Source organism: Melozone crissalis, unplaced genomic scaffold, assembly GCF_028551555.1.
Source record: "Melozone crissalis strain CALT ecotype California unplaced genomic scaffold, PUWL_Pcris_2 ptg000057l_1, whole genome shotgun sequence".
Classification (NCBI taxonomy): Eukaryota; Metazoa; Chordata; class Aves; order Passeriformes; family Passerellidae; genus Melozone; species Melozone crissalis.
In genome coordinates, this window is record NW_026535835.1 from 5,611,321 (window position 1) to 6,144,703 (window position 533,383).

The 533,383-nt window shown below is 47.1% G+C and overlaps 13 protein-coding genes across 22 annotated transcripts; 7 read left to right on the forward strand and 6 right to left on the reverse strand.

Annotated features, from left to right (window-relative positions):
- The first annotated feature begins 46,714 nt into the window (after nt 1–46,714).
- CUX1 (cut like homeobox 1) lies at nt 46,715–319,968 on the forward strand. 7 transcript variants are annotated; one of them, XM_054287441.1, is made up of 24 exons: nt 46,715–46,846; nt 97,665–97,775; nt 153,500–153,547; nt 167,498–167,576; nt 181,747–181,884; nt 186,083–186,206; nt 188,030–188,106; nt 188,821–188,887; nt 218,825–218,873; nt 230,587–230,691; nt 233,101–233,289; nt 238,737–238,795; nt 243,775–243,823; nt 244,813–244,909; nt 245,984–246,655; nt 247,603–247,668; nt 249,037–249,138; nt 251,335–252,161; nt 253,554–253,719; nt 254,380–254,436; nt 271,415–271,717; nt 275,908–276,096; nt 281,767–282,031; nt 286,277–288,970. In XM_054287441.1, the coding sequence occupies exons 1-24, from the start codon at nt 46,784–46,786 to the stop codon at nt 286,983–286,985; spliced, it is 4,611 nt and encodes a 1,536-aa protein (XP_054143416.1). In that variant the 5' UTR covers nt 46,715–46,783; the 3' UTR covers nt 286,986–288,970. The 7 variants fall into 7 exon arrangements, with proteins under 7 accessions (XP_054143416.1, XP_054143422.1, XP_054143419.1 ...); XM_054287443.1 differs by lacking the exon at nt 46,715–46,846 and adding an exon at nt 48,184–48,253; XM_054287447.1 differs by lacking the exons at nt 245,984–246,655; nt 247,603–247,668; nt 249,037–249,138; ... (5 more) ...; nt 281,767–282,031; nt 286,277–288,970 and adding exons at nt 307,187–307,323; nt 308,247–308,313; nt 309,633–309,745; ... (4 more) ...; nt 318,063–318,127; nt 318,557–319,968.
- Nucleotides 319,969–330,752: 10,784 nt separating this feature from the next.
- SH2B2 (SH2B adaptor protein 2) lies at nt 330,753–354,535 on the forward strand. Its single transcript, XM_054287236.1, has 9 exons — nt 330,753–331,038; nt 340,971–341,855; nt 344,078–344,179; nt 348,433–348,524; nt 350,635–350,729; nt 350,884–351,066; nt 351,180–351,373; nt 353,179–353,350; nt 354,061–354,535. Exons 2-9 carry the CDS (start codon nt 340,998–341,000, stop codon nt 354,369–354,371), a joined length of 2,007 nt encoding a protein of 668 aa, XP_054143211.1. The 5' UTR covers nt 330,753–331,038; nt 340,971–340,997; the 3' UTR covers nt 354,372–354,535.
- Nucleotides 354,536–362,291: 7,756 nt separating this feature from the next.
- On the forward strand, nt 362,292–370,864 carry PRKRIP1 (PRKR interacting protein 1). Its single transcript, XM_054287261.1, has 6 exons — nt 362,292–362,423; nt 363,726–363,804; nt 365,233–365,333; nt 366,078–366,163; nt 367,833–367,900; nt 370,121–370,864. The coding sequence occupies exons 1-6, from the start codon at nt 362,304–362,306 to the stop codon at nt 370,237–370,239; spliced, it is 573 nt and encodes a 190-aa protein (XP_054143236.1). The 5' UTR covers nt 362,292–362,303; the 3' UTR covers nt 370,240–370,864.
- Nucleotides 370,865–370,948: 84 nt separating this feature from the next.
- On the forward strand, nt 370,949–385,243 carry ORAI2 (ORAI calcium release-activated calcium modulator 2). 3 transcript variants are annotated; one of them, XM_054287255.1, is made up of 4 exons: nt 370,949–372,972; nt 375,299–375,344; nt 378,187–378,427; nt 384,370–385,243. In XM_054287255.1, the coding sequence occupies exons 3-4, from the start codon at nt 378,200–378,202 to the stop codon at nt 384,913–384,915; spliced, it is 774 nt and encodes a 257-aa protein (XP_054143230.1). In that variant the 5' UTR covers nt 370,949–372,972; nt 375,299–375,344; nt 378,187–378,199; the 3' UTR covers nt 384,916–385,243. The 3 variants fall into 3 exon arrangements, with proteins under 3 accessions (XP_054143230.1, XP_054143232.1, XP_054143229.1); XM_054287257.1 differs by lacking the exon at nt 370,949–372,972 and adding an exon at nt 373,494–373,619; XM_054287254.1 differs by lacking the exon at nt 370,949–372,972 and adding an exon at nt 373,627–373,759.
- A 6,531-nt stretch (nt 385,244–391,774) lies between these two features.
- On the reverse strand, nt 391,775–394,330 carry ALKBH4 (alkB homolog 4, lysine demethylase). Its single transcript, XM_054287253.1, has 3 exons — nt 394,141–394,330; nt 393,306–393,503; nt 391,775–392,867 (listed from the first exon to the last, which is right to left on the reverse strand). The coding sequence occupies exons 1-3, from the start codon at nt 394,261–394,263 to the stop codon at nt 392,232–392,234; spliced, it is 957 nt and encodes a 318-aa protein (XP_054143228.1). The 5' UTR covers nt 394,264–394,330; the 3' UTR covers nt 391,775–392,231.
- LRWD1 (leucine rich repeats and WD repeat domain containing 1) lies at nt 394,245–411,041 on the forward strand. 2 transcript variants are annotated; one of them, XM_054287238.1, is made up of 16 exons: nt 394,245–394,334; nt 396,418–396,560; nt 398,851–399,085; nt 400,290–400,409; nt 401,639–401,791; nt 402,455–402,595; nt 403,236–403,577; nt 404,209–404,335; nt 404,583–404,692; nt 405,166–405,373; nt 406,827–406,899; nt 406,988–407,128; nt 407,791–407,885; nt 408,450–408,611; nt 409,247–409,371; nt 410,756–411,041. In XM_054287238.1, exons 2-16 carry the CDS (start codon nt 396,481–396,483, stop codon nt 410,894–410,896), a joined length of 2,253 nt encoding a protein of 750 aa, XP_054143213.1. In that variant the 5' UTR covers nt 394,245–394,334; nt 396,418–396,480; the 3' UTR covers nt 410,897–411,041. The 2 variants fall into 2 exon arrangements, with proteins under 2 accessions (XP_054143213.1, XP_054143215.1); XM_054287240.1 differs by lacking the exon at nt 394,245–394,334 and adding an exon at nt 394,678–394,763.
- Nucleotides 411,042–411,301: 260 nt separating this feature from the next.
- On the reverse strand, nt 411,302–412,649 carry POLR2J (RNA polymerase II subunit J). Its single transcript, XM_054287262.1, has 4 exons — nt 412,569–412,649; nt 412,331–412,420; nt 412,068–412,242; nt 411,302–411,564 (listed from the first exon to the last, which is right to left on the reverse strand). The coding sequence occupies exons 1-4, from the start codon at nt 412,619–412,621 to the stop codon at nt 411,529–411,531; spliced, it is 354 nt and encodes a 117-aa protein (XP_054143237.1). The 5' UTR covers nt 412,622–412,649; the 3' UTR covers nt 411,302–411,528.
- A 660-nt stretch (nt 412,650–413,309) lies between these two features.
- Nucleotides 413,310–424,238, reverse strand: LOC128944119 (ras GTPase-activating protein 4-like). The gene is made up of 20 exons (XM_054287237.1): nt 424,135–424,238; nt 419,593–419,649; nt 419,110–419,223; nt 418,775–418,836; nt 418,536–418,665; nt 418,206–418,287; nt 417,926–418,057; nt 417,756–417,847; nt 416,977–417,100; nt 416,729–416,882; nt 416,145–416,209; nt 415,838–415,950; nt 415,582–415,768; nt 415,273–415,410; nt 414,861–415,175; nt 414,511–414,648; nt 414,275–414,410; nt 414,088–414,208; nt 413,948–414,006; nt 413,310–413,431 (listed from the first exon to the last, which is right to left on the reverse strand). The coding sequence occupies exons 1-20, from the start codon at nt 424,197–424,199 to the stop codon at nt 413,310–413,312; spliced, it is 2,406 nt and encodes an 801-aa protein (XP_054143212.1). The 5' UTR covers nt 424,200–424,238.
- Nucleotides 424,239–426,614: 2,376 nt separating this feature from the next.
- LOC128944132 (uroplakin-3b-like protein 1) lies at nt 426,615–428,721 on the reverse strand. The gene is made up of 6 exons (XM_054287259.1): nt 428,659–428,721; nt 427,837–427,977; nt 427,510–427,741; nt 427,353–427,429; nt 426,958–427,087; nt 426,615–426,852 (listed from the first exon to the last, which is right to left on the reverse strand). Exons 1-6 carry the CDS (start codon nt 428,702–428,704, stop codon nt 426,750–426,752), a joined length of 729 nt encoding a protein of 242 aa, XP_054143234.1. The 5' UTR covers nt 428,705–428,721; the 3' UTR covers nt 426,615–426,749.
- Nucleotides 428,722–433,438: 4,717 nt separating this feature from the next.
- On the reverse strand, nt 433,439–468,774 carry DTX2 (deltex E3 ubiquitin ligase 2). Its single transcript, XM_054287246.1, has 9 exons — nt 468,723–468,774; nt 463,444–463,833; nt 458,216–458,798; nt 449,478–449,536; nt 435,903–435,973; nt 435,114–435,272; nt 434,873–435,034; nt 434,180–434,269; nt 433,439–434,073 (listed from the first exon to the last, which is right to left on the reverse strand). Exons 2-9 carry the CDS (start codon nt 463,754–463,756, stop codon nt 433,849–433,851), a joined length of 1,662 nt encoding a protein of 553 aa, XP_054143221.1. The 5' UTR covers nt 463,757–463,833; nt 468,723–468,774; the 3' UTR covers nt 433,439–433,848.
- A 12,806-nt stretch (nt 468,775–481,580) lies between these two features.
- SSC4D (scavenger receptor cysteine rich family member with 4 domains) lies at nt 481,581–493,740 on the forward strand. The gene is made up of 10 exons (XM_054287247.1): nt 481,581–481,671; nt 484,773–484,817; nt 486,419–486,724; nt 487,896–487,967; nt 488,226–488,540; nt 489,869–489,949; nt 490,182–490,259; nt 491,146–491,457; nt 492,637–492,714; nt 493,424–493,740. The coding sequence occupies exons 1-10, from the start codon at nt 481,581–481,583 to the stop codon at nt 493,738–493,740; spliced, it is 1,695 nt and encodes a 564-aa protein (XP_054143222.1).
- An 11,972-nt stretch (nt 493,741–505,712) lies between these two features.
- On the forward strand, nt 505,713–525,118 carry YWHAG (tyrosine 3-monooxygenase/tryptophan 5-monooxygenase activation protein gamma). The gene is made up of 2 exons (XM_054287258.1): nt 505,713–505,961; nt 522,935–525,118. The coding sequence occupies exons 1-2, from the start codon at nt 505,875–505,877 to the stop codon at nt 523,589–523,591; spliced, it is 744 nt and encodes a 247-aa protein (XP_054143233.1). The 5' UTR covers nt 505,713–505,874; the 3' UTR covers nt 523,592–525,118.
- Nucleotides 525,119–528,321: 3,203 nt separating this feature from the next.
- Nucleotides 528,322–530,769, reverse strand: HSPB1 (heat shock protein family B (small) member 1). The gene is made up of 4 exons (XM_054287260.1): nt 530,568–530,769; nt 529,492–529,787; nt 528,714–528,777; nt 528,322–528,504 (listed from the first exon to the last, which is right to left on the reverse strand). Exons 1-4 carry the CDS (start codon nt 530,630–530,632, stop codon nt 528,345–528,347), a joined length of 585 nt encoding a protein of 194 aa, XP_054143235.1. The 5' UTR covers nt 530,633–530,769; the 3' UTR covers nt 528,322–528,344.
- Nucleotides 530,770–533,383: the final 2,614 nt, after the last annotated feature.

Sequence of the window (533,383 nt, forward strand, 5' to 3'; positions counted from 1 at the left end):
ACCAAATGAGACAACAGCTCAGGTCAGGAGTGAAATGAGGGTGGGCCTCTCCTTGAAACCAGACTGATCCTAAAGAGGAAGGTGCCCGGGAAATTGCAGACAGCATTATAATGGTAATCGCCAGAGTGAGTATATTCTGTAAGGAGCTGGTACACCCTCTAGCAAATGAGAACTGAGTTAACTTCTGCTTTTCCTCTGTCTGCCCTCCTGGCAATATTAATTACTAAGGAGTTGAAGTCAGTTCAGAGCCCCATAACAGTCCCCTTATTACCGCCTGAACTTCCTTGGCACCACACAAGTACATGGATAGTGGCAGACACAAAGCCAAGGAGATGCTCCAGAATGTCAGCTACTGCAATGCTCATAGATATTAATGAACTCACAGCTTTTCCATGAGATGGGTCAGTATTGTTAACCCCATTTACAAACAAGGATATTGAGTAAGACAGAGGGGAAGTGACTCACTGAAAACCACCCTGTATTAGAGACAGGAAAAGGACTCAGATTTCATGACTCCCATTCCTGAGTCTCAACCACTATTAGATTGAAGCTGTAGAGCTCCACATTTGCTGAGGGCTGGAAGAGGGAAGAAACAAGAGGTGGGAAGGGTGCGGAGCTTCTTTGAATCAAAACTAAATGCAAGTTTCCTGGAATGAAGCCACCACTAATTTCAATACATTTACTTAGATCTTGAGCTTTGGGATGGCATGAGCAGCTGTGAATCATCTTGGCCAGTCAAAGGAATAATTAATTGTTGTGGGTAAATCTCAAAAGGTTTAGGGGTCAGGTAAGGTAAGGAGCAAAGCTTATCCTTGACTGCTCTTTTCTGCTCTGCAAACTGGAGGCACTCACTAGAACACTTACCCCGTGGATTCCTTCTGCCAGATCTGTCCATCTGTTGCACACACTTTCTGCCTCATCTTCTATTTTGATTATAAACTATTCAGTGCCGGGATTGTCTCTGTTTTAGAGGGGTTTATAGTACCTGCCATCACACAGCCTTGATATATGTAACGATAAAGAAGTACCAGAGGTACAGCCATTGCCCAAATAGTAATAGAGGCTGAACAGTTTGGTTCCTGAGATTTTTTATGCTTCCTGATTATAGCAGGAGTGGTTTCCTTGTGGTGCTTTGATAGTTTTGCTCCCAGCACAGCTCACAACCAGGAAGTAGAAGAATGAAGAGCAATGATAGCCAGGATTTGCAGAGCAGCTCAGCATGCACGATCAGAAGCGGGTTTGCAAAAGGGCTCAGCTCCTATTTAGGCACCAAAATCACTACCTAGATTTAAACAAGTGCCAAGCTGGTGGGCTACAGAGCTCTTTAGAAGATCCAGCCCTCATGGCAGCTTGTGAGTGTTTGAGGATCTGGCTCAGTGTTGCAGATTGAAAAGGAGCCGGGGCTGTGTGAAAAGCACTGCCCTGACTCAGTGTTGGGTATTGTTCTTTTTCCAGGTTCTAGCCCCTCTTAGGTACTGTGAGATGAGATGTGCAAAAATGTCTTGTGTTGTCCATTAGCTCTTGATTCCAAACCAAAGTGTATAGCTCAGTGTAAAATTCCTACTCTCCTGCCCTGACAACTCAGCTCCTCCTTAGGCAGAGCCTGGGGTTTGTGATTGCCCTTCCGTTCCTAAGGCTCACATCCAGGCCAAAGGAAATCTCATGGAAAAGGGAGCTCTGAGTTTGTCCATTCCTTTCCAGTGTCCCTAATCCTTAACTCTGAGGTACCTGAGTGAGGGAGGCAGTGTCCCATGTGATGGAATGTCCCTCAGGGTCATGTCTCTAGAATGGGACATGGTGCTTCCCATCTGGACCTCCAACCATTCCTGCTCCTTTTCTGTTCCAGTCCAAATAGTGCCAAGCTATTGATGGTTTATAAAAAGTCTGATTTTTTCACGGGGTAGAACAGAGGCACTGCAGGGCTCAGCTGTAACATTCCTGTGGAAGCCCTGAGAACCTCACTGAGAGCCCATAGGCATGGAGGAATTTAAAAGCCCTCAAGCCATGTCTGAACTGAGAACTTCAGAGCACAGACTTTCAGGTTCAGTTTCATTTTGAAAACGTCTGTAATGAAACATTTTGATATTTAAAAATTATTATAATCTACTTTTCCTTCCATGGGAAATTTCAAATATGTCACTTTTTTTCCCCCCTTAAAATAGAACTCTACATCCCCTGCATAAATTTTCCAGGAATTTTCCCAAATTTCCAGATTCTAGGATTACCTATAAAGCTGACATAAAACTGGCTTTCAACCCTCTTCAGTGCCCTTACTCCACAGTCTTTTTTCCAATTATGATTACATTTTGAAGAAAGAGTTTATAATCCCTTGCCAAAAAAAATGAGCTTCTTTTAGGTTCCAAGTCTGGAGAAAGGTTCCCTTTTGTTCCTACTAAAGAGATATGTTGCCTGGTGCTGACTGGGAGCAGAGACACTCCTGCATTCCCAGCCCTGACACTAACTGCCCCTGTGGCCCCAGGCTAATCACTTAAATGCTCTGGCTCAGTCTCCCCATTGGTAAAACAGAGATAATGATACTTACCATCTTCTTCACAGGGGTGTTGCAGAGGAATAATTAGTTTGTGTCTGTAAAGCACTTTGAAGATAAAAAGCACAATACAATTGATAATAATTATTGCTATGCAGACTGGTTCTCCCTTCCCCAACAACTTACTGGTGCAGAAAGGTAAGGAAAGCCCTGAACTGAACTGTCTCCCAGTAGAGCACCAGTTTCAACAGGAGCTGAAAAGCCAAAACCATAAGCCAGGCACCCCAAAATTTTTAAGCTTTAAATCTGCTTTAGTGACCCTAGTTCTAACTTGCCAAAGTTAGACATATCGCTGCATGGAAGGGAGATTTGTTTTTCACTGTCTCTTTTTCTCCAGTCCCTCGCAGTTTTTAATAGCATTTTGTGCCTTCAAAAGCTTCCATCAGTCCCTGATACCTCTGCCTTGCCTGGCATGGGGCAGCAGCTTATTATACACGAGTTCGTTACAGCCTTGGCTTCAAAGCTCCCCGGTTCAAAGGGTGCCAGAAGTGTTGAACAGGTCAGCACTTTAATGCTGATCCACACATCTTTAGAGGGCAGTAACATCGCCACAGTTTTGTTCCTGGGGGAAACAGAGAATAACTGGTTTGTAGAGTTCCCTTTGGCCTCAGCGCTGGCCGCAGAATTGGATGCTCCTGGTGGCAGAGATCAAGCGTCACGGAACCCTGGGGTGGGTGAGCGTGGAGGGCTGTGATGTAGTGAATGAGTGAAAATGTGCCTTTGTGAGTCACTGACTTGTTCTTAATGGCAGCTGTGGAGGAACAGGGAAGGATAAAGGAATAAGGGGGTAAAGGAGCAAAAAGTAGCAGAAAGGATAAAATAATCTAAAGTAGTTCTTTCCCGTGCACTTATTTTTTGAGATAAGCGGTAGATGTACATAAAAATTACCAAAAATTTATCAGAGAAATTACTACTCCAAAGATACTTCCTGCAAAAGCTGAACCAGATCCTCTTCTCAGACTGGGGGGGGGGGGGGGGGGAACATGGAGGATGAGAAACAAAACAACCTAGATATGGAATATTGGCTAGAATATTTTTCATTTGCACATAGACTTTAACTTCCTGTACTGAGGAGCAAAGTCTTCTGCAGAAGGCCCTTCTTGCTGCATTTATGACCCAAGAGGAAGCAAGAAAATGCAGAAATAATTCTGTTCTATTGAGATCCTGAAGGTAGTTTTCCAAAGAGACAGTTTGAAGAAGTAATATTTGAGTCACTGGATATATGTTTAGGTTAAGTCCAAATATTGAAAGCAAACACCAAATCTTCCTTTCTGGAATCAGCCAAAGCAGAAGAAGTTGTTTTTGCACTGGGTATATTAATTGTCTGTTAAATTGATCTGAATCAGAAATGGTACCAAGCCCTAGAAGAACTTTGCACACCCTGCTTTTAATCAAATGCAGGATGCCTGAAGGCAGAATTTGCCCTGCAGTGTCTGCTTGGGAGATTGATATTAGCAGCTTGCTTTGAGTAAGAGAACCAGAGATTTTAGAGCAAGCAAACACAACAAAAGGGGGTCTGTGAGGACCTGGGAAAGAGCTGTGCTCTGCAGCACATCAAATGTATCACAACCCAGCCCTATCAGAAGGCTGCAACATCTCCTGGTGTGATTTATTGCAAAGCATCACTTAAATACAGATGCCTACAGACTGTAGATATCTAGAGAGTGGGCATCTCCAGAGAATTGCAAAAAAAATTATTTTGATGGCTTAAGGGAAATGTGAATCTTTCAGTTGAGGTGGATGAATTTCTCACCAATTTCTCTTCAAGTGAGAGAGAAGAGTAAAAGATGTGGGCTCCAACGTAATAGGGTCCATCCCAGCTGTCTGATTTCAACTTGGTTCTGAGAAAAACCAGCCCATAATAAGGACACCATTAGTTTCTTATTTCTCTTGCTTCATCCTTTTGTTTCTGGTCCCTGGAGAGGGGGTTTTCATTCACATAGAGAACACCTATGGTAGCCCCTCAGTCTGCAAAGGTGAGACTTGCGTTTCTGAAAGGCTTTTTTTGCCAGTACTTGCCCAGTTCCTTGCCCAGAGACCTGAATTTCTGTTTGCACAACCACAGCCTGCTGCAAACCCCTATATTTTAGTGAGAATATGGAGCCTACCAAGTGCACAGGTATCTGTAAAAGGTAGAGGTTTCATTCAGGATGGAGATGATGCTGCATTTGGCCTAATCTATGGAAGTGTAGCTCTCCTGAGTTTCAAGTGAAACTGTAAAGCCTCCCTGTCTACAAAGCTTTGTCCTCCTGTTCTGTTTGTCTTAGGCTCAGCCATCCTTGCACCTTCAGAAAAATACTCAGAAATATATTTCCTTGCTTCTTTTTCCAGGGCCTGGGTGGCATGATCTCTTAATGCATCTGCCTGTTTATGTTAGCAAAATGGAAAGCAGCTTTGTTTATGGAAAAGATCTATTTTTGCTTTACTTTTTTCTCTCAACTAAACTGACTTTTATCCAGGATCATGTTTTGCTTTGGGAAAAGAAATGTGCTGCAATCCTTAGCCCTAGCTTAAAAGTCAGGTCAAGAGGAAAGGGGGAAATCCTGATCATATTATTTAATTTTGTGGGATTATCCTGCAGCCTGGAAATCTAAAAGAACGGAAGAGTTAATATCCCCTCTTCCCTGCAACTTGCTCTGTGTCCTTGTGCAATGACATTTGCTATTCTCCCACATATATTTACACAAGCCAGATCAGAAACAAAATCAGTATTTCCATCTTCTGGGCAGGGGGACAGTGTGTGGCATCCAGGGGAGAAGGCAATTTCAGAAGCCACCGTGCTCCCCTGAGGATAAACCATGCCATTGTGTGTCTTTTCATTTTCCTCAGACTTTGATCTTGCAAGAGATCGAACAGGATCAGGTCATGGATGGTAGATTTTGAATGCAGACCCAGCCAGGGCATCGTGGTGTGGAGATGATGTGGTGAGGTGTGGAGCACAGAGTGCAGCCTTTTCCCTCTGCAGGCATCGTGGAGAATCTGAGAAACAAATCCATGTGTGCAAACTGCCAAGATATAAAGGGTTCTGCTCCTGGCTTGGGAGGAGGTCTGCCCAGTCCTCACCATGACACACTGCTGGGCAGGTTCTGACAAAAGCTGACACTGAAAGCTTGGTTCTGATTCTAGCTGTGCTGATGACTCACAAGATGGATTTTGTCAATTCTCCTCATTCTCCTCAAGGAGATGGAGATCACACCTGCCTGCTTTGGAGAACTCTTCTGCCTTCTTTGCTTGTGTGGTATGGAATTAGGGGTTGTATGAAATATGGCCATCACTTTATGACATTTAAAATGGTGGATTCATGGTGAAATCCATCTGTAAACATATCCTTAAAGCTCTGTGACATAGGGAATAATTATCCCAATTTCAACTATGAAGGTGTGTTATGGAAAACAGTGGCAGCACTGTCTACTATGAAGGTTGTCTGACTTTTCCCAATAACATGTGTGTGATTTTCTATGATGTGCATAAACATATCTGCATTAAAACCACTGTGTTGATGCAATGCAGGGAGTTCAAAAATTATGGAAATTACAGATTTTAGGTAGGTCATGCAACTTCAGTTCAACCCCCCAGTGCGTATGGCTCCACGACACAGTCATTTAGCATAAAACCACACACAGATTTCATTCCACATTTTCCCTGCTTCCATTTTCAGAACCTTGTGCAAATCACAGCACTGGTTGCACCCTTCAGACTAATATCCATGGGAATCTTTAAATACAAGCTGTTAAAGTGACCTAAATGTAAGAGTTTGCTGCTACTACCCAGTAATAACACGATAGGATAGCCAGGGTAGGCACTATCAAAAAGGATAATGAACAATGATAATAACCCTTAATAAGTCATAAGAAATAATAAAGTAGGTAATGAGGTGCCAGTTTTCACAGTTAGCTGTGAAATGTTTCTCATGTTGACTTGAGAAAAGCCATATAAGGGGATGAAAATGGCCATTTCTGTTGATTTACTCTCACTTCCAACATTTCTTCCTAACATCAAATTTGTGAACTGGAACAACGTAGCTTAACCATGTTCTGATACATGTTCTGTGCAGAGAAATCCTTTGAAAAATGCAGAATCGATTGAAGAACAAGGAACAATAAGATATCAGCTAGTTTCTGGCTGATTTCCCATCTGACATTGTAAAAGCATCCAGGACTATTTGTTTAATCTGAAATAGAATAGTGAGCCATGGAACCATCCTGGAACCCCTCCTAGCACATATGCACATACACAGACCCCAGCAACTCGCTCCCTACCCACAGCCATCTGTCATGTGTGCCAACTGGAGCAAACCACTCCTATTACTCAACAAGGAGCTCATTATAGCTTCCTCATCATCCATGGGGCTTTTGGAAAAGCTCACACTCAGGGCCAGTGTGCAGCAGGGAGGGAAGGCATTCAGGACTAGGGTGCAGTCTCTTCCATTGCTTCCTGTCCACATCGAAGTGTGGGCATTTCAGTGATAACCATTCTTATTGTCACCCAGGAGAGCATCCCTTCTTCCTGGAACCCTGTTATGACTGGTAGGCAATCCAGGCTGACCTGCTCTGGACTGTTTCAAGAGTTTATTTCATTTTCCTTATCTGTAAGTGTGTTTCGAATCATTCATTTAATTTAAATTTTTCCCAGTTTCCCATCACCACACGGGAAGTACTCACTGGAGCAGACTTACAAGAGATACCACAGTTCTGTTCCACCATCACAAACTTCATTCCCTGTGATTTCACTTGTGGTCAGCCCATATTTGTTATTTCAACGCCATTTCTTACCCTTGAAACTCCATCAACTCTTTAGGACAGAGATGATTTTATTACATTGAATTATTCAGTGTCCAGCACAGCAAGGACCTGATCACAAATATTGCAGTATATTAAGCAAGAAATGGCAAAGCTACAGAGGAAAACTCTGGCACAAAACCAAATCCTTTTTCTTAATGTCTACCTGAAGCAGATGCTGGTGGTACATGTAACGTGTGGGGCTTTGCTGATTTACACCCTTGTAAAAATCAGTATTCAAAGCTCCTTTTCATGTGCAGCTTCCGTCTAAGTAAAGGAGATACTGCATATCAAAGGCAGCTGCACCAGCCACTTTAGATTTATTAGTAAATCCATTGAAAAAACATTTCCAATGAAATAAATCTCAGCCTGCTGACTTCCTCCTATTCTTTACTTATCCTCTTATTGATTTTTGTCTCAGAGATTTAAACCTCTCAATTTGTTTTATGAGACACTTGTCGAACAGATGACAAGAAAAAAGACAGTGCTGGATATTTTCTTTAGCAGTTTTAAGTAGAAATAAAGAGCATTTCTTTGAAATTAGTCTTGTTCCTGTGACACGGTAGGAAGAAAATATCTGACAAGCCCTTTAGAAGGCATTATCTCCGTGCATAGAGAGAGCTTACGGGCTGCCACCAACACAGCTTTGTGGCAGCAGTGCCCCAGAAGCTCATTGACAAGTTTGACATGTAAACAAGCTGTTGCTAAAAATATTTAACCTGGGGACCCTGGCTAGTTGAAGGGGCTAGTAATGGAATACAGATCCTTTCACCTCCAGGCATCTGTTCCGAGCTACGCCATTGACTGAAAGTCATTATCGCTGGATGGCTGTGCAGAGGAATGAGTAGGTGGGCTCTGCTCTGTGTCTCATGAGCAAATTGGGGCATTGCTGAACCACTCTGGGATTTTCAAAAGAACACTAGGGGCTGGCACCTTCTTGTGGCTGGGGCTGCTGCTCCCAGGAGGAAAATGTCCTCAGTTTATCCCCCTGCAGCTCCCCTCCAGGAACATGTCATCTGGCAGACATGCGTGTCTTTGCAACAGCTCCTTCCCAAGCTGCTGTTGCTGTTCTGGAGATGAGAGAAGATGGAGAGAGAAAATGGAGAGGGACATCTATCCTCACCCTGCTCCTGCCTCCTGCCCCACAGCCTGAGCCTGTGCCAGTCGATGACTGCCAGGCACTGCCCTGGAACCCACATACCAGCTGGTCATTTCTAAAGGCCCCCAGTTGGATTCTAAAGGTTCTCTAATCATACTTTTCCAGGAAAAGATATACATAGGCTAAAACACCACCTCCACCTTGCAGACCCAGCTTCTGGAGCAGGAGTGTCAGTGACAAGGCAGCACAAGGGACATTCCTAAAACTGAGGTGCTGACATTTACCCTTGGCAGGGCAGAGTTCTGCCAGACCAAGTGCCCCTCCTCAGCTCCACAGGGTTACGAAGTTAGGGAAGGAGGATTTCTATTCCCACACATTTTACATTGCTGTTACTTCACTCACCCTCCTTTGCTCTGGGCTGTGTGCTCTGATGGCGCTGCCAGCTCTCAGGCAGTCAAACAGCTTTCCCTCCATTTTGTTACTCAGCTTGAGCAGCTCTACACCTAAAATCATGTGCTGAAGAGAGACTCAGAGGCAGTGCCACTGCCCCAAAGACCTTGGGCTGTGTTACCCCATTTTGGTATCATTTTAACTCAGCTTTGTTCCCCTGAGGTGGCAGCGGTGCCCTCACGGCGGCGGCCAGGCCTCAGCCACACTCTGGGGCTGCGCCTCTTTCCCTCAGCAATGGTGGTGTCGATCAGGAGCCCTGCACAGCTGAATTTCACCTCATGTCATGCACATTATATCAAAAAATATGTATATACATATATGTTATATATTATACATATCATATAGGTGGGAGAGATTGCTCCCAGGCCAGGGTTTGTTGGGGTATGAAGGCCCTGACATCGTGACAGGCTGGGATGGCTGTGAGAAGGCGAACCTGGAGGAAAAAGGTGGGAAACCCTCATCAATTCCTGCTATCTAGAAAAAAAGTCATTTTCCCAAACTTGGTGTTTCTGCCCTAATGGCTTCAGGCTGTCAGAGGACAGCAGGTACCGTGTGAGGGGACTGGTGCTATGTTGTCAGCCATGAGCTGCTCTGAGGGGGATTTAAGGCTGGTCCTGTGTCCTCCCAGGCCTTTCTGTGCCACTAAGCAGGAGGATTTAGTTCCATTACGTTGTTTTTATTGGGTTTTTTTAAATTACAAACCTAGCACCTCTTCTGGTTCCCATTTACAGGGTTTTCAGTTCCCATTTACAGAGAAATCTCATCCCAGGAGCTTTAGGGCAAACTCCCTCTCCACACAGACACAGTGACAATGCTGCCAGGCAAAGTTGGTGTTAATTTAACTTTGGGAATAGCAGGAACAATAGGACTGGAAGGGGCCTTCTGGTTCATCAGACTAGTCCTCTGTTGTTAGAGGCAACTACATTATATAATCCCTTTTGCAAATTATGCTGGCTCTGTCCTAAAGGGAGCTGGGTTATTTTTGTCCCCCTGTGTCCATGGGAAGGCCCTTGGAGAACCTCCCTGCTGTAAGGACATCTTCATCCGAGGAGCATCTTGTTCACCATGGAGCATCTTGTTCACCATTGTTGTTATTAATCTCCAACCACACAGCCTGATTTGAACCCTATTACATTTCATTCCTAATTTTGGAATGCCCAGGATCATATGAGTTTTCCCCTGGAATACTCTGGCCCTCCGCATTTACAGCCCTGCCCTTATTTTGTGTCACCAGCACAGTCCTACAGCAGGATCATTGATTCTGTTTGATATTTTTATCAGTCAAAAAGTTTTGCCTTCAGAAACTGTTCCAGTTACATGCCAGCAGACTCCCTTTCAGCACAGCTCTCATCTCCTCTTTTGATGGGAATGTATTGAGCAGAGCTTATCCAACCTGGGTAAATCTATTTATCCCCGTGCCTTTTTTTTTAAATTCAAATTCAAGGATGTATTTGCAACTCATGTTCTTCTATCATATATTGGTAAGGATGCTGTGTCCCATGTTGGCTGAGAGCTTTATGAACTCCAGTCCTCTGGAGAACCCCTGGATGCCACACCTTACTATATCTCTTATATATCAACATATGTTCCCTGTATTTATAACCTCCGTTTTCTTTTACTCTGACTCTATGCAGATTTTTGGACACAATTAATTTTTACCCTTTCTGCAGGACTTGTTTCCATCTGATCTTTTGGAAGGACAGGAGAGAAAAGGAACAATGCAAGACCTTTACTTAGTGCAGAAAATCCAGTGGGATCTTCTGTTTTCTTGTACATTGACTGTCCCATGGATGGTGGGCATTTCAGAGGAGGGGTCCTGTTACAAAGAGACCCGTTTCCCACCCTCTTTTTTGGCACTTCTTAGAAGGCCTCTTTGGAAGGGACTAATGGCCCTCTGGGACAAGCCCTCTTCTGCCAATAACCATAGGTCAAAAGTTAAACTGAGCAGTGGAGAATGAAAACCGGATAAAATACACTATAAATCTTGACATTCTAATTGAGAACTGTCCAATGCAAACTCCACCAGTGTGTCTGGTTTACCTCAATGCTCTACAAGAGGCCAGATCCTGCTTTCCTTTATGGCTTGAAGTACCCTACTGATTTTTACTGGGACTTCTCACTTGATTAAGACAAGCAAAATTTGGTCTTTGAAAAGACTTAAAGTCAATACAATTTCTGCAGCCTTAGCAGCAGAATGATGGTTTTGATTTCACAGTGAAGGCATGATCTTCTCATCTTTCAGGTGACACTGACATGGCTGTGTATGTGTGTGTCTGGGGGCAGAGATTTGCAGGACAAAAAGATCTGTGGTCAAATACAGCTCATAAAGAGAATGTTTTACTGAAGTGAAATTTGCCTGAACATATCATGCCGTCTAAGATGTTTTATAGATATTTTTGCTGTCTGAGGTAAAAGGGGGAGGATTGCACCTATTTTACAGACTGGTGAAATCAGAGCATAAAGAATTTAAATGACTCAGCCAAGATTACACAATAGCTCAGTAGCAGATCCCAGCAGAGCCTGGAGTGCCAGTGCTCAGAACCCTGGCCCAAACTGTCTCCTTGGCCCTGTCATCTCTGTCAGATGTACATCACTTTCAGACACTTAAAATACACAGTAAAAAATAGAACAGAACTTGTTTATTCCTCTGCTTATATATTAAACATAACTTCACTTTCAGTGAATAGTTTTGTTGTTTATATTTTCATGGGAATTCTAATCTTTGAAGCAATTCATTCCAGACTTTTGCTATTCCCTTTTATAAAGCCATGCATAGATACTGGAACAGAACTCCTGTTCCTATACAAGCAGACCACTGTGGTTCCTATCCTGGAAGCTCAAGAGAACTATCCTGTAACATTAGACTGCAACAGCATTTTATTAATGTTACACCTTGGAGCTCTTCTCTGAATAGGAAACTTTGCTCCAAATTTATTTGAAATTATATCCCTCTGCCCTGAGCTAATTTTTTTTCAGCCTGGTTAACATCATAAAATGGATCATTAATATGTCCTTTGAAAAGGATGCCAGTTCTGTGTAGCTCATACAGTCTGTATTTGTTGGTGCAAAGAAATTTTACTCCTACTGTACAGGATGTGTGTGCCAGAGAAGAGAAAGAGGGTTAAAAAGAGAAAACATATACTGGAATGTAGCGGCATAACAAATCCATCCCTAATCTTGAAAGATCCATAGTGCATGAGTAATGAAACTAAGGATGAATTATTACAACTTGCACTCATAATTTACAGGTACGAGTGTATTATCTTACAGCATAAATATTCCATTTAGGCTTTGTGATGGGGTTTTTCTCCATATAGGAAAATAAAAGTAGTATTAGTCACACGTCCATAGCTTTGTCAGTGGTTGCAGAATGTTTTTCTTTCCAAAAGGAAAGCGTACTGAATTATGCAACACTTCTATTTAGGCTGCTTTTTCATACATTGACACTTTCAAAATCTAGAAACAGTTCTTTTAATTTTAAGGGCTACAATGTCTGCTCCCTTTATTCCTGCCCTTTATCATCTTACACACCATGTTCTTATAGACAAGGGGGGAAAAAAAACATTCCAGTGTCTAATAAATCTGAAATCCATCAGGGGCTGCAAAGTGTTCATTCTCCTGCCTTGGTTCAGATCGAGTTACATTCAGCAGCACAACAAATGCACTTTGTGCCTCAACACCAATGCATTAAGCACTTCTCTTCATTTTTCCAGGGTGGGAACTAAATCCATTTTTTTAGAGTTTTGAAAATTTTTAACAAACACAATGGCTGCACAATTGATTTGCAAGCAAGGAAAGGGGAAAATCACATTACAGTAGTTGTTTCTGAGCAGAATTTTAATATTGCTAAAGGGCTTTCAAAATATTTTGTGCTTCAAGCCTTCTCTAGCATGCAGTGCTCTACCTTTGGTTTTCTGAGCTAATTTATGAGAAACTCTCTGTGTGCAGGTCTCAGCAGTCCTTTTTTTGCTCTTAGACCTTTTGCTGCCTGTAACAGTGAAGTTGCACATGCTGTGCTTTCACAAATGGGAATTTTACTTTAGTTCTTTCCTCTTGCATTTCCCTAATATAAAATACAGTGGATGGAGGGGGAAGTATTTTGTTACTGTTTGTACAAGGAAATAATGTAATGTGGGGCCAACTCTTTGGGCACACCAGGACTGATTTTCTAACACATGATCTCACAAGTATGAGAGATTTTATTTCAATGAGCTCAGTTCACGGCTATGGACCTAAAAGAGGAGTAGATTAATAGGTGTCAGGCAATTTAATAGTTTCTTTCTGACCCTTGTAGACAGCTTTTTTTAGAAGAGCTGAGCCCTCAGCAAGGTGAGTTCTAGAAATAAGAATCCAATTATGCTTCTAAAAACAATAGCACTTCTCTCAGATACCTGCATCTCAGTTTCTGGTTCTGTGAAAGGGAAGCATTAATTATGAGCTAAATCATTATTAGTGAAATGGTCAGGGGAATGTATCTATGAAATGCTTTTAGATTCAGGGAGGCTAAGAAACATTAAAACAAATAAATGATTTGTAGAACAGACTTGTCAAGTTTAAAAATATCCATGGAGATAATATTCAAAACTTGTTCTACACAAAAATTAAGTTGCATTTATCAAAAGCAGAATTATCTGCAAAGTGAATATTGACCAGTAGGTACAGCTTAAGGAAGAAACTGTAGTTTTAGCTGATGTAACTGGGGCACTTCCACATGGCACAAGTTTTCAAGTCTACAGAAGGGCAGTAGCAAAGAAAGAGAAAGATGAGAGGTGCTGAAAGATAAACTTTGAAATGAACACACACTCATCTGAAAGAGCTGCTGCATTTGTGTGTTACAGAATTTAGAGGGGGATTACCCTCACACACGAGCATTTTCCTACATTCCAAAATTAAGCCCTAACATACTGTCAGGTTTGAAAACATGGGCACTGAGGGGCCTGCTGATCCGGGGGGCAGAGCTGCAATCAGGGTCAGCTCCCAGCAAGGATTCACTGTTACATTAACATTTTTTCTTGTCCTCAGCTTAAACAGAAGAAGCAGCAGAGCAAACACTCCAGCCCACTCCATTGTCAGCTGCTGTTCTGGATTAAACAAGACCAGAATACCTCTTATTGCAGGTAAAAAAATTAATTATGTCTTCCATGTTACTTCTGCCAAAAAGATCTGGGTTTTTCCTTTTGTCATCAAGTCTGATAATTTGAGCATGCAGTGGACACCTGTGCATTGGAGAAGGTGCTTCTGCTGCACACAGTTTTCATCAGGAGCGGTTTACCAAATGTAAAAGACTACAATGTTACTGGAGTTTCCTTTGAGAAAACAATGTTCCCAATGCTGGCATGAAATACTTGCCTGAGGAAAGGATGTTATGGTCATTTAGAAATCATAGGTGGAACCAGTGAGGTAGCAAAGGGCAAAAAGCACTGTGGAGAGGCATCTCAAGGAAGAATGTCTGGTGGTCACTCCTTTTTCTGCCTGGCCTTTGGGTGGCCAGCAACACCACTGCTTTAGTTGTAAGGAGTGCCCCATTTAAGCTAAAGAAGATGGTCACATCTTAAAACAGAAGTGTGTTCAGAGCTGCAGTCCCCAGTGAGTATTTCTTAAGAAACGGTTGAAACTGTCAGTATTATAGGAAAGCTGGAGGTATTGCAGCCATTTCCTATCAGATGATGTCTCTCTAAGTATGAAGGGTAAGAGGACTACTTTGAGCAGATTAGGTTAAATACAAAACTTGACTTCATTAATGCTGATGGAAACACAGAGCTCAGTATTCTGTGCAAAATTATATTTTGAAGGAAAACCTCCTTTTAAGTAAGACTATACCAGTCAGAACTGTTAAATTTGATACTGTTGTAACATAACACATTTCAAAACTGAGTGTCAAGAGGTAGAAATGTTCCAGTCCTGTAAGAGCAAATTCATAAACTTTGACATTTTTGGTAGCCTTTGTTTCTACTTTTTAAATGAATTTCCATTGGAAAACTTTGTGTGGGAAATAAGTGTGGCAAAGGATCTTGAGGCAAGTAATTATTCAGTGATTGTTTTCAGCTCATTATTCTTATTAAATTGTGAGTAAAGTAATCATAATTTATCTATGGCCTCTGTATTTTTGTTTGCAGTACAGAGCTGCAACAGAGAGCTCAGTGAGTAACCTTGTTGCCTGAGCAATACTGGCATCCCTGATGATTCTTGTACACTAACAGGGTAATAATAAACAGAAATGCCTTTTGAATTACAAGTTCCACTGGAATCACAGGGGGAAGGTCAGTGTTCACCAAATTGAGGAAGACAAAACTGGCATGAAAGGAATTTTATGTTCGAGCTTCTCAGAGGGGATTAGAAGTGCTTTCTTAATAGTGACTGAAAGGGAGCTGGAATGGTGTCACTGAATGCACAGACATTGCCCTGCTTGTGCACAGCCACCACATCCAGCAGCACAAGGACCAAATGCATGAGGCTGCTGAGATGTTTGAGGGGGTTTCAAAATACATTTTTTTTTCATCCTTCATCTCCACATGCTAAATATATAATAAGATACCTTGTTTTCTTGCCCTGCAGACCCACATGACCAAAATGAGGGACATTAGTAAGTGTTAGAAAAAGTATTCAAGTGTGAAATGAATTTCTCAAACATTAATAAGTATTTCTAGAACCTCAGTTTCATAATTTGACAGTTCCACAGTTAATAAATCACAGCAAAAGGAAAGTGTGATAACAGCAGAGCAAAAGGAAGCCTGGATCTATGAAGTGCAACTGAGGGATAAGTGAAAGAAGCATGCTGATGACCCTGAGTTTACTTTTGGGTTTTCTGAGCTTTCACTCAATTAAATTCATTCCTCTCCTCTAAAGACCTATTATGTGCCTTTACCTATGTTCCTAACTGATTTTTCTTATAATTCAGCTCCTTTGCCAAGTTATTTCCATGATTTAAGGAGTACTGATTAAAAAAAAAAAAAAAAAAAAAAGAGTAACACAGAGATGAAAGGAGCATCCACACTGTATTCGAAAGGTTTTCTGAGGAGGTGGGTTGATTTTAATTAACTTCCTGAATGAAACAATTCAGGTCAGGAGACGGCAATCTCCAATAATCACTTTTTGGCTTCTGGATGAAAAAGGGAGTCAATTACATAAAACAATGCAACAAAAAGACAGTCAGTGGAAGGAAGTAGTTCTGTGTATTACAGCAGTACACACATTAAGAGAGGCCCAGAATCCAGAGGCCCAACATGAGATTAGTCCCCACTGCAGTAGGCACTAAATACAGATTGCAAGAGACAGCCCCCTTACTCCAAAGCTTATCTTCTCTGCAAGACTAGTTCCTGTTTATATATTTTGAGCATTTCCCCTAATTCAAACTATATGCACAGAAAAAGCCTTAACTTGATTGTGAATTGCTGTCCCAGGAGTGCCACAAGCTGCAGTTTCAGTTACCCAAGAACTGATGTGACCACTCTGTAATGGGAGCATCACTTGACATCATTCAGCTGTTCCTTCATCCCTAAATCCTTCCCTCTGTACCACCTTTTGTGTACTCTGAAAAGAGGTGACTTAGATTTTCCTTTGCTGGAGGTAACACTGAACTTGAGGAAATGTATAAAATATTCCTGTTGCCATTAAGCAAGACAGATAAGAATGAGAGAACAACAACAATGACAAAAAAAGGTCTGATGGAGAGAATGCCTTGCCCAAGCTCATGATAAGAGGGTAGTAAGCAGATCTCTGTTCAGTCCTTGCCACTATAGGATCCACAGCTGCACAGCACATCCTCACTTCACCCACACATCTGTGCCACTGCATCTTCAACCCACCCAGCAAAGCTCCCAGGCTGCTGCTGAGCAGGGAGTGTAAGTCAGGAGGGTTTTGTTGAAGCTGCTCAGTGCTTTCCACTGCTGGGAGAGAGAGAGAACCCTTGTGAGGGAGTTCCAAGCCTGAACTCTGTCACCTGTCAGTTCCACTGACATTAATGTGGTAATTCTGGGTTGGGATTTGGTTTAGGAAGGCATCCTCAAGGAGCAGAGCACACTGGTTTGAAAACAAGAATATTTATGAAAGGTTGCCCTGGAGTGGTTGTTTTTATCGATAAAATTCAAACCAGAATCTGACCCTGACTCTAAGCCCAGAACACAATTACTCAATGGTTTAACCAGCAAGGTAGTACCTGTGGTAAAGAAATAAACCTGGCCTTTAAAAGTGATATTTCCTTTATGACTCCTGCTGTGTTTTCCTTTTGTCAGCATAATTAGTGAGTTAAGGAGTAAACAGGAGGGGGTTGTGGGAAAAGTAGGGAAGCTTCAGGGTTGTGCTTTTATCAGAATGGCACGAATGACATTGCTTCAGTCTGAATCACCTGATCTAGGGATTTGGCAAAAGAAATTTTGAAACACTTGAAAAATGAATGAAAATGATCCTAAATGGGAGGAAGAAAACCTTAAAGTAAATAGTTTAAGTCAATGTGTCCAAATGTCACATGTAAGGATGGCTCTGCTCTGCTTAATGACAGGAGAGCAAGGAAGGTAAGGGGGAGGAAGGGACCCTTTTTGAAGGGCTGTTGTTCTAATGTACCTGTGTTTATTTTAAAAGCTTTTCAAGGAGGTAGGGAGGGAAGCTACTGTCTCTCAGTGATAAAAGTTGAGTGATTGAAGACCCCATTTGAGGGCAATCTGTTCTCTGTCTGTGTAGTTGCCCACAAAATCCCTGATATGCAGGTAAAGCAAGCTCAGGAGAATGTGGCTGATGGGAGAGGACTAAGAATCAGGACTCCTGGACTTTATTTGTGGTTCTGACACTGACTGTGTATGCAGGCAATTGATGTGGAAGTTGAGTTCAAGCACCTCTCTGGCAAATGGGGACCTCAGCCTTTCCTCCCTTCCTGAGACAGGGAAGAGGTGAGGCTGAAGGAGTGTCTGCCAAACAGACTGAGTTCATGGAGGAAAGTGGCTCAGGTAGTACCTGGTGGGTAAAGACCAGAGTGCAGAGCAGATCCTTACTGAAAGAATTCTAATTCCTGTGACTCATCTGTTCCTGTTCTAATTAGCCACGGTGTGTGAAGACCTGCACCCACCACCTCCCTCTTATGTGGCAAATAATCTCAGGATTTATGGCTCTTGTGTTACAAAGGGATTCTTGCACAGTGTTTGATATTAAATATCAGGCTTGAGTCTACTCTGCTGTGTGAGAGCCAGTCTGTTTTAAAAGACAAAAGCTTTTGCTTCAGTTGCTGTCACGTACAGACACTGTAACCTGGCTCTTGTGGAGAAAGCTGGCTGTGGAACATCTCCCGGCAGGTTGCTGAAGATAAAGGCATTCTTGGTTTTAGTTCCAGGAGATTGTTCAGCCAGAAGTTCAGAGTCAGTTCCAGCACTCGCTGACCCCTGCTGTCCTCACACACCTCAAAATGGCCCTTATTTAGCGGAGAGGAAAAATCTCTTTCTCCTGCCTCTCTCCTGTGCTCGCTCTCATGTAACGTTGTCCTTTATGAACAATGACACATTCTTACTGCTTCTCCTATGCCCTTCCATTGAGATGAAAAGCCAAGACCAGATTTGTTTTTGCTGTCATTCCAAATGAAGCCAGAAGAGCTATTCTGGGAATCATCTGCACTCTGCACTTTACCTAAACAAATTTGAAAGGACAGGTTTTTGAATGCAACTGATCCTGCAAGGTACACAGGGCCTTTAGTCAATGAGAGAGAAGGACATTCCCAGCCACACTGGGGAAGACTGGGCTTTTTCACTGCATATGCAAAATAGTTCCAAAGCCAACCTTTCTCCATGGTTTTGGGATGTGATCAAATTAGTCCTCAGAAAATATAATAAACAAGAAAAGAAAGAGAGAGAAAGAAAAAGAGAAGGAGAGAGAAAGAGAGAGAGAGAGAGAGAGAGAAAGAAAGAGAGAAAGAAAGAGAGAAAGAGAGAAAGAAAGAAAGAAAGAAAGAAAGAAAGAAAGAAAAAGAAAAAGAAAAAGAAAAAGAAAAAGAAAAAGAAAAAGAAAAAGAAAAAGAAAAAGAAAAAGAAAAAGAAAAAGAAAAAGAAAAAGAAAAAGAAAGTCTGTAGAGAAAACAACTAAATCAGGAAAGTCTGAGGACATGAGGCCAAAGCTGGAATACAAATCCCTAGGTGCTGCCCTACCCAGTCCCCAGCATGTCTGGTGACAGAAGGATCAGATTTTCATACACACATAACACTCTGACTGTGCTCAGCAAATTGAGCTGTTTTGCAAATCTGAACATTTTTTGGTGTGGTTAAATAGGAATTAAGCTCTTAAAAGGTGCCCAAAGACTATAAACAAATTATTTTATATTTGTGCAGACAAATCCTTTTCACTGGTGTTTCCTTTTGGCTTGTTGCTCATAGCTCAGTACTTTACTTTGGCCTTTTTTCTTCACTGTGACAGAGCCACCTTACCGTAATTCTAAAAACTCTTTAAAATGCCTCACTTTATTTTCTGTGGCCAGGTTTCCACAGGGCACATGGTGAACAGGAGGCAGAGACAGAGGAGATGACAGATAAATTACTGACAGACAGTATAGACAAGAAGAGGAGTTTGAACTTCATACAGAATGGGAACAAGGAGCTTTGAAAGGTGATAAATGGAAAAGAGGATGCTTCTGGAGACAGGGAGAGACCTAATCAGGATAGAAGCAATCTTCTCCTAAAATTTGACAGAGACTGGAATCTTCACTAAGCATCTTTTTTCCTGATGAGTGCCATGAGACAAGAGGAATTGCTCCTCCGAAAACAAGGCAGTTTAAGAACTACAAGGTGAAATTATCACAAACAGATTAGGTTAATTTATTACTACTAAAGTTTAGTATTAATATCAATAATATTAGTACTAAATATCTGCTATGCAGAGGCATTTTCTTATCTCTTCTGTGACTTGTAGTAAATGAACACAAAATTTCCTAGAAATAAGCCTGACTGCTGTCCCAAAGCCAAAAAAACATCACCACCCCAGCAAGTCTTCAGATAAGTTTGGATGGTGTTTAGTACCAATCTCAGCACAGAATTCCTGGACAAAGAGAATCGAGGCTCAGCATGGCACAGCTTGGGAAGTTTGAATCTGGGTTATGTTCCATGTCCCACCTTCATTTTCTCTAGGTCACCACTGGAATGAACCACAGAGGGCAAAGAGTCACAGATTCTGACCCCTCAGATATCTGTCCCTGTGAGTTGGGCTCTTTGTCCTTGAGGATCTCTGGCTGTCACTTAATGGAGCTGCAGCCCAAGAGAGGAGACAGATGGTACTGATGGGCTGAAATTATACTCAGCTAAGTGCAAAGCTATAACTGCTATTTGTCATTCTAACATCACTGATTTGTCTAGAGAGAAAAACAAATAACTTGTTGGGGGAGTAAGCAACTGCCTGGCTGTGGCCAGGCCAGATTGGAAGTGGGTGTAAGGCTCAGCACACAGAGACCCAGGTGCCATCAGCACCCGAGGGGGGCTATTAGGATATCATTTCAGCTTCTTTCTGTGTCTGTCTCTCTCTCTCTCCGCTTGCTGTGGAGGTGGAAGGTGCTTGTGTTGTGAGGTGAACTGGGGAGTGAAGATAAAAATCTGTGGTAAAGGAAATGCTACAGCTTTATCTCTGTTCTTTGATGTGGCAGGACAAATTAATTGATAACAGAACCAGCCAAAACAGATGTGGTCATGGCCTCCTGAACTGCCCTATTGCAAGGAAAGGGCCAAGCAACATCAAAGACAAAGGTCAGCCAGCATTCCCCAAGCACAAAAAAGACAAATCATGACAGGCAAATAGCTCAGGCTGCCATTGGGAAGGAATTATTACCACAAGAGATGATGTCTGGCACATGGCCACTATCCCGATCAGCTGGACACGATGGCTTCTCTTCTCTGCAATTTCCTTCTGTACCCAAAGGCAGAGTTTGGGCTTAACATTTTCCTGTAAAAGTGACTGTCACTTTGTGTGCATGGCACAAGAAAATTAAAGCACAAAGCAGAATCCAAAGACCTGGTCAAAGCCTGTGCAATGGGGTTAGAAAACAGAGTTCAGTTATTTCAAGTCCTCCTGTAGCCATGTCTTTTGAAACTATCACAAACCTATTTGTTTACTTCCTGCAAAGAGTAAAAAGATTTGGCTTCTAGTCCCAATTCTACCATTTTCTGGCTGTGTGCTGTGAACAAATCAGTTCTTCTCTTGTCTCTGATCTTCTAAACTGGAGGTGATGAAGCCCAAGCTCTGAGAGCTCCAGAGCTATTAGAACTCCAGATTATATTGGTATTTCATATCGAGTATTGTTTGTTTCAGCCATTCCCTTTACTGTTTTCTCTGAGCATCTTGATGTTTTTCTAACATGCTCACAACCCATAACAAACATTTAAGGAATCACCCACACTAAACCCTCATATCAAAGGAGCTGAGTGCCCAGCATTTCTCAGGCTGGTTTCTTTGCTCCCTGTTTCTCTATCTGAGAACAGAAATATTTGTCCTTCAAATACTGTGACCTTCAAAGTTGAAACCTTCACTCCTTTGACAAGCAAGTTATTAACAAACTTGGGGTTTATAGGTTCCCTTTGCCCCTCATATTTGATTTCTTATATCTTTTAATGTACTCATCCTGGCATTACCACAGAGCATCAGCATGGTGTAATAACCCAGCATGCCATTAATCCCTTTTTCTTCACCTGCTGTCCAGGTGTTTTTCCAAGCTGTGTCTCAGTTTCTATCAGAAGGAGATCCTGACACTCATCTCATGCTCTGCCCATTGATTTCCTGCTGGTGAGAAAGCCAGCAGACCAAGGGATTCTGGCTAGAAGGCAGCCACAAAACTTTCCAACCTTATTTCTGGACATCCCAGGACATGGAATCATGTAACAGGGAGAGCTGTGCCACAGCTGAAATATAACCAGAATGTCTAAATGGCTGATCCACCCTCATTGAGGAAACCTGCAGCTTATCCAGGGCTTTGAGCACATTTTGCAGGACTTGATAAAGGGCTCTAGCTGCCCTTCCATCATTCACATGAATAGAGTTACTACACAGCACACTCACTATCTTGGAATTAATTTCTTTTCACTACAGTAAGACAATTCAGCAGCACAACTCAGTGTTCTCAGGCATCCCAGGAGAGTTGCACAGCACTGGCTACCAAGAGATGCTCGGTTGTTCCACTTTTAAGTGTCCTTGTGCCCATTATAACATTGTAATAAAAATAACCAGAAGCGGGTATGTGTTCCCAGCAGGCATCAGTGATTCATAGCAAACTGTAAAAGCCAATGCATGACATAGATAAAGGCATTTGAAGCCCCAAGACACAACTGTGGTGTGTGTGCACCCTGCACTACGTCACCAGGAACCAGAGGACTGCAAAAGCTCATTCCCCACAGCCAGCAACAATAACTCGGTGGGACAGGTCACATTTGTCATCAGCCAGAGCCTGTCCTGCTCCTGCACAGGAACTTAAAGGAGAGATCACAAAAGTGGAAAAGCTCTGGGAGGCAGCCTGGACAATGTTCTCTGAAGTTTTTCCTTCAAGGAATATGGGCAGGTTAAACCACAGTCATCCTTTTTGCTCCTCTGTAAAAGCAGAGGGATGTCAGCTGTCCCAAAGGACCTCAGCTTGCCACTTGCAGACCTGTGACACCCCTAGGAGAGGGAATATGTCCACCACGGTGTGATGCCTACTTGGCCTTTTGTTTGCTTTTGTTTATTTGGTTGGTTGGGTTTTTACTGGAGACAAGGTTTGAGTGGCTTTTGTACCTCTTACCCTGTGTAACCTTGAGGACATGGAAAGTTACACTGCAGGGAAAAGCTGGCTCAGGGAGAGTGGTAAATGTGTCACACTAGAGAAATGAAGTATTTTATGCTTAGTGGGATGTTTATAGGTGTGAGAGCAGCTACACCTTCTCAGACCTATAAATGAGCTCTACTTGTTTTAGGGAGAACACTCCCGTTTGCAAAAGTGAGAGTCCAACCCACTGGAGTTATTTCTGATTTAAATTCAGTGTAACTGCAGGAGAGTTAGACCCAACTAGTGCAGTTCTGGCAAGTCTGAGGAGAAGGGGAACTGATGAAATTTGTAGCTGGAATGTGAGAGGCAGTACCAGCCTGGGCCGTGGGTACGCACACCAGGAGAGCTGGTCCTGGGCCTCCAAGTGACCCTCATTCATCTACAGCTTCTCTTTTCCTTGGATTTTCTGTCTGTCAGGGTGGGAAAGTGACATTGACCCTTTTTTGGAAAGTGATGTGACAAGCACAAAGTATTAGACAGCTGTGGGAAGCACTGAGAGATCTCTTGGAATTACAGATACAGAAACAAGGAAAGATTTTGTCAGCTGGATGCAAGGACTTAAAAAAAAAAAGACATTCTGACATGCTATTGCTGCTGAAGTACCCTCCCTGGAGAGGTCTGGTGAGGGCATTTCTCAGTGCCCACTCTTTATCTGAACTCCTCCGCATGCCTCAATCCTAATCCAGCACAGCAGAGACTCATCCTATTGTGTTAAAATCAAATGCACTTACAGGTAAATGTCACTCTGCCATAAAAAGAAAGGAAACCACTTAACTTTCTGTTTCTTTGTCTACCTGCCTCCATAATAGTTCTTGTCAATTTACATTATTCATGACTACCAGAGAGAACTTAAAATGTATCTTTCAATGGAATATAATGCAAACAGTTTTGTGTGTGGGCAGGGTAAAACAAAATAATAATTACAATACACGGTGATAGTGCTTATAACAAAATATTATTTCCATAAAAAGACTTCTGTGGCAGGATTGCATACTCCAGGAACAATAAAAAATACCAAGAAAGTAAAATATCTCCGTTGGCGTGTTAGATTCTATCAATGACACTGATGGTTTCATTGTCTAAATAAACACTGTGTGTAGATAAAGTGTGACCTGCAAAGTGAATCATTAGATTGACAGGATAAAGCAAATCAACTTTCTTCTGTCTTTTTGCCTCCCACCCGACACATAATCAGACTTCTCCCTATGTGGGCACTCCAACCGCAAGCATCTGTCAGGATCAGCTATTCTTGTAGCTTAGCTTGGGGAGTTTATGATAATCTGACAAAATTGCATCAGTCCATTTCAGACATTTTTCCCTCTCTTTCCAGCAACACAACTATTTAACATTGTGTCTTTAAATTAATATTAGCACAGGTAATTTGATTTTGCAATTTAGGACAATGCCCTACACTGTGTGTCTGCACATATCTGTGTGTACACATCAAATGTATGGAATCTACTTAGAAAGAACTTACAAGGCAGTGTAGCTACCCCAGCCTAAGTCAGGGAATGGAAAACCTAAAGAGAAGATTTTTCCACTGCTCTAGTTGAATTCCTGCTGGTTTCCCTGGTAGATTTATTCTACTTTATGGTGAAGTAAATACTGTTGCATTAAGAGTCTCAGTATATCAGACTACAAAAGATGTGTGAAACGCTAGGACGATACTCAAAGTTTATAACACATAAATTAGCTCTACTGTCCAGAGCCAAAACAATAAATATTAAGGTGATAGAGTTGGCATAAAATAACTAAAGCAAAATCATGCCCAAACTCACAACTCCAAGTGAATCCAAAAGACAGCTGTCTATGGAAGATGAGGTGACAGGGACGTATTCTCCCACAGCCTCAATCAGCACGTCCCACAGGTCACAGGCCACACGGTGACAAGCACTTGATGCAAACAAAACTGTTAAAAAAATACACCTGTAGAAGTGATTGGACTGTGCTGCACTGTGTGAAAAATGACAACCCAGAGCATCACCTGCCTACCTCCAGCTCCTCTGAAATTGCCACTGTTAAGAATTTTTTGGCAATATTTCTGTAGGAAGAGGTCCTTCCCATGTTACAACACAGCCTTGATGAACCCCCATTTATTCATCTTCCCCAGGACTCTGGTGACCTTTCTGTAGGGTGGACATGCTTTCAGAAACTATTTATCTCCTCTTTAGGGTGTGTAGAGAGAACCCATGGAGAGAAAGGCTTCCACAGTCTTCCTCAGCCCTGTCAACAAAGATCAGACCCAGGAACTGGGTTTCTTGCTTGGCAATGCACAGGAATAATGACAAAGCCATTACAGGGCAGGGCTCTGTGAAGAGGAAGGGCTGAGAAACACCAAATGGAAAAGCAATGCTGCTCAGTAAATATTGATAGATGTTCCCTGCTCTCCTTGCAGTGCTGCTGCACGGAGATCCCCTTCCCTGCTGCCTGTCAGACTGTCACTGCACACTGGAACATTGCTTCTCTTCACCTCAGGGCTGCTTCATTTAAAGCAGGTTTCTGCATTTGCTCTGGAAAGTGAAGGGGTAAGAGAGGCTGGAGGAACATTTCCACTTGAGACTTTGCTCAAGAACAGCATGAATGCAACCCCAGCTTACCACAAGAAATGAGGTGAAGGGTTTTGTCAGTGTTGATCAGTGTTCATTTCACAAGTACTGATTTCCCATTTTGGTAGAAAGATCAAGGGCTGAATGCTGAATAGGAGGAAGACTAAACCAAACTTTCTTCTCAGAGATGATCATTGTGGGTCAGGCTTGAAGCATATTACCTGGGTATTATAATGGGAAGAAATGCTGAAACTCCTGCTATGCCTGTTTGGCAGATAAAGAATTTCAAGCTCTGGGGCAGACAGATCAACAATAAATTCATACTAAGAAGTGTCTGTGAGATTTCCTAATGACTTCAAGTACCTCAGGGCCGGGACCATGGCCTTTCATGTGTTTATAAAGCACAGAACTCACTGAGCCCTGGTCTGAGCAGGGCAGCCACATCTCTGCAGCACAGGCAGAAGATGTGCATCAGTTCTGTGGGCAAATGTGTGCCAGAGGAACTGTGCAGCTCAGCAGTACAGCCTTAGACAGTTTCAGTCTTAAATGGCCCTGTCCAATCTTCTCTCCCTTCTACCAAGCAAGGACTTCTCCCAAACATAGAGAGGAATGGTGGTAGGGTCCTGAACATCAGCTGAGAGCTGAATTCAGCTCTGCTTGTCACAAACTCCAGAGTGAGACCCATTCCTGCTTCACCACAGGTTTGGTTCTTAACTGAAGTGGAAGAACTTGGTATGGGATGCTCTGAAAGTGTCTCAATGACTTCAGAGCAAGAGAAGTGACTGGAGCCTGCTGTGCTCCAAAGCTTCCAGCCCTCAGAGAAACACAGCTGCTCTCTCTGAGCAGCATCCCTAAAACCAAACTGAAAATTCAGTGTAGAAGTGTGTTGTGGGGTTGAATTTGATGACTTTTGCAAAGCACCAACATAAATATTGAGTATCAGTTTGCTGCTACTCTATGCAGGCACCAAAGAGAGAATGAGGTGAGGGGGAGGAACAAGGTTCTCTCACTGGATTGCTTTCAGTCAGCCACCTCTGCTTTTGCCATGCAAAGTTGAGGTGGAACTCCCCATCCTGCTACCCCTCCCCATCATTCTGGCATCCTGGCTGCTGCCAGATTTCCTCTTTCAAATCAAAAAGTTCAAAAGTAAAATCTTCCTTTGTACAGGATGTTCATGGGACTCTTTTGGGTTGAGCAGGATTTGAGGCCAGCCTGCTGTCACATACCAGAGGGGAAGCAGAGGGACACATTGCTGCTCAGAGTTTATATGGACAGCAAATTTATCCTGGCTTTAGGAGGTCCTGCTTTCTCTGCCCCCTCTCCATCACAATTAGACACATCAAAGAGCTGATCTGTCATCTGAAATGGCAAGATGCCTAACATTTATATTAGAAGGAGTCAAGCCCCAAGCAAGCAAAGATCAAGAGCATGATGGTGAATGTGAGGGGGAGATTGAAAATCTGTCTGTGGACCTCAAGGAAGCTGAAGCAATGGAAAATGTACAAGCAGAGAAGAAAAGGCTATCAAGCCTCCAATTAAAATCCCCAAGGATGTGGGTTTTGTCTGTGTTTGTATTAATCAAGGGTAAGAAATCAGACAACTCAATGAGACAGGAGGAACTGTAGTGAGAAGCTAAGGACTGGGAAAAGCTGGGGGTCACTGGGGGATGGGTGAACACAGGAAGAAAGAAAACAATGACTAAAAATTTAACTACAAGGTGCTTAAAGGAAATAAAAATCTCCCCAGGTGTCGGGAGTGTTCTAAAGGCAAGACTGGCTTTACTCATCCCTCGACCTAAGCAGCAGGCTTTCTTCAAAGCACAGACCTGCTCAAATATGCTTATGCAAAGAGCTTTTAAAGCTTTTATTGACAGCACTTAGCAGCTATGGCTTTCCTGAACCTCAGCTTGCCTGAGGTGAAATTGTGTGTGTTTAATGTCTTCCTCTGGTCAGGGCTGGTGCCCTTCAGCTCGGGACGTGCTGGGCAGGGCCTGGGAGCAGCACAAGGAAGGTTCTTGCTCACCTCTGGAGCTCTGAATCAGGAATTCTGCAGCTGTCCCTGCCTCCTGCAGCCACGGGGAGCAGATCTCAGTCAAACCCACGGTGATTAGCCCAAGGCAGTGGATGGTGTCAGTGTCAGAGCCAGGATTAAAACTCCAGTGGTTTTTGGCTGCCAGTCTGATGCTCGAATCACTAGACCACACCTCTCATTATAAAATAATTGTCTGATTTTCCCTTTGAAATCAAAGCTGTTTACAATTATATGGGAGAGAGCAAGAAAATGCAATCTGGGATGGTTCTCTTTAAAAGCATTTGCACCTTTTTATGTAAAATTTCAGTTTAAACAAACTGTGCATGGAGTTGTTAGGGGACTCTAATCCCTTATTTTCTCTTTAATTTGACAGTATGATTTCCTGTCCCTTTTGGAGAAACTCTCCAGGTTGAGGTGAATTGAATAGGTATTTTTATCTTATTGAGAACTGCTGATTTAACTTATTTAACAGTATTTAACTGATGAATATAAAACATCACACTTGGAACATAATATAAATGTCTACTGCTAAATGAGTGGCTGTAAACTTTGGCTGTGGATACATTAGAAATTTATGATTGTTACATAGGTGCAAGTTTTTCCTGAAATTCATTCAAAACAACATCATGCCACCATAAAAATTAGTATTGAGCATGTGTTTCTGTATGAATTAGGTAATTTTCTATCACTACTAATGAAACAGTAATTTTTTTTTAACAATTAAGCACTCGTAAGTAGTGAACTAGTGAGAGACAACCTACTGAATGCCTTGAACTCCCCTAAAAATCTGCAGAGCTCTGACATTTCAAGTTGTGCAAGTACCTAAATCCTGACTGAACTAGGCCTGATTTAGTGACACAATGGGACACCACCTTTGGAGGGGTTTGACAGAATTGCACTGAAACTTATTATTATTGAATAGATTTCTGGTTTCCCATATGGAGTCTAGGAGAGTTTTTTGATAGATTGCACCTAATTTAGGTAAGACACATCAGCAGGAGTCTTTCCCTCGAGTCTAAGGGGCTTTGGACAGGATCCTGGATACTTAAAAAGCTGTAGACAAGTCTGTATTGCAGTCAGCCTTCATATTTAGATGGTAATGTATATTGCTCATGGTTATTATGAAAATGATTCCAATTAGAGATACCAGATGCCATGATATGAAGTAAGCTAAGGAAGCTGTCTTTAGCTAAGAAATCACATCCAGACCTAACATTACCAAAAAATGGCTGAAGCTATTGATATTTAAGACTGCACATAAATATTAGTGGCTAAAAGCTGTGCAATATGGCTTTTCTAATATTTTATAACTCAACTCAGCAAGAAGCAGAAGATGCAAAAATGGTATTTTCAATACTGGCTTTCCTTCAAGTGAATTGCACTTCTTACAAGTTCCACAGCATCTCCTATTTATAGATACATATTAGTTCATTAAACTATCATTTAAGCAGAAAAATAGAACTAAAAAATACATTCTCAGTGCAAAGCCTTTGAGTTAACACTGCTCTTGGAAGTTTGCAGATCTCTCCCCAGTGGAAATAGACCACAGACACCCGGAGGTAGATTACATTTTATTATCAGTGACTGCAGAGTCAAGTGCTCATAGACAAGTGAAAGTCTTGGCTGAGGGAGGGAAGAGGAAGGGTAAAGGAAGGTTAAATTTAACCCCCAATAGTCACTGTTCTGTGCATTTCTTTTTCTCTTTATGCCCTGTCTGCAGGAACAAACTTTTTTCAAGGCTCAAGCAAGGCTTGGGTGACATGTGTATATCCTCCCCTTCCTGGGTGGCACATCACAAATGTGTTGACACCGATCATGATAACCACACTTTGTTTCAGTGTTAAGCATAATGATAATGATGTAACCTGAGATAGGGCTGTATTGTAATTACACAGTTGTGCCAGTTATTACACAGTTATAACACAGATCAGCTCCTTGATCAGATATGCCCAGGAGCTTCTTTTGCTTTACGCCTAATGCAGGAACAGAAAACTAGATCCCTAATTAACTTTGATTGAACCTTGATTAGATAAGGGAGTGGGGCCAGTAGGCACCAAGCAGGCGGGGAAGTCAGCCCGTATGTAGATATGTTCAACGTGTAGGCACCGTCCTGACGAGTCATAGGAAAGAGAAAGGAAACTCCCTTTTCAGGAATTGATACCTCCCGACAAGCACAAAGGAATTAGCCCAGACTAGCCCTCAGAAATGCAAGAAACTTCTCACCTTCCCCATCCTGCAATGCCCCCACCCTATTAAGATGAGGTTCCCAAGCAATTCACCTTGGGAGCAGATAGATTTCTATCGTTCTCTCCTGCCACCACCGCAGGAGGGAATTGCAGAGAGAGCTTTGCACAAAACACAGTTATTTGTTCAGCTATTCACTCCTCACTCCTTTATTTCTGCTAGAAATGCTGAGTTGTTAGTGCCATGCAAAGGAAGCTCATTTGCCTCAAACAGTTTCATTGAATAAGTGATTTAATAAAGGGGTGAATTATGCCCGGCTTGGTTAACTGAATTTGGACAGCTGAAAACTAAAAAGCACCAGATGTACCTGAGGAGAGCACTCATCATTTTGCTCGTGAGACAGGAGATGTGCAAATGCTCTCTCACTTCTCCAGAGCTGCACTGACTCTAAAATAGTCAATTTTCGCAGCCAAATTTTAGTCTTTTTACTAAAAATCCCCCAAAACTTTGGTATTTTAGGATGTGTATTATCCGTTTTTCTAGAGTAGAATAGCACATTAATATTCCACATTTATGATGACTATATACGTTTTTCTAGAAATTATTACTGCTATAAACTCAACAGGAGCTCTAGGTTGTTTAATATCTCTTAAAATCTAATGAATACTACTAATCTAATCTACTTTGAACAAAGAAATAAATACAACTTGGGACACTTCACAAACTTTCCTAATCAACTGAATCTGATTTTTGTTTCCCCATGTGTTATGCTGTCATATTAATTCCCAACCTTTTTACAGAGTTCTTTTTTTGCCAATATTCATTCCTGCTTGTGAAGACATTTAGTGTCCTTGACCATAGAACATTAGGAAAGTGCTGCTGTGGCATTTTGTACTACCCTGTAGATGGGAGAGAGCAAAAACCAGAGTTTTATAGAACAAGAACACGTGAGCCCTGTTCCAGCACAGTATTTAACTCCTGTTCAGTGAGTATCATATTAACTTCTGGGAGGGTAACAAGTATATGCCTACCATACTCCTTTGAAAGATTTTAAGTTATTTTAGGCCAACCTAGGTTTATTGACCCAAAAAGTAAAAAAAAACCTCTCTCAAATAAAACCCACTTCAGTACCTATCCTGGTGTGCTCTGAATTGACAGTACACCACTCTCACCAGATGTTATCACACAGACTTCTCTCAGTCACTGAATTACTCTATTGCATGCAACAGCCAACTTTCAGTCCTTCAGACTTTAATATTATCCAAACAAGATTTTTTTTTTTCCTGTAGGGCTGTGGACATATTCCTCAGTGAGAACTGTTTATTTTCCAAGTATAGGCTTTCAGAGTCCTTTGATATATTAATTATCTGTGAGGTGTAGAAAAGCATGGCAATCATTTTTGTCAAAGGCAGGGAAAATGGACCCGTTTCACTTTTGCAGCACTCAGGAGTGGCTGAGTGCTCCCTTTCACACACACCACTGCCTGAGCCCATAACACAGGCATGAACTGAACATGGGCAGCTCACTGGGGAGAGAAACCTTTCCAAAGGTGAAGGAAACACACAGAACCTGTTTGCAGGTACAGCTGGGGTCATCCTTGTCTGCTTGTTATGGACTACAGCCGTGTGAGGGAGAGGGTCCTACCACTTCCAAAATTTGGGCACCTTTGTTGCTTCTCTCTGTGCATTCTCCCTTCTGGCACCTTCTTGAATAGAGGACAGATCACCCAAAGCAGAGACTTGATCTGAGCCTCATTCAAACCTCCCATCACCAACTTTTCTGATGGAACAAAGCAACAAGCACATGCTCTGCTATGAGTTGATGAGGAGCTTCCCTGATCCTTGGGTGTTTAATTCAGGATTTGCCCTCTGCTGAACCAGAGGCAGAACCTTTAGGATTGAGCCACGTTTCATTTATGATTTTTCTGGTTGCAGGGCAAAGCAGCAATAGTGACACAATAGGAAAAGCATCCCACAGTCCTCTCAGGAGTGTGCAACAGCCACAGAGACTCCAGTGCAAATAAACTCTCTGATGATACTGATTTGGTTTCTGCTGAGTAGGACCTTAGGAGTGAGATAACCAGCACAGCTTCAAACAGAGAGCTTGGATCTACATTTGTCCCACTCCAGTCATTTTCATTTCACATGTAAAGCACTTCTGCCTGGGACACAGGGACAGAAAGCTGTAATAAATTGTACAGAGAATTTGGTGATCTGTGCTCCCAGTATTTGAACCTCCAAAAAAAATTATCTTTCAACTTAGAGCTCTAAGGACAGACTGTAAAAGTACAACACTGTCTTTCTCTCTTTTCCATGGCACAGAATTCTTCTGCCAGGATTGGCTTCTCTTCCTCCTTTGACAAACCAACACAACTTTGGCAGTGACTGCCAGTGCTGTGCTACCAATAATTCACCAGAACTGAGGAACTTTGGTGCTTCCATTCTGCACAACTAAATGATCTCCCACATGCCCAGATTTGTTCCATTTCTGGTTTAGGTACTAGAGGCTCAATCCTACCCCAGCACTGGGCTCTGTTTCCAGGTTTTTCAGGGGATGAGCCATCCCAAGGATTTGGAGGTAAGATAGTGGGTGTACAGGAGGGTTCAACTGAGGACACACTGCTGTGCATCTTGGAAAGGAATTAGAGACTTGCACAAACACTGTAAATTAGAAAACAAAAACACTTGTTCATAATTTATTGAATTTTTAAGTCTTATGTAAAATTTTGTGATTTCTGATATGTCAGCTCTAAAAGCATCTTCTGCAGGGTTCTGCATCAACACACATGACAAATTGTCCCTATTTGAGCTGTTTGCAAAGTTATTATAAAACAGGAGGTGAGAGATGCAGGCTGGACTGTGGAGAGAGCTTCTCCCAGGATTCATTTTGGGGGTGAACTGCATGGACAGCAGGGAGGAGTTGCATAAAGCTGAAATGACATTGCTCACATTAGCTTCAGTGCTTAGATTCAAACATGTATTAACCTGGGAAATAATAAAAATGCCATTTGAAAGCCTATTCTTACAGCATTTCTGACCCACTTCAGACTCCTTTTGGTAATCTGGGAAGGGACCTTTGTTCCCATGGCAGCCCATAATTTCCTGAGTGAAACAGTTCAGCTGAGCTCTGAATGACAGAGTCAGGCATTTGGATGCTTATCTTGCTTCCAAGTGTTCCGAGGTTCCTCATTTCTCACTTATTGCACAATGCCCCAATCTCACTCTGAAGGTGAGAACTGGATCAGAAAGAAAATATAATTGCTTTTTTTTTATTAGCTTATGATACAGTCCCACCCTTCTGTGTTGCCAGCTTACCGAGTTCTTCACAAATGATGATATACATAGAGGGAATGATATAATTATCAGCCTATAATTACAGGTATATAGATATATACATCCCCCTGGAGGAGAGCTGGGCTTGGCACATACCTGCTTGTAACGCTGAGTCTTTAGGGAATTCATGCCCATTTTAAGTAGAAGATTATTTATTTATCAAACGCTTGAGACATTTTATGAAAAATGAACCCAAAAGAATCCTTTGATTCTTTTTAATAAAGTTCATAAAGTAAGTAACTGAACAGATCCAGGCATGCAGGAGCAAATTCTCTTGTGCAGAGCGAAAGCAGAGACGTTTCCCAATCGTGGTAAATTATTGGGAGCACAGCATTGGCAGTCAATGAAGAGTTTGCAGCAGCAAAGCTGATTTGTTGAGGGAAGGGAAGATGCCAGTCTTGGCACAGGGATCAGAAGCTAACACTGAGAAAGCCAAGTCAGTGCTGTAGCCCCACAGACACCTTCTTTTTTTTCCTTATTTTTTTTTTGAAAGCTTTACACAGAATTAGTTTATCTTATGATGCTGCTTTAGTGCTGTAACCATAGATAAACCCTATTGCCTTCCCACTCTCTTTCAATGCCTCATTTTGTCATCGGGGCAGATAGTGATTCTCAGCTGATATAAATCAGCAAAGCTCCACTGATTTTTAACAAAGCTGTGCCAGCTTCTGCTAGCTGAGGGTCTGCCTGGATATTTCTCTAGCTGTAAAGCAAAGAATCCAGCAGGCAAGGCTGATGTAAGTTGGATATTTTTTTTGGCTGGTTTTTCTTTGTTCTATCTTGCAAATGCTGCTCTCATTCATAACCGCTTGGATGCTTTCAAGTCTGTGTGCAAGAGTTATGGGGCCTAATCTGGCTCCTACAATGGTGCAAATCTAGGGTAGCTCTAGTTAAATCAAAAGCATTACTCAGAGGTATTGCACTGCTGTAAAAGCACTGTGCTTGTGCAGAGCAACTGATCTGTAAATCTCATAATGTGCCCAGGATCTTTCCAAGAGTTTATTTGCAAACAAACAAACAAAAAGAATCATCGTGGCTAAACAGACTGATTCCAGCCCGTGCAAAACGGACTGAGCCTCTGCCAGGAATAAACTGTAGACACTTGCTAATTACAATTTGTGGCCAGATTACAAAGTTCAGTAAAGGAGAAAACTGCCCCATTCAGATCCTCTCTCCCAGTTTGATGACATCACTCACATCATTATGTTGTGATATGCCAGATGGGAAAATTTGAGGTGGGGATGAAGTGAAAATCCCGGTTACACCTTTTCTCCAGGCTATCTGCCTCTCCATCACTTTACAACATCACAGAGAGTCTCAGACAGTTTGACTCTGCCATCCCCAGCTGGTTTGGGGACCAACCAGATAAATGCTGAACCATTAAGAATCAATACATGTTTCCACCATTGTGACAGGTTATGCTGCACGTAGCTAACCTTACTTTAATTAGTTTATTTAAGCTCACTAGTACATTTAAATAAAGAGGGAAGGTAATAGTATAAACTCTGTAATTTCTGTTGGCTGGGAAAAAAAAATAAAAACAGCCCTGCATCAAATGCTTATTGAAACTGAAACATATGTATTAACATATGGCAGAATTTCACTTACTGTATGTTTTAGTGCAGAGCTGATGAGGAAGGCATCTGTGCTGAGAGCATCTGAATGGAGGCTCAGATAATGAGCTGAGCTCAAAAAATACACTCTGAAAGGCTGGGATGTGTCAAAGTGCCCTGCAGTTGATTTGTGTCAGAGCTGAAAGAATACACTTGAGTCCCACACAGGTACATGGCTGGGCTTTCCTTTCTGCGCCAGGGCCCTTTGGAGTTCTCCTCTGCTGCCCTGGGCTCCTGCTTTGGATGTCCTGGACAATTGTAAACCCCACAGCAATGGTCTGACACCAGAAATACTGACACCACTTCTACTTGGAGCTTAGCAAGTGCTGTTACAGCATTGCTGTTTAACAAAGAGCAGGTGAATTGGGGAGCCAAAACATCAAGCTTAGATCTGAGTTTGAAGTTCTCTTCAGGGCAGCAGCTCTTTGGGGTTTGGTTTTGCACTCTTTGCAGATGGGTGTAGCTGTGAGCACAGCCTCTGTCCTCAAACCAGACCCTGAGGAGTGAGAGAGAACTTCCCCTGCTGATCCTCACCCTGCCCTTGCAGGCTTTGGAGGTTCACACCCAGCCAGGGGTTTGGGCTCTGAGATGAACCCCTGAGCACTGGGACTGAACCATTTCTCCTGCTCACAGTGATGCTGGGCTCCAGCAAACTCTGCAAAGGCTCTCAGAGCCTCTTGCTGCCAACTCCTGATATTATTACTGGGCACTAGAAAGCCACATTGTTCTACACCTATTTACTGGCAGTAAGATATGAGGATACCAGGTGTAAGTGCTTTACTGCCCTAAGGGTAGAAGTCTTTGTGCTTTGACCACGGTAGGACACCTGCATCTCTCAACCACAGCTTACCTGGCTCCTGCAAGATGCTTTCAAAGCACCAGTTGCTACTCAGTGACCCAGAAAAAAGTTTACCACCTACTCACAAACCCTCATTTTGAAGTACTGTGCCTCTTATTTAATGCAAGGAATCTTGATGTTCTTCAGAGTGTGGGCTGTGTATTAAAATGTGTGAACCACTTGTGTACCATTGTGCAAATCACATCTTTTGATATGAAACTGTACTCCAGGGATAATTCCTTAAAAAAAATAAAGTGACTATTGAGAGCAAGGAAAAGTATTTAACAGGTGTACATTGCTTTTTCAGGGAAGCATGAAAGCTTCCAGGCATGGAGCTTAGGGGACATGGTGTAATGGTGGGCTTGGCACTGTTGGGTTTACACCTGGATTCAAAGTTCTTTTCCAACTTAAATGATTCTGTGATTCTGTTAAATAAAGAAAATACGTTGGCACGACTCAAACTGTCTGTTTCTCTGAAACACCAAAATAAGGTGATGCAGAGAAGTCATCTCTCTGTACACATCAAATTCCATTTTCTGACAAGCTTTGAATCTGTTGCATTTCCATTTTTACCTGTACTGAGGGAAATTCTGGAGGCCCTGTCATGACGAGATTTCAGTTTGTGGCCCAGGAACGTGAATTTTATTTTATTTATTTATTGAGCTCCACCCAGGTACAAACTTCTCCTTCAGAGGAAGGACAGGTTGTCTAATTTGGGGTAAAGCTACGCGAGGGATGTCTTGTTCCTGCAGGTGCAAACACCCTGGCAGAAAGTGTAAATGTGCTGCTCTCCCTTCAGTTGTTGAAGATGGCATTAATCCTCTTCCTCCTCCTCCTCCTCCTCCTCTGCTCGGTCTCTGTGCTGGAGGTCACACAGCACAGACAGGAGAACCTGCTCACTTCTCCCCTGCTTTGAGACAAAATCAAGGCAGGTAATTTCAGCTCTTTGAAGGCAGGTTTGTGCTAAAGACCTGGGTTTTATGCTGAAGTGGCTGACACTAATACAATTTGGGGGATAAGGGGTAGCCTTTGGCAGCAGACACTGAGTTGTATCATCCCCAGCCAACGCAGGAAGATTTTCCAGAGCTCGTCTCTTAACACCTTGAATAAGCCCCCGACTTAAATCCACCTTGATTAAGAACAAAATAGATTATGTATGCACAGGAGCACACAAAATAATATTGAAATGTCTGTTCAGGTATGTAAATAGTGCTGTGAGCAGAGCCTTAATTGTGCTCTCAGTGAGGCAGAACCGTTTGGCACAGCCTGGACAGTGAGCTCCGTCCCAGCCCACTGCTTCAGTCACAAGACTATTCCCCAGTATGGATTTGTCCATCCCCTATGTCTTTTCCATCATCTCTAAACTTGAGTGACTCCTATGACTAATGTGATTGTAAGTCATAAAACATTAAGTTATGACACAATCAAATCAAAGCCAAGAAATTCATAGTTAGGGTGTAGGCTACATTCTTAACTCAAAACCAGAAAAGCAGCATTACAGGGTAAACAAAAGGCTGAAGTGTCAGCCCTCATTTTTCATTTTTGGGCTCTTATCAGTTTGTATCAATTTAAGCCTTTTTTAAATATGTAATTTCTTTGACTTATTTTTTTCCCTCTAGGAACTGAAAATTATTCTGCTTTGAGGTCTGGAACCTGCCATACAATAAACACTACTTAATTGGGACATGCTTAATAGGGATGGCCACTTTAATGGGACATCTCCTAGGGAACCTATTTATGTTAATGAGACTGAATGACAATGACTGTTTCTTAAGTGGGGCAACAAAAAAGGAAAAAACTCCACTTAACAGGGATGCACTCAGCTGTTACTAGTTTGTTAAGTGTTTAACCAGGTGTTAAATAGGTCTAAAATTTTGAGCTTCCATCTTTTAATTCAAAACTGGAAAATTAGAACGTTTGCATCGTGATGAAATGTAGTGTTATGATCTGTAAGGTGGCATTTAGTGTGAAGTAAGGGTCAGACTTCTAGAATAGAAGTTGTCATCTCCAAAGAGAGCTCCTCTCTCCAAGCATGGAGCTACCTGTGGATTGGATTTGCTCAGATTCATGGCAAAGGGTGGCAGTGAACCCCATTTGCTATATTCATGAATCCTGTATTTTACCCTCTCACCCCAAAATCTTTCTATGCTGTAATTTGAATAAAAAGATGGTAGCAAAATAAAATAGGAAAGCTTCTTAAATCTCAGTGACCCTTAGGACCCTAAGATGATCTCTGAAGACTTCCAGGAACCTCCAAAAGCCTGTAAACCATCTTGAAGGTTATTCTCTCCCTGTAGCTCTTTTGTGCTCTGCTGTTTCCTCTGTAAATATGTATCCACGTTTCAGGGGGGAACAAGAGACCATGTCAAGAAGTTGTCTGGAAAACAAAAATCCCATCTTAGGCGACAGCTATATGAATTTGGGGACTCTCCCAGGCAAACCAAGACATCTGATTATGCCATTGTATCCTGTTTGGCAAAGGAGAGAGTGAAGGGAAGTGATAGACATGAGGGGCAGATGGAGTTTGCCTAATGTGTCTGTTCTTTTCTTCGCTGCCTTTTCAATTTAAGAATGTAGCAAAATAGCAGCTGCTCATAATTTCATGAATCAAGAAGTATGTAAATTTCAGCTACAAAATTTGTTGCATAGTTAGACACACACACACACACACAAAGAAGGGGGAAAAAAAGGAAAAAGATCTTGCTTGCATCTACAACTTTCTTAATCTGGCATGCAAATTTAGCTTTCAGGCCTGGTTTATCTCTCATTTAGGAGTGAACCCGAGTGGCTCCATCGATTTTGCTGCTGTCATGCAGGATAATGCCCTGGGATCATGGCAAGCCTGGCATGAAAAGCTCCTTTCATGGCCCTGAGCTACCATGGGAGGTTTGTGCCCTACCTGGGCTGCAGGTGTAGGGAAGGAGGGAAGGGTTTGGTGGGGATATTTCCCCAACCAAGGGTTCTGAACAGATACCTGAGGATGCTGACAAGCACCACAGACCGAGATGGAAATCACTCTCCTCGTGTTTCAGTCCCTAACAGCCCCCAAATGAAAAGATGGAAAAAGTGACTGGAAATGTATCATCCACATGTAGAAAGCAGTGCTCAGGAGGGGCTGAGCTCGGGGCCTCCACACACCATACAGCTGGTTCTAGTTTTCAGACAAGATTTACTAAACACATGTAAACCGTGCGTATCTGTTTGAATACTTTTTGTGCAAATAACTTCCTCTGTGGTCAAGCTGTTCCTCTCAGATCCCAGGCTACAGATTTGTGCTTTATACTCACCACTTTTTTACCCTTGGATTTCCACCAGTATCAGTTCACACTCGGAGTATGAAACTGTGAAGGAGGGAGCCGAGCTTGGCAGCAAGAGTCAGGAGAATTTACAGTGCAAAACACTGAGCAAAACTCATGGTAAAGGGCAGGAATCATCCCTGGCTTTGCTCCATCCCAGCCAGTGGGGCAGACCCTGAGCAGCTGTAAACAGCCACGAGACTGCACGTTCCACAGGAGCTGCAAGCATTTATATCACTTGGCCCCACAGCCTCGTGCAGAGATGCAACATTTCACCAGTTCTGGTGGGGTTCCTCCTGATTTATACCCCCCCAGTGAGCAAGCAGAGCCAGGCTCTTTCTTCACCAATTAGAAGCGCCCCACAATTATATCTGCCAAGTGTCATGAGCTCCAAGTCTAAACACAAAGCAACAGCTGAAACTGGATGTGAAGAAGCAGGAGGGCAGAGTTTTATGATAGATGTTTTATTGGAATCATATAAAAAAAGAAAAGCATTTCACATATTTCACGGAGGTATTTTATGTGCAAATTTAATATGAATCCTCTTCTTGTTAAACTCTTACGTGATCTATGTGCTTCAGTATATAAAACACACTATAGGACAACTATGAACAAGTTTATTAAAACAACTTGGGCTCCTGTTGACATCACCAACCACACAAGTGCTTGCTCAGATCTTATCAGTCCCTCCTTATATTTCAGGTTACCTACTTGCTCGTTTTCCCTATATATCTTTCATTGTTACAAGAATTCAACTCCTGGGCAGATCTCACAGATAAATCTGCTTGTCTGTTTGGGGAATATGGCTCTAGTTCTAATTTTGCAGACTTCGTTCAGGCAATACTCCCTGTGACTGCAGGGATTTTTGCCTGAGTAATCCTTTCAGAATTGGACTCTCCGTGATTTTCATTTACTTAACAACTTGGCATTACATCTGTAAAATATTAGCTCAGTAATGTAAAATATCAAATTAGATTTATGCATTAATCTAATCTATATATGAAGCTTGATAGTCAGTTCTGTTACACTGCATTATTGCAATTCCAGGCATTCTGTGTCATTTCACATTTATTCTGATGATGCAAGAGAACCAAGGAGTGAGGCTGATAGATCAAATTTGGTAGCCCATGCATGTAGAAATCTGAAACTTTGAACAAAATTTAAAATCAATTTCCATTTTCAGATAAACCATATAAATGTTTTCCTATCAATCACAAATAAAGAAGAGCACACACAAAAAGCTAATCTGAAATAATCAACAGAATAACAAGCTATTAAACAGGAAAAAGCAGGTCAAAATACGTAGCCAAACTGGAAAGTATTCTCTAAAAGTCCCTGAAAAGGGCAAATAAGCAATTGTTTATTTTCTGTGTTACAGTTGCAGCCTGAAAAGCAAAAAATTACTCCTTCATACATGTTCATAAACTGCATTTATAAACACTTCACACAACTAAATTATATTTGTTTCCTCCAGGTTGGCTGCCCTTGAACATTTTTCTCCTTCTTGCAGTTTTTGCTTTTTTTATATAATCCCTTCATGAAAGCAGGTCTTATGCCCATGGCCCTGCTTCAGCAGCCAGCCCCACACAGCAGCCACTTAAGAACACATTAAATTAAAGTTTTGTGTGTGCTTTGGTACCTTTAAAAAGTGGATTCTTGGAGACAACCCACCAATACGTTATTCTTACATCTTAAAGCCATTTACTTCTCTTTATGAATGCTTCCAATTTGTTTTACTCTTGTTGGGCTGAATCCAGCTTGTTATTTACAGAAAGAACACAATAAGATTAATAGGATAGAGTCTGCACTAGCTACACCCCTGGAAATTCACACTGATCCCATCAATTCTGTATAATTTCTTTGGATTCATAGCAGGTTAAAGCTCCAATCCAGGATAATGCCAAGCAGATGCAGACAAGGGCCAGCACATTAATGTAGAGAATCATGGCCAGAATAAAACTGGATCTCTTTATTCCAAAGAAGAAGGTAATGTTTAGATACAAAATATTACATGGATTTTTTTTTCCCCTGTTTGGTAATTTGTCACCATCTGGACACCAAATAGGAAATGATGCAACACCAGGGGGAGAAAAATCCAATTTATTTCATACATGTTGCTAAAGAAAGAATGGATTGATGTGCTCCCCCAAGCACTTTGGCTCACTCATGTGTCACAACAGGCACAGGTATGATCTCTTCAAACAGGAGGTTCTCCACACTGAAATGTTTCCTGTGGGACACAGCATCAGTTTTGCCAGTGTGTGGCAGCTGCAGTGAACTCAGGGCTTCCTCTAAGGGAGTCTATTTTCTCCCTTTGTGCATTAATTCAGAATTACTGTTTCTCCTTCCCCAGCATTCGCATGCAACCACCCCAAACACAGTTGTGTTTGCAGAAAATCACAGTTGTGCTAAGTCAGTCACAGTGCTCTCATTTCTAAGAAAAGATGTGCTTCCCCAAATGAAACCTCACCCTCATTATTGGAGGACAAACTACCTCAGACACCCAAAACACCACAATTCAGATCACAATTCAGGTGCCCATGGGGGACATGACCACCCATTGTGGGGGGACAATGGGAGCAGAAAGCCCAGCTGGAGGAGAGGAGCAGAGGGATGTTCCCTTCTTCCGTCCCACGTGAAGTGTTTGTGTTTGGAAAGTGAAAGAAAAACCTTTCTTCTCTTTCCTTTGCCAGGGCAGCTCAGCTCTGCACTCAGCACTTCGGTGGAAGGGAAGGAAAGGGGAACTGGAGGCGAGGGAGCAGCTCTGAGCTGCTTTATTTGTACTTCTCCTCCTCCTCCTCCTCCTTTACCCTGCAGCCCTCGAGGTGCCCCACAGCCACCACGAGATTTGGATCTCCCAGTGCCCACTGGTGCTGCACAGAATGGAGAAACTGAGGGAGGATCCAGGATCCTTCCATGTCACGAAGAGCCCTGTGCCAGCAGCAGCCGCAGCTGCTGTCCCCAGCCACAGCCACCAAACCAGCTCCCCTGCCACTGCCAGGGTGGCACAAACAAACAGAAAAGCCAGATGAGATTCAGAACACAAAAAGGCATTTCAAATAATAATGCAGGCTTCTAAAATAAAATAGAATATGGGAGCTGAAGATTCAACAGAAACTAGGAAATACCTATCTGGGACAGAGTTAGTGGAGGAAAAGCATGGTCAAAATGGACCTGAGCAGGGAGGGAGAGGGGAACAGCAAGGACCTGAAGTGAGGAAGTGGCTGCATGAAGTGGGTGAGGGTTCATGATAGGAATAGCGAAAGTTAAATACCACCAGAAAAGAAAAAAAAAAAAAAAAAAGGATGTGCAAAACCCAACCCCCAAACCTCTAAGAGAAACCAGTAAAAAGTAAGAAACATGAAAGTTTTCAAGTGAGAAAAAAGGTGGGAATTTTTCCTGGGAACATAACCTACTAACTTGTCTGCTGATCCCTTTAGGGGGCAGAAAAGCTGAATTCCCAAATCAAGACCAGCCTAAGTCAGAGAGAAGAGTGCTGCTGGATGTGCCTCCCATCCAACAAAATCCTGATACCATCCTGTTCATGGGATATAGGATGAGAAGACAAGGATTAAAACTGGGGTGAACCATACCCTGAGAGAAATCAGTATCAAATTTATTCACTCCAGCTCCAGGGAATGTATAACCCAATTGATCCTTTCCTCCTCTAATTCTTTCTGCTGTTCCACATGTTGGCCAAAACACCACCACACATCTGGATGGAACACTCGGTGAGAAAAGCAGCTGTTTGAGAGAAATATTGTAGGAACTCTTTTGGGGTCTTCAGTGAGTCCTGCAGCACATGCAGAGACACCCCAGCAGTGCCATGTTTGTGTTGGTGTGGGTTAATCCACAAATCCCCAAGGAAGGTCTGTTGTGGGTTACGCTGGATCCTCATAAATGTCTCCAGAGTTAACCAGCAAGTAACCACACCAAGCAAATTTACTTTGCTTTTAATTGTGGCTGCTTTCCCTGCCCTCTGTGAGAATTGCTTTCTTCTCTTCCACCTGCCAGAGTGCATCTGTGGCTGTGCAGTGCTCACAGGCTAACAGAAATCACAAGATTTTGTGTTTAGATCATGTGTGCTGCCATCTATATGATTTCTGCTAAACTTTCCCAATTTACCAAAAAAAGTGGGAATTGCCATGTTGGTTGAGAAAACAAGAGTCCATCCAGCTGAGTGACCACAGCTGGACACTCAGATAATCATGTGCAGGCATGGGGGACACTTCTCCCTCCTATTTTCCCTGTTTCCAACCATTTTCTGCTCAGGGGCTTTCCTGAGCTTCTACATGTCACAGCATCCACATCAGTGGCCAAACCCTCAGGCAATTTATGTGCTGCAAAACCTCTGGCTACTACCAGGGATATAAATCAAGCAGAATTAGAGTCATTGACAATAATTGGAAAAAAAAAAATCTGTGATTTGGAAGACATATATGAGTTTTGATCTTAATTTGGACTAAATCTCCCAGGAACATAAATTATCTGTTTGGCTGTCTCTGTTTCCTGCCATCCCTGTGGAATCTCGCTGTGCAATGGCACAGAGCAGTAAAGGATATCCCAAATCCAATTTAAGGTGAACACAAGGGCACTTCCACAGTGGAGAGGGCTGGGATTTTGGAATGAGGAGCTCCTTTCCAGCAGGCACAGGCAGCCAGGGACAAGAATCAGCTGAAGAAAATGCAAAGATGAGCCATGAAATGAGGAGGGAAGGGGCTGGACAAGGAGCAGACAGGGGTACAGAGAAGGCTCTGGAGGAATTCTTCTAGGAGCACTGATAGAAATTTGGGAGTGAGTTTACATGAAAATGAGAAGAAAAAAACATAAGAGTCCTTGGAGAAGAGACACAAAAGTAACAGGTGCTGGGAGAAGCAGCACCTCATCTTTCAGTGTCCTGGCCAAGAAAATCAACCAGGTTCATTAAGGCAAAGAGAAACCCAAGTGTGGTGATCAATACTGGACTCATTGTCCAAAATATCCTCATGAATGCAGACTGATGCCCAGGGGAGCAGCTGTGCTAGGGAACTGTTCCAAACAGTTTGGGACCTTTGGAATAAAGATCCATTTTCCTCAGTATTCCAGGTGATGACATTAAGAATCATAAGAATACTTTTCTGTGATGGTCCAAAGTGCAAATATGTTCATTAAAGAGCTGTATCAGTGAGATCTTATGACATTAATAGGCAAAAAAAAAAAAAAAATGTGATTTTCACCCAATTCCCCAAAAGAAATCTGTACAACATACTTAAAATTATTTTGGATCAAGTAGTACTAGTTGCTGCCACCATTTGAAATTTAAACTTCAAATCCACTGTGCTTCCTTTTTCAGTGCTCTATTAGTGCCCATTGAAAGAAGTTAGCATTTACACAGATCAAATCCAACTTTACAAAAACCTTCCTCAAACGAACATGAGAATGATTCCTCAAAACATAAAAATCCAAGAAAACTTTATTCTAACCATCTTCTTGCCAGGGTACACCCAGTTTTCCAAGCTCCCTCTCCCACTGTGCACAGGTACATTTCAGCAGGAACACAAAGCACATTATCACTTGCTCCAAGGAGCTCTGTAGCCTGCAGGATCTTTGCAGAATCCAGCCCGAAGAAATGCAGCACTTTGAGAAAACAGAGCTGTCAAGCAAGATTTCCTTGGACTTGCTGCCACACAAAATGGCAAACGAGGGACTTGATCCTGCATGGAAGACAATAGGAATTATAGGTGCTCAGCATTTGTCTTCCAGCAGAGTTAAGGCTTCTCAGTAATTCCCCAAATCAACCGTACTGCTTTATACTTATTCAAAATTACATAGCTAAAAGCTTTGGTATGCAGCCACAGAGCTTTTATTTCAAATTGGCAATAATGTAACTTCTGTAAAAAAAAAAAAAAAAAAAGACTACAATAATGTTAAGAATATCATAAAATGTTATTTATATCAGGATTCATTTGTTAGCCCATATGACAATCATTCATATTTCTTGACAGATATAAACCTCCGCTTAACACATTAGTATCATAAATATTACCAGATATAACACTGTAATTTAATACCTACCAAATGTATTTTAAAATATTACTCAATTTAAAACTTTGGATTTTAACCAGATGTGTTTCCAGAAAATGATTCAGGTCAGATGCTTTTTTCTTTTCCCTTTTCTGTGCGCTCGCGTTCAAAGCAGAGCGTTCCTATGTGATTTATTGTGCCACGACTGTGTGCCCCGAACCTAAAACAGCACCACGATACTTCATCCTTGAGGCTTACACACCTGCAGTCCAAACTAACAAGAGAAAACATCTACATGGCACGGCAGGAGCCTTTGAAATGTCTTTTTGCAGTTGCCTGGACACAGAACAGACTGGTAGAACAGGGAGGCAGCGGAGAAAGGGTGAAGACAGGAACTCCAGCCTCTTTCATCTAGAAAGGGGGGACCATGGAGAGATTAGAGGAAAGGATTTTGATTAGATCACTGGAATGTGAAATGATGCTTCCCAGGATTAAAATCCTATTTTAGAGCTACCAAACCGGTTACGGCGTTAGTCAGAACTCGGAGGCTCGCGCAGCTCCATCCCCGGCTGTCGCTCCGAGCACCCCACACCCTGTCCCCAGAGCAGGGGGTACCCCAGCCTGGCACCCCAATCCTCTCCAGCATCATCCCAGCAAGGAGCTGCCCTCCCTTAAAGCATGGCACTTCTGGGGGAGAAGGAGTTTCCTTCTCCAAGGGCATCCCTGTGTCCAGCCCCCGGCAATGGTGGGGAGGCTCTTGGATTTCGGTGTCATTGGGCCCCCAGTTTAGATCACCACGTAGAGGTCTGACATTTTCATAACCAAATGCCATTAGTTTTATTCCCAGCACAGCCAACCAACAATCTGAAGGTCTGGAGTCGCCGGGCTGATCATTACATGGAACCATTAACATAAAACCCGCCATCGCAATTAGTATCTTTGTAAGCAGCAGCCTCAGCAAAAAGTGGAAATGGAGGCTGAAATGATGGTGCTCTTCCAAAGGAGGCCGGCAGCAGATTGGGAAATAATCTGTGGCAATTGCTCTGCCGCTGTCTCTGCTGTCTGTGCCGTAACTTCTCCAAAGACAGGCAGAGCCATTTCCAAGCAGTCAGCCCACGGACTTGAGCGAGCACTAAATTCACTCGGTGATCAAATACAATTTGAGAAAAAATCTACAATCGCTCACTTGGGGGGGAAGAGATATTTTCCTTTTACAGATGAAGTGCAAATCAGCAAAAGTAGCTGTGTTTGGAAAAATACCGTGCAGTTTATTGATTCCAGAGGGGACAGGTACAGACCGTGGGTTTGCCCATTTCCCAGTAAAAACAGGGAATTATTTCGAGGGGTGCAAGGTATTTGCAGGCTGGTTTGTTTTGTTAAGAGATGAGCCTGCTAAAATGTTCTGTGCTTTTCAGGAAGGGAACAAGGAAAATGTTCGTATTTATAGCAACATTATTGTTTAGAACAAAATAAGTTATTCCATCCTTTTAATCTCCGTTTCTATGGCTATCCTGCGCGGGGTTGGGATCTGATTTACCAACCTCACTGCGATCCGCGTCCCCTCGGCAGCGGCCGGCGGCACCGGCCCTGGCAGGGAGCGCCTGTCCGCGCTGAAGAAATCCCGTTCCAGGCGCTCCCGGACCGCCCCGGACACCAGCAACCCGCTGCCCTCGATGCACTTTTTCATTGTTGTTTCCCCTAAACTCTCTGCACTTGGCTAATTTTAGCCCCGCGGCTCCCCGGGCGGGCTCCCCCCGCGCCGCCGCTCCGGGCACCATTGGCCGGGCGATGCGCTGCCGTGAACCCGCACCCCTCCCGCACCGCCGCGCATCCCCCCGGCGCAGCATCCCCGCGTCCCCCCGCGCTGCCCGGCCGTGCTCGTATCCCCGCGGTGCCGTGCCCCCCGCGCCGCTGTCCCCGCGTTCCCCCGCCCCGCGCCGCTGTCCCCGCATCCCCCCGCGCGGCGCGGCCGCGCTCCGCGCGCTTGTCCCCGCACGGCCGCGCGCTGTCCCCGCGTGTCCCGCGCGCCCTCCCCGCGGGTGCGGGGTCGCCGTGAGCGCGCGCCCGCGGCGCCCCCTCCACACACCCCCCCCCACGGGAGCGCGCGGGCTGAGTCCGTGTTCCGGGCGGGCTCCAGGCCGGGATTTGGGCGCTCCCTGCCCGCCTCCCTCCCCCTTGCCCCCCCGCCCCTCCTCCCCCCTCCCGCCGGCTCCCTCCCTCTCTCCCTCCCTCCCTCCCTCCCCCTCCCTCCCGGCTCCTGAACTCCAGCCCCTCTCTCTCTATCAGCCGCTCACTCTGTCTCAATATGTCTCAAGATGGCGGCCAATGTGGGATCGATGTTTCAATATTGGAAGCGCTTTGATTTACAGCAGCTGCAGGTCAGGCTCCCCCGCTCGCCGCACCGGCCGGGCCGCGCCGCCGGACCCCCCCCTCCCTCCCTTCTCCGCCTTCCCTCGGGCCCGGCCTCCCCCTCCTCCTCCCGCTGCCGGCCCGCGCCGCCTAAAGGGAACCCCCCGCTCCGCCCGGCCGCGGCGCTCCGCTCCCTCCGCCCCCCCCGCCATCGATCACCGGCCCCATCGGAAATTGATCCTCTTTGTTCAATTCATCGATCAGCCCAAGATGGCGCCGGAGCCGCCGCTGCCGGGGCTGCCGCCGCTTCGCCCGCTCCGTCCCGGGCTGCTCTTTCCCCGCTCCGCGCTCCCCCTCGGCGGCGGGGCCGTGCGGGGCGGCGGGCGCGGCGGGACTCCCGGCGGCCGCCGCTCATCCCCCGCGCGCCTCCTCCCTCTCCCTCCCCGCCGCCTGCCCCCTTCCCGCCGCCGCGTCCCCGCCGCTTTTCCTCCGCCGGGAGCCGGGGAAAGTTTACCGAGTGCTGGGACTTTGTGTGGGGGCGCCGGGCGGGCTGGCGGTGCAGGCGCGGAGCGGCGGGGGCTGGGGGCGCTGTGGTGCCGGCCGGGCGGGCGGACGCTCCCCGCCGCCGCCGCGGGGTGCCGGCCCTCGCTCCGCTCTGCTCCGCTCCGCTCCGCCGGGCGCGGGGCTCCGGCCGCCGCCCTGCGACCGCCGCGGGCACCGCGCCGGGCCGCCAGGGGAGGGGACGCGGGGACACCGGCAAGGAGGGAGGGAGGGAGCGGCGGAGGGTCCCGCGGGGTGGGTGGGAAGGGGCGAGCGCCCGGTGCGCGGAGAGGGCGGCTCGGGAGGGCAGCGGCAGCGCCGCGCGCGGGGAGGGGCGCGGGGGCGTCCCGGCCGGCGGGGGGCATCGCGGCCGCATCTCCCCGCGGCGGCGGGAGGGCACGTTACATAATTCACGGGCTCTCCAGCCTCTCCTGCTGTCCAGGATCTGACAGATGAGCGGAATATTGATGCTTTACTGTGCTGGCTCGGGAGAGCCCAGAAGTGCCGTTTCCTGCGAGGGAAAGTCCTCGCAGACGGGGCTCCCTCCCCCTGCCCCGGGGGAGCGTCCCCGGGGGAATTGCGGCCCCACGGTTTAATTGAGTTGCCGGGCTACAGATAAGGCCGGGGCGGGCCGGGGGGGTTGTCAGACGCTGTATCGGTGCTGCTCCCGCCGTGAATGGGATTGCAACACGCGTGTCTCCCAGTTGATTGGCGCAGGAAGGCGCTGCCCTGCCTCTCCGAACCCGCCGCTGCCTCCCGTTTAAATAAATTGGCTCGAAAGCCGGCGGCTGCCCACCCTGGCCCCCGCGGAGGCGGCGGTGGAGCCGGCCGGAGGCTGCGGCAGGCGGAGGGATGGTGGTGCGCTGATGCTGGGCAGAGCCGCATTCCCGCTGGAGGTGAGGGGATGGATGCTCGCAGGGGGCCGGCAGCGGGACCCGGGTCCTGCCGCCCTCCCTTCCCCTCGGTCGGGCGTGCGGGAGCGATATCATATATATTTATATATGTAATATTCAAAACTCCCACCCCGGCAGCCCCCGAAAGGGGAAGTGCTGCGTGGGATCTGTGCTGGGAGGCCGGTCCCTTCCGACTTTCAGGTGCATTAGGAGGTGGGGTAAAGTAGCGTTTTGTTTCAGGTTTCTCTGTCGTCTTCCAGCCCCTTTCGCGTTTTATTGTTTCTTTTAAAGGTTTTGGATTAAGGTAGACTTGGCTGAACTTTGCTAACTTGAAAGGGTTCTTAATAGTGACCCGGAATACCTACAGGAATACAGAAAATGAGATCCAGATGTAGAATTGTATAAAATAAAATGGATTAAATTAAGATGTAGTTAAACACGGTCTGACATCTCTAATTGTGGACTTTTGCTTTTGCCTCTGTGTACGTGTGGCTGTACTTGCTTAGCATAGGAAAATAAACGCTCCGAACATTGCTGCCGTGGCGTTACATTTAACGGTGAACAAGTCTAAATATTGCCTATAAAAATAAAGCCTTCAGAAATGCTTATTGATTAAAACATATTATGCTAAAGTATCTATCATGTAAATTAAATTCTAAAATGTAATGAACACAGCCAAATGGCATTTTGATAGATTGTTCTATTCTGTTTTTAGTAAAAAATAGCTCACTTTTATCATAATTTAATTTCTGTGCATACTGTAAAACCTGTTGTGGAGTATCACTGTACAAACCTTAATCTCGTTTTTGCAGACTAAATGTGACAGTCTGACTTGAACAGCTTGTAGCTTCTCCTTTGAAGCATTCTGGTAACGCCAGCTTAGAGTTGTTTGAACAATATTCATTACCTGCTTTTGAGGACTGGTGATTATTTACCCGTGCTGCGGATTGAGGCTGTTCACCTGTTGGCAGGTTCAGCAGGCAGGCTGTGAGCAGCGCAGAGTTTGTTAACTCTGCATGCACTCTGTCTGCAGAGAGCCCTGGAGTGACCGGGGAAGGGAGAGAATGCCTTCCTCCCTATGCAGAATAGTTAATTTGTTTCAAATTAGCTTTTTATTTATTTATTTTTTTACCCACCCATCTGCACCAAGAAGTAGTGTAATATTTACTCCCACTTGCAGATGAAGCAATGTGCTATAAAAACTATCATTTCCAGGGATGAAGTTCAGTCCCACAGAAGTGTCCATGCCTCCCTCTGTCCGCATCCTTCGCTTGCGCTGACGCATTTCGAGCGTGGAATTGTAGAAAATAAAAATACTTCCGTGTACGCTCTGTTCCAGCATGAAAGCCTGGAGGATTTATGCTTAACACAATTCCACCTGAGCCCTGCAGAACTCCAGCTCGGGGTGTGAGGGCTTTGGAGCTCTGTGTGCATGAGAAAGTTGTGAGGAGCTGGGACCGGAGCGCTGGCACCCACCTGCTCCCAACTTCCTCTTCCACCTTCTGTTAGGAGGAGATGTTTAACTGTTGATGAGCTTCGACCTGCCTTGTAATATTAAGCAGCAGGTTTCTCCAGATTGTATCAATATTAATTAAAAACAGAGCCAGGAACACTTTAGGGTCTGACTTTTTAAATTATTTATTTCCTTTCGCTAAATAACCCCTTGTTTATAAGGAAAGATGTTTCAAGTGTTGGAGACAGGATTAAATAATTCAGAACTTGGATTAAAGAACAAAAAGGTCTGTTCACAAATGGAATATGAGATGCAAAAATGGCAGCTTCCTACAGGTATCAAACGGGGTTTTTCACTGGAGACTGTACCTGCGAGGCACGCAGCTGAACATTAACCCTTTTCTGTAGCAAAGGTTGGCATGATCCTAAAGAAACTGGAATGGGCATGGCATTGCTGCCTCAGTGTGCTGTGTGGTGGTAAATTGACCCATGTTTGATGGGGAGGGAGTTGCAGTGCTCAGAGAAAGCGGCCCCTTGCAAATAGTGAGTACTGTGGCAGTAAAAGCAGGTGAAAGCACTGGAGGAATGCGGCTGCCCTCCAGTTAGAGCTGCACGTCCTGTCTGGGAGCAGCTGCGTGATTGGAATCAGATCAGCAGCGTGAAGGTAACCTGCTGTTCCGTGGTCCTGGTTTGTTTGTAGTTTTTGGTGTCCCCATCACCTTCACTCTAAAAACAACCTTTTGCTGGGGAACAGGAAAGGGAGCGTTGTGTTCCCGTGGGCACAGCATGCAGCTCTCCTTGACAGCTTGCTGAATATTTCTGAATATGGGTGTATATATCAGTATCAGAGGAGGCAGCTGGTCTCTCTGACCAGCAGGAGTAAGTCCAGCTTGAGCCACAGCTCTGAGGACAAATGGAAGAAGTTAATACCCTTTGAAAACTTAAACTATCTGTAGTTATTTTGACAATAAACACAAGTTCTCAAAATGTCATTGTAGCTTTTTAGGACAGGCTCACATTCTGGTAAAAACTACAGTTTCTTACTGCTTTTGAGCAGAATGGCAGAACTTGTTACCATCAAGCTGAGGAGTGAAAATCTTAAGGCAAATCTTAATGTGTTTGTTTTTTAAAATCTCATCCTGGTATTGCATCATATATGATTGAAGTAAGGGTAGAATATTAGTTCTGTGCAGGCTGTGACTAATTGCTTAGGGTAAACTATTGAAACTTATAAAATCTGCAACAAAATCTGGAAAAATAAGTTGTAATGAATAGCTTTTAAATACTGAAGTACTTCTGTTACTGAATTTGAAACAGGTGGAGTTGTTGGTGTGGTTTAGTTGGGTCTGATGGTACCAGAGCACAAGCTGATGTGTGAAGGAGTTTGTTGTTTCATCAGAAGTGGAATTAATGATCAGGTCTGAGTGTTTAATTTGTGCAGGTCGTTGTAGAATTGTTTCTGTCCCAAAAGTCGTCAGGGGTTCTCTCTTTATAGTGGTAGCTGAATGTGCATGTGGAAAAAAGCCTCCAGGTGCTGTAGGCACGTTTCTGCTCCCTTTAGCTGCTCAGAGAGGAGAGGTGAAGGCAGCTGGGTGTTCCTGCAGGAAGGGAGGGAGGGCAGAGCCAGGGCACTGCTGCCAAGATGCTCTGAGAGCAATCACAGCAGGAAAGCTTTGGCAGCTTGTGGGGCTCAGGGTGGTGTCCCTGGACACCCACCGCACGTGACGTACCAGAAGAAAGGCCCTTGATGCACTTCTGGCACAAGAACTGGTCTTTCTTAGGATTCCTTGAGTTCTGTTCCTTGGGAATAAATCTCTGAGAGCTTTTCTATGCCTTGTTCCATTCCTGCAATGAAATAATGCCCATCAGAAATGTGGCAGAGTCACTGCCTGCTTCGGTCACTCTGCTCCAGTGCCAAGTTTGTGGTTAACTGGATGATGTATTGGGAAGTGCAGTAGGGAGGGTTTGGGATATGGTAATGCTTGGGAGTTTTCTGAAGAAAAATCACACTGGTTGGCTGTATGTAACAATGCAAAATAAGTAATGGGTGAAACATTTTCTAGAGAAGAAATTACATGCGGTCTGAAATTCCAGTGAACAGTTATTCTTTATTTGCAAGCTGATTTGTAATGCAAAAAGTGGATGTAGAAAAATGCATAATCCAGAGTTTCAGTTTGATCACACTGGGGCTGAGAATAAAGGCAGCTTATTTATTGGGTAGAGAACGGGCACATATGTGGATTATTGGTATTTTTTGAGACACCAGGCAGGCAGTGTGCACTTGTAAGGCTTTCTAGGTAAGCAGGGTGATAAGTTCCCATCTTGTGTATTCAGGTTTTTCTTGCACCTGTGCTTGGTTCTTTCCCATATCTTTTTTGGGAAGGCCTTGAAAATAAAATGTTTTCTGTATTGGGAATATAGTGACAGTGTTTCTCTCTGCTGGAATGGGGGAGTGAGGAGAAAGATTTGAGGATGAGAGGGGAAAAGCTGAAATGAAATTGTTCGCAGAAGACAAGGAATGTTGGATAAAGAGACTTGTTCTGGAGTGCTCACACATGATGTTGAATGTACCAGGAAAGATGGGAGAAACTTGAACCTCACAGTCAGAAATAGTGCCCTTAAATTAGTGAACAGAAGATAAATCCTACTCATTTTGTGACATATGTTCTCAGCTTGTTTTTGTTGTCTCTGGTTTGACAAGGCAAATCAGCGATTTCTGCCTTTATTGGCAGTTATAATGAAGAAAATACAGGCTATTGCACTGGTTGGGTTGTGCAGAACGTGGAATGCAGACAGATTGTTGGATGTTAAGTTTTTATAAAAGATTAAACACAGTTGGGTGTCGGTTGTTGGATGTAACAAAGGTCTCCACTCCTGTCCAACAGTAATTTGGATTTCCAGGAACGAACTAGGCAGTGAGGAATTTGCAGCAGATCCACCACTGTACCCTGGCTGTGCTTCTGTTCTTTCTAGAAAGACACTGCAGTTCTTACTGTTACTTAGCAGAGTTAAACATTTACCCTGAATAAAGATAATTTTGGTACGAAGGTGTTAAAGCCGGGAGGTGCCCGACAGCTCCTGTGTGTGTTACAGCAGGCAGGGGTTTGCAGCTGGAGCCTGTCTCACTAATTCTAACAGCTTTTTGCCTCCCTGGCAATTCACTTGCCCCCTTGCCTTGCAATAATTCGATTTCTTTGTCGGCAGTTGGGGCAATAAGGAAGTTTCTGTGGGGGCTGGAGCTGTGCTGGGGAGCAGGGAGGGCAGCTGGGGTGCTGCTCATCCTCCTCCTCCTCATGCACCCCAGTGATCTGCTCTGGGAAGACAGAGGTGAAGATTACTCATTTTGGAAAGGCTCAAAAGCAGATGCACAGAAGTATTTTAAGCTGCTGTGTGTAGATGCTTTGAATTCCCCCATATCTTTGTGTCTCTGGTTGTGAGCACTTTGAGGCACGTACGGATGTAGGCCATGGCTGTCTCGGAGGCTTTTCACAGGAGTTCATACATCAGAGCTGAGCAGATCCTGTGGTTCTGCTCTTTTGTGTGGAAATGTACCTTAGTGAATGAGCAAGCCTGGAGACTGCAGCATCTGGAGTGCCAGCACAAGCTTTCTGTGAATGATAGGATAAAATGTGGCTAAATGGCTGCACAAATCCCATGGGAACCTGACCATTCCTCTTGCTGAATCCAGGGATTTTGTATAGGGGAATCCAGTGATTTTGTATAGGTGAGCCCAGGTGTGCCCTGCACATGGGAATTCAGGTGAGACCAAGCCATGGTCTGATTCCTGGAAACATTTTATCCTATCCCTGAGCTGTGGAGGTGGGATGGTCCAGCACTGCTGCTCTGTCACGTCACCGTGGGATTGCTTTTATGGGCTTGGGGAGGGTGTGTGCAGGACACTTCTGACACATTGCAGAGGTCTGTCCTTGCTGAGAAATGTTGGTTGCTGTCTGTGGCTCACGTGTGACTGGCTGAGGGCAGCAATGTTAGAGGGAAGTAAAAATTAAAACAAGTGGTGTGGGGGAAGTGACACTGCTTAAAGGAGTGGAGGGGTAGAGGGAAGTGGTGAAGAAGGGAAGGAGGTAAGGAGTGAGCACAAACCTAGGACTTGGAAATGAAATTCCTTGCAGTACAGTTGGGAGAGGAGAGATTATTTTAGCCTTTATATAAATACTGGGCAGTGCACTGGGCACTGTGGTGGATCTCCCAACAAATGCCTGGCTGTAGTGTTGCCACCAAATCCACTCACCTGCCCTTGCTCACCTTAGATCACCTGGGGTTTGCTCCAGGCTGTCCTTGTGGGAACACCCTGGGAAAATCTGTCCATGAGATGCTGAGGTGATGGTGTGACTGAAGAGTGCACTGGCAGGTTTTAATGTTGCCCTGTGACAGTCAAGGGTTTGTGTTTCCTGGTAGCTTTCTATCCACCTGCATTATATTTTCAGGTATTATGAATAGGAGAAGCATTCTCATTGTTCTTACTGTAAAATAAAGGAGGTGGTAAAAAACCCAGGGAATTTCATCGCTTTTGCCTTTTTTAAATTTTTTTTTTTTTAATGAAGACTCAGACTAGGTATATCTTAGATGGCAAAAGCTTGTATGTTTTGAGTGGAAATGCCCTGGTTTATTCCTGTAGAAACAAAACTGCAAAGCCAAAAGAGAGTGTTGCAGACGATGAGATGCAGTGGAAGTTTGATGGGTTAAATCTTGTTCCTTCTGCTCTCAGTATCTCTGGTAGGTGTTTGTGGTTTCACGGTGTTGCTGAACCAATATTCTAGAGAAAACGAAAGATTTCTCTTAGCAAGGCTGAGCTGAAGCTGGTGTGTATCAAAAATGTCTGTGTGTGAGCATCACTGTGGGCAGTGTGCTGACACCCAGAGCCTTGAACTGCTTCAGGTTCAGTGTGAGCACAGTCAGGAGGTGGCAGTGGCTCTCAGATGGGCTGGGAGCTGCAGTCCCAGGAGCTGCCCCATGCCCTGAGCCCCTCCCTTGCCTGCACTGGTTTGCTTCTCCTTCTGGGAAACACTGATAGTGCCCCCAGCCCCTCTTTGATTATGACTTAGCATTTACTGTTGGGTTTTGCTGCTACTTAATTCTGCTTTGTGGATAAACAAGACTCAGTGGTTACATTTTCTGCACCTTTGTTCTCAATATTTTAAATGTGCTGATTTGTAGGTGCTTTTCAGGCTGTTGCTGAAAACAATTTCTACAGAAATATATGTGAAAAGAGTGTTGGTTGTCCTAAAAGAATATTGAGAATGATTGGTACTAAATCACTGGAAAAATTGTTTCATGCCCTTGGTTATGAAGTTATAATCTAGAGTTACTCATATATAGACACTCTTACTTTAAAACATGCCTCCCTGTTGTTTGGTGTAATGTACAATTTATCAAGTTTCCCTTCAGATTTCTCTGTATATTGAAGGCTGTTTAAAATTTACATTATAGGCAGCCAGCTATATGAACATTGAATTAAAAATTCAGCAGTTTGTGGTTGCATCATGTCAAGCTTCAGCCCAAGGTTTCAAACAGCTCCCTGTTCCAGCAGGACGGGCCAGGGGCAGGGAGGATCCTCCATCCCAAGCCACACTCTGATGGTTTTAAGGGCAGTAAGGTGGTTTTAAGGGCAGTAAGGTGGTTTTCAGGGCAGTAAGTTTTAAGGGCAGTAACTGGGAGCCTTTGAGCCCCCTGGATGGCCAAAGTGAGATGTGCAGAGCAGTTCTTACATGATGTGCTGCACATGTACTTAAAGGCTGAAATTCATAACTCACCAAACACATAGCATGGGCTAGCTTGAAACCATTTCTTTCAACTTTTCCCTTTTATCCAAATTACCCAGGCTCTGTAGTGTACCAGCAGCCTGCTTGGGCTGTCAGTGACGTTGATTTTTGCTTTATCTTTGCTTTATCTGTGCTGCTTGTGCCATCAGGAATATCCGTCTCCTGCTCGTGTCCTGCTCCATGCTGGGGCTGTGCTCCTGGCCCCTGAGCTTGGCAAAGGTGGATAAACTTTATTCCTGTTTAGGACAACACCCAGTGAGCATTGCTGCATGTGCTGAAGTTTTAGCTCGTGTGTAGTCAGAGTTTCTGGCTGAGCTTGGCTGAAGGAGCTGCCCTTTCTGCCCAGCCCAGGGTTAAGTTGTGAGCAAAGATGAATCTCTCCACCCCAGTCCAGCAGCCTCTCATCTCTGCCTTTATCTCATGTTTCTAATCAATTCCATTCAGTTTCTTGTTATTTCGTTGATGTGACACACAAATGTTGTCACAGTAGCTCAATAAAATTTATACTTGTGTCTTGTCTGTAATTATTTTTCATTTTATTTTTATTGGGTGTTTACACGTTTTATTGCATGTTCATGTCAAAGTAAATTTGTATCATGTTGTCACTTAAAGATGTTTGTTTCATTTTCATCCATAAATAAAATGTATCCTTTGTCTAGGATCTGAAACACAAAAATGTTAATTTTGTCAGTGAACTACATATCTGTTTTTCTGCTGCAGATCTGTGTGTGTTAATATTGATAAAACTCAGCTTTGGTTTGGTATGTCTGGTATGAGCATAGCTGCTGTTCTGATATTAATTGTGGGGATGGGATAATATTAAACATTTAAAAACAAGGAGCCAGTAGTCTTGCAATTGATTTTCTGTGGAGAGACTTTTGTGCTGAGCTATTTACACAATTGTAACCTCAGTTTCTTTTAGGTGAGTGCAAGTGTTCCATGGATTTAAAGAATACAGTTGAGTGCACTGGTTTCTCCTCCCTTCCCTTCTTCCAGCTCTGCCCTGCCTCTTTCAGGAGCTCGAGTTTTCTTTTGCTTATAGGTTTCTGCACATTTTCTTTGGCATGGAGAGTTGCTTTTGAAATTCTTGGGATGCTGGAAAAGGGCAGCTTGCTCATATTGTGTTCTCTGCTCATCTCTGCCTCTGTTCACTACACATCTGCCTGTTTTCTTAGGTAAATGTACTTTATACTCCTAATTACCACTTGACACTCAGAATATCTCTTTTTCATTCCTCCCAAAAGTGAGTGGATATTTGTGGCCCTGTAGGGGTGAGCTCAGAGGGTGCTGTGCTCTTTTTTCTCAAGATGAAGCAGACAGTAAGGAGGGGAGAATTGTTCTATAAGAATTTATTCTGTACTTTGTGAGAATTTTATTTTTGTACTTTCCTGGTCCTGCCAGACTCTGGATGCCATCAGTGTTGCTGACAGTCCTTCACCCCTTCAGGACTGAGGATTAATTCTCTAGTTCAGGTCAGGATTTGGATCAAATTAAACTATTTTACCAAGCCGTGCTCTCAGTTTTATGTCCAATGGTTTGCTGTTTCCATGCTCATGAGGTGGTTTCACATTTTCTTTTAAGAGCAGGCAGAGTTTTGGTCAGTCCCAGGGCTGGAAAGTTTTATTTTAACAGCTGAGTTCTTCTGTACAATTTGTGATACACATTTTTTCTCTTTGTGAGGCCTTTGCTGTGCTCCAGGCCATCAGCCAGTGAGACCAGAACTGAGTGGGATTTTTTTCTTGGAGTGATGTGTTGAATACAGCACAAATTATTAAAACATCACACACACTGTGCTGTGATCAGCTTGGTTTAAATGATAAATTAAAATCTGTTAGCATCTGAGATGTTCTGGCATATCCTGAGAATAGTTAGTTCTTTAATATGCCAAGCTAAGTAAAACTTGATTAGTGTCACTATCTGGGATTTTCTGTCCTGTAAATAGAACTTGAAGTCTAAAATTGGAACTGTGAAAACCTACTTTAACTGGGATTAGAAAAAGAATTTAATAGTTGAGATTGATTTCAGGATCTTAGAAAGTGGTCACTGTGCCCCAGAGCTGTCATACGCGCCATCTTCTTAAAAATTAACTTCACTGCAAGGGCTGCAAAGTTACCCTGGGCCTGCAGCACTCTGTGCTTGGCCATGCAGCACAGGCTGCTGGGTTGGGAAGGGGCTCTCTGTGCCCGGCTGCTGCTGTGTGCCAAAGGTTGTTGTGTCTCCAGCTCCTGGTCTGCACTCCGATAGCTGCCAGGATGCTGCCTGGTGAAAGGTGATGGCAGGAATTGGGCTTAGAGGCTTTCTCCTGCCAGTGTGAAAGCTCCTGATGCCAGGAGATGATGGCTCTGTGTGTTAGTTTTCATTTTTTGGGTGCATTTTGGTGTTCTGTGCATGAGGTGGATGGGATGGGAGCTGGTGAGGCAGTGGGGATGCCTGGTGTGGGAGAGCACAGGCACTGCTGCTGGGCTGGCATCCAGTGCTCCTGCCTTGCTTCCAGGGATGTCATGGCAAACTGCAGTCACACTTCATAGTGTTTTGTGCCCTATTTATTTGCTGTAATCATTTTACCAACCAGTTGTGAAGTTAATTTCAATGGTAGGAAATATTCATTCCATATCCAGCTGCCTTTTTATTTTTTTTTTAAGTTGTTGGTTGGCAGCAGCCCCTTTGTACAGTGTCTTGATTGTCAGCTCTTCATTATAAATTTACTTTCTAAATGCTGACTTAAGGCCTGACACTTTGTTTGTTTAACTGTCAGTTACACTACTTGGGAGACCTAATAAAAGCCTCTCAGATCTTCCTATTGAATTAGGCCACCCTTTACCACCCCAGTGACTGAAGTAAAACAACTGCAAGAGTCTCTTTTCCTGTCTATCCCATTTTTGCTGGAACTCTGCTTCGGGTGTCTTCTGATCCTGTCCTCACTGTGACAGTCATTCTCTGCTAAAAGGTCACTGTAGTGTTTTAATTGGATTTTTCAGCTGCAAGGAATATAAAAATATAAGTTTATTAATAGAGTGGCTTTGATCTTGAAGGATTCCAAAACATTTACTGCATTGCACATACAGGAATGGTTTCGTTTTACTGCTCATTCAGGGATAATCAATTTTGTCGTGGAGCATGGAAAGCTGGATGTTCTTCCTGGGAGGTCTGGGGGAAATCTGGGAAGGCAGAATGTTGTTCCCCAAATGGAATTTCCCCAGGATACAGAATCAAATTGTGACTCTGTCAGAGATGCCAAAGGATCTTTCATAAGTTGTTTTGGTTTTGTTTTTTTCATCTGAGATCTTTGAAAAAGGTCACGGGCAAGAGACAATTAGAGAAACACTTAAGTGACCTTGTTAGTGTATTTTTGTGGAATTATTGTGCTTTACAGCTATTGCTGCTTTACCCAGATGGTTATTGCTGGTTTCCATCTGTTCATTAAGGAAAAGTAAAGACAGAAAACAGCAGATTTAGCTGGGTTTTTAACCAGAACTTTCAGGTTTTATTTCTTCTTTGACCACGTCAGGTTAATGTGTTGGGTGAGCGCGCTGCGGTTTCAAGGCAAAGAGATTAAAGTGGGAGCTTGTCTGCTCAATATGGGTCATGACAGCAGCTTGCTGTGTTTTGGGCACCCTTTTCTTTGAACAGTCCTCAGGTATGAAGTGTGATATCACCCTGGCAGGGAGCCAAGCCAGGGGAAAGACTGTGACCAAGGCTGACATTATGGAAACCATTTAAGCGTTCGTGGCCAAAAGGATCCTCAGCTCATATTGCTGCTTATTCCCAGTTTAACCTCAGGGTGACTTCATAGTCCCCCCAGTGGAGTTTTCCCTGGTTTTACTAAGATCTGCTCCCTTAGAGGTTAAACACTTTAAAATCTTCAAGGCTTGCAGGTGTGAGAGCTTCATGATGTAGGTGAGCTGACACCAGTTTTAGTGGTTTTGTGCTCAGGGTGATCCCCCGTGTCTCAGTCCCTGGAGAATGGTGGGAGAAGGAGCCCAGAGAGGCCAAGAGCATGATCTGGATTTTCACCAGATGATGAACAAAGCAAAATAAAAAACTTCTCCTAAGTCCCATCATCCTGCTCATGGCACTAAGAGTTTTTCTTCACCTGACTATTTTCTTTGAGCTGGTGGATGATTTGTTCTCACAGAGCTGTTTTCAGGCAGCAGAAATTTCAGGTGAGATGGAAGAAAGAAGCTGTCTGGAGGGAGATCTGTTTGCAGGGGTCCTGAGCAGGGTACACAAGAGTGGTTTTATTTCCCCAACTCCTTTGCCAGTTGCTCAACCAGATGTCCTCAGTAGTTTGTGCTGTAAGATGTTAAGTAATTAGATCATTCAGATTCTAGTTAAACATAATTAAAGCCCTGTGTAAACTGAGTGAAGCTGACAGGTTTTATAGGTTGGTCATAGCAAAAATATCAGATGATATAGCTCAGCATTAATACAAAAAGATTTAAGCCTCCCTGCCCTCAAATAAAGAGGTGTTTAGTCTCCAAATTTAATCCTTAATTAGAAGTGCAATTTATGGAGCTTACTAAAAATGTTTTTAGGATCTTGGAAGCCTCGCTCAAAAGTGTTTTCATTGGTTAAAGTTTCCTGTGTACCCCTGAATTCAAAATAGAGGACTTCTTAGCAGTTATGATGTCAAGTTAAACATAACAGAATTTTGCAGTTTTTTCCTGTAGTTTAAGCTAGTGGGTAAGTCAGTTGCAGTGGTGTTTCTTGAGTTGAGAAGGGTTGAACAAACAGCACCATCTCAGGGTGCCTTTCCCAGCGTGGAGCTGATTTGCCTTTTGGGATCATCTGGGTGTAGCACAGGCTGTGTGAGGTGCTTTGGTTTCCAGCAGTGCCTTCCAGCCCACGGCACGCTGGGTCCATGAGCATCACATTCCTCTGGTTATTGTTAAATAGCAGAACTGGGGAGAATCACCGTGTAATGGCACCGTGGCCGCAGGTACTGCAGAGCAAAAGAGCAAATGTGAGGCTGTGAGCACACGGCTGAAACACAAGTTCCGTGTCCCAGCCTTTGATTATTGTTGTTTTATTGCAACACTTTGAAGCTAATCTTGATTATTTCTCTCCCTCATTTTACAGATATGACACATTATTTTGTTGTTTGTTTGCTGGCAGGCGAAACATATTTTCTGAAGGAAAGTGTTAACAGATCCGCTGATAAAATGTCTGTCTTCTAAAAAGTGTCTGAAGACAAATTGAGTATTTGTCTACATGTGCTGTTCACACTGTTGTACCAAACAAATTAACAAGATGATTCTTGTCTTTTCTGGGGTGTAAACTTTCTTTTCCAATGTTGTAGGAGCCCAGAGTTGTTGTGAACTAGACCCAGGGTGATCCTTGTTCTGCCAAGTGCTCTGAAAGCTGATTGTCACTTTACTGTAGCTAATAAAGAAAATTTAGGTACAGAACATCCACAGGGAAGTTATGCTGGAAAATTCACATTTGAATAGTAAAGGGAATTTAGCTGTTTGACTTAGTGAAAAAAGAAAAATCAGAAAGAAGAAAGCTGCAGCTATTTCTTGGCAATCCTAAATGATGTAGTTGTCTTGCTGGGTACTGAGAACAGCTCCTTTGCATGCACTGCAGAGTTATTTCATGCAATAACTTCCCACGTCCCCTCCAGCCTCTCCCCACCACGCTCAGTTATGTCACTGGTGTGATGCTCTGAGCCTTGCTGTCCTGGCTGGAATCTCCAGCCTGTTTCCAAGCTTGTATTTCTCACTTGGCAGCACACGCTGCGGCTGGTGGGCAATCTGCCGCATCCCTTTTTTGTCAAACATCCGAGCTGGTGCCTGACACTGAATCCGGGAGGAACAGCGGGGACAGGGAAATGTACAGCAGAGCTCGAGAGGTCTGCTGGGTGTCTCTGTGCATTTCTCTGTACTTATTGCTTATGATTGATTCCCATTTCTTATGGTGATAGAATAATGGGGGTTCTGCTCTTGCCTTTTGTGTTTTAAGTGATTTGCATGACCTGGTAAGAGTCAAATTTTCAGCTGCTTTTTTTTCTATCAAGTGCTTATCTGCTTAGGAGTGAAAAACTCAGTTTCAGGAAAATCCCCTTGAGTTCTATAGAGACAAAACAGTTCTGTCAAGGTGTGTGTACGTGTGTGTGAGTGTTTGTGTAAACACACAAGCTCACACAAGCACAATCTCCTCTCTGGATCAGCTCCCACCATGCAAAATACAAACCTGAAAGGGCTATAATTGATTATGTGCAATAGGAGACAAACAACCAAGATTTTGGGAGAGGGCAGGGTGTGGTCCAGATCTGGCAAAACATTTAAGAACTGAACATTATTTTTTCAAAGGTAGGGAAACTTTAAAACATTGGTCCAAGAGTTAAGACTGGTTGGGAGAAGGAAAAGAGTACAGTAAACTGAGACGTCGTCTTTGTAGGGGGAGGAATTGGGAAGAAAGAACACACAAGTTTAGGTTAGTACATGTTCATGTTCTTCTGGTTTTTTAACTTCATTTGTTTCCCTGGCAGATGTCCCATGGCTTTGAGGCCTTTGTCTGTGTGAGAGAGAACATGAAGGAGGGCTTGGCAGGACGGTTGGGGTTGTGTGGAATAGCTGGTAGTCATATTTATAGTTGGTGTTGTCTCTTGGCTTATGCAATTTTGATAACCAGCAATCATTCTGTAAAGTTACGTGTTGTGTTGGCAAGTCAGCTCTCCCTGAGTTCCCTACACCAATTCTGCATTGTAGATATGGCTCATGTACAAGTTTTTGAATAAGATTTGTCACATCTACAACTTTACTTTTTGTAGGCACCCCCATTAGACTGTCTTTTCAAACTTCTTCATGTAACAGAAGACATTACACTCTGCTTAATTGAATTGAAAAAAACCAGCATTTTAAAAGCAATCTAGCAGTCCTTAAGTGATAAGATTTTTTTGAGCTTTGTATCTTTTATATATATGGATGTGTGTATATATGTATTATATATATATGTGTATATATGTGTGCTGCATCTTCCTTTGAAGACACTACATTCATTTTGCAGTGATTGTTGTACCTCAGCATTTTATATTGTTTTCTTCTGACTTGCTGAAATTCACTGTGGGCTTGTTCCTGCAGCCTCTGTATTCTGCAGGGGAAGAGGAACAATATTTGTCTGCTGTGCGAATTTGAACCTTCTGGTTGCCTTTTAGTTTCTCTGTGTTTGTGGCTCTAAATAGATTTATAACTCTGCAGCTTTATGCCTTTAAAACACCTGCTGTAATTGCCTAGAAATATCCTCCATGTCAGCCTTTATTGCTTACTGTGATTATGCTTCTGGTAACCAGGCTTTTTGGCAGACTCATAAAATAAGTTTCTCATAATAGGATTCCGAATGGAGTTAAACAATATGCATAGTTCAAAGTGCAAATATGTTTTATTGGGGAAAGGATATTATTCTGCTGTTCTTTGATACCTTTATTGGGCTCTTCAGAAGGTGCTTTGCATTGAGTGTATGCATAAGTTTTAAAAGAAAATCATATGTGACCCATTTCATTGATGGAAGCGTGTGTGGGCCTTTGTATGGCAGGTCTAGAGGTAACAAGAACGTGCAGGCAAGTTCTTGAACCTGTGTACACAGTTTTTTTATCAATTAGCAACATTTGCACATAAACTGTACACAAGGTTGAAAAAATGCCGCTTAATTTTGCTGATTTAACACCTAAGTGCTGTGTGAATGCTGAAAAAAAAAAAAATCTGTCATTAGAGGGTTGTACCCTCAGCTTCAGGCTGGTGTTGTGCTTCCCAGCAGAGCGAGGGTCCTGTGAGGCTGTTGGAGGGGTTATGGATGAGCTTTCAGGATGTGGCAATGTGTTATATCTGCTAATTCTCCACACACAAACTTGTCACAGAGTTAGATATTCCCACAAGAGCAAAGGCAGAGAGGAAGGAAGATCCTCAGACAGTTGAACTTCGTGTTGTGCTCCCTTGATCTTGATGTCTCCCCTGGCATCCTTCAGGTGGACATCAGAGGGTTGGGAAATTCAAGTTTAACATTGCAAATCAGCCTAATGCATTAGTTCTTGTAAACTGTTTCTGGAGATTGCAGGATTGAGGAGGTGTTATTTATCATCACTTTTAGCTAAAGAGTTCCACCCATGCAAAATTCTTAGTGCTAAGAGAATTACACTCTTTGGTAGGCGGGTTGTTCTCAAAATCTCAAGCAGAGGAAAAGGTGGTGAATAGTTATTTTTGGGCTCTTTTAAAATATGAAAATAAAATTATTGGGGTTAGCCAATGTTCTTTACATCAGCAACTTGATCCTCAAGGATATTTTGGCATTTTTGCCTGTGAAATTTTGGCTAGACTTCAAAGGATTGATGAAATTTCCTGGGACGAGTGGGGTGCTGTAGAATGCTGGAGACTGGGCTTGGAAAAGATGAAGTAAATGAGTTTGGGTCTCTTGGTGCTGCTGGTGTCTCTCAAATGAAGGAAGCCAAGCTTTGTCCCACACTGGAGCAGGAGACCTTCCAAAGATGAGCCTCAGAAAACGCTGCTGAGGGCTCAGTTTGGGGTGCAGTTGCCTCTCACCTGACTCCTGTGGGGTTCTGGTGTCCTTGAATCTGGCTGTGAGCTCCTGCAGTCGCTGGTGTGGGGTATGGGCTTGGTGTCACCTTGTGCAGGTGCTTGGTGCTCTTGTGCAAAACCTGCTGGAGTGGTTGGAGCCATTTCCCTGCGGGACCGGGACAGTGAGAAGCTCAATTTCCTTTTTAGGCGTAGAGTTTATCATACAGCATAAAATCAAACACTGTGGGATGGCAAAGGCTGTTTTTTAAACTAGTTGGCTTGTTGTAGCTGTGATAATCTGTGTTGATCAACCCTTTTGGTGTTTGCTATAAAATTTATTCTAAAAGGCATGGTAGCTCGTTCTCCTTGGTGGCAATCCAAATCGTCTCTGCTGCCAATCTTGGCACTGGTGCCAGTGGTTTGCTTTAGCTGATCTAAGAATATAATACAGATGGTTTGATACTCAGCATGGATATATACAGATGGCTCAAAACTTTCACATTGCTTTATTTAATTCCATTGTTTCTTCTCGGTATATCAAGTATCTCTGGATATATATATATATATGTGAGAGATATATATACCATTGCAATTTTTAAAACAATCTGGTCTGTATTTGGTTCAGCTTGTGCCTGTCACTGCTGTAAGAATTTGGCTGCTATTTTGTGCAAGTTCCACATTCTGCATGTCAGTACAGGTGTGCTTATTTATAATGCACAAAAATACTTCTGTCGAGTTGTTTGACCACCACACCTGTACATTCTCCAGTTACACAGGACATAGAAAGCACATTCCAAAGAGAGAACCTGTAGATCTAAAATCCAAAGTTTGTGGTCACCACCAGCACTAACTTTGTTCAGTCTGTTGCTGGCCCTGGCAGTGACATCTTTGCTCTTGGAGCAGTGAAGTTTTAGCCCTGTGCAATAGTTCAGGCAGAGATCAGCGAGCTCTGGCTGAAGGCTGGATAGTTTGTTTTCAGTGCTCATTACAGCCTGTTGATTTCTTGCCAGCAGAAATTTCTAGGTTGGGAATTTTTCTGTTGTATACAGGTGTATGACATCAGTTGCCTGCTGGCAGGACAGGGTGTAAATAGAATCATGACAGCATAACTTGAGTGCTCTGTGTGCACACAACATATTAATGTTCCAGCAGTGGATGCTTGTGGGATCTCAGCCTCTCAGAATTGGGGTGCAGGGTGAACAAGACCACCCCTGGGGGGCTCAGGAGTCCTGGAATGTTGCCAGAAATGTCTGGTGGCTGGACTTTGATCCCACATGGGAGATGACATCAGTATGAGGATAGGAGGATTTCACCGGGGTGAATGGTGAAGGGACAAGTTAATTGGAGTGTGAGATACAGGGTTTAAGATTTCTGTACAGGGGGGTCTAGAGAGGTAAGATGGAGGAATTGGGGCGTGCCCTTCTCCTTCTTCTTCTTCCTCTAGGCCTCCATCTTCTGTGGTGATGTTGGCACTCCGGGATTGGACCTTACTAGGGGAACACTGGTTAATAAGAGTAGAGGGTATTGGAGAAAAATGATAAATATTGTATACGCAACTCCAAGTATAAAGATAGGTGGCCGCCCCAGGGGCTCTCGGTGTGTGCCCATGGCTGACTGCTGAGCAGAACTCTGTCAGGCCAAGAGAAAATCTTTTAGATAAGCAATTAATAAACACCGAGACCGAGAACAGATCTGGAGTTTCTTCTCGTCCTTTCGAACTCGGGCGGCCCAAGGCCATCTTTGGGCTTTTTCCAGACCATCTAAACAGCCCCAAATCCGGCAGATGCTGACACAGAGATTGCCTGGGCAAAGGGTAAAAGTAGCCTCTGCTTTGATTTCTCATGAATGGGAGATCCTCATTCTTCAGGTTGGGGCATCGACAGCTCTGTCCTTCGTGTGGAGTTTGGGAGGTGCTTGTACAGGCTTACTTTTGAGCAGTGATTTACTTAGCTGCCTTCATAAGGCTGTTAAAGTGCTTAACAACGCAATTAATGTAATTTAAGGACAGTTAAAAGCACTAGTGGTTCTTTTCAACTTTAATTTTAAATGCTGAGACAGATTAAGCAGTTTGAACAATGACATGATTCTGCTCTATAGCCACTGAGCATATAAATAAAACATGCCCCAGTGCTTGGTGTATTGAGTCCAAAACTTACAGACCACTGAAATCAGTGATTATGGATATATTGCCTTGTTCTGGGATCATCAGACATCTGACAAGTTAAGTGTGATCAGTGCAAGTCAGTATTTAGATGGCAAATCTTTAATGAGTATTTCACTGCTGTAGGAGGTACTGATGGTGATTTCAACATGTATGTCTCTTGAGTTTGCTCCAGTTCCACTGCAGATGCTGGCCTGATGGCAATTCTTGAGATGAGACATAAAATAGGTTTATGTATCTCTGAATGTGTCCTATTCTATGTGCATGGAGGTTTTTAATCCAGATAGCCACCCAGTATTTTTGTATGTGTAAATAGTTTGTTTTGCAGGCTTTCCCCCATGTATTTCATCAATGCTTTAGTTAATACTCTTTATACAATTCATATTCTTAATACAGAGAAGTTCCTGTGTTACTAAACAGGAAGGAAATTTCACAAGAGTGCCCTTGTGATGGAGCTGCCAGCTGGGTCCATCACCTCCAGCCCTGGGATGGGGCACTGAAACTCTGTTCCCTTGGGCAGGAGAGGCATTGCCCATCCCATGGCTGCTGTGGAGCAGATCAGTCCACCTCTGTTGATAAGAGATAGATGAGGGCTCTTCATGGTGATAAACTTAGCAAGAGTGAAGTGGTGCATAACTGTTCTCTGGGCAAATAAATGCAGTTGAGGCAGGTGGGATGTTGTGGGAAGCAGCATTTTCCAGGGAATGCAGTGGGGACATGTCTGGAGAAGGAGCTCGCTGGAGGGATGTGTAGATTAAAGGGAAACAAGAATTTAAAATGGAGCATGGCTGTGGAAGAGCTTTGATGAAATGATCCTCTGCACTGTGAAAACAAAGACACCTAAATCCTACGTGGATGAGGCAGGGCCATTAGCTGACCTCAGAGTGCAGTCCTCCAAATTAATGCTCCTGGAGCAGCCAGCTGAGGTGATTTGCCTCTAAAAGTCAGATGGTTGAGAGGGATATGTCTGGTGAAAGTGGCCTTAGCTCATAGACATTTAAAATGTTTCAGTTATTTTTGAAAAGATAGTTTGTCTTTGAAAAAAAAAACAGGTGCTTGTGTGATGTATTTACTGGAACAGTCCTTTCTACCAGCCTCAAGAACTTCAGCTCTGTTTCAGCCTTATTGAAGAAAAAATAGTTCTTAAAATTTATCTTCATCCTTCCTCAGGAAGGATAGAGCCTATCTACTGGGGTGTTTCCCAGAGAGCTGGTTTCGGAGTGACTGACTGGTAATGATGAGTGACAGAATTAGCATAAATTCAGAGATACGGTTGGCTGGTGCCAACTGCCTGTGTGGGTATAAGAGTCGCTCTTGGGAGCGATGACAGAGCCTGATTTTTATCCCTCCCTCCCTCCCACCCCCCCACTTTCCCACCCAGAGTGCTGAATATCCGACTGGATATTAAATACTTGAAAATCAACCTACTTAGCAGCCTGGAGCAGGCTCCAGGGAGGAGGTTTGGGGAGGGAGGGCTCGTTGGGGTGGTGTCACAGACGGGGATCTCACTGTGAGGGTGTCCAGCAGCCAGGGGACACCAGGGGTGTTTGTCCCTGCTGGGTGCCTGCATGTCTGCCCCAGCACCCTGAGCTCTGCATTACGTGTTTCCCCAGCGAGGTTTGCTGCTGGTGGCTCCAGGCCAGCTTGTCATGTCAGTGTTGAAAACTGCAGAGCGCCTCTCCAAGGGCTGGAACCTGTCTCGATCTGCCCGCTAACCGCGGTGCCTCCGCGAGCCGCACTCGCAGGGCAGGATGGCTCCTGGCTCTGCTGCCTCCTGGCCACCCCTGACCGAATCCTTGGGGCTGGGCTGCCTCATCCACCTGCCCTGGAAGCCCTGGCTGTGCTGGGGGACAGAGGAGCTGCTGGTGTGGCCAGGACAAGCAGGGGAGATCTCTGTGCCTGCTCGGCTCCCTGGGAGAAGGGGAGGCATGGATGGGGAGCTGGGGTGCTGGAAAGGGTCAGGAAAGGGCTGTGGCTGCTGCAGAGCAAGGTGGGACCTGCCACTGGTCCCCAGGGTCACAGCCCCCTCAGGTTGCCATCTCTCAGATCTTGATACCCATATTTATAAAACCAAAATCAAACAGAGATCGAATGCAGCATTTCCAGGCTGTTTAGGAATGACCATTGCATACTCTGCTGTCTCACTGCATTGGGGCCCCACCATGTTGTGACCCCTCCCTGGTGATCCCATGTGTGTGCTTAAATAATGAGGCTGGAAAGTGGGAATTTCTGGATCTGGGCAGTTTTGGGAAGCATCTCCCAAATGCACATCCTGGCAGCAGCACTGCCTTGCTCCCAACATGTGCTTAATCAACTGGATAAATAGAGGAGCTGTTCAAATGGAGCTACTGAAAAGCACCTGCAAAATCTGTAGTCACTGCTGAAACCCCAGTCCCTGTATGCTGATTAGGCTCTTGTTTTTAAAAAACTTGTAGTGAATATGTTTAAATTCTGCAACTAAGATATTTTCCCTAATTATTTTCTTTTAAAATACACTTTCAAGATTGGTTGCTCCGATGCTGAAGAATACTTAATGCTTCTTCCCTCTTACTGGTGTATAAATGCAATTCTGAAACATTGTCAGTTTTTCTAATATTTTTTTCAAGATTATTATTGGATGTATTTTTTGGGAGGGGGCTTACTAATGAATTATGTGACTACTTGTGAGAATAAATTGCTGGTAGTATTCTTGTTAAAATACTTTTCCTAATTGCTTAGAATTAATATCCTGCTTGTGTAGCATAACTTTATTGGGCTTTGAAAGTAGATTTATCTTGGAATTTCACAGGTATCATTTTATTTGAGTTGTCTGCTGCTCCCCACCACCACACACATAATACAGGTCCATTCATGCAGGTTCTGTGCTGTCTTTTACTGCTTCTGTTGTTTGGGTGAGATAAAAACTTTCTGAACTACTAAAGTGGACAGAATTTAAAATTACAGACACATTACTTTCCTTTGCAGCCATAATATGTTTGTTTTGGCAGCCTGTCTCTTCACTGGAACATGGAACAGTTCCTTTTTTTGCTATTATTCACTGTTTTCAGTCATACAGCACCAAGTATTATTCATGGCCCTGGAAAAAGTTACTCCTTCACAAAACAAAAGCATAGGAAGTGTTCTGAGCCTCCCTCATTTTTATAATTGACAGGTATTAATGTCGTGTGGGTACCCAGAGCAGTGACAATGTGCTGTAAATTATTGAATACCACAGGGTGTTTATGGCTGGGGAGCCCTCCCTGGCTCTGCAGGGGCTGGGGGTGTCCTGGTGGCCCTGTCCTGGTGCCACCTGCCAGGACAATGCTCCCTGGATGCTCCCTGGAGTCAACACCACCTTCATTCACCTGGGCTAGTGCTAAGCTTCTCCCACATGGTGGAGCTTTTACCCTCGACTTGACCACAGAAAGACATTTGCAAAGTGCAGAGAGGCAGCTTGGGAAAGGAGGGCTCTGCTCTCCTCTTCTTTGATCCATTAAATTTTTGTGTCTTGTTTAATGCTGTGTTTGCCCTGCTCAGACATGGACACCGTGGCTCTGCTACTGCCTGCAGATCCAGCAGCACCCAGAGGCCTCCTGGATCCCTGTGGGATCCCATGGCAACTCCTGATGGCCTGGAGCTGCAGGGCCGTGCAGTGCCCAGCTGCTGGACCCCCCCCCAGATGTGCTGGAATCCCCCCAGATGTGCTGGAACTCCCCTCCAGCTGATTTCCAGCTGAAAAACTCTAATAATCAGCTTTGCATCACATCCAGCAGGTATTGCCCCATTCTCCCGCTCTTTGCCATTTCCAAGCATTTTGCTGGTTTTGTCATCAGACAGGAATGGTGTAAAGAATTAGGGTTAATGATTCTTACAGCAAACGGCTTTTGAAAGAAGTATTGAAGACTCTGAGAGTTTGTGTGATTTGGACCGTGCTTAGGAAGTGAAAAATAAAGTCTGCTGCTGAGAACAACTGCCTGGTTTTCAGAAATCAGCTATTTCTTTCTCATTACTTGTTTATAGAATTGTGATGCTGTGCAGCCTTTAAAGGTATTCTTTGCATATTTTTTCCAACTGTAACTCACTTTAATGTTTATCTATTTTCTAATAATACTTAGCACAAGAGGTGCCCTTTCCTTTTTTTTTCCCCCCTCAGGATGTGCTGTCTTTTTCTTTTCTTTTTCTCCCTTTCCAGTAAGGAAAACACCATTTCCTCCATGGCAAATGAGTAATGGTGATGCAGGTCAGTTTAGACTTTTATATTGCCACTTGTTTACATAAAAGTGATCAGTTCTTCTGGAAATCTGTAATTTTCCTGGGAACTGTGCATTAATTTTAAACTCACTCTGTTCACAGCACAGGAAGGTGTTTTCCCTCTTTCTCCTAAGGTTGGAAATCACAGGGTTTTTTCTGCTGTGCCTGTATTTGGTAGAAAATTGGTTTTGCTGCTGAGGTCCTTCAATGCATTGCATTTCCACCACCTGTCCCCTTCTCCCTGCCAAACTTTGGATTTCTTTGGTCTTGATCTTTGCTATTTCTGAAGCAAAGCCCTGAAACATTTTTTTTCCCTTAGTCTTCTTCTGCCTTGCTATTTTTTCGCCCCCTTCATAAAAATAAATTGCAGAGCTGATCTGGCTGTTGGATATCTGCCCAACTATTGTCCCATACCAAGGAATAAAATTTCCAACCCTTCGTGCCTGTTCTTACAGCTCAGCTGGCTGCATGCTTAGATTTTTCATTGCAGGGCCCTTTTAGAACAGATTTAGAATGGTTTTATCAAGTGATGAGTGAGTTAAATTCTGTGTTTTGCAATGCAGGAATAAATGTTTTCAAATAGTAATGTCTTGTAGTGAATAAAATGATGCTCCCAGTCACTGGATGGTTTTTCTTTGGCAGTGGGAGATGTGGATTTGTTGGCTGATATTTTCTAGGTAAGAATAAGTAATGGCTTCTTCCCATAAACTCAGTAATATTTTAATTTTGATGATTCAGTCTTTAATATAAATACAGTAAAGTGACAGGCTTCATGCCCTTAATATTTAAGGCTTTTAGTCATCCTTAGAATTAATTCTGGTTTCGGCAGAAGCATTTATTATTAAAGAAAACACAGAGTCAGATATTTAATTACTTGGACTTCTTTTTTTAACACATTTTAGGAACATCTGTGGATCCTAATGAAGCCAGGGAAGGATCCCAGACCCTAAAAAGTGCCTAAATTTTTACAGTAACATGGCAGGAGGGGATGGATTAGCGTGGAGGGCAGGGTACTGTGAAGATTCTTGGCATATATTTTCAGATGACTTACTGTATTTTTAGCTGGTGGGTATGTTTGGTGTCATTCATTTTAGGCAGTAAGACCATCCATTTGTTCTATACTGCTCAAATTTCTGGGTTTTCTGTAAAATACAGTGGAGTTTTCTTATGGGGCTGATGCAGAGCTGGCTGATCCTCAGCTGTGAAAGAAATACTTATGTTGATTATCTTTGCTTCACTGTTTTCTTTAGATTTCAAGAGGTTGTGCTTAACATTTCAAAATTAGTTAGAGGACTCCTTTCAGACTGCTAAATTATACCTACCAGAAGGCTGCAGAGCGAGCTCTGCGTGCCTGCCTCAACTTAGCTGCTCTTGATGGCACTGCAAATAAATTATATATGTAAGCAAATTATTTTGAAAGCAGTAGTTTTTAAATTGGGACAAGGCTTCTCTGTGTGTTCATACATCTCGTGCTCTAGCTGGTTAACAGGTGAATTTGAACCTCTTCCAAAAATGGTGTCAAATTTTCAGACAAGCACAATGCACAAATTCTCCTTTCTAACCTTTGCAAAGAGGAAGGAAGGGGGGAAAAAAACCCCAAATCTATTTCAGTACTTTCTCAGAAGTTTGCTTGTATAAATTTCTCTTTTTCTATGAAAGTATGCTTTAAAATTCTTGAGGAATGCTCGAATAATTGTGCTTTTTTAGTCAGTCCTATAGATTATTGAGAAGGATCTGTCTGAACTATTACAGAATTTAAAAATTATTAAATATTTTTTAAAGATTAAGTAAGATATTAAATAAAATAGTAAACAAAAATAATACTTTATTATTTTAAATATTTTATTTAATATTTATATGTTAAAAATGGCAGCTTAAAATTCTGAATAATCTGAATATATTTTTGAACCAACATGGGATTAGCAGATGCTTTTGCATGTTTTTGGCATTTCTGGCAGCATCAGTGAAGCTTTTCCTTCACCCTCAGCTCTCTCCAGTGTCTGTCCTGACCCGAGAGCCCAACTCTGCTTCACACAAGGAACACAGACACATCTCCAGTGTTGAAAATTTTGCCTTCTAGTCAGTCCTTTTGTTCTCTGTGGTCTTGTAATTACATTTTCTTCAATGCAGTTCTCTCCACTGTTGTGGTGCAGAGGAGTTTCAAGGCAGGGAGCTGTGCCTGTGCTGCAGCTCCTGCCAGTGTAAAGTAAGAGGAGAAAAATGTTTCTTATCTTTTTCCGTTATCTCTGCTTACCTCACTCTTTTTGGGGGTTGGTTGCCACCTTAGGAACACATTGCTGCCAAATGAATCGAGTGAAAATCACAGAAATAGTGCTCAAGGAGTGACTTTTTTTATTTGTAAATGGAAATATTCTGCTGTACTCTAAGGTCCTGTGTTGTTCCAGATAAATCAGCGCGTGGTATCAAATTAACTTTATTTCTTAGAGTGCATTTTATTACAGATATTCTGACTTGGGTGCACTTTGTTGAAATGAGGGATGAATTTGTGTGCATTAATAATCCAAAGTGAGTGTTGGCCTCTGTTGGTACTCTGTGAGCTGTGAGTTCTGGTGTGCTCAGGTCCCCTGGGAGCCAGGCTGCTCAAAGGGGGCAGAACCTGCTCGTGGGGTTTGTGTCTGAGCCCCCTAAACGAGCAGCAGGGTGGCTGCCCTTGAGCCATGCCCTGAACGTCCTGGGCTAATCTGAGTGGCATCCTGGAGAGTTCTGCTGCAGCACTCAAGGCAGCAGCACAAACTGATGTGACTGATGGTGTTTGTGCATTATATCAACATCACTGGATTATCTGCAGCAGCAGGAGGAGGAGGGCTGGGAACAAGGATGGATAACATACGAAACAACCAACTAAAAGTGCCTAATGAACAGGAAAAGTAGAATTATAGACTGTAGGGTTCACAGTTGTTGTATACTTGACATCCTTTTGGTAATTTCCCTAAGAAAGATTGGGAGAAGTTACTGGAGGGATGACAGCAAATATTAGGCAATTTTCTGCAGAACAGAAATAGTTTTGAGCAGGGAGTTGAAGTATTTGTTACAGCTGGGTTTAATTAACAGAAGGTGAGTTGGGTTTACCATTGGGGATGGTAACAAGAGGCACAGCACTTTCTGTCTTGCAAATGAAGAATTTCTGAGCAATGTAATTTGTTAACATCAGGCACAGCTCTTTCTATCTTGCAAATGAAGAATTTCTGAGCAATGTAATTTGTTTCTGCAAGAATTGGTTTGCTCAAGTGTTTTACTGGTAGCCAAAGGGAGTGAATATTTACAGGAAAAGGCAGGGGGAGAAATTTTATCTCATAATCAAACCCCACCACTGTATTAAGAACCAGTTTGCTCAAAGGTGGCATTACTGGACAGCATTGCAGAGCTTGAGGTTTTGACTCAAAATAGGTTTGGCAGCACTGAGTGAGAGTGTTGTGTGTGTGTTTGTCTGCCAAGCTCAGTGTTTAAACCATGGCAGCGTGTTTCTTTGTCATTTAGCCCTCTTGCAGAGAGCAGAAAGATCTTAACCAAAAATTACAGGACATTTTGATCCAGAAACTCCCTGCAGCAGCTAAATTGTTGTCTTGCTGTTCATATTTAATGTTATGCTTGGTTCTGGAAATAAGAATTTAAGTGACTTGAGTATCCTGCGTGCACATTTCTGATGGCTTCAGTAGAAGGTGTCATTCCAAGAGTAATTTCTCCCCAAATAAAAAAAAAAAAATTCTGTAACTTTCATGTGTGCACTGTTTCTAGGTGTAGTTATCATAGGCCTAAATTATTTAAACAATAAAGCAGCATCTTGCAGGAAATTTCTATTCCTATGATTTTTTTTTTAAACATATAAATATTTCAGGTCTATGCAAAAGACAAACCTTGTATAAAAATACTATATCACCCATGAGTAGGAGAAGTTATTAAAGGTAGGCACAGGCTGAGTAATGAAATGGGGACATCAGGTTCCTCAGAATAGCCTGTTACTAAGGGATGCTGAATCCAAGGTAAAAACTCCTGTTTCGTCTCATTTCTAGCTTTTTCAAACCTATTTAACGATGACTTGAATATATCCAATCTGATGCTGATGATGGTAGTTACTGTGGATAATGATCAGCTGTTGCAGCAAAAGGATTCACTCAGCTTTTTAATTTAGGAAGCAGAATGCTGATTTTTTTATAAACTTGGCCAGCAAACAGAAACCAAGATGATGGAAGTCTTGGATGTTGCTTTATTCTTCTATCTGCTTTCCCAGGGCTCAGCAATAGGACTTGGGGATTTAAGTGGTTTGGTCAGCATTACCTTTTTCAGCCTTTATATTTCTGTAATAGTTCATAAACCTGCAAATAATGGTCTGCTCTGAGCTGAGCCAAAAATGAGTAATTTCCTTTTTTCTCCACAGTACCTCAGAACTGGTCTGTAAGATTCTCCCCAATGGAAGAATGAGACATGTAATATACTGGAACCAGGGCTCATAAGAGAACCAAAATTAAATTCAAATAATCCTAAGAATTACAGATTGGTTTTTTTTTCTACATGTGCAAAGTAGTCCCTTCATCCTTCATCTGCCCAGTTGCCATTTAATAAGCTTTTAGGTGTTTATTAGAATATGTGCCATTAACTTGCATCTGTTCCACTCCAGGAAATTGGCTGTTATCATCTGTTTTCTTCCCAAAATATTGGCTATTCCCTGTGTGAGATTCTACCCCCTTAAATACAGTATTAAATATGGTGTTGATGCAGGCAGAATCATCTTGTGCCTGTTCTGTTTTCCTGCTGTTGCTGCAAACAAATTTGAAGAATCTTTCCAAAAAGAAAAATCCTCAAGGATCCTTCATTAGATGTACTCCTGGGAATTGGTAATAGATACTTGAATATCATTCATTTTAGGAGCAGGATTTTGATGCCTATTAAAATCAAGGTACACGCTAAATATTTACCCTGTTTGTTTGGAAATGTGTGTTCCTTTTAACACAGCCTCTCATGCAGAGGAAATGCACAACTCACCAGAGCACTGAGCAGTGTTTCACAGGGATATCAGGGTTTCCACTGAATTGGGACCTATATTTCCCAATTCCCAAAAGATGCTGTGCAGGCCTTGGCTGGCCTCGTGCAGGAGCAGATGGTACAGCAAGAAGAGCTCGCGAGTTCTGGGGGCCAAGGCTTGCAGCAAGCAGGGGAAAAAAAAAAAGGAAATGTTAATTTAGGAACTTAAAAAATCCCCTGATAAAGAGAAGGGAGAAATGCCAAAGGGAAGAAACAATAGTGTTGCTCTTAAAGTGGTGTTCTAAGCTCAGACCTAGGACGGAAGCTGTCCTGATCTCATCTGTGCAAAATCTATAAAATCCAATTACTCTGATAGCTGGAATTTAAATAACTAGAAACTTTGTGTCTAGTCTTGTCTTGCTTTTAGCTTGCTTTACAGTGGGAGAAACTGTCCAAGTCAGTGATAAGGAACCATTTTCTTTGGGGAGGAGTTTGAAACACTACCCAAGAATGATGTCATTCCTGACACTGTTCATATCCTGATTGGAAATCTGCAATGGTGAAAGAAAGCACCATGTATTAGGAATGCTCTGTCTTTATAAACTTACTAGGCATTGTTTTAGGTGTTCTAAAACAAGTCTTGGCATATAGAGCAGCTTACTGGGTTTAGAGAAGACTGATCTACTTTTTAACTGGAAAAAAAAATTACTCATAGCATCTGGTAAAGTGATAGTGCACGGATTTTAGGCTACAGTGCCTTTTTTTAATTGTATTTAAAATAGAAAAGGTACCGAGGTCTTTGCAGGTAAAATCCAACACCATACTCTAAAACATTAAAGGAGAAAAGACTTGGAAGCATCTGAAAAGGAAGTGGATTGTTAGAGTTGCTTGAGAATTTCTTTTGCTGTCTGTTTAGGTAATCATAATTAAAAAATGCCTGAATGATCTTAATAACACATGATTCAACTGACAAGCACTAATTGCTCTCTATCAGGCCAAGAGAAGATGAATGTTGTCAAGAAAACCACAAGTCAGACAAGCTGATTCTCTTCTAGTCTGACACCATGTTCCCATGTACAAACCAGTTTTTACTGGAGTCTTTCCAACATCAAAAGAAAATCCTTGCCTTCCCATTAATTTTCGTTGCTGGCAGGCTCGAGCTGTTTGTGACGAGTTACTTTCCTTACTATTGCTGGGCTGCTCATGCTCAGGGTTGTGCAAAGGCAAAAATGTAAACAGGTTTCTCAACTTCTCCTTATCTTTGTAGTTAAACTGAGCACATTCTTGTACTGAAATATAAAGCATTGGGGATTTTTAAAAAATCCTTTTTTTTTTTAATTGTCAGAGGAATCCTTTTCTTTTTTTCTTTGCCCTGCAATGTGCAGTGCACTGGGCCAGGTAGGTTAACATTATTTTTCTTCAAAGATCTTCTTTTTTGAAGACAACCTATGCAAATGATGTAGTTGCAGTGAAAAATCCCAGTTTTGTATAGCAGATGCTATCTGGCAGGATTTCCTGCTAGGTGATGTGTATCTAGTGCCATTTTTTTCTTTTGTTTTAACGATGCCTTTTTTGTCTGTGCTCTAGTCAAATGAAAAACTTGTCCTTTGTTGCTTGACTTTTCTATATCTCTTGATTTAGATACAAGCAGTAGGAGATATTCCCCACTGTTTCATATTTTCCATTTATATTTGGCCATGGGTTGCTCCATGGTGTTGTGAGGGTATGGGTCACTGGGGCAGCCATCCACCCAGATAAATCCAGTGACCTTTCTTGTAAACAGGGCTTAAAAAACAGTGAAACAGTGCCTGCTTTGGATGAAGTAAATTCTGACTTAGTCATTCCAGTGTTAATTATGAAGGGAGATCATGATATGTTTTAATGCAGGTGTGAGACTCTTTAAAAAAAAGAAACAAAAAAACCCCAAGAAACCCTGGGATCTTTCTGTAAACAGAATATCTCCTTTAACCAGATATTTAGATATTTTAAGCTGGATCATTAAACCTCTCCCCAGAGCTCAATAGTGCCAATTCATCTTTTAATTAGTTTTTCTGAGGAAGAGGGATATTGACTTGGTTGTGAATTCACCCTGCTCTCTGGAAGGACTTTAACTCAATCCACTTTCTGGTTTTATGGAGAAGAACAGAAATCAGCTCCTTAAAACTTCACTGTAATTCTCAAACTTCAGTTATCAACCTTTGGAATACTTCCCTGCCATATTTGAGGATTGGTTTAACTATTTGAGGGCCACCTTTAGCAAATCTTGAAAGGACTCTGATTTAAGTGCCAAATTTGAGTGACAATTCCCAGTTTCAAGTGCACAGAGTTCCCTGTCAGCATCTTGGTGCTGAACCTGATATTGAACCAGAGTGTAATGAACTCCTTTTCCTTACCAGATTTCTTTGCTTATAACAAAACCCCCTTGCTGAAGGGTAATGTTGAAGTGCCGAGGGGAGGATGGTGATGAATATTGTATCCAAAATACATGTGAAGGGAGCACTGAGCATTCCTGATTTGTTTTCCAGCCAGCCCCAGTCCCCCCCTATTTCCAGGGTCACCCTTACAGTTGTTCCCCAGTGCTTGGCTCACTGACAGCAGAAATAAGTAAATAAATCAGAGTAGAGAGGCAAGACCATGAACTGACAGTGGGTGGATTTGTCATTTCAAATCTCCTGAAAACAAAAAAGTACCTGTGTTTGTGTGTCAAAACTATTATCAAATCTATCTGAAATTATAATAATCTCTGACAGTTTAACAACATCATGGGTTATAAAAAGCACCACAGTAAGTTCCTTTTCTCAATTTTTGCACGTGATGGGGGAACAACAAATTCCCTTTTTCCTCAGATGGTGCCCAGTGCTGCTGGTGCTGCACACCAGGGATGAGGGGACGTTTTCAAATTGGAGGGCAGAGCCCTGTGCTGTCAGCTGGAGTTGAGATCCTTTCAGGGCAGCAACAGGAGAGGGTTTGTTTGTTCCTACTTCAGAGTTTTCTGCAGAAAATAATGAGAACCCTAGAGTCTGTCCTGAAATGACAAAATCCTTTGCTTCTGTAGAAAAGTGAGCAACTATTTAAAAAAGGAAAAGGGGGGAGGAGGAGGGATTAGCATGGAGACTGTAACTGTGTTACCTGAAAAGCACCAGGATACCCCAGAATATACCCCAGAATACTGAATATTTTTGGGTATATTCAGTATACCCCAGAATACTCATGGGCTATTCTGAAAATAGCCGTGATCAAATCTGGTTTTAATTTTTCACAGTGGTTTAGATAGGATAATTCTGGCATGCATTTGAGTAAAATATATTGAAAATAATATTTCTCTGGCACCTTCTGCTGTACAGAACAGAGCAGTGTTGGGGTGTGTGTAATATCAGGGTTAATTTTGGTAATTTTTAGCAGTGGAATATTTAAGAAATAATTTGGGAGTTTATTCATGGACTTTCTAGAAAATCCACCCCCTTTGATATCTGTGCTAAAGGCAGGTGTGAGGAGCAGATCTCAGTGTGCTCTGCTGGGCCGAGCAGTGTCCCCGGTCACAGCCACAGCCATGAGGAGGTGCTGGCAGCTCTGGGAGGTGTCAGTGACACAGTGTCCCTCTGCCAGGACAGTGCTCAGCAGCCCTGCAGGTGCTGAGGTGTCAGAGGGTACCTGTGGTGCCTGGTGTGGCTGTGATGAGTGTGTTCCTTGGCAGCAGGAGCGTGCCAGGCAGTGATAAGCAGTGCCATCTAGGGTTGAGCCTGGCCAGGAGCTCATCCTCAGAGCCCCAGCCCAGCGCTGGAAGGTGTCCAAGGGCAGAGTGTGTCATTACTCAGTCAGAAATAGGGCTTTCTTTAGATGATAATATGTATTTTAAAAGTACTGAACAGCACAGCTTCTAATCCTCTTGTTATATCCAAAATGCATACCTGTGCCAGGGAGACTTCAGGTTGTTTTTGCTGGGTCTGTTACATGAAGTCTGGGGTGTTCCATGGTGTGTAGGGAGGGAATGAAGCCTTTTAGAACCAGGGGATGTTAACCTTCAGGCTGCTGCATGTGGGAGAAATTCTGCTTGAGGAAAAGTTCCTGCATGGATTTGAAAGCAATAATGGAGTTTGATCACAGGGTTGAGCAGACCTACCCACAGCAGATGAGTTGCCCAGAAGTCACTGGGTCTCCTGTCTGGGTTTTGATGGCACTGCAAACCTTATCTTTTTCAGAGGTGGGATTGGAATTAAAAATTTCATCCTTTCCACAGGGCAATGTGTTTGAAGTTCAGAGCAGCAGAGTCCTCTGACAGCACATTCATGTTTATGCCATGCATCTCCATCCCTCCTGCTTGCAGCTGAGGCATTCCTTAGGGGCAAAGTCTGTGGAAAAGTCAGCTGCAAAACTGACCCAGAAGGGAAAAAAAATTTGTTTTACAGATGAGTGTGTGTAGCTTTGGGGGAACTCATTAAGCTTTGCCAGCAGATGCTCTGGTCTTGTCAGCACCATCCAGAAAGGCCTTGTGGTTTAGGCTTTGGATTGCACTTTTCCACAAACACCCACATCATTTTAGGGTAAGGAACTGAGGAAGGTGCCAGTGTTGGAGTTGTGTCCTGTCCTTCTGTGCCCAAAGTGCAGTTGTGGTGTTGCTGGGGACACTTGGGCACAATCCCCATGCACACACCAAGTGCTGCCTTTCTTCAGCCACACTCAGGAGCCACTTCCCAGCTGCTGGGGGTGCCTGTGGGCAGCCTTAGGTTTGCATTGATTTCCAGCAATGTTTAAGTTCAAATGGCTCTAACTTACAATACTAAAATCATATTTTAGTGGACAGAAACAGCTTACTTCCCAAAATGCTGAACGGTCTGTGCCACCTTCTGTTGCCAAATTATAGCAGGATATAAAATATCTACAATACAAAAATTATTTCTTTTTTCCTACTGGGAGGTTTTTCTGGGTGGAAAGCCCTCACTGTGGTGAAGGAATGCAGTGAATTTATGTGAGGAGAGGGGCTGGAGGAACAGAGCCACATCTGTCAAGTGCAGCTTGTGCTCTGCAATTCTTGTGAATTCTGTGGGCTCTAAAGGGCCCCTTCTGACCCATGTACCCAACCTTTGTTCAACTTTCAGTTCATACTGAAAATTATTCATTTTCCAAGGAATTTACTTGCCTTTTGGTTGTGTGCTTTAGCCAGGGGTTTTGACAGTGAGCTCAACCTACTTAAAAGGGAATTATTTTAGAGGTGCCCTCCACCCCACCCCAAAGCAGCAAGCGTGGTTTGCCTTGGCATTCCAGATCCCTGCTTCTTCCTGTTGGAATTTCTCTATTTGCTAGCTTCAGGCTTGCTGATTTCCTTATTTATTTAATTTTTTTAACCCTTTATTTTTTTTTCCCTCTGAAAAGAACTGGTATAAACTTCTTCAGCGTGTTCTTTCTTGGCTCTCCTGATCAAATGACTAAAGGCTGGAGTGGGAAGAATGTCTGGCCTTTGAGTCTGTGATCTGCTGATTCATAGATAAATATCCTATAAAATACATAGTTGAGCTGCTCTAAGTTTAGGGCTGAATATTCTTTCATGATCTGTTTGGGAAAGAAGCCACAACTTGAGTCAGACTTTCCAGTTCAGTATGTCTTGGTTCCAGTATGATTAAATTCATCAGCCTGACTGAAAGTGAAGTCCTGGTTCTTGCTCCTGTGTGCTGAACTCATCCCAGTGCCCTTGCACTGTTGGGAGAGCCAGCCTTGATATCCCCCTGGCAAAGCTGCATCACTCTGGGCCTTAAATAAAAATATTTGTGATCCTGAAGCATCTGAAACTCATCCTGGCAATTAAATAAATTAGGCCTGGATTCAAAGTATTAAAAAGAAAAATCTGGTTATCAAACTGTTTAGGAGCATGGCAGGGAAAAGCCCAAAATCTCTTTCCCCCCTTTTTTTTTCCCTGCCCCCAAAAGGGAAGTTTGGAGAGGAACTGCTCTGTTCAGTGTTTAGTTTTCTGTGGTGAAGAAAATAAATGTTTTTGTAAAATTTGCACTGGGGAAAGAGAGAAAAGAGATGAGTGCTGAACATAGTGATACGTGGTCTTTGCTTGGTTTTTTGTGGAAAAAAATAATTATGTAGCAAAATAAATTATGTACAGTCTGAGAAGCACTTGTTTTCTTTCTTGATCTTGTTAAAGCATTTCTTAACACAATGGCTTTTTTTCTCAAGTATTAGCATTAACTACTGAAAATGTTAATAGGTTTTGTGGATTGTACAAGTGGGAAGACTAGCAACAACCTGATATTTCAAAAGAAAATAATATTCCATCCTCTAGATTCAAAGATAATTCAGGAGAGTAATAAAAGCTTGTGAAATCATATGGAGCAAAGCTTTATGTCACTTCACTCCTTCATCAGATAGAAAGCAAATACCTCATTTCATTGGCCAGGACTCTGTGTGTTGGAAATGACTCTGTCATTTTTGGTTTTGGAAGTCCCTGATTTTCATGGATTTCAGTGGTGTCTTCCCTCCCCTCCTGGAGCAGGAGTCTCCCACCCTTCGGCTCTCAGAGCTGCTGCTCTCTGCAGTCAGTGTGCACCAACCATCACCCTGTAAATCACACACTGCAGGGCTTCATTAAAAATTTGGAGAACCATCTTATGACTGGGCTGATGATCTCATTTTATCCATACATGGTACTTATTAAATAAATACCTTTGAAGCATAGGAAACCGTCTGGGAACTGACTTGTGTTTCTTCCTCTGCTCTGTTATCTTAATTTGATTGGTAGGACAGAAGTCCTGAAAATATTTTCTAAGGGAAATATACATTGGAAATAAAGCAGTGCTATTCTTAGATCTCTTTGCAAACTTCCTACTTTTTTTAAACTTTTTTTAAACTTTTCTTTTTTTCCCCTTGTGACTTTGCTGTTCTTCAGGCGCTTTAACTTTGTCTGTACCCTGATTTCCCCTGAGGGGAGGATTTGGTGAAGTCCTGAGCACGTTTCAAACCTGACTCCAAGGCAGCAGGAGGTTTTCCAAGAACTAATTCTGGCTGTTTCTGTGAGAGTCCTTGTCAGCACATTTTTTGCTGTAATGATGAATAAAGCCAGGTATTTTTGGTAACAGTGGTACACCACACCTCTAGGGAGCCTGTCCTTTGAGGATGGGTGTGCTTGGAGACTCAGGAATTGCACATCTTGTGCATGTTTGTGCTTCAGTCATGAGGAAGTGTTTGTGCCAACAGGCCAGGACAGAATCTCTGGGGAGTGAGCTTTTATTGTTTCACCAGGAAAAATACTCAGCCTCTCACCTTGTGTGGTTATTAACTGATTAGCTGGAAATCAGAGCTGTGAAACCTGACTGAAGGTGGCATCTCCTTGGGTTTGGGTTCCTTTGGAGGCATCCAAAGGAGAGATTCAGCCATTGTGGGGCAATGGATGGGAGGAATCTCCAGCAGGATGCTCAGTGTCCTGCCTGAGGAGGGCCTGGCACCCACAGTGTCCCTGTCCTAGCAGAGCTTGGGGCTCCCCACACATGGAATTCCCCCATCATGACCTCTCAGTGCTGTACCACCTTTGCAATGAAAATGCTCCTTCTGAGCATCCCAAATAATTATTTTGGCTGTTCCTCCTTAATTCAGACCTCCCAGTTCAGACTGTGCCACTCTTTGCTTTAGCAGAGTGTTGCTTGCAGTGTGACATGAGCTCTTAGTTGCCAGACCTCACAGAAGGTCCCCATGTTAGTAGAATCAACAAATGCTTTGCACAAGCACATAGCCATTCATCTAAGCCTTAATTTTTACCTTTTTTTGGTGTTTTTACTTGTGCAAAATTTGACAGAGGGAGCTGGAAAACTGATGAAAAGGAGGAGGAACCAACCCCCCAGCATTTAGCCCAGCTTGGTGCACATTGTGTTCTGGACTTCCCAAATTGGATTGAAGGTTTTGATTGAAAAGATTGTCAGCACTATGCCCTTAGTTGCCAGGCCTTACAGAAGGTCCCTATGTTAGTTAAGTCAACAAATACTTTGCACAAGGACATAGCCACTCATCTAAGCCTTAATTTTTACCTATTGCTGTTGTTACCTGTGCAAAATTTGAGGGAGCAGCAGCTGCAAAACTACTGTTGAAAAGCAGGAGGAACCACCACTCAGCATTTAGCCCAGCTTTGCTGCACATTGTGTTCTGGACTTCCCAAATTGGATTGAAGGTTTTGATTGAAAAGATTGTCAGCACTATGCAAATGAGAGGGAGAAGTGAAAGTGCATCTCGTGCAAGTAATTCCTATGTAGATAATTTGCCATAAAAATTTATATTGCAGTCCTTAAAACCTTCAGAGATTTATTCTGTCTAGGGAAAGGTGATTTATATGGTATTAAAACACTTTTTATGTTCCAGTCCTTTAGATTTAATGTTTATTGCCTATAAAAATGAAATCTTCCTGTGGATATTTAAAAGTTTTGGTACTGTGTGAAATATATATTCAGCTTAGAATCTGAAATGCTTTAGAGATGCAGTAAATAAGTGATGGAGTGTTACCTCAGGTTCACCAGCCTTGGCAGTCCAGCCTTACTCCAGGGCTGAATCCATTATGTAGGTGGCATTTGCTTACCTTAGACATATGGTAAAGGAGAACATGTAATGGCAGAAGTAATCTGTAATTTTGTCATTCTGTTTTGACTGACTATTTAGGGCTTTGTATATTTGTATGTTTGGTTTTTTTGACTGATGTGCAGTATAAAAATGCAGCAGTAGCTTTATTCCTTACCCACAAAGGGCTGGATTAAAGCACAAGATTAGGGCACTCTGCAGGAGTGTCAAATGAAGGAAAAGCATTTTGCATCATTTCTCTAAATATCCTCTACCCATGGTGGTGGGGGGGCAGCACCAGCAGTGCAGGGCAGTGCAGTCCCTGTGGATAGATGGGCAAGGAGGAGTCTATTTCTCATCTAGTTGGTGATTTTTGCTATCTCTGTTATTGTCTGAGCAGAGACACAGAAGGAACTGTACTGCTTTGAAAGCATAATTCCCAACCTCACCCTCTCCCCTTTTATCATGGACAGTTTTTTAAAGCATAATCTATCTGTCTGGAAATGTGTCAAATACAAAGCATGGAGGATAGAGCAGCAGATCAAGTGAGGCTTTACACAAAAATAGGAAAGTGTGTGTAGGTGTTTGTTTTGCCTTGTAGCTTCTGTAATGGTGGTGCCCTGGAGAAGTAGCTGAGGTAACAAGCTTTGCTCCTTCCCAAACATTTCCTAGCCTTTCAGGGTCCATCCCACAGCAAACCAGAGCCACATCAACCTAAACAGTGTCCTGCTGAGTGCTGAGGGAGATTGAGGAAAGGCTGGCAAGGAAAGGCCCCCAAGTCCTTTGGGGTTTTTTGTCTGCAGTTGCAGGTGGATGGCTGCACATGGAGCACAGAGATTAAAGATTGATTTACTTGTACACCCAGAGATGATGCTGAGGAATCACCAGCAGTGCTGTGTTGACACCAAACAGCAGCCAGCTCTCCCTCCCTAAATTGCTGTTTTCCAGCAGGAATTGAGCATTCCTGTGGGTGCCTGGCTGGATTCCCCTGGAGCCCCAAGCCCTGGTCCCCAGTTCTCACACCTCTGCCTCCTCCCCATGTGGGAAGGGATGGGATGCAACTGGGATGTCGCAATGCCAGGCAGCCAGGGGGATGGCAGCAGTTCAAGAGGAACTCTGCTGAAACTTCCCAGGGCTGTAAATGTCTGAGCCCTGGCACGGGAGAGCCAAGGAAGCGTTGGAGTGGCAGCAGCAGTCAGGGATGTAAATGCAGCACTTGATGCTGCATGTTCAGCCAAGGTGTTTTGTTTGGTGTTTGGAGGCAAAGCCAAGGTGTCCTCAGGTCTAAGGTAAGGCAGCTCTCAGAATGGTACAGACAACAAAACATGCCAAAGAAATACCAGAATAAAACCTTTATTTAGAAAATATGCAATCAACCAACCTCCCAACAAAACATAACGCACCCCTCCCCTCCATTTTTATTCTGGTCTGCAGAAGAACTTTGGGAAGCCAGGATCATATTCTAAATGTCTTTTTGCTAGGTATTGTGAAAGAAGTGTTTATAGGGTTGAGAAATACGATTTAGCTAAACTTAAGTGAAAAACTGTAGCTGAAGAAATACTCAGGCATTAGCTGGTGGTTGTTGGTCTTGGTTCCCTCATTGCCCAGGTTTACATCTCTAACCTGAGGTGACTGCTGCATTTCAGGCTTTCTCTTCCCCCAGTGCTGGTTCTGTGATCCAGAGAATTTTCTGCAAGGTGTTCTCACTCATCTGCTTTGGATCCAAGCCTGTCCATAATGCAAAAATTAAATTCTCACATTTTTTGTGTACTGAAATCTGAAAATCCTGAAGAGGTTTTAGGCTCTCTGGGATGCTGCTGTTAGAGCAGATGTCTACAGATGTAGAAAAAAATTACTCTTTTATTAAGATTATCCTTTGTACTTATCACCCAGATACACTGCCAAGACCCAGCTCTGGTGGTCTGATAATTCCATGGTTTTGTGGAGTTTCATATTTGTTCACTTGCTGCTTTTGCAATAAGCTTAGTAGCTACATGTACACCCAGAAATGAGTTTTCTTTTAAATACATAGATGTTCTTTAGCTACATCTTTTTTTCATCTTTTCCTAATCATGAAGGATCTAAACTGAGCAAGAAAGAAAATCAGTTTCAAAGTGAAACCTCGGTTGTTTGATACAATGTGTAGCATGTTGTGTCATCTCAAAAAAGGCATTTTTGGATCAGTTTCATATTGTCAGGCCTGGGGCTTTATAGTGTTCCATCAGTTTTCTCAGCAGAAGTGTTTGCTGGCATTTGCATGAGGGTGTCCAACCTCTCGTCTGCATATTTGAAAGCTAAAATTTGGCTTCTCTTCAAGAGTGTCTAGATAAATGATGGAGGTACTAGAGGCAGTGAATCTCAGAGAGCAGCTCAGAGGTAATCCAGCTATTTATTTGTGGTTTGCTGAAAAAGCACATGGGGATGGAGAATGGCAGCAGCAACTTCAGGCTCTTCACTAAAAACCTGCAGTTTGCTGCTCTAGGTCACAAAATTCAGTGCTGGTTTGGGGTCAGAAATGTGTTTCTGATTAATTACATAATAGGGATAGGGGATTGTTCATGAGAACCTGAGTTTTGTTCCTAAAGGATTGTGATAATCCTAGAATAATAAAACAGTTGGGTTGGAGGGCACCTTGAAGATCATTTACTTGGTTTCAGCCACAGCAAAAGAGAGGGGAGGTATTTCCATTTTATCAGGAAATGGTGCTCTTTATTTCAGTTTTCATAAAGATTACAGAGATGTGTGTGTATTTATATATGGACTGAAAATTGCTGCATGACAGAGTGCCTGGCAAAGACACAAACATTAATGATTTCTTGGTAACAAGATCACTTGTGTCCCTGGTACATCATCTCCCTCCCCAAACTGATGGGAAGCAAAAATTACTGTATTGGAGAGAACTGTATTTGTAGTTTCTTTCTGAGCGTGGGGAGGGAATGAAGTAATCTGTTCCATCAGCTTGTAAAACTGAGCTAATTAACAGACAATCAGCAGTGATTGAGACAGCTGCATTCTTTACTGCGGGATTGTAAACACAGAGTCTTCACAGAATTGTTTTTACTGCCCTAAAGTGCAAGAAATTGAAATTGTATTTGATAGCCAAAATTAAGGACTTTTTAGTGCCAGTGTATCATAGCGAGGTTGACAGTGCCACTGCAGCTAAATCTGTTGTTTTCATTCTGGGGTGATTTGTTACAGTGAATAGTGGAGGAATTCTGTAAATAATCCCCAAACATTTTTTTTGCCTGGTTAAAAAAGTGTTTTAGCTGTCCTGTCTACCTTAGTTGTGGTCTTGGAGCAAATAGATATTGGCTGTCCATGGCTTGGAGGCATCTCCTGATTGGAAATGCCAGATTTGCAATGTTAAAAAACTATTTTATAAATGCCTTTCTTAATGCATCACTTCTGGAAGGTCTTTAAATATTTCCTGATGTGCAGTTTAGGGTATGCTATTAGAAATGTTGGTTTAAAAACAGTCAGTCCATGTTAAAAATACAGAGAATAGTCCTTGTGGCTCTGAACCAGCACCATTATTAGCATGAAGCATGTTAGTTTTTGTTAAATGCAGTTCTGGCTGCTGTCAGCTCCAATCCAGCCTCCTTGTGACTGCACACCAGCTAATTTTACTTCATGAGTCAATTCTGCTATTTTCCTTTTCATGTCACAGAAAATGAGCTTAACTAAGTACTGCAATATGTTGTTGGGAAACACCTAGAAAAGGCATTCTGCATTCCACCGCCTCTGCCTCTTGATTTCACTTCAGTGTGAAGTGGGCTTGGTATCTATTTATGCTGGACTGTAGTCATCCAGATTAAACAGAAAAAGCTGTAAAAAAATCTCTGAAAGGTTTCAAAATCTGGTCTTTTTAATTGTCCAAAATATGTCACGTTTGCTATTGGCATTAAATGCCAGATAGACGTTTCTCATTGTGTGTTGTCATGCCAAACTGAGTCAGTGTTTGGGATTTAGATCAGAAAGGACACTAAGATGCCTAAATGGGACTTTTTAGTAGTAGGAAAAGCCTAAATAAAGAAATTGTTGCTTTCTTGTTTCCTATTTATATCTATAATTTTTCAGAAAACATGCACCAATTGCATTCACAGGCAACTTCTCAAAAAAAAGCTGTATTTTTTCCCATCATGGGAAACTGCCTAAACCTTACAGCAGTGCCCAGAAAGTCAACAAACTCAGAGCAAGGGAGGAAGCATGTTAGTCAGGAGTCAAGGACCGTTCCCTGGAAACCCTCTGCCAAATACTCTTCCTGCTTAAATTGTTTATCAAACAGCAATTTCATTTGCCAGTAATTTTCTTCTGATCTTGTTTTTGTTACTACAGATTTCTTAACACAAGTTCCCCATCCAGCTTCCTCTGTGTCCCTGTCCCGTGCCCACTGCTCCATGGGGCTGCTGAGCAGGGAGCAAAGACCTCCAGTGAAGGAAAAAAAATCAGAATTTCAATGTGTCCCTGGATCAGCAGGAAAAGGGGAGGTGAAATTGGGCCTGCTAGAAGGGAAGCATTTCCATTATATATTTTATAGGTTTTCCCTAGTGCACATGCCTGTGGTTTAGGATTTTAAACTTATAACAACAAAAAATTCCAAGTTATGCCTAGCCCCATCTTTCCAAACCATATTTGTCATGGTAGGATAGTTTATTCATCCATTATCCCATTTCTGCAATGCCCAAAAACATGAAAAGGGAGCAAAACATGAGGTGATTAGTTCAAGTCCGTGGTAATTTTTTCCCATCCCTGAAGGAATTACTTTGTTGAAATGCGGTTTTAAAAGTATTTTTAGGTTGCTTTTTCAGTGTGTATTTATACTTTTGTTGGTAAATATTTTATATCCCAATGTTAGGAAACAGCTAAAGTAGCTTTGAGATTGGAAATTGCATTTGTAGACTGAAGGATTATTGAGTGGTGGCTGGGATGGACTCAGTCTGTAATGGTTAACCTTGTTAAAAAAATTAAAACTAATAACACATTTAATCAAATAAAAATTGTGAATTTTTGTTCTAGAAGACAGCATAGTTAGAAGTTGGGAGAAGTTGACTAAAAGCTGAGCAACAAGTTCATTTTCGTTTAGAATAAAAATAAAAAATCTTGAGTTTGTATATTTTTTCTTTTTCAAGCAGCAAGTTCCCAGGACTCCCACTGAAACACACCTGTGTGTGTATATATATTATTGATTTATTGGTGGCAACCTGTACAGCAAGTTATAAATCCTGGGCTGTGTTACAGGACGTGTCCTGCTTAAAGCCTGGTCATGCTTCATTTACCAGCACAGCTCAGGCTGGAAACCAGAGTAACCCAATCCTTTAAATGATGTAACAGAGCTTAGTTAAAGGGTTGAACTTTCTGATACTTAAACCACTCCTTTAAGACTAGGTTTTACTTTGATCTGTGGTCAGAAGAATTATTTAATGTAGCTCATGAATCTGATCTTTCTTGGAAGTGAGACATTTGCTGAAGGTGTGTTATTACAAAATGGCAGAATAATCTTCCTCCTGAGCATGGGCTGCTGCATTTGGGCTTCAGAAAAATGGCAAGAATAGTGCATTTAGTAGTTTAATTGCCTTTTATTTTATATGTGTTTCCAATTTAAGGGCCAAAACTCTTTTTAAAATTGTCTACCAAAAATTTCATTTGTGGTTCATGGGTGCTGTGCACCTCCTGAGTGGTTTGCTGGGATCAGGAGCACAGTGAAGGTGTTTTATGGTTGGTTCATGGGTTCTGTGCATCTCCTGGCTCCCAATTTGCTGGGGTCACAAACGTGGTGGTGTGGAGGGGTAGAATGTAAGAAAATAAAGATGGTGCAGAAGGTAATCTCACCCCTGAGGAGTTGCAGCTGCACTAATTATCAAAGATTAGGAACAGGCCTGCCCTTAACAGGCCACAGCTGTGTCCAATGAGGATGAGTGCTGAAAAGAGTGGGTTAGCTGGGTGAGGATGGAGTTGGGGTTTGTTGGTTGTGCTATGAAGAAGAAGGAATCAGTGCTGTGAGGAGCTGGCCTTGAGAAACCACCAAGAAGGTATGGAACTTTTGCAATAAGATGACAACATGGTGGAGCTGTCTGTTGTCCCTCAGTTTCCTTCTGTGTGTGTGGAGGGCTGAGGAGGGCACAGGGGACATTCCTCCTGTCCCTGCTCCCTGTGACAGAAGTGGGGATGGGAAGGACAGCCTGGCCTGCTGGGACCATCATCTCCAGACTGGTTTTTATGTTCTCTGTGGTGACTTCAGCCATGGGGTAGTTGGCTGCTGTGGTGTGGGCAGCATGGCCACTGGCTTTGTGCTTTGGTCAGCCTCTGCTCAACCAGCCAGACAGGAGACCAAGCACATGGACTTGGCACTGGGTTGTGCAAGCAGCAGTGAGTTTTTCCTTTGGTTTCCCATAATTTATTTCATTTGGCAGAAGAAGATGCAGTTTGAATCCCCACCACCCTGTAGCTGCCCTCAAAGTCACACATATTAAGCTAAGGCCTTTTTTTTTTGTTTCTTTCACAGTGATTAACCAGCATGTACATGATGAACTTAATTTTAGCTGTAGAAAGCCAGCACAGGGCAGTTGAGCAGGTGTTCACAGGGTTGTATTGTGATTTTACACCACAGCCAGTGCATGGTGGGTGAGCAGATTGCTCCAAGCTGGAGCAGCCCTCAGCACTTCCCACTGTCCCCTTGCTATATCCATCTGAAATCCTCCCTTCTGGGGAGCCTCACTGCAGCAACACTTAAATTAACTCATTACTTTTTGGTTTTTTTCTGTTGTGGGTATTGAAGCAACGGGTCTGAACTTTAGTTTTTCAGTGGAAGAGTGTGAAGTGGTGCTGTGGGAAGTGGGTGAAGCTGTAGGCAGCTCCCCAGCAGGATGGGAGCTGTGGCTGGCTGGGGATGTGCTGTGCTTGCAAAACCAAGGGAGCCCTCTCCCCAGCAAGCACTCACTTTTTACACTCACAAATTTCACTTTTTTAGGAAATTTATGTCCAAAGTGTGATGAACTGCGATGCAAAACCGAGCAGAGTTTTTAAGGAACTGTGGAGTGGGTTTGCTGACAGATTCCTGCTGGGTATTGAGCCCCAACTGTGGGTTTTTGAGTGAGGTGATGGAAGCTGGTGGTTTCACACTGTGGAGTTCCTGGGGGATGCAGAGGGCAGGGAATGCTGCTGTCTCTGGAAAAATCCTCCTCCCAGGTGGGTTTTAGCTCACCCAGTGCTCAAGGTAAATGTGCTGCTGTAGGGCTGAGGTGAGGAGCAAAGGGATTAGTGATGCTCTGGGGTAGAAACTGGGCAAGAGGAGGAGGAGAGAAGCTTTGGGGTGAAGGTTGAGGGTGCTGTGAATGAAGCCTGAGCCTTCTAATAAGAAATAATAATAGAGCCTTCTTATTTCACATCACCCACCTGCTGCCCCTGTGAGCAGACCCTCGTAGCTGGGACTTGTGCAGTCATTCTGCATCTGGGTTTGAGGAAGATGGAAAGTGAATAAATAATGCTGGAAGAAGAAAAACTGCATTTTGAAACAAATATGCAATGTTTCATTATTTTCTTGAGTGAGAGAAAAGGTTTGTTCAGTACAGACCTTTGGCATTGGATAGTCTCCAGTTCTTTGCATTTTCTAAAAAGTTTTGAGTTCAGGGTGTAGAAGAAAAGACAGGAATAATCATCTCAACTCTGGCACTGCCAAGCTTTTCCTCTCTCAGTGCATTTATTTCTGGCATCGATATCTGTGCGGCTTCTTTCTGCTGATTGCAGCTCCTTTTGAAAAGCCAGTGCTACCTTTCCCCTCTTGCAAAATAGTTTGATAAGTTTTACCTACATTTGTGGCACTGGCTGTTCTTGTGAGCAGACAAAGCCACAACACCCTTTCTTTTTTTGTTGTTGTGGGTTTTTTTTTTTTTGGGGGGGTTTTTTTTTTTTTTTTAGTAGCCTGCTAATTAAGATAATTTTATTGATGTCTCCATTGGCACTTCTGTTCTTGCCCTCTTTGTTCTATGCAGTGGCCACCACACACATTGACTCCCTGTCCCCAAAAGCATTGAGTAGAGCCCTAAATTTGTTCCACTTAAAGCTTTGGAGTCAAATTACTTCAGTATGCAGAATAAAATGTGTTTATTGAAATTTTCTAACTAATTCTGCGTGTGAAAGGTACTTGCATCAGTTTGTCAAGTGGCAAAATGCTTCCTAAGAAATGTGTTTTAATGCTTGTGAGTTTTCACTGTTTTTTCCCTTCCTCTGGGAGTGTAAATTACAGGTGTTCTGCTCTTTGTTATTTCTTCAGCAGTCGCTGCTGGGGTGTAAGATGGGATCGTGGTTCTTGAGATGTTGTGCTCTTGTTGAACTGTTTGGCCTTTCCTTTTGCTTGTTTTAGGAAGGGCCTTTACAGCAAGGCTGGCACAAGCTCTGCTCACAGAATCCTTACAAAGTTTTACCTTTCTAAGCATTTTCAGCTCAGAACTGGGTTGGCCTTTTACAGTCAAAACAGACTTAAATGAAAATTCCCAGTGTCAGCTCTGTGGTTTCTCCCCCAGTCATAATCTAGAGCTTTATCAGGTGAACATGGCTTTGTTTTTCCAGAGTAGCACACCAAGCTTGCAAAGCAGTTTATAATTTCTGAAATATTTTGAAATACTTATATAATTGGTATGTTGATTTCTGGATAGGTGCAAATGATGGGGTTTTGAGACTGAAGGGTGGATTGCCTCATGGAGCAGTCAGGGAAATGTAGAATTTCCCCAAGACAAGTAGGCTGTGAGTGTGCAGAGTTGTGCCAGATGTTCCTACATTGGTGTCATCCTGGCACCAGGAAACTTTCCTTTAATAGGAAATTAAAAACTGCAAAAAGCTACATTGAGAGCTTTTATAGATCTGACAAATGCACTCCTGTGAGAGGATGAAAACAGAAATGAAACTTCTGAAAATTCCTTTCAGAAGCAGATTATCTGTAGACTGGGGAGCTGATTGAACTGGTGATAAAGGGAAATACCTCAAGTACACAGGAACAGGATTTCAGGGGAAGTGGTTAATGCTGCACTTACTGCTAGAAAATTCCTGATCTACATGAAGTTGTGGTTTGTGTTGGTCATTGTAATAGGTAAAATGAGTTTATGAATTATTAAGGTTGGAATTATTAAGGTTGGAAAAGACCTCTGAGATCATGAAATCCAACTAAACCAGAGCACTGAGTGCCATGTCCAGTTGTTTCTTGAACCTTTCCAAGGGTGGGGACTCCACCACCTCCCTGGGCAGCCCATTCCAATGCTTGACCACCTCTTCTATGAAGAAATTCTTTTTGGTGTCCTGTTAATCTCTGCAGCCATGCTTAAGGCTTCCAAAGGCACAGCTTAGGCTTTGCATTCCATATCATAAATAATCAGTTTGTCTTAAAGTTGTGATATGTGTTTCTTGTTCCAGTGTAGGAGCTTTGTGGTAAATGCAGCAAGGATTAAACATTTACATATGGGAGAGTTACAAAAATTGGGGATACAGTTATGTCACAGCACTTATTGATGGTTATTTCAGGTTTCTGTCACTTCTTCCATATGGGCCATGGGAATACTGGTTCAAAGCAGAGACTGAGGACGAGTTCTGGTTATTGGAGCAGCTTTTGGGGGAATTGGGGTGCTGATGTGTGGTGGTTTCTTTGGTTGTGAAATGCCCATGGCAGGGCAGTGCCAGTAACTGTTAGAAGTGGGTGAGGGAACAGAAACTTCATAAATAGCCAAGCAAGTTCAGTTTCTTTCCACACTTGTTTTCCTAAGTGAATTATTTCCAAAATTGTTTTCCTAAGTGAATAATTTTTAGGATTCACCTTTGAGAGCAGCCACCCAGCAGGTCTCAGGTATGGAAGAGCTGACTTGAATCTTCTTATTATGGGAAGGCAAGGCCTTGTTGTGTTTAACTGGTCAGTGGTGCAGCCCTGCTGCTGGGTGATTATCAGAGAATGCATCTGGTAGGCAACGACGTGTCAGCAGCAAAGGAAAACAACCTTGAAACTGGCCTGCAGTGAGCCTGCAGTTTCATAATTACTTGGGGTGATGCTAATTGCAGGCTGGTGCCCAAAGGGGGATTCCACAGCCCCCTCACTGCAGCTGGGCTTTCCCACCTCCTGTGGGCACAGCTGGCCCTGCACTGGGAACTGGTTGGAGGTGGGCAGGGAAGGATGAGATGATTTCAGCAGGATCCCTCTGCTCTGGTGGGTCCCATGCAGCCACATCAGCCTGGGGGGACAGAGGCAGCATGGGCTGGGAGCCCAGCAGGGTCTGGAAACACCTGAGTTAAGGGAACATAAATTCACTCCAAGGTGATTGTTGTTACACTGCATAGTGGATTGACCCTCCTAGTTTTAGATTTTTTATTTCTGTACTGCCTGAAAGAAAGCTTTTAACGTTTGTTTTCTGGGGCCTGTTTCTAATGACTCCCACACTTAGGAGCATAAGACTTTCTTGTCTCCTCTCCTCCCACTGCCTCCCTCCCACCCCGAGTAAATTTACTGAAATGGGTCAAAGTAGAAACCCTGGAGAGAGTTCTTTAGTTCTCTCTGAACTGTGCCTGCCCTGAATCGATGGGACTTTGGGGCAGGGGGAGGGATAATGGTCTTGCTTGTTCTCTAAATGTGCTCCAAGCAGTGGCTCCCTTTCTGCAGGTGGCTCTTTTGGGCCACAAAGTTCATTAGCCAGTGTTGAATCATCAGCTTCAGAACTGAATTTCCAGGCTTTGAATCCTTTCCACAGCCAGGTCACTGCTGCAACACCTTTGAGCCCTGGTTTTTGTTTGCTTTTCATTGGAGCCCTTTGGATTTCAAAGGGAAGGATGATACTGAAACATGGGCTCCTCTTTTTGACTCTCTGTACAGAATTATGTCTCCTTTTACTTGCTATCTACTTAGAAAGTGATTGCAAAGCTTGGGGAAGTGTTTATGTCTGAGTGTTACAATGTACTCAGGTCTGAAATATTGATATTACTGCTATTTGCTCCTTAAAATGAGCTTGTTTGCAGAAATAATGCATTGGCCACATTAATTTTTTTTAAAGATTAAATCACAAAAGTATGAAAAATCTGCCATTAGTCCTTGTGGGTGATAATCCTGTGTCTATTACTAGGTTTAAATAAATGAAACTTGCATTGTACACTGTTCAGATCAAGTAAGGAAGAAAAGATTAGCAATTTTCCAAACAGTTTTGATTCGGGTCTTATTAACTATGGCATGGTTTGAAGATTTAATACCTGCTTTTGTATCAGACCATGGGGTTAGATACCTGCTGCTCCTCAGCTGGAATTGCATCTCTCACTCTTGGTGCTCATCAGTGCAAGATGTGGAACTCCAGAGCCAGAGCTCAGTGCAGTGTGAGCTGTGCCTGATATGGCACAGGAGGAAATGTTTTGTGGGGAGGAATGATCAGACCTGTCCCAGAAGGAGTTCAGGAGGTAAAGGGAAGGAGCCTGGTATAAGTGTGCTGTGGCTCTGGTATCAATCATGCAGGGAGGTGAGAAAGTCCTTTGTCATTTGCTCCCTGACTCTTCATGGTAGCACAAAATATGGAATTTATTTCTTTTTTATCCAGTTTTCTTTCTTGTCTCTAAACTTGGAAGCACAAGTCTTAAAATCTTGCTTTTCCATTGCTCAGGTTCCTTGCTAGGGATTGATACCAGAAACCAAACACTTGGTTCTTTGCTCCACTGAAATTCCCTCTTACTTCATGATTTGTGTTTTCTTTGCTTGGCTCTAAATGTGTGCTTCCTTTTTAAATATAGTTTTCCAAGTTTCTGGCCGTACCAGATTGTTTATATTTTTTAAAAGCCTTCTGCTTAGCCGTTATATTGCTCTTTATAGTTCTGCTTAACCACATTGGTTTCTGTTGCTCTTTTTTCTTGCATAAACTTAGCTGGGATGAATTTCAAATGTGGTTTATCCAACTGTTAAGTATTTCCCACTTTTCTGCAATAGATTTCACATATGTTACAGAATTCCAAACCAAGATCTGGTGGACATATTGCCCTGTTTCTTTACCCAAAGTCAGATATGGAAGGATTTTTAAGCATTTCAGTGACAATATTTAGGTCACTGGTTCCAGCACACTGCTTGGCTTCAAATCCATTTGTCATATTGAGCTGGTTTCCAAGGATTAGGATAACTATGGTCCATATATTTATTAAAAAATGTTAATTTTTTGCTAATAAACCTAAAGGGGGAAAAAATATTGATCCTCTTGAGTTGGGAGCTCAGAAGGTTTTTTTATTTTCCATCCAAAGGTCAAACTGTGGAGTTCCATAAGAGGGTTTTTTTATTTTCCATCCAAAGGTCAAACTGTGGAGTTCCATAAGAGACGTCCGTCCATCCAGGATTTACCCATTCAAAAATGTATCCAAAATTAGGAATTAGGCTTTTTCAGAATATTTAGATGGTAATGTTTGTATCTAGTAACAAGTCAGCAACTTGCCCACCTGTTGAGGGTCTGGTATTAGACCTGACAGGAGGTCCCAGGCTTGTGCTTTTGGTCCCTTACAGGCGGTTGAGTTATGAACAGAAATATGAGTTTTTCCAGAAATATGGCAAGTTTCTGGTAGAAAACTGGAGAATATTGGGAGTTCTGCAGGCAGGTTGGAGGGGATGAGGTGAAGGTACTTGTGCTCTAACATGTTCTCACTTTTCATGAACTTTTCTCACAGCCAGGTTTTTCTCTTTTTGAATTAATAAGAGGATAAAACAGTGCCAAATTTCTTTTATGAGTTCTTGTTTCTCCCAGTGACTTGGGGAACAATGTCTGTAGCTGAATGGAGAGGTTTGCCTTTATTTTTTCATTTAATGTGGAAATACTGCAGAAGAGGCACAGAGTGACACAGAAGATGGAGTGTTGTTGGTTTATGCACTGATAAGTGACCCGTTCAATCTATTATGGTGACATTTGGAGGCACAGCACCGAGTGGAGGAATTGGGATGGGGATAAAACACTTGGAAAAAACTGGAAAGCAGTGGGAGCTGTGCTTCAGCTTAGCAGAAACTGTTGGAAAATACTCTGGAATTCATCTTAAAAAAAGATATGTTTTGGAGAAGAAATGGACATACCTGCTGATGCCTTGGAGGAATAGATTGCAAAAAGATAATTTTGTATTCAAATAAGACAAGACTTAAATGGAAAAGGGCACTGCAGTGGCAGTGGAATATATATACATATATATATATATACACACAATGGAATATATGAAATTATATACAGCATGTCATAGGAAATTAAGAGTGACTGAGGTGTAACCAGTCCAGATTTAAGTATAAGGTTAACCAATACTTAAATTAATAAATTTTTATAGTGGGATAACTCAAAATGGGGAAAACCAGTATCTTTAAAAAGAGCAGGAAGGTGAAAATAAACCTGATTTGAATGTGTCCAAGATCTGTAATCTTCACTGGACGTGGGAATTTATTAGGAGGTGTGTATTGTGTGCCATTGCTCCTGTCCTGTGTGATGCTGGGGTGGAGCCAGTTTTGAGAAAAATGGTGATGTTTTGTGTGCAAGATGGAATCCAAAAGGTTGCAGCCCTTCATTTGCTGTTATCCAGGAGGTCAGATCTCTGCAAGCCTGGTGCTTGTTCTGTGCTGCTCCCCAGCCCTTCTATCTCCATATTCCCAATAACATGATGTATGTATAAGGGCTTTTGGAGTTTTTTATTTCTGTGGTGAGCAGAGCTCTGACTGAATTTTTTTATCCTTTTTGTTTGTTTGTTTTGGGGTTTTTTTGGTGTTTTGTTTATTTTGTTTATGTTTATTTTCCTTACAGAGGGAGCTCGATACCACAGCAACAATATTGGCAAACCGGCAAGATGAAAGTGAGCAGTCCAGGAAAAAACTCATTGAGCAAAGTCGTGAGTTCAAGAAAAACACTCCAGAGGTAAGGAGAAAATCTATCCCAGTCTCTTGCTCTAGTAGGTGGGCTTAGGCATATGCAAGTGATGATTTCTTAATGGTTTATTTCTATAATTTTTTTGTATGTATTGCCAGGTCCTTATCTGCTTATATCTGATGTTTTCCTCATCAGGGAGCTTTTGCATTCTGTAAATACTGAAATGTGGGTTGATGTTTTTAGAGGAAGCATCAGCACTGGCCTTCAAACAGGCTTGCTCTAAATTATATAATAATGTAAAACCTGGAGAATTGCAAAAAAAAAAAAAATTGTTCACCAATCCAAACTCTCGGAGCACTTGGATGTACAAAGTGACATTTTGCTGCCTAAATAAATCTATATCAAGGGCATAACTTCAAAGATGCTCATTTTTCCATCAAAAATCACATTAAGTTTCACTGTTGATTTCACTGGAAACGCAACAAGGTCAGGGCTGAGCCAAGCTCCCCTGGGAGGACGTGCATGGAGCACAGGTGTGGGGCAGAACCAGTGGGGAAACTGGGAGAGGTGAATATGGTCTGTGAGAAACTGGGAGTGTTTAAACTCCTCATGAGCAGGCACCTCAAACCCACAGATAATCTCACTTGGTTCCCTGCTGAAAGCAGAGCAGTGCTCAGGGCTGGCTGTCTCCTCTGTTTGTTTTGTGGATTTGGGTATTTTTTTCCCCTGCTGATTGCCAGCAATCTGTTCATCCAGGAATGTTGTGGCATTTCAAAGCCAGTTCCAGATAAACTGATCTGCCAGCACCAACTCCTTCCAAGGCTCTTCCTGGGAGGGAAGCAGCAGGCAGCTCTCCCAGCCTTCAGTGCTGCTTCTCCAGCAGCAGATGCTGCCCTGCATCCTGGGGGTGCAGCTTTTTGGGGTCTGTCCTGCTTGCTGGGATCCAGCTCTTTGGGGTTTATCTGCTCACAGACACTGATCCCTGGGATCCAGAGGTTTTTTGGGGTCTGTCCTGCTCACTGGGATCCAGCTCTTTGAGGTCTGTCCTGCTCTGTCTCTCTGTGGCAGGCCCCAGGGTTTCTCTTGGTGATGGTTCTGTCACACCCAGGGCATTTCTCTGGGCTTACATAAACACCCCAGAGAGCAGAGCAGGACTTGTCTGCAAATCCCTTGGCACCTCAGATTCTCATTCATCTTATGGCTGAGAAGGTGAAAGTGCCAAGACTTGTGGGGATTAAGGAGAGTGGACAACTGTGCTTTGGAAAAGGCTTGGGGAGAGAGTGGAAGTGCATTTGTGTGGGATCTTAGGGGAGAAGGGGAAGAGCAGGGTGAGAGCCTGGCAGGGAAAACGTGGATGGTTTCGTGTTGGGAATGGTGTTGGAGCTGGGCTTTGGGTGCAGGGCTCCCCCAGGCTCTGGGCAGTCCCTGGAGGGCAGGAGGGAGCTGAAGAAATCACCTTTAACCCCCCCAAGGCTCTCATGGTTTGAGGCTGTGGCCATGGAAAGGCTTCTTCAAACCAGGGCTGCTCCTTCCCTCACTTCTCCCTCATCTCATGTCCATTACATCTCAGCATAATCTCCATTACATCACTAAACATCCTGGGGGTGCTGCCCTGCATCCCTGGGGGTGCTGACCCAGGAGGGACTCCTGGGGCAGAGGCAGTGTTGTTTATCTGGTGCCCTGAGGAGGTTTTATGGGGCAGAAATCAGTTCTTTTTGAAGAAAAGAGAATTTGGGAGTGCAGGACTTTTTTTAAAAGGAGTAAAAGAATTTGAAGGGTGAGTTCAGGTGCTGTGAGAGGGTGAGTTGATTCTCGTTGCAAACTATTGGGGAAAGAAGGAAGGAGAGAAGTGAAAGAATATGGAGAGTATAGGAAATTGTACAGAATCTAGAAAATACATGGAGTTCTGGGCCCATATTTTCAATTGTTTGCTAAAAGCTTAAGTTCATACTACAAAACCTAACTTGTTTCTTGCTGCCTTCCTTTTTTTCCCTATAAGTAAAATGACAAATTCTTCACTGTAGCTGCCAGTCCCCATCTGATGGCATATTACAGGTTTCAGGAGGATTTCTTTAAGCCAGTTTTGTTTCTGTGGAGCAGAAGGGGAGCAACAGACAAAAACCCCCAAGATCCTACACTTTTAAAGTGCATTGTGAGAGAACACTGGTAACTCAGTGGGAGATGAATGTACAGACTCAAACAGATCCTCTTGTAATTACTTTAAGAGATATAGTGGGAAATGATATGCAATTAGTCCTTTCTAGTAAGGAAGATACAGAAGTTAAATCATTTGATGGGAAGGTTTTAAATATTATTTTACAAAATACAATTCTGTAGCCTCTATTCTCTTCCAGAATACGTGAGTTTTATTTATTCAGAAACAACACTCTGAACATGCCCAGTGTTTGAGGAAATTGGGATCTCTGCTGGGTTCTACATCCTCATCTTTGTCCTGGGACCCCTAGGAAAGCACAATCCTTTAGAACCTTGCATGAATTTTTTGGGTTCTTTCTTTGTCTGCTTTTTCCCTGCCATGGTGCTCTTCTGCAGCTTTGTTTCTGAAGAACAACTTCTACTTCCTCTGACTAAGAATGAAAAAGGGATCAAAGAATTAGAAGGAAGTATCTGAGCTGTAGGAACAGGCAGCTGTAGCCAACCTGAGATGTAGATTTTGTCCCCAAGGGTATGGAGGGAGCTCAGATGTGGAAGGTCTGTCCTGTCCAAGGGATTTGCTGTGGTGGATGGTGCTGTCCAGCTGGAAAACTGCACTGGATTTCCTCCTCACACAAAACTCACAGCTTGTGCAGTGTGTGTTCACCTTCAGCTGTTTTTTGCACTCCCCAAAAGCAGAGAGGTCTGTGAATATTCCTCAAAACTTCAGCAGTTTTGGGGGCGGTTGGAAATCGGGAGGAAGGATGAGGAACTGCAGCTTTGTCTGGAAACATCCTTGAGGTGCGCAGGGAATGCACAGGGGGACGCTGGCATCTCCAAACTGATACATTTAACTTCCTAAAACATCCAATGTGCTCTTTTCCATAACAAAAGAGTTCTGTGGGAGAAAACCAGCCTGGATGCAGAATGTTCTTCAGATAGATAAAAAACCCAGTGTACAGCTCAATTTCAGTTTCCACAATGAAGTAACAACTTTCTTGGCGTTAAAAGAAGAAACAAAGCCACAAAGATGGAATTGTTCAATGTAACAATTTGTTTCAGAAATGTACTTTCCATTTTGTGTTTCACCCTGCCTGCATCCCTGGTTTGGGCTGTGCCAGCATCTCTTTTCCTCTGCCCTTGCCAGTCCCACCATAAATCAGGAGACAAGTGTGAATTGCCTTGACTTTCCTATTCATTGTTGCCTCTAGATTTTCCATAATATCCCCTTGAAAGTTATCTCCTGTGCAGCAGAAAAGGATTTCAAAAATCCCTAATGAAGTTGAGGATACTTCTGTTTCTTTTTCCTTTAAAAGTTGTGACAGATCTTTTTGGGTCATTTCTGCCTTCTTTGCAAATTATCAAATTGCTGCAAAAAAAGCAATACAATGTTTTCATGTTTGGAGGAATGTCCCTAGGGCTTTTGGTATTTAAAAATGTTAAAATACTATTTCTGTCTTGGCATACTGGGAGATGACTCTGGGAAGAAGGATCTCATGTTTTTGGGAACTTTACATGAACAGAAAATTCAGCAGTGGTTGTGCAGAAACTTCTTCTGAAAGGGTTCTTAACCTGTTATTGCAAAAATATTCTTTACCTCCTCACACCTTTTAGGAGGTCATGTCAGACCTGCTGCTCATGGATGTTTTGGAGTATTTTCCGTCTCAATTTGTTTCCCCCTGAGCAGCTACTGTGGAAGGCTGAGTCTGGTCAGGAGATTACTTGAAACATCAATTTTACATGACTGTTACTTGGAAGACATCTCCAAATATATCATGTGAATTGCCAGCCTCCATCAGATGATTATTTTCTTACAGTGACAAATCCTGAACTGTTATGACCAACTGTGGTATTTCTGGGGTATTTTAACCTCTGTGAAATTCTTGTTTTATTTAATCCTGTCCTCATATGTCAATTCTGGTGTGAATAACAGAATGTTTGAATTACCATCTTTCAGAATTGGGGGTTTTTTAGTCTCTAAATAATTCCAGGTGCACAGGTTAATAATTTTTAGCATGAAGTGTAGGTTGTTCCTAATGTTGCTTTTGTTTTTACCCAGAGTCTTAGTTCAGTAACCACTTTTTGCTTACTTATTTCTGTTTTAGACATTGAAAAGCTTGTCTAATACTGGCTCTTTTAAGCCTGTTTAAGCTGTAACTCCCCATTGCTTTTCTCTAGGATTTGGCCAGGTAATATTGGGCTGTGGGGTTATTGCAGGGGTCACAAGACAAAAGCTCAGCCTGGGGTCAGCTGCTCTTGGGAAATGAAATAAGCAACTCATTTTGTAATGGGAGATCATGAGCTCTACAAAATCAGGCAGGTGTGAGGTGCCAGAATTAGAGACAGGAGCTTGCCCTGTTGCTGTGGGCTCTGGTTTTTATCCTGATGGGTAAAATAATAAATTGGATGGGTGATTCCTCACTGGTTTTGCCCTTTGCAGTTTCTGGGTTGTAAATGAATTTAGGTGGTGAGATTGAGAAAGTCGAGATTACCTTTAAATGCCCAAATTCCCACCTGAATCCTGTAAAGAAGATGAAAAGTTCAGTGGGTACAGTTATGGAGGGATGTGGGAGAACCTCTAAGCACAGAAACATAAATTCTCAAACAAAGATGCTCTGGAAAATGGAATATGGGAAAGTGCTAGAAAACAAAATAATACCTGAACACTGACTGGGTGGAGGGGCAATCTGCTGACCTGAGCCATTGGGTAACCTCAAATAAATGACATTTACCTGCCTATATGAAAGCTGTTTTCCATCAGTGTCACCCAAACCATCCCCATCCTGCTCCATCACAGCTCTGCAGTGGCCTAAAGAGAAAGAAAGATGCCTGGAAAATCTCCTGTTACACAAATAATGGTTTTATTCCCCATGTTGTATCAAAGTGATGCATATCTTTAAGATCCACAAGCTTCTAAAAAATTATAATTGTAAATCATAAGGAACTAAAGGAAATTCAGACAGTTATTATGGAAGGGCTCGGTTTTCAAAGTGCAAAATTCTCAAATTCTTTGTCCTCAGTGTTTCTGGACTATTCTATTGAAACAGCCAGCCTCTACAGCAAAATATAATATAATTAAGGGTAAAAAAAATTTTAAATAATTCTGCTGCTTGAATTAGTTTCTGAAATGAGAGCAGGATCTTCAGAATTGTGGGTAATGTTGATTCCCAGAGACTTTGCTCAGTCAACTTTGGTCTAGTCTGTGTGACAAAGTGGAAATGATAACAAAATCTACTGAAAACACACAGTCTGTCTGAGGATAATTGATGTTCTCAGTGTCTGTGTACAGGGGGTGAATATTGATTTGCTGCCATCTACAGCTGGGTTGTTCCACTCCTTTTATTGTTTTCTTTTTTCCTTCCCCCCTCCTTTTTCCTTTTCCCACTTTCCTCCTCTTTTTTCTTCTTTCCTTTTTATTCTTTTTTTTTCCCCTTTCTTTCCCAGTTTTCTCTTTTTTTCCCCTTTGATGAATACCTCTCCTTTAGGATAATATTTAGGTGCCATGCTCTTCCTTCCCACATTTTTATTTTTAAGAGCTTTGTTTGCCAGGTAAATTCTTTTTATGATAATTTGTACTATACGGGCTTGGCATTTCAAAAGCCAAATGGAGAAGTATGTTATTATTATTATTGTGTGACTTCTCCAGAAAAGTAATAAAATCTATTTCCATATCTTTAAAGGTGGTCTAAACACCAGTCTTGTGGAGTCAGAGGGGTTAAAGCAGGTCCAACCTTATCCTGGATGGATTATTTAATACATATTTCACTTTAGCATATTCTCTTTGTTCACAGGAAACCCATCAGTGTTTCTAACATCTATTTCTATATTATCATCTCTTGCTGCATTTTTATTGGAAGTGAGAGGATACTAAAACAATTGTAATTCACAGTTGTATTTTTCTAGGATTCTCCTAAAACTCACCTCCATTGACCATTCCTTCCATACTCAATAAACTTCATTAATTTATTATTTTAAATAATTGTCTTTATTGTCTTAAATTGTGCCGTTCCCAGCAGGGCAGGGTGGCAGCAGAATCTGTGCAATTTATTTGGGAATAACAGGGCTTGAGAAAATCCTTTTAGCAAATGAGGCCATATTTTGGAGTTTATTGCCATGTAGGATTTCACAGTTTGATTTTTCAAACTCCATTTGGAAACGTCTGAAGCCCAGGAAAGGAGTTTCCCCGACCTGCAGATTGTGTTGTGTGTTTTTAGACAGAGAAGTTTAATTTAAAGTATTTTCTGAGGCCACATGACCTAGGCCGCTTTGAATTACTCTTACTCCATTTGCTTTCAAGATAGCCTTGAATCAATTTTCTACAACACATTTACCTCAAAAATCTTTTTGTAAATCTGAAAATATATAGGCAATTACTTAATTCAGGAGCTCCAAAAATACTCAAGAGGGGGACACATCTGATGCAACCAAACTCATTGGAGCAATTGAACAAATTAATTCCTCTGAAGTCACTTGCTGTTAGTAATGCAGATTTCTTTCATTTGAGCATTCTTGAGAGCTGAAAAATTCACTTTTCTTCTCCCAGCCTTGGCTGCAGGTACTGGATTTCAGCAACGCCAAGGGTGCAGCATTTTCCATTGCAGAAAAGGAGAAAAAAAGGGGATATTTGGGGTATTACTGTGGTTTACAAAGGGACACACTTGTAAGCAAATATTTACAAGTTAATCTCTCTTGTTAAGCCTTTGATGCTGCAGTGAGGCTCTGCTGTCACTGGGGCTGAAAGGAGGCAAAGCAAACAGTTTGTTTTTCTTTTTCTTTTCCCTGGCTGTTGTTGCCTGTGCCTGAACCTTGCAGGGCTGACCCAGCTGGAAAGTGGCCAGAGCAGGGGAGGCTTGGGGGCGAGGGCTGAAAGAGGAGAAACCTTTCCAAGGTCACAACTCAAAAAAAACCTGAGTCTGACAAAGCATTTGTCATCCTTCCTCCTGCAGGATAGCTGGACTTTATGTGGTGTGCATTAAGATATAAGCTGATTTATTGATGTATCATTGACTGGCTTTTAAGGGAAAATATTGTCATTTTTTTAGCTGAAATAATGGAGGTTTTTCTCACTGTGGTCCCAACAATTACCAGCCATTCTTACTGTCTATTTTAGGTAAACTAAGTATACAACTTGGAATTTATATGGGGATCACTCACAAAGCAAATCTGAAGTTCAGTTCCTAAATTTCCTCTGAACAATAATAAGTCATTAAGTTTGATTTATTTTCAAGAGTTATAAAAATAATTGAAATACTGGAAACTTTTCTCACTGTGGTACCAACAATTACCAGCCATTCTTACTTTCTGTTTTAGGTAAGCTAAGTGTAAAACTTGGAATTTATATGGAGATCCCAAAGCAACTCTGAACTTCAGTTCCTAAATTTCCTCTGAACAATAATAACTCATTAAGTTTGCCTTATTTTCAAGAGTTATAAAAATAGTTTGACTTATTTTCAATAGTTTAGTTTGCCTTATTTTCAATAGTTTGCCTTATTTTCAATAGTTATAAAAATAACAGGCATTGATATCCCTGCTCTTCCTTCCTATGTGTATTTACCAAGCGAAGAAATAATTAAACATCTTCAATTAGTATTTTTATTTTTTTTGTTTTGTCTGTAAGCCTCAGCTCATCTGCACCACCTCGAAGTGACTCAGGTGTAATTAAAGGAAGATGTTGTTCTCATTAAAATCACAATATTGTCACAAATAACTCTGTTAACAGGGTTAGGAGTTGCCAGTTAGGAGATTCTTGTTGCTCTGACAGTGGATAAGTGAATAGTTGGATCTGCTTGAAAGAAAATCAGAAACTATTAATATGGGGAGTAAAAATACTCACAAACCAAATCCCCAAAGTACAAATGATAGTTTGAAGCTTTTCTATTAAACACCCTCCCAGATGCCCCAAGTTTCTGCAGGGCCAATCTGTTGTCAGTTTTGGATGAAGTTGATTTTTAAGGGGAGAAATGTCTATAAAATTCTTTTAAAACCTATTTTCTTCCAGGAATTTTGAATGTGTTTTACTTGCTTAAAACAAAAAAAAAAATGCTTCCTGGTAACAATTTTAAAGTAAATTAAATGACAGATGAGAATTAGAGCAGTTGAGAGTCATTTTTATTTTGGAATTCTTTTTGCATTAACACATCTGCAGTGTTGATGAATATATGGAAAAATGAAATTGTGCTTCTATCCTGCCGTGTCTCCAGTGTGACAATAAATCACCTTTTTTTCCTTTTAAAACGTCTGGCCTTGTAATTTATGTTTGCATAACCCATTACTAAATTCATAGTAGGTGTTTTAGTTGGCAGGCACAATTCCAGGGATTCAGTGGACCTATTTTAATACTGAGCTTTTGTTACTGTTCATAATTATGTGTAGAAATATATGTATTTTCTTAATTATAAAAAAACCAGCCTGCTTTAACTTTGGATCTTTTCTCACTTCCTCCACACAAATAGTGCTTTAAAGCTTTGAAAGAATTAGTGCTTTTTTTGACTTGAGAAAAGAAATGGATTTACCAGGCTGAGGGTTTTTTTCCAGTTTTGAAAAAGCAAAACACAAAAAAAGTAATAAAGTACAAAAAGCAAAGTTGTGATGCATCCCTGGTGCTATTTAGAAGTTTTGAGGATTCTTTATATTTTATAGACCAGTTGTAAATATTTAGGGCAGCATCAAGACAGTATGCAAATAAAAGAAGTTTTATTAATAACCATTATCTGGCCTGTGGTAATAAATATGTATGACTCACATAGGAATAAACCCACCCAATAAATATAAAAGCCATACAAAACCATTAACAATTTTTAATGGACTTGCAGATGGAATAATTTAATGCAACTGTAGTTACTCAGGTTCCAGCTCCTGTAACTATTCCTCATCTCTTTGAAAGCTTTCATCTGAAATACATTGCCACCATTCAGGATTCCACCTTGTCTCTGTTTAAAACCATAAAGCTGTGGTTTCACAATTTTTGAAGCACTAATGCTTATTTATGGCCACAGTTCTGCACTTTTTAAGTACAGAGGTGGTTATTTATCTATTGAGCACCCAGTGACTTTTTAAAAAGGAAGTTTTTCTTCAGAAGCAGCAGCATTAGGCCAGTGTTGAGCAGGAAGGATGAGGACTTGGGAGTGAGCTCTGGGAGTACCCTGGGACAAATTTCTTCATTCTTGTCACCCAGGGACATTGGGGCTGTGTTCCCCATCCCTGGAGGTGTCCACAGTTGGATGGGTTGGAACAACCTAGATAATGGAAGGTGTCTCTGAAACTGGATGAGTTTTTATGTCCCTTCCAACCCACCCCATCCCATGATTCTATTATTACTTATTCAGATTGAAGCTGTTAAAGGACCCAAACTTGAAACACTTCTGCCCCAAAATGGTTTTCTTGTGGTTCTCTGAAATGGAGAAGGCAATGAAAAATGCTCAGTTCATAAATGAAAGCAGTGTGGAATTGGATGGTAGATCCAGCACCATCAAATCTCTTAAAAAGCTTTTCCTGTGGTTTTTTATGTGCTTTGTTTTCTACTGGGTAAAAACCAGTAATTTAAATTGTTTTGAAGAATATCTCAGGTTTGTCAGTGTTTGTGTGTGTGGGCACTAAGGACCTTTTCATAAAATATTGCAAAAGAAACTTGTGTTGCTGGGCTGAAAGCTGATAGATGAGCTGCTCTGAGGAAACCATCCTGCAAACATTCTGCAGGTTCAAAGCTGCTTTTAATCCAAACTTTTCATCCTGGGGTAAGAGGGCGCTGGGAGCGCTCTCAAAAACGCCTCAAAGTGTTCAAACCCCTGAGTCCTGTTTGGCAGAAGCCATTTGAGCCCAACTCTTCAGCACTTTGTGTGCACTTTGGGGCATGTCCACACCTGCAGGGCAGCTGTGCTGAGGCTGCTGGCACAGCCATGGCTTTCAAAGGCAGCTTTAATTCCTTCCCTGGCACCACAGGCGGCTCCTTTCAAGCTGGGATTGTGCTGCACCCAGTGCCACATCTCCCAGGCCTTCATCAGACAAATTAACCTGTTGCTGATTATCCCCTTTGCCCCTAATTCCTGCTGATGAGGTGCTGAAGGACTGGGATGGGTCAGTCAGCAGCACTGAGTGAAAACAAGAAGCCAGAGGTGGGTTTGGGGCTGCACTCACCTGCCCTGCCTGGCTGTGGGGATCTTTAGCTGGTCAGAGTGACCCCAAGAAAAGTTGGAAAGTCTCTTTTCCCAGCCTTGTGCTTGGAAAAGAAGTCAGAGTCCTTCATTTCTCGGTCTCAAAGTTGTTTATTGTATCTTATCTATAAAAATTTTCTCCTGCCCTGCCGAGGTCTGTCCAGCAGGACAGTTCCAGGCACTCTGCCTGCCCTCAGGACAGTGTTATGTCTTTATACTAAAAACTACGTGTGCAATATTTGCGATTCCTTTCCAATGCCTGTGTTAGACAGTGAGCTTCTACACTAAACCAATCTAAAAGTGCCAACATCACAGCAGAAGATGGAGGCCAAGAAGAAGGAGAAAGGCTGGACATGCCCAGTTCCCTCCATCTTGCCTCCTTAACCTCCATACCAAAAACCCGAAAATCTACTTTTTCACCCCGTGATAACTTCACTATTATTCTACCTAAACTGTTGTGGCTTGCAGATCTTCATCTAAGGTTGGTAACTTACTCCATGGATCATAATCAAACCCACAGGTGTTTTGGGCTCTGTGCCAGGGTCTCTGAGCCCCCTGGCAGGGGCCCTGGACAGAGGGTTGTTCTGGGTTCCCACACCTGGCAGGAGCCAGATTATCCTGCCTGCAATGCCTGGATGCTTGACTGTCTGCAAACATCACCCCTTGCTCCTTGGAAGGTCTATCAATTTAAAATATATCCAGTGCTTTTTGGGAAACTGTCCATTGGCTGTGGGAACCCATGCCCTGCTCCCTCATGAGCTTTTCAGGGCCTCCCTGGGCTGGGCAGTGCTCAGATGGAGGAGCTGGGATCAGATTCCCAAATCACTTTTTTTGCTTTGTAGCAAAACTCAGCCAGGCACTTGGTTCCAAGGAGTGGGCAATGGTCTCAGTGCCAGGCAGTGTGTGTGAGATCAGAAGGAAGAACATCACCCAGGTTCACTTCCATGCTGATCAGTCATATCATCACTCTTGGGAATGCTGAAACTCAGCTTCAAACCAAGAGCTGGGTGTGCAAAGCAGCACTCCAGTGTGTGATGCACCTTTAAACCCTGGCATCTTATTGCAAAGTGCATGTGGTGCTTCCCACAGCGCCCTTGGTTCATCCATGCAGGTAAAATGAGGGCAGCAATAAAGAAATGAAGTGCTGCTTTGTTAGGAAAGGGAAGACATTATTAGTCTAAAAAAAGATTTCAACAAAATCAGCTAACTGGTTGAAGTAGTTCTTCAATTAATGCTTGAAAAAGCAATAAGTTTAAAATGTTCTTTCAGTCAGTCACAGGAAAAGGCATATATTAAGCTCACCTGTTGAGAGGATTATCTCTGCTAAACACACTCATTTTACTTGAGACCAAAATAGATCCTTAAAAAATTAATACTGAAATAGGTTTAGAGCTGATAGAGAGATTTCCTTCAGACCTGTTTTGTGGTATGCTCATCTGCTTTTTCAGGAATTTTAAGCATTGAAGGAATGAAGTCAAAGCTGCTGCTTGTCTTTGAAATGGATGCCTCTTTGATAAGCCTCTGATCTCTGTACCCAGAGTTGTAGTAGCAGATTCAAACACTGATTGTAAAATTGGGAGACTAAAATGTAGCCACGACAGCTTCAAACACTCTGTCTCTCTGTCAGATTCAATGCACAGGACATTGCCAGGAGTTAAAACGATGCAAAATTAAAGTAGCCTACTAAATTTACCTGCCATGGAGAATCCACAAAAGAGCTGCCACTTCTAATCCTCCAATTCGTTTCAAATTATTATTTTTTCAAATTGGACTCCCTGATCTCTTCAGCTCAAGCTGTTGTAGAGATTTGAAGAGCTGTCTCTTCTTGTCAGATCACTGGTTTAATAATAATAATATCTTACATTTATATAGTCCTTTTCATCCCTCAGCTTCCCAAAGTGCTTTACAAGCTCTCTATACACAAAATCATGCAAGCACCTCTTGGGTGGCTGCTGCTCATCAGCTGCACGAGTGTCTGGCAGCTCCTTTCCCTCCATCCTCACTCCCTTAAAGCACCAGGGAGGGGTAAAAAGCAAGGAGATGATCCCAGTGCATCCCAAGGGGATCAGAACCACTGCAGGGATGTCCTGCCCACCCCAAAACTGGGGACACAGTGCAGAACAACCATCACTGCAGCCTTGCTGGTTTGTTTTCTGATGATTTATTTGTTATTTCATTGTACTCCAGCCTGAAAAATCCCTGTAGCTGGAATTTGAGGGAGCAAGAGGAGTAACTTTGTACCATCCCTTCAAAAATGTACATGGGAAAGTGCAGGTACCTTGAATATAAAGCAGTTATTAATAAAAAAAGAGTCCAAACCTCTACCCAGATGTTCTTACTCATCTGTTTTTGTTGGAGACTGATGGAGAGCTGTTCTGACCTGTCAGCAAGTGCCTTCAATGGTTTCTTTAAACCTCCAGAACCTGGGGATGATGGTGCAGAACAGATTTTTGTCAAATTAGTTCTAACTCTTGAGGTAATGACTCCTGGGAGGGAAGAGGCATTGAAGTGGCATGAGGCTGCTCATTAGTGGGGGAGGCACAAAGTGAGAGCAGCCACTCTGCACTGGTTCTCCAAGGGAAAATGGCCAAGAACACACTGATGGAGGTTTAGACACAATTAATATAATGAGCCCAGGTTCCTCTAAGCATTGATCTGGCTTATTTTTTTTTTATTTCCTTTAGTACTCCTTGGTTTGGCTTCATGTGTGCCCTTCCCAAGATTGCTGGTGCTGAAAGGAATATGAAAAATAAACAAAATAAATAAAAATCAGGGACTGCTAAACTTAAGAGTCACTGACACATCTGCAGAACATCCTGCTGTGCTGTGCTCATCTGAATTTGGATCATGTCCAACCTCATAACTTTTTCAAATTATCCTGAATTTTGTGCTCTAGATACCATTAGAGACCATTTACTGTGTCCAGATTGATTTCAAATAATTCTGCATTCTTCCTTACCCACCCTTTGGGGGTGGAGAGGATGCTAATGAGGAAGGCTGCTCTTCTGCCTGGGGGGAAAGGGTTTTACTTCAATGGTTTGGAGCCAGGAAGAGGGAAAGCTGGAGGCCCAGACATGGTCTCAGAGGCCTTAAAAATGTGGAAAAATAGAAAGTGTACATCCATAGACACTAATACTAATGGACACTTATCCTGTCTCTGGCTGTAAATTATTGAGATCCTGCTTCTATCTGGTAATGCAACTTAATCAGAATCAGTTTTACTGCTCTGACCCCATAGGGAACCTTCTAATTTCATTTTATTTTACATTTTGTCTAGTCACTGTGCTAGGAAGCTTTGTATCCAGTCTCCTGGTGACATTTTGAAGTTACAGGCTGTATTTAACTAAACACACTGCAATCAGGAGGCTGCAGTTCAGTGCCATGGCTTTTCTCTTGCAGTCCTTCAGCTGATGGTCAGTTGAGAGGACACAAGGTGCCCAGCAGTTCCTGCACTCTGCTCAGGCCTGGGGTGGTTAAAAACATCCCAATGCCGTGATTTCCTGAGCACAATTCCCCAAGGCTGCTGGCTGTGCTGTGCAGAGAACCTCGCTCTACATCTGCATCTTGCAGCCTTTTCAAGTTGCAGCTTTTGCTTTTCTCTCTATAAATACAATGCCTATGGTGTTGCTCATTGTCTCCTCACAGCCTCAGCACTCACTTTGGGTTTTTCCAGGCTTTGTAGGCAGCAGGAAACTTGGAAATCAGCTGCTTTACACCTGGGCATGGAGATGAAGGTCAGGTATTGGGGTATCCAAAGGTGGCACACCATTTTAGAGCTCCCAGGGAAGATTTTTCCAAGGCAGTGTGGAATGGTGTGAGAGCTCACCTTGCCCACCCAACACTGCCAGTAGGAGGTGGCACTCTATGGGAACCCAGCACATCCCTCTGGCTGTCCAGAGCGGCCAAGACCCCTGCCAGGGGGCTCAGAGACCCTGGCACAGAGCCCAAAACACCTGTGGGTTTGATTGTGACCCATGGAGCAAATAATCAACCTTAGATGAAGATCAGCAAGCCACAACAGTTTAAGTAGAATAATAGTGAAGTTATCACAGGATGAAAAAGTAGATTTTGGGGTTTTTGGAATGGGGGTTCAGGAGGAAAGAAGGAGGAATCTGGGTATGTCCAGCCTTTCTCCTTCTTCTTCTTGGCCTCCATCTTCTGCTGTGATGGTGGCACTTTTAGATTGGTTTAGAGTAGAAGCTCACTGTCTAACATAGGTGATAGGTATTGGAAAATAATTGTAAACATTGTACATGTAGTTTTTAGTATAAAGACATAACACTGCCCCGGGGGCAGGCAGCGTGCCTGGAACTGTCCTGCTGGATGGACCTCGGCAGGGCAGGAGAAAGAATTTTATAGATAAGATACAATGAACGATAAAGATCCTGAGAGCACTCCAGCCAGCCATCTGCTGTTCCTCCATGAAGGACAGTCACCAATTCTGTGCTGTGCCAGCTGCAGCACCATTTTCACCTTCATGTAATACAGATGACAAGGGGAGGGAGTGGGAGAGGCTGAAGGGTTGGTGCTGCTGCAGGTCAGCATCCATCCTGCTACTGAGGTAGAAGACACAACTTCTGTTTGTAGTTTCCAAGGACATTATTCCCTGCCCAGTGTGGCAGCAGCCTGGCACTGGTGCTGCCCAAGTTGGGGTGTCCATCTCCCACACTGACCACGAGCTGAGCGCTGCTCCAGCACCTCTCAGTTCAGTAGCTCCCATATTTTTATTCTCTCAGCCTAGTCTAGCAGGCTTCTTAAAAGGGATTACACTCCCAAGCCTGGGATTCAAAGCTGGGTTTAATGAGTTTGATGAGCCTGTGTAGCAGACTTGCAGAGAAGCCTGTCTGTCTAAATAGCATTTTTAATAAATTCCCCCTGCTCCGGAGATTAGCGAGATTAGTGCAGGAGGGCTCCTTCCCCATGCATGGTGCCACAGAAAGACAAACTCCACTGATCACTGAGTGTTTGCCAAAAAGGAGTGCTTTTACACTTGAAATAGTGGCTCTGTGGTGCCAGAGCCCTTTGTCCTGGGTCAGCACAGGGTGTGAGGAGTGAGGGGTGTGAGCACCGCGCCATTGGATGCTCAGCTGCATCTCCTCAGCTTCTGCCCTCAGCCCATCTGCTGTGGGGGATGCTGCTTGCACATCTCCCAGAAGTGATAACTTGCTCTAAAAAAACCCCAGAGCCAGCCTTCAGGATTACTTATTAAAGAAAGTAATCTGTGAATTCATGTTGTTTCTTTAAATTTCTGTTGGAATTCTCCAACTGTGAGCTGGCAAAAAGGCACTCAGATGTTCTATGTGTGTATATTTGCGTGTAGATATTTATGTGTATGTACACACAATAAAAGGAGCTCTACTCAAGGATGAAACTGGTGGTAGTGTCTTGGAGCAAGTGGGCTACAGAATCCCTCCAATGGACAGGCTTTTCCACTGAATTCTGTCTCAACAATAGTGTTGGCACATATTTAGAAGTGTGAATATGTATAAATAAGTCTTAGAAAATAGCAATTGGCAAGGAATTTTTAAGTGAGCAGTAACTGGGTAAAATATGTAAGAGTAGATGGCATGTCTTGTGGGGTATTGACTCTTAAAACCTGTTGCTGGTCCAAAATTAAATACTGTTCTGTTTTCCAAGGCAGTGTAATTATGGAACAAGGAAAGAAAAGATTTCTGCATACCTTTTAATTTTTTTTTTTTCATAAAAGATGAAAGAGAGAACATATTTTGTCTGTGAGCTTTTGAAATATTAGAAGTATTTTGGGGAGACAGAGGAGTTGGCAGAGTGCATGTTGTTGGACTGCTGTTCAGGAACAGTAGCAGCATTTTAATAAATCTGATAAAACACTCATTTCTGTGACCTTAAAACAGAGATTGTCTAGTCACAAACCGTGGATGAAATACATGGATAACTTTTCCAAAAATCCCTCTATTACTGCAATGATCACACACAGAGTTTTTAGGCACATTCTGTTTATTTTTTCAAAACCTTCCTGCTTTAAAACACAGATGAAAGTTGATATTTTGGGGGATTTAGGGGCATTGTTTGTTTTCTGCACTTTAAATCACACAATCCTTTTAGAGTGCAACCTTTTAAAACATTCCCCTATTTTATACCTGCACATATGACCCTGGAAGATGGGGATGGGGAGAGCAACAGGAAAAAACAGATAAAATTTGAACGCTTGTAAGTTGACTTTTCCCAGTTCTTTGATGGTTTGTGTTATTTTCAGCTCTGTAAAAGAGGGTGAAAAAGTGGGGATTTTCCCCTGTTGATGCTTGGCATCATCCACAGCATCATCTGCAGCATTTAAGGATAAGTAGATGTTTAAGTGCCAGCAGCATCTCCAGGTTTCTTTCTTCCCTCAGCAATGATCTGAAAGAAGAGATCAAGGCCCACAAGTCCTGACTTGCTGCTGCCAAAGAGGAAAGGCTATAATTGAAACTTTGGCATTGGCTGCATGTCCCTTTCATAAGTATTTGCTTTGTACCTTGCAGGATTAAAAAAAATTGGAAGTGAAATACAATCAGGTGTAAATGATGTTATATAAAATCTTATTGCCAAATCTCTGCTGTTAAGAAATAAAGTATTTTTTTATTGAAACGAATAATTTAATTTTACCAGTGTACTGATTTTCTTCTTGCTCTCAGAGTAGGAAAATTGGCAATTAGTATTCCAATAACCCAGTCTTATGGAAAGATTTGCCTGTTGTTAGATATGTTATAATTTATATATTACATAAAACCTAGTGTGTTCCATGCTTTAATATTGTTCAATCATTTAAAATTTGTGCCAGGAATCAGAATCTAATGTTGGAATTAAAGTTCAGAACATGCAATAGCTGCATTTATTGACTAGAGAAGATAATGAAGGGATAACTGGTAGATATGCTTGAACCATCCTGGGGTTTAATTCAATTATTTAAGACTCTTGGACACAATATTGAAGTGTCTATTAGTAAAACTTGCACGTTTTCTCCTGTGTTGACAGCTAAAAACTGAAAGATTGGCTCGAAAATGTCAGTGCAACCTGGGTTCCAAATGGCAAGGAGGTTTATTTGGAACTGTTCTGCTGCTGCTTCTCTTTCCCCCTTCTTGTTTAGGAACAAATCCTGTGTTTGTAGGAAGGATTTTATACAGTGATCTGCGATCACTGGTGCCAGCAGCAGAATGGTGTTTGTTTAATAAAAGATTGAGTAAAAAGACACCTTGGTGTTTGGTCTCCAGTGCAGTCATTTATGAGCTGAATATTCTGGAGCCAAAATAAGAGAAAGGGATTTAAATATTTGAAACAGAGCTATTTCTGAGAGTTCTAGTGGCTTTCCTTAATAGCAGTGAGTGGATTTAAAAAAAAAATAAAGGGGCTTAGCAGATAGATATAATGAAATGTATCTTTTTAAAATCAGGGTCTTTGAGGTTGGGATCTTTGGTTGGAGACTTTCCAAAGATGGATGACTAAGTAAGAAAAAACAACTCCCAAAGCCCCTGGGTGGAGTTCCTAGACTGGCACCAGCAAATTCCCAGAAAGGAAAACAATTGCTCTTTAATTGGAATTCTTTCACCCAAAGATTATTCACTTATCAATACCCTAAAAATATCCTGAACAGTTTCCCAGAATTCTGAGGAACAGGAGTTGTTTTTACTGGGGCAGGTGTGTCATGCTCGTTCAGCAATGATGCTTTTTGCTTTTTCTTTAGTATTAAAGCGCAGAAAGGAAGAAACAGAAAATTAAATTAGGTGTACTACAACACAAACTGCTTTCTGTGAGGAAAGACTGAGAAAGGTCAAACAGTCTAAACATTTAAGTTTTTTTTTTTAAAGTGTATATTTTCCTTTTTTTGTATTTCTGTTCAATGTAAAATTGCATTTGGTGACTGAGATAACAAAACTACCTTTTTCAGTATGAATATCTTGATTCTTCAATAACTCTTGTGGAGTGTTGTATTTTCTGCTGAAGTGGGGGGTAAATGTCAGATTTTTATGTAGAATGTGACACAGTGAGTCTGTCTGAAGGAGAAGAGAGCAGCAGCTATTGCTTTAATATTTGTAAAATGCTTTCTAGATAAACACTAAAATGCTTTGTAGATAAACACTTTCCAGACAGAGCAGATTGTTGGAAAGCTCTGGTCTTGCCATCAGTAAATCTTTAAAATTTCAGCTGAACCTTCCTATTGTGTTTCTTATGTGCGAGCTAATTAGGAGGTGGTTCATGGTAAGTTGGTGAGAACAGTAAAAACCAGGTTGTTCTCCACACAATATCAGTTATTTTCTTCAAAATTAAATTCTTAGGGTTGATAGTCTATAAAATCTGGAATTTACCAAAAATATTAAATCCTTTTTATTGTGGAAAGCATCTTAATTACTTTGAGGAAATTTTGTAGTTGTATAAATTTGGTGTTTTGTTGTACAGAATTTGCTGGTTTGTTGTTTACTTTGAATTTACTCTTAAGTTTTTATATTAATGGCTGATGGTAGATTCTTGCCCACTTACCTGGATTTGTTTCAAATCCATCCTCAGTGATGCCAGTAAAATGCTTTCTGCCCCATATCCTCTGACACTTTCTCTTGGAGGAAGAAATCTCTGAATCTATATCCTGAAAATCTTGTTTGGACTTTTAAAACAAACTCTTCTGCTGGGACTACTGAACACTCTCTGAATATTCTGTTTATTCTGGTCCTTAGGTTGGACCTGGCAATAGAGGAAACCAAGGAATTCCCAAAAAACCTTCCCTGTGAAGGAGGAATGTTTAGAGGAGCTGGATTATCCTGATTATTGAGCAGGGGTTGAGATGACAGTGGGATCAAAAGGGAACTTTCTGTGAGGAAGAATTCACATCCAGGACATTTCTGTGCTGGGGAAATTGCACCAGGGATGGCAGCACAAGTTTTGGATGATGCTGAATGTTTATTGTCTGTGTTTAGTGTCCTGTTAGAATTATTACAGGGTACAGTTCCATGTGTTTAATTCTGGCATTGTGAGAACCAGGCAGGAGCTCTCAGTCCGACTCCTTTTGTTTCATTCTCCTCCCATTGCTGAGGAGCAGGAAGGGTCACACAGGACTTTCTAAGAACCTCCTGTCTGCAAGAAGCACTGTCATTAATGTGGACTGCAAATGCCTGGAGGATGAAACTTTGACTTGCTGGCCACCAGTGGTAATTAACCCTTCCCCTGCCAAAGACTGCAGCACTGACTGCTGTGCAAACCAGCCAGTTCCAAGCAGAGATTTCATCTGCAAAGATGTGGAATTTTCCATGGTTTGCAGGACAAGGTAATTCCTTCTCTCTTAAGAATGGTGAGTGAGGATGAGGAGAGGTTTGAGAACCAAGTGGGCACAGAAAATCTGTTTCTCATGGAAGTGGAGAAACCTCTTCCATGGTTTCTCCTGGCCTGGTTTCTCTTTTTTGTCCATCTCTTTCCTCAACTCTTTAGTGATTCCAACTAATCAGATCAGCATCATCATGAGTCTCTTATGGGTTTGTCTCTTACCAGAGATTTAACAGCTTAAGCTTTTATTTTTGTTTTTTGTTTTGTTTTGTTTGCAAGATTAATGGTGGTGTTTTCTTTCCATGGAGATGGTTGAAGTTTCAGTATTGTTTCTGTCAGGTCGGTAGCTCTGAGTAATTTTGGTGGCTTATTTATACAAGAAGTTAGTTTACAATACTCCAGTTTGTACTTATTCTGGCTGGTTCTTTTAAATCCAAGTAAAGTAGCCAAGTAGAAAGGCACAGCAGAGGAAAAACTGGAAAAACAAACCTCTGGGTAGAATCTTTGTGTTGGGTTCAGCAGATCAAGCTGCAGTGCTGCTGCAGGGGATGGTCTCACCCTGCACTGCCCATGTACCCTTACCCCTTTGCTTGCAGAAAATTTTATACCTGTTTGTGCTTAAAAGTCAGGTATTTAGTTAAAGACTGGCAAAGGGATCAGGAATGCTGTGTGGGATTATTTGCACATGCTTGTGTAATGTGTTTCTCAAGAGCCAGATCCTGCAGGATAAAAATTGAACAGAACTTTCAGTAGAGCTCCTGGGCTGTGATGGTTTCTCCCCTCACTGTCTTTATTCCTTCTTTCTGAGGAGACCAATTCTCTGTGGTTGCACTGAAAACTCAGCCAAGCTCTCAGCGTCTCCTTTCCCCTGATTTGACCCCAGCTGCAGAAAGTTGCCTCAAGTTCTTGCTTTTCTCATCGACTGCAGCGAGCAGGTCCTAACAGGACTCTTGAATTTCACCAACTGCCTTATTCTGGGTTGGCTCCATCTTATCATGTGCAAGCCTGTTACTGGCCTCCAAGCTGGAAGTGCAGTGTTCCCCAAGCTGAGGTTTTGGGGAAAGGTTCTCATAAAAGAGCTCTCTTGAAGTTCCAGGTGACCAAAATGACTTTTCATGGGAAGATGTTCTGATAAAGCTTTAACTGGGAATGCTTCTCCCAAACAGCTCATCCCACAGTGAAGGAAATTGCCTGAGAAGAGGTCTAGGTTGAGGATCTGGATTTCCTGAGGGTTTGGGTCAAGATCCCTTTGCTGAAGTGATGCCGTGGAATTAAACAAGAGCTGTCCATGCCCTGCACAGAGGGTTAACTCTGATCCAGGGGGTGCTTTCCATTGGAAAAGCTTTTCCACTTGCAGGGCAAAGGGAGATCGTGGCATTAACATGAACATCTCCTGAATTATAACTTAAGCTATGAAGACTTTTTTGGACTCTTTCAGAAAGTCAGTCTAACCCTGAAAACACAAGGATTTGTGATCAAACCCATTTGGTTTGTGGCAGTGACCAAGCAGGCTGTGGTTTCCACCTCTCCCTCTTTGTACTTCACCCAGTTTTGATGGCTGGGAGAGGGTTGGTCATTTCCTTTATTCTGTTTTTCCTTTCTAATTCTGAAAAGTTTTGTGGGAAAGGGGAACTGCCATGCAGCTCTGCCCCAGAGCACACAGGAATTTGCTTTGCAGCAAATATGGGATATGTAAAAGGGGCACCTGATGATGTCCCCTTGTCCCCTGTTGGGGTAAAGGACACAAAGGAAAGTGCTTGAGGGTCCTGGACCCCCACCTCAGTGAGATGCCTGGATCAGATACCCTGAACACAGGATCTTTGAATCAAAGAACAGGAACAAAGATGAAGAAATTCCAGAGCAATTAACTTGTTGTGCAATATTTAAATTATTTTTAATCATAGTTTTACCTCAAATTATAATTTAAGATATATCATGTAATCACTAGTAATACAAAATGAAAATGGAAAGGGCATGTTCTTTCTTCTGAACATTCTCCATATAATAATCAGCTAATAACTCTGTCTGCTTTAATTCAAGGAGTTCCACTTACTCAGTTTTTAAGTTGGCAGGCTGCTTTTTAATTCTTCTCTTCTAATTTGTTGCAACATGTATGAAATACACGGGTTAATTTGAGTAAATACAGTCAAGTTAATCAAAGGAAATGATTACAGAAGGAACCCAAGAGGGGAGCTGGATATCACTCAGGAAGGCATTGTGTAGCTCTGCCAAATTAATTAAATACTACTGGTTAAAATCAAGGGTTAGTGATAAGAATCTTGTTGAATTTGGGCTACAAGTGACTTGTTTTAGTGTGTGAATGATGACCCTTTTTTATTTCCTGTCAGGCTGAGTATTCTCCTCCCTCCTGTCCCTTTTAACTCCGAATTTCCATGTGGATTTCCTGTAATGGGCTGAGCAGGAAAGTCCTACTGCCTCTCCTCTCTCATAGAATTCCTGCAGGTCACTGCTCCTTGGTGTCCCTGCTCCATTAGGAAGTGTCCCTGCACCACTGGGAAGTGTTCCTGCTCCATTGGGAAGTGTCCCTGCTCCGTTGGGAAGTGTCCCTGCTCTGTTGGGAAGTGTCCCTGCTCCGTTGGGAAGTGTCCCTGCTCTGTTGGGAAGTGTCCCTGCCCCACTGGAAGTGTCCCTGCTCCATTGGGAAGTGTCCCTGCACCACTGGGAAGTGTCCCTGCTCCATTGGGAAGTGTCCCTGCTCTGTTGGGAAGTGTTCCTGCTCCATTGGGAAGTGTCCCTGCTCTGTTGGGAAGTGTCCCTGCTCCATTGGGAAGTGTCCCTGCTCTGTTGGGAAGTGTTCCTGCTCCATTGGGAAGTGTCCCTGCTCTGTTGGGAAGTGTCCCTGCCCCACTGGAAGTGTCCCTGCTCCCTCCAGAGCTGTAATTAACTCACAGAGATCTGGCTCAGCTCCAGGAAATCAACCCCAATTACTGCATTCCCCTTGTCACCAATGCCACTTCACAGCTCCCACTAATTTGAGGTGGCAAGTCCCAACTTCCCATAGCAAAATCACTGGTTTTTGTTTTTCTGCTTCTTATTCTGTTATTTCTGCCTCTTATTCTATTTTTTTTGGCTCCACTAAATTGCTGTTTTTAGGAGAGTAAAGGATCATCCTGGAAAATTCTCATCTGATTTTTGCAGGGATACCATAGAAATAGAGGAGGTCTGGAGTTGTGCTTGGTTTTAATATAGTTTAATACAGATCAAAGGGGGCAAAACCCACAAAGATCATCTTTAGATTGATCAAAACTGTGTCTGCACTTAAATGAAAGTTCTTGTGGGGGATTAAATCAGTGCTGCAAATTAAAATATCTTCAAACATCCCAGCTTTTTCTTCTCCTCCATCACTTGGCTTATGGGACCTTTCAGACTGTTGCATTTGCTGTGGTTCCAAACAAATACCTGGTTCCATATTTAAATAGTTCATTTCTTTTTTTGGCTTCTCTTGAATCAGTTTTCTCAAAAATTCCACAACCAAATTCTGGGAGTTAAAGGCAATTGAGACAAGAAATTACAGAGTTAATCTACATGACAGAATAATGCATTTCCAATTATTTCTCAGCTTTCAGTGCTGTAGTGCAGGTGGCAGAGGCACAGCCTGGGTAACCCCTGGCATTTTTGGATCTGTAGTTTTGGATTTTTAGGTTTTTGGATTTTTAATTTTTAGATTTTTAGTTTTGGATTTTTAGCTTTTGGATTTTTAGTTTTGGATTTTTAGTTTTTGGATGTGCTCTGGAGCACCCTGACTGGGATGAGGGCTCTGACAGGAGGCATTTCCATCCTCTGGGCTCCTGAGATCCTGCCCAGCCCATCTGATCCAGCTTTTTTATCTCTGAGTATTCAGCTAATGTGATTATCTCTTCCTAAACTTGTTTCACTGCCATAATGAGTTCCTGGTTTGTCACCTATTAATAATCTGATATGGAGAAGTGAATTAATGTGTTCCCCTGGATTTCTCCAAACATTTGCTCCAGGGCCAGATCATTGGGTATTTTAATTCAGTGGTAGATAGTGGTTTTGACAAGAAGATTGGTTATGTTAGGAGTTCATTGAAACACATTTGCTGATGGGTTTTTATAGTTGTAGCTTTACTTTGAGTTCCCAGGTAACATCTTTGGTTTAATTCCAAGTGCAAAAAATAAATTTTGTACTTTGATTATAACTGCCATTAATGAACCTGCCATAACTACTGTAACTACCATGGATTTTCACCCTGTCCTTAGCCAGAGCTGATGAATTCCAGGGGCATGAAATGCAAAATTCTTACTCTGCAAAATTTTCCAAAATTAAATATTTGCACTTTTCTTGATTGGCACAACAGCAATACCCTATAAAGAAATAGTCTTTATATATATATATATATATATATATATATACACCCACCCCCTTTACACCTCCTCCTTTTTGCATCTGGCCCATGCCCAAAGAGGCAGCAATGTGGCACCAGGATGGATTTTTTCTGGTAAGTGGCAATCTGCAATTTTTGCCTTCCATGACTCAGAGTAATTTCATGTTGTAAAATCCCAATTCCTTCCAAGCAAATTTAGACCAGTGCTGTCAAAGATCTGGGTTTAAATGGGATTACAGTAGTGGGAACTTTTAAATTGTTTTCTCTTCCTTGATTTTGCTTTATTCAGAAAGTGAGTTTGGGTAGCTGTCATTTATTTTGAGCATTGTTCAAAATCAGCCTTATTTTTTAGGATGCTCAATAGCAGTTACAATGCAAAATATAATTTTGGTAGTAATGGAGCAGGAGGGGAAGGGCCAGGTGGGACAGGAAGGGGGTGAAACAAGATGGTTTTAAACCCAAACCGTTTGTGATTCTGATTTTGCTCTTTACAACAAATCTTGCTTTACTTTTTTAATAAAGAAAAATTTGTTGGGGTGGTTTGGGGTTAGGTAGTTTTTTTTTTTCAGTCCCAAAGTAGGTTTTTTAGAGCCAGGGCCAAACTGAATAGCAGCACCAAGATTCATTCAGCACTGGGACCAGATCTGAATTTCCAGCATTCAGACTGGAAATTGGTCTGCCAGTTTTATCCCAGCTCATTTCTCTGGAGTTGGAATGATCATTGTAATCACTGATTTTTGACTTATTTTAGCAAGGAATTTATGAACAGCATTGAACTGGGTTTTACCATGGTCCCTAAAATGGACCTGAAATAACTAAAATGGATTTTTGTCTGTGGTTTTGAAGAGAGCTGATAAAGGCTGTGCCCAAAAGTGTTCATCCCTTGTGTCCTTCTCCTGCCCAGGCTGGTGCTCTGCTCAGGAGGGTTTTGCATCCTTCTAACAAAAAAAATCAGGGGGAAGAGGTATTTGTGTGAGGAGAAATTGTGGTAATATGCAACACAACAAGAATAAAGCCTTGCTCTTTCCTCTGAGACTGATTATGAGGAGGGTGGAGTTGGTTGCAGTTAATTTTATTGTGTTTTCACAAGTCATACTGTTATTTTCCCTTCCCTGTTTGTTCTTACTTGATTTTTGGGAGGATTCAGTTTTTGCTGTTTAATTAGTAGGGAAAATATCCTCCTTTTTAGTCTTGCATCATGGGTTAGACCCATGTTCTGACATGGTGGAGCTTGTGGACCCTTTTAAGTACAGCTTCATTATTTATAAGGCATTAATCAGATTAATTTCGTAATAGTTTCCTGCTAATCCTGCCATTGTTCCTTAACTCAGAACTAACAAAAGCACAATTTTAATACCCTTTTAGTTGCTACAACATCCTTCTATTATTGGTTATATTTTTATTAGAGAGTACTTTCAAACAGTTTCCTAAAATCTTAAAATGATTGAGCAACATCTTAAAATTGCAGCACTTTTACTGCTGATAAAAGGACAATTTCTCAAGCAAATCCCCTTTTTATTAAAATCATGTTTCTTTGTCAGTTGAAATTTGTAGGAGTTTTCCTCTTTCTGTATAATCCCAGTCCTTGTGCCAAGCAGATTTTTCCTAGCAGTGATATTGAGGCTCACTTAAAAATGTGTTTCATTTGTGGAAAAGATCCTTTTAGTGATTCTGAGAGCATTTATAGTGGGAGTACTTAACATCCTGACATACAGCAATAAACACCAAAATCCTAATTACTTGCACATTATTTTGTTATTACTGAAGAAACCTGTGTTTGAACATCACTTCCTTTTCCAGTTTGCAAGGGGCCTCATTTCTAAGGTCTTTTAATGAGATTAATTATTTTTCTGGTGTCTTCTCCAGTTCTGTTTTATAAAATACTTCTGTGTTATGTGATACAGAGCTGTGCTATTGAGGAAATTTTATGACATTAGGTAGCAGAACAGAAATTTTACCTCATGCAAAATAAAAAAAAAAAAAAAAACACAAAAAATCACTCCAAATCCTTATAGTTAAAAGAAGAAGCCTTAAAAAAAAGTTGTCTGATTACCTGCATAGATAACCATATCGATTTCATTCTCTTTTAACTGCTGTTCATCTCACCTTCAATAGCATTTTAAATACCCCAATAAAAATGTATATATAATTACAAAAAGGCTATTATAATCAAAATTTAAAGGTCATCAAGCAGATTTCTGAATTGATGTCCTTAAAAAGTACATTATTTTCAATGATGATGAAAACTTATTCTTTCTGTACCAAGAAGGATGATGGAAACTGCTTCCATGCAGATGGAGAAGAGACTTCCCCACAACAGCTCCCCATGATAGGGTCATTGAGGTGTCAATTACATATTTTATATTTATAGAGCACTTTTCTTCAGGAAAGATTCCTAAATGGCCTCCCAGCTCCTACCACACGCATGGGAGATTAATGTGTTATTTTTCCTTTTGGAATTGCAGTGGCTCAGGAATAGTAGATATGTTCTGTTAAATGGAATCCTCTTTTCATAAAAAAGGAGGTAGAAGGGGGTTGTAGGCATTGCTGGAGGTGTCACATGAGGTTTTTTCCTGCATTATGTACTCTGGGATAGCTTTCTTTTTGGGAAGGGGCTTCCTTGGAGCAGGGACCCCACCTCTGATTTCACTTATTCTTGATACTGATTAGGGAGAGAATGAAAGTTTAGAAAGCATTCACAACTCCTTTTATTAACAGCTTATCTCCTTTTAGAAATTGTATCTATATTCTGCTCTGAAACATCATTTTACAGTCCCATGCTGTGTGGGTCTCAAATTAGGATGGATTTAATTGCTTTGAAGGAGCTTCACAAAAATGGGCATTTCAAGGAAGTTTTTTTTTCTTTTTTCTGATTTTGGGGAGAGACTCATTATGTCAGCAGTAGTTTCCAATCTGTTGGAGTTTGGTTTATGTGGAAAACCTACAGCAGAATTGCTGATCTCTTGGAGTTAAATTTGCAGTGCCTTCAATGCTCAGCTTGGCTAAGACATGTCGTGGGGTTATTTTTTTCCAAGCTTTTTCTCTCTAGATTCTTTGAATTTTATAAGTTAACGGAGTCTCCAGTTTCTCTCCTTGGCCATTAATTCACTGCCTAAAAAAGCTCTTTGCATGTTACATTTGACACGGTTATAGATATTCATGTTACAGGCTGCCTGTGTTGTGCTGGCAAGTAAAACACTTCCCTGCACACATGGAAGATGCATCTATTAATATTCTGTAAACCAGGGTTTTTTTGTTGTTCAGGATCAAAGCTGGTATGTTAGCAAAAACTTCAAATTCCTGTCTTTTAACCTGCTGGTTAGTTTGTAGGGGTATCTATTCCTTCTTGCTTTATTGCAGAGAGCTACATGGATCTCTCATGCTCATCTGAAGATCACAAAGCAGCTCTTGTTATTCTGGCATTTAAAAGAGACTTGAATGCTTTTTTTCTCAGAAGGAAAAAGCAGGTAAATTAGTTTTCTTCACAGCAGCATTAGCAATGCCACCAGAGGTGCTGAACAAGGTCCTGGAAAATGCAGAAAACCCAGTTAGCATAGAGGTCTTGAGAGAAAGGAGGGAAAGCAGGTAGTTCTGGGAGGCTGTAATTAGGGCAGATTTTATAAATATTTTTATGTTCCTAAAAATGCCAGCATGTATTATCTCAGTCAGTGATGACAATAACCAGCAGCAGGGGAGAGAGGAAGGGGAAGTGGAGAGAATTAATACACAGTAACGTGGCCATTCCTCTTGTCCTGCGAGCAGGAGTGAAGAATCACAGCCTCTCTTTTCCCAACAAAGAGCTGGTAGGAAATTACAGCTTCATATAGGAAGCTTCCAAAAGCCATGATGTCCTCAGATTTTCATGTTAAATCATGCTCAGAATTTTATAGTTCAGAGCAAGTTGTGTGCCAGAATCCCAAAGGCTTCGTTGTGAAAGCAGCTTTGCAAAGTGAGAGGGGAGGACAGTCCCAGCTTCATTATGAGCCTGTTGCAAGGAGCTGCTTTGTTTTTATGGCTTCATATGCTTTGGCTCAAAATGCAGGAATCAAACAGGAGCTTCTTCTTGTCATTATACAGGTGCATGAGTCAGCTTCTTGTTTAATTTTTCACAGCCTTTTCAGTTGTGCAATAAAATCGTGTTGAAATGCATTTTAGTACTAAACATGTTGTTTCTCTAAAAGTTTCACTTCAGTTGTCTCTAAAAATATTCAATTTTCCATCCACACAATGAGAATTATCTGCAGGAGGGGTTTATAGCCTGGCACCCAGATTTACCAAAGCAGGACAAAAGGTGAATTCTGGCCATGCAGCTTCAGGTCAGATCAAGGTAATGAAAACAAAAAGTGACCAAAGAAGCTCTTTGTGCAAATAACGTAACTCCTAATGCTGGTCCTGGGAGATAGAACACTGACTGGAAGGCCTAGTTTGGAAGCAAAGAAACATGAGATTTTTGCTGTTTAGGGTGTCCCCAGACTCTAGGAGGAAATGCATTGTCCACACCAGAGTGGAAAACCATGTTTTATGTAATGGAGAAGATTAGAGGTGTTTTTCTGCTTCTACTTAAAAAAAAACCCACAACACAAAGCAACAACAAAACCACCTTTAAAACAGTCCTGGTGGGTTCCCCCCCTTTTTATTTTATTTTAAAACACATTCCTTTTGCTCTGAATGGAATATTCTAAAAAAAAATTGCCTAGAATTCAATGCGCCATTAGTCTTGATTTTCTTCCTGTATGACTGAAGCAATTGTTTGAACTTTACTTCAGGTTTATTAAATGTAGAAAGTATCAAAGAAGCATGAAGCTTCCCACTCCTTAATGGCCTTGATTCCTGCCAAAAGTGCATATTCTTCCCCTGCATCTTCCCTGTACGTGACTGCAGGTCCAAGTCCAAATTATTTGTTGCTTAGCTGAGAGCAAATAGGTTCAGGCAGTTTCCCTTGCCAGATTTAAAACATTAATGCTTTCAAAACAAATAAATTCATTTTTTTCTTCCAATTAAAAAAAGAAGTCATTCCTGTTTGAGCAAGGCATGAGAAATTACAACCCTCCCATCACGGTGATGAATTTTAGGATATAAAGCCTTCCTCCAAGCAATGTGAAATGCTTTTAAAAAGGAGCATTTGGGAGAAAATAAATGAGCTTCATCTTGTGCTTGAGGAATTAACTTCCACTTTAGTGGTAGAAATTGGAAACACCAATATAGGGAGTGAGCAGGAACCAAGTAGAGAAAAGAAGATCTTGCTCCATAATTCCAGGTGTTTAAGGATTTATTTCAGTTTCTGTGGAGAGGGGAAGTTAAGTTCATCCTTCTGTTGGACTTTTCTGCAAGACTTTTAAGTAAAGTCCAGGAAAAAAGGTCTCTGCAAGTTTTGGGCTGCTTGGTTTAGTGTTTATTTTGAATGACCTGCCAGGGATGTTCAGGGTGTGCAGAACAGTTGCTTTCAGTGGAGCAGAGAGGAATCAGCATTTTGCATTACCACATGTGTTAAATGGAGGCTCAGCTTGATGTTTTGGAGAAAAGCTGGACAGAACTCAGGTTCCATGGTCCATCAGCTGTACCTGGCAGATATATGCTTAACCTGTTTATTCCCATGGTGATGGAGGGTCACACACAGTTTTTCTGGTGCTTTTATGTTCCATGGCTGAGCAGCCTTGTTCCTGAGCCTTAGCGATGTGTTAGTTAGTTCTTTTAGTTCCTTTAGTTCCTTTGATGCCTTAAGTTTTAGCTTTTATATTTTTCAGATTCTGTGCTGCTTTACTGTGCAGTTCTGAGCTTCCTATGAGGGGATGGTGAGCTCTGTGCACAGAGCAGGGAGACAAAACAATTCCTGCTCTAGCTGGGGACCAAGGACAAACAATCCAAATCTCAGGCCCAAGAGCATAAATAATGCTCTTAAGTAATAGTGATAATAATACAATATAATAAATAATGGTGAATTGAAGAGAGAAAAACAAGCAGGATGGGACTGCATGGGCTAGACATAGGCTGGAATTGGACAATTAACTCCAATATGCAAATGGAGCAGAACTGATCACAGTGACAGACCCCGTGCCCGGTCGTGCATTTTGGGGCCATTTTGGTTCATCTTGGGTGCAGCCCTGGCTGAGCTTTTGTGCTGCCCAAGGTAGATCCATTGAGGTTCTTTTAATAAATAAGCTTTATTCTTTAACTCTGTCCAGCCTCTGTTCTAGGCCAGCCTTCACAAGGCATCACTTTTCTCTGTGCTCTGTCCATAACATGGAGTTCATGTTGCCCCCTGCCTTTTTGGAGCAGTGTCTTATATTTGAAATCCCATTTTCTCCATAATTCTCCATAATTTCTCCATAAAATTTTCTCTTTCCCAAACCAGCATTCTTTTGATGATTTTAACCAGGGATTATTTTGAAGCATCCTGTGCTTTGTTATCCAGCTTCTCCTGCATCCCAGAACTGCCCCTGTTCCTTCCTGGCCTGGTTTGTGCTCATGCCAGAGAAGCTGGTTTCACTTTCCTGATTCCTGAGCAGGCTGAGCTGCCCTCCTGCCTTGCATTGCCTGCAGATGAAGCTTCCTGGGCCTCTCTGATAATTTCCACTGCTCTGGAGGTTCTCAAATTGAGCTATATCAGTTTTGAAATGCAATACTCAAAGCCAGCAAAGCCTCAGCTGGAAGATTTTGTCCAACACTCACTAGAGCAGAAGAATTATTTCACATCTTATTGGCTTTCTGTGTGGGTTTGCTCTTCTCAGAACGATATCTCCCTCCTTTGAAACAGAAGGACACTGTTGAGTCATGTTCAACTTGTGATCCAGCATTATCACTACTTTTTTTTTTTTTTTAAGCTGCTGAGTACCCAGTTGTTCCTGCTCAAGTGCAGTCTTTTACATTAAGTGCAGTCTTTTACATTAATTCAAGTGCAGTCTTTTACATTAATTCATTTATATTGAATTTTAGGGTTTAGGGTTTTTTGTGGTTCTTGGGGTTTCTGTTGATTTTTTCAGTTTATGAAGTTCCCTTGGAACTGTAATCCCCTGATGTCACTGTTGCTGTACACAGCAGGCTCCTGTTCTCTGCAGATTAAATAACTTTATCTGTCACAGGGTTACTGGGGACAGTGGAGTGGGGCAGATCCAGGCAAGAACCTCTGTGTTGGTTTGGAAAGACAGGAGTCTGCTAAGGAAGGCAGGAGCCTCCCCTGAAATGGAAAATGTAAACCCTCCCCACCCCTCCGAATTGCTATAAATTTTAAATTAAGGGGCTCTCAGGCAAAAATATGGGAGCAAGAAATAACACTTCTTTAATAGGGAAGAAATATAAAATTATAAAATAAACAATGCAGTACACCAGAGCAACACTGACAGAGTCAGAGCCCAACCTGACACCCTGTGGGTCAGGGTGTTGGTGGCAGTCCCATTGGAATTGTGGCTCAGCCCTCCTGCAGTGTCAGGGGTGGTTCTGCTGGAGCAGGGATCCTGTAGAGAAGGATGGATTCTTCCTCTGAAGATTCAGTGGGAGAAGAGGCAGCTGCTGTTCCTCTGGGGAATCCAGTGGAGAAGCCATGCTGGTGTTCCAGAACCTCCAGATTATATCCATGTAGGAATGCTTGGCTCCTCCCTCTGGGCTCACATCTCCCAATGGGATGTTATAGCTCTTATCAGCCATGCAGTGACATTCAATAGCTGTTATCAGCAGATGTCCCCTCCCAGGGAGGTGTGAATGGGGTCAATCAGAGAGAGAGATAAGGCAAACTGCCCATGTGACAAAAGACAACTGCCATACAGATGGCAATGGAAAACATCTTGCCTTGCAATCTGGAACACCTTTCTGTACCCACCAAAGGGTTTGATAAACTCCTGCTGGTAACTTCTCACTGTGCTGCCTTGTGGTCCAGAGCAGGTTTCCTCACCTTCCTGCAGGGTGTGCTCAGCAGGACTTCACTGAAGCCTCCCTCAGCTCAAATTGTGGCATTCCCTGGTTTTTCCTCAGTCTTCAAGCTCCTTTGCATATCAAAGAAGGAATCAGTTTTAACTTGCTTTAACAAGTTGGTTTTTTGACAATTTAGAGCCACCTATGGGGTATCCTCTAGGTGCTTATAAGCAGGTGGTGATTCATGTTAGTTTTCCTTGATTTCTGAGGAATTGCCCAGCCCTCCCTGTCCTCTGCTCCTTTTTTCTGCCACTTTAAAAATGTGCTGAATACTTGGCCTTTTTAGGTCCTTTTAAAGGTAACAACAAATGTCTTGAATGATTTGCCAGTTTTTCAGCACACACAGTGACAAAGTTTATGAAGCCAAGCCAGTCTGAAAATACCTAAACCCTTTAATTGACATCTTTGTAATCTGTTCCAGATAAAGTTTGAAACCCTCCCCTCTTCTCTCCTCATGCTATCCATCTACTGACAGGTCTTGTAGTAAAAGCTGATGCAAGAAGACATCCCTTGTGCTCTTGATGTCCCTTTTCCACTGTGTGATCTGCCAGGGGTCCCTTTCCTTGTCATTCCACTGTTCCTTTATTTATAAAAGGTGTTTCTTGCTACTTATTGGATTTCTTGCTGGTTTCTCCCATTCTGTGCTGGAACACTTCTGATTTCATTTCCAAATGTTTATGCTGTATGTTTATTCTTGCCTTTAGCAGTCTCACCCAAGTGTTTCATCCCTTTCATTTGAGGTCAGGGAAGAGCTTTGCTTTAGTCACTGGGCCCTTTTCACACTCCTTCTCTTTAGGTTTGGACCTGTCTTTAATTGCTGCTATTTAAGATTCTGGTAAGCTCTTGCTTAACTTCTCTCTCTCCCTTAGGTTTGTGATCTACAAGTTTTGTGAATTTGTTGCTCTGTTGTTTTGAGTTCTGTGTGTCTCACAAACCCCTCTCCCCAACCTTCCTCATTTGGAGTTCAGAATAAATTCCCATCATAAAAGCTCCCATATTTGTTCTCTGCTTTTAGCTATGACTAGAGGCTTTTTTTTCCCCTACAGGTATCAAATTTTGAAGTAAATTTTTACAATCCTTGATGTTTGACACAATTCTTCCCCTTTTTTTGGCCCCCTTTCCCCTGTGTCCATCTCTCTGTGCATTTTGCACAAGGCATCTCCACTGTGAGCAGCATCCCAGGGCTCTGCCCAGCTCTGTGCTCAATACATGCCAGGAAACCTGAAAGCAGCAGTAACAAGGTGTGACAGAACTTGATTGCCCTGATTTTTACTCCTTAAAAATGTGCAGAGTCAAGTCTGTGGTGGTGCTACTGACACTGTGATTGGATTTACCGAATTCACTGATGTAAATCCATCCTGACTATGTGGATTGCAGCCCTGCTTGGACTGTGGATGTGTTTGCATTTATTCAGGAGCTGGTTGATCATAATTGATGAAGACAGGGGGTGGGAGGGCAGAATTGATAACGTTCTGGGGAATGCTGGCAGTAGGTACTGTAAGGAAATGAAGTTTCTTATTAAACTGGGCTAACTAGACATGCTGACAGTTCCTGAAGTATCATTTGCTGCCCTGTGCTTACAGGAAAGGTGCTGTTAGGAGGTGAAATTTGATAATCAGGTATCACAAAGCTTGGAGGAGGTACCTGGAGGAAAAGCCCAGCTCTGGTAGGTGTCAGTTCTCCCTGGGACAGCACCACAGCAATTCCTTGGATTGCAATACTCTGGTTTAACCCTGGCTAACGAGCCTGAGCATTACATGCCCTCAATAACCCAATTTATGACTGTTTGGGGATGTAGAATAGGAATATCTGCTGCAACTGGTGCTGCCCAGTTGTGTTGGGAAGCAGGTGGGATTGGGGTTGGTAAAGAATAAAGGTTGTAGGAGTCTGAGCATCATCCCCAAACCAGGATAATGCTGGAAATCCCTCCTCAGCAGAACTCAGTCCTGCTGTGGGCAGCTGGGGAGGCATCAGAAACAGCAGGCAGGTATTTGGAAGGCAGCTTTCCACATGTAAGGAAGTTTTAGTGTGCCCAGGCACAGTGAACTGGAACAGACTTCAGGGCTAGGAGTAGAAAAAGGTGGTGAAACTGAGGAGGAGGTGGCCATTTGCCAAGACACAGAATAAGGCTGACTTTAAGTGATTTAAGGCTGGTAGAAATGACTGAACACAAAAGAAGATGTGCTGAAGTTGGGATGTGAGGTGAATCCAGGCATTTATCCGTTTTCATTTATGAAAACTCAGTATAAACTTCGTTGTTATGCTCCAATTCTGACTTTACACTCCTGGTTCCATCTTCATAAATAAACCTTACAAGAAGCAGAAAGATGTTTTTATCCTATCACAATGACAAGTGTATTTTAATCACGCTTGGTTTTTTTTCTTAATGTTGGCATGATGGGTTTTATTGTGTGTGGAGTTGGGAGGAATTGTAGGGAAATGCTGCATTAAGTAGATGGGGGGACCAATAGAGTCCATGGATTCACTGCTAACACTTGCAATAATTGTCCATTACTACTTCTTAAGAACAGCTCTCCTGCTCTTAAAACTGCCAGCATGGGGTCCTTAAGAACCCCATTTTGGGTGGAAGGAAACACAGTTGTAATCAAAACAATGATTACCATTGCCTTCATTTAAATGCAGAAGGAGAAACTAATGTGTGCTCTAAAGGGATGTAAAAAATTTACAAGTAATTCCTGGTTTTGAGGTTAGGTTTCTGATGTCCATGGGGAAAAAGTTAATTTCTTAGCTTTCACTTTCAAGTGAATATTTTTGTATTCATTTCTCACTCTGCATTTAAATGAAGGTGATAGTAATCATTGTTTTGATTACAGTTGTGCTTCCTTTCCCCTGTAATGGTGTTCTTGAGTACCCCATGCTGGTCGTGCTAAGAGCAGGGGAGCTATTCTTAAGGAGGAATAATGGACAATTATCTGAACATTAATAGTGAGTCTGTGGACTTCTCAGGACTCCTCAGCTCTCAGAGAATTCTCCTTTTCCTCGAAGGTGCAGGGGAGCTCCCCAATAGCCTTATCTAATTACACAAAGTTCAATTTTGCAGCTCTCCATCAAGCAATTGCAGCTCTGTCTCCATTTCCACAAACAGAATTACAAACAGATTCTGCATTCCCTGTCCCAGGCTGTTGGACTGCAGGATTTTTGTGTGTAACTCTTAAATACCAAACTGCAGAAATACTCTATAACTGTCAACATAAATACAGACTTTTGTGCCATTAGTAAAGGGTGATGACAGGCTGCATGAAGAACACATTCCCTGTCTCTGCCATTTGTCCTTTCTCCCACTCTCCACCCACCCACTCCTTTTAATGTTATTACTATTGTTATTATTTTTTTTGTAGCAGGCATCGTATCTGGGAGCTGGGGATTAAATGAATAATTCCATTTGGCAACAGGCAGGCAGCATCAGTGCTGGAATCCTGTGTGTTCTTTAGTAATATTAATGTTGTAGAATATCATCAGGGGGGAGGTGGTTGACTGGAAACTTGCAGATAAATGTAGGGGGGGGGATATTTGGTCAGCATTGTTTGTTGAAGCATTTAACCACACAGGAGCAGCAACACTGCAAAAATACTCTCTGCATATGTTTTGAAATGCTTTTTAATCCTGATTTTTACTTTGAAACTAGAAATATAATGCATTTTATTTAGAATTATGGTGCTAGTTGGGGTGGCTGTCAGTACAAAGGCTAATGCTATTTATTAAGGTCCTGGTTTTATTTAATAGCCAGATGAATGGAACAGTTAATAAAAGAAATATTGCTTTATTCCCTGACATTTATGTCCTTGGTTTCCAATAAAGAATTGAAATTATGAATAGTTGATGGTTTAAATTGATGTTTTATGTTGAACGCTAGCTATAATTTCCCCTCTGAGGATTGTAATACCGAGAAACAGATGGTTTTTCACAGTAACAAATTGCTGTGTGTGTACTGGATATAGAGCTGCCTTTCAGCTCCCTCCACCTTCCCCTGCTCAGCCCCAGCACAGGCAGCACTGTTGCTCTTCCCAGGACAAAGCCAGAGCTGGAGGAAACCCAAACCTATTTTTCCAGGTGTGCTGGAGATGGGAAAAGGCTGCAGAAACTCTGGGAATAACTGAGCAGGACAAACACAGAAGTTCTTGGCTGTCCCTCCTGTCCCAGCGTGCTCTGGCAGCCTGGGCTTCCTTCCCTGGTGCTGCTGGAGGTGAAGCCCTGGAAAGATGGGAAGAGTGGCAGCACTGGGGGAAGCAGCAATGGTGTGAAGTTAAACAGGCAGCTCCAGCCCGGCCCCAGCTGTTCCTCTGCTTTGGGTTTCTGAACACAGCCAGTCCGCAGCGTCTTGAGGTTTTATTGACATTTGGTCTGAAGTAAATGAGTGCTAAACGCTCTTGTTTATGCGTTTTTAAACTGTTTTTTTCAATAATTGTTACTGTGGGGAAGTGGTGTGAGATATTAGTGGAGAGTTTGGCAATCCACATTAAAAATACACCTTTTTATAAGCTAATTATTGAGGGAAATGGTTAGTAATTACCACTTCTAAATGTTCTTTGCTAAGGTTTATATGTAATATTTGGATCAAGAGTCACTTTAAGCTCCATTTAAAAGCCGAAAGAGGAAGAAAACAGGAGGCTAAAGGGAGGGATCACAGCCAGGTCTGTCCTCCACAGCTTGTGGGTGTGAGGCCATTGCTGGACTTCAAAATGCTGCTGCTATTGGCAGAAGGAGTATTTGGCTTTTCACAATCCTTCTATGATAAATCATGTTACTGACACACAGTTAAAATACACGGGCTTCAAGCTCAAAACAGCAGCTATTTCATAAGAGACATGAATTGATCAAAACCAAATTGTGCAGATCATAGGATTAAATTTTTAGTATTAACTTTCAAAAGAACTCTTACTCTAAAAAATGATGTCATGCTTTCAAAACCCTTTTTTTCCTTGGAAGCATGAGAGATTGCTACTTACTCAGTCTTGGTGTCCTTAAAGTTCTCTATATCCTATTACATACATATATATATATATATATTTATATTTATATTCATGTCTATATACACATATATAATATGCAATATAATATTTATATGTAAAATATAAATTATATTACACATTACATACTATATATTACATATTATATATTATATATTATATATTATATATTATATATTATATATTATGTATCGATATGTATATATTATAGAGTAGTTTATATATTAATATGTTAATAGTTATATATTATATATCATAATTTATATATATATAAACATTATGCAGTATAATATTCTATATATTGCATACCTTGACTGTAGACTACTAATGAACTATATTTTTATAAAGCAGTGAGGTTGCTGGAATGAAATATGAGGTTAAAAAACTGAGTTGGTTAATTTAATAGTACGCTAATTTTATAGTACCCTAATTTTTCCTGGTTGTCCTGCTGATAGCTTGTATTCAAAACAGTGAAGAAATGCATCGGAATTTCTGCCCTTTTCTTTTCCCCTTTGGGTTTAATGTCAGGAAATGGCACATTACAGCAATTTGTGTGGCCCTGCAGCACTGCTATGAGAGATAAAGCACTGAGAACACCCAGAGAGCAGGGCTGGAACTCAGTGTGGCCATTGACAAGGACAGGAAAGGTCAGAAAATGTTAAGATGGTTGGGAAAGCCATTTCACATATATCAACTGTGGTGTTTAATAAGTTACCTGGAACCAGTTTCTAGCAGTTTGTACTGTGGAGCTCAAGCAGGAAAATTCAGCAGAAAACCTGTCTCCACTAAGTGTGGTTAAAAGAACCTGCTGGGACCAGCTTTACACAGCTTGTGTAATGAGAAAGCTGCCATCAGAGTAATTCAGAAGTGGCATTTTGTCAGTAGTTTCTAAGTATCACTTGTCTGAAAAATTCAAGATGTGATAGCCATGACTTTTCTGGTAGAAAAGAGTGGTCAGGTGGAGATTTCTGCATCAGCAGCTGCAGAAGTGGGATCAGCCCATGGGGGAGCAGAGCCCACAGTGGTTTGAAGTCAGTGCTGAGGGATGTTAATAAACTTTATTTACTGGCTCTTGCCCCGAGGAATATTGTGCTAATGCAGCCAGGGTTCACTTCAGCTGAGGGAATAGTGGGAGAGAAAGCAGGGGAGGATCAGGAGATCTGCACACTCAGACAGAACAGAAGGAACTTGCACTTGGGCGTGTGTTCTCCTTAACTACAACTCTGGTTCCTCAAAGTTCACAGAGATGACATGAAGAAATAAACAGATATTTTTGGTGCTAAAATAAGCCTGGTGTTCTCCCACTTAGAAAAAAAAAATCTTCTCTCTTTCTCTCCTTCTCTCTTTCCTTCTCTCCTTCCTTCCTTCCTTCCTTCCTTCCTTCCTTCCTTCCTTCCTTCCTTCCTTCCTTCCTTCCTTCCTTCCTTCCTTCCTTCCTTCCTCCCCCTCCCCTTCCCTTCCCTTTTCCCCAATAACTGCATCTGCTGATGATTTATTTACTTAGGAAAAAGAACAACTGATAACAAGTTGAGCCTGTCTGTGATCTGAGGTTATCCTTCCCCAAAAATCAGAGGTGTGGGGGCCTTGGCTCTTGCTGGAGGAGCTGCTGTTGGCAGAGCTCTTGTGCAAAACATGCTAAACCATGTCTGTACATAAGCAAGTGGAGGTATTAGGCAGCCATCCTCCATAAGGAAGAAGCACCCTGAATTTCCATCTCCTAATCCACTTGTCTTTTTAGTACATGTATGCACAAAACATTATTATAGCACTTTTTAATAAATGGAATAATAGCAGACTTAGTGTTACATACAGGAGATTATCATCTTCAGTGATTGTGTGTGCACAGCTTGTGTTATCAGAAGATTAAATGAATCTTAAGGAGATGCTGCATCACAGTGAGATTTGATTTTCCCCTGCACGAACGCTTCTTAAATTATTGAGCCGTTGTGGCACAGACAACACTTGGCAGTGGGAAAGGCAACAGGAGAAAGTTGTGAGGAGGCTTTACCTGTCCTGTCAAATGGCTCACCCTGGCTGAGGGGAGAGGGTCCTATCTCTGGCAGCACCTGGGGTGAATTATGGGCAGATTAAGAGCTTCCTCCTCGCCTTAAGGCAGCGCTGCTCCCTCCTCCTCCTCCCTGCTCCTTCATCTCCCCCACAGCCCTTGGCACGGGGGACCATGAAAACTATCACCTTAAGTAAATCCTCATAAGCTATTCATGTTCCTCGACAACTTTGCTCATGCTGTTTGATTCACAATCCTCTGCCTCTTCAGTTCTCTCACATATTAACGAGTTTGATCACTGCTCCATATAAATGAGGCATAATCTGAAGCTGTCAGACCTAAACTGTCTTGAACATACACTAAGTGAATATATTCAAATTTCTCTTTAAAGCTGGGAATATTTATAATAAAACTTGTCAGAGCTTCGGTTAACAGTTTACACTGGAAGTATTTTTGGTTGTGAAATACAAAAACAAGTCCAAAAATGACTTTTTGAGCTGATATTATTATATTTGCCTTGCATATGGAAAAGTCGTGTTGTGATTTCAACAATAAATGAGAAAATTGGCAAACTTCTATGAAAATTAAGTAAGCTCAAACTTCTATGAAAATTAATTAAGCTGAAACTCCTATGAAAATTAATTAAGCTCAAATGAAAAAGTGTTAAAACACTTCACAAATTTATACTAATGTGACTTGTAACAATCACAATAAAAGAGCAGCGGGTGCTGTTAGCAGTGCTTTGAATTTGGGTCGTGCTGCCTCTTCTGTCACAGCCTGAAACTGGATATCTATGGAAGTGCAAACACTGGACTCATTTATTTTTTTATCCCGTGATGTTCCCAGTGAAGAATGCCGTGTAAAAATGTCTCCTGGCTCTGGGGAGAGGCGGCCCCTCCTGTTTTCCCTTTGAATGCTCTTTGGTTGTACCTCTCCCTCAGACTGCATCTGTCTGGGCTCTTATATCCTGTCTGATGCAAGGCTGCATCCTCGCCTGGCACAGGCCAGCACAGAGACAGCTCGAGTGTCCTCTGCATTTTTCTTTGTGTTATTATAATAGGAGTTTATAAAATTTAGGAATTTTCACCTTTGTGTGAAAGAAGCACAGAAATAAACAATATATGATTGTTACAGGACTTAAAATACAGAATTCCTGACATCAAAGATGCGAGACAGGCTGGCTTTATAAGGAACTGGCAAAAGGAACAGTAGTAGGAGCAAATGATGTCTTTTTTTAGCTACTAGATAATACTTTGGAACTGAATGAAGGCTGCAGCTTATGAATCTCATTTCCCTTCTCAGCCACATCGAATGCAGAGATGAGTAGATCTCACCAGTGTGAGTTAAAACTCAAACCCAAAGGAGATGTTGTGGAACCTGAAGTCTAATGGTAAAGGTGACAAGGAGGGAGGTCTGGCTGCCTTGAGCATCCTTGAATTTTGGCTCAACTCTAATGGCAAAGGTGACACCGTTTAGCCCCTAAATTCAAAACATCCTACCCAGTCAGAAAACATTCTCTGTGTCCAAGGCAAAGCAGACACTTGAATTTGAGTCGAATCAAATGTGGGGAAGGTTTGCTCAGCAGCCTTGATGTGAACAGGAAATTGATCCTCCAGCACAAGGCCGGAGTGCCAGGAGCTCATTCTTCACCGAGATAATCAGGCACAAAACGCTGCAAGTTAATCAGTTCACTTTCACTTTAGTATTTACATTCACTTCAGCTTTAAACAAGCATTTAATTAGTTCTGAAAGTGTATTTGAAAGCCTTGCTGTTGGACCTCGTAGATAATGAATGGTGCCTGTGAGTTTTGTTTTGTTACTGGAAAGTGAAACCAGATGCAGCTTGGCCATCCAAGCCCAGCCTGTGGCTGGCTCCGTGCCGTGGCAGATCCGAGTTTTTATCATTTGGGGAGTGTTCTGTGTCTGCACTGAAGCTGCTCATTGTGCTAGGGAAGGATGTTGATTCCACACAATAAGTTACTGGAACAACATTCAAATATATAAAGCAGCAGAATTGGATTCCTCTGTTCAAAAACAGTAAAAAAAAAAAGGGATTAGTCTGTGGTTAATTTAACAACTCCCAAAGTTGCCATTACAATACACCTATATTCATTTCCTTATTAATTATGTGGTTGTGCTATTTAAGCTTCCTTTCTGTCCTTTGGGACCAAATTCTTGTCCTGGGTGAGAAACCAAGCTCCCTTTTGTGTTGGGGATCATCATGTGATGTGAGCAGGGATTATTCCCGAGTCATTAATGGGATTCCCTGGGAATTGTCTTCGACTCAAGGCTTCCCGGCGGGGCCCCTGCACCTGACCTGCTCCTGCTGAAACTTGGTTTTTGCACTTGCTCGAGGTTTCTGTGGTGTTGAAAAACTCCTGCAAGCCGTTTCTTCTGTGATGGCTCTCTAAAGAATATCCATTTTAGATTTACTTAAAGCAGCCCTGTGTCCTCTCTTACTGCTTTTGCCCCTTGGGACAGTCTGTTAAGGATCCTCCCCGAGGGGATACAGAGGGAAAATCCTACTGTGTTTGTGATGCTTTTAATCCCCAGCCTGTCTATAGACTGAAATAAATAGAGCATTCACCTTTCTGCTTTCAAACACAATTTCAGCGTCACCTGTGGCATCCTGATTCATCAAGATCTGTTCTAAGCACTTCTGAATCTTATTGACCACTTGTTTTACAGGATGATAAATCCCTGTTCTCCCAGAGCAAATAGATTTAATAGAGCAGGTTTTTTTCCTTGATTTATGTTTGCCATGACCAGAAAGCAGGATTTCAGCATCCAGCAGACGCTGCTCCACAATTACAGAGTCACAAGCAGGCAGTGTCTGTTTTGCTGCTGAATGACAAATATTGTCAGAGGATTTGGTGACAGTTTATGTGTTCATATAGAACCAAAGCACGTGGTGCAATTGTTTCTTCAAGATTAGACTTTCTTGAAACCCATTTTTGATTTTAGGGGATGCCTCTGAGACAGGGATTCAGGAACTTACTGGTGAGGGAATGAAAATTGGCAAAAAGAGTGTATTAGAAGCAAAAAGAATGTATTAGACTTGAAAACAAAGACGTTTAATGTGTGTATTGTTTAAAAAGTGGAAGCAGTGTGTATTGTGCAAGGTTTGGAAGATGATTGTGGACATTTGAAAATTATTTTTATCCCTCCTTTTTAATGTCATAAGGGCATGAAAACAACCCTAACTGCATTTTAACAAGCCACAGTGTTAGTGCCCAACAGCTGAAGAAATGAAAGACTGATGTGCTAAATTGTGCCTGTGTTGTACAATTAGGTGGAGTGGAAAAACCAAAATCAGGGTTTGGCTGAGGGGATGGGTCTGTGGTGACGGCCCTGTGCTTGTACATTGTCACAGTAAATGAGCTGCAGGAATAAATGAGTTGCAGGAATTAATGATGATGATGCCCCCACACTTTATTGATCAGGAGATTAAATACAAACTGGTTTCTGCAGCTGCTGGCTCTTGTCACCGTGGGTTTGTGTGATGTGGAAGGGGAGCCTTGCACTGGGGTATTTATAGGGTGTTTGGGGCTGTCACTCCTCAAACCTTTGGGAGTCAGAGGCAAGGGATATAGTCCAGAACAGCTCTGTGTATTTATTGTCATCCTTACATTAGAGCAAGACTTGTCTTAATAACGAAATCCTGCAAGAGCAATATCTCCCCTGAAAACCATATGTCAATAGAGCTTTAAAATTGCTCAAATATGAAGAGGATGTTACACAAAATAGATGGATTCTGCCAGCCTAAGGAATAGGAATTGACATTTTTCAGAACAGATGTCATTGATAATTTATAGATGGCTTTAAAAATTAAACTTTATATAGAAGCTGGCTTAAAAATGAAGTGTTGTCAATGTTCTGAGTGCATTGGGTACATTAAGCAGAAACGTTGGTGTCACTCAGTGGTATTTAAATACTGCAGAAGTCAGGAGCAGCTGTGTCCTCTGAAAGTCTGCTCCTGTTCAATATTAAAGGCTCATGTGAGTCTGCTGCTTTCCAGATGATGTAGCTGCACTCCTAGGAAGTGTTTTGAAATGAGTAATTATTGATTTTGTCCCTTACACTTCGGATTGAAACCTGGAAGTGAAGCGCATGACTTCTGGAGAAAAAGACAATTTTATGTCCAAAGATACCAGCTTGGCTTCGTGGTTTATAAGCTGTAAAAGCTTCATATTGATGCCCTCCTAGCTTTAAAAACAGAGTGACAGTCCTCTCTGAAAGAGAGGCATCTGCTCTAAGTGCACTAACGCAGGGAAATTATTGGAAAGCTTTCTAGTGCTTTTGCAGAACCAGGATTTCCTTTTTTTCCCCTCTTAAATACACTTTTTGTTAAACTGCTCCATCTAAAACGAAGTATGGGTTAATACACATTTTGCTAAGTAAGAAAAACAACGAAAGAAAAAAAAAAAGCCCCAGCCCAACACTGGAGTCTCAGCCCAGGAAGATGGGAATTCTGAGATAATATTCAATGTGCCCAAAGGGACAATGCTGTCTCTTGTCACTGTCTATATTTAGCCACCGTGCTCATATGCAACTTAAAATACCTAGAATAGCAAGAAGAAAATTTTTTTCCCCCTTCATTTGAAGTGGTTCAGTGTAGGGTTGTTAATTTTGGCTTATCACAGCCGACACTTGAGTAAGGGGGGAGAAAATAGAGGTTTGGAGCTTTAACTCTCTCCACATGTGCCCCTCTGAGGAGCCCTCCTGACTCCTGCAAAACTTTCTGGGCTGCCTTAAATTATGTGCCCCCCATTTAGGAGAAGTTCACAGCTCATTTAGTTGATTTAAAATCCATTGTTGTTTGTGCAGCTGATAAGGGGTGAAAAAGCTATTAGTTAACAGACCCGGGTTGAGAAAAAAATGTGAATAATTCCGGCTTCCTACTCGAATCAACGGGAATTCTTCTGATCAGTTAATGTAAACAGTGTGATTTATACTTTAATACTTCAGCTTACATGAAAATAAGCAATAATTTTCACACTTTCAGGAGTGTTTCATGCTGTTGCTAACTAAGTTTTTACATTTTACCCATTTACTGAAAAGATTATGAAGTATTTCTGTATGACAATCTGGCAAATATTTATGTTTTAGGGACATATTACACACTTCAGTGGGAAATGCTCCTAAGCATCAGTTTAAAAAATTGGGCCGAAAAATGAGAGAGAGAGCAAAGTCCTTGAGGAAATACTGGACAAGTTGTTTATGGGGGAATGACCTCGGCTGGTTTGGATCCCACTAATGGGCTCTCTATCCCAAAAGTGAACTCCTGGTCAGAAGGAGGGTGCTGAGCCTGGGGTTGGGGGAACAGGGAGCAGGAGGGTTCTGAGTGGCCAGCAAGGCTCAGGAATCTCTGCTCAGCAGGGAAAACCACCCTAAAAATTCACATTCTGGGTCTGACATGGCTGGGAACAATCAGGAGCCAGCGCAGGGAGCTGGTCTGTGCAGCCACACTCACAGCTGGAGTTTCTGTCTGCTGTGCTTTCCCTGCACTGCCCTAAGGAAAAACCACTCCTGGAATGCAGCTGGGTGATACCTGCTCCCTCCCCAGAGGTGCTAACAGTTGTTTATGCTTCCCCTATCTGATGATGGCACCGAAATGTTTCCTTGTTCTTGTACAAACTTCGGCAGCAGCGTCAAAAATGATCTTGTCTGTTTTGATGGATCATGGCATGGGTGAATATCTCAGTCCTCAGGTCTGATGGGCCATCAAATGCTGCTCAAGCCATTCCAAAATCAATTTTAAAAATAAGCAATTACATATTTTTAAAATTGATTTATCAGGATCCAATAAATAGAAGTCATAAAATCAAATAAGTTGTTAGGTAATCAATACCAATTCAGAGATTCTCTGTTGTCACTTGCCCAATTTTCCCTTTTTTGCCCCCTCATGGTGGTCCTCAGTGTCTGTCCTGACCTGGCTGAGAGGGAGCTCCTGGTTCAGAAATATCAGCACTAAGGCTGTAGTCAGGTGGGAAAACCTGATATGCTTTGGGTCTTGGGAGTGCTTATTCAAACACTGCATTTCCAGACACGGCGTGCCTTCAGGAATTTAAAATAACTTGTTTGAACTGCACGGTGTTAATGAGCAGCTGGGTAAGATACAATCTCCTCTGAGCAGGAGCTTTTTCTTTCACTATTTTGTCTGCATTTCCTAGGAGTGTTTCAGCAGACAGAGCATGACCGTGCTTATATTTTGTGTTGGCAGCTCTCAGCCCTCTGTGCCTCTGCCCCGCTGTTCAGAGCAGCCTCCATCATCTGCTGAGGTTTCAAAATTTGTACAAATACAAATCCTCTTGCCCAGGAAGAGGCTGGGTTTGGATATTTGCTTAAAATGTCATTTTAAAGTGAGCCCTGTAGTGGTTTTTGCATCCAAAACTCAATGTTGGCTTCCAGTGTTTCAAGTTTGCTCACCCTGTTTCACTCCTGTCCTGAGCCCTCAGTGGCCCTGGATGTCCTTTTTGAGGCTGTTAGGAATATTTAGCTTAAAGAAGGTGCTTGAACTTGGTGTACCCTTTGCTTTGGATGCAGCTAAAAGCCTTTGGTGGTGTATCACATGCTGGCTTTGATGTGTACCCTTCAGCATCTTGTAAAAATTATCAGATGTATAAAAGATGGTGATAGGGAGAAGTTTATTGAGTATTTCTCTGGATAAAGGGTGTCGCAGGCATTTCTGGAATTCTTTTGTAAGTCCCTCTGTACATCAGTTGGGCAGTTTTGACCTTTTTTTTTAAAGTGTGGATTTTGGTGCTTGACTTCTCATGGCACTTGGTGTTACTTGGTATTTCAGGTAATAAGTGATGGAAAACATCTGCTGTTTGGTGAGGTGCACCTTCAGTGACAGCAGGACAGTGTGAATGAGAACATGACCCCACAGCATCACACTCTGGGTCACTCCTCACAAAATGCATTGCTGAGAGGCAGGAGGCACTGACAAAAGTGAATTTTTACTTAAGTGTATGTTAATTCAGGTTTTTTACTGCCCTGAAATGAAGGGGAAAACACTTTTGAGAAAAGTAGTTATCAGTTTATGTCTAATTTAGCAGTGCTGCAGCTGAGGGAAGTTTGCTACAAAGGTAAAAAGTTTGAAGCTTAGGTTCAAACGATGGCAGATAACTGGATCTGTAGTTGCCATATATAGTCATGCAAGAAAAAGTCTGTAGGAATTCTCCAGATGTTTATGGACTTCTGATTCATCTGTCAGAGCCAAACAGCTCCAGCCAAGAGATAGGGAATTTGTTAAACTGCATTAAGTTTCTAAATTGCTGTAGCCCAAAGGAGCAATTCTTCCTTTTATAGGGGGAAGAGTAGGAGGGAGTAGGCAGGGAGGATGGTACATTATGAAGTCTCTTCTTTTGGTAAGAGTTTCAAGAGATGAGTAACATTCTAGAGCTCTTAAAAAAAAAACAAAACAAAACACAAACCACAGACAAAAAACTTGAATTAATTTCCGTTGCTCTCATCAAAAGCTGGCTGTCTAAATTTAGCCATTTCCTATAGACACTCAGCTTATGCTGGCAACAGTCAAACTGTTTGTCCTCAAGTGCAATTTGTCACCTCCCCCTTCTAAGTTGGTAGAAGATAAGCCTGTATTAATTCTGCTGATTTATTATTATACAAGTGTGCCTCATTTTAATCTGCCATGGAGCTGATTGTGCTCCAGCTCCCCGTGTCTCCCTTCCTCATCTCCCATCCTCTGGGCTCCTTTTCCTGCTCTTTTTATCTCCTTTCTCTCCCCACCCCCTCTGAGCACTGGAACAGTTCACAGTTCAGCACATGAATTTGGGAATTAATCCCAGCTGAGAGTTTGTATCACACTTGTGAGGGGATGCTGCTGCTCCAAGGCTTTATGTGGGCTTTTTATTTCTGAAGTTCAACTAACAAACAGTAAATGTATTGAATAAGGCTGTAGTGAGCTCTTGCCTTCTTTCATCTGGATTATTCATTTTTATCTACTGTGTGCTCCCAAAGCATGTGCATTATGGGCCTGTTTCCATAGGAGTTTTGCCAGGAAGTGTAAAGGCAGCAAAAGTTTGTTTTCTCCAAATTGCTTCACTCACTGAAGCAACATGAAAAGCTCTGTGCTGTGTTTTTTTTATTTAGGTCAGCAGGATGACAGTTAGATTAATTTCAAGGTGTTTTTACCAGGTATGCTAAATTAGATGTAGTAAAAACCTTTGGGTCTGTATCCTGATGTTTTTGAGGTTGTCAATTTTTTTTTCCCTTTGAATTTCTCATCTTTGTTGGAATCTGAAGTTATCACTATTGCAGTTAGCTGCACTGAACCCACAGTCAGTCACTCCCTGCATGGAAAAAGTCACAAAAAACATAAACACAGCAGAGATGATGGTCATGAGAGTTTTAACAAATATAGGACATGTATTTGCAGGACAAGAGGCTTTTTACTCAAGTCCTCATGAAACAACTTGTTTTCTGTAGGAGCAACTGGCTTTGGAATAAAACTGCATGGTCAGGATCAAGATTAAGAAGAAAATCTTATAAAAAGATTAGTAGAGGATTGCATAGTATTGGATTTTCATGCATTGAAATCAAAGCAAAAGGCTGACTCTAATGATAGAAATCAGTAAATACACCTGTGTTCTTACATGCAGGTATGTCACAGTGTGATTAATGCAGGGCTGCTCACAGCTACATTTGTAATCTCTGTGCAAAAGATAAGTAAGGAAAACAATTTTGCAATAGTTGATGTCCCAGCAGTGCCTCCTCCCCAGTCCACATCCTGTAAGGATCCCTGAGGATGAGCCTGGCTCCTCATTATTATATTTAACACAGAATTATTCTTCTTGGAAACTTCAAAGCAAGATCCTTAAATCAATAACAGGTTTTAAAACACGAGTGGTTTTTAGTAATCTCACTTTTCCTAAATGAAGCAGTACATTGGAATTCATGATTTTTGAATGGTTGTACCCATCTTTTCCTTGAGACTGAGGAGAAATCCCAGTCCCAGGAGCCCAGTGCTGGCAGACAGCTCCAGCTCCTGCCCCACCATCCCAGAAGGATGCACTCTGCTTCCAGCCCTGCTTGTGGGGAGGGAATATGGAAAATTACAGCTGCAATTATGGTTTCACATTAAATATTCTTCTGTCTAAATCCACCATGTGAAGCATTAGGCTGTGTTTGAACTGGTGTTGTTAATTGGACCACAGCACTTAGGTGCCTCTTCTGCAGTCAGGCCCCTGTCATTAGCCTCTCATTAGACACGTTAATTTTTTAGGGCTCATAATAATTAAAGTTTTTTCAGAAGTTCCCAATTTTACACTGCAGAGAAACCTCTGATGTTCAGGCTGTAATTCTGGGTAACCAGGGGAGAGTTAGGAATACTTTCTTTATAGACTTTCAGAGTGGGAAACACAGTGGATGGAGGATGGAATCCTGCAGGATGTGATTTGGGAGGAGTGTTCAGGACCTTTTTCACTGGAAAACACAAATCACAGGGGCAGAGAACTTGTGGAACAATATGGAATTTATGGAGGGGCACAGAAGGTCTGGTTAAAATATGACAAGTGTAGGTGAGGCTGTTTTTTGGGGATGTAAAACTATATGGGGATGCACAACTAAGAAGTCAGTTTATTTATTTCCCATTTTTTTGTACAGATGGGCTCATCTAATAACATCTGCAGGTACTTAATAAAGCTCCAATTACCTTTGCTCTGTGTAGGGATCCTGGCCTAAGCTAGGAATGGCCATTCCTGATTTTGCCATGTGGTTGTCCTGCTGGCAAGAACAGTGCACCTCAGAGGGTCTGAAATATTTATTTAGTGTATCAGATGGGTTTTCATTGCATAAATAAGGGGTTCTGTTGGCCTGGGATGATGCAGATGTGGTTTTTCCCATGACAAGGGTCTGCCATGGCATGTTTGGTGTCACCTCAAGCCTTCAGCACTGGGTTTAACACGAGAGCAGGAGAGAGAATCTCCATGGAGCCACTGTCCAGTGGGAAGCTTTTTAAATTAATGTTTGTTAAAAGTGGTGCTTGATTTTCTGTGTGTATATGAACTGTTACAGAAGTCATCCTTTCCTTTTTTTCCTTTCTGGAGTTTTAGTGACCAGGCTTTCATTTCATTAGAATTACCTCCTTCCAATGCTCCACCCGAATAATTTTTGTTTGAACTAATTTTTTTGTTTCCTTGCAACTCTACTTTTTAAAGTTCTGCATAGTTCCTGTTCAATGTCTTTCCTAGCCACTGTTAACTCACTGCTTTATAAATGACACCAGGGTTGTCACATGATGATAAAAATCTTAGTTCACCATGTTAATTTGTAAAGTTAATTTAAAAAATCCTTTTTCTCTTCTGCACAGTATATGTGTGTATATATACACACACTTCCATACATATATATGGTGCAACAGTTCCTCTCTTTTTAAACAGTTGTGAAGGTCCCCAGGCTGTTTGGATGTGGCTGCACAGGCCCCGAGTAAACCTGTGAGCTTTGTGTTTATTTGAACTTGGAAGAAACCATAAGAGGATTGCATTAAGACTCAGGCAAATTCCACTGAAAGCAAAGCCCCAGCCCAGTGAGGAGGCTCCTTCCCAGAATCTCTGTTTTCCCCAGCTAGGGATGAGCACACTTTGTACCTTGCCACCACTGCAAGGGGTCACAGCACCAGCCCTAGAATCCTCCCTCTTCACCCCTTTCCCCATGGCTGAGGGAATTTCCACAAAGAAACTCTTGGAATTTCTCCATGGGGTCTGCTGTCCCTTCCCTTGGGACTGTCACATGGCTGCAACTCTTGCAAAATTGTCAGAAGTGGTCAAACAGCAAAAATTCTGTCTCTTTTCAAGGAGCCTCCATCAGTGTTTGTTCTGCAGGCCCTGCTTTGGAACCTCTCTGAATTGCAGTGCCCAGGGTTTTGCTCAGTGTTCACTCCAAGATGAAATCTGCGCTCACTAAATCAGCCCTTCACAAATGGAATATTTTTTCACTTCTTGCTGGGTGGGTCCATACACTGAAAAATAGGTCAAGAACAGTAATCTAAATCTACTGCTAATAAATAATTAAAGCTAATGGAATTTGCACAAGATCTGTGAGCTTGAAATATTTCTGAAAGTACTGTGGTGTACGTTTTGCTACTGTAAATCAAGATTTTTTATTTATCATTGTGCTAGCTTGAAACATATCTATAAATGTGACTTAAAAAGGGTGGTTTTTTGTACAGAGAAAACACTGGCATGTTAGTGTATTGAAATAACTAAAAATATCTCAGAAGATTGATATGATTGTGATTCATTCTTTAATGATTGGATTTCAAGTGAATACTTCAGCAGCCTTAAGCACTAAGAGGTTTTATATCTCATTAAATCAAAGTGTAAATTGAGCAACAAATTGTTTACTCATATGATTTACTTTGCCTTATATTTTAGGAATTAAGTAAGTCATCTAAGCTACTGTATAATACCTGTTTGAACAACTAGCTGGGATTTGAGTTTCATCTCTTGTAGATTAAAGCAAAGTCGAACTTGCTGGAACTAATTAAATATAAAGACTTAAATGTTTCCTTTAGTACACCCCCAATCACATGTGCTCAGGATTTCTGGTGGGAAAAAAAAATTGGAATACTCTGTATTTTTTCATAACACAAAGAAATAATGTTTAAACCTGGTGTTTTGCACTGGTTGGTGTCTGAGTGATCCCGACCCCTTCACCCATTTCCCCATAGCAGGGTGAAGCATCTGTGCTTGCTGCCTCTCTCTAATTAACCAGCAGAACTGCTTACTCCTAATTATAGTTAACTTGCTGATTTGTGTGTTTCATGGTGACAAGTTGTGTCCTTGAAGTACACAATAATCAAACACACCTCAGAAGTTGATGCCAGCGTTCTTCCCAAATCCTTCGTGCTTGGCTGCCTCTCACCTCTCCCCCTTTCAGCTGCATTTATGGGAAGCTCAGCAACATTCTGGAGATAATAGTGGGGTGGATGGAGTGTGCAGAGCCCTGGCTGTGGGATAAACATCCTCCCAGTCCCTAGGAACAGACATCCACCCTCCCAGCCTGCTGCCTCTGGGGAGAGGGGCATAAACCTGGCACAGTTTTTGCCAGCAGAGCTCCCCCTCAGCTGTGCTGTTTCTTGTCATGGAATGATTTGGGGTGGAAGGGACCTTAAATCTCATCTCATTCCACCCCCTGCCATGTGTAGGGACACTTTCCACTATCCCAATTTGCTCCAGCTCCATCCAGCCTGGCCTTGAACATGTGCAGGGATGGGAAGTGTTCGGTGTTGATGGAATTACAAACATCCCCTGCACAGCCAGTACACCCTGGGAGGTTATTCTGTGTTGAGTTTTTTACTTTTCTTTCGTCTTTAAAGTTCTTACAAGAAAGAATGTGGGGTCAGGCTGTCCAGCCCCTGCCCGTTCAGTGCTTTATTCCACGTGGACAGACAGGGAAGGGGACACAGAGGGGAAGGGGAATCCAGAGCATCTCCCATGATGAGGCTGCTCCAGAATGGCTTGTGACAGCTGCACTGGTGATGTCACCCACGGGCTGTTCCTCATTAGGATCCCTGTGCCAGACACAGGGACATTCCCCAGCCCCTGCCTGGCTCCAGCAGACAAAATACACAACAATTGGTGGGAAATGTGGTCAGGGAGCCCCACGCTGGAATGTTCACCCAGGGTTTTGGGCTGGGTTCTTTCACAGGAGCACAGTGCTGGTGCAGATGATAAAGGTGTGTGGGTCAAGCTCAGCTCTGCTGGGCCAATTTATCAAACTGAGGTCAGGGGGCTCTTGTTGTGACATTTAGAGATAAGCATTTGGGAGGGAAATGAGATGGAGCAGCCTGTGAGGAGATCAGAGGGTGCTTGTGTAGCTTCAGACCTCAAGTAAATTACAAATACAGCATTGGTAGCCTGGCCATTGCTGTGTCCTTTGTACTGTACACAGGGTATTAGAGCTAGATAAATAATGTAGTTTAGTTGTCAGAAAGACACATTTGTTGCCCAGGATTGTAACACAGATTTATTCTTGGTTTATTTTCCGTGGAGTTATTTTTAATGAGAATGGAAAGGGAGTTAAAAATTATGTGGATTCAGATTTCATTGTTTAGCTACTTGATCAAAATATAAACTCATTGTTTTTACTCTTGTAAAGAGGAAATGCTATAGTAGCTTTCAGCCATCAGATTTGATTCAGATAATGATACAGCATCCTCATTCATGGGCTCTTCATCAGATACTGAGTTTGTCTCTGATAGAGCCCTTTTCAGAAAACTGCTCTACCCCTGATAAATCATCCAGAGAGGAAGAATGCATGTATTTAGATGGCATGGAAAAGTAGGCTAATAATGAGATTGTATTCCTATACTCAAATATTTCAGTGTGTTTGTGCTGATAAATTACAATTTGTTTTAATGTTCAGTTGCATGGCCCCTTTTCAGCTGTTCAGCTTGGCTGCAGTGTTTTGGTAGCTCTGTGAGGGCTGGAGCCTGGATGCTTTTCCTGTTTTGATCACAGCCCAGGCAGTAAAGGCCACCACACTTTAAACAGATAATAAATCACCCAGTGTCCTTGCTAACCAACATTGCAGATTCCCCTGGGTCTGAGCTGAACGTCCTTCTTCCTGTTCAATTTAGTGTAAAGAAGGTAAAATTCTGTTTGAAGTTCAGTGTAATATTTTGAGACAAAGTCTGATGAGAAATTTTTCCAAACTGCCAAAAATAAATCTCCCCAGCAGAGCTGTGACTCGAGGCATATGTATTCTTGACTTCTGTCTGTTTATTTTTATTTCCCTTTGGTTGTGAGCTGTCTCAAGTTTTGATGTTGTTTTGCTGAGGAAGGAATTATAAAAGTACCCTATAAACTCTTTCCTATAAACTCTTTCCAAGGGCAAGGCAGGAAAAGAGGGGAGAAAAGAAAAACTGGTGTGAAAAAGGTGTTTATGCCTTTTGCTGTGGTGTGTGCCATTTATCCACTCACCTGCATAGGGCTGAGTGTAAATCACTGCCTCACATTGCTGCAGTTCCCTTTCCTGGCCTGTTTGCTCTGCCAAGGGAATGGCAGGGGGATGCTCTGTCTCCATTGTTCAGCTGCAGCAAATTTCAGGTTATTGTGAGGATTTCAAGTTGTCAAAGCATTTACCCCATTCAGGTATGTGCTCTGATGTGTCCTGGGGTTGCCCCAAATGGATTGCAGTGGGATAAACCATTGCTTGCCAGTGGAGCTGAATCACCCTGAGCTGCCTTCTCCTCCATCAGGAAATATTTTAAAAGCAGTTTTACCTCAGCCCTCTATCAGGAAATACTTTAAAATCACTTTTACCCCCAGCACAAGCTGCTGTCTGAATCAAGCATCTTTTTCTATGATGAATTTTGCTTGGTAACGTTCTGATTAGTGTTTAGCATCCTGAATTTGCTAAATCAATTCACTTCAGAAGTTTTCTCCCTTTTTCTTTCTGTTTTTATGGCTTTGGGATGCTCCTTCTATTCCTCTCCACCCTGCTTCTCTCCCTCTCTGCTGCTACAAACAGCCAACAACAACATCCCTCATTATTCAAGATGAATATGAAGGTGAAGTCCTGACACAGTTTATATCCTGAAATAAAAAGTGCTGCAAATCCTGTCTTTGAGAAGTCAGGATGTGCCAGAGGAGGCAGTTAAATAGAGCAGGATCCTGGCTAGAGCTTGCCATGGCCACAGGAGCAAGGATGGCATTCTCCTGCCTCTGGATCTGAGATTACATCTCCTGTATTTCTGCCTTCACTTCTGACATCACTTTTCTGGCTGGTGCCAAACAAGTCAGTAAATTCAGAGGCAATATCAGGGACAAAAGCCCTAAACCCAGTGATTTTCAACCAGCTGAGATTTTTATTTCAAGAAAAGTTGTTTTGCTTGGATGATATAATTTTTCCTGATTTTATAAAGGGTGCCAGATCCAGGCTGTAAATCTAATTCTGTTTGTAATTTCACTGGGCACTGAAACTGCCTCTGCCAGATTTTGGCCTTGAATGTGGGCATTTATTTTGCCATCAGTGGTTATTGTTACTTTTTTCAATGTCAGCATCATCAGGTTACAAAGAAAACATGTTCCAAAACGTGCACAGCCCTCAGGTCTCCCTGGGAAGGCAGGGAGTGGGGAAAAGCTGCTCAACCTGCCAGTTTGCTTTGGTAGAAATGTAATTTGTGGATGTTTCTGATCCACAAGGACAGTGTCCAACCTTTCTGTGTCCCAAAACAGGCAGCAGGATTTATCAGGACACATTGGGGTGACTTGGCTTGGCCTAAGAACAGAAGCACAGTTTGGTTCAGTCCAAAGAGGCAGCTCAGAAAGCTGCAATATTATCCTTGACTTGATGGGGATTAAGCTGTATTTTAGTGCAATAACCATGTCACAAGTGAAATTTGACTGATCATTTGTCTTTGATAGCTTCATTTGCCTTGGGCCCCCTAAGCCATTTCCCAGGGAGTGGGAGAACTCCTGGTACTCCAACTCTCTGCATGACTTGTCATTTAAATGACAAAAATCACTTTTCTCAAAAGCCTACTTTTCCTTCAGGAAAATCAGATTAAACCCAAGGCTGAGAGTGTTTTGGTGAGTGGTTTAACATCCAATATGTTGCATGACTGTAGATGTGTAAGTAAATGTGTTGGAAAAGAGAATTTCCCAACTTTTTAAGGTCACCTTCCTTTCTGAAAACCTTGAGGCCTCAACAGACCCTTTTGTATATAGAAAAAAATGCTTCAAAGGTGTGTTTGTGACCCCTTGCATGAGGTTCAGGCAGCTCAGGGACTTTGGCCTGTGTGCAGGGAGGAAGATTTCATGGTGACTGTTCCAGTTGTGGGCAATATTACCAGAGCATTGTAGGAGCATTGGAGGGGTTGTCCACAGTGTGACCAAATCTCACCTGACCTTAAAAATGGTTCTTTAGCACTCATTTAACACAGTTCTGCTCAGCTGAGCCTTGGAAATCTCCAGCAATGGGAAATTCCCCCTTTCCTTGCACCAGCATCAGTGCTGCCCTCTCAAGTGATGCAGCTTCAGGTTATTGCTTTAATCCTCTTCCAGATTCATGTCCAGCTGGAAGTGCACCATGAAGTGGCTGCTTGTGCCTTGTCAGTGGCAAAAGCAGGAATCAGCATCTTGGCTGTGCATGACTAATAGTGGCCTCTGCAAAGTTACTGGATTTTATTCTTCAGGCACACACATAATAAGAATTATTGAATTTGTAAGTGAATTAGACCCAAACCAGCTTAGAGGTGAAGCCATAGAAAATTTTATGTACAATAAATTTACCTTTTTTGTCCTAAATTATCTCTGTTGCTAAGTAAAAACATGCTATAAACCTTTAGAGTGATTTTGTGGGCAGTATTTGAATGAATTTTGTAGCACTGAGTGTGTTGTAATTTGGAAGAAGAAATTTTGAGTTATACAGAAACCAGCAAATAATACTTGTCATCTTCAATGAGCTCCAGTTCTCTGATGACTAAAGCCAGAGCACTCTTGGGAAAATAATAAATAAACCAGAGATTTTTCAAAATGGCAACACTTGTAGTTGAAATGATGGTCCAGAATCATCTTCCTGTGAGCCTGGCTTCCATTTGTGGGAATTTCCTTGGCATAAGTTCAGAGGTGTAGCTGCTGTGGAGGTAGATAGAGACATTTACTGCTGATCTGATTAATGTTTCAGCTGAATTAGGGGACTGAAGGCATTCAGACCCCTAATTGTGAAGTGCTTAGCCAGCCCCACCACAGTCTGGATAATTATTACCATTTGCAGCACATGCAGGTGTGTGTCAAACTGGAAATTCACACCTGCTCAAAGTGAACTCCAGGTATAATTCTATTTTCATCAAATTTCCCACAAAACACAGAACTGAAGTAACACTTGAGAACTGAAAATAACATCAGGAAAAACATGATGCTGACTTGTCCTTTGCAGTGTTTCTGATGGAATATCCTGCTTGTGTCTTCCAGGACCTGCGCAAACAGGTAGCTCCATTGCTGAAGAGTTTCCAGGGAGAGGTAAGAGCTGCTTCTGCTTCTTAACATGTTTTCAGTGCTGCTTCACATGAGCCTGGTGTGGCCACAGAGCCCTCAGGGCTCAGCCCTTTGCATTCTGTGTGTGCAGGGAATGGCAGCACCTGAAGGGAGATGGAGAGGGAGGTTTTATAAGAGCACAAATTGACAGGACAAGGGGGAATGGATTCAAACTGGCAGAATAGGTTTAGATTGGATATTGGGAAGAAATTCCTTCCTGTGAGGGTGAGATTGGATATTGGGAAGAAATTCCTTCCTGTGAGGGTGGGGAGGCCCTCACACAGGTTTTCCAGACAAGCTGTGGCTGCCTCATCCCTGAGAGTGTTTAAAACCAGGTTGGATGGGGCTCTGAGCTATAGGGGGATAGAATATAAGAAAATAAATATAGTGTAGAAAGTAATCTTACCCCTAAGGAGTTGCAGCTGGGTCAATTAGCAAAGATTAGGAGCAGGCCTGACTTGAACAGGCCACAGCTGTGACCAATGAGAAGATGCTATAAAAGAGTGGGGTGGGTGGTTGGGAAGTGAACTGGGGTCATTTGGCTACTTTGTGAAGAAGAAGAGGCAGTGCTCTGAGGAGATGCCCACCAGAAACACCAAGAAGGTATGGAACTTTTGTGATAGGAGACAACAGTGTGGAACTGCTGCGATGGGATGACAACACTGAGCAACCTGGGATAGAGGAAAGTGTCCCTTCCCATGGCAGGGGTGTGGAACAAGATGATCCTTAAGGTCCCCTCCAACCCAGGTCATTCTGTGATTCAGGGTTTGTGCTGGATAATCTAAACTGGTGATTTTGCTCTGAGTCCCCTGATGAGCCTCTGTCACTGTGGCCCACCCAGATCACTGGGCCTCACTGACCCTACAGCTTGAGCTGTTAAAGAATGCAGTGCAGTGCCCTCATAAAACACCAAAATACTGCAAATTGTTCTCTCTGCAAAGCTTTTCAGCTGTAAAACATTGTATTGCTGAGGGAAAACCTTGGGTTGGCAGGGGTGTGAGAGGCTGCAAAGGCTCCAGCCCCACTGCTGGCTCCCACTTGGGTTTCTCCTCACAGCACACACCAGCAGAGAGCTCAGGAGTTTAAAAGCCAACTGTTGTTATTCTGAAGGGTTTCTACAGGCAAAGGCAGCTGGGCCAATTAGACTTTTCCATTTTTGCTGTGGCCAGATGGGAGCTGTGGTTGTGCTGCTCAGAAAGCATCAGGGAGGGAGGATGGAAATTAAATTTGTCCTTGTAAAGCTCCGTGCCTGCCTGGGGTGCTGGATGGAGGCTTGAGCTCACACTGATACACATTACACAGCTCTGCCCCTCAAGAATTGTGTTCCAGCACTTCCTCAGCCCATGAACTGTTCACTGACTTTAGACTGTGGCAGCTCCATCAGCACAGGGAAGTTCAGAGCATGTTTGCAGGGTAGGGATTTAGGTGCTCAACTCCCCTTAGTGAGGCTTGCAATCCTGATCACCTCTACATCCTGCTAAATCTGTGTCCCAACCAGGAATAATCCCTCATTTCAAAGCAGCATGGTACTTTTTGTTTTACAACCTGATTTCCCAAGTATTGCTAGAAATAAATAAATAAACTGGATAACTTTGTCCTTGATACATCCAACAGACATTTGTGAGAACAAAGAATGACTTGTGTGAGTCCGTTTGCCAATGGAAATTTACACTTTAAAATTGCTCTGAGTGCATTGCAGTGCTCTCAGAACCTTTTCACTTCAGCTTCAAGCTTGCAATGCACTGACTGAAAAGTGCATGTGTGCTTTCAGCACTGTTCTTTAATGAAGGGAATGTCTGAGGATCAAGTAAAAAGCATAAATTTAAATTTGGCTACAGTGAGGGAGATTCTTCCATTAGATCTTCCCTGGTGGAGACAGCTCCCTGTTACCTTGGCATGGCTCACACACACTCCTCTCCTGTAGTTTTGCTTCTCTGATATAAAAGTGAAGTTTATTTTGGTATAAATTCAACCTCACCAGAGTAAAATTTGTTGTTGTAATCCCCTGTTACGTAAATGAAGCACAAATACATGAAAAGATTGTGCTGCTGAATCTCTGAGCTGGTGATTCCAGTCCCCCTAATCGAGACAGGGTTTCAGAAACCTAAAAAACCTGAACTAATCATGATTGACTACATAAATGCACCACATTAAACTGTGAATTATGGTATTTGATTATAGATGTAATTACTGTATCTTGTTTTGGAGACAAATCAAAATACCAAGGAGATGAGCCTGTTCTGTTGAGTTATATTTGATTGTTCAGGATATAGATCTGGTTTCTGGTTGTTGTTAAGGCTGACTGTCTGAAACATCAGGAGGTAACTGCTCTGGGTATCTCAAAAACAAGTTTTGTTGAGCAAATAGGCTTCTCTCCATTTCAAATCCACAGGAGATGCCCCAATTCCTGTCCCTTGAGAGGCTCAGAGAGCAACACTGCTGAGAACAGCCACTGACCTCAGCAGCCCCCTGGGATTGCCTGGCAATGATTTATTACCTGGCAATAATTTTATTACCTGGCAGGTGATATTTAATGTCCTGGGAGGAGCTGGCAGAGGGACCTTTTGGTCACACAGTACCTGTGGGATGGGATGTGAGCAGGGAGGAGGAACAGGGCAAGAGGTTCCCCTATTTGACTCCAGACCTGTCAGTTTTCAGCTCCACATTTGTCCCTGGAAGTGTCCAAGGCCAGGCTGGATGGGATTGTCAGTAACCTGCTCTAGTGGAAGGTGCACATGGGAGCTGGAACAGGATGGGCTTTAAGGTCCCTTCCAGCCCAAATCTTTCAGTGATTTTTTTTTTTTTTTTTTTTTTTTTTTTTAAAGATCAACACCAGTGAATAAATAAAACAGAGCAGAGGTCAGTGAAGTGGTGGGAGTAAATGTTTTTTAGGGTCCTTTCTGCTGGAGAACCAATGTCCTGGACCTGGAGTAGGGAGTGCTGTAGGAGCAGCCTTCACAGGCATGGGGGGTGGGAATGTGGAGCTTTGGGGCACCACCAGCTGCTCCCTCAGGACTGAGGATAAAGGTTCTTGCCTGATGCAAATTCTCCATTTCCCTGTGGGAGAGTCTCCCTCTGACTCCTCTCTCCACCCCCACCGCTGCTGCTGCCTCATCCTTTGCCCAAACTCTGCTTTTAGACACAATTAGGTGTTTTTGGCATGGAATAACAAACTGGACTCCACATCAGAAGGGAAATGGGCTTTTGCCAATCCCATGTGGGCTGAACTGTCCATGGGCTCTGGGCTCCAGAGAGGGCCAGCAGGTCAGGGGATGGAGGCAGCTCAGATAAGCCCAGGTGTTTAAGCAGCTTTACATGGGCATTGTTGTGTTCCTGCTCCCCACCCCTGCCTTTCCTCAGCACTTTTTCTGCTGTGAGCCCACATTCAGCACAAAGGTGGGGTTTTCCCCCTCTTTTTGCTGGCTTAGTTTCCCACCAGGTGGGTTCAGAGCAGCAGCTCAGTGCAGGGGAGAGGCCAGGAGAGCAAAGGCAGGGGCAGGAGCAGCACAAATGTGTCAGCTCAGGTTGACTTAAACTGTCCTTGAACTGTGCCTGGGTGAGCCTGACGTGACTTGGAGAGAGGGGAAGTTAAGCTCAGGTATTTATGTCCCCTCCCAAACACGATTTATGGGAGCTGCTGGTAAACCTGGGGCCAGTTGGCTTTTTTAAACAAACCCACGGGTCATTTTAGTCAATTTTTCTCTTCAGTTTGAGCCTGGAATGTTGATACTTCCCCCCCAGTATTTTCCCTTTATATCATATGAATTTATAAATACCGGACAAAGCAGAACATTCTGTATTCCTTGGTTATTTATCTCATCCATTCAGATAACAACTGTTCCAGTTATCAAATATTCAGTTTCCATTAGTACTTGGAAATAACTTTTTTGTATAGATCTCAGTGCGTTAAGTAACTGGATTTTTTATGATAAGAGTTAAAGTAGAAGCACTATGAAGTGGAATTTAGCATACTACAAATTTTCAAATGCATTCCTAGTTCAGCATGAGCCCCTATTAATTCATCACTGGAGAATAGTTTTATTATAGTACTTTTTCCTTATTTAGGATCTTAATGGAAATTTGAAGGCAGTTTTCTAATTTAACAGAATGTTGTGTCTGCTTCAGAGCTGATGGTACTGTTCTTTTGAAATCTGTGGGTAACTTCTCTGCCTTCCCTGGAAGATTTAAGGTCTGGGTGATGTAAATATGCTATTGTGAGCAAGACAGTTAAAAGTCATTAATTTCAGAAGTGTAAAATTCCTGTCATTTTGATCTTAAATCTCTGTCTAGCTTTTCCTTTTCCTTGCCATTAACTTGAGGATGCAACTTATTAATGGTTCCGTCTCCCTGTGCTGGGCTAAATACAGGACAGAATCAGGAAAGGTTAAAGAGCTTCACCATGCAATCATGACATGATTATTATATATAATTAGCAAGGCATCCCTGCCATCAGCTGTCTGAATAAGCTGTGTTTTGGGTAGGTCACTGTGCTTTACCATGGGTACATCAGTGGATGGATATTTGTACATGAAATCTGAAAAAAAAATTAAAAAAGAAAGGATGTTCTTGGGCTATGTTAATTTACAGAACTGAAGTTATGGTATGGAAGTCTAATGTTGGAATCTGTATTTGTGAAGTCATCAGACAGATATTTTAAGGCTGGGAAAGGATTTCCTGAGGTCATTAGCATTCTTTTCATGTGGCATAAGAGCACTGTCCAACAGTAATGCAGTAATCCCTCATTTGGAGAACCCTCTAAGGCACAGACTCCAAAACAACGTGCTGGACTTGATGTCTGTGAAAGCCATTTCTCATATTCTTCTCCCAGAGCAAGTACTTTTAAGGGTATTGCCATTCTGATGAGACCACTCTGGCTCCCCACTCAGCTGAATTGCTCTTTAAACTATTAATTTGGTCAGTCAGTAATTTAATAATTTTCCATATGCAGACAACAGAAGCTGAAAATCAGTTTGATGTGCTGGAACTACTAATCATGTCTTTGAAGGAGTACTCTAATAATGTGTGTGCCCTAACCACTTCAGACCTACGTTCCTTCTGCATTTTGAGAGATTATTCCTGAGCTGATACTCATATTTTTTCTATTTTACCCCCTTTAATTTCCTTATGTTAAATTTCCAAACCTAATTAATACAATTTCTTTCCTGTACATTCACTCCATGATGGCTCAATTAGAGCAGCAGTAGAACTGTGGTTCAATATTCAGGCCAACTTCATAATTGAAAACACATTTTCTTCTCAAAAGCTGCAGCTGGTTTGGTTCTGCTCATGCAGAAAAGGATATAACCTTGCATAACATAGGAAATGAACGGTTGAGAGAGAAGCCAAATTCAATTTCAGTCAGATATTTTGAGGATAAGTCCATGATCTATGGAAGCAAGGGAATGAAAAGTGTGTGTATGTGGAAAGCAGCGTGTTCAGCACTCTATTAATCACGGCCAGCCTGGGTGCTGTTGTGTGCCTTGCGTTAGCACTGATGCTCGTAGGGAGGCTGGAGAGCAGCCAAGCACTCCAGAAGTTAACCTCTTAAAGACCCTGAGCTGCTTTCTGTTGAATAAATGTAATTTTGTGGTCAGAAATAAATGCTTGTGATGTAGCAGGAGCTTTGAAAACAACAGCGTGGCAAAGCTATTACAAATTGCTCTGTGTTGGGGAAGTCAACAGCATACATCAAAATCCAGCACTCGTGTTTGGGCCCACAGCCTCCCTGCTTTCCAATGGAAGTATCATCAAACCCTTCTATTTACCAAAAGTAAATGTTTTTGGCAGCTAATTCTCTTTTAAAGGCCACTTTTCATCTCAGTTCCGTCCCCCAAAGCAGGGAGAGGTCGTGACCCGCTCTTGGGGTAACGGCAGCTCCACAGTGCTTTCATTTCTTTGTTTACAGAAGTGTGTAAATGATTATTTATTTATTTTTGGCTGCCTTGATTGCAGTTTAAACAACATCTTTCCTGAGGAAGGTGATTTAAATATACTCCAGCATCTCCCAGGCAGATGAGCTCTCCCTGCTGAGCACATGGGGTGGCTGCTGCAGGGCCAAAACATCCCCAAGAGAGACAATGACCTGCAGAGGGAGGACAGAACTGCAGAGACTCTGAAATACAGAGCCTTTCTTATTATAGCAATAATATCCTTTTTCTTTATATCAATATATATAGTAATATTATATCAATAATCCTCCTTTCCTTGCTGGGACAGCTCTGAGCTGTGGGGATAACAAAGTCCCACACCTTACAAATCCCACCAGAGGCAGCGACAGGCACCGTGCACCTTCCCTTGCAGGTTCCTCTCCAACTTGCAGGCAAGTTGTACCAAGACAGCAGAGACTACCAGAGTAACTTTGGGGAGGATCAGCCCAAATCCTCTTATTTTTACATAATTGACAAAGTGCTGAAATTCCTGTTGGCAGCTGGTGGGCTGTCTGTGCCGCTGCCACGCGCTCGGGGGCAAGGGGAACAGTGGTGGGAAATTCAGTTTATTCAGGATTCCGACAGGCAGCACTGGTGCAGCTCACAGGGTCAGGAGTGTCTTCTCATCCTCAGGAGGAAAAAAAAAAGAGAGCTTGAAGTGTGCTGGAAGGAATGGGGATGGGAGGGCTGGGCTGGGCGAGGTATTCTGCTGAGTCCCTGTTTCTCCAAATACAGAATTATCTCTGTATTTATTACAGAATTGCCTCTGTTTATTGCAGGTTTTTATCACTATTTTATTTTTATTACTGTGAGGGTCTATATAAGCTGGTGTCTTCTGGTCTTGCTTTGTCAGAAAAGAGAAGCAAGAGGGTGAGTTCAGTATAGAGCACCAGGAAAAGGGTGCATCTTGGTATTTATTGCACAAAGGTGGTTAATGAGCTCCTTCTTGCATGGATTTTTCTGACCTAATTTTTTTTTTTTTTAAATACCTAAACAGAAGTTTGGATTATCCATGAGGGAGAGGAGTGATTGTGAGTTCCAGGTCAGAGCCTGGAGGTGCATGGGCAGGTGAGGGCACCACTCACCTTACACAGAGCTCCTGCTGCTGGGAACCTGGGATGATGTGGGGTGGCCCAGGCTGCTCTGTCCTGGCTTTCTCCCCTCCCTCCCTGCCCCATTTCTCAAATATGGCTGGGCTGTGCGTGGCCAGAGTTGTTCACCATCCTTGCGCTCTCACAGAACCTCAAGGATCAGAACTGGCAAGCTCTGACATCTCCCTCTTTGGTGACAGAACAAATGATTCGCTCATTTATTCACTAGAAAGATCTCCCTTCAGTTTTGGGGGAAGGATGTGTCCCCTGTTCAGAGGTCACCTCTTAGTTTTACCTTTTTGGCATTAAGAAAATTCACGAGTGGCCTGTGCTGACTTAAGGAGAGAGGCTGGGATGCAAAATGTAGAATTACACAGGTAAATAATTATTCATTCAATAATTACATAGATAAATAATTATTCATTGTGCAGCCAAATTGGGGCATCCCATATCTGGTTTCACACAAGGTTTTTGCACCCCTTAAAATTCAGGTACAACACAATTTGACTAATCACTAGCACCGACATTTACTAATGGGAGTAAAATATTGCAAATCAACCCTATTTCCACAGAAGCAGGATCCAGGCATCCCTGGTTGCTGGAGTTACTGGTTTATGACACCAAACACTGTGAGGGTTTGAATTAAGTGTCAGAGGGGCTGGGATGTTGGCAGTGGCTTGGTGTTCAGGAGTATCCTTTATCCTTCCATGAGCAAAGTCCTTATTTCCAGGACTGGGCTGTCCTTTGATTTGTTGTACTTGAGCATGAAAAACACCAAAGCCTCCAGGAAAACTGTAACATGTCATTACATCAGAGTGTAAAAAATGAACTAATATAGACATGAACACAAAATTAATCCACTTTCATACCGTAAAGATTGATTGACAAAAGAGATTTTTGGTAACATTTGGCACTCTGAGCCCCCCTGTGCCATCCATTCCTGTCGCTGGTTTCGTGCTGTTCCTGCTGATCTGTGCAGAGATGAGGGACCCATGCCATGGGGTGTCCTTGCCCCAGCTCTGGTCCCACCTCCTCCCTCGTGCTGAGCCCAGCAAATGCACAGCATGAGTCAGTTCAGTTTGCCAGCACAATGGAAAATAAATTCTTCCTCTCCTTCCTTAGTTGTTCACCGAGCCACTGAGCTGAATCACACCCCAGCAGGAGGAGGAGGAGGGAGCAGGGCTGCTCCCTGCCTGCCCCACGGATGGGGTGGGAGCTGGGTGAGAGCAGCAGCTGGGAAAGCTGCTCTGAAAGGCAGAGAGAGGCCAGGTGGGTTATCCAAGGCTCCAGGAGAGGTCCAGCAGGGACAGCACAGCTGCTGGTCCAAAGGCAGGGTGGCAGACAGGATTTAATCAGAGCTGTGGCTCTGCTCTCAATATCTGCAGGCACATGTTGGGCTGGGCTGCTTTACTGGGAAGGAAGATCAAAGATTGGAAAAGCAGCAAGAAGCTGTCCTGGGAGAGCATTCCTCAGGGGATGGCAGCCTTGTTTGTCTGGGAAAATCAGGATTTATCTGGGTATGAAAGGAAAAGGAGTTTTAAGGGTTCAAGGTTGCAGCTGTTTCACAGTGGAGGGGGCAGAATTGAAAAGTTGAGGTGTTTGAGTCCTTCCTAAAGCTCTCTGCTTAACTTGAGGTTAAACCAACAAGTTGGTGAGGCAGGCATGCCCTTCCCAGGCTCTTTCCTGGTACCTCTGTCCCAACCCAAGCAGCTTTGTTGAACAGATTGGTGTTGGATCCACTGTGAAGTCCTTAATTCTGTTAAAGAATTTATAGCCCAGCTAAAATCCACGCCATATGCCTTAAGCAACTGCACAGAAATGAATTCTTTATAATTTTGCTTCAAAACAGTTTTAATTGCAACAAAACTAAAAATAAGAATTTTTTACTTTTTCTTTTGTCAGTGGCAAAATAAACTTACAGGCACAGTGAATAAATTTTTATTAATTTGTAAATTACAATGTTATTTTTATAAATTTATTTATTAATATAGGTATCTCTTGGTATTAAGAAAGGGAAATGAAGCCAACTGTATTTAAAGGCTTCAAGGCAAGACTGATTTATTAATATTCCTGCTATAGCCACCATTTGATTCCAAGGCAGTTATTCAAGAATACAGCATGGCTTAAAAGAGTGGTGCTTTAATTAGTTGTTTTTGTGCTTTTCCCTTTGTTTCATATGGTTCTTAATGGTGTTTTGGTAACTGGTAGTAATTGAAGACAAATGGAAAAACTTCGTGATGCAAAACAATACGACAGAAGACGTGTAAGGGAAAAGAGATGGGTGTCTCCTTAAGGCAGCCATTTATTAAAAATCATAACAGAAAAGTATCTTCTCTTTTAAATAATTTATTTTTGCTTGATAAATTAGTTCCAGATTGTATGCAGGACAGTAAAAGACATGTTAAGGTGGTTAACAAGAGTGGGAACGAACATGGAGAGCTATGAGGATAAGTGGAAGAGCTGGGACTGCAGAATTCATATTTAGCACAGTTGTGTGAATGTTTGTGGCACTGAGAGTAAATCACCAGTGCTTTGGTAATGCCAGACAGATACATCACTGGGAAACCTCATAAAGGAGCTGTTTTTGGGGTGCTGAGTGCAGCATCCCAGCTGTGCTGGATGATCCAAGTGGATCCAAGAGGAGCAGCACATGTGCCAGTCTCGTGCTCAGAGATGAGTTCAAGTGCTGATACCCCTCAGTTCAGAGGATTCCATGTCAGTGCAGGATGTGCTGGCATCTGGCTTCCAGTCCAGCTTCCTTGCATCCTGTTCCATCTTTAAATTCAGGAGCAGAGGTGTGCACCTTTCAGCCTGACTGCAGCCCATGAGGCAATACCAGGTTCATACAGCCCAGAGCATCCCAGCCCTGCAAACCCTGCTCAGGAGATTGTGGGGCACTAAACATCACACTTGAGTTAATGCTGAAACCTCCTCCTGCATCAAAACTGACAGATCCCAAACTAAAGCTACAGGCTTGGCTTCTGTCCTTCTGAGCTTGGCTGGACAGAAAGAGGCAACATTCAGATAAACCTGAGTTCAGCACCTTCCCTGGCCTGGCTGCCAGATTTGTGGTGCTTACATAAATGTGGAGATAAATCCATGCAGTTCATTGCTGCTATTTTGATTTCAGCCAGGTGCAGTGGGTGTGAGACTGGGACCAAGTACTCCTGAACTGGGCTGTCCATGCTTTTGGGGGAGCAAGTGTCAGACAGCAAAGGGAGAAAGGGATCAGACCACAGAGATCTTCATGGCAGGTTGGAGGGAGATGATTCTGGAGGTGAAGGGGAGACACTCAATCTTCCAGGTACCCTGAGCATCAACTCAGGAGAGGACTTGACCTGGAAAAACAAGGTGGACAAAGGGAGGACAGACCTCAGCCCAGTCTGGCTGCAGCTCCTCCATGTAGCTCTGGTGGTGTTTTAGGGATGAAGAGGGAGATGAAGGCTGTGCTGAGCAGGGAGGATTCCTGGTGTCTCAGTTCTGTTATCTCACTGCAGCGCCAGTGGTATTATCAAGACAAATAGGATGCCAAAACTTAAAAGTGAACATATGTTTATGGGGGTGGTGGGGAATACAGAGGTCACTGTTGTTTCTTTCTGCTCAGAGAAGACATAATGGGGCCTGGTTTAGATAAATTAAGATTTGGAGCTAAGCTCGTGTCAAGACAACGCGAGTGTAATTATAAGTTGACTTCTTTCAGGGTCCCTGAAGTTTTTAGAGTCAAATAAAAATGTTCAGCAAGAGTTTTATAATGTAGTTCAACAGTTTTAATGTGAGCTGATTGCAGCTCAGCCTTGCTGGCTCCTGAAACAATTTTACTTTGATTTGAAAAATTTTCAGTGAACTTCCAAATATTTCCATGTCATTTCAGTGCTCTGTTTCCTCTCTCTCTGGACTTCATTTATATTTTGTGATTTTTGATGTCTTTTTCCTCCTATATTTCCTTATTTCCTTATGCACTTGGGTGTTGGCATGCCTAATTATTTTTTTATTCCAGTTAAAGTTGTCACAGTGCTTTTTCTAAATTTTATTTTAAGATATAAAATAGTTGCAGTGCTCATTTTTAGTAGAACTTTAAACCAGACAGGTTGATTTATTTTTTTTAACAACTAAAACATAAAACCATATTTCTGCCTAGTGGGATTGTTTGGAATTCTGGTTTTGAATTTGAGGGTGAAAAAAGGTGTAAAATACCTGTGATTTACAAACTGCTTCCTTTGGAAAGTCTCTGATCTCCTTGCAAGATGTTGTTTCAAATCTGGTTTATATTTCCATCACTCTATAACTGGTAAGAAGCTAATAAACCATACCTTCTATAATACTTAGAGAGAATAAAAGTACAAATGCTCTTTATTAAAATGTGGAAAAACTGTAATAGGAAAACAAATCCATCCTGTTATTTCCCAGAAATGGAAGCATTTTAAGTGCTTTGCTTTTCATAAAAGGGGCAAATGAATTTTTCAAAATACAGTACAGAATCAGTGCTGTAATGCTAATTGTATTTAATAATAGTAATTTAAATTTGGCTGCTCTCTGCCTAGCAGCAGCAAGAGAAAATTGTATGTGGGAAACGTTGAAGTCCAGAAGTGTAACATATGGTGTGCTTTGGCCTTCAGAGAGTCTCTGTGCACCCATGAAACAGCTCAACTGCACAAGTGTCCCTGGTGGTGCCCCCTCCTTCTCACCCCATCCCCGAGCGGTGCCTGACACTCCCCAGCATGGATTTGCACATCCCAGGGCCTCCCTGCCTTTGGCACTTCGTTCCACAGGCTCGTTGCAGCTTCTCCTCGTGTGAAAATGTTCTCTCCGAGTTGCTTCTGTTCCCCTTCCCTAATGAGCATCAGTCCATCTGGGATTGCTCAAATGCAGATTATTAAGTGGGTTATTCACAACCATCAATCCCTCGCTCTGTAGCAGGTCGGATGCCCTGGGAGATTCCAGTGCCTTTCTGTGGTCTTTCTTGATAAACTCTGAAAGAGCAGCATGGCCAGCTCTTCTTGAGAATTTATATCTGCTCTCCACATCCTCCATCACTCCAACATCTGATGCTCATTTATCACTTTTCCAATACCCTTTGATAAGCTCTAAATAGGTCAGGTGTCAGTTACACCACACCTCCACCCGTCTCCATAAATTAATGCAGATCCTGGGGGGATGTAAGTGGAATAGGAATTTGGTTTATTTCTTTAAGTACAGCCTTGCATTGTGTTGCCAGAACTCATCTCTTCCCAGCCTCTCCCGTATCTCCCAAGATTTCCTCGCTGCTGCTGCCAAACGCTGCCGCTGCCGTGTCCTTATTTCCCTCCATGACCCCTCCTCCCCTCCAGGCCTTTTCTTGGCTTATACCTTGTGCATTGTGCTTCTGTGTGATTTCTACGATTGTCCTTTGGTTCTGTGGCCTTAATCCTGCCCGTGGTGATCCCGACAAGTCCCTTCCCAGCCGTGAGCTGATCCGCACCATCCGCGCGCTGTCCCGCGCTGCGCTCCCACTCCCTGCTTTATTTAATCGTCCCCTTTCCCTTCCCAAATCTTTCCCTTCTCCTCACAGAGGCGTTTCAGGACAAAGCAAACACAAGTGGCACCAGGGCTGACCCCACAGCACCCTCCTGCTTTATCTCCCCTCCTCTTCCTCTCCCAGGCACGCGGCGCTTCCCAAGCCCGAGCGCTGGCAAAGGCCTGGCTTGGTCACACGCTTCCCAGTGCTGCAAATCCCCCTCCTGCAGAATAAAATATCAGATACTTTCCTGAAATACAGATACAGTAAACTCTGGCCATTGTTTCTGCCTTATCTATGAATCAATAATGTAGAGAAAGAATTCAAGGACGTTTTTCAGACAGGGCCTTCCTTTTTTTAGGCTGCGGTGACGTCCGCACCTTTAAATGGTTCCATAATATTCACTGCCTTTCAAATACACAGAAGAATTGATATCAGGCCTTTGTATCCGCAGTTCTTCAGATCCTTCCTTGCCTTTTATTAAAATATGGGAACGATAATCTCCATGCCTTTGGTTTCCTGATTTGGGTAAGCTGCCACAGAGCTGTGTCAGGCTTTCCTGTTTCCCTTTCTGTCCCTCTGCTTTGGAGTATTAATTCACTGGATCTGATCCTGAGTCACTTTGGTTGTTTATTGTCAATATGAAGCAATAGAAAATCCTCTGCTTTCTACTACAATAGGAAAATACATGTTTACAGAGAAAAGTTGCTGTGGAATAGGTATTTTATTCTAGGAGCTGTTAAGCTGCCTTTCCTTGTACAATGGAGTTTTAGATGAAAATACAGATGTAGGGGGAAAATAATAAAATTATAAAAATAGATTCTTAGATGAGTATTGTGTGTGTTACAGAACACAAGGAGAAGCTGGTCAGAGGAGCTCAGGAGTGCAGACTGTGCCTGAGCTGTATTAGAAAACTTCTTTGCATGTAGAAGATTCACAGTTATTTAGGGTTAAGTATCACAGGGTGCTCAACAAGTTCCTTTTTCCATCTCCTCATGGGCTTATTGGAAATAATAGAAAAATCTATTTACCACAATAAAGGCAGAGTGGGACATCAGAAGTGGCCACAGTTCTGTTTGCTGTGCTAGATCTCAAGAAGTGGTAAAGGAAAACAGTTGTTGAGGAGAGAATCTGCCTGGCAAGTACCAGGCTTTTTATAAAGATTTAAAGTAAAGAATCACAACAGGCAGGAGCAGTCATGAAAATATTGATGCTTGTTATTGGGCTGAAAAATGGACTTTATGTTCAGTACAAATGTAGCAGGAACAGACTGCTTCTATAGGAGATGTACACAGGAGACATGGGTTCACTTTTTATGTATTTACTAGTTTTACATGAAATTATTAATTTATTTTTATAGGTCTGAGTGTGAGAGTTGTATTGGAACAAGTCTTAAAGCTTCTTTTCTCATCTCCCCTTTTAGATTGATGCATTGGGTAAACGAAGCAAAGAAGCAGAGGCAGCCTTCTTGAATGTTTATAAGAGATTAATTGATGTTCCAGGTAAGCTAATTATTCCCTTATTCTGAGAAACTAATGGTTCATGTTTGTGTGAATGCTACTGGGCATTTTTCCTACCTTTAATAAGGTAAATACAAGCAATGGCTTTGTTCTGGAACTGACAGACTCCTGTATTGTTTCTAATGGGGAGAACTGTAACTGTGGCACATTTCAGGACTTCTCATTGCATCTACATGTCAATGTTTCTATTAATCAATTTATATTACGATACTCTGTGATCCCTCACTATTTTGTTCGTCAGAGGGTTCAGACAATTTTAAGAAAAAAAAGCATCTCGAAGCTTCACCAAGAAGAAGCAATATTTGTACTTTGAAAGGATAGAGAAAACTTTTCATTCCTTCCAAGAAAAACAAAAGAAAAAGTCTTACTGAAAAGTAAATCACTACCAAATTTCAGTTCTCTGCAGTGTAAGTGTGATCATAAATTTTATTCAGAGGCCTTTATTGTATGTGTTTTCAACTTCCCTTTTGTTTGGCAAACGAACTTTCTTTGTTTGGCATTTGGTTTCAGTTCATTTCTTTTTACATTTTGAGAGTTGATTTTTTTTTTTGTTTCCCCAGTGGTAAATAAATAACTGCCTGAGCAGATTTTTCTTTTTGCAGCTGTACCCACAGCTGAGAGGGGGTGAGGAGCTCAAGTGTCCACTGCCACATCTTGGCCTGACTGAGCTGTTGGCACATGACTCTCTGTGTCATTTTATAGTTTTATAAAACATTAACATTGTATATATATAATATTCAAAATACCTCAAGAGGGATTTTGAGGTGTAATTAATACTTTTAAATACTTCTAAGGCTTCACAGCACCCTGGCCTTTACTGGTTTCACTGTTTAAGGAGGGCATTTCATGCATGCCTCAAATGAAAATTAAATTTTTAATGTTTTAGTTTAATGATTAACTGGTTGAAAGGTCAGTGTTTTCAGATGCTCAGTGTGAGCTAATAAATGTGGTTTTTTATGCTGTCCCATTCATAATTGAGCAGTGCCCAGTGTAGGGATGCAGGGACTCACCACGCTCTTCTTGGGCCACAACTGCCTTGGAAATGTTGTTTTTAGGTTAGTCAGCTGTGGTCTGTGAGTTTTCCTTCACTTATTTCCAGCTCAGACTCTCAGTAACATTCTGCTGAGCACAGAAAGTTCCCTTTGCCTACCTCATACCATGGGAGGAGTGGATAACTCAGAGAGGGTCCCATCCATCACGGGCAGTGTGGGCCTGGGATGGGCACCCAGAGCTCTGGCTTGGAAAGAAACACCTCCATGGAAACATTCCCAAATATCTGCAGGCTGGGAGTCCAGCATGAGCTCTGGGGAGAGGCACTGCAGCCCCTGCATCTCCACACTAACGCTCGCTGCAGCTTCCTGCCATAATTTGGTAGGAAGCTGAGTAGGTTTGAGTTGGAACAGTCTGGCTTTTTTCAGGACTGAGAAGTGGTGTCAAACAAGAGCTGTGTGGGATCCTTGGTGTGCTCTTGTGCAGAGGCTTCTTGCTGAAGCCTGGCACATCACAGGTGCTGGGATCTGCGCTGCAGATCAGACCGAGCCTTGAGGAGAAGGTAGGATTTATATCCCACCCACCAGGATTTAGATGAAATGGTGAGGGACTTTGTCAGGATTTCTTGGTAGGAGAAAGAATTTTCTCTTTTCTTTCATTTGCAAAATTTACAGCCCTGCTCCCACACCCCACAGCGTCTGTCCTGCCCCGCCGTCCCCTGCGCGTGCCTTACGTCACCTGTCACAGAAATATTTCTTTGATATTCCTAATATACATAAAATCTTCAGCCTGGCTGAATTGGGAGTGCAGTGGAGTCTGTGGGGGTGAGAAATATCTCCAGGTTTTATGCCCATGCTCTTACCTGGAGGTCTGAGGTAGAAGTAAATTCCAGGTTTTTCAGGAGAAGTCCAGTCAGCCTCCTGTAGCTGCGTGCACGTAACAAATACTCACAGTTTACAACACGCTGCAAGGAGAAGGAGAGCAGCCATTAGGAATGTATGGCACTGCTCTTTGTCACTCTGCTTCATTGTGTTGCTCTTTTTTTTTTATTCCTTCTCATCCTGTGTAGTCTGCTAGGTTGGGCAGTATCCATGGAGGGCTGGGCAGTATCCATGGAGGGTTGGGTGGGTATCCATGGAGAGCTCTCCTTTATAAACAGCCATCACTACTCATTTATCACATGTGCTGCTTTGCCTCCGTGTGGCTTTACATATCTTTTGACCTGTTCATTTGGTATTTCAAATATTTAGGTACACTTTTAGCTCCCCAATGCTGCTGTGTTTTCTTTTTGGTGTGAGAAGGGAGGATGATGTTTGGGGGAAGCTATGCCTGGAATGCTGCAGAGTGGTTATTTAGCATTAAGCATCGCTGTTACATGACAAGGGTGCAATTTTATCAGACTTTCAATATCCTTTATAGGACTATATAATAATTGCAGCTGAAGTCTAATTCCCAGCAGCCAATTTTATGGTTCTTGAGGAAAGTGTGTATTTCTCTCCTCAGTAATAATGTGCACACTTTATATAATTAAAAAGGGCTTCTATTTTAATTTTACTATAAAATGATCTGTATTGAAACTCCAGCTACAGTGCTTTATGGATTCAGCAAAGTTTAATAATTTTCTTTCCTGACCGGACCAGAGTTTTCACTCAGGCTCACCAGTAAGGAATTTGTGGGAAGGGTGGTATCTTACTTGTAAATTTTCCTATGTACATCAGGGGGTTTCTCTTTAAAAGATAAAACAGACCTTTTATATATCTCTCTCCAGCTTTATGATGCTGTTAAAATAGCATTATCATTGCTTTGTGCTGTGAAATTTATCCTTCTTAAAGGAAAGCACATGTCAAGGAAAACATTTTGGTTTATGTACATTTATACAGCTCAGATCATTCTGTCTTGCTCGAGACTGAACATTTTTAATTAATGGAATTAATTTTCTCATTTAATTGCCTTATTTTCAGTATGCAGTACAGAGCAAGGGAAAAGCGAATCCTGCCACATGAATTGCACTAATCAACAAGGTTGTCACAACTTACCTTTAAAAATAATGTGAATATATTTATTTTGAAGTAAAGGGAGGTTGGGTCTGTGTTTTGAGGAAACCTTCTTCCATCTGTTCAGGATTCCTTTGTCTCCAGTTTTATAAAATAAATGTATTATGTTAACACCCTTGGCTTTTAGGGTCTTAATCTTGCAAGCACTTAAAGTGAAATTGGAGCCTTGTTGTGTGTTTGGAGGAGCGGTGTTGCCTTGCAGAAACAGTATATTCAAAATTAATTTATTTTTTTTTTTCCTCCTAAATCTTTAAAGGAAAAATAGTAAGCATTAAAAACACTAAATATTTTTATTTCAAAAAGGAACTGTGATCACTACTTTATTTTTACAAAACTTGGGTGTAATTTTCAAGTAAAAGTTCAAACTGGAGACCAAGGGAATGCCAGGTGTCAGTGTCTGGATAAATTGGTTAATAGAGTGTTCTTTCTGCAAGGGATCACTGCAGTTACAGCCCAGTGCCACGCTGCATTTGCTCAGTATTTTGTCTCAGTATTGCTCCTGTGTAGGCAAAGAAACAATTCTGCCTTTAAACACAAATCTGCTCTCTGGATGTGGCACAATTAAACCCAGTTGGGTTCAGTCTGGAGAACAGGAAAACACAGAGTTTTTTCAGCATATGGACATTTGAGAGTGAGGGAAGGTTAATGCAAACTGGTTGTTCTTGGTTTGGAGGGGCTGTGCTGCCTTCCAGGGCTCAGCCAGAAATGGGTTTCGTTTCTCCTTAATGGGAATGAGAAAATTGGTCAGGAAACCAAACGACTCAGGGGGTGAAAAAGGGGATGTGTGTGTGGTTTTATTGGAGACTCTTCCCAGGTCTGTGTGTGATCAGATTGGGTGCTAAATAATGTGTGTGCTGTGGGTTTAGCTCAGAGGACCTGCTATCGAAGGGAAGTATAACAAAAAAAGAGAAAGTAAAAATAAGATTTTTTTTTTTTTAATGTGCCCTGTCAAAACAATCAAAAGCAATAACAGTGAAAGATGGCTGAAGTGGAAATTTTATCTTTCCCTTGCTCCTTGCCATCATAAATTGCACACCCAGCCGTAGGGGCTGTGTCTCACAAAGGAGGAGCAGGCTCCTTCCAAAGGAGTTTTCCACACATCTCTCACTACTTGTTGTATTTTAGTCCACACACAGCCCCAGTTCAGCCTTGCAAATTCCAACTGCCCTGCATAGGGCGTTCTTTTTCCAGGGAATGCTTTACCTGAGAAAGCACAAAGTTCTTTTTGAATAAATGATCAGAAAAGCACTAAAAAAGTGCAAGGGAATTACTTCTAAAGGCAGAAAAGAAATTTATTTGCAGTGCTTGCAAATAATCAGACATTTATCAGCCTTTGCCTTTTGATTATTTATAACTACAACCCTCTTCAGACTTGTTCTGCTGTTTGGGCTGTGAGAAAATTTCATTTAAAGCCTATTTGATCAATGTCCTGAGGTTAAAGGTGATGCGAGAGAAAAGCAGGTTTGATTTTGGATTTCATTGGGGTTTTTTTCCCCCCCAGAAAAATTATCTGCTGCTTATGTTGGAGGTGATAAATGTGTATGAAGTTGTTGTGTTTATGTACATCCTGTGACATGTTTGGATTTTTTGGGAAAGCGTAATGTTAAGCAGAAAGGTTAATGGTAAGAAAGTCTGTGTAATAAAAAATTTTTACAGACCCAGATGACTCATGATGTGCTAAAATTTCAACCTGGATACCCACTGCCTTTTCTGCCTGTAGGGAGAGCTGGGTGAATGTAAATTTAGGGGATAATTAAGAGAGGCGAGGGAAAAGAGATTCACTCGGTGGGACTGTTTAAGCACATCCCAAAGTGGAATACAAAAAAGAGTTTGAAAAAGTTAATACTTAGAGTACTCTTGTCTGAGATAATGGTTAATTGGTTGGCAAAACTGTCTGAAGAGCAAGATCAGGTCATAGTAAACCCTGAGTTTGTGGTACATCGAGGCTGAACAGCACAGACCATTTTTGAGAAACGTTTGGTATCATTGCAGTGTGAAAAATTTTAGGCAGTTCCTCATTAGTTAATAATACATGTCAAAACTGTCACCTCTTTCCTAATAAAATATGTTAGAATAAAACAAAGGACAGACCCATAAAATGAACAAGTTTATGGTTTTGCTGCCCCAGACTGTACAAGGGAAATGCATATTCATAATGTGCCTTTTCTCAGCCTTAGAGGGAAAAGAAAACAATATTACAGTGAGCACTCTCAGGGGGAAAGGAAGCAAAATGAACTTAGTCACAGACACAGAAGTGGCACAGACACCCCTCAAACGCAGCAGTCGGGTGTCTTTCTGAACACACTTGAAAATCTGATAAAATTAAGCAGAAAATTGAGCATCGTTAATACTTGAAAGAGTGAAAAGCCATAAACCCCTGTGGCTGCAGGCAGTGATTTAGCTGCTGAGTGGATCCCATCTGAAACCAAAATCCTTGATGCTTTCTGCGTGTTTAGAACAGGTAAAAAGAAAGTTGCACAAACAGGAAAATCTGGAGTCTAATCTGTACCGTAAAAAATTATGGACTGTAGAAATTTAGTGATTCTCCCCAAACTGTTCTGCAAATCTCCAAGGAGCGGCAGTGAGAGGGATAGCTTAAAGGACTGCAGAGGGGAGATTTGAGCAGAGTTCTCAGAGGGGCAGAGCTGCCACCGTTTGGTTTTCCAGAATATCCCGAATCTCCAGGATGCTGCTCCAGCCTCGGCAGTCCAGTGCTGAGGAATGTGCAAGTAGCTGAAAATCACTTCAGCCTCCCTCCCTGTGGGGCTGGAACCCCGAGCCACAGCACAACGTGCACTTTGGGATGTGTGCACGCTGGCAGGGCAGCACTGTTAGTGTTACACAGCTATTTTCAGAGGGAGCACAAAGTCCTGGCCAGCTCCCATCTTTAGAACCCATTCACTTTATCCTCGTGTTTTGAATCCCATGTCAAAATAGCTGAAAATATTTCTGTTACCTGAATACATGGCTTGAAGTTGGGCTTGTCTGATCACATGCTTTTTTTTTTCCTCTAGTTTTTCTCGTTGAATTAATAATTGGATAAATTCCTTTGTAAAAGCCGGAATAAATATTCAGAGGAAGAAATATCCCTAAAGCATTCACTTTAAAAAATTTATTGTGTGGTTGTCAAGCCCTATTTTACTTGGTAGGCTGGAGGCACGGAAGGAAGAGGGGAGGTGCAGATAAGGGGAAGGATGCAGTGAATAGGGGCAGGAAGAATGCTGGGCAGGAGGAGATATCCCAGCAGATATCGCTTCGGGAAGGGGCTGTGCTCACCTGCAGCCCTTGGGAAGATGTTGCTGCAGCCCCAAGGGCCCTGGCTGGAGCAAAAGGCACAGCGTGCTAGGGAGGGGGAGTATTGGACTTTCTCTGTTGCAGGAATGTGAACTGGAATTAGAATAAACCCCAGCTTTCGGAGGGTTTGTTGCTAAGTCTGTTCAGAAGCTTTTAGGAGAAAGAAGGGATTAATACAGCAGAAATGCTTTTAAACATAGGAGAAGGCTCTTTTTTCTTTTATAATCTCAAAGTAGGAGAAGTGAAACTTGAAGTACAAGTATTTTTCTGTAACTGTCCTTTGCACTGAGCTCGAAGTGTGAGCAGAAATTCCAGTGTCCTGGGCCATTACTAGAACATTAACAATCAAATCGGAGCCTTTTCAGTTGCAGTGGCTTCTCTTGTAACTCATTAGGTTCTTTTTCAGCTGACAAAGCGCCATCAAATACTGCCCTACCTATTATGCAAACTCCACGTTTAATATTTAAAACTTTTCTGAGGATTTACTTTGGTTACTCCTTTGAAAATAGAGGGAACTGCAGTGCAGTTCGTGAAGGAGTCGATCATTTACTCTGCCTTACGTGATTTTATTTGACTCTAGGATAGTGATGCATCTCAATGTGGGGCATCTTTCTGGCAGTAACCATTCCCGAGATGGGAGATATTTAAAGAATGTTTTTAAATAATAGCCCACAAGACGTAGGGACCACACTCCGGGAGGGATCTGTATGGTTGTGGTCACATTGCCTGCACATCATCCCGTGCTGTTTCGTTTAACCCTGCGAGCTTTGGGGAACCCGTGCCGTGATTAATGGGGAGGAAAGGCGCCGGTCTGCTGCCACTCCCCCAGCCCCACGCAGGGGGCTCCCATCACTACTCTGCCTGTGCTGCTTCCAGAGGTCGGCACAATTTGGGATTCCGCTTTTTTTCCTTTTTTTCTGGTAAGGAAAATGAGAGTCCCTCACCCTCTTGTGGGCACTTTGAATTCCCCGGTTCAGCCTGCACAGAACGCTCTGACAGCCGGAGGGTGAGGAGAATGCTGTTAAAAAGTGGGGGGAAAAAATAAAAGGAAGTCACAGATCCCAGCCCTGTGGGATGGGAGAGTAAGAAAATATGTATAATTCTTGATTGAAGGTAGAACCTTTTCATGGTTTTTATGAAGTGAGGAGTTGGAGAGATGATGAGCTTTGTTTCAAATGGAATTACGGCTATAACTCTTCTGTCCCTGGGCTACCGGAGTCATAGGGGAACGGGAGCAAAGCTATCATTTATTCCGTGAAATCTTTGTCTCAGTCTCTCTAGGCTATTTCAATTTACCCCTGAAATTTCTGGGGAATAATTAATGAATTAATTAAGTATGCTGTGAGGTGTTTGAATATTCAAAAGCTACAATGTAATTATTATTTTTTCTAAAACACATTTTCAGATTATTTTCAGACATGCAGTCTCCCACGAAAGCAGTTACTGCAGCAGAAGCTCGTGGAGCTTCTCCGTGTCTGTAATCCAGGGATCATTCTCCGGCAGGAACAATTCCTGCAAAGAGCAGTGTTGCATTTAGGAATGGGGAAAAAAACTTCTTTTACTTCATGACCGAAGTATTGTGACAGTGGGGCTGAACTCGTGGCACTTTGAAAAAGTTAAATCGCATTAATAAAGTTGTGTTTTAGGAGGATTATTATTTTTTCCCCTCCTTTATCGTTTCGTGTGGGCGTTTCTGGTGAGCGATCACAGAGAGCTTTGCTTACAGCGGGGTTTGGGCAGCAGAAATTCAGTCGCGTTGAAAGAGACGCGTTGCCTTCCTTGAATTATTTTTAGATCCCAACCTTAGGAAACACATTTCCAGTGATATAAATTATTAATTGCCCCTGTAGTTCTGGCACTGTTTCATAACTTGCTTTCTTATCGTTTCCAGTGTTACAGGCCTGTAAATGAAGAGGGAGGAGGGGGGTTATTAAAAGGCAAGTCCTTTGTTTTGGAAGAGGCTCTTTAGGAGCTCCATGTTATGATACCAAAAGAATAAATTCAAAGGAAAAGAGAAGAGGTTTAATTTAGATATTAGGAAGGAATTGTTCCTTGTGAGGGTGCTGAGGCCCTGGCACAGGGAAGCTGTGGCTGACCCTAGAAGTATCCAAGGCCAGGCTGGACAGGGCTTGGATCAGCCTGGGATAGTGGAAAGTGTCGCTGCCCATAGCAGGGGATGGAACGAGATGAGCTTTAAGGACCCTTCCAACCCAAACCATTCTGATTCTCTGATTTCTATGAGTGTATTTTGCTAAGAAGCCGAGAACGAACCTCGGGCAGTGCAGAGCAGAGCGCTGCACTCTCATGCAGCTCCCTGGCCCATCCGGGGGGATCTCACTGCAGGGAAAGACCCCGTTTGTGGTGATTTTACAGCGTGTGAGGAGCCCCCCGGCACCGCACCGGCACCCGCGGCCGCCGCCCGCTCCGCCCGCGCTGCGATCCAGGCCGGGCTTTGCCGCTCTCCCCGCCGCGCTCCGGGCCGGGGCCGGCCGACGGTGCCGGGGGTTCCTCCGGGGTCCGGGCGGTCACTCTGGGGTCCCGACAGCACCTTCAGGGGTCTGCACAGCCCCCTTAGGGTTCCGGACAGTTCCTTTGGGCGTCCCTGCGTTCCCTCGCGGGGTCCGGGCAGCACCTCCGGGGCTCCGGGCCGTTCCTCCGGCGGCTCCTCCGGGGCTCCGGGCAGTCCCTCAGGGGTCCCGGTGCTCCCTCCCGGCGGGGCTATCGGAGCCCGTTCCTCAGGACTGCTCCCATCCAGCAGCGCTCCGCAGCCCTGGGGTTAAATATATATATTTATATAAATATATAGGGAAGAGAGGGTAATTTGGCCCTGCGCGCTGCAAATTGTACATTTAAACAATGACACAGTTTTTCCACTCCGTTTGGCAAACCCCTTGGTGTTGTCGGGGGTCCTCACTCCTCGCGGCAGCAACGGCCACGGCCGAAGGGTTAAATATAAACTTTAAACATTCCCTGTCCCGCAGGAGCTCCTTTTCCATGAGCCGAGGTGGGCTTTTCCCCCCTCTCCTTAAATAACGAGGGTGGTCCCAGCATACTCTATATCGAGACAGCTTTTCATCAGTTGCTCATCAGCATGCTAATTGCTGTATGACTAATTATGCCCTGAATTCCAGTTGATTTTCTTAATGAGACAGCTGGGTTAATTATGTAATCGTATGATTACATTAGCCCAGAGTGCCCTGGCGAAAAGGAAGGCGGGCGGGAGTGGGATGGCAGCGGGCGAGGGGCACGGGGGCAGCCGTGGCCATTTGGGCCGTAATGATCGGGGAGAGCGCCCGCGGTGTAAACACGGGATGGGATCGCTGGCACTGGGAGCTGTGCCTTCCTCAGCTCGCAGGATGAGCGAGGAATGGGAGATCTTCGACAAAATTCACTTGGGAAGTTCAGGCAGTCAGCGATGGCCCTGTTGTAACTCGGGGGTTGAGGGTGGGTTTGGGATGAGCGATGTCGGGGGTTGGAGTGGAGAGTCATTGAATATCCTGGGCTGGAAGGGGCCCGCAAGGATCATCGGTCCGACTGGCCCCAATTATTCCACCCCAGGCATCCCTGAGAGCATTTTCCCAAGGCTCCTGGAGCTCTGGCAGCCTCTGGCCGTGCCCATTCCCTGCAGAGCCCGGGCACTGCCCACCACCCTCGGAGGGAAGAACTTTCTTTTGATATCCAACCTGAACCTCCCCATACACAGCTCAGCTCCAGCTGTTCCCTCCTGCTGTCCCTGGTCATGGAGAGCTGAGATCAGAGCTGCTGACCCCAGTGAATCTCCCCTCAGTCTCCTCCAGCTGAACAAACCAAGTGCCCTCAGCCACTCCTTGTACAGCCCCTCCTGACCCTTCACTGTCTGCTGTCCCTCCTTTGGACGCTCTAACAGCTTTATATCTTTCTTACATTGTGACACTCAAATCTGCACCCAGGGTGCTGAGGGGCTGCCTTGTATAATGCGTAATTCGGGCAAAATCAACCTTAGTGTTTCTTTTAAAATTGTTTGTGAAGTCAGTACTTTACTTACCTAAACAGCAGCAAAAAAAAAAAGGTTCCCTTGCCCTGCTGCTGAAAAAAGATTCATCGTCAGGGCACGTGCGTGGTGTGAGAACAGCCTGAGAGGTGTTGCTGTGGCTGCGTCGCACCAGCTCATTTGATGTGAAGTATTAACTGCTATAAAAATCACTTCACATTTGTAACATTAATTGTTTTCGTGTCTGCGTCCACTGAGACATGTCCATCCTCCTCCTTCGTGGGGACAGAAGCTCCTCTGCCAGGGGACAGTGTGTGTGCCTGCAGTGAGCAGGGATGTGCCCAGAGCTCTGCAATCCTGGGGAAGGGGAGGCAGGAATGGGCTCTGCAGGGTTGGAAATGCAGGGTTGGAAATTCAGCGGTTTCAGTTTTGCTGTGGTGGCGTGGAGGAAACCTCGTCAGGGATCAGATCCAGATGTGCTGGGCTGCCTGCAAGCACAGGATGCAGGGGACTTCGCTGTGGGTATGGCGTGCAACAAGTGGATTAGGAAAAACGAACAGAATAGGAAGCAGGAGGAAAAAATGCACTGAATTTAGTGTAAAAATAGACATCTCAATCTGCTCTTAGGCAGTAATGATCTTGCAAAACGCTTTTTCAAGTTCTGGATGATCGGATCCCTTTTACTGATTTTCTCTTTTTTTTAAATTTTATTTATCCCGTGCCCAGCAGGGATTCTGGAATTTCACAAGAGAAAATTCAAAGCAGGGGAATAATGTGTGATGAGGTTTCCATATTTCAGCGTTCAGCGAGGTGATTTTTCTCTCTTACAGACCACAGAAAGGGCATTTCCTTTGCTGCCTCTCTCCCTAAGCCAGGGCCAGCTGATTTTTTTGAGCTGTGGATGCCTGTTGTTTGTGTAATGAAACGAAAGTTTTGGTCCATTGCTTGTTTAAAAATTCAGTGACCTCCTGCTAAATGACATGAAACATACTTTGCAAACCTGGTTAATATAAAAAGGTATGCTTTTCCATGCATGCATGTGTTGGGAAAAGGAGAGTATTTTTATTTATTTTTAATCCGCTCCACTCAGGTAGGAAAAAAGCCATTGTGACTCTAAGGTTTATACTTGTTTCAGGTTAATTGGTCTTTATAAATACTCCAGAAATAACAGGTTTTTAGGCTTTTCGAGGTAAAAGAGCATGTTGGAGCTTGCCATGAGAAACGATTTTTCTCTCCGCCCGAAATGTCTTGGTCGGTCATTTTATTGTCGTACAACGATTAGTTTTCTTTCATGCTGTTTATAAAAATTAAGTCTAAGAGGTGCTTCACCCGTGGGTTTTTTTTACATGTCCTCCAGCAGTATTTGGTGGCTGCAGGCCATTAGTCCTTCAAATAGGCTCTAGTGAAGTTTGAAGTTTAATGCACAGAGACTTTTTTTACATTTTGTTTGTTCTGCCGCTGTTTTGCTACTTGAACATTAACCTTTAATAGAGCTAAATTAAATATACATGTCCTGATGAATAATTATGAGATTGCAAGCATTTTCATTTTGTACACAGAGCTTCTCAGGGATTGCAAATTTGACTAAAGATTTAGTCATTATTCACTTTATAATGCCCATATTATTTTTATTTTTTAATTCTTTGCTGATTTCAATATAAAAAGCCCTGTGTATTAGGAGCAAAATACCTCTTGTGCGTGTCCTGGCTTTTTACAATGTTAAAATGAGGGTGGGGGAAAGTGTACCCACAATTTTGTCAAGTTCAGTTTCTTTCATCACTATTTCACAGAAATACCCACGGCTGAAGCTTAAGATGCTGTGCCCGATAGGATCCGTGGTTTCTGTAACAATTTCAGACGTGGCCAGGGAGAGACAATCCGGCCTTTCTTTGTGCTCAGCAGATGAATGTCCCAGGCTGGCTCTTTGGGGGATGCTGAGCTGCAGGAGTGTGACAAAATGCTCCTTGCAGAGGAAGGTCAGGGACCTCCATGGGAGCAGGGGAATGTTGTGACAGCCCACACCGTAACAGGACCATCCATAAACACTGCAGAGCCTCCAGCCCGTGCTACTGCTGCCACTCCAGCTCTCTATTTAATTCCTTACCTGTACCCCCCTGTCTCTGCCACAATAACATTTTAAGTTTGATTTATTATAAATATTTTAATACAGATAATAATAACGAAAAGTATTTGGCCTAAAAAGCATAAATGAAAAAGCTATGTAGTCATAAACTATGTATGTACAGAGAACAGATGACAAGCAACCTAGATTTTGTATTATGAACAGGGTAATGCCATAAGCTGTTGAAGAACCCAAGTAACAAAATGCAGCAGGCTGCTACTTAGAATGTCTCTGAGTTCAACATAACCCAGTGCTATTCTTTTATAAACTATGCAACAACGCTGGCATATTGAAAAAACACACAGGCTCATGCTTAATGTGTTAACAGAGGTACAATAGACTTATTATGTGTTTCCAGAGACTGGAACTGAGGGTGGTCTGAAAAATTAATGACTGTGGTGGTTGAAAATTAAGTGAACTCCCTAATATATACTGTTGTTGATCCACTGAGTTTGGTGTTTAGCATTCCTCAACAGGAGACTAAATCTTTGCAGCCATTTCACAAGAGATGCTGGCGCCCATAGCAGAAATATATTGAATAATCTTTTATAAGTCCATCACACTCCAGAGTTTTCCTATCCTGACTGGGAAGAAATCCCAGAATAAATCACACTTGCACGTATCAGGTGTGTGCTGAGAACTCTCTTTACCAGAAGGGGATGAATATCAGAGAATTAATACTGTACTGAGAGGACTTTTGATTAATAGTGTAAGAGAAAGAGAGATCCAAACCCAAGGTTCATGGAATTGATTACATCCACACAACATTTCTGATTATTATTGATCTGTCAGTTAGAAAAAGTACAACTCAGATCTCCATGGTCACAGAACTTGTTTGAGCTCTGCTGTGCAGGAGGGCACAGTTTGCTTCAGAAATTCACTCCTGCACGAGCAGAGTGAGGGACAGTAGCTGACAGTGAGCTATGCAGTTTGGTTGCTTTTCACCCCAAAATTCTCATTTTGCAATAAAAACCATGAAGCTTAAAACTCTCACGCGCCTTTTTATCATGACTGTCTGCACCCATTAACACTGTCCTGGGGATTAGTGCCAGGATGGAGAAGTTGTGTCAAAATTTCATGGAATCACAGAATGGTTTGGGTTGGAAGGGACCTTAAAGCTCATCCAGTTCCACCACCCCCTGCTTTGGGCAGGGACATTTTCCACTATCCCAGGCTGCTCCAGGGGCAGCTGCAACCAGGACAAGTTGTGCTGGGACCTCAGCACCCTCACAGCCACGAATTTTTCCCCATTATCCCATCCATCCCTGCCCTCTGGCAGTGGGAAGCCATTCTTCCTTGTCCTGTCATTCCTGGTCCTTGTCCCAAGTCCCTCTCCAGCTCTCTTGGAGCCCCTTTGAGGCACTGGAAGGAGATTTAAGGTCTCCCCAGAGCTTTTTCTTCTCCTGGCTGAACACCCCCTGCCTCTCAGCCTGGCTCTGCATTTAAAGGGAACATAGATAGAATGAAATATTTCTGGTTTTTTTAAGTTTGCAGGATATATGATGTGAGGAATGTACAGGTCTAATAAGTCAAAAAGGGCCCTGCTGGCACCAGAATGGAGAAAAAAGGAAAATTGTCCTCTGAACTGCTTGGGTCACAGAAATTTTATTTTATTTTATTTTATTTTATTTTATTTTATTTTATTTATTTTTACTGTTTCTTTTTTTTCATTTTATTTTACTGTTTCTTTTGTTTGATTTTATTTTACTGTTTCTTTTTCAGATCCAGTTCCAGCCTTGGATTTGGGGCAGCAGCTTCAGCTGAAGGTCCAACGCATGCACGATATTGAAACAGAAAACCAGAAACTGAGGGAAACTCTGGAGGAATACAACAAAGAATTCGCCGAGGTGAAAAATCAGGGTAGGTTGCAACCACATTATCAGCTCTTAATGCACACTGAAATTTGAAGTCAAGGATTGAATTCAGTTTTATTTCTTAAGGTAGAGGTGACAGTAGTGTTGAAATTCAGTAGAGAAAGTGCAATAGTCTGTAGGGCCACTTCTGTATTGTGTGTGGAGCTGAGCTTTGGGCAGATTCTTTGGATTTCTTGAAAGTTCCATTTACTGTAGCAGCAAGTCAGAGGATGGAGTTGTTATTCTGCATATTTGGTTGTAGCCTTCAGCACTGAAAATTACACCTGACTGACGTTATTTGTGACATTTTGTGAGAGGCAGTGCTGGTACTGACATCAGGCTGAACGTGGGTGTTGGTACTTGCAGGATGTGCAGCTTGCACAGACAAACACAAAAATTCAGTATTTTGTATCCACATATGAATCTGTACAAAATGGAACTTTTTCTGTGCTGTTTTTACTTATCTAAATGTACTACTGGAGTACATTCAGCATATGCACTTTATTTTTACTCTGGAGACCATCCACAGAGCAATGTAAATACAAGCTATTACTGTTAAATAATTTAAGTTTTAATGAGTCTAAAGTATATGAAAATACATGAAAATCTCAATGAGATTTAAAGCCTGTTGGCTTTTAGACTGCTTAAGTTTTCTTGTGATTCAGTTTCCTGCACCAGGAAAAAAAATTCTCAGCCATACACTTTGTTGCCCATCCATGAAGATTTCCATCTTTAATGCCCAGTTCTGGATGGTAGTAAGGTAAATTGTCTTGCCATTTGGAAAAATTGAGATTTTAATTTATTTTTTACATTATGGAACTGTTGCACCCAAGTAACATTTGAAAGCTGCGTTAGCAACTAAGTTCATTTTGTTAAATCTCATTTTTTGCTGAGGGAACATCTATGCAGTTATATCTCTTGAAATATTAATTTTTTGATGTAAAGGGTGTGACCCCTGGAGAGGACAGGTATCAGCATGCCAGGATTTGGGCTGGACTGCAGGAGATGTCATGTTGGAACTGTAATGCTCTAAGCAAAACTGTATTTTTTGCTGGAAATGTACAATCATTGCAGTTCACTGTGCAGAGTTTTCCTGAGGCTGTGCATCCAGTACATCCAAGCATGACATAGGGGTTCATCCCACAAAGTGGAAAAGCTCTTGACTTGTAGAGTTTTTTGCTACAACCACTCAGAACTGACATTTTTGATTTTCCCTGGTGTGCTGGAACTTCCTCTCCATTTCCCCACTGTAGCCTTTGTAATTTTGTTGTTTTTCACTCCAGTGCAGTGGTTTTACTCTCAGTTTCAAACAGGGATTAATAAGCCATCCAGGGAGAAGGCTGTTGTTAGCTGAGGGTGCTTTGATCAGTTAATCTCTTTGTTTGGAGGGTTGGTATGAGCTCTGTGGTGCCTGTAAGAACTTCTTCCAAAACTGGTATAAATGGCAGTGCCTGACAAGCTGTAGCTGACCTGAGCATGAAGAAGGCACTTAGTGCTTCAAGCAATGTAGAGGATTCAGCTTGTCCAGCACATCTATTGTTAGGTGCTTAAAGGTAAAATCAGATTTTATTAAAAAAGTTACATTTTCCCCCATGTTCGTGCACTTCTTGTGTTCGTTTTCGTTGTTTTGTTTTCTTTTAAAATCAGACATTGAAACTTAGTCAAGGTGCATTTCTGTGAGATTATTTTGCTCTCTGCTTCTCCATAAACCAGAATATTTGTGCAGATTTACATCTGAAAAATATAAAGGTATTTATATAAAATACAAACACCTGGAGCAGAGGTGTCCCAGGAGGGAGTGCAGCTCCCTTTGCCCACAGGAGCAGCATCCTCCTGTCAGTGCAAAGGAGCATCCTTTGCTTATTCAGGAAGAGCTCAGGATTTGTATGACTTCCCAGATCTCAGGGAAGAATTTCCCTTTGCTGAAGAAAAAAAAAAGAGGTGACGTGTCCTTTTCACGGCCTGTTACTCAGTAATGAGCCTCAGCTGATTTCTGCACAGCCAGCAGAACCCTGCTCCTTCAGGCAGAGGCAGCTGCTTTGCTGGCAAGCATTTTTACCACTCTTTCCCCCTTTTTTGTGGTCACAGTGGCTCAAGCTGCCTTTGGTAGTGCCCAGACAGCAGATCATGTCACCAGCTACCTCCTGTCTGCTTCACAGCTCCTTGCTCAACTCTCTGCATCAGGATTTTGAAAAGATTATGTGTGGGTTTGTGTGGTATTATTGAGGGTTTTTTCTCCCAAGCCCATAGGGTTTATTTTTCATATCAGGCTTTCTCTTCCTAAGGTTTTTCTGCAGAATATGAAACTTTTCACATCCAAAAGTTTTTATTTTTTCCTCAAGTATTATTAATGGTATCTGTTAATAAGCTGATGTCTTTAAGCCCCCCTGCATCCTGGTATGAATACTCTGAACTGAGTTGCTGCTATGAGTCTTCTGGCAGTCCAAGGCTTTTTCCAAATTCCATTATTGTTACAAAGCATACTCTGGTGGATGTGCTGCTTTTCCTCTTGTGAGCCCTCTAAGGATTCAGTCCTTTCCTGTGGGTGGGATCACAGGGCTTCCACGTAGGAACAGTAAGGAGATGCTGAGCTGGAGCTCTGCAGGTTTCTGCATCTGCTCCCATCCACTGCTGAGCATGAAGAAATGCAGGAGAGCTCCTTTATCCTAAGGAGGGGTTCTGCAAATTCCCTGGTTTAACTTTCAAGTGTCTCAGAAAGTTAAAATTGTCAATGTTTGTGTGTAAACCATGGGATGGAGGATGAGGCAGCGACAGCAACTGGGACATGCAGAGCTCCAGTGCCTGCTGTGAGTGCAGCAGTTGGATCCCAGCAGAGCTGTGTCCCAGAGCTGTGTTCAGTTGGAGTGAGAGCTGTGTCCCAGAGCTGTGTTCAGTTGGAGTGAGAGCTGTGTCCCAGAGATGTGTTCAGTTAGAGTGAGAGCTGTGTCCCAGAGCTGTGTTCAGTTGGAGTGAGAGCTGTGTCCCAGAGCTGTGTTCAGTTAGAGTGAGAGCTGTGTCCCAGAGCTGTGTTCAGTTAGAGTGAGAGCTGTGTCCCAGAGATGTGTTCAGTTGGAGTGAGAGCTGTGTCCCAGAGCTGTGTTCAGTTGGAGTGAGAGCTGTGTCCCAGAGATGTGTTCAGTTAGAGTGAGAGCTGTGTCCCAGAGATGTGTTCAGTTAGAGTGAGAGCTGTGTCCCAGAGCTGTGTTCAGTTAGAGTGAGAGCTGTGTCCCAGAGATGTGTTCAGTTGGAGTGAGAGCTGTGTCCCAGAGATGTGTTCAGTTGGAGTGAGAGCTGTGTCCCAGAGCTGTGTTCAGTTGGAGTGAGAGCTGTGTCCCAGAGATGTGTTCAGTTAGAGTGAGAGCTGTGTCCCAGAGATGTGTTCAGTTAGAGTGAGAGCTGTGTCCCAGAGATGTGTTCAGTTAGAGTGAGAGCTGTGTCCCAGAGATGTGTTCAGTTAGAGTGAGAGCTGTGTCCCAGAGCTGTGTTCAGTTGGAGTGAGAGCTGTGTCCCAGAGATGTGTTCAGTTGGAGTGAGAGCTGTGTCCCAGAGCTGTGTTCAGTTGGAGCGAGAGCTGTATCCCAGAGCTGTGTTCAGTTGGAGTGAGAGCTGTGTCCCAGAGATGTGTTCAGTTAGTGTGAGAGCTGTGTCCCAGAGATGTGTTCAGTTGGAGTGAGAGCTGTGTCCCAGAGATGTGTTCAGTTGGAGTGAGAGCTGTGTCCCAGAGATGTGTTCAGTTAGTGTGAGATTGCATCTGTGCATGAACCATGGTGGAACTGCCTCACAGGGCATGAGCACAGTCAGGTGAATGAAGTGTCCTGTGTGTAAATGCATACTTAAACCTGCACTGGGACTTTATTAATCTTCTCTCAGCACTCAGCTAATTTTAGGCTAGTCAATAAGGTGATATTATATTTTACAATTGATTTTTTTTCTTCTTTAAAAAAAAAAAAAATTCATGTTAGAGGAACCTTCTTCACTCTGCTTTCCAGCAAACTCCATTGATCCTTCTCAACCTAAACACTTAAAGTTCAATTTAACATTTAGGGAGTAAAAGGTCTCCAAAGGGACTCATATCCATTGATTTTGTGTCAGAGTTGAAGAGCTAAAGTTTAAAACACACTGAGCCTACAGGGTAAAGCAAGCCTTGTGCTGTGGAACCACATGGAGCTGTGTAAACTCATTCTTCCCCTATTGTTTTCCTGCAGAGGTTACAATAAAAGCACTTAAGGAGAAAATCCGAGAATATGAACAGACCCTGAAGAACCAAGCAGAGAACATAGCCCTTGAGAAGGAACAAAAGTTACAAAATGATTTTGCAGAGAAGGAGAGGTGAGTGTGGGGTGTGTGTGTGTCTGGGTGTTGGGGAGGAGCAGAGAGGTATTTTTCTGTTTAATCTTCCCAGGCAGGACTGGGGACAGCTGATCCAGTGAGTGATTCTGGGATTTATGTGTTTGACACAGGATCATTTGATCCTCAGCTTTGCCCAGGAAAACAGTCAGGAGAGTGTGGAAGTGAAACTGGGACAGATTGTCTCTGTGATGTGGTGGTGGGTGTCACACCTGCTTTTATTCCTCCCCGGCTCTGTGACACCCACCTGTCTCCATTACCAGGGCAATTCCTGTGTGTCACACAGTCAGGGCCAGGCATGCACCACCCCTGCTCCCCTGGCAATGCCTGAGACAGGGGATTATCCTGAGTTATCCTGGGAAGGTTTGCATCTTCCTATGTGCCAAAATTAAGAAGGGTTTTCATTATTTACTATCAATTAAAAAAACCCCAAACATTTTGGATGCATTTCTGATCTTTTGCAAATGAGCATGGAGCGTTTGAATCTTTAGGTTGGTGGGCAAATAAATCAGGCAGGAGAAAACCAAGGGGCTAAAGAGGGAATTCTTTCAGGCTGCATTCCCTGCCTGGAGAATTTATTTCTCCCATGGAGCAATAACACTGAGGCTATAATGTGTTCAGCACAGCGTGGAAAACCTTCAGTTCACGTGAGCTTTACTTGGAGGGTTGCTTGTTTAAATTCAGGGCTGAATGAGGAGAATCTACCGGTGAATGCAAAGCTTCTTTTTTGATTCATCAATACCTGTGGCTGCTATTTGATAAGCAGCTTGTAAGCAGACTGCAATTTCAATGTACCTAAAAATAAAACAAAATGGCAGGTCGTGGAATGCAAATAAAAATGTGTGTAAGAATGGTTTTGGGATCTCAGAGTAAATGGTTCAGTATGAAGGGAACTGACACATGATTCTTGCTATAAATAGTTATTAACCTGGTCAGCAGTGTTGGAGGAGAAATTTGTGCACCCTATGGAGTGCAGGCAGGATGCTGGTAGTTTCATAAGCCATTTCACAATTCTGAGATCTGCAGAATATCCTAAAAGCAGTGTTGTAAAAAGCACGGCTCCTGGGAGATGTTGGAGCAGCTCCTTTCAAAGATGAGTTTTATAACTCCTGCAGCCTGGCCCTTAGCAAGCAGTGCAGTGGCTGCCTGGCCACATGATGTAAAAATGAATTTAACTGACACAAACAAGAAAATGTTGCCTGTGGATGTAAGAAATGTGAGCATATTAAAGTTTTGCTCCTTTTCTATGGAAAATATCACAGTGAGATTTGTTTTGAAATATGTGTGTTTTCTTAAAGAGTAGCTAATAATATTGCTGCATTTGGCACCCATTACAGCTCTGATGAAACAGCTGCTGCATCTATTCACTCTATCAGTTATGGCAACAAATTCCTTCATTATGACACTAAAATGGAAATGTATCATTCTTCTTGTACTAACTTTGTACAACAGAGGGTGCTTGGTGACAATTTTCTCAATGTGTGTGACATTTCCAAAACAAATTATGCTCAAGAAAACCTTCCACTGAAGTTGTCATTTATATAGCAGTTAACTCTTTATAACATTCACAGCTTATGTTATGAGGTGGCTACACTGTTAAAATTTTAATAAGTGGGACCACAAAGTAGGAGCAGCATCTCACAATTGTGACAGCATTTATGGGTCCCACAGAAGCACCTCAGAGCCTGTGTGGTGTTGGCACTTGTCTCATTCCAGGTGAGACATGTAATGGCTCCATCCCCCAAATCTGCAAGGCACGGATGAGTTTGTTTGCTCTACTCTCACCTCTGCTCTCCCCTTGACAGAAAATTGCAGGAGACCCAGATGTCGACAGCCTCGAAGCTGGAGGAAGCCGAACACAAAGTTCAAGCTCTGCAAACAGGTTTGGCATGGCTTTAGTGACCTTTTCCTGGTGATCAGGGTGAGCTGAGAGGACAGGGTGTGTCAGGACTGGGTGTGAAGCAGCTCTTGGTGTGCAGGGAGGTCCAGCAGAGCTCAGATGTGCTGTGTGAATCAGAACAAACGCTCCTGTTGCAGCTGTCGTTGGCAAATAACAGGGACATGGCCATGGAGCACACACAGAGCACCATGGAATTACAGCAGGCCATGGAACTTACCCTCCATGTGTGTTCTGCTTCCACACATGTCCAAACTGTGATAAATATCTGTATGAACCACATTTCTTGCCTGTTGCTATGACTTGCCATTAATTTCCATCTCTGCACACTTCAAAATTCCAGGTCTGGACACATTTGGCTTTGTTTACTATGAGAACAGAAGAAATTTTACTCCTTGAACTACTGCAATAAGTATTTCAATGGAATAAGCAGTTTAGCCAGCTTAATAAGAAACTAATAATGTCTAGCTTGGTTAAGCAGAAACTGGAAATTTTTGCAATGTAACAGAAATGCCGTAAGAAATTGTGAAAAAAATCAAAACCCTATGTTTTTTTATAAGCCATAATGGTTTGCCTAGGTAGAAAGATAAAGCTAAGGAGGTCTATAGCATTATTTTTTTCATCAGGAGATGTACAGCCTTATTTATGACTGAATACTGCTATTTCAGTACTGTAATGCTTCATGTTTATGCCTTTTAGCCTTGGAAAAAACCAGGACAGAACTATTTGATCTGAAAACAAAATACGATGAAGAAACTACTGCAAAGTAAGATTTCCCTGTTTTCTTTCTGTGTCTTCCTTCAGGGTATCACTGATTTTTTTGTTCTGCATCTGTCTGTTGGAGAGAGATGAGATGAGGGAGGCTCAGGCATCCAAGTTTTTGGAAAACATGGTCATAATTTGGCCTCCTATGGAGAGATTATTAGTTTTTATATTTTCTTCTCCTCAACAAGACACTTCTCCTGGCGCACAAGCTGCTGCATTCCTGGTTTCATTCTCAGGTGCTTCATCTGTGTATCTCTTACCATCTATATCTCCTGTATTTTATTTAGAAATAGAGCAGTTTCAGAAATAAGGTATTCATTATGATCTTCCCATCTTGGTGAAAACAAAGCTTCATTTAGTAAAGGATTTCTGTTTGATTCTTAGGCACCCTGGTTCTTTCTGCTTTTGGGGTAATAGTCTTTGCTCTGCCAGGTTCACCCCTAATTACAGAGAGCAAAATTTTGGGCAGATTTTCTTTGTTTTCAAGTAGAACATGAAGGTAGTCTTAAAAATATATATTCTTGTCTTGTTAATAGCTACTGTTTCCAATTATCCTGTGGTTTTATTAACCATCAGGGCAGGGAACAACAAAAGAGACAGACTGCTGCTGGTTTCCTTTGAACCCTTCATATTTAAGGAAAGTTAATAATGAGAAGGAATTCTCATGATCAGTGGGATTAAGCACAAAGAGTCATTTCAGTGTCTGGAAATGGGATGGGAATGAAGCAGCCATTTCAGATGGTTGGGACACTCAAGGGAAGGGCTGGGACTGAAAGTCACCTCCCTGTGCCCACTGCCTACTGTTAAAAACCAGTCAAAGTGGCACTAATTTTAAATTTATTACCATATGGTTCTGTGGCTGTTGAGGATCTGATTCCCCACTGAGGATGTAGTTCACAAAATTCAGCCCATAGTAGTTTTAACCATCAGCACTTGGAGTTTAAACACCTTTTCTGTCCTTCAGGATAATCTTTCAGGTGAATTTTGCTCTGGCTCTGGAAGTCCAAGTTTCCTTTGAGCTCCATGTAAGATGAATTCCATGCAGAGGGATCAAAAATACTTTTGTTCCTTCATTGATTCATCCCTCTCTGAGGGATGTAAACAAAAGCTGGTTCAGATGGAGCCTTAAATTCTTGCAGATTGACTTTGTTTTTTCCTGCACATAACTGATATTGTTGTTGTTATTTCATGTTGCAGTCACTTCTGGGAGAGCAGGCAGAGATCAGTGGTTGTAGGCACTGAACCTAATAACCTCTCACCCTTTTTAATGTGTTTATTTGCAGAGTGCTTCATTTTTTAATACTGTTTCCCTAAGTGCTGTAATTTATCTTGCACTGAGCAAAATCTGTTCACTAAAATATTTGTTTGCACTTCTAATCTCATTTTTTTGGGGAGATTCACACAGAAATATTTGGTTTTTATATGATCTTTAGAGTGACTCTTACCCAATTTATATAGAATTACATAAAATTAGTAGCATCTGCAGTAACAAGATGTTTATTGTGTTCTGTAGCAGAATTATTATGGGGACTGGGTCTGGAATAAAATGGTCATGGAGCAGAATCCTGAAGCAGACATTAAAGCTTGTACTTTATCTCCCAGACTAATGTACTGTGAAAACAAACTTGTAGGTCCTAATAACAGCAGAAGTATTTTATCATTGTTTTGGATATTTATGGCAGGAATAGTTCTTGCATAACAACAGTTGTCTGTAGTGTTTGGAGCCCAAATTTTGCAATATGGAAATCTAGAAGAACATGAAAAGGGAACTGAATGTAGACAGTGAAATTGAGTCATCTATTTTAATTGTAAAAACTGGGAGAAAGGCTGAAAAAACACCAATAAAAAGGGTGAAAGACAGTTTGATTCTTTTCTTAAAAGAAGCCCTCTTTTGATCTAAGTCTGAAAAGCTACTTGTATTGCCAATTTTAATTTTATGTTTTAAAAACATGTGATTTTTATCTTAGGCCAGAATTGTTAGTTTTACAGATGCTTATTTGATGCAGATGAATTGGAGTGCCTTCAGGAAAAAAAACAGATAATTGTCAATATTTAAAAGCTAACAGTGCTTTTAAGATTTTCAGTCTCAGAATAAAGCTGTCTTTCAACTACTTGAAACTTTGAAAATCTTTCAAGCGAGGCAAAAAACCCCCAAGAAGCAGAAGAAATACAGAGTGAGAAGTCTTCATTATCAGCATTAAGGAGTCTGGATTTTATCCTGGAACCCAGTTGTGGTGATCTGAAAAGTTGGGAATCGTTATGTCAACTTGTTTGTTTTATCTTTTCACAATGTCCCATTCAAAGTACTGTACGTGCAAAGGGAGGGACAGAGGCACAGGCAGGCACCTTCAGATGAGATCAGTGGCTGGAATGAGAATTTCCAGGGCAGTTCTGTCATTCCTACAGACAGAATCCCCAGCAGGTGGGTGTGGGCTGCCCCTAAGCCCCAGCACAGCCCCGGGCCGGGCACTGAAGGTGTTAATGACAAAAAGAAGTTTATTATGTGCAGTCATTGCAGTCTGTCAGCTGGAATATCAGAAGCTGCCTTTGACAAGATGGCAGGAGCAAAGTTTTCCATGTGTAGGCTTGAAGTAAAATGTAATTAGCCTTTATGTGCAGAACAAGGATCCATTGATGAATACAGCTGGTCTTTGTTTTCTTCTGTCATTGAGTGTGGGAGGTAAAAGTGTTCTTCTTCATGTTTATTAATACAAGATTCCTTAGACAAATGGCAAGCACAGTTTAATATTTGTTGGAACACAGAGGGGCTTGCCAAAACAGTTGTTGTGTAAGAGGATTTCAAGGTTTTCAGATTATAATCATCTCTGGGTTAAATAAATGAATGATTACTCTGCCTTTTTCAATTAAAGAGGCGCATCCTCTCTCTTGAGGCCTGACACTGATTTTGTTTGCTGTCCCACACGTTTCTATCAGCAAAACTGGGTTTAACCAGCACTAATGAGTTTGATCTGGAGATTCTATCAGACCTGGATCTGAAAAACAAACTCTGACTTGAGTTTCAGCAAAATTAAAGAATATTGGGGTTGTTTGGTTTGTTTCTAGTGCAACAGACTTTCCTTTTACTTTCTTTCTTTGTGGAAAAAGAAACGTTCTGTATACATTTCCTCAGTTTTCCAGGGACAAACTGTTCTCTCTAACAGTGCTCTTTCACTTCTGCTTTGCTGCAGAATCCAAGCAAGTGCTTGGGATTCCCAGCTGGAATGGTTGGATTCCAGTTTTAGATCAATTCCAGAGCCACCTCTTTGCTCTGACCCCTGCTCTCCCCCAACCTAAATGAATTCTAATTGGAAAAGGACCTTGGGTTGCAGCACATACAGTAGGCTTGTTACATTACTGTTAACATGTGGGTTGAGGCTCCCTGCCTTTGATGAAAGAAAATATCGAATTTCACTGAAATGCTCCATTTTCACCAGCCAGCTTTAAGTAGTCTTGTGAGGATTTCTGGTACTGCCCACTCTCCCTTCCCCCCTCAGTTCTGCAATAAAAAGCCTTCATAAACAACACAAACCAGAAAATGTTTAGGTTAAGGTTGTCAGTCACTACCAGTGGATTTTCTGTAAGATTCAGACTTTTTATCCTTCTAAAAGTAGCACAGGAATGCAGTGGAGAAGGAGCTTTTCATATTTACTGAAGCAGTCATCCAAACACAGCTACTTTCAATAACTTGTAGAAAAACATTTTGCCTCCAGTATATGGGCAGAGAATTGTTGTCCTTCCATAGATCAGACTGATTATTGTTTATTTTGGCAGCACAGCTAAGGATGACACAGGAGGACAATGAGAACAGGAGGAGATGCCTGTGGTTTTTGGCTCTTTGGGGTAAACTCTGCTTTTCTTGCACATTATCAAACAGACCTGTCCTTCAGGCAGCAGGGTAAAATAAAGTTCTGCAGATGTGCTGTTCAGCATGGAAGGAGTGCAGGATTAGGAGATGGGACCAGAAGTTGTAAAGAATTCCTGAAGAGTTATTTCTGCCTGGAGTTACATGGTGGAGTTGCAGTATTCATATGAAATCTTCAAATCTGAGTTAACTTGGACTTCAGGGGAATAATTCCCAATATACAGTGAGAATTGAATTATTTACTTTTTTTTAAACAAATCTTTCTTATTTAAGTGCTGGCTGGTGCCGATATATCACTTCTCAGATGTTTGTAGTCTTCCATTTTGGTGGTGCTCAGGGTCAAACTGAATAAAAAATAAAGTTGTGCTCCCTCCAGCATCACATAATTACTGTGATCAATGGTCTCAATGCTGCTTCCCCCCATTGAGCCCGAAGTACTGTAGTTAGGGTGGTGGTGTTGGACATGAAATAACTTTTATTTGCTGTGCCTTTAAGGTCTTAAAGTTCCCTATTTCCTGTTCCTTTGATGAGTCATTAACTTCTAATGCTCAGCTCTGGAATTACTGCTGTATTTAAAGTGATTTCCCTAAAAACAGGAGATGGAGAACTTCATAGGCCATGTCTCTTTTCAGTGTTTTTCCCTCAGTTTCTTAGTCCTGCTGCCACCAGTGAAACTCCAGGATTGGTGGCGAGGAGAGGATGAAAAAGTAGGGAAGATGTTACAGAGAACTAATTTTTTTTAAGAAAAAAAAGTGAAGAGAAATGGAATGTTTTGAATCTTACAGGAAGCTCTGTTGCATGTAACATTTGAGGTTCAAACTTTTAACTGTGCCTTATGCAAAACTCACCAGGCTGAAAGTCACCATTACAACATTAATATTTGCTTTAAAAACTACAAGTGAAGATGAATGGAAACACTTTGGAGATCTGCTTCTTATTTTGAGCAAAAGCTTTGGTGTGAAAGAGGGCTTGAGAGCCCATGTGCAAACCAGCCCTTTTTTGTCACAGTTTTGGTTCAGCCTGCAGTGACACCAGAAAAGCTGCAAAGTTGTATGGGATGAGAATTCAGTGTTCCTGTAAAACACTTGGCATTAACCTTTACTTTTGGATAGGGAAACTGAGGCACAAGGAGTGTGGTTAATGCCCAAAGGCAACAGCCAAGCCTTGGCTGGAGTCTGGAAATATGCAGACATGCAAATGATAGACCACAAACTGACAAAAGGGTTATTTATTTCCATTTTTCATTTCTAAGGCTGCATTTCTGAGAACTCCATATAAATGGAGCCGTTGGAGTCAGTAGGAGTTCGTGCTGTAGCTGGGCTCTCTTGCCTCTTTTGTTAGACTTGTAATGCTTGCAAATTAGTTAATGTAACTGTCTGACAGCACCAAAGTGCCCCAGGTCCTCTCAGGGCTTTTATTTTGTTTGTGTTTTAACCTCCAGTGAGACTGTTCAGTTCCTTTTTCTACTATAGCCTAAAAGCTGGTGTTATTTAACAACCCAAAGTAGAAAAAACATAGCCTTAGGGTATTCCAGCATATTCTAGTCATCACCCTGTTATCTGTAACCTTGGCTTGACATGAGATCCTTAGATGGAAATCTTTAAATAAATGCAAAGCACTTTGGCTCCTGTGCCAGCCAGGCTGGGGGTCATCCCAGCCATGGGTGCAGCCAGGGAATGCAGCCATGGAGAGGATCTGGGTGAAGTGACAGGGGCAGGAGAGTCCCTGTGTCCCTGTGCTGTGTGTCCCCACGTGCTCTTGTGCAGCCAGACCTCTCCAGGCTGGGTGCAGGAACAGAGGGACCACAAGTGTGTCCTGCAATCCCAACCTCCAGCAGGGGTTGGCTTTCCTGTGAGGCCAGCCAAAGGACATTGCAGCTTTTTGAGCCATCTCATCTCATCTCTCCACCTCCTTTTACCTGTGGCTGAACTCTGAAGGTGCCTGGGAGGGCTGTGTGAGGAAGAGGAGCGAGGCAGAGGAAGGAAAACCTGGCAGAGGCACATCTGCCCCCAGCAGGGACAAGGTCCTTGGGCTTGCATCTGCCAGTCAGCTGAGCCTGGATTCCACACAGCTCTTTCATGTGTGTCTGCAAATTACAACAGCCTCTTTTTTTTTTTTTTCAATGCAAAGTAGCAAATCAACAGAGTTATTTTGGTGCAGAACTGCTTCCTGGAGGGGCCTTGTCTGTGACAGCAGGAGGGCACGTGGCTGTGCCTGCTCCAGCTCCTGCAGGGCTGGGATGGCAGGGGGAGCAGAGAAACCCCGGGACTATGAAAAACAAATGGTTCAGCTGTTTCCAATGGGGCCCTGCCCTGTGGGGTTAGCCATTCCCACCCCAAAGCAGAGCTCTGCAGGTGCTGCAGTGCTGGTCTCTACCTGGCCACGTGTTTAATGGGTGATTTCCTGCCCTGGTGTGTACTGGAAACTCTCCTTGTGCTCCAGGGATGGGTTCCAGCTGCTTTTCCCACTCCCACGCAGGCAGAGAAATGAGTCAGGAAAGTGCAGTGTGCTCCCTCATTTATTGAGAGAGAGAGAACGTCCTGAACAAGAGGGGAACTTCAGGAAACTCAGTGAGATCCCAGGCACTGAAACTCTGTGTCCTGGCAAACAGCCTCTTCTCCTGCCTGGATCCTCTGTCCCTTTGGAGAGCCAGGTGTTTGCTGTGAGAGCTGGCAGCCCTGCTCCCCAATCCCATATTGCCTCATCCACACAACTTGCACATTCCCCCAGTGCTTTCAGTTGGGTTTTTTGTTTGCCTTTTCCAAGAGCAGGAAGGTGTGAGCCATCACTGTCAGAGGCTGCAGCTGGCACAGCTTGCCTTATGCAAGTATCCCTATGCTGTTTCCTCATTAGCAGGGTTTTTCAGCTTCTCATTAAACCTGCACCTAAATGTGGGTAGGTCTGAACCCATCCCTGCCTTAAAGAGTTGCTGTGATGCCCCAGCTATCAGCCACCTGACTGCAGAAGGATGTTATCCCTTCCACAGCTGCTTTAAAAACAAAAAGTATTTCTGATGTGTGTCATCAGCTCATACTGTTGATGTTGGGAGCTCAGGGCTCTTCCCATTTCTCAGGGTAAAGGCTACACAATGAAGTCCTGTCCCTGCACTGCTGTACAGCTCATCCCTGCTCTAAAACTCCCAATTATTTCTCCTGCCCAATCCCATATAATTCTCTGAGTTGAGCCCTTTTCCTCGTGTCTGTGGCAGAGGCAGGGCTGGGAGGGAGGTGTCAGCACTGGACATGCAGGAGTCACCGCAGCACCTGCACCCCTGCATTTGCCCCATGCCCTGGTTGCAGGAGAAAAGGGGTTTTGGTCTGCAGATTTGGGGCAGTTTTGGCAGCAGTAAAGCCATAAAACATTCCCAGTAAATCAGACTTTCCTGAGGAGCAGCTGGAGCATGGGGCAGGTCACTGTGAGGGTGTGGATGTCAGAGGAATGTGTCCTGCCTGGTTCAGCCCCCTCTGATCCTCCTGGAGACATCACTTAATGGGACCTAAGAAATATTGTCTCATTTACATATCTCTGATCTAATTAAAAGACAATAAGGCCATGTGGGATTGCAGTTTTGTGTCACAGAAGGTATCTGGTGTGGGGGAAATAAAATTGCTTTATCTCGATGAGATTTTTTTAAAAGATAATATTTTAACAAATGGGTTTTAAAAAATTCTGTCTTTGATCAGGAAGCTGAGAATCCAGGGTAGAACACTGATTCAGGGATTTGGAAGAGCTGGGTGTTGGCCAGCTCGTGGAACAGAAGGGATAAGGCAGGATGGTGCAGACACTAAACCCAAGAAAAACAATAGACAACATGCAGGCCTGTTAATAACTTCATTAGCATTCATGTAAAGCATTAAATAAACAAATGCATAATACACAAATCCTGTAAGCCTGAGATTATTAACCCTTAAAGCTTCTCTGATGTTTCTGCAGGAGCAGAACAGAGCAGAGCTGTGATTTTGTGCCTTGCCTCCCAGAGTTTTTAACACCTTGAGAAACTGAGTCACAGGGAGATTGCTCAGGGGCTGGAGCACTGGAACGGAACCAGCAAGGATCACAACTGGGAAATCAAGGCAGTACACACAGGAAAGGATTTCTGCTTCCCCTGTTTTGCATGGGTGCAGCTGCTTGAAACTCAGAATAAACCCCAGCTGATCAAGTCTTGCTTGCAAGCTCTGAGTGCCTGTTTGTAAGAAATTTTGAGCAAAAATTAAATTTGACTGAAGCACTGCCTTGGGGTTATTAACCTTTTGTAGCAGATTTTCAGTGCCTTTTAATAGCTGATCTTTGGTTACTGGTGGTCACCAGCTCTCCAGCCTGTCTTCATTCCTTCATGGAACTAATGAACTTTCAGTGAATAGTGGGAGTTTATTCCCTCCCCCACACAGGTTTTTATTAGTGAGGGGCTTTAGGCTAGTCTGGTGTTGATTTGTTTTGTGCTGGGCATAAATCTCCTGGGTTCCCTGGGGACTGCACCCTCTGCATGCATTTCTGCCCTCCTGCCCCTCCTCATGGGGCTGAGCCCTTCGGAACCCACATTGCTGGGCTGAAGTCACTTGGGTTTTCAGCTGTACTAACAACCAGAAATATTCACATATATATAAAAATACAGATGAAGTGCCATGGCAATTTTTGTCCAATGGTTTCTATTTTCTTCCTTTCCCTTCCTTTGAGTCAAAATTCAGCTTTGGGAAAAGGGAATCTTTCTATTACAGTTGGTGCTAAGCCGAGTTGCAGGGGAGGATTGTGAGCAGGTAACTTTTTTTTTTGCATGATTTCCTCAAGAAATTGTATTTACTGATGTTTCATTTCCTATGTATTTCCTCATTTATGGGATGGGGATTATTAACCTGCCTGAATACATCAGACAGATAACCTGAGGGGCACATATGGCTTTCATAAAAGTATACCACCCATTTCCATCACTGTGAACTGTGTCATCCACCAGTTGGGCTGCCATAAATCCCTGTGAAATGCACACAGCTTTAACCAGTAGTGAGGAGCACATAACTTAACCATGGAGTAACTAACCATCTTAATAAATCTAAATTCACTCTTTGCTGGAGACACTTCAGGGAAAGTGGGAACGATTTCTACAGCCTCTTACCCCACGTGGTCGTGGTAATGTAAAGGGTAAGCAGAGTTCTTGTTCTGCAGAGAGATCCCTGTACCCTGCTCTCTGTTTCACCCTCTGTGTTTGGGAATGTGTGTCTCATGTAAAACAAATAAAAAGCCCTGCCAAGCAGCCAGCTCTGCAGCCAGAGTGCCCAGCACCCGTGTGCAGGGCCGTCATTAAAAGATTTCATGAAAACAGCCTTAAAAATGAAAAGTTTCCTTTCCGAGAGAGAGAGAGATAATTGAACTCATTGATTTGTTTCACGGTTTGTTTGCCCTTTCATTCCCTTCCTGAGGTGCTGTTTGTTGAGGAATGTCTCCAATTGCCAGAAAGACAGTGGGGTGTCTAATATTTCCCCGCCAGCTCTCCTTTCAGCCAGAGCAGAGTACTGTGGCAAGCCTAGGATATGAATTTTTAATGCAGAACTTTATAACATAGCCCTTGCAGCACGGCTGCACTGCTCTCTTGAGCTTTCAGATTTAATGCTCTGATGAACAGAGCACAGACTTGGGGCATTCGACAGCAGTTGGAATTAACCCCTGCCTTACCCAGGGTGTAGCACTTCATTTCCCTGTAGATTAACAAACATGGGATGAAGGTTCCAGATGTACCCACACAGCTGGGATTTTGACTCCCAAAATTATTTAGCATATGTTTTCCTTCTTTTAAAAATGGGAATTGTTGAGGCTGTTCCCTTTTCCTGGGCTCAACAACGCTGCAGTCATTCTGTAGTGGATAAAAGGACCCTGTCTTGCCCACTGTCTGGGCTATGATAACCCAGGCTCCATGGCCAGAGAGGGAAAAAAGATTAAATCAGCTCTGTAATGCATCATGGAGATGAATTTGCCATAGGTTCCTGCTTTTCCAGATTGGATCATTTAGCTGTTCATGCAGTGAATCATGATAGTCCATCCAAGGGGATTTTGCTCTGTTTGGAATGTGATCTTAACTAGATGTGGATGTTCTATTAGTCCATCTCCTGATTTACCTAGTGAGAAGTGGAGGGCCCAGAGGGGGAGAAAAGTAGCCCAAATACTCTTCAAGGCATTAGCACATGTTTAGCAGTGTTGAATTTCAAATTTCCTCTGCTCTAAAGCTGACTCTTCACCAGACCTGGTTTAATGTCTGGACTTTTTGCTTTTCTGTAGTTGTGGCAATAATAATTCTGCTTTTCCTCAGTTAGTGCTGCAGTGCTGGTCATCAGCTTTTCTCTATCAGTCCTTCACTTCTTAAACTCCTAATGCCTTATCTGGAGGAATATTACTCTCAAAATCCTCCTTTTTCTCTCTGTGTAGCCTTTGGGTTTTTCCTGGCTGGTTCTTTTTGGCAGCAGTGTCACAGCCAGGACTGGCCTCATTGGGGACCTCAGCAGGATTTTGTCAAGGGAAAATTTGTATTTGTAGGTTTGACTTTGATAATGAAGAAGGAGCCTGATGTATTTAAATTGTGAGAGAATAGAACAGAGAGATAGGATAAAACAGAGAGAATTAGCTGGGGCACAGGACAGGCAGAGGTGTCAATGGCATTTGGAGAAAGGAGCTTGTGCTCTCAAATGCTGTTAAACCATTTGCCTTAAACCTTTGTGAATGAGAAACACAACTTGTTCTTAACTGATACCAAATTAAGTACATTTACAGTGTCTAATCTTAAATCAGCATCTCAGCCTTGGTGAGACATTTACACATTTGTTTCAGAGGAGGTCTTTTAAACAGCTTGTCTTATTATTATAGACCTAAGATTGGCTTGGCTTCTTCCACTGTTATTACTGACTCACAAGATTAAGGTTTTCAAGGCTTGTTGCTAAATGCAGAGAGATCCTGTTGGTTCATTCAGTAGTTCTAGGTATCTATTAACTTCATTTCTATAAAAAAACCTCTGGATTTTGATAGGAATTCAGTTTGAGACTGGTTTATGAAAAGGACACTCCTGTTTTTATTGCTGTAGTGGTAATTAGCTCTACATCTTATTTTTGTTGTGTCAAGCACACTACCTAAACCAAGGGGGATGACTCAGTGGTGCCATATGTGCAAAGGGCATTCAGGGTAAGGCCAGACTTCATTAATGTGGGCAGTCTTTGAGCCCTTGGGTAGCAGTGGAAGTGCTGCTCTGGTGCTTGCATTGTAGCTGTGAAAATAAAGGTACATAAATAGAAGCACATAAAATGCATTTGCTGATCATTCATTTGGACATCCATTAGGTCATTCTGTGGTGAATGGAAATATTTTTCTTTCCTGGAGACCACACCAAAGGAAAAGAATGCAAATGGCATTTACCCTAATATTAATGCTGTGTTACCACTGACTGCCCTATCTCAGGGTAATGGCATGGGCAGTTTTAATCATTTTACCCTTTTTTCATTGTTTTACCTGTGTGGTACTTTATTGTGGGAGTCCTCTGCTTTTACTGAGCCAAAGTGGAAATATTTATTTATTGTTGTAGCAGATTTTTATGTGCAGACTGGTAGAGTTGAGGAACATGACTCATAGGAAGTAAAAAGATGGACAAATTCAATTTAACCATTTCTGTTCCTCACCACAGTCCTTCCCAGCTAGGGGAAGATTGCAGAGGAGAAGAGGCAGAATGTCCTACCATGGATTCCAGAGACACCTCTGCCTGGTGCTCCCTGTCTTGACCCAAATCCAAGTGATAAGCAAACAGAGTCCTTTGGAATATCTCCACTTGGATTCCTGGATGATCACTGTCCATGGCATTGAAGATTGTCTGCATGGCCAGAATGATTTTTTTTTGTTACTGACCCAAGATAAAATGTTGATTTTTCAAAATTTATTTTAATTTTTTTAGTTGCATGTAATCAGAATAAAGTAGCTGCTGTAGTAGGTTATGCTTTTTATTATAGATTTTGATGCTGAGATCTGCAAGATCTAAATCAGGAGGCTGTATGTGGACTTGCTTAAACTTGGGGCTCAAAGCCAGAATTGATACAGAAGTGATTGTTCTACTTCTTAAATACAAGTGAGTGCCTGGAATGGCTCATATTTCTAGGGCAGAAGTTTGAAATAATTAAATTGCAGCAGAGTACACGATGTGGGTGTCTTTGAAGAAGGTACTCCTTGGTAATATGCAGCAACACTTTTAATAACTTCCCTGTCCTGGGCTGGTTTAGATCTCTGGAGCCAGTTGGGAAATGTGCATTAGCATTGGAAGTTGCCATCTGAGTGACAACAAACAACTCCTGCTGCTGGAATGCTGACAATGACAAGTCATTTGGTACAGCCATTTGCCAGTTTAATGGCTTAAGCAGCTTAGTTTTAATTAAACAGCAGCTTCTGTGTATGATATCAGGGAAAATAATGTTCTGCTTACAAGTGGAGTTGTTTAGTGTTGTCCCTAACTTGCTGGAGACACCAGCAGCCTCTTTGTTCCAGCATTCAGCCCGTGCATTGTCTGCCAGGTCATATCAGAACTTGTCTGCAGTAGAGCAAACAAACCCTTTTGGGTATGGATGAGCCCTGATCCATTGGTTAAATGCAAACTCAGCCTTGCCTTGGTGGCAGGAGCTGTTCCTTGGGTGGGAAGAGCTCCAGCCAAGGGCTGCAGTTCCAGGGGTGGTTCCCACAGAGCGTGTGGGCTGTGGGATCCTTCATTGACCACAGCATCCCAAAAAACTCACTTCCTTTTCAAACCAGGACAACCTCTCTGCCAAACCCTAGGAGAGGTCTAGGGACTGACTCAAAGGGGTGAAATTCCTACCTCATGGCAGAGAGTGTGCCTGGCATGGACAAAAAGTGACCCAAGTGTTCCAGGCTGGGTTGGACAGGGCCCTGAGCACATGGAAGATGTTCCCTGCCCATGGCAGGGGGTGGGAATGAGGTGATCCTTAAGGACCCTTCCAACCCAGGCCATTCTGTGATTCTGTGCTGATCTGCTGTAGCAGAAGTGAGGGCTTTGGTCTGAACTTGAGAGTAAATGGCAGTCAGGAAAAGCCCCTATGGGGCTTTTTCCTTCATTCCCCAGAGCCTGGAAACCCAGTTGTGTAGGGTGGTTGTGCTGCAAGTGACAACCTTGTCACCCTCAGGATAATTTTGCAGGTGGCAGAGTACAAGTTTGGTGAGGATTAACAGAACAAGGCAGCATTGCCACTTGCAGACACAGCTCCTGTTCTGAATCATGCATCTAATACCTTTCCAAAAAAGCCTTTTTTAATTTGTGAGGAATATGTGGCATGAGCTCACTGTGTTCTTTGGCTGATGTTCCTTGCTCAGAGATTGGTGTGACCTGAGCTCTGTGTGGCAGGTGAGGGTCTAACACTTGTGCTGTGTGAGATCAGACTTGTAGCATCAGGTGTAGACAACTGATTATCAACAGCCTTGGTTTCAGAGCTGTTCCCTTGGATTTCTGCTGCCTGCAAATGTCAGCCCCAGCACTCACTCCATGTTACCTGCTCCCTCTGTGTGCCAGGAGCTCGTAGTCCAAGGAATTTAAGATGTTTTGAAAGAATTTTCCCACCTTCTTTATTTCTCTTTTTCATTTCCCATCCTCTTCAGTCCTCACATAGCTTTGAATCAGTGTGGGCAATTTATGCCAAATCTGATGTTCCACCCATGTTAACAACAATGAGGCAACCAGAGGGTTTTTGAGGTTAAGAAGGTAATAAAGCACAAGGTTTAGCTCAGTTGTGCTTATTGGGGCAAGTATTGCACATCTTGAATTAGAGCCTCTTGAGACTCAATACAGCCTTACCCTGTCTGATTTATTTAATCACATTTACATGAAATCAGATATATTCATCAACAGAGAACATCGTGAGCAAATCGAATGAAAGCATTACTCAACACAATTTCTGGCAGGAGAATGTAACCTGGAAGTTTTAGGTAGTAAATAATCAGCAGTTTTGTTGCTTATTCCAGTTTGTAGTCACTTAAATTCATCAGCAGTCTTTCCTTGGCTTTTCATATGGATGAAGTCTGGAAGTATGCTGTGACTTCTTGTGCAAATAGAAAAAAATCACCCATCATGTATCACTCTGATAAGAACAGTAAAGATCCAACATTGCTGTTGGAATCATGCAGGTATCTGGCACTGCCAAATTGGGCATTATTGGGTTTTCTTGGTAAATCAAGGACATGTTCTTGTCACCACTCACCAAAGGAAGATATTACAGAGCCCTTCTTCATGCCATGTGCTCAGAGCTGATGTTATAAAGCAGTTTATCCTTCCTTTCCCAGAGCTATCTACTTTTAAGGGCTTTGTTTTGCACACTGCTGCAAATACATTTGCTGCCTGCATTAGTCATTTACAGTACTTAGATCCTGTAACTATTAAATTGTTAACATTTGGAGCCAGCTATAATTATCTTTTATTAGTGGTAGTATTAATGGGCATAGTGCTTTCTTTCCTCTCTGGCTTTCCTGAGCATTTGAGGGGTCTTTAATGTATCTTACACTGAAGCAGCATCTTTGATCCATGTTTAGACAATTTGTTTTCTTATCTCTCTAAAATGCTCACCAAAAATTTTTTGTCTTCATGAAGTTTTTGCTTCTTTTGGATGTGCAAAATGGATATTCCAGGGAAAAATACATGGCTAAGCTTTGGTCCTGCAGGGTCACCACCTTCCAGGACTGCTTTAAACAAGAGCTGCATGCCCATGTGAAGCAGCTCTATAAACCTCAAACAAATCCAAATTTATGTAATTCCTTGTTGGTTTGAACCCTAAAACAATAAAATAAATGGTGGTTACCAAGGTTAATCACTGGCTCTTCTACTAAATGTTCTTTTTATCCATGTTGCGGTTCAGAAAGTTTTCTTCCACTTTTACGTAAAAGGGTGGAAGCCCTTAGTTTAGCTATGGGTTTTTCTGGTGCTGTACTTGAATTTTTCCATACCTGAAACCAAAACAACTAGAGGTGCTTGGCTTCAGCATTAATGGCACTCTTTGTCCAGTGTTTATTGTTGGGGGAGGGATGATCCTGTTGATGGTGATGATGTTCCCATCTGGGGGAATATCCATGGCCAGACTTTCCTTTGAGCTTCTGATGAAGACCCTGTGGATGTCAGGGGTGGAGGAAGGCTCTCTCTCAGCTGTGCCATGGCCAGGCAGGCTGCAGTGCTATCAAGTGAGCTCTGTGCTGATGGTCCTGATCACTGATTTTCTGTGTATTCTGCAAATTCCTGCAATTCCACTGGTTATTGCTAAGAAATCACAGCAATAACTATGAAAGGCGGCCAGTCATAAACTGCAAATGTGCTGTACTAATGTTCCATCCTTTGATGGGAAACTCCAGGTAGTGTACAAGTTAGAAATGTCTGCTGGAGATCCCCTGGTGTATAAGCTCTGGCTGGGACTTGATCCTTTTAACCATGAGGATTTCTGTCCATAGGACAGCAGTGACTCCCTTGTCTTATTCCTGTTTGTTGCCTTTGTGCTGTCATAGTTGTTGTAGTTTTAAATATACAATATCATGGTGTTAAGCATGTCTGACCAGCTTAACTCATCAGAAAACCATTTCAGCAGAGGGCTGCTAGCTGATAATGGCTGTACTTTTGCCCTCCTCTCTAAAAGACAGTGGCCACTAAATATAGCAGCACGAGCTATTTTTGATTATGTAACATCTCTATCTGTCTGTACTCTGATTAAATAATCTATTTTCTTGGCAAAGGAGTGCGAGTTCATTTTCTGTTATTGATCAACACCATATTTTAGCTGTGATACACATGACTTATTTGTCTTGCTGCCTGTTGGATTGATTTCTGTCACTGCCTTGCCATCAAGGGAGCTGGCAGTGGTGGGACCTGCCAGGCACGTGCCTGTCCTCACCCAGGGCAGTGTTTAACAATCCTTCTGTGCAGTGTATGGTGCATCAACTTAACACTTTTTGTTGCTGTTTTTCAGTCAACATATTGTCTGGTGTCTGTGTTATTATTTATCATTTACACTTACATTGTCTCTAGTTAATTCCTGATGCCTTGCACCTTCTACCTCCATAGGAGTGGGACTGAGTAAGCTTAGCTGTGTTCAGTACCCTCAAGTAACCTACAGGAGCCTGTGGAAGACTTAATTATTGACCATTTCTTGGAACAAATTTTTGACCATTTCTTGGAACAGATTTAATAAAAAAACATCCCTGGATTGAATTTGTGAGCCTTACAATGTATTTGTGCATCCTGCCCATACAGACCTCTCCTCCCACACCTTTTATTTCTGTTATAACATCAGATAAACTCCTGCTGAAAGCTTCAGCCCATGGCTTGGGAAGGTGCTGCAGCCACCAGGAGAGGTGATGAGCAAGGAGACAGAGCCAGAGAATCCCATCCTCAGTGTTTGCAGAACACTGGAGAAGCAAAGTGAGGTTCCCTGGAATAATAATGTACTGCTCAGTGCCATGAAAGGAGCTAAGCCAAGACTAAACCAGCTCTTTTTGGGAAGTTTCAAGGTTTTACACACACAGCACAGGAGTGCTGGCACAAACTGTGTGCTTTGGGAAGAGAAGGGGGAATTGTCCTGCTCCATGGCTGTGCCTGGTTCCAACCCCCTGCTCCAGGAGCTGAACCCCTGGCTCATTCCTGGGGCTCCACAGCTGGGCAGAGGAGCCACACCTGAGGAGTTTGGGTGCAGGTGGGACAGCAGACAGGGTGACAGGGTCACCTTTGCACCTCCCCAGCTCCAGGAGCAGCAGGGACAGTCTGAGCAAGCTGAAATTACTCATTGAGCAAATGCTGGCTCTGAGACCTGTTGGTTGCAGAATTAGCCCTGCAGCAAAAACCAGGCAAATCCAAAAGGTTTGTTGGCATTTCCTTACTTCCCTTCTCTCTACTGTTCTCTAGCTGTTTGTTTATGTAGGAAAAATGTTTTTTCATCCACTCAAGGATTCTGCTGTAGTAGAAATGTTGAGGAATTGTCATTAGCAACACAAAACTAATATTTCCAGTTCAAACTCCCCTTCTATAGAAATACTAAATCTGTTCTATTAACTGTCAAAAGAGAATAATCAAATAGTTCCTTACCATGGAGTACAGCATTAGTCAAGCCTAAAGCTGTTTTATTTCAGCAGCATTTTAAAGTCTCAACAACTGTTGAAAGGGAAATAAAGAATCTGAAAAGTATTTCTGCAAATAACATTTTAAAAGGTTAAATTAGAAAATCCTGCTCTGTTGTCCTCCCAGGGCTTGCAGTCATACCTGGTGTTGTTGGGGTTTGCCATGAAGAACTATTTAAAGTAATTTTGCTGTCTAGTTTGGATTCTGTGTAGACAGGCAATCTGTCAGTCATATTAGTGAGCATCCTTCACAATCCACTACAACTGGATGCTAAAGTTGGAAAAAAAAAAAGAGCAGAGTTAAATATTCAGCAGAGATGTGAAAATAAAACCTGCTGGCACAGGAGGCTGGAGGGAAGCTCCAGCACAGCAAGAGGTCAGTGCCAAATTGTCACCCAGCTCCTTGACCAGCTCCTGGGGGCTGAGCCTGCTTTTTGGGGGTCCTACAGAGTGAAGGGAAAGGAGAGGGAGGGAGGCAAATCCTCCCTCTGAAGCCCAGGAGGTTGTTCTGTGTCTCAGGGCCTGCCCACATGAAGTGATAATGAAATTTGGACAACACCTGCCTGTCCTCCTTGCCCTGGTTTGTTTTCCTTGCTCTGTGGTCTCACATTCCCTCCTTTGTTTCTTTCTGCCTGTTTTTTTTGGGGGGGTTTTTTGCTGCTTTGTCAGTGGGGTCAGCAAGATTGATGCTGTTGATAGCTCTGAAGTGAAGCTGCAAAGTGCTGACATGATTGCCGTTTGACAGGAGTGGTGTCTCCACTCAGAGCAAAGCTGGAACAAATTGGGAAGAGAAAAAAACCATATTGGTAATTGAATACATTATAATAAAGACAGCAATCATCCTGGTTGTTAATCTTCAGCATAGCTCCTGGGAAAAGTAAAACCTACTCAAAATATAGAATAAACACATCTCTATCGTGCTTTTTGCAATTTTCATTGCCTTTATTGAATAGAAGGACATCAGCTGCCTTTATCAAAGACCATGTAATGCTATTTTCAGTAGCCAGAAGGAAATAACTTGCTTGAGGAGCTAACAGAGAATGGGCACATCACTTGTGTTCACTTCTAAGCCAAGAGCATCTAAAGCATTCTCCAAATACATCTCCCAGTTTAATGCTGTGTTACTGCAGAGCTTTTCTTTTGCACAACATGCATGTCCTTTACACTGAGAAAGGCAAAATGTTGCATTTTAATGCAGATTCCATCCCTAAATAATGCCATAAACCACTGCCCAGGTGCTACAGGTGGTTTGGCAATGAAGGCAGGATATTGTTGTGTTTGAGTGCCTGTTGGTTCATGTGCTTGGAGGCATATATCAGCAGCTTGGGGAGAAATAGTAAATTGGAGATTATTGGCCTGGTAGAGACATTCATTGTGTTTCCTGGCAATAAATCCTTCAAAAGGCCGTGCAGGATGTTGTCTTACCTTGCACAGCACCAGTTCCAGGTCAGGCTGGGTAAAGGCACAGATAATTCAGTGAACTCGAGCATTTGGGCTGGGATTGGAGCAGTTCTGCCTTTCCCTGCTTTGGGGTAGGGTATTTCCCCTGATCCCTGCTCAGGTCCTGGGGTCTGTCCCTGCTCTGCTGGGATCCAGGAATTTCCCTTTGGTCTGTGCCTGTGCAGTGACACCTGTACACTGAATTCTGCCTGTGCTCTCATTTTCTAACTGACTTAAAGCTGTTCTACTGAATATAAACAGGGGGGAGTTAGAGAAAAGCTTTTGTGGGTTCTTACAGTGATGGACAAAGACACTGAATAAATAAGGGGAATAAGGGCAGAAATCAATCAATACCTAATTTTTCCAAATTACTGAGCTCCTCGGCTCTCTCTGTGGTTAAGGAGGAGATGCTGAGTGTCTCTGGAAAGAAGCTCCTAAAGATTAATCTGGAATATGAATGTTGATACAGTAAAAATTCTGATCAGTCTCCAATTTTTTGAGGTTGTTTGTGCTCTAAAGAAAACAAACATACAGAAATCTGTGATTTTGGCAGTGGTATAGCGTGAGGGAAGATTGTTCATTTTCAGGTTGTAACTGCTCAAAACCTAAAGGGATTTTTCAAATGTGACATGGTGATTCTAATAAAAACAAAACAAAACAAAAAGCTAGCAATTCCTCCCATGTCCTTGACAAGATATTTGTGCTTATTTTACATATTGAAACTGCAGTGATATTATTAAGTAAATTTAAATATTTGTGTGTATTTTTAGAAGATCTTTAATCAAAGCAGAGACAATTCCTCCTGCTGGTTCTTCAATCTAAAATATTGCCATTCCAATAAAAGAGAATGACACTTAAGATGCCTGCAATTAAGATTTCTAATTTTGGCTAAATCATCTATTTTAACTCCATAAGTAAAAATAGGTGAATTATTGCACGGTCTTTACTTTCCAAATATCAAACTACTACTACTTCTGCTATAATTATTACTACTTATACTATTAATATTATTAAATATTATTAATATTAATATACCATACTAATATTAATATAATATATACTATACTGATATTAATATACTATACTATTAATATACTATTAATAGTATTGATATTATTAATATTGTAAATTAAAAGAAATTCTGTTTATTTTGTTAGTTGGAGAAACGATTGTAAAAGAGCTTGTAGAAGCAGAATTAATGAGATTTGCTCTTTTAGGAAGTTTTTATTTTATACTTTTTTTTCAAGTAAAATTTAAAAAAAAGAAAAGAGCAAGTTCTGAAAACCTGGCAGGTTGTGCTGCTGTGCCCTGGGAGCAGAGCAGCATCCTCAGCCCTGCAGGACCACAGGGTTTATCCCAGTTTCCAAAGGAAATGGAGCTTCCAGGAGCCTGTGCTCTGTTTTGCTGCCAGCCTGCTTGGAGCTCATCAGTTCCCCTCCTAAATTAACTTGGAAGCTGCTGATTGACTTCGGCAGTAATTAACAGCATTAGAAATCCCCGGCACGGGGAGCTCTGGTAGGAGCTGGGAATGGGAGGAAAAATAAGGCAGGCAAAATAACCCATTTGAGGGCTGCAGGTTGATCAGCCATGGCTGTAGAGTGGCTTTAATCTGTATTTTCTACAATTTGTGGGTGGGAGGTGAAGAGGGGACACAAACAAGGGAGGAAGCAGCAATGGGGGGGCAGCTAAAAAAGCGCAGATGGCACAGCTGATATTGGTACAGTGGGTGCTGTCTAAACAACTTTATGGGAACAATCAGTGGCAAGCAGGGCTTTGTTTGGGGCTTGGGAGGATGTTTGTTATCCCTGACTCACCTCCAGCAGCAGCTCTGGCTGTCGGGTGAAACTGCCCCAGCAGAGCTGCTCTGTGCAGGGAGGATTTCCTCACTGCAGGAATCCACAGACTCAGTCACAGAAATGGGGCAGAACCCACCTGACCCCCCCACTGCAGAGGCTGCTCCTTGGTTTCTTACAGCAGCCAGTTCAAAGCTGCTTTTTGGAGTAAATCACTGTCACCCAAGTCTATTAAATCTCCCTCAGATGATGTTTAATTGGGGAACAAATTAACTGCCAGCTGAAGCTCTGTGAGCAGACTGCTCAAGTGCTCAACTCCTGGCAAGGGGAATAAACACCCAGAGAGCAGGGTATGGACCCAGAGCCTCCAAATCCCCACCTGCCCTGCAGGGATGTGTCAGGAAATCAGGGAGGTGTTCTGGAAATCAGGGAGGTGCAGGGCAGCTGGGAAACTGTTGTCAGGATTTACAGGTTTGGGAGTAAAGTGAACTAAGTTACCATTAATAAAACAATCACGTCCCAAAATGACCTGCAAAGGATGAACTAGGGTTTCTGTCAGTGCGGACCACAATCCCACCAGTGGAATAAGTGAATGGAGAAGGATCCAGTGTCAGGTGAGAGATGCACTTTTGTTCTGCTTGTGTCAGGATCAGAAAGAACTGAGGGGAGGAAAAACCTGGGGACCAACAAGGAACTTGCTTTGTGTATGAGGAAAGCAACTTTCCTAATAGAGAAACCTCTAAAGCTCAGTCCAAATGTTTGGATCCTTGGGAAACAATGATTTCATCAGCAAATCTAACTACAGAGTGTACCCAGAAGACCCCAAATGAGGACAGTTGCAGGGAACACAAGGTTTAACTGTGCTCTTGCCTTGATGTGATTAATAAGGCTGCTGATTTCCCACATCTTATCAGCTGACTGTAACACTGGTTTGTATATTTGTTATCTCCATTCTGCATTGTGGTATGGGTGGGTAAATAGAAATACCATGGAGGCGACAGGAAACAAAACAAAAATAATCAAACATGTTTATCACTAGAGCATTAAAATGGCTGTTGTGGCAGACACCAGATGAATTATGCAATACATAACTTAATTCTCTGGGCCACAGATGTTTCATTTTTCCTGCAAGAAGCTGATTGAACCTTGAATGACAGTTTCAGGCAGTCTTTGATTGCTCTGTGGGTCACATGCTTGATATGACCTGCATTTGAGTTGCTTTCTACATGCTGTTGCTTTATAAAACATGTAAAATTGACATCGTGTTGGCTGCTCAAGGCCAAGTCAGGAGTAATTCCATGGGTTTGATATGCTGTGTGTGCAAGGAGGGGAGAGGGAAGGGTGCCTGTGTTTAAATTCTGCTGTGTTATTGAATCAGCTGAAGTCAGGAGTGGGGAATTGCAGAAAGCTCTTTCAATTTGTACCATGAGGCACGAGGAAATTGGGAGTTTGCTGCATCCATGGCATCTCAGGAAATTCTGTCACATCAGGAGTGGCTCCTGCTTGCCAGGGCAGGCTGGCAGTGCTGGGAATGTTTGTCTGGATCTGAGCACAAGCACTTGGCACAACCTGCAGGTTTTGTTCCCCACCTCGAGGACTCCATCCTGCAAATCTGCTGGGCTGGTGCTGCTGCAGCACCTCAAACTCAGTGAGGGCAGGATTCTGGCATAAATACGTGAAAAACTAAAGATCAGAATGCTCTTCCTTGCTGTTCTCCATGTCCATAAAGGCAGCTCAGAAGGGTCACAGCAGAGTGGAATTCCAGGGTCTCTGCTTGTATCCCAGTGCAGCACCTGCAGGAGAACCTGCCCACAGCTCCAGACATTCCACATTTCCCACCAGCTCCCTCAGGACTTGGTGGAAATGGATTTTGAGACAAGATTATTTCTTTCTGCAAATTTCAGGTGCAAAAATTGTCCTGAGTTTCGGCACCTTCTTTAAACTCCTCTGTGGCCTGAAGGATTGGTGTAGGGGGATACAGGATGAAGGTGGTGTAGAATGTAATCTTATCCCCCAAAGAGTTGCAGCTGAACCAATTACTAAAGATTAGGAGCAGGCCTGATGTTAACAGGCCACACCTGTAGCCAATAAGAACAGTGGTATAAAAGAGAGGATTGGTGGGCTCTGGAGTTGGATGATAACTGCAAGGACCAGGAGCAGTCAGTGTTTAGAGGAGCTGCTTGTGAGAAACATTGAGGAGGTACAAAACTCTGGTGATGTGGAATCCTTGCACCATAATGATAATAGAACTCTTGAGATGTAAGTCAACAGATCTCTTGATATATAAGACAACAGATTGGGACCACTGCTCTGAGATAGGAGGAAACCCAGAATGATCCAAATCTGGACATTCCTAATTTTTCACTTTAATGCTACTCACAGGGTTTTGTAGTGTGAAGCAAAAGCACTCTATAAAAGAAAAATATCTGATCAGGAAAAAAAGGATTTATTGCATTTCTTTTCCTTTTTGTGATGGACCGCATGACTGCTGGTCATGGAGTTCACAAGAGATCTGTTCTTAGGGAGAGAATAACGCAATGAGAGCTGAGTAAGAGTTTTTTAAATGAAGGGTTGAACAGTCTGGGGAGCCAAAATTCATACTGGCCATGGTGCAACATGTGCAAATATGTGCCACATAAGAAAATAGTATTGCCATCAAATAAAAAAGATGGATCATCTGTTTATATATTGGGGTTTTTTTTAATCCAAGCAATACATCTTTTCTTTCTTCCAGCTGCTTACATTAAGTGTTCTCTGCCTTGCCAAGTGTGCCAAGGTTGTGTGTGTGTGACACTGTGGGAATTACAGCTCTGGGGTGCTGGGAGTTGGTGTTGTCTGTTACATATAATTCTTATTTTTCCTCTTTGCCTTTTACTGAGCATATCAATTAATGTCAGTCATATCAATTTCTCTCCAGAAATGATTAAGAAAACACTGATGATCTTTAGAAACTGCTCCCATGTGTATCACTGGAATAAAGCTGATTTCTGTTGTCTTTAAAACTTTATAATTGCAAACATGATTCTTGAAATCCTGACTTAACCTGCACAGCACTTTGTTTTCATGTTTTTTCTTGGAAAGCACTTTCCATATGGAGTGAAAAGTGTTTTATTCTATAGAGTCTTTTCTCTCTAGTGATTGAGAAGATTCTTGTTTTGTTGGGGTACTGTTCAGTATCTTGGGCTTTATAAGCAGTTTCTTTAACCTTTTTCAATATTTGATATTGAATATTTGACAACTTCTCCTGGATTATTTGGAGATCATACCTGCAGATTGATCCTGGTGTGCTTGATGAGGAATCTTTCCCTGGGATTTATTTCCCCAGCCTGGGTCTGTGCGTGGGGGCGGCGAGAGGAAACCAGGAGGGATTCTAATAAAACAACAAAAAAAGATGGGAAAAGCCTTGGCTCTCTCTGCTTTTTGCCAAGGGAGGAACTTGATTTAGTGCAGGGTGTCTGCACAGAGGGTCTGGGCAGTGTCCAGTGGACATTTCCCACTCCCAGATTAGTGCAGATGACGTTGGGTGTAATCACCAGAGCACCTGAGCCCAGCCTGCCTTTGATCTCTCCATTTAAAGCCTCCAGTCTCTCACTGCTTAGCAGAGAGGGGATTTTTTTCCTTCAGTTGAGTTCCTAGGAAAGGAAACACCCAGTTCATTACTAAACTTGGTGGATTTATGAATCCCTGAACAGAGAAATTCTTTTTCAAGAGGCCTGGATTTATATGACACTGGAAAAAGGATTATCTGATCTGAAGATCCTTAGGGGGTTGCTCTGAAAGAAAATATTAACCTATAGCTCTTGCAATTTGAAAAGTAGATTTGAGAACTTAGCACTAAAAGGTGTGTGACATCTTCCCTTTTGACGTGTTATGCTGAAATCACTTTTTATTTTGTTCTTTGTACAACCCTTCTGCCTATTATTCCATCTTGTACTGGCAGGAAAGGTGAATTTATCCTCTGTGGATGTTTGTTGGATTAGAATAATTATGAATTCTAAAAAAACATGTAAATGTGTGTACAGTGATACCTAAAAATGCCAAAAAAAAAGAGTGGTTTTTTGTATTATCTTCCTTTGGAAACTTTCTAGGAAAGTGTTTCTTGTTTTTTTCTTTCCTAGAAATTAGGCAACAGATCCTGGGCAGGTCACTGAGGAGCAGGGATTAGATGAGGGCATCCACAGCAGAGCTTAGGAAGTGGTTTGAATGTGGGTAGGGAATTTGTCTTCCCTCTGCTTTGCTTAAAGAAAAACTAAAATTGAATATTCAAATGCTGGAATGCTCCTGTGCCCTGAGTGAATGCTGTGATCATTGGGCTGCAGGCAATTCTGCCATTGTTTAGTGATCCGAAATTGCTTCCTAGAACCAGGAACCTTCCCTGATAAAAATTTCATTGAAACCTGAAAAAAATTCACTGCACTGCTTCTTGCTCTTTTTTTTTCCCTTTCTTTAAATGCTTTGGCCCCTGTTCTTTTCTTCCCTTCCCAAATATCCCAAATAACCTCACATTTTTTGCCTTGTGCTGGCCAAGTGCTGGGTTACACTGCCTGTAATTTTAAGAGGCTGAGCTGTTTACCTAATTTGGCCAAAATCTGCTCTATGCTGATCACAGATATATGTTACAAGGAGGATTTTTTCTTTTTTTTTTTTTTTTCCTTAATTAAACATAAATGCACATTAGTTGATAATGTCTGCTTTTAGTTTGAAATTGCCTGCGTAAATGTTTGGGTAATTAGAACATTTTAACAAGCCCCGCTGGCTCCATATACCGTTTGCTCTGACTAGTAAACTTTTACATGTTTTTAAAGAAAACAAATGTGTGGGAAAAAAATGTTGTTTGTTTTTTGCCAAACCAAAGTATTAATCTGCCCTGGTAGGGAAGTTTCTTGGCCACGCCACTGACTGCAATTTCCAAAGTGTCATCTGTATTTTTCAGTCCTTCCATGTATAAAGAATCCAACAGCAGTTTCCTTCAAGGTTGAGTAAGTTTGAATGTTTAGGGGGCTGTAGCCACAAGATTTGGCAAACCATTCACTTGTCATGTTAATAGAAAAGGAATTGTTTCTGCCTCTTTAAGCTAGTAGCTAAATGAAGGGCTTGGATCAACTGGGTTTTAATCATGAAGTCCAGATTCTTCTTGCTTGCACGTGAATAACTTTGTGGTGTTGAGGGTTTTCATCTGATTTAATTTTATTTAGAGGAGGAACTGAGCTTCTTCCCTCTTACCAACCCTTGAATTTGCTGACTTGTTATGCTCTTCAAACCTAATCGGTTTTCTTGATCTTAAAATGAAAATCGAGCCTTTCTGCACATTTTATTTCCCCAAAGCAATTGAATTGAAAAGTGGGGTGGTTTGGGTTTTTTTCCCAGCTCCTTAAGTTGTTTTTTATAGATGGCATGTTAGCTTTGAGGGCTGTTTCATGACTGGTAAAAGCTTATACCTTGTAAAATCCATAGCTTTTAATGCATTTTGTTTCTCACTTCAAACACAGTACTGAGAGAAGAAATAATAGAATATTTCATGGTCGTGCTGTTCCAACAGTTCAGATTCTTTTTACATGGTGATGCTGATTTTGTAGCTCCAAATGCTTGGGCTTAAAATTTGATTTCCTAAATTCCTTAGTCTGAAAATGTTGAAACTTAGAACAGGCTGTAATACACCCTGAAGAACTGTCTTGCTTACATGATCACTTCTCCTCTACCACAGAGATTACAAGAAACTGGATCAGATAAATGATTATATTATCTGTGGAATGCAAAAACACTGGGTAGATAACATTTATTCCTGAAAACAGATTTTCCCCACTCCTTTTCTCATGAACTGTGTTAATGTTTACAAAGTATCACCCTTGACCAGACTCTGATTAATGTTGGGTTGCAATGTGGAAATCTGGTGTAACCCACCATAAATATCAGTATAGCAAAATATCTCCTTGTTATTAATTACCCTCATTCTCTGTATCTGTCTGAAAAAAGAACTTTTCTCCTTGCCTTCATCTCTTGGGGTAATGGGGAAATTGAGACGCTCATGAGGGGCCAAGGTGTGTGTTCCTGCAGGAATAAAGTAAGAAGTGAAATAATCAGATCTCTGGTCAGCTTAGTTCACATGGGGTGACGTTGGTCACAAATAGATTCAGGGTAACCACAAATTTGTTGATTAGGTGAAGAAATTCTCCCCTGTGAGGTGCCCAGAGCAGCTGTGGCTGCCCCTGGATCCCTGGCAGTGCTCAAGGCCAGGCTGGAAATTGGGGCTTGGAGCAGCAATGGCAGGGGTGGAACAAAGTGATTTTCCAAGGTCTCTTCCAAGTTCCCTTCAAGATTCCCATCAGATTTTCGGTGCAAGCCTGCAGGACAAGCCCAGAGCTGGATGATGCTTTGCCTGCCAAGTTGTTCCATTGAAATAAAGAGGAATATTGAAATAGGAAGGGCTGAAAATGAGCAAATGTAGCAGAGGGTGAACACATCAAAAATGACCTGTGTGGGACTCACTCAGTGAGGCAAGCAGAGCTGCCTCATGTCTGACAGGTCTGAATTTGACACAGTCCTTTGTAAACAATAAATCAATGCAGGTTGTTTCTGTGAGTGCATAAAAGGTGTGAGAACTGTAATTTATTTTATAATAAATACTTGTGCTAAGCAAACAGTGAATGCAGCTATTAAAGACTTTCTCAAATAAGTGATTTTAGGCTGCTGAGTGCCAGCTACTCATGTGGTAGTCAAGCTTTTAAAATGAAAAGCCTGAATTCCTTTTGAAGATTCTCCTGAATGCTGTTGACACTTGTGCTAGGAAAGAATACAGAGTAATTTAATTCATTACTTTACTTAAAGATGGCATTTATGGTTGCAGCATTACCCTCCATCCGTGTGCAGACTCTAGGCTGGAGGTGTTTACTTGAATTTTTTTGGAGATGTTGCATCCTTTTATTAGGTGTGCTGGAAAGCTTGGGAGAAAAAAATGTAGGAGGGAAAGGGGAGTTGAGGATCAGTCAGCTGGTGTGTCTGGATACAAGGACAAAGGGACAATTTTGCCTTTGGCTACAGTTTGACACTTTACTGGATTCAGTCAGAATTATCTGCGCACGCTGAAGGGCACAAATGTCATTTTTATGGCATTCTATATCCTCAGTTGCTTTTTTTTTTTGTAATTGGCTGTGTATCCCAGTGCTGTAATAGAGCTCTTAAATCCTGACCCTGGCCAAAATGGGACACAAATACCAGTATTAATATTTCTCTCCATTTCAAATGCAGCATTAAGTCTTTTTACCTTATTTTTCCATCACCATCTTGTGTTTCCCTGGCAGCCACCCTCCTTTCCTCTGGCTCAGGGTGCTTTTGAGTTTAGTGCTCTTTTGAGCCCCTCTCCCCTTGGTCCATTGGCCTTGGATATCCCTCTGTTCCTTGCCTTGCTCCTCTGTCTTCTCCAGTTCCCCAACTTTTGGCTCCCCTTTCCTTGCCCCTCTCAAGGTGGCTGAAGGTCCTTGGATGGGTCCAGACTCCCTCACACTTTTCCCCCCTTCCCACTCATCTTTTCTCCATCAGAGTCATCTTCCTTTCTGCCAGACAAAAGAAACTTTCCCTGGTTGAGCTCAAACCCCACCTTTGCAATCTCCCTCTCCCAGTCCCAGAGGTTTTTGCTTCCAAATCTTTCACTCCTCGCAGGTGCTGTGGTGTTCCAGACCTTTGGCTGATACCTGCCCCTCTATTTGGGTGGAAATGCAGGGATTTGAGTGCTGTCCCCAGCCTCCAGAGGAGGAGAGGCAGCTGCATTGGCTTCTGCAGGCAGCATGGGGTGGGACATTCCCAGCTCTGCTCTCTGACAGAACCCAGACATCATTTACTGGCTCCATATAACCTGAGGCATCCACACATAAATTGAGCCCGAATGCAGAAGCTTGTATAAAGAGGATCCTTAAACTATCCTGGCTGAAAATATTTGTGAAATGCTGGGAAGCATCTTTTTAGTGTGTTGGGATGCTCTCTTCCCTCCTCTCTCTGTTACAGATACACAGTGGGGTCACTTGCATGGGCTTTGGAACATCTTTTTCACATGAATTATTGTCATTTCCATAAGTGGGTTAATAAGGTTTTTTGGGCCTGGAGTCTAAAACAAAAGATGTTTCACAACTGCAGAGGCTAAAGAGATGGAAAGTGTTATTGCAGGCTGATGTTAATGTGCCTGGGTCAGTCTTGTGGCTTCTCCCTTGAATCCTTTTTTTGCCCAAGCAGTGGCTGTTCAGTTCAGTAAGTAATGACCATTATTTATTATTAATTCAAAACATGGTGTGCAGGATTTCTGCCCAGTGTGAGAGCACATTAGCTTCTCCTGCACAAGAAAACACATGTTAATCTGTTTTCCATTATTGTCCAAAAGATCTTTTCAGAAGGCAGTTCATGTTGCCCCAACAACATTAAAGGCTGTAATTAAAAATAATTTTCCATTAATTTATATACATGCACATTTACTTATTATGATCTTTTGCTGCATTTCCCTAAGTGTACACCCAAAAGCCTCAAATGCTGTTGAGGAATAAGTCAATATTCCCTGTAATGATCCAGTGTGGAGTGTGCCAGAACCCTGATGTACTTCAATTAACCATCTTTCCTAACAAACACCTGCACAGGGAAATGCATCTTCTGTGAGAATCAGCAGAAAAACAAACCTTGACTTTTCTGCATGGGCAGAGGAAGGGAATTCCAGTATTTCACAGCTTTTACTGATAATGATCTGCTACAGATTAAAAACAAAAACCAGACATCATGGTGTTGGCAGATTGCAAAAGGACTTGCTGGTAAAGCTGCTGTTCAGAGGAGATGAGGACAGTGTTTATTGCTTCCATATGGTTCAGGCATACAAGACAGGCAAAATGTCTGAGGAGAATAATCTGTCTTATTATATTGATACAGAACATTCTTCAGGGCTGTCAGCCCTTTCTCCTGGTACCTTTCCCAGGTGAGCATGAGTGGGAAATATTTGCCCATGATTGAGCATGAAGATAAGAAAAGATTGCTTAAGGATTGGCTCCATTTGTGTGAGTGAAGTATTAGAAAATGCTGATTTTTAAAGGGGCAGGTCTGGGAGCTGCTCCCTAACACAGGGATCTGAAGGATCTCTTTTTTTCCTTGAATATTTTTATAGTTTTCAACCCTTTGACTTTCCAATTCAGCTTTGCAAAGTGCATTAGGGGTCTAAATTTAGAGTTTGATAAATTCATGTCAGAAAAGCCCTCCTTACCACATAATGTAAAATTGAATTTCTTGGTCTCTTTGACCTCTTGATATTTTTTTTTTTTAAGCCAAATTAAGAACCAAACTTCTGGGCCCACTGAAACAGAAGAGCAGCTGGTTGCTTTTGTATTTGTGGGGAGTTGGCTCTAGAACTGCAGTCTTTGACTTCTCCATAATTATCACTTGGGAAGCACCTTTCCTTGTAGGAAAGATGACACTGCCTCGAATTTTGGGGAGTAAAACCTTCAAAGATCCAATCAATATGCTCAAATATCAGTTTTCCTATTGCATTGCAAAAAGGGGGGACAGGCAAAGGAATTAGAGATTTGCAGAGTGGTCCAGAAAACTGCAGAGTGTCTCCCCAGTCAGGAGATGAGCTCAGTGCTTCTGTGTCCTTTTACAAATCAATATTGACAATAAATATTGGTGTTTGTGTGCCTGTTGCTGTGCCTGAGCTTGTGCAGCTGCCATTCTCTGTGATAACAAAACTTCTGCTCTCTTTTCCTCCCAGGGCTGATGAAATCGAGATGATCATGACAGACCTTGAAAGAGCAAATCAGGTAGGATTTTAAATGAATCCCCATAAAATTCCAAGTGTGACTTTGATTATTCTTTTTTAATTCTCTTTTGGATTTCACGACAGTTCTTTTATGTGCATTTTGCAGTCATAACTGTGTGGAGTAAGAAAATATGCAAATTTTGAGCAAAATACAGCTCTTCAGGGATGCTCTGAAAGGATTGTGTGCACAGTAGAGCAGTGCTTGCCATATATTTACCTTCTAATAATTTAAACTTAAGTTTCTTACTGTAGTTATTCTTGGCTTTATGTTTCTAAATCCATCGTGTTGGCCCCTACTCAGACATGCAGGTGAATGGTTTGCCCAAATTAAAGAGCCTTTGCCCTGTGGCTGTGGCAGGACTGCAGATTTGGGGACTTCTCCAGACTTTTTTTTTTTCCCCTTCCTTTTCTACTGTGTTTTATTGGCATATTAATTTTCAGCAAAGGTTGGATCAGGCTGTTCTTTCTGTGCAGGACCACAAAGAAATTGCCATTTGTTCCTGCAGATATTAGTTGGGGCTGTGAAATGTCTCTCTGGTCACACACTCCTGGCATGAGTGGCAGAAACACTGAGTTTTAACAAACCCAAACCCACCAGCCATGCAGAGAACCCTTCTGAGTGAGTGAGGTGGAGGAGATGTGTATGGATTCCATGATAATGGAAATTCCACAAACCACTGGCTGCTGGTTTCACAGAGGGAAAACCTCAGCCAGGATTTGCTTATCAGTGAGCTTCATTAATCCCTCTGCCAGGTTCCACCAGAGATTGCAATCTCCAGTCTCCCAGGCTATGGATTTATAATCCAGCTGGAGTTTGCCTTAGAGCAGCTCCCTTCCAGGGAAACAGTGGCAGCTCCTTCCCCTGCCTGGGTCCTGCTGTCAGCAGTGCTTGTGTGAGCCAGGCCAGGTCACTGATCCTGTTGAAAATGTACCCCCTGCTCCAGCTGCTGGTTTGTTTTGTCTTTTCCCTTTTGCCAGATCAGCTTTCAGCCCCCACACTCCCCTGCTGCAGCTGTCAAGGCTTGTTGGCCTTTATATTAGTTCTTGGAAAACTGGAAAAATACAAATCACAGAATCATTTCCACTGGAAAAGCCCTCCAAGATCTCCCAGTCCAGCCATCACCAAGGCCACCACTAACCCACATCCCCCCAGGGATTGAAATTCCTCCAGGGATGGGGACTCCACCACTGCCCTGGGTGAAGAGAAGAGATTTTCAGTGAAGAGATTTTCCTTGATATCCAACCTTGGAGCATCCTGAGGCTGTTTCTTCCTGTCCTATCACTTGTAACCTGGGAGCAGAACCTAGTCCTCACCTAAAGACTCCTTCCAGGGAGTTTTAGAAAGAGAGAAGATCCCCCTGAGCCTCTTTCTCCCCAAGCTGAGCTCCCTCAGCCACTCCTGGTGCCCCAGACCCTTCCCCAGCTCCATTCCCTTCCCTGGACACGCTCCAGCATCTTAATGTTTTAATGAAGCCAAAATCATATTTGTGAGCTGTTGAGTTGATTATTTAGTCAGTAAAAGCAAGCTGCTGTTTGTACAGTGGGTTTTTAGTTCTGTCAAAGAAGTTTTGTAGACAGCATTAAATATTTATGAAAGTGCTAGTAATTATTTGGAAATATGTAGACTTTTTAGAAATTACGTAGGTGTTAAAAATGTTTTGGTAGAATTATTTTGTGATTTTTACAAAGGCACTACACTTTGCAATGATTTACCCAGTAGTTGATTTTTTTCCCTTAGTCTAAAGGGGGCTGTAGTTAAAGAGCAGTATTTCTAAATTCCTTATTGTCTCCAAAAATGGATTATGCCTATTTATCTAGAAATGCTATTTTTCTATCTAACTGATACAAAGCTGCAATGTAGGTTGGTTTTTTTACTTCATTGTGGTGCTTTTCTTGTAATTAGGTAAAATTTACAACTGCTTGTGTGCATAACCCTTAGTTTGGTTATTATTCTGCAAAATCTGCCTGTACATAAAACCAGCATGCTGTTCATCTGAGCTGTTGGAAGGCCAGAGGAGGGGATTCTGTCTCACTTTTCCTCCTCCTCCTCCTCTGGCTGCTGAGGGCCCATCCCCTCCCAAGCAGCAGCTCTGGCACCTGGGGGTCCCTTCACTGGGGGTTCACTGAGCTCAGCAGGTGCAGGAGATCTTGGATTTGGGATGAAGGGTTTGTTCTCTGGGGGTTTAGCAGCTTGAGACAGCTCAAAAAAAACATGCGAGAAGCCACAGCACCCAAATCACAGAATCATGGAATGGTTTGGGTTGGAAGAGACTTCAAAGCTGATCTGGTTCCACCTCTGCCATGGCAGGGACACCTCCCACTGTCCCAGGCTGCTCCAGGTCCTGTCCAACCTGGCCTTAGGGGCAGCCACAGCTGCTCTGGGCACCTGTGCCAGGGCTCAGCACCCTCCCAGCCAAAAATTCCTTCCCAATATCCCATCCATCCCTGCCCTCTGGCTGTGGGAGCCATTCCCTGTGTCCTGTCCCTCCATCCCTTGTCCCCAGTCCCTCTCCAGCTCTCCTGGAGCCTCTTCAGGCCCTGCAAAGGCTCTGAGGTTTCCTGGAGCTTCTCCTCTCCAGGTGAGCACCCCCAGCCCAGCTCCAGCCCTGGAGGAGCTCCATGGAATTCCTCTGGAATTGCTCCAACAGCTCCATGTCTTTGCTGTGCTGTCCTTGTGTCCCCAGGAGGGACCCAAAGGGACACCAAGGGCCCCTGTGGCCTTGGAGGAGCTGCAGAAGGGAAGGGCAGGTTCCCCTGGAGAGGAGCAGGAGCTGCTGCAGGCTCAGCTCATTTGCTGCCCATAGAGTCCCTGCCTTGTGTGATGCTTTACCTTTATAAAGCACTGTGATGGATTCTATCTAATCTTTGTAGCAGCAATTCCTGTGTGTTTTACCTCTTCACAGTTGAAAAAAAATAAAAATTACTGGAAGAAATTAAATCTGTTGCACAGGCCTGAAAGTGAGTTTGCATCAGGCTGAAGTGTTACAATTGCAGAAACAAGTACTTAACCTAATTATGTATTTAATAGTTAAATTAGCATTTCCTTTTACCATTTCAGTAAGTGCTCATTCCCCATTATTAAGGCTACCTTTAAAGAGTAGTGCTCAGCACGACTCCTGCTCTGCTCAGGGACTGCCTTGCTGCTGTGGATGTGATGTTTTGCTGCTCTGGAATTAGCACTGACCCAAATGACTGGGACTCAGAGCACAGATTTCCACTAAAAATAATGGGAAAAAGAAATTGGTGTAAATTTTTATATATCTGACACTTCTTGAAAATGCCTTTCTCTTTTTAAATCCAGTGCTGGCACTTCAGAACTTCCCTTGCTGTTCCTCTCTGGCTCCTGGGAGGTGGGGAATGCATTTCCCTCTCCAGGGGACAGGATGTGCTCCCTGACATTGGTCCAGGTGTCCATAAAAATGATCAAGTCCACAGGGACAGAGCTGATGTTGTGGGTCCCAGCCCTGTGTGCTGTGGGGTGAAGCAGGGACCATTTTTATCTTCATCTTCATCGCCTCTCTTCTCCCAATGTTTTTTCTCACTTGGATCCTCAAGTTTTTTCATGCAGGAGCTTTCTGGGCTACTTTGCTTAATACCAACCCCAGAACAAATTACTGCCTCATCAGAATAATTGCCTTTAAATGCCAGTGAGCTTTGCAATTTTCTGCTCAGAGAGAGGGAGGTGTAGTGACCACAAAGCTCCCTCCCTCTCCATTGTGTCATTGACACAAGGTGTAAACTGAATTTTCCCACAAAACATCACAGTGAGAGAAATGAATCCCTCACTGGGTGCTGCAGATGAGGGGAGGTGACAGCTCCTTTTTTCTCAGCTGCTCATCCAGGTGCTCAGTGCCATTAATCCACAATCTCGAGTGGGGTTTTGTGGCAGGGCTGGCAGAGATCAGAGGACACCAAGCTACACCCCCTGTGAGGGTGATGTGGGTGTGACCCTTCCCTTGGAAAGTCCTGAGAGGGTTTTTTAATATAAAAAAGACAAGAATGGTGCATTGAATGTCTGCTCCAGCTGCAGCTGCCTGGAGGGGAGCTGTTGGCTCCTGCCATGGGGCTTTAGGAAGGGTGTAGGATCAGAAGCCAAAACCCCCTTTGAATTCATGGTAAAAGGTGCAATTCCAACATGTCCAGGCTCAGGAGAGCCATGGTGCAGAATCCCTGTCCATCCCTGTCCATCCCTGTCCATCCCCTGCTCATCCCCAGGCCAGTAGCACCCTGTGGCTCAGTTCCTACTGAGGGCACAATAAATCAAATACAATAGGAAGGGCTCCTTTTCACTTTATTAACCCAGCAGCTCAATGACAAAACTTGATAACATAACCCAGAGTTCCCCCTGCATTTCCATGAAGATTTAATAATGCTGTAGTTTGGTGAAGGGACTCGTTTTATTAAGATTTCATTTTGCACAATAAATCACTGCATATTTTCTGATATGCTACGAAGTATAAGAATAAATAATTAAAACTAAACTACCCGTACTTGTCAAAATAAATGATTTATCATAGTTTGGGATACAGCATCTTTGAATTTTTTATTGTTTGATTCCCAGAATATTCTAATTTCCAATCAGGGAAGTTAATGAAGCTCCAGTATACATTTCTGCATTCACAGCAGTTACAGTTGTGTGATTGTTTATTTTAGACAAATATTTATGGTTAGCACTTTGCTGTACCTTTTCAAGTTTACACCTTTCCAGTGTTTATGGCAGCAAAGTCAGGAATCTTTTTGGACTACAAATTTATTCAAATGAATTATTGTTCTGTTTCTGTACTTCATCCAGGAACCTGGAATCATCCAGTTGTGCCTGAGAAAAACAGAGGGGTTTGTTGGGAAGAATAACTCCTAGGCTGTGAAAACAGAAATATTTAAATATATTTGAATATTTAAATATATTTAATATAAATATTTTTAATTTTTTTAAATTACAGCTGGGCTTGTTTTAAGGTTTTAATACTCAGTCTGAATTTGTGGCTTTGAGTCATTGATGTGTCCAGATCTCTTTTCTGCCTTTACACATTGATCATATAGTTAAAAGAAATCAAATCTAATGGGCTTTGTAATTTGAGCTTCCTGCAAAGGAAAAGGTGCTTTTTCACTTTTAAAACAGAAGAACTTTGGTTAAGGTTGTTGCTCCTGGGTTATTGTATTTTAATCTGAAAGAGGAGGAAATAGATTTGAAAAGCAGACTCAAATATAGGTATCCTTAGATTCTGAGAGTGGTAAGAGAAAGAAATCATGAGGCTTTTTTGTGTGTGTGTGGATTATGTTGTATAAACTATAGAAGAAGAATTAATTTATTTTTTCTTTTGTTATCCCTTTGGAAAAGTCAGATGTTTCCATTGGTTTTCTTTCCATCTTCACAGTGCTGATAGTGCTCCCAGATTTCTAGTTCTTATTTTTTCTGGGAAAAGAAAGTCAAATATAGAAACTTCTAATACCAATAAATCAAGAAAAGTGTACTTTCTAAAATATAGCAGCTTTTATTAAAGAATCTAGACTGGATCAATATCATTTATTCCACAGAAATGTAGTGTTGGGTTTTAAAGTCTGTAGAGGAAGAGTTAGTGAATTTAAGCAATTTTTGGAGCCAAACTGCCACTAAAATACATAAAACAGTGTCTGCTATAAAAGTAGAAAGAAAACCTCACCAGGGTGTTTTAGCAGAAATGCTGCTCTCAAGATTATTTTTTATTTCCTTGTGTGTGGCACCTTCCTGTCTCCAACAAATCACATTGGAAAATGGCTCGAAAAGATATTCCTGCTAAGTGAGATTGCCATAAAATATGTATGGTTTTGAGCAGCAGATGGAATAAATTCCCCTTTTCACTCAGCAGCACAAGTGCAGCACAATACAGGTGGTGCTGGTGCTCAGGGGGAGGGTTTGCTGTGACCACCACAGCCCTGATGAGGCATCCCTGGGTTTGCAGGGATGGGATGGGAAGGAATCAGGAAGGGAATTTCTCAGAATCTCTGCTGGTCACAGTGACTCTGTGATAGGTACAAGTCTCTTTTCCCAGCCTGGCAGTCAAAGGAGGAGTCAGGATTCTTCTGTTTTTGTTCTCAAGGTTGTTTATTGTTTCTTATCTGTGAAATTCTTTCTCTGACCTGCTGAGGTCTCTCTGGCAGGTCAGGTTGAGGCACACTGGTGTTTTCTTTTTATACTAAAAACTACATGTACATTATTTACCATAACTTCCCAATACCTATCATCTGTGTTAGACAGTGAGCTTCTACCTTGAACCAATCCAAAAGTGGCAGCATCACCCAGAACATGGAGGCTGGGAAGAAGAAAGGAGGAGGACAGGGTACGCCCAAATTCCTCCATCTTGGGACCTTGAACCCCCATTCTAAAACCCCAAAAATCTATTTTTCACCCTGTGACAAACTGACTATTATTCTACTTAAACTCTCTTGATTTGTAATTCTTCATGTAAAGGTGGTAATTTGCTCCATGGGTTAAAATCAAAGTCACAGGTGGCTTGGGCTCTGTGCCAAGGTCTCTGTGCCCTCTGGCAGGGTCTGGAGTCCTCCAGGGCAGTCAGAGGGATGTCCTGAGTTCCTTCAGGAGTTCATCCTGCTGTATTGCACCGAGGCTGGCACAAGACCCTGCCACAGGTTTTGCTTTCATTTCTGACTCCCTTGGCAGTGGCCTGGGGGCTTTCTTTGAGTGCCATCCCCTGGGGAATTGCCCCATCCCTGGAATTCTTCCATCCTTGGAAGTGCCCCCATCCCTGGGGAACTGCCCCATCCCTGTAAGTGCCCCAGTCCAGGCTGGACAGGGTTTGGAGCACCCTGGGGTAGTGAAGGTGTCCCTGCCCTGGCAGGGGGTGGAATGAGATGAATTTTAAGGTCCCTCCCAGCCCAGATCCATAGATCCAGTTAAGTTACACTACTTCATGGCAGATGAATGCATTCACTTAATCCTGGGATTTCGCTGTCTGTAAAATGGGAATAAAAACGTTTCCTTTGCAAAGGGCATTTGAGATCCTTGCACGGAGAAGTTCTGTATAAAGGCAAAATATGGTTAATATTATTTTCATGCAAACACGGGCTTCCTGCAAATGCCTGGCTATCAGTTGGGAATACATTTATCTAGCAGCCTTTCAGCGCACAGAGGAAAGTGCAATAGCCTGAAGACAAGAATGAAGACAGCCCAACCTCTTCTGGTTGGTGGAGTTTTTTCTCTTTTTTTGTGTATTTCTCCATTGTTGGAAAAAATAGGTGCCAGAGCCCTGAAAAATCTTTCATGTCCCTGATGTTCTGCTAAACTTGCTGCTGTTCAGTGGAAGTTAGGGCCATCTAAAGGTTTTATAGCAAATTTTTATATCTGAAAAGTTAGGAAATTAAAGCACAAGGAAGCAGTGTGTTTTAATTGATGTTGTACTCCAAGAAACACAGCTTTTGCAGCAGCTTGCAAGTCTGAATGTCAGCTCCAAGCGTGGTGATTGCTGCCATAACCAGGCTCATTAACTGCAGCAGAATTACTTGTGATAATGCCCCCTCCTCGCCCATAGGAAGATTTTCCCACATACAGCTCTGAATTTAGCATGGAATAAGGAGATAGAGTTGGGCTGGTGGAACTTTAAGGGAAAGGTTATACATTTTTTTTCACATTAGTATCTCATTTTGCTGTTCACACCACTGGTCTTTGATCAAATTAACATTTTACTGTAAGTAGAAGAGCACTCAGTTCATGCTATTCATTATCTTGTCAGGAAACAAGGAGAATAATTTAAACTGGATATATTGTGTAAGGCTTTTTTTTTTCTATTTTTAATTGGAAAGCACACGGCAGCGTTACAGTCGTGACCTCCTGGCTCCACTGTGAGCAGTACAATATTTACCTGCTCTGTGAAGGAAAATGGAACTATTTTGAAATATTTTGTTACTAGGGAGGTGGTTCTGTACTAGAAAACAGTGGTGGAGGAATTAGGAGGAATTGGACAATTGAACTATGCTGAAAAATAGGATTTTGGGCAATGTTAAATTTGCATGAGCTTCATCAAGGCAGCCTGGGACAGTGGAAGGTGTCCCTGCCATGGCAGGGGTGGAATGGGATGGGCTTTAAGCTCCCTTCCAAACCCTTTCTGTGATTCTATGAATCTTTGTATTTCTCAGCTGAAATGGGACAGTCCCACACGAACAGAAGGTTTTGTGAACTTTGCAGAGGCTCCAAGTTGTGCAAGATTCCTCAGATTTAGCCATTTTCCATACTGGGCACCCATCTCTGGCTGCTCTCTTTTTTTCTCACTTCAGGAAAAATTGTTCAACCATTTTTAAGAACAAGATTAAGGAAAAAAACCCCAATTTTCTCTCAGATGTTATGAGTTTTTCTTGCTGTTTTGGTGAGGAGCCTGCTGTGCCCAGATTTAATAGAAGGGGTTTGATGAGGGATGGTTCCCTTTTTTCTCAGGGTTGTATCTTCTGTTGCTTCAAGTAGAAAAATTTTAAAAAATAATTAAAAAACAGCCTCAAGTTTGGCCAGCCTATAAGAGTCTGGAAAAAAGAGTTCACAGGAACTCAGCAGAATCTGGATTGAATTTGTTCAGGCTTTGCTGCTGTCCCAGGCACACTGCAGTCACTGCTCTGGCTGGGTGAGCACCCACCAGGCAGGTTCTGCTTTTCCTGGGTGTGATGTGAGATTTTGTGGGGGCACAAGGAGGGGAGACACTCCCCAGGCTGCCCCTGCCATGAGTGGAGACATCAGCATGGGAGCAGGACAGGGAGAGAGGCTCATGGTGAGCAGGGAATGGGGACAGACACCGGGACAGGGACACTTGGAGGACCTTTTGTGAGAAGAAGCAACGAGGAGAAGAGGAAGGAGGAAAAGAGGAAGGAGGAAATTGTGGGGGTAAGGCTCATTCTGGAAGTTTGTGAATGTTCTTTAGGTTTGCCTGCCTGGAGCTAGAGGCACCCTGGAGCACAGAGGGGACAGAGATGGGGCTCCTAAATGAATTAGGAAGGGGACAGAGTGACAAGCAGAGAGGGGTGGCAGTGGAAGAGGCAAGCCCAGAGGGTCTGTCAGGAGGGCAGCACCTCAGCCACTGGGCAGGGGCAGCTCCTGCCAGGCTGGGAGCCTCCAGCCAGGGCTGCTGTGCAGGGAAATGTGCCAGGAACCCACAGAGCTCCAGCCAGGGCTTGTGCCAGTGCAGTCCTTAATGTCCTGGAGCACTCTGGTGGTGCAGCAGAGCTCCCATGAGGAAGGGGTTAATGCCATCAGCAGAGGGGAGTGGGATTAGCTCAGAGCAAATGAAGATCACACAGGGGACAAGAGGACAAAGAGAAGATCACTCACCAAGCCATGTTCCTCTCAGAGCTGATGGGGCAGGGCATCTCACTGGGAAAATCTCATTGGAAAAGCCCCAGCAGGTCCTGTGTGGTGCCATCCGAGCACCAGCCTCAGGCTTGGCTTTTCCAAACTTGTAAGTGCTCAGATTTGAAACTGGCATTCTTTTAACAGGGTTTTGTGTGTCATTTATAATTTATATTGCAATAGCACCCAAAAGTGCTTTCCAGACACTGAGCACATCTGTAATTCTGCCTCTAAAAAGCTTCCATTCTGTGAGAGAGGGGGAAAAAAAGAAGAGAATTGACCAGTATTTCCCAAATAGAATTGCCCAGAGTTTGTGCTGATGTATTTTTAACAATGCCTGGTATGAAATCTTGTCTGGTATTATTCTGAGGATCACAACAGGTGTTGGGAATTGGCTGGGGAGGCTGTGCAGAAAGGGCAGCTGACAGCTCACTGTATATGCAGATGTAGCACCTATTAGCAATATCCTCTGTGGTTTGCTCGCATGCAAGCTGAATAGATTCTCTAAACAATGCTGCACTGAATGGAAGCCATCAGCAGAATTGCTCAAGGCTGCAAAACCCATTACTTATCCAGCAGTAGATGGAAGAGCAAGTGCCACAGTGTAGTAACTTGTCCTGCTTTGCTGGAGTTGTTCTGCAGTTATTAGATCAATATATGTAGCTGCACATCTAATAAAGTACCAGAAAATAATTTATCTCAATGTGTATTGTTAGCTCAGTATTTATCCTAATATTATCAGCCACATAAACCACATAAATCCCTCTTTTTGTGCCTTTTTTTGCTGCTGTTTCCACATTTTCTAAGCACACAATAGGCTGTGTCCCCTGCTCTGATTATTGGAACCACATCACTGTACTTTTTACAATCACATTTTAATTACAGCTGTAGAACCTATGCAAAATCATTTAATACAATGTTGTGAGCAAATAGCACAGATGATGCATTTAGGATTTGATTGCTGTTAGTTTACTCATTGATTAAACATGCAGAGAATGCTTTGACTGGGGAGGAAGTCAGAGACCACACACACACAGGGCTGTAGGGCTTAAATTCACTGTAGGATTCATATTTTCTATAGATTTTATATTTGCCATAGATTTTATATTCATTATATGTTTTATATTACTATAAGTTGTATATTTGCTAGAGCTTCTGTATTAACTATCATTTTATATTCACTACAGGTTTTATATTTGCTCTATGTTCTATATTCACTATTTTAGATTTATATTTCGATTTTAGACCTAGATTTTCCAAAGGATTAGCCAGGAGTCTCTGGAAGTTTGGGTGGCTCAAAAATGGCAGTGGGAATTTATCATTCCATGAAGGGAGGGATCCATCAGCTGGTCAAGAAAAGTTGTGACCTTCTCTGGTGGCAGCTGATGGGTTTGGTAGAATTGGTGAGAGGTCTTGGAAGTGGAGATAGAAAATTATTTTGGCTGTTTTCTGAAAGCAAAGCATGATTTACATGGTGTAGCCCAGGCAAAAAGCAGCGATTACTCAAGGAGGAAAGCAGTGTGGTTTTATAACAATAAAATATATTTTTTTAAAAGAGAGAAGACAGTCTTGCCAGGAGGAGTGTATATTGTAAAAGAAGCAGGTTTTGTTCCATTTCTAACAGAAGCTTACAGACAGTTATGAAAAGGACTTTGCTGCTATTTATTGCCTGAAGTTACTGATCCATCTGTCTCTACCCAAACTCTCATACAGACAATTTTTCCTCATCATTCTTTCTCCTTTCTATCACTATTTAATATTTAGATGGGAATTTTGACCACTGGCCAAGTCAGAGGCTTATCAACTATTGCATAAATCCTCAGCAGCTGATAACTGAGCTGTGCAAAATTGTCACTTTAGGGTTAAATATTGTTGAATAAATAGACCTGCTGAAAGAAAAGAATCTAACAATTCATGTTTTATGGAATAATTACTGCATAAAGACAGCCCACAACATTGTATGTGTGTTTGAGAGAGTGGTCAGAATATCTTTTAATTCAGCATTTACCCGTGAGAATTATTCCCATGAGGAGCCTTGCAATAAAATCTGCTTGGTCTAAGAGAATAGAAAGAAATTGAATAAAAAGACTCCATTTCCACTTGTATTTATTCAGTCTGGGAAATTCAGTGGGCCGCAGCATTAGTATCAGCAGGGGATTCCTTGCTCCTAGCGTTAAATTACTGTCATAATCGCTCAATTATTTCTTCCTTGTACTGTTTAAAATAAAAATCCATCACATTCTATGTTTTTTTCTAACATTTATTAGGTTGAGTGTTTAGGAAAATCAATTATATTCAGTCAGGCATGAATTGATGAATGTTCTTGTAATAATTGTCAGTTGTTAAACTGAATGTACTTTCTCTTTTCACCCCTTTTCATTTCCTTCAGAGGGCAGAGGTGGCTCAGAGAGAGGCAGAGACCTTAAGGGAGCAGCTCTCATCAGCTAACAAATCTCTCCAACTTGCAACACAGATCCAGAAGGCACCTGATGTGGTGAGAGAAAATATTTACTGACTCTTACAGGTTTCTGACATTCCTGCAGTACAGCTCCTTCAGTTTATGCCCACAGCTATGAAAACAGCTGTTTGAAGTCATATTTTAACTGCAAGGGAATGGTGTTCCTCTGGGATTGTGGTGGGGTTCAGCTTCTGAGGGGTTGGTGGCTGGAGGAGAGCAGGGGAAGGACAGAGGTCACCTGGCTCTGGGGTGATCCATCACTCCCTGCCCCAGGTGGGCAGCACAGCTCTCAGAAATCATTTCACATGGCTGACAGCATCAGCAGAGGAGAAATGGAGGCAGCAGGAGAGCCTTGGTGGCCATCAGCACATGGGGCCCTGAGGTGGGGCTCCATCCCAAAGCTCCCTGCCTCTCCTAACTCCACGTCTGTGCTGTCAGAAAAACTGGAAATAAACTTATTACCACTCCAGTTTTCACTGGCTGTATCTAAACTGAGAATTACTCCTATAAATCCCTGGAAATTGAGAAGATACCCTGCACTCCTGCTTGTTTCCTCCCCTGTGTGGTTGTGAATGAAGCCAAGGCTGCTGATGGGACCTGCAGGCACAGGGGCTGTTCCAGGGCTCCAGCTGGCCCTGGCTGAGCAGGTATCACAGATGAGCAGCCAGATTATTTTGATTTTTGTTTGCCAAAGGAGAAATAGGAGTATTTAAATGTAAATATGCAATTAAGTGAAATTTAGTCTACTTCTAAGCAGCAGATTTAAGAAACAAAAGAAATCATTGCTTTCTTTTTTCCTTGCTAGCCTTATACGTGCTTGACACTGATAGCAGAGGAACACATGGCTGCCTTTAAAAATCATTTGCAGAGAATGAGTAACAAACCATAAGTCCTCCAGATCTGTTTGGTTGTCTATTAATACAACCCAGTATTTTCTCAGAGAAGTCAAAAGATAGGCAAGTAGGCTGCAAAACAAAAAATGAAAAGTCTGAATATCACTTGTAACTCTGAATTACCTGCCTCTTCCTATCTTGGGTCCTAGTCTTATCATTATTTTAACATTAGGTCTTTCTTGTATTTAATAGTACTTCTGCACTTCATTTATATTTAATATGACAACTACTGCAGGATGAAAATGATCATTATCTATCTTATTTCAGACTCTACGTTCTAGTCTCAATAGGCACAAGCAGCAGATGATTATACAACTTGTGATGTTTCATGCAAGCAAATTAGAGGTTTTTTCAAGTTAAAAGTATAATTCAGTGTAATAGGAGAGTGTTGTTAACCGCTGTTAGTACATGCAGCTTTCTGTGAGTGCAGCAGGGTGTAGTCACTGAGAATCAAGCTGAATGTTTAGAAGAGATGGGAAGGGGGATTTTGTTGTTCCTGTATGCCCAGAAAAGAGGGTATGGAGTATATTTCAATCTGCTGCAGTGTCACCTTCAGCTGTCAGGGTGTCACTGGGGTGAATTCTCAGCTCTTTCACCACAGATCTTTGGTTTAGTGCTCACCATCTTCATCTCCCTCTTGCTGAATGGATTCTCTCCTCCTTCACTGGAGCTTCCGAGGAACAGCCATTAATCTTTGTCAGATGCATTTTGGGCTCTGTAATGGAATGTGTGCCCCTCCTTGGGCTGCATCTGCCCCCCACACAGGCACAAGGCTTCCCTCACTTTATCCATGGAGGGGGCTCAGAGCTCCCCAGTGCATCCCGGCTGTAATCTCCCAGCTCAGAAGGAGACAGAGATGGTGCAATTAGTCTCTATTATCTTTCCTGAATGGATCTGCCTCCTTCTGGACCACTCTGATTCCTTGTCTTCCCAGGAAGTCAGTTCCAGACTTGAGGACAGATTTTACAGCTGTGGGAAACTGGAAGAAGCAAGATTTAGGAAAGAGAATTTCTGAAAGTGGTGACCAAAGGGAGAATGGCCTTGTCTTAGAGCTGTCACATCTCTCTTCTTCCCCATGGAGGGATGCTTGCAATAATGTTAACATGAACAATTTTCATGCAAGGACCAAGTTCATTGGAAGTAGCAGTTTGGGGCAATTTTTGACAATTTTGCCTGAAACGTGCAGTGTGCATGCAGAGAGCCACAGGCACATGGCTCTGCCGTTCCTGATTAAGAAATTCTGCTCCATTACTTCAGAATATTTTATCTGATTAGTATTTTGTAAGCACAGATTTTCATAGTTGTCAAAGCACTTGGGCTATTAATAATAAATAGATCTAAATAGAATCCTTTGACTTTCCCTGCTGCATCTTTCCAGTGCACTTACCAAATAGGGAAATTTATTCCCTCTGTTATCCCTGCTTTCCCAGAGAGCTGTCTTGGGGTGTAGGAAATTCCATCTTCCACGTTCCCAACGTCAGTCAGAGGAGTGCCAGGTTTAGGAATTGCCAGTTTCCTTCCTTTCTGTGCCCTGATGGTGTTTTCCCTGCAGGAGCAGGCCATCGAGGTGCTGACCCGCTCCAGCCTGGAAGTGGAGCTGGCGGCGAAGGAGCGCGAGATCGCGCAGCTCGTCGAGGACGTGCAGAGGCTCCAGGGCAGCCTCACCAAGCTGAGGGAGAACTCCAGCAGCCAAATCTCCCAGCTGGAGCAGCAGCTGACAGCCAAGAACAGCACACTCAAAGTAAGGCTTGGTTCTGCCCAAAGAGCATCTCAGAGATGATGAGATTGGGGTTTCTTGTGGTCCTGAGCCGTTGGCTCCTTCAGGGTGTGGCTGAGTTCTGCTTTCTGTGGCATTCATGGAATCACAGAATGGTTTGAGTTAGAAGGGACCGTCAAACCCATCCCATTCCACCCCCTGGATATATGGTTTTTAAGGGATCACAGGTTTTTTAAGTTCTAAATGTCCCAATCCCTACTGTTTTGAAATGTATTTTTGCACATTGGACAAGGCTACCTTTAGGATTAAAATCACCACCAAACCCCAGCAGACACTGAGCATGGATATGTAATGAAACAGTTAAACTGAAAAAGCACAGAAAATCCCTCTTAGATTTTCAAACTTTTAATTCCCATTGCAGTTATACATATTGAAGATTTTGCAAGGAATTGGTTTATCTTTCAATGTGCTTGCTACCCCCTTCATTTCTCTCCACTGGAAATGGAAAGTGTATAATTTAGATTGTAGTTTATCATTTAGGGCATAGAAGCAAGTAAAATCAGGACATGGAGAAGGCTTTTATATAAGAATAATTTAATTATTTAAATAATAATAATTTATTTATTTAATATTACCAATAATAAATTTTTTTAATTTCATTTTTTTTAACTGTGTATTTGCTGCACAATAATTCCCATTTATAATTAGCAATCTGGCCCTATACTCATTTGCAAAGGAGCAGCACTGTACTAGAACCAGAAGGAACAGCTAAGAATTCTCTGAATGACCCTTTTACCTCTCTCTTGGGCAGTTTCACTTTCCCTGTGCTGAGCCCACACAGTCCTGATCTCTGAGTGAGCATGAGAAATGATTCCTGACGTAGGGTATGAATCAGTTTCCTGTAACTCCTGTCTCCTTCATTGTTCCACCATCTATGAGCTCCAAAGTGTAAACAAGATAAATTTATCTATTCCATTAAAGACTTGGTAGTTGTGCAGGTTTGATAGTCTGAGAGTTTTCTGAGAGCAGGAGGCTGATAGTTCCCACTCAGCTCTGACTGTGGCGTGGGCAGCTTTGCTCTATCAGAATGATTTAATGTTCAATTGAAACTCTTACAAATTGCTCTAATTCTGACATTTTTTAGCAGTTACTGGTTTTGCTGTGGTGGAGCATAATTCACGTGGAGAGAGACCTGTTAGGAATGAAAGCTGAAGTGTTGCAGTCAGTGTTTTCTGCATGCTTTAAGCTAGCTCTGCAGAATTTTTATGAACATCCAGTGGAGCAAAGGACACTTATTATGTAACTCCATTGACAGTATCACTCCCTGCCCACCTGTCACCATGTGGGCACATTTATTGAGGGAAAAAGGAGCTGCCCTGGTTTTGAGGGACACATTCTGCTGGCTACACCCATGTTCAGGGGATTTTTTTATTTTACTTTTTCATAAAGCCTGATAGAAAATATCTGGAATCCTTGCACTTGACAGATTTTCTTGGAATAAAGCATGTTCCTGGTGAGGTCAGTATTAGTTTAGCCATTAACTTCAAAGGGAGTAGGATCATAGAAATGACAGAGCAAGTCTTTGATTTTCATTTCAGTAATCTCCTTCCATTTTCTCATAGCCTTGCCTGGCTAATGCTCTGTATTTAGCTTTCTGTTGATAGTGGCTGATGTAGTGCCTCTATTGATAAAGTTTTAGTCATTTCAACCCTCTTTAACCCTATTTATTGCAACTATAAAAATATTTCCAAACACTTACTTTGACCCCAAAGTGCTGGGAAAGTCTGTGCCAGGCACAGGTTGTACAAAGCACCAAATCTCAGTGATAATGTGCTGATCTCCTGTTTGATTATGGAGGAATTGCTTCTGAAATAACAGAGATTTTAATGGTTGCCTCCCCAGAAAACAACTCACAGTTTCACAAATTAAAGCAATGTTCTCAACCTGTATCTTGGGGGAATTGTTTAATACTCTATGACTTAATGAAACAATACAGAAATACTTTCAAAATTATTGCTTCTTTATCTTCATCTGATCTAATAATCAAAACATGTCCTCTAGTAACAAGACTTTTTTCACTCTAATTGTATTAACCCTTTGTGGCTGGGTGCTAGAATGTCTCTGCTACCCAGTTAAAATTCAGTAATGTAGTTGATCACTCTAAACTGAACTACAATATTAATCTAATGGTTATTGAAATGTTTTAAGCCCCTCAACACAGCCCCTGCTATTTACCTGTGCCAGTTTAGTTAATAATACAGTAGTGATTGTATTTCCTAAATAACATGATGAGGGGCCCAATCTCTGCATGCTCTGACATGGGTTTATTCACACTACAGATGCAAGATGATTCTTCAACATGGGATATTTGCAAATTTAATATGCAGGAAAGCCACCAGTCCATTCCTTCTGCCCTCTGGCTCCTGCATTTTTGTGTGTTGGAGGTCATTGGAATATATTTTGTCTGAATTAACCAGGTTGATATTTAGTGCAAGATATTAGTTCCTCCAGATTGTCTCACAGCTTGAACCTTTGTTATCCCATGTTCTGTGCATTTTACAGGGTTCTTGGAGACAATTACCATACTAATACATTTTAAAACAGTCATTGACTGGGAAGATGCCAAGTGCCTAAATGTTCTGTTTCTACACAGGCACTGCATCCTCAGTTGTTAGTTTATATTGTTTACTGAAGGAGATGTTTAGGTGCAGGTTTTCCATGGCAACAATCTCTGTATGAGGTACTTGGGAATGATGGATGTGTGTGTTTTTTATACAATCCAAAGTAAAATATTGCTGGTTGTCATACTGCTGTAGCAAGTACCTGAGAGTCCAAAACAGCTGCATTTTGTCAATATCTCTTATTTTTCTTTATTTTTCTACCTGTGTTTTGTACCTAAATATTCCAGGGTATAGCACTTCCCTGCACAGAACTGCATTTAATACAGATTCCACTAAAATGGGAATCTTTAGCTTTTTTGTGGTTTATCTCTGTTTCTACAAAAGGCTCTTAGCACACCCTTGCATAAGTAACTAACATATTAACCCAGGGTATTGGTTGTTTTAAGTTTCTTCTGGTCCATTTTATACTGAGAACTGGTATAAATTGTCATTTATTCCTGCTGTAAAAGCTCCTCTGCTCCAGACCCAAAACGTTACCAGTCACAGAGTTAAGGAAAGGGTGAATTGCAGTGGATTTGCAGAGACAGAAGGACAAAGTGACAAGACCAAGGAGGGCAGAAGGATGTCTTGGGGTTTGGCAGCTCCTGCCCTTGCCTGTGACCACTTGGAAAACTCTCAGCTCTGATGCTGAGTCCCTCCCAGCACCAAGGGCTCTTTGGCTCACAGGTTTCATTTAGAGATCCCTCTCCAGCCTGACCTGATGCACTGCAAATTCCACCTCCTTGAAGTCACTGTGTTTTGCTCAGTGTTGAGCTGCAGCTTGAAAAGCTGCTGGAGCTCATGGCCTGGTGTAGCTGACCCTCCTCAAAATGTGAGACCTCAGGCCCTGGGACTATGTAGTACATCCCCATAATGAGATTTCAACATGTGTTGTAAATTATCAAAACCTCCAATATCTTTAGTATTTGTAGGATTTTCCTGAAGCACTGTCTGCTGTCTAAAGCAAAGTCATTGCTTCCTATAGTTCCAGACAATAAATGGAATTTGGCAAAGCGGGACAAGCCAGAAAAAACTACTAAAACTTGCTCTGTATCTATTCCAGGTGAAAAAAAAAATGCTTGTAGCTAAAACAGGCATTTCATTTTTATTTTTAACACAACTGGAATGACTGCACAGCCACTGATGACAAAAGACATGAGACCTTTCTAAGAGGCCTCTTGTTCCATCAATGTCCCAGAGAGTGCAAATTCCACACTGAGCAGCAGCTCCTGGGATCCATTAAGAGCTGCTCCTTGAGCCTGGCTGTTCCTGCAGGAGATTCCTGTCTCAGCAGTGCTGAGCATGCTGGGCTGTGGTGGCAAACAGCAGGAACAGAGCCTTGAGAGGGCTGTGGGTTGGTAACCTGGCTGTCCACTTTGTCACTGCTCCTTAACAGCTGTGCTGGTGGCAGGGCAGATGTGTCAGCAGTGTGAGAGCTGCACAGGGCTGGGTAGCAAATCCTTTAAAAATGGCAGAATAGTTGGAGGTCCCACAGAACCCACCATGCTGCTGTTGGCATCTGAAGAAGCCTCATTTAAATTACTGAGATGACTCAGCCCATGGATTTGCTGTGCTGCATCATTTTGGGGTTTGTACAGCTCTGTGATACCCACACACTGACTTTATAGGAAAGACAGCACAGGGAGCAGGTTCCCAATTGTGTTTCCCCAGCCCTGCCTCCATGCCCCATAGCTGGGCTGCTGCATTTTAAACAGCTTTGCTAAAATTGTCCAAGTTGCAGCAACCCTCCCCTGCCCTCCTCCTGCATCCAGAGCAGCCCCAGAGTGGGTGTAGAATCTTGAATTGCCTTCTCCCCTGAAGGCAGCCTCTTCTGGACATAAAGTCCTATTTTTCTTTTTCATGTCATCTATTCCTTTCCTTTTCAAAGTAGATTCTCTGTCTTTGAGGTGATACGTCCATGTGTTATTTCTGTTTCCCGTGACCTTTGGGATTCTGTGCCAGTTTTAACACCAAAAATGAACTGAAGCAGAGTTAGCCTGAATTTATCCATGGAAGTTGCAAGCCAGTAAGTTCTGTTCTTTGCTTAGATCAGGTGTGCCTGCACTAAGCAAAGAAATTATTGCAATTAATGTGGCTTCTGCAAGCACCATAACTGCATCAATTATGTATCAATATGTTTTAGGCCTCCTGAAGCATTTACCCCGTAGTGATGAGCACTTTGGTGGGAGCTGGGTAAGGTCCAAGTGTGTGACATTGCGTTCTGGATGGTGGCAGGGGGTTTGGTTCAGCCTTTGGGGCCGCCCTGGGTGGGGCAGAGCAGCTGGGGTGGCCTCAATGCTCCCTCTCTGCTCAGTAATGCTTGTAAAACCCCTGGTACAGCTGTTGAGGTGCTGTAGGAGCCTTCCAGTCAACAACAGCTTCTTCAGTCTGCTCTTTTTATCATGTAGATAAGGTTATCAAGAACTGTCCTATTAGGAATACAGTGTGTGCCAAAGCATCCTGCTTGTTTATTCAATCTCCCTGAAAATTTCAGCTGCCCCATTTTTTTTTTTTTTAATACCTTCATCCCCAATCTCTTCCCTGAGCACATGACAGTGACATTGCAAGCAGCCAAATTGGGACCCACTGAATTCTGTCATGCTTGGCACTCTGTAAACAAAGGATGAGCGAGGTATAATTGTGTTTACGTTTAATTGGTTATAGTTTGTTTTCTAATATATGTAAATTAGGTATGAGTCATTAACCCTCACTTGTGCGCTGCTGTATATATGGAATAATTTGAAGATGATTTTCAAAGCCTGCAGAAATAAAACAATGTAAATAATTAAATCCATGTTCTCTCTTTTAAAGCAACTGGAAGAAAAACTGAAAGGACAGGCTGATTATGAAGAGGTTAAGAAAGAATTAAAGTAAGTGTTAAATGCTTACATAATTTTTTCACAAACTCTGGTTGAACAGTGCTTGTTAAATGAAGCCACAAATCTGTGTTCTTGGAACAATAAAAAATTCAGTCAAAACCACAAAGACGAGGAAATTGGGAATATTGGCAGAAATTGCATCCAGAACCAGTGGAACTGCTATATCTGAGAGTGCTCCTTTTTGTTGCAGCAGAGGATCACAATAGCAAATAAAACACATGTCCACAAAGAAAAGCCACTGAAACTATTGTCCACAAAGGGAAAAAAGTTTCAAATTCTGTGGTATTTTAGGTGGACCAGTCTTTAAAAGTCTCCAGCCAACAGCTGAGGGTCATGTGGACCAAAAATGACATGCAGAGCCTTTGGCCATGGTACCTTTGCTCTGCTCCTGCCACCCAGTGCTCAGCATTTTCCAGTTTAATGCTGGGCTTGTTTCACTGTATATTTTTGCTAATATATTGTGGTTTTAAACTAAAGCCACAAACAGCCTCTTCTTATTTCAAGGGATTTTCTTAAGAGACTTAAAAGAGCCTCATTTTAAACTATAACAAGATAAGCTGTCAGGTTCAGAAGAGAACTTTTCTGACTGGAAATATGTTTAGTGTCAAGGTTTAAATAACTGCGAGAAACTCCCATCTCTTCTTTCATCATTCTGGCATTTCTGTGTGTGTTTTAAAAAGGCTGAAATAACCCATTCCCTGGTTTAATGAGGTATTTCAGATGAGGCTGGTAGTCATGTGCTTTTGTTTACACGTCCCTGGAGAATATGGAAAGCAGATTTGGATTTGCAAGCCCCACAACTGCCCAGCCCCTGGTGCTGATTTATTCAAGCCACGCTGGCTGAGGTTCTGCTTCACCACCAGCTGCAGCACACCCTGATGCAGGGGTATAATTTTCACTGGAATTAAATGAATTGACCATTTATTTGGTTATTTTACCTGATTATTACCTGGGCTCAAAATAGCATCATCATTTAGTGATTAGGGGTAAATACATCCACGTCCTCTCCTGAGTTAAGGGAACAGCTTCAGGTTTTAGCCAGTTTATGTCCTCATATGTGAAGCAGTGAATGGAAATAAGGCTACAACCTTCCAGCTTCTTGCATAAGATATTAAATGTAAATGTGCTGAAACAACAAATGAGTTTTGAATCCTACCTGCTTTATTGCAGAGGTTTAATACAACAGGACCAGGACTTTAAAGCCAGACTTAAGGTGCCAAGAACCCAGTATACTCATTTAAGCTTACTTTGCATTTATACTTTAACTACAAACCCTGTATTCTTAGTGATAATACCAATATTTTAATTTTTTTCATGAGAGCAGGGGTGGAAAGGCAAATCAGAGAAATTGTGACAGGAGGCTTCATATGATGCTTCTGCTCAGGATGAGCCTGCAGAGAAATAAATGGGAGATTCTGCTGGAAGTGGCCCTGGTTGGGTGCCAGTAAATTAACCCTGTTTTCCCAGCTGTTTCAGCTTTTATATCCCTAATTTGTGGATTTATAGCTGGCTTGTAGAGGTCCTGGGGTCCATCCCCATCCTGTGGGATGGTCTGAGGGTTGAGACCCTCCGAGGGAGCACTGAGGATGTTTGCAATGCTGCATCCTCCAAGCAGCTGCTTCACACCATTCCCATGCTCCATCTAATCCAGGTGCTGTGCTGAGGGCTCTGAGTGCATCCCCTGGCAGTGACAGTCTGATCTGAACTGAGACTTGCTGTAAATGAGGCTGGAGAAGTCTGTTGCTGTAAATCTGCAGCCCTCACACTGAATCTTGCTGCACCTGCCTTGTGCCCTGCAACACTGACAGAAATGAGCTGCTCGTAACATTTGCACCTAGAGAAAAGAGATCTTGTCAGTGCAGCAGGAATAGAATGAATTTTTAAGGTGTTTTGGCACTGATGTATTTTCTTTAACCCTTTCTGGGGTGTTAAAGGCAAGCTGGGCTGAGGGTCTCAATATCAGCCAACTCTTACCTCTGCAGGAACTTAGCTGGGCCCATGTCAAGATCTGGGATGGGAGAATTCTTCACTTTCTGCCTTGGCTTTTGTGCCCAATGGCTTCTAAACCTATTTTTGAGATCTGAGAGCTCTGTGTGTGCCTTCAGTTCCCTCTCAAGTAGCACGACAGGGCTGACCCTGCTGCCTTTGCAGTCGGGATCAGACGAACAGAAAGTCGAGCTGTCCCAATGCACACTTTGCTTTACAGTCAGATCTTTCAAGTCTTCTTAGATGTGCAGATTCAAGTCACAAGATCATTTCTTTAAAAAGCAGGTAACTGATCTTGAGCCACAGATTGAGTCAAGATCTCATGGGCAAAGATATTCGTGGAATCCAAAGAAGAAACGTTGTGCTTCCTCATTTTCCTGAGGAGAATGTGTCTTTTGTGACACATTTGGAGAGTCATTTTTGACATGTTTAACTTTTACATTCTTTTAAAAATGAACCTGCTGGAGTGAATATTCCTCTTAGGGCAATTAGAGGTGCCATCAGCTTGATTTTTAGTATATTTTGTGTTTCAACTATGTAGGAAATTACCTGTGAAATTGTCAGAAAGTTAATTCGGTTAGCAAAGAATCCCCTTCAGGTAGGCAGAGGTCAGTAGGTTTCCAGCCAAGGTTTGAATACACATTTCCTGCAGCAATCTCACTGGAAACTCAGGATCCTCCCTGAAGGTCCCAGCTGGCAGCAGGTGCTCAGAACCAAAATGCATCAGCTTGTGCAAGGAGAGGGATGACAGGATCAGGCTTTACAGGCAGATTTTTGGTGTGGAGAACCAAATATAACCATCACCAGGTTCATGCTTCCAGCCATTGTCAGCCTGGTTCTGGGGCAGCACTGTGTGCTCAGGGCACCTCTCACACCTGCTCCTTTGGGAGAGAGCAGCTTTTTCTGGTTTGGCCTCATCCAGGAGGAAGGAAGGTGTTTGGAATGCTGCTGGATTGCTCCCCGTGGCAAACCCACGTGTGGTAAGTGGGGTCACAACTGCTCTGAGCTGAAATGGGATTTCCCATGGGATGTTTGCCACCTGATAATTTACTGTTCAAACTGGGTTTGAAATTCAGATGAGTCTCCTCATTTGGGCATCATGAGGATGTGCATTAGGACTGGCTATCCCTGCAGAGGCCATTCCCTGCAGAATTCATGGGAACAGAGACCTGGCTGGGGTTTTCCCTGGATGAGTCTCTGTGCATTTATCTCCCCCAGCACCTTGGAGTCCTGGGATGCAGAGCTGTGCCTAGAAACACTTTGGCTTTTGTGGATTTGCCACCTGAGTCACACACCTGGGATGTCAAAGCGGTGTCAAGGTCTCTGAGAACTCAAGCCATCAGTTCATATCCTGTCCCCTTGACTGGGACAAATCCACTGGTGGCACAAAAGAGTTGAGTTTGCACTTGGCTGAGCTGTTGTGCCCACATAAGGTCTTCACAACATCACTTTATGTGCTGTGTATGGGGTGATGGTTCCACCTCACAGCCAGGCAAGAGGTGACACTGAGTGATGCCATGTAATGAAATTGATTGCCAGAAATTTGTGGTTTCATTAATTACTGTATTTCAGGGATGCCTGTCAGAATTAACTTTGTGTACAATGAGTATGCACAGATGCAAGATGCATCAGGTCTCTTTCTCAGAATGACTTTTTTCCCTTTGAGTTTGCTATAACTTTTGAGTGATCTTGAATGGCCCAGAGACCTGATTTCCAGAGTCACTTAATGCACATCTAACTCTGGATTAATCCAGGGACAGGTTCAGGCAGTTAATGATGCCTGGCTAACTCGTGTTAGAGAGGAGAACCAGTTCCTGTGTCTTAATACTGAACTTCTGCCCTTTTTTCCTCTCAGTTTCCACATTTCATGGAATCACTGAATGTTTTGGGCTGGAAGGGACCTTAAAGCTCATCCAGTGCCACCTCCTGCCATGGGCAGGGACACCTTCACTACCCCAGGTTACTCCCAGCTCCATCCAGCCTGGCCTTGGACACTTCCAGAGATCCAGGGACAATTCCAAAACATTTAATACATGATCTACAGCATTTAATGCAATTTAATACATGATTAACCAGATTGTTCCTGCTCACAGAGTTCTTGGTGTTTTACACATGACAAATGCTATGTAAACACCATCTATATGTGTTTATGTGTTTTTCTTCACCAAATGAATGTTGTCTTTGAACAGTAAGAAGCTGAAATCATTTATTGCTTCAGTCTGAGGAAGTTCATGTCCTGCCTGCAGCAGGCTGGTTTTAAAAAAATTATCCATGAAAGTACAGTAATAAGTCTGGATTCCTGTAAGATTCTGGTTTGCCAGATGACACAGCTCTAACTGAGAGCCTCTGAAGGGAGACATCCTCTGACCGCTCACTATGTGTATAAAATATTGACAATGAGACTATCAGATTCTGCTCCTAATGTACTTATAAATATTTGGATCTTTCATATTTCTTAAGAAATATTGGGCCATTTTGTCTTCCCTTTGCCATAGAATGAGGGGGTTATTAAAATGAAAAACTGCCTTTTAGCCTATAGTGCCTTGGTTGGGAGGATTATTTGTGCATATTTTCCTTGCTGGTGAGCTGGTGTATATTCTGTAAAGTGCTGTACTGTAGTGGTGATTCCCCTGTTTTGCTGCTTTGCTACAACTTCCTCATTCCCTTCCAGCTTCACAGACAAATTTATATTGTTTCTGACAGCTTAAAATGTTATATCCTTATTAACCTTTAAATTTACACTTTAAACTGGCCTGGTGGGATTGCATATGGAATGATTTAGATGATGCTCGAGAAAATTTTCTTATCCAATAACTGGTTTGAGGAGTTATTCTGTATTCATTAGGAGATTGTGTTACTGCAAGGAAAGTTGTCATCACTTGTGGTGTTACTGGAGAACAGGACATGATAATGTTAATGCTCATTAGTGGAGTTGTTATGAAAAGGAGAAATAGAAAATAATTTCTTTTTTCTGCCTTCTACAGTATATTGAAATCCATGGAGTTTGCACCATCTGAAAGCTCTGGTGCGCAGGTACTGAACTTTTGTTTTCTTACCTATTCAGTAGCTCAGTTGATTAACAAAAATTTTGTCTTGCAATTCCTTGTTGTTGACATTGACAGTTTCCTGTTGATGTTGAGGCTTTTGGGTCCATCCTTGTTTTCCCTGATGTTTTCTTATGTAAAAAGCTGAACTGAACTTTTTTTGCCTGTTAATTTCATTTAAGTGGTCAAGGACAAAGTGACATTTCAGCTGTGCTGGAGTGGGTAAACCAGAATGTTGTGAAGTTGAGTCATTTAAAGATATTGGAATTGTACGGGCAGCACACTGTGCAAGGACTTCAGCATTTTTAAGTATTTGTTAGCCTTGAAAATTTCTTTTCACAAAAGAAAACAAACCTTGAAGTAGTGAGAAAGCTCTGCTGTTCCAGCAAATTAATCTTACTTCAGTTTAAAGGTTATGAATTAAATTCCTGTTTGTGAAATCCAAACTGAATATTGATATCCTGGGATTAATTTTCAATGGGTTTTTTAATGATCGAGGGTTAGATATTTAGGGGAGAGTAAATAGCAGGTTTCTCTGACTGATGTTATTTTGAACAAACTGTTTCTGCTGAAATGCAGCATGTCAAGGAAATGCTTAGCTTGGGTCAGTTGACCTAGAAGGAATAATATAATCTTAACTCTTGATTTAATCAGATTAAAAGAAGTCAAACTGAAAGTGTGCCAGGACCACTTAAAAATAAGTAGGATTAAGAAAACATTCCGTTACACATCTCAAAATAATGCAGAATTGATGAATGATTTACAATGAAAATTAAACAGTGAATCTGGTCCGTGGCTCCCACCAGAGCCCGGAGTGATTCCTGCTGCTCTGTGCCCAGCAAATTCCCTCACTGCCATCAGAAACCAGTCAAACATTTGGGGTTTTTTTTTAACTTTTTCCCTCTGAAATCCTTTTGAGTGCCTGAGTGATATTCTCAGTGCTTTGAGAAACAAACCTCCCCCTTTGGTTTCCTTTAGGATGCATCCAAGCCGCTGGAGGTGCTGCTGCTGGAGAAGAACCGCTCGCTGCAGTCGGAGAACGCCACGCTGCGCATCACCAACAGCGACCTGAGCGGTAGGTCCACCCAAATCCTGCCTCTTGTGGGTGCCTCTGCTGGCCTGTGGTGGGAGGGAGGGCTGAGTGAGAGCGGAGTGGCTGAGCTCATGCATGGCAGGAGCATTGAGGAGCAACAGGAGCACTGCGTAACGTTGGATTTCTGTAGTTTTGTAGGCTGGATAATGGAGTAAAAGTTAGAGAGGCTATAGAGGTTAAGGAAGAGGCATTACAGGCAGTACCAGTGTTTGAGGCTGTCTTGTGTTTTGGGAACAAATCCATCTCTTTCCCCCACACACAGTGTTATGCATGTAGATCACAGTCTCCCTGTCTGATACACTTGGATATACCACCAGCAGGTCAGCTTGGGAAAGCAAAATCCTTTCTTCCCAGCGAAGCGTGTTTGCTGTTTGGCTTTCCTAATGTGGGCTTTTACATCTTGTGTGCACATTTTTTAAATGGCAAGTCATGGAATTTCCAGATTCTTGAATGATGGTTTTTGCAGCTGGAAGAAAGTTAAAAGTTGCCACTGGCCCTGGGATTACTGAATTCTGAGTGTTTTATGACTTTTAACTGAGTGATCTTGGTGCATCCACCTAATGGTTATTCCTTTATTCAAATTGGTTTGTTCCAAAATGTAAATGTTTGCTGCATTTGGGTTCAGTCAGGTCCAATGAGTCATATCTTGAATGAGAGACAACAGAGAGACTTGCTGTCTGTAACTGGATTTATTTAACTGTATCACTGCACTTCATGTAACTGTTCTAGTGTTAATGTCTGTAAGGGGGATTCTCCAGGCTGCAACATACAAGAAAGGTGCAAACATGAAATGCATGTTGTTTGTTTTGGGGGCCTTGTTTGGCTTAAAAATTTTCAATCCTGGAAAAAAAAAAATTAAAATAAAAATTAAAAAAAAAAAATAACCCAACAAATGAAAACAAACCAAAAACAAACAAAACCAAAACTCCCACCGCCACTCCATTGGCCCGTGTCAATCTGCACTTTTTCCCTTTGCGGGGCAAACTTTGCATTTTTTTATCTTGGTTTTTCCCTCTTTGACCCCCCATAATGCATTATGTTTGACCTTCCTTGTAGGGTCAGCCAGGAGAAAAGGGAAAGACCAGCCTGAGAGTCAGCGTCCTGCAACCTTGCCGGCCTCCCCTCCTTCCCAGTTGCTCCGCAACGCGGGGGAGCAGGCTTCCAATACTAATGGTACACACCAGTTCTCACCAACGGGTTTAAGTCAAGACTTTTTCAGCTCATCCCTGGCGAGCCCCAGCTTACCCCTGGCCTCCACAGGAAAATTTGCACTAAACTCTCTCCTCCAGCGACAGCTAATGCAGTCCTTCTACTCCAAGGCAATGCAGGAAGCAGGAAGCACAAGCATGATTTTTCCAACAGGTCCATACAGCACAAACTCCATATCTTCCCAAAGTCCATTACAACAAAGCCCGGATGTAAATGGCATGGCCCCATCTCCCAGCCAGTCAGAAAGTGCTGGGAGCATCTCCGAAGGCGAGGAGATAGACACGGCCGAAATTGCACGTCAGGTGAAAGAGCAGTTGATCAAGCACAATATTGGACAGCGGATATTTGGACATTATGTGTTGGGACTGTCACAAGGGTCTGTGAGTGAGATCCTGGCCCGGCCAAAGCCATGGAATAAACTGACTGTGAGAGGCAAGGAGCCATTTCATAAGATGAAGCAGTTCCTGTCGGACGAGCAGAACATCCTGGCTCTTCGCAGCATCCAGGGCAGACAAAGAGGTAAGAGCTCCCCAGCCCCCCTGCTCCTCTTAGCTCCAAACATTCCAAACCTGGAGCTTCTCCATCCGGGGCTCTTTGTGCACTGCTGCTGCTGCTCTCACCCAGGTCAGGTGCTAGGTGCAGCAAGTTCAGCTCTGCAGCACTCAGGCAGGTTCGTATCTGTGCTTGTGCTTTTTTTAGCCACTGGTTGGTGCCTGTCAGCAGGAGTGAGCAGCAGGGACACTCACAGCCCTCACTTGTCACCCCCTCCATGCCACAGCTCAGCACGGAGCCAAAAGGGTCAGCAGCTACTCAGGGTATCAGCCCTCAGAAATACTTGGGGGTTTTTATTTGAGGTTATTTACTGAGACCAGGCTTTTGTGGTGTCTTGTGTGATTATGTTTTTTCCCCAAAGTGTTCTGACAAAATAGGGTAGGTGATGCATGAGATGAGTAATTAAAACACAATCCCAGTTTTAAAGCAGCTTTGCATATTTAAGGCAGCGATTTTAAGAAGTAACATGCATTTCATTGTGATTCATCTTAAGGCTGAGATTTACATTTAGAGAAACTGAAAAGTAAGTTGTTTACAGTCGAGAAATATTGGAAAGGACAGGCAGGGTTTTCCTAGATTTTGTTTAATTGGAAGCACACACTGTTAGATTTATAATCTGTTCTTCCTTTTGATGATTGTACTTGAGGGGATTATCTGCCCATCTTTAACCTCTTCATTTTTGGTATCTCTAGACATTTATTTATATCTGTCTAATCTCCTTTCCGAACATAGCTGTAATCTTTATTAACAAATCAGCCAGCCTTGCTTCTTCCCAAGTAGCCAGTTCCTCCTGCTCAGGGGCCCGAGGGGCCAGGAGAGCTCAGGGCCAGGCTGCCAGCTCCTCATGTCACACAGTGATGTCAGAGCAACCATCCCCTGATTGTTTTGTTCTTACCAAACTTGTTTTTCAACAGAGAATCCAGGCCAGAACCTGAACAGACTATTTCAGGAAGTACCGAAACGAAGAAATGGGGCTGAAGGTACGTCACAGGCAGGTGTTTTTCTTTGCAGTCAATCCCTAGGAAGTGGAGTGTGCTTTAGCTGTGTGTTTCCTTAAAACTGCAGTTTGATTCTGGCCTGGAATCTGATAGAAAAACAGACAGTAAGTATAAAACAAACCATGGGTTAGATGAACACTTTGCTTTTTCTAATTCTGCTGCTGCTGTACTAACGTAACCCTGTTTGGATAGTTCTTCCACCCCCCCTGCAAAACAGATACAGAGAGAGAAGTGATGGAAGTGGCTTTATAAAGTCATCAGATCTATTGAAATGCTCTCTTTGCTATTTTTATGGTTTTGGAGGGAGAAAGTTGCACAGTTATAACATCAATTGCATACTGCTTCTGCTGCTCTAGGCTTACTTCTTTCTTCTCATGGGGCTTATGCTGACAAATTCCACTTTAATACACTGCTAAATTAGTGTGATGCTTAGTTCAGTATTATATATGAAAAAGGCAACAAGATAAGTGAACATCAGATCCATAAATTACCACTGAGCAGGAAGTCTGCACATTTTTGTCATAGATTAGTTCCAGAAATTTTCCTTTAGTGAGACCAGAAAGAATGAAAAACAAAGGCAGGTACATCAAAAGTCTGTAGTTATTTTGACTCCAGTCACAAATTACCTCAATTGCTTACAAACAATAATCTCATAATGGAAAATGCAGTTAAGTGCAGTAGCACTCACAGTTTTCCCTCCTTTTCTTCCCCTTAGAGGTTAAAAAACAAAAAACAGAACAAAAAAAAAAAAGCAAAACCAAACAACCAAGTAATAGCTCTTAGCTGGAGAGTACTTAAATGATATCTGCATTTAAATGACTCTTTCTCTTAATGTATTAACCTCTAGAAAGTTAAAAATTATTTTTATCTAGTTACTTTTTAATTCTGTTTTGGGCTGAATGTATACTCATCCTACTTTGCCTAGCAGCTGATGCCATTTTTAAGTTGATTCCTGGGCTTATTTTTTTAGCTTTCTTCCTTTCTCCTCCGGTTCTTTTCCCTTTCTATTTCCTCTTCCCCTCAAAAAAAAAAAAAAAAAAAAAACAAAAAAAGAAAAGGAAAAAAGAATAGATCTATATATGCTACCACAGAAAAGGAATATATGACCACCTAGTTCTTCCTCTGGTGTTCTCACCATTCTGGGGCAGCTAGAGACAGGCACAACGAGGATATTTTGCTTTTATTATGTTAAGTACTTTTTTTATGTGATGTAAATGTTAGTAAAGGTCCTGTGCAAGTTGTCCTCAGGTTGTGCTGTCCATGTATCACATCCAGTGTGTGTTTGTGTTACAAAAGCAGCCAAATAAGAGTTTTCCTGGTGTCATTAGTTGTGGTTTTTTCCCTCCCCAGGTAACATAACCACACGAATCCGAACCGCAGAGTCTGGCTCTGATGAAGCCATCAAATCCATCCTGGAACAAGCCAAAAGGGAGCTGCAAGTACAGAAAACAGGTACAGCCTCATTTTGTCTCTGCCTGCTTTTACTGCAGAATTTAATTAAAACAATTGCCATGAGCTTTCTGGTCAGTTAATTATATTCTTAAAAGATTCAGTGTAGGTTTGAGGAGGTTTTTTGGAGGTTTTTATTGTTATTTAGCGGAGTTGTTTCTGTCTCTGAGACGTCCCAAGTTAAGGTCACTCATGGCGTGGTGGGGTCTCTGCCCTGCCCTGCTCCCTGTGGGATTTCTGAACAGCTTTATCCCTGTGATAGAGAGAGCTCTGAGCTCCTGGCTGCCCTCCAGACCTGCAGGAGTCACTGAGGGGAACCTACAGAATCCTTTCTTCTCCCAGTTTGCTCCTTGGAAAGGGAACAGCTCCTGCTTTCTCTTCCCTTCTGTCTCACTCAGGCCCCAGGGACACAACTGCATGGGAGAGGGGCTGGATGGATTTGTTGGGGTGAAGGTCACACTCCAGGCAGCAATTACCAGTCCCAGCACCATGGTACATCCTGTACTCAGATAGGCACACTCAGTCCTGACTCTTAGACGATTTTATTTTTGGTTACAGAACGTATTCAGTGAATGAGTTGGCAAATCCAAAACGCATTCCCTTTCCCAAAAAATCCCTCTTAGCCTGAGATAAATCTAATTTCTCATTATATGCTGTCATGTAATTAACATTTCTGTCTAGTCCATGGCCCTCTCAGCTTTAAGAGTTCCCAGTAGTGCTATTGGGCTGAAGTAGAAATTACTGTGCAATACTTCTGTTTCATTTTTTAAAGTAAATACTGGTTTGCAGTTTTGGATAGTTGTCTTTCAAATGAAAACTAAGTTAATCTCGTGGCAGAGTATAAAACACTAGTTAATATATGATCTAAATAACATGACTTTATACAGGAAATTATTACAAAGAGAAAAATATGGGCTTTGTGCAGGAAACTGCAAGAATGTTACTCAGTAGCATGTTTCATCCGAGAGTCTCAGACTTCCTTTCAAATATTAATTTGGCCTCAAAACTCCCTGTGAAACCAGCAGATAAAACAGCAGAGATAGTCTCACTGTCTTTTTTTCCTATTTCTTAGCTTTTCATGTATTTTACAGTGTGTGACAGGAAGAAATGTAAGGAGGCAAATTCAGAAGTGCATTCAGATGAGCTTTAGTATTACTGGAGCGATACACAGAGTGTTGGAAATCTTATTTCACTTTGGGGCCACTCCTTGCACTGTGGAGTTCCCTGCTCCCACCTGGTGCCTCACTTTGCCTGTTCTCTGCAGAGCAGCTTTCAGAGGAACTGGCTCCCAAGCACTGGGGACCTCAGTGGAGACTGAAATAGAAGCAGATGCCATTGCAAAACCTCCTGGCTCTGCAGAGATAATTCCCACCCACGTTCCAGTCTCTGCTCATCCCTGACTGCTGCAGCACAGCCACCCAAATCCTGGTTCCCCACTGGAATGCTGCATTTGGGGTTTATCTCTGCTGAAAGCACCTGTGACTCCATCCTAGAGCTTCAGATAAGGGAGAGGGTGATGCCCAGGTGTCAGCCTGGCTCTGGCAGAGCTGTTTATTTCAGTGGTTGGGACTGTGGTACAAGAAATCAGGAAGCAGGAGCATATTTAGTTTGTCAAGTGAAATAATGATGATCATCTCTTCCTAAAGTTCTGTCTTTGTTGTAATTTGTGTGTTGTGGTTTTGAAGTTAAAAGGTCTCACCTTATTTATACTGTAATAGTCTGTCCAGGTGAATGCAGCTGTGTTCAGTTCTGAGTGCATGTTAAATTCATTTGTGGAGAAAAGAGTGAAGTGAAAGGTTAAATAACTTTGTAAATGCAGCTATAAAATGTTATTGACCACTTGAGGGTGGGGGAAGAAGAAGTGAAGGGTTGATTTTCAAAGGCATTTATTTGAAATTTTTTACAATGGTGGAAGGGCAAGTGATCCCAGACTTGTGCAGCTGAGTCTGTGCGTGCAAACATCCAGCACTTTGGCAACTCTCAAAATTTTCCAGTGAAGGACTTTGGAAATCTTACATTATTTTGAAAAGTGCAAATCTTTGCTTAGTGAAAACTCCTCCCTCCCATCCAGAAATGTATTTCAGCCCCGTTTTGGGTTTGGTTTTTTTTTTTCCCTGTCAGGGAAATGTTTACAGTAGCACGTGTTGAATATAAAGCATTTTCCTCTGTTGCATTTAGTCTTTTGGTTGTTTTTCATAGCTGAGCCGGCTCAGCCGCCTTCTGCCTCTAGCAGTGGCAATTCTGATGATGCAATTCGATCCATTCTGCAACAAGCCCGACGGGAAATGGAGGCACAGCAGGCTGCCCTTGAACCTGCCTTAAAAACACCACCTCTATCTCAAGCTGACATTTCTATCCTGTCCCCCAAACTAGTGTCTACACCTGCAATGTCTTCGGTTTCCAGCTATTCTCCTTTGGCCATATCCCTGAAGAAACATTCATCTGTCACTGATTCCAGTATCTCTGCATTGCAGAACCTCTCTGGGCTCAAAAAGGAGCCTCAGGAGGCACCTGTTTTAGAGCTTCATGGAATAAGTGATTCTGCCCAGGGTATGTTGAGGCATGTTAAAAATGAGTTGGGACGTGGTGGTGTTTGGAAGGACCATTGGTGGAGTACTGTGCAGCATGAGAGAAGAAATGCAGCTCTTCCTGAAGATATAAAAGTTGAGGAAGCCAGTGGTGGAAAAGAAAAGGTCAGCAATCAGACTAGGCCAGATCGTAGCCAGCTCCAAGGACCGTCTTCTTCCGAGTATTGGAAAGAGTGGCCAAACGCGGAATCTCCGTACTCGCAGAGTTCTGAATTGAGCATGACTGGGGCGAGTCGCAGTGAGACACCACAGAATAGCCCCCTCCCTTCATCCCCTATCGTGTCCTTGTCCAAGCCATCCAAACCTTCGGTTCCTCCACTGACACCCGAGCAGTATGAGATTTATATGTACCAGGAGGTGGATACCATAGAGCTAACGCGGCAGGTCAAGGAAAAGCTAGCAAAGAATGGCATCTGCCAAAGGATCTTTGGGGAAAAGGTAAAGAAGTGGTTCTCTCTTGTTTCACCAGTGTTGTGATTGTGCCCTCTGCTCCTTACAGAGCCAGAGGGGTCCTGTGGAAAAATGGTTTTGCTCTGTGTGTGAAGTGTTTCAAAACTCACAAAGTGTTAGTTTCCCTCTGTGTGGTAGGAATTGCAAGGGTTTTTATGCAGGCATTGGCTTCAGCCACTTGGAATTAGGAATGGGGCCCCTAGTTTAGAAAACTTGAAAGCTGAAGCAAATGTTGCTGAGACTCAATATTTCACGCTTAATGTAATGAATTCGTGGAATATTTGAGTAATGCCATTGTCATGACTGGAGAGTCTTAACTTTGTTATAAGCAAAGATTATGGACACGAGAGCATTTTTCCTCTTTCATTATTATTTGGAAATGTGCACAAGGGCATTAAAACAAACACATGGAAAATCCCCTAACTCTCCTTAGTCTGAAGTCAAGAATTCCAAGTCATTTCTAATACCTGGTGCTCAGTACCTCAGTGTGCTCTGAGATGTTTTAGAGCAATGTTTGATTACAGGTAAGGCTCCCTGAAGTTCTCACGTTGTGAGCCCTAAGCACTGAGCACGTGGGATTTTGAGGGTCCCTAACCACCAGAAAACCCCTCCTAGGCTGTAAAAAGTGTTGGACATTTGTTGTTTCTTCTCCCTATAAAGAATTGAATCAATATAAAAGTGTAATAGGAGCTGGCATCGCACTATTACCTTCTCACTAAGATGTAAAATGAAAAGTCTGACCTCTCGGGGTCATTAAAGATCCCATGGCAGCTTTCATTAAGTATGATTTTTAACTCTTGTACCTGTGCTGAATACCAGGCAAGTAATTGCATTCTGCCTGTCTGAAATTCTCCCCCCTTCCCCCTGCATTCAGCTGTATTCTTAAATATTTACTTATGTGGAGCAGCTGCTGCTACAGGTGAAAACACACATCATTATAATTCATCCCCCAAAAATCAACCAAATATAGGCCTAGTCTCAAAAGTCCCAATTATTTTTGTTTGAGAACAAAATACATGCCAGTCATTGCCTGTTTCATCTGCCTGTGTGTGCCTGGACTTGGTGTTTTTCCTGTTAAAACTGATGAAACTGTTTGACACAAAATATGAAAAGCATGCAAATCCCTCACCAGGCTGCTGCCACCCAGATCCTACAGGAAAAACCCACTTTCCTTCAGAAGGCAACAGGGCAGCAAGAAAAGCATTTCCATCTGAGCATCCACAGAAAGCAGTTTTTATAATTGTCCAATTTTTACAGCTTTTATAATTGTCCATTTACAAACAATTTGAGCGATACAGTAAAGGAAACCAAAATGATTTAAATTCCCCCTGTTTCCACTGCCAGTGTGTTAACGTGCCATTCTTGGTTGCTTCACTTCAGGTATTGGGGCTGTCCCAAGGAAGTGTCAGTGACATGCTCTCCAGGCCAAAGCCATGGAGCAAATTGACCCAAAAAGGCCGAGAACCATTTATTCGTATGCAGCTCTGGTTGAATGGTGAGCTGGGACAATGTGTCCTGCCTGCACAAGGGCAGCAACAAGGACAAGGTAATTAAAATTCCACTATGTTGTTTGAGTTGAGGAGGAGGAGATTTTTTTTTTTCTTTTTCTATTTTCTGTATTTTTTTAAATTTTTTTTAAATTTGCGGTAAGCCAGCCTTGCACCAGTGCTGGTCCAGGCGTTATGGAAGTGGCACCATCCCACCCTGGCAGCCCAGCCAGTCCCTAAGGGGACGTGCTGGGAATGTTTATGAACGTTTATGTGTAATTGATAAGCAGCAGTTATCAAGTTCCTCGTTAGGGTGATATTATCTAGGCATGAATATGACACACAATCCCAAAAATTTTGGCCAAAGAGCTGGAAAATGTTGTGCGCTGTTTCCTAGGGTTGCACAGGGGATTTGGATTGTTCCAGGGAGAATATCGATTGCTGTCTCAGGAGGTGAGCTGGAAAACTGAGCTTTAAAGGGGGAATGCTGGGTTGCAATGACACTTTTATTGTGGCTGTCTCTTCCCCTAGTACCTATTGACCCAGAAAAGCCCGGCTGGAGCCTGGCCTGGCTGCACCTTTCTGTGCCATGAGTTAACTGAGCAGCGAGCCCTTGCCGAGATCAGCACTTTGCTATTTGTTGAGCCTGCTTACTGTTTAGTTTGTGGTTTGGCATCTCCTTTTATTGTTCCCTGATTTTCCTCTCCTCTCTTATCTAGTCCTTCACTCTGTGACATCATTACAGGATTCCCTACAGCAGGGATGTGCAAGCTCAGGTAATCAGCTGGTTTCAATGATTTGCTCTGAAATAATTCTCTGTGCTTTTGTTGCGTTTGCTTTGATGCTGAGAGGTTTCTCACATTTTGTTGTATCATACAGGAGTCCCTTCAGTTTTTTTTTATTAATGCAGTTAATTCCTCCTTCTCTCCTTGTTGCTATGGCAGATGTAGGGAGCACACATATTTAGTTGCATATATTAGGTAAAGAGGCTCTGTCTGATCTTAGAGATCATTGGCTCTGTAAGGGGTTTTTTTTGCCATAGTTCAGCTTATCAATGTGACATGTGACAATGGCTGTAAAACAAGCCCTTGGTTTGTAATGTGATCCACATACTGCAGCTGCCTCACTTGCTGGTAGGTTTTTTTCCACTCTCCTTTGCACAAAATCTGCTTTGTTAATCCAAAGGTGGGGAACAGACCACGTTACGTCTGTTTTGAGCTTCGTTAAATATTCCCAGGGGACATTTTTTGTCTCCTTTCCATTTTCAAAAAATAAAAATAAATTAAAAAGCAGACGCAGCAAAGCTGAGTGTCAGGGAAGTGAGTGGCTGAAGGCTTTAGAGATGGTCACAGGATAGGAGGGAGGCTGGGACAGGAGAGAACAGCTGTGTTCCTGCTGTTGGATACCAAACTCTACCCACACAGCCTCTTACCAATGAAATGCTTCACTGACGTAAAACACTCCAGAAAAATACCCGTGCCCTGCTCTGTGCTTGCAGCCAGTGCCCTGTGCTGGAGAACTGCTGCATTTCAGGGCACAGACAGGGAAGGGTTGTGCTCTTCTTCCACCTTTCTGCTATTCTGAAATACTCTTTTTTTCTGCAGCTTGCTGGCTTTACTCTAAATATCCCAGCTGAAGTGTTTTTTTCTCTCTACTGGGGAAACTATTTAGCATTCTAAAAGATTTTGCTAGAAGAAAATTTGTGATGATATTCAGTCCACGTTTTTCTTAAGGAGAACAGTTGAAAATAAATACATAAAAGAAAGGGGGAAAAAAAATGCCCCCAGTAAAAACAAGCCATGAAAACAAAACCAAAATGGGAGAAAATTATTTGCAATCATAGGGCTATTGTTACTTATAGCCAAGCATTTAGGGAACATGGAAATTTCCTGTGATGGTTCATTAAAAACATGCCATTGAGTACTTTTTTTGTGGCATCAATGCCGTGCAAGAGTGTCACAGTCACAAACGCCTGAGACGGCATGGAAAATATGAGTAATTAATTGTAGCCATTTTAGGGGGAATTTGAAATCAGAGGAGCTGGGAAATGCTGCATTGTTATTGCTAATCTTCATATTTATGACTAGCTCTAATTATAAAAGATGGAAAGACAAGCCCATAGTATTAAAATCCAGCCACCCTCTGGATTCCCGAGAGGATCGCTGGGAGCTGAAAGTGATTTCCTTCAGGAAGTTCAGTTTTGCTGCTGGGATATTTTGTTCCCTCCCACACTCCCAGTGTCATTTGTCAGTTCCTGCCCTTGAGCTAATATTTTGTGAGGTGACACGTTCCTATCAGCTAATAAAATCACGTTATTGATGATTGTCCTCCTTCATTCCTTAAAGCTGACTTACAAATGAGAAAATGGGCTCGTGCCCTTTTCTACCTCCTCTCGGAGGATTAAAAATAGAATTGTTGTACAAAATGTTCTTTTCTTGGTGCCTTTCTCTGTGTGAAGGCATAAGGAAGGTTGTGACACCAGGCAGAACAAAAGAGCAAAAAGCCAAGTTATTTGAATGAGGAAGGGCAGTTTGGTAATTTCCTTTTATTAACAGCTGTTCTGTAATTAAAAATGCAGCAAACAGTTTGGAAAAGGTAATAATAATTATGCATTTGTGAAAGATCCATCACTCCAGGGCAGGGAGGAAAAAAAAAAAGAGAGAGAGAAAGCTCCAATTTTCTGGTCTTCTGAGACGTTTCCCAGGAAAATCAAGGCAGAGAGGGTTGCATACTTGTAATTTTAAAACAGAAATTAATCAGAACAGTTTTGAAACGAGGAAAGGTCTGGAGCCTTTTCCGTGTAATATAATTGGCTGGGAACTTGTTGAATGCATGAAGGGAAAGAAGTGAAATTAAACTAATACACTCAGTGGCTCCTGAGTGCTTTGCCAAGAAGGTCTTCAGTGTACAGAGTGTCAACATGCAGAGTAACGACTCAAACTTTCATTAGCTGGGATATTTTCATTGCTGTTTGGCTCTATTCTATCGAACTAGCAAGATTTTCTGGATTTCTGGCCCAGTTAGTTACACTTCTACATCATGAAGTTTTGGTTAACACCTCATTCATGAAAATCTCACCTTTTGTCCAGTAATTTTCCATTTTCACGTGTAGACAGATGGGCCCATCAGTGTTTCATATAATGAATGGATAAACATCTATATTTTTTATATATTTATATGTATGTTGAGATTGCAAAGGGAAGCCAAGCTTGGTTTTCTTCATTGGAAACTGTATTAATGGATTTCATAAAAAACAGCCCGTACCAAAATGACTGCCAGGTATTTACCTGTATTTTCTCCCTGTGAGCTTTCCTCAAGGCTTGGTGATTTTGTGCAAGTTTCAGGGAACATGTTTTACACAAAAATGCTGTCTGTACCCTAGGTGGTCAAAAATAGTATTGCTCTGCCTTTTCTAACATTTTTTCTGTGTATTTCTTTCCACCTAAATGCTCTAATGCCCTTGGGTAAATCTGCCTTTTTAATGATTTATGTGTCAAAAGCATGGACCAAATCACATGGAAAAAAAAGTTGAATTAGTGTCACCCAACTGCATCAGCATTTTTTCCTGATGAATTTGGCCCTTATTTAGTTGCATTACTGCTGATGGGAGCCGGGGTGGGTTTGAACAGTTGCCATGTGCCAGGAGAAGGCTCAGATATTTCTCTAAATACTTGTACTGTGCACAGCTTTTATTAGTTGGTTTTATTTTGGGGGTTTGTGCTGCGTGTCTATAGGAGATTGAGACAGAGTTTCCTTTTTGGTGCTCTTGATTCCGTCCGTGGCTGCTCTCAGGAAAGCTGAATTTTTACATTCGCTTTTTTTCTTTATCCTCTGTGAAGGACATATACTCTGTCTATACTACATTAAAGGCTTGCAAATACTCAGTGGGAGGAAGACGTGCCTTTTTGGTGTGTGTTTCTGTAAGGGTCGTCTTATGACCTAATGTGGAAATCTTCATTTGCCGATACAGCTGCGGGTGATCTCAGGGGATTTTGAATTTCCCTTTTGTTTGTCTTCCTTTCTGGGTATCATCCATCATTCCTAACCTCATGCTGCTTAGCAATAGTAACACTCATGGGAGTTGAAGAAAGGATTATAGCAGCATAAAATGGGGAGCTAATTAGAGCTTGTTTCAAAATCAGAATCTAGCTTGAGATAATTGCGTATTATCTGGTGATTTAAAAACCCGAGATCTACTGTATTTAGATCAACTCAAATATGCATAAAAGCTTTCTTTTCAAAATAACAACGGGGAGATTACTTCTTGTCATCCCTTGGGAACACAAATCAGAAAAACCTCAGGATGATTTTGTGTTGTTATGATATTAACAGAGAGATCGGGGTGTGATGGCAGAGCCAGGTATCCATTGTATTTTCACTTATGTAATACAGATTCCTGTAACATTGGCCAGTACAGAAGCTACTGAGTGGGCAGGTAGTTAACTGTGTGCTGGGTGGATATTCCCATTTTCCTGGTACCAGGACAATTCTATCACGTGGAGAAACAAAGTAGGGAGAGAGCGTGTTTCAGCCCAAATTTGGGAACACCATCCTGATGCACTTCTGGGAACAGCTCAGTAGTCTTGTGGTGGCAAAGTAGAAGCCACCTCCTTGTGTGTTATCATCTTTTCTTGCATTGTTTTGGTTAGTTTGGGTGGGCAGAGCTGTGCAATGGTGCTCCAGAGCACAGCTGGGATTAGCACAGGGAGAGCTGAACCCTTTCACTGTGGCATCACCAAAGTGATTGGTGCAGTGATGCTGACAGACCTTCCCAAATTGGAGCTGGTTTTTGTTGTTGAATCAAAAAAAAAAAAAAAAAGAGAAAGATGGTTTTGCAGTCATTTGCTGGTATTCCAGGTTAATAAAAATGTACGACATGAAATGTTTGTGGTTAATGTAGTCTGTGAAATGGAAGAGAAGGGAGATCACATGGCTCAGACAGCAGACTGCAGGAATTCCTTGCAGAGATGTTTTGTGTTTGATGACCAATTACTGAGTCTTGGACTTGGGAAAGTTGTGGCCTTTTGTGCTAGGTGCAAATGTGGTTTTAAAGTTCAGAGCTGAACTACAATGTCAGCCAAAGAATTACCTTCATGCTTATCCCTGGAGCACCCTGGCACATCCTGGTGAAGTTTCCACGTTCTTTCTGTGTGGTTTGGGATTGGGCTCAGGCGCAGTTGTCTGTGGCTGTGTTGATTTCAAACCATAGGGTATCAGTTGGCCCCTCATGAGGGCAGCTGTTGTAGTCTGTCTGTAACGTGTGTGATCATCCTCTGTGCCACTTCCCTGACATTTGGACCATGAAAAGCTCCCTGGCAGCCTTTCTGATATCAATAAAACCAGAATTGCTGTCAAAGCACCTCACTGGGACCTGGGAATGCAGCATGAAGTCAGCCAGTGCCTCAAGTTGATTCTGAGCACAGCATTGGCTCTGACTCCTGGCCATCAGCTGGGCATTCCTGCTTCCTGCTGAGACCTGTGCTGCCCAGGCTGCCTCCCACAGCCCTGCTCCTTTTCCATCACTGATGTTTGCAAATAGTCAGTATTGGTGGAGAAATTCCTCTCCTGGTTGTATTCTTCTCCATCCATGGAACCACCCAGTGGTTAAAATTGCAGAAGATGACTCCATCCTTACTGTGGTCACAGCTTTGCTGTGAAAAGGGCTGAAGGGCTAAAATAAAACACAAAATCAGGGAGTGAACGCTGTTTTCTAGGCTGATACTTCTAGGCTGTGAAAAGGGTTAAAGGGCTTTTAGAAGGGCTAAAATAAAGCACAAAATCAGGCAGTGAGCACTGTTTTCTAGGCTGTTACTCTTTGTGACTCAATTACAATGTTCCTGTTAATACAGCAAAGAGGAGACCTGTGCTGGATTCTGAAGGCAGATTTAATTCACTCCTAAGTGCAGATAGGGACTCCTAGCATTTGTTTTGGAGAAGTTTCCCAGTCAGGTTGCAGCTAGGTTTTATTTCTGTGGTTAATTTGGGAATGTGGGTCTTCGACACTCACTCCCCCTTAGTGTGAGATCCCCAAGCAAGGAGTTCAATTGTGCCTCTGCAGCAGCATTGAGCCAGGCACAGCAATGCCTTACTCTTAAAGTCTTTCTTTTCAAAGAGCAGAATTAATAAATGAAGATGTTTTTTAAGCTGTCTGAAAAAAAAAAAAGAAACTTTGCTGACCATTACTGCCTCAGGCTTCTCAGGTAGTTCACAGAGCAGCAGTTAGCATGAGAGCTGCTAAAAAGGAGATGTAGTTAGGGAGAGAAACCATGGCCATTGAGTAGTCGAGCTCTGTAAATTCCACTGTTGTTAATTTCATTACTTATTACTTCACTTCATTAATTACCAGCATTTTCCCTTCCCCTCTGCGTGCGCATTCGGAGACGCGCATCCTCCCCTGGGGAGGGACCCTCACCCCCTCCCCGCTGCCAACCTCAAACCACAGAGGGGCTGGGTGGAAAACGAGGAGCTGAGAGACGGGAAAAGCAAATTCCAGCCTAAGTGGAGCAGCACAGACACCCAGAGAGGCCGGGGCTCTGCAGCTCCAGGCAGGGTCAGGAGCCGCGGTGGCGGCCGGGCTCTGTCCCCCCTGGGCTGGCAGCTGCACAAGAGCTTGGAAAGGCACTTCTCCAAAGGGAGCAGATGATTTTCTGGTGGGGATAGAATACTCTGGCAGCTGGCAGAAGTTCATGTTGGTCTTTTGGCTGCTGGTGGTGAAAGGAGGGGGCTGCAGGTCCAGCCCTGTGGCCACTGGTGGGCTGGAGATGGCCACGGTACCCTCAGCCCTCCCTGGGCAACAGCAAATTACCAAATGCTCCTCCACTGGATGGAAATTACCTTGCTTTCAATTCAAAGAACAGATAATGGGCTATTTTCTTCCCAAAATACTGGGAGAAAGGTGTGTGAGCACCAAATGTGCGGGTTGTTATTTCCATCTTCTAATGGGGATGGAAATCCTCCTCACCCAGCAGCTCTGAAACAGGGAAATAAACAGCCTGTTCTGATTATAGAGTTACATATTGCTTGATAGCAAATCATTCCCAAGATGAAAAAAAAGAATATTACCAGAAAATTAATGTTTTCTAAGTTACCTTCCAGCCTGTCCTTTACATTAAGGGTGTGAGAGAAACTTAGGAATTTGTCTCACCTCATTTAATGCATGTAGGGTTGTAGGGTTTTTTAACTTGCCAACAACCTTCCAGAGAAACAGCAAATGAAAGAGTCCAGTGATTATTTTAAATCTGATGAGAAATGCAACTTGCATTGAAAACAAAGCAAAGTGGATTTGAGATCAAATTTAAATAAAAGTGAAAAGAGAAAGACAGCCAATTAAAAAACCAATAAAAGGAGAAAATGCAATTAAAACGAGGTAAAAAAGGCCTGATAGCACATGTTCAGTATTTATACTAGTCAAAGATATTGCTGATGGCAACTTGTCACAGAATCACTGAATTATTTGGGTTGGGAGGGACCTTAAAGCCCATCCAGTCCCACCCCTACCATGGCAGGGACACTTTCCCTATCCCAGGTTGCTCCAATTCCTGTCCAACCTGACCTGGGGCATTTCCAGGGATCCAGGGGCAGCCACAGCTTCTCTGGGCACCCTGTGCCAGGCCCTCAGCACCCTCACAAGGAACAATTCCTCCCCAATATCCCATCCATCCCTGCCCTCTGGCACTGGGAAGCCATTCCCTGTGTCCTGTCTCTCCATGCCCTTGTCAAAGCATCCCCCTCTGTTTTCTGGCATGAGGTGCTCCCTTCTGAGAGCCTCTCCCCTTTCCTTGCTGCTTTCCAGGGGATCCTGGGATGGTTGCCACCCGAAGGAGGTGTGAGATGGACCACGGTGTAACCACAGCTGTGGTTAGTGTTTGTTTCTCTGGTTTGCCCCTCTGGAACTCGGGTCCTAAAAATAGTGCAAGTTTGAACTGGCAGATGTTTCATTTGTCCTTTATGAGAGGACCAAAATTAGCCTCTCATTTGGCACCTAAATAAAGCAACTTAACTGCCTTTATGCGAACTTTGCAATTACTGTCTATTGAAGTTGCAACATTTTGTTGTGTTTGATGGGAAAGGGCATTATATAAGCAACAGCAGCACCTAAAAACTACCAGACCTTGAAAGAGAGGACAAATATCAACGAGCCCAAGTGGGTTTTCTGGGGGAAATTGATTGGGATGATTAGTTGGGATTTTTTTTTACTTTTTGTGATCCAAGACAGGTGTTTTCCCTAATGAAGGTTTCATTAAATAAAAAGTAAAAAACAGGCAAAAGTACCTTGGAAATGCTCTGAGAGCTGTCTATTGTAAAGGTAAAAAACATTAATAAAAGGACAGCAATGGTTTCTGTAATTTTCAGAGAAAAATCTGCACAGAATGCCTGAAGCTGGGTTAGCAGTGGGACTCCCCAGGGGCAACAGAAAGATGTTATAATCAATTACCACATCATAACACTGATGTATGATAATTACTGAGTGTTCCTCCTGAGATAGTGCAGCATTTGGCTGGGATGCAGCTCTTTCATGGTCCACTGCCTGATTAATATGCAAATAATAGGCTGATTGCATGATGAATGCAGAAAATGAGTTCGCTGATAACGTGAGCACCGAAGCGGGAAGATGATAAATTACTTTTACTGACTGTCCTACATTAAGTACCCTTTCTCAACAATTTTATCACAAATTAAGTAAAGCAGTATGGAGAGATTATGAGGATGTGTAAAATAATGTACCTTAATAGCTTTTATAATATTGTTGCGTGCAATGTAAATGTCATTTTGTTTCAGCACTTTCCCCAGCACTCCTCCAAAAAAGGAACGGAAAGGAAAAGAAAGGAAAGGAAAAGAAAGGAAAGGAAAAGAAAAGAAAAAAAGAAAAAGAAAAAGAAGGAGGGAGGGCAGTCATTAGCCTGGGATCCATCCCATGTGGACATTGCCTGTGGCAAGGGAATGTCCACATGGTTTAGTGGGGGAGATCTCTCTAAATGCAGTGCACAGAGCACATATGCATCCTGCTGCAGCCTCTGCTCCAGAGCACACACGAGGCTCAAATCTCAGAGGAGGGTGTGGAAATACCTTCACACTCAGGCTCCTGACACAGGAGGACAACAAACAGTGATAAAATTGGTGCCACATTCAAGCAAGTTGGTTTAACACATCAAATCACGAGGTCAGCAAGTCAGCAAAGGCACCATAAAATGCAGCAGAATCTCCTTGTTTTCCCTCTGGCTCTCCCTCTGTTTTCCAAAAGGTATTGTGCACAGGTTTGTCTTGATTATACTAAAAATATAACGCTGTGGGGTTGTGGCATTTTGATTGATTGCTTCCATGACATATTTGTTTTAGCATTCAGAAAATCCTTAATAAAGCGTCTGCACACAAGCTGCTTTAATAATAAGGTTATTGAAAATATTTTCTAGCAGTTATTTCTAAATATTGATTTCTAGCTAAGTTACAGAAAAACAGAAAAATCTGAATATTAAGTAAAAGTTGGCAGAGTAGAGCAATGTCTTTTAAAGCAGCCATGATTCTGCCTTTAATCACCTAATTTAAAATAAAGTGTATTTTTAGAAAGGGTTTTTTTATTGGTTAAGGGTCATCTGTAAAACCAAAAAATCATAATTCACTTTTCAATGCCAGGATCCCACTTTTTGCTCAGGAATCACAGAGTCATGGGATAATTTGGGGCTGTTGGCCTGACCTGGGCATTGCTGTGATGTTTTCAACTGTGTGTCTAAATCTAGCTTAAAAATTCTTAAGTTTCCCCCTTTTTTTTCTGTGTTTTATTGCTTAGGTTTGCAGAGGCCTCATCTTCCCCCCAGGCTATTGCAAAAAATGTCCCTTAATTCTTCTCATCTGAGGGTTTTCTCCAGGGGTGTTGTTGTGTCAGGGCTTGGTGTGTCTGCTCCAAAGTCAGATCTCAGGACAAATTCCACTGGAATTGTCTGACTCCAGTTGTATCTTCCTGCACAGGATTCCAGACATCCTTCAGAGCAATCTGTGCTCCCCACTCCTCCTGACTCAGTAAAAGTCTGATGGTTTCACTTTATGTAGCGTTAAAATAGGTCTTGGTGTAGCTTTGGGCACAACATTGGGATTTCTAAAACTCAGAGGTGTTTGTGGCTGCAGGTTTGTTGAAGGGAGAATTGGTTGCCCAACTTCCCCAAGTTTTAAACATCCAGCTGTAAATCTCTCCTCATGAGTCCGTCACCAGCTCCCATCTTATGTGCTCTTCTCTCAGCTTCATCTTGTTTCTCCAGCTCCTTCTGCTTCCCAGAGCTGAAAACACATTTTTCTAATAGAGGCACAAAGCTAAAACAATGATTGAAAATACAACTTAAACTGCAGCAATCCTTCAGCAATACTCAAAAGCAGCTTTTTTCAGGTAATTCTAACATCTACCCTGATTATTCAGTTTTATGTCCACCTGACACTTAACACATAGGCAGAGTGGGAACCTTTATTTTTGTATTGCCCCAGTAATTGCAGAGTTAACCAAGGCTGGTTCCTCCCTTTCCGTGCAGACACACATACATCTGCACACTTTCCTAAAGGGGTTTCTCCTTTGATCCCTCCCCCCATCCACATAAAATTTCTCTCTGAGCCAAGACCCAAAATAACATTTTCCCCAAAGTTACAACATTTGTGAAGCAAACAAACAAACAAATTCTCCACAGTCAGAGTGGTGACAACTCCAGTGAGTGCTCACAACTCTAACTGCACCAACCTACATACTTGACATCATTGGAGATGCAAACTGCTTTGTGCACTCCCTCCACAGAACTGGGGTAGGGAGGATCATATTTTCATAAGCCACATCGATTTGCAAATTGTGACTAGGCAAGGTTCACTCACTCTGAGTAAATCCACCAAAAGCGCTACCTGGGAGAAGGCACTTTCACGGGTATTTTCTTTAATTAGTCAGAAGAGGGATGTGTTGCAGGGCTCTCCCACAAGTGCTGCTCAGCTTTATTGCCTACTTCAGGCTTGTGCTGCACCCACTGTTAGTGAGGAGGGTTGCTGTTATGGTGCTTTAAAAGATTAATTTTAGATTGCTGATTTTTTCTCATCCCTGGAAGTGTCCAAGGCCAGTCAGACAGGGCTTGGAGTAACCTGGGATAGTGGAAGGTGTCCCTGCCCATGGCAGGGGTGGAACTGGGTGAGATTTAAGGTCTCTCCCAACCCAAATCATTTTGTGATTCTCTGATAAGACCCTGCAAGGGCAGACATAGCTAAAGGTAAAATCAAATAGAAGGTTGGAGGGAAGAAATCTCTCCCTGAAATTTTCACACCCTGGGAAGCTGAGTACCAGGATTGTCCTGGGGATGTTGCTCAGCTGTGTGTGACCAGGCCCTGATTCTCAGGGCAGCATTCACCAGCTTTTGGTCCACAAATTGGATAGAATGGGCAGCCTCATCATCGGGAAACAGAAACTAATCCAGTCCCAGTGTGAGACACTTTGATCTCAGGCAACCTGCCAGGCCTGTTGTTGTCCATTAACTCATCTGCACGAGGAGGTAAATGCAGCCCTGAAGTAGAAAATGCTCTTTTAAGAGGTTGCTGAGAAATCTGCTGTCCACATTTGTCTGCTTTCATCCTGCCCACTGATGTGCTGGTTTGGGAGTGAGCAGAGCCCAGGATGTCCCCATCTCCCATGGGATGTGCCCGTTCCCCCAACTCCTCAGGAGCCAGCTGGGGCTGGGCTGGCACAAACCCGAGCTTTGGACAGTGGGAAAAGTGGTGCATCAAAGCAAGCAGCAGTGAAATCATGTTTGGGTTCTCGTTGGAATGTCACAGAGTACCCTGTCATTTTGTTTTAGCAACTTGTCCTTCCAAATGCGCAGTTCGCCTTATGGCATGCCAGCAGTAAAAATGTCACTTACAATAATTACTTTTTGGTGAAAATGCTTGCTGACTTCCTACCTTCAAGCTGTTTTTTACACAGTGGGGAGATAATAAGAAATGACTTTATCCTGACTGCTCAAATGAACACTAAATGGAATTTAGGTTATTATTACTGCAGATAGAGGACTGTGTATTGAAATTTAAATAGTGGATCAGATAAACTACAGAGATTTGTCTCTGAAAATTATAGTGGATCCATTTTTTCAATCCACTTCCCTCTGAAACTTAAGGCAGCTGTTGTCTGCCTGCTGTCTTTGGAATATAATATTTTTCATAATCCTTTTAGAGGGCCCTGAATACCTTCTGTGTTTTGCATGGTCTTCCTTAACTTCACCATGTTCTGTACCTCGTTCCCCATCAGTCCTTTTGCAGTTTATTGGCTGAGCCTGTGTTAGCAGCAAAGGTTGGACAGGTTACTGTCCCTGCAGCTCCAGGAGGACAGGGTGTCTCTGTGGATGGACAGATGTGCTGGGAGGACAGACTGAGAGTGGGCTTGTGCTTTATGCTCACAGATTCAGATGCTCTAGTTCAAATCTCTGGATTTGTTTGCTGTCAGACGTGAGGCAGGTTCTGAGCAAAAGCAGCAAACCTGCAGCTCTCAAAATGAACAGGAGAAGTTGCAGTGGAGGAATCTGTGTGTGCTGGCAGATGTGATGCCTCTGGGACTGGTGAAACCTTATCTGTGTCTCAGCACTGCTCTGTCACTGATGCCTCCTTGGAGGGGTTACAGCAGCGCTGGTGTCACGTCCTGTAGATGTCTCAGATCTTCTGGGGAGCTTGGAGCAGGTGGCACCTGCAGGTCTGTGCATCTGAGATGTCCTGAGCTTCAGAAGGAGCCTCCAGCTGAAGGGTGCTGTGGTTCTGAGCTGTGCTTCACCTGTTGGATGTGTGCTGTGGGCTTGGGAGGAGTTCCTGGACATCACAGAAATGGTGCCCCTTGAGCAGTGCCCTGCAGTTCCAAATGTCCCTGACTCCTGCAGATGCTCAGGAGAGGAGCCTGCACAGCCTGGGAGTCCTCACACCCTGCAGGGGCTCTACCCACGACCATGGCACGGCAGGAGCAGAGGGAGATGCCAGGCTGGGGTTCCTTACACCCTGCAGGGACTCTGCCCATGACCATGGCATGGCAGGAGCAGAGGGAGATGCCAGGCTGGGGTTCCTCACACCCTGCAGGGGCTCTACCCACGACCATGGCACAGCAGGAGCAGAGGGAGATGCCAGGCTGGGGTTCCTCACACCCTGCAGGGGCTCTACCCACGACCATGGCACGGCAGGAGCAGAGGGAGATGCCAGGCTGGGGTTCCTCACACCCTGCAGGGGCTCTACCCACGACCATGGCACGGCAGGAGCAGAGGGAGATGCCAGGCTGGGGTTCCTCACACCCTGCAGGGACTCTGCCCATGACCATGGCATGGCAGGAGCAGAGGGAGATGTCAGTCTGACACTCTGCTGGGGGAAGTTTTTAGCTGATGTGCAGGATATCAGTAGGATAATCAATATGAGGTCCCAGGATCCAGTACTGGGGACCTCACCCCAACATGGGTTGGGAGGTCTTGGAGAAGAATAAGAAAATCTGGAGTTCAGAAAAACCACCTGTGATCAATGAACTGAGACAAGAACTCTGATTTCAGACTCGCTCACATTTTCCAAAACACTGTCATGTGTCATGGCAGATGCTGTGGGGAAGGTGCAGGGGATGGATGGGACCAGAGCAGCATTTGGATTCATCCATTGTGCCAAGGAATGCAAGACCACAAAAGGTTTTCTGTGTTTGTGTAATTAAGGCAGGGTTGTAAAATACTCAGACCTATTTGCTGAATTGTTTGCAAAGTTAGTTTAGTTTCTTACCAGATAGCTGCTAAGGGGTGGTGAGGGAAAGGGCAGGCTGTGATGATGGTTTGGGGTTTTGTTGCAGTTAGATTGCCATTCAAGTAGCAATTTTATATATATTTTAATAGAAATATTTTTAATATATATATATACAGAGAGAAAATGGTGTTTTAAAAGAAAACAGGAGATATTTATGTAATGTTGGCTTTGTTTCCACTCATTTATACATCTTCCTTTTAGACTGTGCATCCCTCTCTGGTATAGTGGGAAAAAACAGAAGGGAGGAATTTCCTGATTTAAGATAAGTCCTGTGTGCTCTCCCAGGAGTGCCATGTCCCCCAGCAGGGCTGTCTGTGCTGGCAAACTGAATCAGGTGTATTTGTCTTTCTGGAGAGGCATTTGCCTCCAAAGTCTGGCAGCTCCCCTTCAGTGCAGGGGCTCTCTCTGAGCTCTGTTATCAGCTCTGAAATAGCCAGTTTTGCTCTTTGGTTATCTTCATGTCCTGACCATGAATGGGGCAATTCCACTTGCCAGACATTTCAGCTTGCTGCCCCATTTCTGCAGACATCACTTGATTTGCATTTTTGATTATTATTTTCCATGCTGCATATATGAATGTGCTCCTTAAAATCACTTGGAAGGGTTTAACTTCCCTGTACCCCAGACAGTATTTTCAATTAATAATGTAAAAAGTGCTGGTAGAACCTTTGCCCTTTCATGGCTTAGTTTTACTTACATCTTCAAAAGTTTGGATGATTTAAGTGTATTTCTGCTGTCTTTGCATCTTTAATGGAAATTTGTCAACACCAGCCTGTGATTGTGCATGGGGTTTTTTATCATTTAAAACCATGGGGTTTTTTATCATTTAAAATGTCATGTTAAGTTGTGTCTTCATCACATGCAGGTTCTGATGGTCACCATCTTCCCACAAAGTCATTTTTGGGGATGCCCTGTTTCCCCCAGCCTCTCTAAAGCTCAGGGCACCACTGATGTCTCTGGCTACTGAAACTTAAAAATTTCCCAGGTTCTGCAATGACCTTGTCACTGGTGATGCTCTTGATCTCTCCAGCTCTTCCATCACTTCATTTTTGAAGCTTTGGAGCTTTTACTTCACGTCTTATATTGGATGCAGGCTGTTAGAAAACAAACCCCTTTAGTATAGCAAAGTTTACCTGGAATGTATTGAAATAATTTCATCAATAAATGGTGGCCATGGAGTTTTCAGGTTGTTCTGTCATACAGTTTTATATTTATATGGACAAAATGGTCCTTTCCTCCTTAAACACAAATGTGAAAACATCCAGTGAATATTACTTTTAAGAAACTGGATTGCTTTTAAGTTAGTGTTATTCTTCAGAGCAGTCTGGGGTTAAAAAAGCACAGCAAGTTTTAAAGAAATAAGCTTTCAGTGTATTGTTTTCATTGGAAATGTTCAATTGCTGCTTTGGAAATTTAATGTATATTTTTCAGATATCCTGAATTTGTGTCTTTGTCTTGTGAGGAACTTGAGAGAAATGAATACAGACAAATTATTTCATAAACCATGTGAAATGGCTGTGGATTGACAGTTAAATCTGGAATAGTGAATACAGTCAATTTTCCCCTTTGTTCTGTCAGCAGTCACTTGTACTCTAAATGTCTATTTAATTTTTTTAAGTAGATTAACGGGAAATGTTTGCATTATTTGATTATTGAATTTACTGTCCCAAATAATGGATCTTTTCCTCAAATATTTATGTGATCTTGAAAATGTTTTTCCAGAAGGGAAAAATGCTAAAAATGAATAGGGAACATATTTTGAGTTATTTGTAGTACATGTACATAATGCCTCGCCTGAAATCACTGTACACTTGCCTTTTGGTGGGGAAAAAAAGCAGTTTGTCATCTGTACTGCCTTCCAAAATTAGATTCAGATAATCCCACCTTTTGGAGTAAATGAGCAGCAGATTGGTCTTAAAAATGAAATTCAAGTAAGCTCTTGGTGAGTGATATAAAAAATAAATAAGCTAATATGTGAGCAACAGAGAGCATCTCAGTGATAGATGATAACACAGATTACCTTTGTTGTGTCCATAATTAGGCTGGGCAGGGAAAGGAGAAGGGAGAAGGTGGCATTAGGAAATGCTTTTGTTTAGTCCTGTGTGGTTGGGTTTGGTTTTTGGGGTTTTTTTTATTATTTTGTCCTTTTTTCCCCCCTCTGTGTGTGTGTGGCTCACCGTGCACAGATGAGGAATTGTATAGGAAATTTGCAGCTGCTCCAGTTATTCAGTAGGATTTGTATAAGCTGGCACAAGGGACAAAATTAGAGGGAAGTTGAACGAGTGCTGTGCAGTTTATTAGCTAGGCAGCCATAATTTTGACCTTGCTGTGGGTTAAAGGACACAGACCTGAGAAGAAATATGTTTATCATGTGGGGAATTCATGCCATCCCTGACAGTGTACAGTGAACAAGATGGATGATCTGCCAAATTGGTCCCTCGCATGGGTGAATCAGGGCAAATTTACAGTACAATTCCTCTGCTGCTCCTGATACAGAAATAACATTTCCCAGGGTTTCTCTTCAGTTGTATGATGACCCAGGGTGAGCAGAGAGAAGAAATAGGATTTGTAGGATCCCCTTTACCTTAAAGATTTACATGCACCTCACTTGCTGTCTTCCTCTTTTGCATCTCACATAAAGCACTAAGGAAAAAGTCAGATTTTTAGGTTTGAGTGTGGAATTTCAAGTGAGTGTGTCGGGGAAGCTCTTGAATGCAGCATGGGGAAGGTCCCAGGACCCTGAACAACAAACACCATTATCCTCTGCACTCTGCTCTGTTTGGGCCTGACTTTTCCTTCAGCATTTGGGATGTGTTTCCATGCTGCACAGGCTGCATGCTCTGGAATGATCTGACAATATTCTGGATAACAAATTCAAAAACCAGAGAGGTGATGGGACCTGAGAATCCTCTGTGGTGGCACCACAGGGCTCAGAAAACTCTGGGCTCTGGGCTCCTCCTTGAGCAGCTGGGAGCTCTGTCAGCCTCCTGCAGGCAGCTGGAGCCAAAGCCAGGGATGTGTGAGGATGGAATCCATGCCATAAACCCTGGGTGGGAGGCAGCGAGGAGGAGGAAGCAGCCCCACAGAAATGGGAAAAGCTGTGGATGGAGAATTCACCCGTGCTCCTTATCTCCTGAATGATTCTTGTAAACCACAGTGCCTCTGTGATGTTGCTTTAAAAAAGGTTCAGCCTGTACCCTCAGATGTCTGGAATCTCTGAATAAGCTCAGTCAGTACATTCTGTGAGAGATAAATTTATTGGGGGGAAAACAACATTTTGTACAGAACCTATTGTTGTTGGCAAATTAACAGATTGGGAAAGCTTTTCTTTAAACCAAGTGTCACAATAACAGATTTGGGTGTCTCCTGATCTACTCAATATCTTTATGTTGGATTCTGAAATACTTTAATTAATACAGCATAATTACACACTGTATTTTAATCTTGTTATTTCTGGACAAAGAGAATTGCAGAAATGTGATGTGTGTGATAAGAAACAAAATTAAATCAATAACTCTTTCAAGATAGAGAGTTGTATCAGTTGTAGAAAATCCCTCATTGACAGAACGAAATAGTGGCTGAGTGAGTTTCTTACAAGTCACAGAAGGAAGTTTAAACCAGTCTAGAATGGAAGCTTTAAAACCATCCTTATATAAAAATGTTGTGACAAGCAAAACTGAGATTTCCTGGCCAAGGAAATTGCGTGCAAACTTACAGACTATTGCACTTCAGTTTTTCCTGATTTTTATTTGTATTTGTACATCTTGTCTTTAGAAGAAATCAGAGACGACTCAAGATAAAATTAGAAAATAATTCTTGTTTTTAAAAAGAGGCTTTTTAGTACCCAAGTCATAGCAAATAGCATTTTGCATACTTAGGCATTTCTTTAAGTAGGTAGAATATAAATGAGGAGGAAAGTTAAATATCCTGCAATCAAAACATTACAATTATGCTAAAGTGGGGACTTTTTTCTCTTTTTTTTACTTACAGAAAGTACTCCAAAGACTTCTGCCAGTTGCAGTCCTGCTCCTGAATCTCCCATGAGTTCCAGTGAATCAGTGAAAAGCCTGACTGAGTTGGTACAGCAGCCCTGCCCTGCCATAGAGACGAGTAAGGATGGCAAATCCCAGGAATCCAGTGAGCCACCTGCATCTGAATCCCAATCCACGACCCCTCTGCCACTCTCAGGCCACTCTGCACTCAGCATCCAAGAACTGGTGGCCATGTCCCCTGAGCTGGACACCTATGGCATCACCAAGAGGGTCAAGGAAGTGCTCACGGACAACAATCTTGGTAAATCTCTTTATTCTCATTTCTGGTCCAAAATTATGTGAAAGTGTTCATGTTTTTATTGTTAGCTACACTAGATGTGTTTGACTCTGGCCTAAGCTTTAATTTGATAATAAGATACATAATCTTTTTAAACTGGTGGAAAACTCCATTCAGATTGTCATACTCTGCTTCAAATCCCATCACACCTTGTTGTTCCTGGCTCAGCAGGCAGGTACTGCTCCCACCTCCCAAAGCAGAGTCCAGCAGGCTGTCAGCACCCCCAGAACCCCAGAGCCAGGGAGATCTCCCCTTGGGAAAGGCTTTTTTCCCCACACTTGCAAATTCCAGACCTATTTTGGGTGAGGTAGAGCATGGTTGGAGAGGAAGGGGCACCACAAGCAGGAGCACAATGTTCCTGCAGAGCTGGGAGGGGAAATCCACACTCAGTTGAGGTTTAGATAAGCCTGAGATAAGTGTCCAGGGCCACTCAGTTCTTCTGCTTAGAGATGTGAAAAGCTCAGGCTGCTTTTGCCTGCAGATGGGTTTTTGGCTGTTGCCTTTATTGCCATGACTGTTTGGAATAGTCGCAGGGAATAACCTGATGTTAGTATGGGAAATCCACATTAATTCTGTTACTGTGCCTCTAAATCTCTGATTCTTCATATCTTTAACCTTTGCCCCCCAAGGTTTTGGGGAATGTTTGTGGGATGCTTTGAGGGCTCTGGCAGGAGGGCAGTAAGGCTGTCCCTGTGTTACCTGCTCTGCTTCTGGGTCTGAGCAAGGGATTCATCCCACCTGCATCAGGTGTTCAGGGGAATGCCTGCTGCTCCCCAGAAGTTTCTCTTCTTCACTACAAATAGAACCAAAAGTTTAGATTTAGACTGATGGTGTTACTTATGTGAGCAGAATTTTATCCATATCATCTGAATGTGATGACTGTGAAGGTAAAAACTCTTCTATTTTAGTATGTGAGGAAGCCTCTTTTCATCTAGACACAGAATAATGTGTTATTTCCATAAAATATTTTTAAGGGGGAAAAATACTGGGATGGAGGAGGTCCCAGGTTCTTATTTAACATCATTTGAGGGGAAAAAAAGGAAATGGCCCTGATCACTGACAGACCCTGAGTGAGATTGTGTTCCACTGAGCCCAGCAGAATTCCTTGCCCATGGAATGCTGGGGCAGATGTGGTTGCTTGTTCAGTGGAGATAAGGTAGAGATAAAGCCCCAAATCATGGTAAGGGTTTGCAGATCCAAGCCCCTGGTTTTTGGGCAAAATGCTGTTGAGTGCTGTACCTGCTCTGGTGTTCCAGAGAGGTTTGGAAAAAAAAAGTATTTTTGTTTGCATTTGCTTTGATGCCATTTTTACTTAGTCTTTTTTATTTCCCATGATTTTTTGTTTTCCTACAGTGTGGCTGACAAGCCTAAAAAGCAGCAGAAGAGCCAGGAAATGTGCCCCAAACTCTGCATTAGGTGTGGAACCAGTTTCAATGTCTCCTTTTGTGCCCTCAGTGTGCTGGTGCTCCAGGTTTTCTGGTGCACAGGTTTCTCTGCTTTAGGCCACTGGGCCCTGTGAGCCTGTCACAGGCAGCTGTGGTGGCTGAGGTGTCCCAGTGTCACCAGCCAGGAAAGGCCACAGTTGTTCAGAACAATTCACACTGAGCTGGGTGGGTCTGTCCTCCCCTCAGCAGTCAGGGGAATGGCTCCAAAGGGAAGCAAAGTAGGTTCAGATGAGATGTTAGGAAGGAATTCTTCCCTGTGAGGGTGGGGAGGCCCCAGCACAGGGTGCCCAGAGCAGCTTCCCCATCCCTGGAAGTGCCCAAGGCCAGATTGGACAGGGCTTGGAGCAGCCTGGGACAGTGGAAGGTGTTCCTTTCACCAGGAGCCGGGTGATCTTTAAGGTCCTTTCCAACCCAACCATCCTCTGCAGGTTCTGTGCCTTCAGCACACTGTTCACTGCTGATGTTCTGAGCCCCAAAAGTCAGAATATCCTCAGGGGTTCCCTGCTGGGCTGCAGGAGCTCACAGGGGGAAGCAGATGCGCTCAGCTGTTTGAGGATAGGGCATATGGGGCATTTTGTAGGAAGGGTCAAAACTTTCCATGAAAGATCCATTAGGATCTACATCCGTGGGAATGGACATGAAAGCTGGGGAGGAGTTTTAGGAAAACTGTGCTTACAAATATTGCTGTTATTGCTGGTGCTGTGCTGAATATGGAGCATGTTACACCTGCTCCCTCCCAGGGATGATTTCTGACACCTTCCCCCTTAGCTTGGGAGTCTTTCAGGTGTTTTCTCCTATCCTGCCATATCCTGACATGAAATAAACAACACAAACATCTTTAGCTTTGTTCTTAACACCTAGAGAACACGATGTTACCTCCTTCCACATTTGCATTTTTAATTTTTAGGCTGTAGTTTAAAGGTTCATTTCCTTCAGCAGCACTGCCAGCACTGCTCATTCCCAACCCTTTTGCAAATCTATGCCCATACTCCTGTTCATGTGGCAACACAATAGCAGATTTTTAAAGTGGCTGTGTTATCTTGTTAGTAGCTGGCAGGTTTACAGGGAAATGGATGAGGCCTTGCTGATGTTTTTAAATACAAACAGGGAGTGGGTTACCCCAGCAAGACATGTGATAAAAGACATAAAGATAAAATTGATAAAATTTCCCCTGAATTACCTCTTTTGTCTGATTTTCCTGATATTGAGGGTAGTGGAAAATCACTTATTACTCAGGAACTTGAGTGAATTCTGAATGTAGGAGCTGTTTTCAGGGCTAGTTTTAGAGCTTATTAGCAGAGTGTCATGTTAAGCCCTGTTCTCCTTTCCCCTCTCTGCCTCTCATTATCTCAGCTGCTTCCTCTGAAAGCTTTGCAGACCCACCTGCCCCACACACCTGAGTGGGATGTTCTGCCCTTCTGACTGATCCCATATTCCCTCCTCTCCCCATACAGGCAAAAAAAAACCCACCAGGGCAAAATCTTGGGATGTTTTTAAAGAGAAAGAGGAGGGGGATATTGGAGTTAAGTGCAGGGGATGGGTCTGTAGAGCAGATATTTGCCATGAGCTGTCTGTGTCAGGATCAGGGAAGGCTGTGAAGAGCTGGTGGTGCTTTTGGAGGTGTGGGCTTGTCCTGCAGAGCTGTGGGGTCAGAATCCCCACTCACCCCATTGTCCCTTAGGGATCTGTTGGTTACCACTGGCTGCAAGTGTTGGGATGTGGAGGGAGAATGTTCTGTTGTGTGTTAGTGAGGAAACTCAAAAGCTGCAGATCCCTGAGCCCCAAATCTGGGGGTTATGGAAAGATCTTTGGGTTACCTTGAAATCCCATGGCAGCAGCATTTGTATCTTAAATCCTGGTGACTCAGCTGACTCCAGGCTCTCCTGCAGCAGAAGGTGGTATCAAGGCAGTGCAGCTGAGGGAGAACACTGAAGTGAGGGGGGTTAGAAAATCAGCTCTGTGGTTGGGTTTGAGCTGCACAGGCATTTTCCCCAGTCCTTGATAAGTTAGGCTTTTCCCATATAAAATCATTGTCAGCAATGCACATATGAACACTGTACACTGTCAAGCATTTGCAGATTTTACCCTGCCAGATGACAGCATTTTGTAAGAGAGCTAAAATTAACTATTCTTAATTAGAAATACTGTAGAGATTGTAAAACAAAAATTGTATTGCAAATTCTGATTATCTCTAGTGGGTAAGGCACAGTTAGATCCCCACAGATAGCACAGCACAGAAATTCCATACGTGTTTCTGTGAGGACATTTATATGGCCACTGCTGAAGGGGGAGGTTGCATTGCTCTTGGTTCACTGATTGCTGGAAATGTTTGGATTGCCCTGTTGGAACAAAGCTGTGGCACTGCCCTCCTGCATAAGAGCTAAGTAACCTCACTGCTCTCACGAGCTGCCTGCTTAGCTAGAAGTTCAGTTTATTTTTCCTCTCCTAATTTTATTTTTTGCACACTGTTTCACTGTAAGGTCCCGTTCCCCAAACGTGTCAAGCTCCTCCTTTTATCCCAGGCAGATCCTGAGGATTAAACTAAAGCTCAATATTTACCCTTCTAGTGGGGGGCAGAGCATTTATTCTCCTAAATGTTTCTTCTGGGTTTTTGAAGCAGTTCTGAAGTAAGAACAATTGAGGAATGATCTCGTGTTCTTTGCTGCGTCTCAGCTGAGCGCATTCATGCTCTTCTCAATTTCCCACCAGGTCAGCGTTTGTTTGGGGAGACAATCCTGGGGCTGACCCAAGGCTCTGTCTCAGACCTGCTGGCTCGCCCCAAGCCCTGGCACAAGCTGAGTCTGAAGGGAAGGGAGCCCTTTGTCCGCATGCAGCTGTGGCTCAACGATCCCAACAACGTGGAGAAGCTGATGGATATGAAACGCATGGAGAAAAAAGGTAAAAGAGCAGAGTGCTGACTCACACCTTCCCCTCTTCAGCCTGGCTTTAGAACCCTCCAGAAACAGTGGAGAGGCAGCATTGATCCACTGGTATGAGGCTTATGCAAAAGCACTTCAGCACAGGTTTTTTTGGAGCTTTTATTTGATGCTTGCTCAAGCAGATACGTCTCAAAATAAAAGGAAAGCAAACACACAACTGTGACGGTGTTCACAGGGGTCTGAGGATGAGGGAAGAGATGAGGATCTGACTCCATGTTTCAGAAGGCTTGATTTATTATTTTATTATATATATTATATTAAAACTATACTAAAAGAATAGAAAAAAAGATTTCATCAGAAAGCTAGCTAAGAATAGAATAAAAAAGAATGATAACAAAGGCTTGTGGCTCAGACTCTCTGTCCAAGCTAGCTTACTGTGATTAGCCATTAATTAGAATCAACCTACATGAGTTAATCAAAATTCTACCTGTTGCATTCCACAGCAGCAGATAACCATTGTTTACACTTTGTTCTTGAGGCTTCTCAGCTTCTCAGGAAGAAAAATCTTAAGGAAAAGATTTTTCATAAAAGATGTCTGTGACACACAACAAAAAGCCAACCCCAAACCCTAAATATTCACCAGCTGCTGGGGAATCATTGCTGCTTTCTCCTATAGATTAATTACTGAGGCCCTGGTGTATCACTGATAACTTGCCTTACCAAATGAGAAATGTGGGTTTGGGTTATTAGTTAATAGTGCTGCAGCTGGTCACAGATGTTGGGCTGGAAGAGCTGAGCATTGATTCCTGGGAAAGCTCCTTGCCAGCCCTGCACTGATGGCTGCTGGGAGGAGAGAAAAATGCAGCCTTTATAAAAGGCTATTGCAGAATAATGATATTTGAAGCCTTTATAGGGAGGGTGATTGTGTTAATAAAATAAAATTTGTGTTATGCTCACATAAAACAGGGTCATGGGGATGGACCTGTGAGTGCTCTGAGTTGTTACTGGGTATCTTAGTAGGAAGTACATCCTGCAAATTTATCCAACTCTCCCCATTTTAAATTCATCACTAAAACCCAGTGGTTCTTCAGGGCCCTGTTTTTAGTATGTTCATGTGATTTTACAAGAGAGACTCGTGGGCTGCCATTATCAGCAGTTAACTAATTAATGATATATACATCTCTGGAGCTAGCCCTTAATGATATTAGCACAGACATCATTAATCGTGTACACTGCAAGCTCTGCTGTTGACTGATGTTCTGAAAGCATTTACACATTTGATCGAGAACTTGGTGATTATATTTAAAATTGCAGTGAGGGAGCTTCTGGGAAAATTATAGTCTTGCAGGCTTTTAAGAAGAAATTCAAGTCCTTGTGACAGTAACCAGTATAAAATAAAGCAGTGCAGTATCTTAGCACATGGATGGTCTTCCATGGGGAGTAAAATCCACTTGGGTTTCCCACTTACAACTGTAAACCAAAGGGAATCATGAGGAGTTTTGCTGCATTAGAAACATGGCAGGAATAAAATTGTCAACTAGCTGGATTTTTATAGCCTCACAGAGAATATTGCCCATAATGCAGCAAAATAAAATAAAAATAATTTAAAAGTGGTACTGACAATATCCTTTCAAAACAATTTTCTAAACTGGATTCTTACCAAATATTGCTCACTTATCAAATAGGGAGCAATACATACGGTCTGTAGATGGCATCTGAATAGAGATAAGGCCATAAATCATTGGGACTCTGCTCTGAGCTCCTGAACTGTGCAAGTGCTGTCCTCAGAGCAGTCTAAAGTGAATTCAGCCCTGTATTTTCTACAAAATCCTTTCATGCAGGTAAGGATCCTGTGATTTAACCTTTTAAATTGCTCCAGAGCCACATTAAGAATTTAACTTTCCCTTCAGCTAATGTCAGTAAAAGAACAATGCGACTGGCTCAGCTTCCAGTGAAACATTATTATCAATTATTTCTCTGCCACATTTTATTAAGGGAGTAAATTAATAATTATGATAAAGGTGAACTGCATATCTCTTTTTTTTTTTTTTTTTCTGTTCCGCCAGTCTGAAGTTTGTGCTATAAATGTCCCTTTTAAGAGGTTCTGAAAATTTGCAATGTACACTAACCAGCCTCTTTGGAGGGAGCTGGGGCTTCATGCTCACCAGGCTGAGACATTTGCACACCTTTCCTGCCTTGGAAATGTTCATTCCTCTCATAACCTCGGGGGTGTTGGGCTGCTGGAGCATCACACTCCTCACAGAACAGCACTGCTGTCAGGAGAAAATTGAATTCCCTTTATTTCCCCATTATTTCACTTTTTAATAATCTTGTTCAATACCACATAAGGTAGAAATTATATTAAAAGGGGCTCTGTTTTATCTCAGTGGGCAGCTGTGCACTGGTGTCTGTGGCATCCATAGCTGGGCACACATGGACTGGGGGGAGGAAGGTGGAACTCAGCCTCAGACCCAGATTCAGACCTTTGCCCACATTACAGCTGGGTTTCCTTTTTTTCATCTGTCTCCTGAGGAATGGAGACTGGTCACAGACAAAAATCAAACTTCTCCAAAAATAAAGTGTGTTTGCAACTTGGATGCCCGTTTGAGCCTTGCTGTCACTGCAGATGTGCTGAATGATCTCCTTACATTGTCTGCATGTAGCACATATGTATAAAAATAAAAATGGAAAAGCTTTTAAAAATGTCATCTAAGTTTCCAGTGACCAGCATTGAAGCCAGAAGTCTGAGTGCTAGTTCTGCCTTTGGCCCAGTGGAAGTTTTCCCTGATGGTAGATTGTCCTCCAGAACACAATTGCTCTGACAGAACAGTGGGGCATCCTCCTCTTTATTTGTGTTTTAATGAAATTTGTGCTTTTATATCATTTGTTCCATTCACATGAGAGCATCCCAGCTCAGCCAGTGCACCTTGTGTGATGCCAGAGTGAGGTTACAGGAGCAGAGGAAGGAATGACATTTTTCCCAAGCTCTCACAGCTCCAGATTGTCCTTTGCTGCTTTAGACAGGAGCTTTGCCCTGCCAGAAATCCCATCCTGTGGAGAGCAAAGGGAGATCCAGCCCATCCTGATCCCTGCGTGTCTCCTGCTGGCTCAGTGACCTGGCCAAATTCCAGAAACTCCAGTCAGAGGTGGTCTGAGCCCCTGTCACATCTCCCATGCCAGGTTCTGGTTTGTCTTGGGCCTCCTTGAATCTGCTGCCCATTGCTGAGGTGATGGATGTTGTCCTCCAGCCTCTTGGTTCTGCTGGGCAAGGAAACAAGGGAACTGCCTGCTGTAGTTTGCAGGTCAATGCAAGTTGGAAATAACACCCAGGAAGGAGTTTTGAGATTAAACACCTTATAGGAATATGAGATTATCTTGCTGGAATTATTAATTCCATGGTTGAAGATTGGAACAGTTCCTTGAAGACTGCAAAAATAAGGCCAGTGGGTCACCTTGAAATAATGCAGATTTTATGCAGTTTTACATCTGGTTGGAACAACTTAAATAGGTGGATTTTTAAAGGAGATTTATTTAAAAAAAAAACCACTTTGTTTTTTATGGTTATTTCAAACGTGTGCAGGACTGTATCACGTCAGAGTGATGGATCACGAGCAGCTCACGTTGTGTTCCATATCAGTGATCTTACACAGTAGGCAATCCTCAGGTAATCTGTCATATTCAGGGAAAACAAAATGTGGGCCATGCAGATACCCCCAAAGGTTACAGAGTGTGTTCAGAATTCACTGCCATGATAGCAAAGCCACAGTGCCAAAGGTCCCACTGGAGGCACCATGGAGAGGGCAGGGGCTGGAACCACTGGAGCCAGAAAACCCAGCCAGGCCTGGAGGGAGCCCTGCCAGGAGGCACTGGCTGGGGTTTGAACACTGCAGTTTATTTGATTGCACTGGTTTTTTATTCACTGTGCAGCCTCAGCCTGAAGGCAGAGCTGTGGGGAGAGAAAAATTGAATTTTTGAAGAATTTGGTTGCTGACCAGTGTGACTGGCCCCACAGTGTCCCTGGCTCCAACCAGAGCTCCTGGCTCCTGGAGGTTTAATGCCTCCTGGATTGATGTCAGGCCGGTGTAATCTGCAATTTAATACCCAAGGTTATCAAATTTTAGCTCTTGAATACGTAAACTCTTAAATATCTAGAAGATATTTACCAGCCATTAAATATTTTATTGACAAGATTCATCTATATTTGCTGTTTTCAGCCCCCTCATTAGCAATGCTTGTGCATGATACTGCCAGGTGCAGTAAATCCCACCTCCCCATGCCCAGTGTAAATCAATCAAGTCAGTGACAGCCTTTGCTGGGACTCCTTCCTTGTGGAATTTGCCAGGATAATTCATTCCCAGTCAGGGAGGAAGGTCAGTGGCAGGATCACAGGCTCCTGCCATCAGCCTCACCGAGCCCATCAGTGCAGGGAAAGCTTTCTTAAAAGTGTCTGTGTTTTGGAAGGAGCTCTGTGTAGGGGAGGAGGCTGCTGGGGGTTGGTTTTCTTTCATAACCTGTCACTGCCTCAGCAGAGAGCTGTAGGGAAAGGCAGCAAACGCCTGATGGTTGTTCAGCCATCGCTGGCATCTCCGGGCTGCAGGCGCCATCGTGTGTTGGAGGTGGCTGGGGAAGGCTGGGAGTGCTGCAGCTCCACTGCCACAGTCGTGTTTGCCTTCATGTCAGAGACACCTCCGTGTGCACCTGAAGTGTTTCAACCACCAAACCCCTTTCAGTCAAAACCAGGCACAACTGTCCCAGTCAGGGCCCTGCGTGGGCGTTCGCTCCTCTTGGAGGAGTGAATGTGAAATGAGTCGTGTGAACTGAACCCTGTCATTCGTGTCCCACGTTCATTGTAAAGGCAGGAAACTCTGGCAGGTTTCCAGCTGACTTACCCTCTTTTCTTCTCTTTCTGCCTCCTGCATCCTCCCCTTGTTTGGTCTCTGGTGGCACCCCATCCTTCCCATCCCTGCATCCCCACCTGTGACAGTGTTCGCAGGGGTCCCAGGACAAGGGAGGAGATGGGAATCTTGACTCCGTGTTCAGAAAGCTGATTTATTATTCTATTATATATATTATAGTAAAAGAAAATTATCTATTAAAACCATACTAAAAGAATAGAGAAAGGATTTCATCAGAAGGCTAGCAAGGAATAGAAAAGAAAAGAATGATAATAAAATCTTGTGACTGACCAAAAAGTCCAAGACAGCTGCTTGCTCTGGAAGCTTTGCAGACCCACCTGCCCCACACAACTGAGTGGGATGTTCTGCAGCTTCTGACTGGTCCCATATTCCCTCCTCTCCCCATACAGGCAAAAAAATCCCACCAGGGCAAAATCTTGGGATGTTTTTAAAGAGAAAGAGGAGGGGAATCTTGGAGTTAAGCTGGACTGTGATTGGCCATTAATTAAAAACAACCACATGAGACCAATCAGTGATGCACCTGTTGCATTCCACAGCAGCAGATAATCAATGTTTACATTTTGTTTCTGAGGCCTCTCAGCTTCTCAGGAGAAAAGACCCTAACGAAGGGATTTTTCATAAAATGTGTCTGTGACACCCACCTGCCGTCTCCATGTTTATCCCTCATCTTTCCCTCTCACAGCAGCAAGTTTCCACCCAAGCTAAAAAGACCCTGATAGATAAGAATCCATTGATTCTACATTTGTATTTAGCCCCCTGTGCCTCTCTTTCAGCCTACATGAAGCGGCGGCACAGCTCGGTCAGCGACAGCCAGTCCTGCGAGTCCTCGTCCGCTGGCATCGACTACAGCCAGGGTGCCAGCCCCCAGCCCCAGCACCAGCTCAAGAAGCCCAGGGTGGTGCTGGCACCAGAGGAGAAAGAAGCTCTCAAACGAGCCTACCAGCAAAAGCCATACCCATCACCAAAAACCATTGAGGAACTCGCCACGCAGCTCAACTTGAAAACCAGCACCGTGATCAACTGGTTCCACAATTACAGGTGAGTGGCCTCTGCTCCTCAGGGAGGGCTGGGCTTGGCTTAGCTTTGGCAGGTGCTGCTCTGCCTCAGCAGACTGTGCGGGGTGGCTGTGCAAAACAAGCAGCTCTGACAGCAGGGAGGTTCTCACTAACACAGTGCTAATGCTCCAGACTAATTTTAAGTCATCCCTGAGGAGCAGCTGCACTCACATATTGATGTGAGTGGTGCTTTTAAACAGAAAGTCTGGCTTTTGGGGTGGGCGTGGATGTAGAGATGTCCACTGATGAATATTTATAAAGGCACTGCAGCAGGCCAGGCTGCTCTGTCTGACTCACATGTGCACACGCACAGACACGTGTCAGGTGTGTGGTGGGTGTTGTCCCTGGGTCACTGGGTGGGGGGGACTTAGAAATGTCCTTTATTGGATGCCATCAGAATTGCCCTGCTTTCATTGTGGCATTTTTCTGCATCAGAAGGAAAAAAAGGATTTTCTTTTAGGTCTTGACTCACCGAGCTCTGAAAATAGGCACAGTTTGTGCTGTGGTTTTGGGAAGCTTCATGGAGTCCTGAAGGACACAGAACCAATAACCCTGAAGTCAGATGTGGCCACAGAGAGGGACTTCTTAAAAGGGCCTAGAGTGCTAAGACAAGGGGGAATGGCTTTAAACAGACAGAGAACAGGGATAGATGGGATATTGGGAAGGAATTGTTCCCTGTGAAGATGAGCAAGCCCTGGCTCAGGGTGCCCAGAGCAGCTGGGGCTGCCCCTGGATCCCTGGCAGTGCCCAAGGCCAGGTTGGACAGGGCTTGGAACAGCCTGGGACAGTGGAAGGTGTCCTGCCCATGGCAGGGAGTGGAACAAGGTGAGCTTTTAGGTCCCTTCCAACCCAAACCACTGCAAAATTCTATGATTTATTTCATTAGTATGATTAAATCATTGACTCCCACTGAAACAAAACGTTGGTCTGTTCAGTTCCTCTCTCATTTGAGGAGAAACCTTTTCCACATCTGAGCCCCTGAAGCAGGCTTTGGCCTAGAGACAGTGATAAAAAGAGACAAGGCTGGAATAGCACATAAGAATTTTAGGGATTTGAATAAACATATTATCAACTGTGCTTGGGATTGGAAGTCCTAATTAATGCAGCAGACTTTTCTCCAAGAAATTTGTGCTAATGAATATTGAACAGGTACAGTTAAGCTACCAGATTTAATACTATTCTGCTCCTTCACTTGGAGCCAGTAATGTTCCTAATTAGTCCAGATTGCTAAACTTGTTTGTTTTTAAAAACTGCTAACATTTAAAGGGTAGTTTTTCACTTTAGCCCTTCTCAGTTACCAGAGAAGTTGCTGAAGCAAAAGCAGCAGAGTTTAATGAGCTATCTCAGAAATATTATGCACAATAGTTAAATAATGTTTATAGTAAACAATACAAAATTTTTAAAAAATCAAGTAATCATATTTCCACTGGATTTCACTGCCTTGAATTCAGTACAGATGCAGCCTCTTTTCACTGCTCAGAGTTCTCCAAATGCAGCCCTCTTCCAATTCCCACTTGCAGGCAATTATACACAAGTTGGAGGGATGCCTATGAAAATATGTTCCCTTCGTCCTGACAGCAAAATGTGCTGTTCTCACTTGGGCAGAGGAGCGGGAGCGCTGGTGGCAGGTGTCACCTCCCCCTGGTGGCAGTGTCGCCTCCCCCTGGTGGCAGTGTCGCCTCCCCCTGGTGGCAAGTGTCACCTCCCTCGTTAGCACAGGTCCAGCCTTGCTCCAGCCCCACCTTCCCGGGGAGGAGGTGCTGACAGCTGGACACAAACCCAGCCCTGTGCAATGGGGGCAGCACAAGGCTGAGCTCTGAGGGATCTGCGCCTCTCCCAGATGTGCTGCTGGGACACTCCAGGGCTTTCAGAAGCTGCTTCAAGCCTGTTTGGAGCTCTGTGTGCCCTGAGCACTGAAAAATCAAAACACAAACTTGGTTTTTGTTCCCCTTGACAATAATTTTCTTAGCTGTCATGCATTAATTTCTCTGAAATCATGTGGAGGGTGTTGCAGAAAAGGGACAGGTTCCATGTTCTGTGAGGGGAGCAGGGTCTGACTGTTGTGCTGATCATATGTTACAAGAAATGGGTGGTCTTTATTTCAGTCTTCTCTAGGCCACACTTAACTTTATTTATCTCTTTCATTCTCTCCCTCGGCCTTTTCTTTTCCAAACTGAATTGTTTTTTATACAGAAGCAGTTCCACAACTCTGACCATCTGCTTGTGCTTTAATACTCATTTTTCTGTAGCTTTAGATAAGGGAGGGCACAGATTTGGACAAGTTTGTCTTGCTGTCTCTTGGGAATCCTGCTGTAGTGATGCTTTTCCTTTCAGATTCAGCCCAAATCTCACTTTCCAAAGGTGGTTGCTATAGCAGGATCTACCTTTATATCCACCAGATGGAAAGTCAGCATTAGCATTTATTTCCTACAGCAAAAAGAAACGCTGGAAAAAAATATCCTCAGCAGGCAAAGAAATAATTCACTTCAGAATGTAAATGGGTATAAAGGATTTTGACATGTCTGCAAGCTTCTCCAAGTCTATGGCTTTGCATTCATACCAGTCACAGAGCTCTCAGAATATACAATGAATATCCCTTGCTTTGCACTAGTGAAGCACATACAGGACACATCAGAGGCTCTGATGTCTTAAGAATGGTAGAAAAAAGCAGGAGAGAGGAATTTCTACCCCACTTCACCTGTGGAAACTGGTACATAAACTCAGCATGCCACAGAAATTATACTATAGACACATCAGGAATGAAACCAGACTTTCTAGAATTGTAATCCAGCACTCTTGGACCCTAAATTCTGAGTGTATTTTTCAATGAACTCTACACAGTGCTGGTTTTGATGTTGTGTGAAGGCTTGTCTGGGGAGCTGCAGCAAACACCCAGGAGATCTCTGATGTTTTTTGTTCCCGTGGTGAAATCCAGCAGGGTGTGTGGATGTCAAGGCCAACACCTTCCCAAGAGGAATGCTCTCTGCAATCCTCTAGCTGCTGTCACCAGGTCTTCTTTACCATAAGAATTTAATTACCGTGTTAATCAGGAGCCAGACCAGATTCCAGCAGCAATATATTGGGTGTGAATTCCAGGGATTTCCACAGACAGGGGTTTGATGTTTGCAGGGCTGTGGTCAGATTCTCAGTGAGGTTCAGAACCTGCTGGAGCTGAGGTGTTTTAAATGCCGTGCAGGCACTGAGCTCTCACAGCCTCCTCTCCTGACTTGGGGAATGTTACAGAAGCACCATGTTCTGGATCAATGTCCATGCAGGGAGATTTTAGGCATAAATAGAGCCTGATAATCAATGTTGCAGGATGCCTGCAGTTAATGGTAATAGAAAATTAATGTTAGCACCTGTGGGCTTCTGATAGGTGAGTAATATTCTCCTAGGGAAAATTACAGACCCCCTAAATCCTTCAGAAGTGTGGAGTCAGTGAGTACTGCTGAAATACTCTGTTGCATTTCAAGTAAGTCAATAAGATCAATAGCTTCAAAAGCAGTATTCAGGTGGTGGTCTCCATTTAGCTGAATGTTTTTTCCATTGTGTGCTGTCTTCCACAGCACAGTTAAGGGAAAATAAAAAATCCTTACAGCCATCAGTGCTGGGACAGCGTGTCACTTGTGGTTTGCAGCCCCTTGGCAGTTCTCTGTGGCCAAAACCAAGAGTTTTTTACCTTCACTCTGAAAAATAGTAAGTTCTGGTAAACTCTCCCCAGGCCTGTGGTCCCATCCCTTACCATGGATCATTTGGGCTCCCTCTTGGTTATAAATTAGGAATTAAATGGTGTTCATCACTTCTCCCATGGATGCAACAGGACAGAGAATAGAATAGTCTAGAATAACTCCCTAACCTGCAGAACAGTTTATCTAGAGAGGTATTAGGAAGTTCTAGGCTTAATAATGGAGCTCTGTGCATTGTGTTTGAAGGTATTGCATTTGAAATAAGCAAGCATTGTTTTAACCAAAGGTACTACTGTCAATATGTTTTTGCTTTGTGTGATTGGTCAAAAAACTTATAAAGTGAGTTGTAACATTGAGTTCTTTCTCTGCTGCCTGGGATGTGAGCTGCTGGCATCTTCCCATTGTCATAACCATGTAAAGAGGCTGATGCTGGAAAATCAAACAGCTCAAGGCACGTTCCCAGCAATCCCATCCCGTTGGTGATTTGGGCCATAACAGCCTCGCTGCCTCTTCTGATCTCACCCCCTGTCCCTCTCTCGCAGGTCCCGCATCCGCCGGGAGCTGTTCATCGAGGAGATCCAAGCCGGGAGCCAGAGCCAGGCCGGGTCGAGCGATTCCCCTTCGGCCAGGAGCAGCAGGGCGGCGCACAGCTCCGAGGGGGACAGCTGCGACGGCGTGGACGCGGAGGGCCCTCCCGAGGGGAAGCCGAGCGGCCCGGAGGCGGACGAGTTCAGCAATGCGGCCGCCAAGTCTCAGGGAGGGCCCGCCGAGGCGGCTTTCGAGGCGGGGGAAGAGGCACTGCGAGGAGCCAGGCCCTCGGAGAGAGCGGAGCCCGAGAGCCTGGAGGACACCGACGACGAGGGCCGGCCCAGAGCGGCGCCGCGCCAGAGCTCCCCGCCGGCACCACAGCAGCGCCAGGGAGACGCTCTGGAGACACTGCCAAACTCTGCCACGGAAGGGGATGCCTCTACCTCAGCTGCCTCCACCTCAGTCCTTACGGGGGAGAGCTCCTACAAGTCGAAAGAAAGTTCAGAGAAAATCTCCAGTGTGCCAAGTACGAGCTCGACGCCGGGCGCAGGCTCGCAGAAATCCAACTCTCTGCAGAGCTTGTTCGGCTTCTCGGAGGCGGCGAGCTCCAGGAACACGCGAGACAGCTCCCTGAGGAAAAAGAAAGCGGCCAACTTGAACAACATCATCCATCGCTTGGAGAAGGCCGCCAGTCGGGAAGAGGCCGTCGAGTGGGAGTTTTGAGATTAAACTGGCCCAACTCGGGAGAGCTGGGAAGTCAAACTGGACCTCTACTGGTTTTATTGTGTTCGCACTTAACCGCCCTGCGGGCCACAGGGCAAAAACGCCATAGGCCAAGGTGCATATAGAAATCAAAAAGAAAAAAACACAAAAAAAAAAAAAAGAAAAAAAAGGAGCGTTAAGCCCAATTTATGTTTGTGTTTTCGAGGAAGAAAACTGAAATGTGTAGTCAAGCTTTTTTGTACCCTGAAGTGTTTTTATTATTGCCCTAAGTGATTTCCACAATTTCTGGAATATCTCATACAGCTTTGCCTTGTGCCCTCCTCTTTGGTGTGGGGCTTTAAAAAAATGAAAAACAGGAAAAAAAAAAGCCTAAAAAAAAAAAAATCCTTAAAAAAAAAAAATCAAACCCACATATTAAAAGGGGGCTTTTTATCTGCCATCTAATGGCTACAGAGCGATAATACACTATTATCTTCTTAAACCAGGAAAAAAGGGGAGATTTTTCAAGAAAAAGAAAAAAAAAGAAAGTTTTTTGTAGCTGTTCAGTTGCCACTAAGAGATTGCACAGTCAACCGACTCTAAACACACTAGTTTGGATTCCTACATATTTTCAAGAAAAGAAAAGAATCTTGTTGTTTGAAACTTTGAATTAAAAAAAAAAAACACATTTACTCCACATATTTTTTAACAAAACAAAAAAAAAATCACATCAGGAAAATATCTTAATTTGTGGTAGCTGACTTAGTGTTTTCTTGTAAGTGAAATAGAATATTGACACGTAGTGCACATTGTTTCATAGCTTTAACTGATTCTGGTCTTTTGCAGCCCAGAATTTGTTTAATACACTCCATTTTAGGCCAAATCAGGACAAAAAAAAAAAATCTGAATCTAGGTATTTTATAATCTGCTTTTTAACCTCTAACCACAGAGCACGCTGATCAGACCTCATATCTGGGAGGTTTAGGAGACAACTTAGAAGCAGCATGTACTTGATCATTTCACTTGGTTCGTAGTGTACAGGATTTCCTTTCAGCAAAGACAGATCGCTCCAAAAACGTTGGCCAGTAACATTTCAGCCTGCTACTTGGGGGCCCAGCCCGTATCCCCAACATTCAGCTTACCTGGAATCCTTGGGAATGCATTCACGTGTCCGATTGCTGTCACACACCACTAAGAGGGACTGGAGCTGCCGCAGACCCAGCCCTTTTCCTGCTGTTGGTGGCCATTTACTGACTCTCTTCCCACCACGAGCACTGATTTTAAATATGTTTTAGTTGTGGGAAGCTCCTTTTTTTGTGTGGATAAAGAGTACATGGCAATGACCAGACGGGCTCTCACCGGGGTGGAAGCAGCCCAAGCTCGAAACCAAAACCTTCGTGCTCTCGAGTCCCAGTGCAGCCCGTTCTGCCCTGCAGAAATACAGCCTTTTCCCATTATTTTATGCACAGGTTAGGGCTGATCAAAGTACAAATCCAATTCTAACTTGTCTCTAACTCCTCCTGTTGTCTATATGTATATGCGTGAGCATAGAGGTGCGTGGAAGGATGTGTGTGCGTGGGTGTGTGCGTGCAATTTTATACGTCTGTGTATTTTCTTACGTACTTGTGCACACATAGAGTGCATTACTGCCACCTTTTTTCAATAAGCTGTTTTATCAGTTATGGCTTCTACAAGTTTGCTAATTTAGACTCCTTTATTGCCATATCTTTAAAACTAACAATAGATGATTTCGGAATATATATATATATATAAATATATATATATATAATTTTTTTTTGCTTATTTATAGGTGCTGTATTTTATTATCTGATTGTTAGGAAGGGATGAAAGGGGGCAAATATTCTTTAGAGGGATAGACTGCCGGCAGTATTGGGTATAATTTACAAGATGTAGTTGTCATACTGTATATTATTGATTGAAGACTTTTTTGACCGTATTGTGTATCATTGAACTTTTGTCTTAGGTCAGCATCTTTTTGATGACACTTTAATGGTGCATTCATTACTTCTTAAGTTTAATTAATATTACTTTTCTGATTTTGGGGGAGGGAGGGATGGGGGAGAGGAGTTCCGACTTTAAAGGTATGTTCCCAATATTACACCTCAGTGTGCTTGTATTAATTCATTAGTAGGATTTTTGACTGTAAGATGTGAAACCACATTTCTTGCATGATGTTTTAGAACTTATGTATTTCATTTACAGTCTCTTAACATGCGACAGCAGCACTTAGCGCAAGTTTTCACAAATTTAAGAATCAGTACACTAAAATCCATCCTTCTCATGACTAAGGAAAGAAGGCTCTAGGAGGCTGAAAGGCAGGGATTTATTTCTGATTTTCACTGCTAGCTGTTTCAGGATTCCTCCTTGGGTAACTGGGGACTCGTGGTGCGAAACTGAAGCTGAGGAAGGGAGAGAGAGCAGCTGCCCCTTTCTGTGCTGAGCTGAGGGACAGTGGCAGTGGCAGACACCAGGGAGTGGCAGCACTGCTGGGAGCGGGGTGAAGCCAAGGGTGACCTCTCTGTACCTGTCCAGTGTCCTGGTGTGACTTCCAAAGCACAGCTCCGTGGAGAAGCACGTCCTGGTAGGAGTTCACATACCTTAGTACAAGTCACAACAAGCTGCGTCTGCAGCCAAGAGCAAAACTGCCCAGAGGACGCAGATATTTTCTTAGGTTCTTTAATTGTTTTTATTTTTTTTCTTTGTTGTTGTTTGGTTCAGGTTGGGTTTTTTTAATTAATTCTAGGCAATACACTTGCCAGTCTGTTCCTACTGTCCTTGTCTGCTGATTTGAGACCCAGGTGCTGGATGCAGTCAAGTGGTTACTCTCAGCTTTCTCCATAGTGAGGGGTTTTTTTTTCTGTTTGATGATTTTATTTTGTTTTTTAAGTTAATGTTCCCCAAACTGTTCTTGTGCCTGTGTCTATCTGATTGCATTCCATGATGCTTACTGAGAGCTCTGGCTGCATTGTACGACAGCAGAACTGTATTCACAGGTCGCACACAAATGCAGCACTTAAGGTCAATCTCTCTTCTTAATAAGCAATACGTAAGTGCCTTGAAACATATCTTCTTTTTTTGTTTTTTTTTTTCCTTTTTCCTGTTTATTTTTGGTTTGCTTTTCAGGTTTCCACTAGTTCTTTAGGATTCTTTAGCATCTGCCCAGTTCTTAATGCTGTAATGATTTTTAAAAAGCATATCTGTAGCTTGCCCTAGAGGAAATCTTTCTTTCATAACACTAACTGTTAATTCTAAGCTCCATTATTCCATTTGAGTCATGTAATTTTGCTGGTTAAAGACAGCGTTCAGAAGTCAGAAGTCACTCCATCCTGCCAAGCGTTATCATTGGGATCTATTATAAAATTAATCAAATAAAATGCTGTCAGTATTTCCTATATTTTTGGCACTTTATTAATGGCTTAGCTCCTTTTGCTGTTTCATATTTAATGAACTGTGTTGAATGTGGATTAGCCTGCTGAGATGCTGTTGGGGTGATCTCCTGCCCAGGGTTCCAAGGAGCACCCTCAGACCTGGAGCTCAGAGATGCTCCTGGGCTTTGTCCCCGTGCTTAGCCAAGGTCACAGCTGCTTTTCTGTTCCAGTGGAAAGTAGGATGGATAGTTGAACTACTGCTGATGTTCTCGGGTTGGACATGAGTTACCTGCTGGTGTTTCTGGCCAAGGCCCCCCAGTTTAGAGGCTGAACTTACACTGCAAGGTGTGAGAGATAGTTGGGATCAATTTGGAACTCGCCCTTAGGAGGAAAATGTGCTTTGGAATAACTTTTTTTTTTTTTAAATGTAATTCAAAGGAGAAAAAGTTGAAGGAGAAGAAATGCCAAAGAGCAGCACAGTGGCTGTCATCCCTTGGGTGCTGATTCCAGGGGAAGGGAATGTGTGAAAGGATGACATGGGGCTCATCTCCCAGGGCAGCAGAGCCCTCGTTGCTGACGTTTCTTTTCCTGATGGATAAAAGCACAGGCAGTTTTCAGGAAATCCATCATGCCAGATTCTGTTTTTCCTGAGGTTCTTTAAAAGCATTTTATTTTCTCTCTCTGTTTCCAGTTCCATGCTCTTACCAATGCTGTGCATGAAGGGCCAGGGCTGTTTTAATAGAAATAACATTTATATTGCAGTTAAATTGTTGATTTTTCTCTCTGGATGATTAGAGAAGGAAAAAGAGTGCAGTGCTTTGTTTGCTAAAAGCCAGGAAAGAGTATCCCCTGGCACAAGGGTCATGCAGTGGAATTGTCAATACACTTCCATTTTTCAGGATACAGATTTCAGACAAGAGCATTGTAGATGTTTATTGGCAGAAATGCATTTAATTACAGTTGCTTTTGATGCCATAAAATTTGACCATTTTATTTATTCATCGGTGAAATGCCTATGAATAGAGCCACCCTTTAAAGGAATCCATATCAGTGCACTCTGCCCATATCATGAATTGGTGAGTTCTTCAGTAATAAACTCCTTGCTGTAATAGGAAAGATCTATATTACAGTTAAAAAGAAAAAAAGTATGTGCCTTTCTCATTAGCTAAAAGATCTCTGCATTATTTTTATGTAACTTGTTGATATAGGATTGGTGTAGAGCAGGGGGACCATGAACACCACAGAATTCTATGCAATGTTTTCCAATCCAATTACTTAAAAGTTCCTATTTTTCAATCCTTTAACAGGAGAAATAGCAAGTTAGAGAAGTGCATAATGCTGGTGGTAATTCAAACTGCAAAGCTGATAAATTGACATAAAATAGAATTGAGGGAAATGTGACAAATTAATGTGATGAAATAATGGAAAATGCTAACAGTGGTTGCAGTCCCTACAAGCACAGCTGCTGTCAGAAGTCTGTAATCTTCCATTTTAAAATTAATAATTTCCAGTATTCTTAAAGCTTTTATGAATAAGAATGCTCCTGGCAAAAACAGGGCAGGTTAGAAACACAGGAAAAAAATCACAATTTGAAATTATGAGAATACACAAAAAAAAGTAATTGGGTTTGGACACTTTGCACTTGCATCCAAAATGTTTTATTTCAGTTGAAATGCCACAGTAATTTGTGCCTTCAGCAGGGCTGTGAGAGATCAGTAGCTTGGCAGTTTGTTGCAGACTGAAAGTGGAGTGTTGACATTTTTAACCTGCACATGGAGGGCACTATTTTTGCTCCATTTGTGTCTCTTCCTACAAAGGAGTTCCTGAAATTCTCTGATTTCCTCTTCACCCAGTGGATTTTCTCTGTCTTCAGCCATGAGTGTGGCTGAGCTCCTCTTGGAGACTCAGGAACAAGAGGAGAAGGAGAAAAGTTGGTTCTTAGGTGGGGACTGGATTGAACATTCCCTAAACCAATTCAAGGCTTTCCTGTGAGTGTGTGGCAGTTCTGCCCTGGTGTGACCAGCTGGTTGGAGCCTCTTATCCCTGAATTTAACTCACATAAAACATTGGACTGGGTTGATTCCTGTGTTGTTCTGCCTTCCCCTTTCTGCTCTGTGAACATCAACATTGTCTTTGTGTTGCATATACAATCAACTTTTCTGAGAATTTAAAAATTCTGTGCAAAGGAAAGACTTCCCCCTACCACAACCCCCAGCAGTTTAAAGTCTGGTTTTAAATTGCAAGGAGAATCAATGGCATGAGAAGTACAAGATCTGAATTTCTTTTCTGATGTAACCTTTGTAGTTCAAAAGGGGTGTAGCAGTTCCTGTCTCCTTCACATATATTTGAGCTCTAAAATGTAGAAATATAATTTCACCAATTTCTTCTTTCCTCCCCATCTCTTTTATAGGATATATTGACTATGCCATATATAAAGTATAGTTAATAATGGACTTTATAGCAAGAAAAGCTCTTTAAACCATGCCTAGGGACGGATTTGTCCTACATGACCAGGTCATGGACTATACCCTTCCCTATTAATATGCAAGGATAAAATGGTTTTATGCTCTGAACGTGAAATTTATCCTTTTGGAGAAGATTAGCGTTAGGCCTGTGCACTTAAGTTTTCAGAAAGCCTTAAAAACAGGTGTGTAAGTGGTGCCATCTCTGTCCTCAGGGATGATTCCCCCCCAGCCAAGTGGTACTGTGGCATATTTAATAGCAGTTATTAGTTAGAAGGTCATTTTCCTGTTGAAGAAAGTCATTCATTGAACTTTATTAGTGAGTCCCTGGCCAGCATCCTCTGGTACAATCCAGGACCTGCTTTTCCCAAACCTGGGCATCCATATCCATCCCAAAATCCTTGGCTCTCTGTGAAATCTGTGTTTCTGCAACTCTTGTGAATGGAAAAAACCCTGATGGGATTCCTGGACTTCGTTGTCATTGCTATTCACAAACATCTTCTGGCACTAAGTGCATTAAAAGGAAAAGCCTCCTTTTAAAAAACTAAGATTATTGTATTTTGTCCTTGTCCAGCTCTTCTATAAAGGTCAATTCTGCCAGTTTCAAGCTTGCTTTACTCACAGTGGTGTTGGGAGATTTTAGCCACACTTCTGTAGATTTCCTATTATTAAATCTGTTGGTTTGATCACATCAATTCAGTTCCTTTGGACTTTGAACCAGCTGAGTGCAGAGAGCAGCTGAATCCTTTACCATAACAAAACAGCAAAGTGAATACCCCTGTGATGCCTTTGGCCTTCTGTTTGAATTCCAGAGATATTTGTAATACATGGTACAATCTTCATCCAAAGTTCTTTGGAAATGGAGAATCATTCTTTGGAAATGGAAGAATTTCCTGCTGTTGTGGTGCCACACCTGATTTTTGCACAGTTTCTGTGTAATTCCTGGTAATGTCACAACAGCACAGCCTCTCTCTTAGCAGTAAGAAGAATTGTGTTCTCTTCTGTCTGGATAGTTAATATGCATTTTTGGGAGTTGTGAAATGTGTCTCTGTGCATCATTCCAGGGTGGAAAAGCCCCTCTGTGTATTTAGCATTTGTGTGCTTGGTCTTAATGGTGCAGCAGAATCGCTGCAGCCAGATTTGTGAAATCGTTTGGGATGTAGGGGAGCAAAGGCTTAAAACCAAGATGTATTTTAATGGGCAGGGGATGCCATTCCCCCCTTGTCAGATCCATTCCCTGCTGTAAAGAGGGGATTAGCCACTGGAGAGACCAGGCTGCTGGAGATGCATGGGTTTAGCTAATGAGGACAGGGAAGATCATGCTCAGAATACATAAAAATGATCCCAAGGGTCTGAGATGTGCAAGAGCCAAGGAATGGGAAAGGAGGGGTCAAACCTTGTCTGTAGGTTTGGCCTCCTGCAGGAAGTTCATATCCCAGATATTTGCACACCTGTAGTGCTCTCTCCTTTATCAATGTACAGTGGACAGTAAAGATATATTTAAAACAATCACAAAACTAGCTGATGAAATAAATTCAAGCCAAGTATAGAATTAAAGCAAGCAGCTCAGCCTTGCTCTCCCTTAGCTGAAAATTCAAGTATTTGTAGGAATGAGGTAGAAATTTTCTGTTAGGCAGCTCCTCTTGGAAGGTGAGTGTCTGCTTTCAAGAGAATAAATAAAACTTGGCACTTGACTTGCTCTGAAGTACAATCTTGTCTCCAAGTAACTAGGAAAAATATTTTTGCAATCAGTCTTTCAATCAGACTTCCCTGGCTTTTATTAGCTTGTGTTGGACCCTTTGTGCTGTTTTGATGTGTTATTTATATGTGGGTAAGTTATTACTAGCTTTAAAAGTGTTTCCAAAGGACCTGGTTACCTCTGGATGCTGATACAGGTGACACAGGGAGTACTTGAGCATCTGGTTTGGAAAAGAGGAGCGTGGGGAATAGGCAAGGTCACATCTGCATTGTACTTTTCCTTTTCCTTGATCAGGGCTTCCATTTCCTTCTCACCTTCTCTAGAGAGATGGAGTTCATGGGTCATTCCTTTTTTTTCTGTGGGAGAAAGATTTTCGTCGAGCTTGAAATGATTTTATTTTCACTCCATAGGCATATCATCAAAAGTCCTGTGTGTTGCCACATTTCCCATTAAGTCTTTAGGATTTGCTTCCTGGAATTCACTCTTTCACTTTCTCTACTTGGAAAGCAATGTGCCTTATTTCCTAATCTCTTCGTGGAGAATAATCTAAAGCACAGTGATCTGGCTTGCAGCATTCCCAGACTCTTTTCATTTATTTTTGGGGGGAGCAAACACTGATGGAGCATCCCAGTGTCCCAGCACTGGCAGGTGCGTGGCCCCAGGCACATCCAGCACTGTGTGAGGAGTCTTTGTGCAATAGAAACTCTGGGGCTGTGCCTGGGGGGTTCCTGTCCCACAGCCAGTGAGGGTGAGCTCTCCTTCAGGGCCATTCACACTCCTGGGGGGAAAGAAAATCCCTGTGGGTTCCTTCCAGCAGTTCCTGGGACAGGACTGAGCTGTCAGCCAGCAGTTGATGCTCACAGAGCTCTCACAGGTGTGTGAGTGTCCAAGAAACCCCCGTGGCAGCTCCTCTGTGCCATCAGTCACAGCTGCTGTCCCCACTGCCCCTCCCAGGGCCCTGCTGGCTCTGGGCTGAGGCTGTCCAGCCATTCCAGCTGTGGTTTATTTGTGTTTGTGCACAGCAGGCGCCCCCAGCCCTCCCTCCCTCCCTCCCCGAGCTCGCTCTCTCTGCAGCATCAGAAGGTGAAATACACAGATGTGCTTTGGGATTAGGACAACAATCCAAGATTTCCTGTTTATGAGATTCATTTGCAACAGTTTCTTTTCTGAGGTTTGGTTTTTTTGTTGGGTAGAACCACAACAGGAGTATTTACATATCATTGGTTTGGGTTGGAAGGGAACTTAAAGCTCATCCTGTTCCAACCCCCTGCCATTGGCAGGGATTCCCCACTAGACCAGGTTGCTGTCCCCTAAATGGATGTTGGAGAAAGCTTGGGATTTCCTAGAGATGGAGCAGGTGGTGTTGGCTCATAGTATCCATATCATTGTGCCCCAGTTGTGTTTTCTAGAGCAATCTTTTTTTTTTTTTTTTAAGAAAAAAAAAGTATTTTATCTAAATGCCTAATAAATAATATTATTTAAATAGTTTTTAAAATAATTTAGGACTGAGAATAAGAAGCCTCAGTTGTGAGAGAAGAGACTTAAAATATACAGAGAGAGAAAATACCCTGAGCCTCCTAGAGCCTCTACTGAGAATTTGCTAAAGACACAGAGCCCCTGGTCAGAGCACATTGCAATTCACTCACAATTGTTCATTTAAAATGAGAGACTGGTTTCCTGTGATGTTCATCTTTGTTGGCATACGTTTGACTTTCTGAATTCAGAGCTGATTTCCTTCTCATTCAAAAGCTGGTCAAGGAAAAAAAAATACTTAGGAAAAAAAAAGGCAAACTTGTGCAGCAGCAACTTTTGCTGGTGTGAGCTCTGGAAATCCACCTTGTGCTTTATGTGTGGCACACAGGGGTGGCTCAGTTGTGCTGCTGTGTCCAGACAGGCTTTTCCCTGGCCAGGTGGCCCTGGGGAGCAGCAGAGCAGCCCCAGATCCAGGCAGGAGAAGGATGGGCAGGCTCCAGCTGTGCCAATCCCCCTGGCATGGGCAGAGGGAAGGATGGGCAGGCTCCAGCTGTGCCAATCCCCATGGCATGGGCAGAGGGAAGGATGGGCAGGATCCAGCTGTGCCAATCCCCCTGGCATGGGCAGAGGGAAGGATGGGCAGGCTCCAGCTGTGCCAATCCCCATGGCATGGGCAGAGGGAAGGATGGGCAGGCTCCAGCTGTGCCAATCCCCATGGCATGGGCAGAGGGAAGGATGGGCAGGCTCCAGCTGTGCCAATCCCCATGGCATGGGCAGAGGGAAGGATGGGCAGGCTCCAGCTGTGCCATTCCCTCTGGCATGGGCAGAGGGAAGGATGGGCAGGCTCCAGCTGTGCCAGTCCCTCTGGCATGGGCAGAGGGAAGGATGGGCAGGCTCCAGCTGTGCCAATCCCCATGGCATGGGCAGAGGGAAGGTGCTGGGCCAGCTGCAGGGCACTTCTGTGGCTTGGGAAGCAAATTTGCACTTTGCCTTTCGAGGGTGTCCCACTTAAAAGTAAAAATCCATCCGGCGAATTTCCCGCATCAGGTTCTTTTTCCTTCTGGTGTAGTCCAAAAAGAAAGTGAAAATGAGAGTAAAGAAAGCCCTAGTGTAGTGTTGGATCAGCTCTGCCAAACAAAAGGTTGTTCCTCTTGGAATACTCTATGCATTTCTGTGGTGAAAAGCATTTTCTCCCATTCCTTGCTGGAAATGCTGTGAGAATGTCACACATACAAATTTGGACATTGATCCCAAAGCAGATGGAGGCTGGGGAGGGGGGGATGTTCTTTTTTGTTCTTTTTTTTCTTTTTTTTTTTTTTTTAATTGTTTCCCTCATGTCCCTTTTCATTTTTATTTTGTTTTTAATTAAAAAATTAACTCTTTGCATTTGTGCAATAACTACTTGCCATGAGAATGGGCAGACCTTGGAAATGCCCCGACTACTAACACAGCACAAGATGAACTCGAACAGAAAGTGGTGTACTTTTTCCTGAGAACTTTTTTTTTTTTTTTTTTAATAATAAGCTCAGTTTTTACCCCAGTGTATTGTGGTGTCTTACATTTTTAGCAGTATTTTATATTTTTTCTGTAACGCACTAAGTCTTAGATGTTTTTAGAGCTTGTTTGTTATATTCACAATCACGGATTTTAAAAAAGAAAAAAGAAAAAAAAAAAAAGATCCTCACAAAGACCCAATTGACCAAAAAAAAGAAAAAAAGTGTCATTTTTTTTGTACAAGTAGCTTTGAGAAGCCCACATTGTGTTGCTGTGACTCATCTTTTGTAACATTTTATTTCTTGGTATTTGTTTAAACATAAAAAAGTAAGAGTTTATCTGGCTGGCAGTGCAGGGCAGCGCTCCCTCGTCAGCAGAGGCATTGTTTCTGTCTTTGTTTGGTTTAGCCATAAAATGTTTGTTCTCAGCACTGTACAACGGTCCCTATATGATATGGAGAAGCAATATCACTGTATGAAACTCACACGATGTATTATTATTATTATTCACTAGCACCCTAGGTGTGATAATTGAAGTAAATATCTTTTATACAAACACAATTCCGTGTGGGCTGTCTTTTATTGAGGTGAGACCTGAGTCCAAGCAGCAAACATTTACATTGTGCTTCTGGTTTTGGTGATGATCACAGGGATGCTTTGGTGGGATTTGTGTTTGGCCAGGGGAGGAAAATTTACTTTTTGTGTATCAGTTCCTGTGGGGAGTGTGTGTGTGGTTCCAGTATCTTAAATATTGAACTGTTAGATGTGCAGAATGCTCAGTGAAATCCAGTCAGTGTGAGGTGGGCACCCAGCTTCACAGACAGAAAATGCATATTTGGGGTCTGAGACAGCCAAGGGGGATTGTTTTGAGCACCACAGCAACCTATCAACTAATTAAAAAGGAAAAAAAATGTCAGTTACCTGAGGTTGGAAATGCTTTAGTCTCAAAAATGAAAATGTCAAAGAATTTTCCCAGATATTTGGCTCACTGTTTATTTTTACAGATCCATTACAGGAAAATAAATTCCTCATTTAGTGCCTTATGGGATGTTCCTATAAATACTCTCAGTATTTACAGAGTGAGGAGCTTGGTAAGGAACAGATGCTGGAATCTGTCGGTGGGATTATGTTTTCAAAAGTAGTGGAAGAAATCATTTTTTGGATGCTCTGGGTGTCAGGCAGAGGATGTGTGTGTGTGTCTGTGCTTAGCTGGGTGCTCTGCTTCGACTGCTCATGTCTGGTTTTTGTGAATTGAAGTTTATTTTGGGGCAATAACCTTGGTTTCCACCATCTCCTGCAGAACATCCCTGACACATTTCTCCTACCAGGCTCTCCTGAGCCCCCATTTGGAGTCTCCTGTGGAACAGGAGTTTTGGAGGGCCAGGTGGGATATTTGCTGTGGTTCTGTGCTGGAGAGCAGAGTCAGGCTGGGATTTCCCACCCCACTTTGCTCCATCTTGGTGTCCAGTTGTGTCTTTGCCATCTTCAGTTCTGCAGGTGTGGGGGAATTCTCCTCAGAATGTATTAAAATTGCTACTGAATGCCTTCATTTCATGACGAATGTGCATTTTCTCATTTTGAAGCATCTGACAGGTTGTTCCACAGGATGGAAAGCTTCATGGTTTAACACTTTTTATTTTTTCCCCTTCTCTTTAATAACTAGTCCAACTGTTGATTGCTATAAATGGTATTATTGTGTATAATTTGACCATAATTTTTTTTAAAACCTGATGCTAAACAGCTAGACTTTTAAAATGCCATGCCTCAGGTAGGTTAATTTGTGTATTTGTAACCTGCACTTTCCTTCAGGTGGTATCAGCATGAAACTCCAAAATGCCACAGGTGGTCATAGGCAAAGGGTGTGTTAAACTTGAGACAGCACTGCCCTGGAGAAGGCCCACAGCAGCTCACAATTTTGCATCTTGGGATAAAGCCAGGTGGTTCTCTCAAGCCTAAATCTCAAAAAGTTAATTCTGGGAAGTTAGGAAGGAAGGAAACCACAAGGAATCATCAGAGAGGTCAGGAGCAGATATTTATGGCCTTCCATGGAGATAGTTGGGTCTCCCACCATAACTTTATTGGGGCAGCCCTTCAAAAGAATGTCAAAATTCTCTTTTTTGGAAAAATTTTATATTGTGTGTTCCCATAGACCTTTGCTGGTTTGAACTGGGACATCAGTGGGAGTTCCTGCTGGGGCTGGATGGGCGAGGTTTGCATAGGAAATGTTGGAGGGATTTGCTGGATTGATGGGAAAAGTCCTTGTTTGTGGCATTCTTGGTGCAGGAGGGATTCACACCTCAGTGCCAAGGTTCTGCTCCACCATAGTGAGAGCCAGGTTGAGTTTCAGTGGGAAAAGGGATTTTTTTTCACATGTTCCCACCAGGTAAGGAGCTGTGGGTGCTTCTGAGCCCCACTTCTCTCCATCTGGAAATGCTGTCATTTCGTCATCAGCATTTCTGTTTTAATGGAAGTGGTGGAGGAATTGTGTACTTGCCAACAGAGGGCTTCAGAAAACATGATTTGATTACAGCACAGCATTTTATTTTCTTTTTGCTCCAAGCTATGGGAAACTGATAAGAAAATTCAAACTGTTTTCTTGAACTCTTCCAAGTTACCCATGTAATTATCTTAGTACCCTTGGAAATAATCCCTTCTTGTATGAAATCTCTCTCCTTACAGGGTGAATTTATTAAGCAGTGCTGGGTTTCTTTGCTGGCAGCTGTTTATTTTGGAGTGGCTGGGCCAGGAGGAAGGGGAAGGAGAAATCCTTCAAACCTTCCCTTCCCAGCCGGCCCTCAAAATCTGAAAAGGAAAGGGGGAAAAGCAGGGGAGGGAGAAGAAATCTCACCTGGCAGAGAAAGCCAGAGAGGTGGGAGGGTGTGATGGTGTTCACAGGGGTCTGAGGATGAGGGAGGAGATGAGGATCTGACTCCATGCTTCAGAAGGCTTGATTTATTATTTTATTATATATATATTATAGTAAAACTATACTAAAAGAATAGAAGAAAGGATTTCGTCAGAAGGCTGGCTAAGAATAGAAAAAGAAGGAATGATAACAAAAGCTTGTGGCTTGGACAGAGTGTCTGAGACAGCTGGGCTGTGATTGGCCATTAATTAGAAACATCCAATACGGACCAATCACAGACCCACCTGTTGCATTCCACAGCAGCAGATAATCAATGTTTACATTTTGTTCCTGAGGCCTCTCAGCTTCCTAGGAGGAAAAATCCTCAGGAAAGGATTTTCCATAAAAGATGTCTGTGACAGGAGGGAGCCCCCAGAGAGTCATGGAATGGTTTGAGTTGGAAGGGACCTTTAAAGGACACCTCCCACTGTCCCAGGGTGCTCCAAACCCCATCCAGCCTGGCCTTGGACACTCCAGGGGCAGCCACAGCTGCTCTGGGCATCTGTGCCAGGGCCTGCCCACCCTCATCATAAAAAAACCCAACTTCCTTAGAACTCACCTGAATCACCCTCTTTTAGTTGAAAACCATCCCCCCTTGTCCTGCCATGCTGCACTTTGGTGGCTCCTTCTCCCTTCCCCAAGGGCATTTTCCAAGCTGGCACTTAGGAGAGGGCAGCAGGAGCTCAGAATGATGCTGATGTTGGGGTGAGCTTGGCAGTGGGGCTTTTCCTTGTGCTTCCTTTGGTACTTGGGCAGATAAGTCTCAAATGTTGTTCTCAGGGTGTTGGACACGGTCTGCTCTGTCCTTGTCCCTGTTTTCTCTTGTCTCTTTGGCAGCACATGGAAGTAAAACTGACCAGGGCTGTTCTTGCTGCCCTCACTGGTGCCAGGGCCATCCCTTGCTGTCTGGAGCTGCTCATCTTCTGCAGGTCCTTCCTTCATCCCTGAAGGACCTCACTGATGGTCCTGATGTCTTCTCTTACAACTCTATCTGCAGAGGAACCTCATCCCTGCACTCCTGGAGCTTTTCCAGGCCTGGTACCTGTGCCTGGAGACAGGGAGATGGTGCTAGAACTAGATGGCTAGACAGATGGCTTTTAGAGTTGTCATCATTCCTTTCTTTCCATGCTCTCCTTGGTTTTTCTGCCCTTTCAGTGGCCCTGCAGAGGGTCTGATGAGGGAATGCCCTCCTGACAGGTGCAGATGGACCAGGACAGCCCAAAAGCAGCATTGCAGCCTGAGATGATTCCCAGGTCAATAATCCAGGAATTCTGCCTACTCAGGAACTCTTGGAGCTGCCTGACCTTTCCTCCCTCCCTGGAGATTTCTACAAAAGTTGCTTTAAAAAGTCCCAAAATCCCAATTCCTTTGTGTTTCTGTTGCATTGGTGAGATCTCTGGAGCACTTGGTCTTTATTTACTCTGGGGACATTTTTGGAGCAGTACAGTCCCTTCAAGTGACACTGATTTTTCATTGCCTGATGAGAGGTGAGATGCTCATCTGGGCTTTTGCACTACAACCTTAATTTCTGAGCAGGTTTTTTACCTCAGAGCCCACAGACACGGTTTTGCTGACTTGTAGAAAGAAATCTTCCATCATTCCTTTCTTCTTGTCCTGTTCCTCAGCCTGCTGACAGCTCCCAGCAGTGGTGGCCCCAAGGAAAAGGCTTTGCAGGAAGCTGAGGTGGATTGAGTGACTCCCACACACCCTGGCCAGGCAGAAATGTTGTCCCTCAAATGTTGTCCCTCACCATGAAAAGGTCAAGACAGAACTGGAGCCATCAAGCTGTGCAATGGTGAAAGGCCTCTGACAACCTCCCTGTTGCAGGAAGGGTTTTGGCTCAGATCTGTCTGCCTTGGCATCTTCACAGAGCAAAAAAAGAAGGCAGAGAAAATCACTTTGTGCATGCAGGGCTGAATCTGCAGCCTTTGGATCGAGTGCTCCCCATCCCTGCAGCTACAAGCAGCAGGGTCAAGGTCGAGTCATCTCCCTTGATTCAAAGCAGGACTTTGGGCAATAACAGCCTTTTCCAGACTTCCTTCAAAGCCAAATGCCAAGTGTTTCAAGAGCCTGAAATTGGGCCTGGGTTTATGTGCAAACCTTGGGAGCTCTGGCATCAGGCAGAGCCGGAGGTAAGACTTTGTTGGCTTGGAAAGGCTCCTGCAGAGCGGTGCCAAGAAGTCTTGGCACGTTTTGTTCATGGGGAAGAGCAATGATTTCAACTCAGATGTAACTGTCCAGCATGGGGAAAGGTGAAAGAGCTGGGAAAAGCAAAGGGTCCATGGCAGACCCAGTTTCCTGCTCCTTCCTTTGGCTCCTGCTCCTCACCCTGGCACTCTCAGACACCCCTGTTTGTGTTGAGTGAGCTTTGAGCCTTGGTGCCAAGGTTTACTTATCTCACCATCATCTTCCTTCCAGTCAATAAAATAGACTTCAAACCTTTGAAGTAGTGGCTTTCAATGCACTTCTGTTGACTTTTCAAAGAGAGCGTGCCACATCACTTCTCAGCTTGTTTTCTTTTTCTTTTTCTTTTTTTTTACAGTTATGTAAATTCAGGGAGGCCAGACAGTAAATGGAGGGAGATTAAACAGTTCCACGAGGCAAATCAGGGTGTGGACTTGCAGAGCATCAGCTAATTTGCCATAACTGCCCATGTGTGTGCTCCTAGCCCTATCCCTTCAGCTGCAGCACTCACCTCTCATCTCCTCAGGGCCCTGAGGATCCACATGAGCAGTTACCCTGGTCCCATGGATGTGCAGCAAGTTCCAGCCTATCTCACCCCAAGGTGATTTATTCATCTGTCTGTATCCTCAGTAATCAAGCCACCATCTTATGGAAAGATTGCCTCTCATTTATTTATGTCTGGCCTTATAACTTCAAACTAAGTTGCTAGTATGTCTTAATTCTCTCCATCTGTGAAAACAGATGCTGTTTATTTTGGATGATTTGCCAGGGGAGCCCAGTTGCTGGGGCTTGTTCCAGGAGTCAGAGTTGCTGTTGCTGTGTGGCAGCTCTGGCTCTGGGCACTCCTGATGAGCCCCTGCATCTGCCAGTCTCTGCCCCACCAGCCTGGGCACTCCAGGAATGTTCTCTTCATAATCACTTCAAGGGTTTAACCTGCAGCTTTGGAATGGCAAGGGACTGACTGGGCTGTTCATCACAAGGAAAGTGTAAGACTCGTGTCAATGTTTTATTCTCATTTTGGGTTTTGTTTCTTCACTGTGTGTCCCACCACATGGCCTGTCCATACAGGTCCTTGATGTTATTTCCTGAAATATTCATCCCCCCTTGGGCACACAGAATTCCCAGAAAAGGCATTTCTTCAGAGCATTTTCTTTGAGCAGAGGCTCTTTCTGAGGATTCATTCAGTGTTTGGCAGGGTATCATAGAATTATTAAATGGTTTGGGTTGGAAGGGAACCTTTACCATCACCAAGCTGAACCCCTTGCCATGGGCAGAGACAAATCCAACTGGGCCAGGTTGCTCAGAGCCCCTTCCAGCCCTGAGCACTCCCAGGGATGGGAACAGTCCAGTCCCAGCTTCTGATTTTCTGTGCATCACAAAGGGAACCAGCCCTGTCTGTACCAGGGTGGCACCAGAGCCTCTGCCAGTGTGGGGCTGCCCTGTCCCTGCCCTTCTGCTCTGTTCTTCACAAGGCCATGGCAATGCCAGGCCTGGCTTTTAAACCCCACAGCTGGCAGAGTTTGAGGCTACAGATACTTGCTTTAAAACCCATTTTCCCCAGGACTTCACCTTCTTTGTCCCATTCCCTTCGGCAGTCGCTCTTCTCTTCCCTTTGAGGTATTTGCACTTCAGAGGGGTCAGAGCAGGGCTCAGCAGCTCGGGGAGCACAAAGGCAGGTTCCTTGTGCTGGATCCAGTGCCTGAGCTGCCCTGCTTGGCACAGCCCTGCTCCTGCTGCTGCAGGTGAAGAGTCGCTGGCACAGAAGTGCTGAGCCCGCGGGTGGCCCCGGCCCCTGTGAAAGGGGAAAGTTATGATTAAAAATAAAACCCCAAAATCCAGCTGTGAGGAGTGACACTGACAGGGAGATGAGAGGGAAGCTCTGGTTGGTGGCTTTCAGTGTCAGACACAGTTCCAGCCTTTTCTGCTGCCATGGATGGTTTCAGGGCCAAGGCCGAGAGAAATGGGAGGAAAGGAAAGGCAAAAGGCAAAAGGCAAGGCAAAAGCCAAAGGCAAAAGGCAAGGAGGGAGGGATCCCTTTAAAACTGAGAGCTTTGGTGACCCTTTTTTCTCTTACATTGTAAAAACTCAGTCCCTGTAACTCAGAAGCCAAAAGGATCATTTAAGAGAGAGGTGCAGGAGCTGGGTCTCTTCCTGCATCCAAAGCTCAGCTCTGGAGAGGATTTTGGGCAGGGTGGGAGGCCAGGGAACAATTCCTGCCCCAGGTAAGCTCCTGGTGGGGTGAACCTTGGGCAGGATGCTCAGCAGTGCCTCGTGCAGAATTGGCCCCCCCAGCCCATGTTTGGCCAGCAATAATTCCCAATTACATTTTAATGCCATTTTAAAAGACAGCCAATTGAATAATTAACCGTAGGGAAGAGATTTTCTCCTTTCCAAATCTTGTTGATGCAAATATTTTGCACCAGGCCACCCATGTTTTGGAGCAGGCAGGGATTCCCCATTGCTGGAGAAACACTGACCTCCAGTGGGATGTGCCTTTAGCACAACTTCTGCTCCATCCTTTTATTGGGGGCTCTAAAATGTAAATATGCAGAGGGGGGAAAAATAAATCCATGTGTTGTGTTCAAAGCAAGTGCCACCTCTCTTTCCCTGCAGTGAGGCTTGGTCCTTCTGAATAACATGGGGAGGGGAATGGCTTTAAACTGAAAGAAATTTATCCAATCTAAGTTTAGATTGGAAAGGAATTATTCCCTGTGAGGGTGGGGATCCCTGGCAGTGCCCAAGGCCAGGTTGGACAGGGCTTGGAGCAGCCTGGGACAGTGGAAGGTGTCCCTGCCATGGCAGGGGGTGAAATGAAAGGGGCTCTGAGATTCCATTACACCAACACAGTAATTGTCTTTCTTATTGTTTAGCTTAGAAAGACCTTTAAGATCACCCTTACTCCATCACTGCCATGTCCCCAGGTGCCACATCTACCAAAAAAAGGGGAATTTGCACCAGCCAAGCCCCTGATTCCTGGGAAAGCAGTGTCACTGTGGACATCACTGAGCCTCCATCGCTGCTGCTCTTAGCCCAGCCCTGTGGCCAGGGCATCCCTCCCTGTGCAAGGAGCTCCCTGCACAGCTGGTTTCAGGGTGTGTGGAGCATTTCCCAGCCTGGCAGGACTGGGAGGGCTGGAACTGAGCTGTGCACACGTTGCACCCCTTGTCTGAAGGCTCAGAGAGGGCAGGAGCCCTGAGGACATGAGGACAGCCTGCCCTTGCAACAACCCCTGCACTTCTTGCTCCCGGGCTGTTGATAAATGAGGAAATCTTTTTGCCTTCCAGCTGTCTGGAAATTAGGGGAATAATTACAACAGAATTATCAGGGAGGGACTGGAACAGATGGGACCCAAGCTTTGACCCACCTGGAAATCCAGGCACAGAGGGATGGATCCTGCATCCCCACGGTGGAGGAGTTGGCAGTGCAAAACTCCAGCTCTGAACCTGGAGCTGAGCAGCTTTGCCAGCCAGGGAGAGCCCAGACACTGCTGGCAGCCAGGGGAAAGGTGAACCAGGTCGAGTTCTGCTGCAGGACAGTTTTGGGGTGGATTTGCCAATGGAACACAGGGCCTGCCCTGCGGGGCTGCAGCTTCACCTCTCCACATCTGGGCTCATCTGGGGTTATGTGAGGGGAACAAGACGTTTTTGTTTTGCTCCTGGAGCATTCCAGCAGTGCCTGTTGTGGTTTAGGGTGTGGGTTTTACTCTGGGGGGCAGCTGGGAGGAGAGAGGGATCCTTTGTACAGGCTTGGCAGAGCGGGAGCGCCGGGGGCTGCAGAGCCCAGCCCGTGCCTGGGGCAGGACCGATCCCCCCGAGCCCCTCCTGGGGTGTCCCCACCCTGCCCCAGGCCCTGTTCCACCATCTGCCCTGTGAGAGCCTCTGCCAGCCCCAGGGCAGCTCTTCCATCCCCTCTTCCATCCCCTCTCCCCTCCCCTTTCCTGGGCACACCAGGCCTGGGATCAGCTCATGGGCTCAGCTCCCTGAACCCTCTCCAGTGCCCCCACTCTGCCTCCCAGGGCACCAAAAACACCTGGGTGATGCCTCTGAACAGCTGTGCCAGTGCTGGCAGCCACTTCTGGCATTGGGAGGTGGCACTGGGACTGTGCCCACCCTGGGCATCCCCAGATTAAATTAACAACATCACACTACCCCAGGCACATATTAAAACTACTACTGAATGCCTTCATTTCATGGCAAATGTGCATTTGCTCATTTTGAAGCATCTGACAGGTTGTTCCACTGGATGGAAAGGTTCATAGTTTAACACTTTTTATTCTTCCCCTTCTCTTTAATAACTAGTCCAACTGCTGATGTAAGCAAGCACTGCGTGCTCACAGCAGTAAAAACCACCACAAGATAGATAAAAACCTACCCTGTGTCTCATCCTGTTACCCATAACACCACCCTAAGCCTTAAAAAACAAGTCCTTTAAAAGCATAACACCCCTAAGAACATGAAATCAAACAATAAAGCTCATGTGTGAGCAGGGACTGCTGCTGTGGTCCCAGCCATGAGCACAGAGCAGGGTGCTGCTCTGAGCTGCTCATGTGGGGTTTCTCAGCCCTTTGGTGTCCCCTGGCTCGGCTGGGGTTGGTGACAGCCCTGCTCTGTTTTGCAGTGCGCTGTGCCGAGCTGCAGATCCAGCTGACCGAGGCTGTGGCCGGCCTGGCTGCCCAGAAGGAGCTCGTGGCCAAGCTGGAGCACGACCTGAGCACCATCCAGGCCCTGTCTGCTGTGCCACGCCCTGAGGCTGAGGTACCACGGCCCCGGGCTGCCCCTGACCTGGCACAGGGCTCTGAGCATCCCCAGGGGCAGGGGACAGTGCCCACCTCCTCTTGGTCTCACTTTTTGGGGGGTGGTTGTTGTTGTTGTTATTATTTCTTAATTACTCCTATGTTTATTATTTAATATTTATCATAACTATTAAATATTAATATTTATAATCATAATTATTTATTCTTAATTACTACCTTTAAAAAAATAATAATAATAATAATAATAATTCATCTGCCCCTCATCATGGGGACTTGGGAGAGTGTTCACCTCCTCTTGTTTTCAGTTTTTGGGGGTATTATTTATTATTATTATTATTATTATTATTATTATTATTATGTTATTTCGAAATTATTATTCATTTATTATTATTTATTATTATCATTATAAATTTATTATTTATCATTATTAATGGTTATTGATTATGATTATGATTATTATCATTATTTCATTATTAATTAGTTATTTTTAATTTAGTGTTATTCATCAATTATTAATCTTTATTATTACCATTATCGATTTCTTATCATTTATCGTTATTAGTGGATTATTATAATTATTAATCCATTATTATTATTATTATTATTATTATTATTATTATTATTATTATCGTCATCATCATCATCATTATCGTCATCATCATCATCTTTCTGACAATTCACCCAGCAGAGATGGGTGCCATGGGGAGGTGCTGGCCTGGGAGGGGGTGGCACCAGGGGCACCCAGGGACCCTCCAGCCCTTTCCCTTCCCAGGGCTGGGGTTTGAGGTGAGCCCCAGCCCCTCATCCCTGCAGAGAGCCTGCCCAGCAGGGGCGAGGCTGCTGCAGGGCCCAGGAGGGGCTGCTCTGCCCAGGCCCCTTTGGCAGGGTGGGAAATGTTGAATTTCTGCCGTTTGTGCTGCCCAGGGTGCCCCAACCCCGGGGCTGGAGCGGATCCCCGAGCCCATCAAGGAGGCCACGGCGCAGTTCTACGGTGAGGGGGGAGCCAGGCTGGGCTGGCACCTGTGGGGGGATGGAATATAACAAAATAAAGGTGGTGTAGAAAGTAACTCTACTCATAAGGAGTTGCAGCTGGGCCAATGATCAAAGATTAGGAGCAGGCCTGACTTAAACAGGCCACAGCTGTGACCAGTGAGAAGAAGATGCTATTAAAGAGTGGGGTGGTTGGGAAGGGAACTGGGGTCGCTTGGCTGCTTTGTGAAGAAGGAAGAGTCGGTGCTCTGAGGAGATGCCCACGAGAAACACCAAGAAGGTAGGAGGCCCTTACAACAATATGGAACCTTTGTAATAAATATAATGACAACAGGGACACCCTGCCAGGGGCAGGGGGCACCTCTCCAGGGATGGCAGCTCCTGAGCCATCCCTGCTCCCGGTGGCTCCCACTGGGACATTCTCCATGCAGGGTTTGCCCATCTGTTGTGTCCTCCTGGGGTGCAGCAGGCACTGCCAGGCCTGGTGAGCCCAGGCTGAGCCCAACACCCTCAGCTCTGTGCTCTGCTCTTCCCACACCAAACCCCTCCAGAGCCAGAGAGTGAAACATTTCCTGTACATCAGCCTGCACTGAGGTCTGCAGGAGAAAATGAATCAAAAAAAAAAAACAACTCCTTGCTCCTCTGGGGGAAAAAAAATTCCTTTCCTTTTTTTTCCTATTTTTTCTTGGGTTTTTTTTTGTTTGTTTGTTTTGAAAGATTTTGAAAACACAAGATAAACATTATCACAGCAACAGCCCCACCAAGCTAAACAACCTGCAGCCACCCATCCTGCTCTGTGAATAACTGCTCAGTGCAGCTGGTTGAGTCATGGCCTTGGGGACACATTTCTGTTTGGCCGTGAATGCCACTGCCAGGAAGGAAGAGCAGAGAGGGAATTGGCCACAGAGACCCGTCAAGGGGGGGCAGCCCACGTGGAACACCCAAAAAAAAATGGGGTCCTGGGCATAGCAAGCTGGTGTTGGATGAGGGGTCAGGGCAGGGGAGAGAGGATTGTGGCTCTGGGGTTTTATTTTAATGCTGCAGCTGCAGCAGAGGCCAGATGATTCTGGCAGGGATGGGGAGGGAAAGGCAGCCATGGGTTGCACCAAACAATGCAATTGGTTTTCCTGTCCACTTTTAGGATGAGTACTCAAAAATAAATTTAAAAAATTAAATATAGATAAATAACAGTCCATGCTGTAATATCTGGGGTTGATTTGGGTGCCCCCAAGGTCCCACAGCATGAGGACCTTGAGCACACCCCTGGGGTGGGTGGTAGGCTTCTGCCAGGTCATGTCTCACACCAAACCTCATCCACAGGTCACCCTGCACCCCCTGGCACCTCGTTCCCTGAGGGCCAGGTGGACTCGCTGCTCTCCATCATCTCCAGCCAGAGGGAACGCTTCAGGGCCAAGAACCAGGAGCTGGAGGGGGTGAGGAGCCTGCTGGGGGGCTGCAGGGGCCCAGCCTGGGCTGGAGGCTCTGCTGGCCTGCAGGGAGCTCTGTGCCAGGCAAAAGGAAAACTCATCCTGATGTGGGCAGCAGCAAAGCCTGCACCAGCCTGTCCGTGCTCCTGCAGCTCCAGGACAGCCCCAAACCCATTTATCCCTCTGTCCCTGTGCTCCTGGCAGTGTTTGGGGGTGCCATGGAAAAAGCACGCAGAGAATACATTCTGGGGTAACACATTGAAGTAGAGCACAAAATAACCTTTTCCAAGCTGTCTGGCTGTGTCTGCACCTCCTGTGGGAGCCACAGCCCACCCCAAAGCCCCTCTTAGCCACCTTGGCTGCCCCAGCCCTTCTTGGGCAGGACTGGGAGCCCCCTCCTGCCACACTGGGACAGTTTTAATTAGGGAGCAGTTTGAGTTCAAAGCCAGGGGGGTTTAATTCCTGGAGTGAAGGGACTGAGCCCTGTCAGGATCCCATTGTCCCCCCTGTTAGGATGGCCCAGGTCCCCTGTCAGGGTCCCATTGTCCCCTCACACCCTGCAGGAGAACAGGATGCTGCAGCACACAGTGCACGCCCTGCAGAGCGAGCTGGACACCCTCAGGGCTGACAACATCAAGCTCTACGAGAAGATCAAGTTCCTGCAGAGCTACCCTGGCCGGGTGAGTGTCCCCCTGTCTGTCTGTCTGTCTGTCCCTGCTGGGGCTGGGCTCACACAGCAGGCAGCCCCCAGACACAGAAATTGCACATTTCCAATGTGCAGCTCGCATGGGAGTTGGGGATAATTGGGGTGGGGAAGGTTCTCCCTGCCAGGAGGGCAGTTTAGAGCAGTGCTGAGGGATCTTTGACATCTTCAAAGCCAGAAACCCAAATTTCCTCCCAGAGCTGCTACACCCTGCCCTGATGCTCACTGCTTGCAGGTGGGGATAATTCTGCCTGACCAAAAAATTGGGACCTCCTGCAATAAACCCCTGCAGCAGAGCCTGGAAAATAATTCATCCTGTCCCACTTGTGCTCATTCCTGAACTCTTGTATCCAGCAGAGAGAGCAGCTCCCTGAGCAGCCAGAAGACAAAAGAGAAGGAACCAGCCCGAAATCATCCCAGTAATGCCAGGAGAAGGCTGGAAAGGGGGACCAGACCTTGCTGCAGCCTGCTCTGCTCGTGCTGTGTCCCTCAGGGGTTCCTCCCTGGGGTTTGCAGGAGGCTCAGGCTCATTTCCACTGCCAGCCCTTCCCTGTCAGAGCCAGGCTCTGCTGGCCTCGGGCTTTCCTTGGAAATGCCACTCACAGAGGGGACACCCATTCCCTGCCATCCTTCCCCCCTTTCCGTGCTGTCTGCACTGATCTGTTTTGTTGAGGGATATTTTAATAGCATTTGGTGCTGGGAAACTCCTGCAGCTCGAGGGACCTTATTTGGTGCCTCTCTTTATGTGCCCATGATGACGCCCGGTCGTCCCCTCTGACATTTTTTCCCCTTTCTCCTGTGGAATATCATCTCCATGTTTATCCTCTGCCACAAGGCAACCCCTGAATGCCATTGCCATGAGCTAAAGAGCAAAGCCCTCCGTGGCAGCGTGGCAGGGGATTGCATAATTCACCCCCTAATGGGACATGTGACACGTTAAAAATACTCAGCAGAGATCACTGCGCTGGCCAGGCTGGGGCAGCTCCTCACCCCTAAATTGGGCTCTGGGCTCATCACACTGACCCCAGGGTCGGGTTGCAGCCTGTGAGGCCTTACTAAAGGTTTACACAGAGGTGTAACAACCAGCAATGGGAGCAGGCAGGGCTGTCTGCAGGAGGAACAGGTCCAGAAAGGCCTCGGGGACTGCAGAGCAAGTGGTGCTGTGCTGGGACAGGGAATCAGCACTGGAGCAAGGAGCCTGCAGCATGGGCTCTTCCCAGGCTGGGTTTGGGCAGGAATGATGTGGAATTTGCAGCTCCTGCAGAGCTGGAAGAGCAAATTCCACAATGAGAGTGTAGGGGGATGCAGTATGGGTAAATGAAGGTGGTATAGAATGTAATCTTATCCCCCAAAGAGTTGCAGCTGAACCAATTACTAAAGATTAGGAGCAGGCCTGATGTTAACAGGCCACACCTGTAGCCAGTAAGAACAGTGGTATAAAAGAGTGGATTGGTGGGATCTGGAGTTAGATGGCTGCTGCAAGGACTAGGAACAGTCAGTGCTTAGAGGAGCTGCTTGTGAGAAACATTGAGGAGGTACAAAACTCTGGTGATGTGGAATCCTTGTACCATAATGATAATAGAACTCTTGATATATAAGCCAACACTGGAGGAAGGAGGAGCAGGGAGGCTGCAGGAGCATCCTTGGGCTCGCTGTAGCTGAGGCTGTGTAAGGGAAATTATACAGGAGAAGCATAAAATCCATCCTGTCAGGACCCACCCAAATATTTCCCTTCTTTCAAGGCGTTTTCTTCATTTTCCTTGCCCTTTTCCCAGCCTGTAACAGCTCTGTGTTTGAACAATGATTTCCTCCTCCTAAACTTCTGTCTCCCTCCTGCCTGGCCCAGCAGCAGAGGAATTCGGGGTGGGGTTTGCAGCAGCCCAGGTGAGCTCTGTGAGGATGACACAGGTGACAATTATCTCATGAAAAGGGCCCAAAATACTGAGACAAACCAACCCAAATCCATTCCACAATTCTATGAAGAAAGGATTTTATTCTACAGCTCCTGACGTGCTTCTCCTTTCTGATGCTGTCAGCCCCATGGGTCAGCTCTGGGCTGTGCTGCTCCATCCTTTGGGGGTGTTCTCTCCCAAATGGGGTGGCTCAGGGTTCTGTCCTTGTGCTGGGTGTCCCTGTGGCTCTGACCCTGCCTTTGCTCCCCCAGGGCAGCAGCAGGGATGACACGGAGCAGCGCTATTCCTCCCAGTACGAGGAACGCCTGGACCCCTTCTCCTCCTTCAGCAGGAAGGTATGAGGCTCCCAGCACCTCCCTCTGCACCAGCCCCTCTGTCATGGCCAGGTGAAATCCAGGGAGCTCTGATAGAATGAAACACACTCAAATGTCCTTTGCTTTCAAAAGCAAAAACAAATAAATAAAAGTTACTGTGCCCCTGATGATGGCTGGGGGTGTGACAATGTTCACAGGGGTCTGAGGATGAGGGAAGAGATGGGGATCTGACTCCATGTTTCAGATGGCTTGAGTTATTATTTTATGATATATATTGCATTAAAACTATACTAAAAGAATAGAAGAAAGGATTTCATCAGAAGGCTGGCTAAGAATAGAAAAAGAAAGAATGATAACAAAGGTTTGTGGCTTGGACTCTCTGTCCCAGCCAGCTGACTGTGATTAGGCATTAATTAGAAACAACCACATGAGACCAATCACAGATGCACCTGTTGCATTCCACAGCAGCAGATAATCAATGTTTACATTTTGTTCCTGAGGCCTCTGAGCTTCTCAGGAGAAAAAATCCTAAGGAAAGGTTTTTTATAAAAGATGTCTATGACATGGGGGTAAGGGGAAAATAGGGCCATCCTGGGGCACACAGCTCCTTCCAGTGAACCCCAAATTAACCCTCTGAGCCTCAAAATCCTGTATGGTTTCCTTGTAGGAGCGCCAGAGGAAGTACCTGAGCCTCAGTCCCTGGGATAAAGCCACGCTGAGCATGGTGAGTGGCTGCTGTGCCAGCACTGAGGGAGCTGGGGGGATTTCAGCCCAGTGCCTGCAGGGGAATGGGGCTCTGGGGCAGGGGAAGCATCCCTGCTGTCCTGGGCAGGGTTCAGAGCATACTGGCCATGCTGGAATTTGGGTTGGGAGCAATCCCTTTGCTCCCTTGCTGCCCTGGGCAGTGGTGGCATCACCATCCATGGGGCATTTCAAGGACAGGGACATGTGGCACCTGGGGACGTGGTTCAGTGCTGGGCTTGGCAGTGATGGTTGGACTCAAGGATTTCTGGGGTCTTTTCCAACTCACACAATTGTGATTCTATTCTATGATTCCCAGCACCTCTCCTCTGGTTTGTGACATGCTGTGGGGCTCAGGGCTGCACCCCCAGCCAGGGCAAAGCCTCCTGCATAGGAGAGCCCCAGCACCCCACACATGTGGGGAGGAGGAGTGTGAGGGGCTGCAGAGGGTCCAGGGAAAATCTCTGCTCCACACATTGGCTTCTCATTGCATTCTCCTTAAAAACCCCTTCCCAAGCCCTGATCCTTCCTGCTCTGGCTCTTCCTTCCAAAAAAGCATCAGGGGAAATCCTGGGGGAGCTGTGGTGTCTGCAGCAGCAGAGGGTCCTTGCCTGAGCCCCAGAGGTGATTGCTGCCCCTGCAGGCTGCCATCTCTTAGGGTAGAATTTTCTGAGCTAAAAATGTGGAAATTATTGAGGAAATCTGACTTCTAGTGGAATTCATGGCATTAGCAGCAGGCTCAAGATGGGGTTTTGGCTGAGTTAACCCCCAGCTCTCCAGCACAAGGGAGGTGAACGTCAGGCTGCAGAGAACACAGAGATATCCTGTAATAAAGGCAGAGCTGCAATTTGCATAAAAACCAAGCAAATGCCAGCATGAATATGGATTGTGTGGCGTGCCAGCACCACAGAGAATTAATGAAAGGCATTCACACACAAAAAAAAAAAAAAAACCTGACTTAGGGGAGTTCTTCCTTGGGAATATTTAAGAACATAATCTTGTTTGTTCCAGCAGCCTCCGCCGTGGCCGTGAATAGCAAAGACAATTCCAGCCCGGAATGGGTTTGGTGGGAGATCTGTGGGTTTTAATGCCAGCTCTGGAAAGCCTGCCTGGTGTTTGGGGAATGTGCTTATGTCCATAATGAGTCCCTGGGTTACAGCAGGAATAAAGAGAGGCTGTGGAGGAGGGCAGGACCTGTCCTGTGCCAGCCACTCCTCTGCTGCTCCTGATTTTGGTGCTTTTGGAGGGATGGGCGCGAAGGTTTTCCCGCTGGGATTTGGTGTGGGGTGCCAAAAGGGCTCAGGCATCAGCAGGGTCTGGCTGTGGCTCAGTGACCTCTCCAAAATGAGGGGTGGAGGGAGATTCATCCTGGTTTCCACAGGTTTCCAGCCTCCTGCAAGGGTGCAGAGCAAAGCTTTGGGGACAGAGCTCACAGAGCTACAGCCAAGGGACAGCAGGGCCCAGCTCTGGGAGCACCAGCACAGCCTTGGCTCCAGTGCCCTGCTCAGGAGGCAGCGAGGGGATGCTGCAAATCACAAAGTTGTTTGAGCTCACGAATTAAAAATGTGCAAAGCTTAATTACTGCCAGGGCTTCTCTGAGGAGCAGGCACCGAGGCAGGGCTGGCGCAGCAGCAGCAGGGAAAGCTGCTGGAGAGAGCTGGGCTGAAGGAGCTCAGAATCAACCCCCAGAAGGGTTTCCAGTGGGGGAAAGCCCACACTGAACCCACCTTGGTTTGGGCAAATTTGGGCTGAGAGCTGAGGCACTTGTGCAGCCACTCTGCAGGAGCATCACGGCTCAGAGCTGGGCACAAACACCACCTCCCTGCATGTCTGTGCAGGGTCTGGCAGGAACAGGCTCCCAGTGCTGGCCAGGGTCTCTCCAGGGCTGTTTGGGGGAGCTGGTTCCCAGTGAGCCACATTAAACTGAAGTTTTCCATTCTGCTCTCCCACAGGGACGGCTCATCCTGTCCAACAAGACCGCTCGGACCGTGGCCTTCTTCTACACCCTGCTCCTGCACTGCCTCGTGTTCCTGGTGAGGAAATGGCCCACAGGGGTGGGCACTGAGATAAAACAGCCTGTGCTCCCCTCCAGGGGGAGTTTGGGCTGGTTTGAGATGCTGTGCCAAGCCAGAGCACTGCAGCTGTTGTGTTGGTGGCTCTGCAGGCACAGAAGGAGACAGGGACATGCCAAGGGATGTCCCCTCAGCTTCACAGGTGTCTTGGTTTGGAAAGACAGGAGTCTGCTAAGGAAGACAGGAGCATCCCCTGAAATGGAGAATGTAAACCCTCCCCACCCCTACAAATTGCTATAAATTTTAAATTAAGGGGCTCTCAGGCAAAAATATGGGAGCAGGAAATAGCAGTTCTTTAATAGGGAAAGGAAAAAAAAATAAAAGGATAAAATAAACAATGCAGTACACTGGAACAACACTGACAGAGTCAGAACCCAACCTGACACCCTGTGGGTCAGGGTGTTGGCAGCAGTCCCATTGGAATTGTGGCTCAGCCCTCCTGCAGTGTCAGGGGTGGTTCTGCTGGAGCAGGGATCCTGTAGAGAAGGATGTATTCTTCCTCTGAAGATCCAGTGGGAGAAGAGGCAGCTGCTGTTCCTCTGGGGAATCCAGTGGAGAAGCTGTGCTGGTGTTCCAGAACCTCCAGATTATATCCATGTAGGAATGCTTGGCTCCTCCCTCTGGGCTCACATCTCCCAGTGGGATGCTGTAGTTCTTATCAGCCATACAGTGACATTCAATAGCTGTTATCAGCAATGTCCCCTCCCAAGGGAGGTGTGACTGTGGTCAATCAGAGAGAGAGATAAGGCAAACTGCCCACTTGACAAAGGTAATCTGCCATACACATGGTAATGGAAAACATTTTGCATTGCAAAATCCCACCCTGGGTGGGCACAGGCTTGTCCAAGGGCAGGAGCTGGGAGCTGTCTGAGTGCTCAGGTTGTTCCTGGGGTCAGCCATGGGGCCATGCCAGGAGCTCACACAGAGTTCAATGTGCTGCCAAGCAAGCCTCTGCTCAGTGGGGAGCAAAATTTGGGTTAATTATTATGAATATAATACCATAGGAGATTTTAGGAATAAAATGCACACCCCTGAGCCCACACTACCTGGTTCTAGACCGTGTGGATCCTATCCTGCCCAGTGGAGTTCATTTTCTGTCTCTCCAGAGATGAGCTCTGGCTCTCCCCGTGTTCCTGTCATGCCCCGTGGCTCCATTTTTCTCTGGTTTTCAAGTTTTCCTATTAGGGTTGAAAGCAGAGAGGTTTGGGAGGAATGGAGGCTTTAGTCAGCCAAAATCTCCTGGGAGTTTGTCATAGTGCAAACCCCTCCTATATCCTTGCACAGTTTCTGGGAGTTTATTTGTCATTTCAGGGAGGAAAAAAAAAGCCAAACAAATCATCAATAATTAAACGAGGAAGTGAGATGAAAGCCAAATCAGAACAATATTTCTGTCCTGCTCTCAAAGTTATTTTGGTGAGGAAAGGAGCAAAGGAAATAAAAAGTTAAACATCATTAAACTTTAAAGCTCTAACCCAAAAAAAAAAAAAAAAAAGGAAAATTCATAAATATTACATGGCTGGAATGATCTTACATCATCTAGACACAAAAGAGTCTGAAATCCAGCACTGCCTGGCTGGGGATGAGCTGTGTGTGCCACAGGGACTGGAGGAAGCCCCTGCTCCTCCATCCCCACAGTGGGAGTGACATCCCTGCCACTGATCCTGGGAGACTTCAATTAACTCAATTAACCCTGCTTTGGGTTTGCTGGTGGTTAGAGGGATTCCCTGGTGATAACAGCTTACAAATCCCCAAGGATATCAATCAGTTGGGGATGGGAGAGCTTCTCCCTCTCCCAAACCCCAGCTCTGCCTCCTCAGACCTCGGCTCTGCAATGGGAACACAGAGGCACCAAGGTAAAAAGGAGCCCAGCCAAGCACTGACCTTCCTTAAGCTGTTCCAAAAATACATCTCCATCCATGTGCAGCCCTGAGCCTTGTCCCAAACCACCCCAGCCACAGCAGCACTGTCCCAGTAAAAATAACCCACGGGGAAAGGTCATCCTGACCATCCTGAGGGCAGCCCCTGCAGCACACTGGGGTTCCCCACGCTGGTGACCACAGAGTCACAGTGTGGGTGGGAAGGGACATTAAAAATCCTCCAGAGCCATGGGCAGGGACCTTCCACTGTCCCAGGCTGCTCCAAACCCTGTCCAACCTGGCCTTGGGCACTGCCAGGGATCCAGGGGCAGCCACAGCTTCTCTGGGCACCCTGTGCCAGGGCCTGCCCCCCCTCACAGGGAGGAATTCCTCCCTGACATCCCATCTAAACCTGGGAAGAATTCCTCCCTGACATCCCATCTGAACCTGGGAAGAATTCCTCCCTGACATCCCATCTGAACCTGGGAAGAATTCCTCCCTGACATCCCATCCGAACCTGAGAGGAATTCCTCCCTGATATCCCATCCAAACCTGCTCTCTCTCAGTTTGAAGCCATTCCTTTGTCCTGTCACTGCACACCCATGTCACAAGTGCCTCTCAGGGTGGGCTGGCAGGGCTGGGCTGGCACAGGCTGCAGTGAGGAGGGGCTGGGATGGGATCAACCCATCCTAGAGCAGAGCTGATCCCATTCCTTCCCTTGCAGGTGCTCTACAAAACCGCCTGGAGCGAGAGCGTGGGCCGGGACTGCTCTGCCTTCTGTGCTAAGAAGTGAGTGAGGACAGGGCTTGGTTGGTGGGGGGCTTGGTGGTCTGCAGCAGAATTTTTTGGGCACCCCAGTGCTGGAAACAAGGCCAGTTAATTGGGCTTTAAACCCAATGAGGGAGGGGGGAGAAAAAGCTCACGGAACAGGGCAACCGGTTGTGTTCGGTTGGGTGCTCTGCAAAGCCTCTCCTGCCCAGGAGGAATCCTGATAAAGGTTTATAATCAAGATTTATAAGCATGACCCTGGAGACCTGGGGGGTGTCAGACCTGTGCCATGACCCCAGTTCCCTGCTGGCCATGGCTGGAGCAGAGCACAGTGCTTATCCTCAAGGAATGACCCCTTGGAATTGGTGCTGGGCTGCCCAAGCACCCTGGGGCACTGCCAGAGCACCCTGGGGCTGGCTGCAGGTTAACGTGGCTCTGCCCTCTCCCCAGGTATGCTGACCACCTGCACGAGTTCCACAGGAACGGGGACGCGGCTGGGATGTGGCAGTGACAGCTGGACACGCAGCCGGAGCTGTCCCCGCTGCTGTGCTGTGCTTTGCTTTCTGCTTTGTAGGATGAAGGCAGTGATCCCCCCCCACTCCCACCCAGGAAATTAAAAACCTCAGCTAAGGGAGAATCATTTCCCAGCCCTGAGAGCTGCAGCAGTTCCCATGCTTTCCTCAGAGAGCTCAGTCCTTAGCAGAACACGTGGAAAATGCAAGAGCAGAGGTTCCCCTCCTGCCCGACCCACATCTCTCTCCATCCTGTCTGAAGCCCAGTGCAGCACTGGGTGGGCTAAATCCAGCCAGAAATGAGGAGGAGAGGCAGCCTGCTGAGCTTGCATTGTCAGGTGTTGTTTTGCTATTTGAGAATTCCTGCTTTGCTCCAGCCCTGGGCATCTCCTGCCCATCCTGCTGGGCACTCACAGGTGCCCTTCTTGACCTGGAGCCCTCAGTCTGGGAATAATTAGGAATATCTAGGACTCAAAGGGCATGAAGGGAGGTGCTGCTGGTCAGGCCTGACCTCACAGGGATGCTCCAGACTCTCCTTGCTGAGATGTTTCTGCCTCTTAGGAAACCACAAGTCAAATCAAGCAAATGCTGGTGATGGGGTTTGCTGGGTGATGAGCACTGGGCTGCTAATTTGGGTTGATTTGGGGAGACAGAGGTGATAGGAGAAGCTCCAATTAAAAAGAGCAGGTCCCAGCAATCTCTCCTTCCTGCTGTGACCACATGGTGAGGGAAGGTATTGGCTTGTTAACGTGGCCCTCAATTAAAATTCCCCTCTGTAGACAGGAGAGCAGCATTGCTCCCAATTAATATTTCATTGCAGGTTCCCATCCATCCCCATTCCAGTAGCTGGGAGACAGGGCCTCTAACAGAGCATGCAGCAGGGAAAGGCCTCACATCTGCCACGGGCAGCCAGGGTTTATTTATAGGAGCTGTGGCCAATGGCAAAATGTAAAATACTCCTAAATTGAAGGGAGGGATAAACCCTGAGGGACCAACCTGCACCTGTCCTGCTCAGCACCGGGAAAACTGAGCCCAAGTGGAAGGGAAGCAGTGAGGGGGTGATGCTGCCATGGCTGGGGCTCTCTGCACAAACCAATCCACTTCAGGTCTGGGGGAGATGAGCTGTAGCTGCCTGAAATCAGTAGATGGGAAACATGATCTAGGGAAGGGTGGGCTGCTTTTTGAGGCTTTGTTGGGAAGGTTAAAATTGCTTTTTTTAGCAGCTGTATGTGGTGTCTTGGAATTGCAAAACTTCTGCAGCTATTCACACTTGTACTCCTCATAAATGACTTAAAATAGATGTCGAGTTCTGTTGGACAAGTAATAAAATAAACTTAGCCTTGCATTGACTGGGCTGGCTTTTGTGCTCTGTTTCCTTTTTTTTTTTTTTTTGGACTTTTGATATTAAACAACTGAGAAATGTCCTGCTCCAGTGCAAGGGCAGAGTGTGCAGCTAATTTTAGAAACCCATTACAGCAGCTAAAGGCAGCGATGTCTCGCAGCGCCACGGAGGGCAGGACCTCTGTCCCCATGTGCTGCACCACGTCCCAGCTGCCACCAACACCAGCATCCCAGGGGCCTGAGGAAGCCCCTGGGGATGGAGGCACCACGGGAATTGGGCCCAGGCAGCTCCAAACCCTGAGATATTCTGGATGTCCCCACGTGGCTGCTGGCACAGCCGCCCCAGCTGGATGGTGTCAGCTTGCCTGGCTAATTTTGGTGAGCTGCTCATGATCCCCCTCTTCCTCAGCTGCCTTTCTCCTGGCTTTTCCAGCCCTGGGAGACCCCAGGCTGGCAGAGCTGGACTGCTTTGGGCTTTTCCAGCTTCCTTTGTGCAAGGGGAGAGCCAGGAGCTGTTCCCCCACCATGAGGTTTCTTTACCTGGATCTTGCCAGTCCCCCCTGGAGCTGCTGAATCTTGTCCCTCAGGCACAGCTGTCACCTCCTTCCATCCAAAATGACCATGACAAGCTCACTGATTTGTCCCAGAATCCCTCCTGGGGAGGGCAGGAGGTGGATATGGGCTGTTGTTTCCTCTCCTGCTCTCTCAGTTTTGCAGCTTCCAGCAGCTCCCACTGCCGTGGCATGGCCCTGCTCCCCTTGGCTGGCTCACCTAGCCCTGGGGACCTTGCAGCAGCCCAGGGATGTCCCCAAAGCCACTCCAATGGCCCAGCTCTGCCAAACCCTGTGTCCTGAGCTGGGCAGGGCTCTCAGGTCACTGCCCAGAGCCTCAGCCAAGTGTTCAGAGCTGCTCCCCAGAGCTGTGCTGGGCTCCAGGGGATGCTGGTGATGCCAGGCAGAGTGTGCCAGGACAGTGGGATGTTCCTGCTCAGGACAAAACAAAACCCTGCAGTTTTGGTGCCTGGGGAGATGCCCTGCATGTCAGGGGTGTCCTGGAATGGCCAGGCACAGGGGATGGCTCCTCCAGCCCCCAGCACCTCCTGGCACCTCCAGCCAGGCTTGGCAGTGCTGTATGCAAACCCCTTTCCTCCAGAAAAATGGCATTGTGCATCAATTAAAGCAAGCAGGAGCCCCAGTTTCAGGTAAGAGCCCCAAAGCAGCTCAGGGCAGGATTTGCCTGGAGGGAGGGGAGCAGCACTGTCCTTGCTGTCCTGGCACGGGTGGGATTTGGGCACAGCCAGTTCCCCATTCCCTGCCTGATCCAGCTCTGGGGTGTCACTGGGTTTGGGGGACACACTGAATTCTCCTTAGAGCCACCTACAGAACCCAAACACCTCCTCAAACCCCATTTCCAGCCAGGCCCAGAGGGCAGCCCCAAAGCACCCCACAATCTGTCCCTCTCTTGGAGCCAGGGGGAGAAAATGGGAATTGTTTTTTTTACTAATTTGATTTGAAAACCCCTTTTATCCCTGAGTGATTCAAAAGAAAAGGATTTCAGCGACCCCTTGCTCTCCCTTGCTGTTTTAAATTTAATTATGGGAAACAATTTTAATTAGTATCGACAGATATTCAGGAAAATAATTATGGGCAAACCTGTGCTTCTTATATCTGTTTAACCTGCGAATCTCCCAGCCCATCTCCGGGACCCAGCCTGAATTTCGGGGGTTTATCTGCTGATAAAAGGCTGCTGGGGAAGCTGGGCTGGCTAACGAGATAACAGGCTGCTCACATCTGGGTCACAAGTTCAGTTTTTGCCGTGGGCAAAGGAGACGAGAGAGAGAGAAATCGGTGCCAGGATGTGGCCAATGTGTGGTGATGTGGGGCTGATCCCGCTCCAGGATGGGATTCAGGATGCTGAACGCAGAGAGCAGCTCTGTGCGCAGAGCAGGCTGCAGCAGCGATCATTGCAGCGCTATAAAATAGCAATAATGCCATTTCCGAAAGGTTTCCTGGCTGTGGCAGGGCTGGCACCGGGCGGGGGTGGGAGGAGATCGATGGCTCCGAGCGGGGCTGGATGCCAGAGATCCGGCAGGAAAGGAGATCAGACACAAACACGGCAGAGCCAGCCCGGGGGATTCCAGCTCAGGGGGGACCCAGGGAGCCTGGTGGGTAAACAGAGAATGGGGCAGGGGCAGGGCATGGGCACAGCCCGTGCAGGGTGGGATGGAAGGGGTTTGGGTATCTCCATAAAGGCATGGATACGGCCCATGCAGGATTGGGATAGAAACAATTTGGGTATTTCAATAAAGGCACGGACACAGCCCGTGCAGGGTGGGATGGAAGGGGTTTGGGTGTCCCATAAAGGCACAGACACAGCTCACGCAAGATGGGATAGAGGGGGTTTGGCTATTTCCATAAAGGCATGGACACAGCTCCTGTGGGATGAGATAGAAACAGTTTGGGTATCTCCATAGAGGCACAGACACAGCTCATGCAAGATGGGATAGAAGGGGTTTGAGAATCCCCATAAAGGCACAGACACAGCTCACACAGGATGGGATAGAGGGGGTTTGGGTACCCCCCTAAACGCAGGGACAGAGCTCCTGTGGGATTAGATAGAAGCTGTTTGGGTATCTCCATAAAGGCACAGACACAGCCCATGCAAGATGAGATAGAATAAGTTTGGGTATCTCCATACAGGCATGGACACAGCCCATGCAGGATGAGAAAGAAGGGGTTTGGAGGATGAAGGCAATGATGTCCCCCACTCCCACCCATGAAATTAAAAGCCTGGCAGTTTGGGTATCCATAGAGGCATGGACACAGCTCCTGTGGGATTAGATAGAAGCTGTTTGGGTATCTCCATAACAGCACGGACACAGCCCATGCAGGATGGGATAGAAGCACAGACACAGCTCACACAGGATGGGATGGAAGGGGTTTGGGTATCTCCACAAAGGCACCGACACAGCCCATACAGGATGAAACAGAAACAGTTTGGGTATTTCCATAAAGGCACAGACACAGCCCATGCAGGATGGGATAGAAACAGTTTGGGTATCTCCATACAGGCATGGACACAGCTCCTGTGGGATTAGATAGAAGCAGGGACACCTAGTCCTGTGGGAGAGGGGACAGCAGCCAGCAGAGGGATGGGGGCAATGTGGGAATCACAGTGGGGTTATCCCAGCGAGGGGCTGGCACCATCCCCTGCTGCAGCAGAGCTGGGCACCCCTGCCACAAGCTCTGATAACACCTGAGCCCCCTAACCCTGTTAATAACTACCCCTAAGTGGGATCCTGCGCAAACCCCACTCTCCAGCAGGGGAAAGAGGCTCCCCCGTGCTGGTAATTTGTGTTTTATTGCTTCCTGTTGTGTGAGACATCTGAGGGCAGGCCGGGGCCGAGAGCTGGTGCAGCAGATGGAGCCCCCCTGCTCCCTCCCCTGCTCCTTGTTTACAGAGTCTCCCTGGAGATGCTCAGGCTTTTCCAGCTCCCAGGGGAAGGGAAGGGAAGGGAAGGGAAGGGAAGGGAAGGGAAGGGAAGGGAAGGGAAGGGAAGGGAAGGGAAGGGAAGGGAAGATCTTCCCCTCCTGCCCCAAAAGCCTTGTTCCCTTTGAGGCAGGGATTGGGTTTGGGATTGGGATTGGGATTGGGGTGGGAGCAGGAAAGGCTTTGCCATTCCCTGCAGAGAAAAAGCCCCTCAGGGATCTCACTGATGGAGGGGACTCCATCACCTCCCCCAGGAGCAGACCCTGAGTGCCTGGGGGTGGGATGGCTCCTGTCCTGTCCCCTGGTGTCCCCTCCTCTGGGGTGGCACAATCTGCACCTCCCAGTGCCCTGGCCCTGAACTGGGATTTTCCAGGGCTTTTTCCCAGTTCCCCTCCACACAGCAGCCCCTGCAGGTTCACAGGGTTATGGAATTTCCCTGGCTGCTGCTTTGGGCCGTGTGGCTTCATTTTGGGACCTTCTTTAGGGGCACTTTGCCTCTCACACCTTGCACAGCTCTCCACAGGCTGCTGCAAAGATGGAAGCTTTCACAGCCAAGGGAAGGTTGGGGTTTTGGAGCTGCTAACATTTTTAAAGAGCTGCTCTGAGTCCAGGCAACGATGGTTTTTCCTTTAATATTTAATGCTTTTTTTTTTCCTCCTTTTTTTTATTGAACACACGTGCAAGGGAGCGTTCAGAGCTGCTGCAGGGAGCTGGGCACTGCAGGAACACCATGGCCAGCCTGACCCAGCAGCATGGGGCTGCCTCAAAGCCAAGGTTGCCAGAAAGGCATTTTCCAGCCTGTAGGAAAAGCAAAACCCTGTAAAACTGCAGTGAAAAGGCCACTTGGACCAGCAGAGCAAGAAATGCTGGGGAGAGGATCCTGCACAGCAGAGATCAGCCCTTTGCCAGCAGGAGCAGTGCAGTTCTCCCCAAGGTTTCCAGGTGCAAGGAGCTGCTGTTGCTGGAGTGTTTGCACGTGGGAGAGGTGAAACCCTTTCCTCTGTGCCTGAAATCTCCAGGGTTTGGCTCCTGCTGGCTGGAGGCTGCAGAGGGACCTCTGGCACAATGAGATCCTGGAGCAGCAGCAGCATCGAGGGAGCGCACAGCTCTGTGACACCCGGACAGAGCAAAGGGGAAGAATCTGACCTGGCACAGCCCCGGGGATGTGGTCCTGAGGTGCCCAGCTCCACCATGCTGGGTCAGGACAGGAATGCCAGGCTGTCCCCAGGCTGTCCCCACGTAGGGGGACACACAGCAGCAGCTGCAGGAGGTGAGTGATGCTCCTGGAACCCCCCTGGCCAGGGCAGCCCAGCCACGGAGGGTGTGGGGAGGATTTTGAAGCCTTTCCCTCTGTGCAGGCAGAACAAAGCCTGTGACAGCATTGCCCAGGCACAGCCCCAGCAGAGCAGAGCAGCACAAAGAGAAGGGACATTTAAGAGACAACCACGAGCAGCTGATAAGCTCTGACCTCTGCCTGCAGGAACAGGAGGTGGCTGGGAAGAGAAGGTGCACAAGGAGCCTGCTCCTTCCCCTGGGACAGAGCCAGCCCTGGTGACCCAGCAGGGCCAGCACAGCCCTGGGGTGAGACAGCAGCAAACACGCTGTGGTTTGGGGTGGGTTTTTAGCTCAAGTTTCAGTTCTGCAGCCCCGGTTCACATCCCCCAGCACAGGGAATGGTGTGGGAGTGCCTGCCCCGACACGGGGCTGTGCTCACAGCGCTGCACGCTCGGCAGCTCCGCACCTGAGATCCGCCAGCAGGTGCCGGGAGGGGGCTGGAGCTCAGCCACAGCATCGCCTGGCATTTGCAGCAGCAGGAGGAGGAGGAGGAGGAAGAGCAGCAGCACGGCCAGACTCCGGTGGCTTCCCCCGAGGGAGGGAAGGAGGTGCCCTCGGAGGTGGTGCTGTTTGGACAATCCTCTCTCAGGTACAGGGAGGGGATGCTATGGGATGGTCCTGTGCAAGGGTAGGAGTTGGACTCAACGATCCTTGTGGATCCTGCCCAACTCAGCTTTTTCTGGGATTTTGTAGCAGGAAAAAAGCATAAATAAAATAGAATTACAGGATAACACAGGGTCAGTTGAGAAAGTTGGGATGCACCCATCTCCCTTCAGACGTGCTCCCAGGAGACACAGAAGAGCACAAACAGATCCTGCTGGTGCATTCCGAGGGGCCCAGAGAGCTCCATCCCAGCAGCAGGAGAGACTTGTCCTTCTTGGAGGCACCAGGATCAGGCAGAACACACCACTGTAAGATGGCAAATGCTGAATTGTGTCTGCTGATACAGAGCTGAACACACCTCTGTGCTCCTGATTCTTCCCCAGCACCATCAGGGATGCAGAAGGATCAAGCCCTGAACCCTTTTCCACTTGACAGTGAGACTGCACTCCCTCCCCACTCATCAGCCCCAAATATTTCTCCCTCCCGTCTGAGTCAGACACTGAGAGGTCGCTGAACACAACCCTGGACAGATGTTTGGAGCACAGAATAGCCATCATGTGGAGAGGGACAGGCTGTGAGCACACAGAAAGGGTGTGGGGTGGGCTGATGCTGAGAGCTGGCTGACCACCTCCTGCCTCAGCTGGTGCTGTCCATCTCCATGCAGACTCCCCTGGTTATCCCACAGAGAGATGAGGATGGGTTTTGGGGCTGGCTTTGCATCCCTTTCAGTTTTTACATCCTCCCCCAAGGAATTTCAGGCTTTGTTCTGGTCTGTGGTTGGGCTTGTCCATCTCTGAGGTCATCCTGGGAGAGCAACACTCATCCAGGGCTGCACAAACACTCTGGGGAAGAAAAAGCTCAGGTCACAGAGGAAATATTAAACACAGATTTTGTGTTGAAAGGAAAGGGCTTTGCTCCCTCTCAAAGGTAAATCCTGAGATGCAGGGTGAGGAGGAGCAGGGAATTTGCACATCAAGGTCTTCCCATCAGTGAAGGCTCCTCCAGCCCCGTGGCTGCGCTGTCACTGCCTGTTTGCCTTCTCCAGCACACCAAAGGACATTTTAAAACAATTTCTCCTCCGCAAATAAGCACAAACCCAAACCACTGCTTCTCCAGGTTCCCTCTCTTTCCCCCTTTCATCCCCGTGACATCTCCCTCCAACAAATCCTCCCCTTACATCCCATTAGGGACTGCTCCTGGACAATCTGCAGCTGTGACAGCCCGGGAGGTGCCTGGGGGCTGTCTGCCTGCCTGACAGCTCGCACACACACCCGGCTTTGCCGTGCCTGGAATGGCTTCACGGCCGGGCTGGCGCTGCCCTCCAGGCTTTTCCCGGGATGCTCACAAGCCTCCCCTCTCCACCGGGGTGCTGTGGCTCGCAGCACGAGGGTTTGGTGGATAATCAGGCACAGCACGGCGGTGCCAGCTCCCCGGATCCCCCCACAGCCCCCCGGGATGTGGTGAGGATGGAGCCGGAGCTCCGGGCTGGCTCCACTCGGATGCCGGATGCCTCCGGGCACAGGATTTCAGGATTTCAAGGGCACGCCACGCTCCAGCCGGGATGCTGCCCTGCCAGCAGCCCTCCCCAGCGCTGGCTCAGCCACTCGCTCGATTCCTTCCAGCAATTTTTTTTTTTTTTTTTTTTTTTTTAAGGCAGCTAATCGCTCCGAGGGAGTCCCGGAGTAATGAGAATTGGCAGGAGCGGGCAGATATTCAGTTTATTCACCACCAGCTTTAAATCATTTAGTACAGTAGAAAGGCCGTGGTTCCACAAGCTTTGCTCCTCTCGTGGGTCCTGTTAAAAGGGTTTAGGGCTGAGTGGGAACAGGGAACAGGAGTGGGCATGGGGGCTCTGCTCTGTGTCTGAGGGGTTGGCACAGCCAAAAAATGGGGACAAGGATTTGAGCCAAAGCTCATCCCCATCCACAGGAGCTCCCACCAGCTCCAGATTGGGACTCGTGAAGGATTTTTGTCCTGCTTAAGCAGCCTGTGGGTTTGGCTTTAAAAAAAAGCCTTAAAAAGGCAATTTGGGGAGCTGGCCCGGGGATGCTCCTTGCACAGCAGAACGCGGTTCCTTGGGGATTGCTGAGAAAAGTCACGGGAGAAGTTAAACTTTCACCCTGGCAATTATTGTAAATCTCTCTGGTCAAGGCCCAGACCTAAAATTAGCCCACAGAGCCCTTTTAGAGGTTGGGATTTTTCACTTGATTTTCCAAGTGACCGACCGGCAGGGGAGCAAAGCGTGCCCTTCCACACTCAGAGCTCTGGGTGTTCTTTACTTGCAGCCCCTGTGTTTGATGGAAGCAAGGCCAAGCATTCCAGCCTGGTTTTACACAGCCTGGAACAAGCAGCATCCCATGGAGGGGAGGCAGGAGAGAGCCTGTTGTGCACCAAAGCCTTTGTTTTGGTTCATGAAAGAAACCCCAGCATCCCAGCCCTACCCTGGGCTCCTGGTTTTGCTGTGAGTGATGGTAAAATCCAGTAAAATCTGGGATGCTGGGCTTTCTGCTGCCTGCATGGGAGCAGCCAGACCCTCTCTGCACGGCCCTTTCCCTTTAGAATGGTCTGGGGGGTCCCAGAGCATGCAGGGCTCAGCATCAGCTCCGTGCAGCTCCCAGCCCTGCTGCCAATCGATAGCGAGTGCAATGAAAACCTTAATGAAATTCCAGCCTGAGAGACTATTGATTGTGTGTTTTCTTTAAAAATGGATATGAATGAGAGAGAGGCTTTTCAGAGGAGGCAGCAGGGGAAGGGAGGGGAGTGGAAACGCGTTGTCAGCTGCTGTGGGAGGTGGGTGAAGGTGGGTGGCCCAGGGTCACCTGCACTCAGCAGAGGGATCCAGCCCCTCTGTGAGCATCCATTCACCCCCAGAATGCCCCTGGGAAGGGAATCACAGAATGGCAGAAACATTTAATGGTTTGGGTTGGGAGGAAACTGAAAGCTCATCTCGTTCCATCCTCTGCCATGGGCAGGAACACCTTCTGCCAGACCTGGTTGCTCCAAGCTCTGTCCAACCTGGCCTTGAAAATGTGACCAGCCAGAAGCAGGAGGGAGAGAATCCACCCAAAATCATCACAAATGAGCCATAATGGAGAAGATCAACCATCCCTGTCCCAGTTGTGCTTTTGCACTGTCCTCTTTGGCCCCTGCTGCTTTGGGGGAAGAAAAAGCAAATGGTGCATCACTCTGCGCCAGCCCTACAACAAATCTCCTTCTTCTCCCCCTAACCAGCCTCTCCCCAAATCTCCCCAGAATACCCTCGTCAGGGTGATGGGACAGTGAGGAAGCATAATAAATAAATATTAATAATAACACTAATGCTGAAATCCACCTTTCTCCACCTCTTATATAACCAGCATTGTCTTAATCCTACAGGTGCTTTACAGAAGTAAAAAGGATTTGTTCCTCCTGCAAATCCCTTTTTTTCCCTTTTTTTTTTTTTTTTAATGGTGACTCATCCCTATCCCTGCATGGACACGCCATGGGGAGGCTGGGGGGCTATGCAGGATCCCAGAGGCAGTGTGACCCCCAAATCCATCCCTTAAACCCCTCTGGGATTCAGTTCCCCTATCCTGGAGCTTGATCCATCCTGGCCCACCCTGTCCTGGGGTTCAGTCTGAATCCCCTGGCAGGGAAAGTGCTCTGGGATGTGTCCAAAATGCATCAGCAGCATGACAAAGGTGGGCAGTGGGTCCAGACCCCAAAACTCCCCCTGGAACCACTCCAGTCACACCCACTGGGGATGTGGGTGTGGGGGGATCACCCCAATCCCCTCCCCTGGGCACTGCAAGGACAAATGCTGGGTGATGGATGGGGTGAGCAGTGAGCAGCCCCCCTTCAGAGCACGGGGGAGCCCTGCCACGATTTGTGCATCTCGAGCATCTCGGGGACCTGAAGACTTGACACCTTGAAAATTTAGGGCGCTGCCCAAAGATTTGCAGCGCTCCCAGGAGGGCTGGGGAGCCCGTCCGAGGATTAAGGGCTTTTCCTGAGGATTTGGGGTGCCCCGTGTTATTCGGGGCATTCTGGCAGGCACGGCCCCAGGCCAGCCCATGCGGGGCGGGGGTGTCTCGGTGTCCCGGGGTCCCCTCGCTGGCCGGGGTGTCTCGGTGTCCCCGGGGTCCCCTCATTGGCCGGGGCTGTCTCGGTGTCCCCGGGGTCCCCTCGCGGAGCGCTGGGCGGGGGCGGCGGGGCGGGCGGGGCCCTTTAAGGCGGCGGGGGCGGTGCGGGGGGCGGCGCTGCCGGCGGGGCGGGGGGCGGCCGGGCCGGCCGGAGCCGAGCCGAGCCGAGCCGAGCCGCGAACCGAGCAGCGAGCGGGGCCGGGTGAGCGCATCCTCCGGTACCGACACCGGTACCGGCACCGCAGCGGCGGGCGGGGATTTAGGCGGGGATTTATTCGCGGTTCTTCCCCCCCGCTCCCCCGTTCAGCAGCGGCTCCCCCGGCCGGGGGAGGCTCCCGCCCCCCGCCGCTGCGGCGCGGAGCGTTCGGGAGGGTCCCCGAGCCGCCCCCTCCCCTCGCACGGCGGGGCCGGGCCAGCCCCGCTCCCCGGTGAGCATCGGGGCGGCCCCGGGCCCGCGGGGGCGGGGGGCGGTGATGGGGCAGACCCGGCTCGGCCCGGGGGAGCGGGGCTGCAGCCTTGGCTGCGGCTCTGCCGGGGATAGGGGCTGCTCAGAGGGATGGGGGCTGCTCCCAGCCCTGGGGGCTGCTCCAGGGGAGCGGGGCTGCAGCGTTGGTTTGGGCTGCTCCGGCCCTGGGGGCTGCTCAGGGGAAGCGGGGCTGCTCCTGGCCCTGGGGGCTGCTCTGGGGATGGGGGCTGCAGCCTTGGCTGGGGCTCCCCTGGGGATGGGGGCTGCTCCCGGCCCTGGGGGCAGCTCCGGGGATGGGGGCTGCAGCCTTGGTTTGGGCTCCTCCGGCCGTGGGGGCTGTCCCCGGCCCTGGGGGCTGCTCCGGGGATGGGGGCTGCCCCGTGGGAGAGGGGCTGCAGCCTTGGCTTGGGTTCACCCGGCTCTGAGGGCCGCTCCGGGGATGCGGGCTCCTTCGGCTCTAGGGATGGGGCTGCTGCCTTGGTTTGGGCTCTCCCGGCCCTGAGGGCTGCTCTGGGGATGGGATTTTCCCCGGGGCTGCAGCCATGGGTTGTTTTCCCCCAGGGTTCGGGGATAGCAGACCCGAAGGGGGCACACACAACATGCAGCCCCTGCACGGATGCTCTCTTATTTTCGGTCGGTTTTGTCTGCCTGGCGTTGCGTGAGGGGTGAGGGGGCTCCGGACGGGGGCTCAGCCCTGCATCGCCGCGGGCACGGCGAGGGGCGGCTGCTGCCTCCAGCCAGCCCTGCTCTGTGGGCAGCACCGCGGGAAGGCCCTGGGGAGGCTTCAGGGACTTTCTGCCCGGCCCTCCTGCTTGTTTCTGCTTTTGGTGAAGTCAGGCCCGAGCCCTGCTGGACTGTGGCCTGGGGGAGGTGAGATGTGCCTGAGGATATTGCTGTGGCTCCAGGCATTGACAGCCTAAACCTTTGCCTTCCAGGTCCCTCCCTCCCAGTCGCTCTGGTACTTCCTTCCAGTGTGGAAATTGATCGGTTGGAGTTATGCATTTGACCTGCAAGAGCCACGCTGCCGGTGCTTCGGGGATCTTGTGAACTGGAACGGGAAAGGAGGTAAAACCTCCCTGTCCCCCCTGCACCCTGCCCAAAACCCCCACAGACCCTGCTCCTGTGGCTTTGAGTGGACGAGGAGCAGCTGGGGGAGCTCAGCCTGGAGGAAAGGAGGCTCAGGGGGGAACTTCTCTCTTTCTACAACTGCCTGAAAGGAAATTGTAGCCAGGTACAGCTGACTAGACAAGAGGAAATGGCCTCAAGTTATGCCAGGGGAGGTTTAGTTGGATATTAGGAAAAATCTCTTTGCTGAAAGGGTTGTCAGGCTGCCCAGGGCAGTGGTGGAGTCACCATCCCTGGAGGATTTAGCAGAGGTGTGGATGTGGCACTAGGGGACATGGGGGAATGGTTGGACTGGGTGATCTTGCATGTCTTTTCCAAACTAAACAATTCTATGATTACTCAGAACTGCCCTCCATGAGGATTTTTGGTTTGGTTTGCTGGGAGAGTGGAGAAGGACTGTGGATTTCTGGGGATGCCTTTCTAAATAGGAATCATCCTCCTAAAGCACACAGGCAGTTCTGAACTGCTCAGCCCCCCTTCCCTGGGGGAGGGCACATTTGTACAGACAGGTGGGTGTGTGCTGCCAGGAGATCTGCTCAGGTGGGATGGCAAGTGCCCTTGGACCTTCTCTCTGTGTCCTTCTGTGGTATTTCCCAGTGTCTCACCATCACTGTAACATAGAGGAGCCCAGGGCTGAGTGTTTCCTTTAAAAGGCTGCAGAATCCTCTCTGCTGCAGCCTGGGGAGCACACAGGTTTGCCAGCCCTGCGTGGTGTCTCACCCAGCTCAGTGACCCTGTGCCATCGAGGAGGGTGAGTCAGCCCTGTCTGGTCAAGGCTTTGGGGTTAAAATCCCCTCATTCCTCAGTTGGTTCAGGGCTGCAGTGGCTGTTTGACTGCAGGGCCACCTCTTCTGGCTGATCTGAGATCTGTCCCCTCTTCTCCTGAACTGTGACCACCCTCATGGCAGTGTGGTCCTGTCCAGCCTCCTCTTGCCCTCCCTCCTTGGAGGCAGAACACCCATCTCTTCAGGATGAGGATGTTGCTCGGTGATGCCTTTCCTCTTCCTCCTCCTCTTCTTCCCAGCAGAAGCAGAGGAACCCGATGATGGTTGCACATCTGCTGGCCCTGCTGACTCAGGCTGGCTGGGATGCCCCAGGGCAGTCCTTCCAGCCCTGAGGTTCTTGCATCACTCCCCTCCTGCCTGGGGCTGCCCTCACTTGACCTCAGCTGCTTTCCCTGCCCGTAGGTGCCAGTGAGGTGCTGGGATAGGGCTGGGGACTTGTCCCTGGCTCAGTGATCCCCATCCTTGTGCAGGCAGAGGGAACCTGGGTGCTCCCAGAGAGAGATTCAATCCCAGTTGGCTCCATCATGGTGGAGAGGAGGAGAGAACATGCCTAAAACTGCATCCCAAACCTGATTTTTGCTAAAGGGAAAACCAGAAGGGCTTTGGAGAATCTGCTTGCTCTTGTGCAGGGTTTGGATTTGAGATGAGCCCAACATCCATCCACACCCACAGGTGGGGGGACAGGAGAGGACCCAGTGTGCATCCACCCCAGGGTCCCACTGGGCAGATGTTTGTGCCCTGCTTCACTGGCTCCTGGCAGCATTTGGACCCTGGGACTGCAATGGCACCCCAGAACCCTGGCAAGAGGGGTGGCAAAGGCAAACACAGCCTGTGGATCCCTCTGGTGTGGTCATGGCCGTGCTGGGTACAAAGCTCTGCCTGCCCAGGAGCATCCCTGCACAGTGAAGAGAAGAAGGGTATTTGAGGTTGGCTCTCCAGCCAGGGCTGGCAGCTGTAACAGGGTGTTTTGGCATCATCTGGTTGAGATGGGGGGGTGGTTCAAAGCCCACTGGAATTTTTATTTTGCTTAATACACCACTTAAGCAATTAGCAGTGATTGTAGCAGTCCTGGGTGAGGCGCTGGGTAGAATTGAATTTCCCCAGCTCAGATAGCATTAGGCAGCAGTTTAAGGCTGTTTGCAGGCGGGTATGAGACAGTGATGCGTGTGGGGAATTAGATCTGCAACGTAAAAAAAAAACATAATAAGAAAATTTCCTACAGAACTGTGTAATTTTATCTCATGTTTATTATGTGCTCTAATTGAAAAACAATCTTAGGGGTTTCTCTGACCTAATGGTGGGGGATCCCCAGTGATGACAGTGCTGTATCCATCAGGATTTGCTTTGTTGAGCACCCACTCAGCTCTCTCCCCAAAAACCCCCAAAGAGCTCCTCCATGGCACAGCAATCCCCAGGGAGAGAATAATCTCTTTTAAAGAGTTTGCACTCACTTTGGGAAGTACAGCTGGGTTGATGTTGCAGGGCTTTTTCTGTAAATCCCCAGAATTTGGGGCGCATCCAGGGGAGGGGGCTGAGCAGGTGAACCTCCTGCTCCAATTTGGCATTTCTGAGTGCAGGAAGGGTCTGCCCACAGGTGCCAGGTCAGTGGTTAATGTGTAACAGGTGTGCAGGACACTCTGCACCCACAGCACACCAGCCTGCAGGGGCATGGAGGGATGTGCAAATAGTTTTCTGAGGATGGGAAGGTGAGAGGAGGAGGAGAAGGGTTTTGTTGTGGGCTGAGAGGCGGAAGGAAATCGAGGCTTAGCGAGGGAAATGTGAGATTGCTTGGTTGGGACAGGGCTTCTGCTGCTCCTCGGGGAAGGCTCTGCTATTGTGGTGGTTAAAAATAGACTTTGGACTGGGTGGTTTTCTGTGGGAAGCTCTCTGGCTGGAGACAGGCACGTGAGGTGGCACCCGAGTGAGGGGGAATGGACAGCAGCCTCTGACCTCCTTCACCCAAAGCTCTGGGGTTTTCATTTATTTCCTTTTTCCAATAGCTTTTCCTTTGGGGCATTGAGGGGGTGTCTCTGCTTTATTCCCACGCACTGCCTCCAAGCCCTAAGCTGCATTTATGATGCACCAAAGCTTTGCTGATCATTGTCAGTGCACCCTGGGGACCCTGAGGTGTCCCCCAGGTCCCCCAACACCAGCAGGTTGGGTGGCCTGGGTGATGCTCCAGCCCCATGTGTGGGCTGGCAGAGTGGCTCACTGCAAGCTGGATGGAATTACTCAGAGAAAAGATTATCTAAGATCCAGTGGATCTTATCTATGAACTTGTCTTTATTTTCCAGCAGCTGTCGGCGCAGGAAGTACAACATCCACTGTGGGGGATTTTGGAGGGGAGGCAGAGGAACAACCCTGTGGTATGGTCAGAGTAGTGGGAGATGGAGAAAATCTCAGGTTTTATTGGGGGCTCTCATGGGCCCATCTGCTCAGTTTCAGGAGCATTGGTTCCTGTGGGGCTGGAATCAGGATATCACCCAGAGCTGTAGGGACACCCTTATGTGTGGAGGAAAGGTTCTTTTCTTGCCCATTTTCTCTTTTCAAGATGTGTCACATCAGCACCTGCACCCCAAAACCTTGTCCTGGCCACCCAGCACTACTGAGTGCTTTGAGGCATCCTTTTTGAGAGCTGGGCTGGGCAGCAGAAAAAGGCACAAGGAGCCTTTTCACTCCAGAAAAATCTTTTCTAAGCTGCAGGTGACAGGTGGACCCTGAAGTGCATCTGGGCAGGGAGTTACAGCATGCTCCTGCTGAGGGATTGGTTCAAGGCAGGTGGTTTGACTATAAAATTTAAGGCCAAAATGCTGTTCAATTAATATTTTAGTGGGATGGCCAGTAAATGAGAGGAACAAGGAATGTTTCCATTTCTATCTGGTTCAGACAGGCAGTCTGATTTAAGATCACAATAGTATAAATAGTGCATGGAGTACTGAGGAGCATGGAGAGAAATCAGCTTCTCCCACACCAGGGCTGTGGTCAGGGGTCCAGGGGGGTGTGAAAGCAAAAGGTGACTTCTGCTTTTGTCCCCTATGGTTTTCTCTTCCTCAGCCTCTGCATGCCATTAAAGCTCTGGTGGGTCTTGAGGGCTGGGAAGGGTCCTTGAGGTGACAAAGGGAGGAGGTCACTTGGTCACAGCCTTCAGGTCTCAGCAGTGGAATGGGGGGAGATCAGCTCCTGGCATCCCTCATCCCTCACCCCAGAAAAAAGATTTTTCTGGAGTGAAAAGGCTCCTGGTGCCTTTTTCTGTGAGGGGTCCCACTGGGCAGCCCAGCTCTCAAAAAGGATGCCCCAAAGCGCTCAGTAGTGCTGGGTGGCCAGGACAAGGTTTTGGGGTGGAGGTGCTGATGGGACTCATCTTCAAAAGAGAAAACGGGCAAGAAATGAACCTTTCTTCCTCTTGCACATAAGGGTGTTTCCACAGCTCTGTGTGATACTGTGAAATCTGAGCCTGCTCATTCTGCCCCACTGTCCCCTTCCCCAGGATGAGGCTTTGGGGTGGAGATGCTGATGGGACTCATCTTCAAAAGAGAAAATGGGCAAGAAATGAACCTTTCCTCCTCTTGGACATAAGGGTGTCCCCTTGGTCTGATATCCTGCCATCAGTCTGAGCCTGCTCGCTCTGCCCTGCTCTCCCCTTCCCCACGACGAGGTTTTGGGGTGGAGATGCTGATAGGACACATCTTCAAAAGAGAAAACGGGCAAGAAACGACCCTCGTAGTCCCGTGTGCCCAGGGCAGGCAGTGCCTGGGCTTTGTGCAGACGGGCTCCAGGAGCTGCCCGTGTGTCGGAGCCGCTGCCAGCAGCATCCCCTGGGGGGGCCGGGGGTATCGCCTTGCTCTGCGCCCTGCTCGTGACTCGGGGATCTCCTCTGGCACGGCACGCTTAGGTCAGGCGCTTTTCTGGGGCAGCAGGTGCCTGGGTTTCCTCATGTCATTCCCGCGGGATCGCCGTGACCAGCTGGGGCTTTGAGTGGCATCGATCTTGCTGGAAACCGAGCAGGAGCGAGACAGCCGGGGCTGGGCTGGCATCTCCTTGTCCTGTAGCCAGGCTTTGCCTCCTGCGCTGCCTTTTCCTTTCCCGTTGCTGTCTGCCGTTTTCCCCGCACGGTTGGAGGTGGAGGGAGGGATGGATGGATGGGGGGGTTCAGCTTGGAGGTGGAGGGAGGGATGGATGGATTCAGGTCGCTGCTCTCGGCAGACCGTGCTTTTCCCCCTCTCAGTTTCGGATCACTTTGTCCCAGCCTGGCTGTGCCGCTCTGGGCGGAAGGGAAACATCTCTTTATTAGCGTTGTTTCCTTAAATAAAGCCATCAGAGCCAGCCGTGCTGGGCAGGCTGTGCTGGCCATCCCATGACCGGCGTTGCGCATTCGGGTTATTAACACCTCATTAGATGCTGGTTCCTCCCCACGCCTCTGGTTCAGCAAATCCCGGTGGCTTTGTTGTTGCTCCCTGACTCCTGCTTCACCGAGGAGTTGTTTTTTTATGGTCTCCTGCGCTTTTGCTGACAGTTTAAATTTCATTTCTTCTTGAGGTCAGTAGCTTTGCTTCCACTTCCAGAGTATTCTATGTGTCCCCCCCCGCTCCGGAGCAGGGGATGCCTCAGCACACCTTGGTGGGAGAGGAGACCCAAATCACTGCCAGCAGCTGGCTCTCACCTGTCATCCCAGCCTGGGTTTCCACTTGGCAAACCCCAGAAGTTCTTTATTTTTGTCTTCTTTTCTTAAGTTTTGACTCAGTTTCCCAAATGAGAGAGGCAGCAGGGACAGCTCTGCTCCTGCAGGTGGTTTAGGAGCCTGTCACCAGCCTGATGCTGTGCTTGCCACTCCATGGCTTCTTCATGACAACAAACCACCCCATTTTATATATTTATTTTTCTGTCCTCTTGTGTCACCCAGGCCAGGGACTCAAGGACTCAAGGCTGTGGCCCCTGAGCCACTTCTGGAGTGGGCTGTGGGTACTTCCGAAGGGATCTGGCTCTTTAGAAAGGTGCCTGGAGTGTGCTGCAGCCCTCAGGAAGCTGGGCTGGCAGGGGATGGCCCTTTCCAAAAAGCAATTGCAGATTTGCTGCTTATTTTCATCGTGAGCTTATTTTGGTCTCCGCTTCCACCGCTCTGCCCGGGGATGCTGTCTGTGGCATGATAAGTTATTTCAAGAAGTGGGGCAGAGCTGTTGGTATGGAGGGGAGTGCAGGCATCCAGATTAAAGGTAAATCTACACAGATAATTGGGAGCCTGCTTCCTGCAGAAATCAGGTGAATCAGGGGCGGGGATGGCTCTGCAGTCCCAGGGGCTGCCCTTAAACCACCCCACTGAGTCCCAGCCTGTGCTGCTGGATCCTGGCTGTGCTCCGGGCAGGGGGGTTGGATATCCTGGATATGTGACACAGGGTTAGTAATCCCCGCCGCCGCCTCCTCAGACCTGCCAGATGTCTCTCCTCTAGGCTTCATTTTTATAAATTGGCCTTTTAAAGTCTGTCATCCCCGTGCAGATGAAAGGAAGATGCTGTGATGCCTCTGCGTGCGCGTCTCCGAGCCGGAGCCCGGCTGCCATGCCTGGATCTCCTTGAGGCTTTTTGTTTGGGGCTTTATCTTTTTTGAAGTGCCTTTTTTTTTACTCTTCCTTTTTTTTTTTTTTTTCCCTTAACCCCTCAGAGTCTGTTAGCTTGCGGTCCCTTGGTTTCAGACATGCAGGCCTTGAGCACCAATCCCTCCTGGAGGGTGGGATGGGGAGCTGTGTTTTCCCCCAAATTCATGGGAGGGAAAGCAGCAGAGCCCCGGGGCAGATGTAAATAAACCCATCACCAAGGGGCTTTCTCTTTCCCCCACAAGCCCCTTCCTGCTCTTTTCCCTTTGCACCCTCTCCCTTGCTCTGGCTCTGACTGCTTGGATTGGCAGCAGGAGAATCCTTTTCATCTCCCTTTTCTCCCTGAGCCCAAATACTCCCGGCCCATGGCTTGGTGCCAGGGCAGCTCCTGGGCCATGGCAGAGCTGGGGTTGTGAATTTTCAATTCAAAGGGCAGAGTCTTTAAATCCTCTGCTTGGTGATGGATGGATAATTAGGAATTTCATTTGCTGGGCGGGTAACAAACAGCTTTGCATTTTCTACTGCCGTGCTGATGTCTCTCGGGGAAATTCAGAGGCTGCTCCTAAACTGCAGGGATGGGTTTTTTCCCAGCTGGCATGGATCCCTGCTCAGGTCTCTGGGAAATCCCTGTGATGCTGGAGAGAGCTTTGCCAGGGATTTCTGCAGGAGCTGGAGCTCTGCTGGTGTTGTGGGATGTGAGGAGCCAGTGCAGGCCCATGTGTAGCCTGTCCTCAGTGCCTCCTTGGCACAGCCAGGGCACTGAGCAGAATCCCTGCCTTAAAGGTGAGGAAATGCCACATGTATCATGTTTGTGTTGGGATTTTGTTGCCTGTGTGGGTTTCTCAGTGTTTGGAGGGGGGTTTGAGAGCCCTTTTCTGGGATGGAGGTGTTCCCAGAGAACTCATCTCTGTAGGGATGTGCTGGGGATATGGCAACCAGCTCCTGGCCACAGCTGCTGCTCTGAATCCCAGCCTTCAGGGCCCAGCCCTGCCTGGGTCTGGGCACTGACATGGCTGGGGTCTGGAGGATAAGGAGTGGGTTATGCCAGTCCCCAGTGCCCGCCCTGATCCCTGGCTGGTGCCGTTCATCAGAGCAGTAATTAATTACTGGCCGTGTAAGCTGTGGTGGGATCCGGCGCGTGATTTATTAGCAGGAGTAATCCCTCGCCAGCAAAAGGGCTGCTCTGTGAATGGAGAGCAGCAAAACTCAGGGAAGGGGCTGCTCTGTGAATGGAGAACAGCAAAATCCAGGGAAAGGGCTGCTCTGTGAATGGAGAGCAGCAAAATCCAGGGAAAGGGCTGCTCTGTGAATGGAGAGCAGCAAAATCCAGGGAAAGGGCTGCTGTGTGAATGGAGAACAGCAAAACCCAGGGAAAGGGCTGCTGTGTGAATGGAGAACAGCAAAACCCAGGGAAAGGGCTGCTCTGTGAATGGAGAGCAGCAAAACCCAGGGAAAGGGCTGCTCTGTGAATGGAGAGCAGCAAAATTCAGGGAAAGGGCTGCTGTGTGAATGGAGAGCAGCAAAATCCAGGGAAAGGGCTGCTGTGTGAATGGAGAACAGCAAAACCCAGGGAAAGGGCTGCTGTGTGAATGGAGAACAGCAAAACCCAGGGAAAGGGCTGCTCTGTGAATGGAGAGCAGCAAAATTCAGGGAAAGGGCTGCTGTGTGAATGGAGAACAGCAAAACCCAGGGAAAGGGCTGCTCTGTGAATGGAGAGCAGCAAAATTCAGGGAAAGGGCTGATCTGTGAATGGAGAGCAGCAAAATTCAGGGAAGGGGCTGCTCTGTGAATGGAGAGCAGCAAAACCTGGGGGAACTGTCCTGCCCTTCCAGAACTGGATCCCACAGGCACCCAGTGTTTGAGCAGCTGAGATGGATTTGCCAAACTGCTGCCCTTGGAGTGGAGGAAGGAAGGTGTCTGGACACAGGGACCAGATGTTTGGGTTCATGGGGTCAGCAGTGCCCCAGCCAAGGCCCACCAGCACCAGCAGCCATGAGCAGTTTTGGCACTGACAGGTGAATTTTGAGATGCAGTCACTGCTGGGGTCCCCCAGGGGAGGATCTTCATGCTGCCCAGAGTCAGGCAGAGATTTGGGAAGTGCAATATGAACGCCAACCTGGACTGTACACAGTCTCACAGCCACTGGGAGAAGGACCAGTGTGGGGTTTGGGCCAAGTGATGCTTGTCCCAAGGGCTCCCAGGTCTGCTCTGCAGCTCCTGTCAACTTCTGCTGTGCTCCTGGGTCTGGCTTCTGTTCCTTTTCCCCCTGCACCCCACCTACTCATGGGCCTCTGCGGAGAACCTGTCCTGACTTCTCTGTCAGCTGATGCTCAGCAGGGACAGCAAAATCCCAAAACTCATGTGGCAAAGGATGAGGGCAGAAATAGAGAGCGGAGAGAAAGAGAAGGACCAGCTGTGGGGTGCAGAGGGGAGGGTGCTGCCCTGGGTGGATGCTTCCAGGACTCCCAGTGCTCCCTCCCCCTGCGGAGAGCTGTGCCATGGCCAGGCAGACACAGAGTGAGAGGAATCCTGCAGGCAAACACTCGGGGACTCCTTAGCGGTTTCATGAGAAATCAATAATGCTTTTGCATGGTCATAATCGTGAAATAAATACAATTTATGGCTGCTGCCAGCGCCAAGATTCTTTCCTAGTGGATGCAGTGGAGAGAGAGCGACACACAGACACTTTCCCACAGTATTTTCCTTTGCACTGGAGCTGCAGATCAGTTCTGGCATCATGGCAAGGGGTGACCTCCATTTTGGGGTCAGGGTTGTTGTCCATGTCCATGCCCTTGTTCGGGGTGCAGGGTCGGTTGTCTGTGTCCCCATTTGAGGGAAGACAGAGTGGGTTGTCCATGTCCCTGGTTGGGAGGGCAGGCTGGGTTGTCGGTGTCCCTATTTTGGGGGGACAGAATGGGTTGTCCATGTCCATGTTTTTGGGAGACAAGATGGGATATCCAGGTCTCTGTTTCTGGGGGACAGGCTGAGTTGTCCATGTCTCTGTTTTTGGGGAACAGGTTGGGTTGTCCATGTCCCTGTTTTTGGGGGACAAGCTGAGTTGTCCATGTCCCTGTTTTTGGGGGACAGGCTGTGTCCATGTCCCTGTTTTTGGGGGACAGGCTGTGTCCATGTCCCTGTTTGTGGGAACAGGCTGGGTTGTCCGTGTCCTTGTTTTTGGAGGACAGGATGAGATGTCCATGTCCCTGTTTTTGGGGGACAGTCTGTATCCATGTCCCTGTTTTTGGAGGACAGGATGGGATGTCCATCTACCTGTTTTTGGGAGACAGTCTGTGTCCATGCCCATGTTTTTGGGGGACAGGCTGGCTTGTCCATGTCCCTGGTTTTGGGGGACAAGCTGGGTTGTCCATGTCCCCATGTGGGAGGGCAGACTGGGTTGTCCATGTCCCTGTTTTTGGGGGACAGGATGGGATGCCCATGTTTCTGGGGGACAGTCTGTGTCCATGTCCACACCACACTCAGCCCGTGTCCTCACCCTGCAGCCCGCCGGCAGGTGGAATGGGGCAGCCATGAACGGCGATGCCCTGTGCCAGGAGCCCTCCTCCCCGCTCCCCGACTGGAGGGAGTTCTGCAAGCTGCACGCCCAGGCAGCCGCCGTGGACTTCGCCCAGAAGTTCTGCCAGTTCCTGAAGGAGAACCCCCACTACGACACCCCCGGGGCAGAGACCTCCTTCTCCCACCATTTCACCGCCAACTTCCTGGACATCTTCAGCCTGGAGGTCAGCAGGGTGTTCGTGTCTGACTCTCCCACCAAGTACAACATCGTGCCCTTCGTGGGGCTGCAGAACTGCCACGTCCCCTACGGGCGGGAGGTCACCAGGAAGGAGGAGACCTCCACGGAGTCTCTGGACAGCATGGACGCCCCGCTGGGCGCCAGCCGCTACCTGACCCCGGCCCAGCAGGTGCAGGCTCACAAAGTCTCCTCCTACGGGCAGTCCCGCAGCTCGGAGGATGTCTCCATCCACGCTGCTGCCAAGCCCAAGTTCAAGAAAGGTTTCTCCTTGAGGAACATGAGCCTGTGCGTGGTGGATGGCATGAAGGAGATGTGGCACCGCAAATCCTCTCCAGAGCCGGGGGCCGAGGCTGCTCTGGGCGGGCGCAGAGCCGAGAGGGAGCCGTGGCCGGCCGGGGGCAAGGAGCCTGGGGACCCTCGGGAGAAATGGACACACAAGCTGCGCCTATCCAAGGTGCCCTCGTCCAAGGTGGAGCTGGTGGACATCCAGAGGGAGGGGACGCTGCGCTACATGGTGGCCGATGACACGAACTGTGTGGGCAGCTCGCAGTGGCAGAAGTGCCGCCTCCTGCTGCGCAAAGCGGTGAAGGTGGAAGGGGAGAGGTTCCTCCTGGAGTTTTATGTCCCTCCAAAGGTAAGCCCTGGCTTTTGTTTTTATGAGAAATTCAAGCTTTTGAGGGCTTTTTTTTGTTTCCACTGCTGAGCTGGGCTGAAATCCAGCTCTGGTCCAGAGGGAGAGTTGGTGCTGTGTGGCTGAGGTGCAAATGGATTGGAAAATGTGCTTGAAACCCATCCAACCTGCAGGCCAAAATGAACCTTGCACTCTTGGTGTTGGTCTGTGCCTCTCACCTTTTGAGCAAATATAAAACAATAAAACATGAGTTTGAACTCAAATGCATCTCTCTGGAGAGCAGCTCAGCGTGGGTACGGATGGTGGGCATTGCTCTGGGCTGGACTGGGGGCTTCCTCAGCCCAGGAATGGGGCCTGGCTGGAAGCAAACAACCCCAATGTCCATGGTGCCCACTAGGGAGCCTATGGGAGAGCTGGAGAGAGTGACAGGACAGGGGAAGATGGCTTTAAATTGAAAGAGAGAAGGGATAGGTGGGACATTGGGGAGAAATTCTACCCTGTGAGGGTGGTGAGGCCCTGGCACAGGGTGCCCAGAGAAGCTGTGGCTGCCCCATCCCTGGAAGTGCCCAAGGCAAGGTTGGATGGGGCTTGGAGCAACCTGGGCTAGTGGAAGGTGTCCCTGCCCATGGAAGGGGGTGGAAAAGGATTCCTTCCAACCCATTCTGTGGATAGAGGATCTAATGAAGCCTGGTGTATCAGCTGCACCAAAGAGAAAATAAACTTGGGTTAAAATGGAACAACTGCTGCTCTTAAAACATTTAAGAGAGAACTCGTAGAGAGATTCCTTTTTTAGTGTATCTTGATTTGCCTCTAAAAATCAATTTTGGAATTATTTTATGGCAACTTTTATGAACATTGTCTGCTCTTCTGTTATAATCACACCCCGCTTTGGTTTACAGCTTTCTTCTCTCATCCCATCTTGCTTTCCATCTGGCAAATGTAAAAGTGGCACCAGTCTGGCACAGCTGGAAGAAAACTGCTTTTTTGCTTCAGCAGCCCACAGCTTTGTTTTTACACAGACCCTACAAAAACTATGGCCATGTCTGTAAACCTCTAAAGGGAAGAACCCTCCTGGAGAGGAGAGGGTTGGAATGAGATGACTTTTAAGGTCCCTTCCAACCCACACCATCCTGTGATTCTAAGACCCTTCTCTGGCTCAGGGGTGAATTATCACCTTGTTTCCTTTCCTTTCAAAGCAGCTGCTGCTTCCTTTCTGACCTTCTGCTGTGCAAACACCGAGATGGAAAAATTCCCCAGGGATGGGCAGAGCCTTGCAGGGCTGAGACGTGTCTGCAGGCAGCACTGGGGCTCTGGGGCTGGCAAAAACGAAACATCCTGCAAGGGAAAAAGCAGTTTCTGTTCTCTCTTGGATTTATTTATTTTTATTTCCCAATAAAAATGGGAACTGAGCCCGTTATTGGTAACTTGCAGCCTGGAGCTCCTTGCTGGCCTCGTCCCACCCACTGCATCCACGGCACCAGGCGAGGTCCTGGTGACTAAATCTCATCTCTGCTTCCTGCAGCTGCAGTGCTCCAAATCCCAGAGCCCTGGAGGGGACCAGCCCTGGAGAGCAGCTCCACGAGCGCCTTTGTGGGGATTTGTTATAATTAAAACAAATATCTGGGGAATTTGTTGCTCAGCAAACACTCGGGAGTGGGAGGCACCGGGTCTTGCCTCCCCACCGAGGCTCCGGCGGGTGCCAGGGGCCCTGGGGGAAATTCATTTTTCTTTATTTTAATGTAATTAAAATTCCCTGCATGGCTGAGGCTGCTGTGTTGTAGCTGCCTGGTTGAAATGCTGCTCCTGTGCTGGAGAAACGGGGCTGCTTTCTGCATGGGAAGCATCCCCCATCAGATAGCACAGCTCTCTCCATCGAGAGAGGGTTGAAAATGGAGAGAAATTAAGTGGTGTTGGCAGAGCTGGCACATCAGCCTGCGCTGGAGCAAGAAGGGTGGTTTGGCAGTTAAAAGCACCTCCTTGTCTTCCACTGGGTCTCCTCTTGGTTTAATTCACAGAGCTCAGAGTTATCAGGCACAGGAGGGAAATCAATGCTGTTTATTCCCCCTCTGTAATAACCACACAGGCTGAGCTGATCTTGCCTCTGAGAGCCCTGCTGCATTGTCCCCAGGGACAGTTTGATTCAATTGAGTGACTTTTTTTTTTTTTAATTCATTGATTTCTTTTCATTTATTTTCTTTGCTATTTTTTTTTTTTCCTTTTCTCAGGCTTCCAAACCCAAGGTGAGCATCCCGCTGTCGGCCATCATCGAGGTGCGCACCACCATGCCCCTGGAGATGCCTGACAAAGACAACACCTTTGTCCTAAAGGTGAGAGCAGGGTGTGGATCCCTACAGGAACCCCCTCCTGCACCTGCACCCTGCAGTGCAGGAGGCTCAGACCCCAAAGGGATTGTTGCCTTGGCTTTCAGAGCTGGGATGCCAACAGCACAAATGCTCCCCAGAGGATCCCTGCCTGCTCCAGGTGACACCAGGGTGTTTTGGGATCAAGTTTGGCTTTCACCATGGGGTTTGGCTTCTCTGTGTCACCAGGAGATGGGTTAAATCAGTGATCTGAGACAACCTGCAAGGGAAAATGCTCCTTGCTGCAGCTGCTTGTGGTTTTGTGGCTGCTGCTGTCCCGGATCGGTGACATGTGGTGGCTGTTTCATTGACACACTGTGATGGCCCTTCGTGCTGTGGTCTGGTTGATGAGGTGGCAGCTGGTCAAAGGTTGGACTTGATGACCTTGGAGGTCTTTTCCAGCCTTAGTGATTCTGTGGTAACAGCTCTGTGGGGCAAATGAGACCCTGGGGATCAACCACACATGAGTCTGGGGGCATGAGCAGAGAGTGAAAGTCTCTTTCTTCAGAATTTTCCATATCATGCAAATAATTAGCTCAGTGCTGTCTCCTGCTCTGCTGGAAGACAACAGCCTGTCATGGCAGATCAGGGCTGAATTTTGCAGGGTCTTGGACACCATGACAGTGATGGACCATTAGATTTGAGCATTTCTGGGTTCCACCTCTTCTAAACACCTCTCTCCCTGATGCTTCTCCCCCAGAGTGTGTGGCAATGCAGAACAGAGAGGCCAGGCTGAATGAACCTACTTGAAAGCTTAGAAAACTATGAAAAGAAAAGGGGGAAAATTGAGCCTGGCTTTATGAGAGCTCCCAAGCCTTGAAATCCACCTGGCCCAAGCACACATTCCCAGGAGAAATTTCTTTCCATCAAATCCTGCTCCTTGTCAAGGTCACACAACTTCTCCTGGCACCTTCCCTTTCCCCAAGGGCTTCTTGCTGTTCAGCCTCAGCAGTGGTCAGTGCCCACCATGGGCACAGAGGCTCATTCAGCTGTTGTTTTCTGTGCTTCAAAGGCCAGCCTCAAGTGTCTCCTATTTTCCAGACTGACCAGCCCAAGCTCCTCCTTGCTTTCCCTGCAGGCTCTGTAGATGGAATGCCCCAAAGTGTACATGAGGCTGTGGCCCAGAGCAGATGGGAAGGATTGCTTCTCCTTTCTTCTTCCTCTCTGTCCAGCCCAAGCTGATGCAGTGCTTTCCTCACGCCATGATGATGATGATGTTGACTCACAGGCAGCCTGTGGGCTGGTGTAACTCTGGGGTGGTTTCTGTAGAACTGCTCCCAAGCCGTGCTTCCCCACTGTGATCACGCTGAGCCCAGGGCTCACCCTGTCCTTGAGCTCAAGGCTGGTTTCAGCTTCTTCTTCCACTTCAGCTTTGACAAGTCCATTTGAATTCTTGCCTGGTCCTCCAACACATTTTCAGTGTGATGTCATCCATGGATTGATCAGGTGTCCTCACATCCTTTTGTGCTCATCGCTGAGGAGCACACACAGAGAGCCTTTGATGGGAAAAGGAGAACATCCCTCAGCTTTGACCACTGGCCATTGACAACCCATCAGCCATTGATCTCTGCTCTTGGAACGTGGCTCATCACGTTCTTGTCGCGTTTTCTAGATCTCCTTACAAGCCCCACCTCAAATGTGTCAAATGTGTCACATCAGTGTCCAAAGCTGATGTCCTCATCCTGGTTCAACACCCAGGATGTGCCACTGCTTCTCCCTATCCCTGGAGCTGTCCTGAGCATGAGCAGATGGGCTTGGTCATGACAGATCCCTTCTAGGAGGTTTCAGCCTCCTGGGTGCCTGTCAGGGTTGGTTTCTCTGGCTGCTGCAGGAAAATTCTGTGCTTGCCCTCTTCCCATATTCTGAAGTCAGACATGGTCTCCCCTCTCCCATTGCTAACAGCTTGGTGACTGCTCCAGCCATTCCTTTAATGCACTCCTGGAATGCTCCAAACCCTGCCAGCTGGAAAATACCTGCTCTACCAGGTACCTCCTGCTCCTGCCCTGTCCTGGCTCTCACCCTGCCCAGGGGAATTGATCACAATTGATCCTTTGAGCGAGCTGAGCCAGCAAGCACAGCATGGAGCCCCCCAGCCAGGCTTTGCTCTCCCCTCCCAGCTGCTGGCACAGAATGCTGCTCCCCTTTTCTCACATCCAATATTATTTGTGATTCATTTTCTGCCTGGCTCCTTGCTGGGACATCTTTTTACTCTCTCATTCCCCCTTTGCTGGCTGGATTTGCAGAGGGGATGAAGCACCCTCAGTTTGGCAGGTTAGGTGGGCAAGCTGGGTGCAGTGGTTTCCCTTTCTGTGTGATGTGGAGTCCAATCTCAACCTTCACACACAACACACAGGTTATAATGGGTGGAAAAGCCCCTGCCTCATTTAGGGATGTTACTGTGGCTGGAAAAGCCCCTGCCTTGCTTGGGGAGGCCACACTGAAATAGTTCCTGCCAGATTGCCTAAAAATGAGCAGCCAGCGTGTCCCCAGAGCCCGTCAGACACCCAGCACATGCAGTTTTTTCCATTGCACAAGCAGGTGCTTGCAAAATACCCAAGCCCTGCACGTGCTTTGCTTGCTGTCATGCTCTGCATGAGTGAGCAGCCCCATCTCCCACGTCAGCTTCATGCCTTGCCCTCAAAAAGCCTGAGAAGATCCTTTCTTAAGTTAAACAAACTGGGGAGGGGGATCTTTGCTATTCCCCTCCACCTCTGCTGGGGTCCAGGTCACTGCTCAGCCCCAGCCAGGGCTCTGCTCCCTGCCCTCCCTGCTTATTTTCAGGATGGTGATTCAGTTGTTTGTGATTAATTGAATTTGCTTGGAGGTTGTCTCAGCTGGCAGTGTGACACTCTCCCAGAGTCAGGGCTTCTCTGCCACCTCAGAACATGATGTTTAAGGCTCCATGAGGGATTCAGGGAAAGCTGCCAGAGGCACAGAGCATCCCATGGCATCTGAGTCCACTGATGTGGAGCTTCTGGTTCTGCCCGGCCCCAGAATGGCACAGCTCCTTTGGGCTGGATAGTTTGGAGGCTCTTTTGTGTCCTAATTTTTATTTATTATTTTTTTCCCTGTGAAAGGGGGTTTCTCTCCCACTCTGTTGCAATCAGAAGTCAGAATCCTCATGGACCAGCAGGCAGAAAAGATAATGAAGGAGAGGTTTAAAACTCCTGGGTCTGGCAGGGTTTTGGGGCAGAGAGCAGTGTGGCTTCTGCTACAGCTGTGCAGAGCTAGTTTTGGGCGGGACACAGAGGTGCCCCAGGAGTGAGGGATGCTGTCTGTGCTTGGGCACAGTGCCATGTACCCAGTGCTGCCAGCCAGGTGTGGTTTTTTCCTTGGAGGCTGTAAAAACCTTGTAAAAATCTTGTATTTGCTGATAGTGGTGCAGTGCGGTTTTCCTCTGAGTGCTAGATTTGGTCAGGAGTCAGATTGGATGCATCTTTATGAGTCAGCCCTCAGCACTCCTGTCCTGGGGTGGGGTGGGACAGTGATCCTCTGGGGTCACCCCTGTGCTGGGGTGGGGTGGGACACTGATTCCCTGGGTCACTCCTGTGCTGGGATGGAGTGGGACAGTGATCCTCTGGGTCACTCCTGGGATGGGATGGGATGGGATGGGATGGGACACTGATCCTCTGGGTCACTCCTGTGCTGGGATGGGGTGGGACACTGATCCCCTGTGTCACCCTGTGCTGGGCTCTGGGGACACTGATCCCCTGGGTCACCCCTTGTCACGCCTGTGCTGGGGTGGGATGGGACGCTGATCTCCTAGGTCATCCTTTGGCACCCCTATGCTGGGATGGGGTGGGACACTGATCCCCTGTGTCACCCTGTGCTGGGGTGGGACACTGCTCCTCTGGGGTCACTCCTGTGCTGGGATGGGGTGGGACACTGCTCCTCTGGGGTCACTCCTGTGCTGGGATGGGGTGGGACACTGCTCCTCTGGGGTCACTCCTGTGCTGGGATGGGGTGGGACACTGATCCTCTGGGGTCACCCTGTGCTGGGATGGGATGGGATGGGACACTGATCCTCTGGGTCACCCTGTGCTGGGATGGGATGGGATGGGACACTTTGTCACCCCTATGCTGTGCTGGGGTGGGACACTGCTCCTCTCCTGCTGAGCTGAGGTGCTGTTCATGGGTCTGGCTGGGCTCTGGGCTGTGTTTTCCCTCGGGATGGGGGGCAGCAGCCTGGCACAGCTGACTCCATCCCACCTGGCCTGCAGGTGGAGAATGGGGCCGAGTACATCCTGGAGACCATCGACTCCCTGCAGAAGCACTCGTGGGTGGCTGATATCCAGGACTGCATCGACCCTGGGTAAGGATTGCTGGGCAGGGGCTCTGTGGGGCTGGGTTCTGCTGCCTGAGCATGGGCTGTTACCCAGATGCAATTTTTGCTGCTTGGCTTGTCACAGGAAGTGCCCAGCTCACAGCAGCAGAGGTCTGGAGGCAGAGTTAGCAGCCTGTGTTTGCTAGGGATGCAGAGCACTGGCCACTTGTTCACCCTTCTCTGCCCCACATCTCCTCAGCCTGGCAGAGGCAGGTGACCTGGAAACAGAGTCTCAAAGCAGGAAGCTCCTGACACCCACCTTCTGAATCTTTTATACCATATTTGAGCTATTTTCCATGGTTTTTTCCAGCTTAGCATCCATGATATATCTAAAATTCTGCTGGTTTGAGTTATTTGTATTTCTATCTCAGTGGCATCAGTGTTGTCATTGGAGTCATAACTCAGCCAAAACTTCTCATCTGCTGTTTCACCAGCACTTGCAGCAAGTTGTGTCAGGGAGGTTTGTGTGCCTGGTGCTGCTGGCTCAGACAGGCCCAGCCTTGGGGAAACCCTGGCACTGCCTTTCTTGGCACAGTTTTGGAACAACCAAAACTTGTAGTAGTGAAAACATCACTCAAATGTGGAACAGAGGCTTGGAGAGGCTCCTGTTCCCTCCAGACTGCCTTTGCCCCCTCCTGCTACAGAGAGGCATTTGGTCACCATGGAGGATGCACTGGTGCACTCCAGATCTTTGCTCCTTTTCCTGTTTTCTGAAATCTGTAATTCATTGGCATGGATTGCCCAGAGAAACTGTGGCTGCCCCATCCCTGGAAGTGTATCCAAGGCCAGGTTGGACAGGTCTTGGAGCAACCTGGGCTAGTGGAAGGTATCCCTACCCATGGCAAGGGGGTGGAACGAGATGAGCTTTAAATTCCCTTCCAACCCAAACCATTCTGTGATTCTATTACTCTAAAAGCACTGCTGAGGCTGGCCTGCTGATGTGAGGCTGTGAGAAGGCCTTTTTTCCCTCACTCCATGTTTCAGTGTTGGTTTTCCAGCTGGAGCTGAGCACCACGGCCGTGCTGCCCTCGAGCCACCGCAGGAGCCGCTCATGTCCCCGTGCCAGCCCCTGGCTCTGGCCCTGGCTGTGCCCCTGGCAGCCTCCCAGCCCTCTCTGTTTGCTTAGCACCCAGCACCAGCCCGCTCTGGCCCCCGGACGTGACTGTAAAGCAAATAATAATGAACTGCAGAGCAAATAATAACGAGCTGTTTAATACACCGCCACACACGCCGGGCGCCAAGAGCGAATTCTCAATCAGCTCCCGATGCTCCTGCCAAGGGCTGCGTGCTGGAGCTGCCTCCTGAGCGCCCAGCCACGGCTTTTCTGCAGAGCTCTGTTGGTTTTGGTTTCCTTCCTCCCTTCTTGTTTTTAACTGGCTGCAGCTGAATGACTCCCAATGGCTGATTCACTCGCTGGCCACTAAATAATTCAGCAGCTTCCCCTGCTGCCTGTGCCCACGTGGCCCTGTGTGTGAAGCAAGAGCTGCTGAGTGCTGTGGGCAGCTCTGGACTCTTGCTGGTGGCTGGGATAAAAATAGGATGTGGAGCAAGTCAGATGCTTGTGCAAGAAGGGTGCTGAAGTGCACGGGGAGGGCTGGCAACAGGGATGTTCTGAGTGGCTCCCTGGCTCTATTCCCGCTTGCTGTCTTGCTCCAGGCCTCTCCTGACTTAGTGGTTTATGTCTTTTAGGGATGGAATTCCTGTGGGTGGGTAATTCCCTTTGCAGAGGGTGAAAGTGAAAGCGCCCTCGGGTGGGAAGGTGTGTGGGTGCAAAGCACTGAGAGTCAAGGTAACAGCTTTCCTTCCAAACCCACAAAATCCTGCAGCAAATCCTGCAGCTGGAACCGACCAACATGACCAACAGTGTGGGCTTTCGAGGGTTTAACCCTTCCCACGTTGGTTTCTCACCCCCAAAAAGTCATGTTTGGTGGCTGCTCTGCCTCTCAATGCTCTTGGTGCAGTGGCAACCCCTTGGGAGGAATTCAGGGGCAATAGGATGTGCTCTTGGATCACACTGGAATTTTGTTTGGCCAAATCCCCATTCCATGCCAGTGAGTGGAGGTGTCACATGTGTGTGTCTGTCTGTGCTCTCCTCCAGGGACAGTGGGGACGACATTGAGCTGGTGTCCTGTGCACAGGGACCCTGTCTGCCAGGCAGGACAACCTCGTCCAGCTGCGAGTTCCTGAATGATGGTAAGGAACTACATCTGGGAAGGTCTGGGACTCCCTCAGAGCCATAACCTAGCCCTCAGGTGTCTCTGAGATCCAGGAGAATCCAGCACAGTTACCTGCAAAGCAGGCGGGTGATACTGAGCCATGCACTCATCTCATGCAATCTCCCTTCCAGAGGCACCCAGGCCACCAGACAGATGTGCCCTGCCCATCTCTCACAACGCTGCCATGGCCACCTCTGTCCCCGTGCCCCCCGGCCGGGGCAGGGACTCCCTGGGGGAGCTCCTCACCCACGTCCCACTGGAAAACTTCCTGCAGACGCTGGAATCCTCCCCTACTGCTGGTGGGCACCTCACAGGTACTGGGATGCAGGATGCAGCACCCACCTCACTCTGGAGGGTGCACAGAGGGAGAGGAGATGGGGGGATGATGTTCAGGTGCTCCCTAAAAACCTGCTGTCCCTGTGGGCAGGGGAGGACAGCGAGGCCGAGGCTGAGATCAACCTGTCCGACTTCCCCTGGTTCCACGGGACCCTGTCCCGCATCAAGGCAGCCCAGCTGGTGCTGTTTGGGGGCGCCCGCAGCCACGGGCTGTTCGTCATCCGGCAGAGCGAGACACGGCCGGGCGAGTACGTGCTGACCTTCAACTTCCAGGGCAAAGCCAAGGTGGGTGTCCTCTGCTCCTCCCTGTCCTCTGCTCCTCCCTGTCCTCTGCTCCTCCCTCTCTTCTGTTTCTCCCTCTGCTCTGCGTCTCCGTAAATGCCAGTGTAGGAGCAACGGGGGTAGCACGGTCGGGACAGACAGAGAGCAGAGATCTCTGCAGCCCGGTTGTGGAACTTGTGGTTTATTGCAAAGGGCCTGGGTGCAGGGCCCTGCTGGGAGCTGCCAGCTGCAGCTTGGAGCAGGCCTCAGAGAAGAGAGGGGGAGAGAGGATGAGAGGGTAAGAGAGCAAAAGGGGTAAGAGTAAAAGGCAAGAGAGCAAAGTTCCCGTTACAATACAATAAATCTTCTTCCATGTTGAATATTCTCATTCTCACTAACCAATCCAGTACAAGACACAAATCCTACAGCATTTACATATAGCGTGTAGGAATCATTACATTACCATACTGTGTTACATTTTAAACCCTAAAAACTCCTCTTTGTGCCCCTTCTGCCAAGCTGGCAGGGTCTGCTCTGACCCTTGGGCCTGTCTGCAGGTCCATCAATAGGGGATTACCTTCAGCTGGCCACACCATTGTTTTCCAGTTGTTCAGTAACTGAGGTATCCCAAAGCTTGCTTTCATTTCAATCTCACTTATAGTTTCCATATTCTCAAAATCTTTTGCCAGGCAATCATATTTATAAGGCTTTCCTGTTTCATCTTCCCCAACATGTTAGTGCCAGCCCTGCCCAGCACCTCAGGTTCCTTCTTGCTCTGTGGGTGACCCCAAATGCAGCAGCTCTGCAGGGAACTGTACCCCAGCAGGGAATCCCTCAGGACCACCTGCCCTTGTGCCCCAAGACCCTTCTGCATCCTGCCCAGCCCCTTCTACACTTTCCCAATTGGATCAGTGCCTGTCATGTGAGCATATGGATAAATACCCATGGGGGCTCAGTGTAGCCTGGCACACCTTCTCCTGCCCTCTTCTTGTCTGTTCCATGCCCTGAAATACCCAGATGCACTATGAAAAACCAACCACAAGCAGCTTTTTGCTGGGTCCCTTTTCTAGCAGAGGCTGCCTGTTCTTGTCACCTTGCAAGAAGTAGTTCAGGTGGGCTGGAGGCTTCTCCAGGCTGTCTGTGACCCCCAGAATCAGAGCTTCAGCTGCTCCTGGTTATACCCAGACACCTTTCTCTGTGTGTGTTTCTTTATGGTGTTCATCCAGGAGGGGTCAAACTGCTCCTGGGGCTTTAGTGAGGTAAAAGTGAGGTACACTGGGTGTAAAAGGTTTTACAGGAAACATTCTGCAGCAGGGTAAACACAACAATCTGTGAGGGTGGTCACAGGGGTTTTCAGGTGAGGAAGAGACGAGAATGTTGACTCCATGTTCAGAAGGCTTGATTTATTATTTTGTTATATATATATTACATTAAAACTGTACTAAAAAGAATAGAAGGAAAAGTTTCCTCTCAGAAGGCTAGCTAAGCTAAGAATAGAAAGGAAAGGAATCATAACAAAGGTCTGTGTCTCGGACAGAGAGAGAGAGCCAGCTCTGCCGTGAGTGGTCACTAATTCCAAACATCCACACGAGACCAATCACAGATCCACCTGTTCATTCCACAGCAGCAGATAACCATTGTTTACATTTTGTTTCTGAGGCCTCTCAGCTTCTCAGAAGGAAAAATCCTAAGAAAGGATTTTTAATAAAAAGATGTCTGCGACAACAATCCTGTTGGGAGCACACCTCCCTTGGCTGATGGAGGTGCAGACTGCAAGGGTGAGTGTCACCCTCACACCCCCAGCTCACCCCGTGCCCCTGCCCTTGCAGCACCTGCGGCTGTCGCTGAACGAGAGTGGGCAGTGCCACGTGCAGCACCTCTGGTTCCAGACCATCTTCGACATGCTGCGCCACTTCCACACGCACCCCATCCCGCTGGAGTCGGGCGGCGCCGCCGACATCACCCTGCGCAGCTACGTGGTGGCACAGAGCCCGCAGCCAGGTGGGTGCCAGGCTGCCGGGGACTGGGGTATTGTCCCTGAAAAGGGACAGATCCGTGGGATTCCCTCCCTAAAGCAGCGCCCTGCGGATGTGTGTGGCTCTGGAGGTGTGCCAGGGTGGGTGTCACTCATTGGGGGTGGGCATTGAGGCCAGGCAGCAGCAGGGCTGTGTTGGTGTGACCCCTGTGCCAGTCTGGGTGACACTGCCCTGTGAGCCCCAGCTGTGGGTGTCAGTGCCCTGTGACCCCTGGCTGTGGGTGACAGTGCCCTGTGATTCCTGGATGTGGGTGACAGTGCCCTGTGACCCCTGTGCCTGGCTGTGGGTGACAGTGCCCTGTGTCCCCTGACTGTGGGTGACAGTGCACTGTTACCCCTGACCATGACTGTGGGTGTCAGTGCCCTGTGACCCCTATGCCTGGCTGTGGGTGACACTGCCCTGCGACCCCTGGCTATGAGTGACAGTGCCCTGTGTCCCCTGTCCGTGGCTGTGGGTGACAGTCCCCTGTGATCCCTATGGGTGACAGTGCCCTGGCTCGGGCAGGACAGGAGCAGAGATGTCTGCAGGCTCAGAGCATTGTTGTGCTGGGAGAGAGCAGGAAGGAGACTTGGACAAGAACAGGGTCAGGGATGGAGAGGGGGTGTGGGAAGGTACCAGAGGGAGGGGGCCGAGCCCGCAGGCAGCACAAGAGTCAAGCTCGTGTTTCCTTTGCAGACACCGGCCCCCCGCCGCCCCTGGTGTCGCAGCCCCCGGGCTGCCGGGTCGACCTGCCACCTCCACACTACTTCTGCAGCACAGCCCCCCCGGGCCCGCCGCCGCCCGCCGAGGGAGGGGTGCCCGTGGCCCCCGCCGCCCCGGCCCCCGCACCCTACCACCGCCTGGAGGGTGCCCTGGGCCCCCGCAGCCGCAGCGACAGCGCCGAGCGCCGGCCGGAGCCCTCTGCCGCCGGCGCCGAGGACTACCACGAGGCTGACAGCGCCCGGAGCCGCACCCGGGCCGTGGAAAACCAGTACTCCTTCTACTGAGCCCCCCGGGCACGGGGGACAGCGGGGCAGCTGTGCCCCTCACCTGCACCGGCCTCGCCACCTCCTCCTGCTACCACCAGCCACCCAGCCGGGATGGGATGTGCTCCTCGATCCCTGCTGCTTGTGGGAGCTGTGCCAGTGCTGGGCAATGCCCTGTGTCTCTGCAGGGCCACACCCTGTGTCACTGCTGGGCAATGCCCTGTGTCACTGCTGGGCAATGTCCCTGCTGGACCTGGTACCAGCCCCAGGGCTGGCAGTGTGGGAGGCTGAAATTCAGAGTCAGTGCCATTTTGGAGCTTGCAGCCTCTTCTCCTTCCCTCCGGACCAAGAGCTTTCTTTCCCAGGGCTGAGCTGGGCTCCCTGCAGCTCCTCCTGGCTGTGCCCATTGTGGGATGGCACCCAGCACTGTGCCAGGCTCCATCCTCCAGCCAAGGCACCTTGGCATGTCCCCGCTGGGGCCAGAGCCCAGCATGGCCAACATCCTCTGGCACCGCCCTGCAAACCAGCTGCCAAGGGACTCTGGCACTCTGGGATGAGCATGGACATGTGTCAGATGTCCATGCAGAAACTCTTCTCACACACATGGAGCACTGAGAGGGCCTGAGGGTTTATCTGGGCTGGCTTTTGGGCTCCCTCTGGGGCACGTTTCTTACCCTCTGACAGAAGAAGGTTTTTGTCCAAAGCTCAATGAATTGCATTCAAGGAAGGGTTGTCCTGCTGTCCTGCCTTTTCTGTCCCTTTGTTTCCTTTCTCTCCTTGCTGTAGTAACAGAGAATCCCTGGATAACCCTTTCATCCTCCCTTTCTTCCTTGATTTTTCAAAACCTAATCTCTCCACAAGGGCATCAGCCTTCTGCCTGCTCTCTGCCACAGCTGAGCAATATTTTCCATTCCTTGGAAAACATGACAACACCTCCTCTTTACATCAGTTTTTGGTCATTTGGGATGTTTTGGGGGGTCAGGCAGAGACCAGGGGCTGTGTCCAGAGGTGAGGGACAGCTTTGCTTTGCAGGTAAAAGCAGGTATTCCTGCCTGGCTGGACTCCCAGGAATAAAAACACTACATTGATTCTTTTCCAACAGGTCATGGAAGCCCTGAGGATGGTTTTACCAGCCAGGTTTGTGCCTCATGGGGAGTGGGAGATGCTTCAGAAGGGCAGTTTTGCTTGCAGACAAAGTGTTTGTACATCCCCTTGGTTTGGCTGACAGAGCTTGTGTTACCCAGCACCAGGACTCCTGGCTGCTCCTGTGGCAGTGACATGAGTGACAGTGCTCACAGGACCTCAGCCCGGTGGCTTTGGACAGGTCTCCAGGTAGAGCAGACCCTAGAAGTTACCAGGTAGTTCAAAGAGGTACAAGCCAAGCCACAACCTCAAAAAAACCCCTTGAATTTGCCTGGAATTGGATTGGGACAAATTTTTATTTATTAGGTGCCTTCTTTCCTGAGCTAGCAAAGCATGTCCCCAGTGCTTGACTCACAAGAGGACAGGTGAGGTGTCTCCAAGGCTCCTCCTGTGGTGTGAGACCATCCTGGTGGATCCCATTCCTGCAGCACATGCCACCTTCTCCTCAAAGACACGTCCCTTCAGAGGGCAGCAGGAGCAGGTTGCTCTGTTGAGGGCATTTCTCCTTCCTCACACAGCTCAGAGGAGCAGGGAGAGGCTGGATGCTCTTGGTTGATGGGTTAACACACATGGTGGATGAGGGGAGATCTCCAGATCTGACAGAGACATCATCACTGGTTCTTCCCGAAGGCTGGATGGGAGCACTGCCTTACAGACCTTCAGATTTTGGCTTTGTTTCTCACTTTCTGTGGCACAGGATAGGAAAATGAGGGGGAAGCGATGATCTGCAAGCAAAAAATGTTAATTTGTAAATAGGGAAGAGCCTGGAAGAGTTTACTGTTGTGTAGAATAAATTAATTTTATTTAAAAAAAGAAAAGGGGGGGGGGGGATGACTTGTTAAACAAATGGAGAACTCAAGTTCCGGTTTTAAAATAAAATCACTTGCAAAAACAACAGCGTGCGAGCAAGAGCTTTGGGCTTTGCTGGATTTTGCTACCAAAAAAAAAAAAAAAAAAAAAAAAAAAAAAGGAAAAATAGAGGGAGGATGCTGTGATGTCTCATGTGTGCAGACCCTGTTGGTATCTCTGGGCAGCAGGCTGGGTCTGTCTCTGCCTGCTGGGGTGCACTGAGAAAAGAGGAGGAAGGGAGCAGAGGGAGGAGGAAGGTGGGTCCAGGCTGTAGAGGACGGGGTTTCCTCTCCTTCCAGTCTGGTATTTACTTTGTCTGGTCAGTCAGTAGTGCAGGATAATGGGGAATGAGCAGCCCTGGGCTGTGAAAATGCCCCTCCCTCGCTAAAGGCCTGTGCTATCATCTCCCATGGCCTGTCATTCCCCCTCCCCTGCCTCCATCTCTCCTGGGAGACTGTGCCTCATGCTCTGACGTTGTGTGTCTTCCTAGTGTGCTCTTTTCTGCTGAGAATCCCCTGGGAAAACTGGAGCATTGTCCCAGACTGTACTGTGACAGCTAAGCAGTGACAGACGCAGCTAACACATGGCTTTTGGGGGGGTGGAGGGAGCTGCTCAGCTCGGTAATCAGGCCATGCTTGTGTCGTGATCCATTCACAAAAACATTCCCTCCCCAAAAGTCACCAGAGCCTTTTCACGGCTCCCGGAGAGCTCATCCATCAGGAGCTGGGCAGCTGGGGAGGTGACACCGAGGGCTGTGCCTGGGGACAGCTGCTCCTCCTGCCTCACACAAAGCCATTCACACCTCAGCTTATTAGCAAATTGACTAATTACAGCATCGGTCTGGCTGGAAAACATCCCTTTCCTTTCACAGGGTGGCTGGAAGGGCAGGGGCAGGACAAAACAGCATGGAATGCAGAGATTTGATGGTGAAACAAGGGGAAAGCAGCCTCAGCAGCGTGTGGGCTGGATTCTGTGCCAGCAGTGCCCTCTGCCCAGGGCTGGAGAAGGACTGGGCTGCAGGGGGGCTGGACTGGGCTGCAGGGATGCTGGAATGGCTGCAGGGATGCTGCAATGGGCTGCAGGGATGCTGGAATGGCTGCAGGGATGCTGGGCTGGGATGCAGGGATGCTGCAGTGGGCTGCAGGGACGCTGGAATGGCTGCAGGGATGATGGAAGGGGCTGCAGGGATGCTGGGCTGGGCTGCAGGGATGCTGCAATGGCTGCAGGGATGCTGCAGTGGGCTGCAGGGACGCTGGAATGGCTGCAGGGACGCTGGAATGGCTGCAGGGATGATGGAAGGGGCTGCAGGGATGCTGGGCTGGGCTGCAGGGATGCTGGATTGGACTGCAGGGATGCTGCAATGGCTGCAGGGATGCTGGGCTGGGCTGCAGGGATGCTGGAATGGCTGCAGGGATGCTGGGCTGGGCTGCAGGGATGCTGCAATGGCTGCAGGGATGCTGCAATGGGCTGCAGGGATGCTGCAATGGCTGCAGGGATGCTGGGCTGGGCTGCAGGGATGCTGCAATGGGCTGCAGGGATGCTGCAATGGGCTGCAGGGGTGCTGGATTGGGCTGCAGGGATGCTGGAATGGGCTGCAGGGATGCTGGACTGGCTGCAGGGATGAAGGTGCTGAGCTTCAGGGATGCTGCAATGGCTGCAGGGATGCTGCAATGGGCTGCAGGGATGCTGGATTGGGCTGCAGGGGTGCTGGATTGGGCTGCAGGGATGCTGGAATGGGCTGCAGGGATGCTGGACTGGCTGCAGGGATGAAGGTGCTGAGCTTCAGGGATGCTGCAATGGCTGCAGGGATGCTGGATTGGGCTGCAGGGGTGCTGCAATGGGCTGCAGGGAGCAGGGATGCTGGGCTGGGCTGAAGGGATGCTGGAATGGCTGCAGGGAGCAGGGATGCTGGGCTGGGCTGAAGGGATGCTGGAATGGCTGCAGGGATGCTGGAATGGGCTGCAGGGATGCTGGGCTGGGCTGCAGGAATGCTGGAAGGGGCTGCAGGGATGCTGGTGCTGAGCTGTGCCCTGGCACACACCATGAACAGGACAAAAATGCAAAGGGATTTCAGCAGAGCAGCTGCCCACGTTTCACGTGGGTGTTGGAGCTCCACGGCTGCTCCTGCCTGACGTGCAGGTTCTGTCTCAGCAAAGGACTGCAGTGCTTCCAGAAGGATCCCTTTGCTAAGAGAACTCCTCAGAAACACAAATGAGCTTCTTTGATGAAGAGCAGGGAGCTGAGTTTTGTTCGCACTGACCTATGAAAACACTGCCCTGTTCTAATGCAAATCCACTGACCCCAGTAAGCCCAGTCCTGCCCAGATCCCAGCCCAGCACTCTGATTTTGTGGGCTTTGTATTTTGATGAAATACTTTCTATTTTTGCATGACTTAAGAAACTGTCTTGCCCCCCTCCCCAGATTTTTTAAAAGTAAATAATGCAGAATACATCGAGTCTGCACCAACACCCTGTAGTTTGAGAGTGAGATGTTCCCAGGTCTGTTGCCCCGCAGTTTGCAGGGGCTCTGCCTGATGACAGGCAGGTGTCTGTTTGTTTCCTGGGGCTGTGAGCTGTGGCTGGAACAAGCCACGTTCTGGGCAAGTGAGTCCAGCTGCTCCCTGCAGTCCTCAGGCTGCCATTCTGCCTTCCTCCCATGGGGACTGGCACGGGAGGGCCAAGTGCTGGCAGCTCATCATTCACAGCCCTGCTGTGGGAAGATGGGTGTTTGCAGGAGTGGCTGTGAGGAAGAGACAGGGTGAAACATTAGGGATTAGATGTGCTTAGGACTCAGCAAAAGGAAACTCAATCGGTTTGCAGCAATTCTGCTTTGTAAAACAGAATGTGGTGACAGAGGGGACAGGGGACCTGGTATGGTCTCTGCAGCCAGAGCCAGTGTCTCCCTGGCAGGGCTGAGTGCAGCCCGGCATGGATGGTTTCTGCCCTGGTGTGCTGAAGACAACCCAAGGTTGGGAGAGCCGCAGGCACAGGGGCTGGGGAGCTGGCAGACAGCGGGGAGGAAGCTGTTTGCATTGCTCCAGCCAGGGCTGAGACTGCAAGGATGCCTTCCAGGACCAGCGGCCAGCTGGGAACTCAGCCAGCACTAAATTCACACCATTCTTTTACAAATCAGGTTGGTAAGAAAAACACGAGACACAAACTAGTGTGATTTCCATAGCAACCTCAGCGGAGGTTGAAAAGTCTTTTGTAAACACAGGGCTGAACCTGAGGATCAGCTCCGATTTTCTCCACAGAAAGGGGAAGAGAATGGAGGCTTAATAAATTCAGGCCATACAAATGAACTATAAATCTCAGAAGGAGCCATTCCCAACCTCTCTGTTCCCCTTTCTGTCACCCTCTCCACATGCACAGCACGAAGCTGTCTGAAACCCAGAGCCCAACTTCCCGGCTCTGGCTTATCTCCATAAACTGCACAAAGGCTTGTGCCCCTCTTCCATTGCAGCTGACCTTTACTGGCTCATTCTGTGACGCACACACAGCCCCAGCACATGCCATGCCATTTCTGTAGGGCCACAGCGACTTGGAATGAAATTTGGCTTGCAGTGGAGGCCTGTGCTGCAGCCAGCTCCGGCTCCTCTTCCCCACCATGGCTCCCTCCAGCTCCGTCAGGCAAGCGTGGATTTGGGTGTAGCAGCCCTCAGCTCATCCAAGCGCTGTTCCTGCAAACCCCAGGTGTGAATACGGATGCAAATGTTAGGAAAATTAATCCATAAACACCAGAGGTTTATGTCCAGAAAGGAGACAGAGGAGTCCTTTTACTTTATTCAAATAAAGGGAGAGGCCATGGGGCATTCCCCTGGGATCTCTCAAATTTTTGGAGGACACAGCCTCCTTTTTATCCCAATTTCCTGGCCACATTTCCCTTCTCTCTTTCCCCATTGGGTGAGGTACTTGAGAGGTTCAGACTTCCCAAAACACCTGATACCAAAGATTTCCCAAAGATTTCCCTCTAATGTATAACCCTCCCTTTTAATTTTTAATTCTTATGGAATTTAGGGCTTTTTCTTCCCCATTGTTTCTTCCATCTTTCAATGTCTAATTTCATTTATCAGCAAACCTAAAGTTTATTTGTAAAAGCAAACATCTTTTTGGAATGGAATCCTTCCCATTGTTCCTTTTATCTCCCAGAGCTAGTTTTATCTACCAGCAGACCCACAGCTTGTTTGTAAAGACAAATCCTCTATTCCTCTCACAAACAGCACAGCATCTCCCCCCCGCTACCTGCCCACACGGTGCTGTGGGGAGCAGCGCTGCCGTTCATCACTGTCAGCACACAAAGACCACGGGCCACGCTGGTTAATGACCAAAGTGACACGAACAGATGGCGCAGGCAGCCTGCCACGGGGGCACCAGGAAGTGCTGTATCGCTTACACCCTCACGGGGAAGGGATTTGGCAGGGCTGAGGGCGCCAGTGGAAAACACACACTGAATTTTCACCCTGGATGGAGCGCGGCAGATGCCGGAGCTGCCTCGCTAATGCGGCCTGCTGGGGACAGCCTGCAGCCCTGAGGATGTGTGTGAGGGGACAGGGGACAGCAGAGCTCAGCACACACAGCTTGGCAGGATGCACGGCCACAGCTGGGACACAGGGAACAAGCTGTGTGTGAGTTTTTGAGTGTCTGAGAGAAGGCTGGAGCCAGGCCCTCCTCAGTGGTGATGGGCCATGGCGTGAGAGGATGGAGCAAAGGCAGTTCCACCCAAAAATGAGACAGGGGAGTGTTGGATTGAGCCCAGAGAAGACAAACCAGATGATTTCAGGGGTGGAGCACCTCTCCTACAAGGAAAGGTTGAGAGAGCTGGGATTGCTCAGCCTGGAATGGAGAAGGCTTCAGGGTGATCTAATTGTGGCCTTTCAGTACCCAAATGGACAGCAAGATGCAGAAGGACTTTGAACACAAATTTATAGTGACAAATGGGGGACCTGCTTCAAACTGAAAGGGTGGGTTTAGATGAGACATTAGGACTAAATCCTTTGCTGTGAAGGTGGTGTCGCTCTGGCACAGATAGCTCAGAAAATCTTTGACTGCTGCATCCCTGGAAATGCCCAAGGCCAGGTAGGAGAGAATTCTGAGCAGCCTGGTCTAGTGGGTGGCATCCCTGCCCACATCAGGGGGTTGGAATAGGAAGGTCTTTAAGATCCCTCCTAACCCAAAGCATCCTGTGATTCTATGAGGCAGAACTTCTTCACTGTGTGGGTGACCAAGCACTGGCACAGGCTGCATAGACAGGGTGTGGATGTCCCCCAAAGCCCTCTGGACACAGCTCTGAGTGCCACACTCAGGGGATTGTGCTGGATTAGGGGGGTAGACAGGGTGACCCCAATGGTCCTTTCCAACCTGAACCATTGTTCTGTGACTCTGTGCCTTCAAAGAATCCCATTGAGGGTGGCAGAGTGCTGGGACAAGCTGCCCAGGAAGGCGGTGGAGTGTCCCTGTCTGGAGACATTCCAAACCCACCTGGACACGTTCTTGTGTCACCCGCTCGGGGTGGCCCTGCCTTGCCAGGGGGTTTGGCTGGGAAATCTACAAAGGGCCCTTCCAACTATACAGCTTGGTGACTCTGCCTTCAGCCTCCGTCCAGGCTGCAGGGTACGGACATTAGGAGGGGGACTTTATTCACAGAAAGGGGTATCAGATATTGGCACGGGCTTCCTAGTGAGGTGGTGAACTCATTGTCCGTGGAGGTGTTCAAGAAACGACATGCAGCACTCAGTGCTCTGATTGACAGGATGGTGACAGGGCAGAAGTTGGGTTCGATGACCCCAGAAGTGTTTCCTCGGTGTCCCTGTCCCCTCACGGACGGGACTCCGTGGCTCCCTCACACGGGGGTCCCTCACAGAACCCCCACCACTGCCCGGCCCTCACCGCACCCGCCATGACGGGGCCGCCCGCGTCGCGCGCCGTGACGTCACGGGGGGCGGGGCGCGGCCAGGGCCGGAACATGGCGGCGCCCTCGGCCCCGCGGCCGCCCCGGCCCCGCAAGGAGCCGCAGCCGCTCGTCATCCCCAGGAGCGCGGCCGAAGAGCAGCGCCTCCGCCTCGAGCGCCTCATGAGGAACCCGGTGAGGGCACCCGCCGGGCCACGGTCCGGGGCGGCGGGAGAGGAAAGGGACACCGAGATCCCCGCGGGGTCCGTGAGGGGAGAGGGACACCGAGACCCCCACCCCAGCCACCCCTTGGGTTTGTGAAGGCAGAGGGACACTGAGCCCCCCACCCCCAGTGTCTGTGAGGTGAGAGGGACACTGAGACCCTCTCGGTGTATGTGAGGGGTAGAGGGACACCGAGACCCCCACCCCAACCACCCCCTGGGTCTGTGAGGGCAGAGGGACGCCGAGCCCTCCGCCCTCGGTGTCTGTGAGGTGAGAGGGACACTGAGACCCTCTCGGTGTCTGTGAGAGGAGAGGGACACCGAGAACCCCTAGCTCTGGCTCTGTGAGAGAAGAGGGACTCACACCCCCTTTCCCTTCCTCCGGGGTCCGTGAGGAGAGTGGGACCAGCCTCCCCCCTCTCCTCTCCGTGTCCGTGAGGGAAGAGGAACCGCCACCCCCTCCCGGGGGTCTGTGAGAAGAGAAGGACCAGCCAACCCCCCCTTTTCCTTCCCGGTTCCATGACGGGATCGACACACGCCCCCTGCTCCTTGCCGGGTCCCCAAGGGGAGCAGGGCTGACCCGCCCACACTCTGTATTGCTGTGAGGGGAGAAGGACCTGTCTTTTCTGGGATGCTGTGAGGAGAAACACGCTTCTCTGGGAACACAGGGGCCCCTCGGTGCTCTGCTCGCTGCTCTTTCTTTTGTCCACCACTTTTAATGTGCGGGAGCATGACCCTGGTCCTCTAACTGGGTGTTTTGATCCTTTCCTGAGGAGCTTTTTGCCAGGAGCAGGCTCTCACCCCCCGCTCTGTGTGTGCTGGAGCAGGCTGAGACTTCCCCGCAGCACGTTCTTCCTCTGACCTTGCACCATGTGTTCTCCCTCCCCTGCTCTCCCTGTCCTCTAGCTCCGACACCTTTCATCATTTCCCAGACTGCTGGTAGTGAATTATACTCAGTTCCTGTGAGTGCTTGGAGGTGCTGACATGCTTCCTTCTAGCTCCCGTGCTGAAAAGAGGCACAGACACTCCTAATCCTCCTGGGGTTTGTTGACCTGCAGGCCTGAATGTGAGGGACAGAGAGGATCCCTTCTGATTCTCCTCTTCTGCCTGCTCCTGATCCCTGTGCATGAAGAAATTGCTGCAGCTGTGCTCCTTCTGAGATCTGTCAGTTGGTGGAAGAGGCTGTTGTCAGACGTATCCCGCCTTTCAACAAAGTGTTAAAATTGCAGACTTTGCTCCTGGAAGATACTGATGGCTGCTTGGTTTGTTCTTGCAGGAAAAGACTGTACCAATTCCTGAAAAACTGAATGAATGGGCACCTCGACCTCCCCCGGAATTCGTTAGAGATGTCATGGGTAAAGATTCTGTTCTTCAGATAACTCCGGTGTTAGCCACAGTTAACTTAGAAAAATGTTTAGCAGGGAAAGACAGAGGTGGTTTTCTGCTGCTCATTTTGCTGGAGAAAAGAGATGTGAAATGTGCTTTGAGAGTTGATTTTTCAAGTTTTATTTGGTTCTCTGATTCCACTTTTTTGCTGGCTGTCAGAATGCAGAGAGAACAAAGCCTGTGGCACTGCAGCACGTGGGCTGCCTGCAGTGCAATAAGCTGCTGCTCTGGTGATGACAAGTAAATGATGATGAGTAAATCTGTCCTCTCCATGGATCTGAGAGTGCTCAGGAAGATTGGCAGTGTGAAGTCCTTCTTTTGATGCTTTGAGCCTGAATCTCAGGCTGTGAGGAGCAGGCACATGCAGCAGGTGTGAATGTGTGTGCTCAGGTAGGGAGCTGGCAGCTGTGCCAGGACCTGACCCAAGTGCTCTGTGTACACTTTACTTCTGCCTGCAGGGATTAAATGGAGCTGCTGTGGTATAAACTGCCTGCATGTAGAAGTTCTGTCTTTCTTTGAGACCTCCATCCTTTCTAGAGGTTGACCTGTTCATATTTCAGAATAATTGATCTTGGACTCAAGTTTTTATATGCTTCTGAATAAAATCTGCTTATAGTAATTCTCCCATGGCTTTTTCAAATAGCTTTGCTGTGTGCTTGAGTGATTTGTCCTGTTTTTCTGGGAGTACCTGATATGCTGGGACTCTGCTGGTGTCAAGAGCACCCCTGTTGCAGTCCCAGCTGCTGGGTTTTAATTGGGTGTTTTCTTTGAGGTTTTTATTCCTGTGCTTTCCCTTGAGAAAGGGCTCAGGGGAGAAAGGGAGGCAGGGGAAGAGAGTGGAGCATGATGCTTAAAGCTCCTGCCAGGCTTCAACATGCAGGCTGAGAGAGCTGTAGGAGTTTAATTTATGAAGAAACAGTTGAAAACTGTCAGTGGATGTGTCTTGCATGGGAAAGTACAAGATCACTTTTTACCACCTTTCTGTTGACCTTTATTTTATGTTTGAGAAATGCTGAAAATTGGTTGGAAGCAGCATCAGCAGGGTATTGTGGCTCATCTCTGCCTGTAAGAGATTGTGGAGTGCATTTCATCTCCAGTTCTTTGCTTGCCTTGATGTGCAGGGTGGGCTCTGCAGGGGGGTGATTGTAGGACCTGCAGTGACCCAAATGTGTGTGGGTTTGCAGCTCACTCTGCTTTTGCTGGTGAGCTGAGTTTTAAATGGTGACACACTCCGTGTGCTGTTGGTAAATTTTCATCTGACAGTGCCCATTCCTATGCCCCATCCCTCAGTGTCCAGCTGTGTTGTATTGCACTAGACACCATTTCTTACACAGCTGCAGTGATTTGTGAACATTTATTTACCTCCTTTCCTGCAGACTGAGCTCTCCTTGTTGCAGGTTCCAGTGCTGGGGCTGGCAGCGGGGAGTTCCACGTGTACCGGCACCTCCGTCGGCGAGAGTACCAGAGGCAAGATTTCATGGATGCCATGGCTGAGAAGGTCAGCACAGCTCTTTGTAACTCCCCCCTCCCCCCAGCTGTTTGTTGTTCTTTGCAAATGTGTGTTTTCTTTGAAAGCCATGTACAAATAATTCCCTTGTCAGAGGAGTCTGTAGGAGTGTGTGATCCGTGGTGTCTGTGTCGGTACTGAAACATTTGGTGCTTTGTGTCAGACGTGCTCCATCTCCTGTGTTCCCTGGGGTCCTAGCACGCTGTAAGGCCTCATGGGAATGTGCGTGTTCTCAGGCTGACTTGAAAATGCTTTAAAAGCTAGAAATCCCTGATAACACTGCCTTGCACAGACAGAAACAAAGTGAGTGCCTGTGCATAGAGTTCAGATGTTTCTTTTAAGTCCCGATGGAGTAGAATGCCCCCTGTTTTAGGAAACACTATTGATATACTCTCTCTTGGCCGAGATGAGTCCGTATGTTAATGTTTGTGTCTCCAATTATTCATTTGTTTTTACTGAAACGTTAATTAGGGCAGAAGCCCAGCCTCCCTCATCTGCTCTGGTGAGGATTCCTCCCTCAGAAGGTTCCAATGTTTGGCTCAGGTTGCAGGTTAAAAATGCTGTCTGTACAGGAGCCATCCCTAGGAACGTGGCTTTGTATAAAGAAGCCAGGCAAAATCTGGCAGAGCTCCCTTCTGTATTTTGCTAAAAGACTTCTCCCTAAAAGGACATGACTTTTAAAATAAGTATTTTAATTTAGATTGTGACCAAAGTATGACATGTGATCAATTACAGCAAAGACTAGATGAGGAATTCCAGAAGAAACTGGAGAGGAATAAGATGATTGCAGAAGAGCAAACAGCAAAACGCAGAAGGAAGCGGTAAGGGCAGATTTTTCCCAGGAGGCTTGACATGGAAACCCTCACTCCCTGTGCCTCATCTGTAGCTGCATGCTCTGGATAAACACTGTCATTCTGTGTCTGCATCTATCAGCTGGGAAGTCTGGCTGTGGAAATTAAATTTGTCAATGTCAATGTTTGGTTTCCAAAGGTAGCTGTAAACCTGACAGGCTTTGCTGGGGTGGTTTCTTTTCCGTGCCATTGCTTGCAGGATAACTTTGGACTGGTTGAGCTGCTTTTGCTGACACTGTGGTCTTGACTGCAACATGCCTTGCTGCATATTTGTTTTAACAGTGTCAGGAAAGGTTTGTGTCTATATCTGAGTTGAGTTTGTGTCTGAATAATTTGGCACCAAGCAGTTTCAGTGCAAAACTGGGTACTGCTTCATGGGTAGGCTGCTTCTGCCTACCCCATTGAAATGTCTGGCAGGTGAAGTCTAATAAGTTAAGGGGAAATACTAAAAAAATATTAAATCCATATTTCCCTTAAACTTTAGACAAAATGAAACACTTACAAGATTGATGCTCTCAAGAAATAGACTGACCATTGTAGTGCAGTGACACAAGAATTTAAATCCCGCTCTCTGTGTCCAGGATAGGTTTCAGAAAAAGCAGGGAATCATGCTTCTGCTCTTTGCCAGGGTCTGACTCTGAGCAGCCTCTCCCTTGCTGTTTTGCATGCTGTGGCTGAGAGTTGCTGTGGAAAGGCCTGTGCAAAGTGGCTCACTGCCATGTTAACACTAAAGTGCACAACGCAAACACTGTTGCCATCTTAGTTTAATTTAATGTGGTCCAACAGATGGCCAGCAAGTCAGATCTGGCCTGCTGCCTCTTCCCTGGCTGAGATGGAGAACAACTGTTCCAACAGCAGATGCTGCCTAAACACCAACACCTCCATGTCCCCCTGCTATGCTCTAATGGTGTGACTTTGCCCTGCAGGAGCCCCTCTAATTTCCCTCAGCACCCTTCTCTGTCCTGACCCAACAGGTTCAGTTCCTGGCTCTCTGTTTAAAGAGAATTCAGTTGTGCTGTTGAGAGAGGAGCATGTGAATGTCAGGATGCTCTGCCTGTATCTGCCATTAAGTTCCCAGGTTGCCTTTACTGGGCAAAGAGAGCTGAATTGTATGATTTGAAATTCCCTCTTACCCCCAGTGCTACTCCTAGGGCCTGACATCCTGAGAAAGCACAGCCAAAGAGGAAGTTCAGAGCATACTGCACTATTTTGATTTTCTTCAATTGAAGTATGTATTACTGGTGGTTTTTTCCCCCCAGTGTTCAGTTTCTGCAGTCTGGGTTTTAACACCATTTTCTTTTTGTGTTTATTAGCCTAGGTAGATAAAATGTGGGGGCAGTTTCATTCTTGTTCCATCTGTGTTCTTGGAGATTCTTGTGTATCATAGTTCTGGTTGCAGTGGAGTCATGAAAGGCTTTAAAAAAATCCATTAATCTGAAAACAGCATAGAAAAGTTTCTCTTGATCATATGCTAAATTTGCTCTTGCTGAATTTTCAATTGAGGCCAAATTTAAATTGAACTTCTCTTCTGAAATCAGCTTTTCCAGGATGTCTGTAATATGTCCTTTATCAGTGCATGAATGTGCAGAAGCTTTACAACATTGGATTTGCCAGAGAGTCTTTTCTCTTTGCTTTATAGCCAGAAGTTAAAAGAGAAGAAACTGCAAGCTAAGAAAAATAAACTTGAACAAAAGAAGCAGGAAAAAGGTCAGTGAAATTTAGTTTACTTTTCTAAGGACTTGGTTCTCTTCCCTCATTGAAGCTTAGAAGGTTTTGTTCCACCCCCCATCCCAAGCATTCTCAATACATGGATTAAAGCCTGAGCCTTAAGCTTGTTATTTTAGCTGATGTTTCAAAATCCTCTTTGAAAGCCATCTATGTTGGGATTTAATCTTCCAAATAACTTGGCTGTTTGTGAATATTTTCCATTTATTAGGGGGAATTTTGGACAGCAAACTCTGGAATCTGAGTTTGTGGATATTTTGCCCCAGCTATTCTGATGAACTGCAGATTCAGAACTTCACCTGAGGTTCAGAAAGGCAGGATTGTTCAAGGCTGTGCTTTTTTAAAGTGCATTTTGAGTGTGTATGGGAAAACAGGTGGAAAAAAGGCAGAACTTGGGCAGCAAAGTTATAATTTTGTGTGTAAGAAATTGAGCCACCTTGGTACTATCTGTTCCACAGGACTATTTTATTTCATAGAAATAAAGGTGAAAAAACCTAACTGCTTCTGTTCTCCTGCAACATTAATGTTCAGCAAGCAGTGTAACTGTTTGCTCAAACTTTTGCATACTTGTTGCTACTTTTCAGTGAGTATATTTTGGCTTACTCTTTCAATGTGAATTAACACATAAATGGTTAATGTTAAATTTACAGCAGTTTCTGGTAATTCTGCTGGAACAGTGGCTTGCCTGACAGTTCTACCTTATTTGTGCTTTGCTTTTCAGAATTGGATCTGTTTCAGCTGAACCACTGCCAGCCTCCCATGTAAACATGGGAGGACAAATTGTTAGGTTAATTTTACTTGTGACAGCAAGTGAATGTAGCAGAGTGAATTTTTTTGGGTGTTTTGTTTTGGTCTTGTTATTTTATTTTATTTTTTTAAGCTACTCGTTTATGAATTGTAACTGGGAGGAGAATTTAAGTATGAGTCAACATTTGTTCATTTTGAGTGAACAAACAGAATACCCATCCCTTAGGGAGTGGCTGGGAGAGAGGAGAGCTGGATCAGGGACTGGCACTGAGGTGTGGGATTGCCCTGTACCCATTGTGGGGCAGGAGTGGTTTTGTTTGGCACAAGTTCCTGAAAGACAGAATCCAAACTCCCTGGTCTTTGTAACAGTTTAACTCTTTACAGTCTGTGTAAAAGAGTTCTATATGTAAAATAATAATAATATCAAGGGGGAGAGAAGGCCCTCTTAGCCATTTTTAGTCAACTGAGAACAGCTTTTTTTAGTTTTGTGTACCATGGGTTGTAATCTGAGAGTTTTTCCAAATTGATTAAAATGTATTTGTTGGATATAGCAGGCAAACATTTGTCTTCCTTTTTGAACGAATAAATTAAACCTCTGAATTGCCATGTTTCATCTTTGTTATAGTAAAAACATAAAGAATAAGGGTTGGCACTGAATGAGGTCAGCTGTTGATGAGCAAACTCCCAGTAAACGCTCAAAGTTCAGCACTTCACCACGCGGTGGCATCAGACCACTGATCCTGAATCCTGGTCAGGACACAGAGTGTGACTGGGCCTGAGGAACAGGAGAGAGCAGAAAAATGGCCTTTATGCCATTCCTCATATTTGTTATTGGTTATTTAATTTCTAGTAGATGTGTCCTGGTTTTTTAACAGACTTCACAAGTTTTCTGTGACCCTTGTTAACCTTAGGCATATCTTCATGAGTTCCTGTACTGACAGTATAGCAAACAGTCTGTAACAGTTTTTGGCACCTCGTGGAGTTTCTGTGAACTTGGATAGGTTGTAGGAATACACTGTGGCTTCCCAGTGCTGTGTGGGATCCTTCAAATTCATCCCAGCCTGCAGGGGTGAGATTGGGAATGAGATAATCTATCACCTCAGTGTTTGACTGTCTCTGTTAGACAGAAATAATGTTCCAGAGGAGGTGGAGCTGTTTAATGATGGACTTGGTACTGGAGATTAGGGAATTCCCCAAGGGAGAATTTGATATTCTGAGCTCCTCATCACCTGGTAGAATTAATAGAACCTGATTTGTGTTCCCTGAGTATCTGGAACTGCTTAGTTGTGAGATGCTTAACAAGGGAGACACAGGGGAATATGTCACCCTGTGTGCTAATTAGCCTGACCTAATCCACATTTGCTGAGCACCTGAGAGTGTTTTGCTGTGAAATGCTTGACAAGGAAGCCAGGTGGGAACAGCTCATCCATCCATTCATCCTGTTTGTGTTTGTAGAACCTGGGCAATCCCAAGAGCAAGGCAGCAGCGAGGATGACGAAGAAGAGGATAGCAAGGAGGAGGAAGAGAAGGAAGATGATGCTGAAGAGCCAAGTTTTGTGATGGGAAGAGGATGAGGCCTTCCAGGGACAGCTGGAAACACTGTTCATTGCTTTTTATTCAGGAGCATGAAAATCTTTCATCTCAGCCAAGCAGAACCCATTGGCGTACGTTGCATCTGCTTAGCGGGGCATGGCCTTCACGTCACAGGCCTGAGAGAAAATGATAGAGAAATGCCAAATAAGAGATTTTTTTCTTAATTGCTTGTATAACTGCTGTGCAGTCTGCTCTAAGTTTGCTCTAAAGAGTCAGCCATAAGTCTCTATGACCCTAGAGTTCTTTCTGAAATGGCCCAGAGTGTTTTTTCTGTCTGAAAGCTAAAACATAACTATTACCATTTAAGGGAAATATTACTGTGAAGGCTACGTATTCTACTTATCTTGAAGCTGGTAGCAGTGGGATACATGAATCTAGGGGAAGAGTTTAACCTGAAGTAGAAAAGTGGTCTGTAGCCAGACTCTCCTGCACTGTGAGTGTTCTGCATTTGGGGTTTTGTATGGGGTCATCTCTAACCCAAAGAAATCAGTTTATGTTGCTAGACAAGTTCTATAGATTTTTAATCTGGATCCCTTTTTTAATGCTAAAACTTTCCCTATTGCTTTTCTTCCATGTTTTCTAAATTAATAAAAGGGATGTGTTGGATTGTTCTGTCTTTTATTTTTCTTTTTGGAAGAGGATTTCAGTAAAATAAAAGAGATGCTGCAGTGCTGCAGGAAGGGACAAAGAGATCAAGTGATGTGGCACACATGAAAATATGGAAAAAGGTGTAAGCTGCATGTTACTTTTTGCTTTTGAATTAGAACAATACCTTTTCCCAAAGATTGTGTGTAAAGCCTCCGAATCCTGTGGCAGAAAGGCTTGGAATGGAATCATTTTGCTTGTGCTCAGCTTCCTGTGATGACACCTGCCTTTCTCTCTGCTTGAGCGCTCTGCTTTGCACCTTGGATTCCCTGGTAGGAATCTTAACATCTCTCTATATATTTACTTATTGGTGCTTAAAGCATATGCAGTGGTGGTTTTACTTGTAACTCTGGTTTTTGTCTCTTCAGTGTATCTTTAATTAGAAGTGCCTGCTGGCTTTCAGACATGTTCATCCCAGAGCCTTGCATCCAGAATGCGGTGCTACTTCTTCTCAAGCCTTGGTTAATGCCAAATTATTTTAAGCAAAAACAGTAAAAAGGGAGAATCTCTTTTTAGATTTCGCCTTTGTTGGATAGTGCTGCCAGAAATCCTGCATTTTGTCTGAGCTGGCTTTATGTAATGGCTTCTCCATGGTATTACCATGGTGGCTGGGAAGCAGATGTGACCAAGTGCAAGTGATGTTTGTGTTTAGTTCCTCTGTACATATCCAAGGGCTTCAGAGCTGGATAACTTCTGACCTGCCAGGTCCATATCCCCACTGCCCCCCAGGACAGAGATCTGCATGGAACTGTTTTCTGCTCAGTGCTGCAAGTTGTGGCAGTGTTCCATTCAGATGCAGGATCCATTTTCCCTGTGGAGAGATTAGTTATGAGCATTGCTTCACATGAATCCCCCTTAGGGCAGGCAAACCCTGTGGATATTGTAGGATGAGCCACAAAAACATGAGGGTTTTTTATGGGCAAAGAACTGAGAGTCTCACAAATAAAAATGTTCTGCCTCTGAGCTGAGTGAGTGCTGCTCTGCATTAAGCAGAGTGAGGACACGCTTCCCTCAGCCACGAGGAAGGTGAACTCCAGTTTGTCTTGGTGATTGAACAAATTCAGGTTGTGTGGCCTCATCCTGCCTCCCTGAGATGCCCGTGCTGAATAATTCATGCTGTGTTTTCTGGGAATGCTGAGTTTGAAATCCATAAACAGCAAAAGGAGCATGTTGGTGAAGGTGGCATCTGCCTCACGCTCTGTCTCGCCGGGGTGGCTGAGTGTAGCAGTAGGAGCTGCATTTGGTAGGTGTAGCTGTGAATTCCCATAAACACTCTGTTGTGGTTGTTCGTGGCAGTACGAGCTTGTTTGAGAATACAAAGCACTTCAAAGGGAGGTTTCAAGGGATGTTTCTTCGTTTAGAATAAAAATGCAAATACTATGTGACCTCAAAACGGGGAAAACCTCATCCGTGGAGTAGAAAAGGGGAAGTGCTCCTGTGCATAGTAAAATAGGAGCAGCTCTACAACTGATTGCTATTCCAAATAGGGTGCCAAGAAAGCAGTAATAACTTACAGGCTTGAAACTGCCAAGCAGTTTGACCTGCTTACACTAAATTCGTGCTCTGGGTTCTTTTCTAGAGGAGTCCCTCTCCTTTCTCTGGTGGAGATTAACCCTCAAGGGCTAAAGTTGCTCTGTACGTGTGTTTGTGCAAATGTGGGAGCCTGAGAGCAGTGTTTGTGCTGAAACCGAGCAGGGGTGTTCCTGCTGTCAGAGGTGAAGAGCACGCTCAGGATAACTTGTATCTGTCTCTTATTAGGTCTTTAAGAATTGTTATCCTTTGTTCCCTCCCCCAGGCAGAATGGAATTCAGGAAGATGGGATTACCCTGTTATAAAGCTGACCCATTGTGCTGCCTTTCAGCATTTTCTTTATCTCATTTCCAGGACAGGAACTCCCTCTCTTTCCCATAAGGCTGTCCCTATCCTTTTGATGGGTTTATACAGGATTTCCTGCTGAGTCAATAGCGGAGGAGTGCAGGGAGATAGCAGTCGGGATTCGCAGGGAGCCTGTGCTCAGCCGGAGGAGCCTCAGCCCGGCGGAGGCAGAGCAGCGCTGCCTTTTGACTTATGTAAGTGGCGACTTTTTGCTGTATAATTAATAATTGTAATAAAAGCACGTTTGCATCCCATTGCACCAATACCTTCTCTGTGGCAAGATTTAGAGATAACGCAAGGTCCAGACCCACTAACATCTTTACCAGTGGGTGGCTTTCAGCCCGACTGCGACCTTAGGGAACCGCAGACATTTTTTACCCCTACAGATGCATGCTCACAGCGAGACCCCCGAACGCTGCGGGAGCGGCTCTGTGCCGGAGGGATGTTCTTTCCCTGTAACCGCTCAGTCCATCCCCGTTTCGTGAGACCCCCAAGGGCTCCCCGGTGTGCGCAGGGGGCGAGCGCGGCTCCGGTTCCGCGGGCGGGGCGGGGGGCGCCGGCTGCGGCAGGGCGGGGGTCGCGTCCTCAGGCCCCGCCCCATTCGCTGAGGGGGCGTGGCCAGCCCCACCGCGGGCCAATGAGCGATCGGTCACGTGCGGGGGCGTGGCGGCGCTGCCCCCCGTTTCCTGCGGGTCACGTGGCCGGTGCCCGGCGTTGCCGTGGCAGCGGCGGAGGCGGCTCCGGCTCCGATCCCGCTCCCAATCCTGATCCCGATCCTGCCCCGGCTCCGCTCCCGGTCCGTCTCCCGGGGCTCCCGGCACGGCCCCCGGACAGCACCGCGGTGAGACACGGCCCGCCCCCGCCGCCCCCGGGGCCGCATCCCGCCCGCAGGGAGCTCATCCCCAGCGGGGCCCGCGCTCTGGGGCAGCGGGCGGCTTCCCCTCAGGCGTGTTCGGGAGGTGGCGGGCTCGTCCTGCAGAGGTGGGATCCGGGAGGAGGGGGCCTCGTCCTGCCCGGGGTGCTGGAGGGAGTTGGTTTGATCCTCCCGAGCAGGGATTCCCCTGCTGTGGGGGGGACGCGCCCCGTCCCCCCACGGGGGGAATCCCGTGCCGGGATGGTGGTGCTGGGATGGGCGCCTCGTCCCGCCTGGCTGGGGGCAATCCCCTGCTCCTGGAGGGACGGGGTGACCGGGAAGGGTCCGTCCTGTCCGGCCGTGCTTCGGAGGTGCCGAGCGATGCAGAAGGCTCCTGTGGGATATACCCGGACAGGGATGCTCCCGCTGGAGCGCTGTGAGGGGGCATCTCCAGCACAAGACCCTGAGCCAGGCTGATTTTGGAGAACGGGATTGAAGTGTTGGGTCCCATCTTGGCTGAGGAGTTGAGGATCCTTGGGATGCTGGATCAGGATGCAGTGGTAGGAGGTTGTGTCCTGTCTAGGAAAGATCCTCTGTCCAGGTTGGCTTTGGAGGGAAAGGTCCTCGCTGGGAGTGAGTCGCATCCTGTATTGAGGGGTGCCCTGTCTGAGGCTGCTTTGGAGGGGAGATCCTGGCAGTGTGGGATCACCTCCTGCCCAGCGTGTGCTGAGGGTGGCGGGAAAGGAGGTGCCCTGTGAGGAGGATCCCAGCTGTGGCCCTGGGACCAGGGAGTCCCACCCTGCCTGGAGGTGATCCCCTGCTGCCACAGGGGTGGTGTTCACACCTATGGGGTGTTCACACCCTGCCTGGCTGCTCTGCACCCCAGCAGGGCTGCTTGGAGGAGTCCCAAGCCAGAAGAGAACATAGGAAGGGGTTTTCCATGACAAAGATGGCTGGAACTCATCCGAGTCAAGTAACAGGGCTCGGGATTTAGCTTAGCCACGGCCTGTAGGGGCTTGAACAATGGGAGGGAAGGGACTGGCACAAACCCACAGATCAGTGTGGGGGTGTGGGGCAGAAACCTGGGACTGAGCAGGGGGCTGGCATCAGAAATCAGGCCGAGGAGCTGCCAGTGCTGCAGAGAGAGCGCTCTGTGGTGCCTGAGCACGGCAGTGGTGGGAGGGGGACCCGCTCTGTCGCCTTCATCCCCAGCTGTGCAGAAATCCCCACACAGGCACTGAGATGGGAGGAGGCAAAGGCTTTCCCTTTTCCAAAGGACAGCACTTGGCAGGTTAAGAAAATCCACATAAGGGAGCAATCACAGAGAGCTTTCTGTCCTCCCAGTGCGAGATGAAGTGGGGTCAGATGCGTCGGTGGTGCAGGGAAGACACAGCTGGGATGGAGTTTGTCAGGGCTGCCTGAGGAAAAGGTTTCCTGGAGAATTCCTCATTCCCCATCCAGAGCTCAACAGCCCTGTGCAGTCAAACCCTGTAGGATAGTTATTTCTGTAAGAACAAGTGTCCTAAACCTTTAACTTTGCAAGGCAGGAAGGTGAAATCTCCAGAATAAGCCTCCCCTGATGCAGATGACAGGCTGCAAAGTATTTCCAGAGTAAAACTGCTCCAGCAACAGCGCATGTAAAATTCTTCTTTGGTCTTGTGTTTCAGCCCTTGGAGCCCTCCACGCAGTCCCTCCATGTCCATAGCCAGCAAGGTGAGTTTGACTTCCTGGCACTGCTTGTTTGGGTTACATTTGTGTTTATGGATTTCGTTCTGAAGCTGTTTACTTATTTGAGAACATCTCTTGAGCCGCTCCAGAGAGAAAATTCAGCCTTGTGGTATTTTTAGCTTATTTTTCTAAGGGAAAAAGCAGATGTGATTGGGTTCTCTTGCCCTCTCTCTGTAACCTCTGAATTCATTTGTCTTTTTAATGGAATTTGTCCCAGGGGTCAAGTTTCCTACATAGAAAGTTCCTAAGTATTTTCTGAAATTAAATGGCAGAGCCGAGGCCATCACTGTCCCAGCTGGGGACAAAGGGATGAATTCACTCCCTGCTATACATTGCAGGCCCCACACAGGATGTTGTCACAGGAAACAGCTTTACAGTTTTGCTGCTCACAGATTGTTTCTTCCTCCAATCCTCCCAGGAGGCTTTTTTTTAATCTGTAAAATAGGTGATTCTTGCCTTTTCTGGAAACACAGATCAAGCAGGAAGGTTTGTCCCTGTTATTGTTTCTCTTCTTGTTTTTATTATGGCATGTATATTCTAGTGGCCCTTTCTTTTTTGTTTGTTTGTTTGGGGAAATTTTTTTGCTACTTTTAAATATTTTGAAAATTCCTGAGCAGGTCAGGAGCCTTCCTGGAGTGTTGCAGGGGCTGAAATAACTGCCTTGTCAAAACCTGCCCAGGAATCCTCCTGTGCTGCCATCCTTGTTATGTCTGAGGGAACTGGAACCTAAAAGCCCCCCCCCCATGTTCAGGAGGAACAATCTTGGACCTGCAGTGCTTTATTTGCTATTCTTTGTTATTGTGCCTGAAACAGCTTCCTTCCCTTTTAGTAACAGCATTCAGAGTTGTGGGCAGTTGATGTCTTTTGATCTTTGCCACTTCTGCAAGTCTCCCAGCAGCCATGGCTTTATTAGCTGTCCCCACATGGCCCCTGTACATGGGGGGATGCAGGCAGAGCTGAAAGGTGCCTGTGACCTTGAGAGGTGGTGCTGGGACTAATTAGTGCCACACCAGGTGTGATTCTGGGCAGCATCTCCTCCTCCTGGGGGCTGGTGAGTGTTTCATAGCCAGAAGGTGCAGCTCTGGTGTCTCTGTCTGCCACCTCCTCAGTGCTTAGTGAGAGAGTTGTGAGTGAGGGGATTAGACAAGGAATTGCAGTTTCAATTTTTTTGGAAGGCCGAGTTAGTTGCAGATGTGTGTCAGAGTTGAGAAATTTTTGCACAAAACATTCCATGGATGTTGTTCTGTGTCTGGGGATCACCAGAGCCTTTTGGCAGCAGCCTGGGGACGTGGTGCTGAAAGCTTCCACCACCTGAAGTACTCTTGCTGCTTTCATGCATCACTCAGTGTAATCCCTTCAATCTGAAGATGATGGAATTTCCTGGAAGTAGCTTGATTTCCCCTTTGGAATTGCCTTTTCCTTGCCCCCTGCTCAGAGCCACCGGTGGAAGTAAGAGAACAGGATTCTTGGTCAGATGTGCCTGATAAATGGAGTGTGAGCAGCACAGGAAATTTAACTTCCACTGCAAAAGCTTTGAAGTTCATTTGTTAACCCTGCACAGCTCTGTGATTACTGAGGGAGCACTGTGCCCATCTAAACTGACCTTTGATGAGCAATGGTTGAGAAAAACTGATGTGCTGGTTTGAAATAAACCGGGGGGGAGATTATCACCCACAAAAATATCTTGAGACAGGCTTCAAGTCGGAGTTACAGTTTAATAGAAAGATTACAGTAGATGAATTATACAGAATTGGAATTTTACAGAAAAACTGGTTTAAACCCGCAAAGTCAGAGTACAGCCTGGCCAGTGTGGGTCAGGGTGGTGGCTGCAGTCTGATCAAGCAGTGGTTGCAGTGATGGTTGCAGTCCTCTCACAAGCAGTGTTCCTGTGGATGGTCTGGTTCTCCTGTGGAAGTTCAGATGTTCCCCTGCATGTCCAGTGGAGGTGGTGCTCATATCCCCATAGATAACACACTGTCAGATGCAGGCAGGAAAGTTCAGCACCTCCCCCGGAGCCAGGAATTTCACAATGGAATGATGTGATCCTCTGAGTCACGGGATATTCTGGGGAGTCCTTTATGGCCTCGGTCCTTCCAGCTGCCCATCGGTGCCATTGTGGCCCATTGGCAGGGATGATCCCTGGGCTGGGTGTAGCTGTCACGGCTGAGTGAAGCAATTTGTGAACACAATAAAACACCGCCCTGCAATGCAGGGTTTGCCTCCTTCCCTTATCTAACAGCCAGCTCGCAGCCTGGGGGGTCGGGTGTGCACCCTGCAGCTCCTGCAAGCGGCCATTAACAATTAATCAGGAGTAATGTGGATGGGAATAGAACGCTCAGTTTGGTAACAGCCCACTTTGTAACCCGGGAGGAATGGTTTCCAAAGAAAGAGCAAAAAGTGACTCCCTCAACTGGTGTTTGATTCTCTAAGGAGGTGCATTTGGTGCACTGGGACATGAACAGTCAAATCAAAACAAAGATAAGACGGGGGTGAAGTGTATTTATATAAAACAATTTTTTATGAGCGAGAAGGAATTAAAGGGCAAAGTTGAGGTGCCTGCTCTGAAACGAAAATCCGGATGGTGTGCAGCCTTCCTGAGTCCCTGCTGAAATAGTTGCCCAGTGTACCTTTATAATTTTCCTAGTTCTTGTGGTCATTTTTGGCAGTTATGGACGGTTCTTTCTCCGTTCTGAATTCCAAGTGTGATGTTATTTGATCCATCATTTTCCACTGACCAAGGGCAACTTTGTTCAACTGCAGCTTTTCCAGTAGTTAATGCTCATCCTGTCCACCCCCCTTCCTGAACATGACTGTTTTGTTCCCTCAGCACTTCTCCCATCATGAGCACTGAATTAAACGTTCCGGTGGATCCTTCCACTCCTGCCTGCTGCTCTGAGCCTGGCACCAAGGGCATGGATTATCGGGACTGGGTCCGAAGGAGCTACCTGGAGCTGGTCACCTCCAACCACCACTCTGTGCAAGCCCTGTCCTGGAGAAAACTGTACCTGAGCCGAGCCAAACTGAAAGCCTCCAGCAGAACCTCTGCTCTGCTCTCTGGATTTGCAATGGTAATGTGAGAAACGCCAATCACTTGTTTTTAAGCTTTTAAAAGTTTAATAGTAATAAAATGGTTATAAAAATAGTAATACAATTAGAGTAATTCTCTCATATTGTCCTAATATATTGTCCTAATTTGAATTAGGACAATATGAGACAATAGAAACAAAGAATTATGGACGTCCAGGTACCTTTTTCTGGGCAGCATAAGCCCAAAAAAGGACATTCAAAAAAGGACACTTTTAACAGAGGATTAACCCTTAAAAGCAATAGCCTGTTGCATATTCATACATCTCATACATTATGCATAAATTCCATTCAAACACAGGATTCTGTCTGGTCAACTTCTTTCTCTGAATCCAAAACGGTGCCTTCAAGCCTGAATGAGGCAGGAAGAAGTTCGTTTCTTCTGATAATGGGGCAATCCTTCTTTCTCTGAAGTATTTAGATGTCCTGTGACAGCTATCTCCCTTTCTTTAGAAAAAAAAGTATCCTACATTGCATAGTTTCTATTTTAACATTATATTATAACCTAAAACTATATTTAACACACTACTTAAGAGAATTAATACAGCATTACTTTCTAACACAACACATATAATATTCATCTTAATATTTCCAAAAAGCCAATCATAAAATATGCATTTTTCACAGGTAATGTGTGTTTCATAGGTTTTTGGATGGTGAAGGTTTTTGGGTTGCCTCAAATCAACTATAAATCAGTGTTTTCTTCCTGGGAAGGAGCAGGGAGTTGTTTCCTGAAGAAACAGGAGGCATCTGCCTGGGGGCTTCTGTTTGGCTGCTGCTGCAAAGTTTGAGGCTGGCTCTCTCACTGCAGCAGGGATACATGAGCTGTCTAACAGCCAGCCCACACACTCCCGAGTCAGCCCTTTAAAAATACTGATCCCCTACTGCAAGTGATCCTAAGGGCTCCAGCAGCCTTGCTAAACAATCCAGGGCCTCCTTTGGCCCCGAGGCTGGCTGCCCTCATGCATGCAAGGCTGCTCTTGGGTGTGGAGCACTTTCAGGCCCCTGTGGCTGCTGTGGTCCTGAACGTTGTTTTAATTTCTCTGCGTGTTTTCTCAGGTCACAGTGTCTAAAATAAGGTGGAGGTTGGCCACAGTCTGCCAAAGTGAAGTTTGCATAGCATGATCAGGGAGATCGTGTTCTGCCACTGAGGTGTGAGAAGAGGCCCTGAGCCTCAGCCCTGGTGTCAGAGGGCTCTGCAGCCTGCAGGGAGCCAAACCTGGTGTATTTTTGTCAGTGCTGCCTATTGGAAGTGATCCCTGGAGCTTGCTTTCCCCTGTGCAGCATTGGGTGTTATTTGGAAGTGATTTGCATAGGTCAGAACCATGTCAGGGGTGAGCAAATAAACAAGACTGAGACAGTCAGTGGTCCAGTGCTCAGGCCTGTCTGAGCTGTGCATTAAAACACCACCGTGCTGTGTGAGCCCCTTTATCTCCCCTCACCTTTTGCTCCCTGTGAGTGAGAGTTGGAACCAGTTTGGGGGAGATTTCCTGCTCAGGAAGTGGGCAGGTCTGGCTGTTCCCGAGGTCTGGCAGCACAGAGGCAGAGGGCAGTGCCTGGGTGCTGTGGGACATGATGTGGAGATGTTTCATCCTGCAGCTCAGAAGCTGGGAGGGAAAGACAGATCTCAGGAACTTCCCAGATCGCCTTTCTTGTTACATTTTAGCTTCTTCCACTGCTTTTTCCTCCCCCAGCCCCCCAGACCATGAATCATCCATAACATTACAAGTTGGTCACCCAAAGTGAAGCTGGAAAGCTGCGGGCGGGGGTTTCAGTGGGAGCAGGCTGGGGTGGGGACAGGGTGCTCAGTTGCTTTGTCATTGCTCTCCACTCAGTGGCTGGGTGCAAAAGATGCTCTTCAAAGCATTTCACAAAGTCTGTGTTGGTTTGTAACCAAACTTGTGTGCTGCAGGGGCAGGTGGTCTCCTCCTCTTTTGGAGAAAGCTGGGTGCTCTCCTGTAGGCTTCTCTCAGGCAGGAATTTTCTTACTCTAAAAAGCCTCTCACCTGCATGCTCTGTGTTCTTCTGGTTACTGGAGTTCTAATAATAAGTTCTAATAATTGTGTTGTCTTTAACCCAATTATTGAATTAACATTTTGTATTGCTGGGGACTGATCTACCAGCATGGTCCCACAAAGTGTCCCTGCTGGGGTGTGCTGTCACTGGCACCACTGGGACTCAGGGCTTGCAGCCCACCCACACTGCAGGGCTGAACCACATCTCTGAAAACAAATCATGCTTTCTCAGCTCTTACAGCAGAAAGTTACTGAAAGTCCTTGGCAAACACACAAAATTAACCACTGGTTTTACATTCTCTTTGAACTCTTTTAAAGTGCAGTTGAATATACACAGGTGTAAGTAGTGTCGATTATGCTCAGCAGCCTAATGTAAGAAATAGAAATCAGTAACTAAGAAATAAAATCTCTTGCAATAAGGAATTCTCTTTATTAGCTTTTTCCCATCTGATTGAAAAGCTGAGGTGTTTGTTCCTCCTGGGTTATTTCTCCACGGGTATGCAGGAGTTTCGTACATGGATGTTTACTCTCTAATAAGAACACCTCTGGCTATTGATGAAAGAAGAGAAGTTATTTAGAGATAAATATGTGTAGACGTGGCACTTAGGGCCATGGTTTGGTGGTGGACTTGGCACTGTTGGATTCTGTGATCTGAAATGTGTTTTCCAGTCTGAACAATTATGTGATTCTATTAAACAACTTCCCCAAAGCCTCGAGTGCATTTGACTACGTAAACAAATGTCATCCAGGGCTTGGCTATTGCTTTATTTACTTCCTTGTCGGTGTGTTTGATGCAAGCTAGCTTCATATTGGCTGAAATTATTTTGAGCTGATGGATATTTGATCAACAGGCCATGGCTCTGATCCAGCTCCTTCTGGACAGACTGCAGAATAATGCAAACCTTCCTCGTTACCATCTCTGGTATTTCTGGCAGAGCACTGGGGCAGGTCAGGAGGATGTGGGTCATTCCAGTGCCAGGGCTGCTTGGAGGTGGGCTGTAAGGCAGCTGCATCTGCCCCAAGGAGGCTGCAAATAAAGGAAATTCAGTGGGAGCTTAGGAAACCTGCTTAATAATTTTCCTGATGGAAATAAGAGCTATTACTGCTAATCCATTTTCTCAATACTTATCCAATTGCTACAGGATATGTGTTTGATTAAAAAAAACACTAAAACAAAACAAAAACCCCGACAGATCTACTGGAGTGGTTGTTTTTGCAGTCTGCCAAACCATCTGTGTGAATGTGTCATGGTTTATGTTAAGCCATTTGTCATCCTTTTGCTTGATATTATCTGTCTTGGTCTAAATTTCTCAAAATGAATAACATCCTTGTTGTGGACAGTCTCAGCTATACTGGTCTAAACCCCACCATCATTGCATGTAATTTAACTGCAGTTTAATTCTAAAATGTTGTGAGCCCCTGATCCTGTAATTCTGGAGTTCAGCTGGGTTATTCTCAAGCTTAAAATTAAGCCTGTGCTGAAATATTCCATGGCTTGGCAGAGAGCTCACCCTTGCAAAGTTGCTTCTGGGAAGAGGTTAAAATAAAGGGGGCTATTACATGGAAGAGTATAATTGTATCAAACATGACATATTAATAGTTTCACAGGCTAGACAGCTTATTTAATGATTTTTAAATGGGTTATGTCAGCTTGTCCTCTTTCTCTTATCCCAGTCAGGAAATGACATGACAGCCTGTGTTGGGTGAAGCAATAAGAGCTCACTCACCTTTTCAGTGCTTGTTTGGGTTAAATGAACTGCTTTTCTGCCTTGCTGCCCTATCTGGATTGTTGGTGTTTTTCACTGAAATACCTCTTACTGAGCCATCAGTCAGTGTTAAAAATTCATCACATTGCACAGCTGAAGCTCGCCCTGGGGAATAGGTTAGTCTGGGAGGAAACATCCAATTAGCTGAAAAGTGCTGCTCATGTGAAGGATAACAAGCAGAAATTGATATGTTGACATCAGCCAGGCTTTCAGCTTTAATATAAAGCTATAAATTGGACATGCAGGTACAATTCCCATTCAGCTGTGTCTCTGGGTATTACAGCACCCCATAATGAACAATGTACCTGCAGCTTTTCCTGGCTGATGGGGCGTGACTGGCAACCCCAGTGCTGCACAAATTCACTGTACAGTGAAGCAGAGAATGAGTCTGATCTCCTCCCTCTCAGATCAATATAAGGGGAACTGCAAAGGGAACTTACACAAGGCAACGTGAAATCTGTTCTGTTTCAATTGACCTTGCAATTGATAGTGAAGGATTCCTGTGTTGGGATTTTCTCTGCTATACAACAAGAACTGCTGTATTGTTTACTACACTAAACTGCAACCAGGAGCTGATAAAAACAAACAAAGGTAAAACCCTGACATTCCCAACAGAAGGCTGGGAATGCCCAAGGTCTGTCACAGTATTTTTGCTGTCTTTTATATCTTAAATAGTTGATGTAGCTATAAAATCCAGACTTGTAGAGATTGACCATTTTCCACACATGTTGTATCTTGCTTGCTGGTAAATGTGTTCAGACTTGACTGTGATCTGATGGGTTTCAGAGCAAATGTAGGTAAGGCAGCAGTCATGCCAGCTGGTTTCCATTCCCTTTAATCCTTTTCAGGGCTTCCAGCAGAGACAACATGAGCATACCCCTAATCTTCAAGTGCTTAAATAATATTATGAACAAGTAATGCCAGAGCAAGTGGTGCAGGTGATTATACAGAGCCTGAAATGGCTGCTCAGGGGAGTCTCATGTGAAGTCTGGATAACATAATCGTGAGTCAGTTCTGGAAAATCCTTCTGTGTCCCAGAATCAAGTGCATATTTGAAACTTTGCCTTCTCATGATGTTCTTTAGAGGGGCTGTGCTGTGCTGGAGCAGCAGGTCAGCTGGGATCACCAGAGGTTTTCCTTGCTGCCAAGAAAGTTAAATTCTGCAGTCATAAAGTGCAGCTACAGATGCAAGCCAGCTGCTAGAGAGAAATGTTTGATAATCTTGTCCACTGCTTTTGTGTCTTTTTTTAGCAGAGAGTTTGTGCTTCTTTTCAGGGACGCCACCACACAGAAGTATTGGTTTGCTTCACAGGTAGCTTAATTGTAAAAATTCTTAAGCTAAACCAGTTAACAGGACTCCAGTTCTGATCTCAAAAGAGCTTCCTGCTCTCTTGCACATATTCTGCTTCTTAAACTTTATTTGATTAAAGTAAAAATAGCTTTAGAGACCTGCTGTGGGATAGCTCTTGTTTTGGGAAGGAGACTCCTGAGTTGCTGAGCACACCCATAAGCCAGTAGCTGACCACTTCTGCTGGGTGTATCACCAAGTTATTACCTCTCAAGGGAGAAACTTGAGGATATAAATAACTTAAAAGTTATTTATCTGGGAATATTTGTAATAAAAACAAATGCAAACTGTCCTGAGAATAGAAGGCAGTTATTTTAACTATGGGCTAACTTAAACTGTAGTTTTTGTGCTTCCCATGGTGAGCAGTGAAACCTGGCTGGCCAGTGGCCAGAGGAGCTGCTTGGTTTTGCTTTTCTTTACACGCCTGAAGTGGAAACTTCCTGTGCTGCAGCCGCAAGGAAGGAGTGGCCCTGGAGGCTGTGATGGTGCCTTATAGCAGGCTGTTAGCTGCCTCTCAGCCCCACGTGGCATCTAACTAGCTCCTTCTGTTGTGTGCTGGGTTTGGGGCAGTTCCTGTGGCTGTGGTGGCAAGGAGAGATGTGTTTGAGAAAACCATGGTCTCAGAAGGGCCACAGCAGTGGGTGACAGCAGTGATCCATCTGGGCTGCCATTCCAAAAAGCTCTGGAGCGTGTACTTGACCTTAGTTGTTCTTCCTGAATCAGGATGCTTTTCTGGCTGAAAGCCTTGAAAAGAGGAAAGCCAGCAGGTGCTGACAAGCTCTCTGTTCCTTCCCCAGGTGGCCATGGTGGAGGTGCAGCTGGAGGTGCAGTACAAGTACCCCCAGATGCTGCTGATCGCCTTCAGCGCCTGCACCACGGTGCTGGTGGCCGTTCACCTCTTCGCCCTCCTCATCAGCACCTGCATCCTGCCCAACGTGGAGGCTGTGAGCAACATCCACAACCTGAACTCCATCAGTGAGTCCCCCCACGAGCGCATGCACCCCTACATCGAGCTGGCCTGGGGCTTCTCCACCGTCCTGGGCATCCTCCTGTTCCTCGCTGAAGTCGTGCTCCTGTGCTGGATTAAATTCCTGCCAGTGGGCTCCATCCTGAAAAACGAGACCACCAACGTGGAGAAGCCCAGCAGCCACGCAGGGTGGCAGTCAGCACTGGTGTCCACCATCATCATGGTCCCTGTGGGTCTGATTTTTGTCGTCTTCACCATCCACTTCTACCGCTCCTTGGTGCGGCACAAAACGGAGCGGCACAACCGGGAGATCGAGGAGCTCCACAAACTGAAAGTGCAGCTGGATGGGCATGACAGAGGCATGCAGGTGGTGTGACAGAGCCTGCACACAGCTCAGCCAGGGCTGAGAGCAAAATAACCTGGTCTGCTGCTTGGTGAGACGCACCAGGAATGGATTTTCTTGAGGCTTAAATCTGTAAATGCTACTTGCCTGCCATTTCTAGCTGTGGGTTCTTGTGCTGTTCCACGTGCTGGGGGCTCTGCCCTGGTTCTGGTCCCACACACTTGGTACTTAAGTCGACACTGCCGTGGTGTTCAAGGTCAAAACTTTATCTACCTTAATATTGGTAGCCAAAAATCTGTATTTTTTACAAATGCAATATTCCATTGCCAAAAGTGAAACTGCATCGGCTGTCCCAAAGGTCTCTCTGTGTGTATTTGTGTGTGTAGGACCTGTCTTACCTGTCAGAACTCCCTGGCTGTCAGTGCAGCCACAATTAACTGGCAGCTCATTCCTAGAGCAGAGCTGATTAATGTGGGTACCTGCAGCTGACTCAAGGACATCCAGGAAAGCACAACAGAAACTGAGAATGTTGATCACCGTTGTTCCAAAGCAAGTATTCTATAAATACATAACCAGAAAGAAAACAGCCTTAGCTTTTATGTTCTTTTTTTTTTGCTGTTCTTTACTGTATTTTTACAGCTTGGGATGTAGAATTTTGAATTGCAGGAGGCTGGGAAGTTCTCTCACACTTTCTTCAGTGGCATCTGTCACCTTAGCTTGAGTAAGTGCCAAGATCGTGTTTTTCCCAATAACAGGCAGGAGTGCCCAGGGAAGGCTTACAGGTGTTTTAGATTTAACAAGGACATTCCTAAAACAGAACAGTGACAGGGAATTTAATGAGACAAGACTTTGAAGGACTAACAAAGCAAGTTTCAAGGAGGCAAAGGAGTGACAGCAAGTACTGTAGAAATCTGCCACCATGTCTTCTTCATTTGTGCATTGCTGCAATGCCTTTTGCCTGGTTTGCTGGAGAGGACAAGCCCAGTCCTGTACTATTTCATCATTTGGGTGTTTGGTTTTTTTTCTTTTTTTAATTGGCTGTAGCATTTATCTGTCAGAAATGAATGCTTCCTTCTCCCTTCACCAAAGCAGACGAGTCCTCTGGTGGAACCTGGAGCTGTCCTGGCGAGCCTGATGGAGCTGGATCTGGCAGGAATGCTGTGTGCCATTAAAAAGCTATCCCTTTCCTTTGAGCTCATTTCTTTTTTCAGCAGCTGAGACAATGACACTTGCATGTCTGTGTTGCTTTGCAAGGGAAGCTTGTAAATTCCACAGCATCCTCGTGGGTGAAAACTTCTGTAAAAAAGAAAACCGATTTTATTATTTTGGGTAACTTTGTGGAGAGAAAAGAGTGTTTTGCAATCATCAGCTCTTTTAAGGGAAAGTCAGGCTTTCTGACACACAGGGCTGCAAGAAGCATAAGCACATTTTCTTGGCCCTGATCCTGTGCTAGTTTCCTCCTCTGCACTCCAAAACTGCAGTTTCAGAGTCTCTGAGGCCTTATAGGTTTCTGAAATCCTTAAGGATGTTTATAATGTTCTATTTAACCCTGGGCCCTTATTCCACTGGGATTTGAGGCAGTGTAATGCATGTCAGCTTCCCAGAAGGGACAGCACATGCAAACCCCAGGGGAGCAGGGTGAGCCTATCCCAATATTCCTCTGTCAAGGGCCTTGGGAAACCACCTCTCATCTCTCTTGTTTACATGGGAATGTGAGCATTGCTGAACAAGTTGCTTAGCACTGTGTCTGTGGCTTTCATCTGCTGTTCTTGCTGCAGTTGGCATGTACCATATTGGCTGATGTGCAGCAAAGAAAATAGTCTTTGTGTGCTAAATGACTAATCTGTACTCATGTGCATATGCAAAAAACAAGGAGTGTCCTCCAGGAAGTGGGGGGGTCGTGAAATTCATATGAACTCCCCAGGACTCTCCCCTTTCTCCCTCCTCTTTTTACCATAATAAAAATGTAAAGGTTTATACAACAGAATCAGAGTTGGGTTCTCTGCCAAGTGCTACATGTGTCAGCTCCTCTACCAACAGAATTTCTGTTGAGAGGCCAGAGCCAGACCAGATGGGATGAATCTCTCATCTGTACTTTGCACTCTCCTTTAATATCAGTAATAGCAGGACCTTGTGTGCTGATAGGCTCAGAAAGCTCTCAAGGAAAGTATTGCACCATTTTTGCAATATCTTTTTTAAAAGCTTCCCCCTGTGCATACGGTGCTGCAAAAGCAATTCAGCTTGTCTGGAAACAGCCAGATCATTCATTTAATTTTTTGCAACAGCAAATTGAGAAAAGCAGCAGAAACTGCTTTGATTTTGTAGAATAACTCATTCAGGCTTGCGTGGGATTGCATTCAAGATGAGTCTCAAGTCAGTGCACCTGTGACTGGAGTGGGACCACCTTGCTCCAGGGGTGAGTCTGAGGTGCAGTTTGGGATGGTGTCCCAAGGCCAAATGCTCCTCAAACAGAGTAATAACTTGCTTCCCTGTCTTTGCTTGCAGCTCTGTTTCTTGTGTCTCTCTGGGCACTGAGTTCTCCCTTCCATGAGAAGTTCATGGAGGTATTTTTGCTCTTTGATTCTCAAGGTTACCCATCCACCTTCATGCTGTAACTCCTCTCCATTCCCAACAACAGCACTTGCTTTTCTTGCTCCTGCCTCTGTTCCTGCAATTTATTTCCATTTTCAGCACTGTTGGGTCCAGGTTTGTGTTGCAGAAATGTTACCTGTGGTTCCAGGCACAGGAGTTCATCCATAAAGGAAGGAGTGGGGATGTTGTACTTGTCCAGCTGGGAGTTTCTGTGCTCCAGCACCACAAAATCCTCCTTGCTCCTGTGGCTGTCAGCAGGGTTCCCATCAGCCAAGCCAGCCTTTCCACACTGTCACTGCTGTCCCAACAGGGCTGCCAGCTCTCTGTGGCACGTCTGGGTTTGTGTGGCTGTGCCTGGCCACGTCTGTCCTGTGCTGTCACCTCTCTGTCATTCCTGGGGTGTCTGTCATTCCTGGAGTGCCCCAGGTTTTGTGTGGCTGCAGTCCTGCCATGCCAGCATGGAGATGCTTCTCCCAAGGGTTCCACCCTCAGCTGGGGATGAGTGCTGAGGATCTCCTGTGGTGTTTGTTGGCTTTCTGTGCCAGCTTTGGGCTCTGGGCTGCTGCACTCTGGGGTGGCTGCTGCCCTAATTCTCAGCCCCCTTGGGCTGTGGCTCTCTGGACCAGCTATTGCCTTGTCTGAGCTATTTCTCCAATTTTTGCACTGGAGCTTAGCACAGGGACAGCCGTGATCTAGGGACAGCCATGATCTTGCTTCAGATTTTTTTTTGTTTTTGCCCAGCAAGAAAATGCCGCTGCAGGGACACTGCTGCCCACCCTGGAGCAGGGAAGGAGCTCTCAAGGACAGGGGAACAACAATTCTTTGTATCATTCCCGTGCACCAGCCTTGGTTGGGAGGCAATTCCTCTCTCCCTTTCCATCTTGGCAGGAGTAAAGAAGGTAATGAAATAAAGACCGCGAGCTGGAAGGAGCAGGATCGGGTTCTCCCTTTGCAGGATTCAGTGGCAGCTCTCACTCTGTGGTCTCCCTATTTTTAACATCGCCCCGGGGCCAGGCTGGCTCCCTGTTGCAGTGGAGAGGAGGCTCTCGGGGAAACTGTGGCCGTGAGAGGTGGAGTCATGTTGGATTTGAGCATGTGAGGGATGAAAGTGACACCGTGCGAGAGCCCAGGGTGAAGGGAGGGCTGGAAATGTTTCTGGAGAGCACCGGGCTGGGTGCAGCTGCAGAGAGAACATCCTTCCCACATCCTTCCCTCCCACATCCTTCCTCTGGGATGTGGGGATGAGCAATCCCAAATGGCCTCGAGGTTACCTGTGCTGGGCTGGGGGTGGAGATGCTCCTTCTGCCTTTGACAATGTCTTTTCCTTCCCTTCCCTTCCCTTCCCTTCCCTTCCCTTCCCTTCCCTTCCCTTCCCTTCCCTTCCCTTCCCTTCCCTTCCCTTTCCCCTTTCCTTTCTTGCCTTCTAACAAACAAAAAGGCCTTGGAGTTTCCCTGCTGCTGTAGATTCCTTATCTTTTAAATCTCATTGCATCAACTTCCTCAACGCCCCCTCAAGCTGCAATCAAATTCAGCTGGGCCAGAGGGGATATTTTCTGGTTAACTCACAGGTTCTCTCCCCTGCAGCCATTTCAAAGCAGTTTCAGTAATTAAAATTGACTGGCTGGATTTGGACACTATTTCCCTGAATCCCTCTGTATCCAGCTGGGAGCTTGCTTTCTGCCCAGAGATGTGTGACAGCCATGAGTGCTAAGAGAAAAAGAAAAAAATCTGTATTTCAGCTTTGCTTATTCTTGTTTTACCTCTGCATGAACAATATTTAATATAGAACAACGAATGTATCTCAGTTATTGTCCAGCTGTGTGAGAGAAACTGGATAAACTCGCTCAGTTTTATGCTTCTTGGTGATTTCAGACTGATTTCTTGAAAGGCAGCTCAAGTCCTCCAGCATCTTCTTATGGGTTAACTTGGGTTCTGCTTTTTTGAAGCAAGTTTGGTCAGATATTATCATTCTCCCTTTGCAGTGCACAAGGAGATAACAATTAGATGTACTTCCTTTTAATGAGGGTCTGGGTCTTGGCACGGCATTTACAAGGAGGTTAAGGAGACAAGAAACTCCTGTAACAGAGAGACCACTAAAGTTTGTCTTCTGTTAATAATAATACCAGCTTAGTGGACAAAATTACTTTAAAGAGCTCATTAAGATTAGAACATCTTCATACCTTTCTCAGATTTCTGTGGTACTTGACAGTAAATTGTTAATGTTTATTTTCTGGCTTTTTTTTTTCTGGCTTTTTAGGAGAGAATGTACATGAAGTTTTAAGGAGTAATACTGAACAGATGGGTGTGCATTTTTTTCTAAGGATGATGCCCAAGAGGCTGTTTAACAGGTGAAAAATGTCAAAAGACTGGCACAGCAATGCCTGTGTAGTGACTAGATTAAGTTTTGGAATTCAAAAACACCAAGAAAAAGCCCTCACTTTTTGGCTCAGTATTTAATTATTTGCATTTTTTCACATTTAAGATATCAGCTAGGAAGAGCTGGAATCTTCTGGCAAGAACAGCAGCTTCCTGTATAGTTCAATCAAGGCAGAAAAATGCAGCCAGCAAATGCAGAGCACAAGATGAACTGACACTGTGTAAGTTATTGTGGCAATCTGATTCATCAGAATCCATCATCTGCTTTCACTGTGGAGAGAATGGAGCAGCAGGGATGCACACAGAAGTGTTTTAGCAGCCTGAGAGCACAATATAAATGTAGAATTGGAGCATTGGAAATTTGGGCCAAGCATTAATGGCAACACTTTGCTGCTGCAGTGTGCTGAGCAGAGAGCAGATCCATGGAGAGGTTTGGAACTGCAGGGTGAGGAGGATCCAGGGGCAGTGTTTGCTCTCTCTGAGACAGCCTGGGCTGGGTTTCCTCCCTGTGTGTCTGTGCCAGGCTCCTCCTCCTGCTTGGACAAAGCCCCTCTACTCCAGGTGCTGTCCTGGGGATATTCCACTCCCAGAGCTGCTGAGCCCTGTGGGTGCCAGGCTGCAGAAAAAGAGAGGAACTGCTGCTCTCAGCACAGTCCTGCTTTTGGGAGAGAGCTGGACATCACAGGATGGGTTGGCTTGGAAGGGACTTTAATGATCATGCAGTTCCCACCCCCTCTCATGGGCAGGACACCTTCCACTAGTCCAGGTTGCTCCAGCCTGGCCTTGGGCACTGCCAGGGATCCAGGGGCAGCCACAGCTTCTGTGGGCACCCTGTGCCAGGGCCTCCCCACCCCCACAGGGAAGAATTTCTTCCAAACACCTAATCTAGATCTACCCTCTTCCAGCTGCAGCCTATGAGGAATTTGCTGGGACAGACTCACTGTGAGCAGGTGTGGCCTGCCTGTTGTGTGTCTGTGTTTGCAGTGAAGAGGTTCCATCAGAGGAGCTGTGCTGTGACTGCTGGAACTGCTGCTGGAGCTACCTGAGGACACTCACCAACCCACCTGGATGGAGGTTTGGAGTTTGGGACTGCCCATGGGAGCCCTGCTGGAATTAGCACTAAACTGAACCTGGCTTGTTGCAGCGCACAAAGGGCTCTGCCTGAAAAACATCCTGAGTGACCCATCTGATTCCTGGTAGCTGTGCTGCGTGAAGAGCTCCCTCCCCTGCAGAAAAGCAGAGGAGTGCTTTGCTGTGCAGCAAATCCTGTGCAGTCAGTGCCAAGGAAACACTTTGGGGCAGAGCCCAGCAGTGCAGGGACACTGAGATCTGTCTGTCCCTTCCCTTGCCAACCAAAGCCAGGCAGCACTGCCTGCTGGTGGCAGGGTGGTGTTTTCCTGCTGCAGGTGACACTGTGCTGAAGGAAGCACCGTGTTTATTAAAGGATCACACAATTCTTCCACAGCACAGCTTCATTTTCAAGAGCACAGAAGTTTGTTCAGAGCAGACAGATGGCCTCAGATCAGCTTCTGCTGCAAATGACTGCTTGAATCTTAGGTATGAGGCATGATTCAAACCTGACTGCTGGGGGTGCCAGGAAAATAAATGATAGCTGCCAGGGTTGCAGTCTGTTGCCCAGCTAATTCCCAAAATCTCACTCCTGCTACTGAGAGCTGACAGCAGGGTTCAGAGATGACAAATGATCAGAAAATAGCACAGTCTGTGCAGGCCTTTGGTCTGATCTGTGTCCAAGCCCGAGGAGTCAGCACTGGTCCTCTGCAAATGCTGCCCTTTGGTCCCAGAAGATACAGGTCACACATGGAATTTATGATTAATCCTCATTGTTAGAGCATGAATCTTCAGCAAAGGATAATTATTTTAATTAGTTCTCAGTGTTTTGTGCTGTCTGTGGAGAGATCCCTGCTCACCTTCCTCCCCTGGGACCTGGTCTCTACAGGACCTGTGTGAAGGTGGGTGAGGGGATATTTGTACCCCCAGGGCTGGATGCAACATTCAAACCAGTCTGACAGTATCAAGTTTGGGCCAGGAAAGCTTAAAATCTGTGCCAGGGCTTGGGTTGAAACTGTGTCAAGGGCTGTTTGATACTCTGTTTAGTGTTTCTAACTTTCTTGGGTCCATTTAAGTGTTTAGGAACTGGCTGTTTGCTTTTTTGTTACAACACAGGCAATGGATGCAACTTAAAATTTTTGATTTTGGCCTAAAAGCTCTCGTTGCCCAGGAGGTTTCAGAGCTCACCCCCTTTATTTGTTTGTTAAATCTTGATTTTATTGAGCTTATCTCTGCACACACCTGAAATGAACCTCATCACACAAATTCCATACCTCATTTTACACCTCTCCCAACAAAACGCAACCCCTCGGTCACACGGGCCTCCCCTGGAAGGAAAGAGCAATTTGTAGCAGTTCTTTGCCCAGCTCCTCGTGCCTGCCCCCGGCGCAGAACTCGGCCGAGAGCTCCCTGAAGGTGATGCAGACGCGGCGGTGCTGGATGTGCCTGCGGCGGATGCCGTGTTTCCATTTGTACCGCGCATCCCCGTGCAGCACCACCAGCGACCTCTGGGGCAAGAGGATGGCCACGCTCACCTCCTTCCCCGGAACCAGCCTCGGTGACAAAAGGCACTCTGTTCCCTCTTCTCCTGGATTTCTGCACGCTGATGTCTGCGTGGAAGGTGCAGGGGGGGTTAATTCTTCCTTATTTGAAACAGGAAATAATTGGATGGTGTCCTGTGAGTCGCAGGACATGGAGAGCACAGTTTGTGAGAGCAGGTTCAGGCTGACCAGGCGCTCCCCCCAGAGCCACCAGTCATCAAAGTGGGGGTCGATGGCAGAGCCCCTCTCTGGTCTGTAGTCCAGGTTACACTGTTCCACAGGTAAGAAACCACTGAGCACAGCACAGGCCTTCATCTGTGCCACAATCTTCCTGCTGAAACTTGGCAAGCCAGTAAAGCTGCCAGCTTTCAGCCTTTGTTTCTTGAAGTTCACTTTGGGTCCGTAGTCCTGTTGGAAAAGAAGAGGGAGGGGAAAGCTGGTGTAAAGGAAAAATCTAGGACAAGTCTTTTTGGAGAGGCTGTTCCTGCAGAGTTCTGTTCTCATCTCTTCCACTGACCTGGTTGCCAGGTTGCAAAAGGACTCAGTGAATCTACATTAATCTCTCTGGATTTGTAAAGTAAAACCAAATCTGAACACCCACTTTTTTCCCTTGGAGATTGTGTGAACTTTAATGCTGGAACACACACCATCAAATACTGTTTATTGTAACTATCATGTATTTTTGCAAGAAGCTGATTTTAATTACAGATAATTCTTGCCATTGATTTCAGGAAAAGCTTTCAAAGGAAAACACTTCATGAAACATCTCAGTATTGTGGGTTTTAACTGAAAACAGCTTTCCTTTTCCAGAAGGATCTAAGATCAGATGTGCTTCCAAAGTCCAACCTGTTTCTTTCGGCCAGACTGTGATGGTTTCCAGTCATCTCGATCCATCAGTTCCACTATCTCACACTCTTCATCTTCACTAATGAATTCCTCCACCAGGAACACCCCTGGAAAGGGAAATGCCCAGCCAGCAAATTCCGAGTGCTCATTTCCTTTAGCTAGGCCTGTTGCTGGACAGTAAGTGAAATTATCTTCTCCCTGTGGAAATATCAACGGAAAAGGGAAAAAAAGCAATAAGATATTTCCATTATTTACCCCTGCAACCTTGCTATTGCAGCATGAAAACTGCACAGTATTCTTGCAGACAGAGAAATATACAGCTGCTTTTGGGGAACAATTATTCCCTGCTCTTTTTTTCCAGCTGCAGCATCAATGTGCTGCTTGTTTGAAGCCACTTTTTTTTTTTTTCCTAGTGATGTCTTTATCCTGGAAGGGCAGGGAAGAACCGATGACCCTCAGGGCCACAGGTATAAGGAGATTAATGGTGGGTATTGCTGCAGAGACACGGTTTGTCATAGCAATAAATGCTGAACGAGGAAAGTTGATGAAAACCGCGCAGGCCACAAGGCTGAGCTGTAACAAATGAATGTGAACGTGACACGTGAGGCTCAGGTGAGCTCCGGCTCTGAGCGTTGAACAATTCACAATACCCTGTGTGGGGGGCGGCCGCCACGAGGGCTCTGCTCGGGCCCGTGCTGTGGCCCTGCGGCCCCGGGGTCCCCGCTCCGGGCACGGGGGTCCCGCCATCCCCCGGCCCCGGTCCCCGCCGCCCCCCGGCTCCTCCCGCCCTCCTGCCCGCCCCTCCCCGCCCCGCCGCCCGCCCCCTCCCCGGTACCTGCGGGGGCGGAGCGGCCGGCGCGGGCCCCTCGCAGAGCAGGCAGGAGCGGATCCCCTTGCAGCCGCAGCCCGGCCCTCCGCCGCCGCGCGCCGCCCGCATCCCGCCGGCTCCCGCCTGCATCCCCCTCCCCGCTCCTCCTCCCGCCCTTCCTTCCTTCCCGGCTCCTCTTCCTCCTCCCCGCGAGCTTCCAGGTGAGGCCAGCGGGGCTGGGCGCAGGCCGCGCGGTCGGGCAGCGGGGGTGGAAATGGGGGTGCGGACGGACTCGCGCTCCCAGCAGCCCCCGCGGCGCGCCCGGGCTCCCCGCCGCTGTTCGGCGCCGCGGGGGACGCTGGGAGTTGTAGGCGCGGCGCGCACCCCGCGGGGGCGCCTCAGGCCGCGGCCGGCGCCGGCCCCTCGCGGTGCTCGGTGTCCGGAGGCGGCGGTGACGGGCGAGGCCTCGGCCGGGGCCGCACCTGCCCCGCCCGGCCCGGTCCGGCCCTGCCCACGGGCGGAGCCGCGGCCTGCGGCCGGTGCTACCCCGCGGCCCGGAGGCCGCCCGGCGTGCGCGGACAGCCCGGCATCCGTGGCCTTGTCACCGCCGCGGCATCGCGTCCCGGGGCAGCTGCACGGAACGCGTTCAGGTCAGGGGATGCCCGGCCCTGGGGCTCCATCCCGAGAGCTGCGGGGGGCAGGAGGGGCCCGTTCCCTGTGCAATATACCCGGCGTTCGGCCCCCCCGGTTACCGAATGTGCCTCTGCAGCATCCCCGGGGCTGTGGGATGGGACCGGCCGTGTCTGGCCTTCCCTGCCGCTCCTGCCCTGTCACGGCTGTGCCAGTGTGCCAAAGAGAGGCCATGGCACGTCCAGTCACTGGTGTCACATTTTTATTGTAGACACAGAATCTGAGGGAGCTTTGGTTGAACAAGCCTGACCCTGTGCTCGGACTCTCAGGGAGAGCTCTGTCCTTTGAACAATCAAATCCCACAGAGCTGCTATTTGAGCTGGCTTTCAGATCAGCTCTTTGTGCTTGTATTCAATATTTCAGTGTATACAATATTTCAGGGTATACCATATTTCAGTGTATACGATATTTCAGGGTATACGATATTTCAGTGTATACCATATTTCAGTGCATACAATATTTCAGTGTATACAATATTTCAGTGCATATGATATTTCAGTGTACGCGATATTTCAGTGGATACGATATTTCATTGTATAAGATATTTCAGGGTATACGATATTTCAGTGCATACGATATTTCAGTGTATACAATATTTCGGTGTATACGATATTTCAGTGTATACAATATTTCAGTGCATACAATATTTCAGTGTATACGATATTTCAATGCATAAAATATTTCAGTATATATGATATTGTGCCCCTTGCTCATCACACAATGTTGCAGGTGCTGTAGGTGTGTGCTGCTGCTGCTCAAACCAAGCCCAAGCACAGCTCAGTGCCCCGTGTCCCCTCACGATGTGCTGGAGTGGCATTTGGGCAGCACTGATCTAACACAGAAAGACAGGAGCGAGCCTGGCCTTGGAGCTCTGTTCTCTTTTATTTCCCTCTCTTGGAATCTGTGTCAGGAAGAGTGGGAAGCCCTGGACCAGCCATTTCATGGAGCTCTTTTGGCCCTGTCAGCACTGTTATTCCAAATATCAGCATATCCCTGTGTGTGTGTACACTGAAACATCAGTTAATCACCAACAAGACAGAGAATTCTGTTGATTTTTTAATTTTTATCCTTGATGAGGAAGTGATGTGTTTGATTGGTGTGTGCTTGAATTTCTGCTGGTTAATTCAGTTTTCCAAACATTTTGGGGAATTTGGAAGTCATCAGGCAAGAGTCTGTCCAGCTGGCCAGGCCAGTGAGCTCAGTGTCACTTTTTTGGGAGAAAACCATTCACAGCAGGTGTGTTGACTCTTACTGCTGCTTTTTGTTTGAAAGAATGTTGGAATTCCTGGAGCAGAGCCCGGGAGAGGCACAAGCAGGTACCTGTGATGCTGTCCTGGTCCTGAGTGCCATCACTCATGGACAGCTTTCACCTGCAGCAAGTCTGTCACTCCAACAGCCAGCGGATGGATGCCTGTTGTTGTGGAGATGGATTGGATCAGCATGCTGAAAACCTGTGCCCAATCCAATAAAAATCTCTGCCATGTTCATTTCAACCAAGTAAAAAAGGTGGCTTCCAACACAGCAGCAAAACCAGTAGATAACCTCATAAAAATTTTTTTCCCCTCTCTTGGAGCTGTTGAAAGATTTCCTCTTGTTCCCATTTGTTTTATCAAGGTAACCAGAAGACATCCTCCAGCTGACTGATTGGTGGTTCCAGCAGAGAGGTGGAGGTTAAAAATGTCCAAAATCACCACAGAACTTCTTTTGGAAAGAGCAGTTCCAAGATCCACGAGGCTCCGAAAGATCGAGACGCTCAAGTAAGTGCAGACAGGCCCATGGAAAATTCCAGATTAATTCAACCTGGCAATGGCTTTTTATCTGTGTGTCTTTCTTCCCCTAAACATTTTTTTACTTAAATGAAGAGAGTGTCAAGGCATTCCCAGTGCAGGATCAGTGAGCAGTGGTGGCACTGCATTCTCTAATTGGTTATTGGCAGATGTCACCTTTTTTTGCCATTTCTATTGTATATTTGCTGCCATTTTTTCAAGGCTGGATCCCAATTTCCTAACCCCAAGGTATCATCCCTGCCCCCAAAGCCCTTGCATTTTTTCTAGCAATTTCTTAATGTGACTAAAAGAATCTTCCAGCATAGATTTCAGAGGGTTTTTTAAAGTATTTTTGGCATTATTTCCCTTCCATTTTCCTCTCCCTCCATCAAGTTCCATCTCTCCTATATTCAGTAATCCTACTACCTCAAACATTGCAGGGGGAGAGAATAAACTCTGAATCACTTAAAAACCACTAAAAACAGTTTTGTCACTCAGGTCCTTGACAAAGGACCTTCACATCATTGCAAAAATGTGTCCTTCCAAATATTTAACACAGAGCTGGCCAATCCAAGTGGCTCAGCTGGCCAATTTCTGGCTGGCACCTTTGTTGTTTTTGTTGCTGAAGTCAGGAGGTTTGGGTTTCACATATACTCCTTAAAGTTATTTCTTTCAGTTTGCCTTGTGCTAAAGTAATTATTTTTAGTGAGAAACATCACTTAATCACGAGCAAGACAGAGAACTCTGTTGGTTTTTTTTTCCTTGATGAGGAAATGATGTCCTTGATTGGTGTGTGCTTGAATTTCTGCTGTTTCTCTGAGTATCAGCTGCAATAATCTCAATAACAGAGTGGTGGGGAGATGTTTGAATTCTGGATTTTTGGACTGTGGCTTTCTCCATGCAGCTTTGTACTGTGATGTGTTTCAGAAAGTCTGTTTGGGGAACACCACTGAGTTTTTTTTCCCCAAAAGGACACCACAGTCACTGCTCTGCAGCCAGCTGGATTGTCCTCAACCTGTCTTACCAGCTCTGACTGGCTGGCTACACTTCTGAGATGGCAAGTGAAGGAGAAAGGATCTTGCTTTCTGGATTTATTTGTCTCATTTAGTCACACTTCACTAATATCTAGAAGCTTATTTTTTAACTGGTCATTAGAGAAAGAGATTCTGTTTGTTAAAGGAACCCAAACTTGTGCCCTCAAGAGATGTTGTCTGGAAGCTCCCTTTGGAGCTCACCTGAATGATCTAAACAAATATAAATGACCCTGCTTATATTATGCAGTTTTCACTTTCTTACAGAGAAAGGATATTTCTTTTCCCCTCACCAATATTGTATCACTTCCCCTTTCAGGACAAAGTTCTGTTTTGGTGGCAGTTTTGGGATTTTGTTAGGTGAATTTCTACATTTACCATTGGAAGTTTTTGCAACAAATCTCACTATAAAAGAAATGGAAAAAACACTTTTTTTATTAAGTTAGTTCTTTGAAAAGAGCCAAATTATTTGGGAACACACTCTGCACTTGGCATGAACTGTGAAATAATGAATGCAGTGCATTCTATGGACTGGGTACACTGAGGGTGCTGTGTCTTGAATTGCCACAGCTTCTCTTGTTGGATCAACATTGCACAGGAATAAAATACCAAACCTTTGAGAGGTGTAGTAATTTTTTTTATATATAAAATAAGAACTTTTCTGGTGATTTACTGCTCCCAGCCACCTCAGTAACCCCTAGGAGATGATCTGAATTGCAGGTTAATTGTAATTGGGCAGACCTGAGTCTCTGATGGTGGCTGTTAGCTCAGACACATCAGCTGTCCCACATTGTGCTCACAATCCAGAATGCTGCCACCAGTGTAGGAAATGGATTTGTAAAGAATTCTTAAAACTTGATAGAAAGTTGATAGATTGAAAAACATTTATAAAGCATTGCAACTAAGAAATAAATTAGCTTTTGATAGAATGGTGTTGAGTTTTACATCTCTTGTGATTTACTATTTATTGAGGTTAATAATATAATAAAATTTTTAAAACACTTTTTAATTATTTAATCTTTATAAAAATTTTAAAAACTTACAAAATGGTGCTTCTATTGTGAGGAGGTGATAACTCAAGAGATAGTTGAGTTAACCCTAAAAAAACCAATGGTCAGTTGTACCCAGGGAGTTGTACTGGACTGAGGTGCCACCAGGTGGGACTATCTATGCTGTGAAATCAGCATTTGTTTCTCCAGAGAGCTACAGATAGTTCATGGCTGGTTTTTTGTTTTTTATTTTGTTTTCAGCCTGTCCAAGCTGCAGTTGAAGACTGGAGATTTAGACCCGCGCTTGTTTTCCCGCCTGAGGCACCTGCAGAAACTTGATCTCTCTGATAATTTACTGGACAAATTTCCCAACAGCCTCACCCTGCCTGATCTGCGTGTCCTGAACTGCAACAATAACAAGCTGGAAGATGTAACTGCTCTGAAACAGTTCCCTCTGCTCGAGGAGCTGACCTATGAGAACAATGTGTACTTGACAGTGAGTTACCCCCCTCCTTCCATTAAACAGAGACAAAAACAAACAGCACTTGTGCAAAGTTCTTATACATTGTTCTTGGGCAGCAAGTGCGAGGGCATTTAGAGAGCAGCCAGCCTTTGTGTGACTTTTAACCACTTTGTGCCACTGCTTCTCAATCTGCAGAAGTGACTTGCTTAAAACAGCTCAGATATTAAAATCTGTGTCTTGATTCTCTAGGCCAAAGTCCTGTCTTAGGTGCCTTATCAGGTACAGTACCTCATGCTCATACTAAACATTTTACTAGTGTAAAATACAGGAATGACTGTGTAGAGAGGTTCTTAGAGAAATACAGAGTCACAGAATGATTTGGATTGGAAGGGACCTTAATGCTCATCTTGTTCCACCCCCTGCCATGGGCAGGGACATCTTCCATAACACCAGGTTGCTCAGAACCACATCCAGTCTGGTCTTACACACTCCCAGGGATGGGGCAGCCACAGCTTCTCTAGACAACATTTGTCAGTGCATCACCACCCCCACAGTAATTTTTTTTCCTAAAATCTAATGCTAGTTTTATATTCTAATATCTGTATTAGTTTTAGTGCCCTCTGTGCTCTGGAAAAGAGCACAGACTGGATCCTCAGATGAGGGTTTAAACTTGGTGATTAGTCTGGTTTAGGTTTTGACTTCTCCCAAGATGATTTGGTGACTGTGCAAGTCAAACATCCAAAACTGATTTTACTTGTGCTGCAAACTGGCATCAGCCACTCACCATCCCCACATACTTATTTGTTGTTGCACACTGTTAGTATGTGTGTGGCTGTATGGTGAACTATCTGACCCAAGGAATTCCTGCTGGAATTCCTTGACTGGAGACAGGACAGGCCTTCCCCTGTGTTAGAGGTCAGGGATATGAGCAGAGCTGCCAGCCTTGCACTCAGGCCCAGCAGATGAGCAGTTACACAGCCCCCACCTTGTGCTGGATGTTAGCACTGCCTGGGGGCTGGGCAGCTCTGTCTGCAGTTTAAGATCCCAACTCATAAAGAACATTAATTCACACCTAAAATGTGAAATGCAAGTTGAAAATCTTGAGGAGATTTTATGAAATCGCTTTCCCTTACTAAATATATCATTCTCATATAGGCTGTATTTTAATCAAGGACTAAAGGTAAAGCATGTACCACATATGCAAATTTTGTAACTCCAGTGTTTTTTCTCCTTCTAGCTCAATGATGACTATAAAGTAATGTTTCTTTTGCAAAATCTTCGTCTGCTCAATGGCAAGGACATAACCAAACTGGCCAACCACGTGAGGCGTGTCAACAGCCAAAAGCTCACCAGCAAGGTAAGGTGTGGGATATTTCCTTAACCTCTAAACACCCCAAAAATAACTAAATCCTGTGCTCAGTGTAGTGACAGAGCTGCAATCAATAGCTGTGGTATGATCTGAGCCCAGCCTGCAGAATGGGCCACCCAGGAAATGTCTTACAGCTGCTTTCTCTGCTCACTGCTGGCATCTGCTCTACCTGCTCTGTGCAGGCAATTTGCCTTTGGTTTAAGTGACAGGAGCAGGGCCAAGCAGGCCTGTGTCTGATCCTGTAGTTTTTCAGGTCACTCTGATCATCATTCAGGAATGGGAGAAGCCTGGTGCTGCCAGAACAGCTGCAAACACCTCCCCATCTAATTTAAGTTACTGTCTAGGCCCCAGGAATGGGGAGCACAAAATCAAGCTCTGGATAATCCTGCTTTTTCCAGCATTCACCAGGAACAAGAATTTTTTCTTTCTTCTTCAGTTGTGGGTGTGTAGCACTCTATTTTCATTTGTCTACACAATTTAGCTCCTGACAGATTGTCTCCACAAGGCATCGTTGTGATCTTGAGCAAAATTATTGTTCAGTTATGAAAAAGGTTTGGTTGGCTGGTTTTTTTTTTTTTTTTCATGTATTACTACTCTTACCATTTGTATTCTAGTTAATTGATCTTCTTAATTCCTTCTATGTAACAGTGGAGGAAAACTCAGATCCTGAAAACTGGGATGAGTTGTGCTGAGTGTTGTCTGCATAAAACCTGTGAACCTCAAAGGGTCTCTGAGACCTGCTCAGCCTCTTGTCCCAGACAACTGATCATGGTTGGCTGTTTAATGAGACACCAAACACTCCCCTGTGCTGTTCTTTTTGTGGTGTCTCTGCCCTGATGTTATTTGTACCTGCCTGCCCAGTTCTTAGTCCTGTGTTTCAATGTAAAAATGTCTGTTGGGTCCAAATGCTGATGGATGTGAAACTGCCCACCAGAAACTCCAATGGGAAACTCTGCTGGCAGGTGAGCATCCTGTATCAGCAACCTTTTGGAGTCCAGCTGTCTCTCTAAATGGGTCCATGCTGACAGAGTCTGCTCAGCCACACTCACTCCAGCTTGCTACAGAGGAACTGAACCACTTCTCCTTAGCTGAAGTGGTCATTTGAACATGAACAAATAAATTAAAGTGGTTCCATCACGTGGGGTTGGCCACTTCTTAAATGCTTTCACGAGTTCTCTCGTGCTTTTCTGTTGAATAAACTCAGTCTTTCTGCCTAGGTTACTGCTCACTGGAAAAAATTCTTCAGTGACCAGCTCCCTGAGAAATACACAGCTGAGCAGGTGAAGTCCATCAAGAAGAAGTTCCTGAAGTCAGTGCAGACCAACGTGGTGTATGGGCCCAGCTCACTGAGCGAGTTCACCCGCTGGCGGGTAGGTGACATCCCAGGCAAGGACCCTGCTCCTGCTCCTGCATGGGCTGCAGTGAAACACTCCATGGATTTGGGTGCTCTTGCTCACAACTGGTATCATTTTTCTCTTTCTTCGCTGCTTTGTTAAGCAGTTACCAGGACTAAACGTGCACCAAGTTGAAATGGCTGTCATTAAATACTATTTTTTAATTCATAAGCAATAATGATACTTGTACTCATTAATCAGACTGCAGTATCCTTAATACTTAATTATTTGCAAATTAATTTAATAGTAACTTTTATTCTTGATGAAAGAGTAAAGATAATGACAGAAGTGTAGTTACCATTTAGTTGATAACATTTGTTTTATTTGTTTGTTCACACAATTGAGATACATCTCAATACAAATGAGACTTCCATCTCTCCTTTGTCTTCTTTTATTGCTGTGCTGTTGTTTCCACAGCTGTGTACTCTGAATGCCCATGACAAAGTGAAGTTCTTGGGTCATGTAATGTCAGCTGGGGACTCCTCCACCACTTGTGAACTTCACACAGAATAGTGGGAGCAGATATTAAAACCCCAGCAAAGCAGCTCTTTGTGCCATGATACATCAGAGCTTGACATGCTGTGGCTCTTTTGTCATCAACTTTTTCTTTTTTAACATATCCACATATTTGCTTCTCAGGTGAAAATGATTGCAGAAGAGTTTCTGGCAAACTCACTAGGTCTGGAGTTAAACTCTGATACTGAACCAGAGGAAAAGACAGATGAGGATGAGGAAGAAAGCACAGAAAGCCCCAGGGAAGCTGCAGAAGAGGTGGCTCCAGTAGGTGATTTTTCCAGTTACATTAGCAATGTTCTGTTTCCTGGGAATTCAGCAGCTGTTGTCAGTTCACATTTATAACCCTTTGGTAACCACAGGGACAGTCTCAGGCTCCAGCCTGTATCCAACAGCCCAGGTTCTTCTTTACAGCCAGATTGAAGTTTTCCCAGAAATGTGAAGGTCGAGTTGCTCCCTGAGAGAGCTTCCATTCTCACAGGGACCAAAAACATTTCATGAGTGCAGTCCTACTCACTCCACCTCTCCTCTAGGAAGAGATATTTTAATTAGAGACCTGGGCTGATGCCTGGCCAGGCTCTGCTGGTGTTTTCCTGCTTGGAAATCACTGCAGTCTGAACCCCTGTGGTTCATAGACCAGATTTGTTTTTCCACATTGAATGTAAATTGCAAATAACTGAGACAAGGGAAGGGAGCTGAAAAGGAGGCTGGATGTGTGGTTTTCATTAGCTTCTGCCTCTAGGAACCCTGCAGCTCTGTGCTGTCTGATTCCTGGAACCCAGTCTGTAACTGTGGGAGGATACTTGCATTTGAATAATTAATGTCTTTGACTTACAAATTATCTGCACATCTCGGGGAAGCTAAAAACCTTCTGTAGAACCTGACAACATGACAACATGCTTTACAGGTCACAGTAACACCCAGCAAGAGGAAAAGAAATCGTTCAAAATCAAGCCCTGGAAACAAGAGGTCCAAGACCCAGGCAAAAACCGAGGAGGAAGCTGAAGTTAATCCCAGAAAATCCAGTCATGTGGAGGATGACCCAGCTCCTGATAAACCAAGAACATCAAACCAACCAGCCAAGGAGGCAACCCCTGAGCAGGGAGCTGAAGTGACACAGAAGAATGGAGAGCAGTTTCCCAAGGGGCAGAGCAACAGAAGATCCAGTCAGATGACAGGGGAACAGAAAAGCCAGGAGCAGGACAGCAGTGTGGTTACCTTGACCCCTGTGAAGAACTCCAAGTGCAAGGTACATCCAACAGCCCCCTGGGACTGGCTTGGGGCCTCTTGGTTTAGAGTGGGAGGAGCTGCCTTCATGTTTCTTCAGAGCTCTGCACAGCTCGGAGCTCATAGTTGGCCAAATATATTGTGAGTTTTGGTTTGGTTTTTTTTTTTTTTTGTCATTGTTTTAAATCTCTCAGAGGCAAATCAAAGGAGAGGAGGAACCCCCCCAGGAGAGCCCAGTGGATCCCCTCTGGGGGATGGATGGACCAGCGCTCCGAGGTGGTGCACTGCAAACCTGTGCTTAGAAATGGGACTGGCAAGCCTTGCTCTCAACTCAGGGGCTGCATGGGGAAAGGTGTTTCCCCCTCAGCTCAGGCCAGTGGGGATCTAAAGGGTTTTCCATGTTTCTCTGATGTAGGAAATGGGGTTCTCTGCTGGGGTCTGCTGGGCACATCTTTGCTAAACAGTTCCCTGCTGCTTTAGGAGTCTTGAGCATTGTGGCACCTCGCTCTCTCCTGTTCTCCATAGCACAGACAGGCTGAAAAATACTTGAGTTTAACTCAGATTGCTGTGTTCAGCAGAGGGTTCTGTCAAGGCAATCACAGGCAAACCGTGTCAGGGGAATGAATTTTCTAAATGTGGATGGTTTATTGTAGGAGGATGTCAGTGCAGAGCCATTGCATTTTCTTCAGTGTCACAGTAAAGGCAACAGCCGCGAGGATTTTAAAACGCAGCTCTGGTCCTGTGTCTTCGAGCCAGTGATAGACTCTGGAGCCAGGAAAGGTGAGCTCTTAAAGAGGTTTGCAGGATTCCCAGAACCACCTGGCTCTGGAATCCCAGCAGACTCCATGCCTTAGAGCCCTGCTCCTTCAAGCTGTAGTCTCCGTTGTCAGGAAGAGACTCGCTTACGTAAATTCTCCTTTGACTTTGAAAACAGGAGACTGGGAGAGCACCAGGCAGTGATAAGCTGCAGTCTTCGTGTGTTATCCCTGAACCTGGGAACTTCTCACCCATTATTTTCCTCTTTCAGATCCCATTGTGAGCTCCTCCAGAACCGTGGCAACCTGTGGAGGGGAATCTGTCTGTCTGATTGATTGTGAGACAGGGACAGTGCTGAAAAAGTATAAAGTGGCTACAGAGGTGGGTTGCAAGTGGGAAGGGTAAGCACTGAATGGGAATACCAGAACCTGTGATAATTACAACACCAGAACCTGTAATAATTACAATCTGTGATAATACATATTACAAAGAGGTCTGAAAGTGTTAGTATGGACAGGTGTTAAGATCAAGATAGATAATAAATATTGCTTGTTATCCTTTTAGCCTGGTTTGGGTTTATGTTTTTATTAGTTTAGGAGATTAGCCTGCCAGTCCTCACACAGATGTGTCTGGCTGCTGAGCCTGCTTGACAGCACAGAGGTATAAACCTCCTCTTTCTGTAGTTTATGTTCTTCTGAGAGCTGTTTTGAGTTTTGATGCTCCATCTTTAATATTCATGTCATTCCACCTGAGTAGCACTTGTGACAGTTGTCTTTTCTCTGAGCTAACAGCCACCACCCTGCTGGCTGTTCTCTGTTGTCTGTCACCCCAGCCTTGTTTTCCTTGTGTCCCAGGAGTTCTTCAGCGTTGCATGGACAACCCTCACGATGGTGCTCAGCGACAGCCGCAAGAAAGCTCACAACATCCTGGCAGCTGCAGGGAGGAGAGGCATTGTCAAACTCATCCATGTGGCAGCTGACTTCTGCTATGGAGAGATAAAGGCTCACAAAAAGCCCATTGCCACTGTCTGCTTCAGCCCAACCCAGGAGACCCACCTCTTCAGTAAGTCTGCCTCAGAATCCCTGGGTTTAGTTCTGATGTGGAAAAGTCAGGGCTTCCTTAGCAAGGGGAATTGTCACCAGGGCAGGCAGGGACACACAAACAAAAGGCATGGACAGGCATTAGGGAGAGAACATTGTGACTCTCCTGTGACAGCAGGAACAGCTTGTTTCAGCAAATGCCTGCCTCTTTACTGAGGTGCAGCAGCTCCTGTTTCTCCCTTGGTGGCTCTCAGGGTGGCTGTCACACACACATTAGCCACAAACAAGCCCAGTAGTGGATCTGTTCCACAGGGATGAGTAAGAAGAATGGCAGAGCAGGCAGCTGGGAGCCAGGCAGTGGCAGGGCTCTCCTGCAGCACAGCAGCTTATTATGGGCTGTGGGGTTTCATTTTATCCAACAATGTGCTTAATTTACTTTGATTTTTTTTAATGTGAACTCTATGCCTCGACAGAGATTTCTATTCAGGTCCTGATGTCAAGGAGAGCTTTGCCACACACAGAGGCTGTGGCTCATGGACTGGTAATGAACCATCATGTTACAAATTGTAACTGCATTGTCAGGCTGTACAGTGAGCTGGGACAGAGCCATTCAGGCCACACCTGCACCCCACAGCACATTGTTTCTCTTGCCTACAATTACCCACATCCTGGAGTGGTTAAAGTGCTACATGAACCATTAAAAGTGTAATTTTTTTTAGAATAGGGGATACTTTTCAAGAAGAAGCTCAGGAATGCCAAAAAGCAGAAGCAGAGGAAAGGATTAGGAGGGTGGTGGAAGGGATAAGGAGATTGGTGGCACAGCCATTTAATGGTGTGGACAGCAAGAATTGTTATATTTTATAGAAAAATTTAGAGTAATTAAGGGAGATTCTTTGCATCATTTCTGGGGAGGGGACACCAACAAACTCTGAATTTGAGGGCTGCCATCTGATGAGGGTCCAGGCTCCTCAGAGTAATCTGTTAGAACTGTTTCTGCTTCCAGTGTATCAGCTTGGTGACATGTTTCTCACCCTCTGTGAGTGCCTGACTTTCCCACTGGGAGCTGCTGTGGATGTGAACACAGTAAGCCATGGATATGTGCCATAAAGTGATGTTTGCATGAGAGTAGAGGTTGGAGCTCATATTTTAGATTCCACTAGAAGCCCTGACCAGAAACAGGCTCAGAGGGCCATCAACTAAAGACCTTGTGAAGCCACGACTCAGTGATGGACACCAGGAAACAAACTGCTATATCTGCCTCTCTTAGAGCACAGGCTAAGAACACTAAACACTGACTGTGCATGTGTGACAGTGTTGGGAAATGCTGGGCCAGGAGCCTCAGGGAGTGCTGCTGTGCTTTAATGAGCTCTCTGGAGCCCTAGAGGGTGGCTGTGACTCAGGCAGAAGTGCCAGCTAGCAGAGAAGAGCCAGATGAGCAGCGGTGTCACTACCTGCTTCTCTTCTGTGTCCCACAGCTGCATCCTATGACAAGCGAATTGCACTCTGGGATATTGGGATTCCAGACTGTGACTACAATTTCAAAGCAAGGTAAAGGTTCAAAAACCAGATGTGGCCAGTCCAAGAGCCTGTAACTATCACAGCACCACTTAACTGCTTGTTCTCTGCTCTTTTTTAGCCAGCTGCTGGTGCTGGAAACAGCCTCAATCCCCCTCCGGATTGCCCTGGTCCCCACCTGCCCGGAGCAGTACCTGCTGGCAGGCTGTGAAGATGGCTGTTTTGCCTGGAATATAAAACTGGATAAGGGACAAAAAAGCAGGTGAGAAGCACAAGGTGGGAGTGTGCATTTGCTTTCCAGAACAAAAAGGAGTAGTCCTAGCAAAGGTTTGATTTCTAACTGAGGAGGTCTGAGCAAAAGCAGCACATCCTATCAAACTTAGAACATCTTCCCCTTCCCAGAGTGGCCAGAAAAAATAGAAGCATGATACTCAAGGACTGTTCAGAGCTTGTATTAAAGCTGCAGGTGTTGCAGGCTGCTTTGCAGGAAGGCTGGCAGGAGTGTAATCCAATACCCCAAACTTAAGGGTGTGTCATCTCCAGGCAGTGTAATGGAATGTAAACTTTTGGATCCATTTCCAGTCTCACAGTGAGGCCTCCCCTGCTCCTGGTACGTGAGGTAACCCAGGAAACTGGGACCCTGTGGGAGCTCAGGACAAAATTATGAGGAAGAAGCAAGCAAAGTCATGCCCTGCTGACAAATATCCTGATGCTGATGGAGTGCAGCAATCTCTTGAGCAAACAGACTTCTGCTGTGTTAATAAACCCAAGTGACCAAAAGTGTAAACTCAACTGGGAATTCACCTGAGCTTGGCAAGAGACTCACAAACACACACAGATTTCCTTCTGGGCTCTGCAGCCAGGTGCCCTTTCACTGCTGGCTGTTCAGAACTCGGCTGATTTCACCCTTCCCCCCTGCTCTAGGCCTTTTGAAGCCATATTCCAGTTTCCTAGTGAGGAGAGCTTGACAACATCTCACAGGGTTGACGGTTTGGCTTTTCTCAATGATGATGTGGTTGGTGAGTATAAACACAGCAGCACAATCCCAAAAACAGTGGGGCACTTCAGCATGTGCAGGGTGAAGCCAGCATGACAAGCAGAGGGGCTGAAAGGAGTGTGACAGCCTCTTTTGGCTTCTGGGGGACTGCACAGGATGGAGTTGTCTCCCAGAGTCACTTGTCTTTCCCAAAAATGTGCTTAGAGTGCAAACCCATGCTTGGACAGGACCAGAAATCAGCTGGACACATCCCTGAGTGCACACATGGCCAAGCAGTGCCAATGTGGAAGGGGGGAAGAGTCTCTTTCTGCTCAAGGGCTGGTGGCAACAGGGTATTTTTTAGGGGAACTGTGGGTTTCACATCATGGGCTGGCTCCTTCTGAACAGCTTATGCTTGTTCTGCAGCTCAGGAACATAAACATAGCACTGAAAATCTCTCTGCAACCTCCAATTATTCTGAAATAAGGTAAAGCAGGTGCAAACAGTTGCTGCTGGATCAGATCCCATGGCTTGAAGTCCATATTCTGGATGGACCACCTCTGTCTCATTGCAGCTGCCACAGGCTCTCCCTTCCTTTCTTCCCTAGTTTCCAAGAGCTCCAAACCAGGATGCATATACTTGTGGAGCTGGAGCAAGTCTTTTGATGCCAAGGGAAAAGGATGCCAGAGGACAATGTCTGCAGTTATCCTGGCTGAGCTGGAGTGGTCCACAACAGACATGTCCTACCTGACACTCAGCACCTGCCCAGGTAGGAGCGCTCATTTCCTGGGGCCATGGCTCTCCTTTGATCCATGGGAGCAGCCTGGAGCTGGAGGCAGAGGCCTGGGATTTCAGAGGATTTCAGAGGATTTCAGAGGATTTCAGAGGATGTCAGAGCTCTGCTCTCCCCCCTGCAGCTCTGCAGTGCAGCTCCAGCAGCAGCTGGGTGGAAATAACAGCAGTAATAAATAATTACAGCTGCACCTTCTGCCTGATCAGGAAAGACAGTTGAGGCTGGGGGGTGTTTCTTGCACAGGTTTTCAAAGCACAGAGTTAAGGGCTGGGCCCTGTGGCGCCACTGGGATGCTGAGTGTATCTGTGGGCAGGGATGTCACACACTGGGCAGCTGGGTTTGGAGACTGACAAAGAACAAACCAGTCAGCACTTCCCAAAACAGAGTCAGGAGAAATCCCAAAACATTTAGCACTAGCTTTTCTACACTAAAGAGAGCTGTTTTATCTTCAAATGAATTCTTTCAGAGTAAGGTAGATTCATATTTTTGTGCCAGTAAGGGAATTTTGCTGAAATGTGGCACCCTCCATTGGGATCCTGCAGCTGTCCTTTATAGCAGAAAAGACCCCCAGCTCCACACTCATTTCCCAGCTTTTTCTTCTGCTCTCACAGCAAAAGAATACGTGTTCTGTGGGGATGAGAAGGGCAGTGTGTGGATGTACAACCTCTCCACCTACACCTCGGGCTGGGGCTCTCCGAAGGGAAAGCGCTCGGAGCGGAGGATCTCCCCCACTCAGGTAGGGCTGAGCTGCTCTCTGTGCCTCCCTTCAGCTGATCCCATTCTCCTGAGCAGGCCTGTCCCAGAACATGCCTTGTGTTTCCACAGCTGACCCTCAGAAACAATTGAAGCAATCTCCAGTGCGTGGCCAAGGCCATTCACTGGGGACAGGAACGAAAAGCTGCAAAGCAAATCTGTCACTTGCTGCAGCTCCTCCTAAAACAGCCCCAAAAAAGTGGTGAGGAGCACAAAGGCACAGGTGTGCAGGCACCACATCCTCCAGGGAGGAGAGGGAAGCCAGAGTGAACATTCCCTGGCAGGAAAGGCCTCACTCCTTCCCTATGCTCACTCACCCTTTTTCTGCCCAATATTTCCCTCTGGAGACAATTCTCTGGTGGGCAGTCACTGTCCCCTTGCCTGTCCCTCTGAAAGGACCATCAAACACTCCAAAGGCTCTCAGCCACTGCTCTGGAGCCACATTAGACAGAGTGTTCCATTATTTCTTCCCTGAAAGGATTATTCAGGTATGAGAAGGGAGTACCATCCCTGGAGGTGGCACTCTGAGGTCTGCTCTGGGTGACAAGGTGCTGCTCAGTCACAGGCTGGCCTCAATGCTCTGGGAGATCTTTTCCAACCTCAACAATTCTGTAATTCCTCAGGGTTTTTGGAAATGCATTGCCAAGCCACCAGAAATTCCTCTGGGGCTGAGATGCAGCTGATTTCACTTGTGCACTAAACCCTGGCCCTTTAGGAATATCCCACAGCTCCTCAGGAGAAGGAAAACCTGGGGCTCAGCTCCCTATGTCCCCCTCAGCCATGTCCCCACCCCTGTGCTCTCCCACAGATCCTCTGGGGCTGAGGTGCAGCTGATTTCACTTGTGCACTAAATCCTGACCCTCAAGAGAAGGAAAACCTGTGCCTCAGGCTCCCATGTCCCCCTCAGCCACATCCCCACTCCTCTGCTGTCCCACAGTTTCTCCTGGGCTGAGATGCATCAGATTTCACTTGTGCACCAAACCCTGGCCCTTTAGGAACATCCCAGAGCTCCTCAGGAACAGGAAGAGCCTGTGCCTCAGGTCCCCATGTCCCCCTCAAACATGTTCCCATCCCCTGTGCTCTCCCACAGTTTCTCCTGGGCTGAGGTGCAGCTGATTTCCCTTATGCACTAAACCCTGCTCCTTTAGGAACATCCCAGAGCTCCTCAGGAGCAGGAAGAGCCTGTGCCCCAGGTCCCCATGTCCCCACCCCTGTGCTCTCCCAGATTCCCTCACAGATCCTCTGGGGCTGAGGTGATTTCCCTTGTGCACTAAACCCTGCTCCTTTAGGAACATCCCAGAGCTCCTCAGGAGCAGGAAGAGCCTGTGCCCCAGGTCCCCATGTCCCCTCCCTGTGCTCTCCCACAGATCCTGACGTGGCCGGAGCTGCGCGTGAACGGGGAGCAGCCCCCTGAGATCCTGGTGAACAACGTGGTGGCAGACCCTGCCTTCACCTACCTTGTTGTGCTGACCAGTGTGAACATTACAGCCATCTGGAAGAAATCCTAGTCCCCTGTGCCACTGCTCCACCCCCGTGCTTTGACCTAGTGCAGTATTAGTGACTGTTCCCCATGTGCCCATCAACGTTTTCTAGAGCAGCTTTATGTGCCAGATGGAGAAAAAAAAAAAAAAAAGAAAAACAAAAAACAAACAAGGTAAGAGTTTGTTAAACTCATCAGTTCATTGTAAACATCCGGTTCCTTTTACCGTAAGTTTTCACAATTTGTGCATTTGTTTTATAGAAATGACACTTAATAAAACAAAATACCAGTTCAGCTGGCAGTGCCTGGAATTTTTGGCAGGAAAAAGCAGAAAGTTCATGTCCAGCTGTCACTGAGCAGCTTCTCATGCTGGAATCCTACCCACAGCAACCTCCCCAGCAGCCCAGGACAAATATTTGCCTTAAGGCTCCAATTAGAAAACTAAAAATCACTTTAATGACTTATCCACCAAATCCAACATGACATTTATCCTCTTGGCAAAGTGCCTGTTGGCTATGAAAATAAAAATTAAAATATTGCTGTCAAAAATTAAACAGAAGTGGGACAGGGGGGGAAAATTTTTGCCATGAGTGGAGGTTTAAATATTTCATCCAGTAACAGACACGTCATTCTGCCTCAGAAGTAACAGTCTGCTCCATTTTACTCAATTCCTTCTTGTTTGTCCTTAATTGCAACCTGGAAAGCAAAAGGAAAAATACACATGCTTAGAGAGGAGTTGTTACTGAGCTGGATGTTGGTGTTTAATCATTCCTGTGAATCTTCTGTGAATCACAACCACCCACAGTGGAAAACTCTACAGCAACCAGAAAAATAATACTGGAATTAACACTTATTTACAAATTGGTGCCTTTCCCCAGCACATCAGAGGTACTAACTCAGTCACAGCCTCCCTGATTTTGTCTGGGTAAGATTAAATCTCAGCATTCAGGGGCTAAATGAATAAATAAACTGAGCAGAAGTGATGAGAAGTGAAAATACAGGCCCAGTTTTGTCAGGAGAAGTAAGAAAAAATTAAAAAAAAAAAATGTACTTAAGAGCAGCCAGGCTTTGACAGCAGCTGAACAACACAAGGAAGGTGGCTTGAATTAATTCATAAACCTAAACCCAGCAGCTCTGAGACACACACCAACATTATAACAAGGCCAAACAGTTTTCCAAAAGGAAAATAATCTCCTTACCCTGAACCTCTCCTCCAGGAGGGAGAGCTCACTGATCAGGTCTGTGATGGCATTGGTGAAAGCCTCCTGGGGGCTGTAATCTGGCGTGGTTTGGACACGGATGATGATTTTATGTTCCAGAGGGTGTGGGACCTTGTACCCTGCAAACAGCACCTGCGGGTCTTTGAGCAGCTGCCTGGAAGGGAATAAAAACCCCAAAGAGTGAAATGAAAGGCAGGAAAACCCCAAACCTCCCCCGAGATCTCTTCCCCGCCTGAACTTACGACTTGATGATGTTGCCGAGCGTGTGGTCCTCCTTGTTGATGGTGAACAGGCAGGCGTTGGGCACCTTGGTGTCCTTGTTGATGGTGATCCTGGGGATTTTGGGATACAGGGATGTCAGCGAGCCGTACGCGGCGGGGAACTGCGGGGAAAGGCCGGGGCTCCCCCCTCCCAGCTCTGATTAGGGTTTAATTCGTCGCCCCCCGGGTTTAATGAGCCGCCCCCCGCGTATCCCCTCACTTTTTCTCGCCCTCGAAGAGCAGGAAGGACTCGAAGGCCGGAGGCGCGTTCATCCCGCCGTTGCTATGGCGGCCGCTTCGCTTCCGCTACGTCACTTCCGCCATCTCCGTGCTCCTGGCGGCCTCACAGCGCCCCCAGGCGGGCGGGAGGACCCGGTGCGGGCAATGGCGGCAGCGGGAGCGGGGATAGCGGAGCTGGGGACACCGGGGCTGGGGACACCGGGGCCGGGGACCACGGCACAAACACGGGCGGCTCCCGCCTCAGAGCCACCGCTGCGGCCAGCGGCGGGGCCGGGAGGAGAACACACACCAGCGACACCCTCAGCGGTGTCCCCGCTGGAGACACCACCGCGCTGACCAGCTGGCACCATGGGCAGAGTCCAAGGATGCCACCACTGCCAGCAAGCCACCAGCAGAGCCACCAGTGATGGCACCAACAGAGCCAGCAGCAGCAGGGCCATCAGAAATGGCGCAGCAGGCACATCAAGCAATGGCAGCATTGCCACCATCAGCAGCGCCACCAAAAGAGCCCCCAGTGCTGCCATCAGTGCTGGCCGCCAGTGATGGCACCAGAAACGGCACCAGCAGGCCCCTGAGAGGTGTCCCCAGTGTAACTGCACCAGTGCCACCAGCAGGGCTCTGGGCAGTGCCCGGCCCGTCCCCACGCCCCGCAGACACACGGACAGGCCAAGGGTGGGTACAAAGTGCCTTTATTGCAGGGCCGCGCTCCCCGGCCGGGCCCTCACGTCTGCAGCCGCAGCAGCGCCGGCGCCGGGGGCGGCGGGGGCAGCGCCCGCCCGTGGCAGCGCTCCAGCTCCGCCAGCACCGCCAGCAACCGGCTCAGCCCCTCGGGCAGGGCAGCGTCTGCGGGACACGGAGCGACAGTGACAGCCCGCAGCTCCCCTGGGGCCACCCTAACCACCACAACCCCTGGGGTCACCTCAAACCACCACAGCGCCCCTGGGGTCACCACAGCCCCTGGGGTCACCTCGAACCACCACAGCGCCCCTGGGGCCACCCCAGCCACTGCAGCTCCCCTGGGGTCAACACAGCCACCACAGCCCCTGGGGTCACCTCAGCCACTGCAGCCCCCATGGGGTCACCCCAGCCCCTGGGGTCACCACAGCTCCCCTGGGGTCACCACAGCCTCCACAGCTCCCCTGGAGTCACCTCAGCCACCACAGCTCCCCTGGGGTCATCGCAACCACCACAGCCCCTAGGGTCACTCCTACCACTGCAGCTCCTGGGGTCACCCCCGCCACCACAGCCCTTGGGGTCACCTCGAACCACCACAGCCCCTGGGGTGACCCAGCCACCACAGCCCCCTGTGACCCCTGGGGACAGCTCCCATCCCCAGCAGGACCCCTCACCCGCACCCACCTTCCCCCCGGGGTCCGTTCTGGCCGTGCTCGGGCTCCAGCAGCTCCCAGTACTTGTCCCTGCGGAGAGGAGAGGGCCGGGCCCGTGGCAGGAGGGGAAGGGGCGGCCGGGGCCGTGCGGGGTCCCGGGGCAGGGCTCACCTGAGCGTGTCCCGCAGGCCCTGCAGGTGCTGGAAGAGGCGCTGAGCCTCCACCGCGGGCTCCAGCGGGTCACTCCAGTCCTGCAGGGTGACGCCGTGCCGGGTCCGGTCGCATCCCAGCCCTGTGGGACAGCAGGGTCACCGCACTTGGGGACACCCCAGCACCCCCGGGTGCCACCTCCCTGTACCTGTCCTGTCGCGCTGGTGGCAGCAGCTCCACTTGTCGCCGCGGAACACGCCGGGGTGGTAGGAGCGGAGCACCCGGGGGTTGTTGCCGCACACCTTGCGCAGGGCCGACAGCCACTGGTTCAGCTCGTTGACACACTGCGGGATTGGGGACACTCAGAGGGACCCCGGGCAGTGCCACCACACAGGCAGTGCCAGCCCCCGGGCTGTGCCACTGCTGGGGCTGTCCCCGCCGCACCTTGCACTGCAGGTAGGCCGTCTCCTGCTGCCCGCCCGTGGCCAGGTAGACCACCTGCATGACGTGCGAGCTGCCGAAGCTCTTCTCCTCCACCTTCTCGGCCGCCAGGATGTCGCCCAGCGCGATGGCACCGATGCGCTGATAGAGGGGACACACACACAGGGGAAACAGAGGGCTGTTTTTCCCTTTGGGAGGGCTAGCTCTGTGGTAAGCAGTTAATGCTTCCAGGGCTGAGGGCTTGGGGATTGACCAAAGAGCGAGAGTTCATGCAGCTGCCCAGGGATGACCTGTGGCTGTCCCCCAGGCCATGGCCCCGCTGCCGCCCCCCTGTCCCCCCAGCACGGCCGTACCTCCGCTCCGGGGCTCTTGCCGAAGCTCAGGGACTCTCCGGTGAGGCAGAAATGCAGTTTCTTGCCGGCGGCAGCAGCGAGCAGCGGCCCCTTGCCCCGTGTTTTGTGCACAAGGAGCAGCCCCTCCTTCAGCACGGCCAGCGGGGGCTGCCCCTCACCCTGCTCCTCGCCCTGCTCCTGCTCGGTGCCCACCAGGCGGGTGATGAAGTCCCTCATGCGGGCGGTGCCCTGCTGCAGGGCGGGCAGCAGCGGCGACAGCCAGGTCTCCTTGGCGCGCCCGGCCGCCGGCTCCATGTTCCCCACCAGCTGGATGGCCTGGGGACCCCGGCAGCGGCAGTGTCACCCCCGGCTGGCCCCAAGGAGAAGCAGCCGGGCACCCCAGAGCCCAGCCCCGGTGTCCCCGGTGCCGCACCTTGGCCAGCAGCAGCAGCGTGCGGCTGGTCCGCGCGTCCGCGTGTGTGGCCCGCAGCTGGAACAGCTTGGGCGTCATCACGGCCGGCGAGAAGAAGCGCAGGCACAGGAAGCTGGTGACAGCCACAAATTTGGCGTGCTGTGACCGCCGAGGGGTGGGGAACACACGTGAGGGTCTCTCCCAGCGTGGGACGGCCCCACAGACAGCGATGCACCGGTGGCCGGGGCTGCTGCTTGCCCGAGAGGGGCACCGCGCCCAGAGAGCGCTGTCCCCGGGGGATGTCCCTGTCTGACCCCGCTCCATCCCCACCTGGTGCTGCGGGAAGCGCTCCCCGACGCGCTGGAAGAGCTGGCGGAACGCGGCGCGGATCAGGGGCGGACACGCCGGGGCCGACCTGACGATGGCGTCCAGGAGCTCGCCCAGGTAGGACTGGAGGTGCTGCCGGCTCTGCTCGATCACCTCGCCCTCCGTCTGCACCCGGTGCAGCCCCGAGCACCTGCGGGCACCGCCGCTGTCACCCCCAGCGCTGGGGACAGCCCTGCCCTGCCGCCCCACGAGCCCTTACCCGACGTCTTTGATCTCCACCTTGCCCGGGTCCAGCTCCACATATTTCTTCTCCTCGAACACGCGGGTGATGGTGGGGCCCAGGACAAAGTGCAGGTATGGCATCCCTGTCACCTGTCAGGGACCACACAGGGACAGGGATGGGCTGCAGATTTGGCACCCGACACCCCCAGGGTCACCCAGTGGGTTTTGTCCAGCCTCCCACCCCCAGGGCAAGGCACAAGCACAGCAGCTCTCCCATTCCTTCTCCTGGGAACAGCCCAGGGTCAGGATGGCCTGGGAAGAGCAGGTTTTGGGTGGTGTGGCACCTTGAGGAAGGACTCCATGGACTTCGAGGCCAGAGAGTTGCTCCGGAACAGAGTGTTGGGCTCACCTGCAAAACAGGAGAGGGGCCATGGCCTGGGGGACAGCCACAGGTCACCCCTGGGCAGCTGCATGTAACATCCCATGAACTCTCTCTCTGGTCAATCCCCAAGCCCTCAGCCCTGGAAACAGTAACTGCTGACCACAGAGTTAGCCTTCCCAAAGGGAAAAACAGACTCCCCCATGGACTTGGTGTCACAACCTCCTCTGGTTTCTCCTTCCCCTGTCACTGGCTTGGCACCCCATTGGGGCAGCACCCGCAGCTGCAGTCATGGGCTCATTCCCAGAAGCTGTGCCCTGCCCCCCTGCCCATTTCCATGGGGATCATGGGGATTTCCTAACCTCAGCCCACCTGCTCCTCCACCAACCCCAGCCCATGAGCTGCTGGGATGCGCCCAACAGATTCCACAGCGTGATGGCTGAGCCTCAACCATCACTCCCAAAAAATCCCCACAAAAGGCCCTGCAGGTTTTGCAGCCCCAGGAGACGATAAAGAAGCCTCGGGGTCCACTCCCCATTCCAGCCTTACAGGGCTTGGCCAGCTCCAGCTCAAAGAGCAGGTCCAGGAACTCCTTGACCAGCCCCTGGCCCAGGAAGAGTTTGACCAAGTTGATGGCGACCTCCTGGCGGCACTCGGCCGTGGTGGTTTCGTCCAGGAGGGTGACCAGGTGCACTTGGCCATCCTGGAGGGGAGAGGCACCATAACGTGGCAGCCCGAGGCAGGCACAGAGCTGGGAAATGTGGGTGCCCCAGCAGGGCTGGGCATGCACCCCTCACCTGGCGCCCCGACTTCACCTCCTGGCACAGGAGCTGCACCAGGGGCTGGTAGCACTGGGAGGGAAGAACTGTCTCATCCCGGAGCTTCACCTGCAGCTGCAGCGAGCCCAGGCTGCCCCGGCGCCTGCAGGAGCACGGGGAGGGTGGGTGGGTGAGCGATGGATGGATGGATGGAGGGATGGAGGGATGGATGGACAGAGATGGATGGATGGACAAGGGATGGATGGACATATAGGTGAACAGAAGGATGGAATGATGGATGGGTGGGTGGATGGATGGATGGATGGACGTATAGGTGAACAAAAGGATGGAGGGATGGAGGGATGGAGGGATGGACAATGGATGGACGTATAGGTGAACAGAAGGATGGAAGGATGGGTGGATGGATGGATGGATGGATGGATGGATGGATGGATGGATGTATAGGTGAACAGAAGGATGGAGGGATGGAGGGATGGACAATGGATGGACGTATAGGTGAACAGAAGGATGGAAGGATGGGTGGATGGATGGATGGATGGATGGATGGATGGACGTATAGGTGAACAGAAGGATGGAGGAATGGAGGGATGGACAATGGATGGACGTATAGGTGAACAGAAGGATGGAAGGAAGGATGGATGGGTGGATGGATGGATATTTCACCCAGCAGGAGGTGGTCTGAGGCCAGTCTACCCCTCCAAAATGATGATGCTTCCCAGGAAAACCCCCCTCCCTAATGCCCCTGAGGGCACTGGGATCACCCCCAGCACACCCCAACACCCTGTGCCAAAACTCACCCATCCACTGTTGGTTTGGACTTGTCTGGCCACAGCCTGAACCACCCCTCCTCCTGCCCGGCCGCCTCCAGCCCCTGCACGCTGAACACCACCTGGGAGGGGAAGGCAGGAGAGGGCTGGGTGTGCAGCTGGGCAGGACCCTGGCAGCACTGGAAGGGTTTGGGGCTCACCTTGCCCAGGAAGTCGTTCCTGCCGACGAGGTCCCAGTCCCACACCTCCACACAGAGCTTCTCCCCGGCAGGCTCGGCCAGCTCGAACTCGAAGGTCTCGTTCCAGCGAGGGTAACAGGATTTCTTGACCACCTGCAAAGGCAACAGCTTTGTCCCTCTTGCTGGGTGGGTCTGTCCCTCAGGGACACCAGGCTGGGGATGCTGGGGGACAGGGATGGCTCTGGGTTTGCCCGTGGGTGGATTCCCCCTGCAGCCCTGGCATGGCTGCAGCCACACTCACGGTGCTCTCCTGTGTCTTCCCGTTGTAGCGCAGGCGGACAAAGGGGTCAGAGGCACCATTCCTGTCCTTCCTGGCCAAATCCCTGCCAAGAAGAGGGGGAATTTACCAGCAACCTCCCAAAATACCCACAGGCACCTGTGACACCCCTCCCCTCTCAGGGAATCTCAAGATATATGTCCCAAAGACCTGCAGATGAGGTAGAGCCTGCCCCAGCACCCCCAGCACCTGCTGGGTGATGAAAGGACCGGAGACACCAGGGAAACTGAGTCATGGAGCAGCACCCATGTCCCAGCTGCACACACAGCCCTGTCACCCCCGTGTCCCCCTCACCTGGCCTCCAGCACGGAGCAGCGCAGCCGCCGGCTGCCCTGGCTGCCCAGCACCTCCACCCGCAGGTGGATCTCCCCCTGCACCTCCTCATCAGGGTCCACCTCACTGAGGCTCATCCAGCCGCTGTATCCTGTGGGAAAAGGGGGGATCCCCATGAAGGGGTTGTTGGGGAACCCCTCAGGACCAGCTTGTCCAAGGAGTGGCTCCCTCCTGGGACCCCCCATCCACCTTTCCCCTACCCTTGGGGTGCTCTGCCAGCATGTCCCGGGTGATGCAGACCTTCCCAATGATGTCATCACGGCTGGAAAACAAAAGTGGGAAGCAGGACATGGCATGGGATTGGTGCCCAGGTAGGACAGCCTCCACTTTGGGGGGACAGGGGCCACCTTGGTGTGTCTGACCCCATGGAGCACATCAGCCACCCTCTGCTGCCAGCTGGACAATATCCTTGGGAGAAAACTTCCCCCATCTGTGTCCCAAAGCCAGGGCAGCATGGCCAGGTGGGGATTCTCTGGTGTCAGCACCAGGCTGAGCATGCAGGGAGCAAAAGCCACCAACAGAGTCCCCAGCACACCTGAGGGCATCCTCATCCATGACGTAGATGGAGATGCTGTGGAAGCCCGGCTGGAGCTGCACCTCGTATTCCTCCCCCCAGAACGGGGACAGCGTCTTCCACACCGTGGCAGTCCTGTGGGGCAGGTGGCACTGGTGACATGGGGGACAGGGCTCCCTCTCAGGGGTGCTCCCCAGCTGGGGGCAGCACCCAGAGTTTGGAACCCTCAGCTGGGGCAGGGATGAGTCTCTGTCCCTATCCCTGTCCTGTCTTGTGACACAGGGGTGGGGTAGAGGGGAGGGAGCAATGAGATGTTGACACTGCTGTGTCTGCAGGAGCACCTCAGCCCAAAGCAGGGAATAATAATCAAAGATAAATAATAATAAATAATGATCTTAGCAATAATCATAACAATAATGTGCCTGCAGCAGATGGAGACACCTGCCAGGAGCAAGGTTTGGGGCTCAGCAGTTTTAGGGACAGCCAGGGAGCAGGGCCACCCACCTGATGATGGCCTCATCGTCGATCTTCACGATGCAGTAGGGGTCACTGCTCCCCGTGCTGGAAGGACAAGGGACAGCCCTGTCAGTGCCACAGCCACAGCCTGGCCACCACCCAGCCCACAGGATGCTCCTGGCCATGGGTGACCAAAGCCTCCAGCCCTGACGGCCCCCACAGAACAGAGCCCAAGCCCTGAGGGTGAGGCTGAGGCTGCCAGAGGCTTCCACGGGGACACTTGGCCACAGCCGCCAGCACAGGGTGACCCTGGCCTGGCCTCCAGACCGGGGACACTCCTCCCTGACCGTGTCCGGCCGCTGTGTCCCGCTGGTGCCAGAAGCGGCTTTTCCTCTTCCACGCAGGAAGGCAAGGAGCAAACAAACCCCACCCTGTCCCCAAAACAGCCTCAGGCTGCACCTGCAGCCCAATTTCACACACCAGGAGTGAGGCCACAGCAGCCTCCTCCAGCCCCAGGGTGTCCCCAGGCCCCCAGCACTCCCACAGGGACGGGGACAGCCCCAGGGACACCCCCAGGGATGCAGAGGGTGTGAAGGGCAGCCACCACCTTGCTTTGACCACGCTTCCTCCCTGGCGACAACATGAATCACCATTGCCAAAAAATAATCACAGTTTTACAGCTTATTGCCCTGCTTTATCAGAAACAGAGTCAGGGGTGAGGGACTCTAGCCAGGGACAGAGGAGCCAGGACCTGGCCAAGGTCATGGAAAGGTTGTGGCTCCCATCCCAGTGACACAGAGCAGCTTGGAGCATGGAGAACCCATCAACACCGACCCCAGAGGTGCTGTCAGGCAGTGTCCTGGGGAAAGGGAGGGGGCACAGTGGGGGGACCCCAGGCACTGAGGGATTTCCACATCCCAAATCTAGAGAGGCTGAGAGGCAGCTGCTGGGGGATTGAAAGGGTTTTAGGGACAATTGAAAAAATTTGGGGGAATCCAGAGGGGTTTTAGAGGGACTGAAGGAGTTGGAAGGGATTAAAAGAGTTTTCAGGGATTCAAAAAGGGTTGGAGGGGACAGAAATGGTTCTGAGGAGAATTGAAAGGGTTCTTGGGGGGAATAAGAAGGTGGTTTGGGGGAATCAAAAGAGGTGGGAGGGGACTGTAAGGGTTTTGAAGGGGACCAAAAGAGGTTTGGGGGGATTCAAAAGGAGTTGGAGGGGACTGAGAGGGTTTTGAGGGGGACTGAAAAGGGTTTTGGGGGAATCAAAAGAGGCTGGAGGGGACTGAAAGGGTTTGGGGGGGACTGAAAGGAATTTTGGGGGAATCAAAAAGGAGTGGAGGGGATTTAAAGGGTTTTGAGGGGGGCTGAAAAGGGTTTTGGGGGATTCAAAAGAGGTTTTGAGGGGGACTGAAAGGGTTTTAGGGGATCCAAAGGAGTTGGAAGGAACTGAAAGCTTTTGTGGAGCTCGCTGCCCAGCCAACACAGCAGCAGGGATTTCTCTGGGCTGTGCATCCCGGGTACCACGACAACATCCCCGCTCGCAGGCGCTTCCACCCGTGCGGCCCCGCGGGGCTGGAATGCAGCAGGAAGCCAAGAGCCGCTCCCGCTCCCTGCCAGCCCGGCCGGGAGGGCTTTTAAAGAGAGGGTTTTTAAAGAGAGGGTTTTTAAAGAGAGGGCTTTTAAGGAGAGCCGTGGGTGAAATGCCATCCAGCAGAGCCCCTCGCTGACATTTCCTGCCTTGTGCAAACCACGGGCGCTGCCCGGAGCGGGCAGGCGGAACGCGAACAGCTGCTGCCCGCTCCAGCTGCGCCCGGCAACGCGCGGGGACAGCGGCGACAGCGGCAAACCCTTGTCCCCAGCGTGGCGACAGCCAGAGCGCCGGGAGCCACCCGGGCACGGGCATCCAAACACAGGATGGGCTGCGGGAGGAGCCCGGGTGAGGAGAAATCCCCGCTCCAAAGGCTCCGCCCGCGCAGCATCCCTGTCCCGGGATGTCACCAGGGATGTCACCAAGGATTGGTGGCGCGGGGCTGGCTGGGCACCCGCGCTGCGTGCGGCGAACGAGCTGGAAAGGGGAAGGGCTTTGGAAAGAGGAAATGAGCCCAGCACTGGGGGAAGGGGGAAGGAACCCGCAGCCACCCCTCGGGCGGCAGAGCCGCGGAGGGATGGAATTAAAAATTAACTGGTGGAGGCAGCGGAGCTGGTGTGCCCCGGGGGGTGGTGAGAATAAGTAAATAAAGATTTAAATTAAAAATGGAACTGAAAGGGAAAGAAAAAATAGAATGGTAAATTGAAGGGAAATAGAATAAATAAAAAAAAGAAAAATAGAAATAAAAATTCAGATCAAATTAAAGTAGAATAAAAAATAAATTAAAACAAAAGAAAAATAAAAGAAAAATTGTGTAAAAAATTTTAAAATAATGAAAAATAAAAGAAAAAAAAGAAAAAATAAAAGAAAGAATAAAGAATAAAATAAAGAATAAAATAAAATAATAGAATAAAATAAAAGTAAAATAAAATAATAGAATATTAAATTTTATATATTATAAATAATAGAACATATATAATATAAAATATATATTATATATTATATATACACACTATATTATATTATATAGTATATATAAAATAAAATAAAACAAGGAATAGTAAGTGAAGAAATTAATAACAAATAAGTGAAAAAAAAGGAAAAAGGGCAAAAATTAAGTAAAAAATAATTAAAAAAATAATGAAATAAAAAGTTAAGTGAAAATACTGAAATAAAAATAGAATAGATTTGAATAAATTAAAGATTAAAAATTATTTGCGTTATTTATTATCCTAAAATTAAAATAATGCTTATTTTATAATAAAATATTATTATAAAATGTTTTAATTTTAATTTATTTATAATAAAATTAGTATCCTAACAATAAAATAAATAAATAAATAATAAAACAGAAATTCAAATAAAGTAAATTAAACGTCACACTAAAAAAAAAAATCAATGCTAAATAAAGTAAATTTAAAAATTAAAAGCCATTGAAAACAATCAGGCAGCTCCTTTCCCTCGCTTTCCTGGGATAAAGACGAGGACGACATTTGGCAGCCTCAGCTGGGGGAGCTCCCGTAACTCCCTGAGCCAAATCCTGTGGGATCTGGGGGTTCCCCCCGGGGATTTGGGGGCGCTCCATCACCCCTGGCTGCTGCCAGCAGGGGCTGAGCTGGGGACACCCCGCGGAGGGAACTCCCGGAGGAAAGCAGCGATCCCAGAGCGGTGCCAGGGCAGGGAACCGGATCCCGGGGCAGCGGGGAGGGGGCCGGGGCAGCCTCGGCCAAGGTCGCGCTCGGGTTTCCCTCCCCGCTGTCCCAGCCCAGCGCCACGTCCCCAAGGCACCGGTCCGGAAAGCTCCCAAAACGCAGAACCTCCCAAAAGCCAGAGCTGGGTCAAGCTCCGGCGGGGAGTTGTGCCAAGGGATTTAAAAATCAGGCCCTGACACACGGGATTTAAAAAAAGAAAAAAAAAAAAAAAAAAGAAAGAAAAAAAAAAAGTCATGTTTCTTTCCTTGTTTATCCTCTTTTTCCATGACGGCTGCAGGGATTTTTGCTGGTTTTCCGGCTGCTTCTCAGCAGCTTCCCGCTGCCTTGGTGGCGGCTGGGGCCACCCCGGTGCTGTCCCCACATCCCGCCCCATAAGGATCAGAGCCATGAGGAGAGAGAGCACCGGGAATTTCTGGGAGGGAAATCCCGAGCCGAGGGCGGCCCCCGGAGCTCAGCCAGGTGCGATGGAGCCGGGGATGGACACAGCCCTGGGGCAGCCCCTGCTCCTTTGGGGACGGCTGTACCGGGTCCTGCTGCCCGCCCGGGGGTCCCTGCGAGGGTCCCTCCGTGGTGGGGACAGCCCTGCCCCGTGGCACCCCCGGGGGAGCCCCCAAAGTGGGAGCGCTGCTTGGGGTACCCCAAACACGGCTGGGGGCATCCCACAGCACGGGGGGAAACCTCAACCCCATCCCGGGGGGTGTCCCCAAATCACAGCCCTGCTGAGGGAGCCCCCAAAGCGCCAAGAAGTGCTGGGGGCGCACAAAAATGTCATGAAGGGAACCCCCAAAGCCGCACTGGGGGAACCCCCAAAACAAGGAAACAGCAAAGCCATCCTGGAGGAACCCCCAAAGCGAGGGGGATTCCAAAGCCGCCCCATGGGGAACCTCCAAAGTAGGTGCACGCCTGGAGAGGTACCCCAAATCTACCCTGAAAGGAACCCCCAAGGTAAACACATTGCTGGAGGGGGGACCCTAAAGCCACCCTGGGGAGAATCCTCAATGCAGGGCGACTCCAAAGCCACCCTGGAGGGAGCACCCCGAGGGGTGACACCCCAAGAGGGATCCTAAACCCACCTGGGGCTGAGCCCCTAAGCCTCATGCATGGCCAGGGGGCCCCCAAACCATTCTGGGCAAGCCCCCAAGGCAGGGAGGAGGCTCTAAGGCCACCCCGAGGGTGGTGTCCCCATCAGGGACCTGTTGGGGGGACACCCCGCAGCCCCCCTGGGAAAGCGGCGACTCCCTGGGGATGCCCTCGCCCCGAAGCTCCCCCGACCGCGGCGGGGGCACTCACATGTCCTTGGCGGGCAGGTTCCTGCCCTCCACGATGCGGATGGAGAGGGCGCTGCGCCGGGCCATGGCGGGCGGGCAGCGGAGCCGAGCGGAGCCAAACGGAGCCGAGCGCGGCCTCGAACCCGCGGCCCCGAGCACAGCGCCCATGTGCGGGCCGGCGCCGGCGGCCGCCAATCAGCGCGCGGGGGCGGGGAAAGGGGCGTGGCCTGGTGCGAATCCACGGCGCCCATTGGGTGATGCTATCGGCTGTCGGCCAGGGGGTGTGGTCGGCGCGGCTGGGCGGGGCCGGGCTCCCCGCGCTGCCGGGGTCCCGCGGGGTCCCCCCGGTGTCCCCCTGTGTCCCCTCGGTCCCGTTCTGTTCCAGCTGTGTTCCCTCGGTCCCCCCGCTGTCCCCGCTGTGTCCCCACTGTGTCCCCTCGGTCCCCGCTGTCCCCTCGGTCCCCTCTGTGTCCCCTCGGTCCCCCTCAGCCTCCGGCACCGCCCGCAACTCCACGCTGTTCACCCCCAGCCTGCCCAGCCCAGTGCCCGCCTGAGTTGGACCAAACCCACACCGGACCCCCCCCGTACCCCCCGAACCTCGGGGGCGCAGCATCGGCCGCGCTGTTCTGCACCCCAAACCTCCAGCGTTTTACTGATTTTTAACCTATTTTGTTTGTTTTTAAAGTACTGCAGCGCACCCCCGGACAGGCGGCATTTCTGGGTGCTTGGCGCCCTAAATACCAGCGGAGGGTCGGGGAACCCCCCATGGCCAGATCCCCCGGGCTCGGGGACTCGGCCGCACCCACAGCTGGGGCTCAGGGCTGTGCCGGCCGAGAGGGTCCTTGGCATTTCCGCCGCGGGGACACTGCGGGGACACTGCGGGGACACTGCGGGGACACGTTGGGAACACGCTGTGAACGCACTGCTCTTTTCCTGCCGCGCTGCCCCTCTGCCTCCCCCGCACAGGGGACAGCGAGGGGACAAGGTGCTGTCCCCGCCACCACCCCACGAGCCTTTCCATGTGCCATCCCCAGCCCCACAGGCGGTCATGGCCACATGTGCCACCTCCAGCGACACACGGGCGGCAGGTGACACAGGTGACAGCCCCAGAGCCCTTTGCAGGTGAAGCATTGTTTTATTTACAGGGTGTAGGACGGAGAGGACCCGTGATTGCCGGATGGAGCCGTCACTCCGCTGCTCCCACGCTGCTCCCGGCAGGAGTTAATGGCTGGATTTGCTCCATTTCCCTTGGCCGGGCTCCACGGAGGCGAGGAGGGGGGGCAGGATGCTAACATCCACCCCGGCTGGCACAAGGACAGCCCGGGAGGGCGCTGTGACCGGCTGGGGTGCCAGGGTGATGCTGCCCTTGGCGGGGCACCTACGGGGACAAACGGGGCTGGTAATGCTCGTGTGTGATGTGTGTAGGTGTATTCACACACACCTGCCCGGTGTATGATGTGCGTATGATGTGTACAGGTGTATTCACACACACCTGGCCTGGTGTATGATGTACACAGGAACACACACCCCTGCCCGGTGTGTGATGTGTACAAGTGTATTCACACACACCTGCCTGGTGTATGATGTACACAGGAACACACACCCCTGCCCGGTGTGTGATGTGTACAAGTGTATTCACACACACCTGCCTGGTGTAGGATGTGTACAGGTGTATTCACACACCTGCCCCGGCCCCACCCACACCGGGGTCATCTCCAGCCCCATTGGGGTCTCGTCCTGCCCGGGCTGCAGGATCAGGGCACCCCCAGCCCTGAGATCAGCACCACAGACCCACGGCCTGCTGTGGGATCAGCAATGATGGATCCGGTCCCTTCCAGCCCTGGATCAGGATCAGCTTCCCCTCCCCACCCCAGCCCGACCCTCATCAGTGCAGGATCAGCCCCACAGCCCCCAGATCGGGCTCAGGGACACCCCCGGTGTAGGATCAGCCCCACATCCTCAGATCAGGCTCAGGGACACCCCCGGTGCAGGATCAGACACCCCGGGGTTCCCTTTTGGGCTCTCCTGGCTCTCAGAGGAACCCGAGCTGCACCCAGGACAGATTGAATCATTTTGGGGTGTGGGAGCCCCTCCTCTGGGCTGGGTCAGGGAGGATCATTGTGGGATATCCGTCCTTTATGGTAGGATCAAGAGGGTTGCAGGAACACCCCCCACAGCCACCACCGCCTCCCGGGGCATTTCCGCGCCCCTCAGCCCAGCGCCAGGGCTGGGCTCGGGCTCCCCTCGCTGCCCTGCACCCAGCGGACATTCCCCATCCGAAGGTGGCACCGATGGCCCAGCTGGGTGTGACAGCGTCCCCACTGCAGAGCATCCCGTGCAGCAGCTCCCTCCCTCCAGCGCTGGGCTCACAGCGGGGCACGGGAGACCCTGGGGCTTTCCGGGGGTCACAAACAGGCGGCACAACCGGGCACAAGCACGGGAAAAGCCTTTAATGTCGCGCTCCGGGTGGCGGCTCCGGCCGTGTCCCCGGGGCGGCGGGCCGGTGTCACCAGGGCAGGGAGAGCTGCGGGCCGGTGTCACCATGGGCAGGGAGCGCTGCGGGCCGGTGTCACCAGGGGAAGGAGCACTGCGGGTGACATTTACCCTGCACGGGGACACGCGGAGAGGCGGCGGCGCTCAGAGCCGGGCGGCCGCCTGGTCGTAGACGTGGTGCGTGTTGTAGCGCTGCACCGACACCGACTCCGGCTTGCTGAAGGTGCTGCTGCCGCACGAGTCCGAGCTGGGGAGGGAAGGCGGGGTGAGGGTGGGACCGGGGGGTGGCGGTGTCACCCTGTGGCCGTGTCGCCCTCTGGCGGTGTCACCCTGCCCCGGTGGTGGCACTCACCCGCAGGAGAAGAGCATGGCCACCAGCGCGGCCAGCAGGACGGCGAGGAGGATGGAGAGGATGGCGGTGATGGCGATCATGCCGGCGCTGTGCCCGCTGCCCGCCGTGGAGATGCTGCTGAGTGGTTTGGCTGGGGAGAGAGCAGGATGGAGGGATGGAGGGATGCACACCCCGGAGAGGCTCAGGGGTCCGGCTGGGTGACAGTGAGTGCCCACGGTGTCATCACACGGTGCCACCGTGCAGGGGTGACACCCGCGGCAGAGCCCTGCCTCAGTTTCCCCTCACCCCAAACCGCTGTTGCTCAGCATTCAGCCCCCCGGGAGCCCCCCACACGCCCAGCACCGCCCCATATCCCGGCTGTGGGCTGGGTATGGGGACAGGATGGGCACCAGTACCTGTCCTCAGCGTGATGGGCGCCGACCAGGCTGTCTCGGCCACGGGCACAGAGCCCTCCAGGGCCAGGAACTTCACCCTGAGATGGGAAGGGAGGTTGGCCGCGGTGCCGGGGGCTGGCGGCAGCCCCGGAGAGGGACAGGTCCGGGGCAGGCTCACCGGTAGGGCCCGGGGCCGGGCAGGGGGCCATTGCACGTGGGCCTCGACACATCGGTGGCACAGCTCGTCTCGCTGCCCACCCGCAGCACCGTGATGTCCCCGGCGGGTTTGGGGCAGGGGTAGCTGGCCAGGGTGGCGTTCAGGGTCATGTAGGCACTGACGGTGTTGGGGAAGCTCTGGAACGCGGTCTCGGGAGTCCCCGGCTCCGCGCTGTTGTTGAAGGCGGATGCATCTGCAGGGATGGGGATGGGGATGGGGGTGAGGAGGGACTTGGTGGGGGGTACAGGGACCCCCGCACGCCCCCTGCCCCGGGCTGCTCCCACCTACCCTTGTCCAGGGCCACCACCAGCCAGATGACGGCGTTGCTGAAGTTTCCGAAGATGCAGCGGGGCTGCTCCAGCACGAAGGTGGTGGCGGTTGTCACCCCCTCCAGACCCTGGGTCAGGGCTGGCCTGGTCCCCAGCTCGACTGCGGGGAGAAGCCGAGGGGGCGGTGGAGGGCGCGGACCCCCCCAGGCTCTGACCGGGGTGCCGGGGCTCGGGGTGGGCACAGGGACAGAGGGACAGGGGGACAGGGACAGGGGGACAGGGACAGGAGGCAGCCAAGCCCTGGGATCTCGGCCCCAAAGCGGGGTGGGGACAGGGACAGGGGGACAGGGACGGGGGCACAGGAACAGGGGAACAGGGACAGGGAGAGGGGAACAGGGACAGGGACAGACACAGGAGGCAGCCGAGCCCCGGGATCTCGGCAGTGGGGCCCCCCTCACCTCCCACCCCCAGTGTGGGCTCAGACACACGTTGCATTAAAGGAGGAAGCAAAACCACTCCGTGCTCGCAGCCGCGGGGGAACACCCGGGGGACCAGGGTGGGTGACACCAGGGACATTTGGTGTCCCTGACACTTGGACACCTGACCAGAATGGGGGAATCAGCTGCCCTACGCCTCTAAGTTCAGGGGAGTCCTGATGGACCCCAGAGAAACCCGCACTGTGCCAGCCAACCAACACCAACCACACCAGGGACTGGCACCCAGAACAGGACCCAGCAAAGGGGGCACCAGCCGCCCCACACCTCCAGGCCCAGCGGGGTGCCGTGTTAGCCCGGGGCATCCCCGCGGTGCCGGGGCAGTCCCGAGGGCGTTCGGGACTCACCGATGCCGTGGGCGGCGGGCAGGAGCAGCAGCAGCAGCGGGATCATGGTGCGGGCTCCGCGGTGCCGAGGGCGGGAGTGCGGGAGCTGCTCCGCGTCCCCTGGGTGCCGCCTGTGGGCACCGTCCGCCCACATTCCTGCCGCAGCCCCGTGCCAAACCTGTTGGGCTCGTTCCCCCGGGAGCTTTTGTTGTGTTTGAGCGCCCGCCGGCGAGGCGTGATGAGAACCGCTGGGTTTGGGGTATGGGTGGGTGACAGGAGGGGATGTCGCGTGGGGATGCGCCCCACAGACCCCACCCGTGGCAGCAAATGTCCCCAACACCCACACCAAATGCCACCAGGACTGAGCCCCAAGTGGCTTTTGAGGTCCCGCACCCTGAGTGGCCAAAGACCAGGAGGAGACAGCTGCAGGTGGAAAATCAGATTTTACTCGTCAGGACAGCTCATGTTTAGTGGGAGCTGTCCCCGCCTGTGGCAGGGGGGTTGGAACGAGGTGATCCCTTCACGGTCCCGTCCAACCCAAACAGCTCCAGGGTTCTCTGGCACGGAGCAGGCTGGGGGGCAGAGGGGCCCAGCCCCGGGGGGCTGCACCCGCAGCCGGGGCCCGGGGGGATGTGGTGGGTCCGGTAGGATCTGCGGGTGGAGGCGCCGGTCCCCGAGCCCCGGTGGCACAGGGAGCCCCACAGCGTGGCACTGCGGGGACACAGAAACAGAGGGATCAAACGGGGTCTGTGGGGCTCTGCACCAGCCACCCCCGGGAGCCCTTTCTGCTGCAAACTACGGCAAACCCTCAGTTTAGGAATAAAAAGGCTTTTTCAACGTAAAAAAGATCATCATTCCTTTGCTGATGGGGTTACCGAGTTGGGGTGCTCTCCTGAGGCCCTGCGGACACTGCCCCCCCTGTACCCCCCATAGCCCCCCATAGCCCCCCGTACCCCAGGGCTCCGAGCACGGCGGCGGCCAGCGCGGCCCCCAGGCTGGCCAGGATGGAGGCGATCACCACCAGGGCGCTGCCAGGGCGGGCGGGAGCGGCCTCGATGGTGCTCGGGCTGAGGGCTGGGAGGAGGCGGGATGAGCGATGTGGGGCGGGTGTGGGGTCGGGGATGTGGGGCCGGGGATCGCCTCTCCCCGCAGCGTTCGGGGTGATGGCACAGCGCTGGTGCTGATGCCACCACCCCAGCCAGGGAGGTGCAGGGGACCCACGGGGAGGGGTGGCAGTGCCACCAGTACCTGTGCGCAGGAGGATGGGCTCGGACCAGCGCGTCTCCGCTTTGGGGCCGCGGCAGCCCATCAGCAGGAACTTCACCCTGCCGGGGGGACGGGGCTGATACCGGGAGGGGACGGGGGACAATCCCTGGGTCCAGGCGGGTCTCCCCAGCCGGGATTTGGGGCTCTGGCCTTACCTGTAGGGTCCCGGGGAAGGCAGGGGCCCATTGCAGGGGTCCTGTCTGCCCTGGTCCCTGCAGGCCGTGTCAGCCCCGACCCGCAGCACGGCCGGGCCCGGTGCCGAGCACGAAAACGCGGCCGCCGCCGTCTCCAGGGTCATGTAGGAGCGGGCAGAGAGCAGCTCCTTGTACGGGGGCACCTCGGCCCGGCACTGCGGGTTCCTGAAGGCGGCCGAGGCTGCACGGCACAGGGGGTGGGTGAGCGGCTGCGGGAGGGTCCCCGTGTCCCCTGCCACAGGAACAGCGAGTGCTCACCGTTGGCAAAGGCCACCGCCAGCCAAACGGCGTCGGAGGCATCGGCGTGGCCGTCGAAGACGCAGCGGGGCCGCTCCAGGGCGAAGGTGGTGGCGGTGACCCTGCCCAGCAGGGCCATGGGGGGCACCTGGGGCACGTAGGGCAGCCGGGCTGGGGAGTGGGCAGTGAGCGAGGGAACCCCCCTGTCCTGCACTGCTCAAACTCCTGACCCCGCATCCACAGCGGTGCTGGCACACGGCAATGTCACAAGGTGCCAGCACTGGTGGGGACCCCCCAGCCATGCCCAGCCCTCCCTGGCACAAACCCCTCGCAGTCCCCCAGGCCCCGGTCCCCCTCTGCCCTGTCCCCAGGAGTCACCCAGGTCCGCGGCCGCCGTCCCAGCCAGCGCCAGCAGCACCCACGGCAGCTCCATGGCGTCCTCCCGGTGCTGCTGGATGCGCTGTCCTGTCGGCTCTCCCCGTCCCACTGCCGAGGGGACGAGCTGCCCCCGGTGCCCCCGCAGCAGGGACCGCCTGTCCCGGAGCCGGAGCCTCCCAGCCCCGCATTCCTGCACCGGCTCTGCCGGCCCGGCCGGACCCGCGGGCACAGGGACACCTGAGCGCCCCGAGCCACCGCTGGTCCCAAACCCGCTGGGAACCCTGCGGGACCCCCGGGGCACCTGCGGGGAGCCAGGGCACAGGGCAGTCATGTGAGAGGGGAAACTGAGGCAGAGGAGGCGCTGGGGCGATGTTCCAGATGGACTGGCAGGGCTCGCAGACTTTGTTGGCGCTATGGGGCAGCCAGGCAAGTCACTCTGGACCCCCACTCGCCCCACCAACACCCAGCTCCCTGCGGATGCCACCAGGCCCGGAGCCAGGCTGAGCCCGTGCCCGACCGGTTCGGGTGCCCCAGCCCTGCCCCGCGGGCAGGGAAGCGCTGCGGAGCATCACACCCGAACGAACCCGAACCAGCGCTCAGGTCAGCGGTCCCACCCAGCAGCAGGGGCGCGGAAACCTTTCCAGCTCCGGGCCCACCCCACGCTGACATTTCCCCGTCTCTCGGGGCCCTTCCAAGCCCTCGGGACGGGAGCGGGAGCCCCTCAGGGCCGCTCCCTCTGCCGTGTTTGCCAAGGGGAGCGGCTGCGTGGGAGGAGATTCCCCCCTTCCCGAGGGGCCGGGACCGCGCCTTCAGATTAAGTGGAAATGGGGCATTCAAAGATTATTGCGTGGCGCAGCTGCAGAGGGGAAAAACAGGCGCAGCTGCAGCCTCTGTCCCTCCTCCCTCTCATCTCCCCTTATCCCCCACACCTGACCAGCAATGCCTCCCCCGGGACCCCCCAAATTCCCCAGAGCCCTCCCCGGTGCTGCCCGGCCGGCAGGGTGCCAGCAGCAAGGTGAGGGCAGGGTGGGTGACGCGGGGGTGACGCAGGGGGACAGTGAGTCACAGTTTCACAGCTGCCGGTACCCAGCATAGCTGCGGGGTCACGGCTGGGCTAAGAATAACCAGCCTGAGGCAGATGAGCCATCCCTGCAGGGCTGGGACAGGGCTGGCACAGAGCCCCCTCTCCCCTCCTGGGGCTCCAGCTGGGGATGGGGACACAAAGCTTTTGGTCAGATGTGCCTGGGAGCATCATAAACATTGATCTGGGGCTCTGTCCCCTCCTGGCTCTGAGAGGAACCGTGCTTATGGTTTCTCCTCATTTTTCAAAGCATCTCCCTGAGCCTCCCACCATGCCTGAGCACCTGGCTCTGCTCCCTCCCACCTCTTGGATTCCCCTGCCATGGGGGCAAAGCCGCCTTGGTCCCAGCACAGAGAGAACGGGGATTTTAGGGGATGTGCCCAAATCCAGGGCAGTCAGGGATGAGCTGCTGAGCTGGGCTGGCTCAGCACAGCCCGGCCCCTGCCCCGGACCAGCCCAGATGCAGGGAGGGAGGCTCCAGCTGATTCACACCCAGCAGCAGCTGCTGGAGATGCCTTAGGCCAGGCTCAGCAGGAAATTCTTGCTTTGTACAGGGCTGAATGAACCCTGCTTCCATTTTTGCTTCAATTCACTGCTTTGATTGCTGGCATAAGATGATCCAGGAATACAAAGCTGAGGTTTGAACTCAAGACCTCTCCCTTTTGCAACCAGGGTTGGGAGAGGAGCAGACAGAGCCCATTTGTGCAGAGCTTAGCAACACAGACACGTCACTGCAGCTCCCCAGGAGCTGCCATTCCTGCAGCATGCCCAGGTTTCCCTGGATGGTTGAGGGGTTTCTCCTTAGAGCTGCAGGCACAAGATGGACACTGGGAAAAGCTCCACCCCTCAATGGCTGAGAAAAACCTTTAATCTTGATATTGGCATGACAGGAAGCAAAGTGTTCCTCATCTGGAGAGCTGCCACAAAGCCCAGCCCCATCCCAGATTTCCCAGCAAGGAGGTGAAGTGGCAGATGGCACCAGTGCCAAGGGGATGGATTGGGTGGATTTAATGTGCAGCTGGGTCTGGTGGCTACAGGGAGAGCCAGAAACAGCTCTTCAAAAGATATCAGTCCCCAGGTGACAAGAAAAAGACATCAGCTCCCACATGACACAGAGCCTGGGGACAATGTACAGCAAGGCCACTGGGGCAATGTCCCATTTGCAAGGTGCCAGCAGCCACAGCAGAGACAGGCTCTGAGCATTGCTGCTGGCACCTGGGCTGGCCACCTCTGCTGCTGGGAGGAAGGTGGCTGGCACCAGCTGGTGGCACCAGCAGCACAAAGCACAGCAGCTCCTCCCTGCACAGGCTTCACTGAATTGCTGCCATTTCACCTGAGAGAAGGGGAGAGAGCGACAGGTTCTGCCTCTCATCGCTGGGATGAGAGGAGCAGGGCTGGCAGCTCAGAGCCAAGAGCAGGGGGCTGCAGCTTCCCACAGGGTGGGCACTGATAAGTCACCTCTGCTGGCACCATGGCCCAGAACACCAAACTCCAGTGACCAAAGCACTGGAGGCAGTGTCCTGCTGTGTCCCCCCAGCAGAGCTGAGCTCTCCCTCCTGGCTGGATTCATGTCCATGGCTCCATGGAGCAGGCTGGTTCCCCAGAGCCACCCCAAGCCCTGAGGCAGCAAGAAGGCAGAGCAGGGTCTTGCTGTGAGAATGAAGAGTTTATTGGGGCTGAGCAGAGATACACAGCAGGAGGGAGGCAAGAGGTGCCTCAGACAGGGAGCTGATGTGTCCCAAAACAAGGACCTTGAGTTCCAAGGCACTCTCCTCTCCCATCCTGTCCCCAGGCATTCCCAAAGGAAGGTCCTGCCTTCCCCAGGGGATTTGTCACCTCAGTCCCATCCCAGCTGCTCCAGGCTGCAGCCATCAATCCCACCCAGAGACACAAGCACAGCTTCTACAAAAATATCCTTCCCTCCCCCACACCCCCCCACCAAAAAAATGTGAAGAGCGGGCAGGGCTCCCACAGAACTGTTATTGCTCAGTGTGATGGGTGGTCAGACAGGGAGCTTAAGGCATCAGGAATAAGTGCACTAGTGGCCCCTGAGGCTCACTGGCCCAGGCAGTCCTCAGTGACACCCTGGGCAGCCAGCTCTGCCAGCACATTGTCCAGGTAGTTGGGGTCGGGGTAGCCATGGCCACTGAGGTTTGAGTCCATCTCAGTCTTGTGGTGGATCTCGTTCCACACCACCGTGTTGCTCTCGCCCGTGGTGTTGGAGGTGCCCACTGTGAAAATCAGGCGTCGCTTCCAGGCCACCTTCAGCAGCTCCAGCACCTACAGGGGGAGGAAAAACAAAGCTAGGAGGCTTGTGCCATGAATGCAGCCTGTCAGGAGCCTGACAGCTTGAGAAGGGTGATGCTAGCAGGGTGTGATGCCTCACCTTCCTGCCCTTCTCATTGTCTGGCAGGTAACAATAGCGAGGAAAGCCTCTGGCTGTGTATGGCATCCCAGGGTTGGGGTGCTCTGGGCCCTGCAAGAGATGAGACAGGTTTGTCATGGACATATCCATCTTCATGTCAATTGGGCAATCCATCAGCAGCAGGATCTGAGAGAGGCTCAGCCCAAACCAGCTCTTCCATGTAGAGGCAGCAAGGTATTGTTGGTGAGTACGTGTCTGACTTGTTCTTATAGGATACAAGAGTTTTACAGATCCTCCAAAAGCATGCTGGGATACAAAGCCAGATCTAAAATCTACCAAAATTCTGGTGAGACACAGCCCCAAATCACTGCCTTTTCCACGGGCTATCTTAACACCTTAAAAAGGCCACACAGCTCAAACCTTTCAAAGTTCACTCCCACCACTGAAACCAACATGAGCTGTGAAACCAGACCATGGGATGCTTCCCACCTTGTGATCATGGACAGTCTCCTCCCTGCTTCAGGCAGACATCAGAGCAGGAAAAGATCTGATGGAGGAGACCCTCACATGTTGAAGAGCAGGCAGAGCAGCTGCCGGCTCCAGGCACCAGAGGCTGCTCAGCACAGGGCTGCCAGCAGGTGCTGCACTGGATGCCAGGAATTTTCTGGGAAGCTCTCCCAGCTTGTGCTGTCTGGCAGCAGGCTGGGCACTCACCTGGATGCCCCTGCTGATGTGATACACAATCCTGATTGTCCCACAGTCCTTGTGTCCTGGCAGGGACTGGGGGAAAGTGGAGATCTCCATCTTCCCTTTGGGCTGGGTACCGGTTTTCTCCCCGTAGATGGTTTTACAGGAGGGACACTGCAAACTGCCATCCTGCAGGGGACAGAAGCCACATCAGAGCTCCAGAGCCACCTGCACACGGGGGCCTGGTGAGGATGGGCCAGCTCAGTACCTTGTTCCCGTTGGAGTACATGGCCAGCACGCAGAGCAGGTGGAAGGAGTGCTGGCAGCTCCTCAGGCGTCCCACGGCCTCTGGCCTGATGCTGCTGGAGGGGCACGAGTCGCTGTAGCCCGAGGGGGAGGAGAGCTTCTCCATGCAGATCATGCAGTCCTGGGGAGAAACCACCAGGTGGTGTGAGCACAGCCTGCTCCTGAGGGCTGACACACCAACGAGATGCTTCAGGAGGATTTCCTTCAGCTTTAATTGAGATTTAAGGACACAGAGACACGTTTCCTGATCTGGCTGGTGTTGCTGCACCCCACTTCCTGCATTGTCCAGGAGGTGGAGAGCTGTCACCAGCCAGAGAGGAGAGTATGGTTACATCCTGCTTCTCTGCAGGATGGAAAAAAAAAGCTCCAGTGGCTCTCAGGGAAGACAGAGGGTTCATAAGCATTGGCTCTGTGGTTCAAAAAAATGGTTTGATCTCTAGTTTTGACTTCTCAGCACTGAGACCAAAACCAAACTCCTTCCTCTAAAGGAAATGGGGAGGCACTGTCAGGATGAGCTGCTCAACCCACACTGTGCCTTCATCACAGTCCACTGATGAGGACAAGTCACTGCTGTCACATGTGAGTTTTGGGCAGTGCTGAGGACTCTCCAGCTCACACCAACAGTGCCACTGCAAGCAGCACCATGTCCCACACCAGACACCCAATGAGGGATGGCCCTTGGGCACTGCTGTGGTTTCCCTGGCACCCCCAGTGAACTGGGCAAGCTGGAGGTGCTTCACTGTCCTCTTACCTCATCAGCAGGAGCTCCCTTCAGCTCCTCCAGGTACTTCTTCACCACTGACTCTGGCTCTGTTGGCGTGGCTGCACAAGGAGAGATGAGACAGACAAGTCAGACACTCTGTGCTGTGATGGGCAGCGTGGGGTGAGCTAGAGAGAAGGCAGACAAGCAGGTCACTGGCCAGGATGCCAAGGAGCAAGGTCAGGGTTAGAGGGGAGAAGAGAACACTCCAACAGATCCCTACAAGCCCAGCAAAGGCTTTGCTGTCAGCCATGGCTCCCACTAGGGCTGGGAGTGCCACAGGTCTGCTCCTGTTCCCCTCACACACCCCAAGTGACACCAGGCACATCCCAGCTGGACTTTGTGCACACCAGAACCAGCTGGGATCAAACCTGGCAGCCTTGATGGGACAGAGGCTCACACAGTCTGTGTTGTCAAAGGAGAAAAAAGGCATTTCCACACCACCCCAGCAAGGAAACCCAGCAACACTCTGAGCTTCAGGCCCAGCTCTGGATGCAGCACAATGAGCTCCACATCCTCAACATGAAACAGTGGCCTTGGTCCTGAGCTTCCACACACTCACACCCGGCAAGACACAGTGCAAGTCACTAGGTGTATAAAATAAACCAGATTTTAACATGAACCCTATTTGCAGCATGAGAGAGTATCTTTGCATCTTCCCAAATAAAACCCCTGGTCCCACCCACCCAGGCACTGACACCTGAGCAGCCCCAGCCTGGTCCCTGGAGGCCCTGTGGGATGAAGCAACAAACATCACACAACAGCAAGAGCAAATCACCACTGAGTGCATCCCCTGCCACCTCAGCTCCCAGCCCACCCTCCTGGGGCTGCCCAGCAAGGCCTGGCTCAAGGAGGGAGCATCCCATGGCCCTGCCAGCACCTGGCCCTGGGGGAGAGGAGAGGAGCTCCTCACCAGCATCAGGCCTGCCACAGAGCCTGCCAGGCTCCTCCACCAGCCTGGGACACGAAACATTGGCACAAGTGATGTTACAGCTCAACCTGGCAGGAGGCAAAGAGAGATCAGATCACTTGGCTTAGGGGAACCTCATCCTTTTATCCTTCCTTCCCAAATCCACTTCTGGGGGCACCAGGAGAAAGCAGTGCTGTGCCAAACAGGCTGGCCAAGGTGTAGCTCTTCCTTCTCCCATCTCCATCCTGTCCAGGTGGATGCTTTAGCATGGAGAGTGCTGCTGCTCCCAACTCCACACTCCCAAGAGGACACAGAGCATCACTCATGGAGCAGCCAGGGATCAGAGCTGCAGCTGTACCTGCACTACCCCTCCTCAGCTCCCCCCATCCACTCTGGGGCTCCCAGGGAAGACAGAGGGCTCACAAGCATTGGCTCTGTGGTTCAAAAAGCTGCACATCAAGAGGCAGCCTCTGGAGCTGCTATTCCAGTCCAAAAAGCCATGTTTGTCACAAGCAGGAAGGAGGGGGTGCTATTTTCTGCACAAACACTTTTCATGGAGAGACAAACATGAAGCAGAAGGGAAGTGGTGTTGAACAGGCAAAGGCCTGGATGGCACAGATCCAATCCCAGGTAAAGTCCCTCACTCCCTAAAAGAGAACAAGGCAGAGCACCAACATCCTTTAGCTGAGACTGAGGAACTGTGGGCTGGACTCTCCTAAATGAAAACACAGTCATTAAGATGGGTTATTTTCAGAAGGGGATTCCTGGCCATCCTGAAGCCTGTGATTTCTGGCAGCAGCAGCAGGAGGAAGGGATGGCTGAGCACACAGAGCAAGAAGAGGAGCCCAGGAGGTGAAGGGACATTCACTCCAAGTGTCAGTGCTGGGCAGGAGGGATTCCTGACATCTCTGGTGCTCACAGCCCTGCTCTGCCTATCTCTGGACATCCCAAGGCAGATAGGTGGCAACAGGATTGAGCATTAAGCCAAGGAACAACACAGAAGCAAATGTTTTCCTCTTCAGGGCCCAAAATCCCCTGGAAAAGCATTTCCAAGAACTGTTCCAAGAGCAGGAAACAGGGAGGAGCCTGGGCCAGCCTCAGGCTTCCACCTTTGAGGCCAAGGGTTCAGCAGTGCCAGGAGCTGCTTCAAGGCCTCATCACCAGATCTCACAGGGAATGTGGCTCCTTGTCTTGCTTTTCTTAAAGAAATTCCAGGAATTCTCTGCTGGGACCTTGCTTGCATGCAGAGGATCAAGAGGCAGGAATGAGTCTGAAGGGGATGAGCTGTCCCAGCTCTCTGTGCCTGACACCCCCAGCAGAGTGCTCTATGATGTCTGTACTCCAGGCTGGCAAACACAGGGTGGCACTTTCCACATGGGGCACTTGGAATCAGCCTCTGGAGACCTTCATGTCCTACAGGAGATGGAGGCTTCAGTTCCTTCTGCTTCACAGGTTTTAGGAAGGATGCTTCTATTCTTCTAGCTATTATCCCTCCTAAGGCCATCCACTTCCATGATGATCACTGTGTTCCCATCCCTGTGGATCCTCTGCTGCCTGACAGACAGACAGACAGACCAACACCAAGTCCTTCCCCACCCAACCTGCATTTTCCAGGTGGCTCTTTCTGAAGTGACCTTCTTGTCTCCTCTGGCTTTGGGCTGGAGGAAGCAAAGCCAAAAAGATGCACAGCCAAGGTGAAGACAGCAAGGAGGGGGTGTGACACCAGCAGCAACACCTGCCCTGCCCTTGGCTGAGAGCCCCAGCTCACCTGCCCCCACCTGCACAGCAGATCTCAGCAGCTTTAGAGCAGCTCAGCTCGTTCAGGGTGGTGGGGGATGTTCCTTCCACAGAATCCCCTGGGACTTTTCTTCTCTGGAGCAGCTCCAAGGAATAAAGATGTCACCCAAGAACTGGCCAGGCTCATTCAAATGAAGTCAATGAAAGGAGACAAAAGTTCTGGTGCAGAGCTGGGTAACAGCAAGACAGGAAAGTCCCTGGATTTTGGGCATTAGGATGGAGCTGGGGGAACCAAGCAGGCAGAAGGTGATGCAGCCCTCAGCTACCCTGAGGAAACCCATGCCTGATGGATTTGCACTGTGGCATCTGCAATCTGTCCCTGTCACTTTGCTGTGACAATGCTCTAATGCATTTAGAGCCACCAGAGCTGCCTGGAGAGACAAAGGGCTGGGCAGCCCTGACACTTCAGAAAAATCCATCCCCAGCTGCAAGGATTTCCAATTCCAGTTCCAAAGAAGAGGCTGAGAGCTCTCTTTCAGGAAGGGCAGCAAACCCACATGGCCCTCCTTGGGCAGAGCAGCACGTCTGGCTGGCCACAGCCCAGCAGCACAGGGGGAGCCAGCTGGGACCATGGCACGAGCCACGTGTGCTCCAGCACATGAATCACTTCCTTACAGGGCTGTTTACTCCATAATGAAGTGTTTGCCTCCAAATCTTTGTTCTGGCCATCCCCTGGGATCATCAAAGCCTGGCCAGTCCCCAGAGTTGTCTGGATTCAATAGTGGATTGAAAATGGACTGGAAGAATCAACCGGTGCCGTTTATCTCCAGCTGGCCCAGAGCTGTGCTACACATTTATCCAGGATGCCAAAGAATGTTTACCATTCTTTCATTTACAAAGAGAGGAATATCAAATTGTTTTTAATGCTTCCTCTTCCTCCCTGTAGACAATAAGCTGCTTGCTGCAGCAAGGGCTTTCCATGGGCAACATTTAACAGATGTGTTTTGAATCCTTGCACAGCAACCAGTAATGACTCCTTCTGTAGCCCAAAACAAGCCATATGCTTTCCAGCAGGCTTTTTTTTGATACCCTCTGCAGGCCAGCCACTGTTATTCCTAGTCATTGTCATGGACAGTCACACAGCTCCCATCACCTCTGCTCCCTGGACGTGCAAAGCTCTATCTACAGATTTCTCCATATTCAGCATTTCAGCAGGATGCTGGTCAGAGCATCCCTGTTTCTGTCTCCTTCAGCAGATGTTTCCCCATGGGAACAGCAAGATGTCCCAGCTCTGAGGGGTTCCCCAGTCCCACCCATTCCACAGGCACTGGCACAGTCTGTACCTCCAGCTGCAGGGGATAGGAAGGAGGATGAGTGTGCTCCTCTCCTTCCTCACTGCAGCACCTGCAGTGATTGCCCATCCCAGAGAGGATGAAACCTCCTCACCAGGTGGAAGTGGGTAACAAGTGACTCAGCAGAGCCAGGCAGCCCCTGGAGGTCCTTGCAAAGGTTGGGGAGGCCAGCAGCATGCACAAACAGCATGTGGAGAGAGCAGGACAAGTCACACCTGCCCTACTGCCTCCCTGCCAGGTCCCAGCAGCGCTGGCACAGGGCAGCACCAACCCATGGGGATGGCAGAGGCTGCCAGGCCCTGTGCCAGCCTGGAGAGCACAGAGCCTGCCCAGAGACTACAGCCTCCCCAAGCCCTGCAGCACCTGGCAGTGCCAGAGCCATCCCTGCCAGAGCAGCAACAGTGCTAACGAGTCCTGACTAATTAGTGCCTCTGTTTAACACACCTCAGCTTTTCACTGAGCCAGCTGCAGTTCCAGCAGCACTGCCTGGGAGCAGCAGCAGGGAGGGAGAGGGGGCTCAGCAGGGGCACTCTGCACCCATCACCAGCTGGCTGTGGTCAGTGCAATGCTGGGTTTGGTCCTGGATGCAGAGAGCTCTGTGTGAGCTCTCCATGATGGGAAATCCTCAAGGGATGTGGCCAAAAACACACAATGCAGAAATTCAGGCACAAAACGAGCCCATCTCTGTCTGCTGACAGCACCAGGGTCTGTGAAGGGAAAGAACAGGCTGGCCAAGAGTCAGGCTCAGTACCTGCACTGCAGAATAATGTTCCTCAGCCCTGAGGGGTGTTGTACAAACACAGCTTGTTCCTAGAATGGACTGAATACACTCTGTATCCCAGAAGTGAAGCACTCCACAGGACTGGCATCCCAGCCCCCACCAACAGCAATCCTGCTTTTTAAAATAACAGGGGGGATTTTACCAACCTAAAGCACTGAAAGGCTCCCCTTCTCATGGGTCAGGGTGGGGAAGGGCTGATCTGCAAGTCTCCTCTGCAGGATGAGGACAGCTGGGATAAATCCTGCCATGCTGGATGGAAGGAGGAGATGTTTGATGCCCCTTTCCCATTGCATCCTTCCTGCTGGTGCTGCCTCTCTGCTCCTCCAGATGTGTCCCAGCCCCAGCAGGTGGCATTGCAGAGCTGGCAGGGAGGTGACAGCCTGCCCTGGGGCTGAGCCAGCGCTGAGGAACTGCAGTGATGCTGATGGGGTGCACAGACACAGAGATACAGCTGCTGCACACACCCAGCGCAGGGTGTGCTGCTCTCACCTCCTAGCCCATGTCCCACCCTTCCCACCCCCTGCCCTGCTGCTCTCCCCACCCAGCCCAGAAGTCACAAGACAATTCTCCTGCTAACATCCCACCCTCACAGCAGCCTGGCTGCTCACACAGTGCCAGGGAGGGCTGGATGCTGGGAGCAGGCAGACCCCACAGAGGAGAAGGCAGCAGCCAGCCAGGCTGTGTCTGTGGCCACCCTGTGACCTAAAATACAGTGTTTCATGTCACTGAGCAGCAGCAGGTGACCAACAGCAGTGCAGCCATGACCAACAGCAGTGCAGAGCCCTTCTGTTTTGGGCTCCTTCAGAAACTGGGGCAAGCCAGTGCCTCTGTGGGAGGGCCTGGCCTCACCACAGCTCCCTTTTGGCACTTTGCAGGGCATCCTCACCACCCAGCCCTCATTCCTGCCCATGCCACAACCCCACCCCACTGCCAGCTGGCTCCTCATCCAGCCCCTGTGCCACCCTCCTCTGCCCAGCTCTTCTCCTTCACCTCCCATTTTCCTTTGCTCCTCCTGTTCTCTGCTGCTTCTCCTGCCGCCCCTGCTTTCTCCTCCCCCTCCATCACACATCCTACTCCACATTTGCTTTCTCACTCCTTCTCACAGCTCTCTCCAGAATGCATTTCCATAAAATACCTCCCTCCTCATTTCATTTCTATTTTCCTTCCTGCCTCCTTCAGACAGCTTTGGACCTCATGGACTCCAAAGAGAGAAAAAGGTACAAAAAAACTCTCCCTAGACAGGCAGATGCCTCTTCCTCTCCATCTCTGGGCTCTTTCCTTTCTTAAATGCAGAGATCTGTGTTGAGCATCTCCAGTCCCACCTGGCTTATCCAAAGGGGGACATGCTGTAGGTGAGGTGGTGTTGACACCCCAGTGCCAAGGCTGGCAAACAACCCCTACAGCTACACCAGGCTGGATTCACACCTGCCTCTGCAGAGTCCCAGGCACAGGGATGGGATTGAATGGGACTGGATGGGATCCAGGCTCTCAGCTCTGTGAAGGTGAGAGGTGCCAGTGGGATATGAAGAGGAGAAATGAAAGCCCTGCCCTGGAGAGGGCTCCACTCAGCAAGAGAGCTGAGGTCATCCATCCCTTCCTGACAGCACACATCCACCTGAGAGCGCTCCACCTCACTCCCTTCCACCCCAGACTGAGGTGGAGAGAACAAATCCTCTGCAGTTTGACCTCAAAAGCCCTACATGACTCAGGAGCCTGCATGTCTGGGAGATCCTTGTCATCCCATGACTCAATCATGACAAGCATGGCTCACAAAGGAAATCTTCTCTGCAGAGCACATATGGATTTGATGTTCTTCTCAATGGTCCCACCAACACCTCAGAAGGTCCTGGTATGTGGACACTCCCCAGGAGGGTGCAGCAGGATCACAGGGGAGGCTGGTGCAGTCTGACATGCAGAGCACAGATCTGTTCCAGCTTTCATTTTGTGTGGAAACAAGCTGACCTACCACAGGACCACACCTACTTTACCATGTCATTTTAGAGGTTGTGAGAGACCCTGCAGGTCAGGGCAGACATGTCCTGGGATGAACATCATCAGTCAAACCAAGAGCCAAGAGGGTCGGGGGAGAGAGACAAGAGGAAAAGAGGGGTGCAGAGAGATAAAGAGAAGGATATGGAAGCAAATATCAGAGTTTGAGCAGGAACTACCTTTCTTGGACACTTTCCTCCCCTCCTTAACTGAGCTGTGTTTTTTAGTGGCCTTATGGGTGCTGGCAGCTTGAGGCACACGGGTGAGGTGCACGGGCAGTCCGGCGGCTGACATCAGAATAGCTGTCATGCCTACAGTGGTACAAGGTCAACATGCAGGAAGGAAACAATGGGGAAACACATTCATTAAAAAAAACCAACTTGAACCTTTCAAAGAAAATTAAAATCAAATAAAATAAAACCTTTAGCCCTTAGTTGGGAGGGTGTAAAACGTCCGAGAGGTCACAGGGTGGGAGTCAGCACAAGGAGAGGATCTGGAGGTTTTCAGAGTGAGGAGCCCAGGCAGCAAATTAAGGGAGGGAAATGTGGGCACATGGCTTGTCTGCGACCCTTTGTGCTGTGTGACTTTCCTCTTTGGGCTTTAGGGCTGCTCAGGCACTGAGTTTGCTGTGGTGCAGAGCTCCCTGCTGCCCTGCAAGCAGCCTGAAGGATGAAGGGCATCACCCATAACCCCTACAGGTCCTGCTCAGCTGCTGCCCCCTAAAACCAAACATTTCAACAGTGTCACACTGAACCAATCCCCCTTCAAACACACCAGGGCAGAGCTGCCCCACACAGCCTCTCCTCCCTGGCATTTTGGTTTTCCCTCAATGCAATCCTCATCCCCCCCCACCCCAGCCAGCTGTATCCATGGGATGCAGTTTGATAAAACTCATGAATCATTAAAAAGGACAGCCATTCCCTGAAGGTAAAACTGGCACACACAAAGCTACAGGACTGATCATGCTGATCCAAGATGATGTTTGCCTGTGAAATCCAGGCTGGTTACAAATCATAACATTTCCAAGGTACCATCCTGCTCTCACACTTACATCCAAGTGAACACCTGCTTTTGCTTTCCCTAGAGCCACTTCCCACCTGCAAAAGCCAGCACCAGAAATAAGAAAAAATGCTTATAGCTGCAAACCAACAGCAGAAAACCTAAAAGCCAGCATTTCCTCAGAAATCCCCTCTGAGGGCAGACCATGCAAACCACATCCTAATGCTACAGACATTCCAGCTCAGAAACACATGGCCAAAGCTGAATTTCCAAGCATTTTATTTTTGCAAGCCTCTATTCAGTCATATGGGGAAAGGAAGATTCTAGAGCACATTTGTTCAAGACAAAAATGAGGCACCTTGCCCACACATGACTGAAAAACCGAGTTATGATGGGAAGCATCAGCTTTGTGTGCAAGTGGGGAGACTATTTTCTGCCTCAAATATGCAACCAGTCAGGAACATGTGTCCTGTGACTACAAATCCCCTGTGCAAAGCCTGCCTCAGTGCCCCACAAGCAGAACTACTCCTACACAGTGCTGACCACAATTTGTACCTCCTTCTCCTAAGGTCTGAGCACAAATATTCCAGAAGCTGTTCAACTCTTTTCTTGACAGCTACAGTTGGATGTTTTTGCTGAAACTTTCCCATCTAGAGGGCCAAAAGGCAGACAGAAGGGGTTTCACCAGAGAGGAACAGAGATGGAGGAAGGAGTTTCCCCAGGGTTACTTTTGGAAGAGCTGGGCTGACCACAAGACCAGGCTGCCCAATGGATGGTGAAATGGAAATGGGTAACCAGGCAGCAATGATCACCCTCAAAGGGGATCCAGGTCTGAGATCTAGGGTTCCCCCAGTTCCCAGGAGCTGCAGAGCCAGAGGAGGATCTCCAAAGCACACAAAGGCTGGGTTACTTCCCCTTGCCCTACTGGCAGCACCAGAGCTCACCAGACCCAGAAATTTCACCAAAGTAACTCCCTAAAGGCCACAAGCCTATTGCAAGCTCTCAACCCATCAAAGCCAGCAGTGTACCACTCCCAGAGAGCCTTAAGGAACAGCTCAAATGTCCTCAGAACCAAAAGCTACTTGTTTTTCCATGAGTGCAGCTGAGCCCCAAAGCCCAGCAGTAGCACCACAGCTGCCCCCTGCACCCTTCAGGTCCTTTTCCCTTCCAGCAGGGAACACTCAGAGGCATTCCAAGCAGAGCAGCAGCAACTCTGACTAGAGAGGCTGCAGGAACAAAATTCTTGACAGACAGGGAAGGTCTCCCACCACAGCTGGGGAAATCATCTCAGTCTGACCCCACTGAGGCTGCACAGCACTATTCCTAGAACTGGTGCAGAAAAAGCTCTAAAAAAGCTGTTTCTAAGCAGTGCAGCAGCACTGATGGCACAGACTGACATTTGGAAAGTGAGTCCAAAGACTACCAGGGATTATCACCACCCACGCACAGCTGTCTGATAGGCAAATGCAAAATTAATGTGTTCTTCTGAAGAGATCAATACTGTCTTGCTAACATTAGCTGCCAGAGCCCAGAAAAAAAGAAAAAAAAAAAGAGAAAATAGAAGTGCAGGCTGAACAACTGGCTTCAGACTCTCAATGGCAGAGGGAGACAAAATTCAGACCAAGCAAAAAGCAGGAGGCACAGAAGCTCAGGTGAGTTCAGCTATTCTGTAACACAGCCCCCTCATACCTGGAATAACATGCCCAAAACTGCCTGCCAGCATCGTGAATCAACATAAAGGAAAAAAAAATCAAAAATCCACCATTTATTCCACAAACTTCCTTTTGTTTTTCTGAGCTGCACACCCATCTACAACTCCACACAGACACACAAGCCCAGGGCAAACAGGAGAATTACCCCAACTCAATGTTCTCCTATCTTACATTGGTCAAGAAAAGGTGTAAGTGGGAAATTACCTTTTCTTGGCCAATTTTAAACCTTCTGCTGCCTTAGGAGCCACATGCAATGAATCTTCTACTGCAGATTCAAGTCAAGAGAGCATTAAAAAATGTTCTGGTGTTATATTGCTCTGCTGCCTCATGTCAACCCCCAGCAGTAATGCTGCCTTTAAAGTTTAAATACAATTCTGGAAATCTCAGCATTATCAATCCTCTCACAAATTTGGGGACTGCAGTCCCCAGGAAGGGACATCCCTGACCCAGGCCTTAGGTGGAAGCTGTTTTCCTACAATTTGCCAAAACAATACAGACACACATCACATTTGCAGATTGAGTCTCCAATTCTCACAGTTTCAAGCCAGAACCTGTTCCAGGCATCTGTGGAGTTATGCCAGGAGCAAGTGCAGCCCTGGACCTGGAGAAATTCTCACCTGAATGCAAGCTGCAACATGACAAGCTTGCCCAGACCAAGATTGCTTTGGATATGTTCTGTGAGAGTTCCTGCTGCTCACTAGCTAGTCCAGGAGCTTGAAAAATATTATTTTATTTGTTCCTACTTTCCACTGGGCTCTGGGTTTCCTCCCTGCAAGGACTGCAGGAGGGAGGAGACAGAAAGCCTTGCAAGGAATCCTTTGGGATCTGATCTGATTCTATGTGTGCAATAACCACATACAAAACTGCCTTTTTTTTCCTTTTGCTCAAAGCCTCTTATTTGGCCAGAAATAAAAAATTAGTGGCTCCTTGGGGTAAAATTATTTTCACTGGAGCTATGACAACATCCACCAACTTTTTTTTCAGCCTGCTGTGTAAATAAGGGAGTTTTTGTAATATCCCGTGCAGAAGGTGAGCACAGGAAAAACAGCCTGACATTATGTAATGAGTGTTGGCCACACAGTCACTCACACCCAGCCCAACACCGACCTGGATTTGCACAGGCCTCAGACTGGCACAAGGCAGAGCTTACCTTCACATAATGTGAGATCTCAGAAAAGCATTGCTAATTTGTACAATTATATCCACCAGCAAAATCAGTATGGTTAGTACATCCCCAAATGCACCAGCTCCTGGAATCATGCAAACAAGAAACACCCAGTTTTATTTAACAAAAAGCTCCTTTTCAGACTTCATTTTAGACATAGTATTAAAGGGCTTTTATTTGAGTACCTTGCCACCCCTCAGCCCCAAGGGACAGCAGCTAAAATGCATTATTCCCAGGAAATGTCAGTCCAGCTGATCCTTAAACACCAGCTCTGTGGTTAAACAGTTTGCTTAGACCTGTTTGGCATTTCACTCTACTGATCAAATACTTGAGGGAAAAGAAAAAGCTTAAAAGATAAGTTTTCACATGCACTTTGAAGTATTAAAATAGCAGAAAACAAGGAAAAAAATATACTTTTTTGTAGAAAACATGGTTTTAAAGTTAGCTTCATGATTTCTGGGATCCCAAGGGGTGCTTTCAGAAGATGTGGGGTTGACAGTGTTACAAAGCCCCAAGCACACAAACAAATCCCAGCTTCTAATTCAGACTCACAGCATTCCTCATCTCCTGTTTAGCCACCAGAAGTTCCCTTTGCATCCAAGAGTTGCACCTGCAGCATTTCTCAACATCACCCATGAGATTCAGGGTTGTATCTGTCCAGCTTCAAACCAGAGCCAAAGCTGCTGAGATACCAGGGGATGGAGACCAAGACACATTTCCCAAAATAAAAATAAAGCCTCTTTCATTTAATCTGAGACTTCTCTCCCCCCACAACACTGTCCTCCCAGCCTTCTCCACTGATGCTGTTGGAAGCAGTCACACAGTGGGGACTGGGAAAACAAAAGGAGCTCAGCCTGTGTGAGAGAATAACCTGAGGAATGAGTAACTTGCACACCATCAGCAGGATTTTAATTATGAACAAAATACCACTTCCCAGAAGAGGCTCTAAAAACAGAGAGCAGAGCATAGAGGGGAAGAAGGTGTCCCTAAAGACCCAGCTAATTAACATTTCAGCAAAACTTTTCCTTTTTACCAGAACCCCATTGCTTGCTTTTCACCAGAAATACCCCCAGAGATTTACCTTCCTTCCACTCCCTAATTAACGTGTATTAATCTTTCCTCTGCTTCCATGTGACTTTGAGGACTCAAATTTATATTTCCCTCCTCCCTTGCACCTCTGAGGTGTGGGACACTTGGCAGCAGGCAGCACAGCACCCAAAACTGTGTTGTGTAAAAACCTGGATCCCAAGGAGCTGCTTCTGCACTTCCCCACATCTCCATGTGCCCCATGCTGGCTGCCCCAGAGAGAGGTAAAGAATAATAAAATGAGTAATTATCCCTTCTTTTACCCCCCCAGACTGCAACAACACAGATACCAATTACAATTTTAACCATTTTATTTTATTAAATGGCAGCAAATGGTTTATTCTGTTGGGATTTCCTGCTGCCTTTTCTATCTCAATGTAGCACCAGACTGCACACATTCACCTCCTGTGCAAGGAGAATGAGATCACAGCAACAACATCAACACAGCCTGGATTCATCAGCTCTGTGCTGTATTTACCTTTCTGTGATTAAGCACCTCATGACACAGGCAGGGCATGAAAGGCTGAGCTGTTACAAGCAAGGGGAGCTCTGCTCAGGCCACCCACCTAGACAGGGGCTGAGTTTGACTTCACACCTCGTTTCCACAGTGATTTATTAAGGAGGAATCAGATGGGCTGCATGTCAGAGGACACCTGGGTTAGTTTTCATGCAGTGCCAGTCTGGCTGCAGACACATGCAGGGCAGTTCTCAGATGGTGCCAATGTTAGATGAAGGGAAACATCAATCCTTCTCAGCCAGGGTAAAACCGGGCACTCAACAAGAGACCCAACAGCTTTTGTGGAATAAGGTGGGAACCATTGTCTTGAAAAACAAGAATATAACTGGCTCTGCTCGCTCAGGAGCAAAGTTTGGTGTCCCAGGAGCTAATAACCTCAAGAGACCATGCATGGACAAGAGACAGAGGAAGGAGAGGGTTAACACACATTCTGTAGAGTCTGAAACAGAGAAAACTCAAGAAAACACCAGATATCAGACGTTTAGCACTCCTCCACCAGGTAATGATGCACTTCTGAGAGCACAGCTGGTACCAGAGCACCCAAACCCCCCAGTTCCACCACGCCAGGGGCACTGGTTTGGCACTGGCTGAGCCAAACACAGCGAAGGTGCCACTGGCTTTTGGCACAGCAACACTTCCACGGGAAGCTGACAGCACAAGTTGTTATTTTCAAGGCAAAGCCATTTCAACTTTAACAGGCCAATCTACTCTGAAAAGGAGCATTGAAAAGTGGCACTTTCATCCCTCCCAGATATATTGCTCAGTATATTTAGTGGTGTGTTCACAGGTTTGGATAACAAGCAAACCAGGAGACAATGTCTGATTCAACTTCTGTCCCCCTTTCCCAACACAAGGTATCACAATCCTCTTTAAGCTAAGGACCATCTGAGCTTTTTTTAAATAAAACCACATTGTAAAAAATCATATTAAAAACCACACAAAATCTCACACCACTCCTCTCCTTTGACTTTAAAAAAAGCAGAAAATAGCAGCTAGCACTGAGCTTGATTCACAGGCCCTTTCCTTTGCTACTTGCTCATCCACATGTACAGAAGAAGATGAATAGCCTTAAATAATCTCACTTATTTTGAAAGACTCAGGATGATAAAAACAGTTCATAAGGTTTATCTATTCCATTCCCCCCCAAATCTGCCCTTTTTGCTTTTCTGGAAAATCTTTGGGCCTAAAACCTTAAAGGCCACCAACGTTTCTGACTCTTTCCAAAAGTCGAAAATAGAAAGTAAATTATACAGAAAAGCAAACCTCTCATTCACCTACTCCTAAGGATTGAACAAATAAAGCACAGAGGAGTTCTTACCTGCCAGGGCCTGGCTCACCCTGCTGGATTTGGACATCTTGACAGGCAGGGCCTGGGCACTGGAGAGGAAAGAAGAGATGACTTTAACAGCAAGGATTAGAGCGAGCCAAAATAAAGAGAACTCAGCAATGCTCTGCTCCCTCCTGAGGGCCCTGGATATATGAGCAGGGATTGATTGCTCAGATGAGCCCCAGCTGGGACCCTCACCCATGGGCCCTCCTCCCCTGCTCCTGCAGCTGTACTTAAGGAGCTGTGTCCTTACCAGAGCCCTCTCCTGCATTTACTTACCTGCAAGGGGAGCCTCAGAGCTCTGCTGTGTGAAGCTGCTTCCAGCCCCATCTTCTCCTAACTCACCCATTCCTCCTGCTGGACCCTGCTCTGATCCTGTGATACCTCCCTGCTCTCACCACCCACCCACAGAGCTTCCTGTGAGCAGCCAACCTGCACCAATATCCAAGGGGGAGGAGGGAAGGAAGGCTGGAGGAGACCTAGAAGAGCTTGGCCTATTCTCATTTGGAAATCAAGAGAAGATGGACACCAAACATGCCTTCCAGGTTCCTCACCTACTATTTTTGGCAGTGCTGGCAGCTGTACTTCACCTTTGGGACACATGGGCAGCCAGGGTTATGCCATTAGCAGAAGAGAGGGAGGAAAGGGGAGCAGCAGCATCAACACTGATGGGGGTCACTAGAGAAGAAACCAAGCTGGATCTACATTAGCAGAGGATCCACATACTTGAAATTCAAATGGAATCCATCCATATGGATCCACATACTTGAAATCCAAATGGTGGCACAGAGAAGCCACCCAGGACTTTGTCTCATGTGGCCCCTGTGTCTGGGATGGATGAGGCTCATGCACCCCGGCAGCAATTAATGCATGGTGCATTCACACAACAACCTCCAAGGACTCTCCAAAATGACACAGACCTGGCCAGCTGCTTAGGAATTCAGAGACTAAGGTGGTCAGGAGCCCAAATCTCACTATTTAAGGGAAACCTTCTTCTGTCCAGCTGGGATGCAAGAGCTGCCCTGCCCAAAAAGGTACCACAGAGGTCCCTCCTTTCAGTCTTGCTAAATCTTTTTTCATGTTCAGATAAGAATGATCAGGGCTAAAAAGATTTTTGAGTGACACAAGTGGTTTTTGTTTTCCACCCCACCTGTCCCCTCTCCTACCTGCCTCAGTTTGGAACAGGTTCCCAGAAGTGTGCTGGCCTCCCTGGAGAGCCCAGGGCTTGGTGCAGCTCTGGCCAAGTGAGATCAGCACCCCCAGACCCTTATAAAGCTCTCTGGGCCACAGAGGTTTCCCTCCTGCCTCTTTCAAAGGCTGTGCTTTCCCTTCTGCTGCCCCAAATTTCACAATGCCTTCAAATGATGCAACAGATTTTTCTGGCTCCAATTCAAACCCACCAAACACAGGGAAAATCTTCCCTGTGATTTCAAAGGGCTGTAAATCAGATGTCTTTATGACTCTCTTTCATTCCTGATTCACCCTCTTTGTCACAGCTCTTTCTTAGGTATTTCCCTACTTCTTTATTTCATCCCTTTGCTTCATCTCTGCCTTTATGATCCTCTTCAGAAGATGGCAAGGAGCAGGACTCCTCTAGCTGCAGACATATTTGAGGACCAGGAACTTGACAGAACAGCTCCTAAAAAATCAGAGACATTGGACATTCCCTCATTTCCTCCTGAGAAGCCAAGAAAACACCACTGAGCCTGGGCACCCCCTCCACCCCAGCCTGTGACCAATACAGAAGTTTGTGTTTTGTGGCCATGCCCTGAGATCTGAGATGAAGCAGCACCTTGGGCGCTTTCACTTCCCCATGGAAGGTAAAAATAAAATAAAGCACAAAGCTGAACCTTCTGCTGTGCCAGGAAAAGAGGTGGGGGCAGGGAATTCTTGTAATAAACTGGAGCACAGGGACATTACACCTGAGGCTGGAGAAAGCAAACCCAGAGCTGCCCTGGGAAGGGGATCACTGGTAACCATCAAGGCAGAGAAATCCTTCACTCTTGTTTTCTACTTGTGGGACTCAAATCCAATCATCCATGAGTTAGAACTTGTATGAAGTTGTGCTGGTTTCAGCTGGGATGGAGCTAATTTCCTTGCTAGTAGCTGGTTTTGATTTAGGGTGAGAAGAATGCTGATAACACAGGGATGCTTTAGTTGCTGCTGAGCAGTGTTTACTCTAAGTGAGGCCTTTTCTGCTCCTCACCCACCCCAGCAGTGAGGAGGGTGGGGGGCACAAGAAGCTGGGAGGGGACACAGCTGGGACACCTGACCCCAAGTGACCCAAGGAATATTCCAGAACACAGGATGCCATGATCTGTAGCAAAACCAGGGGGAAAACTGAGTGGGGGCTGCTGCTTGGGAATGGCTGGGCAGTGGTCAGTGGGTGTGAGCAATTGCTTGGTGCATCACTTGTTTTGTAGTTTCAATTATCATCAGCATTATTATTTTCCTTCCCTTCTCTGTCCTGTTAAACTGTCTTTATTTTAACCCACAATTTTTACTATCTTTTCTTCCAGTTGCTTCTCCCTCCTGAGGAAGGATGGAGAGAGTTGAGGGGCTGTGTGGTGATTAAATGTCTGCTGGGTTAAACCACAACAGAAGTGAGAAGAGCCCTTGAGGTCTGCAGAGAGAAACACAGGATAAGCACTTGATGCATTTGCAAGCAATCAAGTTTGGGAGGCTGTGAGTGCACTGCAGATAAATTATTACCATCCATGAGCCAGGAACCAGATAAATTACCATGCAGGAACCAGTCACTGGTCAGCTGCACTCCTGCTGTAAAGGCAAAGTGTGTCAGCTTTGGCTGCTGGAGGCTTTGAGCCAACTGACGTGATGATGGAGAAACCAAAAACTTCTTATTTCACTAAATACTCATTCACTAGCAGCATCTCAGCTGACAGTGCTGTGGGATATGCTGAGCCATCCACTCTGCACCGTGGGAGCAGGGCTGCCACGCTCCCTGAGCTCTGTTACAACTGCAGAAAGCCCAGAGGGTGATGAAATCAAGGGAAATGCACAGAGCTCTGAGGTACCACAGCACTGCCTGGGCAGGTCTGCAGTGACAGTGCGTGGGAGGAAGTGCTGCTGTGCCAAAAAAGGTGAGGAAATGCTCCCAGAGCCTGCCCTGGGTCTGAAGTGGGGGCTTGGGGGAGGAAGGGGATGAGGTAACAAGGAAGGATGTTGCCATTGTAGTGTAATGTGGACAGTTCATCCAATAACGGAGCAGCACAAGCCCCACATATTCCAGCATTGCCTCATCAGTGCTGGCTTCTGGGGAGAGGTCCTGGTAATTTACTGAAAACAGCTGAGTTAGGAGAAAAAATGATGTTTTGGGTAAGGGAGATGTGGGTAGCATCAGTGCAAGAGCAAGCACTGCAGTGTGGAGAGATGAGAAGGAGCCACTGAGCCACCTGCTCCCTCTGCCCATGGAGATTGCTCACCAGGAGGTGCCTCTGACTCCTGGCCAAGTGCTCTTGCAGGTGCTTGCAACACCTGAAAGTCAACACCTGAGTTCTCCGAAAGTGTCCTGGTGTCAATTCCTCCTTCCTGGTTCAATTCTGTCCTGCTGTTTGCTGCAGCTCCTGCCCTCCCACTGCTCTGTGTGCTGGATGTTCCTGAGTGTAACAGGGATCACCAGATTGTGAATAAAAAGATGCAAAATCAGAGGTTCAGCAAGAAGATCCTGGTAAGATTTCCTACCACTGGCTCCCAGGCAGCTACAGGAGGCAGGCAGGGCACACTGAGATTCCAGCATGACAAACACACTGGCTTCTCCAGAATTTCAACAATCTGCAACACCAGTGAGACACCAAAGCACAAGTCCAGCAAGGAGCTGTGTCAACAGCTTGGAATCCAGGGCTGCTGCCACTTCAAACACGGGGTGGCCAGGTTGGAGCCATCACCAGAAGCCTGTAGGGACTCACCCTCTCCACCTGGTGTGGCCCTTTCTTCCTTCCTCTCCCCTGCACACAACCAGCAGGCCACAGATCTCTGTATCACAGCATCTTTGTAGCCCTCTGGGCAACAGCCAACACTTCTCACAGAGCAGGGCAGCATCCAGCTCTGCTTCACACTAAGAGCTACCACAGCTCCTTAAGGTCCAGACCCCTTCCCAGGGCTGCCAGGTGACATTAATGTCACATGGTGGTAGCACCCTGCTGGCTAAAAGGGCTGCAGGACAACTCACAGTGGGCACAGTGGAACCAGCACCAGGAGGGCTCCTCAGCACCCAAGGAGCTCAGGGCAATGCCTGTGGACAAAGCTGAAGGATACAAAGGTGGAGGGAAAGAAGGCAAGGCCCTGGTTTGGGTCATTCCTGATCCTACAAAGCACAGACTGTGCACTGTTCCCCATGGGAGATTTGGGGTGCAGCACCAGAACATTCCTGTCACAAACATCTTTTATGAAAAATCCTTTCTTTAGGATTTTTTCTCCTGAGAAGATGAGAGGCCTCAGGAACAAAATGTAAACAATGATTATCTGCTGCTGTGGAATGCAACAGGTGCATCTGTGATTGGTCTCATGTGGTTGTTTCTAATTAATGACCAATCACAGTCAGCTGGCTCGGACTCTGTCTGAGACAGAAGCTTTGTTATCATTCTTTGCTGTTCTATTCTTAGCCAGCCTTCTGATGAAATCCTTTTCTTCTATTCTTTTAGTATAGTTTTAATGTAATATATATCATAAAATAATAAATCAAGCCTTCTGAAACATGGAGTCAGATCCTCGTCTCTTCCCTCATCCTCAGACCCCTGTGAACATGGTCACACACCCCAGTTCTGTCACCATCCTTTTCCAGCTCCCAAGACCCCCTTTCCTCCTGGTTTTATACAAAATCCTGCCCCCATCAGCTGCCTGCCTTATTTGCAGACACAACCCAGACCAGCAGCCAAAGCCACATAAGCCCAGAGAAGCCTGCAGAGCTGCTGTAGGGATTTGCCTGGCTGGGACACTAATTAATATCCCCCAGAAGATTGCTTCCTGGAGCTTTACTAGCTCATATTACAACAGGGCACTCCTTACTGAGCTTCAGGAGTGCCTTACTCTGTAATTAGACAGTGCAGGGAGCTCTTGCCCTAGGGAATTGATGCTTTCCCATGTGTGGGGTGGCAAGGATTTGCCAGGAGGTGCCTGGGATCTGGTTAACAGTGCTGAGGTAAGGACACAGCCCTTGGCATGGCACACTCCATGTGCAGATTCCAGCACTGTCCATGAGAGAGGCCAGATTCATTAACTGTGTTTAATCCACCAGAGGAAACTAATGCACCAAGAAGCAAAACAACTTGCCCACATGTATGTAATTTATTAGCAGCACAGCCAAGGATATTAGCATCTAGTTAAGCCTTGGCACTCCTCTCTGGCTTTTCCAGTGGCTTTGACCCTCTTGAGAGCAGGAGGAAATTAAAGCGCATTTGGCAGGGCTGGAGCTCCACCCTCCAGCAAGCAGGAAATGCATTTAATCACCTCAGTGGCACAGCAGCCTGGGCATGCCTGTTCTGGGGGCTACCCCTGCTGGAAATAACTGCCAGAGCCACACAGGGAGCCAAGGCAGCTTTCCAGGATGACCTGCACCTCATTCTCAGCCCTGTAAGAGAGGTGCTGCCATTTTTAGCTGTGTTTTCTAAAGAAATTCACACCCAATTTCTTTAGAAAACACAGCTGCCATTTTTAGCTGTGTCTTCTAAAGAAATTTGGTGTAAACAACTGCACTGCATTTCAAAAACTCCCAGGGAGTTTTTGAGCCCTTCTGCCAGTTGCAGCTCAGCCACCTCTGCAAGTTCTGTGGAGATCAGCAGTTTTGTAAAAGCAAGTAATCTGTCAGGGCTGCTGTGGGGTGAACACAACACAACCTTTAGCAGACACCAGAGGATGCACCATGGCCCAGTGCTCCCCTCCCTTGGGTCTCTGAGCACAGGAATTGCACATCACAGCTAAGAGAGCACAGCCAGAAACCCGTGGCAGGATAATTAATGCAGGATAATTAGCCAAAATGGTCAGATTGTAGGGAGATGCAGGGCATTGACTGCAAGGGAAGGGGAACTAACCACCACACTATGTCTGAGGAGGGCAAGACACAGAACCTAATGGATAAAATAACCCAGGAATGCTCTGGGTTTAGGAATTAAATGAAACACATTGTTAGAGTTTGCTACTCAGGTTTCCCCTAATTCACAGAAATTAAAGGATTTTCTGCTGGGACATGGGTTCCATGAGCCTGAGCCTGTAACTCCAGCCAGGAGCAATTACACCCAGCCAGTGGCATTTCCTGCCAACCCCAGCACAGGGCTGTTGGGGAAAAGCCATCCTGAGCTGGCAGCTGGGGATGAAAAAGTGCCTTTGACACATGGCACCCTGCTGAAGACAGAGATTGCCCCCCTGTGTGCACTTGTTGTTCTGGCAGGGATAAAGGAGAGCTGCAAAACTAATCCCAAAGGAGTGAAGATCACAGCCCAAGGGACAGACAGCCAGCCAGCAGCCAGGGGAGTGGGGCTCACTGGGGGTGTGGGTTTTACACAGGTCTGACAGCACTCATACACTCCCAGGTACCCAAAGAGCTGCCACCTGCCCTGTGTGCCATAGATTTACCTGTACAATCCCTTCCCATCCCCCAGAAAGGCTGGCTTGGCTGGGGATGATTGCCAGGACACCAACACAACACAAACAGCTGAGCTGCAAAACAGGTTCAAACAGCCCAACCTCAGCCAGCCATGGGCACATCCTGGCCACCCCTCTCCTCCCAGTCAGCACAGCCTGGGCCAGGGGCTCAGTCAGGAACCTGTGGCAACCCCCTCCAAGCATTTCTGTCCCATCCTCCCTCCTTTCAGGACAGCCTGTCCCTCCACCAGGAGCACACAAAATACCCAGACCCTGATCACCTCCAGACAGCCTTGTGGGACAACTGCTGCAGCACTTGGCTCTTCCTTTTCAACCTCCCCACCCTGAGTCACTTTGCAAATCTTTTGGGAAGGGATGGGGGCTCCAGGCAGCCCAGTGGCCCCATGCACCCACCAGAAACTCCTGTGAGAGGGGGAATTTGGCAGCTTCTTCAGGAGACAGCCAGAGCCTTACTGGGGGCTGATTTTCAGCCCTACTTGAAGGTGACTGGAACTGAGAAGCACTGTGGATGCTTAAGGCAACACGAAAAATCACCAGGTGGAAAAAAAGCACCAAAAAAACACCGTGAGAAAGAAGAACAGGATGTCAGAAGTCATTTCACTTGGGTGACCCTGAAGCGGGAAAGTCCTGACACGACACTAAGAAAAACATCTCAAGATTCACAGTCTTGTTTAAAACACAAATGAGATGCAAAACAAACCTCAAACCCCTGTGCCTCATGCAATTAGCAGAATGTGCTTCTAAGATCTCTTATCTCTGTACTTGGACAGGTAAGTCAGCCCTGGCAGGTTCCCCTGCAGTTCCTCAGGGGTTCAACAGCTGGATTACGCCCAGTGAGGTGAGTGTAAGGCTCTGCCATTTCCAGCCATTCACAAACAGAGGGAGCAGCTCAGCCAGCCCTTGCTGGGTCACACTTGGTGCCAGCACTGCCACAGACAGGCCACACACACCTCTGCCAGCAAGGGCTGGAGCACAGGAAGAGTTAAAATCCTGAAAGTGGAATAACCAACTATGGCTGGCCCCAGCAGCCCATGCCATGGAGAGGAGCCGGGCTGTCAGACCACAAGCCTCTGCTTTTCACTGAGCTGGCAGCAACCAAAAGGCCTCAAGAGAAGTGAGGCTCTTCCTCCCCCACCAGTAAGGTGCAAACACAGCCCTCCTTTGGCTCTAGCTGACAGGAGCTGAAATCCTGGGCTGAGAGATGCACACTGGTTCCAGCCCTGTCAGAAAGAGCCATAGTGAAAATGGATCCAGTGGCACCTCTGCTCTTCATCACCACTTAGCCTGAAAAACAACTTGATTTTCACAGAGAGTTCATGAGGTCCCAGCCACATGCAAGGAGTTCTGTGGTCCCTCCTTGAAGAGGAAGAGCTTAGAATGCAGAGCAGTGTTCCACTTTACTGCCTAATTTGAATTAAATAGGTGTGTTTACAAGTCCCCTTTTGCTTCACTGAATTCCCCTCAATGTAGTTTTTTAACCTAACCCAAAATACCACTGCTCAGTATTAATTTTCTCAAGCCTTCAGAATCTCAACTTGAGTGAATTGCCCTGTGGTTCAGGGAGACTGGTAGACAGAGACTGTATCTCAAATGGAAAGAAAAGAGGTAGAAAGCAGAGGGGAAGTTTTTTCATCCACTGCACTGGATATACAGGCACAAACCTCTCTCTCCTAGGGACAAGACCCTTGTGGGAGGTCCTGTGGGATAGAGAGACTCCTGGATGCAGACCTGAACACAGCAGATCTGTTGGACACACACATGGTATTTAAAGGTGAATTAGGATCTGCTGGACACACACAGGGTATTTAAAGGTGAATTAGGATCTGCTGGACACACACATGGTATTTAAAGGTGAATTAGGATCTGCTGGACACACACACGGTATTTAAAGGTGAATTAGGATCTGCTGGACACACACATGGTATTTAAAGGTGAATTAGGATCTGCTGGACAGACACACACGGTATTTAAAGGTGAATTAGGATCTGTTGGACACACACATGGTATTTAAAGGTGAATTAGGATCTGTTGGACACACACATGGTATTTAAAAGTGAATTAGGATCTGCTGGACACACACATGGTATTTAAAGGTGAATTAGGATCTGTACCTGACTCCATTAGATGCTGCCAATGCTGCACTGAGGTTCCCAGTCTGAGCCAAAACCAAGGTGCTCTGTGCATTGAGTCTCGGTGTTGACCTCGCTCCAGTCAAAGCAGGTTTGTTATAGGGCACGAAGCCGACGTTGGAGGAACTTACAGATGCTGTCCTCCCGGGAACCTGATGAGCAGTGGCAGAGTTGGGGGAGTTTGTGGAGTGTCGGTAGCGCGTGGTGATGGGGCCAGTCCCGCTGTTTGGCCAGCACTGCTGGCAAGAACATCCCACGCCAGTGTGAAGGGGTGTGGTGGAGGTGGTCACCGGGTACGGGGCGTCCAAGCGCCTCTGAACGCTGCGGCGGAAGCGCGTGCTCTTGTTGGTCTGCACCTGAGCCACAAAGTCAACTTCATAGTTGTAGCCCAAGGGCCCCAGATCCACTCGCTGGTGGTTGGTGGCACGGGCCTGCTCCAGGAACACGCAGACGTTCATCTCGTACGGGGACCAGCCGCCCTCGTCGTTCTGCCACTCCCACACGACGCCCTGGCCAGCGGCAGAGTCCCCCGGGAAGACGTGCCTGCGGACAGCCCGCATGGTCCCTGTGGGGAGAGCAGGGGACAGTGAACACAGCTGTAGGGACATCTTTCATGAAATATCCTTTCCTCAGGAGTTTTCCTCCTGAGAAGCTCAGAGGCCTCAGGAGGAAAATGTAAACATTGATTATCTGCTGCTGTGGAATGCAACAGGTGGATCTTTGACTCGCCCATGTTAGTTGTTTCTAATTAATGGCCAATCACAGCTGGCTTGGACAGAGAACCCGAGCCACAAACCTTTGTTACCATTCCTTCTTTTTCTATTCTTAGCTGGCTTCTGAAGAAATCCTTTCTTCTATTCTTTTAGTATAGTTTTAATGTAATATATATCACAAAATAATAAATCAAGCCTTCTGAAACATGGAGTCAGATCCTCATCTCTTCCCTCAGCCTGAGACCCCTGTGAACACTGTCACACACAACAATTTAGCCAGCAGAGAAAAGGGGGGTGTTGTCCTGGGGATTTGTTTCTGCACAGATCCACACAGCCTTTCTCACTCTCCCTTCAAGAGGGGCACTAAAAGATCTTCTCTTCCCAACAGGGCTGGGTTTGCTCATGAAGCTCAGAAAAACGCAACATCTCTGAGATATCTGTCCTTCTGCCAAATCTGATTGTGGGCTGGCAGCAGGTTCAAAAGCTGCAAGGAGGAAGGGTGGGAAAGGAGGGAAGGAGAGAGGATGCAGACGCAGACACACCCAAGCACAAAGGCACAGTGATCACATATGCCTCCCTGACGTTAAAAGGAAAAAAAAAGGAAAAAGAAAAAAAAAAATCCGGCTGAGGCACAGATCTGGTTAAAAAAAAAACAACTCCCACAGCCTTGACAACAGAGTAACTATAGAGACAAGACACCATCGGGAAGTACTTTGTAGGAGCACTTAAGGGGCTGAACACCCACTTTGTTACACAAGGGTCGGGGAAATTTCAATCTTGGGAGAGTGGGGGAAGTCCCACAAGGGGCAAGGGCAAGGACTCTGGAGAAGGGCAAACTTCTGACTGCTGAGAGAGAGAGCAAGACCAGAGAGGGGAAGACAATGAAGTGACTTAAAACTGGAGAGAGCAGCTGTTCAGACAAAGGGAGAGAAATGGAAGGAGAAACTCTACTCTTGCAAGGCCGCTCGACAGCGACAGCTGGAGCTCGACCTCCCTGGAAGCCTGGCTTTCCAGGATGACTCCACTCCTGGGTACTTTATCCCTCACTTCAAAAAAGCAGCAGCCTAATGAGAGGGGAAGGAAGCCACCCAACAGGACAGAAGCTCTGTAACCTTTGAAAATGGGTTGTGCAGCAGGGTCAAAACTGCTCCTGCAGGAAAAACCTTCAGCAACATTCTGCACAGAGAAAGAGGAGCAGAAAAAGCTGTGGGGAAGGCAAGTCTGGGGATTTAGGAAGGTGAGGGTGAACAGGGGTGCAGCAAGTTGGAACAACACAGGAGGAGTTCAAAGAAGAGCACCAAGAGAAAAAAAAAATAAAGTAAAGCCTCTAAAGAGGTCATGAGAGTTCTGGCACTATGTTCCAGGACCCCAGGTGAAAACTGGCACGTTTACAAATACCCACACCTAAAGCCTGAGGAGAATTGCCCCAGGATATCACTGGATTGTCTGTGGGGCACAGACAATCCAGGCAGGCTTCATGCCCAACAAGCACATCCCAAAGAAGAGGGAGGACAGCCCACATGGGATTCCACAAGGCCAGAATCCAACTGCTGCTGTGTTTGGGCTCTGCCTGCTTGCATGCTGGCATGAGGATCATGCTGCTCTTATTGTACCCAAGAGCTGTGAAAACTGTAACTGTTCCCTTATCTCAGCACTGCTGGAGCTCCAGAGCTGACACAAAGGCTAAGGCCCTTTCCAAGGCAGAATGTGCCAGACCAAGGACTTGTATTTCTGCTCCAGAGCAGCACCAAGCACTCTGCTTGTTGCAGAGCAGGACTCTCCAGTGACACCAGCCAACAAACATCTCATCAGCACACTTAAAACACTACAGCAGCCTCCCCAACAGCTCAACCATGGAGCTCAAGATTCCTGTGGGACCAGACCTTCCTCTGGCTGAAACTATCAGGACCAACATGGCCTTCCCAGCCTGGCATTGATGTCTTAGTGGAAAAGCAGACTAAACAGCCAAAAGCAAACTCTAGCAATGACTTCTCCTATTCAGCAAGTCCTGCTAAGTTTCACAAACACAGCCAGCCTCAAAAGGTGGATAACTTCAGGAATGAATCCCTGAGCAGGAGGAGGGCTAGGAATGGGATGGGACTGGACTGGGAATGAGATGGTGAGACAGGCATTACATTTAGAAATGAGTGCAGGGAACCTGCTCCCAGAGAAAGGGGACTACTACAGGTAAGGCAAGGTGTCCAGTGGGACACATCTCAGGAGATTAGCAAGGCTTCCCCTGCTCCATTGGCAGCTCAGAAGCTAAAAGAGCACAAAGAGGACTGCAGGACTTGCAAGCAACTTGTGCTTTTAACACCCTCAAACAGCAGTAGAAAGAAGATTTTTAGGAGTCAACAACAAGAGCAAGGCAATGCGCTTGGAAAACATCTCCCTTCCCCCAGGCTGGCAGGGAAACTGGCATTCCTCTCCAGGGTGGGCAAACAGCTGTGGGGAGAGGACAACTCCTGCTGCTCCCCTGCACTCACTCCCAGCTAATCTGCCTTGAGCAGCAGCTGAAGCCCACAGCTAATCCTGCCCCAAGATCCCCCCGCACAGCTGTCACTCCCTGCTGCTGGGGACGCTGCTCCCGTTAACACTGGCTTCCTGTTATTCTCCCTGGCTTCCTTTGAAGAGCCTATTTATCTGTCTAATAGCTAATGAGCAGAATACAACAGCCTATTTTTTGCACTGTTTAAAGATTTTTCATGGGGATGTTTCCTGTAGAGATTCTTTTCTCCAGCACATGACAAAGTTCAGCTGGCGGCTCGCTCAGGAAGGTTCACGTTGAAGGCAGTCTTGCAGAGACAAAAAGCTTTGCTCAGAACTGGGCCATGGCAAGGGGATGTGAGAGCTTTTCCAACAGTCACGTTGCAGAGCACACAGGTATTTGTGGAGAGAGTTCACAGCACTGATCGGCATCCCTTGGGATCAATGGGAAACACTGCAGGAGAGCTGTGGAGCAGAATCAGCCTTTTTGTTATTAACTTAAACTCAGATCTAGCGGAAAGATGAGATCATATCAGCCAACAGCATTTCCAGAATTGAACTGGACTGTCCTCCAGAGAAGAACAGCTCCAAACCACCCTAAAATGGACAATATTCAGCGACTGTTTTGAGATCTTTGAGGACCTAAAGAGATCTTTGAGGACCTAAAGAGATACAAACCCTCTAAGGACAGACAGCTGTACTTGTGGAAAAGAATGTCCCATTCACACTGGGACACATTTCACCCACCCCACAGGCTCTCTGCTCACCTTCACCAGACAGCTTAGGGCTGCTGCCCACAGGCTGGAGCACTGGCTGGAAGGGCCAGAGGCTGGAAGGCTCCTTCACAAGTTTGGCATGAAAAAACCAGGAGAGAAACAGCTGCTGGTGCCAGCTCTGGTGGTCCACACTGTACCACCACAGCCTCAGCTGGCCTTCCAGGTGTTTGAACAGGCCAAGCTGAGCACACCTCCATCCAGCTTAGAAAGCTCCTCATCTCACCCAGGACATCACTAGATAAACTCAGCCTAAGGTCACCAAGTCAGAATAAAAACACGGATGCAGCTGTGATGATCACTGACATTTGCTCCAACCACTTCCCTTTCCTGCTGGAACTGGCTGATCATGCAGTTAATTCAAAATATTGCTCATTTACTGTTTCAACTGGCAAGAAACCAGCACATGCCCCTCTACAAGCTTGGCATGATGCTCAACTGCGTCTTGGAGTGATGGGAGAGACATTGACAAAGGGGAAACTGATGGATGAAAAGCTTTCCAAAGCAGCCATTCATCAGGGGTGTATAATTTGGGATCTCCCTGGATTTTCCAGGGATGAAATGCATACATTCCATCCTTGCCCTTTTTCTAAGCTCCAGCTGCTCAGCACATCTGCAGTAAAAAAGGGCAGGAGTCATCTCTGCAAATTCTGAGCTGCTACTCCCAGTGACCCCAGGAGATGGGAGAATGAAAATCAGGTCTCAATTCTGCTCTTGAGCCCACCCTGCCCTTTCTCCCTGGGAGGAAGCGAGCCAGGCTCACCCAGCACAAGTGGAGGGAAGATTCTGCTGCAGCGTTTTGGTGTCGTGCCGGGGCTGCAGGCACTCACAAGCAGCTTGAGCAGGGCTGCATGCCAAGGCAAAGCAGCTGGCACTCCAACTCCAGAGGGAGCAAGGGATTCAAGCAGGAGGGTTGGAATCGTAAAAAGGCCTTTTTTACACAAGTGATCTTGAATGGATTGGGGGGGGAGGGAAGTTTCCAGCTCTGAGAGCTCTGGCTCACAGGCTGGGAGCTCCAGGGGTCCCCTGATGATGCTCCTGAAGAGATCATGGCTGTCTGCCTGCACCCAGCTCCAGAGATTTTTCCACACAGCATTAGGAGAGCAGCAGATGCTGCTCAGATGCTCACAGAGCTGCCCAGCACGGTAACAAACAGCTTTGCAGGGCTCTCATACACAGCACAAGGCCCTGCTTGTCCCCAAGCACACCAGCAGAACGGGTGGGGAATCCCCCTTACCTGTATCCTGCCGGAACTGCGTCAGGCTTGGAATGTCGATGACATAGGGAGCCAAGGCGGGATCGGCGTGTCCCAAAGGAATGCTGCTGACCAGCCCCGACCCCGAGCGCCGGCCCTTCTGCTGCGAGGCCTGGATAACCTGCTCAATGTAGCTGCAGACATTGCCTCGGTACGGCCTCCACCTGCCGAACTCATCCTGCCATTCCCACACCGCCACCGCCGTGGAGCCGCTGCCGTGCCCCGGGGCAGAAGCGGGCGGGCCCGAGGGCGCGGCTGGGCCCGAGCCGCCTCCCGCTCCCTGAGCTGCGGCCATGCTCCTCCCTGAGCTCCGGGCACCACGCGGCTCCGAGGGGCAGCACAGCTGGCCTTACACCATCCTCTCCTGGGGACCTGCGGCAAGAAACACAGAGAGCACAGGGGGCTGAGAATGATGTCCCAAATCACCCCACATCCACATCATACAAGCCATCTGAGCTGGCCTCACACCATTTTCTCCTGGGGACCTGCAGCAAGAAACACAGAGCACGGGGAGCTGAGGACAATGTCCCAAATCACCCCACCCCACATCATACAAGCCATCTGAGAGGGAAACAAGCTCTGACTTTCACAGAGAATGTTCACTATGGATTTAGGAGACTCCAGAGAAGCAGACTGGCCTCAAAACCCTGTGGCTGAGGGTAAGTGAGGTACCACCACTCACTCCCCGCCAGTGCTGGCAACTTGTGCTAATTGAGGGCAAACACTGTTCAGGGAGACTGTTTCCTATGGTTTGTGGCACCAAACACCACCTGAGCCACCAGAGATCTGTCCCAAACCATCCCTGTGTCAGGCAGACCTGCAAGCCCTGGCATGAGCTCAGACACTCACTTGCCAAGGCAAGCTGCCATTCTGCCCCTTCCCCATGCTCAGCACTGCTCCTGGCAGCATCACACTGACCACCCCAATGTGAGCTGCCAAATGCTGGCCCAACACTCATTCACAGAAATGACAGAGTTACACAAATGGTTCCCAAACCATTCATACTGATCTGAGCTCCAGGGCTACACCATCAGCTCCATTCAGGCTTCTGATCACTTAGTTTTGGCCCAGGATCACTCCTGTGACTCCTGTGCAGCGTTACACATGCAAACAGAGCCAGAAAACAACTCTTAATGCACAGTTTGCAAATCACGGTACAAACTCTTCTTTAGTTCAGTGTGATCCCAGCAAAAAACAGATGGGAAGGAGTGCAAGAGAGCCAGGAGGAACACAGGGCACAATCAACTGCCTGTGCTGAGGGCACTGATTTAGGAGGTCCTCAAGATCAAAGCACACCTATTTGCAGCTTCTCAGTTGAAAAACAAGGAACGTCTTGAAACGAGGGACAATCAGCATTAGAGACTCAAGCCCTTAAGAGATGATTTGGAGAAGAACAGAGAAAGGGTAGGAGCCCAAAGACCAGACAAAGACACAAAGGACAGTGAATAAATTCCAACAAGAAGAGATCACCACTCTCGGCCCCCAAGGGATGTAAAAAGAACAGATCCAAAGGCATCACACGATCACCAGAGGTCTGATATTTTACATTCCTTATCTGTTGTGTCATTCCAAGGAATCCTGTCCAAACTATCTGCACACACATCTGTCCAAATGCTGGACAACCACTTGGAGATCCCCACGTTGGTGCTCGTGCGTAGGTGGATTCGGCTGTGAATGAGTGAAACTCATTTTGTTTTGAAATAAATTCTCCTTCTCCCTTGTGAGGCCTCGCGTCATTGATTGCTCGCTTAACTCCCAGCAGCCAGCAGGGAGCCGTGAGCTTCCTCCCCATCCAATGCAGAAGTTCAGGTCTCCCAAGAGGCAGAGCAGCAGTGGGTGGCTTCCACTGGAGGATGCCATCTGCACACAGAATGACATCCCTGCCGGATGGGGGAAGAGCCCACGCTCCGTGGAGCATTCCATCCGTCATGCCCGTGTGGCTTGATAGCTTAAAAAAAGACAGAGGAGAGTGAGCACAGAACAGACACACCCACACGTCTGCATTCGTAAGAGGAAGGCAACAGTTTCCTCAGGAATTCAGTGTAAATTCGTTTGTGAGCTGCTCTGAGATTTTTATACAACACCCTCAGCTCAACTGATCTTGGTGACAAACCAAGATCACCAAGATCCTACCCCGGTGTCTGCTATTAATCTTTTCCTAGGAATCCATTTCAAGGACAGTTATTTCACTGCTCAAAACAGCAAATTAAGACTTAAGGTATCAAATCCAACACCTGCTCTGCCACTTCTTTTATTCACCCATGCCACAATACAACTGCCCAAAAGTTATATAAAATAAAGAGTCAGTAGTTTGGAGTCAGTAGTTACAGAAAAAAAAAAACCCCAAAAACCAAAACAAAACCAAACAAAAAACCCCCACAAAACAAACATATAGAAGCACTTTATGGCAGGTTTCACACCAACACTTTTCCAGCTCAAGGACCATCAGCATTGTCCATGCTCAACTCAGAGCAAAAGCCAGCCTGTGGCATTTTGTCCCACCCACCTGCACAAGGTGCTCTGAACCCCAAATACAGAACCAACACCAAAGTTGTTACCAAACATTCAGCAGCAGCCACACGCAGAGCAGAGAGGAGGGAGGCTGTGAGGAGGCACCCAGCGTTTCCTTTTCCTTCCTTTCTGAAACAGCAGCAGGAAACGCAATCAAGCAGACACCACAGCAGAGAAGCCACCTCCTTCCCGTGCCACCTCACACTCAGGGGTGACAGCTGGGTGACACCAGCCTGTCCCTCAGCCCCGGGTGGCAGCGATGCTGTGAGTCCTGGAGCACACGTGGAGGTGCTGCACGCGAGTGTCGCGTGCTCCAGCATCCACTTCCCCATCAGAGTGGGAAAATATTTCCTGTGCTGGGACTGCTGCTCCAAAGGAGGAGCAAGGGGAGCATTTCAGCCTCCTGCCAGCTCGTGCTAAAGCTGCTGGAGCCAGCAGCTGCTTGCACGGATTGGGAAGCGAGGAATGCGGGAGAGCATCAGTAAGCCAGAATCACACAAGTCCTGCAGTAATGGCAAATAACAAAGAAAAGGCCTAAAGTTGCAGCTCCTGATTTCTCTTTGAGAGTTCAGCAGCACAAAAATAGTAAAAGTTGAGAAATTCAATACTGGAGCTGCTTGTACAGTGCTCAGCACTACACCACAGCAGAAAGGGTTTGGGGAAGAGTGGGACGTGGTTTGGGATGTGTTACACATCCCAGCTCACATCTTTACTCATGGACTAGAACTCTTCACCTCAAGCTTTAAAAATACCTTGAAAAGCTGAAATTCACATCAACCCTAAAAGCTCTTATTCACCAAACAGTCGTGGCTCCAGTCAGAAATCCTCTGGGCCACCCTTCCTCCAGTGAAAACAAAACCTTGGCTAATTCAAGTGCAGACTTAAATATTCCAGCCAGATGCCCTTCACCCTGAAGGTATTTGGTAACACTGGCTCAGAGTCTGAGCATGGATTTGTTTGGTTGGAACTTTACTCCCAGCACAACCTCTGAAACATTTGTCCACATGGCTTTAATTGGGGACTTGGACAGGAAAAAAACTGAGTGAATTTCAGATGTGTTTTCCAGCAGCTTCACTCCCTGCTCCTCCAACTCCAGCAAATGGTGGTGAGAAAGCTGGAGAATGGAAATTGAAACCTTTGAAAGCTGTGTTTAATTCTCTGCTCTACTTCCAGAAAGCAGAATTCTCTTTCACTTTAAATGCAGGATCTTAAAATTCATGGGTCTGAGATGATTTCTAAAAATGCCAACTCCTTTTGTTAAGTTTCTGAACTTGAATTGCCAGTGCTGATAAAAGTTATCACGAAATGCAAGCTTGTACCTGGAAAAGAAAAGGAGCCTCGGGAGCTCTTGAGCTGGGCTGAATTAAAAATAAAAACCACCAGATTGGTAAAATAAGAGACTTTTCAGCAGGTTGTTCAGAAAAGAGAGCGCCCAGGAGGGATCGTTAAGCATCACGACACCACTTTGAGAGACAGGACTGGGAGGGCACCAAAGATCCCATGGGAAGAGATTACCCAGGGATTAGGGGAGCACATAAAGCACCGGGAGCCCACAGGGCTGCAGTAAAACGTGGCCCTGTGCAGGGGGCACGACTGGAGCAGCATTACAGGTGCCCTGTGCCCTGCCCCGACCCCAAACCAGGGCCCCACACCAGCTGAGCCGCGCTTTGGGCACAGCAAAACCCGATGCAACAGGGCTGGAAGCTGTTGCCAGGTAATTCACACCCAAACACACCGTCCCTTACACAAGCACCCAGCGCCGATCAGCACCAGCCAAAGAGAAAGAACAGAGAAAGGGATCGGCAGCAGGGAAGGGTCACAGTAATAACCCCAAGCACGCAGATCCATCCCAGTCCCTGCCCTAAGCTGATCCTCAAGGCACAAGGTGCCTGGCTTGACAGCCAAAACAACACAAGAAATAACCCGGCTGCTCCAAATCTGGACTGCTTCCATTCAAAACAAGCTTTTAAGCAAGTTCCCCTCGGAGGGGGAAAACAGAGGCGGAACAAAGCGTTTGCCTGACAGTTCAGCCGAGGGCTGGTTTCGGGCACGGGTTAAATTGAGAAACTGAGGCAGCGAGAGGAGGGCAGGTACAGCCAGACACAGATCCCACCTGGCCACGGGATCTCACCACACTTTGCGCCCAACCCGACAGCTCCTGGGTCCTTCTGGGCATGCAGGGGGGTTGTTATTTACGGGGAGATCGCTGATTTGTGAACCTGCACCGTCTGGAGGGCTCCTCCAGCTCCCCAACGCCTTCGGCTCGTGGCAGGAGCTCCTGGAGCTCCGGAAGGGCCAAGCCGGGTCCCGCCTGAGGAGCCCATGGGGGTCACCCGCCCTCAGGGAGCTCCCCCGGCCCTGGGCAGCGCCGCCACCACCGCAGCCGCTGCCGGCTCCCACCGCCCCCGGTACCACAGACACCCCCGGGCTGTCCGGGCGACACCGACCGCTCCGGAAGCTGCGGCGGGGCGGGGGCCTGGTGCGAGGGGAACGGCGCCCGTTCCCGCGGGCCCACGGGACCCCAGGCAGGCCGGGCCCGGAGCGGCCGCAACCGCCCCGGCGGTCCCTCGCGAACGGCCCGGGCTGCGCGGCACAGGGAACGGGGTGCCGGGGGTGCCCGCCCGCGGGTGCCCGCCCCGCGAAGCACAGCCCAGCCCAACCCGACCCAGCCCAGCTCCCCGTCCCGGCGCCGCCGCTGTCCCGCTGTGCCCCGGTCCCGTCACCGCTCAGCCGCGTTCCCGGCCCCTCACCCCGAGCAGGGCCCGGCGCCGCCGCTCCCGGCCCGCGGTCACGGAACCTCCGCGCGTGCGCACGAGAGACCGCCGGGGGCCAGCTGAGGGGGCGGGGCCCAGGGGGCGGGGCCACGCGGGGAGGGAGGGACGTGATTGGTGGAGGCGTGAGGAAGAGGAACGGCGAGCGTGAGGCGGGGTGGGAGCGAGAGTGGTAATGAGTGTGATAATGAATGTGGTAATGAATATGGTAATGATATGGTAATAAATATGGTAGTGAGTGTGCTAGACCGGGTGTAGTGGAGTGATAATAAGTGTGATAATGAATATGGTAAAGAGTGTGCGTGTGCTGAACCGAGTGTGGTAATGAGTGTGATAATGAATATGGTAATGAGCGTGATAAAGAGTGTGAGTGTGCGGGGCCGAGTGTGGTAATGAATGTAATAATAAGTATAATAATGAATATGGTAATGAGTGTGAGTGTTTAGGACTGAGTGTGGTAATGAGCGTGATAATAAGTGCGATAATGAATATGGTAATGAGTGTGATAAAGAGTGTGAGTGTGCTGAACCGAGTGTGAGTGTGCAGGACAGAGTATGATAATGAGTATGGTAATGAGTGTGAGGGACCCAGTGTGATAATGAATGTGATAATGAATATGGTAATGGATGCGATAAAGAGTGTGAGTGTGCTGAACCAAATGTGGTAATGAGTATGAGGGACCAAGTGTGGTAATGAGTGTGAGTGTGAAGGACCAAGTGTGATAATGAGTATGGTAATGAGTGTGTGATAGTGATAATGAGCATGTATGATACTGTGTGGCAGTGCAAGTGGCAATGTGTGACAATGAGTGTGTGTTAGTGACTGCGTGTGTGATGGTGTATGATAGTGAGTGTGAGATAGTGTGTAATAATGAGTGTGTGAATGTATGTCACAGGGAGTGCAAATAGATGAGGAAAAGTGATTGTGTAAATGATACTGACAGTGATAGTGTGTGAGAGAGAGAACTGGTGGTATGTGTATGTGGGACACTGTGAGTGTGACAATGTCTGTGATGGTGTGGAGGTGTGTGTGTGACTGTGCACGAGTGTGATATTGTCCGTGTGAGTGTGATACCATCCATGTGAGTGTGAGCATGGGTAGTACCGGGGGGTGAGACATTACTGCTCCTCCAGCACCACCCTTGCAAGATGTGTGTGTGTTTATTTGGGAATTCCTTTGATCCTGGAGCATCTTGGAGGTGCTGCATCACTTATTCATGCTGTCTTAGAGGCAGATCAGACCCAACCTGGGTTTTTCCCTTTCCTGGGACCCCCACCAACACCTCAGCAGCAGTAATTAAAGAACCCCAGAACCAGAGAATCATTTAGGCTGAAAAAGCCCCTTAAGATCACCATAATTCCTTCTGAACCAGGAAACGTTCACCAGTCCTTATCAAATGACTTGAAACCTCCCTGGACTTTATACCCAGCAGCACTGATTCACCCAGGCCATGATACACCTGCCCCAAAAGGTTTATAAAATAAAGGAAATTATGTTTGGAGTCAGTAGTCACAGAAAAAAACCCCAAAAAACAAAACAAAACAAAAAACCCCCACGAAACAAACATATAGAAGCACTTTATACTGTAGGAATAGAGGGATATTATAAAGCTCTTCTTCCATGGTTAAACATGTGAGACTCATCTTTACAGAGCCTGAATAAAGTTGTTTTTCATCCCAAAATGTGCAGTGAAACCCCTCTGGAGCTGCCTCCCCCCACAGCTCAGCCTGGTATGCAAATGCCCATGGATTTCTCTGCTCCAGGATGGATGAGACTGTCACGTTCCTGAGTTCAAAATACTCACAAAGTACCAATAATTGCCAGAAGTGATTGATAGCCTGCTTGTAATGTGTCTGCTTGAGCAATAAGCTTCGCATTTACAACTCAGGTGCTTGGGATTCCTGTCTCCTGTGGCTGTAATTAGAAACTGGAGAGCAATCCAGAGGGGTTTTTCTTCCCTGAAAAAATAGATAGGAATGCTTCATAGAGCTGTGCTGGGAGCAGACTGTGTGATCCATGTGCTTGCATGGGTGGACAGATATTAAATATCCTGTGATCCTAAATAGGAAAAGGTCTCAGGGAGATTTGAGGATGATAAAGAAGGGTTTCTATTGAGTCTTGCAGACCTTCCTGGCATGGCTGGGAGATAAAGGGATGCTCCCAGTGAGGAGCCCAGGCTGGTGAGGGATGTTGGGTGAGGTTCAGGGTGATGCTCCAGGGCTGAAGGTGCTGCTGATAAGGCCTGCAGGGTGGGACAGAGCTGAGGTGAATTGGGTGCAGCTCCTGGCTGGAGGGAAGAGATAAAGCAGCCAGGTGGTGGCTGAGCTGTGGGAAGAGTCTTAAATTGCATTGGGTTTATTTAATTTTTTATTTTTGAACGGGGATTCATGATCTGATTTTGCATCAGGGTCCCTGGAGGGTTTTACCAGGCACAGAGAGTGGTTGAGGTTCCTCACCTCAGCAGTACAAGTGCATGGCTGGTCCTCAGTCTCCCTTTTCTCACACCTCTCCATCGCTTATCCTGTGATAAGTGATTCCACGATGATCCAACGCTCTGGAAGGGGTTAACAGAGCCACGGGCAACATGAATGAGGGGTCTGGTGGCCAGCTGAGCCTGTCAGACACAATTGCACAACCTCCTCCAACTATGTGAGGGTGGCTGTAAAGATCCTCAATAATCCCCAAGTCTAAAAGCTGAACCTCAGTGTCCTGCTGCCCCTAAAGACCCTGTGAAAACAGGGATGCAGACCTCAAAATCCTCACTGCCTGCAAAAATATTTTATATTTTACATGATTTTTACCTTAATGATCCCCAGGTTTTAACATAGTCCCTCATGTTTTGGGGTGATTTTTTGGGAGTTATTTTTGTTGGTTTTTTTTTTTTTTCAGCTGGACCCCTTTCTCCCCGTGCTGTTCTTCCCCACACCCTTCCCTGCATGCTCCCCAAATCAGCATGCAAAGCGCTGAGTCCTCCATCGAGCCATCACCTCCTGTCTGATCCATCCACACACTGGGGTAACCAGCCAAATATTTGCCTTCCCCCTGCTCCTTTCCTTGCAGTGCTGCTGGAAGGCTGCTGAATTAATTTCTCCGTGGCTGCTCCTTCTCACAGGGTTTTGGCTCGAGGTCCTGCATTAACGTCTACAAACCCCGGTGCTCGAGGCTCTGTTAAATTGCCAGGCTTAGCCTGGTGCTCCAGGGAATGGCCAGGCCACTTAGGAAACTGCCTGTCCAAGCTCTGCTGGGATTGCTGCAGCACTTCCAGTTCACAGCCCACTCGATTTCACATTAATTTCCCTGAGCAGACAAACCCAAAGTGACAGGAATTAGGGAGAAATTCCTCTGCAGGCAAAGGATAATAGGTGAAATTTCGTTTCATTTTCCTCTGCAGCAGCTGCTGCTGGTTCCTGCCAGGGGCCAGTGAGACACAGCAGGGATGGATCTGGTGTGGGCCAGATCCTCCTCCAGCTGCTGGGGGATTGTGACAGTGTTCACAGGGGTTCCTGGATGAGGGAGGAGATGAGCATCTGACTCCATGTTTCAGAAGGCTTGATTTATTATTTTATGATATATATTACATTAAAACTATACTAAAAGAATAGAAGAAAAGGTTTCATCAGAAGGCTGGCTAAGAATAGAAAGGAATGATAACAAAAGCTTCTGTCCTGGACAGAGAGTCTGAGCCAGCTGACTGTGATTGGCCATTAATTAGAAACAACCACATGAGACCAATCACATATGCACCTGTTGCATTCCACAGCAGCAGATAATCAATGTTTACATTTTGTTCCTGAGGTTTCTCAGCTTCTCAGGAGGAAAAATCCTAAGGATTTTTCATGAAAAGATGTCTGTGACAGGTGACCTTGCTGTCCAAGCCCTGGGGTTTACCTGCTCAGAGGGACGGGTTCCTCATCCCTGCTGGTACTGGGAGATGTCCCATGAGCTCAGCTCAGCTCTCTGTGTTCCACTGCCTGCCTTCTCTGGGGAAATCACAGAATCTTGAACAGTTTATGTTGGAAGGGACCAGCCCAGGTTGTTGCTAGGGGCAGGGACATCTTCCACCATCCCAGGCTGCTCCAAGCCCCACCCAACCTGACCTTGAACACTTCCAGCATCCTTATCTTCCCTGGGCAACCTGTGCTAGGGCCTCACCACACTCATCACAAAACATTCTTTCCTTATGCCAATCCTAAATTTACCATTCTCATTTGTAACCCCAGCCCCTTCTCCCATTATCCTGACCCCTATCAAAATGCTCTCTCCATCCCTGCCTTTGCTAAATCCAGCTGGGAAACTCTGGAGCCGAGTCCTCTGGGTTGTGTTCCTGTCTCGCCTGCTCTGGCCACACTCACCTCGCCATTAAGGCTAATTAGGGGCAGAACTCATCCCGTTCTGCCTCCTGCCTGCTTTTCCCAGCGGAGATTTCCTCCCCGTTCCCTCATCCCAGCCTCTCCCTGCTGCTGCGTGCCACCTAGTGCACACTGAGCCTCGCAGCAGCCACCAGGGCCGGCTTTCCATCCATCCCTCCCATCCATCCCTCCATCCATCCCTCCCGAGCTTTCCTGCAGCTAAACCGAGACATAAACTCCAAGGAATTTAGAGATTTTAGAGGAGCTAAGATTTTGGTTAGAGATAAGCTTTGTTGGAGTTAATTAAAATAAATGGGTAGGCCTTGATGAAGTTAAGAGTTAGTACTTAACTAATAATTGATTGCTTGTCAGCACAATGTTTGGTTAGCTGGGTTTATAATGAAGAATATAGAAACTGATAAATAGCTTTTAGGAGCATAAGACAACTGTAGGCCTCCTCTGTTCTGAAACCAATTGAAAATGGAGAGTGGGAGTCCTACCAAGGGTTCATTTGTCATATTTACATTGAAAAGGTAGAAAGGTCAGAACGAGGAAGACTTCATTTACTTCCTCACTTTGGGACCCCCACCAACCCATTTCGATGAACAAACTGTGCATGCTTAATAGCTTTTGAACTAATTACCATATGAAGCAGGGAATGGGATGTACCAAAGTTATGAATATGCATTTTGGGTATTCAATACTTATATAGATAAAAGGACTCTGTGATCACCTGTAAATTGGGGTGTGTATTTGGGAGTTATCCCACAATAAACATACACTTTCTAACTTTTCTGAGCAGCATAAGCCCGAAAAAGGACCCATGGTAACAAGGGATTAACCCTTAAAAACAACAGCCTGTTGCATATTCATACATCTCATACATGATGCATAAATTCCATCCAAACACAGGATTCTGTCTGGTCAGTGTCAGCTTCTTCCTCTTAATCTCAACAGCATCTACAGGGCTGAGCAAGGAAGGAAGAAGTTCGTTTCTTCTGATAAGACAGCAATAAATTCTCTTTCTCTGAAAGATTCAGGTGTCCTGTGACTGTTATCTCACTGCAAGTCCTTTCTTTAGAAAAAGTATCCTACATAGCATATTTTCCATTTTAGCATTATGTTATAACCTAAAACTATATTTAACACAATACTTAAGAGAATTAACACAGCATTACTTTCTAACATAACACATATAATATTCATTTTAATATTTGTGAAAAGCCAATCATAAAATGTGCATTTTCACTCATATATATGGCTATAGGATATACATATATATAGGATCCTGCTGCCAGATGATGTAGGGGGATAGAATATAAGAAAATAAAGATAGTGTAGAAAGTAATCTCACCCCTAAGGAGCTGCAGCTGGGCCAATTATCAAAGATTAGGAGCAGGCCTGACTTGAACAGGCCACAGCTGTAATTAATGAGAAGAAGATGCTCTAAAAGAGTGGGGTGGTGTTGGGAAGGGAACTGGAGTCCGTTGGCTGCTTTGTGAAGAAAGAGTCAGTGCTCTGAAGAGAAAATAGAAGAGCAAAAATATCAAGAAGATATGAAACTTTTGTGAAAATGAGACAACAGCATGGAACCTCTGCAACAAGATGACAACAAGGTGAAGTTGCACCCTCAGAAGTGATGGCAGAAAGAAAAATGGAGTTACAGACACACCCTAAAGCTCATGGTTCACATTGAGTGCCTTTAGTGACAGAGAGGACCCAGCTCCCTGTTTCCCACCCTGATGTGATCTGTTCCTGCCCTTCCCAGCCTCCCTGGGCTCCAGCCTCCATCTAGGGCTGGGGAGGGCAGTAACAGATCACATCAGGATGGGAAACAGGGAGTCTGGTATGGGTCTGCTTCCCTCTGGAGAGCAGATTCTCCTGTCAGCACCGTGTCCTTGGGCTGCTCCTTCCCACCTGCCCCAGGTGCTTTCTGCAGGAAGCAGAACAGATTAGGGAGGAACAAAGGTGATTTTGTCCCAGGAGGGGATGGGTACCTCTCCCTGAGCTCCAGCTTGCTGCAGCCCAGAGCAGTGCTGAGCCTCCCTGGGGGCTTCCATTGCTCTTTTCTCAGCCCTGCCCTTCCTTCAGTGCTTATAAACTGCCAGAGAACACCTTAAAATTAGCTCGTGGTTCCCCAAATAGCACAGGGGTGTGCTGGGAGCACAGCTGCAGCGAGGCGGGGCTTGGTGTCAGGACAGGGAACCAAAATGGTATTTTTACAGAAAGATTTACATCTTTTCCTTCTTCAAAGGCTGCAGGACACAGGCTGGTTTGGGGCTGGGAGCTGCCAGGACCCCACAGTGCAGGATCCCGTCCCTGGCTGTGCCCTGGAGGAGCAGAGGAAGGAGGGGAAGCTCCATCCTGCTGTAAATGCAGCATTTTTTGTGCCAGCGCTCCCAAAAGTGAAAGCGGCAGCAGGAGCCCCCTAAATACTCAGTGATTTAGCTCAGCAATCAGCAGGGGAATCCTATCACTCTTTATAAACCAGCTAATGGCTTGAAACAGTAACTGGTGTTCTTAGCCCCTTCTTTCCCTCCTGGCAGCAAGAAAATGCTTTTTGTTTCAGCTTAGGGTTTTTTCATACGGCACCAGGCCCTTTTCTACATCCCAAATGCATTCCTGGCCATGGTATAGCCTGGACAAATGAGTTTATCTCTTTTCTCTGTATTTTCCCAACTAATTGAAAAGAGAAATCACTTTGGAGTTTTGGTTTTTGTGGGTTTTTTTTCTGGAGGCCTTGTATTTTCTGCAGTTCCATGGCCACTTGTTTTCTACCCATGGCCAAGCTGTTGCCAGAAGGGAGCTCTGCTGGAGATGCCACCACTGCCATAGGAAACTGCTTGTGGCACGTGGCAGCTGCTGGGTGGGTGTGGGGATGGCCCTGAGTCCTCCAGAATCTTCTCTGGTGTTGTGCTGTGAGCATCTCTGAGTGTCCTGGAGTGTCCCTGCCTGACTGGGCAGCAGGACCATCAGGAAAAGCACAAAAAGAGCTGCCTTTTTTTTTTTTTTTTTTTGTTTTTTTTTTTTCTCCCCTGGCACACAAGAGAACAGCCTTGCTGTCCTGTGGAATTTTATAATTAGCCTTTCTTATGTTGTGGCTGCTCCTTGAATAAGGCTGGCTGTGTTTTCTTTTCCTCAGAGCAGCGTAATCCCCCAGCCTGACACTGCCAAGCTGCTCAAAGCACACACAGGAACATGGAAAAAGGCTGAGATGCTGCCCCAATGCCCACAGAAATCCTGGATGGGGCGGGGAGCATCCTATTCATGTCCACATTTTGCTCCTGGTCTGCAAAACCTGGCTGGGGATTGATGATTCCCAGTCCATGGGCCCTGGTAGACAGCCAGAATTGTGGGGGGTTTGTCAAAGTTTAGGCAAAACAGACTTAAAAGGCACCTTTGAAACTTGTGCTCATGATCTGGTTAATTAGAACTTTGCTGCTACTGGGAAATAAAAGTGCCTAATTGCTAATTACTGAATCCCTGCAAGAAAGGAACAGTTGGCCACAGTTGCAGCCAGAGCTGGCTTTGTGCAGAGTTAAAATACAAAACCAAGACTTTTTAGGGCATTTAGATGTCTGGGCTTTGCATAGGAGCAGGTGAAAAATCCAGCAGCAAGAGCCACAAGGCAAATTCTGCCTCCTGTGAGAAGGAGGGCAGGAATCCTGTGGCTCACAAAATCAATTTGCTCAAAGCCAAAAGCACATCAGGCTCCTAAAATTGCTGGGGAATTAAAAAATTCATAATGCTGGGAAATCCAGTATGTTTGGAGGTTCCTTTTCTGTGGTCTTCAAGGCTGCTGAGACCCACGAGTTTCACATTATCTGGCTTTTACTTGCAATGATGGTGAAAATGGTTTAAAGGCTGCAATAGTTAAAAATTCTTAAATATACACAATTATTTTTAAAATAAAAATTAAATAATATTTTTTAAAAAATAATATAAAATTTTAAATTATTTTAAATTTTATATTATTTTAAAATTATTTTTAAAATTAAAAATAATATTTTAAAATGAAAAATAAAATAAAAACTTAAATTAAAAAATTTTAAAATAATAAAAAATTTAATTATTTTAAATTGTCTATTATTTTGAAATTGTTTTTAAAATTTAAAATATTAATTTTTAAAAAATAAAAAGAAAATAAAAAATTAAATTAAAAATTTTAAATAAAAAAATTAAATAATCTCTTTAAAATAAAGAGATGCCATGGTCAGGAGCAGAAGGAGACGACATGAATGTGTGGAGCAGAAGGCGGTGGAGGTGGATGGGGAAGGTTTCCAGCCACAGGACGTCCCTCAGTATAGGCTGAGAGCACAGGGATAGGTCAGGTCCTCAGCAGAGATGCTTTGGATGGTCAGACAGGAAAAATCCTGCGAAAAAGGACCTCTAAAGGTAATTTCTTGCCTAGGAAAAGGCAGGGCAGACCATAGTTTGCCCAAGGAACAGATCTCCAAGGATTCCAGGCAGGGAAGGAGTCAGAGCCATCCCCTCCTGCTGCACCCCAGCGCTGGCTCTGTCACAGAAGGATTCCCAGCCAGGTGGTTATTGCTGCCTTCCTCTCCAGGTGGGCACTCACACAGCCCGGGAGGGAGGTGGGAAGGAGCTGAAAAGCCCAAATCCTCTGAAAAAGCTCCTTCCTTCCCCTTGAGGCTCTGCCAGCACCCAGTTTAAGGATGTGTCCCTGCCTGCCTCCCTGAAACCCGAGCCATTCCCTCCCCACCATGTCTCCTTAGCGCTCTTCCCTCTCTTTCTGCTTCTTCTTCCTCCTCTTTTCCCTCTCTTTCTGCTTTGCTTTGGGGATGATCTGTCCCAGGATGGGTTGCAGGGCTGCCATCCTGCTGTAAGCCAGCAGCAGCAGCCCCAGAACTGCCAAGGGATGACAGGCTGGAGCTGTTCCGTTGATGGATGAGATCCATTTTCTTCCCCCCTTTTAATTTTTTTTTAATTTACTAAGCAAGATCTCACCTAAAGAAAAAAAATCCTGCCTTATTCCCATCCCATCTTCCCAGGAATATTAATTTCAGTCATTATTTTTGAAGATTTTATGACTAACTAGCCAGCTCCTTTGTTTATTTCAAAAGAGGACGGATATTTCTGGGATTTGATACACCCATCTTTATACTGGAGAGAAAATACCAAACAGGTACGTGGATTTATGATGCATTTTTTTTAAAGTCAGGGTGGTAACTACAAATAATGATCTGGCAGGGTGGTGGCAGCTGATAAACTGTGATTCCTCCTGAAGTTGTTTGAATAGTCAAAAAGTGGAAGAAGTGATAAGCAGAGAACTGAGGTTCACTCCAGCTGTGGCCAAGGGGACAAAAAAGGGTGAAAGGACCTGTGGGGTCCTGTGTCCAGATGGGGAGAAGTTTTCACTGACGGCAAAGGGCTGGCTGGGCACAGGGTATTTGCTGTGCTGTGTTATTTGGGGTGAAAGCAGAGATTTCTGTGCCCCACATTAAAGCCCTGATCCTCCCTGGTGGGTTTTGTTCCATCCCTGGTGGTACCATCCCTTGTGCAGCATGGGGCTGATGGAGGATTTGCTGCTTTTCCAGTGTGTCCATGTTGGGGGGTGGCTTCACAGGACACCTGGCAGCCTGAAAACCTTGGTGTGAAGGGACTTCCATAAACCCACATTGGGCAACACTTTAAATCATAGAATCATCACAAAATTACTGAAAATTTTGGGTTGGAAGGGACCTTAAAGCTCATTCCAATCCACTCCCCTGCCATGGGCAGGATATCTTACACTAAGCCAGGTTTCTCCAAACCCCATCCAACCTGGCCTTGGGCACTTCCAGGGATGGGGCAGCCACAGCTTCTCTGAGTGATGTTGGAAGGGATGCTGGCTTTTGCTACAGTGCCGTAACAACTAATTAAGGCTTAAAATCAGATTTTAATCTGAAAGAGTCCAAACACTGCTGGGTTTAAGGAAGGGGATTCATTTTTCAGCTCAATCTTGAGCATTGGGGATGCGGATTGAGAAGCAGCTGGAAAAGCACAGATGGAGAAGGAAAATTGGGGTTTCCCTCTTTGGGGTAAGAGGGTCTGTGGCGTGGCACAGCACGGCAGTGGTTAATGCCCGCTGCCACCCTGCGAGGCGGCAGGAACGCGCTGGCTCTGTCACAAGAGTGGCCGGGGTGGCGATGACAAGGTCCCTGCGGGCAGGACGCGCTCCGGGGCTCGGCCGGGCCGGGGCCATCTGTCAGCCCTGCCCCGCTGGAGAGAGGGGAGCGCCCGAGGCACAAAAGGCGACATTATTCCGTGCTGCAGGAGGGATGAATGGAGTATTGAAAGCCACCACCTCAGCCAGTGGATTGGTTTTCAGCCCCCATCACTGAGCTTGTCTGTCTCCTCCAGAGGATTGGGCAGCAGGAGCCGGGCAGAGAGCAGGGAGATGGAACTGGGCTGTGTCCCACCTGAACGAGCTCCTTCCTGCACCTCCATCACCTCTTGCTGGTGCTCAGAAAAGCCTTTGGTCCACCATCATCTCACCCTGGTCAAGGCAACGAGGTCCAAGCCTTGGTCTGGAGGCTCTGAAGTCCCCCCAGTGCGGTGGTGTTCACAGGGATGAGGGAAGAGATGAGAATCTTGACTCCATGTTTCAGAAGTCTGATTTATTATGTTATATATTATATAAAAAGAAAATGATATATTAATAGTATATAGTGAAGGAAATGAGGTCCAAGCCTTGGACTGGATGCTCTGGAACCCCCCAGTGTGGTGGTGTTTGCAGAGATGAGGGAAGAGAGGAGAATCTTGACTCCATGTTCAGAAGGCTGATTTATTATTTTATGATATATATGATATTAAAAGAAAATGATATATTAAAACTATATAGTGAAGGCAACAAGGTCCAAGCCTTGGTCTGGATGCTCTGGAGCCCCTCAGTGTGGTGGTGTTCACAGGGATGAGGGAAGAGAGGAGAATCTTGACTCCATGTTCAGAAGGCTGATTTATTATTTTATGATATATATCATATTAAAAGAAAATTATATATTAGAACTATACTAAAAGAATAGAAGAAAGGATTTCATCAGAAGGTTTGAAAGGAATGATAATAAAATCTTGTGACTGCTCACAGCCTCGACACAGGTGGCTGTCATTGGTCATCAAGTAAAAACGATTTCACATGCTGGGTAAACAATTCTCCAAAGCAGCAAAACATGGAGAAGCTGAAGCTTCTCAGGAGAAAAGATCCTAACGAAAGGATTTTTCATAGAATATGTCACCAGCCCATGGTGTGGAGGGGCCTTGGCTGGGTGGACACCAGCACACGGTCCCACCTAGGAGCTCTTCTCAAGAGCAAGAAGCTGGATGAGGGGTTTCCATGGGAAGGAAGGGTTGGTCACTGATTTCAATGTGGATTACAATGACCTTTCCTGAGTTTCTGACCACCAGCAGATGCCTGAAGTGGCAGCAGTTGTTGTGCATCCCTCCAGGAGCTGGTGTGCCCTGTGTGGACTGCAAGGATTCATTTTGGGGCTTGGCTGAGCTATATTGTAAATCAAAGGGGGGCTCCAACGAGTGGAGAGAGAATGATTCATCTGACTCCATGGATATCAGAAGGCTAATTAATTACTTTATTATAATATACTATATATATTTCATCTAAACTGAATCTGCACACAACTGCTCTGAATCTCATGACTGTCACCCAACAGTCCTGACACACACACAGACACACACACACACACGATAGGCCAAGGAAACAAAACACCATCACTTTGGATAAGCAATCTCCACATTGCATTCTACTTAGCACAAACACAAGGCACAGCAAGCGATAAGAATTGCGTTTTCCCTTTCTCTGAAGTTCAGAGAATGTGAATCTCAGAAATCTTTGGGAAGAATTGTGCCTTGCTTTTCTCTGTGGAGAGAAAGGTGGCAACAGAGCTGAGCCTGACAGCCCAGCATTGGAGCAGTGTGCGAGAGCATCCTCCCAGTGGTGGGAGCATCCTCACGATGGCAGAGCATCCTCCCAGTGGTGGGAGCATCCTCACGATGGCACTGCTCCCCCAGCCACGCTGCTGCCAGCCCGGCCGCTGGGAGAGCAGGGATGTGGGTCTGGGATCCCAGAGGAGTCCTGGACCAGCACCCATCCCCTTCCCAGAGAGCCTGCGAGTGAGACAGAGCTGGGAATCCACCCCTTGGCAGCGAAGGGGAAATGGGATCTTAAGATACTGAATCTCTTCCTCATTTTCTGTTGACATTCCCTGTTGTTGAGTTTGATCTCCCAGGTGGGGTACAGCCCTTCAGCTTCATCTTGCCACTCAAAAAAAATTTGTTTGTTCTCAATTAATCCAGATTTTCGTGTGTCTTCTGGTCACTGCTCCTGGAAATACTGAGGAGTGACATGTTCACAGGTCCTGCATGGCCCTTGGTGACCACAGGCTCTGCAGGCCACCACCACTAACTCTGCTGTCTGCGTGTTTCAGGGAGGTGTCCTCTGGAAATTCGCCTGCAGGAGGGGCTGACAGCAGCAATGACGCTCGGTCCCTGTCCGGACACCGAGGTGCTGCCTCTCTCCTTGATGCCAGCCACGCTCCTCATCCTCCTCATCCTCAGCCCCACCGGTGAGCTCCTGCCTGGGGTAGTGGGAGGGGGTTTAAGCACCGTGATCCTCTCCATCAGATTTGTGGGCGGATTTTCTCCAGGCACAGGATTATTGTGGTGTCCCCTACAGTGCTGAGTGCGTGAGGGATTGGGAAGCAAGTTCAGCTCTCATGTCCCACCGTGACCTGGCTGTGATGGCAGGCCCAGCATGCAGGACAGGCAGGGGAGTGGGGCAGGTGCTGCCAGCACTGGTGACAGAGCAGTTCTGGGCTCTGGAGCAGGCAGCATCCATGGGGAGATGCTGATGGTCAGGGGATGCTCCTGGAGTTGCTCCCCAGGACCTGTGGGACCAGTCCTGCCAAGGAAAGGGGTGGAACGAGCACCCATCCTGTGACGGCGTTCACAGGGGTCCCAGGATGAGGGAAGAGATGAGGATCTGACTCCATGTTTCAGAAGGCTTGATTTATTATTTTATTATATATATTACATTAAAACTATACTAAAAGAATAGGAGAAAGGATTTCCTTTTCAGAAGGCTGGCTAAGAATAGAATAGCAAAGAATGATAACAAAGGCTCTGGCTCGGGCTCTCTGTCTGAGCCAACAGGGCTGTGATTGGCATTAATTAGAAACATCCAACACAGGCCAATCACAGATGCACCTGTTGTGTTCCACAGCAGCAGATAATCAATGTTTACATTTTGTTCCTGAGGCCTCTGAGCTTCTCAGGAGGAAAAATCCTAAGGAAAGGATTTTTCATAAAAGATGTCCACGACACCCATCCCCTGAGAACAATGGGCTCTGCTCACTCCTGGCAGGCACTGTGCAGCCAGGAATCATTTCAAGAGACCTGGGAAAAGCCATTCCTGCTATAGAAGGTGGGTCCACGTCAGTGCTGTGGCAGCGAGGTGATCCCAGTGTGACTCTATCCATGTCATTACAGTGGGGAATGCATTCCTGCCTCAACAAACCCACCAAGGCACAGCCAGCGGGAAAACTGGGAATTCAGATGTGCTCAGACATCCTAATTGAGTTAAATCGGGTTTTACCTTCCCACCCTCTCCGCTGGTGCTTCCCTTCCCCCTCGGGATGCTGTGGCAGCATCTGTGATCACACTCTGGTGTGGGGACCCTGGTGGCTCTGTCCCTGTCCCCTGCATCGCCTGTCTCTCCTCGTTCTCCTCCTTAATGGGCACAGATTAGTCGCTAACGAAGGGCCATTTGTCCTCCCCTTTGGTGGTTTTGTTTACTGGAGCAGTTTCCCTTTTTCTTCTGGCTTTGTGAAGCTGGATCAGAGAAACATGGAGGGCTCCATCTCTCCTCAAAAAGACAGTTCCTTATTATTGTAGACACACCAGGCATATTCTTTTCAGATCTCTCCTGACTTTGCTGGAGGATGCTCTTAAATGAATATTTCAGAGCTTTGATTTTGACTCAAAGGGAGATGAATATTTATCAATGTCCTTTTTATCCACTGCTTTCTTGGCACTGGAGTGGACTAGGTGTTAAAAATCAATACGAGCCAGGATCAAACACTCTTCCTGGAAACCCACACATCTCCCCACTTTTGGTGAGCTGAATTACCTCTACCCTGTTGTCCAGCCCATGGGGCTGCTCTATCCTTCCCTGTCCTCTCTGCAGCCGTGGTCTCACCTGTTTAATCCCCAATTCTTGCTGGAATCACAGCATCCCTTTCCATGCCTGGGTAGGGCAGGAGCACTGACCATACTGGAGCTCCCTGGCTGCTGATGTTCACCCCAGCATCCCTGCTAAGTCATGGATACAGCCAGACATTTGTCTTATTCTCCTTTCTCTTGGGGTTTCTAGGTCTTTCTTTGACAGCCCTGATTTCTGCCTGACTTAACGGTCTCCCAGGTAACATCCTAGCAAGGAAAAGGGAGGTGGGCTCATGTGCTCCACTGTCCCCCAGGCTCACACTGCTTTTCACAGTGGTGACATCCACCCCCAGAGCAGCAGGGATTGACCTCCACTGTCACTATAGGACACAAAAGAACACACCGCTGTTCTCAAGGTGAATAAAAAGGGAAGTTTATTTTCTGACTTCAACATTTATAGTTTTCCAAAAGTGGCAGCAGATTGGAGGGTGACAGTGCCACCTCTCCAATGACACTGGACAAACCAACAGCCCATCAAATTTCTCCTCCTCCATAAAGGAATGCAAAACAATGAGTTATTTACAGAAAGCCTGTGAGAAAGTTCACTACAAGAATGTCAACGTCAGAAGGCTTGGAAAATCTTAAAAAACCAGGGTGACATTCCACGTCACTGCTGGTGGGCTGAGAGTGAGGCAGGACAGGGCTGGTCTGAGGCAGTGGGAGGAAAAGAGGCCACAGAGGCACCACAGGTGTTGCTCAGCCCTTGGGTGCTGTAATTAGCATGGACGCACCACAGGATCATGGAATGGTTTGGGTTGGAAGCGACCTTAAAATTTATCTCGTTCCATACCCCACATCTCTGACGGTGTTCACAGGGGTTCTTGGATGAGGGAAGAAATGAGGATCTGACTCCATGCTTCAGAAGGCTTGATTTATTATTTTATAATATGTATTACATTAAAACTATACTAAAAGAATAGAAGAAAAGGTTTCATCAGAAGGCTTCCATCAGGAGATGTCCACTGGGTTTCTCAAGCTGGGCAGGGTTGATTTTCCTTGTTCCCATCTCACCACTCAAGTTTTCCATGGGGGTGATGGGGCAGGGGGATGCAGGAGCTGGCCAGGGCTTACAGCAAGGCAGCAATTGGGCCAGGGATGGACAAAATGTCCCCAAGACCTGGCCCAAGACAGGAGTGGCTTCTGCTAGCCACTGGGCTCATTAGGGTCACACATGTCACCTTGTGCTTCACATCCCACCAGAGTCACAGTCAATCATGTGCCTCAGTTTCCCCACCCATAAAGTAGATGAAGTGATGCCCTGGGGAAGGGTGTTCATTTTTTGCCCTACAAACTCCAGGACTTTGCAGGAAAGGGAAGGAGCCAAGGGCTACTGGGTCCTGCCAGTCCCCACCACCATTCCATCCCATCCCATCCCTGCTGCCATCACTCTCCAAGCTGCACCTCCTCCTCCCTGGGAAGAGCTGATCCCTCCTTTTCTCCCTTGCAGGCACCACTCCCTTGCAGTCTGAGCCTGAGATGTTGCCATTCCCAGGTGAGATTCTTCTCTGAAAGTCACTTTTCTCCAGGAAGTTTTGTAGTTGAAAAATGCATTTCTAGGTAAAAGAAGGGATTTGGAGAATTTAAAAAAGGAAATATATTGGTTTGGAACAAAAAGCAGCAAGAAAAAGCTAAACTTCTTTTAGAGAAAGAAAATAAAGATTCTTTAATATCCCTATTCTGCTAATTATCCTGAGAGGAGATTTTTTCTGCCTCCTGCTGAGTCTCTGTCCCTGTGCCATGCACCACACACAAGTAAATAATTCCCTTGATGTGGTGGACCCTGGGTACTTCGATGCCTGCACCCATCACCAGCAGCCTGAGAGATCATCTCCATCCATCCCACCAGCTCTGGAAGCAGTCATTGAGGCTAATAAGAATTTGCTAATTGCATCTTGTCACTTGTCACCTATTTAAGTCAAGATGTGGTGCCACATGTCTGCTTTTTCCTTCACCCTTGGGTTTTTGCCCATTAGCAGAGGAGAGATGATGGGAGCACCAAAGAGCCACAGAATGGTTTGGGTTGGAAGGGACCAACCATCTTAAAAACCATCTCACTCTATGCTGCCATGGGCAGGAACACCTTCCATGACGCCAGGCTGTCCAAAGCACCATCCAGCCTGGCCTTGGTGATGGTGAATCTCGTTCCTGGGCTGAGATGTGCTGTGTCTGCACAGCCACTGCTGCCAGCAGATGGAGGGGAGCCCGTGTCCCACCAGCAGGGCAGCACCAAGCCAACAACTGCCTCGTGTAGGGGGATAGAATACAAGAAAATAAAGATAGTGTAGAAAGTAATCTTATCCCTAAGGAGTTGCAGCTGGGCCAATGATCTAAGATTAGGAGCAGGCCTGACTTTAAGAGGCCACAGCTGTGACCAGTGAGAAGAAGATGCTATAACAGAGTGGGATGGGTGGCTGGGAAGAGAACTGGAGTCAGTTGGCTGCTTTGTGAAGAACAGGGTCAGTGCTCTGAGGAGAAACACCAAGAAGGTGTGAAACTTTTGTGATAAGGTGATGACAGTATAAAACCCCTGCAATAAGATGACAACAGCCTTGTGCCCCAGAGAAGGGGCAGGAGATTGATGTAGAGATTTTCCTGAGAGGTTTTCTCTAAGGAGCAGGAGTTTGATGTAGATTTGCTCCCCATGGCCTGCTGAGGGAGCTCTCTGTTGCCATCCTCCCCAAGGTACGGCACTTCAGCGGGCCCAGCAGGCTGGAGATCCTCATGGTTTTCTCTCAGGAGTTTGGTGTAGATTTGCTCCCCTTGAGGAGGCTGACGGAGGTCTGTGTTGCCCTCCTCCCAGAGATCCGGCTCTCTAGTGGGCCCAGCTGGCTGGAGATCCTCATGGTTTTCTCTAAGGAGTTTGATGCAGATTTGCTCCTCATGAGGAGGTTGCCTGCTGAGGGAGCTCTGTGTGCCCTCCTCCCAGAGATCTAGCTCTCCAACGGGCCCAGCCATCCTCCCAGAGATCCGCCTCTCCAGTGGGCCCAGCTGCTGCCAGGGCCACCTGGAGATCCTCATGGTTTTCTCTAAGGAGTTTGGTGTAGATTTGCTCCCCATGGCCTGCTGAGGGAGATCTCTATGCCCTCCTTCCAGAGATCCGCCTCTCCAACGGGCCCAGCCGCTGCCAGGGCCGCCTGGAGATCCTCTACAACGGCTCCTGGGGCACCGTGTGTGACGACGACTGGGACATGGTGGATGCCAACGTGGTGTGTCGCCAGCTGGGCTGTGGCCATGCCATCACCCTGCCCGCTGCCATGACCTTCGGCCAGGGCACCGGGCCCATCTTCCTGGACAACGTGGACTGCAAGGGCTCGGAGGCGGCCCTGAGCGAGTGCTGGAGCCACGGCTGGGGCATCCACAACTGCTACCACTATGAGGATGTGGCTGTGGTGTGCAATGGTAATGAGGGTGGGTTCCTCGGGGGACAGGAGACCATGGGGTTACTGTGGAGGGCAAGACTTGGGGGCTGCAGTGGGGTTGGTGGAGCCCAAGAGTCTTAGCTCAGAGCCTGACCTGGGTCAGCCAAACATCCTCTGCATTCTCCTCTCACCCATTTCCTCAATCCAGGTCGCCTCCCAGCTCCACAGGCTGGTGCTCCATAAGGTGACCAGCCTGCTTTGTGTTCCTTGTCACTCCCAGATCAGGAACTTTGCATGATCCCCGGGGAAGGAGCACATGCCCACCCACGCTCCTGCCTCTGAGTCAGTTGCTGCCCAACTGCTCTTTCCCCTTTTGACTCTGCCTTGGTGGAGCCCAAGAGTCTTAGAGCCTGATTCGCTGACCTGGGTCAGACAAACATCTTCTGCCTTCTCCTCTCACCCCTCTCCTCAATCCAGGTCACCTCCCAGCTCCATAAGGTGACCAGCCTACTTTGTGTTCCTTGTCACTCCCGGATCAGGGACTTTGCACGATCCCTGGGGAAGGAGCACATGCCCACCCACACTCCTGCCTCTGAGTCAGTTGCTGCCCAACTGCTCTTTCCCCTTTTGACTTGTGTTTCTTTAAACTGCTGAGCTTTTCAGTAGGAGATGTTCCTAAAGGTGAGAAAAGCAGTGGAAAGTGTTTGAACTTGGCAAGCGAAAGTGGAACGGCTCTGTGAGGACCCTTATGTACCCCACACACGTTCCTCCCTCGCTGTGCAAGGTTTGCTCATCAGCCAGGCACCAGTGAGCTGTGAAAGGGAGGCTCTGCAGACCTGGAGCAGCTGTTCTGTGAATCCCCACGTCCTGCAGAAGCAGGGCTTGGAAAAGGAGGGATGGAAAGGCAGGGGGATGTGGGGTTGGTGGTGGGTTGTACTGACAGCAACCAGAGAACAGAGGTTGTGGATTGAGCAGGAAAATAAATCATGTAATTGTTGGAGAGGAGAGGTGGAAGGAGAGAGAAAGGAGGAGGGGAGCTGGGTCTGAGGGCAGAATAAAGGCTGGAGGCATTGGCAGAGAGCTCTGGTGCAGCTGCAAACCCCTCTGTTTTCAGCTGGGTTGGTGCAGACCCTCCTGGAGCAGTGGGTGGGAGGCATCCCTCCATCTCCCAGGTGGAGCAGCAGGTGCCACCTTTCTGCTTCCCTTTGCAGAGTTCTCACCCACGCAAGTCAGCGAAGGACCGACCACCAGGACCCTCACAGCATCAGTACAGGATGGGGAAAGTAAGCTGCTCAGCCTGCAGGGGGACACCCTGTCACCTGCTGTCCCTCTTGAAGCCTCTCTGAGCTGCAGACCCCCAAACCCCATCATTGTGCTGTCCATGGCCACATCCTACCCCAGAAATTCCCAAGCTTCCCAAGCCCCATTGCTCTAAAGCTTCACCCCTTCCCCTCTGTTTCTCACTCATTTCCTTTGCCATCACGGGCACGGTGGCAGTGTGGGGACACCACATCCCTCTCACCTCGTGCTGCCACCCCCAGGTGACGGCAGCATCCGCCTGGTGGCCGGCCCCGACACCTGCCAGGGCCGGGTGGAGATCTTCTACCGCGGCAGCTGGGGCACCGTGTGCGATGACGACTGGGGCCTGAGCGATGCCAGCGTGGTCTGCAAGCAGCTGGGCTGTGGGCAAGCCCTGGATTACAAGAGCAATGCCTACTTTGGCTACGGAACAGGACGGATCCTCCTGGACAACGTCAACTGCGATGGCAGCGAGCCCTTCCTGTCTGCCTGCTACAGCCTGGGCTGGGGCATCCACAACTGCGGCCACCACGAGGATGCTGGGGTCATCTGTGCAGGTACCAGGCAGGGCATCACCCTCAGGGTGGGGAAACACCCAGGGACAGCCTGTTCTCCAAGCAGAAATGGCCTCAGGGAGATGCTGAGATGCCCAAGGCTGGGCTGGGCTCTGTGCTGTGGGAGCATCCTTGCTCCTTATCAACCCTCATCATGGTACTCTGGAGTAGCAACCCCACACCAGGAGCCCAGAGCACGGCCAGGGTGGGGATTTGCAGGGGAAATGCACCTGCCCCTCCTGCCAGGGAAATGCACCTGCAATCCTGCCAGGGAAATGCATCTGCCATCCTGCCAGGGAAATGCACCTGCAATCCTGCCAGGGAAATGCATCTGCCATCCTGCCAGGGAAATGCATCTGCCCCTCCTGCCAGGGAAATGCACCTGCAATCCTGCCAGGGAAATGCATCTGCCATCCTGCCAGGGAAATGCACCTGCCCTTCCTGCCAGGGAAATGCACCTGCAATCCTGCCAGGGAAATGCATCTGCCCCTCCTGCCAGGGAAATGCACCTGCAATCCTGCCAGGGAAATGCATCTGCCCCTCCTGCCAGGGAAATGCACCTGCAATCCTGCCAGGGAAATGCATCTGCCATCCTGCCAGGGAAATGCATCTGCCCCTCCTGCCAGGGAAATGCACCTGCAATCCTGCCAGGGAAATGCATCTGCCCCTCCTGCCAGGGAAATGCACCTGCAATCCTGCCAGGGAAATGCATCTGCCATCCTGCCAGGGAAATGCACCTGCAATCCTGCCAGGGAAACGCACCCGCCCTTCTTGCCAGGGAAATGCACCTGCCCCTCCTGCCGGGGAAATGCACCTGCCAGGGTAATGCACCTGCCCCACCTGCCAGGGAAATGCATCTGCCATCCTGCACTTCCCTCTGCCATTTCCCTGCTCTGCTGGCTGCAAACGAGCTGCCCGTGTCCGGAAGGAGAGAGAGGTTGCCAGGGGCTGGGCACGGCGCCAGGCCCAGCCTGCCTCCCCTTCCCCTCCTGAAATGATGTATTCCTGCCATCCTCCACTGATTACTGTTTATAATCTTAATAATCCCCCTGAATTCCCTCATTATCGTGGCTAATGACGGGAGCAGTGAGTGCCAGTGCTTTTCCTTTCTCGCTGTAAATGGACAAAGGGGATGATGTAGGACAAAAGGGACGATTTTTTCAGGCTGGTCCTTTCCTGCCTAAACATCCCCATCCCCTCTGGCCCCTCCTCGATGGCACCACCACGCCTAGACCTTGCTCAGAAGGGCGGGGGATAATGAGGCATAAATGCTAATGAATCCTGATGATAAATCTCCCAGGTGTCACCTCTGTCCCTCTGTGTCACCACAGGACTGGACACATCCACCATCACATCATTCACCACCTCGCTGGCCCTGGACTCTGAGGAGACCCTCACAGCCACGGCCACAGGTAGGAGGTTGGCAGTCACTCATCTGGGGGGGAAGCTGTGTCCTCTGTGTCCTCTTGTGACCCAGCCTGGCGACCCTGAGGTTCTGCCATGTGTGGGTGACACTCAAGGGGTGACACTGGTGTGGCCAGGGGACAGCCATGGTGCTGATGGTCACTGGTACCAACTGGAACAGGGGCAGTGGGTGCTGGGTCTGGACCTCTCAATGCCCACATGTCCCCACGCTTGTCCCAGCAGTGACAGACAGCAGGGACCAGCCCTCCCAGGCCACTGAGGTGGTCACCACCACGCTCCTGACCATCGAGCAGGAAAGTAAGTGTGCAGCTGCTGCTGGGGCTCCATGTCCATGGGGGAGTCACTCCACATCCCCAGGGCTCCTTCCATGTCCCCAAAGGTCACCCCATGTTCCACGTGCTCAATTCATGCCCCAGGAATTATCTCACATCCCCAGGGTTTACTCCACGCCCATAGGGTGTTCACCCCATGACACTCAAGGGTTCATCCCACATCTCCATGGATTGCTCCATGCTCACAGTGCTGCTTGGGAATTACCCCACGTCCCCAGGGGTTGCCCCATACCCCAGAGACTCACCCCATGCCCACAGGGGATTGCCCCACACTCCCAGGGGGTTGTACCCACATCCCCAGAGGGTTACCCTATACTCCAGAGACTCACCCCATGCCCACAAGAGTTTGCCCCACGTCCCCAGGGGTTATCTCATATCCCAGAGACTCACCCAATGCCCACAGGGGATTGCCCCACATCCCTGGGGCTTGTACCCATGTCCCCAGATGTTACCCCATACCCCAGAGATTGACCCCACACCCACAGGGGTTTGGCCCACATCCCCAAGGGGGTGTACCCATGTCCCCAGGGGTTACCACAAAAACTGGAGGCTCAACCCATGCCCACAGGGATTGCCCCACATCCCCAGGGGGTTGTACCCATACCCCCAGATGTTACCCCATACCCCAGAGACTCACCCTATGCCCACAGGGGATTGCCCCACACTCCCAGGAGGTTGTACCCACATCCTCAGAGGGTTACCCTATACCCCCGAGACTCACCCCATGCCCACAGGGGTTTGCCCCACATACCCAGGGGTTGCCCCAAAAACCAGGGGCTCACCCCACACCCTTGGAGGGTCAGCAGGGGACACCCTGTGTAGCCCTGTTCCCCCCGGGTCATGGCTTGCAGGTGGCGGCTTGCGGCTGGCGAACGGCAACGGGAGCTGCCGCGGGCGGGTGGAGGTGCGGCACGGCGGCACCTGGGGCACCGTGTGCGACGACGACTGGGACTTCCCCGACGCCCAGGTGGTTTGCCGGCAGCTGGGCTGCGGCAGCGCCCTGGCCGCCACCGTGCTGGGCTCCTTCGGCTACGGCAGCGGGCCCGTGCTGCTGGACAACGTGGGCTGCGGCGGCGGCGAGGCGCGCCTGGCCGACTGCTTCCACCTGGGCTGGGGACAGCACAACTGCGGCCACCACGAGGATGCTGGGGTCATCTGCCGAGGTGAGACAGGGGGGAGAGGGTGTCTTGGTTTGGAAAGACAGGAGTCTGCTAAGGAAGGCAGGAGCCTCCACTGAAACGGAGAATGTAAACCTTCCCCACCCCTACTGGACACCAAAACTCCCTCAGACCCCAAAACTCCCTGCTAAGGAAGGCAGGAGCCTCCCCTGAAATGGAAAATGTAAACCCTCCCCTCCGAATTGCTGTAAATTTTAAATTAAGGGGCGCTCAGGCAAAAAAATATGGGAGCAGGAAATAGCAGTTCTTTAATAGGGAAGAAAAATAAAAGGATAAAATAAACAATGCAGTACACCAGAGCAACACTGACAGTGTCAGAACCCAACCTGACACCCTGTGGGTCAGGGTGTTGGCGGCAGTCCCATTGGAATTGTGGCTCAGCCCTCCTGCAGTGTCAGGGGTGGTTCTGCTGGAGCAGGAATCCTGTAGAGAAGGATGGATTCTTCCTCTGAAGATCCAGTGGAAGGAGACGCAGCTGCTGTTCCTCTGGGGAATCCAGTGGAGAAGCCGTGCTGGTGTTCCAGAACCTCCAGATTATATCCATGTAGGAATGCTTGGCTCCTCCCTCTGGGCTCACATCTCCCAATGGGATGCTGTAGCTCTTATCAGCCATGCAGGGACATTCAATGGCTGTTATCAGCAGATGTCCCCTCCCCAGGGAGGTGTGATTGTGGTCACTGAAAGAGAGAGATAAGGCAAACTGCCCACTTGACAAAAGACAACTGGCGTACAGATGGTGATAGAACACATCTTGCCTTGCAATCTGGAACAGAGGGTGACAGGAGGTCTCTGATGAAGCCCAGCTCAGTAGGAAAGTCAATGAGAGAATGGGTGTAGGGAGGATCTCCATGCTCAGGCTGGGTGTGGAAAATGGGGTCCCCAAATGGGGTTGGGGTGAAGAATGAGTACTGGCAATCAGTGCTGTGGTGTGGGTGATGGCTGGAGTGTGGCATCTCCTGTGGTCCCCATTTGTGCAGAGTGGCTGCACATCCCACCCCACATCCCTGCAGCCATCCCACTCCACATCCCTGCAGCCATCCCACAGCACTGCTGGGGGGCACATCCCACCCCACATCCCTGCAGCCATCCCACTCCACTGCTGGGGGGCCATGACCCAACCCTGTCCCTTCAGTCACTTTTCCCACCTCTCCTCCACTGCACCAGGTGCTGATGACACTGATGACCATTTCCAAGAGGCCACTGCTACAACCACCACGTTGGCCCCAACTCGTCCCAAGGAGGGTAAGTACTGGGGTGTCACCTGGGGACACAGTGCCAGCCCTGGGGATGCTCCAAGCTGGTACAGGGTGGAAAAGAAATGGCTCAGGCAGATGCACAAGATCTGGCAGTGCCTGGAGCAGCCCACGATGTCACTACAGGACATGAAAGAACACAAGTGCGCACCGCTGTTCTCAAGGTGAAGAAAAAAAGGGAGTTTATTTTCTGACTCCAACATTTATAGCTCCAAGAGTGACAGTGGATTGGAGGGTAGCAGTGCCACCTCTCCAATGACACTGGACAGACCAACAGTCCATCAAATTTCTCCTCCTCCATAAAGGAATGCAAAACAATGAGTTATTTACACAAAGTGTCTGAGAAAGTTCGCTACAAGAATGTCAACATCAGAAGGCTTGGAAAATCTTAAAAACCCAGGGGGACATCATGGGGAGGGGGAAAAACTGATGACACTGTTAAGTTATGGCTTCTCCTGGTGCCCCCAAAGCTGGTTCAGGCAGAGGTGGTGGACATCAGTGTGGGGAGAGGAGGTGATGGACCAAGGGGGCAGAGGTGGGAACTGTCTATTCCATGATGCTCCAAGGGTCATCCCCCATTCCTGGCTGTGCAAAGGCAGTAGGGGAGCTCTGGGCTGACCCCAGGGCAGGCAGGGAGAGTGGGGCACAGCTCTGGGGTGGGCACAGGCAGGAGCTGCCTCACCCCCTGCCCTCCCCAGGGTCCCTGCGCCTGGTGAACGGCAGCCACCGGTGCGAGGGGCGCGTGGAGCTGTTCTACCTGCACCAGTGGGGCACCGTGTGCGACGACGCCTGGGACCTGCGGGATGCCAAGGTGGTGTGCAGGCAGCTGGGCTGTGGGCATGCCCTGGCAGCCTGGGGTGAGGCTCACTATGGCCAAGGAACCGGCTACATCTTCCTGGACAACCTCAAGTGCAAGGGCCACGAGCCCTCGCTGCTGCGCTGCTCCCACATCCGCTGGGACGTCCACAACTGCGACCACTCCGAGGATGCCGGTGCTGTCTGTGACATCCTATGACCCTCCCACAGGTAAGGGGGGACAGGGAGGCTGCAGGGAGCTGGTGGCAGTGCCACAGAGAGGGGTTGGGCCCTTGGTGCTGGTCTGGATGCACTCCCTTCACTGGATGTTTGGGGTCTGAGAATGGGAGGCTGAAGGAGCACAAGGGGAAATGGAGAAGGCTTTAATTATTTTGCCACATTCTGGAATAGCCTCTAGCTCAGTGCTGTGTGGGGCTCAGGAGCTCTGCTGCCCAGGAGCTGGATGTTTGGGGTCTGAGAATGGGAGGAGTTGCGTGAGGACTGGGTTCTCCTCAGCTGCTGAAATAGTGGCTGAAGCTTCCCCCTACCTCCACCCACCCCCAGACTGCCCCTTGGAAAAACAAAACTGCTTCTGGTGTGAAATCTGGTTGGCTTCAGCCATTTCTTTTAAGAGATGAGGAAAGAAAAATGGATTTTCTGCTGTGAAAATGATGTTAAATTATACTCAGACAATGTAAAAAGGGGGCTGAAATCACACCAGGATGCTCCTGTGGCTCTGCAGTGAGTTACTGTTGTTCTGCAATTTGCTTTGCAAGCCCTCCAGCAATCCCAATAGCAGCTTTTTCTTCCCATTTTGGCATCAGAAATACCAATTCCTCCCCCATTCCCATGCAGCAGAAATGCAGGCGTTGGATCTCACACCATCTGCAATCCTTGTGCCTGTTTCACCTGTTCGTTCTGCAAGCACTGGGGGGTTCAGGAGAGCTCAGATGAGATTTCCCTTCCTGGGGGGCCTCAGCACAGCCAGTCCATGCCCTAAAAACCTCCTGGGGAGTGGGAAAGGATGGGGATACCCTGCAGTCCCCCCATCCTTCTCCATCATGTGCTGGCTTTGGCTGCTCTGTCCCAAAAGCTCCCCGGGCAGGCAGGGAGCTGGCAGACAGGACACAAGCAGATGGAAAACCTTAGGGAAGACCCCAAATCCCTTCCCAGAGCAAAGAAAGGGACCCAGGAGCCTGCAGCTTCCCCTGTGCCCTGCCTTTGGGGTATAAAGGCTGTTTTCCTCCCAGCTCAGGTGGAAACACCCAGCCTGCAGCACCAGTCACCTTCACCACCAAGTGTTTGATTCCTGCTGGGACACTGGGAAAAGGATTTCTGTGTTCTCATGGATGGGGTTCAAGGGTGGGGAAGGGCTCCTGCAGTGGCACAGAGCTCACTCCTCTGTCTGTGCAATTCTGTTGTTGATAAGAGACTGTGCATATTCCTGGGTTGGGTTTTTTTTCGTTTTCCATTTTTTTTTTCTTATATGTGTGTGGGTTTGTTTTTGTGAATACATAAAAGCCCTTTGAAAGTGCTCTGAGAGCTGATTTGTTTTCCTGTCATCCCCTCAAAGCCCTGGGTAAAAGCAAACACCTGGAGAAGAGGAGATGCCCCAAAACTGGAGGAGAGAGCTCAGTTCTTGGTGCCAAAAATTGTCCCAAATCCTTGGCTTAAATTGCTCAGGGGGGCTGAAATGAATTTAATTCCCACCCAGCTGAGAGCTCAGCTTGGACCTTTCCCCACTCCAGCTCTGGGGTACAACCCTGAAGCCCATCAGGCTCAGGGGTTGAGGTTGGATCCAGCTTTGGGTTTGTTCCCAGTGGGATTTGGCAGTCACATGAGCTGTGGGGTGGCCCTGGCCCCATGCTCAGGCTCCTGTTGGCTGCTTCTCGTCCACTTCCCATGGACAGAGCTCTTCCAGCACTCTGATCCCAGTCCAGATCTCCATCAGTGGGGAAACTGAGGCACGGAAGCATCTTTCCAGGCAGGCTGTGGCAGCCCAGCTGGGCAAGGCTTGCTGGGAGAGGGCAGGGAGGTGGTGTGGGAATAAAATCCTCCTTTCCTTGTGCTCCCAGGTCCTGCCCCCTCAGTTCCCACCTCACCTCCTGCCTCCAGGACAGCTGGGGCCGTGCCTGGTCCTGCTGGGAGCAGGAGGGGACAGAGCTGTCCCAGCAGCCCCCAGCCCATCCCACAGCCCACACCAGCTGGGGATGGGTCAGAGGGTGCTGGGGGCTCCTTCAGCTTTGCTGTCCTCTCCCTGTGCCTGTGGGAGATGGGAGTGGGGCCAGGAGCTGCTCTGGAAGCTGCTGCCTCTTGAGGAGGAAGATAAGAAATGCTGGATGGGTTTTCCCTGTTTTTCTTGGGGACTCTGCTTTGAGCTGGCAGAGCTGGGCTGTTTTTTGGTGTTACCCCACACCCTGCTCTTCTTGGCTTTGAGCTGGGAAGAGCAGCTCCTGGTATCCTGGAGTTTCTGCCTTTCACAGCCTGCAATCCGGCAAGCAAAGGGTTTCCAGGCAGGAAAGGCAGCAGCTGCCTCCCTGTCCTCCAGCCTTTCCTCCTGCAGCCAGCCTGGGATGGGCTGAGATCCACAGGGATCCCCCCAGACACTGCACAGCCCAGCTGGGCATCACCTCGCGTTCCTCTGGGAGCGGGCAGTGGCAGGCAGGGGGGGAGCAGGGTACAACAAGGGGATGCCCTGGGGCGAGGAACAGCGGGGTGGAGGGTGCCCTGGCTCTGCAGCAGGGTGCAGCAGCACAGGAAATGCTCAGAGGCTCATTTGCAGCACAGGGGATGCTGTGGAGCAGGGCAGCAGCACAGGGGATGCTCTAGGGCTCAGTACCAGCACAGGGGATGCTGTGGAGCAGGGCAGCAGCACAGGGAATGCTCTGAGGCTCGGTAGCAGCACAGGGGATGTTGTGGAGCCAGGTTGTAGCACAGAGAATGCTCTGGAGCAGGGCAGCAGCACAGGGGATGCTCTGGCGCTCAGTAGCAGCACAGAGGATGTTGTGGAGCAGGGTAGCAGCACAAAGAATGTTGTGGAGCTCAGCAGCAGCACTGGGAATGCTCTGGAGCAGGGCAGCAGCACAGGGGAATGCTCTGAGGCTTGGTGGCAGCACAGAGGATGCTCTGGAGCTCGGCAGGAGCACAAGGGATGTTGTGGAGCTCAGCAGCAGCACAGGGGATGTTGTTGAGCAGGGCAGCAGCACAAGGAATGCTCTGAAGCTCAGGAGCAGCACAGAGGACGCTCTGGAGCAGGGCAGCAGCACAGAGGATTCTCCAGAGCTCAGCAGCAGCACAGGGAATGCTCTGCAGCAGGGTACCAGCAGAGGGAATGCTCTGGAGCTTGGTAGCAGCACAGGAGACGCTCTGGAGCAGGGCAGCAGCACAGGGGATTCTCTAGAGCTCAGTAGCAGCACAGAGGATGTTGTGGAGCAGGGCAGCAGCACAAAGAGTGTTGTGGAGCTCAGTAGCAGCACAGGGAATGCTCTGGAGCTCAGTAGCAGCACAGGGGATGCTCTGGCGTTCAGTAGCAGCACAGAGGATGTTGTGGAGCAGGGTAGCAGCACAAAGAATGTTGTGGAGCTCAGTAGCAGCACAGGGAATGCTCTGGAGCTCAGTAGCAGCACAGGGGATGCTCTGGAGCAGGGCAGCAGCACAGGGGATGTTGTGGAGCAGGGTAGCAGCACAAAGAATGTTGTGGAGCTCGGTAACAGCACAGGGAATGCTCTGGAGCTCGGTAACAGGACAGAGGATGCCCTGGAGCAGGGCAGCAGCGCAGGGGAATGCTCTGGAGCTCAGTAACAGCACAGAGGATGCCCTGGAGCAGTGTACCAGTGCAGGGGTGCCCAGGGTGTGAGAGCATCCCTCCACGGGAGCCCAGCCAGGCTGCAGCGGCTGCGGGGGAGCCGGGAGAAGCTCCTGCCCAGCTCCCATCCTCCTGCCGACGTCAGCTGTTTCCCGGCGCCCGGAGCAGCTGCAGCTCCACACCGGTCGATGTCATCGATTGGTTCCTCTCCCCATCCCCGGAGAGCGGATGGTGTGGGGGGTAGCAGGGGGGAGAGGATAAATATTTCAGCAGGTCCAGGCAAAAGCTGGGGTTATTTTGAGGCTGGGATTTATGGGCTATTAGGAATAAGGAATGAGTCTGTGCTGGGAGAAGAGACCCATTAATCCAGGCTGAAGGAGCACAAATGAGCAAGGGGAAATTGAGGAGGCTTTAATTATTTTGCCACGCTCTGGAATAATAAGCTGGCCTCTGGCTGGGTGCTGTGTGGGGCTCAGGAGCTCTGCTGCCCGGGAACTGAGGCAGGTGAGGGGACAGTCATGATTAAATCCCACCCCAGCTGTGCTGCGAGGGATGGGCAATCCATTCCGAGACCGATATGGGACCAGTACAAGCAGTGCTTGTGGCTGGGATGAGGTGGGGGAGACTGCAGAGTGCAGGGACGGCAGAAGGGGCCCGTGGGTCAGTGCCCGGTCCCGGGGTGCCCTTCCCAGCGCTGCCACGGCCGTGCCCCGTTAAGGCAATCCCGCCTGTGCCTGTAACCGGAGGAGCTGGGCGCTATCGGGCACGGTGAGTCAGTGCCCGAGGCAGCCCCGGGCCGGGAGCATCCCTGGCTCTGCTGCTCCCTGCGCCACCTGGGTGACCTTGGGCTGCTCTGCTCTGTCCCCCGGCTCACTGTGCCCTCCCCTGGCTCTCTGTGCCCCGCGGCTCACTGTGCCCTCCCCTGCCCTCCCTGCTGCCTCAGTTTCCCTGGGGGAGACACAGGGAGGGTGATCCTGCCTCACTCCTCGGCACTCCTGCGCTGCAGGGATGGCGCTGCCCTGGCTGGAGGGACATTCCTCACCCCGAGATTTGCCCTCAGGGGGCAGCCTGCCGCAGCCCCTACAGCCAGAATTTTTGGGAACACCGACATCCCGCTCAGGGATGCAGAGCACGGACAGCCTTGGACCACCTCCTCCGAAAGGATGCGTGAGGGAGGACCTGACCTCCCTGCGGCATCCCTGCGGCACCGCATCCTCTCTCCCTTGCGGGGGTGGCCCCGGGTGGTGCCAAGGTCACCCAGCGGGATCGCGGCGGGCGCCGGGGCCGCTCTGCTCAGCCCGGTACCGGCCGCGTCCTCCTTCCCGCTCCGCCGGGCCTGCCGCGGCTCCCGCTTGCGTCACCCGCCGGAGCCAGCAGCTATTTTGGGAACTGCAAAGTCACTGGCGCAATTAGACTGGCTGGCAAAGGCAGCGGGGGGACCGCGGGCACGGCTGCTCCCCCCGAGCCGTGCCGTGCCGGGCCGGGCCGTGCCGGGGGCCACACGGGCACCGCCAGCATCCCTGCGCCTGCAGGGTCCCTCCGCCAGGACAGACGGACGCGGCTGCAAATCCTCCCATCCATCATTTCCTTATCATTTCCTTCTCTCTCTCTCTCTCTCTCTCTTTTTTTTTTTTTTTTTTAATATTTAATTTGCTGTCGCTTCCCCGGCAGGAGCCATCCCACGTGGGCTGCTGAGCCAGCTCGCTGCCACCGCCGGCGTTTGGAGAGAGGCAGCGGCAGCAGCACAGGGATTGTGTGTGCCAGGGCCATGCCCTGCGGGCTGGGGGGGTCCGGCTATTCCCGGGTGCCCGGTTTAACCCGGTGTGCATCCTCCGGGAGCAGCTAGCGCCGTGCCCACAGCTGGCCCCGGGGCAGCCATGGGGGTGTGGATGGGCTGTGGTGACACTGGAGGGACACCTGACCCCGGGACACAGCACAGAGGTGGCATTCTGCCACGCAGTGTCCTTGGGGATGTGGGGACAGCCAGAGGGGACAGCTGGGGCTCTCAGTCCCTCTGGCCATTCTCCTCAGCTCCCGGTAACCTTCAGGTCATGGCAGAGGGGATGTGTACAGAAAGGCTGGGACAGGCTGGTCCTGGCAGGCTCCAAACACCCCAAAAGTGAGGCTCATAAAAAATCCTTAAAAAAAAATCTCCAGACTGTTCTGTGTGACCTGACATCTCTTTCAGTCCCATCCACCAGGAAAAAAAAAAACCCACCCCAAATCTTTTCTCCCAACGCCTGGAGAGGTGCCACAACAGGAGCTCCCCTGATCCCAAATGGGGCTTTGGGTGGGAAGGGACAGATCCAGATGGGCACAGCAGAGGCGATGGGCGCTTGCAGACCGACCCCACCCTGCTCTCCATCACTCCGAGCCCGGGAGGAGGAATCCCTGCCTGAGCTGGGGCTGGAGGAGCCTCTGGTGCCCCTGGGCTGGGGACAGACAGCGCTGAGCGGGACCAGGGGGTGGTTTTGGGGTGCCAGGGGCTGTGGGAGGGCAGGGGGAAGGTGGGCAGCGTGTGTTCATCCCCCGGGCTGGGGGCGAGGCCGCGGCGGTGGGGCTGGGAGCGCTGAGGCTGTGCTGAGTCACGCTGCAGAGCCTGCGAGCAGGACTGCAGCAAGGCTGCCGGTGACAGCCCTGTCCCTCCGCCCCCGGCTCCTCGCCTCCCCCCGGGCCCAGCACGCTCATGGGGCTCGGTGTCCAGGCTGGGGAGGTCCCGCTGCTCCTCTGGACTTGGCTGTGTCAAAGTTCCCAACCCTGGTGACCCTCAGCAGCCCCCCTACCCTTCAATAGGGATAGGGCTGCTCCAGGATGGGGGTCCTGGGGTTCCTGGACAGGACTGAGCTGCCCTTGGGGGATGAGTGTCCTGACCCCACTGCAGAGGGGTGTCCCTGGGTAGCTGTGACAGCAGGGCTGGGGGGTCACTCACTGCCAGCACAAACACAAAGGACATTTAGCAGCCACTGGAGCAGGGTGCAGATTACCCTGGCATGGGTGGAGCGGGGTCGTGGGTGCGCAGAGATCCCCCAGCTCCTCCCTGACACCACCAACCCAGCACACAGAGCTGAGCATCCACCCCTGCTGCTGCACAGGAGAAAGGCTGAGGCAGGTCCCTGCGGCAGAGGGAAACTGAGGCACGGGCTGTGCTCCAGCATCTGCCCCAGATGCTGCCACCTCTCAGGCTCAGAGTCTGGGACTGCCCTGTCCCCACCTTGCCTGGTGCTGCCTCCCAGCCCCACAGAGCTCAGAGCGGCTTCTGGAGGGCCCGAGACAGGCAGGGCTTTTTTTAGGTGCTGGGTAAGAGCCGTCTGGGCGGTATTTATATCGGCTCCTTAAATAAGAGCTGCCATCCGAGCCTGACGAGCCTGCTTAATTATTAATGCCCCGCAGGGAGGCAGCACGCCTGCCTGCTCCAGGCCCACCTTCCTGCTGGGATCCTGCATCCCAGATCCCTCCAGCTTCCCACCAGCCCCCAGGGTGGGTTGTGACAGCCTGGACAGCACCCCAGCTTCCCATGGGACATGTTTTATGCGGGAGCATCTTCCCCAGGGCAGGGAGGAAGGCTGAGAGGGGATTTTCCATGGCATGGGCATTGCTGCAGTTCTTAGTGGGTGTTGGGAATAAGGGGAGGGTGGGAGGCACAGGGTGATGCTCTCCCATCCCATCTCAGCAGCTTGAGGTGGTGCCAGGGAAAATCATCCCTGGAAGCCCTGAGGAATAGGGGCAGCCCTGCTTGGAGACAGAGCTTATGCTAAACAGCACGGGAGGGCAGCTGCTGCAGCAGAATTAATTTGAGCTTGGAAAGTGCTTTGAAAGGCTGAGATGAAAGGCCAGGGCTGGGTACAAAGAGCTGCAGCTCCACAGGCAGGGGGAAGGAAACTCCCAGCCAAGCACCCTGGGTCTGTCGTCAGCCCCAGCAGCCTCCATCCCCTCCTGCCCCAGGTGAGGCAGCCTCTGGCTCTGGGGTGTTTTGGGGAGGGTCGGTGAACCCTGAGCTCACCCAGATGTTGGTTGTGGGGTCCTTGGTTGGGTGTAACCCCCCCAGCTCTGGTTTGTGTCAGGGTGGAGGGGCCAAGGCTGCACTGTGAGGGGCTGGGGAGGTGCAGGGGAAGAGGGGACAGCCTTGTCCTGCTCCTGAGTTGTGTCCCTTGCTGTGTCACACAGCCAGGCTCAGGGCAGCATGATGGGAAAGGGGCCAGGGTGCCACAGCACTAGGGTGGTGGGAACAGGCAGCCACACACCAGCCCTGGGAAATGCCACCCTGTGTCCCCTGGCCTTCACAGCTTTGCCACCCACCAGCTGAAGACACCAAGCAGTGAGGTCACTGCTGGTGTGCCAGGTGTGCTGGTGTACCTGTGGTGACAACTCCTGGTGTGGGGACAGGCTGGGACACCTGCACCATGCATCCTCCCATGCTGGGCATCCCCTTCCCTGGGAATCTCCTTCCCTGAGCATCTCCTTCCCTGGGCATCTCCTTCCCTGGTCATCCCCTTCCCTGGGCATCCCATTCCCTGGACATCTCCTTCCCTGGGCATCTCCCATGCTGGGCATCTTCTTCCCTGGGCATCCCCTTCCCTGAGCATCTCCTTCCCTGAGCATCTCCTTCCCTGAGCATCCCATTCCCTGAGCATCCCATTCCCTGGGCATCTGCTTCCCTGAGCATCCCCTTCTCTGGGCATCTCCTATGCTGGGCATCCCCTTCCCTGGGCATCTCCTATGCTGGGCATCCCCTTCCCTGAGCATCTCCTTCCCTGGGCATCTCCTATGCTGGGCATCCCCTTCCCTGGGCATCCCCTTCCCTGGGCATCCCCTGCCCTGGGCATCTCCTTCCCTGAGCATCTCCTATGCTGGGCATCCCCTTCCCTGGGCATCCCCTTCCCTGAGCATCTCCTTCCCTGAGCATCTCCTTCCCTGGGCATCTCCCTGTCTCCAAGCAGGCAGACATGGAGGGAGAAGGCACAAGTAGGGGCACATGACTGTTGTTCTCCTGCTGGAAGTGAGGAGTGAGGATTTCTGGATCCATTTTCAGGGCAGTCAGCAGCTCAGCCAAGCAAACTCCAAGTCACAGAGAATTTCCTGCTTCCCCTCACGGTGTCACAAGGCATTGACAAGACGTAGCAGGGAAAGCAAGAAAATGCAAAGAGAAAGACTCTTCTTCCAGGCCACAGGAATTAACAAAGTGGCACATCTGAACGCAGAGAAGTATTTTTAATCCCACAGGCAGAATCCAGGTTATTAGGTTTTTCTGGGGCATCTGCAGAACAGACCCACATCCTTTGGGTCATTGTGATTTCCCAACACAGCAGCTGCCCCAGCCTCTCACTGAGGGGTGTCTGCAGGCACCAGAGGTGGGAAAAGGGGATTTAGTGATGTCCAGCCAGGTAACACCTCCAGCTGCCCGTGCTGCTCACCAGAACCTTCTAACCTGGACCATCCAGCACCAAACCTTCACCCCACTGCTGCCCAGGCTGTGCAGGAGAGGAATTAAGTGTCGTGAGGGGTGTTGATTTATGCATCAGAGCTCAAAAAAGGGGGCTGGATTCACTGCAGATAAATATTACAGCCAGATTTGCTACTCTGAAGAATTTACAGCATCATGAATATCCTGTTCTGACCTGTGATGGGGAAGGAAATCATCTGCGTTGGGAAATGTATTTATGGCTCTGGTGCTCTGACAGAAATAAATCAGTATTTGCTCGTTTTGGGGCAAAAACAGGGTCACTGTAAATCAGCAGAGTCGGGCTGGCTGAGAATGTGCCAGGTTTATGGAAAATACTAGATAAGATTCCAAAGGTTTATATGGAGAGGCAACAGTTTTCATTAGGACTGTTGATATATTTGGAGAAATCAGGGGATCTTCCAGGTGCAAAAGCACTTCTTCAGGTCTGGGCTTGTGTTCAATATTGTCCAGGAGAACCCAGGAATTGTACCCAAGGGATAATATTATTTATTTTCCAAGTTAGAGGATGCATATATCCAGCCCAAATGCAGTGGGATCACCCAGAAGGGGATGAGCAGGGAATCTTCTCTCGTTCATTCACAGATCTGAGCGTGCTTGGCTCAGGTGATGCCCCACAGATACCTACAGATTATTGATAAGAAATAGCAGAAAAAATAATTTGGGAACCTAACTTCTTTAATATTCTCTTGCATTCTGCACTTTTTTACTCAAACCCTGTCCCAAAACTGGCGCCAGGCTGAAAACAACCCAGAGCTGTGCAGTGGGAGCTCTCCAGAGCCCCCAGGGGAGGGTGAATGAGCCTTTATCAGGGCAGAGGAATAAACTGCCCTTGTCTGAGGGATCTCTCCTCGGGATGGCCGGGCAGTAAACAAAGGCTGGGCACAAACAAAGGCTGTTCTCACCCCGAGCCACGTGCGCTGCTGCGGGGTGTGAGGGAGGAGAAGGCCGCTGGTTTTTGCAGAGGAAATGGAGAGGATCCGGCCGTGTTTCTGCTTCTGTTTAGCAGAGTGGGGGGGATTTCTTCTGCTCTCGGAAGCTGTAAACAAAGGAGGATTTTGTGCTGCACAAATCCAGGCAATGCCGTTCTCTGTTCTTTGCAGAGCAGTGCTAAACCCACAATAAAATCTTGGCCCAAAAGGGTGTTGCTCACCACCAGCAGCATTCCCAAACCAGTTTGTTTATGGGTGAGGCCGTGGCCATGGGTTCTGGACAGCCACAGCAGTGCCCTGAGGACATGGGCACGTCCCAGTGCCACCCAGGCTTCCTGTGAGGTTTCAGAAGGAAACCACAGGGCACAGGGGGATGGCTGAGCTCATCCCCACACATCCCAAAGCACCTGTGCAGGGACAGTGGCTTTGGGAAGGGCCAGGGACATGTGGCACGTGAAATACGGTGTTTATCTCTCTCCAAGCAGGATAAAGTGCTTCCAGTGGGATCACTCTGTTTATCAGAGCCCTTTCCTTTCTCCCAGTGCCACAGCATCCTCTCAGCACCACTTTGTGCAGAGGGTTTTCAGGAAAACAGGATCCATTAAACCCTTTCATTCCTCCCAGTGCTGTAGCCTCCTCTCAGCATCACTTTATCCATAGATTTTTTTTGAAAGTGGGATGTCTTACAACTCCCAGTGGCTCTCCCCATGGCTGGAGCAGACACGTTTTCATCCCATGGGTTATCCATGAGTGACTGCCCAAGGTGGCTGTCATTGTCCAGCGTTGATCCCCAGTGGGAATGCTCTCCTCTGTGGATCAGGACCTGGCCATGGTGGGAAAAAGGGAGCAGGGGAAAGCAGGGGACATCACCCCAAGATCTGTCACCATGACCTGGCCCAGCAGTGCCACAGAGACCCCAGGCACAGCAACACTGCAGGGTCTCCACGAGGGAACGGCGCATGGGCTATGAGTGGGTTTTGAGTGGAGCAGGGTTTTCAGTGGGATCTGGTTGTGAGTGGGCTTGGATTGTGAGGGGGTTTGGACAGTAGGTGGGTACAGGGTGTATGATCAGAATCTGTGTGGGTCTGGCCATGAGTGGGACCACGCTGTGTGTGGCTCCAGGCTCTGAGACCAGACTGTGGGTGGCTCCAAGCTGTGAGTGCCCACTGGCTCTGAGTGGGCACAGACTGTGTGTGGGGTCTGAGTGGGCTTGGATTATGAGTGAGCATGGGCCATGTGTGCCATGTGTGGGCTCTCGGTGGGCCTGGGTTTTGAGTGGGCACGGTGAGGACAGGCCGTGTGTGCCGTGTGGGCTCTGAGTGGGCATGGGCTGTGTGTGGGCTCTCCATGGGCCCATGGGCTCTCAGTGGGCACAGGCCGTGTGTGGGCTCTCGGTGGGCTCTCCATGGGCACGGGCTGTGTGTGGGTTCTCCATGGCCCTGGGCTATGACTGGGCACGGTGAGGACGGGCCGTGTGCGGGCTCTGAGCGGGCCTGGGCAGTGACTGAGCCCGCTCGGTGGCGAGCCCAGCCTGCGGCTGTGCCTGGGCCGTGGCAGCGTCCCCGCCCTGAGCGCGTCCATGCTGGAACGGCTCCCGGGCCGCGAGCGGGACCAGGCTGGGAGTGTCCCTGCCCCGCGTGGGCCCGTGCCCGGCGCTGTCCCCCGGCTCCATCCCGAGGGCCGCCCGTCCCACGGCGCCTCCCGGGCCCCCCCCTCGCCCTCCCGGCGCGGCCGCGCCCTCCGCGGCCCACCCGGGCCGGGCTCCGGTGAATCAGCACAGGCGGGGCCCAGGGGGGCCAGGGGCCGGTGCCTTGGCGCGGAGCACGATGGGAGATGTAGTTCTGAGAGGTAAGGCTGGGCTGAATGAACTCAGCGCCGTTTGCCCATCCTTAGGACTTCAACTCCCGTCGTGCTCCGCGGGCAGGGGGGTGGGCAGGGCTGCGGGGGAGGGGCGGGGCGGGGCGGGGCGCGCGCAGGGGGGTTGTGGTGGCCCGCGGCGCGCGCACAGCACCGGGCGCAGCCGCCGCCGCCGCCTCAGCCGCAGCAGCGCCGAGACCGCCGCGCCCTCCTCGTCCTCCTCCTTCTCCTCCTTCCTCCTCCTTCTCCTCCTCCCGGAGCCCGCAGCCTCCTCGCCCCTCTCCCCCCAGGACCCCGCGAAGATGGTGGACCGCGAGCAGCTGGTGCAGAAGGCCCGGCTGGCCGAGCAAGCCGAGCGATACGACGACATGGCGGCCGCCATGAAGAACGTGAGTCCCGTCCCGCGGCCGTCGCGCTCCCCGCACACACACACACAGACACACGCGCACCTTCCTCCTCCTCCTGCCCCGCTGGGGCCGCCCAGCCCTCGCCCTTCCCGCGTGTTCCCCGCGGTGGGTGGTGGGCTCGGCCGGGGGGGCCGCGGGGGTGTCAGGGCCCCGCTCCCTCGCCCTCCGGCACCCCCGGCTGAGTCCCGTTCCCGCTGCTCTTCCCCATCCAGGGCTACTTTGCTTTCTCCCGACCCCCATCCCTGCCCTACAGCCCCCCACGCATCCTTTGCCCTGCAGAGGGGCCCCCACCCAGCCCCACGCATCCTGCTCCTCCGTCCTACAGCCCCTTTCCACATGTATCGCCTGCTCTGGGGCTCGCATCCAGCCCCACACATCGCTCTCTCCTGCCCTAAAACCCCCTCCGCATCCTCTCCCTTATTCCGGGGCCCCCACCCAGTCGCGCACATCCCCCTTTCTGCCCTAGAGCCGCCCCCCATTCTCCCCTGCTCCAAACCCCCGCGCTGTGCCCTGCTGCCCCCAGCCAGCCCCACGCATCCCCCTCCCCTGCCCTGGAGCACCCCCACATCCTCCCCTCTGCCTCGGGGCTCGCTGCCTCCGCAGCCCTGCAGCCCCCCACATCCTCTTCCCGCCGCGTTTCTGCTCTCCCCCTGCCCCAGGCCCCCTCCCGTGCCCCCTCCCCACCCTGCCTGAGCGTGGCGGGGCGCAGGAGCCAGGCGGGGCTGCCCGGGGGGGGTCACACCGGCTCGGGGCCCCGGGGGGCGAGGCAGGGGGGGACCCGGTGTGGGGAGGGGGGGTTCGTGCACATCTCTCCCCGCTGCCGAAATATCTCCCCATGCATCCCTTCCCACGCGTGGTCTGGTGTGTGCCCCTGACCCCAAAGATCGGCAGCCCTTTCACTGTCAAAGCTCTTTATTTTTACTGCTCTTGGTTGGAGATTTATGAATTGAGTCATGTTGTATTCATTTCACGCTCTTAAAATAAAGACTCTGCATATAGCAGGCTGATCTGATTTGTGACACTGAACGCTCCCCTTCAATACTGACATTTTGACAATATAAGAAGGGAAAAAAAAACATATCTCTGATCTGATCTTGCAAACAAAGCAATCGTGGGAGGCAGGATCAAGTCATTCCAGAAGATTCTGCATTTGTCATATTGCAGAGAGGCTAGACTGGGTGGAGGGAGGGAGGGGGTGCTTTAAAGGGGAAAACTGTTCTTTATGTTTGTCTTCTTAGTCAGGTCTGAACCTTTGCTGGGAGCTGGGGTGTCCTCCCCGGCTGATGAAAAGTGAATGCCGATCTGGGAATGTCGCAGTCTGCCGTGGGTGCAGCTCTGTTTGCCCATATTGCACCATTTTGTCAATAACCTTGCATTTATCAAACAGACAAAACTGTCACAGCCCGAGCCCGGGGAGGGAGGAGATACCTTATCAAGGAATGAAATACGGATAATCGGAACGAGATATTATCACATTAACGCAGCCGGGCTGTCCCTCTGCTGCACCATGGCTTTTATACCATTTTCTGATGGCGGCATCTATTCATTTTAAAGCAAAGCCTGCTGTGTGAGCAGATCCTACAGCTCATTTCCTACGGATAATGCAGCCGCCGTGACAAAGCCAGCAGGGATATGCCCGGGACTCACAGCCGCGTTGCTCTGTGAATTTCTCTTAGCCTGCTTCCCCGGGCTGGCTGCTCGAAGCCCAGGTGCTGTTAAGAGCTCCTATGTGTGATTTTTCCTTACGGGCCCTGGTGAAACAGTAACCCGGGCTAACGCCTTTTATCAGCTGCCGGGTAGTTTGGCCGTAAGGAAGCGATCCCCAGCGGGAGCGCTGACTGACGCCTCCCTTCAGCAGCGAACAAAAGGCAGAGCTTTGTTCTTCCTTTCAGCACCGCGCTGCCCCGGGAGCGCCGGTCCGGCGGCCACGGCCATGTCCCAGCCGTGTCCCAGCCGGTTCTCCCCGTGCGCTGCCCAGCCCCCAGCCCCGGTTGTGCGGGAGGCTGATGACCTCGCACTCATTTCCGTAGCAACGCCTAGTGATGTCATATGCCATGGTCCAAGCTGCAATGCACCCAGGCGGTGGCAGAGAGCATGCGGGCTGCGCCTAGCGAAGGTGATGCAGAGCCATCCTGCCCTCCAAACCTAGCCCTGCCTGGCGCCCTGCTGAGAAATGCTGCATGGTTCTCCTTTCAGACCTGTCGTGGCAGTGATGGGCATTAAAGAGGCTCCTTTTCCAGCAGCTTCATCTCTCCCGTGCATTTTGGCGGCTGCCTCACATGGGTTGTTCAGCCTCAGCCCTGTGTGCCTGGGAACCTGTGCTGAATGGCTGTGTTAATGGTTTAAAATGGAAATGGTGTGCTGGGCTTCTTGCTGTCTGCTGATTCATCTAGGGATGTCTGGGATGGCAATGGTTTCTCAAAAATAATATTTATATCTAATAACTTCTACTTCCTTCCTTCTTGCAAGTGCTAGCTGCCAGTGCCCCTAATTGAAGGAGCAGGATTGCTCCTTCAGACCCCAAAAGGGGCAGGTTTACTGGGGGGTCTCTGAAAACAACAGATGATCCCTGACCTAGCAGAGGGAGCAGGTGATGCCACACCCAGGAAGGGTGCAGGGCTGGGCCCATCGATCCAGGGTATGTCTACATGACCTTGGTCATGTCCCTTGTCACCTCAGTGCTGCCTGGGGGTACCATCAGCCCTGTCAGGTGCTGGGGGACAGGAAAGCTCTCTGCTGGTCCCCAGTGTGGTCAGACATTGGCCTTGGGCTTGCTTGCTTGCTGGAGTTTCACTTCCCACAGTGCTAGTGGTTGGAGCAAGATGCATTTTTGTCTGGTTGAGCTTCAGGAAGAGCTTTGCTGTCAGAGCCCATGCCAGGGCTGGGGATCAATATCCATTAGTGGTGCTGCTGCTGGAGGCTTTCCGGAGGTGGGAGCCCTGCCAAGCCCCTGGCCAGCCCTGCCCAGGGAGCTCAGCACGTGCCTCCACACAGACCTTACATGGAGGGGATGTGCAGGTGAATGAACAAAATGATTGCAATAACTTGTGCAGGAAATAAGTGATCTTTTCAAAGTGTGTGGGGAAAATTACTGCACTGCACCTATGGGTGGTGTAGGTTGGGGTGTCCCCTGTGAGGGGAGCACTGCTCGACTTTGGGGGGCCCAACCTCTGCAGCAGGGCTGTGGCTGTGCTGCATGCAAGGACCACCAGGTGTGGGTGTGAAGGGGGGACTGTTGGAGATGCTGGGAAGCAGATGGCTGCTCCAAGCTTCAGACAGCACAGCTTGGTGCAGTAAATGGCCATTGTGGGTGGAGGAGGAGCGTGAGGATGGGGGATTGCAGGCCCTCCCTGGCACAGGGTATGTGGGCTTCTCCCGTGATGGTCACCAGCTGGGCAGGTTATCATCCCCCACATCAGTTGTCAGTGCTGAGAGCAGGGCTTCACACAGACAGCAGGATCACCTTTGGAAAAGGGGCAGTAACACCAATGCAGCCTGTCTGGAGAGTCCCCAGGAAGCAGAGCAGGGATGATTAGCTGCTTTCTGCTCGCAGTGTACACAGACAAAAGGGTGGTGAAGGTGGAAAGGCTTCTCCAGGAGGAGCGCTGGGCAGGCCATCTGTGATGGTGGGAGGGGACCAAGGAGTGCGAGCTGCTGTAGTAGCACTTCCCAGGGGGGCTGGGGATGGCTTTGCAGAGCCATTCCCAGTGCTGAGGTGGATGGTGCAGTCATTAGCTGTTGGCATCCCATGGCAGCACTGATGCTCTTGTGCAGGCACATCGAATGGTGCCCAGCCTCAGGGTGCCTGCAGAGCACTGGGGGACTGCAGTGGTGCTGGGGATTGCAGGCAGCCTCACTCATGAGCAGGGCTTCCTTCCTGGAGCTCCATGGGCTCAGGACAGGATGGTGGCTGGCAGGGGCTCCTGTCCTTCTGACCTTGTACAGGTTCCCAGTGTGGGGTTGTCTCTGTGTGACTCAGCCCTGGGACCTTGTAGCCATGGCCTGAGTCACATCTGCTCCTAAGCCACACAGAGGTATCAATGCAGACCCTCTGTGACTGCAGTGGACACTGCTCACAGTAACTGGCCAGTCTTCAGCACATCAAGCTCTTGAAAATTCCTCTTGGAGCTCCCGTGAGTTCTTACTTAGTCCATTTAGGAAGAGTCGCTGACTTACAAGATCATGCTGGGTTTCTTAGTAGGCCAGGTGTAGCATCCAAGGTGGATTGGACCCAAAATATCTCTTCTTGAACTAAACAAAAATGAAATTGAGACTGTGATGGAGAATATAGCAGCTGAGTACATAGAAACAGTAAACCTTGGGCAAGGGCTCTCCATGAACCCCTGAATTATTTGGGTTTATCCAGTAGATCTACTGGATGATGTCTAACCATGAAAGTACAAAAAGATTGGTGGGAGTTGTCTTGATTTATTAATTTTTTTTTCAACCACCTTTATTTGCTGCTTCTTGTGTGGGATCACAAGATGGCTGGTTCACAGGAGATTTAATTGCTTTAGTACACCAAGTAAACTTCATAATGTCAGTTGATAAACTCTATCTGCCCCAGCTGTGTTCACCAGCTGATCCCAAATTTGCTCTGGAATAAACTCCTTGGACAATGCTGATGTGTGCTTGGGCTTGCTGGAATACTTTAGGGATAACCACAGAACTTCAGCTCCAGAAATGTTTCCTGGGTTGAAAACTCCAGCAGCTAGGGACCTACACACTGTTCCTGGAACCTGGATGATGTCTTTGCTATCCTCTTAGTGGTTCTCATGGATGTTCTGGATGGTGCTTTCAGGAGGGTTATCCACATAAACTGTGGTGTATCCCTCTTCCTCCTGCAGCTGAGGTTTGGTTTCTGATCAGGGAGATGAAAAACATGGTTCTACCTCAGCTTCTGTTGGTAGAATTAAGATTTTCCTTAATTTGAGGATCCCCACCATACTTTTTCCCCTTCTTCATGTGTATTACTGAACCACTTGTGCCTGGGCCAGTAGCATCAGTGCTGCTCAGGAGCATGCTCAGCTTGGCTTTCCAAGGAGGAATAAACAGCCTCAGCCTTGCTAAGCTTAGGATCAGGGAGGTGGAGTAAAAGTGACCTGATGGACCCCATTAGCCTATGGGGGGCCTGGGTCACAGTGACCCCAAGGTCACAATCCTGAGGACAAGGATTTTTCAAAGCCTGATATTTCTACTACCTCTGCAGGGTTATAGCTGAGAATTGGATCTGTTAGCTGTGGCTCTTGAGGACAGGAGGAGAAGCATAGCTCAGGGTGCAGCTGGGGAGGAGAGTGGTAGCCATGACCCCACATCTGGAGAAAACTCCATGGATGGTGACACATCTGGCAGGGCCTAATGCACCAATTCCATCACTGAACTCTTGAGCTTCTGTTTGGAGCAGCTTCATGCCAAGTAAGCCATGCACAGAACTTGTGTGCAAGGGTACATATTTAAGAAAAAAAGAATCCAAGCTTTTGTGAGTCCCAGCTGCTAGTGCTTGAGTAACCAGCTGCTTTTTGGGACGTGGCTTTGTCTGAGCTCAGACGTGTCCTTGGATGTGGAGCACTGCTGGACTTGTTGGTGCTGCTTTTTCCTTGGCAGAGGTGTGCTGGGAGCTCAGTTCCAGTCTGGCAGGGAAGAGCCATGAGGACTGTCACACTAGTTAAGACCAGAGCTGGCTGCTCCTGTCCCAGCCAAGCACCAGGCTGTTCAGGAGCAGGTACAGGGAAGGAGGCATTGGAAAATGCCTCCAGTCTGACCTGAGGGTGCTTTTCCTCAGGTGGGTCAATGCCTGGGGCTTTTGGTGCTCTGCCTTGTGCTTTTGTGCCCTGTTCAGCCTCCTGAGCTGCCAGCAGAACATGAATGCAAATTACAATAACTGCAGTCCAAAGCACAGTGGAACAGGATTTGCCTGGCTTCCCAAGCGTTCTCCATTGACAGCCTTGATGGGATCCAGGCATCATCTCCACCTGACTGTGGCAGGGCTGAGGTTGGCTCTGGGTTGTGCTGCACCCTCAGCGCTTCCAGGCGTTCTCCTACGCTCCAGTGCTCTGCAGCTCATGGCAGATCTTTCCAAAGGAGGAGTATTTTTGTGCTAACTGGTTTGGAGCCAGCTTAGACCTTCTTTCCTTTGCTGGTCAAGTCTTTGTCTTTTCCTTCTGGAAAGCTGAAAGCTTTCAAGCAGCTCTTTACTGGTCAGGTAACTAACCTAACTGGTCCTTAGCTGAGGTTTTGTTCCCCAAGGGTTAGATGCACATGAGAAATGGCAACTGGCATTTCTGGAAAATGGCAACTGCCTTGCCTGGGAAGCAAAAACTGAGTGAAAACAAAAGTATTGACTCGATTTGACTGGTGATGGTCACTGCTGGGCAGTGATAGCCTGGAAACCAGCTAAAACAAAGGGAAGTAGCAATGGATTGGTCACTGTGCTGGATTTTGGGTGGCTTTGTCTGTCAGCCTCTGAAACCTTTGGCTTGACTTGGAGAAGCAGTCCAGATAAATGGTGGTGGCTGGTTTTATGCTGGTGGCATTGAGATAAAACATTCTGCCATGGCTGCTGGCTGCCAGGCTCTGCCTGTGCTTCTGCCAGTGCAGCTTTTGGTCATGGAAGGTGGGGGAACTCTTCTTTCCTCATGCAAATGAAATGGTTTTGTGGCAATGTTTTTCCCCCTGGCTGCTTGATCTAATGAGCAAAATCCTTCCTCCCAGCCTAAAATGAAGGAAAATGGCAACAAAATGACTTTCATTCTGCTGTTTAAATTTATTTCATTTTTTTTAAGTAAGAGGTCTGACTCTTTGCTTCAGAATCCAGACGTCAAGATGTGGGATTCCCACCCCTGGCTCTGGGGGAGGAGCTCAGCAGTGGGATGGCTTTGTCCATCTTATCTGAATGCACAATGATGTGATGCTGAGCTGCTGCATCTTTCTGCTCCCTTCTGTGGGTTAGAGCCCTTGGAGCTGCTGGGGCTGGTAAATCAAAAGGATTGATCTTCACCCTGGAGTCTCATGTTGATTACCTTGGTATAATCTGGAAAAGCTCAGAAATGGTAAATTCTGGAAAATGGAGCTGAAATGATGAGGCAGCAATTCTTGTGCTGCAGGGAACACTGACAAGACTGTCTCTCAAAAGCAAAGCCTTCGTGTAGCTGGTGAAACAAAAGCCTTTGTCTGCCTATTTAAGGGCAGACTTCCCCCAGTTTGAGGTTTTTGTGTGCTAACCCAGATTTAGTCACATCTCAGACATGACCCAGTACATGCTCAATTAGATATTAAACAAAACTGATTTTTGGCCCCAAGCTAATGATCCAGTGACCAGGGGCGGTGCATTAGTTAATTGAAGCCGGAGAGTAACTAGAGAATGATGGCGTGAGATTCCCTTAAAGTGATCCCCAGATTAGGGATTAGAGTACTTAATGTTTTTCTTCTGTGAAGGAGCTGTTGGAATTGAGTCCGTGTATGGGTGTTTGAGGCAGCTGTGCTTGGACGAGCCCAAGTCTGCAGGGATTCCAAGTGCAAACCATTCCTTAATTGTTTGCAAATTCCCTCTGATCTCTCTAGATGGGTTGGCTTGCTTGGGATGTGTCTTTGCTTACGTACTCAGCAAAGCTGCTTGGCGTGTCAGGGTGCTTCTGACTCCTCTCTAAGATGGTTTCAGCGAGGCTCTAGAAAAACACTAGTGAGAAGGCTGAGCCCCAGTGCTAACGAGGCTGCTGATGGACGCGTTGTTTGGACAGTTGTGGTGCTCAGCAGCATCAGGTTTATTAATAGTAGGTGGAGAAGCTGTTGCTGTGCCATGTGCTAACAGACGCTCAGCAATTGCTGGAGGAGATCTCTACTTGTGAAAGGCTAATGCAGCAGTGAATGGGAACTTGGGGGAGATTAACAGCCTTTGATTTACACCCAGCTGGGGCAGGCCTTGGAGCTTTGCCTGTTTATGCTGTTGGGCTTTGTTACATGGGGTGACTATTTCATTATCAGGGAGCTTGGCTTCTTGTGTTTGGTGGTGTCAAGATGATGTTGGCTCCTCAGGGGTACTGTCACCTGTGATGAACTGAGATCAAATCTATGGTGGGAGTCCCTTGGGCTTCAGAAGAGGCTGGAAGGGGATGGCTGCAGCCAGGTGAGGGGAGTTAAACAGTTGGATCTAGGATAGTGAAGTGACCCTCCTTGTAATTTAAAATCAGTTGCAGTGCTCCAGAAAGCTGCCAGAGCAAAAACTTGACTTTCTTCTTTTCTGCAAGTTCATTTAAGAAATTAAATAAAATTGTCTTTGCTAGAGATGTGTAAGATCAAGCCTGAAATCCCTGAAGCAGTGGGAGGGTAAAGTACATCTGGAGGGATAATCACCTTACTCACTGATGTAGAAATTAAACCTATCGTGGAGCTGGCATGCAGGAATCCACCTGGGTGTTCTGGGAAGTCTCTTGCTTAATCTGGTAAAACATGTTTGAGACACCAAGGAACTGCTGGATCTGCAGACCAAGAGACCTAGAGCAAAAATCTTGTTTTTAATATTTCCAGAATCTTACCTTGATGTGCAACAACCAGAGTTTGTGGGAGTGACCTGGAGCAGCTAAAAATGTGCATGCTCACTGCAGGGAGTTTTGCATGGCTGCATCTTCTCCCATTTCACCCTCTGGAGCAGCAGCTTGCAGCTGCCATGGCAGCAGTGCCATGCCAAAGGAAGCCATGCCAGCAGGCAGGAATTGCTCAGTGAGCAGGAACAGGCTCTGCCACCAACCAGAACCTGTTGTCAGCCTTGGGGTGGCCTGCCCATGGCACAGCATCCCTTCTCTCTTGGCTCAGCTTGGTAGAGGTCATGGGCACAGGCAGTTTCTGAGCCCCTGATTAAGGACAGGGCCTGGCACTTGATGCTCTGGGGAGGATTTGATGATCTGGTGGCAGGATTCTTCCTGCCTGGCACTGGGGCTGGAGGCGAGCAGGAAAGCACTAAGATCTGAGCCAGATTAGTACCCTTGGAAGCTGTGAGGTAAATCTTTAAGCAGCTAATGCTCCCAGCAGCACTAAACACCCTCCCCACATGAAACTTGGTGCATTTATCCAGAGTCTCTGAAATCTGTCTGGCTTGGGTTTGTTTTACCATGAATTGGAAAGAAAAAAACCATCTTCCTCTGCGTGGACCAAGTCTTAAGACTCTAGAAATGTCCAGTGGCCATCCTGTGAATGGCTGCTTCAGCTCAAAAGCCTGTGAGTAGATGGAATTTTCTGAAGAATAATGCTTAAACAGAAATTAAAAACCCCCAAGTCTTTAAACTTCTACAGAAACGTTTCTGAGGAAAGAGCTGCAGTTACTCTTGAAGAGCTCTTCACCTCCCACCTGGAAAAGCTTCATGCAGCCCAGAAGCGCCTATAGCAACCATGAATTGTCATTCTCCTTCCAAAGGGATCAACAGATCAACTTTGAGCTCCTGAAACTTGCTGTGAGCTCCAGGGGCACATCTGAGCTCTCACAGCAGTGGCACTGGGCTTCCACGTGCTTAGCAGAGAGCTTGGAGACCAGGCTGTCAGCAGAGCAGATAATCCAAGGCAGGAGAGCTCCCCAAGCTGTTGGGTGATGGAGAAGGGTGGTGCTGAGCCTGTGCTGCTGCTGAGGCACTCACAGCACACAGCAGTGGGCAGATGATGCTGCCAGCCTGCCATATCCTGGGGAAGGAATAGCTCGGCATCCCTTCTGTTGCTTTGTAGTTAGCAGGCAAAGGTGCTGGTGTCCCATCTGCCAGGGACAGTGTGATGAGCCCTGAGTGACAATCCCCTCAAATGCTGGGGCTGATGTGCTTGGACTTGCTGCTCTCTCCATCTGGTGGCTGGGAGGCACTAGGCCAACAGAGGTCAATCATTTTCCCTGGGAGTTTTTAATAAGCACGAGGCAGGTAATGGCAGCAAGATGCTGAAACGAGTTGTCCTCCAGCCAGTTTTCATCTTGTTTAATAGCCTGTCAGTAAGGCTAATGGGAATCAGGGTGTTAATAAGGAAAACAAGAAAGCTTGAGCATAATTCCTTCCTGGCTCAAAAAGCACATGCTGGCTAGAGGAGCAGCTCCCTGTGACAGGACTGTGCAATGCTAACTCAGAAATGGTTTGTAGCTCCTTGAACATTTGTTTGTAGAACACTTGAACATACACAAAGCTGGGAGGCCGGGCTTTTTCCTTCCAGTTGGTGACTGGGATGTGTCTGGGCTGCTCTCTGTCCACAGTAGCCAGGCAGGCAGATGCTCCCTCGTGTTTGCCTTATCTCAAGCTGCAGAAGAAGTCAGGGACACAAATCAATGGCACCCAGGTGTTCTGCAGTGGAAAGAAACCCAGAGTCGTTAGCCCAAGTGCTGGGACTGCAGTGCTGCAGATAAGGGCTGGGACACAAAATGGAGCAGCTCAGAGCTCTGCTGCTCTTACTGCTGTTCTCACCTTGGCTCCCTTCAACCTTTCATGTGCAAGAATGACCCAAGCAGCTGAAATTTGCTTTTTCTTCAACTGAAATCCATGACAGCCACACTGAAACTGGAGCAGGAGGTCTGCAGGTGATCAAACCTGAGTGCAGTGCAATCACATGTAGTTATTGAGCTACAAAGGCCAATAAAATAAATGAGCTCTTGGTTTCCACATCTCCCAGTTTGAAGACTTTGTCTTGGGTGGTTCAAAGTCGCCTTAAGTAATAAAGGCTGCAGAGTGGGATGAAAGCTGCTGTTAAGTGTAGGAACATGCAGAAATCCTAATTGGTGTCTGGAGCACCTGAGTAGCCTCTGAGATGCAGTTGGGCTGCAAGCAATAAACAGTTCTCTGCAGACACTGGTCCTTGAGGCACTGGGAGCAATTTGAAATGCAATGGCAGAACCAGAACCATCCCATGTGCCCTCAGCTGCTGTCCTGTGATGTGAAGTGGCCCTGCCAGCTTAGAAAACAGGAACTAGCAGGGGATTATTCATAGTGAAACAGGCAGAGGAGAAGGCAGTGGGGAACTTGTGTCTGCCCACAGCCTGCACGTGCTTTATTTTGGTCTTGTCTGGGATGAGAGGAAGGGTTTGACCTACAGCCCAAAACCCCCCTGGCCACACTGAGTTAAAACATGAGCAGGGGACAGCAGAAGGGGTCAGCAAGGAGAGAAGCAGTTCTGGTGTGACTTCCACTTTGGAAGTGTGACATGGGGGCGAAGGCAAGGCAACAGGGAAAGGAACCCAAACCAATCTGGGAACATTTTAGATTTAGGTCTGGTTTAACACACGCCTACTTCACCAAAGTAGGACAGTGCTTAAGAAAAGCATCTTCCTGAGTGCTGTGATGGAGTTGTAGGACAGCTCACTCTGGTGCCTGGGGAGAAGCTGCTCTTGGTGAGGTTGTGTGACATCGAGTCGTGACTCTCACCAGGCTGCTGGGTAATGGGGACAATTTCATGTGCTTGAGAGCAGCCATTTCTTCAAGCTGGGGCGAGCTGGGGACAGGAAAAAACAGGCAGTCTGTCTGTCGTGACCTTCCAAAATGACGCACTTGGGCTGCTGAAGGTGGTCTTGACAGAATTATTAAGGTTGGAAAAGATTTCCAGGGTTATAGAGTCCAGCCTTTAACCAGTCACCACCTTGTCAACCAGAGCAGAGCGCCCAGTGCCATGTCCTGTCATTTCCTGAATCCTTCAGGGATGGGGGCTCCACCAACTCCCTGGGCTGCCCCTTCTGGTGTCTGAGAACCTTTTCTGTGAAGAAATTCTTCCTGAACCTGCCCTGGCACAGCCTGAGGCTGTGTCCTCTTGTCCCTGCTCATTGGTGGTGGGGTCCCAGCATGAGACAGCAGCTGGAGATGGGAGGAGGTGACATGTCTGCAGGTGTTGTGACCGTTTTCAGCTCCTTGAGCCTGGAGGGGCTGTGTGCTGGGTGCCCCTTGCCAGTGGCTACAGAGCAAGAAGGAATTTCAGTGGTCAGAACATCATTTCAAAAAATGAAACACAGAAGGGAACCTTCAGGCCAGAGCTCAGGCTAACGAGCTGCATGTGAAGGAAAACAAGGCACTTGCTGGGGTTTGTGTGGAGAGATAACAAATTTAATTCCATGGTTCAGGAGCTGTAGATAGAACAGGAAGCTCGAGTGCTGAAGGGGAGATGGATGTTGTGTATCCTGGTGGGAGAGGAGCTCTGATGATCTTTAAAACCTTTTCTCAGTGAACAGTTTGAAGTTCTCATGGCTGTCTCTGTCTCTCCAGGAAAGCTTCACTCTTTTGTAGCTGTCTGATGTCCTGAAGGACTTGGATTCTCTTTTAAGCAATAAGAAGAGCAAGTGTTGAGGTTTATAACATGGGTTAAACTGTCAGATGTTGATGGTATTCCCCAGGGAAGGATCTCTGGGTCCTGTCAGCTTGCCAGTGCTGTCTGCTTTAAGATAAGACATCAAAGCCAGGCAGAAGCTGTAAATGAGTGGGCACTTAATTATCAAACTAAGTGAAAAGTGTGCAAGAATAAACAGGTAGAACTAAGTCCTGTGATGGATCTTCACTGCAGTCACTGAAGGAACCTCAAAAACAGTAATTTCCTGATGTGCACTCAGACCTACTCCTGCAAGCTGAGAAGTGGAGGATGGGAGTCCTGGATAAGCCCCTAACCAACCTAACTTGCTGTTCTCTGGGAGCAAACCTTCCCCATGGGTCTCACCAAAGCCTGTTAATCAGGATACTTCAGAAAGCAGGTGCTGTAGAAGCACCCCTTGGGCTTTTGGGGTTTACATACCTTGACATCAGGGACAGGTAAAGTTCTGCTTGTTCCCTGGCTTCTCCTCAAGAGGCTGAAGCTTGCCTGGCTGCAGTGTGATCCTCGGGCATGCCAGGAGCCTGCCAGGTTTTGGGCAGGGTGCTGAGTCAGAGCTCCAGCTGTAGTGGAGAAATCAGGAAAACCTTCTCAGACATGGTGCTGCCTCTGCAGTGCTTTGTTACAAATCAGAGGGCTTGGATTTGTACAATCCTCTGGTCTCCCAAGCAATATAAACCCTGAAGTTCCAGTAATTTTTGTCCAGTGGGAACTCAGGGAGTTTCCCCATGGCCTAAGGGCCCTGGAGTCTGGTGGTGCAGACACTGTGCCATCAGAGAACTGGTGAGACTGGAACTGGCAGTGTCCTCCAGCTTGGTGATGGAAGTGCCTGGCAGCATGGACTGCTCCATGCCAGGCTCCCTGCACTCCCTGCCTAGGTGTCCTTGTGCAGTCTGCTCCTCTCCTGGCAGCTGTGTTCCCCTTTTTTTTTTTTTTTTTTCCAGAATAGCTAGAAGAGTTTCCTGTATCAAGTTTCCACCATGTGGATCAGCTCCTTGTCCTTGGCTGTTTGTGCCACATCCAGGACTTGACACTGCATCTCCTGCCCCTCTCCCTGGTCTGCATGAGCACAAGAGGGAGATGAGGCTGGGCAGTTACTGGGGTTTGCAGAGCTAATTCTGCTGTTCCCTGCTGGCAGCCAGGGAAATAAAACTCCAAACTGAGCTTCCCAAAGAGCAGGTAGACTGCAGCCAGGGCCTGATGGCTTTGTGCTGCTGCCAAGCCCTCCTAATGCCAAGCTAGGATTTTCCTTTGGCTATTTGAAGTCTCTGACTCCATGTAAGAGTGCTGGAAATGGCATCAGGGGACCTGATCCCTTCTTTGGGGAGGTGAAACCCCTTCAGGGTCCGAGTTAAGGGGGGTGGTTCTGCCCTTCCATAACGTGACTGCTGCAGTGTGATCCAGGCCTGATGCAGGATATTGCCTTATTTGATGTTATAGCAGAGGCATTCAGTGCAATGCTACAAACTCAGTGTATCAGAACCTGCTGTTTACCAGTGGCTGGGTTGAACTCACTTTGTTTCTGTATCCTGCAGTGTAAGAAAAAAACAAACAGCATTTGTTTGGCCAGCTCAGGCTGCAGGAAAGGCACAGCCTCACGTTCATGTGACAGGCTGGTGCAGAGGTGTTGGAGTGGTTTCTGCTGGGGATGGGCACTGGTGCAGTGCTGTGGAAGAGCAGAGTGACTGCACAGTCTGGGGTGTGCAGGGGGCTGTGCCAGGAAATGCCAGCACAGGCAAATGAGCAGCAGGCACCCCTGGGCAGACTGAGGGCAGAGATGTCCTCAAAGGCAGCTGAACCTGGGATAAATATTTTCTGCCTTTTTCTGACTGACAAGGCAGCTCAGTGCACCCTGCTGTCTGATACCTTGTGTCCTGGGCATCTTGCATTTTCTTCCTGCTGGGAATGCAAGAGCCAGATGGTTTTCTGTTCTTCCTCCTCAGCTCAATTGCAAACTAAAATGTGTGGGACTGCAGCCTCTTCCCTCTGCTGCTGAGGGCCATGGTCCTTGTCCTCACCTTGTCACATCTTGGCCATGTCTCTGCAGTGCTCCTTCCTGGGAGTCTGGGTCTTGCTAGGAAGCAGTGACATGGTTAACAAGGCTCCCTTCCTGCTTTTACAAGTTCCCTGTGAGCTCCCTAGGGGAATCTGCTGTCTCCACAGGTGTACCTTCCATCTGTCAGCCAGTTTGTTGAAAGGATTTTGACAGGCAACTTTCCTCCGTAATCCTTAATAGCTTCGAATTTAAAATGTTTATGGCAAAGCTAATCCCACGAAACTCCCTGTAGTTTTGATAAATCTGTCCTCCAGCAAGACTCTTCTGGTGAGAGGAGGTAAATCTACTTCTCCCTGCAGTGATAAATATCTGCAGACTTGGCTGTGGGGCACCTGCTTGTTCCTCACTTCAGAACTGGTGTCTCTTCTCAGGGAGAATCTTGCTAAAAGCAAAATTTCATCTGGTGATCAATCTCCACAACCCCTGTCATGACAGAAAACTCTTGGAGTCAGTGAGTCTCTTGTATGGCTGTTGGTGTTGGACACTCCATTTACAGCTGGAAGAGAATAACTCAGGCTGGGATTTCTGGATGCTTCTATTTCCAAATCCCTCACTCAAAACAAGGCAGTTTAGGTGGGATAAACCCCCAGGTAACCTGATGGAGTCTTTGGTTTCTCTGAGGACAGACAACCCAGAAGCTCTGGGGCAGGGGCACACCTTGGTTGTGCTCCCAAAGATGTCTTTAACCCACAGAAACATTACTGTGGTTTGTGCAGGTGTCATTGAGAGGGAAGAACAAAGGGAGACATTCTGTAAAACTGCAGAGCAGAGACCCAGCACAGCAGGCAGGCTGGAGGCAGTGTACCAGTGTCTCACCACGGGTATTTGGGCACACTGTGGTTGGGCCCTGCTGCGGGAAGCAGGATATCACAGGGACCCCAGGGCCCTGTGGTTAAACTGTCACCGTTGTCTTGGCCAGGACAGGGGTGTGAGGGTTGGCCTGGCACTGGAGCTGGGGGTGGCATCGCTGCCCTGCTTACCTTGGGCGGGAGCACTGGCAGCTGCCCTGGCACCCTGCTCTGTGCTCTTTGTCCTGTGCCACTGGCAGCTGCTGATAGTCCCAGGAGATCCTGCCCTCATTCGTGTGACACCCATTCCCTGCTCCCTCACTGTCCCTCACCCTGCAGCAGAAGCAGCTGTGCTGGTTTGCACAGGAAGACCCTCTTCCATGTAGAAAATGGTCTGCTGTTCCTCTGCCAGGCTCTGGAGCGTCCTGTGGAGCAGCACAGACGCACACAGCAGCAGGGGTGGCGGTGCAGGGTCTGCTTGCTGCCTCTGCCTTGAGGGAAAGGGCTGGAGGGGGTCTGATCAGAGACTCTGCTTGCTGTGGGGGAAACAGGCTTAGCTGTGGCCTGGTTTTGGGAGGAGACATCAGCCAGAGCATGGCTGAAGAGCTGCAGGAGGAGTGGATGTTCTGGAATGTGCAGGTCAATATGGTGTGAGCAACCGTGAGTCATTCAAGGCCATTCCAATGAGGTCCTGGCTGGGCCTTTGGCCTCCTGCTCCCCACCATAAATGTGGTTATCTGGGCCCAGAGCAAACCTTGTCCTTACAGATCCTTGTGAAAGTGACTCAGTGTTTGCAGAAGCCTTTCACATCCAAACCATTACCTAATCCTTTACTGCCCTGAGGTGGCTCACAGGTTCCTGCTTTGGTGGCCTGATTCCCAGGTGGCTGTGCCCAGGGTGTGTCCTGGGGGAAAGGGGACAGTGGCCATGCCCAGGCTCAAAGTGGCACTTGGCAGCTGTAACCAGCCCAGCGGAGCAGCCCTGTGCAGCTGCTGTGGGGTGTCCTGTCTGCTGCAAGGGCTCCTCCTGCTCCTTTCTGGGGGTGGGAAGCTGGTGCAGACTTGGCCAAAGCTGCTGCCTGGCTGGCTCCAGGCAGTGATGGTGTTGTGGGAGCTGGAATGGGATTATTGTGATACCAAGTGGTGCTTCCCAAGTTACTGAGGGAGCTCTGTGCTCATCATGTCCATAATCCCTTTGTGGTTTTTGTGGTGCATGAGGCAGGTAACGCTGTTAACCTCAGTGAGGAAAACCCAGTGTGGGGGGTTTCCCCTTCACCGTGTGAGCTTTTGAGTCCTCATCTGTGCATGTGCCGGAGGGAGTTGTAATTGTGCCATCTCAGAGATTCTTTGGGTGTCTCTGAAGCGTGCCCCATGCTTGTGGGAAGTGGAAAAGATGAACACCCTGTAGCTCTGGTGTTGTTAACCATGCAGGTAGCTCATAACCCTGGGCCATCTCCTCCCTCTTGCTTTGACTGTCCCTCTCCCCTGCATCGCCAACTCTCATCTTACAGGTGAAAGGCATCTCTTTTCTAGAAGCCTTTTCTCGTTCTGGCAGATGCTGATCTCTCAAATAAAGCCCAAGGCCTGCTCCTTTTGTTGTGGGTCTGGAGCACAGCATGATTTCCCATCTGGCTCCTGCTGGGGATGGGAGCAGAGGCAGAGCTGGATGACAGAGCAGGACTTTGGAGCTGACTGCCTCCTCCTGCCTCTCTCTAGAGACGCACAGGAACACCCAGAGGTGTGATGGGAATATCAGAAGGCTGGGGTTTAACCCAAACGTCTCTTTTCTCTCCCCCTCTCTCCACACAGGTGACGGAGCTCAACGAGCCCCTGTCCAACGAAGAGAGGAACCTGCTGTCCGTGGCCTACAAGAACGTGGTGGGGGCGCGGCGCTCGTCCTGGCGAGTCATCAGCAGCATCGAGCAGAAGACCTCTGCTGATGGCAACGAGAAGAAGATCGAGATGGTCCGCGCCTACCGCGAGAAGATCGAGAAGGAGCTGGAAGCCGTGTGCCAGGATGTGCTGAGCCTGCTGGACAACTACCTGATCAAGAACTGCAGCGAGACGCAGTACGAGAGCAAAGTCTTCTACCTGAAGATGAAAGGGGACTATTACCGCTACCTGGCCGAGGTGGCCACCGGCGAGAAGAGGGCGACCGTGGTGGAGTCTTCGGAGAAGGCCTATAGCGAAGCCCACGAGATCAGCAAGGAGCACATGCAGCCCACCCACCCCATCCGGCTCGGGCTGGCCCTTAACTACTCGGTTTTCTACTACGAGATCCAGAACGCGCCGGAGCAGGCCTGCCACCTGGCCAAGACGGCCTTCGACGACGCCATCGCCGAGCTGGACACCCTCAACGAGGACTCCTACAAGGACTCAACGCTCATCATGCAGCTCCTCCGCGACAACCTAACGCTCTGGACGAGCGATCAGCAAGACGACGACGGCGGAGAAGGCAACAACTAGACCCCCCCGATGGACTGGCAGCCGCACGCTGATGCTAACTACTGCAGTCTTTATTTTTTTCCCACGAGTGGGGGGGGGTCCGGGGTGGGGGAGGGAAAGGGAGGGGACACCTTCCCAGGGAGGCCCCCCACAACCTGTCTTTGATTGCCTCGTTGACATTTTTGCCAAAACACCACTAGTGGAAGTCAGGCTGGCTGTGCTGGTATGGAATAGCAGCCTCACTGGCATATGGACTGTTCTGTAGATTATTAATACAAGTGGAGCTGTCTTTAATTTAACTTTATTGCTAGAAATAAAAAAAAAAAAGGGTTTTAAGACGAATTTGCGTGGATGGAATGGCCCTCATTTGGAAGGAAAGCAACGCAAAAACATTTGGAAAAAAAAAAAAAGGGGAGTTCTGTGGTTCCAGTAAGGCTTCGAGCGTTTGTTTCCGCAGCCCAGGTGCCGTGTGCCCGCACCACGTCGCGGGGCCTCTCTCTGCAGCTCTGCCTGCAAATCCCCAAATTGAGAAGGAATTAAAAATAAAACCAACAAAACTAAGATATTTGGGGCTTGCAAAGCCCTGGGATTTAGGCCATCCAATCTTTTTTTTTTTTTCTTTTTTTTTTTTTCCCTTTTTTTTTTTTTTTTTTTTGGTTGAGATATTTATTAGGGTAGCTTACAGTATTAACACTAAATTGCAGTTTACAGTATTTCTACATTACAGCCATATGACATCAAGCCTTTGATTGTCTGTTTTTCTTTCTTTTGCTAGTTCTTTTGGCTTGCCTTCCTGAGCAGTCCTCGCCTGTGGACTGGCTTTAGCTATTCTGTGTCGCCCAAGGCAAGAAGACTGCCCGCCCGAGGAACATCAAAGCTGCTCTAGTTTTTTGGTCAACAGCTTAACAGGTGCTTGGCTAGCGGCTGTTTCAACTATTTTAAGTCCACAGCAAAAGGTTTAAGAACTTAATTAGACAAAGGGGGAAGTGTTTAAACTTAAAAAAAAATGCCACTTAAATAAAAAACAATAAAAAAATATTAAAAAAAAAGAGCATTCAGGTCTGTATGTCATGTACTGTGTTTGGTATTTCAAAAGACCATCCTGATTTAAGGTGCCACAGCTGCTTCCTCAGGGATTGCACTGCCATTTCACTCTGCCTGACTTTCTCCCACTGTACCATGAGGTTTGTCAGCAGATCTCCAGCACCCAGGGCTCCCTTGTTTGTCACCAGGGAAGCCGGGTGTGTTTTCCTTTCTCCTGGGGAAGCTTGTGGTGTAATGAGTGAACTTCAGGAGCTTAGACACTAATTTGGTAGAGAAATTCCTCAAGGGAAGAGCTACAATCATAGACATTTCTGTCCACCATCGGGAGCCCAGGAACTTAGTTCTCTTCTTAGCAAAATCTTTTCTCAGTCTGTCTGATCCGGCCGGGGGTGGGAGTTGGGGCATCTGAATTGCTTAGCAGGTACTACTTACCCCATTTTGAGTAAGTTTAGCTTTAATTTTGATTTTTTTCCATGGTTGTCGGAGGTTCAGTGCTGTTGTCTGGCTCGCGGAGCGCTGCGCCCTGCAGCGCTTCCCCAGCGCCGCGCAGCGAGGAGAACCCGCGCTGGTGCTTTGATTCAACCCTTACCGTGATTCTGAGATTCTGACGCTGATTTGGAACCAGGCTTTCCCCAGCCCGACACGTGGTGAGGCACACACGGCACTGCTGGGGCACGGACACGGCTCCGGCCCCGGGAGCGCCCCAGCCCGGCTTGGTTTGGTTTGGTTTGGTTTGGTTTGGGCCGGGCTCCCCCTGCTCCGAGTGCCCCGCAGGGAATTGGGGGCGCAGCATCCCACGGTGAGGGTGTGCGGTGCCGCTGTGTGCCGGGACCGGGAGATGCTTTAGGCTTTCATCCACCCCCGTGTCCCGTGAGCAGTGTTGTCCCAGCTGTATAATTGGAAGTGATTTACTGGAATTACAAAACTTATCTTCTTTTTTTTTTTTAATGTTTTTTTTCCCCGAATAATTACTACTCTTTTTGGCTTTTTGCTCTGGCTGCTTTAGGAAACTTATGCAGGAGAGATGGCACAAGAGGGCTAAAAACGGAGTGGGGGTCAGGGACTTGATTTTTAAGCAGCTTGAATGGTTTCTTTCATTTTTTAAGAGATGCACTTGCCTATGATACTGTCTCTCCAGTGAAATGATTACTGCTCCATTACTCTATTGATACAATATTGTGCATGCTAGTGTCGTATTTCTATACAGTAGCTTGAAATTTATTAACTTATACTGTAGATGTTATGTATTCCTATGACAAAATAGTCTTCAAAAATTTTTTAAAGTTTTTTAATTTATTTTTCTTTCCTTTTTTTTTTCGGGGGTAAAGTTTGCTCTACCAAATAGTGATCGTAACAAACTGATCTGTTATGGATGTTGCTATAGTGACATGCAATTATATATGATTTTGTTTTTAAAAAGGAAAAAAAAAAAGCAAAAGAAAACACCAGTGTTAGCTTAATCTTAATGTCTGGTGTTCGTCATGGTGAAATTATAACTATTACAGTGTAGGAGAACAATGACTGTGTTCTTTGAATGAGCCTTTGTTTGTGCTTTTTGTCATGTTATGCAGTGAACTATTTTTAAGGTCTAATCAGTGATTATTTTTCCAACTCCGTGTTTCTGTAAGGAATTATTTCACACACGGACCATTCTTAGCAGTTTTTCCTCAGTGATGGAATATCATGAATGTGAGTCATTATGTAGCCGTCGTACATTGAGCAAATAAACTTACAGATCTGACGTCAGCGCTGCTTAATTGTTATCGCCTTGTCTCGACTTTCTGGGGGGCTCCGTGGGGCTCGGGGGGCTCGGGGACAGCCTGGGCTCTGCTCCTGGGGCAGCGCTGGGGATCCGCGTCCTGCTCAGGCTTCGGGCTCCCCCCGGGGCTCTGGGGGCGGGGGAGCCGCGGGGAGGGTTCGGGAGGGGCTGGGCGGCTCCTTCCCCACCCCCGCCCTTCCCCACTTTCGTCCTTCCCCACCCCCGTCCTTCCTTCCCCACCTCCGTCCCTTCCCCACCCCCGTCCTTCCTTCCCCACCTCCGTCCTTCCCCACCTCTGTCCCTCCCCACCTCCGTCCCTTCCCGACGCTTTTCCTCTCGCAGCCACACGCGCGGTGACTCACGCTGTAAAAATATTCCCCTCCCCGCCAAGCTATAAACAGAAAATGCGCCTTGACTCAGCGCCCTGCGAGGGATCGGGGCTGCAGCACCCACCCCACCCACGGCAAGGGGTGCGAGCAGAGGGGCTGGGGGCTCACAGGGCACCCCCACACAGGGAGGGACACCCCGACCCCATCCCAGCGCCGTGGCCCTGCCGCAGCCCCCACCCCCGGCTTATTTTGGGAAGCAAAATTCACCGTGGAGAGGGCACGGGAGAGGGGAGGGGGCTGGGGATGCTCCTCGAGGGCTTCTTCCCCTGGAGTGAGGCTGGGGCTGGAAAAGCCTCACACACAAATGGGAACCCCCCTCTCCAAGCACAGGAGTGACCCCCAACAGCAGGAATCGATCACCAGGATCGGGAATTGATCCCATTGATCCCCAGGGTTTGCCTGAGATCTGCCAAACTCAGAGTGCTGGGCAGGGGGATGAGGAGCAGGGGCTCGGGGGCACAGGGAGCCCCCCGAGCTCGGAGAGGGGCCTCACAACTGCAGGATTCCTCCCAGGTCAGCGTCGGCCGGGGATGACTCAGGGGGGATTAGTGGGATTTGACTGAGCAGGGAACATCGGGGGACATCGTGGGCCTGACCTCGGCCATGTAGGGCCAGTCCTGCCCAGCCCCAGGGCAGGGAGGGCACAGGGGACACGGGGCCAGCCGGGGCCAAACGGCACCAGGGCACAACCCAAACCCTCTCCAGCCCCCACAGAGGCTGTGGGCCCTGAGCTGAACTCCCAAACCCTCAGACAGGGGGGTGGAGGGAAGGGGGAGCCCTGGGGCAGGGCTGGGGCTCAAGGGGCTGCACTGCTGGGTGGGTTCTTGCCCATGGAGCCCCTGTTTGCCCTCTGACCCAAAGGGAGTGTTTGTGCACTTGTTTTTTGGGGATGCAGCAAAAAAATATTTGGGTGTGGAAACTCCAAATATTCTCTGATAGGGCATGTGGATACCCTGAGTGTGGGAGAGCAGGGATGAGGAGATCTGGGACTGGAGACACGTGGGATGTAGGAGACCCAGATTGTGGAAAACTGGGATGCTGAGACAGGGATGCTGGAGACCTGGCATGTGAACACCAGAGATGTTGGAGACGTGGGATGTAAAGCCCCCAGAGTGCTGGACGTGGATATGGAGAGCAGAGATGAAGGAGACCCAGGTGTGGGATAACCAGGTGTGGGATATTCCAGGGTGTGAAGGTCTGGGACATGGACCCCAGGTTGTGAAGCCTTGGGATGAGAACAGCGGGGATGTGGAGCCCTGGGTTTCAGACCCCAGTGCTGGGCAGGGCTCGGGGACCCCTCTGGCCCCAGGCAGCCCCGTCCCGGTGCTCTGGTCCCGGGGCAGCTCCCACAGGAATGGCACAAGGACAGGTTTCTTTCACCAGCTTTTATTCCGGCTGATTCTGTCGGTTCCTTCACATTTACTCAAGGCACTCAGTGGCAGGGCGAGTACAAAATCAACAGTAAAAAGGGGGTGGGTGTGAGGGGGCAGCTGGGGGCGGGGGTAGCAGCGCGGCTTCTCCTCTTCCTCCTCTTCCTCCTCCTCCTCCTCCTCCTCCGTCTCCTCCTCCTCCTCAGTGCCGCCTACTTCTTGGCCGGCTCCTTGGCCTGGCTCTCCACGGTGACGGGGATGGTGATTTCGGCAGACTGGATGGCGGGTTTGGGCAGCGGGGCCTCCACTGTCAGCATTCCATCGGGAGACAGCGAGGACCGCACGGCCGTGGCCTCCACACCCGGGGGAAGGCTGCAAGGAGAGGAGAGGGGAGGTGAGGGCTGCAGCACCGACCCAGGGGATGCAATGCTCAGCCCCAAATCGCTGCCTCTCCCACTCCCAGCTTGGCTGAGCAGCATTCCCAGTTTGGCCAGTGAGGTTTGGAGGGTGTGGGTGGGTGGGAAAACGTCCCCAAGACATCGGGGGTGCGCCAGGTGTCTCCCCTCCTCCCTGGTACTCACGTGTATTTTCGGGTGAAGCACCTGGAGATGAAGCCGTGCTCATCCTGCTTCTCCTCGTGTTTGCCTGCAAGGGAGCAAAACCTCTCAGTGGTTGGGTGGGAACCTTCCTGCCCCACCCCAACACTTGTGAGGGGCTGATTCTGCCCATCCTGGGGCTGATTCTGCCCATCTTGGGGCTTTTGCCATAATATCAGCCTGCAGCAACATGGGGGGACCCTCTGCATGGCCACCACGGGTGCATCCCCCAAATTTAAGCAGAGGAAAGTGCAGTGCCAGGAGCTGGGGGTGGCCAAAGGGGCCCAGCAGTGTCCAGCTGGCCCCACAGCTTGGCAGGGCTGGAGATTGAGCAACCCTCTGTCCCTGAATTCATCTGGGAACTGCCCCCATTCCTTGCAGGCCCTCCCTCACAGGGCAGGAAGCTCATCCTGGCCTCGTGCCACAGATCTGGGCTTTGTCACAGCATCCAGGCTGCTGTGGGGGCTGCGGGGCTCACGACACCCCAGGACCCTCTGTGGCTCCGTGTGTCCTTCCAGAACAGCAGCAAGGGGTCAATGTATGGAGCTGGGGAGGTCTTTGCACTGAGTGCACCCTGAGACTGAGCTGCAATGCTGGACCTTCCTCCATGCCTCAATTTTCTCTTTCCCTTTCTCCTCCTCTCTCCTCTCCTCCATCTCCTCCTTTTCCTTCCCCTTATCCCCATCCCTTATCCCACATTTTTCCCCCATCAACCTCCAGCACAGCATCTCCCCCACCCAGGAATCCCCACCCCAGCACCCACCGGTGATCTCCACGATGTTATCCTTGGTTTTCACCACCAGCTCCTCGGGGGCGAAGTGGTTGACGTCCAGGGTGACCTTCCAGCTGTCGGCGGTCTGGCGGATCTCGGAGATGCCGCTGCTCAGCTGCCGGCTCAGCACCTGCCCGAAGGGCGAGCCCGGCGCCGGCATCAGGGCGCTCTCCCGGGGCAGCAGGCGGAAATAGCCGGGCCAGGCGCTGCCGCTCGGCCACTTGTACCAATCCTCGGGGATGTGCGGCATCCCGAAGGACTGGTCGAACAGGCGGCTGCCATGGTACCTGGGGAAAAACAACAATCGCTCGTTCTTAAAATTTTCAGAGTTTAATAGTGTTGTGGTTTGAGAGGAAGTGAGTTTTTTGGGATGCCGCGCTGCTCAGATTTGAATATTGGCAGCCGGTGTGGCCACTGGGGACGTGGATGCGCCTCTGAGAACAGAGGGGTTAAAAGCAGAGGATTCCCAGGAAATCTTTTTCTTGGGTTCCAGTGGGGAAAAAGTTCGGATAAAACGGTTATAAAAAATAATAATATAATTATAGAGTAATAATAATTTAGATAATTTGAATTAGGACAATATTAGACAATAAATATAAAGAGTTACGGATGTCTGGGTACCTTTTTCTGGGCAGCAGGAGCCCGAAAAAGGACCCACATTAACAGAGGATTAACCCTTAAAAGCAATAGCCTGTTGAATATTCATACACCTCATACATGATGCATAAATTCCATTCAAATACAGGATTCTGTCTGGTTATCAGCTTCTTCTTCTGAATCCTAACAGCGCCTTTGAGGCAGGAAAAAGTTCATTTCTTCTGATAAGAGACCAATAAATTAATTTTCTCTGAAAGATTTAGGCGTCCTGCCACTGCTCTCTCACTGTGGAGTCCCTTCTTTAAAAAAAAAGCATCCTACATAGCATAGTTCCTATTTTAACATTTTTATAAACCTAAAACCATATTTACCACACTACTTAAGAGAATTAACACCGCATAACTTTCTAACACAACACATACAACATTTACAAAAAGCCAATGATAAAACCCACGCATCTTTCACCGTACCAGTCGCGGAAGGGGTCCCAGCTGGGGCTGCGCAGGAAGGTGAAGGGGACGCGGCGCTCGGCCATGGCGTGCGGGGCTGCCCTAGGGGAAGGCGGCCCGGCCCTTATGAAGAGGGCCCGGGGTTATTTTTAGCCGGGCTGCTCAGCTGGCTATTAATGGAAATCGCGGCAGCCCCGGGGAAGGGACCAGAAGCTTGTGCCGGGCTGGGGCGGCCGCACGCAGCCGCAGAGGGTGGGTGGGTGCAGTGCGGGGAGGGGGCTGGCAGCCCGCAGGGCCCCCGTGCCAGGGACATGTCCGTCCCCCTGTCATCGGGAGAGGCTCGGCCTGCTTGCGAGTGATGGATGGCCCTTGGAGCCGCTCCCGGCCTCTCTCCCTGCCCGGAAAACAATCCCCAGGATGCGGCGTGAGAAGGGGCTGGGGCTGGGCCAGGCTCGGGAATGGCCGGATGAGTCAGAGCAGGATGCCCTGAGTGGCCCTGCGCTGTGTCACCGCCTGCCAGAACCTTCCAGAGCCCCCCAGCAGCCGGACACCCACCTTCCAGAAGGTTCCAGAGCCCCCCAGCTCCTGGTCATCCTCCAGCTCCTGGTCACCCACCGGCCAGAACCTTCCAGAGGCCCCAGCTCCTGATCACCCACCTTCCAGAAGGTTCCAGTGCCCCCCAGCTCAGGGTGACCCACCTTCCAGAAGATTCCAGAGCCCCCTAGCTCCTGGTCACCCACCTTCCAGAAGGTTCCAGAGCCCACCAGCCCTCTGGCACTCCCGTGCTCAGCACCGTGGTAGGAAGCCCCCGCCCCAGCTGGGCTGTTCCAGTCCCCAGGAATGGGGTCCCTGAGGCCCTTGTGGGGTTGGTGGGGGTCTGGGGGCCAGTGGGACCTGTGGAGGTTGGTGGGGGCTGACAGGACCTGTTGGGGCCAGTGGGGACTGGGGGCTGGCTGTGATAATGGGGTTAGGGGGGCAGAGGGACTGGGGGATGGAAGGGGGTCCTCTCATCCAAGTCTCTCCACACCTCAGGCACCCAGGAAGGGATTCCCATCTGGGAACCCAAGCTCTCATGCTGGGGAAGGGGCTGTTTCCCAACCCAGCCTGGCATCTCTGGGCCCCCATCACCCTCTGGCCCCAGATTTGCCCTGGAGAAGACGGGAGGTGGTGGCAGCCGAGCCCTGACACACTCAGTGCACGAATCAGTGACTCCAGGAGTGTGGGGGATGGAGCAGCAGGAATTTGGGGGTGATAATGGGGTTAGGGGGGGCTCTAGCGGGGGTAGAAGCATTGGAGGGGACTGGGGGGAGCTGAGTGATGTGGGGCTGGGGGCTGTGGCAGGTTTAGGGGGGAAACCAAGGGAAGATGGGGCACTGCAGAGGGGAGGGAGTGGGAGGGATGCAGGGAAATGAGAGGGATGTGGGAGGGAGGGGAGAGATGCAGGCAGGGATGCAGGGAAATGGAGGGGAGGCAGGGAAGGATGCAGAGGAAGATGCAGGGAGGGATGCTGGGAGGGAGGGGAGCGATCGGAGGAGGGATGCGGGGAGGGACGGAAGGGTGGCAGGTGGGAATGCAGGGAGGGCTGCAGGGAAATGGGAGGGATGGGAGGGATACAGAAACACAGGGAGGAGCAGAGAAGGATGGGAGGGATCAGGAGAGGGATGGAATGGATGGGAGAGTTGCAGGCAAATGGGAGGGATGCAGGGATGTGGGAAGGAGGGGAGGGATGCAGGGATGCAGGGTGAGGATGCAGGCAGGGATGCAGGGAGGGATGAAGGGAAGCAGGCAGGGATGCAGGGAAGGATGCAGGCAGGACGGATGGGAGCTGGCAGACAAACGGGAGTGATCAGGGAAGGATGCAGGGAGCCAGGAGCGCAGCAAGGAGCCAGGAGGATGCAGAGGGTGCCCCACAGACACAGCAGGATCCTCGCAGGGATCAGACACAAAACTCCCGGTGCTGCTCCACACGGAGGGAGAGGGAGGAGCAGGATGGATCCGCAGGGAGCCGCAGGGAAGGAGCAGGATAACCGTGCCAGGAAGAAACCTCTCAGTGCCCAGCAGGGTAATTTACAATATATACTGTATATTTATTATAATTGCACCAGCTCACGGCATCTACAGCTGTACTCACAACCCAGAGAGAGAGCGCACGCGCGACAGGAAAATACTGAAGTATTTCTACAGAGTATTTGTTCCAGTTGGCTCCCTCCCGGCAGGAGACAGAGACTGTAAAAGAGGAAGACTGGAATTTTTCCCTGATGTGCTGGCTGCTCCGCGGCGCCGCTGCAGGCGGGGCTCGGGTCCTGGGGAGCCGCGGCCCCACGGGGGCTGCAGGGACATCGATCCCCGCTGCTGGCTCGGCTCTGGCTGCTGGCAGGGCATTCCCCCATGGCCCGGCAGGGTCGGGGCTCCACGGCCGCGCTGGGGGGCTGTGGGGGCTGTGGGGCAGCCGCTGGAATTGCTGGGATGGTTTGCGGAGCGCGCGGCTCGGCGTTTGTGGGGATGCTGGGGGAATTCGTGTCCTCCATCTCCCCCCCAGGCTCCAGGAGAGCAGAACCTTTTGTCTCCTCCTCCTCCTCCTGCCACTGTCACATCCAGCGCTGCCACCCTGCCCTGCCACCCTGCCACCCCACACATGTGGAGTGCCACCAGTGTGTCCCCTCCTTACCTGTTCACCCCATCTCTAACACCTCTGGACACCCAGGGGCTGGCACCCATCACTGCCCAGCTCCTGGGATTTCTCTCCGAGGCCTGGTGAACCCTGGACGCGCCAGGTTTGGGAGGCTGACCCTGAAGTGCCCCTTGCTCCCATCCCTGCTCCATCAGGCCCGGCTGGC

Excerpts from the sequence above, each read along its gene's own strand:
- CUX1 (XM_054287441.1), top strand. The coding sequence starts at position 46,784 with ATGGCGGCCAATGTGGGATCGATGTTTCAATATTGGAAGCGCTTTGAT. Across the intron at positions 243,824-244,812 it reads CTGAAAGCTCTGGTGCGCAG|GATGCATCCAAGCCGCTGGA; the intron begins GTACTGAACTTT and ends GGTTTCCTTTAG. Across the intron at positions 246,656-247,602 it reads CATCCAGGGCAGACAAAGAG|AGAATCCAGGCCAGAACCTG; the intron begins GTAAGAGCTCCC and ends GTTTTTCAACAG.
- SH2B2 (XM_054287236.1), top strand. The coding sequence starts at position 340,998 with ATGAACGGCGATGCCCTGTGCCAGGAGCCCTCCTCCCCGCTCCCCGAC. Across the intron at positions 341,856-344,077 it reads AGTTTTATGTCCCTCCAAAG|GCTTCCAAACCCAAGGTGAG; the intron begins GTAAGCCCTGGC and ends TCCTTTTCTCAG. Across the intron at positions 351,374-353,178 it reads ACTTCCAGGGCAAAGCCAAG|CACCTGCGGCTGTCGCTGAA; the intron begins GTGGGTGTCCTC and ends CTGCCCTTGCAG.
- PRKRIP1 (XM_054287261.1), top strand. The coding sequence starts at position 362,304 with ATGGCGGCGCCCTCGGCCCCGCGGCCGCCCCGGCCCCGCAAGGAGCCG. Across the intron at positions 363,805-365,232 it reads ATTCGTTAGAGATGTCATGG|GTTCCAGTGCTGGGGCTGGC; the intron begins GTAAAGATTCTG and ends TCCTTGTTGCAG. Across the intron at positions 365,334-366,077 it reads TGGATGCCATGGCTGAGAAG|CAAAGACTAGATGAGGAATT; the intron begins GTCAGCACAGCT and ends GATCAATTACAG.
- ORAI2 (XM_054287255.1), top strand. The coding sequence starts at position 378,200 with ATGAGCACTGAATTAAACGTTCCGGTGGATCCTTCCACTCCTGCCTGC. Across the intron at positions 378,428-384,369 it reads TGCTCTCTGGATTTGCAATG|GTGGCCATGGTGGAGGTGCA; the intron begins GTAATGTGAGAA and ends TTCCTTCCCCAG.
- ALKBH4 (XM_054287253.1), bottom strand. The coding sequence starts at position 394,263 with ATGCAGGCGGGAGCCGGCGGGATGCGGGCGGCGCGCGGCGGCGGAGGG. Across the intron at positions 393,504-394,140 it reads CGGCCGCTCCGCCCCCGCAG|GGAGAAGATAATTTCACTTA; the intron begins GTACCGGGGAGG and ends ATATTTCCACAG. Across the intron at positions 392,868-393,305 it reads AGTCTGGCCGAAAGAAACAG|GACTACGGACCCAAAGTGAA; the intron begins GTTGGACTTTGG and ends CTTTTCCAACAG.
- LRWD1 (XM_054287238.1), top strand. The coding sequence starts at position 396,481 with ATGTCCAAAATCACCACAGAACTTCTTTTGGAAAGAGCAGTTCCAAGA. Across the intron at positions 404,693-405,165 it reads AGTATAAAGTGGCTACAGAG|GAGTTCTTCAGCGTTGCATG; the intron begins GTGGGTTGCAAG and ends CTTGTGTCCCAG. Across the intron at positions 409,372-410,755 it reads GGAGGATCTCCCCCACTCAG|ATCCTGACGTGGCCGGAGCT; the intron begins GTAGGGCTGAGC and ends GCTCTCCCACAG.
- POLR2J (XM_054287262.1), bottom strand. The coding sequence starts at position 412,621 with ATGAACGCGCCTCCGGCCTTCGAGTCCTTCCTGCTCTTCGAGGGCGAG. Across the intron at positions 412,421-412,568 it reads CTCTTCGAGGGCGAGAAAAA|GATCACCATCAACAAGGACA; the intron begins GTGAGGGGATAC and ends CAAAATCCCCAG. Across the intron at positions 411,565-412,067 it reads TCCTGGAGGAGAGGTTCAGG|GTTGCAATTAAGGACAAACA; the intron begins GTAAGGAGATTA and ends TTTGCTTTCCAG.
- LOC128944119 (XM_054287237.1), bottom strand. The coding sequence starts at position 424,199 with ATGGCCCGGCGCAGCGCCCTCTCCATCCGCATCGTGGAGGGCAGGAAC. Across the intron at positions 418,058-418,205 it reads GGAAGACACAGGAGAGCACC|GTGGTCAAGAAATCCTGTTA; the intron begins GTGAGTGTGGCT and ends TTGCCTTTGCAG. Across the intron at positions 416,210-416,728 it reads GCTGGAGCTGGCCAAGCCCT|GTGAGCCCAACACTCTGTTC; the intron begins GTAAGGCTGGAA and ends CCTGTTTTGCAG.
- LOC128944132 (XM_054287259.1), bottom strand. The coding sequence starts at position 428,704 with ATGATCCCGCTGCTGCTGCTGCTCCTGCCCGCCGCCCACGGCATCG. Across the intron at positions 427,742-427,836 it reads GGTGGTGGCCCTGGACAAGG|ATGCATCCGCCTTCAACAAC; the intron begins GTAGGTGGGAGC and ends CCATCCCTGCAG. Across the intron at positions 427,430-427,509 it reads CCCGGCCCCGGGCCCTACCG|GGTGAAGTTCCTGGCCCTGG; the intron begins GTGAGCCTGCCC and ends TTCCCATCTCAG.
- DTX2 (XM_054287246.1), bottom strand. The coding sequence starts at position 463,756 with ATGGCCGCAGCTCAGGGAGCGGGAGGCGGCTCGGGCCCAGCCGCGCCC. Across the intron at positions 435,974-449,477 it reads GGTGAGCCAGGCCCTGGCAG|CCACGCCAACAGAGCCAGAG; the intron begins GTAAGAACTCCT and ends CTCCTTGTGCAG. Across the intron at positions 434,074-434,179 it reads ACAATGAGAAGGGCAGGAAG|GTGCTGGAGCTGCTGAAGGT; the intron begins GTGAGGCATCAC and ends CTCCCCCTGTAG.
- SSC4D (XM_054287247.1), top strand. The coding sequence starts at position 481,581 with ATGACGCTCGGTCCCTGTCCGGACACCGAGGTGCTGCCTCTCTCCTTG. Across the intron at positions 481,672-484,772 it reads CCTCATCCTCAGCCCCACCG|GCACCACTCCCTTGCAGTCT; the intron begins GTGAGCTCCTGC and ends TCTCCCTTGCAG. Across the intron at positions 491,458-492,636 it reads TGCTGGGGTCATCTGCCGAG|GTGCTGATGACACTGATGAC; the intron begins GTGAGACAGGGG and ends CCACTGCACCAG.
- YWHAG (XM_054287258.1), top strand. The coding sequence starts at position 505,875 with ATGGTGGACCGCGAGCAGCTGGTGCAGAAGGCCCGGCTGGCCGAGCAA. Across the intron at positions 505,962-522,934 it reads TGGCGGCCGCCATGAAGAAC|GTGACGGAGCTCAACGAGCC; the intron begins GTGAGTCCCGTC and ends CTCTCCACACAG.
- HSPB1 (XM_054287260.1), bottom strand. The coding sequence starts at position 530,632 with ATGGCCGAGCGCCGCGTCCCCTTCACCTTCCTGCGCAGCCCCAGCTGG. Across the intron at positions 529,788-530,567 it reads TGGGACCCCTTCCGCGACTG|GTACCATGGCAGCCGCCTGT; the intron begins GTACGGTGAAAG and ends GTTTTTCCCCAG. Across the intron at positions 528,778-529,491 it reads TAACATCGTGGAGATCACCG|GCAAACACGAGGAGAAGCAG; the intron begins GTGGGTGCTGGG and ends GCTCCCTTGCAG.